The following is a 476841-nucleotide window of genomic DNA, read 5'->3' on the forward strand; positions in this document are numbered from 1 at the left end:
CCTGGCTCACTGTGAAGAGTGAAGGGGAGCTGAGGCACCCCAGGAGGCAGAGGGAGGGAGGCAGGTGAACAATAAGGGAGGCTGAGCCTCCCATGGCACCCAGTCCAGCTCAGGGTCCTCCCCGCAAAGGTTTGGAATCATCTCTTGGTCTCTGATTCCAGTGTCCAAATTCCCTTTTCCCTTGGCCCTTCACACCTTCCCTCGCTTCATGTACCTTCCTACTCCTGCTTTATTTATCCTTCAGTTATGGGCAAGGAGAATTTTGTGAACTCCTGCTGGGTTCCAGGCATTGTGGAAACAAAGCCAGTTATACACAGTCCTTGTCCTGAAGCCGATCAGTGCGCCAGGCTTCACGATCTCATTCATTCACCCAACTAGCTGTGAGCATTTTACCATGTACACAGCCCTGTGCCGAGTCCTCAGAATGGCACAGTGAATAACACGTGTCCCTGCCTGCAGGAAACACACCTGAGAGGGGAGATTGACTCCGACACCCACAGAAACACACACCAATGTGGACTGTAACAAAGCAGTTCCCCAAGCACTGAGGAGATGCACTAGAAGGAAGAGTTCAACCTGCCTTACAGTCGGGCTGTCAGGGGCATACTGTCTACCCATAGGGAAAGCTTCTCTGGGTAAACAAAACATGAGCCAGGCCTCAGGGTGCTTAGGGAAGGAAGGGCATGGCAGGCAGAGGGAACAGAACAAGCAATGGGCTGGGAAGAAAGAGATCGGTGTGCTCCGGCATGAGGAGTTACCTGAGGTGGCTGGGGAGGAGGGAGAGGAGAGGACGGTAGAAATGGGGGTAATGTGGAATGAGAGGCAGATTATGAAGGGCCTGGTAGGTCACAGCTAGAGTGATAGAGCCAACCCTGAGCCATGCCAGGGTGAGGTGCTTTCCTAAGCACCCTAAAGGGTTTGGAACATGACATGGTGTCATATAAATATAGTCTAACCTCGTTTCCTTTCCTGCAATGATTGAACATTTTCAATCCATAAGGATCCGAGTTAGATGGTACAGACCTCACACAGCCCTAGGAGGCACAGTTATCATCCTCTTCCTCTACTGAAGACACTGAGGTTGAAAACACCCAGGCTGCCAAGCTAGTAAGAGGAGAAGCAGGCTCAGAGGAGCCCTGGCTCTTAATGCAAAAATAAGGGGTTTGTTTGAGGATGGGAGCAGGAAGTTTTAGGAGAGGAGAGGGAAGGGGAACAGCAGGTTCCCTGGGGTAAAGTGATGGGGTAAGGAGGAGGGGGCAGGCTGAGGACATGGACCACTTGCCACAGGCTATGGGAGGAAGCAGATGCAATGGGTGCATGGAGGGCTGCCCAGAGCAGGGAGGGCTCCCAGGGGAGCCCTGGCCTCCTGCACAAGCACCCAGAGTCAGCACAGAATGCAATCAATAAAGGGCAGAGCTAGAAAAAACCTTACAGAAAATCTGGTGAGTAGGACATTTCCCCTGCTAAATAATTCACCAAACTGCCACACATTTACTCACGCTATCCTCACCCTAATTCAAGTCCATTGCATCTCTTGCTTAGACTATTTTAGATGAAGTCCAAAATCCTTAGCATGGCCCAGAAGGTTCTGCCTGCCCTCTCCCTGGCCTTACCCACCCCATCTCCTCACCTTCCCACCCCTGTCTTGTTCACTCACTCCTGCCTCTGCCCTACCTTCGCACCTCCGGACTCCCCACACTCCGGCCACGCAAGACTTCTTCAAGCAGCTTGTGCTCTTGCAAAAGCCTGGCTCTTTCTGTCCCCAGAATTTCATGCTTGTAATACTTCTTTCCATCCCTCCCATCCTCCCCTGTCCCATTTCCAGACTTACACCCCTTATCCTTTAGGGTCCAGCCCTCACTAACCCTCCTCCTGCCCCCTGCCTGCTCAATAGTCCCATGACACCCTTCTTTTCCAGCTAATGCTTTTCTTGCTTGTAATATTTGTTCACTATCTGGCTCCTGCACAACTTTATAAACCAGACTTGTTCACTGCTCTGCTCCCCATGGCGGGAACAGTGCTTGGCACAGAGCAGGGCTCATAAAGTATTTTTTGGGTGAATGAATGTGTAAACAAGAGAAAGAATGAGCAAATGAGTGTGTGCACAAGCTCTGTGCTGTGTTAACTTCTGTCTTTCCTCTCGCCTGTACCCCTTCCTCTCTTCTTACTCCCAAGCCCCCTTAGTCCCACTTGCTCAGGGAATACCTCCCTGGTGTCTGTAACACAAGGGGACATTCCTCTCACGGCTGCCATAGGACATGTTGTCTGAACGTTACAATCCTTCAGTAAGTGTACTACAGCCTGTGATTATACTCTGCTCTGTGTGTGTAAATCTTGTCTCCCTAGCAAGAAGACAGCTCACCAAGGCCTGACATTGTTAAACACAAAAATGGGCTGCAAATAAGGGAGGTGAGGGGTTCACATGCCTGCAAGTGAGCTCAGCCACCAGAAGGAGCTGACTCACCATAAAGGGTTTTGAACATGACATAGTGTCATGTGAATATAGTCTAGCCTCCTTTCCTCTCTGCAATGATTGAACATTTTCTACCCATAAGGGTCGGAGTTAGGTGGGACAGGGAAGGAAAAATATGCTTGAGCCCTGACTCTAAGCTAAGAGTCTAGTGCTAAGAGATTATGGTTTAGTTATAAAATATGACCTGATCTTAAGCAATCACCATATAAGACTATCAGCTAAGTGCCCAAGAGAACCCCACCCCCAGAACTCCATTTCTTTATCATTGAATAAACCTAAATAAAGTCTGGCCCTACACTCATGAGCACCTGTGTGCTCAGTTCCCTTTCTCACTACATGGTGTTCTGTTCCAGAGCACATCCCTCTAGATTGCCCATTTCCATGCCCCCATTTCATCTTCTCCAGTGGAGTGTGTCTGTGTGTGTGTGTTTATGCTAGAGTGAGCTTTCCCCAGACAAAGTGCAGGTTGCTACAGCCATTGGGGGCTGTCTGCAGAATATGCTCTCTCCTCTGCCCAAGACTTGGCTATGAGTGCTTGAACTCAACAGCCTGCCTAAAGCAAACTCACCCAATTATGCAACATGGCCAAATAGTCTTGGAGAGGGTGAGTGCGGGACCCTGGGGTCCAAAGATTTCACCAAGTTGTTAGAATCCCTAAGCACACTTTCAAGATGTTTTAATGGTAAAGCCAAAAGTGTTTTAGAGAGAGAGATCCCTGCTACCACAAGGAATCACATGAGTTGACTAAGGTGACCTCTCCTGGCACTCTTTGGGGACTGAGACACTGGAGTTGCCAGAGTTTCTCAAATTCTACCCCCCCCCCCACCTTGAGCTGCCTGGATGATGAAATATTCTGAAGAGTTTGAATTACCTACACGGCTGAGCTGAGCTAATAACCAGCACCCCAGCCTACCTCCCAGGTGGTCACTAAAGACCATGGGTCAGGCTTGCTGTGCCCCCACCAACACTTTACAGACCAGAGCACAGCTCCCCTCCTTCAGTGCCACCAGTGTCGGGATGAGTTACTTCACCTATTAGCTGGCAAATGAAATGCCTGGTGGAAGCAAAGTGTTGAAACAAAAATAGATGCATCCCCACCCTGAGGCGTGATGAAACACTTGGAAGAGGCCTTCCCAGGCGTTTGACACATGCATGGGAGAGCGGGGGAGGAAGGTGCTGGGGCTGAGGACACCAGGCAGCAAGGTCTTGAGTTGAACTTGAGGGTGCCAGGCCTGGTGGCAGAGAGGCAGAGATGGTAGTGGGAAGGGGGCATCAGGGGATTCGTGTGGCTGCACTGGGGAAAGCCCAACCGAGGCAGGACTTGGCAAATAGATTCAACTTTTGGTGGCCTTTAGAGAGCCTTTGCTTTCTGGTTCAGTGTTCCAACCTGAGCCCCATAGTCTAATAATTCTCTAAGACTCCAGAGCTAAAAAAAAGCAGGAACAGAGATCTGGTCACAGAATGGGGAGGCAGAGGGGGAAAAAGGAGGGAGGGGCGAAAAAGGGAGGGCTGGAGAAAGGGAAGCAAAAAGAATGAAATCTTGGCGATTATATTCATAATGTTACTGATCTGAAATATTGGGAGATTACAATAGTTCAAAAAAATTCTTCCCAATCAATGGAATGCTGTTTGTGAATATTTGTGCAAGTATATGTACCCATGTTTGTGCGCTAGAATGGTGTGTGTGTGTGCATACCTGCACCTGTGGGTGTATTTGTGCATGTGGGTGTGTGTGCTTGTGCTTGAACATGAATGCATGATTGAGCACGTGTGTGTTTGCTCACTGTGTGAGTGTGCATGCTTGTTTGTGTATGTGTGAGTGTGGGTGTATTTGTGTATGTGTATATACGTGTGCATATTTGTATCTGTGTCAGTGCAACATTCCAGGATGGAAACAACCCAGGAATAAGCCTCAGAAGAGGTACGATGTCCTCTTTCCAGCTGTGTGACCTTGAGCAAGTTATATCATATGGCCATGAAACTCTGGGCCTGTTTTCTCATGTTCTACTTCCTAGAGCAATGCTTGGTACACAATAATCACTCAGTAAATATTTATCAAAAGAGTAATTTTTTTATTTGGGGATAATGCTGCCTATTTCTTAAGGTTGAGGAGATAACAAAATGGGAAAATACATGCAAAAGTATGTTCTTACTCTCAGTGTTTGGCACATTAACAGAAGCCCAATAACTGTTAGCCCTTCTCCCCCTAACTTCAGGGTTTTTCCCCTTGATCGGAGGAGGTTCATGAAGGGAATGATGCTTAAGTTCATATGCCTCTTCCTTGGGCTGTGTATTGCTAACCAGTTTCTAGGGGCTTCTGATTTCCCATTATGTTATACATTAGCCAGGCCTCTTCTTCCTACTTCCAGTCAAAGATTGACAATAAGTCATTTGCAAGAATTAAATGCAAGATTGAATTTTAACGACTCAGAAATTTGAGGTCAACTTTGCTTTGAAGGACCTTTAGAGGAGGGAAGCCTGGTGAGTGAGGTGGTACCTGACCTTCCATCTGGTGCTATACTTGCAGGTCACAATCTTGCCAAGATAGTAATTATTATTCTCATCACACAGTTAAAGACAAGAAAGTTTGGGGAAGTCAAGTGACTGGTCCAAGGTCACACTACTCAACTCCAAGGCCCCAGAGGTGCCTCCAAGCCCAACAGGTGATATTTCGGGACTTCAGGAAGGTAAAATCTCCTCTCTCAGGCAGAAAGAAATGAAGTCTCTTAAGTTGTGAACCAACATCTCAAAATCTCTGACCAGTCAGCCCCGGCTGAGTATTGGCAGATAGAGCCAGGGCCATGTGGTAATCAGAAAACTAGTCAGGTGGGACTGGAACAGTGCCTCTGAGGTATTTCACAAACATGGGGAACAAACACATTCGGTGTTGCAATCCTGGCCACCAGGAGCTGCCGCGTTGGCTGTTTTTTGAGAACGGACCGTGGATAAGGAGTTTGAGGTCTGAGCATGGGAGGCCCAAGTGGTCAGCCATTTAGAGATGGTGTCAGCCCTCAAGAGACACAGTAAGTGCCGTCCCCACACCCTTCAGAATTACAACCAATCGACTTGCTCCTCCAAAGTGCCAAGGGCTACCCAGACCCCTTAGGGAGGCACCCCAGGATTTCCATGGTCCCAAAGTAACCTGTATTTCCATCTTCTCTCACTGCCCCCTTTGACAGACACTCTGACCCAGACTGAAAGCCTTCTGACCTTTTTCTTCAGCAACTCCATGCCCAGGAAGCAGACTATCTCCTGCCCTCAAAAGAACTATTCATCCTGTAATCCCAAAAACAAAAGTTAATTAAGACCAAATCTTTCTTAGCATTTCACAATGCCCTCTGGGAGAATTATTGTAACTGGTATGAACAGCTCCATAAATTCACAGCACAAATATGGTCACATTCCACTTATTTTTCCAATTAATCTCTTAAGCACACAGCTACATGAAAAGCAGAAAGTCCAGCATGTCCCTCCGGAGGTTGCTTCCTTTCCCCACAAACTGTCCCAAAGCCCTGGGGACAGGCCAAGTCCAAACAAAAAGAGTCCTCCCAGACACCAGGCAGAGAGGGACTGGAGTCTGTTGCATTTACAGCTGCCACGGATTCCCTGCTGCAGATGGTCTCCGCCACGGGTTCTCACCACCGCATAGTGTCATTGTTGAAGGCCCTGCCTACACAACTTCTTGGATACAGGCGGATGCCAAAACCAGGTCCTGACCCGCGGCCAGAGGCCCTGTGCTGAGCTCCGAAAGTATGATCCTGCTTGTTTGTTTTCTCATTGTCCGTTATTTCCCAGGGCAGAAGACAACAGGCACACCGAATCAGGTCTGAGTCTACTGTCTACCCCTCACAAGTCCCTTTTCCCTGCCGCATGAGCACTGCAGGGAACGCATTCTCTCTTTTAAATATCCAGAAAGGGAAATATCTCTTTATATCCTTCTCTCAATAGCACGAGGGCTCCTTGCTCTGCCCCTGCCCCTCCCACGGAAGCTGGCCTTGGGGTCTTTCTTCTGCTGAGCCCTGATGTAACTGGCAACTTGCTCTCCGAAGGAGAGAAGAAAAGCCTGAGGTAGGTCCGCAGGAGGGCACCTCCTGGGAGGACACCCATGACGCCTGCAGGAAACTTCAGGGCCTCAGGACGGTGCCCAGCCACAGCCAGGGGAGAGTAATTACATTTGGGAAGGACCTGCTGACGGCCAGGCACTTTGGCACATGATCCTGTTCAATCCAGACAACACAGAGAGAAACAGTGTGAGCTGCATTTATTTTTATTGAAATACAGTTGATAAGCAATAGTATATTGGTTTCAGATGAACAACATAGTGATTCGATGATTATTTACTTCGCTAAATGCATACCGTGATAACTGTAGTTGCTGTCTGTCACCATACAAAGATATCACAATATTATTCGCTATATTCCCATTTTACAGAGGAGGGCAATGAGGCTCGGTGTGCTAAGGGGCCCAGGGCTCCACAGCTCTGAGATGCTTGAGCGCTCCCTCCTGCCTGGAGGGTCACCGCTTCCCCAGCCCTCCCCCACCCGCAACAGTTCACTGCAAGTGAAGTCAAGAAAGATCTGAAAGAAACAGGCTGAGCAGCCTGTAAGAGATGAAGGAATCACAAAAGGGCAGCCTAAAGAGTTGTGTGAGCTAAGGAAGGGCCGTTACCTTGGTAGAAGATGGGGAAGAAATGGTTCATTCTAGCCCCTAGAACTCAGCCTAGCACATAGTATGTTCTGTATATACATTATAGCAGCTAATGCACACACACACACACGTGTATGTATGTGTGTGTGTGTATATATATATATATGTATGTGTATGTATATGTGTGTGTGTATATCTATATATATGTTGCAAATGATATAATGGATACTTGCCCTGAACACTGCTTAAGCACCTGCTCTGTAACAAGACCTGGGGCAGACCAGTGGAGCACAAGGACAAATTCCAACACAAAAAATCTCTGAGTTTACCATGGAGAAGACTCATTTCCCAATGACTCTCATGCTAGAAGAGAAACATGATAACACAAGCTGGAAAAAGGGTGAGAGAAAAGTGCAAGGGAAGAAAATGCTAACTTCCACCTGGAGAAGCTCGGGAAGGCTTCCTGGAGGAGGGAGCATTTTAGCTGGGCCTTGGAACATACATAACAATAACAACAACCATAATCTGTTAACAACTGTTGACCACTTGCTATGTGGAGGGCATTGCATAAGCCCTTCTCATATACAGCGCATCATGTAATTGTTTCAGTAAATCTACAAGGCAGGCACTGTTGTTATTCCCATTATACAGGTGAGGACACTGAGGTACGGTAATAACAAACCAGTAGTGGCTGAAGCAGGGTTAGAATCCCAGGTGTATCTGGGACTTGTCTACCTAGTCAGAGGTGAGGCTGAGAAGGAGAAACAGGTATGCCCAACCGAACGGGATGACTCCTGGAGTGTACTTCCCACATAAGGGCAGGAAATGGGCACATGCAGGGAGGAGAAGGAAGTAAAGCCTATTCGTGTTTGAGGGGCAGTCTCCGTGCCCAGTAGTAAACAGCCACATAGTGAACAGCAAACTAACAAATCAGATAAAACACTTACTGCTTGCAGAACAATAAAGTTGGAAAGTTGGGATTGTTTGCTCCAAAGTTCCCCAAGTGTGAGCATGTTAAGAAGGGAAATGGACAAAGGGCCCATTTTCCCACCAATAATAGCTACCACTTACTATAGGCAACACATGTAGTAAGCTTTTGCAAGCATTATCTCATTTTAGTTTTCATAAAACACTCTAAGAACTATAGATGATACCCATTGATTGTGAATCATGTGCCAGGCATTGTTCTAGGTGCTTCTGTAGGTTTAAACACATTGGATCCTCAAAACAACTCTATACAATAGGTATAATTTTTATCCCCATTTTACAGAAGAGGAAACTGAGGCATAAGGCAATTAAGTATTTACCCCAAGGTAATACAGATGATAAATGGAAGAACCAGGATTTGAACTCAGGCAGTCTGGCTCCAGAACTCACGCCATTCGCCACTATCTATTCTGCCCTGTAAAGTAGGCATTATTATCCACATCAAACAAAGAAGGAGGTCGAGGCCCAGCAGGATTATATGAAAAGTGTGAACCCAACATCCACATTCTTAACCACTGCTAATAGTGGCCCTCGTCCTGCCACTGACGTACAGTATGCTGTGCACATGTCACTTCTCTCCATGCCTCTGTTTTGTCACCTGAAAAAGGAGAGGAAAAATCTTGACATTTTCCAAGAGCCTGGTCAGTTCAGACCTCCCAGGACAGGGTGGGAAGTTTTAACATCCCAGGGTATCACCTGAGCAGGAAACCAGCTACTTCCTGGAAGACAAACCACAGCCTAACCTTTACCAGCTGCTCATTTGCATGAAGAAAATTCAGGGATCCTGTCAGCACTCCTCACCCCCCACCACCCCCACGGTGGACAGTCTCCAGCACAGCCGCCAACACTTTCTCCCATCTCTGTACATACGTTCTGCTCCTCGCAAGACATGGAGTCCACTTCCCCTCAGCTTGAATCTGGTCTGGCCTTGGGATTAACTTTGCTCAAACGACTGGGGGGGGAGATGATGTCCTAGGACTCCTGAGCCTGCTCCTGGGAGTGCGGAGAGCTCCATCTCCCGCTCCTTAGGCGTCCACTGCTAGGCTGCAGAGAAGCTCAGGCTGGAGTACAATGATGAGAAGCCACACGGGAGGATGAGACGCCACCTGGGATGTTCCAATCCCAGGCGAGCTCCCAGCTGAACGCAGCTCCTTGGCTAACCTTGGCTTCACCACATAGAGCAGAAAACTGCCCACTATTCAGAGACATAATAAACCATTGTTGTTTTAAACCACTATGCTTTGGCGTAGTTTGTTACCCAGTAACTGAAAGAATCTAGTTCCTCCACCTTATCTTTTTTCACCACAAAAGATTATTCTCACCCTCACAGATGTCGATGTCCGTTGGCTTATGGCATTTAAGTGCTCTTATGCCTTCCCGTCTAAGAGGTGACTTCCGACCTAAGGCAAAGGGCAATAATGTGGTTTTATTCAGTCAGTGTGAGCATCTACCTCTGCCAGGAATATGCTGAGATCCGGAGACTCAGAGATAAATAAGACACAGTCCATGACTTCAAAAAGCCATGTTTGGGGAAAAGTGGGTCCCTCTTACCACAACACAGAATGATGGGTGTCCATTCATTCATTCATACATCTACTAAGTGCCTAGTGCACATCCGGGACTCTGCTGCTCATTTGTGCTAATAATCTATGAACAAGGCACAGAACCAAGCCCTCGTTCCATTTACATTTTAAGGGGATTTCATTCCAATAATCACAGAGCACAAAGAGACTCCGTGGGAGTGCAAGGAGCTAAATGCTGAGATGGACAAAGTAACAACAGTTTTATCCCCATTTCACAGATGAGGATCCTAAGGTCCAGGAAAGCTCAGACTTACTCCACCATTCATTAGCTGTGTGAACTTGGGCAAGTTACTTAAAATTTCTCTCCTTCATTTTCCTTATCTACAAAATGAGTTTAATAGTTACACCTATGCTGTGGGTTATTATAAAGATTAAATGAGTTAATATTTATAAAGCACATAAAATAATTCATCACACTTATTTAAACAATATGTTAATCTTTAAAAATGAATTTTAGGAACGAAATGAATGAAAGTGACATGATTAACCCGAGTTCACAGAACTGGGTAGAGTTGGACTCGGTGCCCTGACTCAGTGCTCTTTCTGCACCCCTCTATTTTGCTTCTCAACTAAATCGGTGCTTCCGTTTTCAGTGCTAGAGTTAAATCATCTGTGAGCTCCCTTCATACATACATACTGCAGGGAGACCTTTGTATGTCCCCTAATCAAAGGATTCAGCAGGAAGGATTCACGAGGTTCAGATCTCAGGCTCCCCGTGGATCACGTGCAGGGCGGAGATGGTTGAGATAACTCAGATTGAGGCCAATTCACAAATGCAAGTGCCAGAAACCATGCTCATGCCTCAGGTGTGTTGAAGAGAATGTGAAGGGCTCAAATGCACCATTCTGCAGATAGGGACTGCCTGGGACTGTGAATATCTGCAGGTATTCCTGCTTTCCATTGTCCGGCCACCTTAGGATCTGCCTCTGTGACTCTCATCTCATGAAACTTGGTCCATCCAATGCAGATAGTGCCCAGGCTCTGTGCAGCTGGCATTGCCTTTCCATTGAGGTGAAAAGCAAGGGTTATGGGAAGACTGTAGCCTCATTTGCATCCTGGCTCCCATCCATGTACCCATAATGACAAAACTCCTTTCTCTGACAAGCACTTTCCAATCTCCACTGAGATCTGTTGGATGAGGAGCTAATTTCCATCACAGTCGTGCACAGGCGGCTGTGGGCGGGGGTGTGGATGTAATTCCCTTCCACCCCATGATCTGGGAAGACAGAGCTCATCTCCTCACTAGCCAGAAGCCCGGCCAAGCATAATAGGGCTGCAGCTAGGGGCCGTGAAGAACCACATGGGAAATGGCCCAACAGTCGGGACCTTGAAAGCCGCAGTTGTCAGAGAAGTATGCTCATCAGCCCCACTGATGGAATTGTCCCAAAAGGAAAGATTTAACTTGTTTTAGGAACTAGTCAGAGCCTGGCTCGGGCACGCTGCCCATGTATTATGAGAACAATCTCTGGGAAATGTTGACTAGAGTTATTGCCAAGCAGACTGTAGCCCTGGAGCCTATATTCCGTGGCCTCTGGTATTTAGCCAGCCCCTAATTCCTCAGGATCCCCTGACCATACCAGTGCCAGACAAGCTGACCTGTATTTCTCAGTCGCTCAGGATGTGCTCAGTCCCACTTACAGGCAGGAGCTGGGGCAAGAGGTGCAATGACACGGTCTCTGCCCTGGAGGACATCGCTGCCTGGAGCCCACGGGTGATGATAATACAATATGACGGGTGCCACAATGTGCGTGGTTCCAGGAGCCCAGAGGGGCGAGTGGCTCGTCCTGCTGCACAGTCCCAGGGAGATTCAGTGGAGCTGAACCGTGAGCCAGGCCTTGAAGGATGAGCCCTATTCAGCTGGCATTTGTAGTATCTCCTCGGAAGGAGGCAGATCGCCAAGACTGGCCAGGGAGTGGACTACAGATATAGGCGGATTTCAGCAGGGCTCCACTCCCACTCTTCCCACCAACCTCCACCTCCTTCCTGCCAAACACCAGCTCAAAAGTATCTCTCCTTCAGGAGCCACTTTTTAGTTTCCACCAACCCCTAACTCAACATCTCTCAAACCATGAATTTTTAGTTCATTCCTTCATGAACCAAGCAAACCAACCTCTTTACAGAGGCGCAAAGAGTAGCTTGGAGTAGCTAAGAGCCCTGAGAGATGCCCCAGCTTGTGCTAGGCTCCCAGAAGTGGGCCTGTCCTCAGCTGGCTGCTGGACAGAATGATCGTATTTACAAGTTCATAGAAAATAAGGGATAAAATTAAAGATGAAGAGAGTATTTTCCCTCCTTGAGAATGCCAGTTGAAAAGGTTCTTAGACTTTTCAAAAGTGAGCAGATCTTTGAACCCAGGGAAGCTGCAAGTCCCTTGAAAATAGAAGCGTGTGTTATCTGTGGCTGGGTAGCCTTCCCCCGCGTGCCCAGCCTCATACTTAACTTCTTAGCAGGGACACCTCTAGTTTCGGTGTAGAGTGCACTTGCTATGCTCTGAATGTGTGTGTCCATGCCAAGTTCAAATGATGAAATCCTAACTCCCAAAGAGGGTGGTATTAGGAGATGGGGCCTTTGGGGGTGCTTAGGTCAACAGGGTCACTATGGCATGAACCAGGAAGTGAGCTGTCAACACCCACTCCATTGAATCAACCAGCATCATGATCTTGGACTTCCCAGCCTCCAGAACTATGAGAAATAAATGTCTGTTGTTAATAAATACCCATTGAGACAGTCCTCAAATAAACCATTCTGAACAGGAAAGGGGGACCCCTCCAGAGAGCTGAATCTTCCCTGGCAGGCCTAGAAGGTTCTCCCAAGCTGGTCTGGGGAGATACCTAAAGGACTGGGATTAGGCGGTTTAGATATGCCATCCATCTGGAGAAGGCAGAAAGACAGGAAGGAAGGAAGGAAGGAAGGAAGGAAGGAAGGAAGGAAGGAAGGAAGGAAGGAAGGAAGGAAGGAAGGAAGGAAGGAAGGAAGGAAGGAAGGAAGGAAGGAAGGAAGGGAGGGAGGGAGGGAGGGAGGGAGGGAGGGAGGGAGGGAGGGAGGGAGGGAGGAAGGAAGGAAGGAAGGAAGGAAGGAAGGAAGGAAGGAAGGAAGGAAGGAAGGAAGGAAGGAAGGAAGGAAGGAAGGAAAGAAAGGAGGGAGGGAGGGAGGGAGGGAGGGAGGGAGGGAGGGAGGGAGGGAGGGAGGGAGGGAGGGAAAGAGGAAGACAAAACAAAAACATGGGAAGGTAGTTATTTAGGGGACATCTACTGTGTGTGTGACACCAAGATCAGTACTTTACAAGAATTATTAAATACTGTTATGTTTAATTTCTGCTTCCAAAAAACCCTGTGAGAAAGGTTTCATTCACTCCACAGATAAGAAATTGAGGCTCAGAGATTTTAAGTAACTTGCTGGAGGTCAAAGCCCTAGTAAACAGGGATTCAATCCAAACTCTGAAGACTCAGAAGCCAGTGCTTTTTCTAGATGGCCCGGATTAAAAATAACTGCCATTTATTAAAAACCTGCTGCTTGCCAAGTCCTAGGAAGGCCCTTTACACATGTGGTCACATGGACTCGGCCTGAGTTCCCTGCCCGGGTGCGTCTCCTGCGCTGGAGGCAGTAGCCAGTGTGACTGTGTCATTCAGCATCCAGGCCAGATCTGTTCTGAGAATGGCAGGGGCATTAATTATGATGAGCAGCAAGTACCAATGACACAGTCCCATGTTGGGGTCCCCTTCACCCACCCAATAAGGGGTCATCCAGCCATTCCAGGGCTTTGAAGACACTGACCGCATGCCCACCAAGGAATGTAAAATGAAAGCAATGTACTTTCACTATTTAGCTTTTTCATACAGTTAATACTCTCCCATTCAAAGAATTATCCTGTATCCTAAAAACCTATCTTTCTTGCTTTCTTAAGGATTAAAAATATCCTTTCTTTGGATGACATGATGGTTATAACAAATTGTAATTTGGTTTTTAATATGTACAGTGGAGAAAATTAAAAGCTGCTAATGTTGGTTTGCTTGGTTGGTTTTTTGTTTTTGTTTTTTTTTACCATTTGTAAGTGCACAGTTCGGTGGTATTCAGTACATTCACATTGTTCCGCAACCATCACCACCATCCATCGCCAGAACTTTTTCATCATCCCAAACTGAAGCTCTGTACCCATTTCACAAGAATTCCCCTCCCACCCAAAGCCCCTGGGAATCACCATTCTACTTTCTACCGCTATGAATTTGTCAGCTGTAGACACCTGACACCCCCTGTAAGTAGAATCATACAGAATTTGTCCTTTTGTATCTATTATTTCATTTAACACAATTCCCTCAAGGTACATTCATTGTGTAGTCTGTATCCGAATTTTCTTTCATTTTAAGCCTGACTAATATTCAACTGCTATATTTTATGAAAAATAGAGCAATATCCCAAAAACAAAATCATTTATTTTATTAAATTTATATATCATTATTAAATTTATATATCACATTTTGTTTATCCATCCATCAAAAGTCAGAACCACCAAGAATGACAACCTCAGTGACCTCAATAAAGAATAAAAACTCACTCCACAGAATGAAACTTACTGGTTTAGGCTTTCTCTCTGGATGAAGTTGAAACAAAGAAAAACTATTCTCTTGAGATTTTCTAACCACAAGCCCAAATTCACAGTGTTTGGAGCAATTATTTACAGCTCCCATGTGGCCCAACACAACACACATAGACCCAGCACCTAACAAAAACACACCACACGTATTCCCTGGAGGTGTGCACTTTAAAGCTAAGCCACAAAGAATAACCACAGATACTGTTCCAAGGATCATAAACTCACAATCAAGAATCATAAACACACAAATAAAAAAATCCTCCTAAGTGAAAGTCAGTAGAATCCACAAGGTATGACATCAGTCCCATACACATATTGGAGTTAACAGATACAACATGTAAAGAAATCATGCTTAATGTAATTAAAGAAATAAAAGAGCAAATCGAGCACATGATAAGGGAATAAGAAAGCAACAAGGAATGTTTGAAAAACAACCGAGTAGAATTTCTAGAAATGAGAAGGTATAATAATTAAAATTAGAAACCCAATGAATTTCTTAAACAAAATTAACACATCTTAAGGGAAAAAAACTGAAAGCAAATCTAACAAAATTATTCACCCTGCAATACAGAAGGAGGGGGAAAAAAATGGTGTATAGAATGAGAAAGTCTAACATATTTCTAATCAGTGGTCAGAAGAGGAAACAAGAGAATAATAGGAAAGCAGTTGAATTTGAACATTTCAAACCCCTTGACTCAATGTGTCCAAGAGCTTCCCTCACTCTTGGAGGGAATTTCCCAGTTCTCATCATGGCCTACAAAGTCAGACACGATCCGGACCTTCCACTTCGCCATGCTGGCTGGCTGTTCTGGAACACACCAGGCAAACTTCTGCACCATGGCTTCTTCCAGGAGCACCCTTACCCTGCATGCCTTCCTTCCGTGCTCAATTCAGATTCATTCGGATGCCTTCCTTCCGTTCTTCATTCAGATTCATTCAGATTCTTTCAGATTCTTCAGATTCATTCACCCTTGGCCCACCCAATCCAACTGTCCCCCAACCCCATCCTTGCCCTGCTTTATTCTGCTTTTTAGCATGTATCATTACCTAACATTACACTATACTTTTAATACTTTTATTTATTTTGTGTTGTTTCTCTCCCCAATGTCTGTCTTTCCAACTTTGCCCTGAGTACTCAGTGAATATTTTTGAAAGAATTAACGAGTGAGTGAATGGAACATATACATACTTATGTGTGGTCAGTGTTGCAGGGAATAGAGTTGGGAAGGCGGAGACTCTAGGCTGCCTGCCATTATCCACTCTCCTTTCTCCCTTAATAGCACAATCCTGATTTTGTAGGGAAAACAATGGGACTAGCTACAAACCTCTACTTCCCAGCACCCTTGTAGAGAGAGGTGCTTGTTTGGCTGTATTCTGGTCTATGTGGCATAGGCATTCTTTGTTTCTGGTGCTTCTAGGAAAACTCTGACAGAGGATGAGTGGACTCCACTGGTGAACGTTATTTTTCTTTCTCCTTCCCTCTGTCATATTACCTGAAATGTGGACATAAGGGCTGGGACTGCTGCAGCCATTTTACAACCATAAGTCAACCTCGAGGATGGAAGCTGTAAGCTAAGGATGTAAAGCAGACAGATAAAAGGAGCCTGGGACTTCAGTGATGTCACCCTGCTGTCATTCCAGGTCTCTCTTCTTCCCCAGATGTCTTCTAACTGAAAGAAAAATAAACCCCTTTTTTCAGTCATGACCTGCTTAAGGTACTTCTCAGCTGAAACTATGAGTAAGATTCAGCCCCTGACTTCAGGAACTTACAACCAATGATGGGATTCAGAGCCCCCAGGCCAATGAGCTGGCCAGGAATGCAGCAGGGGCTGGGATCCTACTAGGCGTGGGAGTTGGTGGGCAGTAGGAAAGCGCTGGAATCTCCCCAAGGAAGGATTGGGTCATCAGCTTGGCCTTTCACACTCCCAAATTGTTGTGTTAGGCAAGGACTGGCAGTGTGAGGGGTCAAGCCACAGCAATTTCTGCTCTTTCTGGAGTGGCCCAGTGGAGGAAATGTCACATAGGCTCACAAGGTGTCCCTGGTCAATGGCAACATTAACTCAGCACCACCTCTGTGGCTGCCTTGGGGCTAGGAGATGCAGGGGGAGGCACAAGGAGGAGAGGGGGCTCCTGTCCTCAGGGGGCTTACACTCGCAGGCACCCACACACTCATAACTGGGAGGAACTTTGGGGGGAACCTTCATTTTCTAGCCTCATATTTCCATGTGCGGGGACCTAATCCAAACCCCATCCAGGACCTAATTCCTGCTTCATTTCCCTACTAGGCTCACTCCTCACGAGGTGGGGTCACTTATCTGACCAATGAGTTCAGAGAGGAAACAGATCAGCCCTTCTGGGTTCTCTCTATATAGGATCTGCCAGGAGGATCGTGTCCAGGTGGAGGAGCTCTGGGGTTGTCCAGAATTTCCATCGATGGGGTGGGCAAGTCGAACTCTCAGAAGGAGCAACATGAAGCTCATCCATTGTGATCACACACCTGTGCCACATCCTTCAACCCAGCTTTTATCAGGAAGAAAGTTGATATTTTTACTCATCTCTCTTTTGATACTGAATTCAGGAAGAGAGGGAATCAGTTTTGGGGGGCACCTTGGGATAATTAATGCTGCTGCTATTATGAACAACCCCCAAATCTCACCATTTCAATGCTATAGTTTTATTTCTTATCTTGCAAAGGCTAATGATGGTGTTTCTGGTCAAGAGGCCGTTCTATAGAAGGGTGACTCAGGGACCCCATCTTCCTCATCAACCTGGAATCACCCAGCCCTGGGAGATGGGGCAAGCCTGGAAAAGCATTGCTGCAGGATGTTTTGTTGAGTGAACAGCCGGGCCTGGAAATGTCATAGACCACTTCCATTACTCTCCTTTGGGCAAGGAAGTCATATGGCGCCTCTTGGACACCGAGGAGTCTGGGGAGTGTGGCTTATTCATGTGCCAGAGAAGAGAAACACACATTGGTGAAGTTTAGCATTCTCCACTATACCCCAACATGGTCTGATCTCTTCATTGTGATGATGATGATTCTTAGAATCAAAGCATGTAACTAAGTTGCCCAAAGCACACAGCCATTTAGCAACAGACACGGGAAGAAAATAAGGCGTCATAGAATCTGAATCACGTGTGTGGAGGGAAAAGGGAGAAACTGAGGGCCTTGAGCCCAGCAGAGGCTCTGCCCTGCCTCAGGAACAGTGGGTTCCCTGTCACGGAGAGAAGGCTATCGGAGGCTGATCACTTGGTGGAGATTTAAGAATTAAGTTTTCCATCAGAGGACTGACCTACATCAGAGGTTCCCACGCTTTTCGTTCTCAAGGGCCCCTTTCATAATTGTTCCCTTTGGACTTCATATGTTTTGAAAGATTTCATCTAACAAACAAACTGCGCTTATTGAGTAATAACAAATACATTTCCCCACTTCTTCTTAATCAAAGTTGTGCGCGTGTTTACATGTGTGTGTGTGTGTGTGCGTGTGTGTGTGTTTGCATGTGTGTGTGTGTGATTTGACACAGTCCATTCATTAATTAATTCCAGTCAAAGCAAAGAAACTAAAAGTTTAGGTATCTCTATCATGGAATAATTTACAATTTAAAAAAATTATTGAGAAGCACTCCCAAACCCACAGCATTATTTAGGACTCTTGATAACTCCACTTGTTCAGTCCAACCCCTTCATCTCCCCCAAGCAGACAGTGTTGGGGTATATTTTGTACCACCATGGAGTGCAAGCTTCTCAAGGACAGGAACCCTGTCTCTGTATCCCCACTGCCTAGCCAAATGCCAGGTAATTACTCAATAGTTAACCCATGAAAAATAAAATCTGTGTATGAATACTTCGAACTCCATTTTTAGCTTTAGGGTAAAGTTCGCAGATCAGAAGAAAGCAGGCCACTCTGAAATTGGTGGTTGCCATGATCAGAAAGGCAAAGTCAAAGGGCAAATATCTGGGTGGAGGTCTTTACTCTGCAGCAGAAAGCCCCTTACTGCATAAACCACTGAGGCGCAGTCCAGGAGCCCACACTTCTCACTCCTCTCTGCGTGGACAAGTGATTCCAGTGCCCGGCACATAGTAGGCCCTCGCTAAGAGACCAGACAGCCTCTCCCTCCGGTATCAGATTCCTTCCCATCCCCACCTTGCTTTCTGTGTCCCTGCCAGCACCAACACTCCCACTCCATGCTCATATCCAGGACTGGCACAAATTCTCAGGACAGCCCTGCATATGGAATAATTAATTAAGGACATGCCTGAAATCACACAGTCTCTTTAGAGCTCCTGATATTCCTAAAGTGGATCTTAAAAAACACTTTCTGGCAATGTGACCCGGAATTTGTGTGATGGACTTATCCCATATGTTTGAGTTCTATACCCTTGCCTTATTCCACCAAGACCCTGAATGGGAAATGGCATGACCTAGTGGTCCCTCCCCTGCACTTATTCAGGCCCAGCACTTGCATTCTTGGTAGGAGTGAGTGGTCCCCGACCACCAGCCCACCCCCAGCTTGATCTGCAGAGTCACTGGGGAAGCAGCATCTCTCACAAGCAAGAAGCCCAGAATGGCAGATGTCCCCACCGCATGCCTTGTTTTTGTCCTTTAGAAGGATTATCCATCCTAACCCATATTTACACGTATGAATAATTGTTTATTCTCTGTCTCCCCACTAGACTGCAACAGAGGCCCTGTCTGTTGCCCCCACTGCATCCCCAGTGTCCCGTCCTGGAGCACAGGAGCTGTTCCGCATAAGCAGCAAGTGAGGGCATGGCTGAATGAACTCTGCTCAGTTCACTAAAGGGTCATTTAAGCCCCTTTCCCTTCCCCACTGTGCTCCCGGGAAGCTCATGGCACACTGGAATAAATATTCCATTGGATGTGAGGAGACACAAGTTTTACGGTCCATCTGGCCTTAGGTGTGTGACCTTGTGAAGGTCACCAAACCTCAGCAGGCCACACATGCCTCACATGTACAAGCAAAGGGGGTGAAGTAGATGAGTTGTTTGCAAACTGTACTTTCCAAAATTCCAGGATTTCGTGGCAATCCCACAAGTGCCACTGCCCAGAGAAGGGAAGGCCATGTGGGTGGGGAACTCAGGCCCCGGCCCTCTTTCTACCCAGCAACGCTGCTTTTAGCTGAGAAACCTTTGTCCTGGAGCTGGCAGTAAAGCTAAGATTGGAACCCAGGTAGTCTGACTCTGGCACCAGGCCTTCCATCACAGCTCTGTGCTGTGGCGCCACAACACCAAACAAAAACAAACACCCACGGTAGTCAACGTGTCCCAAATAATACAGCAGGTGTTAAAAAACAAACCTGTAGGTTGAATGCATAAAGTTCAGAATGAATGATTCTGGGTGAAAATATGGAAAGCTTTGTAGAGGAGGTGGTATTTTTAGGTAAGTCAAGAAAGATGGGTAGGAGCTCCCAAGACAGGAAGGTGGGGCCACCATTCCAGGCAGAGGCTAGAGCCAGGGAGGACGCCAGGAGATTCAGGGAGCTCAAGGGAGTGCTGATGGGCTGGAGAAGGGAGTTCTCAGCTTCTTGTCTTCTGAGAGGAGCTTGAAATTATCCCCATGTCTTATTCGCAACCTGCCCATCCTAAATCTCAATCCAACAGCAGTATTGCCAAGAGGCAGGAGGGAATATGCATCCCTTTATCTTTTATAGCAGGGCCTTGCTCCCACTAAGTACCACATATTAGCCAAAATGTAGATAGGGTTCAGACACTGGGCAGCTGAAAGGCCATATGGGCCCTGCAAAGGTGAAGTGGAAAATTCAGGAGTGGAGCTCATCAGCCCTCCAAGCAATCCTTTCCTATACCCCTGTCTCTATCACTTTTGTATGGGATTATTTATAGAAAAAAAATTTTAACTATTCCATTTCTAGGAATTTTTCCTACAGATAAATTCAAATATGAAAGCCAAAATGGATATACAAGAAGGTTCACTGTAGCAAATGCTGTAATCAACAAACAAGAAGTCAGAAACAAATGAAAAACCCATTAATATGGGCCAACTGAAATAAATATGATACAGTTTCTACAACTGGATATTGTGGGGCCCACTTTTAGAAAGTAGGCCATTTTTTGATATGGAAAGACATCTATGATAAATTAAGTATGAAAGTCACAGCACAGAACAATGCTACAGTATGTGACCATTTGTGATATTTTTGGAGAGACTTTATATAGGTGTGGGTTATATACATAGAAATTTGGAGTAGTTGTACATAAAAACTGTTTAAGGCAATTGCCTCTGAGAAGTAGAATTGAAGGTCTAAAGTGGGAAAAATTATTTTTTCATTGGTATATCCTCTGCTTTTTAATTTTTGCCAAGTGCAGATCCTATTTCCATAATGAAGATTAATTTCCAGGTTTACTTGCCTATAAATCAGCTCTATTGATTGATTTTAACCACAATATGTGCCATACATATAAAATCCATTTATGAATTCATGGACATTGAATAAGGGTTTATGGTGCTCCAAGCAAGTGCTAAGTGCTGGGATTATAAATATCCACAAACAAAAGTAAAACAGACACTCTAATTTCTAGTAGCTCATTGTCAAGTGGGGGAGACAACCAAATAAATTTACAACAGGAAAAATCAGTGTTATGATGGAGAAAAGCCCTGTAAACCAGGGAGCCGTGGAAGATGGCACCTAACACCTCCTAGAGGACGTGCTGTCTGCAGAGAGTTTTGAGAGACAAATAGAATTTAATTATAAGAAGGAAGGGGCAGAGCTTTTCAGGCATAAAGAACAAAACACATCCAGCAAATGTGATTATATGGAAGGATGGGTAATTTTAACCACAGCAAACACACACTTTGAATACTGTACTTATGACTTCAAAATGCTCTTATGATAGAAGAGTATACCAAAACCACCACCGAAAAAGGGAGGCGTAGCTCTACTGGGACCAAGAGTTAGCTGGGTGAAGTGTTTGGGAGTGTGGGCTCTGGAGCCAGATGTGTTGAATCTGGTTCAGATCCTGGCTGCACCACTCACTGCCTGTGTCATGTTCCATAACTTCTGTCTGCCTAATTTCCTCCCCATAAAATGAAAAGAATGATACAATGTTCTTTATTGGGTTCTATTGAGTATTAGGATGAAATAATAGGTACAATGTCCTTATCCCAGTACCTGCCACAAACTAAGCATGGCATTCAGTAAGTTATAGTCGTATATTCCTATGGACTGGCATCTAAGACATAATCTAAGTGGGGTCAGGGCAAATTGGTTTTTATCTTTATGACATCATCTCATTTTAGCAGCAATCTTGCTGTTTTGTTCACTGATATATACCCTTCAGTACAGATGCAGCATCCACTAAATAGCTAGTGGATGAATTAATTCCTGAGAAAGAGAAGTGTATGTGAATGGCATTAGCTAGTATATACATAGAAAAAGAAATTGAAAGGCTATGTACCAAACTGTTACCAGGTATCATCTTCAGAATAGCACGATTATGAAGGATTCACCATTTTTAGAATCATACTTTTCTCTAACAAATATTTTACAATGAGCCTTGTAAAAAAAAAAAGCAGGAAAAAGCAATAAAGTTCAAATGTAAAGTAGGAAAAAAGTAAACATTGTAATTGTTTACTGGTACCATCAGAGTCAATTCATGGATCGTTTTTAGAACATGTCTGCAGTCTTCTGGTAGAGAAAATAGAGTCACTGACTATATTATAACTTGATTTTGATTAAAAATTGTGTGAGAGCTGACTTCAGTCATTACCCCAATTTGTTCACCTCTCCTTGAATTCATGCTCTTTGGGATCCTCTCTGGACCGGGCCCTGTGGCTTTTCTTGGCCAAGGGAAGAATGGCAAACATGACCAAATCAGAGGCTGGAGAAGCACCTGCACATGGAGCTCTGCCACCATGTGAGGAGGCCCAAGCTAGCCTGTGGAATGATGAGAGACAGGAGGTCCCCTGCCACCACCAGCCAACGGCCACTGTGACTGAGGCCGTCTGAGACTAGACCACGCCAATTCACTGAAGACGTGATGAGCCAGCGTGGCCAAGATCGTCCAAGCCCGACCCCAAGACCAGAGAACCACCTGGCAGAATCACAAGCTAAATAGATAGGTGTTATTTCAGGACACCAAGTTCTGGGGTGCTTTGTGGTTTGTCATGCAACAACAGATACCAATACAAATTATTTTAGTCACATGGCTTCTAAACAAAGTGCTCAACTGTATGTGACTTTTCAAATAAAAAGAAAAAAAGTAAAAATTCTGCAGCCAAATCATGACCAACTATTTGCAAAGACTCTTTTTTTAAATGAAAGTATTTCAGGTTGAGGGCTGCCACTTGAGAAGGAAACAGATACTCACAAAAAACTGTACTATTTTATTTTATTTTATAAAACATTCTTATATATTTTTTACATATTATAAAATAATATAATATAACAAGTGTTCTAGCTTTCTGACCACAAGAAGAGCTGAAGCTCACCCTGGTGTATGTTTGACTTCCTTTTGAGGTGATGCAACCTGTTGTAGTGATTGATTAAATTTCTTGAAACATTTATACATCTCTGCAATTAAACCATTTCTTCACCCTGAACCTTTTTTTTTTTTTAACATTCCTGAAGGATGAAGAGACAGCATCAACCCTCTAACAAGAACACATCTCTCCCAGGTGGACTTCAGATTGAAACACATCACCTCGTTTATTCTTCACAGCATTCCTGAAGATAGATATGATTATCCCAACTTAACATTTGAGCAGTGAGGCACAGAGATGTTAAGTAACCTGTTCTAGGTCACACAGCTCATAGGTGGCACTGACAGGCCTCAATGCCAGGTCTTCTGCATCCAGAGCTCCCATTTTTAGCATGTCAGTGCAGATGCTCTGAGATACTTTCAAATTTGGTGAAGTTAGATGGGTTTACACCAAACATGCAATAATTGAATAATAATAACCTAACATTCACACAGCCTTTGCTGAATGCCAGGGACTGCTCTGAGCACTTTGTGTATGAATTCATCTCGTTCTCACAAGGACACTATGAGCACCTTTTACTAATGAAGAAACTAAGGTATATAGAGATAAAGTGACATGACCAAGATCACATAGTAAGTCAGTAACAGGCAGAATTCAAACCTGGGAGAGAGAGGTCCAAAGCGGATGCTGCTAACTCAGTAAGCACCCTGCATCAAGACCTGCCATCCTGGTTTGCTGGAGACTGAGTGGCTCTCAAGGATGTTGGACTCCCAGCACCAAAACCAAGACAGTTGCTGGCAAACCAGGACAGTAGGACACCCTACCTTGGACAGAGGTTACAAACCAGGAGGTCCAGGCCACCTGCTGCCCATTCTGTTTAGACCACAGAGTATTTTGAAGTAAGACTGAGCCAACATTTAAAAATTAGAGGTTGCCACAGCAACAGCTGTATTTTGGGGAGATCTGGCCCCACAGGGTGTGCATTGAGGTGTGGTGACAAACAGCTGCAGCTCAATAATACCACAGGGCCCTGTCGTCCAGGCAACAGCCCTCCTCCATTCTCAGTCATCTCTGCCATACGCACCGGACGTCACCTTCGCTGACCCTATCCTCCTGGGCTCATTTCTGTGCCACACTGGACACTGTGGGCATTCATTTGAGTGTGGGATTGGGCTCCACAACATCATCCTGATACACTAGAGCAGGGCTTCTGCCCCTTCAAGTCACCTGGGACCTTTGAAGGTGCCATGACACACCTCAGCCAAGTAAAATCAGAATCTCTGGGGAGTGGGTCTCAGACAGCTGAATGTGTCAAAACTCCCCAGATTCCCAGGTGCAGCCAAGTTCGCACATTGCTCAAACTTCAACATGTACATGAATCATCAGGAGAGCTTATTAAAATGCAGGTTCTAATGCAGTGGGTCAGGGTAGAGCCTGAGATTCTGCATTTCTAGCAAGCTCCAAGATGAGGCTGATCTGCATTTCCAGGGAGCACACATAAGAGGCCAAAAGCCAAAACACAGTGCCTCATTAGCATGCGTTTTTCCCAGCTGAGCTGGCTGGCCTCTGCTGCTCCCCTCTTCCTCAGAGACCCAACACCTTCAGCAGCAAGGCCCAGAGAGGGGCAGTGAGCAGCCTAGGGCAGCCACCTCCGCCGACTTCACCCACCCCTCCAGATCACAGCACCTCCCTGCTCATTCTGTGAGAAGCTAGGGTGAAATTCCCCAGAGAAGCCAGCCCTTGTAAAATCTGCTTCTGGGCAGGGGTGGATGGCAGTTTTCTCTGTCCCCGAGCAGGTACGGCATCCGACATGAGTGCAGCAGAGAGCGCAGAGGCTGGTGAAGGCAGGGGAAGGCCCACACTCCGGGGCACAGGACAGCCTCCTGCCTTTACCCAGAGGAGGACTCCCCACAGTGCCTGAGTCAGAGGGCCTGTGCGCTCAGCCCTGGGGCCGCTGGGCCGGGAGGATGAGTCACAGGGTGTGCAGCAAACCTCTCCGTGGCCAAACACGGGCTCTGCTTTGCTCTGTCTTGCCATCTACACGAACGCTGGGTCTGCTCCACATGACAGCTAGGTCCTGAGGAAGAGAGAAGCTCCTGCTGGCCTCTCTCCTCCTCAGGGAGGGGAGAGCACTCTGCTTCGAGCTCCCCAAATACCTTGCAAGCTCCTCTCCCACACACCTGCCCTCAGCACATCTTCATGCCAAGGATAAAATACAGGAGCAGTAACAACACATTTTGAAACGGTGGTTTTGTCATAACAGGGCCCTGCTCTGCTGTTAGACAAGCACAGGGCTGTGGACTCAGGGGAGGCAGGGAGGAAAGAGACCACATCTTGCTTTTCCTCACGTCTCCCCAGTGCCACACGCGAAACCTGAAACAGGTCAGATGGGATGAACTTTTTGTTGAATTAATTATTGGGTACATTTTGCATATGTGTGTGTCATTCTCTGCCACTAGACTTCTAATTCCTTGAGAAAATAACTTACATAGTGCACTATATGTGCCAGGCACTGTTCTAAAAATCTCCTCATATTAGCTCATTTAATATGAGGATTAATTCATTTAATCCTCACAACAATTCTTGCAAGAAAGTATTATGATTATCGTCATAGTACAGATGAGGAGTCTACAGCCCAGGGAGGTTAAGTAACTCGCCCAAGGTCATGGGGATCCTATCCCTAAGGGTGCAGCCTCATATTCTGTGCTTTTAATGATATTTGATTTATTTCTGTATCTCTGATGCCCAGCACAGTGCCTGGTACATAGTAGATAGTAACAAATGTGTACTAACTAAACGAATGGAATAATAGGCTTATTAATTACTTTGTATGGGTATGTGTAGATGTTTTCCTGTCCCACCAGACATTGTATTTCTCAAAGAAAGTTTGATCTTGCCAATATCTCCCAATACCTGTAATAAGTGGTTTAAGAGAAAGTACATTAAAGAATGGGTGTTCCTGACTTGAATAGAAAGAAGACATACAGATGGCCAACAGACACATGAAAAGATGCTCAACATCACTAATCATCAGGGAAATGCAATTCAAAACCACAGTGAAATATCACCTCACATCAGTCAGAATGGCTATTATCAAAAAACCAATAAATAACAAGTGTTGGTGAGGATGTGGAGGAAAGGGAGCCCTCCAACACTGTTGGCAGGGATGTTCACTGGTGCAGCCACTAGGGAAGACAGTACAGAGGTTCCTCAAAAAATTGAACTACTGCACAATCTAGCATTACCTCTTCTGGGTATTTATCTAAAGAAAATGAAAATACTAATTTGAAAAGACATTTGTACCCCTATGTTCACTGCAGCATTATTTATAGTAGCCAAGGTATGGAAGCAACCTAAGTGTCCATCAATAGATGAATGGATAAAGAAGATGTCGTACATCTACACAATGGAATATTATTCAGCCATTAAAAAGAATGAAATCTTGACATTTGCAACAACACCTAGAGGGTATTATGCTAAGTATAATAAGGCAGACAAAGAAAGACAAATACCGTATGATTTCACTTACATGTGGAATCAAAAAACAAAACAAACAAACAAAACAAAACAGAATCAGACTCATAAATACAGAGAACAAGCTGGTGGTTGCTGGGGGGAATGGGCAAAATAGGTGAAGGGAATTAAGAGCTACGAACTTTTAATTATAAAATAAATAAGTCATGGGTATGTAATGTAAAACATAGGGAATAGAGACAATAATATTATAATAACTTTATGGTGACAGATGACAACTAGACCTGTCAAGGTGATCATTTCATAGAGCATAAAAATATCAAATCACTATGTTGTGCCTGAAACTAATATAATATTATATATGTCAATTACAATTCCATTTTTAAAATAGTAAATAAATACCAAAAAAATGGACGTTCCCAAATGCCCACATGCATGGTATGTGATCCAGAATATCTGGACAGGTGATGGAGGTTTTCAGTTTATTCAGATATCCAGGAAAAGACAGCCACGGTCAAGAGTAAGGGCTGGCTTCATGGCAGTGAGGCCTGTGTGGTTGTACAGGATCCCATGCCCAGGAAGTTCTCCCACTTGGTCCAATGTTCTCCCGTCACCATCTTGAAATTCTTAATAATTTTTTAACAAGGTGCCTCCTGTTTTTATTTTACACTGGGCCCTGCAAGTGATGTAGCCTGTCCTGTAAAGAGTGAATAAAGCCAAGGATGATGCCTTCAGGAAAGGAAAGAGATGCCAGGATCACTGTGTCCATGGCCTCCAGGAACGAGAGACATGCAGAGACATTCCTGGAGAACATTCAGGCAGTGGATCCCAGGCTCAGCAATACCAGACCCCGTGTGGCTCCTGAAGGGTGATTTGGATCTCATTCCTCCTCCCCAGGGGCTGGCCCTGAGACACCCCTGGTTCACACACGCCAAAGCCTAACTGTTGCCCAGGCCAACTCCTTCGGCCCGCAGTCATTTCAGTCACTGCACTGCTAATGCCTTCACGTGGGGGAACGTGGATGCAGGCTGAGCACCGGTCTGAGCTCTTTTCTTTCATCTGATGTTCATAACTATGACCTTGTGAGATGGATTTTAATGACCCCATTTTAGGCATCTGAGATTCCAAGTTAATAAAAGGCAAGATTAAGTGCAAATAAATGATTCCAAGACCCTTGTTCTTAACAGTGGCCCTTCCTGCCTCTCACTGTTCTAGGCAAGACTTCTTTCTCTCTACCTTGAAATCACTCTCCCCAAATCCCGTCTCCCCCCCTTACCCCTTCTACAGCCATACAGCTGGGGAGGGGTAGATCCAAGACGCCAGCCAGGCAGGCGGACTCAGATGACTGCTCTTAACTGTACATGATATAGTTGCTCACCTTGTTTCAGAATCTTAACTTACAGAAATGTGGACCTGGAAGGAACTCTAGCCTCAGCTTCTTCTGTAAAATGGAAGCAATAAATCGAATCATATCACAGATGTGCCTGGATTAAACATAATGATGGGTGTCAAAATACTCTTTAACAATCACAGGTCTAAACAGTTACTTCTATTATTACCAGGGGTAAAACTAATTCTGTTCAACCTGGTACTAAGGAAACAGAGGTCATTAGCTCCCACCCTCTTCACTTTAGTCTAGTCTAAGAGTAGCCACACCCTGGCCAGTTACCTGTCGCTAAAGGCTTGATGGACCAAGCTGCATCCCTGAGAATCATCAGATTTCTTCTGCATCGTCTTCAAATCTTGATTGTGCCACTTCTCATCTGTGTGAATTTGGACAAATCACTCACCTCTCTGAGTGCTTTATAGTGTGGCTGACAGTGATAACTGTGTCACAATGTCACTGTGGGGTACCTAACACAGTAGTCACAAAGTGGTAGTTGGTACAATTCTTTGAAAAACTCTCCTACACTCACGATTACCTCTAAAGCAGCAGCAAGGGCCAGATCTGCATCTGAACTCTTTCTCGATGGTTACTTCTGTATGTCAGGTTGACTGGGCTAAGGGATGCCCAGAGAGCTGGTAAAACATTCTGGGCGTATCTGTGAGGGTGTTTCTCAGATTAGCATTTGAATAGGTAGACCAAGTAAAGAAGATTGCCTTCGCCAGTGCAGGTGGGCATCATCCAATCCCCTGGGGGCCCACATGGAATGAAATGACAGAGGAAGGGCGACTCTGCTCTCTCGGCCTGAGCTAGGACATCCATCGCCTCCTGCTGTTGGACGTGGATGCTCCTGGTTCTCAAGCCTTCATACTCAGACCATGACTTAAACCATTAATGGGCTTCTCGGGTTCTCAGGCCTTTGAGTTTGAACTGGAACTTCGCCACCAGCTTTCCTGGGCCTCCAGCTTGCGGATGGCAGATTGCGGGACTTCTCGGCCGTCAGACCACGCGAGCCAATCCCTCATAATAGATCTCTATGGACCTGTGTCTGTATCTGTATCTATCCTAATGCTTCTGTTTCTCTAGAGAACCCCAATACACTCCTAGAGCACATTCTCTGGGTGTTCTCTTCCCACTGAAGATGTACCACACTCCCAGAACTTGGGTGGGCACCCTACCGGTAAGTCCTAAATAAGATGCTCTAAATCCCTCAGCTTGCCCAAATCTTGATGGGCCTGCAACATTCTCAACAGCTCCCCCAATGTCTTCCTCTGCCTTTGCCTCCCCTTGCGGTCAGGTGAGTAGTCTGTAACTGGGGGCTTTTGACTCCACTCCTGCCCCCACCAATCCTTCACCCCCACGGCCAAGTTGGAACTTTCTCTTTTGATTTTTCAATCTTTGTAGAAGAAAAGTAGCTGAAGTATGTACCAAGGGGCTGGGCTATGGATGAAGTGGAGGTGGTGGAAAGCCCATTTACACTTGGAGGGTCACTGTTTTTTATCCTACTCTCTCCCGCAGCCACATCTTTCAAAGGAAAAGAAAACTGTGCCCGTCAGAAACACACATACTGGCTCCACATGTGTTAACTCTGTGACCTTTGCCAAGGTGAATAAGGTCACTGAAACACAGCTTCCTGGGAACAAAGTGTCTATCTGGAAGGGTAGAATGGGGATGAAATGAGATAATCCATGCAAAGTCTAGTACAGTTCCTGGCACATAATAAACACTCAATAAATGTAACTGTTTTGGTATTGTTTTGGGAAATCAATCCATGACAGTATTAACCTAATTTTTCATCTCCACAGCAAATGAAAACTATGAGCATACTGACACAAGCCAACTGCTGATGATGTTTCAGCAGCCCAGGTGCTCTCCTGCCCATTGTCCCATCATGCTTCTTTTTAATTTCTGTCAGCACTCTACATTTCTTAGCAAAATTTTTTAAAATTAAAAACTTTATTCTTCATAGGCCTTTGATATTTTAGGGGTGATAAATTGTGGTTTCTTCCCTGATACTTGTCACTATTTGAGAGCCTGTATAATCATTCTTCACTATCCTTGCTAAGAGCTTACATGGCAAGTCAAACAGTAGGGCAGATCACGGCAGTGTTGAATGCCAGCAAGTCTCATCCCCACAGAAACTGCATCAGGGAACATCTGGGACCAATATAGATGCAGGAAGTCATGCTATCTCAGGTTGAGATCCTGAACATGATTCGAAATTCATAACCTAAGAAACAGCTGCAGTGCATCAGACAAAATGTGCCTTCAAAGTACAGAAAGTTCTGGATGAATCACAAAGTATAAAGATTCTGGGAAACAGGTTTTTGCAGTCTGGAGTTCAATAGCATTCTATTCCTCAGATTGATTGTGCAGCCAGGACAATTTAGCAGGGGAAAGGGGACTTTCTATTTCTATTAGTGAAAATAACTGAAAATTTTCAGAAAATATGAGAAAAATAATATTGCAATCAAAGAGTTATTATTCATTTGTGGCAAAATCACTGAGGGAAAATTATCACCTCAGCCAAAGTAAGTTGAAGAAAGAGAACTGGGTTTTTTTGTTTTTGTTTTTTTTAGTTAATAATTTAAAACAAGAGTCAACCAATGATGACCCATAGGTGAAATTCAACCCACCACCTGTTTTGTAAATAAAGTTTTATTGTCATACCGCCACACTCATTCATTTATATATTGTCTCTGACTGCCTTTGCACTACAATGACAAAGGCAATACTTGTGATAGACTTTGTGGCCCACAAAGGCTAAAATATCTACTCTTTGGCATTTTACAGAAAAACTTTGCCAACCCCTGGTTTAAAACATAAGGCTAAGTTACCTGAAAAGCAAAATAGTGTTTAGAAATATGTTTGAAATCAGAATGAACCATGAAATAAAAGATTTATTTCTTTTGTTCATCCTGCAAATATTTAATCAGTACCTAATGTGTGTCTAGCTGTGCAAAACAAAACAAAACAAAAAAGCAGACAAAGCCCCTATCTTCATAGAACTTGCCTGCACTGAGGAGTTTACTAGTTCATCACTACAAAAGTGTACGTATTTTTTAAATGAAATCTTTTAAAGAACAATGAAGAAAGAAAAATGTTTCAGGGCATTAAGAATGGCATCAGTGTTTCTTCAGCTTAGTCAGCAATAACTGTGATGAACCAACCAACAGTTCAATGAAAGAAGACTTGTCGACTTGTGTAAAAGAGATCCAAGAAGAACTCAAGCCCCAGCGTAAACAAAGAAAGGCTGTTGGGCTCATCAAGGTTGAAGGGAAAACCAGAAACAACTGCACATGGATGCAAAAACAGATTTTTGCATCCATATGCAATTTGCAGCGTGGAATTGATCTCAATAAAATTCTTAGCCAGAGAAAAAAAAAACTATTGGCCAGACCCATCATAGTGTTGCTAACAGGAGCAGAAAATTCAATGGCTTTGCAGCAATGTTGATGAAAAGAGAGATAAGCATTTCATACATATACGGTTATAATGAGGTATGAGATTCAGTTTTGATTTGCAAGCAAAGCAATAAAAGAACTCCAGAAAGCTCTCAATTCTATCGATTCATGCATCCGAGAAAAGGCTGACAATTTTGCAAAGCATTTCCATGCAGAACGAAGGCACAGAATTCAGGATGCTGGGTTATTCCTTGAAAATGTCTTTGGGCTATTTGTTATGGTATGTGGTGTTCATTTGGGTTTAACATCCCTTCAGAGATTACAGAATTTAGGAAGATGCAAAATATGATTCTAGAAGATCAAGCATCTGATAAAGTGAGCCAGGTACTGAGATTAATTTCCAACTCTGAATTTATCTTTTGTTTTAAATGTATCACAGATTATTCCAGGAATTCTTTCAAAGAGTTGCAAAGTGAAGTTATCTATAATCATTTCTCTTTTTTTCTTCATTATTTATCATCTGAGTAAAGCAATAATCATTTCAAAACTATTTAGGACAGAGTAGAAGAATCATGCCAAAACATAATCATGGGAGGTTTCATAGTTAAGAAATCATCCTTCCAAATGAGTACAGAAAAATCCTGGAAGAAAAAAAGGTCTCAGCAGCTTAGATAGTCCTTCTCTTTTTCTTTCAGGAAACAATGCAAATGTGATGTTTATTACTAAGGATTGGATCCTCACTTACTAAATGTAAATCTACATGTTAAGAATATGAGCACAAAAAAATTTTCTTGAGATGTTTATGCTGTGTATATATGGATCTGTACATATATGGACTAAAGCATTAAATGAAACAAGAGGCAAAATTTTTCAAGAATATAGATGTACATGTGACGTCCAGATGGTCCCACACTTCATTTTGCTAAAAATGATGCAAAGTTTAATTTCCTTTATGGGTGCATCAGTATAACCAATACAGATGATTCCTCTTGGCCCTCACAGGAATGCTGCAGATGCCTCAGGCCATTGCATTTCACTCCAATTTCATCAGTTGCTAGAGCAGGCAGGAATGCTTGCTCTTGTTCCACAGAATGTTAAAACACGCTACAAAGTGCACTGGCCCTTGATGGTTATTACAAATGACTTGGTAACCCAACTGATGGGCCTCGAGGGAAGGAACCAGTGGTGTTTGGAGAACGTGACCATGTGAGATGGGAGGCAAATGGTGTTTTATTGATCCAATCTCCCCTATCAGAGTTACCTACTTTGGTTAGCAGATTGTCACGGCTGACTTCCGAATCTGAACTAAAATTTTAAGGCACAGTCCCCTGCTTAACAACTGGACACTGTTTCTGGGAGAGAATGGTGACATAATAGAAATAATAGAAATAGTCATGTTGTTTTTATTAGCATATTCCTGCATATTCAAAGATTGTTGAAAACCCCATTCGAAAGCTATTGCCCTAGAATCTCCCACAGAGTGCCTCCCTTGTTTAGTGAAGGTTCCCTCTTGGAGAAATCTGCTGGGAACAAGGTGAGGGAATCTAGGTCCCTCACAAACATCCTATCAGGCTCCACCTTGGCTAGGGTTATTACAAAACCCCGTTTTATAGATGATGAAACTGAAGTTCAGAAAGACGAAGTCACCGCATCCCAGGTTTCCCAAGTTCCCTGCAGGGGTGGCCTCAGGAGGCCCCTTTTCTCTGGATGTGCAGGGATTTATGTAAGGGATCATTTATTTACACAAAGCAATCACCCTGTGAGTGGGCCCATGTGTGACTGGCATGTTTACAGGCCCCAGAGTGCCCGGGAAGCCAGGGTAACCCCAGGCCACAGGAAGCCATTTCCAGCTCCTCTCACATCACGACCCGCCAGTCTCCTCCTCCATCCTAGACTCTTCCCCCACCTCCCCTCTAGCCACAAAGGGCTCCCCCAGTTCCTTCAACAGCCTGTGCTCCTTTTTGCCAGCAGCTCTTTCTGGTTCTGTCTCAGTGCCTAGAACTTTCCCCCAGTCTCTCCTCAGCTTGAGTGGCCACCGCTCATCCTTCAGGCCTCCACGTAGTCTCACTTCTTCCAGGGAGTCCCCTCTGCCCCCCTCCCCACCTTGCAGATTGGGAACTCCCCTGTGCTTTTGCAGCATCCTTTGCTGCCTCTTGTCATCCTGCACTGAACAATTGGTTTGGTTGTATTTAGTTGGTGTAGCAGAGTGGTTAAAGGCCTGAGTTCTGGAGCCAGTCTGCCTGGGTTTAAATCTTGGCTCGGCCTCCTACCAGGTCTGTGACCTTGGGCAAGTTGTGTAATTTCTGTGCCCCTGTCTTTCCCTCTGCAATAAGAATAATAATGTAAGCAGTCTGTTGTACAGATTCCAAGTTAATATATGCAAGGCACTTAAAACAATGCCTTGCACACAGCAAGTGTTCATTACTGATCATTACAGTTTTCTACTATTCTCTGGCCCATCTTTTCACCAGACCAAGTTCTTGATTGTAGAAATGGCATCTTCATTATCTCCTTGCACAGCCACTAGTGTATAGAGGTACCCAGTTATTGCAGGTATTGCAGAATGAATGAATGAATGAATGAATGAACAATAGAGGCCACAGCTTCTGTTGACCCTCTATGGATAGTTGGCCTTCTCTAGTGCCCACCATGGTTTCTATAGGCCCGAGGCCCATGGGGCTGAGCTGATTTGCTCAGAGGAGGTAGTAGTGAAGCAGAGGATACTTGACTATGCTCTTCCCAGCACAGAGCTATCCTTCCAAACAAAGCAGCTCATCCCTTTGGAGTTGTGCAATTCCAGGTGATGCAGATTTGCAATCACTACTACTTCTTGTCTGACCACTATGTTGACCTGTTTTCATGGAATTAGACTGCCCTTTTGGAAGGTCCCAGGGGCTCAGACTTAGCCAACAGCCTTACTGGCCACCCTCTGAGCCTCTAAACCTCCCCTCTCCATTGCTCTGGCTCTGCCCCAAGGCCTGGAGTTGGCAGTTCCTGCTCTCCACCTGCTACAGGCCAGCTCTGCCTTTTTCTCACCACTCAAAGGCCGCCCCCTCCAGACTACTCCCAAATGGGAATCACTTCTCACCACTCTGAATTCCCAGAGTCCTCTAGCTTCCCTTGTTTCTTCACCTCCAGGAATCTATTTCATTATCTGTAAAATAGATAACAATGCCTACTTCAAAGGGAGGTTGCAAAGATCAAGTAACTCAAGCAAACGATTCATATCATAAGCATTTGCGTGTTTACTACCTTGCAAGTTTCTTGAAGGCAGGAACCCTCTGTTTCACTAACTTAGGCCTTAGCACAGCACCTGACTCATCTTAGGCATCCAATAAATGTTTGCTCAATGGATCAATCAATCAAAAACAATCAAGAAATACATAAATTATAGCAATATAACAATATCCTGCAGTATTCACACAGAAAGAAATCACCTCAGTTGGATTTCCTTCCTTTCTTTCCCCATTTTTCCTTCCTCTCTCCCCCACCCCCTGCCACCACCACCTCTCTTTTTAATAATCTTCAAATTTAAAATGACCAAACCATATCAACTATCCCTTTCTTGGCAGATGAATTCACAGTCGACAGTATATTCAAAATATCATTAATTACCCAGAGAACTTGAACTTGGGAGTAAAAAACACACACAGGGTGTACTCACATGTGGGAATGAGTTTCAAAAAGGAGTGGCTGCTCACGACTCTTTCCAACATGTGACATTGGCTGCAATCGGCCACCTCATTCATCCTCTTGCCCCAACCCGGGCCCTTCCCTCTCTGACATTCACATGTCACCACCTGTACTCAATGTCACCAAATTAAGTGATACTTTTCTTGATAAGCAAAATTTTCTCTCCCCACAGAATCCTCTTAAAATCAAAGAGGAAAGCCTAGAGATTTTCATACTGGTGGAGGGGGTGGAAGCAAGGGTCACTGCTTGGTTTCTTGTAGGCCCTGGGCACATGGAATCAGGAGAACATCCTACCTTGGAGACGCTGTCCTGCTCTCTCTCATTGATATTCAAAGAGGCCTGCCACTTTCACTGCGTACAAGTCTCCACCCCTTCTTTCCCTTGCCTGTGCCCAGAGCCCTGCAGGGAAAGCCCGGATTCCCTACAAGGCAGTGCCGGCCAGAATTGGCCCATCCTCCTTATCAGACCTACTTGCCTGCCCAACCCAGACCTGGCCCTTGTAAGTCATGGGACAGGCTCAGCCCAAGCAGTTGCAACTTGCTCAGATGAAATGAAATGACTTGCCTGAACGCCGACAATGAGCCAAGACCAGGCCACCCAAGAAAAGCCAGAGTAGATTCAGCTTGGCAGCAAGATACTAAGAGGAGAGCATGGGAGGCCTGGGCTGCCCCAGGCAGTGCCCAGTCTGCAGGAAGCATCCACGGCCAACTCCAGGCAGGGACCCCAGCATGTTTCTCTTCCCCCAACCTCTGACTCTCAGCTCACCACACCTGCTACAGTGGGCTGGTTGCTCAGGACATGCTGACTGGCAGGTGGATGATGTAGCCATGACCATCCATGATCTAAGGTACTGGTGATTGTCAGATGTGCTGTTATTTTATGTCCCTCTGAGAAATAAAGATAGATAACTTACTGAATTGTGACACAGTGGATCTTAATTACTTAGAAGGCATATTTTATACTTACTGAAAGCTTTTTTAGGTTTATGTAGAATGGGTTTTTCATGTATATTAATCTCATGCATGCATGAAAGGAAAATATCGTGAAGCAAATTATTTAAGGGAATCCTCAAATTTTGTCGCATTCAGAATCCACATCCTCTGGGTCGCTTTTCAGACCAGAGCTGTTTACGTCCATGGTTTCCCCAGAACGTCATCCTCTGCACCATCTGGAGCCCAGGGGTGATCACAGGGTCGAATCAGTTGGTACTTCTTCAGAGAGTGCTCCACTACTGCCTGTGGGCTGTTCTTCCAAGCAGCTGACACCGTTCTGCAAAAGATGAACTGCGGGCAATGAAAATTACATCATGGATGCCTCCATCCCTAAAGTGACTGAGAGACAGATTCAGAGATGGTGGGGAAAAAAAGACTGCTTTTAAACTGATAAAATATGGAATTATAAGGGCAGCTAACAGGTTTGAACTGCTAGAACATCCTAGAAACTGTGCTAAGCATGCACCTGACCTTTATCATCTTATTCCACCTTCTCTTGAGATAGGTAATAATATGAGCTAAATTTATATAGTGTTTCTTGTGCTCCAGACACTGAGTGCCATATGTATATACAGAATATATAAGCATAAAGTATATATTTCATATATATATATGTATATATATATATACACACACATATATATATGTATTTGAAATCCTCCACTCATTTAATCCTCCTAGTCCTGTGAGATGAATACGACTATGGTCTCTATTTTGAAGATGAAGATGATGAAGATAAGCTACTTGTATGGGTTTGCACTACTTATAAATGGTAAAACTAGGATTTGAATTCCAGAGTCTAGTTCTGGAGTCGACTTACCCACTCCACTATATGTGGGTCTGTTAATGTGCCCATTATACAGATAAGGAAACACTTGTCCAAGACACCGTGCAAGTGCCAAGATTCAGATCCACAGCATTTGACTCTAAAGCCCATGCTCTTCACCATTTGCTGTTCTGTGTAGGGAAGACAAAAGGGCCAATGTCAGACGCAGATACCCAGCTTTCACCTGGTAATTCAGAATCCCATATAGCATCATTTTGGTGAAATTTAACTTGCTTTCCTTTCTCTCAAAGATGCAGGAGCACTATTTCCTTCTGGTGATCTGAAGGCCATCTCATTCATCCATTTGCTTATTCACTGAATAACTATTTGCAAAATGTTCACTGTGGCCAAGGCCCTGTGCCGGGTGCTCCAAGGAGCTAACCATTTGTGGCAGGAATAGCAGGCTTTGTGCAAGTGCTTACAAGTGTGGCCAGAGCAGGGAAATGCTGTTGGCAACTGGAACTGACTGGAACTTCTTCCATTGAGGAGGGTGGTCCAGGAAGCAGAGACACAGGTAATGGGAGAAAGATGGCAGCCAAATTATTTGTTGGGCAGTCAATGAATCTGAAATAGGGCAGTGATATTTGGCTTCTCGCTGTGTAACCCCTTCACCTCCCCGAATCTTCAGTGAAGTTTGCTACACACATAGGCCTTGGGTGATGACTTTTAGTGGGAACTGGGGAAGGAAGTTAAGTTGGCATCTGTGTGAGTCTGGGTGCAGGGAAAGCACATAAGAGAAGAACTAAACAATTTTAGGGGCTCAGGGAAGCCTGCTACATTAGCACAGACGCTCAAACTCGGCTGGCCCCCTACCCCTGCTATCCCAGTTCTGAGCTCCAAGAAAGCAGACACCTTTCCTGCTTTGTTCCTTATTATAAACCCAGAGCTTTGAGGGATGCAGACATATAACAGGTGCTCAGTAAATATTTTTGGACTGAGTGACTAGCTGAAAGACCTCAGGAGCCCTTCAAAATCTTTCCCAGATGCGCTAACATTCCCTAATGTGGTCTGAGGGCCCAACACATAGCAATCTCCAGCCAACAGAACCCTTTCTCCGTAGCTTAGATCATCTCTTTGTACTGTCCTCTAGGGGAATTACTGGATCAAAGAGGGTGGAGACAAGTAAGGCCTCGGGCATGTAGCACCCGACTGCTCTGGAAAAGGAGTGCAAATTTCATTCTGGTCACGGTATTGCAGGACAGGGCCTAGAACAGTTTCTAACCCCATGCCAGTGCCTTCACACTTGCCCTTCACAAAGAGATAAGGGAGCTAAGACTCAGCTCACCTTGAGCTCACCTGGATCTCAGCACCTTACTTTAGCCGTCTCACCTTTGCAAGAGCCTCCAGGCTAAACCCCCTGCCCCTACTTCTGTCCCTCTCAGGTGTGTCGTCTCTTAGTAGCCAGATCGTCTTTGCAAAGAGCAAAATCTGAACATATCTTCCTCCTGTTTAAAATTCCTCAACAGCTATTTTTTTCCCCTAAACCCCTCCTGTCCTTGGGCCGAGAGGTGGGTTAAGTGTCCTCCTGACTTCACTACTCTTCCAGTCCATTCTCCCTTCTTCCTGCCTAATCTACTCCCCACCACACACCCAGCTCCAAATGGTGCCCAGGTCTGTCCCATTCCAACACCTGCTGGCTGGTAACCAGCATGAATAAACACTCTGTGCCCCCATAAGTGGAATCACGTTAATGACTTACTGGATCTGTTTTTACTGGACTACCAGAGGGCACAGGAGTTCCAGAATTCAGATGCCACACATACTTCCTGAGTCTGTACTATGTCCCAGGCATTGACTGGCTGAGTCACTGTCACATACTGTGCCATTTAGTCCTCACCATGACCCTACAAGGTGATAAACACACAGAGGCTCAAAGGAGTGAAAATAGAGAAGAAATGGCCCCTCTGATGGATAAGGGCCTTTGACCCAAGTATCCAGACTCCTGGTTCTGTGTGTTCAGTCAGTACTTATAATGACTGTTGTACCATAGACTCACGATAAAAGGAGGCTGCAGTATTTCCCTTTGACCTTACAGCATTGATCCTGGGAAGTTCTTCCAGGTATCTAATCTAAATTCCTCATGCAACTCAATCTCTGCTGCCTGCTACCTCACCGCCATCCCCAGATAAATACAAAAACAAAGCTTCTCTTCTAATTGTGGCTTCTGTCTTCAGTTGTCACACTGGCTGAAATAAACCTGGCAGAGCAGCCTTCCTAGCTCCCTGGGCATTGCCTCCATGCTGCCAGTCACTCCTCAGCCCCTGCCCAGTGTCAGCAAGACCCCTAGCTTCAGGGAGTCCTCTCTGATGGGAGGGGAGGAAAGACAGAAAGCTGAAGGAGCAGAGCTTTTCCAACGCCGATCACTTCCTAGGAGGTGGCAACAGGTGTCCCTTGTTGGGGAGATGGGTGCCTCACCTGAGAGGCTCCTGGGTTAGCAGCAGCACTGGCAGGCTGCAGGGCTTGCTCTCCACAGTTCCCTGGAGGCTCCCACTGGACACGTACCACAGAGGATTCTTCTTCACTGGGCAACCAAAGCAGACAAAGTAACAGCCTTCCTATCACACTCCTAGCTGCCTGTGTCTGAGTTCCCTGGAACACAGAACAGGCCTAGTAAATGCAGGCTGAGTGAATGATTCAGAAAATGAATGAACATGAGAGTGAGTGAATGAGTACATAAATCAGCATATCATTGAAAGGATCAATGAAGGCAGGAAGTGAATAGAAGAATGAACAGATAAATGAGTGAATGAAAGAATAAACTTCTGAGTGAATAAACACATGAGAGGAAAGAGGAACAAAATGATTAAATGAGTACATGACAGAGCATGTTAAAATAATTAATGCATACATGTGTGAGTCAGCTGAATGAGTATATGGCTGATGGATGGACGGATGCAGTCAGTCAATGAATGGTGAATTAATTCACAACTTCTTAGAGGAAGACTTGGAAGCCAAATTATGGACTCCATGAGGCCAATAACTAGGTCCATTTTAGCCCTCACGCTATCCTCAACCCCCTACACTCTTACCATTGTACAATACATGGTTAAGAATTCTAGTAAGTTTTTGTTAAATAAGCAGATGGACAATTAGATATCCTTCTGCTTGCAATACATGGTATTAAAATCTGCACTTGATGGAGACCTTAAAATATCAAGGTTCTTCACCATTTCCTAAGCTGTGTGGTCTGTCAAAAGGCACTTAAATCTTGGAACTCAGTTTCCTCTTCAATAAAGTAGAGACAATCCTACCTTCTTTTAATGCTGTAGTTAAAGAACATGTGTACCAGCACCCAGAAAGCATCTAGTGTATAGAAGATGCTTTATGAATGAAATTCCCTTTCTTTCTCTTCCAAGGCCACTTCTTCCCTCTATCCATGCACACCCCACCAGCTCTGGGGCCTTTGAGCTCTGCCTTCTGTGAGCTCAGTCTCTTAGGGGAAAGGTGCAAATGGAATGAATTCTGCTAGAAAGGGGAATGATGACAATGTTAGGCTAACCTATATGAAATTGCAACAATTCAGTTGACCTTATGACTTAAGAAGCCAGCAGTTTCACACGTTTTAATACAGTAGCTGGAAATACAGAGGAACATGAAGGAAGGAGCGAAGGATTCATCCTAGGGTAGGCTGAAGTAGCCTAGGAAAAACTGGTGGGATTTGGATATGTTAATCTATCGGTTGAATAACTTGGTGACAAATAAATGAAACTCTGCTTTAAGCAGAAAATGTATTTCTTGGAAGGACACTGGGAAGCTCTAGGAATTGCTCAGGCAGGTCATGGAACCAGAGTCAGAGCCAAAATCATGCCACAGAAGTAGGCCACCATGGAAACCCTTTGGTGACACAGAGGACAGCCTGGATCCCACCTGCCCCCCCCCAGCACACTGCCCCTGTTGTCATGGAAACCCTGGACGTTGTAACCACTGCTGCCACCAAAGAAGATTATTCATGTCCCTGCTTCTTTGTGGAACTACGTCCAAATTCGGAGCCTAGGGTAGGTTTATCTAAGCGTCATGGGTAATTTTTGAAATAGCAAACACATCCATGTGCCCAGAGGACGAGCCCACCCTACCCCACCCCACCCCTGCAAGTCCACGGGGATGGAAACTCCTGTCTCAGGACCCTTCTAGACCTCACTCTTTGTACCTGGTCATTTAGCTATCCATTTTTAACCTTTATAATAAACCAGTAAAAGTAAGTAAAGTGTTTTCTTTGGTTTTGTGAGCCTTTCTAGCAAATTATCAAACCTGAAAATGGGGAGTTGTGGGAAACCCCCTGACTTTGTGACCAAGTTGGACAGAAGTGTGGGTAAGCTAAGGCCCCAAATTTGTGACTAGCCTCTGAAGTGAAGATAGTCTTGTGGGACTGGACCCTTAAACCTGTGGAGTCTGGTGGCACTAACTCCGGACAGTTAGTGTCAGAACTGAATGGAGCTGTAGGCCACCCAGTTGTTGTCTGGATGGTCGGAAAATTGGTCAGTGTAAGGAAAAAGCCCACAGTTGGTGTCAGAAGTGCCGTGGGTGAAACAGCTCACTGCCCTGACAGTTCTGTAGGCATCAAGGTCCAGTGGCAGATCCACTACCTCAAAGGCATGAGAAAAATGTTGCCTAGAACTGGAAAACTCCCAAGCCCATGGGGAAATATGTAATAAGAGGCTTACAAGCAGCTCTGACCTTTAGGGAGCTTCCCCATGAGACTCCTCCAGAACCGGTGGACTGTGGGGCCTCCCACAGCCATAGGGGTCAGAGGTCGCCACCCTATCGCCCCCAGAGCACCTTTCTGAGTGAGAAAAGAGAAGTGAGCTAGCCATGGTTAGATTCCATTGTCCCTTTCATGTGAACTCCACTTCAAGCCTTCACATAAGGTGCCCCATTTGATACCCACAGCCCTGAAAGAGTTGGCATCCTCACCCATGTAGCAGATGAGAGTGCCCTTAGTCCCACTTGGCTTTCGGAGGCTCACAGAAGTCATGCTGGTTACTGGGGATCATCCGGTCAGAGGCAGCGCCAGACCTAGAAGGTTGGTCTCCTAGCCCATGGCAGCTCAGGGTCCCCGAACACCAGCTATGCTTCCCCCCGAGAGCTATGGCACACAGGGAGTGTGAGCCATTGGAAGAGAGGACTCCAGGGAAAGGTCAGTAAATGCAACTAATAGTGCAACTTGAGATGCTTGGTGTGCCTTGAGGACGGGGATATTTTGAGACCATCAGGCTGTGTTGCACTACTCAGACCATAGAGCCTAACACACACCCTCCTCGCCCCGTGCTTACGAGGAAATCAGTCAAGTTTCAGGTCCATTTCCCTCCCCCTGAACTTTGGTGAGGGAAGGGCTGACGGCCTCAGCTCTGGAGCATGACGGAGTGTTGGTGTACGAATCACCACGGCGGGGGTCCGGGGCGGGGAGCAGGGACTGCTATTGTATAGTGGGTACAGGGTTTCTGGAGACAGACGTTATGGTGGCTGTACAATAATGTGAAGGTACTTGATGTCACAGAACTGTACACTTAAAAATGGTTACAACAGGAAATTTTATGTTATGTATATTTTACCACAATCAAAAAAGAGAGATAGAGAAAGTAAGCACCCAAAACAACAAGCAAAACAGTCCTCCAGTGAGTTCCTGTCAGCTGAGGGGAAGCACTTAGGAAAGCAAGCTGCCCTGTCCTCCGTGGCGGGAGGATTCTGGGACTTCATCGCAGACCCAGAGACCCCAGAGGACACTAAGTCGTTTCAGCATGACTTGGCCCAAGTTGGTGCCATTCGGGCCCTACCTAAGGGAGCTCCCAGCTCCACAGTCAGAGAGAGACAAGCAAACAGCTTCACAAAGCAGGCACTGGGCCAGACTTCCCAAGAAGACAACTCAGGGAGCACCGGAGCTGGGAGGACTCTGCAAGGGCCTCTGGTCCAACTCCCTCATTTCATAGATGGAGGATCTGGGAGCAAAGCAGAGAAGCACTGGCCCACATGGTCAGTCACAGCAGAGCCAGAAGCCGTTCAAGGTATTAATGAATGGACCTGAGTCCAAACCATTGCCAACAGAGTGAGAAGGTGGGAGACAGACTGACCCGGGTGTCACCACACAGTGGGGACAGAGTCATCTTCAGGGCAGGCCCTCAGAGGAAAGGTGCCCACTTCTGGCAGCAGCTCGGGGCCCAAAGACAGTCCCCCCGCCCTTGGGGCCAGTCAGAGAACAGCTCAGCTCCCACCTCTGCGTTCCCTCCCTCCTGGTCTCCTCCTTTCCCCGTGACCCCTGCACTCGTGGCCTGGGGCTTCTATGCTCACACACAGAGCACCAGGCCTTGTTCGAAGTGCTTTGCGAGCACCATTCATTCAGTCCTCACCCCAACTGGATCAATGAGCGTCAGGAAATCTCCATTGTAACTAAGAAACCTGAAACAGAAAAGTGGAGGAACTACCTGAACTCACACAGCTAGGAGACGGCTGAGCCACAGTGTCCACCCAGAGCTCCTGGGAAGAGGGGAGCAAAGCTGGGTTTCGGCTTCCGACAGAACTGCTATGGATCCCCACTCTGTCCTGAGACCAAATTACCTTGGCTGGGCATGTTGCCTCAACTGCTAAGCTCGATTCCTTCATGTGTAACGGTGACATCAGTGAAATGGGCCCTGCCTGGTTGGTGGAAGAATCCCCAGGGAATTCTCCTGAGAAAGCACCTGGCACCTGGTAGCCGTGCTCAGGAAATGACCGTTTCTCTTCCCTTCCCTGAGGGGTCACCCCAGCACTTCTCCAGCTCCCTGCCAGCAGCCCAGCTCGTGCAGTGTTTGTTGACACCACATCCGGGCCTGTGCGGTGTTGTCACCCTTCATTACACCACCGCACCTCACCAGTGACATAACCCCTCCACCTCCGCCCCACCCACCCTGGGCTGGCATAACCAGGCTTGGCTGACACATCCTCACTGAAGCTCAGACCCAGATGCCGTATTTCTTTGCGAGTGTGTTGGAGGGTAAGCCAAGTCCAGCCCCTTTCTCTCTGCTGTCTCTTTGTCTCTCCTGGCCTCAGAGGCCTGAAGAGGCTGCCAGCAGCAGGGAGCTGGGAGTGGGCACCACGGCGGCAGAGCCAGGCCCAGCCCATCCGGCACGTCCCACTGGTTCCTGGATGCTGGAGGCTGGATGGCATGAGCCAGGGATGCAGTAATGTGGCAGCATGAGGAAACGGCTACTTGTTGAAACCCATTTCTCAGTGATGAGAGCCAAAGGGGGCTGGACAAGGAGAGAGAGACAGAGAGGGAGAGCCAACCTGAGCTCCCAGGAGCCCATCCCCTCCGCTCTCTCACCCATTCAAAAAAACATTTTTGAGCACTAAGTATGTGCTAGGGTCATGAGCTGGAGCCACTGTCATGAGCAAGGCTAATCAGAGGTTCCAGCCTCACAGAGCTATCGATTCTAGAGGACGGTACCAAAAATAGCCAAATAAACTTGCAATGACCCAAAACAAGGGACCTTCATATTGTGAAAAGTGCTTTGAAGCAGAGGGAGTGATGTGACAGCACCTGAAGCAGGAAGTGGATATGACTCAGTGGGGTGATCAGGGAAGGGTCTCTGAGGAGGTGACAAAGAGCTGAGACCTAGAAGGTGAGGAGTCAGCCATGTGAGGAGCCGGGTGGAACGGCCCCGGGGAGGGAATCGGACAGGCAAAGGCCCTAAGATGGGGAGAAGGCTGGCTTGCTCAAAGACTAGGGGGCAGAGTCTCCGCAGCGTGAGGTAGCGGGAAGGAGGAGGGCAAGGTCTGAGGAATCTGCAGGCCCTGGATCCTGGAGGCAGGGCCCCAAGGCCATGGCAGGAGTTAGGACTGTACACAACGGGAGAGTTTAAACGCTCTGAGGGCTCTTGCCTTCCCGAGGCTTCAGGTTCTTGGTACCTGGGAGACAAAGGGTCCCACATGACTCTTGCTCACAGGCGCTCAGATCATGGAATGCAAGGAACCTCAGAATCCATCAAGATCAATCCCTTCCACTCTGAGATGGGGGACAGCCCCAGAATGGGAACGGACGTGTCCAAGATCACACCGTGTGGCTGTGGTGGAGCAGGAACTAGAACCCAGACGCTGGAGGTGAAAGTAGAGCTCACATTTTTAGCAGCTACTACTGCTTTTTAGTGCAATTTAGTGCAATTTCCTTTAACTCTTCTCATCAGTCCCAATCTTTATAGATAAGAAAGGGAACATGGTTTCTGAGGACTGCACAGTCAGAGGAGCCGGGGAGCCAGGTTCTAAACCCAGGTCCTCCTGACGCTATGCCCACGCCCTTTCCACTGGGCTGTTTGGGATTTATGTTGATATTCCTAGAGACCCAAACTGCTCAGGACCCAGGTTCTTCCTGAAAGCTGCTGGAAATTTCTATGGGAAACACCTCAGGGTCCAAGCAGGTGAGTGAATGAGCCTGTCGCTCTCATGCATCAGTCCACTGAGAAACATGTGAACTATATTTTTTTAAATAGATCGAGAAAACCAATTATAAATAGTTATCACTAGGCATATACTTCCCATTTTAAATGTGCCTCTTTGAACATATGTTGAAACTGACCTAGAGCAGAAGGGTTTTTCTTCATAAATGATTGGCTAGATCTTGCTCCATATAGTACTGTGGAAGTCAAATTTCCACTGCACTCAAACTCACTGGGAGCGTTTGTTAAAACACAGGCTGCTGAATCTTACATGCAGAGTTTCTGAGTCAGTAGGTCTGGGCTGGCACCTGAGATTTTGCCCCTGTAACAAGTTCCCAGGTAATGCTGATGATTCTGGTTTGGGGACCCCACTTTGAGAACCACTGCTGTAGTGGATGCTGTGGTCTCTAACCAAATCCCCTGTTAGCACCAAGGCCCTCATTCGCCCAGGAATTGCCCCCTGCCAGGAATGGCTCTTAACTAAAGGGTACCACCTCACCCAGAGTTGCCTCCCCTTCCTGAGAGCGGCGTACTCCTGGCCAGTGAAGAGGTTCCGAGGCCTCAGTCTGGGACAACTGTGCAGGGCCATCTCAGTTTCAGAGCTCCCCATGTGACTGGCTGAGGCCTCTGTTGTGACTGCATCAGAGTTCAATTTCTTCCCCTACCTATTCCTACATTCTTCATTCTCTTGCAGGTGTTGTCTCCAAAAATACTTTCTATTAAACACCCTGGATTCAAATTTCTGTCCTGGAATCTACTTCCCATAGTGTCTGGCTTCAAGTTGGGACCAGAAGTGGGATAGTCGAAGAAAGCAGATTAAAATGGGATTTGGGAGCTGGACCACCCATTTACCACTGGCTGACCATGAGTGCTCCAGCACTTGTGGGTGCAGACAAGTGGCGAATGCATGGCCCCAGGGTGGTATAGCAGTGAAGCTTTCCACTGGATGCAGACTGGGATGAAGTGGAGAATGCAAAGCCCCTGGGGTATGTAGCAGTGTAAACATGACGCTTTTAAATGGGGTCAAACAGAACAGGTCACCTATGGAGGGGAATAAACTGGTGGGTGCAGTTGCAGGCTTTCGAGAGGTTTAGCTACAATACAATACTAATTATAATATCAATAAAATGGGATGGCTTTGGCTGAATGCCATTAACGTAGAGAAAGAAAAGGAAAATCACCAATTTTAGGCCAAGGAGTCAAAGTCAGAGGGCCTCTTTGGCAGCATCTAAAGAGCTTTCATCCTCTATAGTCAGATGATACCAAAGGCTGAGAATCAGGCCTAGGTCTTCTGTAAGGGTAGGAGCGCTCCAGAAGATTCCCCACCCTGGCAATTCTGTTGTGCCAAAATCAGAGCTTTAACTAGAAAGAAGTGGGGCCCTGAGACTTGGGACAGGAATGTTAGGGTGTGTGCGCTCACGAAGCCGGAAGCCCCCAGACCCTCCAGAATTCTCTAAGCCTGCAGAAGTGGCCCGAACTCAGCATTCCCATCTAGCTTTAAAACGGTTCAAAAAGTTCTCTCTCCCTCTCTGTGTTGTAAGAAAACATATGCCCCCACCTTCCACTCAGTTTAGACCCCCACTTCAGCTCCTGATGGCCAAACCTATAACTAAGGCCAAGTTAGAACATTTTTCAGCCAGAAAACACTGGGTTTGCTAGGCTTCCCTGATAGGAATGGGAAACGATAGGATCCCGAAATAATAGATGCCAGATGGTGCTTAATCATCAGAAGCCAGATAAGTGCAAATACTGTAATGAGCAACAAAGTCACAAAGGCAGCTAGGGGCCTGACCCACAGACAGCGATGGTTAATAGAATACGACGCTTTTAAAGACAAGCTAGACGAGCAGCCAGCAAGGGAATTGCTCAATCTATGCAATCAGAATAAATCAAGGATCAGGATCTCTTGCCAAGTTTCCAGACCTGAACCCATTTTCAGACACAGAATTCACTGACTGAAGAAAAGATCAGCCCCCCAGGAAGAAGACCCTGTACTGCCATGTCAAAGGGACCTCCAGGGTTCTACTCAGTGAAGGAGAATAGCAGAAAGTTTGAAGATGGCTGGAGACAGGGTCTGAGTTGACATATAGGGACCTGAAATATAACCTTGGCCCCTGTTGGAATGAGAATGTCTGGGGACCAGGTAATAAAATGTGTGGAATATCCTAACCCAGAACCCAGAAAGAGGCGTTTTTATCTTAGCAGTGTGAGGTGCAGGATAAAACAGTAGGTCACAGTAGGTCCACAGATTCACCCAGTGGTCATCTCCCTGAAGATGCAACTGGAATGAACATACTTGACAGCTGGCAGAACTTCCGCATCTTTTCCTCGGCCTGCGAGGTGAGAACTATCACAGTGGGGAGGCACATGTAGAACGTTCCAGAACTGCCTCCACCCACCCTCCACTAGCTAAGATAGAAAATCAAAATCCATACTTCTATGAGAGATTAGTGCCACCCTTAAAGATCAAAAGGATATAGGGATGGTTGTTCCTACAGTATCTTCATTTAATTTGCCAATGTGGCCACTAAAAAAAAAAGTAGAAGCATCTAGAGGCTGACGCTGCTGCCGACACAACCAGATCTGAGGCTGTTTTAACATTATCCAGCCAGAAAAGGCTGGGTCAGCTAGGCTTCCTGCATAGGTATGGGAACAACAGGATCCCGAAAAAATAGATGCCAGATGGTACTTGATCATCAGAAGCCATAATGGAGCCCAAGGACTGAAGCTCCAATTGTAAGTGCTATGCAGTATGTAGTAGGGTCTCTGCTGAGCGGGTTAACCCAGCCTGGGAAGGAAGGGGCCAGCAGAGCTGATGAACGTGTTCCTTTACATCTCTCTTAGGAAGGAGCCTCAGAAACAGATCACGTGCACATGGAATGGACAACACTGTATGTGAACAGTCTTCCCCCAAGGTCACATTGACACTTATGTTTTCTTTCATAATGTGGTCTGAAGAGATGTGGACCATCTTGACATTGCACAGAACATCACACTGGTCAACTATATTAATGACTTCCTCTTAACCAGTGAGTTATGAGAAAGAAGTAGCAAGTATCTGAGAGGTCTTGAGGAAATGCAAGCACTCCAGAGAATGGAAGATAAACCCCATGAAGAGTCAAGGTCCTGCCACACCAGTGTTAGTGGATTCTGGGGAAGGCCAGGGGATCCCTTCCCAAGTATAGGGCAAATTGTTTTATCCTGCACCTCACACTGCTAAGATAAAAACGCCTCTTTCTGGGTTCTGGGTTTAGGATATTCCACACATGAGAGTAATGCTCCAAGTTAATTCCCAAGTGACATGGAAGACGGCCAGCTTTGAGTGGAGCCGGGGGAAGGAAAGAGTCACGCAGCAGGTCCTGGTGATGGTGCACCCAGCACTCCGTGGATGGTGCAAAGGCCTCAGCACTCAAGCCTTAAGCCCCAACAGGCTCCATGGGATTAGAGGCAAATCTAAGGGGGAAAAGATGCTGCACAGGGTTTATGGCAATCCTTGCCAGGAAAATCACAGTGTTCATTCCTGCAGCAGATCTGTCCTGGTTGAAGGGGGATGGGAACCCCTAAGGGGCCAAGAAACACATTTTGGGAACCACTGAGTAAGATGTTCTCAAGGCTCCCTCCAGCTCAGATGTTCTATGGATCCTTCTTACCCTGGCTTTGCTCCAGCCCCAGTCTTCCGCGTCTTATTTATTTGGGGGCCAGTTCTGCCTGAGACTTGTCCATGTGCCTTGCCAACAGCTAGCTGTCCAGGAATAAGCTCCCTACTGCTCTCACCCCTAAAGTTATGGCTCAGAATGGGCTCTCTGAGAGTGCCGGCAGAAGCACTATTGCCAAAGGGTTTCTAGTCAGAGTAAGAACTGTGGATCTTTCCTGTGCCTCCACCCTTTGCTTCGGCTGCAGAAGCTTAAATTTCATTGGCTGGGAAAACCCAGTATTGTTCCTTCTTGCAGGAGGCTGTGGTGTGTGTAAACCCTGAACTGCAGCTAAGTGCCCTTGCCCTAAACCTTGATTCCTCTGGAGGTGCAGGGCTAGCGGGTGAGGCTGAGGGACAGAGACTCAGTCTCAGTCAATCCTGGTGCATGGAGGAAAACCTTGTGTGAATACCAGTGCCCCTTCACTTGCCAGCAGAACCCAGCTGAAGGAGAACGCCTGGTCTGAGTCCATCATGGCTTTGTTGTCTGGAAGAGTGCCTTCCCTTCTCTAGGCCTCAGTTTCCCCATCTATCAAACCAGAGGGCTGGAGCAGGTGATGTCCAAAGACACTGCCTGCTCCGACACTCCGTGACTCACAACTTAAAAATGCAGGGAAAGACCTGTCCTCTCATTTCCTCCCCAACCTTCCCCTCCCCTCCCTCCTCCTGTGAGTCCTATCACAACCGCCTGCCTGCGTCTGATTTGGGAAATATGTCAATGTGTTTGTACTTCAAGAATGGAAATAAATTCATAAGCACATCCTAAAAGACAGAGAAGCACTGGGGACTGGTGGATGGAGCAACCTCCCAGCTGGGGCAGGTGTGGGGGTGGTGGCCCAGCCCCCAAGCAGCTCAGTGAAGGATCCCCATCGCACCTCCTCTGCTCTGTTGCACAGAGAGGCTTGTCTGAACAGGACACATTCGGGAGAGAGAGCACTTCAAACTCAGCCCCGTACACCTTGCTGCACTGATGGACAGTGACTGCACTGGGGTATGCGTGGGGACTTGAGAATATAGGTAAATGTAGTAACGACATCGTTTTTTCATATGAAACCTTCATAAGAGTGTATATCAATAATACCTTAATAAAAAAAATTTTTTTTTAATCCAAGGGCAGATGTAAGTATAACCACAAAAAAAAAACTCAGCCCAGTAGTTTCGGCTGCAGCCTTATTGAGAAACCAATGAGGCTGCTCCCTCGTCACAGACCGGTGGTCAGGGGTGGAGAGTGGGGGGCAGCCTGGAATGCCAACTCTTTGCGGTGGGGGGGCCAACAGGAAGAGCCAGGGCTTCAACCTCAAAGTGATTTTGCTTCCTCTCTGGAGAAGGAGCGATTCAGTTTCAAGAGGCATTCTCAGCACACTGTAAGAACTCAATAAAACTTTATTATTGGCAGTACAGCCTACAGCAGTGGCTTTCAGATATTTTTGATCAAGAAATTAATTTTATACCATGACACAGAACATGTATACAGACAAACACACACACATCCAGTGTGTTTGTATCTGAAACAAAATTTTCAGAAATTAATCCTCAAGGCTTACTACAAGTAATGTATACTTATGTTTTTTCTCTTTTTTATTCCCTTTCTTAATGCTAATCACAATCCACTAAATTGATTTCATAATCCACTCAGAGTTAACAGTTTCTAGTTTGAAAAATATGGATGTAGAAATCAACCTGTGGTTGAATTCATTTACTGCTACTTCCAAACCTTGAGCAAAGTACTAATATTTCTCAGCCTCTGATTCCCAGTCTGTAACCTGGAGATTTTAATACCACCTCTTGAGAAGGTGGATCTGAAGATTAAATAGATGTAAAGTCAAAGCACCATACCTGGCCCTAGTGAGCATCCTGTAACTGGCAGGTGACATTATGATGTCACTTGAGGATATGAGACTCTCTCAGCTGGAGGAATGAGGATCCCCTGTCCGATCCTCTGATACCTTAGTCCTCCCACCCCTAATCTGACACCCACAGGAAACTGACTACTTACAAAGGGAGCTGGGTCAGGTGCTAAGCCACATGCTTTAGAAGAGACATCCACCAGTCAGGCACTAATCATGCCCTGGAGGAGCCGAGATTCCAGAGATGAGTCACTTCTAGTTATTATACAGAGAGGTGGTGTGTTATGCAAAGTAAAGAAAACTGGCCTGCAGTTCCAGATGAGAGCTATTTATCCCAAATGGGGAGATCAGGAGGGCAGTGTCTATGTTGACCTTGTTCAACAAGGGAGCCTCAGACCCAGTACAGCTCTTGGCATATAAGAAGTGCCTTGTAAATACTTATGCATGAAATCAATGAATGCATCAAAAAGAAGATGATCTGGGGAAGATCCAGGCATGCAGGCAGGGACAGAGGGAGGATATTCTAGGCAAGGAATTCCATGAGGAGCACTTCCAGGGAGATCTAGGGTGGTGATTAATTAATGAAATCCAAACTCATCCCCAGGTAACCAGAACCAACCTCCCTACCACCCCCTACCTCCTTAGCTTCCTGTTGGCCCAAAGAAAACTGAAGAAGGACAATAAAAGTCTACATGTAGGAACCTGTTACCTGCGGGTGATACTGGGGCAAGTCATTTTCCCTCAGTCTCTCAAGTGAAGGGTATTGGACAAGATGCTAAAATCTTTTCCAAGTCTATAAGCTCTTTTTTCTATAAGCCACTTTTTCTTCCCCTGTCTCCCTTCCAACTATCTAAGGCAGCCCACAAAGAGCTGGCTGGGCAGAAGTTGCTCTAGTTACTATTGTTATGAAATTAATGTGCCCTAACATCTAGTAGTGTGAAACAACCACCATTTTATTTTGCTCGTGTTTTTGGGGGTTGAGAATTCGGACATGGCTTGACTGGGCAGTTCTTGCTTAAGGTCTCATAACTATGAGACCAGAGTCAGTGCTGGCTTGGCAGCACCCATCTGAGGGCTCATTTGGGCTGGACCTTCAAGATTGCTCCATCACACCCAGTTCCAGCCCAAGGTGGCTGGCAGTTGAAGCTGGGGTGTTTTTTTTTTTTTTGCTCCAATGTGACTCTCTAGCATGGTGGGGTGTCGGGGTAATTGGACATCTTACATGCCAGCTGGCTTCCTCCAGACTGAGTGACCTAAGAGAACCGGGCAGAAGCCCCTGGGCTTTTATGACCTAACCTTGGAGGTCATGAGAAAAAACTCTACTGGATTCTATTGCTTACAAGAGAGTCACTAAGAGAGTCCAGCTCAGATTTAAGGGGAGGAGAAATATGGGACTCAATGGGAGATGTGTCAATGAATTTGCAAACTTATCTTGAAATTGCCATGCAAGATGTCAGCCTGGCCCTCGGTAAAACACTGATGTAATTAATTCTACTGGCCTTGGCCTTCCCTGTTCACCCCACTTCCATGGTTTCTTCCTACTATCTTGGGATATGTACATGATTCTTGATGCCCCCTACTTTACCAGATCTTGGCCCTATTTGTTTCCTCTTCTCCTCTCCCAAACCTTGCCTGTTGTTATGGACCGAAGGCCTATGTCCTCCCAAAACTCCTATGTTGAAACCCTCATCCCCAGTGTGATGGTATTTGGAGGTGGAGCCTCTGGGAGGTGATTGGATTTAGATGAGGTCGTGCAGGAAGGGGACCTGTGATGGGATCAGTGTCCTTGTAAGAAAAGGAAGAGACAGCAGGACACTTTCTCTTCCTACCACCTGAGATACAGCAAGAAGGCAGCTGTCTGCAAACAAGGAAGGCAGCTCTCACCTGATACCAGACCTGCCAGCACCCTGAGGGACTTCCAGCCTCTGGAACTATGCAAAATAAATATCTGGCATTTAAGCCACCAAGACTGTGGCATTTTGTTATCGCAGCCCAAACAGATTATACACGTGCCCTATGTCCTGTTGCCTCAAGATTCCAGTCTGTGTTGCCTCGATGTTCCCAAGAGATCCTAAGGGAATAACTGGATACATGATCCCTATTAAACATGCTCATTTCTAGAAGGCCTCTCACGAAGTAACCCAAAAAAGGCAATTTCAGATCCTGTGGCAGGTAAGAAAAGGGGATAAGGGAGCATATCTGAATCCTGATGGGCTTCTGACATCCACTGAGGCCCCATAATTGGAGTACATTATCAAACAAAAACTCCATTTAAATCAGTAGGACAATATATGGGGAAATATATCTGAAGGGACCAATTTCTAATTTCTCTCCAAACTTGCACGTGGTTTTAACATGTGGTTGTCAGGCAGAACATCTATCCAGACTGAGCTGAGCCCAATGAGACAGTGTCATATCCATTGGAAGACCCCTGAATTCGCACTTATTGTATCCACCTGTTACCTAATATTAGACTAGTAACCCAGGCAATTAAGCCAAGTCCAAAGAAACTGGTTAGGACATAACGAAAGAGCATTTAAAGGTTGGAATGGGATGAATGAGAAATAAAAGGATGAGATGTAATGTATGGAATAGAAGAAACTGGGAGGGAATGTGCTCAGCATGCTCTCTCCTCATGCCTTCGTAATTTATTTTCTTCGCCTGGAGTGTTTTATCTTTTTCTGGAAGGTTCTCTCTAACCTTATGAAAGCTCTTTCACTTCATTCAGGTCTCTGCTCAACTGTTAGATTCTCTAACCACCCATCACTCTCACACCCCCTTCCCTTAATTAATTATTTTTCTAATCTCCATCTGTAGACATTCTCTGTTTATTGGCTTATTTCCTATCTTCCCCCTTCTAATTCCATGAGATCGGGACCTTTGTCTTTTGCTACTTCCTGCTGTTTTCTGCCCTTCTTAGACCAGCATCTGGTATAGAGTAGGCCTTCAATAAATACTTTGTGAATGATTGAATCACTCAACCAATCAATCTCATTGGAATATATTCAAAGAGAATGGATCACAATAAAACAAAGTAGAGTGGAGTGGAACATAAAAGGGGAAAAATGGGATGGAGTGAAATAGGGTGGGTGGGGTGGGGAGGGCAGGTAGTTCAAGATGAAAGGAAGCAAAAAAATACTCAATTCAGAACAGCAGGATGGACTGGAGCAGAGGCTTTTCAACGTCCAATGTACATTGAAACCATCTGGGGAGCCTTTGAACCATACAATGCCTAGATCTACCCATGGACATTCACATTCAATTAGACTGGGGCGGGGCCCCAGCACCATTATTTTTTAAAGCTTTCCATGTGATTCAAATTTGAATCCAGGGGTGAGAACCAGTCTATTAGGACATTCTGGTTACAGAAATTAGGTCAACCTCAAGCCCTGCTGTAAGCCTTATGCCCAGAAGAGCTACCAGCCAGAAGCTTGACTCCTACAACAGCCTGTCGGTGAGGGAACATGTTTGCCAGCAGCAGCAGCCACAGAAAATCTCTTGAATTTTCAGCTATTGCCTAATAGAGCACATTGTTTGGGTAAACTCTCATCTCAGCCTCAGCAGACGGGTTATGCTGTGGGGCTGGGCATCTGCTGGGGCAGCTCCAGGGTCTTCTTGCATGGTATGGATTGGGCAAACTTCGAAGTGACTTCGTCTTTGCAGAGAGATAACTGGGGTCACCCTGGAACTCTAACCCTCTCCAAAGCAGACTCTTCCCCTGTCTTTCTCCCACTGTCCAGCTAAACACAAAGTCTCCTTCTGCTTTGGACCAAACCAAGCAGAATTATAAAAGAATCCCAAAGTCTGACTTCCACCGTCTTCCTGATTAAAACAAAAAAAAAAAATTATTCAATTTATTTAAGCCAAACAGAAAAAATTTCACCCATTTCTCCCACCCTCTCACCCCCTGCCTTTGGCAATAGCCAATCTGTCTTCTGTGTCTGTGAGCTTGTTTTTTTTGTTATTGTGATAGTGTTGTTTTTTTTCTAATTCTACATATAAGTGAGATCATACAGTATTTGTCTTTCTTATATCTTTTTTGTCTGACTTATTTCACTTTAAATAATGCTGTTGAGGTCCATCCATGTTGTCACAGACAGCAAGAGTTCACTCTTTTTTATAGCTGAGTAATATTTCATAGCATACATGTTTTGCAATTTCTTTATCCATTCATCCATCAATGTGCACAGGTTAAAAACAATGCTGCAATGAACATGCAGGTGTATGTATCTTTTCAAATTAGTGTTTTTGCAATGGAATATCATTCAGCCATAAGAAGGAAAAAAAATCATACCATTTGCAACAATATGGATAGAACTAGAGGCTATTATGCTCAGTGAAATAAGCCAGGCAGAGAAAGACAAGTACCAAATGATTTCACTCATTTGTGGAGTGTAACAACAAAGCAAAACTGAAGGAACAAAACAGCAGCACACTCACAGATTCCAAGAAGGAATTCATGGTCACCAAAGGGAAAGGGGGTGGGGAAGGTGGGTGGGGAGGGAGAGAGAAGGGGATTAAGAAGCATTATGCTTGGCACACATAATATAGGGGGGTCACGGGAAAGGCAGTATAGCACAGAGAAGACAAGTAGTGACTCTATAGCATCTTACTATGCTAATGGACAGTGACTGCAATGGGGTGTGGAGGGGGGACTTTGTATGTGAATGTTGTAACCACACTGTTGCTCATGTGAAACCTTCATAAGATTGTATATCAATGATAAAATAATGTTTTTGTTTTCTTTGGGTAAATACCCAGAAGTGGATTTACTGGATCACATCGTACTTCTATTTTTAATTTTTTGAGGAAACTCCATACTGCTTTCCATAGTGGCTAAACCAATTTACATTCCCACCAACAGTGCACAAGGGTTCCTTTTTCTCCACATGCTCACCAACACTTGTTATTTCTTATCTTTTTGAGAAGAATAGCCATTCTGACAGGTGTGAGGTGAGACCTCATTGTGGTTTTGATTTGCATTTCCCTGATGACTAGTGATGTGGAACATCTTTTCATGTGCCTGCTGACCATCTGGCATGCCTTCTTTAGAAAAATGTGTATTCAGGACCTTTATTTTTTACTCATACTGACTTTTTTAAATATTGAGTTGTATGAGTTCTTTATATATTTTTGATATTAATCCCTTGTCAAATATATGATTTGCAGTTATTTTTCACCTATTCAGTAGGTTGCCTTTTGATTTTGTTGATGGTTTCCTTCACTTATTTATTTTGCTTTGTTGCTTTTGCTTTTAATGTCAGATTCAAAAAAATTAGCAAGCCTAAAGAAGGACTTTACCCGCTATGTTTTCTTCTAGAAGTTTTATGATTTCGGGTCTTATATTCAATTTATTTAATCTATTTTGAGTTAATTTTTGTGTATGGTGTAATGTAGTTGTCCAGTTTCATTCTTTTCCATGTGGCTGTCCAATTTTCCCAGCATCATTTATTGAATGGACTGTACTTTCCCTATTGCATATTTGCGACTCCTTTGTTGTAAACTAATTGACCATGTAAGTATGGGTTTACCCTGGGCTCTCTATTCTATTCCAATGATCTATGTGCCTGCTCTTATGCCAATACTATACTGTTTAATTACTGTAGCTTTGTAGTATAGTTTGAATCGAGGAGTGTGATGCCTCCAATTTTGTTGTTCTTTCTCTAGATTGCATTGGCTATTCAGGGTCTTTTGCGATTCCATACATATTTTAAGATTATTTGTTCCTAACAGCAGATTTTCTACTCTCCAATGGCTTTTCAGGCCCTAGCTTTTATCCAAATCCACCAACTCTCTGGAAAAAAATAGTAATGATGATAATGACAACAACTATTTCTTGAGCTTTGGCTATAGTGAATCTATGATAACATGCTATGATACTTTATAAAATAAGAGCTAGCACTTATTGAGAGCTCATTATGTACTAGACATCCTTATTTCAACTCTACATATATAGATTATTATCACCTCTATGAGGAAGGTGTTACTATATTATCCCCATTTAAAGATGAGGAAACTGGAACAAAGAACAGTGAAGTGGCCTGCCTAAGGACACACAGCCAATGAGTAGCAGATCAAGGACTTAAACCCTTGACTGCAGCTCTTAGCATCTGTATTTTGCTGTCTCATGCAGCCTTCATGTGTTCTTAGTGACAGTCTCCCCAGATGGATATCATTCTCTGATTTTACAAATGAGAAAGCTGAGGCTTAGCTATGTCTAACCACTTGCTCCAAGTAGCCATACTGGATTTGGACCTCAAACCCCCAATATTGCCTAATTCCAAAATCCAAGGGCTCCCAACCACCACTCAGCTCAGCCTGACAGCTCACATGCCCCTGAGCTTGGGGAATCAAGAAAGGCCTCCCTCCCCTTCTCCCTAACAGGAGCAGTTTGAACCTTCTCCTCATGGTCAGGAACTTTTGGATGGGCTTCTGGTCAAGGGCTCCTCAATTTGCACCTGTGCGTCTTCATCAAGCAGCTACACTATGCCGCACCTTCTCAAACTTTCCTTGGTCTTCAACTCTCTGTAAGTGCAAGGAAACTGGTTCCATGATGGAGTGTCGCTTGGTTCCAGGTGGTGGCCTCAGGTGGGTGAGGGAGGACCTGTGAGTCACTGGAGAAACCAAAGACTTGGGTCCCTGTAGCCCCCATTCCCAGGCCCTGGTGGCCACACCCCAATACTTTGGAAATGTGTAATTTGCACCCTCATCCCCCTCCCACGGTTGCTGCTGATTCATTTTGAGAAGCTCCACTTTCCACAGCAGCATGAGGAAGGACTGTCCCCCGCCAGGGCCATGTGTGTTTGCTATGATTCATCAGATTGTCTGCAATCACCTCAAAAATAGCCCTTACACAATCCAGGAGCCACTGGGAGCCTTGTGGCACAGGGGCTTCCCCTCTTAGTCACCCTCTGAGCCTCGGTCCACTTCCACGCAGCCACGGGAACACGGAGGGTCAGGCACATGCCCAAAAGAGGAACTTGGGAAATTAGCAGGCAGGGTGAAGTCCACTCCTATTGTTGGCAACTGTGATGAGGCAAGATCGCAGCTGTACAGCTCCTGTAGAAGTGAAATGTGCACCGTAAACAAAATCTCAAGCCCAGGGTGGCTGCTGCCCTGTGTCTTTGGGGCCTGGAGTGTGGGATAGGAAGAAGGGCCTGGATAGGGCTGGTTTGCTCTTTCAGATTTGGGTGTTTGGAGGTGAGACAGGCTGCTGGCCTTGGCTGAAGCTGGTCTGAGCCTAAGGAGGACAGCAAAACAGACAGAAGAGAGGGAGATGCTCCCATTGGGAGCTCTTGCCTCTGGCCCCAAAGACCTTCCAGCTCAGTGTTTTCTGACCCTGCTGCCCACAGAGTCACCTGGTGGAGGTGGTGGTTGGATGGGGGAGGCAGAGGGGGATGGAGGGTGGGTTATAATAAACATGGATGCTCAGCTCCCATCTCCAGAGATTGTGACTCAGTTGACTGGGGTGGGGCTTGGGCGCTGGTAATTTTTAAAAGCAGACATTCTCAACAAAGTAGTTGAGAACTACTTGCCTTGTCCGAGCCCTCACTTTGCCTTTGAGGGATCTAGGATGAGAGAGCTAGTGGCAAAGATTGCACTTGAACTTTACCTTGGTCTACAAAGTGCTACATGACCTGACCTCCCCATTGCCACATTACCTCTCTGAGTTCTCTGACTCCACCTCCTCTCTCCTTCTCTCTCCCTCCATCTCCCTCCCTCTCTCCCCTGTCTCTCCATGTCAGGGCCTTTGCACTGCCCACTACCCCTGCCTTTACTCCAAATCCCTCGTGATTCTAAGTCAGCCACTCCTGTGTCTCTCCATGTCCTCCCCACTTAAGCTGCCTTCATGGAACAATCCAACCTTTTATCTGTATTTGTTTATCCCCTTTAACCCATTAGAATGTGGTCCCAGAAGGACAGGAGCTTCCTGCTGTACCCCCAGTACTAGCGCAGTACTGGCACAGAGCACTTGCTCAATGAGTATATTTGTCAAATGGATGGGTGATGCCAGCTCAGTGTTCACACTGACACAACGCCCCCAACGCACACCCACCAGACCAGCTCACCAACTGTCTGCCAAGCCCAGGGGTCACATGCTTCTCTTCAAGGACTAGCTCATGAGGGCCCACATAACAAGCTCAGAGCCCAGACTGTTTCTCTGTACACACAATGTCTGAGGACCAAGGGCTGCTTTGTAACCAGCATGCCAGGGTGACCACAGCCAGGCAACAGTTGTCCCAGCCCAGAAGCCTCTTGGGGAGGTCCTTCCAACGACACTCCCACCCATTAAATGGGTTCATGCTCCCCCATCATGGAGACTTGACCTGCACAATTCACTGGCCCCTGCTTTTTTAGATTTGCAGCCTCCAGCTTACTGTCAACCAATCAAAATATGTTTATGTACAGCTGTTTATCAATCACAAACTGATTTCACATATATGCTCATGGCAGACTGGGGGCTGCATGCCACTGCCCTGCATTTTACAGAGGAAGCCCCTGGGGCCCAGAAAGCCAAGTTGCTGGGCCCCAGCGGCTCTCACAGCTGAGGACACCACCAGACCAGGCTTGAAACTGCAGCTTAGCAAAGGCCAGGCCTCTCCTCTGGCTCCACCAGCTGCCAGTCCACACCGCAAGGGAATTGCCGCCCACGTCAGTACCCAAGCTTCTCTCTGGATCATGTTTGGTCCCAGAAATCTTCCCCTTCTGGAAGATGAAAGGCTTGCCAGGTTCAAAGGGACACAAAAGATCGGGCCTCAGATTCTGACAGTCAGTCCGGAAGAGGGATTGTCTATGCTGGAGGTAAAGGTAACACCCCCAAATCAGCTTGTATTCCCAAAAAAGCAGAGTCTAAGATGAGTATTAGGGCTCACACAGTTCACTTAGGAGGTGACCCCAAGAAGGAGGGATGAGAGGTGGCACTATAGGTCAGGGAAGGAGGAAAAGTCAGTATTACTCTGTGCTTTTGATGCTGCCCTTGTGGGTACACGAGTTAGATTCTTCTGGAACCCCTGACTTATGGGCTGCCCTTGAACAAGGCGGAGTGGACTCCCATCACTGGGCCTGAGGTAGAAAGTCAGAAAGTCAGCTGCCCAGTGCCCGAAGTGGGAGGCTGCGAGCAGGAGTGGGAACCCACGTGGAACCCGCCACCAACCTCAGGGGCAGCTGAAACCGAGACAGGCTGCGGCGTGTGATCGGGGCACCAGGCGGCAATGCCCTGGCAGTAAGTCCACCGTCTCCCCTCGTGACAACTTTGAAGGTAGTCCAAGTGTGTTTATTTGAAGGAAAAAGCTAATTGTGCCTCCCATCCAGTTTTGACCATCAAAGAGTCATGATTACACATCTACAGTTTTTCAGCATCTTCCTGGACTAATAGCTAGAGTAAGACTCTCACCAACCCACAGCGGCCCAGAGGGCTCCTGTGTCCTCTGTCTTTCATCTCCAGCCCCCGGCAGCCACTCTGAAGCTTGAGTTACCAGGTCTTCCCAGGCTGAACCCTGGCTCTATGTCACTCAGGGTCCCTCTTCCCACTAGAAGTCCTCACCAAGCCCCTGTGGCCTGGGACCCATGAATACAATGCGGCCTGACCCGGCCCTTTCACCCAGACTCCTTATGGTACAGACAGGACATGAGCAGAAGTGACTGGCCCGAGGCCCCTGCCAGTTAGAGGCATCTAGTCCTATTAGCCTTTTGTGCACAGACCCAGGACTAGCCACATAATTTACAAGGCCTAGTACAAAATAAAATGCAGGGCCCCTTGCTCAAAAAGTATTAAGAATTGCAAACGAGTAACAGCAGAGCCAATTACCCCAAGAACAGGGTCCCTGGGAGTGTGGGGCCCCACGGGATCACACAGGCTGCACACCCATGAGGCTGGCCCTGTGTAGACCCCGCTGCTCCCAGAGAAACTCCAAAGGGACGGGATGGGCTGCTTCCAAAGCAACAGCTTTCCAGCCAAATGAGCCTGGGCTCGAATCCCAACTTCTGCTTTTCACCTGCTGTGAAACTCTATATGAATTGCTTAACCTTTCCGGGCCTCAGTTTCTTGGTAGAATGGAGATGAGATGAGAAACTGCATGTAAAGTATGTGGCACATGAAAGGCACTGAGCAAATGGTTCTTTGTTCTCCATCCCTCCTCCATATCAGTTCCTTCCCTTTCAGGACACACCACCCCCACCCCCACCACCAGCACACCTTGACCATAGTCTTGGCCTCAGAGTAACAGCAGGAGAAGTTGGACACAGAATCCCAGCATTACTGCCCAGAGCTGGTGTCCAGTGAGGAAGGGGGCTCTGGACTCCCCAATCCTCATTTGTCTCTGCCCCACCCTAGGCCAGGCTGTGCCAGGATGGAGCCCCCAAGTCCGGCCCAAGGTTCCCAAGGATTGCAAATCTTCTTTCTCACCCACCTTTTCTCAGGAAGGAAGGAGAACAAAGGGAGAGGAAGACTGCATTCAGCCTCCACTGACTCATCATGGCACTGTGGGAGGTCACAAATGATGATCTGGCCTCAGCTGCCCCATCTCTAAAATGGGGCTAATGATGCCTGCCTCTGGCTTTAGCAACAGGATGCTTAGAGAGCATTCATTATGGCTGTATTGCTGCTCTCATTCTGCTTTAGCTAATAACACACTGTCCTGGGGAGGCCCCAGGGGGCCCAGGGACCTTTGGGAACACGCACTTATCCATCGTCAGAGCAATCCTGAGAATTAGGTGGGAGGCAAAGTCTCAGGTCATAGGGAGGAAGAAAACCGAGGCAGTCCCAAGAGGCAAGCACCTCCGTGGCAGACAGTGGGACACAGGATACACCTGGGGGCCCCAGCGGGGAAAGGCAAGGGAAGGGACTGGACCTTAGGTGATAGCAGCGCCTACAGTCAGATCCCCCCTCTGCTGGAAAGGTGCAATCAGTCCAGGCAAGGCAATCTCTCCAGGCTTCATCCTGAAGCACGAGTGATAACGCCTGCTTCCTGGAGTCATGATGGAGATTAAATGGAATCATGTGAGTGCAAATACCAGCACGTATTCGGTGCTCAGGAAACATGGCCGGCCTGGCCTGCTTCCTCCCTAAGGAATGAGTGTGATGTGTGGGAGCAGCCAAATTTCATGTGCATGTTTGACACTGCCAGTGACATGGGTTCACTGAGACATCTCCCCCTGTACACCTTTGTCAGGCCATGTGCCACACCTCTCTGGACTCGGATAATGTGTAGTGATGGATGACAGGGTCCCCCTGGTCTCCTGGGGACAGCTGGCCCACCTCCCCTCCCCAGGGGAGCAAGCCAGGAGGAGGGGGGAATGGAGGGAGAGCTGCATTCCTGTCATAAACAAAGCCTGGCAAGAGCGACAGAGGTTTTGTGATTTGGTCCCGAGCGCTGTGCTAGCGCCTGACCCTGGCTTTCTCTGACATCTCCCAATGGCCTCATAAGCTCTCATAGTTCACTTGAGAGAACAGGACCCACAGGGGTTAAGCGACTTGCCCGAGGTCACACCATTACTGAAAGCCAGGATCCAAATGAGGCCTAGGTGTTTGCAAGCCCATTACAATGTGTGACCCCTGAGGCCAGAAACCCAGCTCCCTTTGGCAGCAGTTTGAGAGACCCTCTTGCCCAGTCTCTCAGCTGGAAGCCGAAGAAACAGGTGCTCAGAGAAGAGAACTCAGGGAAACAGTTTGGAGCAGCTAGAATCAAGGTGGGGCCTGTGCCTCAAGCCTTGTCTTCTGCCTGCCTCGGTGGGGGTGGCTTGGGGAAGGCAGTGGGCAGGCCTTGGGGGCACGGACTACAGGCACATGCAGCCCCGCCTCAGGCACCAGGAATCCTCATGAGTGTGCAATGGGGACAGGAGTGACATCTCCACTCATAGCAAATGCTCCCTGAATCAGTGACCCACCCAGCTAAACACCTACTGTGTGCCAGGCCTTGGGAGTGCAGGCCGAAACACACATGGCCAGGTCCTCCAGGTGGGTGGGTGACATTATCCCTATAGCTGGGGAAACATGCTCAGGCAGGCGACTTGTCCAAGGCCACACTGTGCTTGGTGGGAGAACTGCGACAAGAACAGCACACCCAGTGTTCTTTCCTCTACACTGGCTGCCATTAGCCAAGGGAAGAGAGACTCCAGCAATTACAAGAGGGAACAGACAGGGACTGTGTCATTTATTGTCCAAACCAGGACAGCTTTGAGAATGAAAGGGGATGCTATTAATAATTACACTAGGACAACAGTCATAAACCAGGCTGTCCCAGGCAAACCACGACATGTGGTCACACGAACCATTAGCCTGTGATGTGTCAGCCACAATGAGAGCAGTTTTCCATGTCACTGAATTGTCATAGCAACCCTGAGAAGTAGATATTAGTGTTACATCTCTATTTGACTTGTTCAGAAACAGGCTCAGGGGGATGACAATAAGGCCTAGTCACGATCCCAGAGCTACCTGCAAAAGCGGGGGTGAGTGGTTAGAATTTGGGTCCTGAGGGAAGAGGAAAGAGCAGGGCAGAGCCACGTTGTCCCGCCGACTTCAGGAGGGTTATGGCTGGTATCTGCCCACTGTGAATGGGCAGTACCCCTGGCAAGCTGCTTATTAAATATGTTTAATATGCCCTCTAGGGAAAGGAACTCATGGGTGGCCCAGGTAACAGAGGTCACCGTGGAATGGGGGGTGGGGCAGGGGACAGGTCTTGCACTCCCAGGAAGGCCCATCATTCCTGCAACTCCAGGGGAGCTAGAAGGAGCCACGGCATGTGGTTTCACCTCCGTGGGTGGCAGCCTCTCTGAGAGGGAAGCCCTCAGCTTCCTTCCCTTTTTCTCTAAGCAAATTCGAAAGCAACCAGCCTGGGGTCTAAGGGCCAGGAGGGCTCTCAGATGAGCAACAACCTCAGGCAAGCCAGACGGAAGGCAGTGCCCCAAACTGGATGGGATGAGGAGGCGAGCAGGAGAGACGTGCGCAGGCCGATGTGGGCAGACCTGGGCAGAACCAGCCAGTCCCAGCCAGGGGAGGTCATGCCAGCCCCTCCGCCTACGGGACCATGGAGGGTACCTATGGGGGTTCTGGGGGTCCATGGAGGCTCCCTCCACAGTCCCTCCGGTTCTGGGGCCTGGATGCCGGATGCCGCGCTCCCCCCAGCCTCACCTCCCAGGCCACTGCTTTCTAACAGGAAGTGCCTTCCTCTTTCTATGTTTCCCCCCTTGGCCTGGACCCAGCTATCCCCAGCCCCAGAGTTGGGGTGACTTTCAGGAAACTGTCATTGTGAAAACCCAAACCACTCCCAACCAGCTGCCTCTAACCACCCGGGGTGCCGTGCCAGTGATGGGGCGGGCGGGGCCACCGAGATGTGAGGCGCTGTCAGCCTGGCCCCGACTACCTGCGGAGGAAGAGCGGGTGGGCGCTGCCGCCCCCTCCCCCTCACACTGGTGCAGAGGAGCCCTGGGGCACAGGGGCAAGGCAGCCTCTGAAGCAAGAGCTAGGTGCCCAGCACAGCTTCCTTGGACTCATTGACCTGTTGAGCACTTAGGGAATGCCAGGCTTTTTACACACATTGTCATTAACTGGATTTGCAAGTACAAAATGGGCCTCACTACAATATGGGCAGACAGTTCATGTGCATATGTGTCTATGTGCCCATCTTATATGTAGTGAAAATGAGGCTCAGAAAAGTGAAGTTAGTTGCCTGAGGCTGCACAGCTGGGAGTCTGCCTAGTGTGACAACCAGCATTATTTCACAAACAAGACATCTGTTTGGATCAGAGAGGCTTTCCTAACTGTATGCAGACCCCCTTACACAGAGCCAGGCAGGGTCTCCTCTGGAAGGCATGAGGGGTGGCTTGTGGATTTTAGATGGAGCGTTACTATTCAGACCGTCCCATTCCATGTGGTGCCCTGGTCACAAAACACACCTCCACTTGACCTCCAGGCCTTCAGACCCTCACGAGAAACAACTCCTCATTCATTTTCCAGTTCAACCCTTTGGTTTACGTCAAACAGGTGGAGGTGCAGAGTTTCATGTAACTGGGGACCCGATCTTGATATGGGCGAGTCAGGGAAGGCTTCCTGGATGGAGTCACATTTGATCCAAGATCTCAGGGATGCTCAGGAGAAGCCAGGCATAAAGGAGGGAGAATGTTTTGGCAGAAGAACAACTCATGGGAAGGCCTTGGGTTGCTATAACCATCCATCACTCACACTCGGTGGAGGCCAGGATGCCGCCAGATGTTCCCAGTGCAGGGGACAGCCCCTCACAACAGAGTCATGTGCCCCCAAATATTGATAATACTTAGCTGGAGACTCTCTAGATGGGAGGAAAGCAAGAGTGGCAGCAGGACAGGGGGTGTAGATGTCAGTGGGGTGAGACCAGTGGGAGAAGCAGGGGTCACAAAGGAGGGTACCAGCTGTGAAAATGAAGAGAGCAGACAGCTCTGTGCCAACAGGACCTGGTGATGGATTAGATGTGGGGAAAGAGGAATCAGCTCTCAAGCCCCAGTCATTCTACCCCATTATGCCCCTCCTATTTTCTCCTTTTCATTCCCACTGCCGTCTCACATGGACCATTGCATTAGCCTCAGAACTGATCTCTTGGTCTCCAGGGAAACCCTTTTCCACTCCACAGCAATGCCAGAGGGACCCCTCAAAAGCTCAGCTCAGGGCAAGTCACACCCTTGCTCTAAAACCTTCTGTGGCTCCCCAAGCCCAAGACAATTGACTTATAATGGCCACTTGGTGTTCAAGTCATCCCCATTCTAGCCCCTGTCCCATCCCTGTGGCACACACTTTCGGCTACTTATCCAAAATACATCTGTTCCCCACGTCCTAGCTAACAGAACCCCAGTGTTTTTTGTTAATCTTTCCTCTTCCACACACTTGCTTTCCTAGACCAGTTCTCTTGCCATTAGGCAGGAGATAAAGCTCTGGCCTTGGAAACATGCAAAGGGTTGGGGGATACTCCTACGGAAGGTTTCCTTGCTAATAAATAGATATTCGTGTAAAGTAACAGTCTCCGGCCCTCTGCTAGACACTGTCATGTCTGCAAGTGACACCTGAAGCAGCCTTCTGTGGCCGTGAGGGGCCACGGCCAAGGCAAAACCTGTGAGAGGAGGAGGCGGCGGAGCTGGTCTCTCAGCAGACAGTTGTGCCACCATGTTGGCCACCAGGAAGCACCCCGCTTCAGGGCTTCTTCCCGTAGGAAGTGAGCTGACGTTTACTGTTGTCATGGACAGACCACCTGATACAAATCCCTGGCTCCAAACCCAACTCCCTTCCGGTTCTAGACTCACACTGTGCTTTACCATCTGTGCCGTCGCTCACGCTGCTCCCTCTGCCTGTTTGGGGGAACTTACCCCTTCCTTCAGGACCAACTCAAATGCCCCTTCTGACGGGCATCCTTCCAGAAGCAGCATCTCGGTGCTCTGCTCTTGACTCGCAGCGTCACCCTAGAGTTTCCCACTTGGCACCTCCCATTAGACTCCTTTGTCTTAGGTCTGATTCCCACTGCTAGGGTGCAGGCTCCAAGAGGCTTGAGTCCTTGCACTGTCTGTGCTAGGAGCCCTCCCGGAGCCCTGAGAGGTCTACCTGCCACTTCATCTGCTTCTGCCAGTCCTTGTTCCAAACTATATTCATTTTCTATTTTTACTGTAACAAATTACCACAAATTTAGCACCTTAAGCAACAAAAGTATATTGTGTTACAATTCTGGAAGTCTAAAATGGTTTTCAATGGGGATCTGTCCCTTCCTGGTGATTCTATGAAAGAATCTGTTTCCTTGCCTTTTCTAGCTTCTAGAAGCCACCTGCATTCCACGGCAGCCCCCTCCTCCATCTCGAAAGCCAGCAATCCCATCAGTCCATCCTCTGCTTCATCATCACACCTCTGGCTCTGACCCTGACCCCGTTTCCCTCTTCTAAGCATCTCTGTGATTCTAAGTGCCCGCCAGATGATCCAGGTAACTTCCCCATCTCAAGAGCTTTAGCTTAGTCAAAGCTACAAAGCCCCTTTTGCCATATGAGGTAGCATGTTCCCAGGTCCCAGGGATTAGGATGAGGATATTTTAGGGGGAGGGGGAGATAATATTCTGCCAAGGCCATCAAATAGAGCCCTAAGTTAAACAACCAGAAATGGATGAGAAAGACAGTAGTTGAACAGCATCATCAAGATTAGGACAGAGATCTCAGGGCCAACCCAAGTCTCCAAACATAATACCAATTTCCAATTTGGCATTTCTCAGGATTCAACCTTGCTGGAATCATAAAAGACAGGAACCCAGAATTGGGCAAATAAGGCAAAAGGGAGCTGAGGGACAGGAAGAACAGATCATCACCTCCAGGTCAGGAGTGGTCCTAACAGCAGGGATAGGCCCCAGGGCCCCGGGAGAAGGAAGGGCCGAGTTATGGAGACTGGAAGCTCAGTAAGGCCTGCAGCCTTCAAATCTTACCTGTCCTCCATCCCCTGGCCCCAGCGTCCTGCTTCCTGGGATCATGTAAAGTAGGCCACCATGAGGCATCAGTGGCTGGTGACAAGCTGTTATTCACCCATTGTTAGTAGAAGTTTTGTAGTAAAAAGAACTTTTGCCCTTAGAAGAACTCTCACGCAATGGAAATTCAGTGCCATGAAGGCTGATGGCAGAGCCATTTGCTGCCCTGAGATGACACACATGATAGTGGGGCCCCACCTCAATTGCCCTGGCCAGGGCTGGTACCCAGTCCCCCTGGCAGTCAGAGCCTCACCCTGGGCCTTTGAACTTCTCCAAAGCCTCTCCCAGGGCTGTATGCCCAGCACATGGCTGCCTTCTCCCTCCCCTGAGCAGCCCCACCCTGGGAAGGCCTCTCTGTCCATTAAAAAGAGGCAGTAAGCAGCGTTTTACAAAACTTGAAAGTGATTGTAATCAAAATAATCAAAGGCAAAACAGGTTGTCTCCAATTCCTCTTTGAAGCTATTTCACAAACTGGATTCCTTTCTTTTGACCAACTTTCCCAATCCTCACATATTTACCTTGCCACGCAGGCTGGTGACCCCAGCCCCACCCCCGCCCCCGCGGCAGGGCTCCACTCAGCACGTCCCCCTTAAAGCCACACCTGCGCTCTTCCCAAACCACCATCGCCTCCAGCAGAACAAGGGTGCAAACCAATGAGCTGACATTCTCACAGTCACCTTCCCAAGGGGCCATTGGGCTCCCACTTTACAGACAAGCAAACCGAGGCTCAGAAAAGTTAAGGAACTTGTCCAAGGCTCCCACCAGCTAATGACGACTTGGACTGGTACTAGAGTCAAGGCTAGTCAGCCTCGAAGCCCAGAGCTCCATTCAGCATGTGAGCAGCTCTCAGACGTGGGGTCCCAGGCATTAGATATGCTCTGAAAAATTGTCAAGGCTCCCAGAGAGCTCTCATTTTCGCGGGTTATAGCTACTGCTATTTGCTGTACTTAGAAACTAAAAAGAAGAAAAACTGTATCTTTACTCATTCACTTAAAATAACAATAATGAACCCATTTCATATTAATATAAATAGTATCTTCCATGAAAAAAAAACCTTACTTTCCAAAAGAAAACAGAAATTAGTGAGAAGCGTGGCATTGTTTTACATTTTGCAAATGTTGAGCTTATAGTGGACAGCTGGATTTCCACATCTGGCCTTCTGCGATCAGTGCGTTGCGATATGCTGCTTGAGTTAAAGTATATGAAGACCATCCTAGATCTCACAGAGCCCCTGAAAGCATCCCTGAACCAGACCTTGAGAATCTCTGCATTACATCATGCTCCCTCCTTTCCAATGCTCCAAACCCATTTCTAAAATGGGGCTTGCACAAAGTAGATGCTTAATATGTTTGTTGAGTGAAAAATAAGCAAGTCCTGGACAAAGCTAGATGAGGAAGAAGTCTAGCGTCAGGTCAAAAAGCAGATTTAGTCTTTATCTGTGGGATTCCACTACCCAGGCCCTGCCTTGCTGAGAACAGAGGGGAAGAGAGAGTCAGCCAGTCTTTTTAAGTTGGGGTTGCTGTGAACGGTCGTGCAGGTTGTAGACTCTTCGAGAACATCACATGGTGAGTGGAGGCAGGAATCCAGCCCGTGTTCTTCTGACCAAGCAGTGCACCCCGGAAGAGGGCTAAGGAAGGGATGCATCTTTCTGATTTGCATGATGCCGCTGAGTGTGCCAAGAGCAACCACAGCCTCACTCCATAGGTGCGAGTCTCCCAAACACATCTGGATGTTGCAAGGGACAAGGGGGTCCCAAATTCTTGGAGAGGGTGCCAGGAGAGGCTGTAGCCAGCCCTGGGCAGGGCCAGGCAGGTGGACTGCAGATGCTGTACATGAGCCCTCATTTCTGCCCCTCTTACACAGCCTGGGTCTGCTTCTGAGCCAGCCACAAGCCCACCAGCGAAGGACGCTGGCAGGCAGCACAGCCTGCTCTTCTTTGTCCTACTGCAGTGGCTCTCAACCCTGGGGTATTTATTTGCCAATGTCCAGAGACATATTTTGTTGTCACCACCCAGGGGGTCATGGGGAGCAAGTGCTACTAGCACCTAGGGGTTGCCGGGGGTGCTGCTCAACCTCCTACAGCAGACAGGACAGCACCACCCACAAAGAGCATCCAGCCCAAAACGTGCATTGTGCCGAGGCTGAGGAACCCTACTGCATATGAATATGGGCTCTAAGCTCAGAGGTTCAAATCCCAGCTCTATCATTCTCTAATTCTGCAACTGGGCAGGTCACATAACCGGCCTTCATCTTCTGTGAAATGGGGGGAATAATATCTACCCTGCGAGACTGCGGGGAGGACCAAAACGGGGTGTGCCTCTATTCACCCAAGGAAGGCAGTGGTCCCTCTACTCGACCAAGCAAGCACTAACAGAGCAGCCATCACGCTTGTTTCCAGTGTCTGCCACTGGCACTTTGCTGGCTTCTGGGTGAATGACATAGGTCTCTGCTTTCAGGAAGCGCACAGCCCGGCAGCCAAGTAAAAGTTCCACGATTGCAGCTATTTAAGTCAACATGCCTGTGAACAGAGACTGGAATGTTTAAAAATAAGAGAGTTTATGGAAGGAAAAGTTTTTTCTGTGTTTTCCAAAAAAAGAAAATTTTAATGTTATTTTTATGTTGTTTTTTCCCATCAAAAGGAGAAGTGGCAGAGAGAAGGGAGAGCTTGTTTTAAAAAAGAAAACTTGTTCAAAAAAAAATAAAATATATCAATGTTGAATATGAAAACAAGTGCCCTTCATCTTAAGCCTGAGTAGTGGTCTAGGCCTAAATCTAAGTTCTGCACATCAGATCATTTTCTAATATATGGATGACATTTAACGAAGGCAGGTACTGGATCTTTTGTCAAGTGAAGAACAGTCCCCTTTATTTATCTGTCCCGTGCACCCTCACCCTCATACTGTGTAAAGCTGGACCCACCTGTAGAAGCCAGGTGTCCTCTGAGTGCTGATGATGGTAGCCGTGTGTGTGGTGGGTGGGAGCAATCAGAGGCGGCTTCCCGGACAAGGTGGGATTTGTGCCACATTTGTGAAAGCAGGCATCAGTGGGGAGGAGGGCAGGTTTGAGGGATGAAATGATGCATCAAGGACTCAGGGACAACAACCCCAAAGAGACCAGGCCTGGGAGGCCTTGTAAAAGCACTCTGAGCAGGCGGCCTCCCCGAGCCCCCCACCCCGGCCCCAGGGCTGCTTGGGCTCTCAGGTGGAAAAGCCAGTGGGCCAGGCAGAAATGAGTCACAAAGTTTCAACACCACAGTGGCCTTCAGTCTCTTCAAGGCTGCGCTAGGGAAGCTGGGCTCCCTCCTTCTCACAGCGTCGCACCCCCGCCCTCAGCCTGCCCCGGGCTCTCCTCTGCCCTCCAGGCCCCACACATGGACATCCTGGACAGCTAGCCTCCCCCTCTGAGCTTTGGCTTCCTGGTGTTTAGAATGGGGTTGGTGACGTTCACCTTCTGGGGTCATTGGAAGGAACTATGAGGAAAGTGCTGGACACCCCGCGGGACACCCACCCCTGCCTGAAGGGCATGTTCAACTCCCCGCTTCCGCAGCCCGCCCCTTCCGGCTGCCTCCTCCCTGCTCCCATGGGCCTCTGCCCTGAAGGGGCCAAGTGCCTCCCCCCGACCCCACAAGCTGTGTTGAGAGACCCTGCCTTGAACACAAAGACAAAGGGACCTGAGACTTAAAGCCTGTACAAGATCAAATTTTTTATCGAGACAGGGATAGGGGAGCAGACTTTGAACATCCCTCCTCACCTTGTCAAACCCACCACCCCCAAACAACATCACACAAACAACAAAAATCCCCTTTGCTAGGCACCGAAGTGTTTCACCCTGTGCTGGGCATCTGTACAGAGCAGCGCCTGTGTCCCACGAGGAAGATGCAGACATTCATGGACAACAAAGCTCAGAGAAGGAAAGACCTTGTCAAGAACTTCACAGCTAACAGAGTCGGACCATGTGATGTCTGAATTAAAAGGCCATCTTCCTTCTGCTAGACCACCTTCCCAACCACCTTCTTGCCTACCCTACAGCCCATTCCCACAGGCATATAGCTTCCCACTTGGGGCAGCACTAGAGTTTGGCCACTCCACATCCACCCCAACCTCTTTCTCCGATGTCCATCGCCAGTAGAAAGGGAACACCAAATAACCAACTTCCCCATCTCCCTTGCAGCTAAGGGTTACCATATGGCACAGTTGCGGCCACTGAAATATAAGCAGAAGTCTGCTGGGAGGCAGGGAGGCATCTGGGAAAGTTTATGACTTTCCCAATAAAAAGTAAACAGCCCCAGCTGGTGTGATCTCTCGCTCCTTCCTCCTGCATGGTGGACGGGCATGATGCCTGGAGGCGCAGCTGCCGTCTCAAAACGAGAAGGCTGAACGTCAACAGACCAAGATGGCAGAATGAAAAGATCAAAGCAGCCAAACCCAGATGATGATGCTGAGTTTCTGCACCAGCTTTTGCTTTCCCACCTCCAAAGCTCTTGTTTTGTGAGAAAAATAATCCCCGTATTATTTAAGCCACAATGGATTGAGTTTTCTATTACTTGTCACTGAATACACTTAATACACTCTTTAAAGTGTAATCCTACATGCCAACAAAAATGCATACACACCCCCCAAGCCCACCCCAGCACCATCCCTTTAGCCTACTGACCCATAGAATCACTCTCCCACTTCCCATCCTACCAGCATACAAGCATAAACCCCTACACCAAAAGCCTTTCTCCATAGGGGCCGAAGGGTTCATTCCACCATACACTCCCCTGAGGCCCCTCCCCACCACTCACCTGCTGTCATCACCTCCCCCTTCCCCTTCCCACCCCTGAGCTTTATAAACTAAACTGCTTCCACCATCATGCAAGAACTGATTTCTCCCAAAGGCCGATGAGATGCTAGTCATGTTTCTATTTTCTGAATTAAGACAGATTTCTTTATCTACCTGAGGTCATGCTCCCCTCGCGTGGTGCAGAGAAATTCTGCTCTGTGGGAAAAACAAAATGAAAACACAACAAACCTTTTGCCTTCTCTTTAAGAACTTTGTTTCAAAACACTGGACCATGTCGATCATTTGACAAACACGGTGTTGGGCAATGCCTCCGGGGGCCAAGAGAGACATCACCCCCTCCATGTGGGGTGAACAATCGGGGTTACAAAGGGCTTTGAAGTGGCTGAGCCAGGCTCACTCACTTAGATGGGGAACACAGGAATCAGAGAAAGAGGAGGAGGAATCCAGATACTCAGACATTACATCCTTCTTTTTAAGGCCACCACCCCAAAGAGACCGGGAGTGGCTGATGTCCTTGGTGTGTGATGGCAGGAGGCTGGTGCCAGCTCGACCAGGGCACAGAGTCTCACCACTAGACACCCCACCACTTAGGATCCTGATCCTGGCCCCCTACCCACACAATTTTGTCACCCCATCCACAGCTCTGCCTGCTCCTGGAGAACTGACCTGCGCGCACAGACCCAGGCCAGAAAGCCCTGAAGAGGAGCATGGAGAGGAAGACACCATCAGGGCAGAATCCCAGCGTCACCGCTTCCGACTTGCATGGTCTCGGTGGAGTTACTAACACCACCGTCCCAGTTGTGCCTTTTGTGCACTATTATCCGGACTCAGAAGTCCGGATAATAGTGATACGTACCTCATCACGCTATTTTGAAAATTCAGTGAGATTATATAAAACACTGAGAGCAGCGCCTGGCACCTGTGGGCATATAGGTAGGGCGTCAGGGGACAGGCATTCAGCGGCAGATAGGTCTCACCACCACCCCCAGGAGACGTCTGCCTTCACCCTCCTGAAAGCTGAGATAGGCAAATAGCTAGGGAATTGGAGACCCCAGATTAAGAGGTTTTGCCCAGTTATAATCTCCATCTAGAGATTAAAGACAGATTAAATTCAGGAATTCCTCTGAATGAGAGAACTGCTTTGGTTACAGTGTGCGGGGAGTGGGAGAGCTATAAATACCTGGATAGGTACTTGGGGGATAGGGTGAGACTGGGAGGGGGCATCGGTAGGAGGGAGGGGGTCTGCCTCATAAATGGAGACTTGGGAGCCTGCTGGGCAAGGGGGAGGGGCAGCAAGGGGAGGCAGTAGGGGCCCAGACTCCTGTCTGTGAGCACCAGACCTTCAGGAGCATCTCCCCAAGTTTCAAGTGCTTGGGGATTTGGGGGGGACAGAGCAGGGAAAGGTTTAAGTCACACTGGGATGATGTAGCTAGTGTGGGACTAAGGTCCCACCTGCCAGCAACAGAAGTCCTGGGAGAGCTTTGCTTCCAAAGGCAAAGGAAATGGAGGGTTTTGTGAACTGTAAGACCCAGAAAGTAGGGAATGAATGTTGGCTCTGAGGGAAGAAAAGAGCATTTGGAAGTGGGAGAAATGGAGGCAGAATCCAAAGAGGCCAGGGAGACAGAATGGGCTGTGTCTGGGTTGGGCCATAAGAACCCTTGACTGTGGCTGTCACACTTCACTTAACCACAGCCAGCATCACAAATCTTACATGGTGACCCAGTGTCCACATGTATCCAGGGTTCTGGGTATGTATACCCACACACATTCATCATACATACACAGACAGGAAAATCGACGAGATGGGCTGGGGTTTGAGTTGGGGGGTTTTATGGCAATTTGTCCGGATTTAAGGGCAGGATGGACCCCAGTGACATCTGGCTTGGGCACTCAGAATGCCTGTCCCCCCGCTATCCCTCAGCCACCCTCATGGAGGCTGTGTCTCCACGTTTGTCTTTGTAACTGCGTGTCATGCATCTGTGTCTGGACACCTGGGGGACTTTGTGTCCCTGCGTCTGTGTTTCCATGCCTGTGTATCAGTGTGTCCCTACCTGCGTATCCATCACTATCTGCCCCGTGGGCCACAGAGGAAGAAACATGGCTGCTTGGGTGAAGGCTTTTGGGATTCTTTCTCCATGTCTCCTGGATCCTCTGTGTCATGGGCAGAATTCTGGCTTCATTCTGGAATCAGAAAACCCCAGAGGTGGAAAAAACCTTGGAAAAACCTTGGCCCAAGCACCACCTTTTAGAAATGGGGGAAATAGGATGCATTTTACAAGAGGAGAAGCTGTGGGGAAGGAGAAAGAGTAGAGTTAGAGGTTCTAGAATTGTGCCTTCCAGTACAGCAGTTACTAGAAATGGACAAGTCCAAACTGAGATGTGCTGAAAGTATGAAATACACCCTAAATTTCAAAGACTTAAGATGAAAAAGAGAAGGCAAAATTGCTGTCATTTTTATACTGATTGCATGTTAAACTGATTATATTTTGGATATATTGGGTTAAAAGTATATTATTAAAATTAATTTTACCTGTTTATTTTTGCTTTGTTTTAATGGGACTACCACAATCAAATTGTGTACACAGCTCCCACTTTTGATTCACTTTACATTTCTATGGGATGCACTGATTTGGAATCTTGCACCAGACATTTAACTGCTCTGAGTTTCAACTTTCCCAGATGTAAAATGGGGATAATGCCTCTTTCTTGGGGTTGGTGTGAGGATTAATTGAGGGAGGATATGAAAGTCCTTTTAAATCATAAAGAACTATTCAGAATGAGGGTAGCGATGGTGGTAGTGGTTGTAACTCATCATATGCCCAAGAGAAAAGGGGGGCTGAGAGGATGAAAGATTTAATAGTTTGACCTTGTCCCAATCACCCATAAGGCAAGCAGGGCAGGTGGCCACCTACTCACCATGGTTTTGGTGCTGAAGAATCACACACGCGCGCACGCGCGCACACACACACACACACACACACACACACACACACACATCCCTCACCGTCCCAACACCCTAGACCCATTACCCAGACCATCCCTTCCAAAAACCCAAACCACTAGGTTCTTGCTCAGCAACTGACCTATCATCCTCATCCTCCACAAGTCCCAGCCTCCCTCCAACCTCCTCGGATCCAGGAGCTGTCTCCTTCCAGGGTAGCGTGAAGCTTTCTTCCCCAGGGCACCAGTCTTTAAAGGTGCCCTTCCACATCCAAGTGGGATCTCCCAACTATGCTTTTTCTCTGCTCTTTGCCAGAGATCCAGGGTCCCAAGGGTTCCTAAAAGAGAGAAATGTCCCCAGACTTGGCCTGGGGGTAGCAGCCCCTTCTGGGGACCATCACCCAGGGCCCTCCCTGTTGCAACGGTGGTCTCGTAACAATCGCTTACAAACCTAGTTAGGCAAGCTGCTTTTGCGTGATGGGGCTCTCTTGAGTAAACAGCATCCTATGTCCCCTGCCGGTCACTTGCTCAAGACATTGCTGGACATTGCATTAGAGTCACTGACACACAGAGTTTTGAAAATGAAAATAGGCCTTCTGGCTTACGATCAGATAACATTTAACTCATTCATGATTGCACCAGGTTTTCCCAAGGCACTGGGACCACAGAATGAATATTGCCACAATGTAAGCAGAGGATGGCATGGACAGTTGGAGCCTTGGGTGACCTAAAGGATGAGGCTTCCAAAGGAAGACAGGCCAATTGGGGTCTGCATAACCACCTTGGCCCCAGTAGCCCCCAAGTGGGCCTCTGGGGCTGTTTAGCTTGGTGGGCTAATCCCAGGACCCATGTTCAACCCCTGGGGCACTGGGGAAGTAAATGTTCCAAGCCATCAGTTTTGCCCTTATTCTAGGGACCTTTCCTGCTGATAGAGACCCTGAATTGAAAGGGGTGGATAAGATGAATTTCAGGCATCTATTACATCATAGCAAACCAGCCCAAAATATGGTGGCTTAAAACAATAATGACTGGTGATTCCTCACGGTTCTACTGGTTGGCTGGACCGCCCCCTGCTGATTTTGTCTGGGCTCACTTACACGGTTATATGCACTGGACGGTCAGTTGGCATGGAAGGTCCAAGTTGGCCTCACTCCGGAATATGATGCTGGCTGTTGGCTGGGGCACCTCAGCTCCCCACATGGCCTCCCATCTTCCAGCCGGCTAGGTGGCTTCCTTACATGGTGGTCTCAGGAGAGCATTCCAAGGGGTGAAGGTCAAAGCCACATCTGGGGTCCTGGGCTCCAGAACTCACACAATATCACAGCTAGTTACAGCAATCCACAAGACCAGCTCAGGTTCAAGGCATAGTGAAATAGACTGCCTCTTGATTATTAGGAGTTGCTGCAAAATACGTTTTTTGATCTCCCACAAGGTAAGGAAACCTAAATTTCTCCATGGAAAACTTGTCCCACCATTAGAAAATGATTTGGCAAAGTTATATATTCAGAATCAAAATCCAGACTCCCAGATTGACAAGAACTTTTCTTGGACTCATGAATGTACAGGCAAAAGTATGTCAACAGTTTCACACTGAGTCATTCATGAGTGCAGCGTTTTGTGGTCCCGGCTGAACAGTAAAGTCACTTGAGAGGGGATTCCAGTCCCAAATTCCTGGGCCCCACTCAAGGCTGCTGAATAAGAACTGTAACTAGGGGTGAGGCAGGGGTATCGGGCCTAGTGATGGGCCTTTTCAAAAGCTCTCCCAGTGATTCTGATCCATAACCAGGGTTAAGAACTGCTGGATTAGGAAACAAGCTTTATGGAAAGTAAGACCAAGGCAGAATGTCTGGAAACATGGAACACGTGTCTTTTATAGATAGGTTTCTCTTTAATCCAATCTATAGGTCATTTTTGGAGCCACTGGAGTTTAACCCTGGGGTCTGGAGTGAAGAAGAGACAGTTCCTGCTCTCAAATCACAGCTGGTGCTCACTGTGCATCAAGCCCTGTTCTGTCCTTTCCATGCATCAACTCATTCAGTCTCCACAGCTCCATGAGGTGGATGCCTTCATGAGCCCCATTTTGCAAATAGGGAAACTGAGGTTCAGAAAGTTTACATGGTTTGTCCCAAGTCATACAGTCAATAAAAAGATAGACTTAGAACTCAAACCCAGGCCACCTGGCTTCAGAGTCTATGCCCTCAACCCCTAGACCATATGCCTCACTCAGAGCCCACCATCCAGGGTAAGGAGGCTGAGACCGACTACAACAGGCCCTGGGCACCTGGGGCAGGGGAAGGAAGGGGCCGTGGGATTGGGATCTCTGCTTTCCCTGGTTGCACATTAGAATCACCTGGGGAGCTCTTTTTAACGAGGGATGCCCTGCACTCAAAGATCTTACTCACTTGCCCTGCTGGGACCCAGTCAAGCAAGTTTTTCTAAAAGTTCCCCAGGAAAATTCTAGTGCACAGCTAGAGTTGAGAACATAGGCTTCGCAGCTGGGCAAGAATTCCTATTCTCAGCAGGGAGGATGGTGGCCCCCAAGTCAGGGACACCTATAACCACCATATCTCATGAATTTCCTAAAATTAAACAAGCTCTATCCAAAAGGGCCTTCTGGATCAACTGGACAGATGATGATGGAGTTGGTCTGGGACAGGGTGGGGCATCCGTCTCTTATACCCATTCCCCCAAGTTAATTCTGAAGGGTACTCAGCTTGGGAAGTACTGATCCAGCCCTAGATGCTTCATTTACAGAAGAAACAAGGCTCAGAGAGAAGAAGTGATTTGCCCAAAGTCACACAGCATGCATGTTCCAGAGTTATGACTAGAGCCCAAAGCTCCTGGCCAGGACTATTTTCATGTTATAGCCCCTTAGAGCCTGCAAAAGCATTTCACATACTTTACCTGGCTTATCTACCCCTTGCCACACTGTGTTCCTTCCTGTTGCCATCCTCTCATTTCACAGAAGATGAACCAAGACCCAAAGAAGGAAAGTGACCTGCCCGAAGCCCCACAGTGATGCAGACTAGATAAGAACTCGGGTCCTGACTGCAGATCAAGGATATAGCCACATCTCTCTGCCAGTGGCTGGTCTCCTGCCTCCAAGTTCCAGCAGCATGGAGGCCCTGAGCCTCAGCACCATGAGCTGAGGGTTTGAACATCCCTAAGGACAGGCTGTGCAGAAATCTCCTAGTGCACAGTTCCCAGTGTACTGGAAGATTTGCTCAGTGATAATTCCTTACCCTCTATTCTGAACAAACTGAGCTTTTCTGTTTGCAACACATTGGCCTCTCATGTCTCCAGTCCCCATTTTCCCAAACAGCAGACTGAAGCGCAGAAAGATTTTGGAACTTTGTCCCAGGACCAAACCAGATCCTGACTCAGAACCAGACCTGTGAGCTCCAAGCCAAGTGCTCAGTCCTCCTGAAGCAAGTCCCTGGGGCCTGGGCCTTGTACCCCCTGCCTTATGCTTTATGGAAGTTTCTCCACCCCTGGATAGACAGGCAGCAGAGCTTACAACCAGAGGTCAGGGAGGATGGTGTGGGACAGGTGCCCCAGTCTGACCAGTTCTAGTTTCTGGTTGCTTATTGGCAAAAGACAGATATTCCCCAAAGTGATAGATGCAGAAAACAGACCTCACTTCTCAGTTTAGGGGACGCCCAAATCAGGCAGGAGATTTCTCCCTTCCTTTCTTCTTCTCATCTAATCATTGAGGACGAGGAGATTAAAGGCCTAGTTCGTCCCTGTCCACACCTCCTGGAAGTGGCCAGACATAGGAGTTGGGGCATGAGGAAGGGAGCAGGAGAAGCAGTAATGTGTCTTCCTTCTAAGCACTTACAATGCTATTCTGAGTGCTCTGAAACATTTGCTCATTTAAACCCTCACAATAGCATGCTATTATTTCCCCACTTTAGAGATTAGGAAATAAGGAACAGAGAGGTCAATCAACTTGCCTAATGGCACACAATAAGAAGATGCAGAGCAGGGATTGGAACGCAAGCAACCTGGCTCCAGAGCCCACCTTATGACTGCTGTGGCTTACTGTGCAACGTTTGCCTGCATTTCCACTGCCGTCAGTCTCCCCAGGAAGGTTCTAAGCACAGTGCAAAGCAAGGCCTCACACCCCGCCGGCTCTCAGGCCTAGATGGAGAGAGTGTAATTACTGGCCATTTTCCAGGGTTTTCACAGTGCGTGTGAGTTCATACAGACACCCATTTCAGGACCTACCATGGCCTTCTACCCTCCTTCCCAGTCTGCATGCAGCCCACACCAACGCCAGCAGATGGTACAGGACAACTCACCCACTGTACAGGAGGAAACACTGAGGCTCAGGGAGGGTATAAGTGACTTGCTCAAAGACACAATGCTAAAAAATAGCAGCACTTGAAGTTAAACCCTCGGCTTCTGCCCCTCATGCTATTTGATTCTTCCCAGGATCCTTCCCCCAGATGGATTCAGCAGGAATTGTGGCCGCCATTATGGGAAAGCTAAGTGCAAAGGCAAGTGACCAGTATGAGGTCCAGACCCCGTAAGTTCTGAGAGCCCTCTTCACCTCCTGCTTCTACCATCGGTCCTTGTCCATGGCCAGCCTTTCAGTCTCTCCGTTTCTGGAATGGAGGAACACGTGTTAACCTGTTGAACCCTGTTTGTGTAGGGTCTGGTACCTCCAAGTGGCCCAGTGACTGCTCAGTCCCAAAGAGAAGTCAAGTCTTGCCCAGCAGCTGTTCAGAGCTTGAGAGCCCCTCCTGCCCTTCTCAGGATGTCCAGACATCAGTTCCACCCCTCTAGGTGGGTGGTGGGACCAGTCCCAGGGGAGGATGAGATGGCGCCCCGTTCTAATGGGGCCAGCACCCAGCAACGCAAGGCACGGAGCGCTGTGCTAAGGCAGCTGACACGGGTGAGCACTCCGTGCCGGGAGCTGCCTCACGGTCTTCAAGCCTGGCACCCCCCTGGGCTGTGGGCTCCACAGAATGCTTAGATGTTCGCTGCCCTCAGGGACGGTCGGGTCCAAGGATCACCTGTCACCAAGGCTGGCAGGGCACTGGCTACGGCCAGAGCATCTACTGGGGTCCAGCTGTACCCCTGAGCTCCTGGGCCCTGCCCCCCATGTACCCTTTCCCAATCTCCATTTTGCAATCAGCCAGTTTGACCCAGTAAACATCTGCAGCCCGAGAAGAACCCATCTTCCTGACCCTTTTCTTTGTGTTTCCAAAAAGAGCCTGGAGGTCTAGGGGAGGAGGGGCTCCAGCCACCGGACAGGAGGCAGGAGAAGGCCACTGAGGTCTGGTCGGGCAGCCGGGCACCAGCCACACTGCCAGTGCTTCCCGACCAGGCCCAAAGTCAGTGATGAAAAAGGAATCCTGGAGAGAAGACTGGACAGTAGCCTTGTGCATCGTTTGTTTGGGGGAACAGGAGGGAGGGGTGGCTGTAGGTCAAAGTTCAGAAAAATATTTCTCACTGCCTCCTGTTTGTTGAGCAACCTTAGGCAAGTTACTAAACATCTCTGAACCATTTTCCCCTCAGTAAGATAGTAAATAATCCTGGCCCCCTCCCTGCTCCATAGGATTAATGATTCCTTACAAGCAGTCACATGAGCCTTTTGCCTCACTAAGAAGTCACGCTTTTCTCATTTGATTCCCATGAGAGATCTCTGAGGTATACAGGGTGTACTGTACCTTCCTCACAGGCCCGCCCACCCATTCTCTGGGCAGACTTTGAATCAAGGTGGGCCATGATCTCAATGCTGCCTGTGAGGAACTCTTTGACCTCTGTGTGACCCCCACAGGGTAAGGACTGAGCTGGGAGCCCAGTTTAAAGGCCCAGCAGTGGTGCCGTCAGGGAGAAGCACACGCAGGGCTGGGCTGTTGGAAGGGGAGGGTACATTGTGAAGGTGGAGTTGACACACTGCACTTGCTGATGATTCAAATACAGAATGTGAGAGGAGATAAGTCCAGGATGGTTCTTAGGTTTGGGGTTTTAGTTATTTGGCAAATGGGGGTGCCATTAATTGAGGTAGGAAACATTGGGAAAGAAGCAGCTTATGGAGGGAAATCCAAAGTTTGGTTTTGGGTGTGTCTTGTTTGGGGTGCCTGTAAGTTGTCCAAGTGAATAACAAAAACAAAAAATAATAATAATAATAATCTGATTTAAAAGTGGCCAGAGGATGTATATAAATGTTGAATCACTGTGTTGTACACCTGAAACTAATGTAATGTAATACTGTGTGTCAACTACCCTTCAATAAAAAATAATTATCTAAAAAAAAAAAAAAAAAAAAAAAAAAGTGGCCAGAGGACCTGAAAAGACATCTTTCCAAAGAAGACATACGAATGGCCCACAGGTACAGGAAAAGGTGCTCAATGCACAAATCATCAGGGAAATGCAAATCAAAGCCACAATGAGATGTCACCTCTCACCGGTTAGAAGGGCTGTATCCAAAAGATAAGAGATAACAAGTGTTGGTGAGGATGTGGAGAAAAGGGAATACCTGTATACTGTTGGTAGGAATATAAACTGGTATAGCCATTAGAGACAATAGTATGGAGGTTCCTCAGAAATTAAAAACATTTTTAAAAAGGAAATTATAAACAGAACTATCATATCATCCAGAAATTCCACATTTCCAAAGGAAATAAAATCACTATCTCAAAAAGAGTTATCTTCCCACCCATGTTCTTAGCGGCATTATTTATGATAGATAAGACATAGACACAATCTAAGTATCCATCTATGGATGAATGGATAAAGAAGATGTGGCATATACATGCAATGGAATATTATTCAGCCATAAAAAAGAAGGAAACCCCACCATTTGCAACATGGATGGACCATGAGGGCATTATGCTAAGTGAAACAAGTCAGACAGAAAAAGACTCATCCTGCGTGATCTCACTTACATGTGGAATCTAAAAAAAAACACTGAACTTACAGAACAGAACAGATGAATAGTTGCTGGGGTAAGGATGTGGGGAAAGTGGGGAATGGTGTCAAAGGGTATAAACTTCCAGTTATAAGATGCATAAGTTCTAGGGATCTAATGTTCAGCATGTGACTGTATTGTACAATATTGTATTGTATGCTTGCAAGTTGCTAAGAGAGTCCATCTTAAAAGCTCTTACCTAAAAAAAAAAAAGATAATTATGTGAGGCAAAGAATGTGTCAACTATTACTGTAGCAATCCTTTCACAATATATACATGTATCAAATCATCAGTTTGTACACCTTAAACTTACACAATGTTAGATGTCAATTATGACTCAATAAAGCTGGAGGAAATTTTTTTAAAAAGAGAGAAAGGGAGAGAGTGAAGTAAATCCTGGAAGCGAGGGGAAAAAACATCTCCAGACAACAGACGTGATCACAACTTCACGCAGATGCTGCCGAGGGCCTTGACCCAGGCCTCTTTTTCTGAGCAATGCTGTTCTTGAGTTTATTCAAATAGGCTACTAAATACCCTCCACTCTAAGGTTTGCTTTTTGTTTTCAAATTCTAACATTGAAGAAATCAGGGCACCCTTTGCAGTCAGTATTTGAACCCACCACACACACCAAACTTGCCAATAAATAAATAAATAAGTGCTGTGACTAAATCAATACAGCATTTTATATCAATGAATGGGGAAAAAATATGTTGTCACAACAATGAGGAGGGAAAGGCACCAAAAAAAGTCCAAAAGGTATCTGGCACTTACTGGGCATCTGCAGTGGGCCAAGAATCCTGCTTGAAGTGTCACATTTTTCCAGCTAAGCATGACAAAGTATCAGAGCCTTATTCCTGAAAAGCAATAGACTCTCCAGCTCAAAAAGAGGAAAAATCAAGTTCGGTTTGGTTTGCACACTCCTCACCCTCATTCCCATACCCCCAAAACACCACCAAAGTGCAATCTGATCCAACTTGTTGTTTTCTCAGAACTCATTAAAAGCTTTTAGCATATATAAATGCAGCAAATGTTTTCCCAAATTATAGGTGTTCTCAAAAACCAGGGGACAAATGTTTTAAATGGATTGGAGATACACCACTTGGTTTTCTGAGAGCTGTACTCTTTCCAAAGCCTTGGCTCATCTCTGCTTGACTGACTGAGCCACGCTGGATTGCCCTTGAGCTGGGTTTGCTCAAATCTCCCATCTGCTGTCTTTGAATACCAGACTTTCTGGGCTTTGAGCACCTGCAAGACTTTCTGGGCAGAGCTGGCTCTTTGCTAATTTGTTGTCGCTTACTCACTGTAAAGGGAAGTCAGTAGCTTTGTGAATGACACTGATTTTTGGGTTTTCCCTTTCCTTTTTTTTTTTAAAGCTCCAACATTAGATAGTACGTCACTAGTCCTCAAAGGAATTTATAGGGGTGGCCAATTCCTGCCATCAGAAACAGGAAGTAGAAACTAAATTTTTATCCCCTGCAGAGCCAGAAAAATGGTCAAGCCAAGATCCATAGTGAAACCAGACTTGGCTTCTCTGGGATCAAACACCCTGCAAGGACACGTTCTTAGCAGTTTTCTTTTTTTCTCTTCTCTACTTCCAGGGGGCAGCATTTCCCTCCTTCCCTGGAAGGTGCACCTTCTGATCATTATCAAGCCTTCTGTCAGCACCACTCAGTTTGGCCCCAGTGCTTCTTCCCTCAGGGCCCATCTCTCCCTCTCAGGCCACACCAAGCTCCTCCTGGAGATGCAAACTGTTGCAGGCAGCAGCTGTGAGGGACCAGCCACCTCAGGAACTGGCTGGGGCACCTCGGTTTTCCCAGACAGCACACCGATGAGCACACCAAGGGCTGGGTCTCCCAGTGTCTTCCCACTGGGACTCCCAGGGCCTGATTATATCTCTTCCCTCTCCCGGTGAAGAAATCCACATAATCAGCCACATCAACACCCAGGCCATCTCAGGATGCCTGTCTCAACCCAGGGCCTCGGGGCCTGTTGCAATGAGTACTTAAATGATTATTCAGCTCCCTTCCAATCAGCTGAATGGAGAAAAATAGGGTCTCACTCTGGGATGGCTGTCTAGCACCCTACTCCCTTGAGCTAGTCTCTGTTTCCAGGACAGGTTTTTCCAGAAAACTGACTCCTATGTGCTACAAGGGTGGCCATTTTGACAGGACAACTGAAATGCCAAAACAGCCCCAGGGATTCTGGACCTTGCTTTGATTCTGGACATTTTTGGGGGCAACTCTTTTGTTAATCGGCATCTTTTGAGGCTTTTTTTTTAGAGGCAAGGTCCAGTAGGGTTCATGGAAATAGCCTAAGGAAGATCCTCTGACCCCCAATTTCCTACCATTTCATAGAAGACATATGTATCTGAAAAGACAGATGGGGCGGGTGGGGAGCAGGGCTAATTCTACATTGACTGAGCAAGAAAGGAAATGTTGTGCCTGAAAGATAACACTATCCCCATTTTAAGGTCTCAGCTTAGTTAAGCAGAGTGAGGACAAGAATGCTCTAACAGAACTCTGTACAGCCTGGGGAGGTTTGCTTCACCACTCTGAACCTTCAATCCTGGTAAAATTCAGGGCTAGCTAAGTCACCATCTTAATTATTAAATAGTCTACCAGCTTCAATACTGGTCTGTCTGCCTCCAGAGCCCAGATATCACCCGGGCCCTTCAAGAATGATGCTGCTAATGGTACCCACAGCCGGCTAACTCTGCACTGGGGGAGGGAGGATGGGCAGGCATAAACTGGCACAGACCATGAGGGACCTTGAAGGATAGACAGGGATTGGAGGGGCAAGGGTGGGGTCTAGGAACCAGAGAAGGTTCAGAGGTGAAAAAACAGGCAGGCTAAATTTAAGGTGGAATGAGAAAATGGAAGGGACCTTCAGATCTATGGCTCTGTCTCTCCAAATTCCCAGAACCTTTCTTTCCAGAATTTTTCATTCCCTACAAAATGAAGCTGCATTGCTCAGCTATCACAGTTTCTCACAGGTGTTCCAGGCCTGTTCCCAGAGATGCTATCAGTCATGGGTTGTGGATTAAAATATGACATGAGTAAAGGCAGGAGGGGTCTGTGGGTACCCTCTCACTGGGTGGCTCTCCCAGTACACCCATCTTCCCTTGACCCTTCTCTTCCAAATGCTATCTCTGGCATTACCCCACCCGTGAAGCCCAAATCCAGGCTTTACCATTTAGGGGCTATGTGCCCTTGTGCAAGCTATTAACCTCAGTTTCCTAATCTGTAAAATGGGGAGTAATCTAGTACCTATCACAAAGGTTCATTGTGAGAATTAAATACATCTAATACACGTACAGTCTCTAGACTAGCACGTGACACTGAGTAGTAAGTCCTCCATCGACGTTAGTGATGACCAGTCACTGTGTGTAGCTTTCCTCTGTTCCCTCCTCCGGGAAGCCTCATGGCTCTGCATTAGCACAATGCCTTTTCCAGGAGGGGCTCAGGAAAGATGTGCTAAGTCATTGATGGGACTTGACTTGGAAAGCTGGAGACAGCAACGCACAGAGGTTCATGTGCAGGCTTCAGAGTGAATGTATGTGCTTGAATTCCAGCCCCACTCCTTACCAAGGGGTGGCTTCCGCAATTTACTTCATCTCAGTTTCTTCATCTATAAAATGGAGACTAAAATAGTTCCTACCCAGTAGTACTTGTGTGCAGATAAGCAAGATAATGCCACAAAGAGTTCGTCAGAATACAGGGGCTGGGACACTGAGGGCGAGAATGGGTGCCGCCAGCATGGGAACTTGCTCTCTGAGGGTGCGCCCTCTCAGACACGAGACAGTGTCTTGTGCTACAGAGAACAAGGTAGAGGAGGGGATGGATCTCGGTGCCTTCTCCATCTCCTCCCTCCCACGCTGAAACAAAAACTCTCCTTTCCTTGATCATTCAGGTTGCTGAGGGGGTGGTAGCCTTCAAGCACAGAGGACAAAATCCGTGCTGTGCCAAATCCGTCTGTGTGGCCTTGGGCAAGTCACCACATATCTTCAAACCACAGGTGCTGGTAAAACACTCCATCAACTAAGTCATTCACAGAATTAGTCTACCTGGGCCTTCCCCAAAGGAAATAGCCAGAGAGACTCCTACGTCTTGGTTCCTACACAAATATTTATTGATCACTAACTGTGTCCCACCCTGGTTAAGTGCTGGAGATACAGGGCTATGAGCCTTCCAGTACTTCCAATCTCCTGCACGAGGCAGAGGCGTGAGCAGAGAACTATGCTAGTGGTGCTGAGGGGCTAACAGGCATTGAATGCTTACTGTGAGCAAGACACTACGCAGAGCTCTGCAGAGATGATCTCATTCCCCTCACTCTATCTCCATATTGATTATTATCAGAGCCATTTTACAGCTGTGGAAACTGAGGCTCAAATAGGTTGTACAGGGTCACACAGCTAATCAACTGCTCTGGGAGAAAGCGGAGCACAGAGCAGGAGCAGAGGGTTTACCAGGAGAGAAGGCAACCTGGAGGAGGTGATGTCTGTACCTTGCAACTCGAAGAGTCAGCAAAGGGGACAGCAAGATATGAGCCAAGGGAACAGAGAGATCATGAGCAATATAAAAGTGACATGATGACAGGTGAAGCTAGAAGACAGAAGTCAGGTGACTAAAGACTTGCTGTCAAGCTGTTAAATAGTGGGGGTTTTATTGGAAGGCCATGAGGGCTCATTAAAAGACTGTAAACGAGAAAGTCATGCTCAGCTTCTCTCGAAGCTCTGCCCACCTGCCTTCATAAACGTCCAGGCCTCCCCAGTCTCCCATCTCCAAGAGGGAGTCTGCAAAATGCTGTGGGCACCTCACAGCCAGCGCAAGGCCCACTTCCTTTCTACCACCACGGTCTGGGCCCCTCTAACTCTACATGACATACTAGCCAAGCTGTTCAGTCATTTTGAACCCAATTCCGTCATTTGCAATGTAAAGTGACAGCAGTTCTGTGGTCAAACTCATTAAATACTTAGTAATACTGTAAATACTTGGTCTAGCACCTAGTATATCAGAGCTGCTCTGTAAAAGAGCTTCCTTCCTTCTCTTCCTGAGAGGCATTCTCCTTGTTCCTAAGCTAAAAATAAATGATTCATAGACATGTGCTTTGATGGATCAAATGATTAATTGATTGGACCTTTGTTATTTTCCACAGTCAGTAGTTTTGACTATTCATGAGCATGTGAAGGCCTCTGACAGAAAGTGATTTTGAATTGAGCTGAGGCCTGGATTAGAATTGGCAGAAGCAATAAAGCTGGTGAGAGAAGCAAGTTGTTTAGCTAGTCAGAGTCCGACCAGGTTAATCAGGTGAAAACTGAGCTGCTGGAAGGAGGGCCAAAAATGCTATGGTTTAAGCAATACTGAGGTTTCCTTTCCATGAAACAGTCCCAAGATGAGCTGTCCAATACTTTGGACTTTGCCAAAAAATTGGCATCATCTGAACTGAGCCCAGCTGGCTAAGTCTATAATAAACTTTCTTTGACCATCTTAAAAAAAAGATAAGGCCGTTATCCCATTCTGCCTCCCTGTCAGTAATGCACAAAGGTTCCAGTTTGCTCCAAAGCCTTACCGGTAGTTGGCATTGTCAGTCTTTTTCATTCTAGTCATTCCAGTGGGTATGTACTGGTATTTCATTGTGGTGTTACTTTACATTTCCCTCATGACAAATGCTGAGCGTCTTTTTGCAGACTTACTGTCCATTCGTATATATTCTTTGGTAAAGTGTTTCTAAAAACTCTTCTGCCCATTTCTTAATTGGATTGTTAGTCTTGCACATATTGTCTCCCATTCCGTGACTGGTCATCTCATTTCCTTAACAGTGTCTTGCAGAGGGCCAAAGTTTTCATGTGAATGAAGTAAAACTTACCATTTTCTTATTGCGTGGTTCGTTGTGCTGCCATTTGTTTTTTTCATGATTTAAAATTGGGTTTATGCCTCACCCAGAGAGCTTTCTTTGCAAGAGGAAACGGAATGACTTTAGAAGGTTAAATCTACACATCACAATTACGTTTGGGCTGGGGCGGTACTGGGTTTTCATGTGCTGCCATTGCAATTTTTTGAAATCTTTGCTTATGACAATGGCCATCAAATGAGAAAGAACATTCAGAGCAATCTGAAAAGGCAGCTCAGAAGTGTTGTAAGCCCAAGACTCTCATGGCAGAAGCCTGATCAGGAGATAACAGAGGAAGGAATCTTGCCGAATGAGCAGGAAAATGTGGCAGACAAGAGCCACAGCCTGGCACCAGCCATCGTAAACCTGCAGGCAGGCCTCCAACCTCGTCATGTGCCTGACCTAGAGAAAACTATTTCTACTTCTTAACTAGGCCCCCGGAAGGGCGAACTTCTTCCCTCCCACGGTGGACAGACTTTAATAACCAAAGCACATGGCTTCCTGCAAACGGCCCAGCCAAGAGAATTAACTCCTTCCTTCCCTCGCACTTAGAACCAGCTAGGTAATTCCAGAATTAAAGTCCCAGATAACCAGGAAGGGGCAAGAGTACAGAGCAGATTTTCCACAGCACCCTGGGTCTGCTGGCCCTGGATCTCACTGGAGCTAGCCCAAGGTATTTCAGGGCTGACATGATGGCATTACATGGCTGCTGACACCCATGCTGCAAATGCTGACCCAGTCTCGTTCGAGACAGTGTCCACGCCTGCTGCCATATTATGTGCCCATTATGCAGCTATTCCCATCAGGGCATTGTCCCAAAAGATGGCATAACAGGTCACATGGTCTGGGCTAATTGAATTTAAAAGGCCATTTGTCTCAATCTGGAGACATACACAGTGTACTGGAAAAAAGAATGCCCAAACTTTGTCTGGAAGCATGAGCTTAAAGCCCCACCGCACCACGTACTAGCTGCGTGGCTAAGGGCAGTTTACTCCCCCTCCCTTGTCCTCAGTTTCCTCGCCTAGAAAACAGGGATTCATGAAGTAACAAAGGAGTACATGAAATGAACCAAAATGCCCAGCACAGTCAGCTCCTGGCGCATAGTGAGCTCTCAGTAAATGTTAATCCCCTTGCTACATCTTTCCTCTTCCTTCCCCTGCAAACGGTTTGACAGCAAGTCAGTGAAATAAACAACTGGAGTTGATTCTCATCCCCATCTTCGTTGGGTGAACATGGGCACATTTCTTAACCCCTGTGCATGTCAGCTTCCATTATCGGTAAACGGGGTTCTGAAGAGAAGGACCTGAGCTGGAAATGCTGATCTGAGCAATGCCACCGGTGGATGTGGAAGCACAGTGGAGCAGGTTTCAAGAGGGGAGAGGAGGTGAGTTCAGAACAGCAGGCACAGCAGCGCCCAAGGGCCGGAGGAGGATGGGATGACACGGAAGAACGAGGAAAGGAAGGCTAAAGGAGACGCCAGGGTGACCGTGGCTGCTACAGAGAGTGCCTGGAAGAGAAGACCCGACATGTGCCCAGGCAGTGGCGTTTATGCCAGGGGATGCAGTGGGGGTGAAGGTGGCAGAGCTATGGAGGCGTGGATGAATGGGTTGAGATTGGGGAGAGGGAGAGAAAAGGAACTACAATTAAGAAGCTAAAGCCAGTGGGGTCAAGTGACAAGGTCAAGATGGAGAAGATCTCAGCACATGAAGAAGTCACAGGAAGGGGAAGGAGAGACCAAAGAGTGCGAGAAAGGACCAGGGCCCGGAGTGCTGCCGGATCGGTGTGTGGATGCCAAGATCCTGGCTGCAGTGGTGGGCAGGGAGACCCTCCCAAGGGCTGTTGGATGAATTTGCGCAGCTTTGACTCATGGGTGACAGATCGCAAGGTCAGAGAAGTGAACAGCCCTGGTAACCCTGGGCCACACTGGCCCAGGGAGTCGGTATGTATGTGGGGGTTCCACCTCAAGTTCCAGTCTCTGGAAGTGTGTGAGAACTGGGGGACAGCAGGAGGACCACCACGTTTGACCACATGACACTCAGAAGGCAAAGAGGATGAAGTCCAGCCAGGGGGACACCCTCTCAACCCTCCCCCCGGAATCTGCGCAAGCCCAGGAGCCATTAGGGACAGCACAGGAGGAGGAGGAGCAGAACGTGGGATCTGGGGAGGAAGCTGTCTTTTGGCATTCCAGGGCAACAGTGGTTTTAACCAATACCTGTCTTATCCTTTGCAAAGGACTTCCACTGATATTATCTTAATTTAAGAAGAACTAGTCCCATTTTACAGACTTGGGAAACAGGTCTGTAAAGTTCAGCAGCTTGTTCAAGATCATGTGGCTGGGAGTCGTCGGGCTGGGACGGAGACCCCTCTTCCAGCGATTCATGGCCCGACTCTGTCTCCCCACCCAGGCAACCTCGGAAGTCAGTCCAACCGAACACACACTTCTCCGGGGCCCTCACGTGCCGGGCGCCATGCTAGCCTATAACAGTGGATTTCCTGAGTGGCAGATGTGTTAGCTGTTTGCCCAGCACCCACTCCATACTCCTTTGTTGCTCCTCTGATTTCACCTGGACTAACAATGTGCCTTTGGACTAAATCGGACGTGACAAACCTGTTCCCTAGTTTCCTTGCAGCTTAAGGGTGGTAACACGACCCCGTCTGGCCAGTGAGGTATAAGGAGAAATCTGCCAGGTGAGGCTTCTGGGAAGATCCTGCTTTCTTGATAAAAAAGAGACAGACTCAGCTGTCTCTCCCAGTGCTTCTCCTTCCCTAGGCCCATTTCCCTGCCTCGCTTATGGTCTGCGGCCCGGAGATAGCGACCTTGCCACCTGCAATACGAGGCCACAGCGGCAGGATGTGGAAAATGGAAAAAAGAAAGAACTTAGGACTCTGGTGGCACCATTGAGCAGCTGAACAGATATCAACGTCATTACCTCCAAAATTTTCTCCATTCAGGAAGAAAAAACATTTATTTGATCTCTCCATTAGTATTAGACTTTCCAGTACCTCCAAATGAATGCATTCCTAATTGGCAAATAGGCCTGCCCCAGTAGGGAGCAAGGCCTGAAGCCAAAATCAATAATCCAATTAGATTATATATTTATTTGTGCCTTTACAGACACCAGCTGCGATTTTAAATCTTTCTGTCAACTTGATGATTCATTTGTGTTAGTTTGACTGGGCACAGATATCTGGCTAAACATTATTCCCATTGTTTCCGTGAGGATGTATTTGGATGAGATTTAAATTGGTAGATGGAATAAAGCAGATTGCCCTCTCTCGTGCCATTGGGCCTTAACCAATCAGTTGAAGGCCTGAATAGAATGAAAACACTGACCATGACCTCAGTAAAAGGGAATCCCTCCTCCTGCCTGACTGCCCTTGATCTGGGACATCGACTTTTCTCCTGCCTTCAGGCCCAAACGAAAACATTAGGTCTTCTTGGGTCTGAAGCCTGCTGGCCTCTGGACAGGCACTACCCTCTCCTGGCACTCCAGCCTTTGTGTGCAGACTGGAACCACATCGGCAGCTCTCCTGGGTCTCCAGCTGCCAACTGCAGATCTTGGAACTTATCAGTATCCATAGTCCTGTGAGCCACTTATAATGAATAAATGATAGATGATAGATGGATAGACCCTATTGGTTCTGTTACTCTGGAGAACCCTCACTAGTATGTCAGGTGTCAAACTTGTATGTAAATGGTCAGAGAAGCTATATTTACAATAGCCCAGAAATGGAACTAGCTTACATATCCATCCACAAAGAAGTGGAAAGACAAATAGTGGTATATCCACATACTGGAATACTACTAAGCAGTAAAAAGGAACCGTCTCTGGCATACACAAAAACGTGGATGCATCTCAACAGCATTATGCCAAGTCAGCAAAGGCGGCCACGAAAGACCAACATACTATATGGTTTCATTTACATGAAATTCTGGAAAAAGGTGAATTTGATATATAGTGGCTGAAAGCAGATCAGTGGTAGCTGGGACCAGGTACAGGGCGCTTTAGAATGGTAGAAATGTGGACCGAGTCATCATTGTGGTGGTGGCTGCATGGGAACTACATCTGTCAGATTCACCAGACTATAAACTGAAAATAGATGCCTTTTAGTTATGTAAGTTACACCTCATTAAAGTTGGTAATACAAAAAAATTTTTTTAGTCTGACTGGGACACATAGGTGGGTATAATCCAAGTACCTGTAAATAAAGAATAGAGGGACGAAGGCCGGAAGCAAGATGAAGCCAGGGAGAAAGTCAGCTCACAAAGAGCACATCAATCCCTTTTTTGAGGAAAGCTAGAAACTGGGCTCTGAGCTTCCCAGGAGCCAAAGCAACAAGAGAAAAACAAACATTTGCAAGCTTCCATCTTTCCATAAGAAAATCACAGTGTTCATAAAATAAAATTGGATCACAGAGATATGGTGGCTTCTAAGTATTATGGGAACCAGTGAAGGTTCTGTTTGGAAAAACCAGGAAATGCTACAGAGATGAGGGTAGGAAAAAAAAACAGCTAACGCTGACTGTTTGGGGAATATGGATATGAGAGAGGTGGGATTGGCTTCTGGATGGGAAATGATCAGCTTAACTCATTTCCTAGCTGTCCTTCAACTCTGAAGAGGTGGATCAGAGGCCGTGGTCTCAGGAAGCAGGAAGCAGGCTGGGGCTGGAGTCCATGACTCTTTGCAGAGCCTGAGGAAGGGACTCCACAGCCAGGAGAGGCATGTCATTTACTTGCCCACCAGTTTTCCATGGTTCCATCCAGAACAGGGTCAGACCCCAATTGAACCTCGTCTGGAAGACCTTTGCTGGATCAGCACTAACCCTTTCCTGCTGGACTGTGGGGAGATGGGGGTCCCCAGGGACGGTCAAAGCTGCTGGGCAGTAAAGGAGATTACTGACCTATACACGGCATTTCAGTATTTTAGCAACCACTCTGGCTAGATCGTGCTCAATTATCAGCAGTGGGTTGTCCCTGCCCACACAGATGACCTCTCCTCCCAGCTGCCTTCTGCAGTCAGAACCATGCCTGATTATCACCAGCTAATGAGAATTCCTGGCCTTGGTCAACTGCCCACACTCAGTAATTTGCTATTCATGAGAAATGTCAACTTGACGAAAACGAGCCCTGTGTGTCAGCTCTTTTTCCCACATTCAGGGTTTACAGCTGACAGGAGTTTGTTTCACATGATTTGCTGATGGAGGAAGAGGCTGTAATCCAGGAAACTGCCCTGGCAAATCATCCGTGAGCCAGCAGAACATTCTGGAACATTCGTGTTTTTTTTTTCCCCTTAGAAGCCATTTGGAAAGGGAAGGGTTGGGACTTGAACAAGGCTGGAGTGGAAGACTTCATGCCTGAAACGATAATAGAACCAGAAGGACTCCACGCCCCGAGTTCCTTTTTCCTAGTGTACACTTGGAACAGCTACAGGACTGAGAGGAATATGGAGACTTTCAGCGATGAGAAGTTATTCAAGAATACGGCACTGCATGACATGACATGACGCCTGACATGACACTCCATTACTTCACATCATTTATAGGATTGGAACTATAAAGCCAGCTCTATAGAAGATGATAATATGCCAGCTTTCTGATACTGGGTATGTAATAGGGATTCACTTGAACAAAGCACCAACCCTTCAGAAAGCACACCTGTCCCATGTGTGGTCACCCTTGACTTTCTTTTGTTCTCCTAATTTGACTTCCGGACCAACAGATAACTAATTTCATAGATGATAACGTTGCCATCCTACAAAACACCAGCAGGACCTGTCCAGAGGATTCCGGCTCTAGGAATAGAGGCTGGGAATGGATATGTCAGAAGGTGACCTTCCTTAAATGCAGAGCCCCTGGGTTGTAGGTGTTTGACATGCTAACTCTGGCTGGAGCTAAACACAGGAAATACTAAAGCTCGGCCACACTCAGAACAGGAAGGACTGGGCTCCCCCTGGCCCCTGGCCCCACCACCCGACAACCCCCAAGGAGAACCAACTCTCCTCAAGGGCCCATCCGGCCCTGCCAAGTTCCCAAAGAATCACATCATGTCAACTAAATCCTAACGTCTGTTTGCCAGGCACCTGGCATCTTACAAGGGCCCCCACCCGAGCCTCTCATGGCCCAGCAGGGAAGGTTCAGAAGGCTTTAGCAAGACTGGGAAACAGAGGCCCAGCAAAAGGCCCCAAGTCACACAGCTAGTCATGCGGAAAATACACTAGTGGTCAGCAGCTTGGGCTTTGTTAGCCAGAGGAATCTCTCTGCAATCCTGGCTGGCCGCCTTCGGCCCATGACCTCACTCCCTGGAGCCCGTTCCCTCCACTGCAGTGAAGTGCGCCGTCCAGGAACAGGGCCCCAGGGCCAGAGATTACAGCTTAGCCACACACCAGTGGAAATACCATGTGCCATGTACCATTTCCTCATCTATAAATGTGGATGATTTGGTACTCGCTGCACAAACATGAGTAAATCTCACAAACGGACATTGAGAGAAAGAAGTCAGACCCAAAGGGTCGTGCTGTGTGATTCATTTATTTGATGTTCAAAAATGGGCTTAATGAGCGTGGGGTTTCCTTGTGGGGCGCTGAAAGAATCTTGGGACGAGAGTTCCAACATTGTGAATCTACTAAATGCCACTCCACTGTCCCATTTAAAATGGTTAATTTTGTTATGTAAATTTCACCGTAATAAAAATAACTAATTAACTGATTTTGTTAATTTGGCCAAACTCATCAGCAGTGATAGAAATCAAAAGAGCAGTTCCGTGGGAGGTAGGGGGAGAGTGGTAATAACTGGGAGGGAACAGGAGGGAGCCTGCTGGGAAAGGTTCTGTATCTTCATCTAGGTGGGGGGCGGTCACAAAGGAACAGACCAATCAAACTCCATGCTTGCGATTTACTCACTTAGAGAGTGTGTGTGACAACTAAGTGAGGTAGTCCACACCAAGCTCTTTAAACAGCCCGGGCACATAATCAGTGCTCGATATTGTATCTGTATGAGAAGATGAATGTTAGGTGAACCTACTGTAGTAATCATTTCACAGTACACGTACCAAACCATCCTGCTGTATGCCTTAAACTTATATAGCTATGCATGCCAATGAAGAAATAAATAAATAAGAATAGCATAATTATCTAAAAAAATGCTCAGAGATTAGCAATTCTTGTTAGTGAGATCATCATCTCATAATGGAGGCTGGAGGAGACCAGGCATATAAGGCGTTCAGTGTGGGAGCTAGCTTTTCATATATGTCCCCCAAATAGAGGCAATTTTCATTCATATTAAATTGAATCCAAACTTGTGGCTCAAGATTCAAAGCACTTGGCATAGCACCATCCTGCCCATTCTGAGGGGTTGGTTTAACATAAGCTTTGTGGAAAAAAGCCAAGGATTGAAGGATTAGGGGCTGGTACAGCATTGCACAGCCTCTGGAGAAGCCGGGTAGCCTCCCTCGGGTACAAGGCAAGCCGTTCGCCACCACACAAGGGGAACTGGGAAGGGAAGAGTCGCTTGTCATTCATCCCAAGCTGATGGTATCTGGGAAAAGATCGTGCTGGCTAATCCTGCTTTCCTTGGCCTCTGACCGGTGGAGCTCACCCCACCCGTTAACATGCTCATTTTATTGGCTTCCTGTGCTGCCCAATTGTGTTTGATTGGCAAGCTTCATACAAACCTAAAAGAATGACTCCCCTTCCACTGATCCACACAGTCCCAGTCCATACTCACTTCCCCAAGACCTGTGAGCTGTGACAGCTTCCATTCATTGTGCGTGTTCCCTTTGAAACTCCAGCTCCTTGCAGCCAGCAGCCCTGTCTCAGTCATCTTTTCAGATAAAACACAGCTCCTGGAACATAACAGAGACTTAATAAGTGTGTGAAAAAGGGAGAGAAAGAATGAGGAGCTTCCTGGCTGGACAGACCTTTCAGAACAGCAATGTTATCCTCCCTTCTAATCCTAGAAAGGAAGAAAACACTGAAGCAGAAAGAGGTTGATCTCAGGTGGGAAATGCAGTAGGTTCCTGGCTCCTTCTGAGCCTGCTGAGTTCCCTTTAGAAAGAATTATCAAGATCCAGAAAGTGGCAGTGAATGTTGGTTTGGGGGCTTGCGGGGAGAGTTAAGTTAGGTGCAGAAAACATGTTTGTATAATATTTTTTGTTCCCATTTTGGGTTTCGGTTTTCTTATCCTTTATCAGCATGTCGTTTTGCAAGCATATGATGTCAGCCATAGCACACTTTCACCTGAACTAGCTGAATCTCCATCTTAAACATAAGTGCAACTCTTCACCTCTGTGGTCTTCCTCCCAAAACACCATAACCTCAAACTAATCATGAAAACAGACCAGACAAATCCCAGTTGAGGAACCAGAAGATCACAAGGGCTATGCAGAGGTGGGGGCCACTGTGGTGTCAGCTCCATAGAACAGAGATTTTTCTCTGTGGCTCACTTCTCTAGGCTCCTTACCTGGCACACAGTAGGTTCTCATAAATAGTTGTTAAGTGGCCAATAAATATTTGTTGAATGGTCGATACCAGAGCTAATGAGGAAACTGGGAAACCAGACTTAATGGACATGGAATGAATGAAGAATGGTGGAAAATTAGAATCTGAAAGGACTCCCAGGTTTTTGTGTTGAGCAGCTAACTGGGCTGATGTCTGCATCTCATCGAGACAGGAAATCCAGTCTCAAGTTCACACCCTGGTTCCAACACTTACTAGCTGTGCAACCTTGGATAAGTTACTTACCCTCTCTGAGCCCCAACTTCTACATTAGAAATGAGAATGCCATCCCACTCTCACAGTGTTGCTATGGGAATAAATCCAATAATGGACCCATGACATGGTGTCTTGCACAAAGGATGCCCTAGGCAAAGGTTAGCTTCCTTCTCACCTTTAATACATGTTGAATTCACATTTTACCCAGTTTGAGTGTAAGCGCCTAGTGGACAGGGGGCATGTCGAAGATGAAAAAATGAGAGAATTTGTGAGCTCCCCACAGATGCTCAGCCAGTACTTGAGCCATGCAGTGTGCTACACTTGACAGAGGCAGCATCCTGTGAGCTCCCTCCTTGGTCCCTGGGCCAGGGAAATGGGGGCCAAACATCTAAGTGGTCCTGGGAAAGGGTGGGCAATGTGGGGGCTGGCAGGGACAGGAGGACTAGAATTAATTTTTATTTGTGGCTGACTTTCCTCAGGGCAGAGCCTTACAACATGCCTCCCTAAGGTGGAATAAATATGCAGCTCCCAGAGCCTCCTGGTTTCCTTTCCCACTTCCCCCTCCAGAGACCAGCCAGACCCAGAAGAATCTCCCTTCTGGCTGCAGGAGGGAGAGAGGAGGCCATCCCTATCCTGGTTCCAGCTATATTTGACTTGCTAGGCAAGGCCATCCCCACAGGCTGCATTCCGTGGCCCCATGCCAGGCTGGTGTGTAATGTGCTCCGGCCACCCTCTCATTACCTAATGCTTTCCTAATCTGCAGTTTACGCAAGAAGAGTTCAAATCTCTGAGAACACCAGGAGAAACACCCCACCAGGCACCTCCCAAGCCAACCTGCGCCCACCCTACTTTCGGGCTGGTGGCTCAACGTGGAGGTGCGTTACCATGGGGGCCGCTTGGTGGGTCACTTGGAGCTCCATTTTTCGCAAGAGGATTCCCACCATCTGGACCTTCACCCTTTCTCTGACATCACTTACACTGGACTAGAATTGCTCTTCTACACAGAATTGTGGCCTTACAGCTTTCTATCTTGCTATCTGTAAAGAGGATCTTTCAACAAATGGTACAGGAACAAATTGGACAATCAACTTGACCCTCAGTTCACATTATACGTAAAAGTTAACTCAAGGTCATGTTGCTCATGTGATTGTATATTAATGATACCATAATAAAAAAAATAAATATAAAAAAAATTAACACAAGGTCTCAAAAGGGATCGTTCACCTGAATATATAACCTAAAACTATAAAACTTTTAAGAAAATAAATGTGAGATGAAATCTTTGCAGATTGGGTTAGAAAAAACTTTTCTTAAAACAGAAAATATATGAACCATGAAAGAAAAAAAGTGGCAAATTGGGCTTGATAAAAATTTAAAGTACTACCTCCTCAAAAGGTACTCTTTAAGAATGTGAAAAGATAAGTTATAGACAGGGAGAACTATTTGCAAAACATACATTGGATAAAGTACTTTCATCTGGAATATGAAAAGAATCCCTACAACTCAATAAGAAAACAAACATCCCAGTTGAAAAATAGGCAAAATATTGAAGCAGATACTTCACCAGCAAAGAGATGCAGATAGCAGATATGCACTGGAGAGGATGCTGGGGCTCATTAGTTATTAGGGAAATGGAATCTGGGACCACAGTGAGATATCACTACCCATTTACTAGAATGGCTAAGATATTAGTTGATTGACTAATTTATTAACTGACAATACTAAGTGTTGATGAGGCTGTGGAGCAACTAGAATGCTCATGTACTGCTTATTGGAATGCAAAATAGTGCAACCACTCTGGAAAACAACTCAGTGACTTCTTATCAAGTTAATCATATGATCCAGCAATTGCACTTCTAGGTATTTACCAAAGAGAAATGAAAACATATCTCCATACAAACACATGTACAATAATGTTTATGGCAGCTTTAGTCATACTATCCCCAAATTGGAACCCAGAGTCCTTCAACTGTAAAAGGATAAGCAATGTGTGGTATATCCATACAATAGAATACTACATCGTGATTTAAAAAAAGCTAGCATACATGCAACAACATAGAGAAACCTCAAAAGCATTCTGCTAAGTGAAAGTAGAAAGCCACAAAAAATTCTATCTGTATTAGTCAAAACTGTAGAGACAGAAATCAGATCAGTGGGTAACTGAAGAGACTGACTGCAAAAGGCACAGGGGAATATTTTGCGTTGGAAATGTTTGATATCGTGTTGAGATGGGACTTACACAGGTGGGAGCATTTGTCAATTCTCATCCACCTGAATGCTAGACAAGACTGATTTTTACCGTAGGGAAAATATACCTCAATGAATACAACTTCTAAATAGCACAAAATAGAATGAAATAAAATCAAAGTAAATCTGATGGGACCTGTCCTTCATGAGGATAAAATGACACCAATAACAGCAACGGCCAACATGAGCCAGCACTGTCCTAGATTTGCACATATTTTCTCATTTAAATCTCAAACAATCCTTGCAGGTCCTCAAACACACCAAGCACTTTCCTGTCTCAGGACTTTTCCTGTCATGGGACTTTGCACTTGCTGTTCCCTTTGCCATCTGCTCTTCCACCAGATGATTCCATCTCCCACATTCCTCCAGTCTCCATTCAAATGTCACCTCCTGAGAGACCTTCTCCCTAAAATAGCATCTAAACATTTTATCTAAAATAGTCCATCAAATCCATCAGCTTTCCTCCATTACCTAGTTTTATTTTTTTCACAGAGGTCAGTACTATTGCATATTGTTTGTTCATAAGTTGCCATAAGAATGCCACTCTTTCATTCATTCCTTCTTCATTCAACCAGCACCCACTGAATACCTCTCCTGGAGCACCTGTGGGCAAAGCCAAAAGCCCCAAGGCAGAAAGTCGCCCTGAGGCTGAGATAGGCTGATCATGCCTAGCCAATCTCCCCACCCAGCACCCCTCTCATAACCTAGTAGAGGTCTCTGCAAGGGGCTCTCCTGTTTCAGGGTCACAGAAGCCACAGCATGGAGAAAGCACAGGTTTAGGATGTGAGACGTCCCTACACAAACCTTTCCAACATTCTCCTGGAGACACAGAGCCCAGCACCTCACCTAACAAGGCCTCCATTTCCCTACTTATAAAACAATTACACATGCATTTATCAAATATTAGCTGGAACAGAAATTCCCTAAGAAACTGATGAAAAATGCATGCTCTTTCCCCAGAAAAGTTAATTCAGTAGATGATAAGTGGGATCAGGGAATCAGCATTCTTAACCTTCTCTCAGGACAATCTAATGCAGGTGGTCTAGGGACCAAATTTTGGATATTGATGATTTTCACACCATTTTTCAGCTTCCTCCAAATAAAATTTCACCCAGGAAACCACATATACAACATATCAATCAGAGAGGCTCTGGGCATCCAAGAGATCACAGTGATACTGGTTCTTCCTCACATGCCCTCCATGCCACCATTCAGTGGCCCCAGCAACCCTAAGGTTCCTTGGAACACAGTTTGAAAACCACTCTAGAAGCTCCCTGGTTCGATCATTGCATAAACATTTGTGAGCTATTACTATGAGCTAGGCATTGTTCCAGGTACCGGGTATCCACCAATAAGCAAAACAGGGAAGTCCTTGCTCTGACCAATTTCGCATTTATGCGGACGGCTTGCATGGGATGGTTTACACGTTTACCATGTGCCAAGCTCAGCTCTAAGCATTTTTTAAATTTAATTTTCTTAATCTCATTTAACTCGCACCACAACCCTATCAGGCACCTACTACCATTAACTCATGTTATAGAAGAGGAAACTGAGGCCCAAGGAAATTAAGTAATTTGCCCAAGGTCATACACTAGCATACGGCAGAGGCAGAATTTGAACCCAGAACTTTGAGCTCTGGCCAACCTGCCTGGTTCTCAGAACGTCTGGTCTATGAGCCCAAGAGGTATGTCTGAGCCCACCTGAGGAATGTAGGCCCATCTGCCTGGGCTTCTCCACCTGAGGGGTCAAACCAATCTCTCTAGCTCTCGGGTCCTGTGGGGTTAAGACTCCCAGACTGGGCTCCAGGTGAAACCGGAGCCCACATGACTTCAAGCTGACGCAAGTGGCTTCTCTACCTTGCAGGGGCACTGAAAGGCTCATCTCTGCAGTGTGGAAGAATGCTGTCTCTGGACCAGGTGCTGAGTTTATTCTGGTTACCACTACACCACTCGGTGTGCTGTGGTTAAGATGACTGCGTCCAGCAGTTCTGCTTGACTTGACAGGGTGACACTGATATGTCTGCCACCAGAATGTCAGCACCAAATTCGGAAGCAGAGTGGGGACTTGGCCAAGTGAATGCTCAGTGAGAGGGGAGAGCACATGGACTGTGAGCTCTTCCAACAGGAGGGTGGGAGAGAGAGTAGAGGTCGTTTACGCCCAGGCCACTCCCTCTGCCAAAGGGAAGCCAAGGTCCGGAGAGAGCGGTGGGCTGTCCGGGAGCCCCTGGGCTGCGTGCCCAGGCCCCCGCAGTTGCCTCTGAGGAGCAGACGGAGGGAGACCCGAGTCCGTATCTCAGTCCCGCCCTTTATGAAGCTTTGTGACCTTGAGCCCTCAGCATCCGGGTCTGGGTTCCTCTGTCTGCACACTGGAGATAATCTCCGTCAGAGAGGCTGTGAGGATTTCAAGAGATAATCCGTCGGCACACCTGTGCCGAACAGCTACTCCATAATAGTCCACCCTCTCCCCTTGGATTTACCCAAAATACCCCAGTTGTCAGGAATTAGCTTATCTTAATGGAGACCTCACACACAGGTCTCTCTTTGGACATGGGTTTCAACCCCACGCTGCTCTAATTGTGGTGAATGGGCCACAGTGTTCATTTCCCCTGGGAAATGAAGATTCTCAGGCCCCAGCCCTGAGTAGAATCTGCATTTTAAAGATATCCTCCCCACGGCCCCCCACCTCTGGCTCAGCCCACTACTGAGTAGCACTGTTTAGCTTTTTTTTTGGAAGGACTCATTGCTTTTGCCTATCTGTGACCCCAGGTATTTGTACCCAACATTCGTTGAGCATTCTGTACATGTCAGGCATGTGGGAAGTGTTTTATAAGCATGGTCTTAGTTAAACAGCACCATCTCAAGAGATGAGAATTCTTACTAACCCCATTTCACAGATAAGACAACAGAGGCTGCAGTAGGGTAGTCCCCTCAGGGGGTAAGTACTAAAGCCACACTTCAAACCCTGAGCCTCTGTGACCCCAGGTTCCTCACTTTGCCACCCTGGTGTCTGGAAGTGAACTATCCCCGCCTCAGCAGCAACTGGCTGTGCATCAGACTTTGTGATCCCTGCTGTCCTTCTGCGATCCCAGTGAGACATCTGCTTCGGGAATCAAGGAGGTATCTGGGAAATGACAGTTTCAAGATCCGTCCCCTCATCCCCTAAGGTGAATTTCTGATGCCCTGTGGGGAGATGCCCAGCTGGACAGGGTCAGAGAAGCCGGACTGCCCGCTGTTCCCCTGAACTGGCTAAGACCAAGGTCAGCAGGCCCCCAGGCAGCAGGTGGTAGAAGGCTGACCTCTGAGCTACTTAACCTCTCTGGGCGTTTATGTCCTCCCCTGTAAAATGGGACAAACAAGACTGCCTTCCTCGGAGCTGCTCTCAGAATGAGATAAGAGCGTGCTTCGGACCTGCTGCAGCAGAGGCGGGCGAATGCTAAGTACTGGTACGTGTGGGCTCCATTCATCGTCGTTATTTTAATTATTCCTTTTCCGTACTGAGAATTGGCACAGGCTATCCAGCAGCATGTCTAAGGTACATTGAGTGTTCAGAGCTGCCTGGGAAATGTCATCCACAAATTCACTTCCCCAGCGAAGAAGTAAGAAAGACACCGATTAGTGGGGGCTCGGGACACCCACTCTAACTCCAACTACTGAGAAAGAAATTTCCTAATACAAAGTGAGCATTGGCTGTGAATCAGCTGTTCCGTCCCATCTCTCAGGTTTGGCTTCCCAGCTGTACACTGGTGGGAATACTGTCTGCCTGCCCCTCTGGCCAGGAAGCCCCTGGGGAAGGCAGAGAGCAGGCTCGGTGCTCCTCCTCTCTCAGAGACCAACCTCTCAACCAGGAGCTTAGATGAGAAACCTGTCCGGTGTGCGCTGCAGCCCTGAGCCCCATGCCTTCCTCTTCAGAGGACGCCAAACCGTCCTCACGGTTCTCCCCGGCTTGCTCCCGCTGCCTTCAGCTAATGAGGCGTGGAATTAAAATCCATGGCTGAGCGGCACAGCCCCCAGACTGGCTCGCCGGTTGCAGCTAAGAGCAGTGACCAGGTGAGGGAACTGATGGAGACACTGCTGTGGCCACTGAACACAAGGCCAGACCTAACCCCGAGTGTTCAAAATCCAATGTCCTGCTCATGTGAATGTATATCAATGATATCATAATAAAAAATTTTTAAAGATCCAGTGTCCTGTGTCAAGAAAAGTTTCTGACACGTTCCAGGGAAGTGCTTCACATTCACCTCATTCAGCTGTAGACACATTCCGGGTCACACAGCACAACAGCCGGCACCCAGGGAGCCGGAGCTGTGGGTGTGGGGGGTGGGCGCTGGCTCAGGGGTGGCCTTGCCAGCCTTTGGCTGTGGCTAGGTCTCAGCCTTGGTTTCCCTCGCTGAGAATGGGGGCCGTATGGACTAAATCTTTTTTATTTTTTTAATCAACTGTTTTATTTTGGATTAGTGTTGCATTTACAGAAAAGTTGCAAAGCTAGGACAGGGAGTTCCCCTATGTCCCTCACTCAGCGTCCTCCAATGTTACATTTACATCTCTGTGGAACATTTGTCACGACCAAAAAACCAACACTGGCACATTATTAATAATTAAACTGCAGATTTTATTTGGATTTCACTCATTTTCCCACTAATATTCTTTTCTGTCCCAAGATACTACCTTGCCTTTAGGACTAAATCATTTATAATGTCCTCTCCCAGTTCTAAAAACAAGTGACAGTAAGCCTTCATGGTTAAGTGCTCTGGGTAAATTAGCAAATGAGCACTGCGCTGTGTGACTCCGGGAAAATCCCTTACCCTCTCTGAACCTCAGTCTCTTCATCTACAAAAAGGAGATGATACCAGTACTGCTTTATAGGAGTGCTGTGATGAAATCCTTTGCTAATTCATATGAAGCACTTAGCTCTTAATACATGATGAACACTCTTGATAAATTTCAGTGGTAAAAATCATAGACCGAAAACAACACGAACCCAGCACATGTACACTGCTGGCAAAAAAAATCTCCCAGCAAATTGGCTGCTCCAGAAAGAAGACAGCGTGTTGCTGGTTTAGCCTGTCAGACCCAATGTGGAAAGCAGAGGACCAGATAGAGTGAAAATCTAGAGTCCCACCCCCCCATTTACCAGCTGGACAAACTTGCCTCTGGGTCTCAGCATCCTTATCTGTTGAATGGGAACAAATCACCCACTTAACAGGGCTGCTGAGAAGATAAAATGACTGTAAGATACGGAGCAGGACTGAGGTGTGGTATGAGGCCACATCTTTCTCTTCTACCTCTTCTAGGAACCGCTAAGTCATTGACTGATTGGGATCATTAAAGAGCCTACTGACATCTGACATGTGCAGTTCCCAGGGGGCAGGTAATGAGATCCTGCTTCTTCTTTTGGGGGCAGGGCGATTAAAGAAACATTTGCCTTCCCTTTCCCAGCCTGTTCATACTGAAAAGCCAGTCCCATGACTGTCATTACCACAAGCCTCTCCTCATCCAGAATGAACCGAGACAAGGAGCCCCATCCTGCTGAGGCTGTGCTGTGTTACAGGGAAGCACAAAACTACCCCCGAGGTCACTCGGAGGAAGATCGTCATGGGGCAGAATCGCGGAACAGCAGCTTAAGGGACTGAAGAAATCAAAGAACATCAATCTGTTTAAAGATGAGTAAATGAGAACCAGAGGGGCAGATCTGCTTGTTCACACAGGAGAAAGGGTTCAGAGCCGGAATGAGGCCCAGTCACAAGGTTTCCACTTCTGTGCCCTTGGCTGTCCAACTTGGAGGCCCACTGGACTCTGAGCTGCTGAAGATAATATCCATCCATCCTTCCCCCAACCCTGTCCCTCCATCCATCCAAGTTGGCATCAGACACCTTCCTTGTGGTAATAAGCATTGTGCTGGCAGCATGGGGGTGAACAAGACCACCACAGTCCTTGACCTCATGAAGCTTTCCACTCAGTTAGGACTGGCCTGTCATCCGTTCCCCCAAGGGTCTATACAGTGCCTGGCACATGGTAGGTGCATAGTCAATGTTTTTCAAATAAAATCAGTGATGCTCCCACCCTTATGATTGATGTACTGGGCTGTGTTGAAGAGGTTAATGAGCTAAAGACTCAGTATTTGTATTTGTCTTGAACCTTCTCCAATCATCATTCTTGTCAGAAAACTTTATATGGTGGGTCGCAGTCATAGCAACAACGGTGAGCAAGGAGTCCAAAGATCCAAGCTCATGTCCTAGCCCTGAGTTGCTTACTGCTGACCAGCTACAAAAGACACAGGAGCCTCAGTTTTCTCATCTATAAAACGGAGCAAATAATATTTGACTTAGCTATTTCACTCAACTTCTGTGAATACATAAGAGGGGAGCAGACAGAGAGGGAGGGGACAGAAAGAGTAAGACTTCTAGAAAGTCTATGAATAAAAGGTTATTGAGATGTTACTTGACTGACTCCAATGACAAGTATGTTGAGGACGCAGGGGAAAATAAAAGTCATCAACTTTTATGCCAGTGCTCAGCACACTCACATCCCAACCTTCTGTAACGTAACTGGTTGTGATTGCCCCAGATTTGTTCCAACCTTCAAAGAGATTAAATTTATGGATTCGTGGCATCACATGTCATCCCAGCCAATCCTGACCCATATTTCTGTCCATTTGGTGCATGTAACAACAGTACAAAGAGGTGTTGTAACCTTAATTGCTTGCAAAGTATTTTGAAATCCTCATGTTAAAAAGCTAGGTGAAGTCCAAAGTATTGCTCTCCTATGCCCAAGGAGTCATGCTGAGCCTTGTCTGGGTTCCTTGGAGTCGGGAGACATTACGATGTTATGATCTGAGGCTCCAGGAACTTAGGAACTTTACAGTCCTATTCATGGGACGGCCTAAGACCGGCCTAGTTTCTAAGCTACCCAGGCATTTGGCCATTTCCCACATTGCTTTTGATGGGCTTTTTCCATTTTTTTCTTACATTTCTGTTAGGCCTGAGTTGCACTTATTTCAAAGGTCTGCTTTCCTGGGTGATTTCAGCCTGAGCCTTAGAAAAAGACAGCAGTGTCATCTGTTAACTTCTGTGCGCCCCTTCATTTAAACCCAGCGTTGATGACTTAGCCCCATTCTAAATTTTACTGTTAAAACTTGAGTTAAAATTCTGTCCCGTGGTAGTGGCCCTTAGAGGCATCAGGCAGGGACTGAAGGGGGCAGGAGGAGTGTCCTGGGGTCTTGGCAGTGTTTTGTTTTCTTGATCCAGCTGCTGGTTACACCAGCGTGCTCAGTTTGTGGAAATCCAGGGCTAAGCACACATATGTGCCTTTTGCTGTGTATTTGCTGGCAGTTTACAATATAACATTTTTAAGGACTCTGGATGCAGATTTACCTTATTTTAGAATAGCAAGTGACATTAGAAAGCTAATCAATCAAAATCCTGTTTTACTATCTTTGATTCAAAATAATGTCCCTTTAGGTTTTCCTTCATTTCCATTTTTGCACTTATGGGGTGGGGGGGAGAAAGCCTCAATTAGCCATTTTAATTAAGTCTATTGGGGGCTGAGAGAGGCAAGTGGTTCTCAACGGGAAGCCTGGGATACCTTCAGGGGTGTACACAGACCACCGGCATTATAACAAAATTCTGTTGGATGCACATGTGAACTTTTCTGAGAAGTGTCCACAGCTTTCATCAAATTCTCCTGTGTCCCTGACCAAAATTAGGCCAAAAGCCAGAGGGATTCTTACAAGTCAAGGCTTATTTATGCAAGCTCTCCTTCAAATGTGTCTCTACAATGAATTCAACCCACAGCCCTCAACAACCTGGTTTCACCCAACCGGCTTCACCCATCAAAATGAATTTGCCCACTTCAATGGAAAAAGTGAATGGGTTCAATTTTGTCAAAGGTCATGTATAATAATCATCATCTCTTTACTTCTCCATTTCCCCCATGAGGTTCTAAGCCCTGAGGCCAGAGACCCTTGCATCCCTAGCACAAAACTGCACAAGGCAAAAGCTGTTTGGACTCAAAAGAAATTCACTGTGCCTATTTATGAAACCAGATTTATTAAAATTTCTCTACAAGTCAGAAATGGTCGTCTCACAGTTCACATATATACACATGTACAGGAAGGATCTAGTGTTTCGAGCTTTCCCGGCAGAAGCCCCAGCCAGCCCAGAGTCCTTAGCCGGGTAATGTATCACAGATACAACAGTCCAGCAACCACGAGAGCATTAGTGAGACAGAGGCCTCTGTTCCCCCTCTTCTCCAAGTCCCATGATTCTGTCAAGGTAATATTGCCAATAATCATTCACATTTCACGTGGTTTTAGACACGCAGGTTATTCAGACGGACACAGACAACAAAACCAGCCTCAAAGCCAAAACAACAAAAAATATCAGACATATGTATAAAAGGTAAAATATATGTACAAAGTACACAGTACATGAGGTATACACAGCATTCTCACAATGCATGTTAGTAGTTTGCCTAGGCGTAGCCCTTAAAGATGACTGCCTGTTTTGTGCCTTTTCTCAAAATACAGTATGTTTGGTTTACCCGTTTAACCACCTGATTTCAGTACTGTCCGAGACACTGACTGATATTTCGTCTGTACTCGTTTTTTAATGCAAGTTACAGTTTCTTTGTTATGCTCTACCTGTTGGAGGTAGTGAGTTCCCAACTCTGAAAGCATTCAGAGGCTGGACTGCCAGCTGTGAAAGAAACTGAAGGGGGGATTTCTGCTTTGGGAGGTGGCAGAAAGAAGAAAAAAGTTGGACCAGATGACTTTTCAAGTCCCTTTGGACTGTGAAGTTCTGGGGCTTGCTATTCCATTCCAGATGCTGATTATACAGATGGATTCATAAACCACACCAAACTGAATTATTAACAACCCACCATGCAAAACTGCAGATGCACACACAATGCCAGAGGCAGACCACATCCACGAAGGGTTAAAGTATACTTCTGAAAGTTGGTCTGAGAATCGTCTAAGACTATCCAAAATCCACTTTCTCTGAAGTACAAAGAGGTTTAACATTTGCTCTTGGGAGAGGAGAGAGGAAAGTCTCCTTATCTTCCTCCTTCTAGACAAAATGCTCCACCCTGAGAAGGTCTTGGGAAAAAGGGAAGAATAAATGTTAACATGTTTGAGGGGAATCAAAAAACGCTAGTAGTTTCCAAGTGTTCAAATTATCTTTAAAAATCTGCAGTCTCTGTCTGAGCTCAGAGTTCCGAAATAGCCAGAGTTTGAGTCTTTTGTGACGCTTTTCCATGGTTAGCTAGTAAGTGCTTTTACAGTGAAGTGGGGGATGTTTCAAGGTCAGAAGGAAGGCATTTGTGCAAATGAGGTCTTGGCAGGAAACGGTGGAGAGTCTGGGTTCTTGGTTCACGCAGGCTCCTATGCTCCTCAGTCTGCTCCATTTCTGGAGCAGAGTCATTGGTAAATGTGAGTGTGAGGAAAGGGGGGGGTGTTAACCCAAACCAAACCAAAAAAAAGAACTTTCTAATCAGAGAAGCTGGAGTAGCAGGAGTCTAGCTACCAATGACAAATTTGAAGATGGCAGGTTTATTGGCCCACATTATTTGTCACCCTGTTAAATTATGGTTATTGCCCCAAAGGCCACTGTGCGATTCACTTCCTCTCCCTTCAGAATGTTCAAGGTCATTTCACTTGGCCACATGCTGTAGGGCATCCATACTCTCTGCCAGCTACAAAGACGCAGAAGCCCCGAATCACATAAAAGGATCGCTGGCAAGGGTTCGTTAAGAAAGGAAACAACTGTGCACGGCCGCCAATCAGAGTGTATGCTGCTGAAATCAAGTCATTCATCACAACAAATATGCGGGACGCCACGCTGAGTTCAGCAGCTACAATCTTTACACCATCACATATGTGGTTGGCACCGTGCTGAGAGGACTGTCCATCTTTAGAAATGGAAATGCCATGTGTGAGAATTATGAGGTTTCTGAGGTTTTGGGATTAGCAGAAGAAGGAACTAATGTCACTGTCCTCCTGGTACTCTGGAACAATCTGGTCGGAAGTTCCTATTTCTGCGTCTACGTACCCAGGTTCCAAGACAGACTCAAACCAGGGATGGAGCAATATCTCAGGAGCAGTGAGTCTCTCAGAAGGCTCCCGTCTCAGGAGGCTGCGAATGAGACATCTGGCTTTGGGGGAAATGTGGTCGGGAATGCAGAACTGTCCACGTCGGATTTTGGAGAAAAGGGCACTAGGGTCTGAGTCATGGAAGGGGTACCGTCCCACCAAAAGGGTGTAGAGCATCACCCCTAGGCTCCAAACGTCTGCTGCCTTCCCAGAGTAGGTTCCAGTGGTGTTCAGAATCTCAGGGCTCACGTAAGCTGGGCAGCCGTGTTTGTCTGACAGAGCATCATCTTCCCCTTTGATTATGTGTGTATCTTCTAGACTTTCCAGTCTGAGCTGGGTTCTGCAGGAGAGGAAAGAAGCCATTACTTCCAGACCAGCTGCTCTGGAAAACAAGGCCTTCCCAAGAGCAGCGCCCACGGCACTAACAGCAGAGGCCCAGGAAGTGTCAGCGACCCCTTCAGCCAGTCCGCAGGGCCCTGCCATCACCCAGGACTCAGGGTTGCACAAACCAGTACAAACTGTAACACTGCAACAAACACTTGCAGAGGATTGAGAGAGTGGCTGGGGTGGAGGGTGTGATGCAAAGCCCCAAATACCATTCATTATGCTAGAGCTTAGTAGAGATACCCTAATAGGGTTACACAATTTGCAAAGTCCACATTGTAGAAGTCAGACTGCATCAGGGGAATGCTGACCAAAAACTATCAGGAAAGAGTAGCATATCCTCCTCCATCAGGAAGGGCCCAAGCATCTGACAAGCAGATCTTATCCCTTCTCATGCTATTGCTATGTGGGCCCACATTCTGCATTACAAAACATGGAGCCCAAAGTCACTGTTACTACAAGCAGGCTGTCAGCACTCCTGCTCACATGGGTATATACACACAGAGGGAACTCTGTCTGCCTGGGCCCAGGCTGTGATAACTGTGATGGGAAAGGTGCAAGGAATGTTAATTACACTTACTGGAGTATTTAATATTGCAAAGATCGCTTAGCCTGGACAGAGAGGTTATATGAGCAGGGGCCCTAAAATGCCTGCATAAACACGTGTACACACACACACACACACACAATGCCTGCATAAACACGTGTACACACACACACACACACGCACACACACACAATGCCTGCATAAACACGTGTACACACACACACACACACACATACACACACTGCCCCTACACTAATACTCTACATGTGAAGCTGTAGATGCCTCCTTCTTTGGACCCAGCCACCCAAATCTCTTGGACCCGTCCCCCCCGACAAAGCCCAGAGCCACAGGAACCTCTCATATCTTAGAGGTGGCAGCTTCCGCTCTTCCCTGCTTCTCTGAAATAGCCCTGTTTCAGTAAGTCACTTGTTGTGAAGTTAAATGCAAACATTTGGTACTGGCTAATGGGTCAATTCCTTTTCCTCTCAAAGGTCTGGCTGTTTTTTTTTCTTCCTGCCTTCCTGTTCCCTGGAGTGTAGTATACATGTGCTAACTTCAGTATGTCCTCAGCCTGACCTCCCTGTCGTTATGTAAAATACCCATTGGTTCTGTAAACGGAAAATATGACTCAACCCCCACGGTCTGCCCCTGATTGGCTGCTGTAGTACTAAAACCCTGCACCTGTGCTGGTTACCCGACTGGCGTCAGCCGGCCATTGCTTAACCCTCGGATTGCCAAACTCCATGCACATGACATTCGCCTGTGCAATGCAGATTTCAAAAGCTGCTAAGGAGGTGTGTAAGGCATGTTTCAGAAAATACATCAACATATCAAAGGAGCATGTTCCAGGAATTGGAAACTTCTCCATTGCAAACACTGTGCTTTTCTTTGCTAATCAGCATGTTCCAGCAACTATTGCAAGGTCAAAAGCAAAGCCATGTTTCATGGCATTCAACCCTGTACTTTTTTATATGATCTGGAATTAAGGGTAAAAATGCACAGGTGCGGTAAGGCTGCATGAATAGCTACCACAAAATAATGCAAACTCACCTCTACCGTTCTAGAGCGGTATTGCTTTTAATCTTTCCACAAGGGATGTGGCCCACCTCTTAAAATCAGGTAATGTTTATCTCCTGTGGCTTCCTGAACTTTCTTGGCTGAAACCTCAACTCTGAATCTTAATGTCTCATTATTCTCTTATCAGGCTCATCATGTCCTTTATGAGGTAAGCCATGATCTATATTTAGTGACCAATTCCAGCCAACTTCCATTTATTACTCAATGTGACTATTTTCTGAAGATGTATCCAAACAAGATGTCTAAAAAGTCACCGGAAAAATGTGAAGAAAATATTGGGGCCAAGCCTGAGATGAAACAGGAATGTGGCGTGAAGGAGGATAGAAGAATTCTCCAAATATGACAGTCTAACAAGGGATACTTCTAGGTACAAAAAAAAAAACTCCACTTGGTATAAGAGAGGATCTGAAAACGTCCTTTAGGGGTCAGTGCTGGAAAGGACAGGTTGACATTTGCCCCTCAGAAAAAGTAACCTTTCTGTCAACAATAGGGAATAAACTCGATCCTGGTGTAGGGTGTAGAAGTGCAGAGGGGAGGGTAGAGATGGGGGCGATGATCCTGCCATCACACAACTCACAGAAGCACCAAGGCGTCCCCGGTCACATCCACAAGAGTGTACAACAGACCAACCAGCCACGGCTCCACAGGAGAGGATTTCTGGACACTAACTCTGGTACAACTGAGCCCTTGTGCTAAACCACAAAATACTGCACCTGCCCCAAAATGCTTAACCTGCTCCAAAAGCCACAGGAGGAATGCGAAGGCCACTCACCTCTCCTCCGTAGAGAAGACAAATTTCCTAAGCTTCAGGTCCCCCAGCACAATGGCTGACTGGTGGCAGTGGGCAACAGCGGAGACAATCTGCTTGAAAAGCCGGGCAGCCTCCTCTTCTCGCAGCCTCTTATGGCTTCGCACGTAGGAGTGCATGTCCCCAAAGTCCTTCTCAAAGAAGACGTAGGCCTTGGTTTCCCCAAGGATCACTTCCACAATGCCGGTGATGTTCCTGTGTGATGGCAGCTGGATGTAAGGCCTGATTTTGTCCTGGTAGTGTTTAATGGGAAACACCTGCAGAGAGAAGGTGACCCATTTAGGAGGCTAGAAACGCAGAGACCACCTCCCAGATCCCAGGCAGAGCTGTAGTTCTCAGTATTTGGGTTTTGGTTGACAGTCCATAATCCCCCTTGTTTCTGTCACCCTCACCTCATGCAGCCCCAGTGGACCCTAACACCCTAATACCCCTAGAGCAACATCTAGGGCTCTGGGCCAGCAAACATCCAATGGGCTGCCATATGGGTGGTAGGAAAAAACAGTCTTCTGTATTTGTTCTCACCTTTCATGAGTCCATAGCTTCCAAGAGCTAAGCCTCCAACCCCCAACCCTCTGTGGCCCTTCCTTTTTGCAGGCAAGGATGTGCAAAGTGATTGATAGAAGGACTATCCCCCCACCTCCTTGGGATGTCCAGGAGCTGAAAAGCAGTCCCTGAAGATGCATGACCTCCTGCAGACCCAAAGTGCTCAGCAGAACCAGGAATGTGGTGACTCTGCAGCCTCCAAGCAGAAGAAGGGGCTGGAGAACATGTACATCTGTCATCAGTTGGAACAGATGACTCCAAGAGACTGTGACAACGCAGCCTTAAACAACCTGCCTACAGTCTGACTCAGGTATAAGCAGCCATGAGTTAAAATTCTCACAGAAGACATATGGAATCCTCTCCATGGTTTTCTCGTTTGTTTGTTTATCCACCCCACCCCCACCCCCAGCGGGAAATGGGTAGTATCTCCTCTAAGCTGGCTGGTCTCTTTAAGAGCCCTTTGTTTAGTCCGGTTACTCATATCCTAGACTCAACTGGAAACGGTGACACACGGGCTGTCACCATCTGGATTCAGCTATTATCTGCTCGGAGGAACTGGAAGGGGTTGCACAATGGCCAGACCCACCCCACCTCTGAGGCCTAGCTTCTCTGGCATCAGCTAGAAAAATCTCTCTGCTGCCCCCCTCAATCTCATCCCACCCCCACCCCCACACACACACTCTTCCCAGAACAGCTTCTGGCCTCCGCGACCGGGAAGAAAAGATTTTTCTCCCTTTAAACGGCTTGATGAAGCCTGTGGATTCATTCCTGTCGTCCAGTAGGTGGCAGCAGCTCGGGGTGGGGGTCAGGTGAGTTGCGGAAAACCCAAGAGCGACTAGAACAGGGGTGACCCTAAGTTTCGGGTGAAAAGTTTCAGCCCGAAGGCTTCTCCAGGATGTCTGAGACGGGGGTGTGAGGCTCGCAAAGGGCGGAATATGGGAATGCTCTGCGTCTACGGGCGCTAGAGGAGCACGCGGTGGATCCTGTTTCTAGAATTTCTATCTCCTCCTGGATGAAATCCCTCCTGTTCAGAAGGAAATCGCTGACCGGAAAATAAAGACATGAATGGAAGCGAGGGTTCCTAGTGGGTGTGGGCTTTCCAATATTTCTACTCCGGGTAAATGCTCCGGTCCAGGCTGGAAGACCCCCTCAGACTGCTCTCTGGAGGGAGGGAGTTCTCGTCCCAACGCGGGTCCAAGCTGGAATCCCCAAGCCCCGAGAGCCACAGTCTTCCCCCCTCCACCACCCAGAGCTGATCCGGGGTGCCTTGAAACTCCGGCAAGGAGCTACCAGCTGCTCCAAACTCCTAGGAGGCACCCCACTGCAGGGCGTCCCTCCAGGACAAGGGGCGGGGGAGCGAGGAGAATGAGAGCAGGGGAATGGCATGGCCCTGGAATCCATTTCAATTCCACAACTTATATGGAACGCCATGCGCTAAACTGGGCGCTGAGGAAATAGTACAGAGGTAAACCAATTTAAGTGCACTTCCTCTTGACAGCGAGCCCCCATTTTATCACTCCATCGAAATCCCCTCAATCCCCAGAAGGGTGAACTAGGTCAAATAACACCTAACCGGGCTCAACTAACTTATCTGCCCCAAGCCCAAGCACTGGTGACCGCACCTGCGGCCCCTGGGCGCCGATGGGCAAGACCCCAAACACCTCCGCCTGCCACCGGCCCCCCACACCCCGCCATCCCTGCGAGGTCCCGACCCCGAGCGCCCACCTTGCAGCGCAGCTCGCGGCCGGTGTGGATGCACAGCGCCCGGGACACATGCTCGCGCTCGGCCAGAGGCAGCAGCAGGTAGTCGGCGATCCGGCTAGGCACCGGCGCGCTCCCGGAGCCGCTGCCGGCACCCGGCGCGGCGGGAGGAGGCTGCGGACTGCAGGGAGAGCCGGGGGGGCTGAGGTAGTCCGGGGGACTTGAGCACTCAGAGAGGCGCGGGCATTTGGCCGCCACGGCCGCCGCATCGTCCGCGTCCAGCAGGCGTTTGGCCGGGGTGCCCCGGGCTGCCGGGAGTAGCAAGGCCGGGCCGCGGGGCTGCGAGGCGCCGCTCATGGCAGAGCGCACGGGACCGACCCGCATCCCGTCCCAGGCCGGGACGGCCCCGGCTTTGTACGTCCCCGGATCCTCGCAGGAAGGCGCCTGGCGCTTGGCGCCGCGACTTATTCCAGCCCGCGGGATGGAGTTTACAGACAGGGCTCGGCTCGGCCCCCACGGGGGGCAAAGCAGGAGCCACTCCCGGGCGCTCACGTTGCACGCGGGAACCACTCTAGCTGCGTGTCGGGGGGTGCGGAGGCCGACTCGGGTCCCGGGACCCTCGCGGGCACCGGCTCGCGGCGCCTCGCTAGAGGCGGCCGCCGCTATTGTTGTCGAGGCTGCCGACAGTCCCAGAGGCAAAGGCGGTGGCGGCCGGCGTTCCCGAGGTCCCAAACCGCGAGGACAGTATTCTGCAGGCTCGGCGGAGCCGCGGAGCAAATGCACTTCCCCAAGCAAGAAGTCTCGCAGAGAAAGCCGGAGCAACTTTTCCGGGGCGCTCGGGATCCTGCGCGCTCCTTCGGCTCCCGGCGTGTGTGAGAGCGAGCGAGACGCGCTCGGAGAGAGTGACCGAGTGTGAGTGAGTGTGTGCGCCGCGCCGATCCCGGCCAGTGCACTCCTTCTCCTTTTCCTCCACCTCCTCCGCCTCCCGGTGACTCACGCTGTATACACACACACTCACAGGCCGGGCTGTGTAAACAGTTGGGAAGCCGGGTTGAGCAATGAGGTGGCTGCGACGACTCGGGCCCTGCCGCCCAGCGAGCAATCACCGGAGCAGTGGGGGGAGCCTGGGAGGGAGGGGAGGTGGAGCCGGGTCGGCGGGGGCAACGGGATGGCCCGAGGGCTGGGGATGCTCTCGGTAGCGCGCGTTCCGGCGCAGGTGCGGTGTCCCGAGCCGGCTTGGGCGCGCGCGCACGCCCCCCGGGCTGGGCAGGGCAGGAGGCGGTGCGCGCTCTCCAGGAGGCCCCGGGCTCAGCTCTCGAAGCCAGAGGAGGAGGCGGAGGAAAAGTTCCCGTGACGTCAGGGTCCCGGAGAAGTGGGTGGGAGGGGCGGGGCTACGGGGAGCGAAGTGACTGCTGATTGGTGCGCGCTCCCCATTCACACCGAACACAATGGACTGCGGGCGCGCGCACCACGGTTCTCTGCACCGGCCGTTCGCTGCAGACCCGCCGTTACGCCTTTTCGCCCCGGGGATCTCCCCTACCGCCCCGTGCCTCGGAACCTTCGGTTGGAGTCGTGGGCGCCGCCGAAGACAGGCTGCAGTCGGAGGAAAGGAAGCTAGGGAAGGTGATGAATTCCAGAATCAGTCATTCAACCCCCACGCAGTATTTCCGGGGAAGACCTGTGCGTGGGAGTGGATGTGGCTTTTTTTCCCTTTTCCTGCCCCCCCCCCCGAGTTCTAATCCCCAGCGTCTGTTCGCTTCCACAAATAGAACCTTCTGTTGGATGAAATAAAAGCAAACACTGGGCCTTCTGCGCTGCCTCCACCTCCACGCCCCTCCCGCGCCTGCCGCCCTCCGGGACTGCACGGAAATAGCTTCTCCAGGCTCCCAGGCCGCCCCTTCGCGGTGACTCGCAGAAAGAGCTTCCTGAGCCTGGGCCGGTGGGAAACAAAGGATGTGGGGAGCTGGCGGAAGGGGCCCACGTGGCTGCCACCGGATTCCTGCCCTTCCTTGGCCACCACACGCGCAGCAAGGTCTGGGGCCCCGGTGCCTGCCCGCGTTGCGTGGTGGGCGGGTAGGGCAATGGAAATCATTCTGGCCACCAACAGAGATAACTGCCTACACCCGGGCAACCCTGGCAGGTCTTCTGCGTGCATTCGAGCAACGTGATTTGGCTGAGCATGCATGTGTGACAGACCGTGCACAAAGTTCCCTGAAAACATAACTTCGAATCTGTCGTTTTTCTTTCTTGAGAGAACCAGGTCGGTTTGGAGTCCCTGGACACCCAACATAGTTAACTATTATCAGTCCCTGCACTTCTGCTAAACACTTAACCTAAAACCAGGTAGCCTCCCAAGGATGCATCCTGGTCTATAATAAATCTCCCTTCTTCATTCAACAAACACGAATCAAGTATTTATTAAGGGATAGATGCTAGAGGAAAATTAATACTAATAGCTAACAGTAATTGAGGCATGTAATGTATCAGGCACTGTTCTTAGCACTTCACACATACTTTGCTTTAGTTTTACAACCACCCTGAAGGGTTAATTTTTGCCCCATTCACGGAGAAAGACACCTACTAAGATTAAGTTCCTTGCTGTGGTCAAATAGCTAGTAAGTGGTGGAGCTTGCCTGCACTTAAGTGCTCTTGGGGACTCAAAGGACAGATTGCAGTACTTTGTAGAGAGAAGAGGTGAGTGAGGGACTCCAACCTGAAGAAAGCATTTGGCCTGGAGGGGTGTCGAATTGGGTGCTATGGTGAGTGGCCCGGCAAGGCCTGATGCGGGGAAGGGCAGGGGTGACTCCAAGAGGCCAGGGAAGCTCCAAGGGTGGCAGGTTGCTGAGCCTGCAGAAGTCCTTTGGGAATACAGAGAAATTATCCCACGCCTTGCTGAGTAGGTTGTCCTTGGTCCGGTGGCCAAGACAGAGCACCACCGCCCATCCCCACCCCAGGGTTTCCTTAGTTCAAGTTTGTTTTATGCCGGTCTTTTAGATCCACGGAGCTGCCAGCTGGACATCTGCATTTGGATGGCAGATTCAGTAGGGCCGTCAGCATCTCCCCCAGAGGGGTGCACCTCATTCCTTCCAGGTGTGCCCTGAAAGGCATCCCCCTCCACCCACACCAGGGGCAGATCCCTGCAGTCATTTCCCCTTGCATTCTCTTTTCCCTATGCCCGCACCTGCAGTCAGTCACTGGCCCACCTGTTTGCTCTCAGAGCCACCCCTGCCCTCCCTTGCTCAGTCCCCTGGGGCTTCCTCTTGCAAACTTGTTTCTCAGGCCCCCTTGTCACTGACTTCCAGCCAGTTTGCCAGTGGGAGGCACTGGAGGGAGATGGGTAGGTAGCAAGCACCTGCCTCTTCCCTTCGCCCTCTATGCTTCAGGCCCCAGGCCCTCTGGCCCCCCAGGCAGCCCCTCTGTATGGCTGTGGGGATTTTGCTGCCAGGTCCCCCTTCAGGACTGAAGGATTTACACCTCACCCCACCCACAAGCTGCTGGGAATGCCTTTCAGAAGCCCATTTTGGAGATTACCTTGATGGTGGAGAGCTACTTTGCCCAAGGTCACATTCCCTTCCCAGGAAGTCCACATCCGATGATTGGTGACTAGGAATTCTATTCTCCTTCCCCAACTTGGGTGGACTCTGAAGGCCATCCCAACGTCAGACCTCCAAGCTCCCATTAAGAGTCCACGGAGGGAGGGCTTCCTTGTGACTGCATCCAGCCCAGCTTTTGCCTCTGCTCCTTCCTATTGCTTCCCTTCCCTTTCCAGAGCATTCCTTAATACAGCCTCCTGTGTTAGTCTCCTTCTCTCAGTCTGCTCCATAGAACCCAAGCTTGGCCCTCCTTCTCTCTTCATGTTCTGGTCAGGGCAGGGCCCACTGTCCAGGTCCCCCACCTCTTCACATGCCTGTTGCTGCCTCTCACCTTTAAAATGCTCTTCCTTTGACCTGATCTGTAATTTGCATAATCCCTGCTCTTCAAGGAATGAGCCATAGTGGGAAAGGCTGAAGCAACAAATATAGACAAAAAGCTTCAGTCCAGTGCTTAGAAGGGAGAGAATAATTTGGCAGGGAGAGAAAAGAAAGATTAGAGCAGACTTCAAAAGTGGTGGCCCAGGAGGGCCATGGACAATCTATTACTGTCTCAGTGGGTGACCTGTCCATTATTTGTACCCAGTTATCAGGGTGGAGGGACTAGAGGCTTCTCAGGGACAGAGGCTGGGGGTTTCCTGGATCAGAGGCTGAGCACAGCACCACACCCACCTTGGCGAGACACCCCCTTACTTTCTTCGGTCTTACTGGCTATACTTTCCATGTGCAAGTTCTCCCTGTCCACGGGCTCTTAGTTAATTGTTGCACTCATTCTTCTTCTAGCACTTGGACAATGGCCAACCTTCTCCACCATTTGGCTGGGGAATTTCTTCACTCCCCCTGGCTCAGCCCTTAACCACTGACCTGGCAAGTCACTAGCACTCACCAAGATCACCTGTAGGCTAGGAAGGGACTGGGAGGACAGAAGGCAGCATAGAGTGGCTCCTGCAGGTGAAAACATTTTGTCAAATGTAAAACTTTGCACACAATTAAGGTAGTCATTCTATCACCAGTGGGAAAAGCACAGGTCTTTGATTTTTAAAAGACCTGAGTTTGGGGCCATATTCTCTATTAACTCACAGTGTGAATTTGGGTAAGGCACTTACCGTCTTTGGGCCTCACTCTTCTTTTTTGTGTGAAGATATTAAACGTGGTTTTCAAACTGGGTTCCTTGGAACCCTCAGACTTCATGATAGCACCTTAGAAAGACAGTAGGAAGACCATTTGCAACAACATGGATGGAGCTAGAGGGTATTATGCTCAGTGAAATAAGCCAGGCGGAGAAAGACAAGTACCAAATGATTTCACTCATATGTGGAGTATAAGAACAAAAGAAAACTGAAGGAACAAAACAGCAGCAGAAGCACAGAACCCAAGAATGGACTAACAGTTACCAAAGGGAAAGGGACTGGGGAGGACGGGTGGGAAGGGAGGCATAAGGGTGGAAAAAAAGAAAGGGGGCATTACGATTAACATGTATAGTGTGGGGGGGCAGGGGGAGGGCTGTGCAACACAGACAAGACAAGTAGTGATTCTACAGCATCTTACTATGTTGATGGACAGTGACTGTGAACGGGTATGTGGGGGGGACTTGGTGAAGGGGGGAGCCTAGTAAACATAATGTCCTTCATGTAATTGTAGATTAATGATACCAAAATAAAATTTTAAAAAAAAGAATAAAATGACCTCATAGGTTAAAAAAAAAAAAAAAGACAGCAGGAAGGTGACATGGGATTCTGAGCTACCCATTCTAGTTTTCATCAGATGTTCTACATCATGCCCATTCATGTCTGACACTGTTATTTTATTTAATGTTAGAAGTCACAAACCAGGATCCCACAGGCCAGATCCAATCTGAAGCCATGTTTTGCTAAGCCATTGCAGTAATGATGAATCCTTGGGAAGTGAGACATGCACTGTCTCCACACCTTCCTATTGTCTAACACCTGCCGCCTCTCATTTACCTTAGCAGCTTGGCCCCTGGAGGTCTTTGAGTTTGCTTCCTCAGAAGTGCTCCTCTGTGATCCTCTCTTCCCATGAGATCCTCCTGATGGCAGAAAACAGAGGGGTCCAGAGCTTGGAAATAGATGGGAGGGAGTAGGGTGGTCTAGGTATAAGGCTGACCCTCTTCCTTCCTGTCTGCCCAGACCAGAAGACCATTGTGGCAGTTTTAAAAATATAGCTGTAACTTATTTGCCACTTTCCTATCAAGAAGCAGTGTATTGAACATGGGTAAGCTCTCAATTACTTTAACCAATCAGGTACAATGAAAATGCTCTCTGAGACTTCCAGGGTTGGGTCATAAAAGGTAGCTCCTGCTTTGTTCACTGGGATCCTTGCAACTAAACCATGTGCAGCCAGGAAGAATTCTGTCTACACTGTGTTAGAGAGTCCCCAGTGTGGATAAAATGAGAGTTCCTGTGACCAGGATTCTCCCCTGGCCCTGGTTGACTAGCTCACTACACACATGTGGGCAGTACATGGCTGTTGACTCTATATAGAGAGCTCCGCCCAGTGCTCTGGGCACGACACAGTGGCATGGCTGCAAGGCTGCAGGAGAGCAGAGCAGAGGCTGCAGTGGTGGCAGTGCTGAGGACAAAGGCCCAGAGGATGGCTGTGCAGGACAACTGTGCAAAGAAGCCCAGAGGACAGCTGTGCAGACAGAGGGGCTCAGAAGCAGAGACCCACTTGCTGCATGCAGACTCGCTCTGAGTGAATGGGATTTTAGTGACTGACCTGCCACCTGGAAATAAAGTTGGGTATAACCCTTTCACCCCAAGAATGTTTTGCTGTCATTTTCTTTGGTCACACTGAATCCACAGTGAACTTGCCTGGGGCTGAAACCCACTGGCAAGACACCCAGGTAGGCCCGCCAGATGACAGACCAGCCGAGCCTGCCCTGAAGCTGTCCCAGCCCAGGTGCCAGACAGTTGGGTGAGGTGCCATCTAGGGAATGAATCCTATAACCTCAACTGCATCTTCCCAGCTGAGGTCTCAGCTGTCACAGAACAAACTAAAGCCACATTAACTGTGCCCTTTCTGAATTCCTGACCCTAGAATTGTTTATCCCCTAAATTTTTGGGTGACTTGTTACATAGCTTAAGATGACCAGAACAACATTCTGGAAAATTCTAGGTAAAGTAGGAGGTCTAACAGGCTGGGCCTCAGCAGCCCATAGGACACATTTAGATGCTAACTAGAAAAGGGTACCCTATCCTCTGGATGGTTACCACCCTACTCCAGGGCAGAGGGCCTGGCCAACAGAGTACAGGCTGGATTTCACAGCCACGTGCTAAGGCCCCACTGACCAGAGACTCCTGTTCTGACAGGATCAGTGGGAGGGCTATGCTAACAGGAAGGAAGGCATTTTCTAAACACTCATATTAGAACTCATCTTCTTTCCCCATAGTCCCCTTGAGCACCTCCTAGGACTTGGGGAGACCCTGTACTCAGACCTTACTAGTTCTGCCTCACCAGTGAGGCATCACACCACAGTAAAGCATTAATTATATACACACACACATGTGCAGACACATATATATACACATATGTGTGTGTATATGAATATGAATATACACACATACATATCCTATGGGCTGCTTTTTCCCTTTTAAAAAAATGTCCCAATTCCACCATGATCTGATCTGATCTGATCTGAGGTCTGCAGGCTATTTTGAAGTAATTCATCTTGCCTCCTCAAACATACCATTTTCCTTCCCTGGGCTTGAAAAAGGCCATGGGGGCAGCCCACCAAGCCGATCTCCCTTCATTCTCAAAGGGAGCCTGGACCCATGCACAGGATTGTTTGGTTTCTGGGATTTCCATTAAAAACTCTAGGCCTGTGGCTCTTCTGCAGTATTCCTGAAGTTAGTGGCAGACCGTGACCTGAGGGTGAAGTGGGCTGGGGACAAGTCACCACGGGTCACCAGTTGTTTACGGCATGTCTCCATGTGCTCGTCCATGGGGATTGCAGAAGAGGTGGGACGGCCATCTCAGCGGTGTAGCAGAGAGGCCAGAGTGGGTCAGCAGCTCCCCCAGATGGCTCGGTCCCCTGTCCACAGCATAGAGGTCTTTCTGTCTGATCTGAGTAACTGGCAGCTGCAGCTCAGCAGGGGCAGCCGACAAGGGGTTTACCCAGACACTGCACCTTACTTTATGCAAACCTGTCAGACAATAATCTGGCTTTCTGTTACACATTGCTGAGGGGTAGTTGTCCACATAGCCTGTGGGTTCAGGCAGCCTCCTTCCCTGGGAGAAAACCTAGTCATAGATTATTTGCTTAGTTGGGAAAGGGAACCCACCTCTGCTGAGCACCCCCTCTGTCATTCACTGTGCTTTTTATACAGTATCTTGTTTATCTTCAACAAATCCATATTGTCATCTCAATTTGCCAGCTGAGAAAAGAGAGGCTAAGTAACTTGCCCAAGATCACACAGCTAGAAAGCCTAGAAGCCTGGTTAAAAGCCAGGCTGGCCCACCTCAAAGCACTTGTGCTTCCCTCTTCCCTTCTCTCCCCCTTTTTCAGCTAGTGCTTTCTCCCTCTCTCCCTCTCCCTCCCTCTCTCTCTCTCCTTCTCTCCCTCTCTCTCCCTCTCTTCTTCCCCTTAGGAAAGTATAGCCTAAGTGCCTCTGCTTGAACTCTGCAATAAAACATACGGCCACCCTTGCGGGTGTTGAGGGAGGGCTTACCTAGCTCATATAAAACACAATTCAACTTAATCAAAAGCAGTTTTAAGACCGCTGGAGATTATTCCTGTTCTGTGTATTGAAATGAACCTGGACTGGGGCTCTAAAGGGATTTTATCCTTGGGCAGCCACTTGTCATTTGACCCACATTTACTGAACTCCCACTATGTGCCACGTATGATGGCAGACACGGGCAGCAGGGAGCAGCCCTATCCTCAGTGAGCCCCCAGCTGTATTGGGGAGAGCGGCACGGAGCGCTGAGCATGAGCAGCGGGAAGCAGATACAGGAAGGAGAGGTCAGCTCTGCCAGAAGGCCCCTCAGGACCGGGCTCTGGGACCCGCAGTTGTCCTTGTAGAGTGTGGACACATGTCAGGGGCAGATTGAACTGGGTTCCCAGAATTTGTTATATAGTGAGAATTACTTTGATAAAGTCGGGCATTCGGCAGACCAGGATGTATGCATCAACAGATCAATTAAAACATTCGCTTTGCCCAGTTGAGTACCCACAGGAAGCCCCGTTATCGGAAAGCCACTTGTATGAACAGAATCCACAAAGAGGACTTGGCAGTTATTCTATTTCAGCCAGGGTACTGTTGTTATGGGCTGAACTGTGTTCCCCCAAATTCATAGGTTGAAATCCTAACCCTAGTACCTAACACTGTATTTGGAGACAGGGCCTTTAAAGAGGAGATTCCGTTTTAGTGAGGTTGTACAGGCCCTAATCCAATCTGACTCGTTTCCTTGTAAGAAGAAGAGATTAGGACAAGATAAACACATTCCAGGGAGGACCGTGTGAGGACATGGTGGCCATCTGCTGGCCAAGGAGAGGTCTCAGAAGAAGCCAACCTGGCCAACACCTTGACCTCGGACTTCTGGCTTCTAGAACTGTGAGAAAACTCACCTTTGTTGTTTTAAGCCACCCAGTCTGTGTGTTTTGCCATGGCAGCCCCCACTACCCCAAACAACTGGTAATGGGAATAGATCAGTCCAGTCCACTGCTGGGGTGCAGCCAGGCAGCACACAGCTGCAGGGGAAAGGGAAGTCAGGGTTCTGGAGAAGGAAGCCAATAGGACGGACACCATGAGGTGAGGCAGCGATGCCACTGATAGATGGATCTGCTTGATGCTTCTCCTCAGACCCTTACTATGACCACCACTCTCCAGTTCTCCCCCCAGGAGTTACTTCAGTTCACCTTGCTAGGAGTTTGGGCGCTCCCCCAACTCCTCCCTCACTTGGTCTGTCCCCTGGTCTCCTCCGTTGAATACCAATCCTACTTCAACTCTGACAACAACTTCACTTCCAAGTTCCTGTGAGGCGGTGGGGTGCTGGGAATATTTGACGACTAGTTCCGGGTTACAGTACTTGCCAATTTCTGTGGTGTAAACACTCCCGCCATGGCCCATTCTGGAGCACCCACAGGAGGTTACTGGGCTTGGAACTGGGGAGAGATGCGCACACTGGCGGCCCCAGCACACTTCTGCTGGGAAGCCCCACCCCCTTGCCTTCAGGGAGGACAGCGGGCACTCCTCTTATCATCTGAGTCCACACCCCAAAGGAGGTTTGTGGGAAAATGATTTACCAGGTAGGAAGGTTAAAAATGTTTTGTGAGCCTCTGGGTGCAAACCTGTGAGCAAGCAGAGGGCATGGGAAAATCCCGAGGGTGCCGTGTCCTGGAAGGGTACCCCTCCTTCTCTGTTCCCAGGCTGCGAGGATAAAATGGAAGTAGGACTCAGCCAGGCCCAGGCGAGGGGAGGGAGGCCGCTCGCCGCCCAGGCCCCTCCCCCACTCACCTCTGCACAATCGCTTCTTCTGTCCCCAAGCTCCGCTTCCCTCAGGGTCCCATCGTAGCCAGAGTCATGATAAAGGCCACCATTGACAGGAACTTCCTCTGCACCAGGCACTGGGCTGGGTCCTCCAGGCCCATTTTCTCATGCTGAATTCACACCAGTGCCCTACGGACTCGGTGGGCATAGTCCTGTCCCAAAAATGAGGTTCATAGAGGTCAGAGGAACCGATTAAGGTCATGGTGGCAGGGCCAAGGTGACTGCAATTGTGAATTTTCCATGGTGCTTCTGGGGTCAAACAGGCCAGAGAGAGTCATAGAGAAACAGTAACAATGATTACGGCTAGCACTTACTGAGTAATGAATTTTAAAAGTGAGGGTGCATATGCATAATGACCTCCCCAGAGACTGGGGTGAATTTTGACTCCCACTCTGCAGATGAGGAACTCAAGGCTCAGAGAGGGTGGCCCTGTTTGACAGCTGACTAGTAACAGGCAGGACGTCAGCATGAGGGGGGATGGGGTGGGGTGCTCCTGCCCGATCCACGTGTGCCCCCCCATTTGGCTTCTGGGACTAGTGCTTTCCTGCGGGTGTTTGGAACAGACCCACGGTCCCACTGCTCCTGCCACAGGCACTGTCTGCGTGTTGGCAGAGGAAATATCTATCCTTCCCCATTGGTGCCTAACTCCCCACTGGCTGAGCCAGCACCTGGGCGGGGAAGTGGGGAGAATAGGGCTATTCAGAGTTTGCCTGATGCAATAACTGATTGCAAAACCCTTGCATCCTTGAGCATTATATGGAGGGTGGTAATTTCGAGCAGCAGGAAACCCCAAACTTACCCAGAACAAGGCCCTGCAGGTCAAATGCTAGTCCCAAGAACAGATCCCCCGAGGCTGGGGAGTTGGAAAAACAACAGGAACACCACCAATAACCGGCAGTAGATCCAACTCTTCCACACGCTAATCATACTTGATCAACAAAGTCCTCTCGGGTGGGAGGGGCACACCTAAGTCTCAGTTTAGGAGGACAGGTGGATTTGCCCAAGGCCACTGGATGAGTAAAGTGCAGAAACGAGGCTCAGCCCCGACTTTCACACTCCTGGTCTGGTGCTCATTTCTCCCCAGTTGGAGGCCTATGCTGGGCCTATCCTGTCAATGGGTGATGCTGTCAGGAGGGTTCGGGGACAAGCAGAGGTTCCAGGGACACAGCCAGAACAGGGAAGCCACAGCTCACTGGCCCGAGAAAAGATGTGGCTCTGCAACACTCAGCAAATCACTTCTCTGAGCTTTACTTCACCCTCTGGCAGGTGAGATAGGATTGTAGATAAGAGTTTGAGCTCTGGAGTGAGAATGCCTGGATTTTAACCCTGGCGGCACTACCTATAGCCTGGGTGACCTTGGACAAGTCACTTCAACTCTATGTTCAGTTTCCCTGTTTGTCAAATGAGCATTTTTTTTATATTGAGGTAATACAATAAAATTCACAAGTCTTTGTGTACAGCTTGATGAATTTTGCCATGTATATACACTCATGTAACCATCACCCAGAACAACAAATGAGCGTTTTAAAACCCACCTACAGGCTCCCTGTGAGGATTTGCTTAGCTATTGCAAATCAGGCTCAGTGCAGTCCTGGGTTATAGTAAGCAGTGAATAAATATTAGCCATTATTATTATCTGCAAAATGGAAAATCAAAGAACTTTTGAAGATTAAAGGAGATAGCACATTCCTGTGTGTGTGTTAGAAGGAAGTGCAGCAGGTTTCTCCACAGATTGAACTGGAACCTTCTAGAAAAGAGGAAGAAAAAGAAGGGGATCCAAGCTGGCTTTGGGCCTGGTTTAGGATGTTTCCTTCTGTAACCACCTGGCCTTCACCTGTGTGCTCTATCAACTCTTCCCTATGAGTCAAGTACTACCTCACTCCAGCCACTCCTCATTTCCAGCAACAGTTCCCTTGGGAGAACTACTTCAAGCTGGAAATCTTCCTGGCCTGAGCAGTGAAAGGGCAAAAATGTAAATACATGCAGGCCTCAGTTTCATAACTACATGAGTCACTTTTCTTCACAGAAGACAGGGCAAAGGGACAAGAGTCTTATCAGTGAGGTCGGACCCTAGTGCCTTCCAGGCGTTCCTCATTCAGGTCCTTTCCAAGCTTTTTTCCACTAGAAGGATGTTTGTTTTCTTGATATTGTGCTCACGGCATCTCATCTCATGGTTCAGAAGAAGAAAGAAAACATGACCAGGACCCAGATCTCAAATTTCCTCCATGAAACGTCGTTTCTGTCTTCTTAATTCTTAACTATCCCTGATCTTTTCCCATCTGTCTCAGAGGACTGGCAACTTGTCATATATTCATGAGACGTTCTTTAGTTTGCAAGTAACTGGAACCAAAGTATTATATTAAATAGGGGCTTATTTTCTCATGTAAAAAGAAATTCAAAATTGAGCAAGAACAGTTGTTGTTTTGACAGCACAGTGATGTCAAAGCCAGTCATGTCATGATTCTGTTGGTCTTTCCCTCAAGGTTGCAAGATGGCTGCTGCACCTCCACATATCACATCTACTCTCAAGGCAGAAAAAAGGAAAAATTGTGGCACTATTGGTGTCTGTTCCAATACACAAGAAATGGCCTCATACCTTAAACTTCTAGAAAGAATGAATCCTGAAGACACCTTGATTTCATCCCTCTAAGAACCATTTTGAACTTTGACCTCCAGAACTCTAAGAAAATAAATCTGTGTTGTTTTAAGTCATTAGGTTTGTGGTAATTTGGTATAGCAGCAATAAGAAACTATCTCTCTCCCTTGCTCTCTCATTCTCTAAGGGGTTAGCCAACTATGGCCCACTGCTTGATTTTATAAAGTTGTTTTGGAACATAGCCACCTCACTCCTTTCCACATTATTATCTGTGTCTGCTTTCATGCTACAACAGCAGAGTAGTTGTGGCAGAAACTGTAGCCTACCAGTCCTTAAATATTTACTATCTGGCCCTTTGGAAGGAAGGTTTGCCAGCCCCTACTCTAAAAGCCTAGCCCAGGCTTCCATGCACGATAGTTTCAGGGTAACAAGAAAACAAGCACTGTGAAATTCAGAGGCTTGTAGGTCCCACAATGTCACCTCCTCTAGATTGTGGTCAAACAAAGCAAGTCATATTGCAAAGGAGGGTGTGTCTGGGGACAGGAGGTATAGTCGCCCCTGCCTTGGCTGAGAGTTTCAGAACCCCTTCTACCGGGAGAACTCAGCCTTCCCCCAGACATCCCTTCCATCTCATTGGCCAGAACTCAGTCACGTGGCCACTCCCAGCCACTAGGGGACCTGGGAAAGCAGGAGCAGGATTATCATGATTGGCTTAGGCCACTAGTGATCCGCACTTAGTGGACTTTCAGTGAGGAAAGGGGAATGGTTCTTGGGTGGGCTGTTAGCGAAGTTTACCCTCCCTGAATTTATTGAGTTTGCCCATTCAACAGATAAACATCCAAATATCAAGAACCTGCTATGTGCCCATTTCTGGACAGGGTTGGGGCAGGGGAGGACTATAACCAGTCTTCAGGGTAGACTTCAAGACCCTGCAGAAACTCTGCCCCATGGACGAGGAAGGCATGTGCAAGGATTTTTGGGGCAGCCCTATTTTTAAAAGTTAGTAAGTGGAAGCGACAGTGCCTCCATCAGCGGATAAAGAAACTATACAATGGGTACATTTATAGTAGTTCAAACAAATGAATTAAGCCCTCACACATCAATCTGAATAATTCAGGAACACATCTTGTTAAGCGAAAAAAAGCAACGGGCAAACTAATGTGCAGTATGTAATATTGATGTAAATTACAATCCATAAAACAATGGTATAAATTGCTTATGGATAAATACCAGGTAATAAAAGAAGATAAATATAGGAGGAGGAGGGAGAGGGGATAGGAATGTGGCTGAAGAGCTAAAATTCTAGTTCTTTGAAAGAACATAAGAGATTAGGATAAATTGCAACTGTTAGAAATGGATTATATTCTCCCTGTGTGTATGAATATATATGTGAATATGTACATGTGAAATATTTCATAATAAAAAATTTTAAGAACCTACAAGCTAGTTTAGAAGCTGTGACTCTCAAATATGAAATAACCAGGAACAAGTCAAAGCCCAGTCTGCAGGAAGGGCCTGTTGTGTGTCAGACTTAGTGCTGCCCGCCGTGGACCAAGGGTTAGTAATTCAGTGGACATCTGTATGTCAAGCTTGGACTGAAGCCCTGGAGTATGGACATTGGGGAAACAGGAAGACTCAGTGGTCCCAGGAGTTCAGAAAAAGAGTTCAGTGAGGGCCTAGCCTGGGAAGGGGCTGTGGCCTGGGCCTGGGGCTGCAGGACAGGCAGTGTCCCCACACGACACCCTCTCCTTCCTCAACAGACCTGTCAGGGGTTGCTCTCTGCTTCAGCAGCCCGGGATGGGGGGGCCTCGGGTGGGGGTGGGGAGCTGAAGTCTAGCAGTAATAAGTTCTGTGAAGGGTCAAGTCTTGTGTTTCCTCCCTGGGGCTTCAGCTTCTTCGTCTTAAAATGGGTATCCAATGCTTTGGCCTGCCTCCCTCGCTGGGTTGCTGTGGAGAATGGAAAGATAGAAGGGGGTGAAAGACCCATAGCCCAGGGAGGGGTGTGGGCTCCCCACTCTGTGTGGGCAGAGGGTTTCCACTGGTTTGTCTACAGGGACTCCTTTCAGCTTCAAAGGGGACCTCCAATAAGCCAGTTTTCACAAAGCAGCATGAGCTTGCTTTGCCCACATCACACCAAAGCCATCATCTCTTGTTTTGGGAAAAGGCAAGGGGAGCCCAGGAGCAGAGCTGGGAAGCTGGTTCTCTTCTGCCCCACCCAGCCACGGACTCATTTAACAAACACTTCATTAGGAGCACCAGGAGATGGGCTTAGAGAATGGGGATGCAAACAGCCTCAGGCTCTAAGGAGCGCTCAGTGCGGGGGGGGGGGGGGGGGGTTGAGAGGGGCAGCTCTGGAGCTCAGGGAGTTCCCAGACCTTCCACCACCTTCCCAGATGCATGTTGGGAAAGAGTTTCCAAGTTCAGATGATTCAGTGTGCTGCATCTTTCAGAAGCTTCTTTGGGGAGGAAAAGTCAACCAAGGACGATCTTGGAGGCTGGCTAGGGTTTTCCAGGTTTGGGAGGGAATTCCAGGAATTCCGGGGAGGGACAACTGGATAAAGCCCAGAGGCAGGATAGCTTAAAATGTGCCAGGAGTGCAAAAGAGACAGCTTCAGTGCATAGGAAGTGTTTTTCTGTTGTTGTTCTTCTTCTTCTCCTGTCATTTCATTGTGATTTAAGCTAGAGCTCAGTTTTGCCATCCACATTAGGGTAGAAGAGCAGAGGTCAGCCCCAGTTCTGCCACTGGTATAAATCCTTAATTCTAAGCCTCAGTTTCCTCTTCTGTAAAATGGGCTTGTTGCAGAGCTGTCCAAATGACAACATGAGAAATAGACGTAAGTTTTCAATAAACATTTTTAACTGAACTGCTCAAAAAGGTACCTTGCCCACTTTCTTGCTAACTTCCTTTTACTTCGCAGAGCCCTGCGCCTTCTGTAAGGAGCAGGGAACACTGAGGTAGACTAAGGCATCTCCCATCTTCATCCAAAAATACGCCCTCTGAGGTGAGGTTCAACTGCCATCACCCAAGGTCCCCAGAACAGTAAGTGACGCCAGCAGGGCCAGAGGTTGGTGGGTGCTTCAGTGGGAATAGGAGGAGATTGTGGAGTCTGCATAGATGGTGGAGGGGGTACCCCTGAACCTAATCGTTGGGGTTAGAGCAGAAATTTCCCTCCGGAAGAGCCTCTTTCCCCTCTGCCTTCTGGCCAGCCCATGGAGTCCATTTGCCCGGCATTTCACATCCCCTGGGTGGATTCCCTCACTGACAAGGACAGGGCCTGCAACACCTAAGTCACTGACCCCAGAGCAGCCGTTGTTCCCCTGTGTCCCCGGAGCTTGGGCCGTTGCTGCCTCTGGGGGAGAACACTGAGAACAGGCCCCGAGGCCCTGGGCCATCTGCAGAACGTGGCTCCACATGCCTTCACCATGGCCACCACTGTCATCACCTGTGCTACCACCCATGCGGCCTTCCTGTCATGAGCCCCCCTCAGTGTGGCAGCCCCTTGTGGGCCTGAGGACACTTAAACCTCCCAAAGCCCTGAAAGGCAGGCTCACTGCTCTCTCTCCCTCCTGTCTCAGCATGATTAAGCCAAGTGGTCAAAGCCACACAGCCGGTAAGTGACAGAGCTGGGACAGGCCCGATGGTATCAAAGCCCGAGCCTTTAACCCTTCTAGTCCACACACCCTGTCTTCCTCATAGAGAGGCAGGATGTGGGGTCTGAATGCACTTCCCGGGAGGGGCAGCAGGGGAGGCCAAGGGTGACTCAGAGCCGGCCCTTTGCCATCTCCTCTCAGGAAACACTAGCTTGACTGTGGCCCATTGTCGCTCTCCCCACACATGAATAAGTATGAGTAACTGCGGAACAGAAAGGAGGCAGTTCCTGGGGAGGGAGCAGAGATAGAGGAGGGGGGATTCTTGAGAACTTGAGTGTGCCTTCCCGGAGCCAGGAGGACTGCACCCCACCTTGTCTGGGGCAGAGAGAAGAGAGAGCCGGGGGTGCCCTGCAAGGGTTTTCTGAACACTTTGCATGTGCCAGACGCGTTTCGGCCCCATGGCCAATCACACTTGTCCCACCTTACGGGCGCAGGCTGGCAGAGCGCCGAGAACACCTGTAAATCTGGAATCATTCATGTCTTCCCCAAGTGCAGTCCTGCCGGCCATCCCCTCAGGCACCCCTTTGCCCCACAGACCTGTGGTCTCCAGTGCACCTGCCTCTCAAACCTGCCTAGCATCCCCGGGTTCCCAGGTCCCCTCTCTCCTGCCACGGAAGCTATTCCAGGCTTGGGCTCTTGGGCTTTGGAATCACCTCTGCCCTGGTTCCCCACTCTTGCAAAGGTAGAGCTCCAAAGGGAGAAAAGAAGGGAAGGAAAAAACATGGTGGGTTCAGGGAACATTTAAGAGTGAAGATTCTAGAGTCCTGCCTATGTGTGAACCATGACCCTGCCACTATCTGGCTGTGCAAATTGGCAAGTGATTTAACCCCTCTGTGCCTCAGTTTCCCCTTCTGTAAAGTGAGGAGAATAAAAGTGCTCATCTCACAGCGTTATAATGAGGACTGAATGAATTAATATTTATAAAGGTCTTAAAACTGTACCTGGCACATAGTGAGCCATATTCATAAAATAATTAACATAATAATTGCTATCACTTATTGAGTTGACCTGCCTGGCTCTGGAGAAGCAGTCTCATGCATCATTTGTGTCTCCCAAAAACCCCAGGAACTTACCCACAGAGGTTATGTGACTTGCTCAAGGTCACGCTGCTGGCCAGTGGCAGAACCTGGGTCCCAGGTGCAAATGGGGTCAGCTGAATTCTCTTTAATGTCGAGCAACAATCGAGTAAGTAGGCTTGTTCAGGAAACCCTACACAAGCTTGCTCCATTTCTCAGAGAGGTTATAAGTCACCATCAAACATGAACCAAAGAAATACCAGGTACAAAGTCATTCAGGTTTTCAAGGTGGAGGTTTGTTCTATGGGTTGCATTAGGGTTTTACTTTTATGTAGAAAACCTGATCCTCTAATTCGGTGAGTGCCGCCCTCTTTCCTCTTTGCTCACCCCCTGGCCTCGATCCCAGCAGCTGGTCCCTTCAAGTCACTGCTCTATAAACCCAGGGAAGCCCCCATGCCCTGTTCCTGCTCAGTAAGTAAGGGTCTGGGAAAGAGGATTGTCCTGGGAGTGTGGAAGTCCTGGTCCTCACCCCAGTGGTGGCACTAGCTCACTCCCCTTCTCTTGGTCTCAGTTTATCCACCTCTGAAAGAAAGGGCTTGAGTTTTGGAACTCAAGGAAAGGCGTGGTTCCCAATCTAAACTACGTATTAGAATTACCTGGGGGGAGATTTAAAAAATACCTATGCCCGGTCCCACCTCCCTACCAGAGGTTCAGACTGTGATCTAGAGCAGGTCATCAATACCATGAGGGCTTCTTCCAGGTGATGCTAAAAGCCAGTGGACAAGACCCGTGGTTGCAGGAATAAAGTAAAATCTTCTCTCACCTGTGGCAAATTGAGAAAAATAACAAGAGTGCATTAAGTTTTCCTCAGAGATAAATGCATTCAATTTAAAGATATCTTTCATCTAGATGATATTTTCTCCATGTTTTGGAACTGCTAAAGTTCTTTCCTTTATGATACGATGACGACAGTTGGTGGTAACAGAGATCTGTTCTTTTTTATGTCTTTTTTTACCAAATAAAATTTTGGAAATTTGGTCCCACAATTGTGGGGAAAATCCAAGCATTCAAAAACACTAGCGTTGGTCTGTGCTGTCCAGCCTGGTAGCTACTAGCCCTAAGATGCTAGAGAGCCCATGACATGTGGCTGGTCCAAATCGAGTTGTACTGTCAGTATAAAATGCACGCTGGGTATCAAAGACTTAGCATGAATGAAAGAACATAAAGTATCTCATTAATAATTTCTATGTTGATTAGGTGTTGAAATGTTAATGTTTGGGATATATTAAGTTGAGTAAGATACATTATTAAAATTATTCTCCCTTCCTTTCCATAACCTGCCTTTTATACTATTTTGCAGACATCTTCCCATTTGGATAAATACAGATCTACACAAGTAAAAAATTAAATAAAAATTTAAAAAATAAAATTAATCTCCCCTGTTTCTTTGCACTTCTTAGAAATATGGCTTCTAGACAATTTAAAAGTACACGGGCTGGCATGTGTGGCTCACATTGCATTTCCATGGGGTGACACTGGCCATGTTGGTTCTTCAGACCTTGGCCCGCTTGAGTTAGGAGATGAAGTGACAGCCTGTCCCTTCTCATTCACAAGTCCTTCCTCAGGGCAGATGCAGAGGCATGGGGTAGGCTTTTGTGGCATAACGAACCACCCCAAAATGTAGTTGCTTAAGACACGTGTTTATTTAGCTAGCAGTTCTGTGAGTCAGGAATTTAGGCCAGGCTCGGCTGGGCAGTTCTGCTGATCTCAGCTGGTCACACTGCGTCTGTGGTCAGCCGGGCAGCTTGATTCAGGGGCTTGCCTGGCTGTTGCCAGGGTGATGGAGAAACCGGGCCAGCGTCCTCCTCATCCCTCAGGAGGGCCCAGGATTATTCATACAGTGGGCCTAAGGTTCTAAATGCCAGAGAGCAGAAGCTGGAAGCCCACTGGAAGCCTAACCTCACCCAGTGTCACTTCTGCCACGTCATTTTCCAAAGCAAATGAGAAAAGGGCAGCCTCAGTTCAGGCTCTGCCTCTTTACTGAGAAGTCCTGCAAAGGACTGGGGCCATTTTTGCTATCTCCTCACACCGGCTGAGCGGCCCTGGGCAAGGAAAGGAGAGGCCTTGCTCCCTGGGCCCTGCTCTCTGTCAGGGCCTCGCTGTGACTTTTGCAGGTCCTCAGAAGCTTTGCCTCCATGAGCCCCTTCCTCCACTGAGTGAATAAATAAATATGTTTTGTGACTTGGCATAAGGATGAACATAATCTAGGCTGGACTCGTTATTACATATTCATTGTATTCATTTCTAATTCTGATTTTAAAAGAAATGAAAATGGAACCACCTTCATGGGCCCCCAAAAGTATGCTGGGAACTCAGTCCTGTTCTCTGTGGCGGAGCTGGCACAGGGCACCCTGGGCCCAAATGGCTGAGTCCCAGCAATTGCTCAGCCACCTGGGAGTTATTCAGGGTGACAGAGGGTGGGGCAGGCATCCTCTGAATGAGTTACAGATTTCCCCAGTTAACTGTGTTCAGAATCCTCTGTAAGGAGATCAGCACTTTGTCCTTCCTTAAGTGATGGGTCATTGCTCCACTCCAGGGAACCTCTATGAAGCCAGTGAAACCAGGAAGCAGATTCAGGGCATCAAATGGTGATAATGACATCAGTGACCCTCCCCTTTGGTAGAGCACTTTACAGTCGGCAAAGGGCTATCCCATGTTTCCCTATCCAACTTTTCACAGATGCAGAAACAGGTTTGGAGATGTACGACTTGCCCATTTAGTGGTAGGCTCACGAGGGCTCCAGTGTTCTGACAGAGGGCGCTGGGCTAGTTCTCTGACGCTGTATGAATCCCAAACAGTGTGACTCTGCTCGCAACTGTGTCTGACAGTCCTAGTAACAAAGCTTCCTGTGACATCTGGAAGGGTCTCAGAGGACAGGCCCTGACTGACGTGAGAGGTTTCCCGACCTGCCCCGTGCTTTTGGGGTTGGAGACGGCTGCATGATTCTCAGATTCCTGAAGGAATAACTAACTTAGGCACCTATGCAAAACTTGCCTTTTGCTTCTCGCCATATATGTGCACTGGTCTGTTGTTTTTAACCAAGTTATGTTACCCCTACACCTATTTATTTGAAGAGCATATTTAGAATCAAAGTTGAAGAGCCCGTGTCTTCTGCCACCTTCTAGCAGAGCGGCTGATTCAACACCACTGACCCAGTTTGCTGAGTCTGAAGTGGGCCTAGGATCTCCCACCTGCCAGGATTCCTTTGTAAGGGTTAAAGGAGGAAAGACGTGGTCAGTTCTCAGCCCAGCCCTGAAAGGCACACTCTGGGCCTGGAGGTGTCACAGTAGGGACCCCTCTTGTCACTGTTTAATTTGCTCAAAGCCCTCCATCAAGAATCACGGGGTCAAGCTGATGCCACAGCAGGGCCATCTCAAAACCCCTGTTCCCGGCCATCTCCATGTGGCCTCTGTGGATGACACATGAGGTTCATTACCTCAGACCAAGATGGAACAGATCTAAGCATCATGGACATTCTTCTGTGACAACATGAAAAATCAGGCTTCTTGTTCCTCAGAGTGCCTGTTGGGGAATGTGGGGTCCAGCCCTGTCCCCCAGAGCCAGACCTGTGTCAGCTAAGATGCAAAAGGGCAGGGTGCAGGACGTGACCCAGAGCCTGCATACCGGTCATATTTCCCATGTGTACCCGCTGCTAAGGATGTAAGAAAGCACCCCCCCAACCCCCACCCTGGAAACCACTCTCTTCACAACTGGCCGCCGGGTACTTCGCCGTGGTGACAACCCGTTTCCTGCCACAGTTACCTGGGGCCCTAAGTGAGGTCAGGTCCTGGAGTGGAGGAGAGGGGTTCAGCTTAGTTCAAACTGACTGTGGCTGACATGCCTGACTCAGGGGTATAGAGATGACTGGACACCGTCAGTCATTTGCAGATGAGCTCAGCAGAGCATGGGGAGGAGCAGGGAGGCACAGAGCAGGGCAGCCTAATGAAACCCAGGTGAGAGAGGCATAGGAGTGAGAGCAGGGAAGACTTCCTGGAGAAGGTGATAACTGAGCTGCACTCTACATGTGGGACAGAGACTGGGAAGGGTATTCTAAAGAAAGACCTCAGCCTGAGCAGAGGCACCGTGGGTCCCGAATGCTGAGTAGTTTAATGAGGGGGAGGCAAATAAGAGAGAAAGGGGAAGGGGTGCAGGGCTACACTTGCAGGGGCCTGTCAGAATGAGCTGTACAGACTTCATCCCAGGGGCCCTGGGGGACAGGCAGGGTGGGTGGATGGCCAACTCTGTGATTTTAGGACTAACTCTGGCGCCTCGTGGGAGTGGACGGAAGGGCAGGACTCCTGGAGGCAGGGAGGCCCCTTAGGAGCTCTTGCAATAGGACAGCTAGCAGGGGAGCACGAGGGCCTGTGGATGCAGCAGCCATGGCAAGGGGCGGGTGGAGAGGAGGCGCCCACGTGGGTCTAGGCGTCTCAGGTAGCAGGTAAGGTGAGTGGCCAGGAGCAGGGGGCCCAGGGGAGGACACTCCCAGCCTGCTGGGCTGCTTAAGTTGGCCTCTGAAGGGGAGAGTAAGCACATTTTAAACACTCTTTTAGAAGGTGGACTTGAGATGAAAGCCTCCTCCTGGTACTTGTGAAGGGCTGCAGGTAGCCCCTGGGTGTCTGTTAGGACCAGCGCTCAGGAGGGCGGGGGCTGAGGGTGGGGCTGTGGGATTCTGCAGAGCCCTCAGGGTGCCTCGCACACAATAAGTAGGTGCTCATTGCAGCCTGGGAGTGGGTGAGAGCTCAGGATCCCTGAGGTCTAGAGGGGAAGGGACAGCCTGTGGAGGGGCAGGTCCCCAAAGAAGGCACAAGTGTCTATTCAGGGTGGCTCCACCTGATTCGTGGTGGTGCTTGAATAGATCATTTTCATTTTGATATGTGTTTGTTTTCATGAGTCTTAGAAAAATATAGAGAGAACATGGCACCTTTTTAAAGTTGCCTTTTAGAGTTTTCTAAGTAAAGTGAAAGGGTGGGTTAACACCACCAAATGCTGATGAGGAGGTGGGGCAGCGGGACCCTCATTCTTTGCTGGGGGAGGGGAAATGGGGAAACCTTTCAGCGGCATCTCCTGACATGCTGGTCAGCACTCAACAGGCGGTGGGCGCACTGAGAGAGCTGGACAGGGGAGTGGACCACCGCTGTTTGCTCTGGAGGGGGAGAGATGATGCTGGGATGTGGGGACCACATACAGCACCGGGGCTCAGTGGGACCCAGTTTCAACACCCATTGGACATGTTCAACTATTTGTATTCCTTCTTTTGATCCTCTTTTCCATACTCATTCTTTCTTTTATTTACAGATATTTCTGTAACACCTCCTGCATGCTAGGCACTAAGTATTTGCTAACGAACACAGAAGGCCCAGTCCTCGCCCTCATGGAGCCTACAGACCAGACATGGAGATGGAGCTGCTCTGTGGAGCTATCACATTCCCGCTTGGATGTCTTCCTGAGCACCTCCCTGGGAACTGGGGTCATAGTAAAGGTGGTGATTACACATAAAGCCCTTCCACTCTGTGATCCGGCCTACCTGTCACCATCCCCCTGGGGGGGTGGGGCAGCCATGATTAGTCCGTTTTACAAATGAGAAAGTAGCCTCCCTTTTACAAAGGAGAGGGAGATGACCTGCCCAAGGTCACACAGCCTCTCCATGTGGCTGCCATAGCTGAACCCTGAGCCATTTAGGTGGTTGATTAAACCTTTGGGGAGAAGTATAAGAGGAAGCTGCAAGGGGAGGCCCGGCTCAGGGCTTTTCAGAACCCCTCTCCATGCCCAGAGCTCCTGGCCCTGCCCAGAGGCACTGTGGGCAAGCAGTGGATTGGGTCAGCCAGTGAGAAGGGAGCCAGCTCCACCACTCGGGCCTGGAAAGGGCAACCTGGGGCCTAGAGTCGGTGTGGATGGCCACAGGGAGCAATGAACTATTGCGTCCTGAGCACCTGCCCTGGGTATGCCCACCCAGATTAAAGAGCCGAGGAGAGGAAGAGGATAGACAGCAGCCGTAGCTCCCTCCCCCTCGGTGGTTTGCATCACTAGCCTGTGGCACGGGGTACAGGGGCCGTAGGAGAGACGAGGCCGGGAACCAGGATGAGCACCCAGGTACTGCTTCCTGAGAAGGGGCAGACGGCTGCTGGGGCTGCGAGAGGAGGGCCTCTCTCTGTTAACACCCTGCATCGGACACAGCTCACGCCCTCCCTTTGGGCACACCCTGCCAAGTCTCTGACACCCCCAGCAGCATGGCAAATGACTGCCCCCATGGGGCGCTGCTTTCCAGTGCCAAGGGCTTTATGAGCCTCATCTAATTTATCCTAAACCAGCCCTGGGAGGTAGATGTTTGGATTGTCTCCATGTTATAGATGAAAACACCAAAAGTCTGGAAAGTCCATTCATATTCCCCAAACTCACATGGCTGGTCAGTGTGTGAATTTAAACTCACATCTATTGACAGATGACAGAAGCTAGGCATTTCACCCTCCAAGTGCATCGCCACTGTTTAGTGTTTTGTAACACCCTTGTTGAGATATACCTCACACACCATACCGTTCACCCTATTGTGTTTAATTCAATGGTTCATAGAATTGTACAACCATCACCACAATTTAGAACATTTCCATCACCCCAAAAAGAAACCCCGTAGCCCTCAGCCACCCCTTCCACCCCCTCTCAGCTCCTGGCAACCACTTGTCTACTTGCTGTCTGTATGGAGTTGCCTTCTTTGGGACATTTCCTATGGGTGGAAGAACAGATGGTCTTCTGTGGTGGGTTTCTTTTACTCAACATAATGTTTTCAAGGTTCATCCAATGTTGTAGCATCTATCAGTTCTTCATTCTTTTCATTGCTGAGTAATATTCCCTGGTGTGAATATGCTATGTTCTGTTTATCCATCCATCCACTGAGGGACATTTGGGTTGCTTTGACCTCTGGGCTATTCTGAATGATGCTGCCGTGAAGAGTCACGTACAAGTTTTGTGCAGACATATTTCTCTTGGGTATATTCCTCTAGGAGTGGCATTTCTGGGTCAGATGGTAACTGTGTTTACTCTGCCACTGTTTTGAGCGAGGAGCAAAATCAGTCTCAGTTTTCAGATTAGGAAATGAAGACTGCAAAAATTCCAGTGACCTGCCTGGTCTGCACAGAGAACAAGTGCCCGAGGAAGGCTTTGCCTGCAGTGACATCTGATTCCAAAAGCCAAGCTCTTTCAACTCACTCCTCTGTGTGTAGTAGGAGCTCCATTCCCACAGCTTGAACATGTGTGAAGAAAAAGAAAGATTGCTGTCAGAATTAAACCAATGAGTTAAGCAGGGTCTCTGCCTAGGTGACTCGCCATTACTAAGCCACTCACACGAGGACCCTTATCCAGCACCTGCTGTGTGCTCGGCTTTGTGCGGGGCGTGGTGGTGGCCAGAAAGGCAGAGCATGTGCCGTCCTGACCCCCGAGGAGCTCTGACTCTATTGAGGAAGACCCTGGGCATGTCAGCAGATAAGGTGGTGGATGACAAGTGCTTTGACAAAGGAAGGTGCTCAGGGCACACGGCAGGGCTGCAGAAGACCTCCTAGAGGTTCTGGCCAGGGAGCTGGACACTGAACAGTGAGCATATTTATTTCAAGGTAAGAGGACAGTGTTGGTGGGTCAGAGTGGAAGGGGTGGGCAGGGACATGGACAAGAAGCTGAGCAGCTGGTCAGGCTCTCAGCTACCCCACCAAAGAGATGGAACTTGCTCTTTTGAGGTGTCTGAAGCAGGAATGATAGAGGATCATTTGGGGTTTAGAAAAATCCCTATGGAGCAATGAAGAAAATTAGAGGAAGAGATGAAAATGGGGTAGATTTGAAGTCTATTGTAAACATCCCAGCAATTGAAGAGAGAGACCAAATAGAGCAATGGCTGCTGGGAGGCACAGAAAAGGACACATATTAGATGCTAGAGAGAAGCATCGAGCAGGGAGTGAAGAGTCTATACTATTAATTGGCTCTGACAGAGGACACTTCTGGGATGTAATGGGTTGAATAGTGGCCTGCAAAAAGATTTGTCCACTGGGCACCTGTGAATGTGACCTTCTTTGGAAAAAGGGTCTTTGCAGATTTTATTAAGAATCTTGAGATCATCCTGGATTATCTCAATGAATCCTGAATCCAACAAGAGACCTTATAAGAGACAGAGAGGAGACAGCCATGTGAAGACGGAGGTAGGGGTGGTAGTGATGCAGCCAGAAGCCAGGGAATGCCCAGAGCCAGGAGAAGCCGGGACAGCCAAGGAGGTGTCTTCCTTCGGGCCCTACCGGCACCTTGATCTCGGACTCCTGGCCTCCAGAACGGTGAGGGGGTAGCTCCTGCTGTTTATAGCCACCAAGCCTGTAGTAATTTGTTAATGCAGCCCTAGGAAATTAATCCACTTATTTATTTATATATTTATTTTTTTATTTTGGTATCATTAATCTACAATTACATGAGCAACATTATGGTTATTAGACTCCCCCCATCATCAAGTCCCCCCCATGTACCCCATTACAGTCACTGTCGATCAGCATAGTAAGATGCTATAGAGTCACTACTTGTCTTCTGTGTTGTACTGCCTCCCCGTGCCCCCCACCCCCTACATTATGTGTGCTAATCGTAATGCCCCCTTTCCCCCTTCTCCCTCCCTTCCCACCCACCCTCCCAGTTAATCCACTTTTAAACTGACCCGGTTCCCAGGGGTTGGGAGACCAGCTCCAGACTTCCAGGCAGCTGGGCTCTGAGGACAGAGGCGCTGCTCCCAGGCTGCAGACCCAGACAGGGCAAGGCCAAGGGCCAGGAGTCTCAGGCGGCCCCGCCTTGTGCTAAGAAAACCATCTCCCGTGTGTTGCCACATGACGATTAGTCAAACCCTAACGAGCGCTGACTTCCCCTGAGTAATTCAGTCGGGCTGGAGGCTGAGGCCTCCCGAGGGGTGAGTGGAGTCTGCGCCTGGTCAGCAAGGCAGCCGCGGATGCCTCCCGGCAAAGGCCAATCTCCGTGGGAACCTACAAGAAACCCAGCTGGGCTCCTAGGTGACACACCCCAAACACGAACCAGTCAGGCGAAGCGAGGCCACTGAGCAGCCAGCAGCCCCACAGGTCACACCCCCACAGGGAGCTCCCCTCCCCTCCCCAGTCACAGAGCTGGCTCAGGAGCAGCCCTGTGGGGGCTACTGTGAGTCTTGCCAGTCGCTTTGAGGCTGTCTCAGGGGTTCACCAGTGAAGGGGAAAGGGCAAGAAAGGTCACCCCTTTGTTAGAGGCTGAGGGAGCCGAGCGTGGCAGCAAATTCAGGGGCTTTGGGGTCTGCTGGGCCAGGGTTCAAATTCCAGCACCACCTCTTAATAGCCCTGTGTCTCTGGACAACTTAAGTCATTTCTCTTAGCTTCTGTTTTCTCATCTCGAAAGTGGGGATGATTAGACCCACATTGCAGGACTATTAAGAAAATTGAACAAGTTGTCACATGCCAATTCCTGGCACATAGTAGGTGTTTTGATCAATTAGCAAGCACATATTGAACACCTACTGCCTGCAGACTGCTGGGACATGGTGAACAAGCAGGTTGTCACTCTTGTGGAGCAACCAGATAATAGGGCAGACACAGCCCAGGATGGGAAGACTAGTGGGAGCATCAAGGGTTCAAGGGGAATCCTTAACCTTGAGTTAAGTTGAAGCTTTAATCAAGTATCTGTTGTGCCACAAGGATTCACCCATCAGCTTGTGGTCTCAGGGCAAGTTGTAGCGAGGTCAGTACCCAGACTCACGTGTCACACCCCCAGCAGCTGTCACCTCTGCTCCAGGGCCCAGGCAGCCTGGGAGGGTCCAGGTGTGCAGCTCTAGGTTAGAGAGGCAGCCCATTGGAGCATCACTGGTCAGAGGCTTGCAGGTCTCCACCTGGGCACTGAGCATCTGACCCACTGCCCGGGGGGGCCCCAGCCTTGGCCCAGCTGCCATAGACAGCTATTTTTTTTTTATTCTAGAAATTTTGCAGTTTTAAGTTTTGCATTTGGACCTATGATCCATTTTGAGTTAAATTTTACATACAGCATGAAGTATGGTCCAAGTTCATTTTTTGGCATATGCGTGTCCAACTGTCCCAGCATCATTTGTTGAAAAAACTATCCTTTCTCCACAGAACTACATTTGCACCCTTGTTACAAAAAAAAAAAAATGCAGTTATCCAGAAAAAACCCAAATCAGTTGCCCATATGTCTGTAGGCGTGTTTCGGGACTCTCTATTCTGTGCCATTGATCTATTTGTCTATCATCACACCCATACCACACAGATCTGACTACTGCAGCTTTATAATACTTGAAAGCAGGTAGCGCTAATCTTTCAACTTTGTTCTTCTAAATTGTTTGACTGTTCTAGGTCCTTTGCCTTTCCACGTGAATGTTAGTATCAGTTTGTTAATTTCTCAAAAAAAAAAAGTGAGACTCTATGCCTAGCAGTTGCTCAGGAAGTTGTTCTGGATTTCAGTCTTGCATATTCACTGTACGACAGCATTTCGTGGTTTCCTGGGCTTTTTCGTGTCCTCATTTAAACTCTGTTAATAGCTCCGTGACATAGGCAGGTGTGGCTGGTGTCCCATGTTGTACAATAAGAAAAACAGAGGCTCAAAGGCAAAGAGCATTCCCTATGGTCACACTACTAGCAAGTGGCAGAAACAGGTTTTCACTGCATGATGTCAGGCTCCAAATTTAGGATTCTGTGTGCTCTACTGCCTCTGAGTAAGGGGCTCCAGGCTATTCTTAATACTCCAAAAGTTTAGTAAACTGGACCAAGAGGGACACTCATTTGATGGTGACCTTTTTAAAAATCAGTCTTGAATGTTGTTGCCATGCAAATGTATTTCCGTTGCCCTAATTTGAATGCTTTCCTCTGCTCTCCTAAAATGTGGGTGTCAGTCTTAACAGGAAAACCATATGTCTTTGTTCTCTTTTAACTTGCTTGGCAAGAACACAGCTCCACGGAAGAAAAGGGAGAGGAAATGGGGATACGTCACAGGAGGGATTCTGGCTTGAAGTAGGGAGGAACTTCCAGAAGGTGAAGACTGCCAAGCTCTGGATAGAAATGCTAAAAGAACAAGAACAACCCCAGCCTGGAAATCCTGAGGACCTTAACTCTTCAGGGAAGAGTGACAGCTCTGATTCTTGGTCCTCCAAGGCCATTGGAAGTCAGTTGTGGGGCCTTCTGAGTGCATGCTCCAAGGTGCATGATGACGGGGGTTCCCAGGCTAGCCCGCACTGCCCGTGGGACCCATAGCAGAGGTGACATGCAGTGTGCATTGTAGTTCTGAAATACAGGTTTTGTTGTGGGTTGGGTTCCCTGGGACCACTTTCTGAGATGGCGATTTGTGGAGCTGTGTTGGGAGTGCTCTGGGGAACATCTGTGAGAGGCGAAGGAAGCGGACTGGACAGAGAGAGCCGCTGATGTACAATGCAGCTGCAGTAGAGGCCTCAGCCCGTTCCAGCTCTGGAGCTGGGGTGGCTCTGAGGAGCTGGTCCCTTTGTAATCCCCTATCAACCCGTCGTTAGATGGGAGCTGCCCCTAGTTAAGGCAAAGGGACTCAGTTCTGAGCTCTCAGCAGCCAAGGCTCCTGGCAGTTGGGGAAACAAGGGCCTTGGTCCTAGAGGGCGTGTGTGGGCAGTGCAAGGTCTAAGATCGTTCCGGACCCTTCCTCGGCTCACTGTGCCATGGAATAAGACTTCCTATGTTCTGACTTAGAACACCAGGAACACACCTCAGAAGTCCTTTCTGAGTCCAAAGTCCATTATTGGCTCCACTAGGCAGGGGAGAGTGAAAATATGTCAGTGCAAAAATACCACCTCCTAGAAGCTCTCCTGGGTCTTTTACGAAACTCATTTGCACCCACTTGAATCCATGCCTCACCCCCCTGCTAGGACAGGGACCTCCATGCCCAGGGCCGCGGCAGAGTCTGGTAGGAGGCAGGTTCCCAGCATGTACTTGATGAAAAGATGGAAAAAGGTTTCTGCTCTCAAGTCACAGAGCTACTCCCAATGGCTTAGTTTCTTTTTTCACTTTTTCTCACTAGATTGGTTCTGAGCTTTTGCTTCCAATTAAACTAATCTCGGGGCTCCTTTTGATATTAATGAAAGGCAAAATAATTCTAGAACTCTATGATTTCCTTCAGGTCACCCACCATGATTGAAAACCCCTGGGCTGACCCGTGGACAGATAACTGACTAACCTCCCAGGAAAGAACCTCCTCGCGTCCCCGGGGAGGAAGCGTGCGCTTCTCCCTCAGCGGTCAGTAAGCCTCGGAAGGAAGGGGGAAGGGCCCCTCACGGTGTGCAGCCCTGGGGGGATGTTCTACCTGTGACCCGGAGGGGGGTGGTCATGAGAGAAATCCTGAGAGAGGCTGGAGGGAGCAGCGTCCATGGGGAGAGACCTTTCCCAGCTTTCATGTGCTCCTTTCACGGAAACCCTAGGCACACCTCCCACGTGGCACAGCAGCGACGGTCTGAGGAATCCGTGTGCTCGGCGCCATGATGGGGGCCGTGCAGGATGCAGCGGAAGTCTGGAGACAGCCTATCTAACTCGACTGCAGGTGCTGGGCACATGGCAGATACTCAGTAAACATTTACAGAATGAAAACTGCTAGTGATGGCTTCTATTTCCTGAGCATTTCTAATGAGCCAGGCCCTGCCTTTTACACGTTACTTATGTTCTCTTGTTTAGCCTCACAATGACACCCATTTCACAGATGAGCAAACCGAGGCCAAGGGACCTAAAGAAACTTGCCCCAAGTACAGACTAGTCACTGGCAAAGTTGGGCTACCAATCTGCACTTGGTGCTGCTGAGCTCCCTGGGAAGACTGCTTTAGCATTTGCAAGAATAGACAATACCTAAGAAGGGTATGTATTTTTACATCCTTCCCCACCATGTGCATGTGCATGTATTTCAAACACAAAACTCTAACAATGGCAAGTTCAAATTTAGAGGACAGATTTTGTAAATCTGAAGTGATGGCATTGGCTAAGTTATTGGCATAAACCTCCAATTCATGGACATGAGTCACGAGTTTGTTGGCAAATCTGTTGGGCAGAACTCCTGGGAACGGGGATGCTCTTTCCCACAGTCTGTGGGATGGGAGTTCTGAGCTAGCCTTGGAAGCCCAACTCCTGCATCGCCCCCTGAGTTTCCCACTTAACCTCAAGGCCAAGGATGCAGGAGAGCCAGACAGCAGGCTGCTTGTGGGGGACCTGCCAGAGAAAGCATTCTTTCTCCCTAAGAACCCACTCTCATGACCACTGCCAGAACAAGTTTCTCATTCATGCTGTGAGTAAACAACAGGCCCAGAGATCATGTCCTGAGGCCCTGAGCCTCTCACCTTCCCAACCATCACTCCAGATGCAAGGGGTCCTTGTCCTTCCATCTCACAGTTGGGAAGCTGAGAGGGTTCAGGGACTTTCTCCAAATCCCATGGCCAGCCTCAGGGCTCTGGGGGACTCCAGCCCAGGACGCCAATGCTCAGCCCCCTGTGTGCTCCATGGCACTTTGGGAGAGACCTGTATCCAGAGTAGATGAGAAGGTTTTGGCCAGCCTGGTACCTGTCTTGAGTTCCAAGTGCATCTCCTGCAAAGCCATTGGTCTGAGTCAGGAGAGGTCAGGTTTTAACACATGCTGTGGGTGCAGCTCCCCCACAGCTCTTCCAGCAGCCAGAGCCCACGTTTTGATATGTTCTTGGTTGGTTTCCTTGGGGGAGTAAAGGATGATACAAATGACTCTCACTTCCCAGACCTGACCCAATGCACTTTCAAGATGTGGAAATTTTATTAAATCCCTCAGCACAGTGTCTTTCTACCTTTTCTGCGGTTTAACTGTCCCTGGGTCTTTTTGTTCATGGTTTTGGCTCCCCCCCCCTTTAAACCTTTGAGTTTTCTTTTTCCATTGTCTCTTATATGAACCAAGTGCTAGTATTTTTAGTATTTGCTACAGGGCTTGCATGTGGGGACAATAAACACATATTGACCTGGCACCCAGGGTGTCCCTCCATGAGCTCTAATCCCTGATATGAGTCTGGGCTCCGACCTGCCTCCCGCCCTCTCCCCTTCACTGCCTCTGCTGTCCAGCTCCCAGGAGTTTGCTCACGCGGGGCCCCAGTGGAACGCCTTTGCCCCCTCCCACCTCTCCAAACTGGTCCCTTCTTCACTGTCCAAGGCAAGTGACTCTGGTCCAGAAAATCTTTTCTGGCCACTGTAGTCTGCAGGGGGTTCTCACTCCTCCTCCTTCACATGAAGGACTATGTCTCCCTCACAGACCTGGCAGCCCCATTTGACTCTGAGTATCTTTGAAAAAGACTAAATTAACTGTAAAGACAGGAATGCGTATAGAAAAGGAACTACCCCACCCTCAGTGAACTACCTCACTCCTCAGCCCACCCACCCTAGCGAGTAGCCCGTTATGGGTTTGATCAATTCCTTGCGTTATTTAACTCCGATGCATTCACACGCACTCAAATCAGCTGCAGCTGCCCTGAAGCAGAAACAGGGGGTGAGGCACCCTGGGCTTGCCCAGCATCCAAGCACGCTTGTGCCACTAATGCTCAGTTTCTGCTACATGTGATAGCCCACCAGGACTGGACAGTCCCAAGAGGCGTGCCAAGCAGGGGCTAATGCCTCCTTTTTACAGGTGAAGTCACGGTGGCTCAGGGAAGTTAATGGAGTCATTTGAGGTCACAGAACTAGTAAGAAAGAGTGAAATTGGAACTTGTGTTTCTGACCTGCCTGGCTGTTCTGGGAAAAATGCTGAAGGACTTTGACTTCCCTAAACCTTACTCCCGGAGTGCCTGGCTCGGCAGAGCTGAGGTTAGCTAAAAACGTGTTGCAATCCCTCCCGGCTCTCGGAGTAGCCAGGCCCGGGTTCTCATCCATGACTTAGCGTGTGCTCTGGGTGGCAGCCCCGTTCATGCCCGCGGTTCAGGGTTCACGTGGGTGAATCATGAACGATCAGCCAGCTGTCGCCTCACCTTTAGCTCCGCGGGGTGTGAAGCTTGTTTTCTTTTGCTGGCATTAAACAGTCATCTCTGACATGTGGTTAGAAGCAGGACATTGCCTCAAAGGTAAACACAGACCCACAGGGAAAATAGACGTGTAGACTTCAAATCCTCCAGGTGCCAAGAGCTGGCTTCTTCCTCCGAAGCTCCCGCAGCTGGCAGGATTGTCACCGGCCTCAAGGAAACAGATGGGACATGCGGGTGAGCTCATGGGTACTGACTTGGGGAAGGGCGCCTGGCTGAGCTCCGCGGGCACGAACCAAGGCGGACAGCCCCGGAGGCCCGGAAAGCCCTGTCCCCTGGCTCACACTTCTCCTGTGAAACTCAGATCCGTCGGTCAGCACAAACTCCCTCCTGGGCCTGTCCTCCCTGCCAGTCCGTGCTGAGATCTCAGCCACAGTGGGCAGGCGGGGACGCCTTGATGATTAATAGCCGGAGCTTCAGGACACTAGGCAGCGCACTCTCAAGGGACTTCTTTATTTCATTGCTGGCAGCATTTGGAGGGAGGTTCTTTGGACAACTGTGGTGAGCATGGGAAGGCTTCGGGTGCTGGCCTAGACCCCCAGGCCCGCTCTCTGCAAGACTTTCTCAAAGGGCCACTGAGGATTACTGTAGGTGCTTCAAGAACACCTATTTCTTTTATTTTAAGATGTTTTATTTTGATACGTTTTAGAATATACTTTGCATCTAGGAGAAGGTAAACATTTAAAAAAAAATGATTTGACTAAAGTAAAAAAATTAAGCAAATAGTATACAGGCCATAAATGGAGATGGCAAGAATACGATGAACACTTGGAGTTTAGGAAACACGACTGTCTTGGAGAATCCAATATTTATACCAGAAGTATCAACTGAGCCTAGATCCAGCCGAGGGGATGGTTAGAGGTCTCTCTTGAAATCATGTTAGTCCATCTCTGTGCTTTCAACGTGTATGAAACCTTGGTAAGGGGAAGCAGAGTGAGAGGTTTTTTGTTTTGGTTTAATTGTGACTTTACCATATATGAGGTCTGAGGGCATTAGAAATGAAGATACTGACAGGGAAATTAAAAACAATCCGTGTACTGAAATCTGAAATGGCAGGAGAGAATGATGGGTGAATTGAGATGAAGTGGGTCACCAGGCTTGCAACTCATCAGAATATTCTTTAAAAAGAAAGAGACGTACAACTCTTTGTATTTACCTATAGCCCTTGAGCTTTTGATATAAGAATGTGGTACTTAGATAGCTATAACTCTAATGAATATATGCTGTTCTGTTTGGCTTTGTTAACGCAACATTAATTCATTTGGGCTTTTCTTTATATGCCTGGTGGGTACAGTCCTCACATGGAGTGTGGATCAGAAACAACTGGAAAACTTGTTAAAATGCCGATTCCTGGGCCTGCTTCCCAGGATTCTAGCTCTTCAGTCCAGAGTGGGGTCTGGGCATCTGCATTTTAGCAAGCTCTTCAGCTTGTTTGATAAAGGTGTCTTAGATCCCACTTTGAGACATCTTAAAGCATAGGGAATATTCATGACTCAGATGTGAATTCCACCCTCCAGGAACACAGCCAAGGGACGGGGAGGAGACGACCACAGTAAGTCACAAGGTAAAAAGTGCCTGATGCAGTCAGAGAGCATGAAATACAGTGCATGGGAGCGCTCACCATCCCCAGCCCGTGGGTGTGAAGGCGCCCTCTGCTCCTGAAGGTTCCACACTTTTGTGTATTGTATTCCAACAACCTCGAGCTACTTATTCATAGCATTACTCCTACATCTAGCAGAAGAATCATTTCAAAGCTACAGGATCTTATTTTTCATTTTGGTGAAGTATAGTGGGGGGGAAACCCTTTCTTGTCTTGGATCTTGGAAATCAGATCCAGGCAGCAAGACCTGGTGATCTTCTGAACCTGTCTGTGAGGTGTTGCCTAAAACAAATCTAGCCTCCCAAGACCCTGCCCTCTACTGCTTATCAACAGAATCAAGAAGCCCCGAGGGACCCTTTGAAGGAAGTTAGAGAGTGGCAGACAGGGCTGAGAGATGGGATATCCTTTCATAGTATCCTGCCTACTGCCTACCACCCTTCTTGGAATTCCCATCGTTTGAGTTCACCTTAATGACAGGGAATTAGACACAAGTGTTAAAAGAGCCTTGGGACTCCCTCTGGGAGAATCTGAACTGCTGAGGCCAGGGCTTCCTCAAGGACTTCACACACTCGCCCCATGGTCTGGCCCCCAGGATTTGACCTGTCTTCACCAAGCACTCAGCTGGTCAAACCACAGCCCTGGCACAGTGGGCATGCTCTGGTTCCAGCCCTGGCCCCATCACTCACAAGCTCAGACATCTTGGGAAAGATTTCGTCTTTGGGCATCAGTTTCCTTACTGCACCCAGGGCTGTTGGTAGGATGAATGGGGTAATGTAATTGAAATGTGTCAGATGAAATCTGACAGATGTGAATACCATAGGTCAGGAGAAACTTCATCTGCATTAATGTATGCATATTTCTTCTTGTTTAATTGTCCAAGGACTTAAAGAAAATTTATTTTTTCCACCATGCATTCTTTACTAAACAATCAGTGAGCAACTACAAGGTGTCAGGCTCTGTGTTAGGGGCTGGAGATGTGTGAATCCCAGCAGACCCTGCCAGAGATGCCCCAGAACTGTTGGTGAGGCCCACAGCAGAGGGGACACAAGTGCCAACAGAGCTCTCAACCTTGATGTGCCTTGGATTCTTGGGTGGCTAGTGAAGTGCAGCGCTCCTTTTCAGAATGATGCTCTTAAGAGTCTAAGACTACAAAGGAATCCAGTTATACTGAAACTGATGTTACTGAAACATTTTGAAGAATGAATCTGAACTAGTAGATAATGCTTCTTTATTAACACAGTAAATGAAACCAAGCAGCAGGTTTAATAAGCACTGCATTTTATTTCTTCAAGTATATTTTCTGTGCCGCTTGTTTTCTCCTTTGGGGATTCTAAATTCATGTGTGTTAGGCTGCTTGCTGCTGTCGCACGGCTCACTGTTGCTCTGTGCCCTTTTTCTCACTGTGTTCCCATTTGGATAGTTCCTATTGCTTTATCTTCAACCCCACCGATCTTTTCTACTTCAGTGCCTAATCTCCTGTTAGTGTATTTTTCATTGCAGATGTCTTTTTTATTTCTAGGAATTTGATTGAAGTCATTTTTATATCTTCCATCTCTCCATAACATCCTTGTGCTTTCCTCTGCCCTTTGGACATGTGGAGTATATTTTCAATAGCTGTTTTAATGTCTTTATCTACAAATTCTATCACCTGTGTAATTTCTAGGTCTATTTCTCTTTCCTCATTATGGATCATATTTTCCTGCTTCTTTGCATGCTTGGAACTTTCTGATTGGATACCAGACATTGTGAATTTGACTTTGTGGGATGCTGGGTTTGATTTGATTTTGGTAGTCTTTGAAATATGTTTGAGCCTTGTTCTGGGGCACAGTTAATCAAAAACAGTTTAATCTTTTTGATTAGACATCAGCAAACTATACCAGGGGCCAAATCTGGCCCCCTATCTGGTTTTGTGTGGCTCATGAGTTAAGAATGTTTTTTACTTTTTTGAATGGTTAAAAAAATCAAAGAATAATATTTTATGGCATGTGAGAATTATATTAAATTAAAATTTCAGTGTCTGTAAATAAAGTCTTATAGGAATGTAGCCACTATCGTTCATTCATGTATTGTCCTTGGCTGCTTGCATGCTACCAGGGCAGAACTGAGTAGTTGTAACAGAGACAGTATATCCCACAAAGCTGTAAATATTTACTGTCTGGACCTTCACATAAGAATATGCCTACCCTTGTTTTCAGGCATTCTTAAGCAGGGTGAGAGCATCCTTTAGTTCAGAGCTAACTGCCCCACTCTGGCTGGTGGGAGGAGGAACATTCTTGGGTGCGTGTGAGCTCTGGACTTTGTTTCCTCTGATCCTCTGGGAGGTTCTTTCCCAGCTTCAGGTAGTTTCCTCACAGGCAGGAGTGGATGACTACTCCGCTGGACTCCAGGGGACCCACTGCTCATCTCCAGAGCTTGCTCTCTGAGCAGCTTCTCCTTTTTGGTCCTTCACTCTACGAATTCTAGCTGCCTGGCTTCCCTCAATCTTTAACTTGTCTGCTAAACTTGGACAGACCTCCAGGCTCCACCTGGGTCCTGCTCTCTCTGTGGTGGGCTGGGACCTTTCCTGGCAGTAAGCAAGGGCAATGGCCAATGTCCTGTTGTCCGATTTCTGAAACCATTATTTTGCATGTGTTGTCCAGGTGGTGAGCTGCTGAAAGGTGGGAGGATAAACCCAATGTGCTGGACTTTTGGTTTGTATTCTGTTTATAACAAAGGATGATCCTGGTGGTGCTTCCTTTCATAATTTTATCTTGCTTTTCGTTTTAAAACCAATTCTGTATTTGTTCATTAAAAAAAATCCCCACAAAATGTTTCTTTCTGTGCTCATAAATGTTCATGATTGTTCAGTTTGGGTCACTCTGCCATCTGCTCAATGATTACTAGTTTGTCTTTAGGGACTGAATTTCACCCTTCCCAGTGTCAGAATGAACTGTGGAAAGAACTGGATAGAGTCTTCACTCTATTTGATTTTTTAAAAACAAAAGTAGCTAATTAGAACCACTGATCACTATCAGTAATCACAGCCTTAAAACAAATATACAATTGGGATATAAAGAACCAAATAGAAATAGGTAAAAATTAGGTTCCTAATAGTTACCAATCACTGTTTAGTATTCTCTGCTTATTAGCCCTTAACAGTTTTTTAGTAATTGCTTCTTTTAATCCCAGATTTCTTGAGGCTTGAATAGAATTCTTCTTATTTCACTTTAACCTTTCAGATTAAGATTCACAAACACCTCCTAGGGCACTGATAGAGATCTGGGCACCAGCCAAGTCTGGGGCACCAACAGCTCTCACAGCTGCTCACTCTTTTCAAATGACACGAGGAAAGCCCTCCCCTCTCTGTCTTATAAAGCAATTTCTGCTCAGCTTTTCTATTTGTATCATTTATACACCATAACACTCACCTGTTTTAAGTGCTCGAATTCAGTGACTTCTAGTAAATCTAGGGTTGTGCAACCTTCACCACAATTCAATTTTAGAAAATGCCCTTCACCTCAAAGCAACCCCATGTGCAGCTTAGCCCTGTTCCCACCCCCAGCCCCAGGCCACTACCGATCTATTTTCTGTTCCTATAGACGTACCTTTCCCGGACATTACATATACATGGATTCCTATACTGCATAATCTTTGTGACTGGCTTCCTTCACCTAGGGTAGCGCTCCACCACATTGCAGCGTGTGTCAGTAAGTACTTTGTCAGACAGGATGCAGGCCACCCTGGGACGGGGGGATGGAACTCCTTCCTCCTCTGACTAGAACCAAACCCCTTTTAAAGGGCTGTTTCACAGATTCGGTTTCTCATAATATGATTTCATTTGAAGAAAATGTGTCACTTTTTTTGAAAACTCCTGTAACAGAAATTTAACAGATATGCCAAATTGATAATGATAACTAAATGGCAAATCTTCAAAGATGAAAATAAGTCTTACATAAAACTTCAAATTCTTAAATTGGCCAAATTTATGAAATGTAGTTCCTGAAGACTAAAGAAGGAAAAAACTTCACAGGATACAAATACTGTACCTTTTCTACAGTGGGATGGTGCTATTTTACATTTCTAACTGATATCAGTATCCATACAAATGTTGGAGAATTCTCTTTAGAAGATGTGGGGAAAATGCATATTGAACCTTGGGCAAACATTTCATGATTGTTCCTACCTGTTTAGGAAAGAAAGTATTTCACAAAAACCCCACATTCCATGAAAAGTATGTTTGTTCTGGCTTAAACATAGTCATTTCCTCAGGAAGTCTGATTCAGATAAAGTATCTTAAGAAATTCAAAATCACTTAGTTTGTAGACAACCGAATGTCATAGTACTTTCTGAATTCCATGAAAATGTTTTCAAAATTAATTCAGCTATTTTACACTGTGCTTTTAAACTCAAATATATGTTATTATTTCACGGCCTTCACTGCCTACACAGATGTCAAATCCAGTTATTTCCTGCATTTTAATAAACTTTTTTACATTCACCACGTTTATTCTTGTTTATTTACAAAAGGTTCAGTTTTTAAACATGGACTCTAATATACTTTTAGACTCTAAACAAATCAATAGGGAGGAGGAGAGCACAGGATTAAGAATCCAGGCTCTGGGAGTAGGTTGCTTAGGTCCCCATCCCACCTCAGCCACCCACTAGCTCTAGGACCTCCCATGGGTTCCTTCACTTCTCTGTGCCTCGGTTACACAGGAATAATAACTGCACCTCTCCCTTCAGGTTGTGAAGATTATGGAAATTAATATAAATGGAAAGCACCCAGTACACAGTCAGTGTTCAATAAATGTTGGCCGTCATTAGCTCTTCTTGGTTTCCTAGGGTAGTCAGGGTACGCTTTGTTCAGCTTAGTAAGTTAGTTGATAAAAGCTTGCTATGGAGACTATTAGTAGATTAGCACTTGTCACACAATTAGAATATAATCAAAGATATTCACCTTAAAGACCTGGCTGTTCATAAATCCACAGACTTCAATGGCTGAAGAGAGATTAGAGATCATTCCTCTCAACATCTTTATTTCATGGCTGGTTTATTTCAAGACTCCAAGGTCCAGGGGGGATGAAGCCGCTTGCGGAGAGCCACTAACCAAAGCAGAGAACAGTCAAGAAGCGGTTGTTTCTGATACTTTAGGTGCGAGGAGGGCTGCAGCGAACTTTCCATTATGGGCTTCAATTATCATGGCTCTGACAAGCCTGTTGCTGGAGCATTCTGTGCCAGTCAGAATGACAAATAAAAGCATTGGCATATCTGGAACTGGCAATACACAAAGTAAATTCAGTAAGTAAACTGGTTTGGCTTGGCAACCTCATGTTATTATTTACTGACACAAAATGCTTGCAATTGGGGTGTTTCTATGTGTTTCCATTTCAAATATCGCTTGAAAAACTTGGTTCAAACATGATACAAAACCAGCCTGAACTACTGGCAGTAGGAAGGCCTGGCTCCCTTGGGCCTGCACCACAGGACACACTGCAGATAATCAAAGTTTTATTTAAAATTAGAGAATGCTGAAAAATAAACAATATAATATGTTTGAAATTTTGCTATAACATAGAAAATTGCTTTCAATTACACTTAAAACCTTCAAGGTTTACCCCAAACAAAAGCATGCTCTGCAGCCGGTGGAACCGCTCTGCCAAGCACTGCTCTCTGCAGATGGCTGGGGCAGGAGGTAGGCTGCGGACGGACGTCCCTGCAGGCAGGTGGCTTTTCCTACTCTGACTGGCGGTGTTTTTTCTTGTTGTGGTTCTCAATCGCCCTTCTAAGTGCCTCATCCTGGAGGAGATCAGACAGTCTCACATCTGTGTGGCTACAGCCAATTTTGGGGCAGCTGTGAAGGATTAGAAAATCAAGTTAGGACATTAATGTCCTCAGCACAAACTTCTCTTACAAATATTTAAGTGAGCACATTTTACCCAAAAAGGAGCATGTTTTACAAATCAGGACTGATGAGCCCTCCTCCGTTTGGTCACTGACCGCCGACCTGAGCGGACCCTGTCCAGGGCTGGGGGCCCAGGCAGTGGCCGGGCAGTGGCCGCTTCACGGCGCTCATTTTCCAATGGTGAACACAGACAATCACTAAATCATCACGCAAGTGATCGCTGTAAATTCAGTTCATGGTAAGTGCTGAAGGCAAGGAAGCAGGGTCAAGGGAGAGTGTGGGGCGGGGCTCTTTAGCTGGGGTCAGAGGAGGTCTCACCTAGAACAAGTGCAGGGCCAGGCTGACACAGCAGCCTGGTGGCCTGGAGTAAGAGCAAGGTCAATATGGCTGAAACGCCCAGGGCAAGAGGGAGGGCATTTGGAGATGAGGCCAGAGGGCCGGCAGGCTTTGGATTTTATCATAAATATGAAGAGAAAGCTCTGGAGGGTTTGAGATAGGGAGGGATGTGATTTGTTTTACATTCAGAAAACACAACCCTGGCTGCCTAGTGGAGAACACAGGCAGAGCGGAGGCAGGGGAAACAGAGGGTCCTGCAGCAGCCCAGGAGCGAGGGCAGCTCGGATCAGGGTGGTGGCAGTAGCCAGCTTCAAGGCAGAACTGAAAGTACGACCTGGAGGACTTGCTGATGATGAGACGTGGGGGTACAGGAAGCAGAGAACCGAGCTTCACCTGGAGTTTGGCCTGAGCCAACGGGCAACTGGTGGCGCCCTTTATCTCTAAGAGGAACAACAGGAAACCAGGCTGGGGATGGAATCAGGAGTCCCAGTGGTATATGTTCCCTCTTAAGTGCCCTCTAGTCCCCCCAGGGGAGAGACTGCATGGGCTGATGCAGACCCAGGGGAGAAGCTGTGGCTGAAGAAACCCGAGTGTGAGTCATCCATGGGGGGGAACTTACAGCTATGGCTCTGTTTACATGTGGTCTCTAAAGGCAGTGGGTTGGATGAAGTCACCTGATTTCTTCTCAGCGTGAAGCCGACTTTGGTGGAGTAGAGAGCCCACTGTTTGGAGTCAAGCTGCCTGAGGTCTAAATATTGCCACCTCTATCTTGCTACTTATGAGACCACAGGTAAGAAAATTTACCTTTGTGAGCCTCTGTTCCCTCAGATTTAAAGTGGGGGGGGGAATCCCTGCTTCACAGGCTACAGGCAACACAGTGTTCAATATTGTTTGTTCCCTTCACGGTGTCTATCTTTGTCTTGCATACATCACACATTCATGCATTCATGTGACACTTCTGTGTGATGGTCTAAGCTAGGTTCTGAGCATCCAACTGTGAAATACAAATACACGTTCCTGTTCACACAGAGCTCCAGCCCGGTGATCTGAGACAACTCTCCAAAAAGCACAGCTATAATAAGATCAAAAGTGAAAAAACACAACACACAAGATATAAACCAGAAGGGTAGAGGGTTGAGCATGGGAGCACTCATTTGTCCAGTTGTAGGAAGCCCAACAGTTCAACATGAAAGAGGAACTTTTTTTTGACCTTTATTTATGGACTGAGGTATCTTTATATTACAGGGGTATTAATCAGTGTATGAAAAACATGATTGTCAATAATATTTATTTTTAAAAGACTGAAATGTGCCTGATACGGTCTGATACATGTGTTAAAATGGGATTATAGGAGAGTAGTCATAAGAAAGAGGATAGGGGTGATCTGGCCCAGGTCTGCATCGTTCTGATGATTAGGCTCTGTGTTCGGGTAAGGATTGGATGTGCTTGAGAAATGTCTTACACTAGTTTAAAACACCCTATGTCTCAATGTGAATTATTTCTTTAACTATGAAAATAAAGAGCTGAGAAAGGATAGAGATACTTTCATGAGTTCAGAAAAGGCATTTTTATTTTAATCACGGCAACTTCTGTGACATGGAACCGCGCGGTGTGCAGGTGTGCTGCTGGGATCCCCCTCGCTTGGTCTTTATCAGTCACTGAACATCCACCCTGGCTGCTGGGCCTTGGTCCCTCCCAGCTCCACAGAGCAGTCTTTGGCACTGACAGCCAGACAGTGAATAAGCTGTGGGGAGGGAAGTGGAGAGCGAGGTGGGGAGGACTTCCTGATGACATCAGTGGTTTCAGTCGGTAAATGAGAGCATTCTGAGAATGTCTAATGGGATTAACCACACCACTCAGCTGCAGAGCAGGCATGTACATTCATCTCAATGGGGCAGAGCCCAGGAGGACCCGTGTCAAAGAGGTCTGAGCTCACTTAGGGTCCTGACTGGGGACAGAGGCATTAACCAAAAAGCCCTCCTAAGGGGAGCCAGATGGTCTGAAGACATAACTATAGACCCAAGAGTGAAAGAGACTTGGGCTCAAGTCTCCTGACTGTGACACTCTGGGCAGGTGATTTAATTCCCATACCTCAGATTTTTCCTTTATAAAGATGAAGGTAGAGCATAAGGTTGCTGGGAGAAATGAGTAGGACAGTGTGTGACAAGGGTCAAGGCATTCACTCAGGTGCTACAGTGCCAGCTCCTGCTCTATCGAGTTCACAGCTTCTGCTCCCAAGAAGCTTGAGAAGAGGAGCCAGCCCCACTGACAATGCTGGCAGGTCACAGCACTGTGGGAGCACGAAGAAGGCCACTGTGCCCAGTGTGAATGGGGTCCAGGGAAGGATTCTTGGAGCAGAGGTTGGCACAGGATCTGGGGAGAACCTTGCTTCCCATCTCATCTGAAACCAACAAACTTAGTGTTTAAACTAAAAAGGATAAGACCAGGCCATAATGACATGATAGTGAATCAGCATGCTCCTCTGGAGAAACAGCCTTCTATATAAGCACCAGTGCATTAAGCCCCACAACATCCTGGTGAGCAAGACAGGTGTGGCAATAGCCAACTTTAAGCTCTAGCGTCACTGCTGTGCAGAAGTCAGACCTACAGGCCTTGAAGGAGAGGGTGGGTCCTAATCCGGGTCACTGACAGGGCAGAACATTCCACTGCAGCAGGGAGCAAGCACCAAAGTGTTTACTCAACAAAGGGAATTGGGCTTTAGGGGTCCCAGAAGGTTGCAGGGAACTTTGGCCTCAGCAACAGTGCTAAAGTGCAAGATTCTGAGTCTTATGAGCACCTAGATTTGGGTCCCAAAAATTCAGGCCCAATTCAGCTCTCGAAAGCTCTAGATAGGTCTATAGACACCTGTGGAAATCTGAGGGGGGATGGATTCTCATCACACCTACACACGGAGAGTAACTATCTTACATCCTCTGAGTCTAAAGTAACATGTCACTAAGAAGGGAGGTAAGTAAAGATGACACCCACAGTCTGGACCTGAATAACCCTACGGCTATTTGTTTGTTGCTCTTAGTTCAAAAGGAGCTTTCTCCTAAGGGCTTTGCTTCTCCACTGCCAAGACCTTTGCTGGTCCAGACCTAGGTAGGAATTTCCCCACCATGTCTTTAATCCTAAAATTTTGTGAGATGGTGTTGTTATTTCCATTTTATAGATGAAGGAACTGAGGCCCTGAGAGGTTAAATGTCCTGTTGGTAAAATGCGAACTCCCTGCCTGAGGCTAGAGTGCTGCTATTCTGCCAGACATTTCTATTCAACTTAATTTTTTTACTCTAAAGCTCTTAATATGACTGCTAAATACAGGTCCTGTTCTTAAACAAAAGAGGAAAGAAATGACTGGAAAGCTATAACTATCTGATTAACTTGAAAATCACAGGGGCAATTTTATTAGTAAGATAAGAAGTAGCCTGATTATTTAAAAATGCATTTTAGGAAATTATTCTAACTACTGTATTTAGTTAGGGACAAAGTCTCAGCAGTTGTATTCTGACTCAAGCCAGTGGAAAGAGGTCTTCGCAGAGACAAGCATGGACATTAAATTTAGTCAGTGCCCATTAACATGATGTACCTGCAACTTCAGTCTAACAAAACATAACTAGAACCATCTGGGAGGAAGAATAGAGATTTCTCAAACTGGCTGTGTCACAGGCCTTTTTAGACAAAGGGACTCCAGACCTGCTCATTACCCGAACATGGTTCATGGGAAATGACAGTACTTCATTTTTAACTAGGAACCTCTGGAGTAGGTTTCAAAGAATTTGTAGAATTTGAATTCTATTCTGTTGCCAAATGCACCTTGTCTTCAAGATCCAACCCATTCCCCCACTGGCTCCCACGACAGACAACTCTCCTTCTCATTCTAGCTGTGTCTCAGACTGATTCACTGGGGTCTTCTTCTTCTGAATACCCTTTCACTAAGGAGGAAAATACTTTTTTGACAGTCTACATCAGGCCCCAAGTCAGGTGCTGAGGAGGGCATCATGAGCAGAGCTAGACTCTGCCCTTGCACTGCCTGGAACCAGGCTGCGGTCCTGTCCTTGCTGGCTCATGGTTGGTGGTCACATCCACACCAGAGCTGCACCTGTGCTGGCTGATGAGTGGGTCTGATTTCTCTATAACCTCACAGTCAATACTGTAAGCTCAGAGCTCTCTCCTGAGTTCAAAACCCCACATTTTCTGTGTTTCCTGGATACTTTCACATGGCTGTATTGCTAGGACCTTAAACTCAGTATGACCCAAACTAGTCTCTTATAATCTTTCCTAAATGTGTTCCTCTTTTATGCCCTCTCTGTTGGCTAATGACACCATCATCCTTCCACAGATAGTTTAGAAATGGCAGTCATTAGTCACGTCTTCTCCAATGTTCAGTTGCCCAATTCTGCCAATTGTACCTTTGCAGTCACTCCCATTCTCATTCCATTCTAACTTTGACTCTTGCTGCAATCCAAGTTCTCATCATCTACAACTTAATTTACTGCAAAAGCATCCTAATTGATGTTTTCACCTGATGGCTTTTTAATCCATCCCACAAATTTTGATTGGAGTAACTTCCCAAACTCCTGGTTGACTCACCTTACTCCCTTCCAGCTCTGCAATGTTCTCTCATGCCTATGCAGCAATGGTGGCAAGAATGAGGGTGGTGGGATAATGTTTACTAGTCTTACCATGTGCCAGGTACTTAAAGCACTTTACATACACCTTATTAAAGTTTCAAACATATCAATGAGGTGATTACAACTATTATCAATTTTTAGATGAGAAAACCAGTGAAATCATGACATTTAACACCTTCTATAATGAATCTTTACACTGTTCTCCTACTGTTATTGTCTGTAACATCCTTCTATTCTCCATGAAACATACGATCACTATAGCTGTACCTATCACCCCCAAGTAAACGAGGTGCTGAATAGTGACCCTCTCAGCTAGGAAGACTCTTCTTCACCATTCTCTGAAATCCTTCTCATTTTTCAAGGCCTAGTCAAACTACTACTTTCTCTGTAAACCTCCCAGAATTATTCCACTTGGACTTAATTGTTATTATGAAGCTATGAGAATCTGCAGAGTTTGCAGAATCTGTCCCAAGTTACAGAAATATGACAGAGAAAGACACTTTTCTAAATGACAAATGTTACCCAAGTGCTTCTGAATATCATGTACAATTCAAAAAAGGCAAAGGACATTAGAAAGTCAAAGTATGTAAGTAAGAAGATCCATTTAAATATGAGCCAGTTCTGGGAGTCACTCCCACCCACCCTGGGACTTGTAAAGAATGTGCTTTGTATCATTGCCTGTCATTTCCAATATGACTCTAGGAGAGCATCATAAACCTTAAGATAGAAGAGCTGTGAAACAGAACTAGGTGGGAATCCCTTTTCTTTGCAATTATGTTAACAAATTAACGTTCTGTTTTTCAGAGAACACAGAAAAAGGTAGAAATTAAAGGCTTAGAAGTCTAGAAACAAAGAGGATTGTATTCACAGGGTAAATATGACATTGGGGAAACACGCATCTGGACTGTAAGTTGGAAACTCAAAACAGATAAAAATGTACCCGATCTCAATTTTGCGACTACTAGGCCATTCTTCTAGAACAAGTAGGGTAAATTAATTGACTGAGTGACCATTAAGATAGCTACAGTCTCAAACACCCTATCTCTATGTCCACACCCAGATGACAAGTGGTGGGGAATTCCAATTCTAGGTCCGGACCAGCACATTTCTGGGCAATACAGAAGTAAGCCACACATCAAAGGGACTGTTATCAGAAGTCCACTGAGATCTGGTCACACCTGCAATTCCATTCCTTCCACAAGTCTGTGATAAGAGCATAAGAAATGCCAAACCAAGTCAAAGTTGTTCTAGCTAACTCAGGGTTCTGTTATTATAGGAACAGAGACATGGTCCTCCAAGGTTATGGGCTGGGGCAGGGGGAGGAGTGTGTGTGAAGGGGGTAGAAAAATATATTACATATAAGGAAGATTCTCCAAACATTCCAGTTTAGAAAAAGAAAATTCTCATTGATGTAACCCATGAATTTACTTAAACCTTTTGGGAAGTTATTTAAATAACTAAAGATATGAAATGTTTTCCCTGACAATGAAATTATGATCAAGACCTTAGATAAAAATTATTACGTTAGAATGTTGACCTAATAAGTTTTAAACAAAGTTACCTATACTGCAGGATATAAAACAAACAAAATACCTTACCATTCTTTCTTGTTTGGGTAAGTGTATATAGAATGGGAAGAATAAATCTCTAAGTATCACAGTTCTTTCATTTTTTTCAGGCTATGGCACAAATTCATAAATATTCCTGTTAACTAATGATTAAAATTCCATCCAATTCCTTTTTCTCCTATTATGAAGGTGTGGTTGAAGTTCCTTTAGCTTCTTCCTGAACAGATTACTAATTTTTCCCTCATGTATTGTTTTCCTGGAAATCTAGCGTCCATGTTTATACTATTCAGAAGGTGAGTAGACTCTAGGGGAGACATGTAAGTACCTTTTCCTCCAGTGGGCGCACACCCCCTCTGGCTGACCACCACTCGGAAGGCTCCACCTCCCTTCCTGCAGCAACTCACCAGGTCTTCTTCTTCCGCCTATGCTTGGACTCAATCATACGAACAATGGCTTCCTCTTCGTAGGTGTGGCCACACACTTTATTTTTCACTGGCTTCTTCATTTCCATCTGCAATCAAGGAGACATTCCGCTTTCAGGAATGATAATGACCAACTTGCCGTAACTTCTCTAAGTCACCAAGTATTTGGTGCTGTTTTTTCCTAGTCCCAGGGCTTCCTGTGTTGACCTCCCAATCTCATGGCTTTAGATAATGAGTAGGGTCTAAGTGACCGCAGTAGAAAATGCAGGGAGATCAGTGGCACCAATGCCACTTGGCTTATGGGCCAGGAATTTTTACTCCTTGATCCTTAAGGGCATGATTGATTGAAAAGTCTTTCTAGTCCAGAAACCTCCCATGTACATATACCCCTGACCCTCACCACTTTCTTTTCCTTCCCCCTTAGCTCTAGATGTGAACTCAGGTCAGAGAGCAAACGGGAATGTTTTGCCTCTATGAAGCAATTTCTTTTCATTTCAAGGGAGGAAGGAGGAATGAGTACCTGCGTAATGGGGCAGATGAAGTTGGTCTGACTTTGGGTCACGATCATATCTTCATCAACTCCTTCAGTTCCATCAGCCTCTCTGTCTACTTGAAGACCATCTAGAAGGAAAAAGGGAAGTGGCTGAGCTTCCTTGATCTAGCATTATGCCAAGGACAGGACGGAAGGAATGGAAGGGGACGAACAATTTCTCAGGGTCTCTATGGTGTTAGCCCCTCTGTTGGGTACTCTGATGCATATTAACTCTTCTGCTCTTAAAAGAATCCTGTGGGGTAGGTAGAACTTTGCCCATTTTTGATAAGGAAACAGACTCAGAGCAGTAAGATAGTGCTTTCAAAGTTACAGAGGACTAATATGTGAGGAAGTACTGTCCAGCAATCAAGAGTATGGCTTTGGTGTCAGAAGGAACTGGTTATCTTTCACTTCCGGCTGTGGGACTTTGGGCTAACAAGGCCTTTTCTTTCTGATCCTCTACTTTAGAGCTTTGTTGCAAAGATTAAAAGAGATGAAGAATGTAGTGTATTTGCATAGCTCCTGGCACTAGGAAGCATTCATATGTGGTAATCACTGTTAAGTAGTTCAGGGGTTCTCAAAATTTTAGGTCTTAGAACCCTTTTATACTTTCAGATATTACTGAGGACCCCAGTGAACTTTTTAAATGTGGGTTATATTAATTAATATTTGCCACATTAGACATTAAAAATAAGGAATTTAAAAAATACGTATTTATTAATTCACTTAAAAATAGCCCCATTACATGTTAACATAACTGACATTTAAAAAATTAAAAGAAATTATATTTTCCAAACAAAAAATAATTAAAGGGTGGTGCTGTTTACAGTAGTGGTCCCTGGGCTGCACTTTGAGAACTGCTGAGCGAATGAGTGGTATGGCTGGCGTTGAGTAGCTTATTTGATTCTGAAACCTATGATCTTTTCATTACATCACACTTGCCACTCACGGAGGGAAAACAGATGATAGATGACATTTGAACAGAATAGTGAGATTGAGTATCTCATATGAAAAGCCTTTCTCTCTGGAGAAGGGAAACTTGTCACTTTGCACAGAAATTAAAGACCAGAAGCTTCTTAAACACAAGTGTTAATGGTGTAGTCTTTCCTCCCCACTTCCTTTTCCTGTCCTCTCTTTTCCCTTACCTTCCTTCTTTCATTTTGGCAAAATAGTAAAGACATTAAAATTGCTTTGCATTTGGTGTGTGAGGGAAACCCTTGTGTCCAGTTCAGGTGGCTCTGCACATTCTTCAGTTCCTAGAACTGATGGCCCTGGCCTGTTGCCTTAGCCAGATGGAGTATCTATCTGAAAAAGTACTACTAAGGGCAGGAAAAGGGCCACAGAGCTCTTGCTCAAGGTCACCCAGTGAACTAATGGTTGGAATTCAAGGAGCCTGCCCCCAATTACTCTGTTTTTTTTTTTTGTGGGAGTTTCAACTTGTTTCAGCAGACGTGCTGTTGGTATGCCAGCTTATTGTATTTTCTTAGAGAAATGTCCCTCGAAGTAACTCTGACTCCTTAAAGACAGTAAAACTGAAGGCCTCCAAGCTTACTACTTTGTAGGCACAGCATGTTTAAGGGTCTTAAGGTACAGTGCCTAGACCCTCCAGCTTTTCAAGGGCCTATAAAAATGTTTGAGACCTTAGAAACTATTTGTCAGCTTCAGAACAGGATAACTGCAAAATTGAATGAATGAGTAAATATGTTAAAGGTCTACAAAATGTAATATTAGGTTAACTTCACTAATTATTGATTTGGCAATTAAAAATATTTCATTTGGCAGCAGGATGTAGGACAGATTTAGGTTTTAACTTCGTAATTCCCAAGTATGCTAAGATAATTGCTGATAAATGAATAGCCAACTGTAAGTTAAATCAGTTACTTGTAGCCAACCTATTTCCAAAGCAAAATCATAAAAATATTTTCAAAAAATTTTGTCATCAGTAAAACTGTATTTAATGTGAGGGCTGCCATCATTTAGCACGCTTGGCATGATGTGGGGGGTGGGGCCTCTGCAGTAACACTCCTTAGACCTCTGAAGGGTTTTTGTGTTTCCGGGACTTGTCTTTGGTATTCAGAGAACAAGACTCCTAAAAGAGTCCTTTATCAACACACAATGGTTCCTCATGATGGTTCAGGGAAGTCAGACAGATAAGCAAAGAAGCCAAGGAGCAGGGCTGAGAATATTCTGTCTCTTTGATTCATTTTCCAAAGCTTCTTCCTGTGGCTGTTGCCACCCATTTCTGACAGTGTTTGATAATCAAAATTGAAGTACCTCTGCCATTGCTTACAGGGCTTATTTTGAACGGACGGCAGATTTCTGACTGTGTATGCCATACAATGGAGTCAGTGGAAAATCTGTTAGATGAATAACAGAGTTCAGCCAATGTGAAAGACCGTGGGGTTTTTTTCCCCTTCTATTTTTAAATTCCAAAACGTAGAGGAAGCAAGAAAGCACAATTCAAATGCAATGCCAACCGCTAGGGGAGGCCGAGTGGGAACTTAGAAACTGTGGGTGGCTAGCAATCTCAGTGATCACGAAAGAAGGCAACAAAAGTAAGACGGAGGAGGAATGCCAAAAGGGAGTGACAGCCCCGGGACCAAGAATCTAGAAAGAGAAAGAGTCTCAGTAGCTAAACTTCTTTTTGAGACAGAACATGTCCTCAACTGAAATCTATTATTTATAGAAAGTGATTTTAACATTGGGATTCTACAATGAACTAACAAAAGGTTGCCTGACAGTGAGTATCACAGCCGATTCAAAGACAAAAACTATCTGTTAAGCTTGGCAAAAAGAAGATTTGAGAGAAAAATAAAGATTGTCTTACTAGAATCACAGAAGTTTTAAAACTGGAGTTATCCTAATTCTCTCACATATCTGATAAAATGAAATCCAAAGACATCATAGGTTTTGTCCAAAGGGATTTATAAATAAATGTATGGCTCTATTTTTTTGGCCTAGGAGCCACTCCTCCCTTCCCCAGATTACTGTTTTATTAATGAAAACATTTCAAGTTCACTGAATGTTACAGAGCAGCTACTGTATTAAGCACTTCTATTATATACATTATTTAATTTAATCCTCACAAAATACCCACAAAGAACAATTCTATTGTTATTCCCATTTTTTAGACAAGAAAACTGGCCCCCACAGCATTTTTAAGGCAAAAGTGAAAAATATCAGCATAATGATAAATAAATAATTCATGATAAATACATTTAGTAAATTAAATCAGTTTAAGTGCTGTTAAAGACATCACAAAATTTTCTTATTACAAGGAGAAAAAACAAGAGATTAGGCATACTATTTCCCATATACACATACAAGGTATGTTGTTAGAAGTATATGCCAGCTGTCAACTTCTGACCAGATGGGTAGATCTCAGATCCACACCTTACATCTCTGTCTGGGCCCAGGGCACCCAGGTGATAGGCTGAGGAGGGAAGCCTGGCCAGGGACTAACATTTATGGAGTACCCACAGCTTACGAACTTAAATGTGAACTTCTCGATGCCATAAAATGAACACCAAAAGGCGAAACCATGAAAATGCTTGCAGAAGTAACTAAGTGAACAATCATGGATTTCCAAAAGACTACAAATATTCTCCAGTGATGTAAAGTTAGGGGGCAGTGAAAGGGAGGGCATTTATGGGACTCCAAAATGTTGGATCATGGTTAGTCAGTTATTACAGTGAATGTGGAGCTAAATAGCTCTGCCTTCAGTCTTCCTCATTGCACGCATCATCTTCCGAGCTGCTCAAGCCAAAATCTTTGATTATTCCTTTTCCTTTGTTCCTCGCACCCAAACCACTGGCAAGTTCTGTTGACCGGTCCTAAAGTACATTCCCTAAATCTAAATCTAGCCCCTTCTCTCAATTTCTACTACATCTTAGTCCAAAGTACTGTGGCCTCCTGCCCAGCCCTCTGCAGTAGCCTGTAAGTAGACTTCTGCTTGTACAAGGGTCACAGCCCTCCCAGGCACGCTTCTTACAATGGCCTACACAGCCAACCTCTCTGACCAGTCTCTCTCTCACCCCCCATGCTCAAGTTACACTGGACTTTTCTCTGTTTCTGGAACATACCAGGCTCTTTACCATCTTGGGGTCTTTACGCTAGTCTGCCTAGAATGTTCTTCCTCCTAATCTTTGCTTGTCCTACTCCTTGTCATTTTAAAATGTCAGCTTAAATGTTATCTCTTTGGAGAGGTCTTCCCTAGTGTCCCAAGCCAAAGATGCCACCCAGGCATTCTCTATCACACTGCAGATCTTCCTCAACTTATGATGGGGGTTATGTCCCAATAAACTGTAAGTTGAAAATATTTTCAGTTGAAAATGTGTTTAACACACATAACCTAACATCACAGCTTAGGCTGGCTTATCTTAAACAAGCTCAGAACTCTTACATTAGCCTGTAGTTGGGCAAAATCATCTAACAAAAAGCTTATTTCATGATCAGGTGTTGAATATCTCATGTAATTTATTGGGTAGTGTACTGAAAGTGAAAAACAAAACAGCTTTAAGTGTATCAGTTGTTTACCCTTGCGACGGCATGGCCGACTGGGAGCTGAGGCCGACTGCCACAGCCCAGCAGCACGAGAGAAGACTGTAGGGCGTATCGCTAGCCCAGGAAAAGATCCAAATCCAAAATCTGAAGTATGGTTTCTACTGAGTGGGTTTCACTCATAAAGCTGAAAAAGCAATGTTACCATCATCAGTCAGAGACCATCTGTACTCTGTTGTAACTGTACAGCCCATACTGTAAGCACAATATTTTTGTCCTTTTCCCTCTCTTCCCCCCTTTCCCCTTCCTCATTCTCTTCAAGGAAAGTAGGGACTTTGTGTCTTGTTCACTGATATTTCATGGAGCCTAAAATGTCCTTGGTATGTAGCAGTATGTGCTCAATAAACATCTGGTTAGTAAAGTGCTTCACCTAACAAGGCAATAGTGGATATTTTTCACAGGGATATACTTACCATATTTAACTGACGTGGCAACACAAACACACAAACACACACACACACCTCACATGAAGATTTTATAGGTTCTAGGCAAATAACAGAGAGGACTTCACTCTAGCTGGGGGTGCAGCCCTGGACTCTGAATTACATGTCAATGGCAGGAAGTAAATATAAGTTTTACAATTACAGTATGTTGTGTGGTAATTACAAAGGAGACTCCAGACATGGTCTTGTGGCCAAAAAATACATTTGATCCTGGCCACACACAACCTTAGTATTAGTCACTTGTCTGTCTTCAGGCATCCCAATTTGGCTACCAGTTAGGCAGTTTTATGCCAGCTGGGAATACAAGTTGATTGCTATGTGCTTTTTCAATTAAGCCTGAATATTTTTCTAAAAGTACTTTTCTCTTGAAAGTTAGTAGCATCTGAAGAATATACTTGACGAATATTTGGTGCCTGCTTGAAATACTTATTGGACAAGATTATTTTACTTGCACTATTCTAGGACAGCAATTTTGGAGAGGCTGAGCTGGTGCATGAAGATTTGGGGCCTCCGCAATGTGCAAAAGAACAGTGACTCCAAGTTTGAGACTCTATAATTATAGTGTCTGCATATGTGTCCCTGCCAATGCCTGACTTGTTTCTCTCACCCTGTTATGGAGAGCTGGGGCTACGAGTGGTCCTGCCTGTAAACTCGGATGTACCTTAGACTAAGTGGAAAAAGAAGTATGTCAGCAGCTTAGAATTGAGAGCAGTGTGTGTGTCTTGCTTTGATGTCCACTCCACTGTACTGTTGGGTGTCCAGCTTTGTACCTCAGTTTCTTCTTGGGACTGGTGGCCTGTCCTAAATACTAGCTGTTAGGCTGGGCCAAGTTGCCATTGAAGGAACTGAATCTTAGTTTCCAGTAACCTCTGACACTGGCTAATACTCTGCTGTGTGTGTACGGCTTTGGTAGAATTAAGATGCAGATCATGTCCAGATAAGGACCACAGAATTAAAGATTTTCTAGACCTTCACGGGATGGCAATATTCAACAAACATAGATTGAGTCAATATAATGGCGGCTGGAATATAACAAGAATCTAGTAGGAGTTATTTATCATGTGTATATATTTATTTCTTATAATCACTGTTATATACAATTGTAAGTTGTTATTGCTATTATTATTATTTATACCACTACTATGTGACAGGCATGATGCTTGGCAAAAACAGTCCTTGCCCTCTGGGAGTTGAGTGACACAGGACAAATATATACAGGGCAGATATATATAGTCTTGGGAGGACTACGCACATACCAGATATTATGGAAAAAGCTCCCAGGACAGAAGAAGGTCGGCGTCTTTGAGAAGCTCATCTCTGATCTGTGTCAATGAGAAGGGATTTTAGCCTTCATTTTCTGAAGCAACTCTGCTGCCCCCTTAAATGAGGGTATTTCAGTCACGGGCACCTCAGGTCAATATTCTGATCAGTGTTCTTCCTTCTCTTAGCTACAGTCTATACTCATTTCAGATTCTATGTTTTGCAGAAGCTATCTCTATGCAATCCAATCTAATCCTGAGAGTCAATCTCCCTCTTGGAATTCTCACATTTGCCAACCATATCACATTCTGAGCTTAAAGTTCCTCATTATTCAGTTTTTTCTTGGGGATGTAACTTTTTTTCCAGGCAGACTGAAAGCTTTGCGAGGATAAGCAGTACATGTTCAAGGTGAGCCAACTCAACCCAACTTGAATTTATTGAATATCTGCTCTTGTGCCAAATGCTATAGAAATGCCAGGTTTGGCTATGAAGAGGATTAAGATCTGGTATAGCAGGAGACAGATACAAATATTTATATTCTGTGCAATGAGTGAAATAATAAATGTATTCTGTACAAAGTACACGAGTAACCTAGAGGACCTCTGAAGGTGGGGTGAGGAATCAAGAGAAAGTGATGACTAGGCCAGGCTCTCCAGGGAAGTGTGGTAAGAACTGGGAAGGACATTCAGACAGTGAGGAGTACACTATCTGGGAACATGGACTCTGTAGCTAGCCCTCCGGGGTGTGCATCCTAGTTCCATCACGTTATTAGCTGGGTGCTCTTGGGCAAGTCACTTGACCTTTCTTTGCTTCAACCTCCTCAGCTGTAAAAGAGCTAATAATTGTACTTATTTCATGGAGCTGTATGAGGATTAAATGAATTAATGTATGAAAAGTTCTCAGAATGGTGTCTAACACAAAGCAGCCAATCAAAACATATTGTTATGATTATTAGTATTATTACTTGAAATTCCCACAGAGCTAACAACTAGTGGGTACCTGCGAACATACATGCTCAATTAAATTAAAATGATGCGTTATTTAGTCATCCAAAGAGAAACCAGAAGGTTGTCCTACCCAGGATTCTCAATGGGATGAGCCTTTCCATGCCCCAGGGCAGAGCAAGGCCTCAATTAGCCCAGTGGCAGCTGACACAGCACTGCCAACATCTTCAATTTGCTGTCAGCTTTCACTTCCGTGGCTCTTCCCATACAATCCTCTGAAGATCTTGAAAGTAAACTGAATGAAGAGTTTCAGATTATTTCCTCCAAATGAGCTGACATTTTAGTAAGATGAATGTACCCTTTCATACGATCATGTACTTGTTAATCTGTATATTGTTGCTTTAGAATGTCCTTTGTACCCAGCTGGCCAGCATTAATTTGCCTCCATTTATTTTAAATACTGTCAAAATATGTCATGTGTCAGTATATGAGGGTTTTAATATAATCAGAACTCAATGCATTCTAATGGTGGGACAAAACCCAATCAGTTGAGATCTGGTCATACAATATCCATTTCAAGACAGTAAGTAATGAAAACTCCCCCAAACTCAGTATTTTTAGTACTTCGTGTTACCAAGCAAAAGAAGAAAATCTAATGCACTCATTTGATTTCTTTTTTCTGGACAATGAGCTAGAAAAATCACAGGATAGGAAAACTGAATAAGTCAGCATGGAGACAGTCTGCAACTCTCATTATTTAGACCCACAGTACAGTATAAAGCAAGCAAAGATCAGAAGATGAGAAATCCCGTTTGGGCTCTCCTTATGTTTTCTTATTTTAGAAGGTTGTAAATGCCCACCACCCAGGTAACCAAGACAGTACATGCAACTTGTTCCTATCTCCTTTCCAATCTCTATCTTTAAATTACGTTGGCTCTGTTTCCTCCATTTCATCCTTACTGCTGCTGTCTTAATTTAAGTGCCTAGCATTTCCTATTTAGAACATTGCAAAAAGTTCTTCATTTGCCTCTCTGCTTCAGTTCCTCTGTAGTCTAGTCTTTCTACTGCAGCTCGTTCTCCTTCTAAAACCATGGCCTCCTAAGCATAACAAGACTTTTCATTAATTGGCCCAGAGCACCTTCATCTCTTACTGCTACCCACCTCAATCCCACCCCTGTATCCATCCCAAACTTGTCACACTATTCTGCACCTCTGCTATCCCTTCACCCAGCAACATCTGACCACCCTTCCAGACTCAATTCAAGTATCTCCTCTGTGAAGTCCCAAAGTAGAGGTGTGTCCCCCTTCAGTCTCCACAGTATCTTTGTACATGCTATAATCATTTGTTTACTTCTCTATGTTCCCTACCAGACTGCGAATGCCTAAAGGGAAGGAACTCTGCCTTATTTATCTTCATATCCTCAGTTAGCCAGGCAAGATACAGGAACTTAACAAACAAGAGAATGCTTTGAATATTGTTACATATATAAAAACTGACCTCGATAATAAGATGGAAACAGTTAAGAAGACTGTTTGAAGGCAAATATTTTAGGACAAGACAACTTGGTCCTTGATCTAATTATGACTTTTCTAGGAATGGAGCCATATTACATTGCCTAAGTCATTCTACTCTATATTCTCTGTTCCACTTCTGTGCAAATGCAAACCATCAAAAGGCAAGATGATAGAGGTCATATTCCAAGAAATAAACTACTCCACATTATGTCCTTAGATCATATCTGATTCTATTCCCTTGCCCCAAACTATGTCATAGGAAAATGCAACAATAATCTGTTATAAAAAATAATGTAAATTATCTTAAGCTTGTTTAATTTACCCAGGGAGGGCAGAGTGTACACGCAATGATATTCAAACACAGCAGTTTTTATAATAGAGAAACACTGGGGAAATCTAGACATCTGACAGACTGAGAATTTCAATGAACTGTGGCATCACCACTCACAAAATCTGATAGTTATTAAAAATAATCTTTATCATCAGAAAATACTTCTGTTAGAACATGAGGTGGAAAAAATGAAATTAAAACTGTATATGTAGTATGATTAGTCAATCTTAAAAATGCTATATAGAAAAATATGACAAAATATTACAGTCCATCATGCCCAGGTGACATAACTATTAATAAGTAACCTTGTGGTAGAGAATCAAGGACAATATTTAAGATTCCTAAAGAATAACTTTTCAGCATGCACTTTTTATATCTAGTATGCTTCATGAGACTGAGTAATATTCATGAAGTAAGTAGGACCGATGGCAACGGGGATGGATGGATTTGCTTTTTTGATTTGTCAAACTGAAACAAATTATGCAATCAATTCCAGAGATGATAATATTAAAAAAAGGAACTTTAAAATTTGTAATTGCTCAACTTTAAAATTGCAGTGTTTCAATTTTGGGTAAGACAAGGGCTATGACACCATTTCAATCCCTGACAGACTTTAGATGTATTCCAACGGCAGTTGTAGTATTTCAAACTTATCTGATCCCCTACAAGGTAATACATCACAACTTAATTTATGTGATATCTTTCCTCCCAATTTAGTAGAGCTAGACAAAACAATGAAATACCTGTATAGAATGTAACTCTTTAATAACAGAATAAAGCTAGCCCTAATATCATACTTTGTGTTGTAAAGCTTCTTAAAAGTAAATGATAATTTTTAATACCTTTAAAAGGTAAAGAGCCACAGAAGACACCCCTTTGGGGATAAAGCTCAGTGAAGAGGAGAGACGTGTTTACCAGGTGAAGGCAGGCCTCGAGTGCAATCAAATGCGTTACTCCTTAGGATTTACTCAGCATGGCGATTACAAAATGTCACGGAATCTTGATATTAATTAAATACGCTTTTTCCCTTTTTACATGTGTTTGACAAAGAGTATCAAGATTTGTTTTGACCCATTTAAAACTACTTCTTTATGGTGGCACAATATAGTCATGTTAAAAAAAAAACAATCTCCAAATTACATTCAGTATGGAAGGAGTTTAAAAAAGTCAGAGCCTGAGCGCCCACCTCTAGTAAGGCTTGGTAATACCATCAGCAACACGGTCAGCAAGGCCGCCCAAAGGCAGCTCAGCGGCCCCGCTGGCGAGGCGCTCAGAGCCAGTCAGGGCTGGGCTCCCCGGGCTTCAAGGACAACGAATCCACAGACGCTCTGGCTGGCCTGGCCATCTGTTTTGCACGGAGCCCAGGAGGAGCGCCAGGCTCGCACACCCCGGAGCCAAGTCCTCGCCTCTCTAAACCGCCACCTCCTCCACTTCCCACCCTGTTTGAAACCTTCCCCACATGCAAAGGAAGACACATGACTTCAAATTGGGACCAGCTTAGGACGGAGCTCTTGTGAATGTGTACAATAGATCTGAGTCATTTGTTCGTTTTGTAAACATGAAAAAATCACGCTTTTAAAACTTCCTCCTTCATGACATTCACAGTACTTGATAATATGCTTAGCATGGAACATTTACCCTTTTCCTTATCCATACGCAAAGATGTCAAGAGGTACAGATTTTTTTCACTCATTGAGACAGGTGACAATTGAGAGAGAGCTCAACAGGGAGGCAGAAGCGGGAGGGACGGTGGCCGTGGTCTCTGAAGCCTAGGCCGGGCCACACAGCACCGAGGAGCAGCCCAGGAGAGCATTTCAGAACAAGGCCGCTGCCTTCCTCTGGGAATCCATCCCACTCAGCTCCCCAGCCCCCGAGGGCCCACTCAGTGAATCACTGGTAATGACCTGTTTATGCCACTGTCATCCCCCCACTGATCTATAAACAGCTGAAGAACAGGGACCATCTTTGTTCATCTCTGTGTCCCATGCATGGCACATGGCAGGGGCTCAGTTTCAGTACATGGAATCCAAACTTGTGGGGTCCTTGGTGGCTTAAAAATTGCTCCCTAGCTTTTTTGCGGAAAAGGAGTTCTGCGTAAGACCTAGAGAAGAGTTCTGGGAGCCATGGATTCAGGAGGGTGGGTCACGTCTAGACCTAGGTACCACTTGGTTCTATCATAAAGTGGGGGATACATGCTAAATTTCCTGTTTCTTCTCGTTTATTTCATTAGGATAATTAAGATGAGATAAAATGATGAAAAAAACTTAATGTATATATCAAAGTAGTAACAAAAACATCATGAGTATGGAGAACCTGGCGGGTGGGGTGGGGGGACAGTTTCTGAAAAGGCAAAGCAGGATGACTGGTCTTGTTTTCATTTGCAAAGCCTACGGGTGTCCAAGTGTTAGCTCTCCTCGTGTTAAGTCCACACACTTCATTCGTGGGCTCCAGATGACAGCCCGGAGGCAAGGGCAAGAAGAGACTGGAAGGCAGGGACAAAACAAAGAAAGCTTAAGGAAGGAGTGGAGAAAAGAGGGTCTCAGAACTTATTTTACAGACTCGATAGGAACAACAAAAGGTCTCAAATCTCTGCCTTTATGAGCTTATGATGAGGATGATGCGGTTGGGTCACAGCTACAATGAGCATCTACTCTAGACCTGGTGGTAAACAGCGAGATGCCACGGGACAATCAACACAAGACACCCAACGCTGCAGGACAGGGCCAGCCTCCGACTCCCCAGTGTCTCTGACTACAGCTCTCCTCCTTGGCTAGAAATTCCCTTAAGACGCAAGAGAAGCACGGTGAGGGAACTGGATGGGGGAAGCCTCCCTCTCTGAGGCCCTCAGCTGCGAGCCCTGTGGAGGAAAAGGTAGTATATTCATATCGAAATTTCACAACAGTCTAGAGAGCGAATAAAGGATGCAGGCCAAAAATACATGAAGGGTGACTAGCAAGGAGGTAGGGAAATTACGTAGGGAAGGTAATGAGCACACTGATTATAACGGTCCTAATTAGGGGAAATGAAGTAAAATTAAGAAAAGGAAAGTTTCAGTTGTCAGGAATAACTCTGCTGGGCCCATTAAAGGAGCGATGAGCTCCTCAGCCTCTTCGCACAGACCGAAGGCCATTCATCTTAACAATGTTGGCTCAAAATGAGCTAAAATTATTTAAAGAGAATTTTATTTTTGTTACCAAAAGTAGACTAGGTTACTTGATGACATACAGAGACCTCTTGTATCTAATTTTATCATTCTGTTCTCAATTCTAAGTTAAACAGTACAGTAGCTCATGATAAAAAGCCTATGACTATTTCATTCCAAAAATATGATTTGACATGTAGGGAGATCAAAACTGGCAAAGCGAGAACAAGTAAAAAGAGTGAAATACAGTCAAATATGCTTCAATTTACAACAGATTTACAGATGAGAGCTAGCAAAAAGGAATACTAAAAGTAGGACTTGTTTCTCTTATTTTTGAGAACTAATTCAATCTCCTTATTTTTCAGTTAATACATAGATGGCAATTAAACTTGATCCTTGTCAGTAAACAGTAAGGAACATTAGCTTTCAAGTTTTAACCTAATTTCATGACAGTCTAGAACAACTCTCACAGCAGTTGAATAACTGACTGTGGTTAACCTTCATGTTGTGTTAAGAGACTGTAGTATTAGAGTTTATGATTTCCTAGCATCAGGAGTAGAACTTTAAGAAAATGTATTTTCTCTTCCTCATTAGCCCAAGGTATGATTCGTGCAACTTTCATTCGGTGAATGTTTGCGGACCACCACTATTTCTGAGGCACAGAGGATACAGAGGCTGGGGACTGAAACATACAAGTAAACCTGTGGCTACAGCCTAGCATGCTGGGCACCAGGGTGGACATGAGCTTAGGGGGCCGTGGGAGCTCACAGGAAGGCTCTAAACAGGAAGGCAGGAGGGATGCTGACACTGGGAGGAATCTTGAAGGAAAAGGAGGTGAGATGAACAAAGGCCAAGTGTGAGTGAGAGAAAGCAGGCTTGCACCCATCATCCTCAGCGGGCGTTCAAGAGCAGCAACTCCAACAGGTACAAATACAGTTACGTACACTGTAATAAGTTAAGCAATAAACGGCTTTTAAAGTGGTTTTCTGATGTTATTTGGTGTTTTAATCCATATAATTATTTAAATGTCTCCTGAAATGCAAGCTATATACAGGCGCTTGACTGCTTCCTCTTCCACCCACCCACCCACCACCATTAACTGAGGGCTTATCAGGCCTGGTGGGCCCTGCGTATACCAAGGTCAGAAAGACATAGCCCCTGACCTCAAGGACTTACTGTCTAGTGTTGGAACAGAAAGTACCATTAAAATACAGTGTGGTAAGTAATATGAGCTTCAGCAGTGGGCTCCAGAGGAGAAAGATGACTCCCAGCAGGGTAGGAGGGCTGCTGCTGGGCCCCTGGGTGGGAGTGATCAAGATGCCTTTAGAGACAATGACTAAGGCTACTTGCCATCTCTGTATGAGTTCCCAGTGTGTGGCTCAGGAATGCCAGGGGAGGATGGAACACAGGTAGACCTGAATGACACCAGATACTGCTGGGTAATGACCCTTCCATAGCAGCTAAAGTGACAGGGCACTTTTTAAAATTAATCCTCTCTGCGTGTTAATTACAAACATACAACATTTTTGACAAGATTTCTTAGGGTAAGTCATATCTTGGGAGGAGGTACTCTGAGCTCTCCCCAGCTTGTCTGCTCATGCTTGCTCTTTATGTCAATGGTAAAGTCAGGGCTACAGCTATAAATAAGTTTTCAGAGAATCCTTTAAAAACCTTTGGTCTGATTTCAGATCCTAAGATGTCTTAAGCACCCCAATGGCCTGATTCAGTTTGTATCAAAAAACCTTTTCCATAAACATACAATTTCATCATACATATTACTCTTGTAATAAATTTCATTTAAAATCCTACTTCTGACAACAGGCACTGTATTTTGAAAGGATAGACAGCCTGCAGGCAGATTTTAAAGCAGAGTTTACAACACTCAGGATTTTATAATGCAGGTTTTCATCTTGTACAAGATTAACTATATAATTGCTAACTTGATTTTTCTTTTCTTTTCTGTATTGCTTCTGAGGTTCTGATGAAATGTTTGCTGCCACTGCTAACGAAATTCAGAAAAGGACCATTGGTTTTTTTACTTCACTTGGGAATTTTGATGCAATAGATGTTTTCACACTGCTGTCAGAACAAATAAGATTTGTTATTTCTAAGTGTAGAAAGAACATAGCTTTTGAAAAGAAAAGTGAGAAGAGAATTCAAGCAAAAGGGACTTAGGGAAACCTGGCAGGAAAAAGTTTTGTGTCCTTTTGATCTGAGTGCATGAGAAATGTTTTTAAGAGCTTTTATATCAAAGGCAATTTTTTTTCAACCACCATCTAGAAGAGAAAAACACAGTGCCTTGAAGTCAACTGTTTGTCACTTATAAGAAAATAGTACTTTAGTGGAAAGTGCACCAGAATGACTGAAAGTTCCCAGCTTTGCAAGCAATCAGCTATGTGACCTGGGAGCTGGTGCCACTTTACACTATTGTTCTTGACCTTGCCCTTCCTCCAACCTGAGAAAGGGCTGAGAACAGGAAGGAGGTAGACTCTGTAGTTTCAAAAACCATTCAGTTTTAAATCCTCTATCCTTACAGTCATTGTCAAAATTTTGCCCTGAGAGGAATCAGAGTACAAACAAACAAACAAACAAACAAAGGTTTTCTTGAATATTTAGGTAGTTGCCTTCAATGACTTCATTTGATTGTAAGGCAAACCCACTGCCTTCAAGAGTCAATCTATTTGCAAACCAAACTTGCACAACATCCTAATTTGTTACAGAAATAAGTGGCCATTAGTAACTTAGCAAATAAAATTTGAATTTCAAGTGATGAAAACATGTTTCACTCTGACCAATATTAAGTATAAACTGAGCAATAGAGATGGTTACTCAAGTACAGCAGGTAGGTGCACTGTGGTTATTACTAACATTTTGAAAATTGTATTCAGGAAACCTTATAAACACAGCATTATTTTACAGGAGTCAGTGGACTACCTAGTAGACACATGTTCAGACCTGTTATATACTCGGAGGGGGAGGAGGGTTGCAAGTTAGCAATGATATTAGAAATGAAATCAGTGTCTGGAATAGGTTTTCCCAGTGAAATGAAACAGACTTCTTACTGTGCCATGGACACCTAACTACCTTTAAAGCAAAACATTTGCCCATTCTTTTTTTCATTCTTCAAGATCATAAAAACCTCAGATGGATTAACCCTTTTTTTCCCAAATTGTAATTATTTTCAAAAGCTATGTTCTTTCTACACTTATGCAATTAATTGCATTCATACAAACCCATAATCTCACAAACATTAAGGAGCCCATCAATCACTGAAAGGGGCAAGAAGATCGGACTGGGGCTATCACTGAACATAGATGGCCAAATCACAGTACCAGGGGAGAAGGTTCTCACAGCTTCTAGACTTTTTGCTGGTGTGAATTTCTATGCTGTCAACAGGACCATCAATTCCAAAATATGAAAAACTGCACACTGGAGCCAGTATTTTACTTGGCACTATTTTTTAAAGATGCACCAAACCCAGAAGCCCAACCTATTCCCATGTAGACTAAAATGTGGCCTGCAAAGAATTTTCAAGCAAGGAATTCACATTCCCCAAAAAAGTGAGTTGGATGCAGCTAATATTTAATCATCCTTGTTCCAGACAGTGAAAGGCCACACACAGCACATGAGACTGTGAAGCCAACCATGTTGAGTTTCCTTGTGGTCAACTTCCACCATTTCTACTCCGCAGCAGTTTCACTCAACAAGACCACCAGCATCCTCATCACTTCTCCAAATACATTCTGATCCTCATCATCCTTTCATAGCTTCTGACTCTGCACATAACCAGTCCTCTTCTGTGCCTCCCCATCCAACCTCTGAGGTAGTGTAGCAACGTGGAGGGAGCAAGGGGCTCACAGTCATATCTAGGTGAATCCTCCCTCCCCTGGCTGTCTGATCTCAGGCAAGTCACTGCCTCTCAGAGTCTTAGTTTCCTCATCTGTAAAATGGGACACACTTAACTTTAAGGACTATTTAACTGAGTACCTAATTTAATTTAATTGCATACTTGATCATTTAATGTACTCAGCACATAATAAAGAACTCAACAGTTCTCTCCCTTTCTTTTTCTCTTCCCTTGGATTCCAGGTTACCAGATAAAAGCATTTGCCTTCTGCTTCACCTGTCTTTCATATCTTCTTCAAAACCATTCAATGATCTATTCCTATGGACACTAGGGTCCCACTGGGTTTCGTTTTCCCTGTTCCTTCCCTTCATTACAAGGTGGTATGTGGTAACATGAGAACATATGCCCTTTAAGGGCAGGAGAATATATGTTCTCATGTGTTTGTCACGTACCTACTTAAGGTAGGTAAGTGTCCATGGCACAGTAGGCAACATGGCTATTTGTTGACATTCTCCTAATCCTAGTTTGTCATTTTCCTTGTCCTGTTCATTCACTTTCTTGCTATAGTGTCTTAGTTCAGTGACATATGCACATAACAGGGCCATAAATGATATTTTCTGAGGCTCTATCTCACCCAATGCCACTATACTATCTGTTTAGATGACACATCAACCTACCTATCTACTTTGAACTTTCCCCTTCAGTTGAGCAATGCCTAGTTCTCAATCTTAAACACCCTAAATCATCAGTAACCCTTATTATATGGGCATATGCTTGTCTTTCTGTGAGCCTTCCTCTTCTCATTCTCACTGGGTCACATCACCATGTGAGTGATCTGCCACCTCTACTCATTTTCCACTTGTCCTTTCTAGAACAGAATTCAGACTATTATAAGAGCTTGTGTTGTTCCTTTCCCCGCATCCTGTGAAATATCCCCCATTTTTCTCTTTTCTTTGCTTATGGATAAAAATGGAAATTGTTAGTTACCTCCTGGCTGGCTATTTCTAACTCTCCTCCCAATATCTTGAAAAGGCCTCACGGAAAGAGACAACATGGGCTGCCACCCCGAGTACCTCTGCACTTTTGAGCAAGTTACCTAATTTTTCACAGTCTGTTTTCTCATCTGCAAATGGGAAGACAGCACCTGTCTGGTAGGACTGCTCTGAGGATAAAATCAGTTCAGGTAAAATGCTAAACATGGGTCTTGGTACATGATAGTTGCCAAGAAATGGGAGCAAAAATTTTTCTTAACCCTTCAGAGCTGCTTCCTACCACCTAGTAACTCCATTGCGCTCCATCCCAGTCCTCTTATTGGTAGTAAATTTGAGAGTTTGGCCTCCCATGATTTCCCTCTACAGTATAAAACATACCCAAGAACTTCATCCAATACTTCAGGACTTCCTTCTAGGTTGGTTCAAGATACTCTATAACCCTTTTTGGCCAAAACCTTCTCAAAACTGCCCACCATCCTCTATGTCATATCCCAAGCTCTGACAGGCCTCATCTCAAGGTGCCCTTGAAATGCTAACTCCCAACTAAAGCCTTTCTTGATTAAATATAATGGACACTATTCAACCTTTGAGAAAAACAATTCTGCTCCACCACGAGAGGTGGGAAAAACTCTGAGTGGCTCAGGCAACCTGCTCCTAACTTTCTAAGTGACCTGAGCTAAAACACTTCACTTCTCTGAGCCAGAGAGGCAGACTGGATGTCTCCAAGCTCCTTCCAGGCTGGGAGATTAGATTCTCTGAATTCAATATACTTGGATCCCCCACCTTCCCTGCCTATCAGCGTTGTTCTCTTGCTGTGTGAATAACCTTTAGGTCCCTTAGCCTCCGTGGCTGTTCTCAAGGGCAGAGACCATTATCTGGGTAACACACTTAGCATGGCTTGGAGTGCTGTGCTACAGATAGCGCTTAACACATGCATTTAGATGACAATCACCAAAGCACCTCGACTGGGGCACAGACAGCTGCCACTAGATGACTCAGATCTCTGCAAAATGGCTTAATTTAGCACCCTTTCTGATGTCTAAAGAACAGGCTGAGGAAAGAAATGGAGTGCACTGAACACCCTTCAACCAATTTAACCTCACAAGGGCCCTTTAAGGGCAGGAGTTTTTATCTCTATTAAGACGAGGAAGTATAGACACAGACAGTTTCACACGAGTCTCCTGAGTCAACAGTGGACGCAGTGGCCTAGGGGAACAGCGGAAAAACCCTGGGCTGACTGCGATGGAGAGCCAAGTTCCAGGTGTCTGCCATTAACCATGTGTGTGATCTTGGGAGGAGACACTTCTTGGGTCTTATCTTCCTCATCTGGAAAATGGCCTGAGCAGAGGTTCCCAAATCAGCACAAGGAAAACAATATTAGGAACAGATTTGTATTCTCAGGTTCACTCTTGGAGATGAGAGGAGCCCAGGACACTGTATTTCCGGCATGTGCCCCCCATGTGGGGAAAAAGGTTGCTGGCAGTAATAAATGCCTATGATATTGACATCACAGTGTAGTGTCCACTCAGACAACTTTGTCCCTTCCAAGTTCCAAAACCCACTGGGTCATCTAATTTTCCTCTCTCTCTCTCTCTCTCAGAACCCAAGCTGGACTATTTCCAAGCATACAGGGTAGCCTACCACATTCACGAGAACCCAAGGAATTTTGAAATCAGAACTTGGTTCACAAGATTCACAAGGCAAGTGAAGAGGTAATCTTGTTTTGACAGAAATTCAAGCTAAAGTGCAGGATCTCCTCTCAGAGCAAGTTTCTTGTAATCAGTGTGGAACACTGATTGAGGAAAGGAAAAGGCTATAGTAATACATGAAGCTTCTTTTAAAAGGAAAACCGTAATATATTTGGATCTACTTGACCAAAGCTTAAATATTCAGTAAAAATCTTATGAACAAGGGAATAACTAACCTAAGAACCTGTCTGCTTTGTGACGGGAGAGCTCTGATCTACTGAAGGCCATGTGCACCAGGCCCTATGCTAAGCATTTTGCACACATTGCTCCATTTCATGGACATAACTCTAATGTAAGAAGCGTCATTCACATTTTATTGAAAACCAAAATTCAGAGCTAGCCCAACCCAAGTATATTTGACTCCTTAAACCAAACAATACTAGACAGGACCTTAATGTCTAATGTACCTTAGATCAAAATTTCTTGACTATCTAACACTGAATATGGAAGCTCAGCAAATTTGCCAATTTTCTAAGTATCTGTGAATTGGAGACAAAAGTATGTCCCTTACAGAATTCTCAGGGGAATTTGGACAAATGGGAAGAGAATAATACATATAATTAAGAAAATCTGAATCCAACTCCCATTCTTCATATCGGTTGGCTTGTGTATGTGCTGTCGAAAAGCCAGTTTCCGTATCTGGCTGAGTTCCATGTCAGTAGAGTGAGGACAATAGGAGCTACTTACATGGCAGAGATGATGTGAGAATTACATAGATTAAGTCCACAAAGTAACTCTGATCTCCTTCGAGACAGGTACCAAATCAATGAAATAGGGAATGGAATTAGTATTTCTCCTTGCAAAGGACTGAACAGCTGACTGAAGCTTATAAGAAGCTCCCTGCAGACTAGACTTCCTCTATTGTTCTCTAAACTTCCCAAATTTTACCTCTGCAAATAAATTTGTGATTGCAAATAGTGGACCATGAGATACACCAAGTTTACTGTTGATTGGAACATGAACTGCAGTAAGCTTGTCTTAAATTCCTTGCAAGGCAACTTGGTTTCAAAACAGTGCAAGTACCTTCTTACAACATGGTGTGAATTTGAAAGTAGTCCCCCAAATTGTGCTATTATAAAGAATTAATAGAAGAGTATATAAAAAGAACTTGGTTGTTTTCTATAAAAAAGTAATGAAGAAAATACCTATTTTTTTAAACTTCAGAAAGAAGAAAATTCATCGTTTCAATCTTTCACATGCAGAGTTTTCTTACCCTAGTTGAGGTTGCTCTTTCCCAATGCATAGCACTTGACATTTACACAGTGTTTTACAATCTTTTTATTATCTAATGTTCACAAGCACCCTATGAAGGAGGGCCCCAGGGACTGATAACCATTTTATAGGTGAGGAAATAGTCGTAAAAGTCTAATGACTTGTTCAACATTATGAGAAACCTTTCTCCTTAACATCTGACATTTTACCACCTCTCTCGGAACATGTGCATAAACACAAAGGCCTACTGCATGAAGGGAATAAGGTTTGGGCTTCTCTTTCAGTGGATTCAGTGCTATATTCAAACTGAAAGGCTCTTGTGGCCATCTGGTCCAAACCCTGCATTTTCCAGATGGGACCAGGAGAGAGGGGAGGACTCAAGGCCTTATGCTCATTAGAGCCAGTGTCAGGGTGACCACCACTCAACCAAATCCAAGACCCATGGTTTCCCATGACAACTGTCCTTTCTTGTTGGGATGGGAAACTCTAAAGTGCTAGATCTAAATTGTTTTCTTTAGCACCTAGAAGCTGAATGGCATTGGACATGGAAATAAATTTGGAGTCCAGGTGTGAGCCATTTGGTCCATGAATTCCTCAGACCTTTAGAGTAGATCTGTGTTTCCCTGAGGCTAGCCGTCCTCTCTGAGGTCTGTGATTTTCAAAAGGTCAGTGGGGTAGATTTCCATACTTCATGGTAGGTCAGCAAGTTAATTCTGTTTTCCCCTGGCAAGAGAGTGGCTTTATTTCCCTCCTTCTGAAAGCAATGTGTCCTGAATACTGAAAGCTTCCCATTCCCTCCCATTTCTCAGTCATCATCCCTCCCCGACTTCTGGCTCTAAATCCCAACCTCACTGGCCCAGAGGTCAACAGTTCTAGGTAATGGTGGTTCTTTTGGAAGGGCCTGGAAAAAAATGGCAATAAGGAAAACAATAACCACTCTTACACTCCTAATACCACCACCATCACCACCACTACTACCTACTTTTCACTAAGTGCCAGGCCCTGTGCTAAGTGAACACTTAGTGCGATTTAACCCAATTCACAATGCATCCCACTACAACTCTATGAGGGTAGTTACAAATACTATACCCATTGTACAGATGAGGAAAGTGAGGGACAGAGAGCAAGTTTAGCCAAAGTCACACAGCTAGTAGTATGGTCCCAGAGGCCACACTCGTTACCATTCCCTATACTGCAATGGGGCCACAAGATAAAAGAGGGCCTCCAGACTCTCTTATTTGTCCAGGGGGATGGGAACAAGCTAGACAGGTGTGTTGCTGGAGAACAAGCTCATCTGGCAATGCTGTTGTGTATAATCAAAGGCAGATGTGGATTCCAAGTAGAAATCAACATATAAACACCTCACCCCAAATGTAAACAAAACACAGTATTTGTTCAAAAGGAAATGTTCTTGTTAATTAAAAAGAAAGGAAACAGGATCTCAAAAAACAATGGTGATTCAAAGGTTTTGTGGCAGCTTTGAAGGCAGAGCCAGGCTGACACAAGCAGCCCTACCCGAGATGGGGGCTTCTGCAGCGGAGAGCTGCTGACCCGCTGCAACCCCTGGTGGGGGGATGAACTGGCGCTGCAACCGCAAGGCTGCAGCAGTGTCTACACTCTCCCAAGAACACCCTGATTACTGTTTTAACCTATTAAGAAAGGATGCCCTGCTGGGACTGAGGTCAGGCTAGTCTTGCTATACTTTATGCTTGGTTTCCCAGGTGGGGATCTTACTGAGGTATGAGGCCTGCCTTGATGTTACTGCAACGTGACTCAGGAGTAGTCTTCTCTGGACCTAAACTCATTGCTCAATCTTGGGTGAGTTTGGCCAATGCCCCTCACATACTGAGGACACAGGTGCAACATAGCAGTAAAGAAGGCACTGAGCTCAGGGCAGGAGATCTGACTTTGGGTCCCACTGAAGCAGTAACCAGACATTTCCTCGTCTATGAAAGGGTTGAGATGAGATGACCTGGGATATTACTCCTAGCTGTAACATTTTAAGATTATAACTCTCTGCCACTAAAAACATAGAGGAAAACACCAGAAAATGTGAAGCCAGCTGACTGGAACTAATGGAAAGGCTGATACTGTTTCTGATGAAACACCAATGATGGATATCCTATCACTGATTCATGCCAGAAACCAAACAGAACAGTAAGGTGGTGATTTTGTGCTCCAGCTCTGAATCATATGGAGGATCCTCAAGACCACATTTTAAAAATCCCTGAGTTGGGCTCTCATGAGAGAACTACTCATCACCCAGCTCTGGCTTGGCAGCTAGTCAAGTTCCCAAACTAGCAGGGCTCAGCATACAGAATTTCGCCAATTAAAACATGTATCAATATACACCTTTGCCTGGCCCCAAACCCCATCCTGGCCCTCAAGATGCTCTGTCATGTACAAGTTCATAGCTCTCCACCTGTTTTTATACGTATTTATTTTATTTTCACTAGAAGCTGATGCAACAGGCATGAAAACCGATCCTTATATGGGGACTATAGTTACCATACTTAGCTTCACTTCACATTGCACTAACACATGATCCTGCACATAATTTAGGAATCCTCTGAAGACAAGACACATCATGAAGGTTGCTACACTGAGGTTTAGAATACACTACTTGTGGACACGATTCTGACAATTTGAATGTGATAACTAAAAAAAGGATCAAAAGAATCTGTAGAAAAGGGCCAGGGAAAAAGAATCTGTCTTTGGGTGATGTCTGCCTCTCAAAAGTGACTATCCAACTTGGAAAAATGGCCAATGCTACTACCTCAGAAGTTAGTGTCGCTTAAGTAAACAGTTTTAAAAAAGGTATTTCCTTGTCTGGAAAACCTCACCCATAATTACAATAGTTCTCGAATTATGGAAAGGAAGCTTTTGTTGAGGAACTCTTTAATACATACTAATCTCAAAAGATTGAAAGGGAATTCCCAGATTACCTATTCATTAATCCATTCAGACCCCTTTGCAGATATCAAGAATCTTTATAAACCCATTCACGACAATCCCAATGATAATTAGTTACTGCATACAGTTTTACCTTTAAATCCTTTGACTACTATATACATTTTTTTTTGTGGTTACTTATATCATTGTGGAGAAAAGGAGTCCTTCAGGTCAGTCAAGTCTATAATATTCCTGAAGAAATCTTACTTCTAACACCTTTTATTTCCTTACATTCTGTGCTCAATATGTGCATGAAAACAATACTTCTAGCTTCCTTAGTTCTGAATCTGCTTTTCTGTAGTACAGCTGTGGCTCTCACATACTACTAAGAAGATTGTTTTTTAGCTCTATTTAAAAGGCCTTTGAAAAATAATACTTTCTTACTTCAAGAATAATAGCGGTATAGAATATTTCCATGATTTGGGACAAACCTAGAAAATCAATTTCTTAACCCAGAATAATCTTTAAAGTCTCCTAAAAAGATAACATTCTATAATAATTCAAAGGCATAAAAAAATTGGATTATATTTCAATTGGTAATTATATTCAATAGACAATTATATTTCAATTGGATTCAATTTCCAATTTTTGTGTCTTTCTTTCTCATTCTCTCTTTTTAAACCAGTTTCCTTAAAAAATCTATAAAAGAACAGTGCACATACATGGTTAAAAAAATTCAACAGAAGTGAATAAAATGAGAAGTAATAGCCTTCCTCCATTGCCCACAAAATCACAATCACAATCCTCAGAAATAACTACCATCAGGTTTTTGTATATGCTAATCCCTTATACATCAAGAAATCCCTGTACACACACACTTGAAATGTATATATATGAATATACATGCTATATATGTCTATATATATGTACACACACACACACATATACACATAAATATAATGCCGATTTTTCACTCAAAAAGGATCATCTGTTAATATATATCATTTTGTACCTTGCTTTTCACATATAATATAATTTGGGGGATCATTTCATATCGGCACATATAGGTTGACTTAATTTTTAAAAATAGCTGCTTAATATTCTGTTATATAGGCATCCAGAATTCATTTGATTAATGCCCTAGTAATGAACATCTAAGTAGCTTCCTAACCCCCTCTATTATCAAAGTATAATTGACATACAATGAACTAACATTTAAAGTGTATAATTTGAAAAGTTTGACATGTGTATGCATCCATAAGACATCACAACACTCAAGATAGTGAACATATCAATCATCCCAAAAGTTTTCTTGTGCCCTGGGTAATCCCTCCCTTCCACACCTTCCTGCTCCCCTGCCTAAGCCACAGGCAACAATTGATCAGTTTTCTGCCACTCTAGGTCAATTTGCATTGTAAATAATTTTATATAGAAAATCATACAGTATGTGCTGTTCCTTTTGTCTGGCTCCTTGCTGTGTATATCCTTTCATCAGTTGATGGACATCTGGATTGTTTCCAATTTTGAACGATTATAAACACAGCTGCTGTAACATCTGTGTGGAAGTCTGTAAGGACATGTGCTTCCAATGTTTTTGTATAATACCTAGGAATGGGTTGGATGGGTCATATGGTACATGTTTAATTTTTAAAGAAACTGTTGAACTCCTTTCCAAGGTGGTTGTATCATTTTACCGTTCCCAACAGCTGTGAAATAGAATGAGACACTCGTTATCCTTGCTACCACTTGGTAGGGTCAGTCTTTTTTGTTTTGTTTTACATTTTAACTGTTCTAATAGGTATGTAGTGGTATTTCATTATGGTTTTCATCTGCATTTCCCTAATGACTAAATAGGTTGTGTTTATTTGTCACTTGTTTATTTTCTTCTAAGTGTTTGTTCACTTCAGTGTTTTTTGTCCATTTTAATATCTTTCCAAGATCCTTTTCCTATTTTTACTACACTGCTTTTTTACTATTGAGTTTTGAGAGTTCTTTTTGTATTCTGGGCACAAGTTCTTTATCAGTGATTTGCAAATAACATTTTCCAATCTGTCACTGGCCTTCTCATTCTGCTAAGATTATCTTTCACAGAATAGAAGTTCTTAATTTTGATCAAGTCTAATGTACAATTTTTTTAATGGATTGTTCTTTTGTGTTTCATCTAAGAAATCTTTACCTAAACAAGTTCATAGTTTTTCCTGTTTTCCTCTAGGACTTCTGTAGTTTTAGGTTTTACATTTTGATTCATGACCCATTTTGAGTTCATTCTTCTACATGGGGTGTGATATGTATCAAAGCTTATTTTTTAAATATATGAATAGCCAATTGCTACAGGCCTATTTGTTGAAAAGCCTTTCTCCACTGAATTCTTTTTGCATATTTGTGGAAAACCACAGCCCTGCCTTTGCACATTTGAGGGAAATTAATTTGCTGCCTACATATGGTTTATTTCTGGACTCTATTCTCTTCGATTAATTTGTTAAACTGTGTCTATTTTACTATACTATCTTGATTACTATAGCTTCACAAGTCTTGAAGTCAGGTAGAGTAAGTTCTCTAATTTTGTCCTTTTTCAAAGTTATTTTGGTCCTTTGCATTTCTGTATGAATTATAGAAGAAGTTTGTCAATATTCACACACACACAAAACCTGTTCGGGTTTTGACTGGGATTCCTGGAATCAACAGATTAGGTGAGAACTGGCATCTTAAGTATATCAACTCTTCCAAATCATTAACATAGTGTATCTCTCATTTAGGTCTTCTTTGATTTTTCTCAGCAATATTCTGTAGTGTTCAGTGTATAGTTCTTGTACATCTTTTGTCAGATATATCCAGAGGTATTTTATAGTTTTTGATATTAAAAGTGACACTTTAAAATTTCAATTTCTGATTGCTGCTAGTAATAGAAATATAATTTTTATTTAATGATCTTGTATCCTACAGATTTATTAAGCTCACTCACTAGCTCTAGCAGCTGTTTTTTATAGATTCCATTGGATTTTCTGTGTAGATGATCATGTCATCTGCAAATAAAGTTTTACTACTTTCTTTCCAATCTGGATGTTTTTAATGCTTTTTCTTGCCTGATTGCATTTGTTAGAATCCCCAGTACAGTGCTCAGTATAAGTGCTGAGTAGACATCCTTACATGTTTTCTTAGAGGACAAGCTTTCAGTTTTTCACCATGAAGTATCATGTTAGCTTTAGGATTTTTGTAGGCATCCATTATTAGGTTTAAGAAGTTCCCTTTTATCTTTAGTTTGCTGAGAGTTTTTATTAAGGAACAATATTGGACTGTGTCAAATGCTTTTTCTGCATTTATGAGGTGAGCAATGAGATTTTTGTTTGTTTGTTAATGTGGTAAATTATACTGACCAATTTTCAAATGTTAAATCAACGTTGATTCCTGAAATGAACTCTACTGGATCATGATGTATTATATTTTCATATACTTGGATTTCATTTGCTAAAAATTTGTTTAGAATTTTTGCATCTACTATGCTTATGAAAGATATCGTTCTATACTTTTCTTGTATCAACTTTGGTTTTGGTTTCAGGACAATGCTGTTCTCATAGAATGTGTTTGGTAGTATTCTCTCCTCTTCAATTTTCTGTAAGAATTTATGTAGAATTGGTATTATTTCTTCCTTAGTATTTGGTAGAATTCATCATAAAGCCACCTAGGCCTGGAGTTTTCTTTGTGGAAATATTAACTATAATTCAATTTTAAAAATAGATACATCACTATTTAGGCTATCTATATTTTCTTAAGTGGGCTTTGGCAGTTTGAGCCTTTAAAGGAATTTGTGACCTCATCTGTGTTGTTCGATTTATTGGCATAAAGTTGTTCATAATATTAAATTATCATTCTGTTAATATGTGTAATATCTGTGCTAATGTAACTTCTCTCATTCCAAATACTGGTAATTAGTGTAATGTTTCATTTTTTTTTCTCATTAGCCTCATCAGGAGAGGCTTATCAACTGTATCAATCATCTCAAACAGCCTGCTTTTGGTTTCACTGTTTCTCTATTAATTTTTACTTCTCTTTGCCTCATTTCCACCTGATCTTTATTTTCCCTTTTATCTGCTTATTTTGGATTTCATTTGCTCTTTTCAGTTTTTATCCTGGAAGCTGAAGTGATTGATTTGAGACTTCCTTCTTTTCTAAATGGGTAGGTGTTTAATACTTTATATTTCTAAGTATTGTTTTAGCTGTACTCTATGCATTTTGATATGTTTTCATTTTTATTTAATCTGATACTAAGAAAATTACCTTTTAATTTCTTTTTTGATCTCAGTTTGATCACAGGTTATTTAGAAGTATCTAATTTCCAAATATTTGGAAATTTTCCAGATATTTTTCTGTTAATGATTTCTAATTTAATTCCACTGTAGTAGAGAACATACCTAATACTACTTGAATCCTTTAAACTTATTGAGACGTTTTACTGACCAGAAAATGGTCTCTTTCAGTAAATCCTATACATAGACTTGAAAAAAATGAGTATTCTGCTATTATTAGGTAGAAAATTCCATAAATGTCACTTAGGTGAAGGTTGATGACAGTTTTACTCAAGTTTTCCATATCCTTACTGATTCTCTGAGTACTTGCCTATTAGCTGTTGAAATCTGACTATAATTGCGAATCTGTATGTCCTCTGGATGAACTGACCCTCTTATCATTAGAAAATAACACTCTTATCCCTAGTAATATTCTTTGCTCTGAAATCTTTTTTGTCTGATTAATATAGTCATTTCATCTTTCTTTTGATTAGTGTCAGCACGTGCCTCCATTCTTTTACTTTTAGTCTATTAATGTCTTTATAGTTAAAGTGGGTTTCTTATAGGTAACACATAGTTGGGCCTTTCTTTAATATCCAGTTTGATAATCTCTGTCTTTTAAATGCTATGATTAGACCATTTACATTTAATAAGTAGTGACAGAGTTGGGTTCAAAGCTACCATCTTGCTTTTGCTTTCTCTTTGTCCCATCTGTACTTTCTTCTCCTTTTCCTCCTTTTTTTTTTGCCAGTAATTTTTGGATTAATTGAATATTACTTCTGATTCTTTTTTTTATCTTCTTTGTAGGCTTGTAGGCCATAAGCCTTTGTTGTGGTATTTCAGTGGTTGCTTTGTAGTACACATTTTTTTTTAACTTATACCGCTATTTTCAATTGGTACTATACTACTTAGTGTACACTATACTATAAGAGACTTGAAACAGTATACATCCATTTCTCCCCTCCTGGCCTCTCTGCTATGTCCTATATTTTACTTCTATATATGACATAAACATTGTTATTATTTCTACTTTAAAAAGTCAATGATCATCTAAAGAGGTTAAAATAATTAGAGAAAAATATTTATGTATACCTATACAGTTATCATTTATAGTACTCATTATTTCTTTGTGTAGATCCAGCTTTACATTTGATATCATTTTCTTTCTCCTTAGAGGATTTTGTTCAACATTTCTTATAATGCAGGTTTGTTGGTGAACTTTTACCTGAGTAAGTTTTTGTCTCATCTTTCTTTCTTTTTTTTTTTTTTTTGCAAGGTATATTTTTCTGGTTATAGAATTCTAAATTGATAGGTTTTTCCCCTTATAGTACTTTAAAGATTGTTTCACCATTTTCTAGCTTGCATGATTTTTTATGATAAAATGTGCTCCCATCTTCTACTCTGGTTGCTTTTAATATTTTTCTCTATCACTTGTTTTAAGCAATTTGTTTACAATATGCCTTGATGTAGTTTTGCTCATTTTTAAAAAATTTTTTTTGTGCTTGGTGTTTGTTAAATTTGGATCTATAGGTTGATGTTTTCATCAAAACTGAAATATTTCCAGCCATGCTATCTTTAAATATTTCTTCCCACCCTTCTTCTCTCTCCTCTCCTTTGGGAGCTTTGATGATACATATATTTGACCCCTTGAAATTGTCCCACAGTCCACTGGTGTGCCCTGTTCATCTTGTTTGAAGTCTTTTTTTCTTTGTGCTTCATTTTGGAAAGACTTCATTGCTATGTCATCCAGTTCATTAATCTTTCTTCTGCAATGTCTAACACTGTTGTTAATTCCACCCAGTGTGGAATCCGTCTTTTCTTTTTTTAAAATCTCAGCCATTGTAGGTTTCATCTCTAGAAGTTTTTTTTTTTGAGAGGGGGGGTCTTTAAATATAGATTCTTCCATGTCAAAACATGGGCAATCTTTCCTCTAGCTTTCTAAACCTAATGACCATGCCTACTTACTTTTATGTCTTTCATTTCTGGTTCAGTTTCAATTGATTTTTTCCCCCTCATTATGGTTTGTATTTTCCTGCTACTATGCTTGCCTGGTAATTTTTGATCGGATGGAGGACATTGTAGAGTGATGTTTATTTTTATCTTCTTACAAGCATTCTTGAGTTTTGTTCTGGGATACAGTTTCATTAATTGGAAACAGTTTGATCCTTTTGGTTTTGCTTTTAATATTTGCTCAGGGTGACCAAACTATGTTTAATCTCTGGTTAGTTTTTCTCCACCTTTGAGGCAAGACCTTAACTAGTGCCTTGAATTATGAAATTATTTTCCTTTTTGGCTGTCAGAACAGACATACACTATTCCCATACCTCTGTGAGTTCCAGGCACTGTTCTCTCTAATCCTTTAGATTATTCTTTCTCTGGACTTGGGTCATTTCCTCACACACATGAGCTCATCTGTATTCACCAAGGTACTTAAAGGAGACCTCTTCGAGTCTCCAGATTGCTGTCTTTGTGTATGTAGCTCTTTATTCTAATCTAGTCATCTTGGCTTACCTGGACACCTAGCTACATCCCTCCAATCAGGGAGACCATACGGATCTAACTACATTCCATCACTCTGTACTATAGCTTGGAGACTCACTCTAGGCAGTAATCTGGAGCAATCATGGTGCTTATTTTGTTTCCTGTCTTCAAAGAGCATTACCTTCTGATGCATGATGTCCAATGTCTTGAGTGCTACTGTATCATGTATTTTGTCCATTTTTCTTCCTTGGGTTTCAGGTGGAGATTAAATGTCCATTACTTCACTTGGCCAGAAGCTGAAGTCCTGCTTTCAGTTTTTGGCTAATAGATGCTGCAATAAACATCACTGCATACATACCTTTGGTTCAACATGTAGACCTATCTATTGGATAAATTAGTGTCATTGTTAGATTAAAGGGTAAGTTCATTTTAGACACATGATTTTGCTAAACTGCCCTCCAAAAAGGTTTTACCAATCAATACTCCTACTAAAAGTTTTTAAGAATTTCTACATCCCCATATACTCTATAATACTGAGCATTATCAAATGTGTACATCTTTACCACTTTGATAGGTAAAAAAAGTTCTTTTATTTTCATTTCTTTTGTAAGCTTAAACATCTTATATGCTTACTGATGACTGGTCTTGTTTTTTCTAGAACTGTCTATTTATGTCATTAGAATTTTTAGAAAATTGGTTTTTCATTTTCCTATTGGCCTGTAAGAATTTGTGCAAAAAAATTAACTCTCTATCCTATGAATTACAAATTTTCCCCTCCAGTTGGTGATTTACCTTTTGACTTTCCTCAGGCAAGTAAAAATCTTTAAATTTTCAATAATCATTAAATTGTTATGTAGTCCAAGTTATCAATCTTTTACTGTCTGATTTCTGGGTTATGCATATTTTCTGAATGCACATATGTATATGACAGTAATAAGAATTTACATCTATAATGAATAGGTATGACAGTTCAGCTTTTTTTCTATAAACTGAAATTAGATAACAGTGTTGCTACACTGGGTTCTTATAACTTACCAAGATCTGTGATGCAATTTTCTTTGATTAGTAAAACATGGAAGATATGTTATTACTTGTAAATCCAGTTTGGTAAGGAAGAATTCCAAAGCATGGAGAGCAGAGGTATAGAAAAGGGACCTTTCTGGAACCACTAGCTTTACATTGATGTCATATTTTTCCCAGAATCGACTCATCTTTAGGGTTTGCTGGGAAGGTGGAGGGATAATATGAAACCAAAAGCAATGGTTATTCTAAGACATGTACGTTATCTTGGTTCCTAAAGCCTGGAGCTTCCCCTGAAAACTCCAGCAACCTCTCCTTCCCCTGGATGACCAATGTACTTATTGCCAGTGTCATAAACAAACTTAGAATAGACTTTGTACCTTGTCATATACTTTCTTCATATTGTTGCCTAATTGTTCTGTTTTCCCAACAAGCCACTTTGTCACTTGAGAGCAGGCCTTGGGAGATACGCTTCCCACAATACTGAGCTTAGATACATAGAGTTGAATTGAGTTTTACTGAGCTTAAGCATGTGCTGTTGAACTACCTCAAATTAAGAGAATGGAATTCAAGAGGAGGGTGTGATATTCATTTGCTTGCCTGGGGATGGCATTTGTCATTCTATGACATTTGACAAAAATGAGGCTGTTGCTCAACAAAAGAAAATGAATGCAGTGAGGCCTGAATGGAAGACCCCTTCATGGAAAATATAACTGCTATAAAGGTTAAGTTTTCCCTTAGGTTCTCTTGGCACAGTTACAGGGAATAAATTACTAAAGGACTTAACATTGCAAAGTATATTTCCTTAGAGGAAGGAACGAACATTTAGCGAGGGACTATGATACGTGATGATGAAGGAGAAGAGATGATATTTATTGCTTATCATGTACTCAGCACTGTCCTAATAAGCACTTTTTGGCTAACTGAACCCTCATGAGCCCACGAAGGAAATACTATTATTGCTGTTTTATAGGTAAGAAAACTAAAACTCAGCAACATGTAAAATTACTTAGGTAACACAAGAAGGCAGCATGATTTGAACACAGGCTTCTCTGACTCTAAGCCCAGCCCCTGATTAGGCTACACTGCACCTCATTTCCTCCTCAGAGTAACCCAGATAGAAGCTGTCCCATGTTGTTGATGTGGAAACTGGATCTCTGAGGTAAAGGTACTGCCTGAGGCCCATCCAGGTCTTGCTGACTCTAAAGCTCATGTATTACTATTTTGCTACTTGGAGCCTTACATTCCCTACTGTACTCCACTTATGCCTACCTATCCCTGTAACTCTCCTTCTATCTGTTCCCAACACATACCCACACACCCCACATACAGAAAGGAAAAAGAAAGTCACATGAGAAAAGTCAATGATAAAGGAAATCTGCTATGCATGGTCATTCTTCCATGTCTATCTTGGCTTATATGATTCTCTGTGCCTAATTATATCTTCTTTAAAACCTTCAATGTGAATCCAGTTACGCCTCTGAGGGCCCCTTTGATTCCCATCTTCTTCCCCTGAATTAGCTGCTCTCACTCTCCCCTTACACACCACTTTTTTTTACACCTCTGCTATCACAGTACCTCTCACACTCTGCCCATCTCCCCATCTAGCATCTTATTTAATTGGGGTTTCACCAAAACCTGGCACACTGCTGGGGCATGGTGAACAGAGAATGAACTCAATAGCTTGAATGAAAGCCTATAGGTCCCTATACAGCATTTACTATTAAGAAAGCCACTTCCAAGATCACAGCCCCACCTGTAGAGGTATGAGAAAGGTAACTGGCAGATAACCACCACCTAGGCTTGGTTAATTTCAGGGAGGGGTTGAGTGTCGAGAAATGCAAGGTTCCTTGAAAGGAAACTGCAAACCTAGATAAAAGCACATTACTGATTTATGGGATTGGACTAAGCTTTTTAATGGCAGGGAGGAATTGGGCTGTTGCTTCAATATCTACTTTAGGCATTAAAGACTGCTTCTAGTTGCTAAATTATTTTGAACAAATCACCTCCTACATTCGTCCAACTCAGTATCTGCACGTTTGCTACCTTATTTGATTTCAGTCTTTGAACACTCCATGCCTTTGAATATCGAACGCCAATCTTTTTCACTTTTCACAGTTCTAAATTACTATCCTAGCAATGCTGTAATGGTCTAAAATTGGTCACACAGGGCTGCCCAGGAGGGCTTAGTTGGTTGGGAGCTAGAAGTTAAGAAAGCATCAGTGGCTTTCTGCCACTATTTCGCTGTAATAGCTGGTGCAGTGAATTTCTGATCTATCATTTTGGCTCCGTTTGATTTTCCTTTTTGGCCTGCAAAACCAATTTCTCTTACCTGTCGAGAGAAGGAAAGTAAAGTTCTGTGTTTTTTCCCCCTTCTCGGTCACCAGACTGAGCAGTGTTACACTGTCCATAAAGGAATACAGATCATTAGGAAACTACTGAGACATGTGTAACATACACGCTGTGGTTGAGGGTGGATGAAGAGCAGTCACAAAATAACCAGTTTTGAAGATTTGCTTCAGTCTCTTTAGTTTATGTGGAAGTTGACAACAAGGGAGGTGTAGCTGGCAAATTGTGATGTCCTGCTCTTTACCACTAAGAGCACAGCCTATCTGTCATCAAATACAAATTTGGAGCTTGCAGCTGGCTCAGACTTGGCTTACAAGCCCTTACTATTTCTTTAAAGTGTTTTTAACATGCCATTTTTAGAACTGGGGTAATTCTGAAACACAGTTGAAAGAAGCTTTCATAAAATGAATCCAACTGCTGTGCTCTTTCCCCCCGTAAGGGACTTGTATCAGAGCACCCCCTTCCTACTCTTCTTACCCCACTACTCTTGCCCCATGCTGCAGCTCCATCTGCCTTCCCATTGTTTCTTCAACACCAGTTCATTCCACCCAAGGAACCCTGTATGTGCTGTTTCCTTCCCTGTGTACTTGTTAAGATCTTCCTGGCTCTATCCCTGCTTCTGCTTCAACTCCAAGGTCACTTCCTCAGAGAGGCTTTCTCTGACCACTCTCTGCAAACTGGCCCCCAACTCTTCTATCACACCAGCCAGTTGTCTCCTACTCACCCTTCCCCATCCTGCCACTGGGCAGAAAATTACATAACCTTTGCACCTAAAATAGATCTCTTCCCTTTTACCCTGTCCAGCATATTTACTACCCCAGCCCACCATCCTCGTTCTGGTGGTACTCGGATGCAGTATAGGTACCTCAGAAGGTTTTCTGACAATGCTTTTGAAACAAATAAGGTTGATGTTATCTTCGAGGAAATCAAGAAATTAAATCTCAAAAAACCACTTTCCAAGCCTCTGAAGTTTTATTTTAATGTTTCTATTTTAGTTTATGTCCTAAAATATAATAAATACATCTTTTAAAAAGCATAGAACAGAGACATTAAATTTTATTAAATGCTTTAAATACTTCATTATTTCTAATGTTTTTGTTATTCCTTCTGTGACTCTATCATTATCTGATTTTCAAGAAAAACAATCATCTCTTGATTTTGTTTTCACCATTTAGATTCACACAAATTATTCCAAAGTTCGCAATTTCCAAGCAACATATTAAATTCTTCAGATTTCTTTCAAAACAGCTAAGGGGAAATCCCTGATGACTTCAGCTGACCATTCCTTAATCAGGAAAGACTTTCAATGCTAATCATCAGAAAAGTTTCAGTTTACAGGAAACAAAGGGGAAATGCTGACATATTGCGCAAAGTACCATGAATAAAGCATGGTTTATTAATTGAATGGCATACTCATGCTGACAATTTTATCAAGAATTTCTTGTGACATCATAAACTATGTTAGAGCAAACGGACTGTTTCTATTGTCTATGTTTCTGAGAGTCTAAGGTGAAAATGATTCCCTTCTTTGGAGATTTTTAAGGGAAAAATGAAACATTTAAAATCTGTAAAAAATTTTCCCCCCTCCAGACTTCTACAAAGACTCTGGGTTGTAAATGAAGCAAAGAACTGAGCTAAAGGATATTCTTATTTGGTGTCTAATGTCTAATTCCATCCAGAATCAAGAAGAGTGCTTTTCTTCATGGATTCTATTATTTGGTAGAGGGAAGGAATGATTCTGCTTCGAGTTGTGGATGCACAGATCAAAGTTCTTTGCAGGTGGGCAAAGCCAAATGCTTCAGTAAAGTCCCCAGAACAAAATCTTCCATCAAAGTACGAAAAGAAAAGTTTGAAAGAAGTAACTACCAGGATGTAATTTTGACTTCCAATTAATCTGGTACAATCAATTAGATTTCAGTTATAGTAATTACATAACATACTAAAAATGAGATTACCATAAGCACTGGGATTTGCCTTTGTCATCTATATAAATCCATCAGTAAACTATAGTCTTTATTAATGCTTTATTATAATGATTACAAATACAAAGCATTTCATAAACATATCTCATTAAATATTACAATGTAATTCAGCAGTAGGTATGATGCAAAAATTATAACCTTCAGTAAATGAATGAGAACAAGAAAAGAAAAGCTCCAAAAGGCTGAAATAGATATCAGTGACTCAGTCCCAGAATCAACCTTACCCTTTTTTCAGCTTAGGTTGTAAGCATTTATTCATTAGAACAGTATTGGTGGAAAGAGTAAAAAGTTACTGGAGATTGAATGAGATACTGAGTGAGGTACACAGAATACTAAGGAAAGGGGCTTACGGTGACTGGGGATTTAAGTGTAACTATGGAAAACTTAGAAATAAAACTCTCTGACATTGGTCTTTATTTTGAAAACCATTTATGCAAATATCCAAAACAAAAGTGATTACGCATTTCCACTTAACCTAATAGCAACCGCTGTCATTACTGGGCACTCATCACGTGCAAGGTACTGCTCCGAGTACTCTCCACACAAGATCTCTTTCAATCCCCATGACAATTCTATACAGTTCCAATGCCTGCTTTTAGGGATAGAAAAAATTGAGGAGCAGAAGGTTGCATAAGTTGCCCCAAATCTCACAGCTGGTGGGCTGGGAATGGAACTCACTTCTGTCTGATTCCAGTCGGAGTTATTAACCATGATGGATCTTTTCTACTTTGATATTTTGTAACTAGTACCCTTCAGGGCCCTATGAAAACGTTTCAAATATTTCCCCATGCTTCATCCTACTAATTACCCAAATGATTAGAGTTTCCCAATAGAAAGATACCATCTATTGTTTCTGTTTAATCATACTTCATTCCGCTTCAGTGTCTGTGGGTAAACAGGGTGATGTCTTACCTATCACAGGAGAAATGAAGAAGAAACCAGCTTCCAACCTGACATGTTTTATTATCCTTCTGAGGTTCTCACAGCAGAGCTTTAACATTTCCTTCTGAAAAACCTTGTAACCACAGACTGGTGCTTCTTGTTTTGACAGTCCAATCTTATTAGATCATGTTCTCCAGCTCAGTGTAGGCCTTGCTCAACACTCTGAAATTTCAGACCTACTGAAGCTACTAAAAACTTTTCGATTGAGGAGTCCACGACCTCATGTGAAACTGGAGTCATGGGAATTTGAACAAACTAATAAAACATTTCTATGGTAAACTGAAACAATGCTGACAATGGAACGAATGACTAATATTCACATAAGACTTTTAATCTAAGCCCCACAAGTGTTTAATGAATTTTTGTAAACCGATTAAACTTCTCCACAGGAATAGCTACATTTTGTACTCTCATGGCATAATTCTTTCATGGGCTGCTGGGCACTAGCTTCAGGTAATCATGCTCAAGTTGCCCCAGGTCGCTGGCAGAGGCTAAGGGAAATACGCTTCTGCTTCCAGATTTAAAATAAAGAAACGGTACAACAGAGAAGAGTGAGCTGGGGCAGGTTTCTCCAAGTGAGGTGTGCTCCCCTGAATGGGACGTCTACAGAACCTGGGGGAAAGGCCAGCCGTGCAGCTCAAAAAGAGAGTGGCAAATGGCTTCCCAATAAAAGTCATTTGCAAATACTTCTGCACACATTACCACTGTATTGTGTGGCCCCATGACTCTGTTTTCAGTTCTGTGGAAGTGAAACATGTATCTGATTTCCCCTTTAGATCTCCATGCTCCCTTCCCCAGATACAGCCCATAACCTCAAATCTCCAGAAGCCAAAAGTAGATGACTAAGGATAAGGCCAGAGGGTTCAACTTTGGGTTGTTGTTTAGCTTGTATTACTGGTAGTAACTAGAACAGCATGAAATGCTACCACGAAAAAGGTCAAAGGAAAAAGACTGTTCTCTGACTCAAGAGAAACTTGGGGTGAGGATAATTTTCAACTATGTGATTTTTAAATAAAGGATGCAAAGAATGCTTTCCTTGGGATATCTCATCTTAACTCACAGGGCAAAGGCCTAGACTTTAGCATTTAGCATCTCATACAATTTGGGTCATGGAGAGTAATGAGAAGAATTTTCACTCTTCACTTGAAATTATAAGAAAATGACAGCAGGCTCTACGAGAGTTAAACTCCAAGGCCTCTGGGACTAGGAAACGAGCACAAGCAAAGGAAGTGGACCAGGCAGGGACTGTAGCAAAGTGGAGGGGCCAAGGGGGTGCTGCCCCCGCCACTCCCCGCCGAGGGAGGGAAGCCCCAAGGTTGTCAGATCTGGTGTTTTTAAACTAATAAGCAGGAAATGCAGATTGTTATGTGAATCTCTCAATTTTTGTATGTCGTAACTAACTGATACATGTATATATACAACTGTGTGGGCCAAACTGAACCCATCTGTGGGTGGATCCGGCTCAGGGGCTCTGGTGTCTGACCTCTGTGACCACAGCAGTGTGTTTTAACCCTTAAACAGTGAAAAGGAAACAAGGGCTGACACATCCTTCAGGGAGAAAATTACGTCGTTGCTTGGTCAAAGGGCCCTTTATATCTACTGTATGGGGTTTTAGAAATAAATCCAAAGAAAGTTGATAAGTTTATTCTACTAACAATATCAAGTCTACAATTTTGCAACTTCCTGTTGAAGGAGGCAGGCACAGGAGATGCTTAGGGTGAGTCGGGGGAGTGCTTAGTGAGGGAGGTGTTCAGCGCATCACAATATGAGGTCTGGTCAACTGACTCCCAGCTCACACCCCCTGTTTAAAAATCTATGGTTTGTTCTTTGCTCCTGCTGGAGAAAAATGAGCCCAAAAGATGTGTCAACCAGAGTCCTCCAGTTGGCAGCTCAGTAGAACTGATGGAAAAGTTCAGCTAAAGAGAAAAGAATCCTATTTCCCTTCTGATCTGACAACACATTAAACAACAGAGACAACATGATGGCTGGCTGGCTGCCCATCTTCCTTATCATACACGGGCATCACGCTGCGCACCACACTTTCAGCTCTCTCCTATACTGCTCCTGGAAGATTTCTAAACATAGCCATTGCACATGTGCTTGGAAGGAAGGGGGTTTTCTCTTTTAAAGAAGAGAAAGTTACTGTTTCTGGCTGTGGTGCTTGGAACTGACTAGCTACTCAATTCCACCGCATACCAGTAATGCTCAGAGTTAAAAGAGAGGAAGAGGAGGCAAATGCCAGCCTCTTCCCTCCGTGTTAAGCGAAAGGAGAGCTAACCAGTGGCTGCCTTACATTGGGTTGGGGCACTCTGTCCTCACTGGCCAGTGGTTACCATCTTCACATGCTATTTATTTTGTCCACTGACATAATACAGTAATGGCACTAATAACTAACCTTTGTAGATTCTTACTATATGTGGGGGGGAGACAGAGAGAAAAACAGACAGAATTTAAATTGGCAGTGGGGTCCCCGAAGGGGCATGGGGTAGGGTGCAGAAACAGCTGCCTCTCAGTGGTCCTAGCTCCCTTTATGCCTCTCTTATTGGGCAGGTCTTGTGTGGAGTGCAAATCTAGAATAAAAAGACATGTATTTTTTCATATAATGTGGCTCCTTCTCAAAGCAAGTCAACTACATCATCTAGTGCGCAAATGGAAAATGTAGCAACACTTAAGAAAAAAACTGTCTGTGAGCCTGACTTAGAGAAGGTCCCTTAGTCTCCCTACAAGAACTTGCAGAAGTAATCTTTAGTGTATTTAATTGTTGCCTTATACACTTAAAAAATCCTGCTTCCTAAATAAACTACAACCAAGTTAACTTCAGTATATGTCAACTTTTCTTGTAATCATTCTCAAGCATTTCTCTAAAGATATACCCTATAGTTATTTTTAGGCTTAAAAATTGCTTTTTAAAATACAAACTTACTCCATATTATGACCTGTGATGCTAATTCCCTGGCTGTTGACTCTCTGGTCTGGCTTTGGAGCCAATCTTACATAGGACCCTAAAGGAGCACACTATCATAACACTTGAGCCGATACTATAATGATAATGGCTTGTTACTGTTCAATCGCTTTTTAAAACTTATGGCTCTCCAGCTTTCCACTAGACTACAAGCTGTTTGAAGGCAGGGACCAACCTCTAATGATGACCAACACAGAGTGGACACACAATACCTAGCTGATGAAAAACAAACGTCATGCAAATTTACATGCTAATGCATAATGCTATGTTTTGGTCAGAAAAAATTACACTGTGTATAGGTATGAGTGTTTTCAAACTCCTAAACTAGGTGAGTATGCCTTCCAAACCTTTATTTAGGTAGGACCTGTTTCTCCTTAACTGTATATCCCTTGCTGGGTGATCGCATTTACTCTCCTGCATCAACCATATACCAAAAACATCCAAATTTCTCTTTCTCCCTGCAACTGCTCCCCTGAGCTACAGGTCTGATTTTCCAACTGCCCTCAAGATATCTTTGCCTTACATATGCAACTCGAGGTTAACGTTTCCAGAACTAAGTGTTATCTTCACCCTCCCGACTCTACTCCATTTCCCCTTCTCTGGAGTGAGGGCCTGTTTCTTGCCGTAGTTTAAAGTGAGGCTTTGGTATCAGACAAATCCATGATCAAGGCCTAGGGAGACACTCACTAGCTGCATGACACTGGGTTTCTCCGAGTTCAAGTTTTTATAACAGTAAAATGGCCACAATATTACTTACTCCATAGAATTATCACGATCACTAAATCAAATAATAAATTCCTTAGCTCAGTGCCAGGTATATAGTTACAGTCTGAAGTAAAATAATGCATTTTATAGTCTCTACACACATTAGTTCATTATCTCCATCTATCCAACTTCCTAAGCTAGAAAGCTCAAAGCCGTCCTTTCCTTCTGATGATCCTTCCCCTCCCTCTTAATTCAAATGGTCCCCGAGTTCTGGGAATACTACTTTTAAAGCACCTAGACCTGGTGCCTCCTTTGCATATTCACTTAGGCCCTTGTCTTGGTCTAAACCACCATCACCATTTGCCAGTTTGTCCCCTTGCTTCAGGTCTCTCCATGCTTTCGCCCACACATCCCAGCAACACCGAAGTCGTCTTTGTTCAGGCCTACATCGGCCATGTCACTCCTCGGCCTAAAACCTGCAATGGCTCCCACAGATAAAGTCTGCATCCATGCTGATCAGAAATTACTGCTTATTATGCTAAATAACTTGTAAGGATTTTTTCCTTTAATCAACAACAATGACAATGAAATATAATTATCCTTGCTTATAGATTTTGAAAATGAGACTAATCATTAGCCACTAATGGAAGTCAAATAATTTTCCAGGGTCTAAATCAGGAGACTGGACTTCACGATCAGGTTTGACTCTAGCCTGTACATCCATCAGTGCAATGAATTTACATCTTACCTAGAGACTAAACTCTCAAGTCAAAGCATAAACGAAATGAAATGAAAGAAAATGAAAATTTCATATCACTCAAAGCCAATCTGACAATCTCTTGGAAAGGTTGGGCACAGACAGTATTTCTCTTAAGTGTTGAAAAGAATGTTGTTTCTTTGGCTGATACAAGATGAAGCAGTTGACAGACATCATCTATACTAATTAAGTATAGTCATTTTCTCACTCCATTTTCGCTGAATATGTTCAGTCTCATTTGTATACCGCAGTTGGAATACAGAGCTCTGCGGCTAACAGAGCACTTCTGGTGCGCTGTCAGAACTTGCAAATTATGTGTCCCTTCCAAACAGCTTGTGGGGGTAGAGGGGTGGCAGAGACCACTTTGCATTCTTAGCACCTAGCGCTGTGCTTCTGTATGTAACAGGCAGTCAATTTACACACTTTTGAAAAAATTAATACCCTCTATCTTATAGTTCAGCGCCTTCAATAGCCCAAATTTCAGATTTGGTTGAGCCTGAATTAAAGTCTTCAGGGAGGGCCTTATTTGGTCTTGTAAAACAAATTATCCTATTTCCAACAAGACTTCTGTCTTTCCTTCATTTAGTGCACTGTAGTTTGGCCTTGAACACTCAACCTGACTTTGGGGGTGTCCATGCCGTTGAGAACAACATCTTGCCGAGTTAGGAGTCCAGCAGTTCCCACACACTCCTCTGAGTCAAAGCTGAACTGCAGGTTCATGGGTGGGGGCAGCTGCTCTGAAACCTGCATCATTTTCTGGTCTAGTGTGGTCAGGAACAGGAAACTGAACCTTTGGTATTTTGGGCTTTGATTCTACCCTGCTCTTAAAAAGCACCCAGCAACACTGGGGTCTTTACATGTGGAAAGAATGAGCACACTGAAGTTGTCCCCTGGAAAAACAAAAGATATTCGAAGTGGGAGGCTAGAGCTTTGACACTGGGTCCACCTGCTTAGCACCCAAAGAAAAACATCTGTGTGGTGGGCTTTGTCCACTCAAGATTCTTTGTGCCTGACTGGAAGAGTCCTTCGGATGGAAGCACAGGCATTGAGTTCGTACCCAGTTTCCTGTGAGTGGTCAAGGGGAGTCTAAAATTTATCTTGCTATAACCAGTCTGGTGGCAAACACAGATTTGGGTTCAAATATACAGGCAAACTCATGTTTGTTTCCTCCCTGGAGACGGTGTCATCTGCCTTGTATCATTGTTCTAATCTGCTTTTTCTGTTTGATAAATCAGGTAGCACCATCAGGCACTTAGCACAGGGCCTGCTATATTCTATAGACTCAATAATCATAACAGTTCTAAGAATTTCTCTCTCGATTCTAACCCCATATTGACCTCAAAGTTAAAGCAAGTCTTTACAGTGGCCTATAAGGCCCTGCAAGATTGACCTCTGTTATCTCTGATCTCATCCACTTTTCTTTCCTTCACTTATTCCATATGGAAATCCCTGGTGCTCCTGGAACACGACAGGCCTACTCTTACGTCAGGACCTTTGTGTGGACTGATTTCTGTAACTTCTCCCCAGTGCTTAAAACAGTGCCTGGAACATAGGAGGCATGCACTAAATAGGTGTTGAATAAATAAAGCGGCAACTGGTAAACTAACGTCTTGTGCAGAATTGGAGCTCTGTACTAAATACTTCACCAATTGCAGGTCTTGATATGTTTGGGTCCCCTTCTGAGAGAACTGGCCTCTGTCCCCTAACAGCTAACAAAAAACTTCCAAGTTCTTTCCTGAATTCATTCTTTCAATCCACACCCAACCCCACCCCACCCCGCCCTGCCGACCCTGGTGTAGTGAGACACAGTGAGGTTTTAAAGATGGGCTATTATTATTATTAGTCCTTATTTTAGGGAAAACTTAACACTGAGAGGTGAAGTAATTTGCTGAAGGTTACAAAGGTAGTAAGTGATATAGGCTGGATGTCCTGAGCCACTGCCTACTATACCTTTGGCCCAGGACCAGCCTTCAGGGATGATGGCTGCCTTGGATGCTGCTTACGACCCGACTCTATTGGTCTCACAATTCCCTCTGGATAGCAGGCAGGTGATCCTCCTCTGGGCCCTATTATTCCATCAACCCACGCTGCTAGGGTCTAGCATGTTCCCTAGCCAATCCTGCTCAAGCTATGATGGAGGAGGTGGGCCAAATGGGTGAAGTAGATTGTTCATTTCAGGGACAAAAAGGCCCCAGTATTTTTTTTTCTTAGAATTTATATTTAACAAAACCAGCTAATCATTGAGACACAGAAGTGAATTCTTTCTTTAACAAATAATGATAAGATTTGAAGTCACTGGTCAGGACATTATTGGAGCTGATATACTGCTGGTTAGGTAGGGTGATTAAGAACTGCTTAGGATACAGAGACCAGCTGGAATGCCCTTCCACCCCTTCTTCACCTTGTTAGTGCCAATCCATTTTCTAAGATTCATCTCAGCACTCTGTCCCCCAGGAAGCCTTCCCAGACTAGTCCAGCCTCACCCTCCTGCCCCCCACCCCAGGTTAGATTAGGTGAGCCTCCTCTCTACTCTCAAAGCCACCCTGTATCTTCCTCTACCGTCAAGCTTGCTGAACTGCAGTGAAACCCCCTGCCCTCCCATCCCCACAGAAATGTACACTTAAGTGTAGGGACAATGACCACTGTGTGTTTGTATCCCAGTGCCTATGAATAAGAGGTGCTCAATAAATGAGTGTTAATGGAACAGTACCACCCCACTGAGATATCACAACCTCTTAGATCTCCAAATCTGCCTTGTCATCTTTAATCTCAGACTGAGATCTAAATGGTACAGCCCTTGAAGTGACCCAGTTCCAGTTCAAGAAAACCAAAATTATGTGGTCAACATAACAGTCTTCAAACTATAGGGCATTCTCTTGCCATACACTCAAAAGTTCTCCAATTCTTCTCACTGAAATTAACTATCCCAATATCTTCTTCAATAAATGTTTTAAAGGAGTTGTTACATTTTCCTGAAGGGTCTTCCTCTCTTTCAAAAGGCAGCACAAAAATAAATATCTCCTCTTGATTCAGCCAATACATTTGATGAGAAGCCTGTTATCTACCAGAATATTTATAGCCTCTTAAGTCCCACTGCGTAGATTTAAAAATGCAAAATGTTTGTAAGTGATGCTATTTTTAAGGGTTTACTTCCAGAATAGTTCCTTGAGTCCCAGTAAGAAGCTATCAAATATAGAGAGAATAACAACACATTCCTTTTCACTAGCATCAGCTATTCATGAAATGTGCTGCCTTGAGAATGCAGGCAGATAAATATTTCAGCAATAAATGGGCAAGGAAGTACATTTTAAGGAAGTGCACTTCAAGTATCTGAGGAACAACCCCTATGGGATTGTGAAGTCAGACTTTTTAAGATCACCCCAAACTTAATCCTACCAATGCTGACTAATGCTGTACTGAATTCTGAAGTTATCAAGATTAATTTTTTTTTTTAAAGTCACTCTGCTTATTCAGAAGTAATGTTGATATGAGTTGTAAATTGGTGACAAGAAACCACATGCCACAAAGTATTTAAATGAATCAGAAATTCTGGGTGGGGTCTAAACTTAAAAAACAAATCAAAAGTAAAAATAAAGTAAATTATAGGTAAATAAAACCAAACCCACAGATGTTAAGAACCACTGGTTGTGTGCAATGGAATCTCATTTAATCCTTTTAACAACTCCCTTGCCCACTTCTCCAGATGGGGAAACTAAAGTGAAGGCAGTTGAAGGAAATTCCCTGCATCACCTGGCTAACAAAAGTGCAGTTAAAGGACTTGAAGATCTGGCTGAGAGTCAGCATAGCCATAGGATTGAGAATATGGTCTCAGCACCCAGACTGCCTGATTTCAAATGCTGGCTCTGACACTTACTGCCCAGGCGATTTTGAGCAAGTTTCATAACTCTGTGTTTCAATCTTCTCATCTGTAAAATGGAGATATTAGTAATACATACTTCAGAGGGCTGTGGTCAGGATTAGTGAGTTAAGTTCTATAAAGTGCTTGGCATCCAGTCAGCATTATTTTTGCTCTTATCTGACTACAAAGCCCATGCTTTGTCTTCCACACCAAGGGTTAGTGTTACGAAGCACACATATTAATATTTTGAAACATTTCATAATTGCTTTGCATATTATAAGTAATAAGTAAATGTTTGTTAATTAAGGTATTCTACCCTAGTTGCACCACATCTCATTCCAGAAGGAAGCGCTAGTGTTGAGAAGCAGGCATTAAAGAACATAAAATTTGGCTCAACAAAGGAAATCATTTCCACCATTCAGAACCACCTGAAAATGGAAGGGGCTGCCTGTCCCAGGAGCTGCTGCAACCAAAGATGACTATTTAGTGGAGACCTTACAGAGCTGTTGCAAGAACCGCTCTCCTTGCAGTCGAGGGGAAGAGCTGAGGGAGATAAACTCAGGGGATTCTAGGCTTTACACTGAAGAGGATTATTGGCTTAAAGAGCTACCTTTTGGCCAGGCATTTTTATAGGGATATAATTTCAGTTACATTAAACTCAGACACTTAATCTTAACAAAAAGCATGAAAGGTATGAAAGGCTGTTAAAAATGGGTGTGTAGGGTGTGTGTGTGTGTGTGTGTGTGTGTGAATGTCATATGTTAATTCATTCACTGATTTTTGGGATATGTCATAGTAAAAAGGCCCAGCAAAGTGATTATAATAATTGAATAAGTGACTATGAGTAACTATGCTTGCAATGAGAAAGCAAATACGTCCTGCAATTTCTAAAAATACTCTATATTTTTCTATGCCAAGAGGTCTCTGGTTTTCTGGAGGAAAACTGGTATGAATAATGTTCTTTTTTATTCTAATTTCTTAACAGAAAAGAAGTGAAATCTCCCATCCATTTTTGTTCTGTGAAAGATACATCCTGGCCATCTTCTACGGGAATGACCAGCCTTGAGTTTGCCTCTCCTGAGCAGCTGTTACCTTACGCTTGCGTGCAAGAACAGGAGGGAGGGAAAGGAAACCTTAGACGTTAACAAGAATCACTGCCACAAAACTAAACGCAAAAAAAAAGCTGAATACAGCAAAACCCATCACTTCGCTTCCTTATTTGAGGTACGCTACCTGTCACTCATTTGCTCGGTAGTTCATACTTTCTCATGCCCCCTCCCCATTTCCAGCATGTGATGTGGCAGACGAAAGGGGTCTATCGTAGTCGTTAAATATGTACACAGATGAAGTTGTTTGTTGGGGAGCTAAAGGGTCAAGCTCCAGATAAGGCAAGCACTAGATTTCACTAAACCTCTATTTAAACTAAATTTCTTTAAACCTCAGTTTGTAAAGTGGGGATAGTACCAGCACCTACTTCAGAGGGCCATGGAAAGGATTAGGTGAGCTAAGCAATGCAGAGCTATATCACACAATGCCTCGTACACAGTCAATAGCTCAGTAAGTGATAGCTATCAGTATTTTAAAATTATTACTCAAGGGCTAATTATTTGCAAAAATAAGACTATAATTCCTACTAACACTAATAAATGCTATTTAGTCCTCTTGATAGTTCTAAAGGCACATGGGTCTGGGTCACACAGTACTTTAGGATGGTCACTGCAGGCAACAGTCATCACTGGGCCATGAGATGTTTAAGTTTTAGCTTAAATAGTATTTTAGTTAATAGAATGCTTAAAACAGAATTTATTACAGCTTAAAAGGAAAAAAAATAACCCCAAGCCTCAAACAAACCCAGCTCAGTAAATATGTAAAGTTATTGCTTTCCCTTACTTTAGGGGAGATAAAATTCAAGCTCTGCCCATAAACCTCACTGATATTCCACAAACACCTCCACCCAAACTAAGACACATAAATACATATTAAAAGTTAAGGAATAAGGCTGAATGTATGATGACATGTTATGAAGGGATTAACGATCCACTTTTAGTTCTTACTCCTTCCCTGCTTTGGCCCTCCCAGACCTTCTCATTCTCAGAGCAGTGCTGACTGGAGACAGGCATGGAGAGCCTCATGAGGAGAAGCCAGATGTGTGTGGTCCTTCTCTCCAGGGGTCAGAGAGGATCATCAGTCTACCTACCGTTAGGGTCTTTTTCTTGGGGCTACTTCTGAGAGATCTTGAGACCTTCTCTGAAGAAAACATCCTCTGAATTTTGACTGATTTTTAATTTTTTTCTTTTCTCACCAAATGTCTTTTGTGGAGGCCCTTTTTACATACCTGCTAGCTGGTGAAATCAAGATGGTGAAACTCTTTTTTCTTTCTTTCAGAGAGACACAAAGAAAATCACACTAGGAGCCTCCACAAGGGGTAAAGGGACGGAAGGTACAGCTGGTGCAGAATAAAGCCTAGATATATAAGCAGAGGGCCAAAACTCACAGTGCTATTACTGGAAACAAGGGATATGGAGGCAAAGTCAAGTCATAAAAAGGTGCTTTCCCTTCTCCTGCAGCCAAAACTCAATGTCATCACAACAGCATAACATTCAAGAAAGTCCAAACTATTTTAAGTAGTTTCAGGTGACAGATTATTGGCCCACAGTGAGACACAGACTGATGGATCACAGAGGAGAAAAAGTTCACTGTGCTGTGAACCACTGCTAATCTCAACTGATAAAACTAGAAGAGACATGCATCTCCACTTTCAAGTGTTTACTGGATGACATCACACTGTGGATTTAGCCAAAGCACTATCTGGATTATCCAGTACATGTCATATAATAGTACTTGAATAGCTTAGATAAAGGCCTCGGAACACAGTGAATGAATCCATACTGCAAAACAAATTTCCCCAGGTGAGTGCATAATCTTAACTCCATGTCATTTTACTTTGTAAAACTCTAACCCCATCAGTGACATTTGTCTTGTATGGAACTATGGTCTTGTTTTAGAAGGTCAATCCAGCAATATAAGACAGTTTCCATTATGTGCATAAGAAAATGTAAGACTGAAGCTTTTGACTTAGGTTGGTAAAATAAATATTACAATATTAATTCATCAGAGAAATGCACAACAAAACAATGAGATACCACTTCACACCCACTAAGATGACTACAATTAAAGAGAAGGATAGTAACAAGTGTCGGCGAGGACGTGGAGCAATTGGAACCCTCATACACTGCTGGTGGGAATGTAAAATGGCACAGTCGCTTTGGAAAACAGTCTGGCAGTTCCTAAAAAGGATAAACATAGAGTTACCATATGACCCAGCAACTGCACTTCCAGACAAATACTACAAGAAGTGAAAACGAAAACACGTATTCACTTGAACATGAATGCTCACAGCAGCACTAGTCACAACAGCCAAAAAATAGACACAACACAAATAAACATCAACTGATGAGTGGATAAATAAAATGTGGTCCATCCACACAATGGAATGTTATTCAGCACTAAAAAGAATGAAGTTTTCATACATGCTACAACATCGATGAAGCTTGAAAACATTATGCCAAGTGAAAGAAAGGACCACAAAAGATCACATAGACATATTTACATGAAATGTTCAGAACAGGAAAATCTAAAAAGACAGAAAGTAGATTGATTTGTGTCTGTCTAGGGCTGGGGAGCTTGGAGGAAAATGAGAAATGAATGCTAACGGAGACAGGGTTTCTTTCTGAAAATGTTCTAAAATTGATTGTGGGATGTTTTTACAACTCTGTGACTACACTAGGAACATTGCATTGTGCACATTAAATGGTAGATTGTATAATATGTGAATTAGACCTCAATAAAGCTGTTATAAAAAGCAATATTAACCATCCATTAGAAGGAAACCTGATTCAATTACAGCAAGGATCACTTCTTTAGGGATCCTAACGCCATCGTCTTTCACAACAATCTGTGTATGACCCATCAGCTAAAGAGTGGATACCTCAAGAATGGCCTGCAAAGCTTACAGCGACCTCACTGATGTTTAAGGTAATTCTGCTACTTGCACTAATCAGTCTTCTTGATGATTAAGGTCTCTTTCTGCTTGTATTCCCTACAGTAATTAGCATGGAGCTTTCCACATCATAACTGCCCAGTAATTATTTGTTGAATGGAATTCAAATTCACTTCAAAAAAACAAAACAACACTGGAGTCAGTGAGTAAAAATCAAACTAAGAATACTTTGCCCTCTTTGGGGATAGCTGAGCAGCACTACTATATCTATTTCTAAATGAGGCACCTGAAATGCAATTGTGTCCCTCAAATTTTAGTCAATCCTAGTAACAACAATAATTTTTGTGCTCTTCAATTGCCCAATTTGCATAAAACCTGCAACTTCTTGGACAGGAGTTATTTCCAATGTAGATTAATAGACAAGGTCCCTCAGAGCACGAAGTGGGGTGGCATTCTGCGTCTCTGATATTCAATGTCAGGAAATCCCCAGGAAGTCTTTTGTGGTGGTGGTTGTTTTGCTTTTTCCTACACTATAGCTTAACATTTAGGAGGGTGGCCTGTGGAGCAGGTCCACCTGGGTTTAAATTCAACCTCTGCCACTTATCACTAGCTGTTTAACCATGGTGCAGGTTACTTGACCTCTGAACCTCAGTTTCACCATTTGTCAAATGAGGATGGTAATAGTCCATGCCAAGGGGATCTCCATGAGAATGTAAAGCACTGAGAAGGGTGCCTAGAATTCAGTAAGTGCTCAATAGTGTAAGCTATTATTGTAGTAGAATTTAAATCTGCAGAATCCCTGAAGCAGACTTCAGGCATAGCTACAGTTACCATAAGAGAGGAGCACATGGTATCAGACATAAACAGGCCCACCAAGAGAGGCTGCAGTAGAACTATAGAATTAACACTCTTTCCTCAACTTCTTGTTCAGAAATGTTACTCCAGACTAAAGGAAGTGTTTAGCAAGTATGACCTGCCAACATTCAAATTTTTTCATATTGTAGAACCTTCCTAGAGGACAGGATGATATTCTTTGATGGGTATGTCCCTATCATAGTTGGGCTCTGGATGGGAGGACAAGAACTATCACTACTTTGCTTTTCAGAATCTGTATGCTCTCAATTTTCTTTTACATTTTTCTTCACTGACAGGGAATCATAGGTGATTTGTAGAAATCAACAACATTACCAGTGCTAAGAGGCTTCCAAGTGACATTTCCTAAATTCCTATCCTTTTTTTTTGAATGATAACTTACCTGAAACAATTTCAAATTTTACCAGTAAAATTCTTTTGAAGAAATGAAGGACTTTTTAAAATGATTCCTTTTCCACTTATTTCACACAGCTTCTCGAATCTTGCTAGTACGGCAGACACTGAGTATACTCACCAGTATCTATGTTATCCTCTTCCTCCTGGGTCCCTAATTATACATTTTTCCAGCTTTCTGTGTAGTGAAATATGAGTGAAACTGATGTGTACTTCCTTGTCTAGAACTGGCCCAACCTCACACTCTTTCCCCATGGACCAGTTTGAATGGAAGGGACTTAGAGGAGGCAGCCACAACATGGAAGGGGCCTGGGTCCTTGAGAAACTTTATGGAGCAGACCTCACCCCCTCCTCTACCTGAACTGAACTTTGCATAGGGAAAAATATACAGTAATAAGCCACTGGGGTTTTGGAGTTGTTTATATAGAAGCTCATGTTAGCTACTCTAATTAATATAGCTAGGTAAAAGCTTTGTTAATTATTGTTTAGGAGATCTGGTCTGCTTCCAGAATAGTTCTTTCTCTGATAGATATTGGCAACATGCATACTGACACAACACACTTCTTAGATCCCTTCTCCTTTAGTCTCTTTTACCATTACCAAGAGACTGGATGCAATCTTTCCATCATTCTGACAAAACACATTCTGGTGTGTCGTCTGATCCTGCTAGATTCCTCTTTAGAGAACATGTCTTTTATACTGTGCTATTTGTAATCTTAATCCAGATCTCCTTGCAGACTTGGGCAAACTATATTTTCTATTGTGCACTTATCATTCACAAGCTCCAGGAATTATTTGATAATTAGATCAAGCTCCAGGTAGGAGTTCATCAATTTAAACCTGTCAGGTAAAATTCAAGGAAATCAGCAAATACTAATTACATCTATTTATAAGTTTCATATAGTGCTCTATAGCAATCTTTTAGTAGCCCATGTGTTTGATATAAACCACAGTTTTTCATATTATGATCACTGTTTCCAGTCTCTTGGGATGAGTAAGCGAAGTCAATGCAGCTGCCTTGGGTTTTAACACTATCAACGACTTTCTGAAAATTTCTATTCTTGCTTGGTAACTCCGTTCTCTCTCTCACCTTTTTATAAATGTTTTAGTACTCACTACAACTACAGAGTTTTGTTTATTGCCTGCTTTCATTATAAGACTATAATTCCCACAATTACATTAGTCTTTGTTCATCCAATAAGTGTTTATGGAATACCTATCATCAGGTATTGCTCCAGGTACTGGAGAATTAATAATTAAACATAAATAAGATACGGTACTTGGCTTCAAGGAGCATATAGTTTGGAAAAGCAAACAGGCAATAAACCTGTAAGTAACTGGGGTTAAGTGCTGCTATGTTGCACTTTTCACTTCAGGCTTCCTTGGGTTTTGGTGGCGAAAGGGTTTGTCTGGCTCATGGGGGCCCATCCTGAGAACTGCCCCTTTGGCATTCATACGGGTGCCAAGAAAACCATATCTGTGCCAGGTGGCTCTGTCCCCTTGACCACAATCGCTTGGATGAAGTGGATTTCTGACCTACGTTTCATCAACCAACTTCTCTCTTCTGAGAGGTTGGAATTGGAACTGAGAGATTCTAATTCAGTCTGAGCTCTTCAGTTGAACTGAAAGAGATCGATAACCTGCAATGCTGTGCAGCAGGCACTCAGATGGCCAGGGAAACTGTGAGCGCTAGTCCAGAGGGAGAGAAAAAGATGCAAGGCATGGAAAGAAGTAGAGATGAGAGATTTGACGGTCTGAGAAAAACCTAAGGAGTCTATTTCACATTCCGGTTCTAGTTCCTTTTCCCATGAGACACCCCCACTTCTCTACAGCTTTTTTGCTAAAGCTATCATGTGTGTCTTCTGTTTTCAATCATGTCTTAACTGAGACATTTCTATTTAATGTGAAATGTTAATAAATTCTCTCTAATCTCACTCATTTTCACAGCAGAAGACATATGTACTACTACCAAAAAATGTATGGCTTTTTTTTGATATTACAAACTGTTATAAAGAGTGCATGGATTTTAATACTTAGGAATTCTAACAATGCTTCTCAGGTACTTGTCTAGAATTTTCTCATTTTCCTCACTGGTTATTTTATAATGCAGATTAATTTCCATTCAAGGGTAGAATATCAAAGACCAACATTCCTTAAACTCTGTGAAAAACACCATCACATGTGTACACCAGCTTTGGTGGCTAGTTAACATTCAGGGGAGAAAATAATTCTTCTTATAAACATCAATGGTGTATTTGTATCCATAAACAAAAAGGCTTTCATAATGAATGCTTTGATTTAACCTCAGTAGCTGATCAGCTAGTCTGATTAACAACTGTTAACTGGAGATACCAGGATTTGAACACACCTAAACTACACAGCTTTCAGAAACTTCAGCTTCATATTTGGGGGCAGGGGGAGATACACTTTAGAAATTCCAATAATATCACCCACACAAACATCCATTCCTGTTACTGTGTATTCCTTCATTGTTCTTCAGAGATATGTCAGGCACTGGGAATGGAAGGGGAGTAAGGCCTGGTCTCTGTCCTAAATGAGCTCATAGTTTCCTGGGAAAGACAGACAGGAAACAGGAAACCACACTGCCATGCTCTGATAAGTACCATGCTAGAGATACCAGCACGGACGAGTGGCATCTAACGCATCTGAAGGTAGCAGGCCTCTGAGGTGAGTCCAAGAGAACAAGCAGGAGCCGGACAGACTAAGAGGAGAGGCAGAGACAGATCTGCAGAGAAAGGCACGTATAATGCCCATGTGCAAGGCAAAGATGTGAGGCAGGAGAGGGTCTACGTTTACCTCCAGTCGTCCCTGGGATAGCTGTGTGCTTAGATAACTGCCCATATTCTCCGCCAGAGCTCCTGTTTCCAGTACTTTTCATGTGTTCTGATTATCACAGAAGAGAGAGAGAGAGGAAGGAAGGGAGGGAGGAAGGAAGGGAGGGAGGGAGGGAGGGAGGAAGGAAGGAAGGAAGGAAGGAAGGAAGGAAGGGAGGGAGGGAGGGAGGGAAGAAAGGAGGGGAAAAAATAAGAAAAAAGGAAAAGTTTGGTTCAGGAAGGAAAGTTTGACTCAGTGCAACAAACATTTATTGAGAACGCAGTAAGTTTTGGGTACTGGGGCAGGCCCTGAGAGTACAAAGATGAGTAAGCCAGGGACAAATATTTGTCCTAAAGAAGCTCAGCCCAGTGGGGAAGAGAGACGCACAGCACCATGCAAACAGGCAAAGGGGCAATAGTGCCAGAAGTGTCTTAACAGTGAATTAAGAACACACTGGCCAAGTTAACAACAGTAACGACAGAAGTTAGAGAAGCATTTCGGACACAGGAAGAATCTAAGTAAAGACAATTGCCAGCGAATAGGACCAGGGCACAGGAGAGTACAGAGTTGAGAAACAGCTAGAAGCCAAAATACCTGAAACGTGGTTATCGGAGGGAAGGAAGGGGAGGAAAGTCTATTGTAAGTCCGGGTTTTTTCCTTGAGGCGACAGTGCAGTAACTGATGTGGGGCTGCAGGAGGAGGAGATGATGCTGGGAGGAAGGTCATGTTGAAGCTGCAGTGCGGCCACATCCCAGTGGACAGAGAAATAACGTTACTATTCTTGAATATTCTAATAACATTGTAATTAATATTATAACAAGGGGGTGGGAGCTGAGGCCAGGATAATAATTGAAATGACACAAGGTAAGTCGGTATAAAAGAGGGCAATTGACCAGAAGCAGAATCCTAAAAAATAAAAGTTCGGTGTCAGCAGAGGAGTCCAAGCTCACAAAGGAGATGAGGCAGGGACCAATTTTCAGGAGTGTTAAGTAGTCAAAAATTTTAAATGAAGCAAAGAGATAGTAAGATCTGGACTGAAAAATTTTGCAATCCGCAGGTCACTGGGGATATTTTCCAGTGAGGCTTTGCTGAAGTGGTGGAAGAGACCAGGTTGCCATGGAGACGGAGGGCCCAGGAGAAGGAAGCCGCTCCTGGGGGTTCAGACCGCTCTTGAAAAGGATGCTGGAGAGGGGGCACTGGCCAGATGCTGACAATCTCAATCTGTCTGTCTTTCTTTATTGTCTATTAACCGTTTTTAAGGGAAAGATGGAAAGACTTGAATGGTTTTGGGCAGAGATGAAGAGACTACTGATACTGGAGAAGACATAACTGAAGGAAAAGGTCCTAGAGGAGAAATTTGTCCTAATTACATAATCTATCTTAACACATTTTAGCTTCTAATTGTCTCTAGCCAGGAGAGTTGTCAAGCAGTGTACGTCCCAGGGTCAGGCATGAAACTCTGACAGTAGGCCCAGAGCAACACCAGAGAGCAGGAGACAAATACTGTCCCTCATTCATCTGAAGGCCTCTTGCAGGCTTGGTAAAACCCTACAGTGGAGGCACATACAGTGGGATTGGAAAAGTTCTCCCCCTCATCAGTGTCTCCTGAAGTTCAGGGGTAAACAGTGAAACACATCTGTCAATACAGGGGAGTAGAGTCACTACACACATACAACTTCCTCAGGATGCAAAGGAGTCAGATCTGAGTTCATCTCAGCTCTGCTAGAAATTAACTATTGGCTTTGGGCAATTTCTTTGTTCAAGGCCCCAGTTTCTTCACCTACAAAATGGAGGGAAGCCATGCTAAGGCCTAGAGATGAGGTTTTAAGCAAGTTCACAGACATGAAAGTGCTTTGTATAATATAATGCTCTGTACACACCTATGGTGTCTGATGCACATATAAAGATGTTATTTGAAGGCTCTGGAAACTGGACAAATCTGGAAAAGATTGCTGACAGAATGATTTTCATTGTTAGCATTGAGACGACACATCAATACAAGGGAGGGTAAGTTTTAAAACAAAGACCTTCAGCTTTCACTGATAAACCATTCCTTTAGATTTTCGGCAGCCTTGTGATCCTGAGAAGGAGCCTGAGGATAGGTGTTGAGAAAGGAGTGCAAAGCAGTTCATCGGGGCACTTGGGTCGGGGGACAACAAGTACTGCCCGTGGCTCTGGCCAGGGGTCGTGAGCAGCAACAGGCAATGGAAACCATATAAATAAGTCTCCAAGGTAGAGCCTAATGAGCCTAAGGGCTCAAGTCTCCGTCAAGACAAACCTGAGTTCGAATCCTGCCTCAGTCACTTATTAGCCACGTAACCTGGACAATCTAACTTCACTCAGCTTGAGTTTTCTAATCTGCAAATAGGAATAGTATCTACCCTTAGAATGCTGTAGTGATTAAATACCTAAAAGTATATGTATCTGTGTAAGTATGTGTGCACATACCAGTGTGCATGGAGTTCCCAGCATATTCTAAGTGTGCCATAAATGGTAGGTATCATACTGGGTCTGCTGTGACAGGCTTCACAGAACCTTGTTTCACAGATAGCTGTTATTTATCGATATTTACTAAGAGTTTTATAGGTGCAGTGTTATCTTAGATAGGTACATGTTTAAAGTATAAAATCCATTATGTTTCCTGAAATTTAAAACACTATGAGAGTAAAAAGTGTCTGTCTAGTCTTCTTTTCTCCGGATCCTCAGAGAAGTAGAATGAAGTACCTGGCACAGAGTGGGTACCTAAGAAATATTTGTTGAAGGAAGGAAAGACAAAGGGAAGGAGAACAGGAAAGGGGGAGGGAAAGAGAGGGAAGGAGGGATGGAAACTGAGAACTAACTCTGGTGCTATGAAATTTGAGGACCGAGAAAAATAGGCGCAAGGAACTCCTAAGCTACTGAATGTGATGAAGACCTTGTAAAAAGCCACTCTCAAACTGATGTGATTTATTTTTACTCTGCTAAGCTCTGGTATAATCTCTCTCTCCATCTGGCAGATGGGAATGGACCAGCTATATTTCAAGTTTGCTAACAAAGACTGCTAAAGGTAAATATTTGTTGTTTTCCAGAGCAAACCAGACCATTTTAGCTTTAGGTTATTTTAATGATAAGCTCCTTTAGAGCTAGTTCCATTGATACTTTGTAGTACAGCATGGAAACACATTTGACTCAAGTTCCAATTATATTTAGAGTCCTTTTCACACTGCATCATTCAAGCAGATGTGGGACCAGCTGTTGCTATTCTTTCCTAGAATCTTACTGAGATGCAGACTTTAGTAAGAGTTTTAAAAATAAATTACACAGGTGTTATCTCTGAGTCAATTAGCACATTGCCTATAAAAAGAATATGTACAAATTAGGCTTTGCTTCCATAGGTTCCAGGATGGGAACAGGGTTTTCACTGTTTCAATTAATCTATTTTCATTATGTTGTATTAAGTTATTTTTTTCACAAAATAAAAATAAAGCCTCTCCCTGGACTGCAGTACTACACTTTTTGCTGTTGGTGTTAGTAGTTATTCTAATATTATCACAGAACAAAGTGATGCAATAATGTCCTTTCTTTAGACTCAGCTTCAAGTAATATTGATTTTGAGCATGGTGCAGAAACTCTATAAGTGCCTCCATATCCACTGTGTCACTGTTTTCCAAACAATTTAAAGATATCAAAACAAATTTGAGTGGTATGTCTTGAAAAATGTGGGAAGTCAGAGATACAGTTGAAAATCCTGAGAACAAATGAATCGAAATATCTTGGGGAGGTGCAAAGATCACTGATTCAACGGTCCTGGATAAGGATGGAATCTCTAGCCCTGTTTCCTCATTTCCTCAACAAAGACTAATGGATTGGATGGTATCAAGATCCCAGGCCACTCGGCTAGAATCTCTCATGCTCTGCAGTGGATTAGAACCTTATCTCCGCATCTGCAGGTCACTGCCTTAGCCACAGACTGGAACTTTCTAAACCAAGTCCAACAAAGGAGCTGTGAGTGAAGGAAATGTTCTTTCTTTAGGGAGTTTTTTTTAACAAAGTACCGAAAAACAAATTTTTACTCTCTGAAGTTTTATTTTAGTCATTTTTAAGTCAATAATATTCCAATACTGTGTTGTGGTTCAATGCTGTGAGTGGAAACTGATAAGATAGGCAATTCAACCTTGGATTCCTCTACTGTCCACATGTTAATTATGCTGTGTCATGAGGGCCATGTTCCCTCCCTGAGCTGTTATGCTGACAGCCCTCCTTGACCATCAAAGGATACTTTTCATCTGTGCATCTCTTTATGTATTGTAATACATAATAACGTTTAATTGTTACGTTATCCTAATCTTACTGATATTCACAGAGGTTAAGTGCTTTCAAGGTGATCACAGTTACTACACAAGCAGAATGGGTGTAAACCCAGTTCTCTTCATTCTAAATTCAGTGCTTTCCTAATGAAATGCCAGAGGAGCAGTGGTTAATAATTACTGTGCATTTACTATGTGTCAAACATGGGCTAAGAGAGTTACATGTCAGGTTATCTTATTCTATCATGATAATGACTCTATGCTGTAGATATTATTACTAACCCCACTTACAGATGTGGAAAGTGAGACCACAGAGAGGTTACATAATATGCCCAAGGTCAGAGAATTATCAAGAAGCACAACCAAGATTCAAAGGCAGGTGGTTTGCTTTACCAACTTGTCTTTCAACAATTAGGCCAGAGTGCCTTCTTATGATAGCATAGCTACCCTCATCAGTTTCCGCCCATAATTTAAGTGAAAATATCTGCAAGAGTCCAGGGCTGCCCAAAATAGCTGGACACTAGAGCTCCGAGTCATGTGTGACACAGGTCGCTGTGTCAGTTCATCCTGTTTTTGCACAGCTGACGATTACTCACAGTTCCCAGGCACAGTGTGCTACATACAGATGATGCACAGTAACTGTGCTGAATGGAACCCAGTGAAAATTACCAGGTCATCATCAACAAAGACTGACCTCCTGACTTTTGCAGGCATGTATCTGTGTTTTAAAATTAAGAGACAAACGCCTGAGATCACACATAAGTTCTGACTCACAAATCAAGGGAGTAAGTAGAACAGAGGTTAAGTGTGTGACCACCAACTATATGTAGCCTGCAGACAGGTTTTGTTTGGCAACACATTGCTTTTAAATTTTCAGTCAATAGCTAATATTTAAAATTTAAGCTATTTCATTTAAAAGAAACAAATTTCCAGTTTCTATAGAAAAGTTGGAGGCTGTAAGACACTAGACAAGGGCATCTGTTCTCTAGCGCATCTATTTCAATGGGAGGGGTTTTTATCCACTTACTTTCTTGCTTGTCCCCAATAGGATCTGAGTTTGCAAGCTATGAGCTATAGAGAATGTGCAAGAACACTTGGAAGTCCATCTGAGTCTTCTATAATTCTTGAATCACTATTTCAAAACACGCGATAGCCTTGCAGCATACATTGCACATGGAAATTTTAGTCACTTAGCCCCTGAGCTTTCATTTTTGCCTCAGATAATAAAATAAACTGACAGCTCACTCTTAACTTGGTTTAGCTGTCTCTAAAATGAGAATGTCTCCAGTATTAAAGCACCACCACAGAAATGACAAACTGGCTCCGTGTCCTTTCATTGGCTCCAGGTCAAATGACCTACACAGTTTTTTGCCGTGCTCTGCACAGTTGGGGCAAATAGCAAACGGTATCTCACTGATGTGTTTTAAGGGTGAAAGGCTATCACTAGCAAAAACTCGGAATGTTTTTTAAAGTCATCTTCATCTGCTTATAACTGTCACAGAGTGGTTGGCAACAAGTTGACTTTGCATTCACTGACCCCTTTGGTGTATGCGGGCAGAGTTCCTGAACAAGTCTGTGGTCTCTGCAGCTATGCTACTATTCAGGAAGACTGGAGGTCTGCACAGCAGCAGCCAGGGAGGCAAACATGAAGGCGAGAAAGTCTTAAATTACTAAACATGTTTATTCAATCAAAATGTAGTCACAGACAAACTACACCAGTATAAAATGAGATTTCCCTTACCAAATTTTAGATTTTAGATGTAATAAAAATATTTCCTCCATTAGTCAGTTAATTGCTATTGAATCCTGTGTCTTAAATAAAAACATCTAGAGACATTTAAAGGCTTTCTCCTGTCTGGGTCCCAAAGAAAAATGTAATGAAACATACAAGGGGTCAAAAGCATTGCTGGAAGTATATTCAGTATCAGTTTATATTATAATCAGCTAGACTTCAAATAGAGACTTTCTTTTTTTAAATGAGGTTAATAGGATCATTTCTGAACAGGACTATTTGTGTTACTATTATGTACGATGATAGGGAATATGCAGTGTCTTCATTGTTAAAAAAAATTCCTGCTTGTTAGAAAGTCTGCAGTCAACTCAGTTTTATTGCTTGAAATAAGCAGTTTGCACGCAGAACAATAAAACTGTTTAATAGAAGAACATAAGAGGCTTAGCAGATGTTGCAATCACAGAACATTTTAGATAAATGGTTTTAAAAGGACATTTTCTCAGTTTAGAAACTCTTTGGAAAATCAAATTCAGTTGCTGAATTTATGCACACTCTCTCTGAGGTAATATTTGGGCCTGTTTTTCTCTAGTAGAAATACAAGACTAAATTTACAATGAACCAACTTCCAGCAAAGGTAGGCAGAAGAGAGTGTAACTACCTTTGCTCACATTACTGAAGCTCCCGCTTGTGTTACTAATAAAGACATCTTGGTGGTTTCTTCCAAAAGTCATCTTTACCATTTGATTGCTGAAAGCTTTTGGAGAGTTAAACTGTCACTTTCTTAGTTATGAGTGCTTCAACATTTATTCAACAACCACTAAATGAGGACATAGAGATGGTTCCTGCCTGCAAGAAACTTATGCTCTACCAGGAACACAAAATACGACAAATAAAATACATGCTTGTTGTTATACAGTTTAAGCCATTTCTTGCTAATCTGGAGGGAGTGTTAAAGACTGTGCTGGGTTTATTATGTTCATCCTCTGCTAATAAACAATGCAACCTTCAAAAGGACAAGTTTTTTTAAGGCTGATGAATGAAGAAAAGGATTTTAGCTCAAACGAAAGAAAAAAGTGTTACAATTTTAAAATGTGGCTTAATGCAAACTATCTACAGGCAAGCATGGGAATCAGCCAACATTTTAAAGGTACATGCTTATTTCCTAACAACAAAGTTGGATGATGTGTTTGATTATTTTAATAAATTATAAGTTATTATTTATACGTCTTAGTGTCTCAACTATTAGCTTCGAAAAAGAAAAATATCAAGCCATCTTTCCATCTTAATGCATCCTTTCTCCTTATGACCACTACATGCACTTTTCCGAAACATTCATGCTGTATCTGAAACAAGTTTAAGCAGACTTTGCTTACTCCAGTCTACCTATTTGATTCTAATTTTTACTCTTACCTAACAAAATGCTTGCTATCATAACATACTCCACTCTAGTTTATTTGTGAGGGAAGTCTTAGCATGGCCATTACCATTCTTAAATAACAAGACCATTTCTCACATGGAAGTTATTCTTCTGAGAGTGGCATAGAATATGTTAATGTTCACACTGCCATAATCAACCACTTGCAATATATATATATATATATATATATATATATATATATATATGCAGAAGGGGGCAACCCCTGATATATCTCAGTGTTCCATCTGTGCTGCCTCAGGCTCAGCTCTGTCTCAGCTCCCAGGTGCAGTGAACCACAGCTATCAAAATATTTACTCTTAAAATAGCTTTGTAATAAGAGTGGAATGTCCTTTTTAATGATTTCCTTTGAGAAATACATATGTATTTAACTGGCAATTCTAAACTTTTGGAGATGATAAGTCACGTGAATCTACTTATTAAAAAAAATTCCCTTCATGGTGGTTATGGGTGATATATTATAATACCTATACAAATACACAATATGTTTAACATGCTCTATATTTTCACCTTTGATGATGGCCCTATCCTCCAGCTGTGCCTCAATTCCAGTCCCATCCTGGTTCTCACTGTAAGCTGAACCCTCCCTGATCGATGGTTAGTAAGCAGACAACATTAGGTGTGAACCTTCCTCTTCGGTCATCAAAGGCATACCAACACTATACATAGCTAGTGAGAGGTGAAGGGTGACAGAGGATTTTGACCAGATAAAAGCAAACAGCAGTACTGGAACTGCAATTTACATTACAGAATGAAAAATGAAACAACATCTATAAATAAGAAAAGGGGAAACATCCCTCCTGATTGAAGCAAAAGCATACCCAAATCTACCCAGGGTACAAATAGCCAAGCCTCACTGCTGAGGAAAATACCTCTACCATTTGTACACATGGTCACTGCATGATCAGTACCTAAAAACAATGGCTGGTCACTTTGGGTTACCCTGAATGTGAAGGGCAAGGGGAAAGGTCAGGTCCAGCAAGGCTCACACACACTGCACTTGCCTTTGTTCCTGACTGTTCCCAGGGCCCAGCCAGGGCACCCCTTTGCTTCACCTGGTCTAGCATTCTGCCTTCAGGGCTTCTTTGCCATCCCCAACTTCCAATCCTTGGAAGGAACGAGACAGGGTGGCAAGGAAACCTGACAGTAGGCCAGGACGGGGCATTCAAGAGCCTCTGACTGGTACCACCCGAGGGCCCCAAAGATTTCTCAGTATCTCCACGGGAATGTGGCACTTGTTCTACATAAATGGGAAGAATTCTCTTAACTTTTTTCTTTTTAACAACAGAATAGAAGTAAAATAACAAAATATCCATGCTTACTTCTCTCCAAAACAGCAGAGACCACCATCATATGACTACAATCAATGAAAATCCAGGAAATATTTCTTGGGCTATATGCACGGCATTGCAAACCCAGACAATTTAAGAGGTCAAATATGTTTAATTTTTGGAGTCCCTCACCCTAACATCGTATCAAACATACTAAAAGCTGTACTCATAACCCACATGAAAAATAAGTTTATGGTGAAAACATTTTTGAAAGAATTATTCTATTTTTGTTTTTTAAACTATTTGGCTATGGGTTACTCATTTATGTTTGCTATAATTTCGCAGTAATCACTCCCAAGTTTAACATTTAATGAAGATAACATAGTTTTATATTTGTTTGCTTAAACACTTATTTTTGATCCTATACTTTTTTGTGTGTTTTAGCCAATCATTTTTCTTTCAAGATCTCCAACATTTTTGAGGTTTCTAAAAAGTACAATATCATTTGGTCATTGTGCCCCTAGTGCCTAATGAATACCCCAGTGGCCTTGACTGTGATACCAAGAGAGAGGCAACTTGAAGGGGAGATGCCTTCCTCAGGAACTGGCAGGAAAGATATTGAGCATCAAGAGCAGGAAACCGAGGTGAGGCAGAGGATGGCTGACAGATCTCACGTGACACAGGTACAGGTTCAGTCAAACAGCAAAGAGAATATCCAACCACTCAGCAATCACTCTGTGTATGCCCATCAAGAGACACAGATGAAGAAAGCACTTTCCTCCACTCAAGGAACCTAGTAGGGGCAACAGGACTTTAATGTAGAATGCAGGGGCACAGTGTGAAACCTGACATAAAAAAGACCTCAAGCACCACAGAAATACGGAGGAGGGAGCTTTCACCAGGGCCACCAAATTGCACAACTGCAGGGGTATCATTCACACTGCCATCTATGTGAATGGGATTCCCCATAGTTGTGCAGGGTGGTGGTCATGGCTGAAGGGATAATAAAAGGTTTTCCAGAAGAGATGGAATTTGGGCAGGTCTGTGAAAGACCAGATGCTCCTCCAATTATAAGCAGCATAACCTCCACGAGTGGCCATATTTATTCATCTCTAATAGCGATAATAATACCGACTTCACTGAATCATTATGAGAGAACAAAAAGATGTATACAGTATACTATCCATACCAACTCCATCCTTCCTTCCATTTTCCCTCCTTTCTTTCCTCGGGCTTCTACCACATCTGGCACTCTCCCAGGCACTTTATATATGAGGGACGATACACACAGTCTGTCTTCATGAAATGTACAGTAAAATGACGCTACTCTATTACTGATTATTCTACAGACAGTGGTAGGAGGAAGGTGGGTCAACTAAAAGCATAAGCAAACAATTAAGTTATCTACTTTTTCAGGAGAAAGAAAGAGGGTTTCAGGGTGTTAATAACTCTGCTGGTGGTAGGACTGCGAGAGAAGCAAGGGACAACTGCTCCGCAACAGCAAGTTAGGGGGTACAGCAGAGTGGCAAATAAGTGCTATCTACTATCTTAATTCTCATCAACTGATTTCCTGGAAGGCTGTGAATGAACTCATGACTGTCAGTATTCACCATGGGCACTGCAGAGGCTCGGGGTGCGATGTGAGTGGTAGATCAGGCATTCTTTGTCTAAATGAAATTAAGCTGCCTGCCTTTGTAAAAAGCCGTACCTGGAAGATCTGTGTCATTTCTTCAGCAGAGATCTAGAGCACTAGAGCAGGCAGGAGACCCAGGAGGGAGGGGGGTAGACTGCTGGCCAACGGCTGGCACAGTACCAGGCCAAGAGATCAAAGGAATACAGGTTTGGGGTGCCTGCTGTAACGAATTGGTTTGGTGTGGAATTCATACTGGGCTGAGTCACCAAAATGCAGCCAATGGATTGGAAAAGTGAAAGAGATTGAGTTTTGGAGGCAGAGAGTCTTGTGTTCAAATTCCAGTTCTTCCAATTACTAACTTCTTATGGCACTTCATCTTTCTGAAACCTTAGTTTCTCTTGATAAAACATGTGGATGTTAATACTTACCCCATAGGATTATGGGAATGGTTAAAACACACTGTGCAGCACCTAAAATACATTGGAAGTTCAACAAATAATACTTCTGTTTTCTGAAGTGACTGGAGAGCCATACATAGAAAATTCTTCAAGGAAAATTTTCTAGAGAAAAAGAATACAAATTTAAGGAATTGGAAGACAAATCTCTAGTACAGCTGGGCAAGGCAGCAAATAAAAAAATAGAAATGACTAGAATTACACAGGGAGTGGTGAGATAAGGGGAATTCATTGGTTTGGCTGGCTGTCCTTGGGCACAGCCTTATATGATGGACACTGTGGGAAGATATGGCAGAATAAGGAGTGAAACTACTGATTGAGTTCACAGCTCATTGGAGAAGATCATTTTTAACCAAAAGTTTTAATGTAAGATGACAAGTGCAGGCAAGAATTAGGTACAAATGACATGGGATCAGAAAACAGGGTGGGAGAGAAATCAAGGGAAGTTTCACAGAAGTTGCTTCAAAGGACATCAATTTTTTTCCAAATGGAGTGAAAGAAAGACATTATTCTATGGAGAAGGAAGAGTAGGTAGAAGAGATGAGAGGTGTGAAGTGTTTTAGGGGCTTTTCAGCTGAGATGTCAAACTCATACAAGATAAAAAGCAAGAAAGAAGAAGATGGGAAAAAGGAATGAGTCATGTGCTGAAGCCACTGAGCATAACTTATTGTTTCTTGTATTACTATTTTTATTATCTTCAGATTGGCCAAAAATTTCAAGACCAATCAAGGACAAATAGATTAATACACTAGAATTCTAACCTTAGTGAAACTAAAGATGCATTTATCCTGCATAGAACACAACCTAATTGGCAAATAAATATGCACAGAATTGGAAATGTCATGGCCCATATGCAAAACACCTGCCCAACTGAAAACTGGTTATGTGACATCCAGTTAAATGAAAGAAGAGCCGGACTCAACTCAGAAAGCAACTAGTTTTTGGAAAGCTAGTATTGTCTTTTAAAAATTTGGTGACAGAAAAATAAAGTCACTAAACTGACAGGAATTACAATGAAATTAATACAAGGAAATGTCACTGAATTTTAAAAGGTCCTATTTCGCTCATTTACTTTGGGACTCCTTATTTTAAATAAGTTAAAACTTTTTTTGTTTTATTTTATTATTTTGCTGTTTTAAAATCCTGAGTGCTTGAAGCTTTTGTTTGTGTTTGGGATCTCCAATCCACCACACAGTATGTGTTGCACTTCATCTGTACAAAGGGGGTGGGTGGGGAGCGGGTACAGAGCAGATAGGCCTTAACACAGTCTGAGAGGCCCTTATCCCAGGAGCTCTGGAAGGCCTCTGAGAATGAAATCATCATTGAGGTGAATCATCGGCAACACATTCCACCTTGCAAAAGGAGACGCACCTGAACTCAGAGTGAGTTGCGCTGAAGAGGGCAGAAGAGGTACCTAGCGGGACTGCTTCAGAAAACCGAGGCACCCACTAACTCCGGGTTTCTCATCAGGAGCAGCAGATTATCAAGGAATGACCACATTCCTAAAACTCTCACACTGACCACCCAGCGACCCCATTTCCCAGGTACAGAAACAAAGTCATGGGAAAGATACCAGCTGACCCAACCTGCCATCTGAGCCAGGAATGGGGTCAGAATTTAAAAACCGGTTTCCAACTTCACCATTCATTTCTTTGCTCACTCTACTAAACTGAAAGATACAGTTCAGAGGACCATCTGATAAATCATGATCACACTGTGGTATAAATAAAGAATTAAATAAAAACCAATTGTAACCTCAAATGTGCCCATAAATCGTAAGTTGGAAAGGTAGTTTTAAATAACACTTTCCAATTCTTTTGAACTAAAATAAAATTTAAGATGCTGTAGGAAGGCAGTTCAAACAAAAGCTAATTTTGTTTAATGAACTAACCAGGAAGGCATTGTGAAAGTATTGTGCAACTAAATGCTTAGCTAATTACTGTGTGATCAAATAACTGTTACCATAGTTACTGGACACTGTTTTCCATAATAACTTTTATCACTTCAATAAATCTTTGTGACGCAACAAATATAAAAATTTACTGTAACATGACTATAATGTTTTGGAAGGCACACACTGATGACTGACCTACTGAAATTACCTTCCCATATTTGTCAGTGAACAAGGGGTGATACTGTATCTAGTTGACTCAATATCAGAATGTTTCACTGGCTTCTTTTATAGACTGTAATTCCTCAAAAGTTGAATCTACCTGGTCCTGTCATTCAATGGAAAAAATCAGAGTGTACCCTCAGCGTTATATCTTGTCTTTGAATGAGAATAAAAATAACAGCAACCATTTATGAAGCAATAATTGTCAGGTTCCACATTAGGAAGCTGACATACATCATCATCTAATCCCTCCCACACTGCTATAGCCCAATGTCATTTCAGTTCCCTCTTGGGAGTGATTTCAACTCAGGTCTCTATAGCTCCAAAGTCAGTTCTCTTTCCATTATACCACAGAGCCTTATGACACAAAAGAGACAATTTCACTAACTGCTTTCTTACTGCTAGTTTACAGAGTTAAAAGTTATACCAAAGTGCCACTGGAGTCTCCCTGACATAATGACTGACTGGTCTGCTGGCTGAAATGATATCATTGCTCCACTGGAAAATGGGCATTCTTTGCCTGGATATACTGGAGTGGAGACTTGGTTATACTGCTAGGGTTATACTACTATTCCTGGCTCCACCTGCTCCCCATCCACATATGCAGGGCTTAGTCATTTGGGCACTTTCACTCGTATCCTGCTTGCCCTTTTAGAGACCTAAATGCAGAGATTTTTGAATAAGTGAAATGGTGAAATGGTCTAATAAGTTAAGACTAACAATAAACCTGTAGTATGAGTATGATAAGATAAAGGAAACTGCATATTCCAAATTCGGTTCTGTCAATGTGAGGCTGGATAGCCTAGGGCAAGTCGCTGATGACTTCTCTGGGTTTTCCCATCTGAATAATGGGGCAATAATCTCTACCTACTAACTCATAGGGATATTATGTAGATAAGTTATTTAATGTTGTTGAGTTCTTTGAAGATACAAAGTACTAAGCATTATAATCATTATCGAGGTGAAATGAAAACCATACATATGATTACAGTTATTAAAAAGTATAACAGAAAACCACTATCAAAAGGGTGTCCTACTGCAGTGAAAGCAAGCATACATCCTCCAGAATCCTGAGGTAGGAACCTTAAGGCTCCCAGCAATGAAACCGGATTCATATCTATTCAGCACTGTTCCAAAGGTCTCAGTTTTAAGAGGTCAAAAGCCATTTCATCGTTGGCCTCAAAAATGAACAGGCAGGAGTCATGTCAAAGACTGAATCAGCCTTGGATGACTCAGCAGCTATAATCTTGCTCAGTTGAGAGATAACCAAAGGCTGACACCTCTGTCTTTTGTCCTGCCATTACCTGGGCATAGAAGCCGCAAACTTGTCCTTGACTCTCCTCTTAGTTCCTCCTATTCCTTCCATTCAACTGGTGACTGCTGCCTCCCAAACAGCTCTGTATTCAGCCCCCACTCTCCCAGCCCATGTAGAAAGGACCTTCAATAAGACCTTCCTCTTACCACAATTTCTGTAATAGTCATATAACTGTCTTCCTGCCTCCAACTTTCCCTCCCCCTTAAATCTGTTATCCTACCCAGAATGTAACCAAATGCTTATCATGACTTGCTTCTGCTTAGAATAATTCAATGGACACCATTGCTTTCAGGATAAAATTCAGATTCTTTAGCAAGTAATGTAAGGATTTACATAAACTGTAAATACTGTCTCCAATTTCATTTGTCACCTCTCCCTTTATCATATTATAGTCACACTCTCTCTTATAGTTTCCTGTGCTCACTGCTACTACGTCTTCTACAATGTATTGAGACTGTCACTACTTGTGAAGATACTAGTCTTGAAGAACCCTATGGGCAGTGACTGGTCTTCTTCAGCCTGTAATAAGTATGTATGTACTCAATAAATGTTAAATGAATGCCTGAATGAATGAACAAAGGCTTCCAGAGGACATGTTCGCCAGTTATGCTCAATGTTCTCAGCTGGGTAAAGGGCTCTTGAGCAATTCACTAATTAATTTGATTGATGTTTTAACTATGAGGAGGACGATAACTGATGCAGGATATCTTGTTACGAAGACTTGAGTGAACTAAGTTATTCTTTGTAATACAGGCCTAAATGATTCAACTGTGCCTCTAAGATTTTAGATTCAGTCAGATCCCATGAACTACTGCCAAGAAGCAAACACTCAAAGCATAAAACAAGAGTGTTAATCATTTTTAAGAAAGCTGTGCTCTTGGAATGTTCACATTAGAATCGCTGCTGTAAAAAAACTCTCTTTACCAAAGTCATGACAGCGACAGGAAATAAATCAATCAAGCAGTGAGTGGCATACAGAGGAGTATCATTCTAAAGCGGTAAAGTTTTCTTGGCTCCACAGATAAGAGAAAAAGTGAAGGAGAAACAGCATTTTACTCCCTTGCTCTGGAATGCTACTGGACACATAAAGCCAGATCAGCCATATATGAATCAGCTTCTCCCACTTAAAGTCAAAGAGACAAATCTCATTTTGGGGAATGAGCGAAGACAGCCATATACAAGATTGTATTTTATGGAAATAAAAAAAAGAATTATGAAACTTAAAATACATTATAAAAAAGACATGCTCTCTTCCCCAATTTCTGCAAATTGTAGAAGTCTTTGAAATTGATAAAACCTGAGAGATTTAAATGTCTATTAGTCAATTAGTCATCCAGGAAAAATATCTATCAAGTTAACTTCATTTAAAGTTCACCCACTGGTCACCCAATAGAATCACCTCTTATTTTACCGTTCCTTTTTTTTATTAAGGTATCATTGATATACACTCTTAAGAAGGTTTCACATGAGCAACATTTTAGTTACTATATCCACCCTTATTATCAAGTCCCCCCCATACATTGAAGTCACTGTCCATCAGCATAGTAAGATGCCACAGAGTCACTACTTGTCTTCTCTGTGCTACACTGTCTTCCCTGTGACTCCACACACACCATGTGTACCAGTCATAATACCCTCTCAATCCCCTTCTCCCTCCCTCCTCACCTGCCTTCCCTCACCCCTCCCCTTCAGTAACCTTTAGTCCCTTCTTGGGTTCTGTGAGTCTGCTGCTGTTTTGTTCCTTCAGTTTTGCTTTGTTGTTATGCTCCACAAATGAGGGAAATCATTTGGTGCTTGTCTTTCTCCACCTGGCTTATTCACTGAGCATAATACCCTCTAGCTCCCTCCATGTTGTGGCAAAGGGTAGGATTTGTTTTCTTCTTATGGCTGAATAATATTCCATTGCATATATGTGTTTCATCTTCTTTATCCATTCATCTACTGATGGACACTTAGGTTGCTTCCATGTCTTGGTTATTGTAAACAGTGCTGTGATAAACATAGGGGTGCATCTGTCTTTTTGAATCTGAGATCTTGTTCTCTTTGGGTAAACTCCTAGGAGTGGAATTCCTGGGTCAACTGGTATTTCTATTTTTAGTTTTTTAAGGAAACTCCATATTGCTTTCCACAATGACTGAACTAGTTTACATTCCCACCAACAGTGTAGGAGGGTTCCCCCTTTCTCTGTATCCTCGCCAGCATTTGTTGTTCCTTGTTTTTTGGCTGTTGGCCATCCTAACTGGTGTGAGGTGATATCTCATTATGGTTTTAATTTGCATTTCTCTGATAATCAGCGATGTGGAGCATTGTAGGCCACCTGAATTTCTTTTTTGGAGCAGTGTCTGTTTGTGCCCTCTGCCCATTTTTTAATCAAGTTATTTGCTTTTTGGGTGTTGAGGCATGTCGGATATGTCATTTACGAATATATTCTCACACACTAGCTTCCTACTTGTTGACATTCTTCCTCCTCTTGGATCTCAATTTTTACTTTCTAAGCTCAAGTCTACTTCTGTGACCATTCACTAGTTTGTATCTGCAGGCTCTGACACTGCTGGCCATATCATTTTTCCTGAAATTAGTTCCTCCTGTGGCTTTTACATTCCTATGGGATCTTATATCTCCTCCACCCCAGACTATTCTTCCCTTGATGGTTCTTCCTCTTTCTGGACAATGGACCTGTGTCCAACTCAGACATTTGTGTTATTCCTGCTCAGGCTTCAACATTACATCTGGATATGCAACTTTGAGACGATTCATTTTTAGCTTTGATCTTTCTCCCAGGTCCAAGTTTGCATCCCCCACCACCTAAGGGATATTTTAGTTGCTCATCACACCATTTCTTCAAAGAAAACATGTTTGCAACTGAATATAGTATCTTTTCCTTCACTCTCCAAACAATTTCTTTAGTGTTTTTCTACAATCGATTGACTGTTCTCTAGGGCACTTATGATAAAACCCTTTTGCCTCTTCCTCCTTCTAACAACCAGTATAAGCCTCAGTGACTAATGCCAAATTCCTCTATCACATATCTTACAGCCGTTCTTTCCTTGCATTTCTAATTTAGCAAATCAAAAACACTGCTCAAAATACTTAATAGTTTTAACACAAAAATCAGCACTTTCCCTTCTCTTTCCTTTAGAATGCCACCAGCTTAAATTTTTTGTATATATACATTTTTGGTTTTTGTATGAACTTTGAAAAAACCTTAGTTTGATCAGGCCTTTCTCCAATCAAAAGTCTTTCGGAGTTTGATATCACCTATAAGACAACATATCGTTTCTTAGCCTCACATTCGACTCCCTCGGCAGTTTGGTTTTGACTTTCCAGTCTCATTTCACATCATCTCCCATAAAAATACTGTATAAATAAAAGCCCCTAATCATGTCTCACCAAACTAAGGCAATAAACAGAATATATGCTTAGGAATGGGACCCTCTCTGTTTTTCTGTGTGGTCCTCAAACCAAATGTTCAAAGCCTTTATTTATAACCCAAGTTTTATCCTATGATATTCCCAGGGACACAGGAACTCCTGACATCTCTCCTCCTTCTTAACAGACACCGCAGTGTAAATAATTCCAAGGTTTGTTTCCTTGGCATCAACTCTCTTTACCTCTACTAAGACTTAATTGCAAAGAAAAACAAAAGCCTACTACTGCTCCTTTATTGTACCTTTTATTTCTGATCTCAAACTTTCAGCACTTTCTTGTTTTGTGTATCCCCAACAGGTATAGTGGACGTGAAATTCTCAAGGTTGCCTGTAAATTATTCATAAGAAAGGCCAAGTATAAGGAAAATGATCAGTTGGGAGAGTTTTGTCCTTCCCAGCTACATAGCCAGAATAACTGATCAGAAAAACATCTGAGAAAGAAGACAGTTTACACTTTCATACAGTCTTACGCACCCTCGTCCCATAAAAGGTGAACATGGACAGGGATGTTTGTCCTTCTTACCATGCACTATTTTCATTACTCAAGAAACTTCATTGAAGGGTAAAGTCTGTAGGAATTTTAACTTTACAAGACATGCTACAGAATTCTGAGTTGCTATTCTAATCAGTATCTCATTCTACAACTTAATGGTGCTTAAAAAATAGACTTCCTTTCCCCCAGTTCATGCAGAGTTAGTGATAATCATATGTTCTTAATTTGAGTTGCAGAATTTAGTTCTAAGCAAGACAACAATTTTGTAGTGTGCCCGTGAGATAAGATTCATCCAGAAATACTTAGAAATCAAATAATTGAAACAATAGAGGTTGCATCATACGCATTTACAGAAAGAAAAATACATGAAAAAGTCACCAGGGAGTACTAAAGATACCCTCAAATAATGAGGCTTAAAAGCCTAAGAAAATTTAAAGAATAACAACAGAAGACCAATAGATGTTCAGAGACAAAGACAATTAGGCATTTTAAGTGGCTGTGTGGTATAACAGAAAGAGAATGTGATGTGGAGTCAGAAAGCCTTGGTTCAAATGTGGGCTCTGCCACTCACAAGCCATAGGCCCTGGGGCACTTCACCTCTAAGACAGTGAGACTTAGAGGGCTGAGACCAGCATGAGGCCAGTGAGGCACAGGTCTCAGGGGAACTTTGAAGAGGAGGCAAAGAAACTCACTAATCAAGATAAGTAATATTTTAATGCAGCTCTAAAAATTGAAATTAATGCCAAAAATATCCATTTAGAACAAAATAAAATTTTATATCATGACAGGATCCAATCCTGCACTTACTTGCACAACTTACACAGCTTGCCTCATCTTAATCCTGGCCCTGTCAGATCCTGCATGAATTTAAATTTTTTAAATATTGCATGAAATGTTATTTATTTTAATTGTTGAGTTTTTTTGGCACTCCCTTTAATTTTGTGCCTGGGGTGAGTGCCTCATGTGCCTCACCCTAGTCCCAGGGCTGCTCCTGATCTGAGATTTCTCATTTGTGCAAACAGTAACATTGGAAACCAAAAAACACCATTTTCATGGAGGTAAAGATCAAAAGAGATACTTGCATATGTTAAGGTACTGAACAGGTAAGGACGTTTTTTTTAGTATTATTATTATTTTAGGAAGAGTTGGAATAGTCAATGAGGCTGAAAGATGGCATAACACAACTCCCAGAAAGCAACTCTGGCCAGTTGTCCTACTTCTCTCTCCTATTCTGTGCCAGCTCTCTCTGGGCCCTTTAGTGTCTTACATGGTTCCGAAATGCTTTCAAGAACATCCTGCTCTGTCCTGGGCCCCAAGCTGCACAGACAAGTGTTGCTGAGTGCGATGGATAAGGATGGGACCCAGCAGAGGACATACACAAGGCATCTTCTTGGCACATTAATTCTATCCATCTTTTTGAAAGGAACACAATGGAATAGAAAACCTAAAATAAACAGAAAAGCTAAGATTCAAAAAGAAACTTCAGTGACATTTCACATTTGTGAAATAGCAGGCCAAACTGGGCTATGCCTCAGACTTCCTGGGAATGAGTTCCTCTTGTTTTTAGGGCTTACTTACTCTAGGGAAAGACTGAGAAGTCCTGGTCTTGGGGCATCCATCCCAGCCCTGGTTAGCTTGTCCATATGTTCATTTGACAAACATTCAGCCCACTGATTATGTGCCAGACACTGGAAATCTGGAGACAAAGTATAGCCCCTGTCTTCAAGAAGCTATCTATCTGGGCTATCAGAGTATCAGAAGAACTGCATATATGGTAGATGGAGGCTTTCATTCATTCAAAACATTCTCATTGGGTGACACTTGTTAGGCACTGGGCAGAGAGCAGTGAATAAAACACATACATTTCTCTGTACTGTAGAGCTCATATTTGAGAGGGATTCTTGGGCTAGTCCAAGACTGGGTTTGCTCTAGGAAAGCTCAGACTTCTTATCTCATTCCAGAGCATCAGCATGGAAGACCTAAAAAACCTAGCAGGAAATCAAACATGAAGCTACAAGTTTTCAATTTCTTCATAAGATGATCTATTCCATGATCCAGTAGGGATAAATAGGCCCTCCAATATCTGAGAGAGAGGGCTCTTAGAATCACGATAGGGCCAAACGGACATCTCTGTACAGACCCTTGGGAAACTTCAAGTAAGGTAATCATTTATTTTGGGCCACTTTGAATTTTCAAATACAAGTCTACGCTTCTTGAAGACCAATATCATCTCATCACTTACGTCTCTCTCTGCCCTCTTAGTCTGGGCACTTAATCAATACTTGATTTAATGCAGGATATGAACTGAATAATATTTTCTAAATAAGTTGTGTCAGCTGTAGATATCCTTCCCCTAGCCACCACATAATGAAGTCTGTGCCCGTGGATCAGAAGCAGGGTAGTTGCACATATGGAAGAAATGGTTAAGGCTGATGATCATATACATACAGTTCTAGTTCAAGAGAACAATGAAAATGTACTCATCCTCAACCTTTTCACAGAGGCAATAAAATGGTCAAAACACTGCCACAGTCATAAGATTACTAGTTGTCTTTATATAATGTCTAATACTTTTCAAAGCTCTTTCAAAATCACAATTTCATTTGATTCTTACATCAAAGCTATGAAGTAAATAGGGTGAGCAATACCATTTCAGGGATGAGAAAACAGACACCGAACAGGTCTCACCTAAAGTCACATAGCTAACCAGTGAGTTTAGGAGAACAGCTGGACTCCCATCGTAATGCTCATTCCGTAACACCAGACTGTGGAGATAGAAGCATTAGGTTCCCAAGTTTCAAAATGCCTGGCACACAGTAAGCTCTGACTGTCTTATTTATCTGTTACCCCAGCATCTAGAACAACACTTGAATGAACGAATGAACAATGAATGGATGAATGGTAATGAATGGAGGCATGAAGGAGTGGCAACGCTGAAGGAAGGCTTGACTCACACTGCAGCTTTACAGGCAGCGGCTTTCATAAAATGACATGAAACTGATTTCACAAATGCTTTTCAAAGGCTTCTAAATTGCTCTTTTTACTTCCTTACCTGATTAGCTTTAAACCAAAGGAGATGTTTTTCTCTGACCTATTTTCAAAGCTAATCTTTAAATCCCTAGGTTACAAAATCCTAAGGATTAAATATTTGTTCTGTGAAAATGTATAATGGTTCAGGCAAGAAAAACTTTAAGAGTGTAAGTATACTGATTAAATTCCCAGGATTCAAGATACTAAAAGAGTTCTATTAAAATGCCTTAAGTGAGATGAGTCTCTACTGAAGATAGTTGAGCTGCCAGTATTTCAAAAGCTACTCAAATCATAAACCCAATTACATGAGAAGAGTAACAGCAGAGCGCAGAAGCCAAACTGAAAAAGTAAAAATCAGATGCTTCCTTAAACAATAAAGGCTTTATGATACTGGATCGTGACTGAATTGGAATACCTAAGTGCAGTTTTCTGATTGAAAACAAGAAGTTTAGCATTTCCAATCTTCTGAACTTCACCACTTTTCTGTTCCCGCCATAAATGAATGAAGCTGGGGTTCAGCTTGCATAACTTGCTCTGCACAATATCCAGCCCAATAGTTATTGTCAATAAATGTTAAACAACACATTTGGATAATTTCACAGGTAATTCCACAAATTTGGATAATTCCATGTCCTGCAAGTAAGGACATGAATCTGTGATGACTACGGAGTACTTTGATTGACTCACGAAACAGAATGTCCTATCTCCTTACCTTAAACAAAACTTTTTTCTTCCTGGAGGCCCTGCTTCCTTCTCTCTGGAGGTTACCTGTTTTTCCCACTTTCTAGGCCAACAGGGCCAGGAAAAAAGGGAGATGAGTGGGGTGAGTGGCGGTATTCCCTTGGATAAAATCATATAATCATATAATCATGCTGATAGTCACTAGCACAAAACTAGTTTTCAACACCAACTGGGCTTTCAGGCTCACCTATTCATCCTTTGTCTATTACAAGCCAGCCCTTATTTCCATTTCTCAGATTTTTCTAAAACTCATCACTCTCTTCAATACAGCTATTAATCCCTGCTTTGCTTTCTTCTTTCAGTGCACAAATTTATCTCTTTTTTCACAGAAAAGAAAGTCCATCAACTATGATTTTCAACTTCCTGCCCTAGTCCTATAAAATTATGTACATCTACACCTACCCTTGTTGCATTCCTCCAGTCTCAAAGGACTGCCCTTGACCCTACGCCCTGCTCTCTCTAACTGGCAGCTACTGCATGAATCTTACCTTCTTATTCTTCTCTCTTCAAACTCTTTCATTTTACTGGCTGCTCTGGTTAGAAAAGCATTTACTTATTTTCTATCCCCCAAAACCAACAGCACCGCCACCACCACCAAACCATCTCATCCTTGTGTTCTTCCCCAGCTATTCTCCATTCCCTTGGCTGTATCAACTCTGTCTACTTTCTTACTTTTCATTCACTTACTTATTGACACCTGGCTTTCCTTGGCCTGCCCAAAGTCATCATTGACTTCTCATCTAGCCCTATCTTACTGAACTGGGTGTTTGCATCTGATACCAAAGATTAGCCCCTACTTGAAACTCTACTATTTTGTTTGTGGGACAACATCTTGGTTCTCCTGGAACTTCTTGGATCATTCTTCTCCATTTCTTTTATGGGCTCACTCTTCTTTGAGCACCTTTTAAATATCAGGGTACTCCCAGGGTTCATCCTCAGTCCTCTTATCTTTATTACTGAGCATTCTTGTCCTAGGAAGCTTACCCATTAGTAATTTCAACTATTCTCTTTGTGACAATGACTGCCAAATCTTTATTTGAAGCTTAAATCTCCCATAAGTTTGACTTGCATACCCTTCCATATATTCTCCTTAGCTCGTTTCTACTGGTATTGGTGTCTAGTTACCTAACTTAGAAATCTAACAGTCTTCCTTCACTTTGCCCTTTCTCTCCATAATCAGTAACTAAGTATTGCCCTTTTTAACTTCTAAATGTTTTTTAACCCCCTAAATATTTCTTGAATCTATTTTCTCTAGCCCCTCCCCATCATCGCAGTGCTAATTTAGGCCCTTATTGTCCTTGCCTGAACTACTGCAATGGCCACCTAACTGGTCTTCCTGGTTCAAGCTTCAATACCTTCAAGTCCACTTTCCCCACAGTCAACTGAAGGATCTGTCAAAAACTCAAATACGATTGGATTGCTCCATCCAATGCTACCTATAATAACAAAAACACTAAATGACCTGTATGCAATATACCTTTACTTGGCATATAAGAACCTCCGTGATTCAAACTTTGCCAGTCTCTCTGGGTACATCAATCACTACTCCCTATCTCCAGCTTTATGCTCAGCAACACCTAAGGGCTCATAATTCCTCATGCACATCATGCTACTTCCTGCTTTTACTTCAGGTCACACCGCTGTCCCTTCTGCCCAGAACACCCCATTCTTTCTCCCCCTACCTAGCTAACCATCTCTCATTCAAGACTCAGTTCACTTGTCATATTGAGGATGTCTTCCTTGATGCCAAAAGGATTAGGTGTCTCGCCTGTGTGCCTGTGATACCAGTACATTTCGCTGTCATCATAATTCCACATTGCTTCAAAATGGTTTGTTTATGTGTCTATCTCCTTGTTTTGGTAACAAAACTTGGTAGCTTAAAATAAGAGTGACTTATTTTGCTCAGGAACCATCAATTTGGGCAGGGTTCAGTGAGAATGGCTTGTCTCTGCTCCATGCAGTGTCAGCCAGGGCAGCTCTCCCAGAGCTGGAGGATCTGCTTCCAAGATGGCTCATCCCAAGGGCTAACAAGCGGGTGCTGGCTATTAGTTACTCTCCACCTGGGCCTTTCCACAGGGCAATTTAGGCTTCTTCACAGCATGGTGGCTGGGTTTCAAGAGTGAGTGACCCAAGAAATAGGAAATGGATCCTGTTAGTTTCTTAAATTGGGCCCAGAAACTGGTACAATTTCTGAATAGAAAATGAATAGATTCCTGCCACACTCTATTGTCAGACAGGCACAAAGCCCAGATTCAAGGGGACAGAACATAGCCCCATCTTTTGATGGGGGGAGTGTCAAAGAATTTGGGGGGGCATGTTTTAAAACCACCACACTCCTTTATTGGACTATGGGCTCTTTTAGGACTCACAGACATGGCATGTGTCTGCTGAATGAATGGATTCATTCCTGGACCAATTTGCCTACATAGAACTTCACAGAATTAATCAGTCAGTTGCACCAAGGAGGTTCATTCTAAACAACTCAGCCACATCAATTAGTAAGAGGATTAAGGCTCAAAGGAAATTAGGCTTAAAGTCTCATAGCATTTTAGAAAGGGGAGGGATTTATGAGCTAATCAAATAACCATTTTACAAACAACAACAAAACAAAGCAAAAAAAACTGAGGTACATAGAAAAAAGAAACTATATGGGTCAGCTATATAAAATAGCAATGATTTAGATCTCACTCAATATGGAAAACACATGCTATTCACTTGCTCAGTTTCTTCTAGCAAGTCAGAGCTAATTAAACTTAAGAATCTGATTGAGGAGAGCTGTTAATTTTCTCTTTTAAAGGGGGACACTATTTACTTTTGCAAATTGGGTCCCATTACAGCTATTATTGTAATTCAATTATTTGATGACACCCTATATGTCTTGGTCAAAATGTCTTGTGGCACACCGATGACTCAAATACTATGCACCGACATGCATCTAGTTGTTAAATAGAATATGAAGGAATGCATAAGACCTTAGTTATTAGACATCTTTAAACATGTCTGATTGAAACACATGTGAGCAATAGAAGTATCCGTGTTTGAATTATTAAATATAACTATTAAAGTCAAAGGAAATGAAATAATTTGACACCAGTAAGGATCAGGTTACAAGCCTAATTCTAAAAGGTGAAATTTTGACTAAAAATAAATAAATAAATAAATTAGTTTACTGGATTCAGAGAGATATCTAGGTATAGCTTTAGAAGTGCACACTTAGACAGACCTAAAAATATTTAACCTCTTCTAAGACTTTCTGAGGAGCCTCTAAAACACTAGGTAATGTTATGTAAGTTATGACTGTGACTACCAAAAAAAAAAAATCACTGGGAATTGCCAATTAACTGAACAAGCAGTAGCATTTTACCAAGGAAGTAAAATCATTTTTCCCAAAGGAATGAACTTTTTTCTCAGAATTCTTCGGTGTGGCAGAACATTCAGGAAATTACATTTCCTAAATGTAATTATCTTGTAAATTAGACTGTTTATATGACTTCATTTCAAGCAATCTGGTTCTAAGAAGGACACAATTCTAATTTAGCAATTCCATAATAAAGATAAGTTATATAGGATGTTGGCTTTACAAGACAAACTATGAGGTATATTAATATCATTATCTGCACTCCCTACCTACTGTTTATGCAGGTACTACTTTTTACCCAGTATAACATCTGAGAAGCTGCAAAGTCCCCTGGATCTTATCAGTGACAAAGGGAAAGTGAAAAAAACAAAAACAAAAACCCATTCCCCAAAACCCCTCATGTAACCTATCTGAGACACCCCAAACACCCATCCACAAAGATAGCATCTTTTTTGTTTTAAAAGACTGTTAGACTGCATCTTCTATGTGAAACTATTAAAACAATGGCAGATTTGGAGAAAAAAATTTTGCTTAAAAACTTTGATCAACTTAGGCACTGAGTATTCGTGCTTTTGGAATTTTTGGCCTTCTAACCTAATTGGCAGGGGAAAGGGAACTCAGTGTGGTCCGTGCTTGATCACACTGCTTTGCTTTTAGTCACAAAGGGAGAAAAACCAGCCTTGCAAATGTACGTTGATGAAATGAGTGACATTCAAAGTCCACTCACTTGTTTTGGAGTAAACAGGGAAATATTTTACTCAAAATTTCTTCAGTGATTTTCTGGAAGTTATTTTGGCAACTGAGTGAAACTTGAGTTCCAAACACTCCACACAAAAATCTGGCAAAGACTGGATGTAGGTGAGAAAAGGCTTCCTCACAAGCTCCCAATGATTTTCTGTCGTGAGTTGTGAAGCTACTGTCCAAATTTATTCTTTAGACAGATTGAGTTAAATTTCTCCCCTTGCTGAATTCACCTTCAGGAACCTGCTTTTTGAGAACTTTAGTAAGTCAGAAAATTTTAAGACATGTTTGGTACGGCACAATGGTTAGGAAAGCAGACTGTGGCGGCAGACCGGGTCTGAATCCTGGCTCTGCCAATTATCAGCTGGGTGCCCTACAGCAAGCTCCTGAGACCTCTCTGCACCTCTATCCTTACGTGTAAAATACGTAAACACTATCTGTACCTATTTCTGATGATTTTGAGTACTACATGAGGTAATACACATGACAAAAAGCATCAGAAAAGTTATCTAACATGCAGGAGGCTCTTTAAAAGTGTTTGTGAGTCTCATTAGTACAACAGCTGGACTTTAGCTGCAAAAATATAGTCTATCAAGTAATGCTGTTTGATTTTACCCCTTGAAATTTCAGTTCTTTGTACATAAACCTTCAAGGGCATCTTTCAGAAATGTTATGCTTTGCTGAATGTTTGCAAGTTTGAAGCAGTTGCTTTTGTCCTTATTGATTGTTTCAGTAATGATACAACATAATCCTTCAGTTCGGAAATCTTTCCAAGCACTTTTCCTTCTGATGTGATTGAAAAGGTCCGACAGAATATAAAATAATATAATAGTCACTGTTTATTTCTTCCTGTAGTTTGGCTTCAATTTTTTAACATTAAACTCTTCAATTCATCTGGAATGTATTTTAATGTGAAGTATAAATTTTGGATTTACATAGTGTTATTAAAATGCTAGCCAATGGTTCCAAAATTTTTTCTTGAATGAGCCAACTTCTCCACTGACTTGAAAATCTATCACATGTCAAAATCTTATATGTGCTTATTACAATAGTTGTCTATTTGCTTATTACTGTTCTCCCACTGGAACTTAAGTTTCACAAAGAAAGAGAGACTCAGTTACTTTGGTTCACCACTGGTCACCAGACAGAGTACTACTACCGGGCTTTTAGGAATGAATGGCTGAAAAAGGCTTTCCTCTTTCAATCTCTGAATGTGATTTACTGTTATTACTAATTTTCTAAAGATAAACAGATGCTACATTATTGAAACAAATCTGAACTGATCATATTTATGATTCTTTCAATGTGCTGCTATATTTCCTTTGCTAATATTTGACTTAAGATCTTGTATAGGTATCTTTAAGTGAAGGTGCTCTTAATTTTTATGAACAAAACAAAGTACAATTTGGTCATAGCCATCCTAGGTTCATAAAATAACCTGAGAAATTTTCCATATTTTACCATGCTTTCAAATAAATTAGACAGCACAGGAAATACCTGTTCCTTTAGGATTTGACAGAATGTGATAAATATATCTAGAATTTGCACTTCTGAGGAGTAAAGGATCTTTCTTTCAATCCAACTTTTGTCAATATCATTCAGTTTTTGCTGTATTGAGTCAATTTTGGTTATTTTAAATAATTTGTTTTTGCTTATTCATTTTGTAGATTGAATTTACTGTCATAGGGTTAAAATTCTTTTTTTATTTTTAAAAAAGTATTAAAAATTTTGTAATTTAAAATAAGATCTCTGTGCATCTATGGTCATAGGTTTCTTCTTTTTTAAAAAAATATTTGCTTCTGGGTCATGTTATGATTGGATTTAAAAAATCAACTTAGATCCTCATCTTCTAACAGAATAGGGGAGTCACTGTGGTAATGAATATGTTCAGTTTTAATGTAAACTACATTCTATTTTTTTTATGCTTCCAAAATGTTTTCGCCTTTCCCCTTCTCCCTGAGCCATACTGATTAAGAAGATCCCTCCCCCCAGCTTTTAGCCAATTTATTAGGAAGCTGTTTGTTTTATTTCTACTCTAGTTCTGCTTATTTTTAACCTTCCCTTAGCCTGCCTTTCTTTCTTGAAGCCAATAATAAAACAGCATTTTTTGAGTCTCCTTGCAACCTTCCCTCTTCCATCTGCCAAATTACTGGAATACTTTATAATCCCAGATCCCTGTTATTATAAGTCCATTATATTATTATTTTTTTGAAGAATGATTATCAATAGTATTATGGTTTACTCCTATACTGTTATTCACAATTAATTCCATACCACTTAAAAATACTCTAATTTCTTCCCCCTATTGAGTTCTTTATTCTAATTACTTGTTTGTCTCTATGTCTTGGCATAATTTTTTTCAGAGCAAGTACATGAGTGGGATATTCTGCAGGTTTTCAGTATCAAAGATGATCTTTTTGTTCTCCTTTCAAGAAAAGATGCCTCAGCTGGCTGTGCAATTTGAGTGACAACCCTTTTGAAGGTGATGCTTTCACCCTTTCAACCTTTCACTCTTTCCAAGGTGATGCTCCTTTGCTTTTCCTATACAGTGTTACTAGGTAACTGGATACAAATGTATTGTCCTTCTTTTGTGGATAACATCTGCTCTTACTCCTGCACTACCTCCACATATCTGGATGCTGATAGTTGATTCATTTTTAAGTATAACAATTTTGTTAGAATACATTTAAGAGTGAATTTTCATCATCATTATTTTTATTTAATAACAGCTTTATTGAGATATAATTCACACAACATTAAATTTCTTCATTATTTTTTTGCTGGCGCCCGAGCCCTTTGATGTGATGATTCATGACTCCCTTTAGCTAAGGTGGCAGTGAACATGCGATGTTTAATATGTAAGCTCAGGTTATCATCTTGAACCTGAAGCCTATCCAATGTACCCCGAAGCTGCCTGTTGTTGCCCTACTGCTCCTCCTTCCTGCTGTTCTACTGGCTGCATCCTGGAACATACTTTACCTTTCTTTATACTCTCCTCGCTTTCTTACCAGGTTTCTCGACTTTCTCCATGGTTTTTCCAGGCCCAAGCCCCAGCCTTCCTCTCCTCTCATTCTCTATAATCTTCCTGGTAAGATTTCATCCACTTCCTGGCTCCAAATGTCATCTACATCAGAGGTTTTCAAGCCCCTCCCCAAATATTGCTTATACAGAAACATTCTCCCATTACTAACATCTCTCATTAGACACAGTGATTTTCAATTACAGGGATATCCTGAAATCTCAGGAGGCACATTTATGGCTTGAAGAAGCACTTCTGTCCAGGAACACGTGCCTGTCCCATCATCCAATGAGCTGTCCACTCCAGAAGCCTGGGAGTCATCACCATCAGACCCGAGGATGGTATCTCTCCAGTTCACCACCATATCTAACATAGAGTCTAACATATAGCAGCCCAACAAATACTTGTCATAGGAATGAATTCGATCACTAAATTCTGTGGTTTCTAGTTCACATCCTTTAAACTCATCCTCTTCTTTTCATCCACACTGTCAGTACTTCAGTTAAAATCACTATTACTGTCCACCTGGCTTACTACCAAAGTCTCCAAGCCTCCAGTCCTGCCTCTGCCAACCCATTCTTCATGTTACAGTTAGCGTTATCTTTTTTCAGTCACAGACCAGTTCTTATCTCCCTCACCTAAGGCCGTTTAAAATCAAATACCAATTTCTCAACGTGACATACAAGTCTCTAACTCTCTTGACTTTGTACACAACATCCTTTCTACTTGAGAGAACTCAGGTGCCAATGGAAGGAGAATTTTGTGATGCCCCAAAGTTGAGTTAAACCCTTATCTTACATGCTTCCCAAAGTATCCTGTACTTCCCCTTATTGCATCTATTCTGTATTGTAATTGCCTGTTTGTCTGTCTCTCCTCACCCATGGTGTAAATTTTGGTGGGTGTTCATTGTCCTTTGCCTTGTATCTCAGTGCCTTGCACAGGTCTTGGCACAGAGCAGGCATCTGATGAGTATCTGATGAGTGAATACATTTTCAAATATCACCAGTGACCATGAAAGAAGGTAACTTTAGAATTCCATTATGGGACAGAGATTCTGGACCCAGCTGGGATCCATGAATAGTTACTAAGAGTGGATGAACACCATGAAATTGTACCCAACATTTTATGTGTATATAAAATTTTTGAGGGTAATTTTCAGATTTCCTAAGGAGTCAATAATCCTAACAGTTTAAGAAATATTACTGTAGGGGCTTATTTGGTTAGAAAGGAGTATTTTGAAGCGTATTGCAAACTAACAAAAACAAATTGTAGATACATATACACAGCACATAGACACACACACACACACACACACACACACACAGATACAAACATGAACTGACTTAATGATATCAAGCCTATGGTAAATGTTTTGTTGAAAAGGGACAAGAATCAGAAGAGCTAGAGGGCTGCAGGAAGAATGAAGAAAAACAGAGGATGCCAGAAAAAGAACTGAGAAAGGCAGAATAGAGAGAGAAAAGGAACTTCTGTCCACTCCGCTGTTTTATATACGGCCCTTAGGCGGTCGGTGTGCAAAAGGTTGGCTGCAGTACGGAGGGCGTCAGTGTCTGAAGATACCTGTGTAATTCTGAAAATTGCAAACTTCAGCTTGCCACATGCTGCCCAACTTCAGGACAGTCTGGTCCACTAGTCCAGCTGTCTTCTCAATTCTGTCCAGTGAATCCCTGTCTAGACTCTGCTCTTCAACAGAAGGAAAGAGAGAAAGAAAACAGAAGGCAGTGGCCTGGGCCCATGAGAAGAGGAAAGGGAAAGGAGTTCAAACACTCCCTACTTCTCAGGTGACCATCTTTCTCTAGCTCACTCTCCTCCTTTGTCTTTATTCATTGAACAGTTTATGTATGTGCCTGTGTGCAAAAATCGTTGACAATACAGGATGCACTTCAGTAAACAAGAACATCTTTGTAAGTTCTGAAAAATACACGTAGTTTTCAGAGTTCTAGTTTTTAATAAATGTTGGCTAGTTCATCCTTTCTCCATCAATTAAACACTTAATAAAGGAAGGGAATATGATCTTTTTGGGGGGTAACTTCTCATATCAGCATATAACATATTATACTGCCCGGTTTGCTTTAGCAAATGCTAACTTTTATATCATAAGATGTTGTTACTAATCTACTAAAGTAGGGTAAGTACTTCAGAAATGGTGATAGGCTGGATGATTTTTGTTTTAAAGCCACCCAGCCTAACTTCCATTATTGCAGAGTCCAAGGATAGCTACTGATCTTACATCTAAGACGTCTCTGGCTGTGAAACAAAAGTTACTTACGTGGGAATGAAAACTGGACACTTTCGTCATTAGCATCATCTTTCATCCAAAGAAAATGAAAGCCTGAGGATGGTTTTCATTTGGTCAAAAGGCCTGGACAATTAACTGACTGGTTAATCTGCGTCTAAATCCTCAGGAATAGTCCATAGCTACCTGTTTAGCATTTCAGCTTCACATCATTTAACATCAACACACAAGAACAGCTCTGCAGTGACGTACAGGGATAGGAGCCTCATGAATTTATCAGACATACTAATAATCCAACAGTGTCTACCTCTGCTGCAAAACTCTAATTGTGTAAAGGGACAAAACTGTGATTGTTAAAACAATATTTTGTAAAAAAAAAAAAGTCTTTTCAAGATTCTATATTTACCTATACTCTCTGAAATTTTTGTGAAGTCCAAATCTACTAATAACAAATATGGTATTTTAAATCATAGTGACAACTGAAGATTCCTCTGGGTAAATGCCTGATAAATTTATGGTGAAATTTAGTGATCAGTTATTCTGGCTAGAAGTTAGGGTGCAAGGGGAGGGATAGGAGAGAAAGGGGAAAAACTACTGCTCAGCAAGTCCCACCTAATAGTATAATATTTGGGGCAATATTCACTTAAAATAAATTCCAGGATTCACTCAAGAGTTGTAATGGTTTTTGCCGTGTTTATTTAGTCTAATACCCTTTTGGCAAGAAATTGCTGTTAAAGATTTATTGAAATCTGGTTTAAGTTCCATTCTATTCACAGATAAGCTGAACAGATCACTGAGAACTTGGGCTTCACTTTTTTCCACAGCAGGGTGTGGGATTTGAAACCCCTTCAAATGTTACTGGGATCCTTTTGAGGAAAGAGAGGAAGATGAGAATGAAAGAAAAATATTCTACAAGCTCGTTCGTTGCCTGCTCTGCTTTTTGTTGCATGCTTATCTTTAATCTTGTTGAACTCATTGTGTCCTCCATCTTCTTTAGGTTTCGCTGCTGCAAGAGATCCAGGTTAGGAAGTATGATGCCAGGATCAGTGTTGACAATGAGTTGAGAGCCAGAAGTGAAGCCAAAAGAGGCTGTGAAGCCAGAACTAGAAATGAGCTGTTGGAGATCATATCATGTGGCATCTACAATATATATTCCATTCATCCATACTGGTATGAAGTGTGCAAAACCAAAAAAATACACATCCAGAAAAAAAGGGCCTGCTGTCACCAAGATAATATTATTTGGCACTCTCTAGCTGAAATGTGCACATTGTTAAGATGTCCTTACTATAGTCCTTCTGGGAAGAATTATTTTGGTGAAGTGTGGAATGGAAAGCAAACATGGAACATGACAACAAAGATGGGCATCACCTGGGAAATCCAGCAGTCCACTCCAACAGATGCCCTCAAGGTAGTATTTACCTTGATGAACCTTGCAGACTGATACCTGATTGCACTGACTGGACACAGGAATGCAGACTCATACTAGCAAAACTCACAAGGCACTAATGTATAAAAAGAGAAGGCAACTTTATTATTTACAGTAAACAACAGAAGAATCAGACATACTTAAGGACTGTGTCAGCCTGATAGTGAATGATCTCTTTGGGAAGGCAAGTTACCAGAGGGAAGCGTGGTGAGTAAGTGGAATTAATTATGCAGGATTCTACTGCAAAAGGGCATGAAGCTCTGCAGCTCCTTATAACACAATGATTGACCTTCCAGGGAGGCTGGATGCTTGCCTCAACCTGGCAGGTGCTATTGGTCAGACAGTGTTGTGTCAGGTATCATAACAATTACATTGATAGCTTTTCATTTCCTCCATAGTGGAGACAGAGAAAATGGTCTTCTGATGGAGATTTCATGTTTGTGTTATTAAGATGTTGATACCCTCAATAAGGTTATAGTCAGATTTTTACTGCCCAAGAAGTCTTTATGATTGTTAAGATCATATTATCTTCAATCTATTAGGTGTTCATTTCTTAGTTTAATTTTCAGAGAGTATTTCCATTGTCCTGCTTTCTGGATCAAGAGGGGCACCGCATGGTGGACTCCACATTTGCCTACAGGTTCCACAAAGTGTCAGTTAAATTCAAATCAACCTGTATTTACTGTGCCAACTTTATGCCCACTGCTATACCAAGTACAAACTAATATTCAAAGTATAGTAAAAGCCTCTAAGAAAATGTTATATTTATCGGATGCCTACAGCCCTTTGTTCTTCATAAGGTACATTCATTCATTCATATTTTGCTATATGTATAGACCCTCTACTAACAACCAGGATTTATTGGATCCAAGAAATACAAAGAAAAACATGATATTGTCATGTTGCTGCTGAGAACTTACAGCCTGGCAAAGGAATAAAACATGTTTTTTAAAAAAAGGTACTATGCCAAGTGGTATAAAGCATAACAGGGGGAGTGTTTTTATATCTTTGGGCAGAGACAGAGGCCGTATCTTTTTTAAAGTCTGATTTAAAAAAGAAACTGAATAATAATGATGATTATTAAATTATTTAATGACTGTGGTACAACATACAAATGATAAGTTCCTTCCTTGTTACTTACTTCCCACCCCTGTTTCTACCTCTCAAGGCTGCCCTCAGTAATTTGGTGAACACTCTTCTGGGTATTTTTCTATGTATGTGGAACACACATATATACACAAAATCATTTGGAACCCCAACATACACATACTTAGATGGGCATATAAACATAAATTATGTATTATTATCAAGGTGTAAAATGTATATATTACAAATCCCATTCATGTAATACACACATGTACACATCCATTTAGATAAATATATGGATCATACTATATTTTCTTCTACATTTAATTCTTTGTTATAAATTATAACATGAATATAGCAAAGTGCGCAAAATAAATACGCTGAGTTGAGAAAATAAATTACCCTGGAGACTCTTACCAGGTCCATAAATAGAAAATCTGAATACCCCAGAAACTCCCTGCATCCACCGGCCCAGCTCCCCAAAATATCATTATGTTGAATTTGATGTTAATCATTTCCTAGCTTTGAGTCTGTAGAACCTGTCCCCCTATGAGGCAGGTAAAGTTCAAATTTCAAATGTTCTTAGAGAAAAAACAGCTTCAAATCTCTAAGCTTCTCTGAACTCTCATTTTTCCTTAGAATTCCTTAGATTTTTCAGCCCTTTGCTGCTCTGAGGAAGTTTTCTTATACGTATTCAACATTCTCCATTATTTTCACCAAGAGGATTATTCAAATAACCTACCTGGCCAGATTTTCAGTAACAGAAATCCGCGTCACTTCTCAATTTCTTCCTTGTGTTATGGTATTATGTGTAAATATAAATCCTTAACAACTAGATCCTAACTCCCTAGGGTTTATGAGAAGCAAACATCTCTAACTTCTTACAGCACAAATAGTGATATATGCAACAAATGCACTAAAAGTAAAGAGTAAAGGAATGGAAATGAGAATGAATATGTAATTCCTCCTGCCCTTGAAGAGTTTCCATTTTCTTTTTTTGAAGGAAGATGTATATGCATAAAACAATTTGAAATGAAACAATTTTAAGGCAATAAAGATATATGTCTAAATGAAATCATTTATATTCACTGACATGGAGAGATTTCTAAGATATATTGTCAGGTGAAAAAAAGAAAGTTGTAGGATGGTATGTCAAAAAATATACCTAGTCTATCTCCCAGGTGTGTCAGTGTGTGTGTGTGTATGTACATGCCCATGCATATTCTTGTTTACGCACAGAAATGTGATTATAAAGATATAACAGTAGTTACTCCTATGGGCTGAGAATGGGAAGCCAGGAACTATCTTTTCACTTTCAAATATCCTATATAATACTTTTACACAGAGCATATTGTTTTTATTGTTGAGGGAAATTTTAAAATTACATTCAAAGGCAAACATCTCTGACAAAGGAATCGAGAAGAATAAATAGACAGGAAGACAAAAACTACTGGGGAAGGCTCCTTCAAAAAGGCAGGATCTGAAATGGGCCCAGTAGGACTGGTAGAGTTTGAACTGGAGAAGGGGGTGGGGGGAAAGTTGGTGAAGGGGACAAGAGCTGTGTTTTGAGCAAACATGAGGGAGAAATAAGAATGGCGTCCGAAGGGGACCATAAGCAAGCTGACCTGGCTGAAGCTAACACCAGTTTACAGTGAAAGAAATGATTGCGTGGACATAACAAAGCCACAGCACAAAATGTGGGGTGTCATCAATATAAGGGTTCACAACTGGTTTGATGGGACACAGAAGTCATTAGAGGTTACTTTGCAAGGTGGTAGTGTGAGATAATCTTAACCTTATGAAGTAGTCTATGCAGAATGAGATCAAATGTGGAAAATTCCTGGTGATTTGTTAAGTGTTAGATCAGTAATCTTAGGTTTTATTTAGTAAGTTATTATATTAAAAGTTACATGTTAGGGAGATTATCTTGGTATTCTTGTACAGAATGTACTCCAGGGGACAGAAAGACTTAGATCAAGGAGATTCCTTAGCAATATAATATACTTGCAAGAGCTTGCCCCATCTTCACAATCTGAAAAGTGCAAATCACTATCCCACCTCTCAGGATAGTTGTAAGGATTAAATGTACAGGAAATGGGGTGGTTGAAATTTATTATCTTATTTCTTCTCAACTGCTATTATAGCCCAGATGTATGTTGATACAGAACTGATGTGCTGGACATGGGAATGGGAAAGGTAAATCCAAGAGACTTTTCTAAAAAAATAATAAGGATTTATTTATTGGATGTAGGGAATGAAAGAGGAAAAGATGAAGGTTTCTAGGTTTTCAGCAGAAGAGACTGACAGGCTGGTCCCTGACAGAAACCTTCCTAGATCTGAGATCCACAACATTTTTGGAGTCATGACACTCTTACCATGTGAGTATCACCTCTTCTATCTCTGTTACTCCTAACCTGTGACTCCCACAACTTGGGATCAGCAACCTCCTTGTATTAGTACAAACATGGCTTGAGATATTTTAAAATAAAAGTACACTTATATTCATCTTAAAAAAATTTTCAAGGATGCATTAAAAATCTTAAAACAGCTAAGACATACAAAGTTCCTGACTATTCAGTTATCGCAGTAGGCAAAAAAAATCCATATATTTGACTTTAAGGCATAAAAAAAATCTACATAAAATCTGATGGAATTAAATGTCCTTAGGGTTTCAAATTAACTCCTAAATCACAAAATTATGAAAATCAAAAAGATCACTACAAACTAGTAACATAAGTGATTCTAATTTACTGTGCTTTTGAAACTCTTTTCTTCCAGGAGGGTTCTGACTTCTGACTTAACATGTTACAACACCAGGCTGGAGAACAGAATTTATCATAGCTTTACAGTATTCCCAAAGTCTGGGCTGGTGCTCTTTGTTGTCCACTTGAAGGTCAAAAGTTTGAGGACTATTACATGATAGAAAACAAAAATCCAAAAAGCTCAAAATGATTTATCATGCTTTAAACTCTTCAGTGTTCTGTAAGGTCCCATCTTTGTAGAAGATGACAGAGTTGGCAATTGTGTAACGAAGCCTCCAGAACTAGTTACGATTCTGGAATGGGATCATTTTGCAATGCAGTTGGTCACCACCATACGAACATCTTGGGAAATAAAAGAGCTTGTTTACCTGCTAGTTCCTGTCAGAAAATAACTCATTCACACAACAGTGCGACAGTACTTTTGCTTAAACTACCAATCTACATTTCTTGATATTTACGATTATATTTTAAAAGAAAGTTAAGAACATTTCTACGTATTTGAAAAGGTATAAAGGAAGGGAAAGGGAGAAGGAGGAGGAGAAAGACACGCATCTTTGTTTCACGGTGATATGGGAAGGCGAGGTAGGGGAGGATGTAAATGAAACAGAATTGGCTGTGAGCTGCTGTTTGTGAAGGTGGGCATGAGACCACAGAAAGCCATCTTCCACTGCACCTGTGCAGCGTTCACAGTGAGCCACTTTGGCATGTGGATTATTTCAAGCTGAAGACAACCAAGGCCCAAAAGACTCAGAAAGAGCTTTTTTACCTCCCCCTTACTTACCTCTAAGAATTTAGAAAGAGGGCCTGGTCCAGGAAGAACTGCTATCATCAGAGATAACTACAGAGAACAAGTGAGATGGATGCGGTAAGCTGTGGGGAGCTGGCAGGGCCTATTCCTCTTGGGACGGTGTCCCCTTGTCTCTCTACCTGCACGACAAACATTTGTTAATCAAACATTTGCTCTTCCCATTTACCTGTGAACTGTATTCCTTGCCTCTGAAGCCCTAGACTCCTACCGCCTTGTCCTTAGCTCAGGACGGCATATAAGCCTCGATTGCCTGCCTGTCTTTGGGTCTCTTACGTCTTGTGGGGCTCCTGTACATACAAAATTATATTTTGTTTTTCTCCTGTTAATCTGTCCTACGTCAATTTAACTAATAGATCAACCAAAAAAACCTAGAAGGAAAAAATTTCCCTTCCCTATATCTACTTTGTTATGTTGAAATGTTACAAATATAGTTTTATAAAGGCACGTGCCTATTTTTTCTCAAGATTGTCTCCTAACTCTATACCTAAAAAGATAAGTCACAGTACTATTAATAGAATTACAATAAATAATGTCATCTTTAGAACACTGAGTTAAGATTTCAAGAGTTCCTAGGGCTTACTAGCCTAACAATAACAAAATTTATGCCAGAAAATTATCCTTATTTTGTACATAATGCTTACATAAAGCACTTTCATATCCATTATCACAACTGATTTTCATAATAATACTATGAGATCTGGTGGGTAACATTCTAATTTATGAAAAATAAATATGAGACTCAAAGAAATAAGTGGTTTTCATTTCTTTCATCCATTCATTCCATAAACATTTACTAAACACCTAGCATGTGTTAGTCAGATTTGCCCTGGGTATTAGGAATTAAGAGAGAAAGCAAATGTGATTCCTTCTTTTAAGAGGTGTGTAGTCTAGTAGAGGGGACAGATGTATAAACTGATAACTGTGTGATGATGTGGTTCACGCTACAATGAAGTATTTTTCAAAGATACTTTCCGCCATTCCTGCAGTAAGAAATATATATTACAACCCTGTGCGTATAAATGTAAGTTTTATGAAACAACTCTTCCTGTGTATGACACATACGGTATTTTCTAATCTACCCTATTTGCTATCTTTTCTCTTTTAGTAAAATGCTGGTCACAACATTTTACAATGGAGTGGGTTGTTACCTACAGTGTGCAGAAGTACGATGATGAGTATGATAAGAGTTCTGTGGCAACACAAATGGAAACAAAAACTCTGCTCCAGGAATGAGAAAAGGCTTTAAAGAGGCTGGTCTCTGAACACTTATTAATATTAAAGTGGCATAGCTAGAACAAAGGTCTTGGGATGCTTTAATCACTTTGCTCTTGCAGTAACTGTGCGGTTTTACACTAGCTAAACACAAAGCAGCAAGTCTGTGAACTTGCTGATAAGCTATGGAAACAAGTTGTTTTCTTGAAGGGATGTCAGCAATCATTCATTCACATTTACTACATCCTCATTATTGGCCCAGCACTTCCTGTACATTGGCTCACCCTGCTACTACCTGTAAAACAACCATACAAACATCCTGCAACTACAAGGTTTATTCTATGACTAATAGTCTTAAATATTCTCTCAAAAATTCTCTACAACTAAAAGCAAGAGACCAGGATAATATGTGTTAAATGTAAGATCAGACACTGTAACTTTTAACAACCACCAACCTCTACTGTGGTTTTTGTTCAATGCCTTAATCCTCAGTCTCAAAAATCTGCTGTCCATCCAGGGCAGGCGTGCCTGCGACGTACAGCAGAGCTCAGTGAAGAGCTAGCAAAAGCTCCAGGCTCCACGAGTACTTGTATCTCATGCTGCTGCCCTCTGCTGTCTAAGACAGAAAGGGACAAGATCAAGGGAGACCCACAGACTTGATTTTGCTTTGCCATTTCTTCCAATAGGAATGTTTCCATTTTCAGATACTTGTTTTGAGAATATATTTTGCCCAACTGCACCAAACACTCTTTTTTTCATGAACTTGACCTAGTCTGCTAAGTTCCTTGTGCTTTTTATCTGTTAAGTAAGAAAAAAGAAAGGTGCTTTTCCACAACAGCATGTGATGAGCTTACAATAGCACTATTATTCTTTGGGTATTCAATAAATATTCATCAAGGATAGTGAGAGTGACACTGAATAGGAAACAGACAAAAAGAGGAAAGTTAAGTGGACTTCATGTGATTTGGAGGAACTACAGCTGTTTCTCATCCCTAACTTCCCCAAGGGAAGCATGCTTTGAATATCAATGATAAAATATTTTGTTGGATGAAGGCTGAAAACAGTATTCTTAATTAAAATTAAACCAATTTGAGCCAACCCCAAAACGCCAACCAGCATTTGTGCCTGATTCATAAAACTGTAGGGCCTTCAATTGTAAATTGAAAGTATTCTGGGCTAAGCTGCGATAAACATAGGGGTGCATATGTCTTTGACTCTTTACTTTTTAATCCATCATTATTCTTATACAGAAAGAAGGACTAGGAAAAAATATATATAGTGAACTCCCTTTTGAGGATAAAGCTGAATTTCACCTAGAACATATGCTTGGCACCACTTTAATTCCTAAAATCTTTAATACTTACCTCCAACTTTGTATGAAGCACTGTCAAAAGACTGTACTATTTTAGGCATCTTGAACACAGTAGGTCCAAAACCAAGACTCTCATTTGCTTCTGCCCTTTCCTCCTGCCAACCTCCCAAACACCCATTCTTCTTAATTAATTCCAGTGATCTCTAAAACGCCTATGCACAAGAAAACCCACTGGAAGGGGGGTTAAAATATTAAAACTTTATACTGGATACATGCTCAAAAATATTTAACTTTGAAGCTATTTAACTGTTAAGGGTGTGGGACTTTTTAAAAAAGTTGAGTTACTAATCTAGTCTCCTCTTTAGGCCTCTTAGAATCTAAGTGCTTAGATTCTCTCTCCAAGTCTCTTCCACTTCGGTTTTCATTTCCATTTCCCCCGCCACTGCACTGGTCCAAGACGCTCCATGTCTCGCCTGGATTTCTGTGGTAGTTATCTGTCTTGTCTCATTACTTGCAGTATCTTTTTCCAACTCATCCTTTGCTCCGCCACTAGAAATACCTTCACTAGCCAGTCACATCACTCAGAAATACAGCAATACCTACCAGCATCTTAACACAGTTTTCGGGGCTTTCTATACTCTTATTCCAACCTAGGAAGTAGTCAGGAAAAAGCATAAACTTCAGGCCTTGGATCGATTTTTGCTTCTGCCCCTTATAAGCTTTGTAACTTTGGGGGAAATCACTTAGGTTTTCTCAGCTTTTATTTCCATCTTCGAGGGGTGGTATTAACAGCTCACAAAGCTGTCACGTAAATCAAATGAGATTATACATGAGAAGGAACTTAGCACAAAGCCAGGCACACACTAACTGATCATCAATTGACCCTTTCTCGCTCTAGGTTCATCCACTACTACTGCCTTCTGCCTCGCTTCCACTACTCCTGCTCCCATAATCCTGGCACATTACACACCCCTCTCTGGGACATTTGCTTTTCTCAAATATGACATGCACTCTCAGGCCCCTGTGGTTCTGATAATGTTATACTGTCTGCCTCATATGCCCCTTATTGCCTCTCCGAGTGAAATTCTACCCATGGATCAAAGCCTGGCTCAAATGTCAACAACTCCCAGGAAGTCTTCCCTTTATTTCATGGATCAGAATTAACCACTTTTCCTTTGTGTTCCCCCTTTACCCTGCTTGCAGCTTTACTATAGTGTTTATTTCTTTGTGCCATAATATTATTATTTAAATTAAATATAAAATTATACACGTTGCCTGCATCAATTACAAGCTTCTCAAAGGCAGAAATCGTACTTTTCTTCTTTTTATTTTCAGCAATTAACACCTTTTACTGGAAGGGATTTAAAACATGTTGGCTGATTGAATAAATATATGTATGAAAAACATATTCAAAAGGAGCTAACTTTTATCAGAACAAAATACCAATCACTTGTTCTAACTTTTGAAGTAGTTTTTAGAAAACTTCTCCCTGAAAAACACACCATTTTTTAATCTTTATAATACATACATTAAAAATAACGAAGACATGACCTAAAATGGCACATTTTTTGAAACTTCACACTCAGTGTATATAGCAAGGTATTCTTTTTAAACTACCAAACTGACTTTAAAAATTGGTATCAATTGTTACCCACTGATGGGCTACCAGTGAGTGAATACTAATAGTGGGGCGATGATTCAAACAGGAATAATCATGGTACACACATAAAATGGAATATTAGGCATTATTTTAAAATCATGTTTTCAAATACTTCATCAGCTCACACTATATGAGTGAAATAATCAGGACATAAAGCTGATTCCAATTTTGCAAGCATATAACTTATAGAAAAAAAGGCTAAGGAAATACAGAAGATGTTAATGTGTGGTTATCTTGGAGTGGGGAGATTATAGGTGATTTTTATTTTTGTCCCTTGTATTATCTGAATTTACTACATACATAATTATATAGTTAGCAAAGTAATTTCTGAAAGATTAAATATAAAGAAATTCTAATTAAACTTTAGTTAGATTTGCAAATAAGTAAAATTAAGTTTTATTAGCCCAGTAAAAGACTCTGATTTTTAATATTAACTGCAACATATTCATGCAGACATCATTAAAAACCAAGAGTTAATGCTGTAGTTTAGGAAGTATTGATAAAAGTTTCCCTTAATTTAAACAGAAAGCAGAGTAAGTGCCCATTTGACTAGTTATTCGGTAGGCAGAGAAGGCCTAGCTCCGGAGGGGGAAAGACTCAGCTGACATCCAGCCCGGCTGCTGCTTGGCTGTGTGCCTTGCTCTCTCTGAGCCTCAGCTACCCTATCCACAGACCAGGAAAATCCTCATTTTCTCTCGTTACTTGCAGAACTGATGCAGACATGGTTTATGGAATCTCGACCACAACGTCTAGGATGTGGCAGGACCTGGGTCTTGGGTCTCATGGACCTGGAGGCTGTCCCCTCAGTTGGAAGACGGACAAGGATGAGTGCAGAGGCTCATTCTGCCTAAAAGGGAACACGGGAGGTCTGCCTAAGCTTGTTGGGTAGTAAAGGCTGATTCTAAAACCGACTCCGAGTCACCACAGGTATCGCAGACTGCACCAGCCACGGCCGTGAAGGTGGCACGCAGTGGTAGACCCCTCTGCAGAGCGGGATGACGGGCCATTAAAGGAAGCTGATGGGGGGTGAGAAGTTGGGAAGAACAAAACTGATGGGAGAGAGGGAGGAGAGAACAAGTTTCAAAGGGTAGTGCCACCAACAAGGCAGAGAAAAAATGAAGCCAAGGGAGAGAGCAGAAATAACCAGACTGTCAAACAGGGAGGAGTAGGGGCAGAGGCAAAGCGGCTCTTCCTTGCCTGTGACTTCCTCTTGAAATTTTCTCCCCCTCTTGTACTTATTCCCGTATGTCTCCCTCTTTTTAATTCCCACCACTTCATTTCTAAAACTACATTTTTATTTGCAAGAGTCACTCCCATGCGCTCTCGGACAAGTGGTATTCCTCCCACCAGGAGTCAGGAAATGAAAACCCAGGGAAACACCAACCCAGAGTGGCTTCCCCAACCCCCAAGGCCCTCCAGCATCAAGGATGAGATCTAGAATTGATCCTGGTTCCAGACAGGAGGGGTCCAGTGCAGAGGGAGCAGCTGCTCACCTCTCCACTTTCTCTTCCTGGCCATTGATGTCCTCATTTGCACTCTCTTCAATTACAAAGGATGCACTTGTCTTCAATTACATGCGACCCACCACACAAATGTCCCACCATTAGAATTTACGACCTGATAATTGGATGGTCACCTTCCCTTTCTGGCAAGTTTATAAAATGTTATTTTAAAACATCAGTATTGGACATGTTTAAAATAAAGTTCACACAAAAATGAGGCCATGAGAATATGTGGTCAAAAGCCATCGTGCCCTCAGGGTGGGAATGCATTTATTTCCATAGTGCACCAGTTTGTCTCCCAGTCTGTCAGTTTAACGTGCCAAGAAAAAGCTCAAGTAAAATGTTTCATTCTGGTTTTCTTCGAGAAAACTGTACACTTTGTAAAAAAAAATAAATAAAGGTTATACTGAATCAAGAGTATAAATGACAGTTAAGTGTTACCCATGTGGGTGCTAAGGGAGGGTGACTTCAAAGACGCAGTGATACACTTTGATTAAAGTGTAACAACCCATGAAAAGTTCATCTTTTGGAAATCACTACTTGAAAAATTAGATAACACTAATATTGTACCTGGAAATGCATTCATTCTCTAGTAAAAGGGTGTCATCTACACCTCATCAAAGGGATGCTAATGTCTGCAATTGCCAAAAGCTGGGCTGCCTGAAGTGAAAGCTGCAATGTTCTCGCAAACGACTTTGTTCAGTAAATAAGTACAATGTTAAGAGACATTTTCTTGTAAGACACTACCAAATGAAAACAAATGCACCCCAAAACACAATATGAAACAAGTGGTGGGGGACCTCCCTGGAGAAGCTGATTTGCTCATTGCACCTTTGGACCCACCCTGCTTCTCAGGGAGGGGGTCCTGACAAACCACAGGACGTGGGAACAGGCTGACTGATGCTTTCCATTTCTTCCACTTTGCTTGCGGTTCTCAGGAACTTGGACAAAGCCAAGAAAGAAACAAGAGCTGCCAGGCTCTGAATAACTCTTTAGTAGTGTCGACTCTAAAAAAGAATCACCGGGTTTGAGGTGAATGGGATTGAGAGGACAGAAAGAAAAGGACAGAAGGGCTGTCAGAGAACTTCAGAGCCACAGAGAACAGCTCTGCCATCTTCAGAGGGAAGCTCTGCTTTCTGCTGAGCTGTCCCCAGGCACTGCCCCACGGGGCCTCCCCGCGTGGCAGAACCCGGCGCTGGTGTAAGAGCTGATTTTAGTCTCTGAGGTAACGTGGAAGGACATTACGTTCTCAGGCTTGGTTCACTGTAGGGATTAGCACATATGGCCTAAGAAAGATATGCTGGATATGTGGTAAATCATTCTCAGAAGTAGCCCATTACGAAGCCCACTTTGTTTTAACAACACAGATTTTAGCTAAAGTACTACAAAACAATCACTCATTTAAAAAAAAAAAATCCCACTAAGGAGATCACATTTTCACTGACTTCCCATTTTCTCCTAAGAGTTTTTTCTTTTTCCTGAATAAAGCCAACCAACAAAAGGCAGTTTACATAATCATCAAGAGCATGAACTCTGCAGTCACATTTCCTGGGTTTGAATCATAAATATGAAGTTGGGTAATTTGTTCAACCTACATAAGCCTCAATATCCCCCTCTGTAAAATGGGGATGATACCACCACCCTGAATAGAGCTGGCACACAGTAAGTGCTCAGAGAAGGTCAGTATTTGTTAATGGTTATAAAAAGAAAAAAAGTTACTACTGCAAAGTCATGACATCCTTGTGCCTAGACTGAAAAAATAAGGCATATGATTAATGTGTTTAATAATCTGTATGTCTTCCTCTCAAAGTTAAGAATGTATTTCTTGAAGGCTTATTCATTTTTTGTCTCAAATATCTCAGTTTCTGGCATATAATAAGAGCTCAGTAAGTGTTTCAGTACAGAAGTGAAAGGAAAAGAACAAAACTTTGTAGACCAAATAATGTGAGCAATTGTTAATATTTGTCATATAAATAAATTCAGATTTAATGAGCTTTTACTGAGTGCCTACTTTATGCTAGGACCCACATGAAGACTTCACGTTATCTTAATAGATTTCTACAGACAAGACACATCTGTGCAACTGCAAAAATAAGAGAGTGGCCACTGGGCTAGACTGAGACTCAGACTACAACCAGTTTACAACCAGAAAAGGGTTGGTTAATTAAATCTGAGTTAATTTTCAAGCTATACAAATAACTCATTTATATGCTTCCAAAATGTAGAAGCAGAGGGTCCATGGACCACAACATAGGGGGATGCTATAGGACTACACTGTCTCCTCTAGATCTAGGGCAGGCTGATGGTACCCAGCTGGGATACAAAAAGCACCTTGGGGATGGTTTTAGCAGCCACAGGGCCCACGTCAGAAAAAAGCCGTGTTTTAAAGGATCTCTTTAACCACAGAATAAGGAACTACATATTACATTCAAGACTTGGCAGTAACTCAATTTCCAAATGTTAGTTTTTTCATGAAATCATCATATATCCCAGGGAAAAGTCATACTGATCTCAGCTCTTTTACTTTTTACTTTTTTGGGAAGAATGTTAAGCTGATGTAAAATGAGTAAGTGGATTTCAGTCTTCTGAAAGGGCTTCTGGGTGTGGTTGAGATAGCTAACTTTGAAAACTTAGCAACACAGGATACATTATGAGTAAGTCCCTTACTTTTTTTTTAAATAATGATGCTAACTCACCAGATTCTTCTGAGAGAGTCCTTTTATTAATTTCAATGAAGTCAAGTCGAGAACAAGTTGTAATATGAAACACACTTTATGCAACTATGTTGAAATTATCTGTCAGAGTTACATATTCCCATGTAAGAATTTTATGGTAAAACAATTTCAAAACAATATCAAGCATCAGGTTGGGTTCATTTTGGTTTTAGGTTGCCACAGGAAAACTCTTTCTATACAAATTATTGAAATCCTAAGGCAAAATGATAATGCTTTTAGTAGGAAAAAAAAATCATGTTCCCTACAGTTTATAATAAAAGAGCTGAAACTGAGCCCCAACTGAAATTATACTGTTAGGCAAGTCCAAAAACTAAACGTAAAAACATGTTAAAATGCAACACAGAAGGAAAACCATTCTCATATATACAGTTTTAGATGCTTAGCCATTCCTGACCCCAGCCCAGATGAGATCAACTGATCCTTCATAGGGTTTCCTACCATCAGCCAACAAATTCACGCCCTTCTCAGCCACACGGTTACTCAGGAAAACGCAAGCAATACATTTAAAGGGCCAAAAGAAATCCTGTGGGTGGGTTTGGTCTGCTTTTCAAAACCAATGAACTTCTCATTAAATAACCTTTAATAACTAGAGAGAAGTTTACAAGACATACACCCAACTTAACTACAAGGCAGGCTATGTTGCACATCTCACTGTATATTTTTTTTAAAAAAAGAGAAGCTTTCTGAATGGCGCAATCCATTTTGCCAGGTAATGTCAGAAAATTAATGAGTCCTACTTGGAAGTACTACCAGGCTCATTTTTAGAATGATTTTCAGGAAGTATGATGTTTCAATCACAAAAGCCCAAGCATCTAAAACCTCCATGACACTTTATTAATTCTTTATAAAATAAAGTCTTGCAAGCACAGGAGAATTCTGAGAATCCAGCTTTTCCAGAAAGCTTAAGAAAAATACTTGAGTTTCACCATTCTCAAATTCATTTGAGTTTGAAACAAAATAAACATATTATTCTATTTAATATCCTTGCACAAGCAAATTCACAAGAATGAAATGTGTTCAAAGTTCCTAGAAAAAATGTAGCAATACAGGCTGCCAACTTGTTCAATGTCAAGCTCTAGGCAGTATAGCCACACTAGCAGTAAATGACTCAGAGTGACTCACGCTTAAGCTATTTTTGCTTTTAAAGTACTGCCAGGCACTGTGTTAATATTCAACCCAGAGTAAATTTAGCCCAACAAGAAAACAAGTGTTTCCATGGTTGCTTCTTCACAGTGTTTATGGTATATATGCAGCCATTAAGCACAGAAATCCAGCCAGATAAATTAAGTAGAAATGCTCATCTTTCATTTATATCCAGGCTTTCAGACACTGGGAATGCTAAATGCAACCCAGGCTGTTCTTCCATCTCCTTTCGTCTACCCACCCCTCCAGACCTCAAAAGGCAAATACGTAGAGTATACTATTAGTTTTGAAGTTTGTACCATTAAAGTGCCTTTGGCAGATTGCTGTTTGCAGATTTTATTTGGCCCTATGTTAAGGGTCACAACCACTTATATTTCTCTGTGCAGCTACAGGGCTGAAACGCTTAAAAAGTATCTAGCAAGAACAGTAGAAGATGTAGAGTGCAGATACCAAATGGTTTCATTATACAGTATCATGCACAGTGAATGGTCAGAGTCTGCTAATGTGGTAATGTGAACACTTAGAAAGTGTTCAAAAAATACTGGTTGTGAGAGATGAATGGCTAGCATCTGATTGATCCAAAAATATCTCAATTTCTTTCAAAATATGCTATTTCTATTCCAATGCACATGGAGCTCTTAGACTTGGATAGCACAGTGAATGAGAAACAGATGCTAAGATTCTTTCCTAATGAATCCACCTGTCTGTTTACAATACAGCTGCTAGAATCTCAGCACTAACTATAGAACCTACACTATGGTCAAATAAGGGGGTTTGGCATTTTGCTCAGGAAAAAATCTTAAAGCTATCTCAGCTCCGGGTTTTAAAGTAGGATGTATGCCCCTAAGTATACAAACTCTCAAAATTGCTATTCAAAATTAGCTTTGATCTAAAAATAAAAAATAATTCGATTTCACTAATAATATATACTGCCATTAAGCAGGACATGCATAAATATGAATATAGCAAATATCAGAGGCCTATGCTCTTCCTCAGGGGGCAAAACAGTCTAAAATGTGTGGAGACCACTGTTGTACCAAATAAAGTCTCTTGGAGTTTAAGAGCCTTTTCTTCTCTTCGTGTTCTATCCTAGTACAATGTTTTTTACATTTAAATGGTCACTGGCACAAAGGAAGTATAGTGGAAAAGTCAAGGTCAGCAAGCAACTGGAGAAGACAGAGAAATGGTAATCTGAGTGAGGCAGGTCTGGAAAACAGCCCCACGAAGGAGCTCACTGCAGCTCAGTGTAGCTGTAATGATACGACTGGGAACACAAAGTCACACAGACCAGCCTCATCCAAGAGCCCAGCTCTGAACAAAAGCACTGACCTGTTCTCTTAACAAGACACCTCCACCTCTAGGACTCCGTGATCATTAAAATAATGGTTTAAAAGCTCTTTTCAATGAACTGGAAAAGCCTCACACAAGTGTAGTTAGATAACAGACATCTTTAAAAACACATGGCTCTTGGAGAACAACTGTGAAAGGGGTTCCCTGGTGGTGCAAAAGATGGAGACTCCTAAAATAGTCTCTGACTTGCTTGCATGGAATCTTTCAGTCCTATGGGAAGCATCTAACACAGGGCTTGGCATAGGGCAGGTGCTTAATAAATCTCTGAGGAATAAACGGACAGAATACAAAACTGTATACTCACAAAACACCTTATTTGAAGTCCATACATTCTAAGGCTCTGTGTTTGTTATGCGTATGTTTACTGCACTGGTAATTTTCAGACTCTGAAAGCCTAAGGGACTATATACATACTTCATCAGAATGTTTTGCTTTCTGACTCCTTGGATCACTGACTTCACTAACTCTACTTACAGTTCAGACAACCTATTCTTTACCTGAAAGTTGACCATTATAGGATTATAAACAGTAGTTAAATCTCCACAGAGGCAAAGACAGGGAGGGATGAATAGTTGAAGCATGAGATTTTAGGGTAGTAAAACTATTCGATATATTATAATGGTGAATACATAACATTACACATTTGTCAAAAACCCATAGGCCGTTTGATCTAGTAATTCCACTTCTGGGTATAAAAATTAAAACTAGGGACTCAAACGGATATTTGTATACCAGTTTCATTAGCATCACTACCGCCATGAGGTGGAAACAACCCAAGTGTCTGTTGACAGATAAATCGATAAACAAAATGTGGTATGCGGGCATGCGTGCACACACACACACACAGTGGAATATCATTCAGTCTTTAAAAAGGAATGAAATTCTGATATGTGCTATAACACAAATGAACTTTGAAGACATTACACTAAGTGAAATAAGCCAGACACAAAAGGATGATTTTGTATAATTCCACATTTATGAGGTACCTCAGTCAGATACATAGACACTGAAAGTACAACAGTGGTTTCCAGAGTCAAGGGGTAGGAGAGCAGTTATTGTTAATGGATACTGAGCTTCAGTATAGGATAAGGAAAAAGTGCTAGAGACGAACAGTGGTGACGGCTGCACAACAATGTGAATATACTAATACCACTGAACTGTATGCCAAAAAATAGCTGAAATGGTGAATTTCATGTTATATATATATTTACCACAAAAGAGCCCCACAGAGCAAGACAGCACAAAGAGTGAACTCTAATATAAATGATGGATTCTAGTTAATAGTACACTATTAATATTATTAGTTTAACAACTGTAACAATGTACCACTAAAATGTAAGATGCTAAAAATGAGAATGGGTAGGGGGAAACTTATCAGAAATCTCTGTACTATCTGCTCAATTGTTCTCTAAACCTAAAATTCTTCTAAAAAATAGTCTACTCATTAAAAAGAAAAACCTAAGCAAAGGAGGTTGCTCTGTAAAGAAGTAGACATTTTTCTTTCATGTAGTGCTGTGTACTCACTTCTCGGTGACCCGTTTCCTTGTCTGGGACCCTGGGACCCCCATCAGAACCCTGAGCCCCACCACTCAGCCTGGTTCCAGCCTCTTTTCCTGCTGATTCTGACCTTGTTCTTTAATGTTCATGTATGTCCTAATGTTAGGAACCCAGATGCAGGTTCTCTTGCTCCCATGGGCCCTGGATGCTCTTACTATGCCCCCGTCTGTTTCCCTTGCTGTGACCTATGACTTGTCTTGAACTCATTATTTGTATATTTTCTGGCTGGAAGTGACTGACCTACTACTGACTGTTGGTACTCTAAACTTTGATACAGTTCCCTAATTCTGTCCACCAACCTTCTATTTATTTTGCTGTAAGGCCCAGACCAGCCTGGTAGTAATTAACTTTGAACAGTATTGATACAAAATGATTAGATTCAAGGACATTTCTTAACACTGAAAATAGGAGAGTTCTTTATTCAATGTAAAATGCCTCTTTATAAAGCTCTTAGGGGTAGAACTGTACTCTACCTTCTCATGTCCTGCCTTAATTCTATGTTCATAGGGTATCCTAAATGTAAAGGGAGAACTGCAAACTTGAATGCCTACCAGGAAAAGACAGTGAGAGTGTACCAGATAGAAGACAAAGGGAATGGTCAGAATGGTGTCTGACTGAGAAGTACAGCTCTGATCTAAACACATTTAAAAACAACAAATCCCAACACTGTGTGAGCCAAACAAAACTCACATTTCAGGCTAATGTATGATTTGGAACATTAGAAAAAGAGAGAGAAGGTGGGAAGCATGAGCACTTTAGGTAGACTCTGATATTCATGACACAAAATCTGGGCTAAATCACTCCATAAAAATGCTTATTTATTAAAATACCAGAGAGAAGCTCAGGCCTGTGAAGGAGATGGGCATTCAAATCACATTTCAGGACACCTAATCCTTTGGCCAAGTGAGAATGTGATTAATAACATGACTTGCTTCATGTATAATGTTGAGATGTTGGTAACCTATGAAGGCTGAAAGGACCTTCTTCTATGGCCTGATTCATTTTGCTTCCAGTGTCCTCAAAGGGAAAACTGGGTAGGGGGCAGAGAATAAAATCTTAAAATGAACAAAAAAACCCCCACAAATGTTCAAGATTCTTTTTTCGTAAAGAGGCATACTCTTTTAATGCCAAATATTTAAGCTCTTTTCTTTCCCATTCTCATCTTATAAAAGGGAATTGAACTATGACCAGTTGTTATCATTTACTGCTAAGTTTAACTTTTAGATCAGAAAGTATTATTATGCATTGATCCTAAGATTATTTTTTAACAGATTAGAGAATGTTCTTCAAAGTAAGCCTATGCCATGAGGTACATGGACAAAGCCTCTGCTTGCCTACCCTGAGCATTTGAATTAGCAGATGAATTAGAAAAAAGGCACACGTTCCTCCAGGCACACTAGGTACATACTTTGGGGATTAGAGCACAGGCCAGCACGTAGTCATCCCATGCCTCCTCAGCCGGGTGCTCGGGTGTAGTGCATAAGAAACTGTACAGCTGTATAGAGCAGAGACATCCTATCCCACGGTTCTGTTACCTTAATAAAGGGATTATTTAGATTCTGTGAGTCAGTACTTTCTAGCCCACCATCTCTTTATCTGACCAACTATCCCAAATTTATAACCCATGTAAAAATAATTCATGCCCTGGCAATGACTTTCAGTGGTTTGATAATGAACCACTTTCCTGGATCCTCCCTCCCCTCAAACTTCAGCCTGGCTAACAACATGGTTGCCCTCTCTGCATTTCTCACCTTGCTGTCTGTGGAGAGGTGACAAAATAGCCTGGTTGTGAACTAAGTGTCCCTTCACAGTGGCCTGGCTCTCATGGTCTCAGCTCTGTGAGTGGCACCCCATTAGCTCAACCAAGTCCCTGAACTTCTTCATTCTCCAAGAAGAGCATCTTTTAGGAGGTTCTTCCCACCTAACTCGCCCAGCTCTGCAGTGTAGACCCAGAAAGGCTCTATCAAGGGCTAGTAGGCAACAAGTCATAAATCTAATTGGTATCTTCAAGAGTTAGCATCTCTGGCAAGAGAAAAGTCAGTAAATGGGGTGGCTTTGAGCACTATCAATGTTTCCTATATATAGATACATATAACAGATACTGATAATGTAAAGTAAAATATTTAACACAAAGGCAGGGACCAGTATAAAATGTTTAGAAAGCAAAAGCCCTCTCTGCTGCAAAATTACATATATAGATTCTGCACATACAAGATAATCAATCCATAAACATTCACAGAGCACTATGACGTCTAAGTAATCATGGAGGGAAACAATGCAAAGATACATAATGGAATGATATTTTCTTTTTTTCCCCCATGCTTTACACATCTTGAGAAGCCTTGCGGAGTCTAGCCTTTCTCTAGACTCTCTTCCTCTTTGCTCTTTTTTTTTAAATTGAAGTGCTGTTGATAAACAATCTTATGTTGGTTTCAAATGTATAACAGTAGTTCAACAGCTAACCATATTATTAAATCCTCACCCCTTCTAGTATAGTTACTATCTATCAATGTAGAAAGGTGTTACAGAATCATTGACTATATACTTCATGCTGTACTACTGTCCTCATGACTAACTTATACTGTGATTGTGAATAATTGTGCCCCTTTATCCCCCTCACCCTCCTCGCCCACCGTCCCAACTCCTCCCCCTTAGTAACCACTAGTTATTTGTCAGTGTCTATGAGTCTACTGGAATGAGTATATTTCCCACACCAAAACTCTGGATACATGGCCAGTGAGATAGAACATCAGAAACTAAAACTCCCCTAAAAGTTAAGGAATACAAAGTCAATGAAAATACCAGATTATCCTAAGTTGCAAAGAGCTGATAATATAAGGGAGATAAATGGAAATATTCTGAAGGATATTGAACAATATGACACAGAGTAAGAGCACTTTATCTGGGACATGTAGGTGGCAAAGACCAAAATGTTCAGTAACACCTGAGTTGGCCATTATGGAGGAAATGGTCTCTCTCATACATTGTTGATAGGAATTTCAATTAATATAATCTTTATGAAAGGCAGTTTGCCCTTCATAGTATAATTTAAAATTTCACATATGTTTTGACTCAGCAATTTCACCAGCATTTACCTTACAGATATAGACTACTTACATGGAATTTTGTAGATATAAGAATAGTTATTGCAGCAATGTCGGTACCAAACAATTATCCCCAACATCAGGAGACTGGTTAAAAATTATGAGTTACTATATGGCCATTAAAAAGAATGAAGAAGCCCTATATGCACTGACATGGCAGAATACCCAAAATACATTAAGTGAAACAAGCAAATTAGAACAGTATGCCTAATATACTACCATCCTCTCTCTCTCTCTCTCTCTCTCTCTCACACACACACACACACAGAGTGATATTTCTACCAGAATACATAAGAAATTGGAAACAACTGCCTCCATGGAGGCAAAGACCCTACTTTTCACTACATAGTCTTTTTACTTTGTGAATTTTATCAAAAAGATAAAAACTATAAAGAGGGGCAGGGAATATATATATACAAGAAGTGCTATAGAGAGGAAGGGGCTATCTTGAACAGGATTGGTTAACAAAGATCTCCCACAGAAGGCACTCTGAATGAAATCTGCCTGGGAGAGACAGTATGGAAGGCTGGGGAGGTGTCCTGGAGGCCAACCGGGTGAGGAAGAAAGGAACAAGCCATTTTTATCTACAAAGAGTAAGTGGATCAGAAAGGGACTAATGTTATGCCGATACTGAACGCTACTCCCTTTTCCACGTTCTCATACAGCACTTGTCTATTAGTAGGTCATATGCATGAATCTAGAATGCAATCCATTAGTAGGTCATATGCATGAATCTAGAATGCAATCCATTCACTTACTCAATATCTATTATGAGCCAGGAACTATGCTAGATGTTGAGGACAGAAAACGGTGAGACTCAGTCCTTGTCCGCAACAAGTTCTCTATCTGAGGAAAATGCAAAGCTAGGAGAGAAGAGAAATTCCATAGAGAAAAACTTGAGCAGCATATAACCCAGGGCAATTATCTCTCTGTTCTGCATGGTGCAGGGATAATGAAGGTGCTGATAAAAACAGCTAAAGCTTATATAACATTTAATATGTGCCAAGTCACTATTCTAAGTCACTTTCATATATTAATTCATTTAATCTTCACAACAACCCTATGAAGTAGGTATACTATTATTAGGCCACCTTAAATGGAATACCTGATGTACTGCAAGGTTTTTAAGAACACACCATTGCTACACAGCTATTACGGGGCTGAACCCAGATTTGAACTAAAAAAGTGTGGCTCTAGAACTAAGCAGTGAACTACTACTAGGGACCCTGAGAGAACAAGTGCCAATCTCGGAATAATAATGCTACCTTACACTTATTTGTATAGGACTTTGCAGTTTATAAGATACTTTCACATGCTATTTTCAATTTAGAAAAGCCCCATGATATATTCTCTTTGAAATGAACACACATTCCAGCAATTGAAATAGATAAAATTATAAAAACTATTGTAAATTCTCAAAATGCCCATCACTAAAAATAACTGTAGTAGAAAAGTTTCCCAAGGAGTTCTACAGAAATTCATCATCTGGTAACATTCAAGTTAAGACACAGTATTAGTTGAGCATCACTGCTTTCAAAGGAAAGGCAGTGATAAACTAAACAATGGATTCAGGTTCCTTAAATGCCACTTAAACAGTGAAATACTGCCTTTGACTTACTAAAATAAAAATCATTATTCTTACATTCTATTACTCATTATATAGTTATTTGAGCACTTTGGCTACTGGTATAGGTTTAAATATTGTACTATTCAATTAGCATTAAGTGAAATGCACTTTAATCAATTCCTCTCAAAATAGTTTAAATTGTTTAAATAGGACTAACTACAGCAGAAAATATGAAAGACAAATTTACCTGTCAAATTTAGGAAAGGAATTTCCCCAGTTTCTTTTTACCAGCTTAGTTCTTAAATAGATCCAGACATACTTGTAGAATGTACCAGCTGACATTACTCAGTGGGGGTTTCCTTACTTTCGTTAATTTTGGATTTCCTTGTCAACAGGGAGACATAATCTTTGCTTCTATTTTTTAATCAATACATGACTAAGCAGAGTACTACCCAGTGAAAATGAAATGGGCACTGCCCATATAGAGTGAAATAAATATTCTCTACTCAATTTTCCAACCAAAGCGCACAAATATCTGCTGAAGGAAAATAAAGCCTTGGCACCACTGGCAGGAAGAAAATTTGCCAGCTGTCTTCCCAGCATAATGCTTTCTACAGTCATGTACAGGATTATTTCATGCTCTTTAATATCTGCCACTTTAAACGACTCTCTTTAATTAAATAATTATCTTCTTGGGAAAACACAACTCAATACTAAATTGACTAGGATTCTACCTCCCCACCTATTCAAATTCTACCTGTTCTTCAAAGTCTTGTTCAAAACTCATTTTCTCTATGAAGCCATCACCCTCTGGTTTCCAAGATCTCTCCCTTCTCAGGTGTTAATTATGTGAATCACACATCCTGATTCATTTGCTCCCTATCTTTTTCTAATTCAATAGCACTCTGCTTGTATTTCTCTCATGGCACTTATCTTTCTTTGAACTGCAGTAATTTTAAGTGTTCCCTTTTCCACTAAGAGGACTAAGTCATACCCATCTGGGCATTATCTTTGATTAAAGCCCAGTGCTTGACACATTAACAATAAATATTTGTTGTCTTGAATAAATGTTGTCCATCCTATAAGAATACAAAAGAAAAAAAAAGCCACATTTCTTTTTTCTGTATTCCTAGATACCTAGCCCAGTGCCAGGCATCAATAAGCCACTTGAAGATATTCAACGAATACTATGTAAGTAAACCAATTGTAGTTTAGTTTTACTTAAATCTGAATGAACATGTCCCTGATCAAACAAATGACTCAAAAAGTTGAGGTCATTTCAAATACCTCTTGCTTTTGCGGGTTAGTAACACACACACACACAAACACACAAAGCCAGTGTATTTGAGTATTCAAAATGAACAAACAAATAAGAGCTGGTTGGTAGGCTGAAAACCTGGCCACAATACTTGCTATCACCTCTCAGCGAGAGGCAGAGTCTATTCTCCCACCCTTTGAAGTTGGGCTGCCTTGTGATTGCTTTGACCAATAGTCTGGCAAAAGTTACACTGTTCAGTTTCCAAGCCGAGGTCTCAGGAGATCTGCCTCCACTCCCGAGGCTCTTATCTCCCTCCTGCCATAATGGGAACAAATCTGAACTAGTCTCCTGGGGAATGAGACCACCTGGGGTGCGGACACGTTGTCCCAACTGAGGGTGTCCTAGACGGAGAGGCTGCAAGCCGATCAGGGAGCCTAACTGGCCCAGCAGAAGGATCACCCAGCTAAATCCAGTCCCAACGGCCAATCCATGGGATCACAAGCCCAATAACAGTTATTTTGAGTCACTAAGTTTTGGTGTGCTTTGTTACACAACAAAAGCTAAGTCATCACCATTTAATTTAAAACTGAACACTTACATGGTGCCACGATACTAATTTCTATTCCACGGAAGTTTTAGACAGCCAATGTAGGTCATTCCTATATGTTTAATATTTATTTTTAAATAATCTTAAATCTAATTATGATTAAAGCAAAATTTCTAAATAAAGAGTATAGTATTTACAATATTTTTGGTTGATTTTTTTAAAAACCTATTATTTAATAAATTAGTACACCTCATCACTGTCCCCTTATGCACCACGATTTTTTTTTTCTTTACACCATGTGTATCTTGCTTACAAAATTGGATGGGGGAAGTCAGGTGTCACCTCTAGTCTTCATTGCTTTAAATACCTATAACTGGGAGGGGCAAAATAAGCAGTGAAACAAACTCCAAATCAATACTACCAACAAGGAGTAGAAATGCAGAAAATTAAAAAACAAATAGCTATTTCCATTTTCCCATCTCATTAGATTATGAAATTCAGTTAATGAATTTTGAGACATGAAAAAAATGAATAGCTTTCAGAATCAGACTGAGAAATTTGTGCATCCCTGCTAATAGGAAATTCAACTGAAATAGGAAAATGATGCTAAGAAGAAAAACTCTTTCTCCCTTTAATGTTTTTGACCCATAAGCCCCTTTGCTCCTCCTTCCAGCCCCTGGCATTCCTTGCTGCCTCCTCCTTTTCTTCCTCTCCTTGACTCTCGGACTCTCCCCTTGCATGGGTCATCTATTCCCATGACTCCAACCATCTTCTGGGAGCATGTGGAAAGCCTTTATCTCCCTCTCATTAGCCGGGGTTTTATACCAAAGCCTTCCTCATTTCCAACCATCTGGTAAAGATCTATGCCAAAACCCAGCACCCTAAATATAATATACTTTAAGTAAAGTTATCCTCCCACATGACTTAAAGACCAGATCCTCCATGAGACATCTTGCCTCTTTTAATGGCATCACCTCTTCCTTATCTACTCAAACTAGGAACTTGAGTGCCATCTTCAAATCCTTATTTGGCTATGTCTATTGTTATTATTATTTTAAATAAGTTGACAACTCCTACAGTTTTACCTCCACAATACCTCTTGTACTAATTCTCTCTTTTCCTATTTCCCAACATGATTCAGGATGTCATCAGTACTTGACTGGACCACTGTAACAAAACCTCTTCCCATCTCAATTTATCCTATAAATACCATATCTGGATCTCTCATGTTAAGGTTCAAGTCTAAACAAGATGGTTCACCTAATGAAAAACTTAATGTACCCCATGACTTACTAATTAAACTATACTATTCAAAGCAACAAAAAACTCTGTAACTCAGCCCCAACTTACCCTTCTAATCTTATCTCCCATGTACTTATGATGTGACTGGATCACCTGCTGGTCCTTGGGTCCTACGCCTTTTCCTACTTCTGTTCATGGCTTACAGTACTTCCTTACCCGGTAATGGGGATCACAATACATATACAGTATTTATATTGCCTTAACATTTAACAATATATGATAAAGCATTTTCTAAACATTTCATTGTTTTGATAAATGATTTTCACAAATCTCTTGATTGTTTTCAAATTTTCCTACTGAATATCACTGAGAAATATCTTTGTAGGTAAAGCATTCGCATTTTGGACTATTTTATTAGAATTGATTCCTAAAAGTACAATTACCAGGAAAACACTGTAAACATCTTGGCACACCTTCTGCATGTGATTTTCAGTTGACTATAGCTATCTTAAATTATCATTGTATTATCAAAGCTTAAGGTTGATCCTCATATACAGCTGGTGTATTCTATTAACTACAATGTTGGTATCTATAACCTATAATTCTAACATGCGTCTCCCAACCCTCTGTTCCTTTGGGGCTTCCTCTTCTCGTCCAACCATGACCTCCAATCTCCCGCCCATGCAATTACCAGAATTCAACTGCAGGCCAATGGCCATCAGAGCAAAAACAAAGAACAGTTCACAGGTTCTCAAAGCTTGGAATTCTGAAAACATAATAACATACTTTCTATTTTTAGAGGTGGGGTCACAGGGGAACTTGTTATTCAAGTCAAAGGAGTCAGTCAAGATGAGAAAGTTAGTATTTCAGTATGTCTGTGCCAGCATGTGCCACCACCAAAAGCAGCACATGCATACAGAATATTTTATTTTGAAGGGTGGTATTAATACATGTTCAAGATCACATGATAAATTGGACACTTCTGTATTGGCTTCCATTTTGTACACTATTTAAACAAATAATTAGCATATTTCAAAGCTACCATAAACTTTGCTTCAAATTCCTCTTCTTGCCAAACAATCTTACCTGCTAATCTTCCTAATCTGTGGTTAAATTAGGAAGACTTTAAACCACTTTCCACATTAAAACTTCTTTAAAGGTCCCACATTCTAGATGTGTACTGACTCTACCTTGGGAAAGACTTCTTGAAATCAGTGATATCTGTGATAAGGCAGAAAGATGAACTTGCCTTAACCAAGTAAAGAGAGAGGGAGTAAACAGAATATTCCACAAAGAGATCAGCTAGTGTAAAACCTGCAGGTGAAAGAGAACATAATACTCTCTGGGAATTGCAAATGTGTGGCTCAAAGAGCTAGAAAGGAGAGTAGTGAGAAAGTAAAAGAAGAAACCTGGTGCCAGGAGGGCCTTTATTCCAGGAGGGCCAGGGGGCCATGTGGCAGACGACAATGACCAGATTAATACCTTAGAACCATCAATCACTGCGGCAGAAACTGGCAGGCAGCAAGTCAGGAGCAGGGAACATGGAGGAGGCTGAAATGGAGCAGCCTCAGCAGTGGGAGCACAAGGAAATTAAGAGGGGATTGGCAGAGGTTTTTAGGATAGGCCCAGATAGCACATCTTGTTCAGTGGCTGATAATTCCTATTAACCTCTTGGTAGGAATAATTTTTTGCTTTGGATAAATTTAAGATAAAAATCACTGTAGTCTGAAGTAAAAAGAAAATATTACCTAAATAAGCTGGTACTGTATTCTTGACTCCACGATGCCATCAAATCTAAGAAGCACTGTCAACCTAATACACTGTGTAGGGGGGATATCTCATGCTACCACCTAACAGGAGAGACGGGGGTCACGAAGGCCGATGGTTGGGAGAAAGATTCAAAGTCCTAGAGTATAACTTGTATGCTTTCTGCTTTACGCAACTGAAATGAAGTCAAAGAATAGTGTCCCCCTTACTAAAGAGGAAGGAAGTACTTTCCATTGGTAAGCACCCAATGGTCAAACTGGGAAAGGAGAGTAGTCAGTAAATCTGGGAACACCTCTAGCCAACCGGCAGTCACACTTCATCCTGAGAGCAAGACTGCTGCCCAGGTCTGCTAAAGGAGCCTTGGTGAAAAGGGATGCAATGCCTTATCCGACCTACCACCTCACTCCCAGGATTACTGGGTGTCGAAACAGCTGCCACGGAATATTTGTCCCAGGAGAAAAAAGGTTCCATGGACTAAGTTTTAATCCCATTTTGAAGTCTTTCATTCATTCCCCAAATACATGTGAAGCACTGGTCCCATGCTGTTCTAGGCACCACAGACAGTATCTATCAAGGCAGACAAGTGCCTGCTCTCACTGAACTGACTGACTTTCTAACTAGTTGCAAGTTGCAAAATGAAGACAAAGGAATCCCACAGTAAAGAAAATTGACTCATTTATCTAACTCCGAAACCTTTACTATTTTATCTAAAAAAATTAACTACCTTTATTTTACTCCATTAAAACTCTACTCAGCACCTTTTATCTATGCCTCCTCCCCCCATGCCAACCCCCACTCTTCAAATTTTGCATGTCAAGTTCTAGGACCCTGCAATCTCAAGAGACCAGTGTCCTTTTTCTCTCATTCCCAACACATTAATTACCTGCCTCTGTTCCTTGTGCCTAGCACAATGCTCTGCTTATAGGAGGTGTGTGTTCACTAACAATATATAATTTGAAATGTTATTAGGTGATTAAAAGAAAAGCTAACTAAATAGGTAGGTGCAAACTGCAGAGCTGATTCTCCCCAGTTAAATATAATGCACATCTGTAAGAGAATCCCTAATATATTAAAGGCCATACAGCATCTAGTGACAGCTGCAGCTCCATTGTATCTGCTCATTATAAGTACATTTCACTAGACACAGGATGGCTCATTATGAGAATAGTGCTGTTTTTGACTCTGCTTCCCTATCAAGAAAAGGTTGCCAAAACCAATATTGTGTTGAAAAGTGATTCGTTCCTAACAACATTAATTTTTTCACACTCTTGTCAATGACAGAACATCCTTAACTACTTGATAGTCTAGCAATACTTTCTACTTCCTTCATTAAAATCTTGTGATCCTTTAGCAAAATGACTATAACACTCTGGCTTGCTTCCTTGCACTTGAGCATTTATGCCAACCATTAGTAACTTTAAAAATACAACTATTACTTGGCTGAGCTAGAATCTGAATTTATGCTTTCTAATTCCAAACTCCACGCTCTTTCCATGGGTTGGACAGTCTCTGCCCCCTAAATACTATTATCAATATATCTAAATAATTAAATAAGTAAACATAAAAAGTTATCTAGAAAACAACTTCATGACTAATATATACTTTTTAACAAATACAAGGCAAATAACTCTGAAGGAAAGTATTTGAATACAACAAATACACAAATATGATTATTAAGGCTATCATTTATGCTTATAGGTGGATACCTTTGTTTTAGACTTAGTAAGAGATGCACTCACTTCCATCTAAATAAGATAAAGTAGAAGCTAACTAGGTGCCATGAACACAGGAACTTGCCTATTTTGTTCACTGTTGTATTCCCAGCACAGTCAATAAACACTTGCTGAATGAATGAACGTTAAGTATAAGATGGGATATAAAAATGAACCTCTCAGATATAGAATAATAAAGTTAGTTTATACTCAAACCCAGGAGATAAAATACAATCTAATTCATTAAATAATTACTGAGTAACTTACATATGCCCACAACTATGCTATGTACACACAGATCCTCACTTTTAGGTAATAAGCTGCAAGAGATCTGGAATTGCAAACCAGATTTGCATTCTCTAGAGTGCCTAGCTAAATAACCTTTAGCAGATTATTTTCAACCCTTGTACCTAAGCATTACCTGGAGAACTTTAAAAAAAAGGCCCAGAGCCCCACCAGACCCAGTGAAACCTGAATCTCTGGGGATAGGGACCAAACTCTGATTTTATTTTTAAGGTTCATATCTGATACTGATACCCAGTGATGGGTGAATGACACTACCATAAGTCAATGGTTCTCAGATTTTGGTGCACAGGAGAATCACTTGGAGGGGCTGATAAAACTCAACCCCTACTCCCAGAGTTTCGGCTTCAGCAGGTCCTGGTGCCTAAGAAGCTTCCAGGTGCTGTGCTGCTGCTGGTGTGGGAACCGCTGCTGACCAGATACACTAATTGGAAAACATGAACATTATACGATAATTTTAAATATAAAAAAGGAACTTCATGCTCAACATCACTGGTCATTAGAAAAATGTAAATTAAATCCACAGTAAGATATCACTAAGTACTTACTAAAACAGATAAGATTCAAAACAAAACCAAAATAACCCAAGTGCTGGCGAGCGTGCATGGCAAGCACAATGCTCATACATTGCTGATGGGGATGAAGAATGGTACACCACAATGGAGAACAGCCTGTCAGTTCTTCTAAATTCAAATATGCTTACCTTATTAGCCAGCAATCCCATACCTGGATACTTACCCAAGAGAAATTAAATGTTATATTCACATAAAAACGTGTACACGAATGTTTATAACAGCTTTATCCCCAAGCTGGAAACAACTGGAATATCCTACAAAAGGTGACTTATGATAAATAAACTATGGAACATCCATACAAGGGAATACTACTCAGAAATACAATGCAACAAACGGCTGGTAACAGCAATGCTACGGATGAATCTCAAATGCATTCTACTCAGTGAAAGAAGCCACTTAAAAAGCTAGATACTGTATGATTCCATGTATGCCACATTGTGGAAAAGTTAAAGCTGCATGGAGAAAAAAACAAAACAGTGGTTGCTAGGTGCCGGAAATGGAGGAAGGTATCCACTACAAGTGGTACCCGTTATATACATCTAACAATTACAAAACTTAGATCATTCCAACCTCAGGAATTAATGATTTGACAAGACAATTATTTTCTTAAGTATGATGTGCACTGTCCCCAGAATATTTAGGATTTGGTCTTCCTATTCTAGGTTCAGATTGCTTTCTGAGTATGGATGGCATCATACTCTCTCAAAATAAGCTACCATGAGAGAAACACCCATAGTTCAGTTTGGGTTTAAACTTGCTGCTGACTCATTTCTTCCTTGATAACTGAACCTTTCTTTCCTAATAACTTTAATTACAGCCATCTCTCATTCTAAAGCTTCCCTTTTCCTTGGGAACACATTTGTTATCCTTGTGACCTCCTGGCTGTGAGACACTGGGTAGATATGTCACCTCCAGGATCCAGTCTGCTAAAAACAGAAGCTGCACTTTCCATGCATCCTTCTCCTGCACGTGGATGTCGCAAGGATTAAGAGAGATGAGGTATGCATGTGGGATTATTGCTGTTATGCTTGAAATAAATTTCATGGAATTTGTTCTAAACTTTAGTGCAATAAATATTCTACTCTTCTTTGCCATAACATAGCAACAGTTCACACTGGAAATGGCATTCTTGGGTACTATTTACTGAATGCACTGCCAAGACCATGGTATCCGGTAAAGGAAGACCATTTTTGAATCTCACTCTATAACCTTCTTTGTGACCTTGAGTAAACCACTTACCTTTTATGAGCCTCATTTCAACTAATGTTTCTCTAGGAACTACTTTGAAGTCAATAGGAAGCACTCATAGATAAACTATTATGTCTGATATGATTCCTACTCCCTGATCTCTAAATGGAAATGATTCAGATTCCAAAAAGCAAAGAGATTCTCTCTCAGCTAGATGAAGTAGATTCCCCAAATAATAGAGGACATCAATGCAGATCTAGGATCTGGGAGACCCAAACAAATTATTTACTCTCAGGAGTCCTAGGACAAACTAATTTTTCAAGAGAAGAATAAAATGCTTGAACTGAGAGACAAGAAAGCCACATGGTAGTCCTTTCTAGAGTTGGTGCTTTACTATATAGAAGAAAGAATACGAGCTTTGGTGTCACCCAAACTTAAGTCTTAATTTCAGCACTTACGATTTTAGGGAAATTATATTACCTCTCTTTGCATATTTCCTAATCCATAAAATGGGTATAGTTATCCTGTAGGGTTGTATGCCCGTAAGGAATTCAACACACATTTATTAAGTATCATATATAGTAGGTACTGTACAAAACCTGGCTATTACTTTTATTATTACTATTTTCAAAAGAACCAGGGCAAACTTTAGAGGAAGGCAGAACAGATGGGGTCTCTACTGCTTAATATAAAAGGCATGTGGAAAAGCTAAGTTCTCACTCATAAACTCCTTGATCACTTAATGCCTTGAAACTCCACTATGATAAGATCAATCTAATTGGAATTAATCTTTGTTTTCTTTTTTTCTTCACTTATTAATTACTTACCTGGTACTCCAACTTTGCCAGAATTCCTGGAAAGTAACAACTTTATGAAACAGAAGAAAGAAGATAGCTCTCCCTAATGCTCCTGCTCTATCCCTGGTATCTCCTATCCTTTAGTTCCACTGTTTATTAGCTTTGTAACCTTGGGAATGTCACCTAACCTCTCTGAACCTACTTCATCATTAAGATGGGAATGGTACCATTTAGCTTCACTGATGAGTAAACATGTATGGGAAGAGAAACCTCACGGTGGGGAAAACACAAAGAAAGCAGCTGGGTATTAAGAAACAGAAAAAAAATTAAAAATCTGCATAAGGCAGAAATCTCACTCAGTGAGCATGAGACCCCAGGCCAGGGATATAATCCAGCCTGAAAAAGTCAACCTCAATCTCTACTGTGCAACTTACGATTTTTAGCATTTACCAACAATTCACGGTCATCCAGCAAGTGAACAGTGATGGGTTTACCAACATCATCAGGAAAGAAATGAAGTTCAACTGAGGGTCACAGAGATGACAAAACTGTCTACAGGAGAGCCAGCAAACTTAAGTTTTTATAAAGTTGCTTAAATGTTCCTAGCAGTCACACTTAGAGTGAGCCACATTCACTTAATTCCTGGTCATAATGATACTAGGATGTTAAAAACTGTATCTTACTATGTACACTACATATTTGCACCAAAAAGTAAAAGGTTATATACACAAAATCATGTATGTTGACTTTTTTGAGCAATGCAGGGATTTTTCAAAGATAACTGTTTTTCAAAGACAAACTGATTTTTCAAAGATAAATTGTTAACTTTTGCTGATTTTAGATCCTAATCCTAGCTAATTTTCTTTCCCCCTTATTCTCTTCTTTACTGATAATATATTATTGGAGGGAAAGGAGTTCTATCATCAGACTGCCTTAACTAGGTTCTAACCCTCTTTTTCTAGTTGAGTAATTCTGTTCTATAAATATTAACTGAGTCCTGATTATGTGTGGAATAAAAGGAACACAGAGATGAAGAAGAAATTATTCCAGCCTTAAAGGGTCTTGGGCTTTAGTTAATTGCAGGCCAAGGAACACACTGTTTGGATAGACAGTTACCTTATGACAAAGAGATTTATGTGTTGAGGAGTATCAGGATTAAGTGAGTTTAGCCATCACTTTGCCCAGTTTAAACGCACTCAACATATTTTTAGGCAGAGCCAAACATTTTCCCTCTTGGCACCACTTGTGTTTCTTTCTCATTTCTTTCCTTGCAGGTTTCAAAACTCACACATGCCTTTCCAGCCTTCAAAGGAGCTATTCTTCCCTATGGCCCCCTGTTTACCTTCATGTGGGCCAGGAGCTGGCAGACCTGTCCTGTCTCCATGAAATGTCCACCTCTTTGCAACAGCACCCACTAAGCTTCTACTATATATTCCTAAATGCATTTCATGCACATTCTGGCCTTAGTTTGGAGTATCTTGAAAACAAAGCCACCATTTTCTCTGAAGAAATCGTAGTTTTCTGTCAGTTGGCCAAATTAATGCTGATGTCCTTCTTCTGAGTGCCAACCAAGTCACCGAAAAATGGTATTATGAGATGGGGAAGCCACAGGTCACAAATTAATAGCTTTGTTCACAGTGTTTTAAAAAAACCTAGTAATGGAAACATAATCACCTAGATCTCTGGATTTTCCAAAAGAACCTGAAAGCTTGACAAAAGAACCACACCCACTCACAGCCACAACAGACAGGCAAGAGGGCAGGTGTCTCCCTACTTAGGGCATAAGCTCACAAGTGTATGGTGGTTTCCCTCAAGATTCTCCTTCCAACCAAGGGCCTGTGCTTTACATACTGTGCGTGTAGACTTCACGCTGGAGTTTAAGGAACACAGCAGTAAGCAAAACATAAAAGCCCCTAACTTCCTGGAACTACACGATGGTCTGAGCAGATGCTGAAGGAAAGGGAAAAGCAGCCCACTAGGAGCAGTGACGTGAGGGTATTCTAATGTTCCTGAGGACCTCACTATTTAATGGCATTTTGAGTGAATCTTTTGTCAAGTGAATGGCCACGCCCTATTGTACCAGTTTTGAGATCTAGATTGGGTGTGCTTACAATGAAGGAACAAAGTTAATCTCTGAGTCCATATAATAATTATGATTACAATAGTATATTCCTATGTCTGTCACTAGAAATAATTTTTAAGTTTCACTCATGGATTCCATTATCTCCATATCTTATATGCTGCATATCTCATATATGACCTAAATATACTGTCTACATCTGTGGTGAACATCTTCAGATTAAGAAATCTACATTAAAAATCAGAAATGCTCTCATTTATTTTTGTATTTTAATGTACCAACAAAACTATACTTCATATCAGATAATTTTAATACTTAGATTCACACAGTCAATTCTGTTTTTGACCACAAAGCGAAGACCTTGTATTTTGAAGGCTTCTAAATATCAAATTATTATCTAATGCCCCCAATTTTTGCCTTGCTGACCTACAGTAAAACTTCTGATGCCCACTAGATATGTAATAGGTACATGAATAAAGCACACTAGAAAACTGCTTGATGACTTGAGAAAGTATCTACACAGAAGTACCCCTACATTCTAATTAAGTTCTCCTGATGTTAAAATTGCAGGAAACCATGGGTTATAATAGTGGAGACAGTTTGAGTAAAAGAGGTAAGGAAGAGTGAAAATTACCTAAACATATTGTTTAAAGAAATTAAATTAATTTCATCTAAAGAAGTCTGGTTATATGCAACTTAAACCAAATCATATAATTGGTTTCACAACTTGGGTTAGTAAGAACATGATCGCCAGAATTCCTTTCCCTGAAATTACTCCCTAACTCAGTTATCACTGCCAGCAATTCTAAGAATTATCTTCATTCAATCTTGATTTGTATAACTCCAAGAATAAGAACTAAGAAAAACAGTGGCATGCAACCAGACTACATATTAAGTGACTCAAACTCAGATCTGGTGGTTAAGCTCACATACTGTCCACTATACTGCACAGGTTCTTTCTCAATAATAATTAAATCTAAAGTAAGCTTTTAGAGTTTGCAAAGATCCACTATCTCACTTACTCTTGGTTAATCCTAAAAAGTTGGGGCAGACAAATATATCTCTAATATACAGGATACTGGGTCCCCAGGTATGGTATTTATAGCAAAACCTAAAGTTAAAACAAAAACAAAAAATGGCTCTTGTTTTTGATTATGATTTAGACTAGATATTAGCAAATGGTTCAAAGAAGTTGGATAGAGTGCCTGGTAATATCCACAAGGCATATAAAACTACTGATGGAAATTAATGTGCACAACTAAATTATGTTACTTTTAGAGTAACCGTATCTTTACAAAGAGTAGTAGAGTATCTATTATGTTTGTATTTTGGGGATGGTAGATACCAGATATCTGTACTGCCCCTCCTCTTCCCTACTATAATGTTCCAAGCACACTCTTTTCTGCTAGGCCTGAACCCAGTCTCAGAATCTTTTTGAACATACAGCTCCACACAGTCTCAACCAGTTGACTGGAAATATTAGCCACACATTAAGTCCTGCATTCCTATTTTGACTCTCTTCATTTAGGTCCACATTGTGTAACGTTTGTTTCTGGCATTTTTTTTTCTTTGCTTCTGATTCAATATTTGTCATCAATGTCTCTCATATTATTTCATGTTTGTATGTATCATCTTCTCCCAAGTACAGGGACTCTGCCTTTTATTCATCTCAGAGCACCAACTGCAGTGATTAATACACAGTAGGCACTCAAAGTGTTCTGAATGTATCTGAGATAAATATATTATATTTATGGAAAAATCTAAAGTTAAAAAAAAAACAACAACTCCCCTTGTTTCTGATTATGGCTTGGACCAAAGGTCAGTACACTTTTCCTGTAAAAAGCCAGAGAATAATTATTATAAGCTTTAAGGCCAGCTGGTCTCTGATGCACCAACTCGACTCTGCCATTATAGTGAAAGCAACCATAGACAAAATATAAACAAATGAGCTGAGTCTTTATTCCAAGAAAACTTTATTTATGGACACTGAAATCTGAATTTTATATAATTTTCACATGTCACAAAATATTTTTCTTCTCTTGACTTTTTCCTCAACAATTTAAAATTGTAAAAATCCCTTCATAGCTTGTGGGCCACAGAAAAGCATGAGGCAGGATGGACTTGGCCCACAGGCCCCGATCTGTGACTCTCAAAGTGTGAACTTTGGGTGGCCTGCAAGATCCTGTCAGCAAGTCCAGCTACCTATGTGTAGGCCAGATTTTCTTTGTATGCCTCAAACAAAACAATGGACCACACGGACTGAGTAGAGAAGCACATATGAGGATCTGGCTGTCTTCTGTTAAGCCAGAAGTTGAAGAGATTTGCAAAACTGTAAAACAATGTCATTCTCCTCACTGATTTTTCTTTGTTTGGAAAATACAGTTACATTTCTTTATGTTAACCTGTAATGTGTTTCTTATTGATTTTTAAAATGGATTAATATTTTTTAAATGCTTGTTTTGATTTTTAATTATAATAAATGTCAATACCTTATAACCCATGCAAACAAAAGGTCTCTAAGAGACCCCAGTAGATTTTGAGAATATAAAGGGATCTTGAGACCAGACAGTTTGAGAACCCGCTGCAGATGAAGCTGGGCTGACTTACTCCTGCTGCACAAAGTGTTCTCAGGCCATATGCAGGGTACTTCCTCAGGCTGACCCACCAGGCAGACCACCAGATTTCAATCTCTACCTTGACTTTTACTCACCTAAGAGCTTCCTGGCATTCTTTGATTAGACCCTGATTTGGTAAAACTTTAATCCCATGCAATTTACGTTCTTATATAATAAATTTGGTGAGAACATTATGATTATTTTCATCAAAGAACCTTTCAGATACGTGCAGACCATAAAAACACTTCAGCCTCTACTTTGCCAAAATAGGCAACTTGAAGCAAGTATCTCTCCCTGGCTTGTATTTTCTAATCTTTAAAAAAAAAAATTATTATTATAATTCTTTGCCATCAGAACATATCTCAAAACAGATTCACTTTATAAATTAAAGTGCTTCTGACATGGCTCCACGAAAATTGTGGGAGCTAATCGGCATCCTAACATAAACACTGTATCCAAAGAATTAAAATCCACTAGACATGCTGCAAATTTAGTGCTAATAATAATGCACTAAAAATTACATTTTGCAAGTAAATTATACATATCTTAGCATTTTAAGAGTATTAATATTTTGCTTGTTCTGTCATTTGAGATTTAAAACCTTTGCTAAAGAATATTTTAGGAGAAATAAAAGGGAAAGTTATCTTGATTCCAGTGTTTCTCAAACAGGGAACCTTACATAAGGAAGCATTTCTTTCAATATAAATTGATTTTGTCATAAGGTTTGACTGTCTATCCAAATGGTACTGCTGGCCTGGGGGAACTCAGCTCCATTTTAGGGAGAATTAAGGCAACAATAATCACAATTCCAACCTTTATCATCTTACTGAATGATAAATTCTAACTTAGAAAGTGTTTCTCATGAGTATACAATTGTAAAAATCTTCATAGTTTTCTTTTTTGGAATATTGACTTTGTAAACAATAACAAAGAAGGAAAAGATTTATATTTTGGGGCATTTATCCTTTGATCAGTCTTATAAAATGTCTAAAAAACCAAGAACTATGATCAGATGCTAAATCTGCATAATAATTTGTGATTACTGGCTCCAAGTAGAAAAATAAAGTACATCTGGCTCTTCTGACCAACACCAAAACTGAAATTCACTAGCATCGTTAAGATCAGAAAGACACTAGCAAATCATTATTTCCGATTGGGGAGGTGATTACCTGTTTGGGGGAACAGTGCCTATTATACTAGAAGGATTTTGGTAGCTGTGATGTTCAATGAAGAACAGAAAACAGACTTAAGATGTGGGGGGAAATGCTTACTGTTTAAATCTACAGTAAAAGCAAAAGTCTCACTACGATTGCAAAACATTCCAAATTGTGAAACTTAAGTTACTTGTAAAATAGACAAAAGTAAAGTTGCTTCCTCAGTCATTTTTGGAGATCTCAGCATCAATTTAAAGAAAATGCTTATATTTAAAAGAAAGCCTATTTCAAAATATGAATCCTTAAATAACTACAAATAAGGACATGAAGTAAATTTATATACCATATAATACAACATTCTTATTCCATGTGTTTGCACATGAAGGAGATGTGAAACTAAAGTTTGAAAAAAGTTATTTCCTTTACTATTGAATTCTTTAAGGAATAAAACAGCACAACAAATAACCACAATTGATGTTAATGCAAGAACAATCAAATTATATAAAACTGTTAGGTGGATTATATGAAAAAGAAAAGGATGGATGGATTTCCTTGTGTGGAAAAGATACATTTCTATACCTACTGTAAAATACTGCCTATGAAAATGTTTTTGCATAATAAATAATTTTTCCCACTCTGATTTTTAAATCAAAATTATGTGCGTTTAAAACCCTGGTTATAATAAAGTTTGTTGGGAAGGCAACAGATTTAAAATCACATGGAATTTGTGCTGTCACAAAGACAGAAGGGATCAAGAGGGTTTAGGGCCGTATTTGAGAAGGAAAAAATAGTCGGAGAAAACATGCTACTCCAAAGCAGCAAAACTATAATCAAAATGTGGTTGTTTTAAAGCATGGCACAGTAGTTTAACATCTGGAAAACACTGCTGCTATTTCAATTAGGTATAGTTCCCAACTCCCCTCCCCAGTGGTGGGGCAATGCATTGTAACTTTCTCTAGCTACTGGGGCATTTTCTTAGCACTTTGTGGAAACTGTTGGCTTTCAGAAACACACAGGCTGATATGAAACAAAAGTTAGACAAAATACAGAATTGCAACAACAATAAAAAGCAATTTAGAAAGAGGATCAAAGCCAAGCAGATAAGCAAACATTTTTAAATCAGCTGAGATTGTTTTTCAGATCAGTTCCCTAATTTCAAAGAGCCAAACCAAAGCAAAGCATGCTGACTTACACTGATTCTTTAGTTCTTTCAGCTGTTGTTTAAACTGTACAAATTTTTCATTGTTTTGGAAGTCTGCATCTGAATTCTTATTCTGTAAAGCCAAAAATTTCTTCTCCACTAATAATTTTAGATCTGGTATTTTTTCTGGACGTTCTTCTTTCACCTGAGGAAGATAACAACATTATCTTAGTTAAGTGTTAACAATCACATAGTTCTGTAACATTACTTTTATCTCAATTCATTCAAGTGAAAATACCATGAGGTAGAAAACACAAACTCGCCAACAGTGAACCAGAGAGGTCGGGACTAGTTGCAGAACAAACTGTAGGGAAAGAGTGGAGGGAATCCACTCAAATTCACCCCATCTGCTCATCAATTCCTTAAGCCACTCTTCAAGGTCCTCCTAATTTGCTGTCTCCTGGTAACTATGGGGGAACCATCTCACACCAGCACAATTCCGTGTCCTCTAACGTGAGCACTGCAGCTTCTGCTCTTTACCCAGCAGTCCCTCTCCTGTCCCCATCTGTCTCTCAACATGCTCCTCTTCTCTGGCAGGTGAGAGTGGCTCTTATTTCACAAGAGGTTGACTTGAATCTTGAGCTTTACCATCTGCTGCCACAAGAAGGAACAAGTGCCCCCTACTCTGTTCAAGATTAAACTCACAGCCCATATTCCTTTTCTTCCTATCAATATTTTATTATAAAATGAAACATGTAGAAGAGTTGAAAGAATTGTATTTTACCATTCATCTAGCTCCTCGATCCCACAATAATGTTTTGCTGTTTTATCACATATCTATCCATCTTTCTGTTTTTCTGTCCACCCTCAACCAGGTTTTTAAGTTCATTCTTAATTTCATCTTCTTCATTTTCAGAACACTCTTTTCCTCTCTAGAGGCTCTTACCCCTAAAATGTTTAATTTTGCCCTTTACTTCCATATTTAAAATCAGCCTCTTATAATCCCCTCAGTTACTTTCTCCTTACAGTCCAGCTCCTTTGAAAAAAAAACATCTGTATCCACTACTGCTATTTCCTTATCCTCAAACTTTTGCCACTAGTGACGCTGCTGGCCTCAGAACTTCACTGTAACTGCTCTTCTGCAGGGCTTCATAACGGGCCCACTGAATCACTGGCCTTTTCCTGGTGCTCTGGCCGTCAAAAAAATTCACCAACCTCTCCCTCAGGCCCCAGCAGGCCTCAGCCACACTCCTACCACAGCACCAGTAATATTAACTGCATTTATTTTTATATTCTATGTCTCTTTCCTCTAATAAAATCTAAAGTCTTTCAAAGGTGTCTGATTTATCAGTGTTGCCAGCACCTGACACATTAGGAGTAGTACTTAATATATTTCAAATGAATCAATCTTACTAGATTTCAAATATACTTACCACTAAAACTTGTAACTTATTGACTGTTGTTATCATTAGAAGAGTACACACAGCACAATTTCTGAGCTGGAAGATAACTTAGAGATCATGTAATCTTGAGCTCCGCACTCCTCATTTTCATAAATGAATAAAATGATATACAAAGAAGTTAAATGACTTGTCTATAGTAATCCAGTTAATTAGAGGCAATGCTAAGACTACAAGGTAGATAAAGAAAATTCTTGGTTTTGGTTCTAGTCAGCTGGATATATTTCTGATCTCTGAATCTGAGTAGCAATGCATGTGAAGTCAAAAGATTGTGTAATTTATCTGCTTTGATTATCCTTTGTCATGGAGAAAAGAAATACGTGATCTTCTTTTGCTTAGTTGTTAGGCATTTTAATTAGCTAAATGGAAAATAAAAATTAAGCATGAAACCAAAATACTCAAATTTATATTTATGGTACAATGTGTAGGAACTGACTGCCTTCTCATTATATATTGATGGTAATCAACTAATGCTGAATCCACCATCAAACAAAGTTGTGAAAAATATGGAGAGGCTTTAATGATAAGTCTTATATGTAATTACAAATTTTAAATAAGTCCTGTAAGGCTAAAGAACCAATAAAGTTCAGTTTGGAAAAGAGAAGGTAGAAAGGCAATTTAATAATGCCTTTCCTCTAATAAAATGAGGAAATGAGCTCAAGAGTAAGAGCTATTATACATGGTGACTAGCTATCCTCTACCTCTACAAGGCCAGAACAAGATGAAACAAGTTCAAGATTGTAGCATGAATAGTTCAGAATAGATACAGAAAATAAATTATGAGTTTTTACAAGAGAATTTCAGTCTTTCTGAATTTATAAAATAAAATTAACTTGCAGCTACCTGAGATATTAATGGTAATGTCACAGGCAGGCATACAGATAAATCTTCTCAAGGTCTTTAATGAGTCTGAAATTATTTAGTATGGGGTGATCAGGAGAGGTCTCATCTGAGCACATGATCAGTAAACGCAAAAGTTCTTTTCCAACAAGGTCTCTAACCCACTCTACATACATAATTTTCCTGGCTCAACTGCACTAATGCTGGGAAGTTAAGGTGAGGGGTGGAGAGAACAGATATTTTGAAGTTGACAACATGGCAACCTGAAGTATCATTAGGAAAACCTGAATAAACCAAATTTAGTGGTTCATAGTACTTTCTCCCCCGACAGCCAGACCTCAAAGGAACAGCTGTAAAGCACATAAACTCACTGTAGTAAGTAGCTCCTCTGGAAATCTGAAGCTGCAGTGAGCATAGCTACCCACTGCAAAGAGAACTTAATGTACTCTAGCTACCAAAACAAAAGTCTGGAGGACATTAAACCCACTACGTTTAAATCTATGCAATAAATGGGGATTAATTATATTTTAATGATTTTTTGCTTTGTATATTCAACAGAAATACATAATTTTAAAAGGGGAAGGAAAAAGTCATTCTTTAGGTACTGGATCATAAGTGTTATCTAGGCTGAAAAAGTAAGGATGGCCATCTTTTCCTAGGTCAAATTTAAAAATCCCTTAAAGAAATTCGAAGTGGGAAGAAGGAATTTAGCAGATGCCAATCCATCCCTTTCCTAAGGATAAAGTTCCTAGACACAGGACTTAAAATCTCAGTGAATTAAAATTAAAAAACACTGTATTAATTCGTTATGCCTGTCATAACAAAGTGCCACAGACTAGGTGGCTTTAATGACAGAAATTATTTCCTCACACATCTGGAGACTAGAAATCTGAAACCAAGGTGTCATCAGGGCTGGTTTCTTCTGAGGCCTCAAACTTTGGCCTGTAGATGGCTGGCTTCCCCCTGTGTCATCACAGGGTCTTTCTTCTGAATGTGCCTATGTCCTAATTTCCTCTTCTTACAAGGACAACAATCATATTGGATTAGGGCCCGTCCCAATGATTTCATTTTTACCTTAAACACCTCTTTAAAGGCCCTGTATCTCTACATACAGTCACACTGAGGTACTGGGGATTAGGACTTCACATATGAATTTTGGGGAATCCAATTTGGCACATACACATAGATTTTTAACACAAAATTTTAAAAACAGCTTATAGATTATTGGTCTTTACAGCATTTTAATTTTAAAATGATAGAAACTACTGAGAAGTAGACTTAGCAGATATCATACTTACATAATGGGAATTTAATACTGCTTTTAAGAGAGAAAAAGTCAGGCCCAGGGAGAGGAAGCTGCCACACAGCTCCAGATGACTGTGGCCATGCGAAAGTGCCAGCCCAGGTTTTCAAAGAAAAGTAAGAAATCTAGATGTTTGTCAGATACTTTCTCAGAGTGTGTAGTCCAAACAATACATCATCCTGAAGGTCATGAGTTTGAAACCTCTATTTAATGTAAAGGAAATATTTTGGGCATAAAAATAAAAGTACTCTTGTAATCCACAATATCCAGGGGTATTGTGTATATCCCATACATCTACTTTAGGGATGAAATATGGTCCTTTCAAGCAGAACAGGGAATAATGGGAGAGGATGGTTTTGTGTGTGTGTGTGTGTGTGAGAGAGAGAGAGAGAGAGAGAGAGAGAGAAAGTAAGGGATTTCATTTTAACATGCGTATCCAAAGTGCTTGTTTAAAACTTTGGCTCCACACGAGATAAAAAATGAGGTTCTGCTACTAACTGAACGACCTTGGGAAAGGTACTAAATGCATCTCACCTTAGCTTCCTCATTTATAAATAGAAAATTATAACAGTATTTACCTCACAGTGTTGCTGAAAGGAAAGGAACAGATGGAATGAAGCAATAAACCACTGAGCTGTCTGCCAGAGCATTGGGTAGTGAGTAGCTGCTGCTGTGGTGACTGTCCTTGTTATCATATATATATATATATCTCTTCAGGGTTGCTGGACACACAGGTCTGCAGCTCAGCAGCTGACATGGGGACACACAAGTGGACGAGTCAGTGCATGGATTTTAAATGGAAACTGCAAAAGCCTACCAAGGAGACTGAATAGGAAAAAAAAAGGAACCAAGGACCGAACTCTGGAGAACACCCCATTTATGGGGCAGCTAGAAGAATCTAAAAAAAAGGTACAAGAGTTAAAGAAGAGAAACAAAAGAAAGAGCCCCAAAATCGAGGAAGAAATTTCAAGATCTGTCAAATGCTGCTGAGAAGTCAAGCTAAAAGGCCTGCTATGTGCCCACTGAACTTAGTGATTGCGTCATAGGGACTTTAGCAAGAGGAGAGGTAAACACACAGTATTGACTCCAAAATATCCAGACCTTTGTTTAATGAATTGTTCTAAAAAGATGGTGGGGTGATAAGCAGAAACATACAAATCTTCAAATTTCTATAGGTTCTCCAACCAACTGCTCAGTTTCAGCTCCAAAACACCTGTGAATGTTTAGCTACATTTAACTGGAACTCAACACTCCTCTGACTGCAGTATTTCTCTTGTTAGCAAGGGGAAGGCAATCAGTGAGCTCAGTCAGGCCTCTGGTGGCTCTGTCCCTACCAACAGGCGCTACTTGTTTTGGGAAAAAAGACAATAGTAGAAACAAAAGGCAGAACTTGGTTCTTATCCATACTGAAACTACATAATATTTTCAACACGCTTTAACATAAAATTTTAAATATTTATATGATGATAATTTACCTCATTTCTTTCAAACAGTACTGTATACATATGCAATTACTCAAAGTGTGCCATTTTACTGCCACAGGGCAAAGTCAAGATCTCCTATGACGATTATCATTACTGCCTTGTAGCTATCATTTCACTGGGAGGGGAGATCACAGGAGCTAAAGGTATTAATGGGCTGAGTCACACAAACTTTTGAATCATGGGAGAATCTGGTGTAACATTAGTCATTCTTTTAACTTAACCAAGACTCAGATGGATGCATTCTCTCCAAACAGCCATGGTTGGATGTTTGGCTCCCCAAAAAACATATACCTGGTGATTTACATTTTGGAAATCACACAGCATTTTAAAGTTCATTACAAGTACACAGTAGTGATAAGCAATTTGCTCTGTGTTCTGCTCTGCACACTAAGTATCCCAAGTTCTAATTCATAGTCAGCTTGAGCTAAGGCTGTAAGATTTGCTTTCATGCTGGGAATCCACAGGGAATTGCTTCAATTGGTCCTAGAACATTCATTCAACAAATATTTACTGAGTCCCATTTGGGTACCTGGCATTATGATACTATTCCAAGCGTTAAGACATTTATGGACGTTGGCCCACACTTATGACACATCACCAACACAACTGGTCATGCACAGAGTAAATTTACATACACTAACATTGTATCCACCTTTATACAGCAAAAAAGCTTGGTAAAAGTTTTTATTGAAAGGCATGTCCAGGCTAAGAATCATTATGCTTTCACTTGGTATAACCTAATTGCATGTACATATGGTATATTTTCTACAGAGTTTATACTATACTGCCTTAGTCCTGTTTAAAAAAAATAAATCCCACATGCTAATGATGACCATGGGTTATACCCTTCATCTCATGCCAATTTCTGTTGTCAATTGCACAATCTGCTCTGAACTCTGTTGGACCCAATTATATGTACCTGAGTGAGTTTCTAGTGCCATTATTTAGTTTGACTTCTGACAAAACACTTAAGAGAGACACTTCCTTGTGGAGCATTATGACACATCAAATGAACTTCACAGTTTGCTAAGGTGTTATAATGCACCATTACTGAGCACCAGCCAACCAGACATGGAAACATCTTTCCTCGTTCAAGGCTTTCAGAAGAATTTTGAAAATAAACTTAAAACATGTGAGAGAGTGCTATTGGTCTAGTTCTACTGGACCAGTCCTATTAGAATAGACAGTTGTCTAACAGATGGCACTGGAATGCGGCAATCTGCCATCTATGTGCATCTGTTACTAAATATTTATGCTGTTGAAAATCACTCCAATAATTTCTCATGGCATCATTCCCACTACAGGATTATGACCAACAGGAATCACTTATTTATACAGAATAGCACATTAGCATTCCCATACTGGAGGACAGAACCAAACTGCTAATTTTGCCTCTCTAGGGTTTTGTTTTATTGTTTTAGCCTTTTTTTTTTTGCTTTGTTTTGTTTTGGTAGAATTCATAGAAAAATGCACTATTTACTTTTTCATTAATTTGTCCACTCGATAAATATTTACCAAATGCCTACCACGTGCGGGAACTGTGCTGGGCATTGGAGATGCAATAGTAAACAGACTAACTTGCCCCTGTTGTTCTCATGGGGATTGTGATCTCATTGGGAGGAAACCAGCATTATTCAGTCAAACAAATACACCATCACCCGCCATGATACATGTTGTGAAGGAAACGTATTGATGCTAAGAGAGCATGTAACAACATAAATATTGAGGACATGATTTCATAGGTAATCTTTTTAAGCACTGCTCAATTTCAACACAGATCATACTGAGGGAGTGTGATGAGGATTATTGTTGCTGTTATTGACAAACACTTCACACTTGCACAGTACCTTTCATCCGAGTGAGTCACTGCTTCGTACACACAAGTATCATAATCCCAATTTTATAGATGTGAGGAATGGGCAGAGCACAGTAGTTAAGCATCTTGCCCATGGTCATACTGAGTGAGTGGCTGATAGTTTCAATTCGTTCAAACTCCCTTTCAATTTAATTTTGTTTTGCACTTGCCTCCTAGTTAACAACTCAAAATGAAATTTATACCCCATCTTAAGTTTACGAAAGCATACTTGATTTCAAGCATATATCCTCAACCTTTAATGGTCATTTGTTAGTTCTTATATGAAAAGACATTTATTCTTAATCTGAAGTGCCTTTCCTATCCACCATGCATCTATGATTCACAGAAGAACTAAATACCTTATTTATTATCATGATGGTATCTCACTCAAAATTTTGCAGTGATAAAAGTATAGCAGTGGGCTGATGTTAATGAGATTTACTGGTCTTCCCAAGTACCCTGTTATCCAGAAAGATGATCTTTCAGGATACTAAATCATCCATTGAAGATTCAGTTGCAGTGCTACCTGGCAGACAACACCTCACGAGGATAGTGTGACATCCCACAGGATGCTTGTAACCAGTGACTAAAACACATGACATTCTCTCTCTGACAGCCAGAACACATGGGTCTAGGAACCAAGGGACAAAAGTACACATCTTCTCCTTCCCCTCTTCACACCAATGACCAGCTTGCATTTTTTCCACTATGGCTGTAACTCAAGTTCTGCTGGTTTAACAGTCTCAGTACCCGCGAGAAGAATGATTTCATCAAGGGACTCAACAACGCTTCCACTGATTTGGAAGCTTAAACTGCAACCTAGCAATTTGAGTTTCTCATGAGACTGAACAGATGGACAAAAAGCAAGATTACAGAACTGGCTGGGGCAATGAATCTTGATTATCAAGGGTAAAGAGAATTGCTGCCACTGAGTGAGAAGAGGGAGGTGTATGCCTGGGAACCTAGAATATCTCCTGGTTTTGCCATTTCTAGAGTAAAACGTAATGGAAGTCAGAAATATCTCCATACAGGTAGGACCATCAAGAACACAGCACCCAGGAATGATAACCTAGGTGCTATAGTCAGATAAAAACCTACAATCAACTGAAAGTTTGCCAAAGGCAAAGAGAACATGGAATGGCTAGTGGAGAAAGGGAGTGAAGAATACCAACTTCTGGCTTTTTACTCACTCATATTTCTTCCTTGGTTTAACATGAACATACTTATGTTTTTAAGCTCCTTTCTCCCTTTCTTTAACTTCCAATATTATACAAAAGTAAGTTGGTAGCTCCCCAGTTACAGAGTACCATACTGGACCAGTAACAAAATGAAGAAGCAAGTTCCAGACATCCTGGACTTAGTAACTGGTAAAAGCTGGGACCATTCCTCCTTTTGGAGACTGAGAAAGCACGGCTCTCCCTTTCATGTCGCAGCAGCGCTTTGTTGTCGTTGCCAATGTCTGCAGACCTCAGTCCGGAAGAAAGTGTACACAGAGGCTAGGCAGTGAGGCTCACTAGTCTAGAATCTCTTAAATACCTTTCCTGTATTTAGATAATTTCCCACCCATGAGAGATACTTCCAAGAGCCAGACCCTCTGCCTATGGAACTTCAATTCTTGACACTGACATGAAGGAAGTGCTATACAGAAGGCATCAGAAGAGCCCAGGGAACCAGATTACCTAGGGATTTGAACTTCAAACCCTAGCTCTGCCCCATATTAGCTGCATAATCTTGGGCAAGTTACTTATCCTCTCAGAAACTCGATTTCCTCATCTAGAAGTCTACCCAAGTCAGGATTGTCATGAATATTAAATGGATTAATGTATCTGAAGAATTTAGAGCTTTGGAATCCAAGTATGGTAGCCACTAGCCACGTGTAGTTACTTAAATCTAAATTAATTAAAATTCAATAAAATTAAAAATGTAGTTTCTTAGTCACACTGTCATATTTCAAGTGCTCTACAGCCACATGTAGCTAGTGGCTGCCTTTCTGGGCGGTGAAGCTATAGGACATTTCCAACACCGTAGGAAGTTCTGCTGGAAGGAGTTGACTCCAGAACACTTCCCTGCACCCAGTCAGCACTCACATGATAACTGCTGCTGCTTTATTATTACTGGTGTGGTTATCTGGAAGTTTGTAACTTTGACCATCTTTACCCAATCCCTCCCCCAACCCCATGTCTCCACCTCCGGCAATCTGTTATCATCACTACTACAAAAAACAAGTTTAAAATAGAGCTGAATTTAAAATCTGGCAGAGGAGATCCGAGTAAAAAGTAAATGTGTGATAAGAATTAGCAGCAGGACCAGTAGCAGCAGCTGCTCTCCAACTATAGCTTGTTGTGGGCAAGGTACTGAGCTAGCACTTCACGTGGATTATTTTATTCAACCCACTAAACAACCTAAGAGGTAAGAACTAATACATCCTTCTATTACAGATTAGGAAAATGAGGCTAAGGAATGTAGTCAAAGAGCTCACCAGTGTTGAAGCTGGGACGCATTGCACCGGCTAGTCTGTTAAACTGAGTTCACGACTTACCTACTACCCTTGATTCACTAAATATTTACCGAGTGTCCACTAGGGCCACAGACTGCTCTCAATGCTGGGAATACAACAGTAAACAAAAGACACCAAGTCCCCGCCTTCATGGAGCCTGCATTCTAGTCGAGGAGAAAAGTAAGAAAATATAAAATCAGCAAGATGGTAATCAGTGCTACAGAGAACAATTACACAGGGTAGAGGTAGGTGAACTCTTCTAGATGGATGATCAGGGAAAACTTCACCAAAAGATGACATTTGAATACAGACCTGCAAAAATTTCCAAGGCAGGAGATGAGGTCAGAAGCAAAGATGCGGTGAGGGTGGGACAGATCGTGGAAGCCAGTATGTGGCCTCTGCTCTGACAGAGATGGGAAAGTTTTAAGCAGAGGAGTAAGAAGATCTGACTCTTTTTCAAGGATCACTCTGCCTGTTATGAGAATAGATTTTAAAGAGGAAGAGCAGAAGCAGGAGACCAGTTAGCAGACCACAGCAGTCATAGAGGCAAAGGGTGACAACGGTATGGATTAAGGTAACAGCAGGCAAGTAGCAAGAGGTAGTCAGGTTTTAGGTGTATTTTGAAGGCAGAAGTAATAGGGTTTATTGATGGACTGGATGTGGGCTATGAAATAATTAATAACCTTAAGGTAATTTTGGTTTTGGCCTGACTAAATGAAATAGTGCAGTTGTCATCTCCTGAGATAGAGAAGTCAGGAGAAACAGCTGGTTTGGAGGAAAAAAAATTGAAGAGTTTAGTTTTGGAAGGTTAAATGTGAAATGTCTATGAGAATGAGATGAAGTGGAAGTCAAAAGAAGACAGCTGTATATCTGAGATGTGGTTTTGGGGAGAAGGCAGGATTATATCTACAAATGCTATGAATAATGATTAAGTACATGATGTTATAAGAGCACATGAGAGTAATACATTTGATGGACAGAGGTTGGGTGATGTCAAGAAGGGCTGTTAAAAAAAAGCTATGCTAAGTCTATGAAGGGGAAGAGAGACTTAGCTATCTGAAAGGGAGAGGAGAGTACTCCCAGGAGAAAGAACAATGTGAACTGAGGCCAGAGGCAAGAGAACATCCCAAGAAATAGCACAAAAGAACAGCGGAAAATGACACTACAGAGTTCAGCAGGGTATGTATATGTATATGCGAGGTAAAGAAGTCTGAGTTTAATCCTGGGAGTAATAAGGAATAACTGAGGAAGGTAATGTGAAAATGCAGGCAAAGTAACCAAACTCTCAATTTACAAAGCTCTCTTGGGCTACCAGGCAGAAAACAGGTTAGAAGAGAGCAAAACTTTGTACAACTAACTTGCCACAGGGGACTTTAAAGTGTGAAAATGGGGATGAGGAGGTGAACGAATACAACAACCAGTAAAATCTGAAGATGGGATGCAAGGTATGAGGGGCCAGGAGGAGTAAGATGATAACCAGGTTTTGGAGGTGGGAAACTGGTGGACGATACTGCCATTTACTAAGAGACTAATCCCAGAAGGAAATCAAGGGGAAAACCTCTCTCTAGAACACACTGAATTTAAGCAGAATAACTTATGTGGACATGTCGAATAGATGACTGAATTCATGTGTGTGATCTCCGATGAGCACTCTGGACTAGAAAAATGGATTCGGGACTCTGGCATAAAGACAGTAATTCGTTATAACCAGAGACGTCATCTCTAAGAAAAAGAGAGCGCATTGCGAGAAAAGAGTCACAGAACAGTGGGAATATCAAGATTTAATGGGTAGAGAGATGAAGTCCAGTCCCCCAAGGAGACTAGGAAGTGCCAGAAACTCAAAGGAGAAGCAGACATCTGTCATCAAGAGAGTTAAAGGAACACAGCACTCCAGAAAAGAGGGAGTTATCAATAGCAGAGAAGTCAAGTAAGAAAGGACTGAATAACATCCTCTGGATTTTTGACAAGTGTATAACCTCGGGCAATTCGCATAACTCTGTCAGCCTTAGCTTACTTGTCTACACAAGCATGTTATACTATCTACTGTACCCAGTTCTGAGGACACATGTTAATGTGTATATAGTACCTAGTACAGTACTAAGCACTAAAAACTGCTCTATTTTTATTGCCACATAACTTATGAATGTCAGACAGCCAAGTCATGGTAACAAAAGCACAGGGGTTGAAAGCATGAAACTACATGGAACCAATGGCCATGAGGCACAATATGCAGTCTGGAAAGAGAACCAGCATAAAAGAATGATAGTCTTTCTCCTTGTCTTCCACCCCTCCAATGTTTCCTTTCTTCTTCCTTTTAAATGCAGCTAATAATGCATAAGTTCCCTAGAGCCTATCAAAAGGCCTTTTCAATCATATCTAGTATTCACACAAAGAATTTTTTTTGCAGCCATTTACCACAATCATGAGTTGGTAATATAGATGCTATGTTCTTAAGAAGGGCAGCTTAAATTCATACGTGGTCCACAAATAAATGTTATATAGAAATTAAGTCTATTGATCAGTGATTTCAAAAATTCTTCCAACAGTTTCTGAAACGATAAGCCAGGTAATGTTTATCAAATGATATATTCTAATTGCATAATTAAAGAGACCTTTGAACAACCAAACTGATTTTCAGGTTGGTTTCGACACTGGCACACTAATAGTCACGGAGAAATTTCTCAGATGTATGTGGATTCCTGTCAAGGATTAGGTTCTACCCTTTCTTGCTCTCACCTCCTCAAAGATGTGGGGCAGGAAGAACTGAGAAAACTGTTTCCAACACTTGGATTTCTAACATAAGAAACATTGTGTTTCATATAAAAGAGTTCCAGTCATTTTGTTTTCCATATCTAAACTATTCCCATCTCTCTAGCATATTTCTTTCATAGTTTCTTTGCTTTAACATTGACTTTGCAACTCAATGCACAAAGCCTACATAATATTCCCTTCCCTATCCGCTTATTCTGTGTTATATCCATCAAATTCTAGGTTCCTAGGAAAGTCCTAACTATTGAGGATCTTAGTTTTCTTATGCATATTTAGATAAGCTTCTCTTTTCTATACAAGTCAGCAGTGGCTGGTGATACAGAAGTTTATCTGGTGGTAAAGAAGCATCTTCCATTAGAATCTAAACAATCAAAGAAATACTTCTTGCTCTAGTCTTTGTGTGAGAGCGTGTGTGGAAGGGAGACAGATGGAGGACAGATACACATACTTGGCAGTACCTATCCTGAGGAAAGCAAAGCCTGGAGAGGAGAATGGGCAGAGCTAAGCTTCTGGAAGCCTTTTCTTTCTGAGCATTCTGGACCATTAAGATCAGCCTTCAGCAACTGGTAAGTGGCCCAGCTACAGGTGGCCAAGGAGAGGCTCTAAGAGCTCCTCTTCTAATTCCATGTTTTCCCTGGGTCCTGGATTCCTACCCACCATGAAGTAGAGGACCTAAATAACCAAAAGAATAAACTCGCCACTTCTGTTGTAATTGGGAAGAAAGGGAAATGCTAGTTGTTTCCATCCTTCTGTTCCTAAGTATTGTGGGGTAAAATTGCAATATTTCCAGAATCCCTTGCCTGGCCTTAGTCCATTTCCATATTAACAGGTATTTCTTCCCGCAGCCTCCAAGACAAGGGGTGGAGAGAAGCTGTTTTTCCCTCCCCTCTGCTGCTGTTTGGTCTGGTGGTGCCTGTCAGTCGCTGGGGCTCCAAACTCGCAGTTCCCCCCAAGACAGGGTGTGGGGGAGAGGTGAGTGCACCGGGGTGGGAGAGGCACAGGGAGTGAGACCAGCTGCCTGGGAGGCACAAATGGAGCCGGGCCTCTTGTGACCAATAAATGGGATTCTCCCACTTTACCCTTTCCCTAGAGTTCTTTCGGCTTCACGGGTTTCACAACTTTATTCATCTGGGCTGGGAGCACGCTTTCCCTGGATTCACAAGTATCCATCAGAAAACCTACTTAAGATGACTAGGAACTTAAAAAAAAAAAAGGCAAAATATCTATTTTGGGAGTACTACATAATTGTCTATATCCATAGGCTAACTTCTAATGTTTTTAAGTGCACCATGAGGATCCTAATAAATAGTAAGTGTGCTTTCAAATAATCCCTCATCTTCATACCACACCACAAATGTACAGCAAAGAATGGTGGCAACCCGTGAAGATGAGGCGGGACCGTTCCTCAGGTATCACGCCTCACCCCACACAATGCAGACTACGGGATGACTAACACTCGAACAGGTTGTTAGTGCTCCTTGGCCTTCACCTGTTCTTTCCTCCAGGCTAGCTGCCTATCACTCTCTGATGCTGCTCTATAATTAATATGGCTTCCTCGTATTTGAAATTACTTCCCACTGCTAAAGCTATCAAGTGCCTTTCACCTTCCAATTCATATCCTATGAGAAAGGTTTCCTGACTAAATGAAAATGAATTCTACCCATCACTAGCCGAATCAAAAAGCTGTTGTTTCACAGGAAAATTAACAGAATAAACAAAACAAGAACCAGTTAGGTGCTTCATACTTTATAGAACTTGCTTTAGAATAATTTACGTAATTTGATTAACTTTCAGAGAGATTAACTTCCTCAAGCCAAACATCTGAAAACATAAGTAATACTATTTCACAATGCAGTGTAACATTACAGCATTAAGCCATTTATTGTGTGTTCATCTACATTTCCACACTTGGTAGCCACCCTGTAAAATCCAGATCATCTAGTCATGACCTATTTTCCTTTATTCCCCCCTACATTTTACTCAGAAGTGCTAAAGAAGGCAGAAGCCAATGAAAAAATACCATCTTATACTGGGGTGATATTTTAAATATTATAAACCAGCTTTCATATTGCTTTCCAATTTTATTTCACAACAACCTTGTGCACGGAGATTCAAAGAAGCAATATTTTCTAAAGGCCTACTATGCAAAGCCTCACGTCCTCTGATTGCATGAGGTAGTTTACCTACATTATCTCACCTAATCCTCACAATAGTCAGGCCCAATGTCACACAATTAGACAGGGTGGGGAACAAAGATGAGACTCATTCTGATTCCAACTGCAACCTTCCTTCCACTACCTCTGTGAGACATTCTTCACATGTTCCACAAAATGCCACATAGTGACCATATCACTGCCTTTTTCCATGGGCAGACTTCTCTCACACTGCTTCTAAAAACTGATCATGAACAAATCTGTAGGCAAACTTGGCAAGAAGAAAAACGTTACCTAACCTGTATTAACTAAATGTAACTTAGAATATTGCGTGGTGCATAGCAATCACTAGAAAAATGTCTGCTAGGCTTAATTATTATGGAAAGGACTGAATATTTTAATAAACATAAAGCATCTTGTTAAAACAAGAAAAAAGAATTATTTCATTATTTTATTTCAAATCCTTAAAATTCCTTCATATTCACACCATTGCCACTTTAAAAATATACCACACAGGAAGTTTTAGAAGGTCAATAATACTGGCTCCTCTAAAGTTTCCCTTCTATCTAATATAACAGTTCCATATGCTAACATTCTTTTCCTCAAGTAGCTCTTTAACACTAACATGTTAAATGTTATAGAATCTAAATAAATCACAATCATTTTTACTTTATTTTATTTTATTTTGACACTCTTATGCATGTCAAATCAGTATGAAGAGTCACTTTTCATGTAGACTAAATGGCCCAGAATTTGGGAGATTTATAATAAGATGTGTAAAAGCATAAGCCTACTTATAACTGAGGCTTGATGAAAACATTCTTACTCCCAACTGAAAACTACAACTCAAAATAAATTCAATATACTACTACTGCCTTGAGGCATGGAGGTGTCATGAAAAGAGCCTTGAATTACATGTAAGAAAACTGAGGTTCACGTCCTCCTCTTGAAACTAACCACGTGACCTGAGTATGTCCCTGAGCCTCCCTGAGGCTCAGAGTCCATCATACCCATCTTACCTAACTTGGAAGGTGATTATTCAAGAGGGCTTCTCACCCTTTACCTGGGGGCAAAGAAAACTGGTTTCAGACTTTTAGTCAAAGGGCCAGGGAACCAAAGTAGGAACTGAAGAAATTTTCCAATCTGGTTTTAATAAACCACCAACAGCCCCAGGAAAACTATCAAGTAAGTAGGGAAGCCAAAAAGAAATGAATTCACTGTCATCCAGACCAAGGTTATCCTCTAGAACATTTCAAACACCAAACTGATACCCATACTACAAATGAGCTTTGTTACAGTTTTACAGAAACTGGATCACAATGAACTGTTTATGATTCAATTATTTTTTTTTTAATTGGCTAGTCTGGAAACCTACCTGCCAAACATTTTTTCTATAGAAACTGTGTTCCATTCAGTTCAGATATCCAAACACTGACAATGTATCTTCCAACTCTCAGCTCCCAAAGCTAACAAGAAACCCCTTTCCATCCTCTCTGGCAAAATCAAGGAAGGCTTCTTCACTCTTCAGTCTTGTGCCACTCAGACATGAGATGTCAGATAAGGACTGTCAGGATGTAATATACATATATGCCTGATATACTTACATATATATGTATATATATATAACTACCCTTCACTTTAATTTTTTTGGTTGCAACTCATTCCTATTTATAACCTCATTTAACCTACAATTGTCCAGAGAGGTATGTAAGACAAAAAGTATTATTACTCCCATTTTGGAAATGAGAAAGGTAAAGCACAGAGGTAATGCGACTTTACCAAGGTCATAGCCTGGCAGAAAAAGGATTAGAAGCCAGATCTTTATTTCCCAATGCTCTTTTCAATCAAACACCAATTACTAAGAAACTAGAGGTTGGTAGGAAGGTAGGGAGGGAATAAAAGTAAAAGTGACTATGATTTATTTAGATTCTATTTTTTCACACTGATTTTTGTCTGACTTTGTGAATTTTCAGCAATTTCCTTCATTGTTGCCTGAAGAGTTAGTCACAAAAACCATCAGATCAGAAAGTATAAACTGTTTTCAATTATTTCCTCATTGTTACATAGAAATGTTCAGCTTTAAGTGTTTCATAATAAAATGACTCAGGGACAAAGCTAGCCCAATCTACATTAGTCACTTGTTGAACTGTTACATGAAATTAATGCAAACGGAGGTGGGTGGGGGGAGACAGCAATAAACATTTACCAAAAAGATGACTAAATTAAGGATAAAAGAAAAAGTGAGTGTAAAACTTAAACACTTTTCTTTCCAGTTTAAGCTGTGAGATGGGAAAATAAATGTGAGGAAGAAGACACAAGTCACCTCTTAGCACTGATTCCAGTTTAGGAGGTTTGGAAGAGTTCAGCCATTGAAATGAAATGTGGTAGACATTTATGTGTAAGACAAAGAAGCTGAAAGTTGACAGAAGAGAACACTCAACACCATGACTTTATACAGCACTTTTACCTCTCAAGTACTTTCACATATGTTATCTCATGTTTTAATCAAGAAATTACTGAGAGAGATAGGAGCAGATACCACTAGGTTCATTTAGCAAACTTGTTTAAGGTCACACAGCTGTTGAGCAGATACTGCAGAAGAAAACTACATTATTAAATTAAACATTAACACCAAACAACTTACTATTGTAATGGGATCATACAAGGCATTTATATTACAAAAGCAAAGCACTTTAATTCCATATTCTGGCAGAACAATCCCACTACTATTACAGAAAATCTGCTAGGACATTCAAATTTCAACCCTCTTATTTCTAGGCCCTTTAAGTAATATATTAGGAATTTCTTCTATGAAAAAACTGAGCATACAATGTTTCTGCCGAGGCTTTTTAAAACACAGTGTAACAACACCTTATGCGTCAAAGTTTATTTCTGATTTTGAAAGAAGAATGCTCTCGGTACACCAGGACTTACTTAGTCCATTTAGACTTCCTATTTAGTATTTCACATGGCATTTTTGGCTTCTCTTTCTTGTAGGGTGCTAAAATAACGTCAGGATGACAGAGAGTAACCTGATGGGTAGAGAGGGTTTGCTCCTGGTACCAAAAACATTCCAAGAACCACAAATAGCTGGGCAATCGGAAGGAAAGTACTGAAGAGTGTGAGGCCCCCAGTGTCAGTCAAGGGGAAGGTAAAAAACAAGCAAGTCAGGATGTCTGGAGATCAATCCTGTGATACAATCATATTAAGCTATTTCTGGTTATTGTTTCCAATTTTAAGTAATACTGACTTGGTCTTTTAAGTATCACTTTCTATTAGAAGATAATAAAATGATTATTTTAAGGTAAAATGAGGGATTGAAGAAATAATAAGAAATTGCTCATAACTGATTATACTACTCTAGCCTATGAAAAACTAACAAGGATTTTTCATTCTTTTAAAGAATGCTATATTATACGACATAAATTGTCCTTAAAAAAAGAAGCCCAGAAAGAAATGAAATTCAAAAACCTCCGATGGCTAAAATATCAGGTTCACCATGACACCAAAGAATGAAAGATTAAGTGTCACTACTGCCAGATGCTAGAAGCTTCAAGAAAGAAACAGAATAAAAAGAGATCCTCTCCATTTCTCTCAGTGACAGTTCCCCAGGCCTGGCTGTACCTCAGAATGACAGAGCTTTTCCTTACTGGTACAACCACAGACACACAGGGCCTGAAAAACTAAGTCCGTTTAGAGTCTCTCCACTTAGACTCCTTCTATTCTTTCACTTGTCAACAATTTATACACAGTGCTCATTTAAAATATAGCTAGCAATTTGCATATGGTACATAAGAGGAATAAATCCAACACATTTTTCTCCTATTTTTCATATAGACGCTACCAATAAGATAAAAATTACTTACAGATGGAAATGTAGCTCAAGAAGGATTTCTCTGTGTGCACATGGATACTATAATTATGCTATTTATTGAACGTTTTTGCTTACATCTTTAAGTAATATTTGTTTACTTTACCTAAGAAAACATCACAAGTTATTCCTGAATTACCAAAGTTTTTCCTTAGTTGTCTGGTTCTTACCTCTAGTATGACACTCCTCATAGCCATTAACTAGCACATGGTAAGGAGCACTATCTCTTTCTTGTTACTACTGACACAAGGAGACTCACTGTTCAGGGGACTTTAAGCCAGCTGGCCAGATGCCATGCTGCTCACTTGCCTCTGCACTGGCCCATCTCCCACAATCCTTTCTGCTTGTAGAACATGAGTGCTAAGTTCCCCCCAATACCTCCTCTTATCAGAACACTCCTTCAAAGGAATGAGGCTCTTCCTTCAACCTGTCAAGGAACGTAATCTCTTGTCTTTCCCAATGGTTTCCTGCTGCCTGCTCTACTCTCCAAACTTCAACTCAAATTTCCTTTCAGATATTATTTAAATTTAATCAAAGAAATGACTTCTTCTTTACAGAACTCCCTGGGCAACCTTATAAGTTAGTATGACATAACTGTCTAGGTGCTTTCAGGCTACCACTTTTCATCTATGACCCATACTACCACCCCCACTTCAAGGGAAACTGAGGCTCGTAATTAGAGTGCAGAAAAGCCAGAACTTAAGCAAAGGCTCTTTTCCCTTACTCTGAATTTCTTAAGCATGTTTGTATTGTCTCTGTCAAACTGTCTCACTGTTAATATTATCTTGTGGCCATTGGATGCACACATGTCAAGACGCTTGATATCTTCATTACAGTATTGGCATTACCTGGACTATTTGATTATGAAACAAGAAATTACCTTCAACTCCACACACTGAAAATGCACTCATTTTAGAGTGAACGTTAACATTTGGTGATCCGTTCCCCTATCCAATCTACCTCCTCACCTCTCTTTGCCCATGCCCGTTCACTGCCCTCAGCACATGGCCTTGTCCATACCCTTTCATGGCTCAGTGGCACCACTGCTAGATGGTGGGGAAAGGCCTACGTTTCAAGCTCTGTATTACTGATCTATTATGGAGAAAAGTTTTATATGGGAAGAGGCTAAAGTAACTCTCTAAAATAAGGGTTTGATGCTATATGTGAACTATGCCCAATATCAGATATAAGCTTGAGTTGGCTACATTAAAGAAATTTCACGTCATTTAAATAATTTAAATAATTGACTGCCAGGATTTCCTGATGCCACTGAGGCCAAGGTGTTCAATACTCCTATTAGTACCTCAACATAGTGTTGTGGTGAATAAGATTTGTCAAGAGTCTGGGTGCTTTTCCTGCCCACAATGGGTCCGTTCTGCCTATTCTGTACCCTCCTCTTTCTCTTTCCGCAAAAACATTCCCTTCTCCTTCTCTTCGCTCTCCTGAATCAACATTCCACACAGGGGTCTTGTTTGCTTCAGAGACTGAGCACCAAGCAATCAGTGCACGTTTTTAAAAACACTTCCTTCCTCTTTTTCAGTGTTGGAAAACTGCGGTCTTTTCAGAGGCCTGGCCCTCTGCTGATCTTCCTTGTGGAAACATCTCTTAGGCCATTTTGGATAGGGAGGTTGATGTACTCCCCAGTTCCCGGAATGCCACAAAGACTCTACCCCAAACTGCTGGGCCCATCTCTCGGCCTCCTGTGTAAGGTAAGGGGGTGGAGACCATACAAAAGTCATTTTCAAAGTAGGTTCTGTAAAGCATTAGGCCTTCCCCCAAAGAGGTTTGCTAGTTAAATTAGTTTAAAAAATTACTAAATATACCTCCTTTGAACAATCACAATGCATAAAAGCATATTAAAGGTTTTAGAATCTTTAAGCAAATTCTTTTAATCAAGTTTTCCCCAAATTTATCTGACCACAAAATCCTTTCTTCTTATTATACTTATTCACATCCTGATTAATTAGCATTATAGAGAAATTTTTGAAAATGCTGCACTAGACGCACCTTAAAGCTCAGTAGAGTGTAAACATTTTATAATTCTGAATACGACCCAACACTTAATACTTACAAAACACCGGGATGGATTTTTATAAACTACCCATGAAAATTGGTCTCAATATAGCATGGACCAGAATGTTCACCTATTAGTAGCTATATTACTTGGTAACCTAAGAGATTTAATCTAGATTCTTTCCTACTGAAGCAATTCAATTAGTGAAATACTATATCCAGACCTAACTCTCTGTGTGTGTTAGAAAAAATGCTACCAAACACAACCTTAATTTGGGAAGTTCTAAAGCACTTAATGAATGGAAATTAATTACCAGTAATCACAGAAACAGACACATTGGGGGGCCAAGTGGTCCTGAATTCACCTGAAGAGTGAATACCTAAAGTCAATAAATTTTTTTTCCGGTTAATTTCTATACCTGGGCAATATTCCTACAGATATCAAGGCTCACATATGGAGCATTTGTAAACTTTTGACAAGAAAGGTGGTGACCCCACACCACTCTGGAATACTGAGCATGGGGGTGGGGAGTAGAAGAAAGGGTATTCTCTAGTACTTTCCCATCTGCCTCCAAGAGATTTTCACTAATTCCACTGTTATTTCTTACCATCTTGTACTTCCCTGACAATAGTAGTTTCTCTCATACTCAGAAATCTTTTGTCCTTAAATTTTATAACTCCCAAACTCATTTCTCCTCCTTCCTCTTGTGCCAGTGATTCACAGTGTGGGGGGTAGTCTGACATTTAGTCAGTAGATGATCATATCTAATAAATTTTATCCTCTGGCCTAGAACTTCTTTCAGATACTATATAAATTAGCTTTCTAAGTGAAACGTGGTCCCTAAATCTTGTTTAACTAAAATGTAACTCCCAACTTGCAAGATACCCCATAAGATTTCATGTCAAAGTAGTGGATGTTAAGGTAACTTGAAATAAGATTTACAAAAGGCAATGCTTACCAGCTGAAGGGTGAAGGGTGAAGGGTGAGGAAGCATAGGGAAATGATAATGTCAAAAACATTCTAAACTAGTTGCATGATGACAAGACTGAGGTAACCTACACCTTTGACCCACATCATTCTTTTATTATATCTGAGATTGTATTGGTTTCAACAGCTTAAATGAGGTGAGGTATATTTCCACCTTTCTAACTCTCAATATCTTAAAAGTGAGATAAAATGTGCAGGCTACCTAATTAAGTAAAAACCACAGTACACAGGGCACACCCATGAGAAGATTCATAAGGAACAACACAAGTAAACCAACCTAGCACCTAATTGTTCCTATTAGGTTAAGAAGAAATATTCTCCCTCCCAGGCTTTCAGTAGGAACTGTTATAAAACACCATCTTAAAAAATATATATATGTGGCACCAATCTGATTTAAAATTGCACACAGCACAGAAGACAGCAGTAGAAGAAAGTAAAGAAAATACCAGTGGTCTGCATTTTCCAATAAATTAACCTGTGGATGCGGCATATTCTAAAAGAACAACATATAGGTAAAATCTGCCAATTCTTTTAAAATTTAAAGTTTGTTAAGTAAAATTACACACTTAGGTATCATGATAAAATTAACACCAAAGTATAATGTGAATCTCAAGCTTCAGTTACTTTTGCTGAACTCCAGGACTAGACTGCTCACCGAAAATCACAGAGGATGTATATTTTACCACTGACTGCTAATAATATGTAACTAATCTGACCTGTCAAGCCATTTGTCATTTAGCTTTGTGGCACCCATCCCTTTGCACTATGAGAATTGAGATTGTAAAAAAGTTGGACCACTCCCCGATAGCGACTGGAACTCTTTATCATCTCTTATTTGAAAAACACATACCTGAAAATGGATTTGAGGATTCCTTGAATTAAACTGGTACCCACCCCCTGGAATCTGAAACCACAAGATGGGACTTCAGTTTAAAACAATCACATAAATACTGAGTCAGAAATATACAGTATTACCACTGTTTACTCAGTACACTGTACTGTTTATTCCTTAAGAGGGATTACCCCTATTTTACTAGTGAAATGGCTTGAGAAGCACAATACCAGTAATGCACTTATTCTTAAATCTGCTGTCACCATGACTTGGATCACTAAGCACAGGTGCTGGCACACAGTAGGTACTCGTATTTGAATGAAGGAATCAGTGACCAACCCTAGGTAAATCATTCAACTACTCTATATACTTTAAACTTTCCATATATAGAAGTAGGCTCTCTCTGGCCTGCTTTCTCAAGGTTTGATTGGGCTTGATGAAGGCACTCTGAAACTTTGACATCAAGACAATCAGAAAAAGGATGCTTCCACTTCATGCAAAAGTCACACAGAGAAATTATATGTCATGATCACCATGTTCAGGCTCATCTGACTTTCACTGTACACTAAGTATCACTTCTTCAGAAAAAAGTCTCCCGAACCCCAAGTTAGTAACTCTCCTTGAACACCCTATTTTCCCTCTGTGGTACACACAATAGTCATTATAATATCTGTTTTTTTCTTTGTTAAACATTTGTCTTCCTGTCTAGACTTCAGACATCCTGAAGGTGGGAGTCCCGTGGGCTTTGGTAACAGACCTTCTGTTTCTTGCCCCTGGAAGTACCTGGCACGTATGTTTAGTAAATATTTATTCAATAAATATTTGAGAGCAAAAAATCCAGCCAATGGCACTCCTTCAATACACTCAAACAATAAAAGCTTAGAAATTAAGGGAAAGAACATGAGGTGATCAAAAGTTGAATGTTCAGAACATCACTCTTCTCTCAACTTGAAACCAAGTTTCTCCCTGGCAGTAACAGAGATAAAAGAAGTAACTGTGCCGTGGTGCATCCGTGAGCCATTTTACAGCTTTCAAAACGCTTTCATCACATATGTGGTCTCATGACTGAACGTCTTCAAAGAGCTCATACAGAACTCTCTGTGGTTTGACAGGAATGTTTTAAAGCACGGTGACAGGTATATAACCTATCTATGCTGAGAGATTTTCTAAATGACTTATAGACTTGTCTGGAAATTTTTTTTAGTGCCCACTGCATAATACTCCCTCTGCAAACTAGCTGGAACAAAGCCCTTTTTTAAAAAATTTCAGAGCACAGAAATAAATACTGGTTCCAAATCAAGTCTTCAGGCATCTTAGAACATAGTAGCCCTATTTTCTCCAAGGACAGAGAAAGGCGATCTGAAGCTGCTGCACGCCAAAGGGGCTTCCGAAGGATTGTTGGTACATTGAGCTGCACATGGAAGGTTCCAAAGTGAACACCTAACACCCTTCCAGAGGTGTGGAAAAGAATAGGAGAAAGACTTATATTTAAATTAAAAAACTTTAATGCTCTTTGGTGATTAATTTTTTTTTTTTAGTTTTCTATGACTATATGAAAATTCATAAACAGTAAGATGACACAGTGGATCAGAATTCTGGCAAATGTTATAGTAATGGAAGTGCTGTAGTTCTAAAAGTCTCTGACAGAACAAAACTTAAATGGGACACATACAGCTTCCTATTATCTGTATTCTTTCTGAATAATCTGATTTTAAAACAATTTCATCTTAGAGGTCATGAACACCTCATATCATAACTTAACACCAAAACAAGCTTATATCTAATCCTACATCATTTTTGGATACCAACAGGTCAAAGCCCAAAAGAAGTTCTGTTTCAAAGCTTTGACCCAAGCAAGCAAAGTACTTGTCTTTAAAAAATATCTTGTTCTTTCTATCTAAGGAATATGTTTGGAAATATGTTTGGAAATATGGGTTTGCAATAACACAGTATCTTATATCTCCATCAAATTTTATGAATGTCAAAGCGTTTGATACACAGTACGTAATCTAATTCACACAATAATCTTGTGGAACAGGCAGGCCAAGAATTTTATAAATGGGGAACATAAGGTTCCAAAGGTTAAGTTTCTTGACCCAGAGTCTTAAGTTACAAAATAGAAGAACTAGGGCTAGAAGACTTTCTGATCACTAGACCACTGCTATTTCTAAAGAATTCTACCATTCTGGCCCCTATCAAGCTGTTGTTCACCTTTTATCCCTCACCAAAACAAGCAATAAGATAGCAATATCCATAACTTCAAGCATGTAGAATACATAAAGAGAGTGTAAGATATTTTCTTCTAAATAATGATCATAACCCACTACGACCCTATATACTTTCAGGTTTTAGAAACATTATAAAATTATGAGTTGCTATTACTTGGTCTTGTATCAAGCCTATATAGAGAGCAAAACTTTGCATCAGAAAAGGACAATAAGCATGTTTTCTCCCCTTATGAAAGACAAGGGAGTTTCCTGACAAGCATTAGAATCACTAAATCTAAGTTGCTCTACAGTCTAGGGTAAGGAGAGGACTGAAAAGTGGGATAAAACTCAGAGTGTCACCTTTCCTGTTTAGCAGGGTGGGGGTAATGGCAAGAGGGCTCAAGATGAAAGAATGCTGTGAACTATAGAATGTGGGTGAGAGAGGGCTTGTCTTTTTTTAAAACTGAGTGACTCAGTTTTTTAAAGGGAGAAAAGTTGGATTCTTTATGTAAAAATACCTTGAGCATCTGTGAATCCTAGAGTTTTATAGGAAAAAAATCCATCTTAAGTTCTTTAATCTGTTTTCTTATCTATAATGTACACGGGGCTGTTACATTTGCACAACACCTAAGTAAAGATACAGAAAGGCCTATCAAATAACCTCTGTAGAATATAAGAGTCAAAGCAGGATTTATCTATACAATAGGCCTAACTCTGACCTTCGGTAGCAAACACACTATTCCATAAAGTCAGTGGTCTTCAACCCTGGATGCATATTAGAATGAGTTTTTTAAAAAATACTGTTGCTCAACCCTGCTCCAGACCAATGAAATCAGAATCTCTTTAAAGTAGCGACTGGCTGGTTCTAGAGTCCTGCTGGAGTTGAAAACCTCTGGTCTAAGCACTTTGTAATCCAGTTTCAAATGCCCCAACATGACGTCATTTTCATATTTTCCTATGAAAGAAATATTCATAGTACCAGGACCAATAACCTCAATCACTAGAAACATCAGAATTTCATAAGCTGAATGAGTTTATTAGTTGGATATAAGGGGACATTCTTTAGTTAGTCACAAATATTGCACTTAATGAATATAAACCATTAAAAAAAGCAAAAATTCTTAAACCAGAAAAAAACATTAGAACTTTTTTTTGAAAACACAGGAAAACTTTATATAATTATGAACGTGTAACTAAGTAATGCTCATTTAAGTATGGTTTAAGTATTACACCATATTTTAAATTTTATCTTCAACTGAATAGTTGTATTCTACATTGTAAAATATTTGATTTTTGAATTTTCCCACAGATATTAGAAAAGGCAAATAAAGAAACCAGAAGTACAAGACACCCTATTACACAGGTATATGAAATCAGTTCAAAGGGGAGTTTCCACTGCTCAGAGGACAAAGGACTTCTCAGAAACATTACTGCAATCATATTGCTCATTTCTTACTCAACACAGTACTACTGAAAAGGATGTTGCTAAGTTTTATGTGTTGTTCCTGTGACAGCTGGAGTCAACAAAGATAAGTTTAGCTTCTGGAAAAAACGAAATGCCAACCTTCTTTATTTTTAAACTTGCTCTAAAACTCTTCCATATAATCTGATCTTACAAATTTTGCAATAGCTATATATTAGTTAAAGCTGGAGAATGAGTAACTAAACCTGGTCTAAGTTGTATGCTTAAGCAAAAATAACAATAAAAACAAGTGCTATGCAACTTCTGGCATTTTATAAAAATCTATTCATATTCAAAGGAGGCTTAGACTAAAAATATCAAGACAAAAAAATATAAGACAATCTAAAACAGATGTAATATCCTAATTAAACCTAGGTGGCCTAACTAGGAAAATATTTAAGATTCCTATTCTATAAACTTCCTAATTTAGAAGAAATCAATAGCTGCTACAGTAAGGATAAAGGACTATGAAAGGTGAGAGAAGAATTTTGTTTTTATGTTTCCATTTCTAGGTCAGTGAATTGTAACCAAATATATCCAGGTAAATGGTATAAACTTACATGACTTATCATAGATTGAACAGCTTTTACATAATGGTTTAGTTCCCGATCCATCATAGCAAATTCAACCATTGCCTTGTCCATACTGTATTCGCTACTCACTTCAGCTGAAAGAAAAAGAAAGCAATTATTGTTGTCCATTTAAAATGCCATATCTGGAAAAAGTTGCACCAATATAATATATAGTCAGTCAATGGTCTAAACAATTTTGTAAAGGTATTACATATTTTGTAAAGACCTCCTTAACATATGGCTGCTTCATGCAAAATTCTAAGAATATGCCCAGTAGAAGAAGGCTCAAAGGCAATGTTGTGGGTGGAAAGAAAAGAAGCCTCAGACTCAAGAGTTCCAGGCTGTGCCTTACTTGTGTGATCTTGACCCAGTCCCTACACATCCTTCAGCCTTAGTTTCCTTATCCGGGAAAGCAGCCTGTCATACATCTGTACACAAACCTCACAGGATTATTAGAGATCAGATAAGGCAGATTTTCACCTCTAGTAGGTTAGGGTATGTGGACCAATCCTCCTGTTGAAAGCAACTGAAATGACTGGATAAATAGAAAAAAAGGAAAGAAAGAAAGAAATCCTAAAAATAAAAGAGCACGAGATAGTCAGAAACAATCAGGGCAAAATCTAGGGAAAACCAAAAAAGAGAAACAGCACAGAGAGCTAAAGCCGCATCCCCTCCCCCAGTCAGCTGGGTCTCCACTCCTCTAGGTAAAGAGCCAGAATTCATCCCACCTGCTCCTCCTGGCTGCAGGGAGGCTGGCCTTGGCCACTCAGCGGAACAGAGGGAAGAGGGAGAGAAAGCAAACCTGCTTCTGAAAAATTGTGGCCACAAGCCAGCCCTCCTGGATTTGCAGCCCGGATTCCCCTCACTTGAGTGGTCCAGGGAACGTGAGCTCTGATCTTGATGTGAGGTGGCCTTACATGGCCACTACCCACAGGTACTCCCCTCTGGAGAAGAGACTTTCATCCTAGGCCTCACATAATCCTTACAAATAATTGTGAAGGCTAATGCACAGATCATAGAAGAAAAAAATAAAACACATACACATAAAACCTTATAAACCCTAAAAAAAAACCCACAAGAAAACAAGCCATCAAGGTAAGAATCAACAGAAACAGATCCACAAATATTTCAGATATTGGAATTATCTATTAGTCCGAGTGTGAAACCACTATGCTTACTAAGTTTAAAAATTAAAATACCTACAGGAACAGGAGACTATAAAAAGTGACTAGCAAATTGAAAAAGCAAGGTAATGTTCTTAAGTGCTTTTCAACTAGCTTCCAAATGAGATTATTTTTGTAAGTACACAGAAATGTGACTTTGGCATGAAGAGTGCTATGAAAGTCTGCAAAATAAATAGGATGATGGTACTCATTATCAAGGTCCCACGGATGCTAGCAAGACTTGAACCAGACAGCAATTTCAAATAACGCAAGGCCAAGGAGACCTTTCCTGCCAAGGAGAAAACAAGCGATGGCTGGGTCAGTGTTTGATGGAATGAAGCCTAAGGGAAGACTCTCTGGAGGCCATCTGTGGTTCACACGCAGCCTCAGCTGAGGCTCTAGGACCCAAGGATGTGGGGACAGGCTGAAGAACCTAAGTGATGAATAATGCAGCCTTAGGCAACAAAAGGAAAACACTAGAAGAGATCAGGCAGCTAGTCCTGAAAACTGACAATCACACCACACCTGGAAGTGATGCCCAGTCAGGTAACTTGTAGCTGAGGTCCGTGTCTTGGCCTGCTGCAGAAAAGGGCTAGAGAACAGAGACCCAAGACAGGAACTGGAAGAGGCTCCCTAACAGTTCTGGAAGAGAGGCCACGAGAAAGGCCACATCAAGTAGCAGCCCTCCATGGCTACTTCAAGGTTCCTTCTGTGATACTTCTTGTGCTTCTTGTTAACACTTATTCCCCTACTGCAGTTCTAACCTCTTTCAAAGCTGTGATTTTTGTTCATGTTTCAGAAACACCAGGCAAGGGAAGGCACAGGGAATCTGTGCCTCGTCCTACTAAAGGATTGCAGTGAGGAAAGAAGGGCACAGTGTTGCATGAAAAAAGGGCAAATAGACCAAATAAATCCCTGAAGAATTCAGGAGGAAAAAAGGGATCAACACATAGGGAGCTGGCAGCTGAATAAAAAGGTCTGTGAGGGTGGGAGTAGTGAGGGGCGGGGAAAAGACATGCACACTGACCAGCCAGAAGGTCCCTGCTCCTTCACTCCTCAGTATACAATCTCAGCTGCAAAATTCTCCTCTCCTGCAGGAAAGCCCTTCCTAAAAATTGACAGCAAATTCTATCCTACACATCCTTCAAGGACTGAACACAGGCCTTTCCTGCTTTGAAACTATACCAGCCTAGAAGGCTCTCTTCCTTCACTTAATTTACCTTAACTACTACACCTGATACTTGGCACTTTTACCATAAACAATCTTGTCTTCTTATATGCACTTGCCTCATTTCTCCAAACAGATTTTAATCCATTTGAAAGTAAGAAAGTGGCCCTAGCCTTCTTGGGATTCAACAAAGAATTGTAACAATTCTTCCTTCAATATTCTTATATGGACATTATTTAACACATTTGAAAATTAGTCCTTTGCCAAACTGTAAATTGTTCTGCGTCAGATATTCAATTGAATTAAAATGTAAAAATGACATGTGATAATTAACTCATTTTCCTATTATATTTTCATTGTGGTTTTTCCACAGGAAAAAGGATGGAACCAGTGCTTGGTAGATTTACACAAGATGTCAATATTCACAGTGACAATCCCAGAGAGTAATGTATTTCCGCACCACGCCTTTCTGCAAGCCTGGCATTAGAGAAGATCAGTGCAGATGATAAAGCTTAGAAAGTTAAGGACAATGATGAAAAAAATATACAATAATAGCTGTTGCTAAGAATTAGTAAGCACTTCATTATGCACCAAGATTATTCCTTGCACACATATCTACATTAAACCCCACAGCAACATTAGGAGATAGCGAGTTTCATCTCTACTTTACATATGAGAAAACTGCGATGAGGTAAGCTGCTGAAGCAACTTGCTCAAGGCCACGGAAGTAGTGAATGGCAGACCTGGTCTCCAACTCAGGCTTTCTATCTGCAGTTTGCACACTTGCCCACCTGTGCTAAAAGGTGCTCAAAGATGAGAAGGACAGGCACCTCCAACTCACCCAAGAATAACTTGGGAACAAACTCTCCAGATGGGAGAAAGTCAAGGCCCTGAGATGCTCTCAGTTCCCTGGTGATCGTTCCAAGTAGGACACCAGCCAATGCCACTCAAATGCTATCAAAACTGGAAAAGCTTTTCCAATTCCTTAAGTATAGGAAGATGGTAACAGAAGAAAGTGATTTTCCCCCTTTTCAAAGATTACCAAATTTTAATGGTGAAGGTAACATTTCACATCAGCAAGGCTGACTGGATGGGTTACAAAAGCAACCAAATAACCCACTGGAAGCTACAAGAATAACTAAATCATCTCTGGCTGCTAAGACGTCAGACCCGCACCAGGCCAAGAGCACTGGCAGCAGCAGACGGAAGCAGCAGCCGCACTCGGGCAGCGGCAGAGACATGGCCAAGGGGAAGGGAGGAGCCCTCGGGCCTACGTGCAGAGATACTTCTAAGTAGCGCCCCCTGACCGAACCATTCCTGTTACCCACGGCTCTGACTGCCTCTTCCTTGGCCAAGCAGCTCGGGAGTCTAGGCATATGCACACTTCTTTACATGCCATTTGACGGTCATCTATTTATTATAACCAACCCTTGCTGTGTTACTCAGATGAACCTGTGATAGACTTGAACATTCGCTTACAAGGCAATAAAGGCACAGGGAAGGGTCCTGGGAAGAGTCTGGTGTCTCTGTGAAAACTGCACTCACAAATTCAGAAACCGTCCCTTGTATAATGTTAGAAAACTAGGTTGGAGTCAGTTTATGGGGATCTTAAATGCCTAGTTAAGAGGTTGAGACAGGGTTTAATTCTCAGTGAGAGTGACCAAAAGCTTCCAAACGAAGGTCATTTTTAAATCAAGTCATGAATTAAGATGATGAACTCAGTTAGCCGTAGTATATGGAATGAACTGGAGTTGGAAAAGGCTGACTTATAATAACGGGTGGAAACAGAGGAGAAGGTATGGGTGACAAACATTATAAATCACAGAAGGGAGAGAGGGAGAGAGGGAGGGAGGGAGGGAGGGAGGGAGGGAGGGAGGGAGGGAGGGAGGGAGGGAGGGAGGGAGGGAGGGAGGGAGGGAGGGAGGGAGGGAGGGAGGGAGGGAGGAAGGAAGGAAGGAAGGAAGGAAGGAAGGAAGGAAGGAAGGAAGGAAGGAAGGAAGGAAGGAAGGAAGGAAGGAAGGAAGGAAGGAAGGAAGGAAGGAAGGAAGGAAGGAAGGAAGGAAGGAAGGAAGGAAGGAAGGAAGGAAGGAAGGAAGGAAGGAAGGAAGGAAGGAAGGAAGGAAGGAAGGAAGGAAGGAAGGAAGGAAGGAAGGAAGGGGAGAGGGAGGGAGGGAAGGAGGGAGAGAAGAAGGAACTGTTCCAAGAAGTTGATACAATAACTAGCTGAAATATGCCCCCCATCCCTGCCCCAGTAAATGAAGTCCAGAGGGCACAGATGATCTGATTTACATTATGAAATTATAACTGTTTCTGTAAGTATGCCAGTATGAAGGCTATCCCCCTACAAATCTGTGTGCCTTGTCCCAGTGATCCTGGTCAGCACTATGTCAAACACTGTGGACTGACTGCTAATAATACCTGGAGAACTTTTAAAGTGTTACTTAGACCAAGAAGAGCCATAGAACTAAACCCACTCTTTAAAGACAGTTTCTGTTTCATTTTGTTTTTTTCAAACAAAAGAGTTGCAAACCCTAGATAATTAAATAATTTTATTCACTAAAGGAAAGGCTGCTTTTTAGACTAAACAGCTCTGATATTTATATAACATAGAAAGTATCTGAATGGATGTAGTTGGCCTGCATATAATTTTCCTCAAGTTAGATAAACCTATAATTATCCAATCCAAGCAGCCACACTATTCATTAGACATGTCATTTGTTACTCAGTGTCAAAATGCACTAAGAGCATATTATAACTATTACTATTCTTTTTGAATAGGCACTAAAGTTACATGATTAGTTAAACATTAAGCAGAAATTGGTGATTTCATTTGAAGATTATACTTAAAACAAAATTCATGAGACTTTGATGAAAGGAAGATGATGGCTGGGAAAGAAACAAGTAGAAAAGCAAAACAGTGACAATCAATGCCAGTTGTCTTGAATATAAAAGACTCGGGTAAAAGAAAGAATTCTGGAGAAAAATGAGGGCAAAGAGGTCTGAGAAAGGAAAGGAAGGGAGGAGACAAATGGCTATTTTTACAGATGTAGCCTCATGCAAGAAAAATTCCATGTTGTTTGTTCATGGCTAAGAGATGTAGGTAGTAAGCCTGTAGCAATACAGTAATCCTTACATAACACCGCATGGACTCCTGAGAGTTTATCCAGGGTGGGTTCCAAGATTGTCTAGGGTCTATTCACACATTATTTGCTCAATATAATGCCATTTTCTAGGCTAAAGGTGCAGATTCTTTATATTGGCTTCCCCAAGGTATTATCAGTACACCAATCAAGCTTTTGTTCCAGACCAGTGACCAGTTCTGCAAGAATGGAAAGTAAGTGATGCAGCTAAGAGACACAGCCTCAGGATCAGCTCTTCTCAATAAGGCCCTTCCTGGCCATAGCTGCCCTGTAGCCACAGCCTCAGGCATGCATTACAGAGAAATAAACTCTCTTCCCGAAGGCCCAGCCCCGAGGTTTGGGAAGCAGGGCTGAAACAGGAGCCAGAGCACACAGTACCTAGAGCCAGGTAAGTTCCCTCATCATCCCTAGGTCTTCAGAAGAAAGGCCTTCAGTGACAGACTTTAAAATGAAGACACTCCCCGTCCTCTTTCCCCTGGCAGGTCCAAACACATCTCTATACTAGCTCATTACTCTCCCAGATGCCTTTTTGCTCTGCTCTGCTGTTCCCTATGATCTCAGCTACAAAGATCCTTTTCCAGAATCCTTCCTAATCCCCAGAGTAGAACCAAATGCTTCATGCCTTATAGATTCATAAAGCTTTTTACCTTTTACAACTAGGGCACGTGTGCATGGGTGTGTTAGGGAGGCACGCCCTCAAAACAAATTTCACCTAGTTACCCCTTCCAACTTTTTGTCTCTGGTTGAACTGCAGTTTTGCCCTTGGCCAAGTTGTTTCCTGAAATTTTGTCCTTAACAAATAAAAACTGCAGAGTCAGATGTTTTTTATTCTACAAAGTCATGTACAGGCATGTCTGGACAGGAACAATCCCAATTATACACAGTTGATTAAATTCAACTCCAACGCATTTCATTAGTAAAATACCAATCTGAGACAAAGCAGCCATTTAGTGTTCTTAAGGGGATGCTGACTCCAATTCAACATGAATCATACACTCAGAAGGTCTGATAAATATTCAGTGCCATTAAGTACGTATGTCCATTTTGACAGGGAGGAAGGAAGGAAAGGGGGCAGGTATAATCACCTGATTGTATTTTAAATTTCCTAAAACGGATAGGGCATAGAGTAGGGAGGTTTTACTTTCTGAACCAGAATATGTCCTCATCTCTTTAAATTAAAATTTGATTCTTCTGTATTTTGAAAATAAGAAATTTCTTCTTTTTGGATAAACTCAAATAAATGACAATATAAAACCATAGTGTTCCTTTCCCTCCTTCCACAAAACAAAAGACAAAACAAAAAACCCTTCCTCAATTAAAATATACCTCCAACTATCTCTAGCAACACTTATCCACATGCATACCTACCACGATGAGTGGGTGTGTGTGTCTGTTTTTCCTGGCAGCCGAGTATTAAGCAATCATTATACATTCATCAAGAGTCAAATTTAATGACTTACTCACTGCTTGAGCAATACTTAATAGAAACTTGGTTACTCCTCACTGCACTGTACTTTAGTCATAATTATTCCTCAACAAAGATATTAGTGTGGAGAAAAAACTAAATTGAATCCATATTTTATAACTGCCTCCCACCAGAAATAACAGTGAAGAATGGAACAGTGCAGGACACAAACTCGCAAGCAACTGGTCCTTTTATAAACACAGAGAATATGGGGAAAATCTTCAAGAAACAATGACCTTTATAATCATCTTGGCCCACCTATGTAACTTTCTTATCCTAATAATACAGAAAAGGGAAGCTATATAATATGGTATCTCAAAGCCAGCAGTGGAATAAGATTACATTCAAATCTAGGCTATATTACTGCTAGCTATATAGTCTTTGACAAGTTACTTTATTAGAGTCTCAGTTTTCTCCTCTGTATCATGAGTACAGTATCAGTTACCAAGCAGATATGCAGACTAAATGAGAAAATGTAGATAAAATGATCAGCACAGGGCCTGGCCCGCGATAAGCACTAACAAAATATTTCCAGTCACTATAATGTTTGCAGAATGGAGAACTACTCTGTAAATGTAATTAGTCTAAATGCTGAAAGCATTTTGCCCTTACAACCAAATGGTATCAAGTGAAAATCATCTCTTAACACTTCACTGTTTCTACTACCTTGAGATCAATGCACTAAATTGAACTTCCAAGACTGCAAGGCTCAATGTAAAGCTCTGTAAACCACCCCACAACACACTCACACACTCATGTCCAGAAGCTCCCTACCTAGCAAATGCCTACCAAGCACTTACTACATGCCAGGAAGAGGGAAAAAGTGCTTTAAATCAAGGAGCAGCTAATCTTGCCCACAGAAGAAAGGTTTAGCAGGTGGGGGGGGTACACACAAACTGTGTCTTGAAGGATGAGTAAGTGTATCACCAGACAGGGGCAGAGGCTAAACCAATGTCCTTACTCCTCTCCTCAGAGGCTGACGTAAGAATTTACACCTCCAACCAAAGCACTGGGGGTGAACAGAGGAGAAAGATTAAAAAAGGAACAAAATCTCACTGAACGCTGACAACGTGTAGGCACTTTGAACACACTACTCAACCCATCCTTGGTTACAATCATGTGAACCAGGTGTTATTACACATAATTTCGAGATAAGGAAACTGATCATCACAGAGGCTCAATCATTTGCCCAGGTCACATTGTTAATAGACGGCGAAGTTAGGAACTGACCTCAGGTCTGACTGAAAGTTAGCATGGAAGACACATGCTACAGTATCTGAACTACCACACAGAAATAAATAAAACACACTCATGCAAAAGTCATGGAGGAATGACTACTGGGTTCTCTAGCTAAAGGAATTCTCCTAAACATTACCTTCTTTTAAAAGAGAGAGACAGGAAGTGCAAGAGACTGACTGACTGACGTAAATAACTCTACCCCAGAGAAATGGAGACCAACTTTCACTAAAGAAGCAGATTAATTCCTTAGGACGAGTAGTTAATATTCTATAAACAACCACAGTAAGCCTATAGCTCAAAATATTGCTTGGAGTAAATTCTATGAAGATTTAAGTTCCCAAAAATCACAGAGATTAATCTCTGGACACAATGTAGTCTCTACCACTCACCAAAATCACTATGAATCCCAGGCCAAGGGCATCTATCACTTTAAAACATAACCACAGAGCTCTTTTGGGAACAAGGCCCTTGAATCTTCAAAGATCAAGTTTGTCTTTTATATGACTTAAATCCTTTTTTTACACTTTCTTGCCTATTTCTTCCTATCTAATCCCTGGTTGACTGGAAAGACAAAGTCAAGGCAGTAGCATTTCCATCTAACATAATTTCAATGACTGCCATTTCTCCCTGGTTTTCAAGTCTTTGGCTTTGTCTAAGTTCTAGTTAAAGGTGAGGCCTGAAGGCCCAGGAGGCTTAAGGAACAAAGCCTGGCTTTGATTTCTGGCTCAGCACAAAAATTTTGGCATGAATTTGTGGCGGCAAAGACAAAAGGAAGTGAGGCTTAAACTTCATGTGATTATCGAGAAAATTAAATGGGAATGCAGGCAAAGCACCTAACATGATGTCTTCAACACAGCAGGTGCTTAATATATGGAGTCTATTTTACTGTTAACCAAGTGAACTTTGCAATATTCCCCAATACAAGTCTTTTATTTCACTTAAGCTAGGACCTATTGAATCACAGATTCATCTTACCTACTTTCTAAAATTAATAAAGCATATGGTTAGGAAACTAAGCATATGGTTGAAAAATTCAAACAGTACAATAATGTAGTTTCTCCAATTCCAAACTCCCTCCCCAGAGGCAACCACTGTATTGAGGTTCTTGGAAATGTAATCCCATGGACATATTCTACATATAAGGCACCCTCTTTTAAAAAGCAATACAGAGATTAAAGTGCTTATAGAAGCACCAGAAGGAAGGAAATAAAAATGGCCAAACCTGAGGGAAAACTACTCTCAGAATCCTTTATATTGAAAATCCTATCAATATTCTCTCTGTGCCCCAGTCTTCTGTAAGTGCACACGAAGAGGACGAACAGCCAGTGGCTGCTTCGGTTTAGTGTTAGAATATCCACTGTAAAATAACAACACAAAGGCAAACAAACACATCTGGGCATACTAGAAAACAGGAAAGGAGCGATGCTAAACAAAGAATAAAATATGAGTGTTAGAGGAGGAACTGCTATTCACCCAGTGAACAAATATATACCAGGCACAGCCATACGCGGGGCACTGTGCTGGGTGCCCAGGAGAGAGCAGAACAAGGTAAACACTATACCTTCTCTCAGAGAACTTCTGCAAATTTCTGCCCCATGCTAAAATTTCTACAAGCCCCGATACAACTCCCAGGCCTTTGTTTGGCCGTTGGTATGATGGGAAAGCTTGTTCTACTGAGCAGCTCTAATTATTAGAGTCCCTCCAAACACAGAGCTGATTCAGCACCTCCCTAGGATAATTTCAGGCAATTACAACAATAAATCGAATTACTCTTTCACACTTAACTTATTTATGCCTCACAGCCTCTGTATAGTGCTTTTACTCTCTGTTTTATGTGGTTTAGGAAACTGAGGCTCAAGGAAGGTAAGTGATTCCACTGAAATCATGCCTCAGTGTCAGAAGCAGGACTTGAACCCTAACCGTCAAGTCCAACTTGAGCTACAGAAGAGCTCCCTGCTGGGCCACACAGAAAGATCAGCTTCAGATCACAGCCCTTCAAAAGATCCGAAGGTAACTATTAAATAGCTCCTACCTGAGGGTCTTTGCTTCTCTAGGATATATGATTTGTCAGAGTCCTTTTTAAAAGATGGGCTCCAGAATAAAAACCATTGATTACAGCAATAGTGTCAACCAAGGAAGACTATGATGACACTGTCATCACTATGATCATGCATTGACCTTGGCAATAAAAACAACAACAGCAAAAAAAAAAATCAACAGAAACTGCCATTAAGTCAGACCTCTTCTTTCCTATATTAGTACCACTGAGATCTTCAGTCTAAAATTCAATACCGGAAACTATCAGATCTCATGGTTCTTAACTCTGGCATTCCATTTCATTCAGGAGGTAGAGGTCCTTCTACATTTCAGTATGTCATCTAATTACCAGCTACCCTTTCCTATTTTCTGTGATCCGTCAATTTGACAGCCTTGCCTTTCTTAGTTTTCTGTCAAGACATTAAATAACAGCTAACATTTATTGAGCACTTACTGTGTGCCAGACACTATGTTATGCAACTCACATGCATCATTTCATTTAATCTTTACAATAACTGTGAAGAAGACTGTACCATCTCCATTTGATAGAAGAAAAAACAGGCTCAGAGAGGTTAAGTACTTTGAACCAAGAAGCTCTTACAGCTAATGAGCTGTAGAGGGAAGACTCAAATCAGGGTCTGTTAAATAACAGAGTCTAATCTCCCAACTACCTCAATAATCATCACCCTTTGGGCATAACCCATTTCCATGCCATAAAAACCTTGCCAAGTGCCTGCCTAAGATCTATGCATATTAGACTAGAAAGCATTCCTACTGTACCAGGGCAATCACCCTACCTTAAAAAAGGCAGGGTGGGAGTAGAGAGGAACTAGGGTGATCAAGAACAAAAATAACAAGCTCATAAATGAGACAGCTACTCAAGAAAAGGCTAATGACCTTTTATGCTTGCACACGGATAGTTAAGTGCCTTAGACCAGCATATCTCTGCATTCATTTTAAGTAAATTTACACCAGGAAAAAGATTACAAATGGGGTCAGAATACTTAAAAATGAAAAGTTAACGAAGGAACGCTTTAATTAAATAGAAATTAAGTCCTCAAAAACTATAAACATAAGCTTGCAGGGAGCTGAAATGATGTAGATTAGATTATAAAATCTATGATGGCAGGGCCTACAATCTGTTATTTACCTAACTCTCAAATGCTGGTCTAAAGGAGAAGCATTTTGTTCTAGGAAACATTTCTTTCTTTAAGGAAAGAGCAGAAGTGCAATCACAAATGGAGGGAACAACTGTATCTCATATCCTTATCTTTCAGAGGATAATTTCTATGCTAATTTTGGAAAATAAATTTGATTTCATGGAAACAGTGACAAATCAATTCATTAAAACTTAAATCACTGACAGCTCCAGAAAATAAGTCATAATTTACTATAAATATTATAGTAACTATTTCCATCTGACACAGCACGTTCCCTTATATTTGTACCTCCACACAGTGAAAGTTCTTGAAAGGGTGTCTGAGATTCTATAAGGTAACATTTCTTCATTATTTTTCATATCATTTCCAAGATGTTTTACTTTCATTTTATCTGACTTTAATCAGCAGGGACTCCCAATACTGATTCTGTCTCGCCTCCCTTAAAAACCTCTTTATCAAAGAAATTATGATCCATAAACACTTAAACCTGCTAGAAATGGCTCAGAGACCTCTTTCTCGGTAAAATAAACTACTTCTGTGATGGGAATTAGCACCTACTATGTATCTGTTCTGGATTGCAATTATAATGAACTGCCAAGTGGTATAAAGAACTATTAATATTCAATGAGTGACTAACTGGTTCGGTAACACTGCGGCACCATGTATAAAATGGAAGGTCCCAATCAATCACATCGCACATGCAAGCACCCACCCTCAGCAACCAGTCACAACTAAAACAGGCAAGATCTCAATCCTGAGGTCATCTCAGCCTTCTGGGCATCCTCCACATCTAACTGTTCACCAGGTGCTATCTGTATGGCCTGCTCAAGACAACTACTACCTCCTTTCCTCCTTAGCAACTACAGCTGCCCTTTTCCAGCGTTGATGTGTTACTTCCTCAGGTTATAGCTTTTCTTCCTGAATGACTTCCTTTTCTAATCTTTTTTCCCTCCAATCCTTTTTCCACGTCATTACCAATTATCAAGAAAAAGTCTGATGATACAATCTTATGTATCAAAAACCTACAATAGTATTTCCATTTCTGATCACGATAAAAGTACAGGGATCAAATTTATTCTCCTGCCTGAGACAACCAAAAATTTCAAAATGCACATAAACAAATAAATTAATTAATCATAGTTTACAAGACACTAGACATAATGGAAGGAAGAGGAAGGAGAGTGACCGGGAACACAGGAGGTGAGCCCTGTAACTGACCCACTTCACTGTCTTGAGAGAGTTTTCAGGCCACAGGGCACACAACACCACTCAAAATCTCAACGGACTTTTTTTGAAGAAATTGACAAACTGATTCTAAAACTCATATGGAAATGCAAAGGAACTTGAATAGCCAAAACAACCTTGAAAAAGACAAAGTTGGCGGACTAATACTACCCAACTTGAAGACTTACTAGAAAGCTTAAATAATCCAGATTGTGTGTTATTTGGGTAAAGACAGACAAACAGACCCCTAGAACTAAACAGAGTCCAGAAATACAAACTGATCTATATGGATAACTGATTTTGACAACGAGCAAAGGCAAATTTAATGGAGGAAGATAGTCTTTTCCACAAACAGTGCTAGGGCAAGTGGATTATCACATGCAAAAAAACAAAAAACAAAAAACAAAAGCAAAAAAACCTTTGATTTATACCTCATACTTTTGTGTCATATTCAGAAATTTAGTCAGAATGAATCAGAAACTTAAATGCAAACCTGAAACTCAAAAACTTCCAGAAAAAATTATAAAGAAAATCTTTGGGAACTTGGGTTAGGCAAAGGTATCTTAGATACAACACTATAAGTACAATCATAAGAGAATAAAATCAAAATTTAATAATACTACTACTACTAATAATAAAATAGTCCAATGACAAATGGGAACAAGATTTGAATAGACACTTCACTAAAGAGATGAATGCCAAAAAAGCACATGAAAAGATATTCAGTATTGGTCACCAGGAAATGTAAATTAAAACACTATTAAGATACCACTGCATAGTTATTAGAATGGCTAAAATTAAGAAGATGGCTCAGATCAGTGTTGGTAAAGACGTGGAATGACTAGAGGATTGTCTTAATGTATTCCATACACAGATTCCTATTTTCAGACAACTATATTACTAAGAAAGTACATTTTACCATATAATTTAAGCCATGTTTAATATAATCTAATCTTATCATAATGACTCAGAAGGGACTTCAAATGTTATATGTCTCTCCATGTCATCATTATGGTTTTACTGTACTAGTAAAGTATGGAAACATGAGTCAACAGAAATTTTTTATGTAACAGATTTCAAAGACACCAACTTTTAGTCTATAATTATATCACAAGAGTATAATTGCTTTTTATTATCATTTGTTTTCTTCAATCCAGTGGTTCTCAAAGTATGGTCACTAGACCAGCAGCATCATCGTCACCTGGGAACTCAGAAATGCAAACTCTCAGGCCCTATAACAGGCAACTCTGAAACCCTGGGTGGGGACCAGCAATCTGTATTTTAACAAGTCCTCCAGGTAATTCTGAAACTTGGTAAAATTGGAGATCCGCTGTTCTAATGTATGTTTTAAAGTTCAAACCATAAACTGCCTTATATCTGAGATTCTGAATTCACAGAATTTTAAGATGAAAAGGAGCTGATACTTCAGATCAATGTTTTCAGCAAATCTAGAACTCAACCAGTTGTTTCCCTATTTGTATAATCCCTGAATTATTTCAGGCCTTTTATTAAGCTACAAAACCAAACTGATGTAAGGTCCCATAAATAATGCATTCTATAAAAGCCTTTGTTTCAAAACAAATTTTTTTACTTAAATATCCTGAGTCATTTACTCACATTTATTTTTGCAACTGTACCCAACATGCCTTCCAAATTTACTAGATTTGCTTCTAATTTCAGCTACAAATTGTCATCCTCCAGTGAGTATCTGTGCAACTTTTAATTAGGCTCATCTAAGTGGAATGGATTTTTAAAATAATTCTAGTTATAAATTTTAATTGTTTTAGAGAGATACTTCAGATAGAGGCAGAATCAAAGTGGAAATGGTAGTGGACTGAATCAGGATATTTGGGGCTGTTAACAATTTTCTCAGAGACTTTGAGTTAATAACTTAATCTTTCTGGGGCTCGGTTCCTTCATTTGTAAGAGGAAATGAAGAGTAGATGCCCTAAGTGGCCATTCAGGTCTGAGCAACTATAAATCTGTATCTTAGTCTTACTCTATAGTTCCTTACTTTTATTATTATAAGATTGTTTAGTATTTATTAATATGATGTTGCCAAACTATTTTAAGTATTATATGTTTTTACCAATTAAAAAATTTTTAAAGATATAAGACCATCACTACACCACTGCTACTTTGAGTTGCTGAAGCACCAAAATGACAGTGTGACTTTAAGTCTCTTACTCTTTCTTCAACTGGCTAGTTTGTGTCTGAAACTATGAGAAGGCATAGCATGAACTGCCAAAAGCAAAGATTTCACAATGTCATAAACACCACAGACTCTGGAGGCAGACTGCCTGGGCTTGAATTCTGGATCTATTACTTAAGAACTTCTTGTGATACTGGGCAACCTACACTTTCTAAACCTGAATTTTATCAATCTGCTGTTAAGAGAGGATAACAATAGTATCTTTTTCATAGAAATTAAATGAGCTAATTAATAAAGAACACTGAACAAAGAGCCCAGTACATAATAAACACTCAATAAGCATCAGATATTTTCATTAATATTACTTGCAAAACTGGCCCTCTAATCAGAAGCTACCAGAACTGATCTGCAATTCAAGTTAGTAGACACACACACACACACACACACACACACACACACACACACCTGCTTTGTGCAAGGCACCTCACTACCCACCATAGGGGTAAGGGTTCTTAAACTTCAGGATGTATCAGAATTACTTGGGATGCTTATTTAAAATGCTGATTCCTGAGAGATAAAAGCACCCTTATGTTTCTTGCTACATTATTTACAATAGCCAAGGTATAGAAGCAACCTAAGAGCCCATCAGTAGATGAATGGATAAAGAAGATGTGGTACATATAATATACACAATGAAGTATTATTCAGCCATTAAAAACAAAATAAATCCTGCCATTTGCAACAACATGGATGGATCAAGAAGGTATTATGCTCAGTGAAATAAGGCAGGTGAAGAAAGCCAAATACTGTATGATTTCACTTATTTGTGGAATACAAAAGCAAAGCAAAACAGAATGAACAAAACAGCAGTAGACTCAGAGACACAGAGAAGTGACTGGTAGTTACCATAGGGGAGGAGTTGGGGTGGGTGTGTGGGAAGGTTGAGTTTAAAAGGGCACAAAAATTCTCAGTCATAATGTAGGTTGATCATGGGGTATAGTAGCTAAGTATGGAGAATACACTCAATGATTTTGTAGAATCTTCTTATGTTGACAGATAGTAGCTGTACTACTTGGAGGGAGGATTTAATAATATGGGTAACTGTTAAACCAATATGGCACACACTTGAAATTCATATAATTGTATATCATCTATACTTCAATTAAAAAATAATAAAATAAAATAAAATAAAATGCTGATTCCTGGATCCTATTTCCAGAAACTCCAATTCTGCAATTTTTAAATAAGCATCATAGGTGATTTTTCTAAGGCAGGCTGTTGAGGACCGCAGTCTGAAAAACCTTTCTGTAGGGGTTTCAAAGAGAAGGAATCTTCCCTTCAAGTACTCATGATCTCCAAGCATTTTTTCCACTTCAGAACTTGCTGTGACCACCAATGTTGCATCTCCTGGCTGTGTACACCTAAGACGGTCCTTTCACATAGATTCCATTTGCCATTACGTAAGTTCCAATATCTATGACTATGATATAAGTCAATTATTTGCCCTATATCTGAGATCTGCCTAATCCTCTACACCCCAACACTCCCAAATCCATGACTACTGAAGGTTCCTAATATAAGGGCTATGCATGACCTCTAAAAGCAGAAGATTCACTAACCCTGCGTTCTGATCTCTAAACCTGACCATGTTTTCATTCATAATCCTGTTCTCAGCCTTACATTTCCAACATTGTTGCCAGCAAACATCCCAGTATATCTTCACCATAATACACATTTTCAGAATGAGACTGCAAGATGTCAAACCTATCTCATCAAGAATGTTAGAGTATTCAAAAACACCAGCAACAAAGCAACAATCAGGGATCAAGTGATCCTGGGTCAGAATGTAGACTATGATGAAGGAATTTAACTGTATTATGAATGCTTGACATGAACCTACTGACAGGAGTGGGGCAACAAAGGAGCTGACCTAAGTGACCTTAACAGTGTTTGACTGGAAGCTATAAAAACAAAGACAAAAGAACGGCACATAAACACCATGCTGGCTGATGAAGTTGACTGTCATGCAGGGACGGGTTAATAATTCTGAAACTGCTTTACGTGTAAACTGGGGTCAAATGGAGGGTAGATAGTGGGAGCCTCTATTAACATGGATGCTTAAGACAGAAATTTGAGTACCACCACTGACTTCGTCCTTTCCCTCAACAGCCATGTTCAGTCAGTCACTGAGTTTCATCAGTTATCCCCCTTTGTCTTGTATGAATCTGAGCGCTCCTCACCAACCCCACATCGCTTTCCTAGTCCCAGGCCCTGTCCTATCATGCTCAGGGACTACTGCAAGAGATTCCCAATTGGGTTGGCCTATCTTCAGGCTCATTGCTATGAAGCCATTTCCCACATCACAGTCAGAGAATTAATGCAAAACATAAATGCTCTTATTCCTATTTTTTAACCTTTTCAAAGCTTCTCTCTGCCCTAAAAAGTCTAAATGCTTAATTTGACTTAGGAGAGCCTAGTAGCCCTCTCGAGGCCCTTTGCTATTCTCTCCAGCCTCTTCTCAGTACCCCGGGCCACGTCTGTGTTAGTTACTGCCGTATTTCCAACACCTAGCACAGGCGGTATTAATCCTTACGATCTCTATACGAATGCTACCCCCTCATTGAAAGGCAGAGTTTATTTTCTTTACCCATGAGTAGAGGGTAGCCCTGTGCTGCTTTGAATAACTGGATAAAGTAGAAGCAACGTTCTGGGCCTTCTGAGCCCAGTTCTTAACAGGTCTGGCAGCTTCTGCTTCCTTCCCCTTGGAAGAGCTACCGAGCTGGGAGAAACCCAGACCACATGGAGAGGCTATGGGAGGGAGAGTCCCATGGCCCTGATCAGCGATTCCAGTGAGCAACCAGACAAGTCAGTGGCAATTGCCAGCCATGATGTGCGCCAGCCGGCAAGTTCTAACCCAGTCAAGTTCCCAAATGGCTTCCATTTTAACAGACATCACATGGAGCGGAAGAACCTCCTAGCCCAGTTCAGTCACCCACTGAAACATGAGCTATTAAAAAAAAAAGGGGGCTGTAGTTTAAAATATTGAGTTTTAAGGTAGTTTGCTCCTCAGCAATATGGGCGTATCCCAACATGGGTGAAACCCCACTCCTGGTACCAACTTCATTACTGCTACTTAACAAATAACTCCAATAAGCGCCATCTCTTGATATGGGGGACAGCACTGCAAGCACAGTCATGGGAGGACTGGGCTGGAGGTGTCACTGCAGGGTAGTTAAGACTGCACGTGATAAATACTCAGTACCTCTAGTAAATATATTAGTGCTGTCCTCTACCTTAGACCTCATTTCTTTTCCAGATCTAGATGTAAAAATGTGTTCTTAATGAAAAGGAGAAGTTAAATCAATCACCTGTTAATGTGAAAGGGACAAAATCAAATTTCGGCAAAGGTATTTTCCCAAGGTTCTTTTGAGAAACCTATTCCCATGCTGCTCAACAGGGACCAAACAAAACCTAGATATACAACAAGGTACATTAAAGTCCCTGTTCACATGGCAGCCATTTGCTCTGCTTATCCTTTAACTATTTAAAGTGTAAGCGGCAGAGTAGGTGAAGAATTTTCCTAATATTTTGACAGGTTTTCCTACTGGTAATATGGCCAAGAGTCGTAGGATGGGAAACAAAAAAGCAATCTCATTGGAGTGAATATGTAAATATTTGTTAAATACATGAAGGAAAAGTAAATTACTGGAACACACAATCAGTTAACCACAAATTAAGAGTGGAAAAGAAAGAAACTGCTATACAGTTGAGCACCTGAAATTCCTCTTAGACCGTGCATGGTCATGTCTGCCATCCATCAGGGTCTAAGAGGTTTCTGGGTATCATGAGGATTTGATACATGAATCTGGTAGGGTTCCCTACAGGAACTACTATCTGTATTTTGCTTTCCAATTATTAAGTGCCAAAACACAGGTGTACCGTGTGCTTTGGAAATTATAAAATCAAAAAGAAATCGCACATCATAACACTACCCATTTCAATATTAAGGTCCAGCCACGATCAAAATGTTCTCATAAGTTTAGCTTTGATGGAACAAAGATAAGGGAGATACAGAGTAATCCTTTCAAACTTGACAAATTCCAAAACTACCTGAGAACTCTGGAATGCTTTATTTCAAGAGAATCGAGCACACCAACAAAACTCCATCTTCTATGTGACGTATTACATAATCCTTCTCTGCTAACTGGTCTAAATGTCTATTTTAGACCATCCCACAGGAGCTCGGATCCTTTTCATTTGCACTTAAATCCCATACTAATTTTTCTGAAACTAGAGCATATTTCTGTTCTTAAACCATACCAGAAATGTCACTTTCATTCCTATTAAGAAGATAAGGCATAATGAGGGGGGGACACAGGGGGAGGGATGTACAGCACAGAGAAGACAAGTAGTGACTCTATAGCACCTTACTTCACTGATGGACAGAGACTGTAATGGGGTATGTGGGGGGGACTTGGTGATGAGGGGAGTCTAGTAAACATAATGTTCCTCATGTAATTGTAGATTAATGATATACCAAACTAAAAAATTAATAAAATAAAGAAGATAAAGCCCATCCCCCACTCCTCTACACACAAACACGTTTGACCATCACTCAACACACATTCTCCATTCCCATCCCAACAGGAAGGTACACACTTTAAGTTGTTTGGCCACTAATTCTTTTCATGATCAAAGCAAGTGTTTACAGGCTGACCAGCCAAGGTGAGAAATAAGTCCAACAAGAAATGCACAACAAGACATATAACTATTTCAAACTAGGAACAACTATAAAAAAGTGACATTACTCATATTTAACATGCAAGGAAAAGGAAGCTCAAAGAAGTGAAGTATGGTTCAACCACACAGCTGGTAGACAGCAGAACTTGGGATTGTAATTCATGGCTATCTGTACAATGGTACTTCTGTATAACACTATTATGAGCCAAGAGCTCCAAAGGAACATCTCTCTCATCTGCAAAAAGGCCCAAATAATTAATTATTAGCAAAAACAAAATAACTGACCAATAACATGTAAGTACTACATGCCAAGCATTGGGAAGAACATTTTATACACATTACTTAGTTCTCACATCTACCCTAAATAAGGTGGGAGAGTAGAAGGGATGTATGTGGGCACACAGTTAAATATTCATTAGTTATTAGTTGCTATTTTACAATAATATCCCCATTTTATAGATGAGGAAAACAAAACTTCACCTTAAAGTCACAATGCTGACAGTTGGCAGAGTTGAGTTTGAATCACTTCATTCCACAACTAGGTCTTAAAGCCCTGATATTTTGCCTAGCCAACCAAAATATCATACTGCTCTATTTGGCAAAAAAGGGAAAGAAGAAAGGAATCTGTCAGCAACCACGGCCTTACTCCACTAAGAGATGTACAACATCTTGATGTAGTAAGTGCTGAAGCTGTAACATGTGGTAGTGAAAATCTCAGGCCCAAACTGAAGCTCATCTTCAATCTGAACTACCTGCAGTTCCCTAAATCTGCCAGGTGTTAGGAGACAATTCTTTATGGGTCTCGTACAGCTCTGAACATCTTGGGAATACAGGCACTGACTGGCCGTTTTGTTCCAGTCCATCTTTTCAAGGATGCTTGTGTAATGAACAAAACTTTGGAAGACTGAAATAGTTGTCTTCCCCCAGAGCAAAGTATAATAAAGATAATGTCTTCCTCCAGGACAAAAGTCAGGCAGGTTTACTGCCTATTATAAAAATCTGGGTTCCCTAAGCTCAGGGTATCTCAGCTGAGACACAAACCCACTGCAGTTTTACCCTGGCCTCTTCCATATCATTCCCAAATAACTTGGGGTGGGAGCAGCAAGGTGAACCTACAGGATCCTGACTTCACATTCCTTACAGGCAACAAGTGAGAAAGGCCTCGTCTTGACCCAGGAGTCTCCTCTTCTGCCAGCATCCATGAAACTGTGGCAGGCTAACTTGTTAGCTTTCAGGTAGGGTAAAACCTCAAACCCTTCACAGATCTTGAGACCAAGCTCTTCATGCCTCTTCTTATCTTTGCTTCTCTCAGCAATATCCTCTCCTACTCTGTAGGGAACACCTACTTATCTTTTTGGCATCACCTCCTGTATGAAATTTCTCCTAAAGGCCTCCAGCTAGAATTGACTACTAACTCCATGGCGCCTCCACTGTTTCCTGCAAATGGTTTCCTATCACAGCACCTTTATGAGACTGACGCGCTACCAATTTATTGTTTTCAACTCAAAATTCACCTCTTAATATACATTCTGTGATAATGGATGAAATTGCTTTAAGCATTTATCATTACAGTGAGCATAATGTTAAGCTTTCTCAATAGAGGGTGCTAGAAGGACACTGCAGGAGGGAGTTCTCTTAATGCTGAAAGACTGGATGATTTTGTTCAAATATCAGGAACAAAATAAGGATGTCCATTCTTGCCACTGCCACTCAATATTGCACTGAAGGTTCTAGCCAGGGCAATTAGGCCAGAAAAAGAAATAAATGTAATGATATTGGAAAGGAATAAATAAAACTCTTTATTCACTGATGATATGATCTTGCATATAAAAAAATCCTAAGGAATTCATTTTGAAAAAATTAGAATAAACAAATTTAACAAGGTTACAGGACACAAGATCAAGATATAAAGTTTTTCATACAACTGTAATGAACAACCTGTAAGTGACTGAAAATTCCATTCATAATAACATCAAAAAGAATGTTTTGAAAGGAATTAACAAAAGAATAAAACTAATACTATGAAAACATTGTTGAAAGAAATGAATGATCGAAATAATGTAAAAAAAAAATTCCTATGGTAATGGATCAGAAGACTTAATATTGTTAAGTTGGTAATATTGAAGGTACCAAGGTACCTTGGCCATTCAACAAGATACCAAGACCATTCAGTGGGGGAAAGAATGGTGCTGGAACAACTAGAGAGCCATATGCAAAAGAATGAAATTGGATCCTTAATTCAAAACATACATAAAAATTAACTCAAAATAGATTTAAATGTACTCGCTAAAACCATAAAACTCTAAGGAAAAAAAATTGGGATACATTTGTATGACCTTAGATTTGGAGTTGGGTCCTTAAATATGACACCAAAAGCACAAGCAGTAAAATAATAACTGGACTTTATCAAAATCTAAAACTTCTACCCTTCAAAAGAACAGTATCAAGAAAGTCAGAAGACAATGGTGAAAAACTTTGCAAATCATATATTTGGTAACTGACTTGCATGTAGTATACATATAAAGAACTCTTACAACTCAAAAATGTAAACAGAAATAATTCAACTTGAAAATGGGTGAAGGACCTGCATGGACATTTCTCCAAAGAAGATGTACAAATGGCTAGTAAGCACATGAAAAGGTGCTTCACACCATTAGACATCAGGGAAATGCAAATCAAATCCACAATGAGTTACCAACTTGTACACAAATGTTCATAGAAGAATTTTTTGATATACAAATAATAATTTATTAAAAACAATCCAATGTACATCAACTCATGAATACACATATAAAATGTGGCAATTAAAGATGGTGGTGTGAGAGGAGAGACAGACGCTTCCTCCTAAAACTGGATACAATTAGAAAATATAGCTGGCACAACTAATCCTGAGAGAGCAACAGGAAAGAGGACAGTACCAGACTGCACACACCTGGAGAAAAGAGCAGCCCTCACGAACGGGGTAACGTACCAGAGCTGTGGCTCCGCGGGACCCGAGCCCTTCCCCCACCCCACCTTAACGGCGGGAGGAAGAGAAACAGAGCAGGGAGGGAGTGGAAGGCCAGGGACTGCTGAATCCCTAGCTCTGGAGATCTGCGCTGGGAGCACAAACCTACATTTCATGGTGCTTTCATCATACTCTTCTGATTATGGGGTTGGAAAGCTGGGACAGGCGGAGTTCCTGGGGAGACTGGGATTCCGGCTGGTCATGGAAAGCAGGGATCCATCCAGCTGCTCTGAGACAAAAGCTTCTATCTGTAAGCTCGGCCCACTGGCTCAGGCAGTGGAGACAGGCACAGCAGCCGGGAGGCGGGGAACAGCTCTTTCCTACCCCCAGGCACCAGTACCGCTCCCCTGTGACCCCCGACATTGCTTCAGGGGCTGAGCAGCTCAAGAATAGAGCTTCTGGACACTAGAGGGCGCCATATACAAATAAGAAATGCCAAAGGAACCTGGTCCAGAGTAAAATTATTAATACAACTCCTGAGAAAGATTTAAATGATATAGACTTCGTGACTCTTCCTGAAAGGGAGTTCAAAATAAAAGTCATCAACATGCTAACAGAGGTATAGAAAGACATCCAAGAACTCAGGAATGAATTCAGGTCAGAGATCTAATCGTTGAAGGGCACGATGGAGGGTATTAAAAGCAGGTTGGATACCGTGGAGGAGACGATAAATGAAATAGAAACTAGAGAAGAGGAATACAAAGAAGCTGAGGCACAGAGAGAAAAAAGGATCTCTAAGAATGAAAGAATATTGAGAGAACTGTGACCAATCCAAACCGAACAATATTCACATTATAGGGATACCAGAAGAAGAAGAGAGAAAGAAATGGATAGAAAGTATCTTTGAGGAGGTAGTTGCTGAAAACTTCCCCAATATGGGGAAGGAGACAGTCTCTCAGGCCATGGAGATGCACAGATCTCCCAACACAAGGGACCCAAGGAAGACAACACCAAGACACATAGTAATTAAAATGGAAAAGATCAAGGATAAGGACAGACTGTTAAAAGCAGCCAGAGACAGAAATAAGATTACATATAAAGGAAAGCCCATCAGGCTAACATCAGACTTCTCAGCAGAAACCTTACAGGTCAGAAGGGAGTGGCATGATGTATTTAATGCCATGAAGCAGAAGGGCCTGGAACCAAGATTACTTTATCTGGCAAGATTATCATTTAAATTTGAAGGAGGGATTAAACAATTTCCAGATAAGCAAAAGCTGAGAGAATTTACCTCCCACAAGCCATCCCTACAGTCTATTTTGGAGGGACTGCTATAGATGGAAGGGTTCCTAAGGTTGAATAGCTGTCACCAGAGGTAGTAAAACCACAGTAAAGAAAGTAGAACAGCTAATTACTAAGCAAACGCAAAATTAAATTAACTATCCCCAAAGTCAATCAAAGGATAGACAAAAAGTACAGAATTTTATACCTAATACACAAAGAATGGAGGAGGAAGAAAAAGGAGGAGAAACAGAAAAGAACCTTTAGATTGTAACAGTATACTAAGTGAGTTAAGTTACACTCTTAGATAGTAAGGATATTAACCAACCTTTGGTAACCACGAATCTAAAGCCTGCAATGGCAATCAGTACATACATATCAATAATCACCCTAAATGTGAATGGACTGAATGCACCAATCAAAAGACATAGAGTCACTGAATGGATAAAAAAACAAGACCCATGTATATGCTGCTTACGAGAGACTCACCTCAAACCCAAAGACATGCACAGACTAAAAGTCAAGGGATGGAAAAATATATTTCATGCAAACAACAGGGAGAATAAAGCAGCTGTTGCAGTACTAGTATCAGACTAAATAGACTTCAAAACAAAGAAAGTCACAAGAGATAAAGAAGGACATTACATAATGATAAAGGGCTTACTTCAACAAGAGGATATAACCATAAATATATATGCACCCAACACAGGAGCACCAGCATATGTGAAACAAATCCTAACAGAACTAAAGGAGGAAATAGAATGCAATGCATTCATTTTAGGAGACTTCAACACACCACTCACTCCAAAGGACAGATCCACCAGACAGAAAACAAGTAAGGACACAGAGGCACTGAACAACACACTGGAACAGATGGACCTAATAGACATCTATAGAACTCTACACCCAAAAGCAACAGGATACACATTCTTCTCAAGTGCACATGCAACATTCTCCAAAATAGACCACATACTAGGCCACAAAAAGAGCCTCAGTAAATTCCAAAAGATTGAAATTCTACCAACCAACTTGTCAGACCACAAAGGTATAAAACTAGAAATAAATTGTACAAAGAAAGCAAAAAGGCCCACAAACACATGGAGGCTTAACAACAGGCTCTTAAATAATCAATGGATCAACGACCAAATTAAAATAGAGATCAAGCAATATATGGAAACAAATGACAAAAACAACACAAAGCCCCAACTTCTGTGGGATGCAGCAAAAGCAGTCTTAAGAGGAAAGTGTATAGCAATCCAGGCATATTTAAAGAAGGAAGAACAAACCCAAATGAATAGTCTAACGTCACAATTATCGAAATTAGAAAAAGAAGAACAAATGAGGCCTAAAGTCAGAAGACGGAGGGACATAATAAAGATCAGAGAAGAAATAAATAAAATTGAGAAGAATAAAACAACAGAAAAAATCACTGAAACCAAGAGCTGGTTCTTTGAGAAAATAAACAAAATAGATAAGCCTCTAGCCAGACTTATTAAGAGAAAAAGAGAATCAACACACATCAACAGAATCAGAAGCGAGAAAGGAAACATCACGACGGACCCCACAGAAATACAAAGAATTATTAGAGACTGCTATGAAAACCTATAAGTGAATAAGCTGGAAAACCTAGAAGAAATGGACAACTTCCTAGAAAAATACAACCTTACAAGACTGACCAAGGAAGAAACACAAAATCTAAACAAACCAATTACCAGCAAAGAAATTGAAGTGGTAATCAAAAAACTACCCAAGAATAAAACCCCCGGGCCAGATGGATTTACCTCAGAATTTTATCAGACATACAGAGAAGATATAATACCCATTCTCCTTAAAGTTTTCCAAAAAATAGAAGAGGGAATACTCCCAAACTCATTCTATGAAGACATAGAATGTGTTGATGGTTGCATGTAACTGTGAATACACTTCAAACCACTAAATTGTACACTTTAAATGCCTGAATTACACAGTATGTGCATTATATCAATAAAACAGTTATTTTTAAGAAGTCACATACAAAAAAGAATGAAGAGCTAATGGAGAACAGAGAGTGGTGATTAACTGGGAGGGGTTGAAAACTAGGTTATCATAAATAAAATCCCATTAAGGTGAATTTAAGGTGATAAACACAAATGGCTTAAATAAACGCATGGCAGCAAAACTGCAACCTATAATGAGGGATTCTTTATTCAGTGCACCAAACTTACATGTACAGATATAAAGGCAATTAGGACTGGCAAAGGATATGTTGACATACACAAGAATGGTGTGTGTGTGTGCGCGCGCGTGCGTGTCTGCGCGCGCAGATTAGCATAGCAGAAACTGTGTTGGATTTGAGCACCATCCACTCAAACTAAACTTTGTAATGTCAGGCATGTCACTTAATCCCCCCCAAGCTTCAGTGCTCTCTGTCAAATGCCCGCTTCATTTTCACAGGATTGTTAAAAGAGCAAATATGTGTAACAAGATCTATGAGTTTGTCAAGGATCTTCATGTCTTAATATTTCCTGCATAGTGCTTGTCAGATAATAGGTGCTTCATAAATACTTGTGGAACTAAATTTAAAAAACTTGAAGGGCTTTTGGAAAGAAGGAATTTAAAACACAGTTATGTATATGAACTTAAATATAGATGTATCTGACTCTAAAATATATTTACAGCTAAAATTTTTCACAAGTCCATGATACAGAAGCTCTCAAAGATGACATTATGCTCTTTTACGTGAAATCTGAAATTATTTTCTACCATTGATTTAATGAATTCACCAGAAAAAGAAAGTTATTTGGAAGATCATTTCTGCTCTTTTCTACAAGATCACTTTTCAGGCATCACGTTATACTTTGATTTTGCAAAACTTAACCCATTCTTAGCCTTATAAAGAGGCTATCACAGAATAATTTATCTAGCCCAGAAGTCCGTAAAATACAGCCCACTACTGGTCAAATCACTGCCAAATTGCTTATATATTGTTTACGGCAGAGTTGGGTAGTTGCAACAGAGACAGAAGTCAAAATTTTGTTGGGAAACAGGATATCTCTTCAAACTCCCATACCTAGTGCTGGGAATGTAGACTTAAAAACAATTAAATACAAAAAGTGCTCCATTGTTTTGTTGAACAAATGCACAGCCAACACAGAGGTCCCAAATTAACAATCAGTTTGGTCTGGCTGGGAGAAAGATGTCTGCACATAAAAATGGTGTTTAAGCTGAGCCTTGACAGGTGAATGAAGTACCCTCCAGGAAGTCAGTGGGGAGAAGGCATTTGGGGGAAGAGGTCAGGTGGGCCAAGGTGAGGAGGCTCGGCGGCACCTGTCCATGGGAGAACCCAGACACGGTCTCTGTGACTGCAGCATGCAGAGTGGAAGGAGGGGTGTGGTTGATGACATCATGAACATTCTTGTCAACGGGCCTCAGAGGTTTAAAATGAGTATAGAAATTAATAGTTCCTATTTTTCAGAGAGTAAATACCAGATGCTTTGGTCATGGCTAGAGACACAATCAAACAAGCATAACTGATGGAGATAATTGCTGATAATCAAGAGTTATAAATATAGTCCTAGGCAAAGCTTTTTATTCTTAAGCCCAGCAGGGGAAACTTGTAAGTCAAAAATGAGAATCAGCATAGAATGGACTGTCCAAATTATTTTAATGAGCAACGCCGATCTTTAGGTACATTGGGGACAGAACACAGCAAAAGCGCTGTCTCCACAGTGACAGCAAGGTGCAGTCAGCACTGAGTAGGTAAGAGGACTTATCTCTGAGCTTACTGCAACTGAGAAGTCACACTTACAAGAACGATGGGTTGAGAATATAGAAGGAATAAATAAATAAAATGTGTATACCCACTCTGAAATACGTTATTGTAAAATAACCCCTTCAGACCTGATACAGTCTTTGGTCAACCTCAAGATAGTAATTAATTATGCTACCCCCCCACCCTACAGCGCTGGTGGAAGGATTAAATGAACGAACACCCAAAAGACATTTAGAACATGGCAGGCACACAAAAAGCACTGCATTTGCTACTATTAGATTGCCTAGTAAGTATAGTCTATAAAAGACATGTGCCAACTGGATACAAAATCAATCTGTTAGTTCAGAATGTAAAAGCCATGAATGGGACAGACATAATCTCCTCATAATCTCCTCATTTAGAACATGTAATTTATTACTATGTAGTTGTCCTTATCTTTGCATATATTTATCTTATCTGCTAACTAAATTATTAGCTTTCTGAGGGCATGGGCCAATAAATAACTGGCGACTGATCAACATAAAGTGCTAACGATTATTTAGGAATTGTGAAAAACAACCAAACTCAAATAAATGTTTTGAATCAGTACTGTATCGTAAAGGGAGAGAATTACCTTGCCCAAGCACTGACCCAAAGAGAAGGGAAGCTAAATCTGTGTCTGGAAGTAAAAGGCACCACTGCTGCCACCACCAGTTTAGAGACAGTAACTCTGAACTTCCTAAACATTCTCCCCCCACTTCTCTGTCTGCTGAATATTGCCTGTACCTTTTCACTGAGGATAGCTTTTCCAACAGCTACCGTCTTCTGGATCTGACACCACACCAGCAGTAATAAATACAAAACACCAAAGGAGTTGATGAAAGATGCCCTCTGTGTCCTCTTTCAATAAACTTGAGAAATCCAATGAAATAGTCATGAAATCATTTTTAATCAACCATCGTTCTGTCAAATGGTACTAGAATAAAGAGAGGGTAGATCCCAAAGCAAATGAAGCTTCCTCTCACCTACAGCCCAGGCATAATTCTACAAGGCTTAATTCATGTGAGGAACATGCCTCTTGCAACCTGGACATGCAAAAATGAAGCAAAACACACATCTATTTGGAGCTTGACCCAAGACTGTCTAGTTCTCCAAACTGGTTCACATCTCCTACCCACAGAGAGAAAGCCAGAGGCCAAAGCAGCACCCGGGGACAAAGAGCAACTGCTGACAGGCCTAATTGTTCTGAAATAGTCTGGCTGCTGAGGTAAAGAAGCTTAACCTCTCTGGCTTGCCCAATACTATGAGAAACTAATTTACCACATCAGCTACAAAATAGGAAAGTGTGGATTCAAATCACCATATGACATTTCAAACAGAGGCAAATATTAATAGGATCCCCAGAAGCAAGTAATTTTAAGCTGGTTAAAAAATTGGGGTAAATATTTAAAGTACCAATCACATGAGTGGTAAAGGAGTGACAAGTCCAAAAAAATAAAAATCACTAGGTAGTATTATCTTATTTTACCAACTGGTCCAGCTTATATACACAGCAAAACAGCTATGGAGCTATAAGACTAATGACCCTTACAATTCTTGCCCTACTGTGAGTCACTGAAAAGTGGGATAGCCTGTATACCTGCCGCTGTAGCCGTCAGTCACATGCAGTTATTAAGCATATGAAATGTGGGTAGTCCAGATTAAGATGCCCTGTAATATTTTTCATTTGGTATAAAAATAACACTACTAGGAATAATGTAAAAACTCATTATTAATTTTTATATTGACTACATGTTTAAATACTTCAGACATATTGGATTAAGTAAAACATTACTACAATTAGTTTCTCTTTCTTCCTACTTTTCATAATGAGGATAGTAGAAAATTTTTAATTACACATAAGGCTCACCCTGTATTTTTATTGGGCAGCGCTGCTATACATAAATAACACTTTACACTTACATACAATACAAATATATAATTTCAGGTGTAAAGTACAGAAAGAAGAGGGAGAAACAGGTCTGAATAATAAAATAATCTTATTTACAATAATCAAATTGGTTTTAACTGTTAAACACCAACCTAATAAAAGCTCCTTTCTGCTTTTCTCAAGACAAAGTTTTGTTTTTTAAAAAGGACCCTGATATTTCAAAAACAATCCTGAAGTCTGTTCTACTACTGCGATGAGTTGTCATCATTGCCTAGCATTAAACTAGTCTTAATTCTCTCCAGTGATCAACAATATGATGAAGTGCTAGTCTAATTTTTAAATCTGATTGATTCCAAGTCATTTTTTTCTGTTGTGGTCCTTTTCATACCCTACTAAGTCACTGAAACCTAATCCATGCCTTTGCTCTGAAGATAAAAAAGTACAATTAACAGAAAGATTATTCTCAAGAGTCTAGAAAGACCCAGGTGGTATTCAGACATGATACATACTCTGTTTAAAAAGTAAAATCTGACTCATTTACTATTTCAAAAAAGTGACATCCCAGTGTGAATGGGAGAGCTTAGCAAACAGGAGCACACAGCAAACAATTATTTCCACACATTCCATCATGTGGGGAAACCATGCCAACTTTCAGGTTGTTACAGTCACTGGAAGAAAGAAAACCTGGAGGTGTTGGGATGGTTGGAAAATTGTGGAGTGAGACTGCGCAGTAATAGGAGGTAAGATGAGACAAACAGCAGCCAAAACTTTCCTCTCCACAGCTCTTAAAAAGGAAACACTCAGCCTTCTGACTGAGGAAGCCAGCAGGAAAGGAAAGCACATTCCACACTTTTTAGTATCTTAAAGCTGTCCCAAACACGAATGGCCCTCTAGTAGAAGGACAAAATGACATGTATGTGAACAGTATGTGCAAACCCTTTTAAAGTGGTTTTTAAGTGTAATCAGTAACAACAAAATAGAGATCTAATAACTTACAATAATAAATAACAAATATGAGGTGTATCCGTCTATTTTGTGACGAGGCCTGCATCTATTACTGGTAAATGAAACTGAGTAACCTGATAACTGAAAATGAAGCCAGTGGAAATGAGACTTACTGCATATTCCTCATTCCTGGAAGAGTTCATATAAAAACAGTGTAATCTTAACAGTCCTAGAGTTTCTCTGGTCTTACATGGCAAACCCATTTTCGTTTTTTTAGACATTCGGAATAATTCAGGCTCCTAGCTACTAAACTCCAGTAATTTAACGTTTGTTTGTACCTTTTACACAATTGTGAACTTTGCAACCAACAAACGCATCACTAAGATCAACGGCTGCCTCATAAGAGGAGTTCTGGTGCCACCTGGTGGCACGTATTTCCTATTAAACAGAAAACAGTGACCTGACCAGGGTTCTCAAAGTGTTTTCCCCAAACCCAGCACCACCACAAACTTGTTAGCAATGCAAATTCACCCCAGACCTACAGAAACACCAGTGGTGGGGCCCAGCCCTCTGTTTTCACAAGCCCTCTAGGTGATTCTCTGGCACCCTCAAGTTTGAGAAATACAGCCTTAATCAGTCCCTACATATAAAGTAAGTGCAAAGTCTTAAAAAATTAAGTTGATAAATTAACAAAAGTGCTCAATGTCTAATTTTGGAAAGCAACTTATTTCTCTACATTCTGGATCCACATATCTGTATTTAGAGAACAGTCTTAAAAGCCACTTAACACATTTATATATATTCAACACCTGATGAGTATCAAATGAGTCCCAGCCTCTGAAAACAGGAGATGAGCAGCAGCCTGAAGTCTTTGCCTTGAAGAAAAAAACCCAGTTCAAAGGGAAGACCATACTCATTTACCAAGCAAAATATGATATAAATGCAAAAAGCCCCAAGACACAAAGAAAAAAGCATTAAGTGGATATGGCATTTTATTTTATCTTGGCTCATCTGGGGAGATCTGAAAAGGTAAGGAGGTAGAATATTGGTTATTTTTTAATTAAGAGTCGTCTACTCTAATGATAGCAGACATCGAAAAATCCACTGTCTACATCTGCTCTGTGCAACCATATTACAAAGTAATCAAGAGAAAAATAGGTCTGATGAAGCCTTGCTAAGTTTTTTATTTTCTTTTTTGGTCTTAGAGGATATCCTGGTTACCTTATCTAGCAACTTAGAACAAGGATTCAGGTAAATGAAGTCCCATAATGTATCTAGAGGTTTGCATTTTTTGAAATTCAGCATGATATTATGCCCTTCTTTGAATAAAAACTTGAATTTTAATAAGTATCTATTTACTCATAATTAAAGAATTACATTCTGGAAGTAACTGGATCAAGAGTTATATCCCCAATATGGCCACTGGTCCACAAAGTCACAATTAAGTGCCATCCCTTAATTATTACATGGTTCAAACTGCAAGCTATTCACTTAAGGGGGAAAAAAATCAACTCTGAAAAGCTAACTTTACAAACCCAAGCCTTTGACAGGTAACATCACAGACATTAATAGGTAGCTTAGAAAGAAATTTCAAAGACTTACTTTAATAGAAAAAAATTTCAAAGACTTACTCTTTTGGTTACTTTTGATTTTGTCCTTTTAAAATACAAACTTAAATATACAAGGAACCAACTATTTCTAACATTAAGGTATTGATATACACTCTTAAGGTTTCACATGACAAACAATGTGGATCCGACATTCACCCATATTCTACATTCCTACATATTCCTACATCACCTACATTCCTACATATTCACCCATATCAAGTCCCACCCATACCCCACTGAAGTCACTGTCCATCAGTATAGTAAGATGCTACACAGTCACTACTTGTTTTCTCTGTGCTACACTGTCTTCCCCATGACCCTACCACACACACCATGTATACTAATCATAATACCCCTAATCCCCTTCTCCCACCCCTCCCCACCCACCCTCGCCTACCCCTCACCTTTAATTACCTTCTTTACCTTTAATTACCGTTAGTCCCTTCTTGGAGTCTGTGAGTCTGCTGCTGTTTTGTTCCTTCAGTTTGCTATGTCATTATACCACACAAATGAGGGAAATCATTTGGTACTTGTCTTTCTCTGCCTGCTTATTTCACTGAGCATAATACCCTCTACCTCCAACCAAGTTGTGGCAAATGGTAGGATTTGTTTCTTCCTTATGGCTGAATAGTATTCCATGGTGTATATGTACCACATCTTCTTCATCCATTCATCTACTGATGGACACTTAGGTTGCTTCCATATTTTGGCTACTGTAAATAGTGCTGCAATAAACATAGGGCTGCATATATCTTTTTGAATCTAAGAACTTGTTTTCTTTGAGTAAATTCCTAGGAGTAGAATTCCCGGGTCAAATGATATTTTTAGTTTTAGTTTTCTGAAGAACCTCCATGTTGCTTTCCACAATGGTTGAACTAGTTCACTTTCCCACCAGCACTGTAGGAGGGTTCCCCTTTCTCTGCATCCTCGCCAGCATTTGTTGTTCCCAGTCTTTCAATGTTGGCCATCTTAACTGGTGTGAGGTGATATCTCACTGTGGTTTTAATTTACATTTCCCTGATAATTAGCAATGTGGAGCATTTTTCATGTGCCTGTTGGCCATCTGAATTTCTTCTTTGGATAAGTGTCTGTTTATACCTCCACCCATTTTTTAATCGGGTTATTTGCTTTTCAGATGATGAGGTGTGTGAGTTCTTTATATATTTTGGATGTCAACACCTTGTCGGATATGTCATTTACAGATATGTTCCCCATATTGTAGGATCCCTTTTGTTCTGCTGATGGTGTTCTTTGCTGTACAGAAGCTTTTTAGCATGAGGTAGTCCCATTTGTTCATTTTTGCTTTTGTTTCCCTTGCCTGAGGAGATGCGTTCAGAAAAAAGTTGCTCATGTTAATATTCAAGAGATTTTGCCTATGTTTTCTTCTAAGAGTTTAATGGTTTCATGACTTACATTCAGGTCTTTGATCTATTTCGAGTTTACTTTTACATATGGGGTTAGACAATAATCCAGTTTTATTCTCTTACATGTAGCTGTCCAGTTTTGCCAACACCAGCAGTTGAGGAGGCTGTCATTTCCCCATTGTATATTGATGGCTCCTTTATCGTATATTAACTGACCATATATGCTTTGGTTTGTATCTGGGCTCTCCTTTCTGTTCCATTGATATATGGGTCTGTTCTTGTGCCAGTAACAAATTGCCTTGATTACCGTGGCTTTGTAGTAGAGCTTGAAGTCAGGGCGCGCAATACCCCCAGCTTTATTCTTCTGTCTCAGGATTGCTTTGGCTATTCGGGGTCTTTTGGAGTTCCATATGAATTTCAGAATTATTTGCTCTAGTTCGTTGAAGAATGCTGTTTGTATTTTGATAGGGATAGATTGAATCTGGTTTAGGCAGGATGGCCATTTTGACAATATTAATTCTTCCTATCCATAAGCACGGGATGTATTTCCATTTTTTGGTATCTTCCTTAATTACTCTCATGAGTGTCTTCTAGTTTGCAGAGTATAGTATAGGTCTTTCACTTCTTACATTAGGTTTATTCCTAGGTATTGTATTATTTTTGATGCAATTGTGAATGGAATTGTTTTCCTGATTTCTCTTTCTGCTAGTTCAACATCAGTGTATAGGAACGCAACAGATTTCTGTGTATTAATTTTGTATCCTGGACATTCCTGATTTCAGATATTAGATCTAGTAGTTTTGGAGTGGATTCTTTAGGGTTTTTTATGTGCAATATCATGTCATCTGCAAACAGTGACAGTTTAACATCTTCCTTACCAATCTGGATGACTTTTATTTCTTTGTGTTCTCTGATTGCCATGGCGAGGACCTCCAGAACTATGCTGAGTAAAAGTGGGGCGAGTGGGCCTTTTCTTGTTCCTCATCTTAGAGGAAAAGCTTTCAGCTTCTCGCTGTTAAGTATGATGTTGGCTGTGGCTTTGTCATATATGGCCTTTATTATGTTGAGGTACCTGCCCTCTGTAGGCATTTTGTTGAGAGTTTTTATCATGAATGGATGTGGAATTTTGTTGAATGCTTTTTCTGCATTTATGGAGATGATCATGTAGTTTTTGCCCTTCTTTTTGTTGATGTGGTGGATGATGTTGATGGATTTTTGAATATTTTACCATCCTTGCATACCTGGAATAAATCCTACTTGATCATGATAGATGATCTTTTTGACATATTTTTTTACTTGATTTGTTAATATTTTGTTAAGTATTTTTGCATGTATGGTCATCAGGGATATTGGTCTGTAATTTTCTTTTTCTGTGGTGTCTTTGCCTGGTTTTGGTGTTAGAGTGATCCTGGCCTCATAGAATGAGTTTGGAAGTATACCCTCCTCTTCTACTTTTTGGAAAACTTTAAGGAGGATGGATATTAGGTCTTCACTAAATGTTTGATAAAATTCTGCAGTGAAGCCATCTGGTCCAGGAGTTTTGTTCTTAGGTAGGCTTTATTTTTTACCAAATCAATTTTGTTGCTGGTGATTGGTCTGTTCAGATTTTCTGTTTCTTCCTGGATCAGTCTTGGAAGGTTGTATTTTTCTACAAAGTTGTCCATTTCTTCTAGGTTGTCTAGTTTGTTAGCATGTAATTTTTCTTAGTGTTCTCTAATAATACTTTGTATTTCTGTGGTGTCCGTAGTGATTTTTCCTTTCTCATTTCTGATTCTATTTATGTGTGTAGACTCTGTTTTTTTTCTTGATAAGTCTGCCTAGGGGGTTATATATTTTGTTTATTTTCTCAATGAACAAGCTCCTGTTTTCATTGATTCTTTCTATTGTTTTCTTTTTCTCGATTTTACTAATTTCTGCTCTAATCTTTATTATGTCCCTCCTGCTACTGACTGTGAGCCTCATTTGTTCTTCTTTTTCTAGTTTTATTATGAGTTTAGACTGCTCACATAGGATTGTTCTTCTTTCCTGAGGTAGGCTTGTATTGCAATATACTTCCCTCTTAGCATGACCTTTGCTGCATCCCACAGACTTTGCAGTGTTCGATTATTGTTGTCATTTGTCTCCATATATTGCTTGATATCTATTTTAATTTGGTCATTGATCCATTGATTATTTAGGAGCATGTTGTTAAGCCTCCATGTGTTTGTGGGATTTTTTGTTTTCTTTGCATAATTTATTTCTATTTCATACCTTTGTGGTATAAGGAGCTGGTTGGTACAATTTCAATCTTTTTTAATTTACTGAGGCTCTTTTTGTGGCCTAGTATATGATATATTCTTGAAAATATTCCACGGGCACTTGAGAAGATTGTGTATCCCGCTGCTTTTGGGTGGAGTGTTCTGTAGATGTCTGTTAGGTCCATCTGTTCTAATGTGTTGTTCAGTGCCTCTGTGTCCTTACTTATCTTCTGTCTGGTTGATCTGTCCTTTGGAGTAAGTGGTGTGTTGCAGTCTCCTAAAATGAATGCATTGCATTCTATTTCCTCCTTTATTTCTGTTAGTATTTGTTTCAAATATATAGGTGCTCCTGTGTTGGGTACACAGGTATTTATAATGGTTATATCCTCTTGTTGGACTGACCCCTTTATCATTATGTAATGTGCTTCTTTGTCTCTTGTTACTTCCTTTGTTTTGAAGTCTATTTTGTCTGATACAAGTACTTCAACTCCTGCTTTTTTCTCCCTATTAGTTGCATGAAATACATTTTTCCACCCCTTCACTTTAAGTCTGTGTATGTGTTTGGGTTTGAAGGGAATCTCTTGTAGGCAGGATACGGACACATCTTGTTTTTTAATCCATTCAGTGACTCTGTTTTTTGATTGGTGTGTTCAAACAATTTACATTTAGGATGATTATCAATAGGTATGTACTTGGAATGATGGTTGTAATTAGGGAGAAAGGATAGAAAAGCAGATCTGCTATCTAACTCTGTAAGCCCAGTGTGCAGGTAGAAGCCTCTATGCTTTGCACTTGTAGCCGATGTAGGCGGGGCTGCCCTTTGACTGGCCTGGTGCAATGGCAGAGGCAGCCGATTTTCGAGCTGGTGCCGGCTGGGAGAAAGGCACAGCAGGCTGTGTATCACAGTGGGGGCCTCGGAACTGGGTAGCCAGCCAAGAGGATGGAGCACCTGAACCTCCTGAAAGGTCCCAACCTTCTCAGCAGAGCGCACCCGGACAATTCTGTCCACCTGTCCTTTCTCCTGAGCAGCAAGCTCTGCGCAGTCCTTGCCCCTTTAGCAGCCCCCTCACTGTTAAGAAGTCTCTCAGACTCTCCACCTTTCTTTTGTCCCAGAGCTTCCAGATGTGGATCCTGTTTTCCACAAGCGGCTGGAATCTCAGTCTCTCCAAGTATTCCGCCTTTCTTAGTTTTCCAACCCCACTAATCTCCATGGCACCATGTAATGTAGGTTCCTGCTCCAGAAAAGATCTCCAGAGCTGGGTGTTCAGCAGTCCTAGGCCTCCACCCACTCCCCACTCTGTTTCTCTTTCTCCCGCCAGTGAGCTGGGGTGGGGGAAGGGCTTGGGTCCCGCCGGATCATGGCTTTGGTACTTTACCCTCTTCCATGAGGTCTGTTCTTTTCTCCAGGTGTATGCAGTCCGGCACAGGCTTCTTTCCTGTTGGTCTTTCCAGGATTAGCTGTATTACCGATATTTTCATATTATATGTGGTTTTGGGAGGAGGTTTCTGTCTTACCTCTCATGCCGCCATCTTGAATCCTCTCTGTGCTTCTAACATTTTAAGAGCAACTGCCCATTAGGGTGAGTTCCTGAAAACTCTGCTTTCCTTTTTTCTTTTCAAACTCTCCATCTATCCACAAGTGAGTTAGTAAAAATATGTCAGAGTGGAAACCATGGAGTCAGACTACTTCTGCACAAATCTTGACCTACCACTTACTAATTCTGTGACCTTAGGAAAGTACTTAACTTTGCTCAACCTAAATCTCAGTTTGCTCCTGTACACAGTGGGGAAAACAACAGTCCCTATTTCACAGGACTACTGTTAGACCAAATGCAGTATCACATGTAAAAACAGCACAGTGCCTAAACACTTTAAAATGTGTAACAAATTCAATGATGATTATCTTTGTCATTATGACCACTATCATCATCATACCTTAGTACAGTTCAACAAACATCACATTACCTCACTATCCATAATCACTGAAGTCTTTCTGTTCTGTGGCTCCACTGAGTAAGAGGAGGGAAAAAGCAATATACAGAGAAAACTTGAGATGCCTCCAACAAGGTTTTCTCATCTCCTGGACACTTGGGCAATTTAAGTGTATCCTTTTATCCTTTTCTTCCAAGTATTCCTTACAAGTATTTAGCAAGAATTTGATAAAAACTTTCAATTCTCATGCATATACATTTTCCACAAGATTGCAGAGCATTAACCAAATGACTAAGGTCCACTGACAGACATGCCTTGACACAGAAGCATGAAGAGAGAGAAACAACTCTGAGGTCCATTAATCCTTTAGGGAAAGGGCACTCCTCAAACTTACTTGACTAAAAGGGCTTACAAAAATCCAAATACATAAAGATGATGTTAATAACAAAAGTTTTGATAAATTAAGTCAGTACATTCTGCTTAAGGGGAAAAGTACAAAATAAATTCAAATTTCTGAAAAATAAGCTCCAGCTGTCAAAAAAACCTCCTAATGTAACAAACATTATTTTTCCATTGGCTTAAATAAGAAGGTATTCCTAGATTACCAATGAATTTAGAGAAGACTAGGCACAGTGGCAGTAAGAGCATAGTTGCCTAGACACCATGTAATGTAACCTAATTCAGAGAAAGATGACCATTTTAAATAAGCTAGAAAGCTGAATAGGGACAACCACCTGTTACAGGAATATGCAACCAACAGGACACAAAACACATCACTACCCTCAAGTTCTTGGGAAGAATCCCCTTTACCTCTAATTTAATAACATAATGACAAAAGAATTGCAATGCAAAGTGAGAAAACAATACCTAAGTGATCACGACCACCTATTTTAACAGAGCTCATCACAGTGATGAAACTGGGAATCCCAAAAAGCCAACAAAAAGTATGCCTAATCTTATAAGGCTAAGAGAAAGAGGGAATATTTCTACTCTGAAAATAGTTCAGGGACTTTCCCCACATGCTCTTCTACACTTTAACTTCTCTGAAACCACTCATTGTTGTCCAACAAGACAGTCAACTCAAACACAAATCAAATGACTAAAATAATTTGAGTTGTAAGTATCAAGTACTGCTCTATGTAATCTGTAAGTATTATCTCATTTAATCCCCACAGTAATGCCTCTTACAAATGAAAAATCTAAGAAACAAATGTTACAGAACTTGCCCAGGGTCACAAAAACAGATGAGTGATGGAGCTGGGACAGGAATCCAGGCACTATTCATGCAAAGCCTTCAATCTTACATTACACACTACCCTGCCTATATCACAATGTGGGTATTAAGATACAAACACACAAGTCAAATCCTCTTCATCTAAACTAAATGATTTTAAACTTTTCTTTTCACCCATTGATTTTAAACTTATTTTCTTTTCACCCATTCTCCTGAAATAATTTCTTCCTTAGCCACTTGAGGAATCTCCTGCCTCCTTACCATGCTCAGTAATGTCATAACAGTTATCTTTTTAAAACTGCATCTTAGCAGATTCCTTCTCCACTTTAAACCTTCCAATGATAAAGTCATAACTCCCTGGCAGAGCAGCAGCTTTTAGGCACTCAACGTTCACTTAATGATTGAATAACATGTATGTATGTTTTTCTTCCCAGCCAGGCAGTAAACAACTAGAAGAAACCCTTATTAATTTTTATAGTTTTAGATAACACATTTGATGAATTACTGATTTGGCTGGGCTCAAACCTAAAGCCTTAAACAGACCTCCAAACTCATCCATATTTGCTCCTCTATTCACATCACAGACCCTTCCAAGCTCTGACACTTAAATGTATTAATTCTTAGTGTTTATGACAGCTATTGAATAAACACAATGCTAAGAGCATTTATTTAATCTCAACAACCTAAAGAAATGGGAATTTTTATCCCAATTTCACAGATAAGGAATTAGATTTTCAAGGAAAGTTATCTGCCTTTGAGCAAGTTAAAGAACAATCAAAATTTACACCTAAAATAACTATATAAAGGAGAATAAACAAAGTTGATAGTAGAAGGAATGAAATAATAAAGATCAGAGCAGAAATAAATGAAATAGAGACTAAAAAAATAGAAAAGATCCATGAAACTAAGAGCTGGCTCTTTGAAAAGATATTTAAAATAGATAAATCTTTAGTCAGACTCATAAATTTAAAAGAGGTCTCAAAACCAAACTGAGTGAGAAGTTACAATTGACACAATACAAAGGATCATAAGAGACAACTAAGAAAAATTATATGCCAAAAAACTGGACAACCTAGAAGAAATGGATAAATTCCTAGAAGCATACAATTGTTGAAGGCTAGATCAGGAAAAAATAGAAAATCTGAACAGACTGATTACTAGTAATGAAATTGAATCAGTAATGAAAAAACTCCCAATAAACAGAATTCCAATGCCAGATGGCTTCACAGGTGAATTCTACCAAACATTTTTTAAAAAGTTATTATCTACTATTCTCAAACAATTCTAAAAAATTGAAGAGGAAGGAATGCTTCCAAATTCACTCTATGAGGCCAACATTACTCTGACACCAAAACCAAAGACACTAAAAAAAAAAAAATTAAATTACAGAAGAATCTCCCTGATGAACATAGATGCAAAAATCCTCAACAATGTATTAGCAAACTGAAAACAACAATACATTAAAAGGATCATTCACCATAAATATTTCAGGGATGGAAAAATGATGCAGTATCTACAAATCAATCATCAGGATACACCACATTAACAAAATGAAGAATAAAAACCCTATGATCACTTCAACAGACAAAGAAAAAGCATTTGACAAAATTCAACATCCATCCGTGATAAAAATTCTTAACAAAGTGGGCACAGAGGGAACACACCATAACATAATAAAAGCCATATGTGACAAAACCACACTTAACATCATACTTAATAGTGAAAAACTGAAAGCTTTCCCTCTAAGATCAGAAACAAGACAAGATGTCCAATCTCACACTTTCATTCAATGCAGTACTAGAAATCCTACCCACAGCAATCAGGCAAGAAAAAGAAATAAAAGGAATCTAAATTGACATAAATAAGAAGTAAAACTGTCACTATTTGCAGATGATATACTATATACAGAAAACCCTAATTACTCCACCAAAAAACTACTAGAACCAACAAATGAATTCAGTAAAGTTCAAAATCAATACACAAATCATGCAATGTTTTTTGTTATTTTACTATCACACAAAATACAACATACATTAGTAAATAAAATCAATATATAGAAATCTACTGTTTCTATATGCTAATAATGAACTAGCAGAAAGAGAAATTAAGAAAACAATTCCATTTACATCTACATCAAAAAGAGTAAAATACCTAGGAATAAGGTGAAAGGCCTGTACATTGAAAACTACAAGACATTGATAAAAAATTAAAGATGACTCAATTAAATGGAAAGATATAGTATGTTCATTGGATTTAACAATTAATATTGTTAAAATGTCCGTAATACCCAAAGCAATGTAAAGTCAATATAGTAACCATCAAAATACCAACAGCATTTTTCACAGAGCTAGAACAAATAATCTTAAGATTTGTATGAAACCAAGAAAGACCCCAAATAGCCAAAGCAATCTCAACAAAGAACAAAGCTGGAAATACGACTATCCCAGATTTCAAACTATACTACAAAGTTATAGTAGTCAAAACAGTATGGTACTAGCACAAAAATAGACTAATAGGTCAATGAGACAGAATAGAAAGCACAGAAATAAACCCAACTTATATGGTTGATTAATCTGTGACAAAGGAAGCATGAATACACAATAAGGAAAAGACAGTCTCTTTAATAAATAATATTGGTAAAAGTGGGCAGTTACATGCAAAACAATGAAACAGGACCACTTTTTTATACCATATACAAAAGTAAACTCAAAATGGATTAAAGACTTAAATGTTTGACCTAAATCATAAAACTCCTGAAAGAAAAGATAGGCAGCAAACTCTTAGACATTGGTCTTAGCAATACTTTTTGGATATGTCTCCTCAAGCAATGACAACAAAAGCAAAAATTAACAGTTGGGACTACGTGGAACTAAAAAGCTTTGCAAAGTAAAACTATTAACAAAAGAAAAGGGAATCTACTAGATGAGAGAATATATATGCGAATAATGTATCTGATAAGGGATTAATAGTCAAAATACTTAAGAACTCATACAACTCAACACCAAAAACACAATCCAGTTAGAAAATGGGCAGAAGTTCTGAATAGACATTTTTTCAAAGAAGACACACAGATGGCCAAAGACACATGAAAAGATGCTCAACATCACTAATCATCAGGGACTACAAATAAAAACCACAATGAGGTATCACCTCATATCAATCAGAATGGCTAGTACCAAAAATACAAGAAATAACAAGTGTTGGCAAGGATGTGGAGAAAAGGGAACCCTGGTGCATGTTTGTTGGCAGTGTAAATTGGTGATTTATAATTACCAATCTGAAATCTGTAGGCAAGTCTCTTCTTGCTTTTCTACCCTTTTTAAAAATTAACTTATTTTTAATTGAAGTATAGTTGATATACAATATTAAATAAGTTTCAGGTGTACAGCATAGTGATTTGACATTTATATATATTACCAAATGATAAACAGGATAAGGGTAGTTAGCATTGGTCACCATACAAAGTTAATGTAGACCCATTCTGGAAAGCAGTGTGGAAAAATAGAAAATAGAATACCATGCAATCAAATAATTCCATGATGAGTATTTATCCAAAGAAGATGAAAACACTAATTTGAAAAGATAAATGTTTATCACAGCATTAACTACAAAAACCAAGATATAAAAGCAACCTAAGTATTTGTTGCTAGATGAATAGATAAAGAAGATGTGGCATATATACTATGGAATATTACTCATCCATGAAGAAGAATGAAATCTTGCCATTTGTAACAACATGGATAGACCTAAGGGTATTATTCTAAGTGAAATAAGACAGAGAAAGATAAACATCACATGATTTTGGTTATATTGGAATCTAAAAACAAAACAAACAAAATAGAACAGAAACAGATTCATAAACAGAGAAAAAACCAGTGGTTTCTTGGGAAGAAAGGAGTACACAGAATGGGTGAAATAGTGAAAGGGTATTAAGAAAGGGGTACATAGAATGGGTGAAATAGTGAAAGGGTATTGTTTTGCATGTAACTGTTTTGCAAATAGCTGAAAAACCAGTTATAGAATAAATAAGTCATAGGGATGTAAAGTACACCATAGGGAGTGTAGTTGAAAATATTAACTTTGTATGGTGACCAATGCGAACTACACTTATCCTGGTTATCATTTGATAATGTATATAAATGTCAAATCACTATGCTGTACACTTGAAACTTATTTAATATTGTATATCAACTATACTTCAATTAAAAATAAGTTAATTTTTAAAAAGGGTAGAAAAGCAAGAAGAGACTTGCCTACAGATTTCAGATGGTTTTTAATTTACCTATACTGCAAAAAGAAAAAGGCATTAAGAAAAAAAGAAACAGGATACAAATTATTTAATTGCTTAATTACAAATCACTATGTAAAAATACAAGTTTAAAATAGAAATAAACTGAAATGTTAACATTGTTTAAAAAAAAAAAAAACTGCTCTCCTAACAAGCTCTTGCTGAATTACTCCAGTGGCGGTCATCCTAGACATTCTCTCTGTAGGGAATTTCCCATGTCATCTAACTCCTGCTCATAAGTACTCAAATTCAACTTCATAACCAGAAGTTTCTGAGACTCTTTCATGAGGTTCATGTGGTCAAAATTTAACAACTGTAAAAGATTCAACAGGGTAATTGCAACAGAGACTGCATGACCTACAGAGCTGAAAATACTTGCTATCTGACCCCTCAGAGAAAACATTTGCCAACTGCTCCTTTAGAGCATGAACCTTTCAAAAACGGATGCTTACATATCTTTTTAAATTACACAGAGTATGTTATATCTTGCACCATATACTTATTTTTTAAAATAAAACAAAAGGAAAAAAAGGAACTTTGTAGCAAAACCACTCAGAAGCCTTCACAGCAAATCCTGATACAGTCTTCCAGGAGGTTTATGTTCCAGCTCATCTCTCTTATGATTTAAGATTTTATTATGACTTTTGTCCAGGGCTACCTACCAAAGCCAAATACCCAAAAGTAGGCTACAAATCAGGCTGCATAGGGTTAAGATCTTTAGAAGCCACCCACTAAAGATTTTTGGTGACTTCTGCTGCCAGCCATGAAAGAATAACTGGTATAGAACTGGCCCTCCTACCATAAACAACTAGAAAGCTGGACAAAATATATGAAACAGCACTTTCAGAAAGTGGGACAATAGGCAGAGTAGAACTGTGAGCCCTGCCAAATGGCAAACAACTATGGTAAGCCCTGCAATCGCAGAGCACAGAAGTCTTGAAGGACCCAGGAGATGTACTGATGTTCACAGAGGGTGAGGCAACAGGGCTTTCCATGACAGAGCACTGAGAGAGAGTTATGCAGAAAAAGTGCCCCAGGAATCTGCACAGAGATCCCTTTGGCTCTGATGCTAAATCCTAAACTGCTGAGGAACAACTCCTGGGAGCTCTAATGTGAATAATTCCTGGAATTCCTGCAGGACTGGAAGACATTCAAATTCCATCCAGCAGAGTAGAGCTATCTAACTGAATATTCTGGGCAACCAAGAGACTCCAGAAAGGCCAAGCTTTGTAACAAGGTTAAATTAGCCCTAAAGTAATGCTACACTACACCCACCCTAACAAAGTTTAACAACAGGCCTGGAAAGGATCGGCCTAATCCACATGTACTTAGATGCCTGCCAAAACAAAGGTCAAAACTCTTCAAAGGAAGACAACAAAATCCAAACATTCAACAACACAATAACCATGTGAAGAAGCAGCAACAGAGGTTATATAATAGGCAGACAAGGATATTAAAACAACTATTATAAATATGCTTCATATACTCAAGAATATAGAAAACAGGAACATACTGAAGAGAGAAATAGAAGACACAGGTAAGATTCCATTCAATTCTTTTTTATATGTTCTGTAGCTGAAAAACCAGTATCTGAAATTTAAAATTCACTGGATAGAATTAACAACAGATTAGCCACTACAGTAGATAAGACTAATGAACTTGAAGACACAGCAACAGACACTTTTAGACCAAAGCCAGAGAGACAAAAGACTGGAAGAAAAAGCAACTGAACCCCAGTGATTTATAGGACAAAATCAAGCAGTCTAACATACATGTAACTGAAGTCCCAGTAAGACAGGGGAGAGGAGGAACAGAAAAAGAATTTGAAGAAATAGAAGCAGAAATTTTTCCAAATTTGATCAAAAGTATAAGCCCAGAAATCCATAAAGCTTAAAAAACACCAAACATAATTAAAACAAAAAAAAAAATCACACCAAGACACATCACAATCAAATCGCAAATAAAACAGTGATATTAAAAACAACCCAAAAATATTATAATGTTCTCCTGTCTCCATATATAATATAAAGTAAAAACAACTCTAATCAGAAGAAATCAAGCAACATCTTTCAAGGTCTTTTGACTGAAAAATTTGAATAGACTTCACCAAAGCTGAACTTTCTGCTTTTGTAGGTCTTCTTCTGCTGGTACCCCAATGTAAATTTTGTCTATTGAGTAATCAAGCATGAAAAAAGTACAGTTAAATTACTGTAAAATAACTTGATCAGAATGTATTTGTCTACCTCATAGTTCACAGTGTCACGTACTTTATATTGTATGCTGCTTGAGGCCGGGAACCTTCATATTTTAGCCTGTACATTTCTAGTGCAATTTCTAGTGGCACATAACTGTAGGAACACTCATGAATGAGTCAATTTCATTTCATTCTCAGTGCATCGCTATGTGGCATGTAGAACAAGATGGGAAAACAGATGCCCAGAGGGATTAAACAACTGTCTCAAGGACACTCCTAAGGGAAGCAGTATCTCACATCCCCAGAGTAATGCCTCCACACAAGGTCACCTCAAAGTAGACACAAAAGAATGTTTTAATTATTACTTACTTTGAGTTTCGACTAGATCCAGAGCAACACTAGAGGCTGTGTCCATTCCGGAGCTGATACAGGATTGGAAGTTTTTCAACGAGGAGAGAGCAGATTCTATACCACTGAAGGATATAAAACCAGTTGAACATGAATTTGAACTGGAACGCCCTGGCATCTTGAAATTATTACCTAAGTTTTCAAACACAATGAAATAAGATTTATGAGTCCAAGTAATAACTACATTAGAAAATAAACTGCGGTAAATATCCCTATGAATGTACCTAATATCCCACAAATGACACACTACTATCTACAATCTATATCACTTGAAGTGGCACTGAAGTATTTGTGCCCTCATCTGGGCCAGCAAACAGATGCACTCACAACATGGGAAAGGTAACTGTCTTCATTATTCAAGAGAGGCAGAATACTCTCTTCGAAAATATTCCTTGGTTCTCTGAATAATTCAACAACAGCAGTGGTCTTAAAAAGCTGAAATATAAATGGGTTAGAAAAAGTAGGTGATTCATTTTTCTAAAAAATGAAAATAGCCATAATAAAATGGTTTAACACGGTGAAAACTTCAAAAACCTGTAATTTTTAACTTATCTGACATAAATGCATATTGAATGCTGAAAACTAAAAATATATATATATGAATATGTGTGTGTGTGTGTGTGTGTGTGTGTATCCCTGATGGTCCTCTGGGTTCTAACAGATTTAAACACTTGGGGATATCCCAGATTCTGTTTTCAGTAAAAGCAGAATTTCCCTATAAATTCTTATCTTCTGGTAGCTTATCCACTATAACAGTTTCAGTTATTACCTTCATATTAAACACTCCCTAATCTGTATCTTCAACTACCAAATCTTTAAGCTTTGGACCACTTAGTAAAGCTCCCTACAAAGAGACATCTTTGCTTAATTCAGAAGCTACCTGAAATTCAATCCACTGACACCAGTTAGAAAAGTGGGGAGAAATCACACAGGCTTAGAGGGATGGGAAGGTGGTTCTTCAGTCTGTACAAGTTAGCAGAAAGAAGGTACTTTCTTAGAATCATACAGACAGTGCTTGAATTCAGGCCCTGCCACTTAACTCTTGAGTAACCATGGGCAGATTGCTTTAGCCTCTGAGAACTCAGGTTTATCATCTTTTAAGATGGAAGGGGCATCTCACTGTGGACCAGCACACACTGCACAATTAAGTAGCATTGGGACCTGCCTCCTGCCCTTACTTTCCCCTGTGGAGAACTGTCCAGGATCTCTGGCATTTCTATCCTCTCCATAGCTACCACCTTAATCTCACACCGGGACTACTATAGTAGTTTCTCAATTGTTGATTCTTTTTAATTAGATTCACTTCACTGATTCAATGGACAGGTACGGAGCACCTTACTGTGTCAGTCATTAGACTCACTAAAAAAGATACAGAGTACTCAGAGAAGATGCCTAAGATGCTGATTTCTATTTTTGACAGGTTAATCTACTACAGACAAACATCCACAACACATCAATTCAAATCATTCATTAACAAATATTCAGTAAATATATTTTGGAGCATAGTGTAGACAGTCTTAATACAGGATAAAAATTGGTCCAATTGGGCCCAGGGCAGTCAAATGAGATTTTCAGCTTTATCTATTTTTTAAATTTATATTAAAAATCAAGACCTGAAGCAATATGGCAAAATGTTACAGATGTTCAAATCCAGATGATGGGACAAAGGTTCTCAGTATGATACAAGGGGGACTTTTTGTGGTATTAAAATTTCACACCAAGAGAGAAAATATCACTATGAATATGAATGAAGAACCAATGATGATTTTTGAACATTTGCAGTTTGGTGATATAGAGTATTCATTTACAAACTCGCTTTGCCATACCAAATAAGTTGAGACAGTTACACAGTATGTTTCAAACATACGCGGTAAGATGGAAAGATATAAATTTATAAAAATCAGGATCTAAAAATAGATTAAAGGGAAAATCAAGTACCTGAGAAAATTAGAATGCAATCATGCAAGGGTTAGAATTCTTTAGGATTCTACATAGCTATGAGTTTCCTGATTAAAAAGTGAGTTATAGGATTCTCATTCTCCGTAAAGATGAACTCAGGAAAAATAAATCTTTCCATGGCAATCAAAGTTGCATGGGTCATCATATATGAGATAAATAAGAGTCATAAAAGATATCCTCAATAATAGCCTTACAATGGATGCAATAATAAGCTTCCTAGGACTGTTTCTTAAGTTATTCCTCAGGGTAAGCTAAGAACAAGATGCTTGTGGCAGATACTAGCTCCGTGCCCATCAAACTCATTTCCCCTTCAACCATATAAGCCATTTCCAGGCTCAGTCCATTAAAACCACACACTTTGTCAATAATATTTCCCATCTGATAGCTGGAAACAAGCAGCACAGTGACCTCAGAGGCTATAAGTGAAGATGGAGGATCACTAGGATACTATATCACTGCTTGGTGCAACACTGCCCACCAATCAGGCTCCACACATGAAAGATATAAAAACTTAAATTGTGCAAAGCCAAAAATAAAAGCAAGACCATTTAGATTTGGGGCTTACTTGTTACGGCACCAATTGTTAGTCATAAAACACAGTCCTGCAAGGATCAAATGATATGGTTCAAGTATTCAGTTTTCTAGTCAGTCTTGATTTGGGTGTTACTCTAAATTGTCTAGAACACTGCTGTCCAATAGAACTTTCTGCCATGACAAAAATGTTCTATAATCTTCACTTTCCAATATAGTGGACACTAGGCACATATGACTATCGATTACCAGAAATGTGGTTAGCATGACCGAGGAACTGAATTTTAAGTATTATTTAATCAACTTAACTTTAAATAACCACACGTGGCTAGTAGCTATTACCCTGGACAGCACAGTTCTGGAGAAATAATTATCAAAGTGTACTATTTCTATGAACTAGGAGGTAAACAAGAGGTGGGCAAGCCATAGTATAAACAGGGCATATCTCACTGAAATATCAATTTTACTTAACGGTAACATGAAACATGCTTACACTAAAATAAATGCTAGCTACATGATAGAGTAAAACATGGAGGCGATATAAAGTAGGGATTAAGCTTGCAGCCTCTGGAGCCAGATTTCCTGAGTTCACAGCTTGACATTGTCACTTGAATAACTGAATGGCTTTAATCAAGTTATTTAATCTCTTAATGCTTCACTTTTCCCTTCTGTAAAATAGGAATGATCTAGTGTGTACCTCAAGGATTACTGTGATGATTGAATGCGTTAACAAGTATAATAAAGCGGGTAAGTCTTTAAAAGTGGAAATGAACATTACCGTCAACTTCATCATTATAATGCTGTGAGCAACAATACAGAGCAGTGTTAAGAAAGTGGACACTGGACATAGATGCCTGGAAATTCTGTCCTGCCCATGCCTTTTAAGGCTGTATGGCCTTGGTTAAGTTGTTTAACTTCTCTATCTTCAGTTTGCTCCTTTGTAAAAAAGGAAATAATCATACTTACCTCACAGCATTACTAAGGACTTTCTGAGGAATGTGTATTTTTATGAACACCCTAATGTTCCTTAGGGCCAAACAAGTATGGAGAACATTGAGATCATTGAGTCCTCCCCAAAATATGTATGTTGAAGCCCTAACCCCAATGTATTTGGATAATATTTGGAAAGGTGGCTTTTAGGTTCAGATTATGTTATGCATGAACTTGGGGCCCTCCTGAAGAGATTAATGTCCTTATTAGAAGAGGAAGAAACAACATGGCTTGCTTGCTCTCTACCACGTAAGGACACAGTGAGAAAGGGGCCTTCTGCAAGTCACAAGAGCCCAGATCCAAATATGCCAGCACCCTCATCTCAGACTTCCAGTCTCCAAAAATGCAAGAAATAAATTTCCGTTTTTTTAAGCCACCAATCTATGGTATTTTTTTTTATAGCAGCTCAAACTGCCAAGGCACAGTGTATGTAAGAATTAATACAATCCAGTAAAATGCAAAGTGTATACAACATGTTAGCTATCCTTATTATCTGAACGCAAAATTCACATTACTCCAATGAAACTTTCCTCTTACAGAGATCTGGAGAAAATTTCCTTCTGTAATTCTGGAGTTTTTCAAGGGAAAAGATTTAGCCTGAGAAGTTAAGAGAATGGATGGAGAGGAAAGATGAAGTAGACCCACTTTTCCCTATTTCTCCCACTAAGTATAGCAAAGTACACAATTCATAGGACAACCCCCTCCCCCAGCAAAGAATTACCTGGCCTCAAATGTCAATAGTGCAGTGGTTGAGAAATCCCGGTTTAAATCAACCTCCTCTTGAAGCCTTCCCCAAGTAACAACGATCTTTTTGTTCCCTGTACCTATGGTCTCCAATAATAAAACAAGGTTATGTATTTGCCGAGTTTTTCCCTAGCATGTTATTGTGCCTCCCCTTACAGGCCTTGTCTTAAGCCATTCAGACTGCTGTAATAAAATACCACAGATTGGGCACCTTATAAATGGACATTTATTTCTCACAATTCTGGAGGCTGGGAAGTCCAAGATCAAGGAGCCTGCATGGTCACATTCTGGTGAAAGCCCTCCTCCTGGTCATAGCCCATGCCTTCTTACTCTTTGTTTTCACAAGGTAGAAAGGGAAGGGAGTTCTCTGGAGCCTCTTTTATAATGGGACTAACCCCATTCATGAGGGCTCCATCCTCCTGATCTAAGCACCTTCAAAAGGCCCCATCTCCTAAAACCCAGAAACTGGCGCCAGGATTTCAATGTACCAGATGTGGGGTGGGGAAGGGACACAAACATTCTGGCCGTAGCAGGTCTGTAAGATTTTTTTTCTGTAAGCAAGACCAATTACCAGCTAATGTAAAAACACTTCTCTACTGTTGCCTCTTCTCATCTTCCTGTACAACACAGTAGTAGATACACAACAATTTATAGACCCTAGGCTGACCACCTTACATCTACAGGGGACTATCCAAGTTCAGCCAGAGCTGTGTCTTCTGTTTCAAAACAAAACTTTCTTTGCGAAGACTTCTCTTATGTGCACAAGCGACCGCTCATTCCTTGCCTCCTGCTACCACAATGCCTATCACAATCACATGCACACTTCTATTATAAAACTCGGTAACGCTCATCAGAACTATTTGCTCGTCTGTCTGCCACTCCTTCACCCTGGAAGCCACTAGAACTAGAAGTCTGACATATTCTCCAGCATATAAAACCGCTCCTTACACTAAATAGGTATCAGTAAACATTTGGCCAGTTAAAACTGTAATGGCAACCACCCTTCGGGCTCCCCGTGCCCATAAACTGGTGCCCGGGAACTTCATTCTCATCGCTAATCCTCACAACCATTTACAGACGAGAAAAGGAAACTGAGGCTCAGAGTGTTTACTTAAACGCGCTGCCCAAGGCCCTGATTTCAAAGCTGAAACCAGATTAGTCCGCACGAAGAATTCCTGATCTTTTCCCCCCCACACTTGGGCTGAAGGATGGAGAGATGACGTCCCGGAGAGGTAGGTCAACTGCCGCAGCCTCACTGCTAAAGGTGAAAAGAACCAGGACCAAAGCCCAGGTCCAGAGAGCCCAGCTCAGGGCAGCTGCGGAGCGCACGAGAAGGAGGAGACACCTCCCGCTACCCCCCTCCTCGCCATCCCCCGCTTCTGACTTACCTGGCTGCCCGACCTAGATCCGTCTGGCTGCACCCCGACTTCCCAGACAAGACCCCAACTCCTTCCTTAACTCCTCCCTTTGCAGCTGAAACGCGGAGCGCGGGTTCATGCGTCATCATCTGTCGCCGCCAAATGGTCACATGATGCCCCGCCCAGCTCTCCGCCCCTTTGGTCATGTGACGGCCAGGGCCCCCCCCCCCCGGGGCGGAAGCCGGGTCCGACCGGCAGAAGATCCGGGGCTAGGGCAAAAAGGGGATCCTTGCGAAGACTGAAGGGTGAGGACGGGGCGCCCACTCCGCTCGTGATCGCCGGCCTTGCGCGCCCTGGCGCGGCCCAAGTGACAGGTGAGTCGCGGCGCGATGCGCGCGCCGCCTCCTTTATACGCCCTCCCGTGGCTGGGCCGCGCTGGCCGAGGGGGCGTCTGCTCTATGGAGTTGGGTCTGGATGGCGGCGCCCGCGGTGCAGGACTGAGGCGCCTACTTGGGCTGGGGCTGCAGTCCTGGCTCTGCATCGCCACTTGGCAGTGATCTTCCACGACGTTTTGGCGCTTTAGGAAGTGATGCACAGCTGTTTGGCCCGCATCTGGTCTTCCAAGTTTCCGGAAGCAATGCTGTGTGGACATCGTTCTTCTTCCATTTATTCGTGAAAACTGAGTGGTTGGTTTTACCCGGGTTTGAATTCGAGTTTTGCTGTGGGCTGTGAGTTTGGGCAAGTCATTGCCACTCTCTGCACCGAAATTCCCTCCATCGTCGTGCCAAAGACCTTTGCAGTTAGAATACAGTTCCGAGCGTCCTGACTTGTCTATAGTTGCACAGGAAGGAGAAAAAAAAAAAGGCAGAGCCTGTAATGGAGCCAAGTCTAATTCTACGGAGCTCCTCCAACATAGGCTATGGTGGGGGCGGTGGGAGGCGGTTGGGGAAGAGAGGGAGAGGTTTTGCCATCTCTGCCCACAACTAGAAACACCTTGTAGTTTTCCTTCTCCTGTCTTTTCCGGAATTCATGAATCAGACTAGAGTGATCAGTCGCATTTCAGAACTTCTCAGGAAGAAGTATGCTGGTCACTTTTATCTTTATCAACGCCGTTATGTTTTGTTCCTGATAATAGATTTGTGGAGACCAGTGCTGCCTCCTTTATGGAGCTGAGGTTTTATGAGAGGATAAAAATAGATTTATCTTCTTTTGTCCTCTGAGTAGGGTAAATAGTAGCTCGTCCCAGGACAATTTAATAGCCTTCAGAATTCAGTTCTGTACTTACTGGTAATTGCTATGATGCTGTGCTTCATTCTTGAAATCATGTTATCTTTTGTCTAGGGTTACTTTCCAAACAAACCATAGTTTCTTACCAAATTTTCAACAATAAAGTTACCACCACTTTTCTGGGTGCTTTGTGAAAAAAAGTGGTGCAATCGAATGGGGTCTCTGGTTTCATTTCACAGCCTATATTGAGAAAACTGGCCTTTATGAATTTTCTTCACCCCCTATCATTTAGAGAACCCTAAATGTAAGATTTAATGTAGCTTCTTCTACAATGTTTGTTTGTACATTCTAGAGTGACTTTTTAAAGCTCAACCAAATCTTAATACTTTTTTTTCCCCCATTGGTACCGAACTCATTTCACTTATTTTTTACTTTTTTATTTATTTTTTTGTTTTTGTTTTTTTTGTTTTAATCACACTGCTAACCTTTTTTGGCAAATAAAATATACATCTTTAATGTGTACAACTTATATAGAGATATACATATGAATTATATATACACTTACACAAAGATTGTGAAATAATGACCACAGATAATTAATACATCCTTTAGCACAGCTGATACTATTTTCCTTTATCCCTATGATTTTTTTTTTCCCCTTTCTTTTTCCCCCGCCCTTGTCCCTCCCTTCCCACCCATCCTCCCCAGTCCCTATCCCTTTGGTAACTATTAGTCCATTCTTGGGTTCTGTGATTCTGCTGCTGTTTTGTCCCTTCAGTTTTCCGTTGTTCTTATACTCTACATATGAGTGCAATCATTTGGTACTTGTCTTTCTCCGCCTGGCTTATTTCACTGAGCATAATACCCTCTAGCTCCATCCATGTTGTTGCAAATGGTAGGATCTGTTTTTTTCTTCTGGCTGAGTAATATTCCATTGTGTATATGTAGCACATCTTCTTTATCCATTCATCTACTGATGGACATTTAGGTTGCTTCCATATCTTGGCTATTGTAAATAGTGCAGCGATGAACATAGGGGTGCATCTGTCTTTTTCAAACTGGAGTGCTGCATTCTTAGGGTAAATTCCGAGAAGTGGAATTCCTGGGTCAAATGGTAAGTCTATTTTGAGCATTTTGAGGAACCTCCATACTGTTTTCCACAATGGTTGAACTAATTTACATTCCCCCCAGCAGTGTAGGAGGGTTCTCCTTTCCCCACAACCTTGCCAACATTTGTTGTTGATTGTCTTTTCGATGATGGCGATCCTTACTGGTGTGAGGTGATATCTCATTGTGGTTTTAATTTGCATTTCTCTGATGACAAGCAATGTGGAGCATCTTTTCATGTGTCTGTTGGCCATCTGAATTTCTTTAGAGAACTGTCTTTTCAGGTCCTCTGCCCATTTTTTAATTGGATCATTTGCTTTTTGTTTGCTGAGGTGTGTTAGCTCTTTATATATTTTGGATGTCAGCCCTTTATTGGATCTATCATTTATGAATATATTTTCCCATACTGTAGGATACCTTTTTGTTCTATTGATGGTGTCCTTTGCTGTACAGAAGCTTTTTAGCTTGATATAGTCCCACGTGTTCATTTTTGCTTTTGTTTCCCTTGCCCGGGGACATATGTTCATGAAAAAGTCACTCATGTTTATGTCCATGAGATTTTTGTCTATGTTTTCTTATAAGAGTTTTATGGTTTCATGACTTACATTCAGGTCTTTGATCCATTTCGAATTTACTTTTGTGTTTGGGGTTAGACAGTGATCCAGTTTCATTCTCTTACATGTAGCTGTCCAGTTTTGCCAGCACCATCTGTTGAAGAGACTGTCATTTCCCCATTGTATGTCCATGGCTCCTTTATCTTATATTAATTGGCCATATATGTTTGGGTTAATGTCTGGAGTCTTTATTCTGTTCCACTGGTCTGTGGCTCTGTTCTTGTGCCAATACCAAATTGTCTTGATTACGGTGGCTTTGTAGTAGAGCTTGAAGTTGGGGAGCGAGATCCCCCTCAGTTTATTCTTCCTTCTCAGGATTGCTTTGGCTATTTGGGGTCTTTGGTGGTTCCATATGAATTTTTGAACTGTTTGTTCCAGTTCAATGAAGAATGCTGTCGGTAATTTGATAGGGATTGCATTGAATCTGTATATTGGTTTGGGCAGAATGGCCATTTTGACGATATTAATTCTTCCTAGCCAAGGGCATGGGATGAGTTTCCATTTGTTAGTGTCCTCTTTAATTTCTCTTAAAAGTGTCTTATAGTTTTCAGGGTATTGCTCTTTCACTTCCTTGCTTAAGTTTATTCCTAGGTATTTTATTCTTTTTGATGCAATTGTGAATGGAATTGTTTTCCTGATTTCTCTTTCTATTAGTTCATTGTTGGTGTATAGGAAAGCCACAGAGTTCTGTGTGTTAATTTTGTATCCTACAACTTTGCTGAATTCCAATATTAGTTCTAGTAGTTTTGGAGTGGAGTCTTTTATGTACAGTATCATGTCATCTGCAAATAGTGACAGTTTGACTTCTTCTTTACCAATCTGGATTCCATGTCTTTCTTTGTTTTGTCTAATTGCCGTGGCTAGGACCTCCAGTACTATGTTGAATAACAGTGGGGAGAGTGGGCATCCCTGTCTTGTTCCCGATCTTAGAGGAAAAGCTTTCAGCCTCTCACTGTTCAGTATGATGTTAGCTGTGGGTTTATCATATATGGCCTTTATTATGTTGAGGTACTTGCCCTCTATGCCCATTTTGTTGAGAGTTTTTATCATGAATGGATGTTGAATTTTGTTGAATGCTTTTTCAGCATCTATGGAGATGATCATGTGGTTTTTGTCCTTTTTTCTGTTGATGTGGTGCATGATGTTGATGGATTTTCGAATGTTGTACCATCCTTGCATCCCTGGGATGAATCCCACTTGGTCATGGTGTATGATCCTTTTGTTGTATTTTTGTTGTAATTTTGAATTTTGAATTTTGTTGAGTATTTTTGCATCTACATTCGTCAGGGATATTGGTCTGTAGTTTTCCTTTTTGGTGGAGTCTTTTCCTGGTTTTGGTATTTGGTTGATGTTGGCTTCATAGAATGAGTTTGGGAGTATTCCCTTCTCTTCTATTTTTTGGAAAACTTTAAGGAGAATGGGTATTATGTCTTCTCTTTGTGTCTGATGAAATTCTGAAGTAAATCCATCTGGCCCCGGGGGTTTTGTTCTTTGGTAGTTTTTTGATTACCGCTTCAATTTCGTTGCTGGTAATTGGTCTGTTTAGATTTTCTGTTTCTTTCTGGGTCAGTCTTGGAAGGTTGTATTTTTCTAGGAAGTTGTCCATTTCTCCTAGGTTTTCCAGGTTGTTAGCATATAGGTTTTCATAATATTCTCTAATGATTCTTTGTATTTCTGTGGGGTCCATTGTGATTTTTCCTTTCTCGTTTCTGATTCTGTTGATGTGTGTTGACTCTCTTTTACTCTTGATAAGTCTGGCTAGAGGCTTATCTGTTTTGTTTATTTTCTCAAAGAACCAGCTCTTGGTTTCATTGATTTTTTTTCTATTGTTTTATTCTTCTCGATTTTATTTATTTCATCTCTGATCTTTATTATGTCCCTTCGTCTGCTGACCTTTGTCCTCATTTGTTCTTCTTTTTCCAATTTCGATAATTGTGACATTAGACTATTCATTTGGGATTGTTCTTCCTTCTTTAAATATGCCTGGATTGCTATGTACTTGCCTCTTAAGACTCCTGTTGCTGCATCCCTCAGAAGTTGGGGCTTTGTGTTGTTGTTGTCATTTGTTTCCATATATTGCTGGATCTCCCATTTTAATTTGGTCATTGATCCATTGATTATTTAGGAGCATGTTGTTAAGCCTCTATGTGTTTGTGGGCCTTTTTGCTTTCTTTGTACAATTTATTTCTACTTTTATACCTTTGTGGTCTGAAAAGTTTATTGGTAGGATTTCAGTCTTTTGGATTTACTGAGGCTCTTTTTGTGGCCTAGTATGTGGTCTATTCTGGAGAATGTTCCATGTGCACTTGAGAAGAATGTGTATCCTGTTGCTTTTGGATGTAGAGTTCTATAGATGTCTATTAGGTCCATCTGTTCTAGTGTGTTGTTCAGTGCCTCTGTGTCCTTACTTATTTTCTGTCTGGTGGATCTGTCCTTTGGAGTGAGTGGTATGAAAAGTCTCCCAAAATGAATGCATTGCATTCTATTTCCTCCTTTAGTTCTGTTAGTATTTGTTTCTCATATATTGGTGCTTCTGTATTCGGTATATATATGTTTATAATGGTTATATCCTCTTGTTGGACTGAGCCCTTTATCATTATGTAGTGTCCTTCTTTGTCTCTTGTTACTTTCTTTGTTTTGAAGTCTATTTTGTCTGATACTAGTATTGCAACACCTGCTTTTTTCTCCCTACTGTTTGCATGAAATATCTTTTTCCATCCCTTAACTTTTAATCTGTGCATGTCTTTGGGTTTGAGGTGAGTCTCTTGTAAGCAGCATAGATGGGTCTTGCTTTTTTATCCATTCTGTTTCTCTGTATCTTTTGATTGGTGCATTCAGTCCATTTACATTTAAGATGATTATTGAAAGATATGTACTTATTGCCATTGCAGGCTTTAGATTCATGGTTACCAGAGGTTCAAGGTTAGCTTCTTTACTACCTTACTGTCTAACTTAACTCGCTTATTGAGCTATTATAAATGCAGCCTGATGATTATTTCTCTCCCTTTTTATTCCTCCTCCTCCATTCTTCATATGTTGGTTGTTTTGTTCTGTGCTCTTTTTAGGAGTGCTCCCATCTAGAGCAGTCCCTCTAAAATACCCTGTAGAGGTGATTTGTGGGAGGCAAATTCCCTCAACTTTTGCTTGTCTGGGAATTGTTTAATCCCTCCTTCATATTTAAATGATAATCATGCTGGATACAGTATCGTTGTTTCAAGGCCCTTCTGTTTCATTGCATTAAATATATCATGCCATTCTCTTCTGTTGAGAAGTCTGATGAGATAACCTGTTGGGTTTTCCTTTGTAGGTAACCTTTTTTTTCTCTCTGGCTGCCTTTAATACTCTGTCCTTGTCCTTAATCTTTGTCATTTTAATTATTATATGTCTTGGTGTTGTCTTCTTTGGGTCCTTTCTGTTGGGAGTTCTGTGTACTTCCATAGTCTGACTAACTGTTTCCTCCCCCAGTTTGGGGAATTTCTCAGCAATTATTTCTTCAAGGACACTTTCTATCCCTTTTTCTCTCTCTTCTTCTTCTGGTACCCCTATAATGCAGATATTGTTCCTTTCTAATTGGTCACAAAGTTCTCTTAATATTGTTTCATTCCTGGAGGTCCTTTTATCTCTCTCTGTGTCAACTTCTATGCGTTCGTGTTCTCTGGTTTCTATTCCATCAATGGCCTCTTGCATCTTATCCATTCTGCTTATAAATCCTTCCAGAGTTTGTTTCACTTCTGTAATCTCCCTCCGGACTTCATCCCTTAGCTCCTGCATATTTCTCTGCAGCTCTGTCAGCATGTTTATGATTTTTATTTTGAATTTTTTTTCACGGAGACTGGTTAGGTCTATCTCCTTCTCAGTTGTTGTCTCTGTGATCTTTGTCTGCCTCAAATTCTGCCCTTTCATGGCGAAAGGGATAGTTTGCGGAGCTGGCACGAGTAACGGCTGGAAGAACTTCCCTTCTTGTTGGTTTGTGGCCTTCCTCTCCTGGGAGGACAGCGACCTCTAGTGGCTTATGCTGTGCAGCTGCGCACAGACAGGACCTCTGATTCTTGCCCGGCCGCTATATAGTTTAGCTCCACAGTTGCTGTGGGTATGGCCTGCCTCGGGCTGCTTCTCCGATATGGTGGAGCCGTGTTGGAGGGGAAACGGCCAGGAGGCTGTTTATCTCCGTGAGGGGCCTCCGAGCCGCCCTGCTGCCCAGGAGGTTAGAGTGCCCAGAGTTCCCCTGGATTCCCAGTTGCTGGGCTAAGTGTCCCGGGACGCTCCCGTCCAGCTGTGGGGTCCCTGTCCTTTTAAGACTTTCAAAAAGCACTCGCTTTTCTTTGTTCCCGGGATGCTGGCTGCAGGGACCCGCTCACAGGTCTTACTGTCCTGTTTCCCTAGTTTCCAGCACCCCATGCACGCACTGTGTCTGCTCTCTGGTGTGGATCGCTAGGGCTGGGTGTTTAGCAGTCCTGGGCTCCCTCTCCCTCCCCGCTCCGACTCCTCTCCTCCCGCCGGGAGCTGGGGTGAGGGGAGCTTGGGTCCCGCCGGGCCGGGGCTTGTATCTTACCCCTTTGCGAGGCGCTGGGTTCTCTCAGGTGTGGATGTAGCCTGGCTGTTGTCCTGTGTCTTCTGGTCTCTCTTTTAAGGAGAGTTATTTTTGTTGTATTTTCAAAAATATATGTGGTTTTGGGAGGAGATTTCTGCTGCTCTACTCACGCCACCATCTTGGCTCCGCCTCAGTCTGAATACTTTTGATAAAGCCACCTACCCCTGAGATTACTGCATCATGATTAGGCATCTTTAATAATAATTCTTAGATTCTGTTCTTTAGGGCCAGTTTTTCAGCCAACAAAAGGGTATTTACCAAATACTCTAGCCAAATATTTTGAACGTTGTCTACAATGTTAATTCTTGAATAACAATTTAAGGATTAAAATAAGAGATGGACACACAAAAGTCTTGACTTAGTATCTCAGGCCTAGGCTAACCTGACCATGTGCATGCAACACTGAGTGTATCTGCCCTTCTTTTTGGAGGGGAAATGAGACAGGTAATGTTGTTTTGCTATAAGCTGTTTTCTCTATGGCCCCATTGTCTGTGCTATATTGATATCCAAAATCTGGTGGCAGTTACACCTGTTAATCATAGCTTGTCCTCCTCTCAGTTGAGTCTAGAGTTTCATCCTGCTCAGACCTGGATTGGATTGGTGGTCTTTAGAGGACCTCAGTAGGTGATTTTCTTTTTGCCCATTTTCCATTACTTTCCACCTTTTCTTATCTCACTTTCCAAGCGAGACCATTTCTGTGCAAAAATTGGAATGAAATTATATGAAATTCAGCCTATTAGAAAGAAGTGTAGTTTAGCATCACAGAGAAAACAGAAAGGACTTATTAATAACTTATGCCTTAATGTGTGTTATAGGATACCCTCATGACAGAGAGTTCTAGACAACTACAGCAGCTTCTCAGCAATCCTTGCTGTCGGAGCCCACCCCCCCCCACCTCCTCTGATGTGTGCTTCTACCCCTTGCTCTCTCTGCACCAGCCACTGCAGCCACTTTGCCATTATTCCTTAACTGCACCTAGTACATTCCTGCCCTGGGGCCTTTGCCCTTACTTGTAACCCCTGCCTGGACGCCCTTCTCCCAGATAGTTATCTATTGTAAAATAACACATTGCCCCCAAACCAGTAAATATTTGTTGTCTTTTAGTTTCCTGCCGTCAGGAATCAGCATTGTTGCTTAGCTGTGTGCCTTTGGCTCAAGGGCTCTTGGGAGTCAATCTGTGGTCCAGGTCAAGCTGTCATTTTATCTGAAGGCTCAGCTGGGGTTCGGGAATCCATTCTCAAGCTCACTCAAGTGGCTGTTGGTAGTCCTCTGCCTCCTTTGTCACATGGATCCCTATACGGGGCTCTCTCACAGTATGACAACTAGCTTCCCCCAGGGCAAACAAAGAGAGGGTGTCCACACCAGAAGTCACAGTCTTTTTGCAGTCAAATATTGGAAGTGTTGTCTTTCACATCTGCCCTGTTCTCTTTAGAAATGAGACAGGAAGTCACACTCCAGGGCAGGGGCCTACACAGGGCATGAATAAGGAAGTGGAGGTCATCAGGGACAGGCCTGGAAGCTGCTGACCTCACTGATTCCCCTGCTGCTTGCTCCCTCACTTCCTTCTGATCCCTGCTCAAATATCCCATCAGAGAGGCTTTCACAAACTCCTCCATGTAGAATAACACACACTCTGTCCCTTTATCATGCTGTTTCTTCACAGCAGTTACCACAGCCTGTTATGTGATTATTTTTTACCTCTTTCCCATTCGCAGTAGTATGTACGCTTCATAAGAGCAGGAGCTGAGCGTTGTTCACTGCAATATTCTTGGGTCCATGCCTGGCCCATAGTAGGCACTAGCGACATATTTGTTGAATAAATGAATTTGTATCATTAAGGACACTTTCACTGGCAAGTAATCCAAAACCCAATTAACAGCAGACAAGCCATAAAAACAGTTCACTTAACAAGGATTACAGCGGTAAGTGCGTGCCACAGTTAATCAGTAAATCAGTAACATTAACAGGAATTTAGATTCTTGCTATCCTTCCACACCACAGTCTTCAGGGTCTTGGCCTTTTTACTCTTAGACTTGTCACCTCAAGGTCTCAAGGTGGCTACTGCAGCTTCAGGTATCAAATATTCACTGGACCACATTCAAAGGCAAAGGAAGGGCAATAGCCAGAGCAGAGACAGGATTTTTCTCTTCATGTGCCTCTCTCTTTGTAGCAGGAAGAAAATATTATTTCTTAGAAAGTCTCCCACAGACTTCTTATATCTCATTATTCAAAACTGAGTCTCACATCTAATCTAGCTTCAAGTGAGGTGAGAAAGTAGAATCTGATTGTTTTGTCCTCTAGAGTAAGAAAGGAGGGCAGGAATTATAATTGAGGAGCCACCAGATGCTGCCACAGCTTCCCACTAAGTTATTTATAAATATCGAATCAATGATAGACTTCCAAAAAGGAAAAAAAAATAAGAACCTTTCAGAGTTACACAGAGCTTCCAGGTAATAGATAAGTATACTAGGCAACTCTTCATGTGAGTGAACTTGAAAATATGTGACAAGCATTGAGGTTTTTGCTATGGCTGCAAAGGAAGCCGTCCTGTCCGAAGTCTTTCCTCATTCTGCTTTTATGTGTAATGCAGTCCTCATTGTTTCCTCATTCATTATTTGAGTCCCTGCAGCTAGAACACATATGAAAGTAAAAGTTGGCATTGTCAAAACTTTAAATGAGTGACCACTGTAAGACAGTCTTCATTCAGGTAGTGTCTGTTAGGTTGAATTCTTATTTTTGTTGGTGAGTCTTCTTAATTGTTAATATCGTGTCGATAGAGCACCATACCAATGCAAAGTGAAGATGCAAATGTTGGGAAGTATACAGGCCTTCATGAAACTGAAAAAATAACTCAGGCTTCCCTGAAGGGGACAAATGATGACCTATGTAAATTAACATTATCAGGAGAGAAATCCAACAGAGATGATGACACAATTAACACTTCAAAAGATAATGATTTCAAAGAGAATTGTAAGAGGCCTTGTGGGAAGTGCCTGATGCCTTGACATTTTTTGCAAAAATTACTAAGATCATGCTGTGAAAGTCAACTATGAAGTGCAAGGTACTGTATTACCAAAATCACTATTTGGTAAAATAAACGTTTGACTCATTCTTGGTTTGTCCATTGAATTAATACATAGTTGTTGCAAATTTTGTGAAGGATAAAACATGTTCATAAGTTTTTGTCCTATCATTTTAGAATATGTTCCTAATCAACACTTTTCCACTGCTTAGTATGAAACGTTTGTCCTAACTTTAGTCTCAGTCTGTAACATTTCTCAGGCATGTATTACCTCGAGAACAAGAGCCTTCTGTCTTTGACGTAAGAGGAAAACATTTTTAAAGGCTGTTCCTTCACCTAATTCTAGTGGATTTTAGGACATAGTTATCTTACCAAAGGAAAAACAAGTGGCACAATTCCTATAAGGAAAAATTAATGATCGGTGCCCTATTTAGGGCACATTAGAACCACTCATGGTCAATAGTTCCTTCTCCTAAGCTCAGAGATCAGCTCCATGTGGTCTTTTCTCATAGGATGAAGTGAATAAAGGATTGAGAAGAGGCCAAGAGTGGTCATTTAGCAAAGTCCTTACACATGGTCAACATGAAGAGTAGAGAATGAATGCCTTCCCCTCACATCAGAGCTCATTATTTGTTATAATTACTCTTTTAGTGAGTTCAAGAGAAAAATATTACTTATGTATTTCACATGCTTCGTTAAAAAAATAGCAATTTTCATACTTTTTTTTTGGATACAGGTTCTTTAATGGAGCATCCACTCTATCAACAGACCTGGTTTCCTTTAATGATTCACAGACCCCAGCTCTGAAGCCAATTAAATGTCACCTACTTCTGGCTTGGCCCGGAGTGGCTGGCTATCCTCATAATGGTGGACTTTTTAGCTGAGAACAACCTGTGTGGCCAAGCGATCCTAAGGATTGTTTCTTGTGGCAATGCCATTATTGCTGAGCTGTTGAGGCTCTCTGAGTTTATTCCTGCTGTATTCAGGTTGAAAGACCGAGCTGATCAACAGAAATATGGCGATATCATATTTGATTTCAGCTATTTTAAGGTAATCTTCTACAGCCTTTTTACCACTGCCTTTTCTACAAAAACATGCTTTCTCAGGGAACCATGAGGCTCTGAGAGGTTAAGTAATTATGGAGAAAGAATTAAAGAGGAAAAGCTTTTAAACCAAGTTTAATGTCCACTAGCTAGCTTAGAAATAGTATAAAGGTATTATGTGGCAATCCTGACACAATATAATCAAATGTTAAATAGATTACTTTCGTGTAATGTACTTCACATTGAAGTACCTCACACTTAAAATAATGTGATCATGATTGCAATTCAAATTCATTTCTTTCAAAGAGATTTTATATCTATGCTTCTGCTATCTTTGTTACTTTCTGTTGCTCTGCTTTCAACTTTTGATATCCTCTTTAAGGCATAAGAACAAATTTTTTAAAGACTCTTTAGGAACTGTTACCAACAAGGATGCTTTTACTGACATTTCACATAAATGTGTTTTTCTTCATAGGGTCCAGAATTATGGGAAAGCAAACTGGAAGCTAAGCCAGAGCTACAGGATTTAGACGAAGAATTTCGTGAAAACAACATAGAAATTGTGACCAGATTTTATTTAGCATTTCAAAGTGTGCATAAATATATTGTAGACTTAAACAGGTATTGATTAATTTAGTAATAGCGTATTCTGTTAGTAGAGAGGGAGAAGGTACATACTCGAACTTTCTGAGTTACTCAGAGGTTACTAGCTTACACCATGCACAGTAGTCTTTTCCTTCCTGTGGCACTTGTCATCTTAAGTATTTTAGAGTTGTATTATAATTTCCTATTCTTGTGAAGTATTATAATAATCTTGGTTTATACTAAGTATAAACAGGCTTTCAATCCTGTTGTTTATGATCATATATTCTAGTACACATACTAGAAGTGATATATGTGGGAATTTAAAAAAACAGGAACTTATTTTTGCAGCCTTGATAACCACAATCTTCCTTCTTATCCCTGACCACACAGTATTCTCTTCCTTCCAGCCCCTAGTGATTCATTACTTATAAGCTTTTAAACTGGTTATTCCACGTTCATATGCCATTACTCCTAGGATATTTGTAATTCATAAATCTGGACTAGGGATATTCCTTTTACCTGGAGTAGCCATAACTGTCAACCTGTGGCCCTACCACCGAGTTTCAGCTCACAAGTCTGTTCTTAGAAGCATGAAGGGCTGTGAACTATTTGAAGGCCAGAATGGCTGGTGTCTTGCCTTATCTTTAAAAATCTTTACTTTCCTTCTTTTGAGATGTTAAAGCTTTTATTATCAATTAAAAACTTGTCCTGGGGTTTCATTTCTAGATATCTAGATGATCTCAATGAAGGTATTTATATTCAGCAAACCTTAGAAACTGTGCTTCTCAATGAAGATGGAAAACAGCTTCTGGTAAGTAATAGTGACCATTTAAAATAGAACTTCAGGAATGTCAAACTTAGCATTACCTTTTTCTTTGTAAGTCACAAATACATACAGAGTCCCCTTCTTTAAAAAGCAGCAAAATAAACTGCTAATTATCTTCTGACAGGCCTGCATCTGAATTTAAAACATAGTGGACTTTGAACAGAATTCCAAGTGAATAAAGGTTATGTGTAGGTTATAAGCTTCCTCAGTATAATGATCCTATCTTTTTTCTTTATTACATCCCGTACATCTAGCCTGGTACTTAGTATATAGTGATCACTTACAAAATGTTTGTTAAATAAGTGAATGGCTTAAAGGTATTCATGATAATCAGGATTCCGTTTTGGGATCTCAAGCAAAATATCAAAAATAGGCCAACTGAAAGATAACCACTGTAAATTAAATTTATTTCCCATAAACCTTTCAAAGCCCATTCTGTACAGAAGGTGAAACGCTGTTGGGGGAGAATCTTCATTCTCTTTGTAATGTAAAGCTTTTAGGAGGAATGGGAACAAAGTGATCTTTTTAATCATCATCTGCTTCCCTCTGTAAGAATGTATACGCCTGTGAGTTGGGCCATTGTCTTTTTCTCTGCATAGTGTGAAGCGCTGTACTTATACGGAGTTATGCTGCTGGTCATCGACCAAAAGATGGAAGGAGAAGTCAGAGAGAGAATGCTGGTTTCTTACTATCGATACAGGTATCCCTGGGCCACACTCCAAAATCACTACTATTGGTAAAATGTAGTGTGGGTTTCCCTGCTGCTTTCATTGTGAGCAGCAGCAGTGTGCTCAAGAATGCAAATGTATAACATCTCTCCTCTCTGCATAATTTGAAATAGAGCAATTACTCTGTAGTTTATATCATCATATGTATATATATACTGATACCATATAATCTGTATATTTATAAAGTAATCTATAGATTAAGGATTATTAGAGACATAGATTTTCACATCCATGACCATGCCTCCATTTTTTAAAGAAAGAAATCTGAAATTTCTTTACCTGCAACATATATTTGAGAATTGTGGAAGTGTAATGAATGTTCTTTTTGGTTTTTTGAGTTTTTTTTCTTAAGTTTTCCAATATTGCTCTTTGGCTGATGGAAGGAAATGAATGGGTCTTCCACTGTTATTTTCTGGCTGATGACTTTGAAAAGTTATCATTCAAGGTTGGGTTGAAAGTTCTCACCCATATATATGTGGAAAGAAAACAAACAGCTGCACACATCATGATCATGAGTTACATATGTCTATATAGTGTTGTGACACCAAGAAGTAGGGTCTTTAAAACAGGAGCCACCTTAATTAACTCTGTAATTCCAATACCAAGTGCATAGGTTCCAATTTGTTAAATTAATGCATCAAAAATCTAGATACAAAGTCCATGTTAGAAATAGTCAAATTCTGGGAAAAAAGGAGACAGCAGGAATCCTTTAGGAACTTGGGCTAAAGATGTGCAAACTAGAATTAACATTTTGAAATTTGTAAATTGGGGCAAAATAAATAGCGCAAAGAGGCAGATCCTCAACGAAAAGGGGATTGTTTAGGGACCTTGTATTTTCAGTGACACCTGGTACTGCTGTCTCCTCAGCATAAATGAGTCTTAGGCTGCTCAACTAGTTTGTTGCCTTTCAGCTTTATAGTACGTGAGATTATCATGTTTGACCATGAGCTATTTTAATGCCCACTTTTTTTAAAAATGAAATTTGAATGGCCTTGCCTATATTTGGAAAACCACCTGGAAAACCAAAAATAATAAATAACATAAAGAAGAAGAAAAAAGTTTGCTTATCAAGCCCAGCTTTGACCATCTAACTTTGTCCCTTTGGGTATAACAGCCAATTCATTAGAATGTGAGGACCCATTATTGAACTGACACTGAAAAATTCCAAGTCAGAGTTGTGGTAAAGGAGATTCTTACATCAAATAGGAGGTCATCTGCAAGTCTAAGATTCTTTGAGTCTCTTTAAGGGGTTACTATTCCAAACCACCCTAAAAATCATGTTTTCATGAAATCTCTATAGAAGGTGCACCTTGCCAAGAAAAACCAGTTAGTGTATATATCCCACTTGAAACTGACATGATTTTTTAAAATTATTTTTAATTTGTGAAACAGTGTAGGTTCACAATCTTTAGCTGCAGTTGTGAAATCCAAAGAGCATGGAAAAAATACATGCACACCAAGTAACTCCTTTGGCAGCAAAATCTGAACTAATATGAAATCATTTGGAGTTAAACCCAATCAGAGCAGATATGAAGCTAGAGATAGCATTATTTACCTCACTCATGAATATTCATAAATTCTATTGCAGAAATATGTGTGGATTATGGAACACCAACTGAGACCCTACCTATCATATCATATATGATCTAAGCATCCTATTACTTTCTTGTATTTGAAAAATGCCATATTCTGAAATAAATCTAGCCCCAGTGATTTTGGGAAAGGGATTATAGACCTTTACAAAGAACTATAGACATACAAGAATCCATCTTATAAGTTTGCTATATTATAACAGGCTTTTTGAAAATATAACTTTGAATCTTAAGGGTATAAATTAAACCACAGCTATATCTAAAACTACATAAAGTCAAGGTATAGTGACTTCTGTTTCGTTGGGCTTTCAAGTTTCTAATACATGTATTTGTTTGACCCTTTATTTCCCATTGTGAACCTCACTCAGTGCTGCTCGATCTTCTGCTGATTCAAATATGGATGATATTTGTAAGCTGCTTCGAAGTACAGGTTATTCCAGCCAACCAGGAGCCAAGAGACCACCCAACTATCCTGAGAGTTATTTCCAGAGAGTGCCTATCAATGAAGCCTTCATCAGTATGGTCATTGGCCGGCTAAGATCTGACGACATTTACAACCAGGTGGAGATTAGAGCTGTTAAGATCTTAATGATTCAAAAGACTGCTTTCCCTTTCCTCTTCAATTACTCCTTCTCTTCTTTCTTCCTTTAAAGAGTAAAAGCAACTAAAAATAATCTAAAACCTTTTGAACTGTGCTATGGGATAATAGAGGAAACAGGGATGTTAATTTGGGCAGAATTGGAGATTCAGGGAGGAGATGGGATTTGAGCTATATTTGAAAGATGCTGCATTCTTTTAGTCATTCGTTCAAGAAATGGTTATTGAGTGTGCATTAGATGCCTGTCTGTGTGCTCGGTGCTGGGGATCCCTCGCTGATGAAGGCAAGCCATACCGGTAATGAGCTTGTAGTAAAGATAGAAGACAGATAGCTAAAGGGATTATAGTAAAGCAAGACGAGTGTTATCTAAGGGGAAGCACGGGGTGCCATGAAGTATACAACAGGGCCAGCAAGATTGCAACAGGTGACAAAGGGGACATTTAGGGCAGTCCAAGCAAAGGAGGCAGCACAAGCAGGGCTGTAAAGATCCTGCAGCATTTGTAAGTCATCTCCCTTTCCGCTCCAGTATATGTATCATTCACTTACTTAAAAGGATAAGAAAATTATCATTTGACTTCTATTTTTCTGAAGTAAACATAATTTTCTGTATTTTATATACTTTTTTACTAGACGAGAATAAAGAACTGGACCTGTGGTAATTTATATTATATACTTGTGATAATTTATGACAGACTCATTAATCACAGAAAGTACGTGCTCTGTGCAATTGTTTAGGTAGCCTGTTAGTTTTTTTGTATGAATAAGTTAAGTGTAAATAAGAGACCTTTTTTTCCCTTTTTTTTTAAGACAACTTAAAGTCAGGAGCTACCTGCAGATACCAGGTCTCCATAATACTTGTGGCCATTTATTCAGAACCCAGTATGAACCAGAATCATTGGAGTCTTTTTCATAAACCCTTTTTCTGTTCTTCAGAATAGTCCTGTAAAGTAGATAACACATTATGCTTATGTTGCTGTTTAGAAAAATAGATCTTAACTTAAATAATGTCCACAAGGCCATGTAACTAGATAGCAGAACCGTAATTTGAATTCAGGTCTGTATGACTTCAAAACTGTGCTCTTTCCTCACTGCCTCTCATTACCCCTTCTGCCTGGTATGTAGTCTGTTTTGTCCATGTCTCTAGGCAATGTGTTTCAGTTTTCTCCTTGCCCATGACCTTTATTAACACTGGTTAAGCTGTGGCTGTGCTGTGTGTCCACCCCTCTCTCTGTCCTGCACCTCCCCCATCCCTGGTCATGGCTGATCGGACCAGGGGCAGTCACTTGACCCAAACTGGATCAATTCCAGGTAATTGAAATTGGGCCTGAGAAACAATTTCTGGACAGACACTTACTCATAACGTGCAAAATTTGCTGTTTTGGGCAGCCTCAGTGTGCCACGTGTATGGAGAACAGTACAGGAAGAGAGTCAGGCATAAACACATCGAGGGAAGAAACAGTGAAGGCTTTCTGGTTTGCAGCTCCAGGGCCTTCCCGAGGCCTGGCCACATTCCTGCCTGTAGGTTCCTTGTACCATTGCCATGTTTGTCCTTGGAATTATTTCCTCCCTTTTTGCTTATGGTTGTTGAGGTGATACATACTATGTGCAGCCAAAGATTCCTAACGCAGGAGGTTATGGAGTCTCAGGACACTCAGCGTTTAGAAGGCAGGCAGAGGAGCAGCCAGCAGAGCAGAGCCAGGAGAGGACCCACTTCCCAGAGGATTGAAGTGGGAGTGTGACAATGAGGCCACCGAGCTGGGTGATGGTGAGGGTGAGTGACCCCAGGAAATCCCAGGAGTGATGGTGGAGGCCAAGCTTCAGGAAGTGGGCAAATGGCAGCAGAGAGATGAGTCTGTGAGTTCCAAGAGATTGGCTGTGATGGGAAAGACAGAGACACGTGCTAGTGGGAGACATGGGATTCAAACTTTTCCGTTTTTCTTAAGGAAGACTTTGAATTTGGAAGGAAGATGACATTGTATGGGTAGAGAGGAGAGGGAAGGCCCTGGTCACACTGCATCCCTTATAATACCACAGTCTGAGAATTGCATCTGGTGTCCAGGACCCTCAAAGGAGATGGCTTGTGAGAGACTGATAGGCCCCAGGACTAGATCATTTATTTGGCACCTGTATACATTTAGCTGTTATAACAGCTCCCTCCTCCGGTGATCCAGGTCTCGGCGTATCCTTTGCCTGAGCATCGCAGCACGGCCCTGGCGAATCAAGCTGCCATGTTGTATGTGATTCTCTACTTCGAACCTTCCATCCTTCACACCCATCAAGCGAAAATGAGGGAGATAGTGGATAAATACTTTCCAGATAATTGGGCAAGTATTACTATTGATCTGTCTTTTCTCTACAATGAGGTTGTTGCAGAACTGACTTTGTATTCTTTTGACCTTTAACCCAGAGGTCAAAATGTTGTAAATAAGGAGACAAAATTACTGGCAAAATTACTTTAAGTGTGTGGAGAATTTTATAAATCATAACATGAAGAAGAAAAAAATCTGAGTAAAATTTCCTGACCAACTACTGGTTTTTCTCTTAAATGGATACTTCGAAGGTCAAACTATGCATTAAAATATATCTTGCCTTAGCTACTGAGATTGTAACTAAGTTACGTAAGCATTTCTTTGTTCTTTTCTATTTTATGAATCTAAACTGTCAGCGTTTATCTAATTTGTCATTTTATGAATAAGAATTTCACTTTTATAGTAAGTTTTATCTCCATATATGCTAATGTTGGTGGGGCTGCCAAAGTGTGAATACTGCAGGAATATGCTGTAACTTTTTAAATGTTGTTTCACTTAAAAACGGTAATTCTGAAAGGAATAGAACTGACTTAACATACTTAATTTATATGAAATATTCTCTTTGCACATAGAACTTTAACAAAGTACAGTGAATTAGATCATTTTGTAATTCAGGTAGCAGATTTTCCTTCACTTCTTCCCAGCCATTGAATCACAGATTAGCTATGATGAGGGACCCGGATGAGGAGCTTTCCTGGTGCGGACAGCCTGCACAGAGGAGGTGATGCTTTCTATCTAACTAAGAGTGCGTCGCACTCATGGGCTAGCAGTTGAACAACCTAGGGGAAAACGCTGGTAGTCTGACTTCATTTGCCTAAGTGTAATTAAAGAAGTTTTGACCACAATGTTATAATCAGAAACGGAAGCACCTTTAATATTAAGAAAAGTCAAAATCCTGTTACACAATGTTTACAAGATGCACTACTTAAAAAAAAAAACACCCTGGCACATGGAAAATAAGAGTTAAAAAAAAGATAACGTCAGGCAAGTTCCATCCAATAAAAAGCTAGTGAGAAAATACTAATATCACACCACAGAGAATTTTAAAGAAAAAACATTAATAGGGACAAAGAAGGATCATATATGTGTAATATTAAAAAGAATAATGCACACTCAGTAACATACTTAAAATATATAAAGTGTGAAAACTCAGAATAATGTGGAAAATTTGATTTTTTTCCATAATGATAGGAAATTTTAATGTACTTCTTTTCTATATATAATCCTGCTCCCCCCAAAATACATAATGGATGTTCCATGCATATTTGAAAAGTTGAATATGCACTGGATCACAAAGGAAGTCAAAAATTCAACAAAGTTAAAAAAAACAGTGTTAGACTAAAGACTATATTCTCCTGCCGTAGTACATTTGAATTAGAAACCAAAATTAAAAAGATATTTTTAATGTTTGGAAATACATATACTCCCAAATAACTTACATTAAAGAGGAAATCACAATGTAAACGAAAAAATACTAAGACTTACACCATATCAGAATGCTACACAGCGAAGCTTATAGGAAATGACTATAACTTGAAGGTGAATACAGAAACTTAAATACACTTACTTGAAAAAGAAGATTAAAATTAAATGGATTAGATATTAAGCTTAAGAAGTTAGAAAGGAAGAGTAAAAGGAAGTTGATAATATATGAGCAGAAAATTTATTGAACTAGACAAAAAGGAAACAAGATCAATACAGCAAAAGCTGGTTTTTTGAAAAATGTAATAAAATAGATATTTATTTGGTAAAACTGACTACAGAGAGAGAGCAAGAGACAAATTTCAATATATTGTTGGAAAAAGAATACCTAAGACAAAGAATTTTTCAAAGTATAAGAAAACCTATGAACAACTTTATGCCAGTACATTTGAAAACTCTGCGAAATGGACAAGCTTCTTAAAATTAAAACTACCAAATATGAGTCAAGAAGAAAAACAAAACATGACTAGTCCAGTAACTATGAAAGAAATGGACTTGGTGATCAAATCTCAGTGCCTAATCCACTCCCACCAAAAAGAAAGAATCGCCAGACCACAGGAATTCACAGATAAGTCTTGACAGAGCTTCGGCTCCCCAGCTTTAGACACACTGACGTGGGTAGGTACAGAACTGCAAAAATAATGCTTTGTTTCCTCCAGTCAAGGGATTTTCACAGCTTGAACTGGGGACCTCTTGAAATCTCTACCTTCAAGGGGTCAGTGAGCTCAAAACTGTCTTCATAATAAATTAAGACATTCTTTGCCATTTTGCTCTCATTTCTTCCCCAGCATACATGGCAATTCCAGAAGCCATGTGACAAGTGACACTGCAGTAGCCTGCAGTAGAAACAGAATGTAAATCCAGCTGTCTTCAGTTAAGCCAGACATTACAGAGACTTGAAAAAATATCAGAACAATGCCAGTCTTCTCACAAATATTTTTGGGAAAACTTGAGGTTTTTTTCCTTTGTTGTTAAAAAAATATGTATGTTAGCATGTAAAAAAACAATTCATGTTTAGTGTTATTTTAAATTAATAATTTTTTCTTAATTTCTCAGTTTTAATTTGTAATATGATAAATATTATTCACTATAAACCCATTTAAAGAAAAATTCTTTGGGGTTCTCAGTAACTTTTTAAGGGCTGAGATTAAAATGTTTGAGGAAACCACAGCTGTAGTCAAAGTCTCTACTTTTTTTCCAACCTTGATTTAGCATTTTTCCATGAATTAGTAGCAACAATTCATTCTTGCTCCAAAGTGTTCCTAAGGAAGAACTCTCACCTATTATATATTTGGAAACCCTTAGTTCTTCGGGGATGGAGTTTAAACTGGAAGGAGGGGGCAATATCTTCTCTAATTTTGCCTTGAAGTGAGTAGGTATTTAACAAATACTGAATGAGTGTCTCCTCTTTCAGGTAATTAGTATTTACATGGGGATCACAGTGAATCTAGCAGATGCTTGGGAACCTTACAAAGCTGCAAAAACTGCTTTAAACAATACTCTGGACCTTTCAAATGTCAGAGAACAGGTAGGTCTGGCTAATCGAGAAGGATTCTGTAAAAACTGCAAGCCTGCTTTCTGGGGTAGGAAATGAGTTAAGTACATTTCCCAGGGAATTTGGGTGATGCCACATAGACATTTCAGTGCAATGATTAAGGAAAGGTGAATTTTGCACATCCAAATAAGATAGGTGATTACAGGTTTTTAACTTAATACGAGTATATGTAAATGAGAGACTTGGGTTCTAAGGAGGAGTCAGCATCCTAAGATGAATCAGTAGGTCATATGGCTCCAACTGACTTCACTTATTCTTGTTAAACACCTTGTCCTATGGACAGAACTGCTTTCACCATGAGCTGGAATTTTAGTCTTTTCATTAGTAGGACAGGTGTTGAGGATGGTAACCGAAGGTGTACAACATGCCCTGTCATCATAATTTCATTTCATTTCTGATGTGCAAAATAAGCAACAAGACTCAAGACATTGATCTCTAAATGGCTGCATTCTGTCTCTTTGATTAGAACACAAGGCAGAAGGAAATACCTGAGTAAACAGAGTAATAAAAAATAAAGCCTTTTAATAGGGAAATACCCTTGACATTTCTAAACAGTTGCCTTCCTCAGCCTGGCTGGCTGAGTTTTTCAGTTTCTAGTGGGGATGGAACAATATTGACTCAAAGAACTTAAGCATGTTTTATTCAAATAACTTGAATTCCATAAATAATTCACAAAAGACAGTATCACTGTTGGCATATGTCCTAGAAATATATTAAAGAAAGTGTCATTTCCAATGCTTACTGGCATCATAGCATTAATTTTTCATTACCTAAATTACTTTCTAAAACTGCAATTGCTCATTGGCAACATTTTAGGAAGTTCTCAAAGTCTTCTGATGAAACACCTTATAATAGTTTTAAACTCAACTGACTAGGTTAAGGCTCTTTAACATTTAACTCTTGCTTCAGGTAAAGCAGACAACCAAATTTTCAAAAGGCTGGTTTGAAAACTCAGTTTTGCCCTCATGTGTGTACTTTGTCAGGCTTTCCTGTGCCTGCAGAAGTCTCATCTCCTGAGGTTTCTGCTCTGTTCTGCCTCTCTCATCAGCAATAACAGGAAGAAAGGCGATCGAGCTGCTCCCTTTATGTCTCTTTTCTGTCCAAGTTAAGAATAGAACAGGTCCTAGGAACCACTTGATTCTCTTCGCCAGTTTACATTTGAAGAAACCAACACACAAAGGTTAAATCTGAATTCACACCAATATTTAATGTAAGCACAGCCAGAATTCGGATTTAGGGTCCTCTTAATTCTAAGTCCAGTGCTCTTTCAAAAGTGTCCAATAAAACACTTGCCTTTGAGCCTTATCCACTATAGTCTGTATGTTACTCATTTCATGTAGAAATGTTATCTGTCAAGGGATCCATTTGAATGTGATTCACTTTCAAGTTAAATAATTTTCTCTTTTTTCATGTAATTCAAGTTTTTTTTTAATTTTCAAAGGCAAGCAGATATGCAACTGTCAGTGAAAGGGTACATGCTCAAGTGCAACAATTTCTGAAAGAAGGTTATTTGAGGGAGGAGATGGTTCTGGACAATATCCCAAGGCTTCTGAACTGCCTCAGAGACTGCAACGTTGCCATCCAGTGGCTAATGCTGCATACAGCTGACTCAGGTAATGGAAGAAAGGGGTGGCCGTTTATAGCACCCTATAGAAAGGCCTTCAGAATTAAGATCTACTGCATGATACAAAGCTGGTTAGCCCTTGGGTGAGAATCAAGTTGCTTTTCTAAGTTGTTTTGTGTGTCTACTTGCACAAGTCAACAACCCACCTGAACAGCCCCTTATCACATACTGTTAGGTGCTAGGGAACATGAGGAAATTTATCTCCACATTCAAGGAACTTGTCACTGGTCACATTGGGGAGATTGAATGTATATGTATGAAAAAGTATAGCTGCAGATCTGCAAAAGGCAGAATAATGCATTCCCACCCCCTCTCTCAAGCATGCCCATGGCCTAATCTCTTCAACACGGGGCATGTAGCAAAGGGGGAGTAAGGTTGCAGGTGGAACTAATGTTGCTGATCAGCTGACTTTGAAGTAAGGAGATTATCCTGGATTTTCTTAGTGGGTCTAGTATATTCATATAAGAATTCTTAAACTGAGAAGGAAGCAGAAGAGTCAAAACTAGAGAAACCCATTATGGAAGAGACTCAACAGGCCATTGCTGGCTGTAAAGATGGGAGAGTCCATGAGCCAAGGAGCACGGGCAACCTCTAGATGCTGAAGAAGACAAGAAAACAGATTTTCCCCTAGATGCCCCAGAAGGAACCCAGCCCTGCTGACTCCCTGATTTTCTTTAGCCCAGTGAGACCAGTGGCAGATTTCTCATCTCTGGAACTGCAAGAGAATAAATTTGTGTCATTTTAAGCCACTGAGTTTGTGGTAATTTGTTGCAGCCACCATGGAAAACTAGTCGAAGGGCCAAGCCAGGAAACAAAAGCCAGATGTGTGAAACAGACGGTTGGTGGAATATGAGTCCAGAGCAGGAGAGACAATGGAGGGGCGGAGGTGGCTGGGGTAGGCTTCACGCAGGAGGCAGGAGCTGACTGCCCCTTGCTAGGATTTTGAAGTAAAAAGAAGAAATTCTAGACTGGAGAAACAATAGAAAAAAGGTGTGATTTTGGAAGTACAAAAAAACATGGGCCCATTGAGCTAGACAAGAGTGCTTAATTACAGAAAATTGGATCTTAGTGTTTTCTGGGTCATGGTCCTCTTTGAGGCCCCATTGGCCATCAGGTTTAGTTGTTTCACAGATTACATGAGATGCCTCCACAGGGTCTGAGGGACCATGACTTTAAAGCCCCTGGTTTAATAGAAAAATAAGTGGGTTAAGCTAACCCAAGCTTGTTCAGAGCTGATGCAGTTCCTTATATGTAGTAAGTGCTTGATCAACATTAATAACTAAGGGATTCGTTCATCCAGAGCTGTGTGCCCCTTCCTCTAAGAATCGTGTCGTTCAGCATCCCTGGAGAGCCTTCTGCTTTACTTTTTTCATCAACTGTTTTCTTGAGAACCTACCCTGAGAAGGGTACTGCTTTCAAAATTTCCTTGTTCTCTCAGATAAAGCCGTGTCTCTAAAAAACTGTCCACACCAGATTATTCTGCAGCCTGCCCTGTAACACAGTAGCCCCATCTCAAGACTCTCAGGCAAGGTGTTCTTCAGTCCCCCTAGCTGCCATCCATGTCTGCCTCATGGGGGTGGGGCAGGGAGGACGGGGATTGGATTTCTTCATCCCTCACAGCTGAAAATGGGTGGAATTTCTCTTCAGCCTTCTCTCCTCGTGCTAGAAATCTCTGTCTTCTAAACTCTTCCTCATAAGTGGTGCTTCAAGTTTTGTTTTGTTTTCTGCCTTATGCTTTTAGACCTAGAGCTTGCTCCAAATTACAGTTTACTCAGAGCATGGCTAAAGTTTTAATCATCTAATGTACCTGTTTTCAGTTGAGTTTATTTTTTACATAAACTCCAGTTCTAATTTGAGGATTTTACTACATTGACTCAGTTTATAATCTTTTTTACCAAGAGTCTTACTTTCTCTGGCATATAAACAACTCAAGCCCTTGATTTATCCTATCATAAAACTAACTGCTGTTTTATTGTGGCGCAACCTCATCTTCCTCTTCCTATGTCCATGCCTGACAGTCGAGCCTGCATTCTGGGAGCCACTGGTCTCCTGGATTGCACCCCTCCAGGGGCAACCTCAGTCTGCCAGAGTTCTCTGCTTTTATCTTCAGCCACATCTGTTTTCCGTGTTTGTCGCTGGCCATTGTCTGACCTGACTGTGCAAGGTCATAACTTACCAGAAACAAACGGTTTACCTAACTGGTTGTGAGTCATATGTGGGAAAAGTAACTGCTTATTTAGCTTTTCTGGTGTTGTGATCATGGTGTGCAGGAAGAAAGGCATATTTCTCATACTCCCTCTGGTTGACCTGCTACAGGCATTTCACACAGGCTCTGGATGCTTCCGCAGCGCCTTGTAGCTGCTGAGGAAGCACACTCGGAGTCAACATCGTCTAGGCAAGGCCGGCCTGCTCCTGCAGTCTGACCCCAAGGTCGCCAGGGTTCCCGCCGTTCTCTGGGGGTGAATTCTGGAGGGTCAGATCTTCGAGGGGAGATCAGGCCTGACAATTGGAACCAAGCCTGGCTTATACCACGGAATGAATTGTCAATGCGTAGAGCCGCCCCCTGTCCAAAAATGAAAGCCAATTAATACTAGAATGTTTCTTGAATTATAAATAGTATATAGACAGGTGGAACTCCTTACAAGGTTGCCTTTTGCTTTTTAGTTAGGCAAATATGAAGCTGAAAAAAATTGTCTATGTAAATAAATACCTTCCCTGATAGTCCTGGAGAACACATGGTAAGTCGCCTCTGCAGTTTCCCTTGAAAACTGAGCTCCTCTCTAGGTTGTCATGGTCTCCTTCTGATGGAGAAACTTAGAAATCAATATGTTAAATGGCCTTCTGCAGGCTTCCCCATAACTGAAGCACCAGAAATGCCCGTGACATACACTCATACAGCATCGTCATTCTGTGCATGCCAGACACCCTGAGGTACCAGACGGAGGGCCGGCAAAGCAGGGACGTGCATGTGTGGTGCTAGAACAGCTGCCAGGGACCTTGGGCCTTATCAGCTGTGACCTTTTTGACAATGTTTATGGTCTTAAATTTTTTATTTTGACTATTTGTACTTTTACTTGTAAATATTTTTGCCTTATCCTATTTTCTTACTCTTTCTTAGAGAAATTGGCCCCATAAGCCAACTGCAGCAAATACCAGCAGTTTTTTATTCTATGTACTTTTTCTTTTTTAACATGTTAATTTTGTTTGAAATAGTTTAGCTTGGCGGCAGCTGGCAGGCTGAACAGGGAATCAGGACATCAGTGATAGGGTCAATCACTGCTGTTTTGGAAGCTTGATCTAGTCTCCCTGGGCCTCGGTAGTGGAAAGTCCAGAAAACTGAGTGCCAGCCATACCCTCGGGCCTTTACAAGGAACAGAACAGTCCCAGGGCTGGTTGAGGGTGCCACATCTTCGTGTGGGTATCCCTTTCCCCTGTTGTGTCTGGGCACCGCAAGACCACTCCAGTTTCAGTAATTTGCTAGGAAGACTCAGCATATAGTAGTACTCATGGCTATAATTTATTACAGCAAAAGAATAGAAAGCAAAACCAGCCAAGGGGAGAGGTGCAAAGTCTGGAGGAAACCGGGCAGAATCTTCCAAGAGGCCTCACATGGGACACATTTACCCCAGCTATGGGCTGTGACAGCATGAGTGAGATGTTGCCAACCAGGGAAGCTTGTTAGAAGCTCAGTACCTAGGGCAATTATTGGGAGCTTGTATGTAAGCCTGGAACCTACCCAAATTCCAGCCTCCCCAAAAGGAAAGCAAAGGTTGATCATAAGCCACATTGTACAAGCAGAAAAGGCATATCAGACCATTTCTATCGGCTCTCAAAATGGCAGACCTTCCAAAAATCCAAGTTCCCACATGTCAGCCAAGGGCTGCTCTTTATTCAACAGTGTATCACAGGCGACATTTCATGGCACATCCGGTTGTGATATTTAGTAGTTTAGTTGTACTTAACTCCATAGCATCCATGTCCTATAATTTATTGTACCCTCTGTTACCAATACACATTCTGCTTATTACTTCATAAATGCTTTAAATGAACGAAAATGAAGGAAAGTATTTAAGAACTCACACTTCATCGATATTTTCTACACATTTAATAAATTGGAAACTCTTCTCTTCCTATTTCTAGCCTGTAACCCAAACAACAAACGTCTTCGTCAAATCAAGGACCAGATTCTCACAGACTCTAGGTACAATCCCAAGATCCTCTTTCAGCTGCTGTTGGATACTGCACAATTTGAGTTTATACTTAAAGAGGTAAAAATATTGAATGAATAATCAATTCTTAGGTTTGTTTAATGCTTAAGAAGATTAGGATTTGGTTACTTCATCTCTGATTCATGCCACAGATCCCAGCTGTCTAAGATAGTTCTTACAGAAAAAGGACAGGTTGCACATTTAATGAGCATTTCATGCCTACTGTCCTTGGGGATACAGTGATGGAAAAGTGCACAAGATTGTGGAGTACAGGCTAGTGAGGAATATGGGCATTAATCAGAGAATCACACTGATGAAAAATAAATATAAACTGAGATACATGCGCTCAAGGAAAGGAACCTCATTCTGCGAGTACCAGAAATAAAGGGTGTTGTGCTAGCCTTGACGACTTCCCTAGGAGAAGCAAGAGCTTCCGAAGGGACCTGGAGAAGCAACCTGCCAGGGTTAGCTAAGAGAAAGGCTGGGAGCATGATGAACATTCTGGAGAGAGGACGAACATGTCCAAGTCTTGGGTGGGAAGCAGCATGGCCAGTTCAAGGACCTAAAAGACCAGCTGGCTGGAGGGAAGAGAATAAGAAATAAAGGTATGAAATGAGAGGTGGGCAAGAGGCAGCCCCTTGCCTGCCCTTGCAGGATTTCAGTCTTCACCTGAAAGGCCAAGAGAACCTATTAGAAAGGTTGTAAGTAGGATGGGTAGTTTGCATTTAAACAAGGTCAGCTTAAGGACTTTAAAGATTTTGAATTCACTGGAGGAAGTTCTGAGGTTATTCTTATCCTGCAAAAAGCCTCTTTGGATATAAGACTGGTAAATACCCAGGAATGCCAGCACCAGCAGCCTTGGGGGTTTGGGTCAGATGGGCCCAGGAACTAGCCCCAAATATTAATGCCCATTTAGAACGAATACTCACCTTGATTCAGCCTGGTTAGTGGTATATGACATTCTTCTTTATCTTCTAAGTATGTGAGAACACTGTTTTCCCTATTTAGTAGCCCAGAAAAAGTAGATACTGATTATTAACATAATGTTAATGGATGTGCTAAGTGTTTTCGGAGACTTGTTTAAGTGTAATTTTATAAGATCAGAGAAGTGCTATCCCTTTTTATTTATTTATTTATTTTTTAAATTAAGGTATGATTGATATACACTCTTATGAAAGTTTCACATGAAAAAACAATGTAGTTACTACATTTACCCATATTATCAAGTCCCCACCCATACCCCAGTGCAGTCACTGTCCATCAGTGCAACAAGATGCCACAGATTCACTATGTGAGAAGTGCTATTCCTTTTTATCTTTTTAATAATGTTAATGTTTCCCCTGTGAATAGCAAAGTATTATTGAATACCTACTCTGTTCCCAGCTAGGTGCTAGGAATTTAAAAGTGAACAAGGTGTATCCCTACCACCAAGGGGCTCTCAGTATAGTCAGGAAGAGTGACAGATTAAGCCAAGATGAAAAACCAGGAAAGATCCAAGAGCTGGAACCAGGCATCTTATTAGCTGGTCAAAGCAAAACTGGCCTTTCAGAGGCAGGTGAGTTGCCCCCAAGGAAGAAATGTGCTCGATCCAGTTAGTGTCCTGACCTAAGTTAATGCTAGTGACCCAAGAGTTGTTGAGATCAGGACAGATCTGAGTCATCTGCCTGACCACGCCTGCTTTCTAATCATAAATCTTTCCCTGGAATCTATTGGAATAGAATGGGCAGCTCCCTTCTGTCTTTTCAGGTAGCAGAAAAATAAAAGCCTACAGATCAATCCAAGTTGTCAGAGATCTTTGAGGAGAGAAAGATCTGTTAGAAAGAAAAGAAAACCAACTACGCAATACAAATTGAGCAAAACGAGGATATATTTGAATTTCTGACATTTCATCTTGGTCCTTTGACTTGTATTTTCATCTGTCCCACTGCCCACCCCAACCCTTTGTCTAGAAAATCCCTTTCTGATTCTCCTATAAAGACACAAATTGGTCCCATGTTTTTTCTCATCTTTATATGAAGGTGCAGCTCCTAATTTAAGGACCATTCCCTCTCCTAAATCCCATCTTACAAGATAAGAAATCTGAGTTCACTCTGAGGGAATATATGAAGGGCTGAAGCCATTTAGTCCATAAAGAGGATGTCAGGGTGATGTTTTTGCTGCTCTGTCCAATGGCATTGATTGACCCCAGGCACTCAGATAGAGCAGACTGTATAAATAATGCTCACTGTTCCCATCTTATGACTTATCATTTCATTGATTAAGCATCCTTCCTGGTTACTAAATTCCTCTTCACTGGCCCTGCAGAATCCCCCCCAGCCTGATCCTTTCATTGGCAGATGGAGTCTGCTGCCCCATTGCTCATCTTTTCAATATTCATTGTGAGGCTGAGGAGCAAAGGATTTAAGAGGAAAATGAGCACTTACGTATACTTACCTCTTAGGAGCCAGTGAAATAAACCCCCATACCTTTGTATATACCTTAATTATGTTTTTCTATTTTGTTTCCAGAAAAACAAAAACAAAAACCAACTAACCCTGAGTTATACCATTTCCTCCTCTGTTCAACTCTGTAAGATTTAAATTTTATGAATGAGTGAATTAATAATCAGAATTACTGGATAATCAAACAAGGAAGAATTTTTTTAGGTGACTTAATTCATTCTCTAGTTGTCAGACAAGATAATACTCAATCTTCCCTCACTAATTAAATTAGAATCATAGAAATTGTTACCTAGAAAAGACCTTAGAGCAATGGTCATCAAGTTTAATTTCACATTGGAAATGCTGCTTCCTGGGCCTACCCAAGACCTGAACCAGAATCTTGCAGGGTGGAGCTTGGGAATCTGAAAATGTTAAGGCTGTCCAGGTGATGGACAGCCTTAAAGCTCTCAGAGATGCTCTAGCCTTGCCCCTCAGTTCATTTGAAGTAGTAAGGCTTAAGAGATGGCCTTGGGGTAATGTTCAGGCATATATTTTTGTAAGGTGGGTTTCACACAGGCTTTCTCAGGAAACTGCCCAATCTGGATTTCTTCTTAAGTAAATCTCTTCTGTCTCTTCAACAGATGTTCAAGCAGATGCTCTCAGAGAAGCAAGCCAAATGGGAGCATTACAAGAAGGAGGGCTCAGAGCGGATGATGGAGCTTGCTGATGTCTTTTCCGGAGTGAAACCCCTAACCAGAGTGGAGAAAAATGGTAATTGCTAAAGAGGCATATCTGTGTGTTGGAAACTGGCAGAGTAAAAAGTCATTATGTTGGTAACATCATTGTATTGATTTTAACATTGCAACTGAAGTTGGGAAGTTTAGTTTGGGCTGCCTCTAGCTTTGTGCTCCTTTGAGTGATCTGTGTCACGCCCCTATAGTTTTCTTGTCCTCAATATATGAGTTAGGCTAAATCAGGGTTTCTAATTCTATGGTTTTTAGATGCCTTTATAGAGTCATAATCACCCTCCCCCACACCCTTACCAAAGTATGCAAAACTCATGTGTCAGCTCATGTGCCCTTGGGCGGAGGGGAAAACCTCTAACTCTCACGATCTCAGAATATACTTCATCCAACAATAATCGCTAGGTGATGAGGTTCTTTTTCATCTATGTGCCCGCCATCTAGTGGCAGAAGAGGGGACATGCAGACTGGATTTGAAACTAAACGTAACTCATTTTACTTTGATTTTAATCCTGCTGCCTTTAGGAAATTTTATCTACAGGAAAATTGTTGTATCACTTAAATTTTTTACATAGGTAGCAACCTTTCAAAAATTCCCCTGAAAGATCATTTTGATTTTTAAGATAATAAATCGGACTATTTTTTTAATGCTTTAATAATAGTTAAAGCTGTCAAATTCATTTCCAATAAAGTTAGTTTTGCTGTGAAATCGCTTAATAATATAGCTTTTTATTTTTAGAAAATTACTATTTATAATCAATATGAGCTTGCTTGCATATGTCAGTAAGAACTAAGTGTGTAAAGGATTAATTAAATTGAAAGCCACAGCTATGGGAATTCTGGGATTCAGTAGTCTTTCCTCGTCTCTGTATTAATAGAAAATCTTCAAGCTTGGTTCAGAGAGATCTCAAAACAAATACTGTCTTTAAATTACGATGATTCTACTGCTGCAGGCAGAAAAACTGTGCAACTGATACAAGCTTTGGAGGAGGTAAGGAAAGTCTTTTAAAATGACAGTTCTTGAATCAGAAATCATACTTTTTGACCAACCCAGCAATCTGCTCCTGGAAATATATCTAAGGGAATATTTCATCAGAAGCAGAAAAGTACAAAAAAAGCAAAATATGCCCACTGTACTACTATATACAGTGTCCTAAAATTGGGTAATAATTAAATGACCAGCATGAAGAGAATGGTAGCGAAAAGTTACATTTCAACTGGTGGAAACGTGTAATCTTGGAAAATTAATTATGAAAACAACATAGAAACATTGGCAAAATTGTGGTAAAGTGGTAAAAGCAAAAATAAAATTGCACTGCGTGTTTCATTTTTAGGTTTGTAAAGACTGTAGATCCAGGGCAAAACTGTAAAGGAATCCCCAAGAGTGAAGATAGTTGTATAATGATCATATTCCTAAATGTTTAATTGTATGCTTAGCTAAATTTAAAATAGAAAATAAACCAAAGTATCAGAACAATAACCATGAGGTCTGTTATTTTAAAAAATCATCCAATACTTATCTGGAACCCTGTCCAGTTGATGTAGGTATACATTTTTAGAAATATAATATTGTTTTCATTTGACGGACTTTCTTAGCAGGCTTTTTCTTATTTTTATGAGGTTTTTACAATCATCACTTGTTAATGGCAGCACAATATAGTACTCCATTGTTAGCATTCCAGCTTCCCAAGCCATTCCAAACAATCCCGACTTGTACTATTTGGGTTGTTTTTTGGACATTCTAGTCTATAGTACAGCTATAAATAACTTTGTAAATCTCAGATGCTTTTATCTTTTCCATTATTTATTTTGGTAATACCCCAGGCCCTTTGAATTATATATATTAAAATTTATATATAAATAAAATATATATAGCATTATATACATTAAAATTTCAGGGGAATCATTGTTTTGTTTTAAAGAATACATCAAAAACTTAAAAATGTGTAAGTGCCAACACCCCAGTTGTGAGTTGACTTCGTTTTTTAGCAGTCCTGCAAATCTTCGGAATGAAGAGGCTTCTCCAGTGTACTTTTATTGATACTAAACTGGATAGTGGAAATAGTCACTTATTGTGTCATATATGTACAGGATAATAAACAGTGGGACATTTTCTAATTCTAGAACTTTGTGCTGCCTTTTCTGTCTTGGCTTATACATTTCTGAAATTATAATTTGAAATTAAAAATTTGCCAAAAAGTTCTTAGTAAGTAGTGTGCTTTATTTTAGGTGTTTTGAAGGAAAAATAAACACCATAAAGGCCATTCAGAAGTTTTAATTAAATGTATTTATGTAACACAGGTTCAAGAATTTCACCAGTTGGAATCAAATCTGCAAGTATGTCAGTTCCTTGCTGATACTCGCAAGTTTCTCCACCAAATGATTCGAACCATTAACATTAAAGAGGAGGTCCTCATCACAATGCAGATTGTTGGGGACCTTTCTTTTGCTTGGCAATTAATTGACAGGTAACGTGGACAGCCTAACATTTGCCATTGATGAGGGCCACGATGAACATCTTACCATTTATCTCTTTACAGTTTCACATCTATCATGCAAGAGAGCATAAGGGTAAACCCATCCATGGTTACTAAACTCAGAGCTACATTCCTAAAGGTAAGCAGAGAGCAGTGAAAACAGTCTCAGACACCAGGGGAGAGTTGGTCTTCGTTATTACTTCATTAATTCAGCCCAAGAATTTTATCCTTTCAGAAAGTTAGATAATTTGAGTATTTTTATAGACTGAAAAGTGTTAGCAATTTTTGCATGAGAGCACACTTTCAATAGATGCCATGAATATTTTAAGTTTGAATTAATAATATAAGTTGCAGAAATCATACTTTTTGACCAACCCAGCAATCTGCTCCTGGAAATACATCAGAAAGTTAGATAATTTGAGTATTTTTATAGACTGAAAAGTGTTAGCAATTTATAAATTAAATAATTTTTAAAAATTTTACCAGTATACTAAAAATGTGAGTCCCGGAGTCCTTTTTCTCTAGACATGAATTAAGTCCTTTTATTTATTCATTTAAAACATTCTTGTTGAGGCTCTGCTCCAAAGTAGGATCTCCTCTGAGGTCAAGGAGTAGTGGTGAACAACACAAGCATGGCCCTTGCTCACGAGCTAATTGCAGATTGTGATAAGTGAACAAATAATTTACTCAGTGACTTCTGATGGAATTACCATGTGTATCAGTTCTGAGGTGCACTTTCTTTCATGTTTAATTGGGGTTAGGCTTTATAATTGATGGAATATCCTAGTTGAGTTGTCAGCATGTTTTTTCTTTGTGAATAATGCATAAAGTAATGGCACTTCTTATTTGCCATGATGTCTTAGATTGTACTCAGTACAGTAGTCCCATCAACCAAGACATCTAATTTCCAGAGACGAGTAGTTGTCTACCATAGCACCAAGAGACGAGCAGCTGTCTACCATAGCACAGAGGCTGTCGAACTTGAGGGGTGTCAGAGTCACCTGGAAGTCTTGTTAGAGCCAATTGCTGGGCCTCTCCGTCAGTCTCTGATTAAGTCAGTCTGGGGTGGGGCATGAGAACTGGCATCTCTACATCTCTAACAAGTTCCCAGGTGATGCTGGTGGTGCTAGTCCAGGGACCACGACTTGAGAAGCACTGTCATCCAGATGACTTTTTTTTTTTTATTATATTGTTGTGAGAAACCATTAATTGGCATTGTTCACTGATCGTTGGTCTGAGTAAAGCCCAGAGATGGTGTTGTACGTTATTCCTGGAAAGAAAGAGATTTCTAGGACTTTTTGAGAAATGTGTATGTGATTTTTTCTTCCAGCTTGCCTCTGCCCTTGATCTTCCCCTTCTTCGTATTAATCAAGCAAATAGCCCTGACCTCCTCAGTGTGTCGCAGTATTATTCTGGAGAACTGGTGTCCTATGTGAGAAAGGTAAGAAATGTATCAAGGTGATATTCATTTTTTGCAGATGTGTTTTTATTTTCAAAGAACTTTTACACCTGCTTTATAAATGCTAGTGGCAGTAACCCCATTTTATAGGTGTAGAAACTGAGAAACAGATTACAGTGGTTTTTTCAAAGTCACAGAGCTAGTTGGTAAAAGACGCAGATCTAGATCCAATATGTCCTAGTCACAAGTTAAGTTTTCAGGGGAATTTTGGTCCTGGTTTCAGTTACATATGTTGCAGCATGGAAGCAAATAGGCCTGGATTCAAAATTTACCTGGGTCGCATACTAACCTTTGTGACCATTGGCCATTTTACTTAACATCTCTGAACCTCAGTCTCCTGAAAATGTGTCATCTGAAAAAGATACATCTTTTTGCAGCATTTCTATGAGGATTAGCTTTATATCCTGTGAGTAAATCATGTTTGAAGGCACGTAGCCCTGGACCTGATAGCAGTTATGAAAAAAGCTCTTTGAAGTCCCTCAGCATCCCTCGCAATAGACCAATGGCTGTTTGCACACACTGGTACCCTTCCTCCTGTCATCCTAGCATTTTTTAGCAAAGAAAAATAAATGTTCAACTGCTTTTCCTCTTTTCCCTTTCACTAAAGGTTTTGCAGATCATTCCAGAAAGCATGTTTACTTCTCTTCTGAAGATTATAAAGCTTCAGACTCACGATATCATTGAAGTGCCGACACGCCTGGACAAAGACAAGCTAAGGGACTATGCTCAGCTTGGCCCACGATACGAGGTGGTGTGTCCCTTTGACTTCTGCCTTTTGATACTTAAAACCCAAACCATGGAATATCCCAGGTCTGTGTCACCTGCCATGTCCCCAGGACCACCAGACCAGTTTGGATTTATTTTTTCCCACTCTCAGTGCCGTCACCACATTTTGTCCCATTGTCAATTTCATGTCCTCTGACACAACTCCAAACTTTACATCAGAAATTTAAATTTCCACGCTTATTCTAACTCAAAAATATAGCATCTGTTTACCTTATCAATATCTCCTTGTGTTGCTTGAAAAAAAATAGAGGGCAGTAAAGGGGAGATGACCTCAGAGTCTTGATTAGCCTTTTCTACTCAAAAGGGACCATCCGTGTTACTAACTCCTGCCCTCATATCTGCATAAGAAACTGAGGCCCAAAGAAGGGGAATTGATTGGTCAAAGTTTAAAAAAACATTTAATGTCTTCTGACTCAGTGTCCCAATATGTCTAATAGTGATCTCTCAGTTATACCACAAAGCCTCATTTCTGACTGGGGAAATATATGTAAATAAATACATTTATATTTACATTTATATAAATAAAGCTGCATACTCATTCCTGTTGTCTTTGCCCATTCCAGGACTATTAACCAATTATCTTAGCTTCCTGTAGAAACGATGGGTCTTTTGTCTGAAATACTTGATTAACCTCTTTTTTCTTTTTTAAAGGTTGCCAAGCTTACTCATGCTATTTCCATTTTCACTGAAGGCATCTTAATGATGAAAACGACTTTGGTGGGCATCATCAAGGTAACAGCTTAGATGCTGGTCTAGGGGGTCTTGTAGTGAGGTCCTTACTTTGGGTTATGGTATTTATCCCTTGGGGAACAGGCAATGACTTTATCATCTTGGGTCCCTTGCTGTTTCATACTCAGCTTTTAATCATTTTGCTCATATATGGATGGAAGAAGGCAGTATTATAATCCTTATTTTTCATTATACCCAATAGTTAGTTAAATCTAAGAGAGAGCCGTGTATTGAATTTTTATAATAACAGAACAAAATGGTTTAGTCCCCTTAGGCAAGTAGCAGGCTCACTCTCTCCCATCCTTCTGTGGTATCTTTAAATTACATTCAGGCACAGAACACTGAGCGAATCGCAGGCCATCGTGATCACTGATGCACCCAAGCTCCTCTCTGCTCTTACTGTTTCCTTCTTCCTCTTCTGGACACCCTCACCCATTCCCATCCCCCATGCCACTCACTCTATACATTTGATTGCTTTCCCTAAATATGCAGCTATCCTTATTTTAAACATGGTGTTATGTGTGCATGTGTTTTTTATTAATTTAAATCATACTGTGCTCTAAGTCTCATTCTTTTTCCAACTTTTCTCACTTGTTAATGCTTTTGAAATGCATTTATGTTGCTATGAGTCAGGTAGTTGGTTACATCCTACTCCTGCATGGAATTCCACATTTCACTTAACCATTCCCTGTTCACAGACCCCTGTGTTGCCCATTTTCTACCTCTGCTCCCCATTATCATAAACAGTGTCAAAACGAGCATCTTCAAACATGTCCCCATTGAAGACCTACAAGAATTTCTCTGAAATCTGCCTTCCTAGGAGTGGGACACTGAGTCTTAGGGCATATTTGTACTTAATTTGTCTCAAAACGGCCAGATTGCCTTCTGAAATGACTGTTTCCTGAGTGTCTACCTATATTTTTGCCAGTACTCATTATTATCCACTTTGTAACTTTTGCTCTTCTAAGAGGTATAAAGCAATATCTCATGGCTGTTTTAATTTGTAATCCTGTGACATCTAGTAATGTGCTCATTCACATAATTCATGGCACTTTTATTTATTTTTCCACTTACCTGGCATCAGTAGAATCTACACATTGCTGGGTTTTTTTAAATTATCAAATTGCCAGATTAACATTTGTATTAATAACACCCAAGAAAATACAAGAAATGAACCTAAATAGAAACCGAACTTCAGTGTATGGTTTTTGTAAGTGTGCTGACAAAAATACCATTGTATTCCTGAAACAGTAATAGTCCATTAAACTATGCAGAGAGCACACATTCAGATTATCACTTCTAACTAATCCATAAATAGATGGTAAATCCTAGAACCAGATTAAGCATTTTACATGCAAAGTGACCAGTATAGGGAAGGATGTAATAAAACCTAATAATTAGCGATAATTATCAAAGGAAAGACTGCTTTCCTTTGTGAGTCTTTAGCCACAATCTTTCAGATAAAAAGAGCAGAGGAACTATCATCTTGACCTCATTCAGCCCAAGTAGACTAACAACTCAGGGCTTTTTTGTAAAGAATCCTGTGACTTCCACTAATCTTTAACCTTCAAGTATTAAGGCTCTATTTCAAGTACTTAAAGCATTAAGTTTCCTTTAGTCAATATGACTCAAAAAAATATACACATAAGTATACCTATAAATGTTCATCATTACAGGTAGCCAAAAAATGGGAATAATCCAAACATTTATCAGTAAGAGAATGGCTAAATATATTATGATGTATTCATACTATGGATCATTCTGCTGCCATTCCAAAAGAATTTGCCACTGGAATATTTTCAAAACTTAAAGGGAAAAAAGCAAATTGCAATGTATGTGTGTGTGTGTGTGTGTGTGTGTGTGTGTGTGTGTGTGTGTGCCTATATTATGATCCCATTTAGATTATTTTAAATTAATATGTGTTTAAGGACAAATAGTTACATACATAAATTAATAGGGAAAGATCTGGGGGATCCACATGAAAACTTAGCTGTTGTTAACTTCAGGGGAGGGAATACAGCTGTGAGGGAGGGGCTTTCTCATAGCTATGAACGCTCCATGGATAGATGAACATCCAGGAAGGATTGGAAGGGCTATTAAGACCTTTAGATGTATGAAATGTAACTCTTTTCACTAAATCTGTTCTTTTTTTTAATCAAAGTATTGTTGATATACAATCTTATATTGGTTTCAAGTATACGACACAGTGGTTCAACAATTTCCCACATTATTAAATCCTTACGCCCACTAGTGCGGTTACTACCTGTTACATAGGAAGATGTTACAGGATCATTGACTATATTCTCCATGCTATACTACCATCCCCATGACCAACTTATATTATGATGGAGAATTTTTGTGCCCTGTTATACCCCTCACTCTCCCCACCCACTCTCACTCCAACCCCTCCCCCATGGTAACAACTAGCCACTTCTCAGTGTCTGTTAAGTCTACTGCTGTGTTAATCATTCTGTTTGCTCTGTTTTTGTATTCCACAAATAAGTGAAATCACATGGTATTTGTCTTTGCCTGGCTTTCACTACATCTGTTCTTACAGGGAATGTTTCTTTGGAAACTGTGTTCTTTCTTGGATTTTGTTTTCATTGCTTATACTTATCTATAATTTACCTTTTTGCTGTAAAATAGAGCAGAGATACTAAAAGCTACAGAAACAGTTGTGTAGTTTAATGGGTTATTATCATCACCACTCAAGAAATACAGTTTAGCCAGGTCTCAACCTGGTTCCTCCTCATGTGCCCCAACCTAATATCCCTCTCTTTGTTGATGGTTTTATTAGCCAAAATAATCTCTAGACACAGGAGCTTTAGACTTGCCCATTAAAAAAAAAATATGTTAAGTCTTTTTTAATTTTCAGGTTTCTCCTCCATTCCTTTCTCGCCAAGGCCTTTGACCTGTTGTTTCTCCAGAGTCTGCATTTTGCTAATCACACAGTCATGATGTAATTCAACATGTTTCTCTGGCTTTTGTGTCTTCTGCAACTTTCATTGCAGCTGTTTCCCTTGAACTTTAAATATAATCAAATGCAGATGGAACCCATCAGTTGTCTTTATGACTTTTGAAAATAATGGTTCTTTGCAAATTAAAAGTGAAAGAAACAAGTCTCAGGAATTTCAAAGGAGTGGGTTAAAACTATCTGGTAGGATGCTGTCTTTGAGAGAGCAACAAAAGTTTTCTCATTACAGAGAAAAGAATCAGCAAAATAACCTTACAGAGTTAGATAGCAGATCTGCTTTCCTGTCCTCTCTCCCTAATTACAATCATCATTCCGAGAATGCTGGAAGAACAGAGAATTGCTAAGTCTGCAGAGTGGTCCACCTGAAAGCTTGTTGGCCCCTAAAGGTACAGGTACCCTGAGATGACATCCGGAGACAAGACACACGCTGAAACCAGATGCAGGCCCTTCTTTGCAGTACCTCATCCTGGTGATAAGAAAAGTCACTTGTTAACTTTCAACAAAATGATTAAAATGTGAGGGGCAATTTAAAACTCTCTATACCCACCATCTTTGAAACATCACATTGTAAAATCATCATCACGGATATTTCTGAGATAAACCAACTCCTAAAGAGGTGACAGCTTTATGAGTTCGGTCCAAGCTGCACAAGGTGAGAGGGGGGCCACAAAGAGAAAAATCCCAGTCATTCAGAAATGAAGTAAGAAAGGGTTCCACCAGGGCTTCTGGAAACCTTCCCCCCTGGATTTTTCAGAACTGAACTTTTCCTCCCTGCTACTAACTTCTTTTTGATTTGTACTCAGGTGGATCCAAAGCAGTTGCTAGAAGATGGAATAAGGAAGGAGCTAGTTAAACGTGTTGCTTTTGCTCTTCATAGGGGCTTGATATTCAACCCTCGAGCTAAGGTACCAGATGACCAAAATAGGGCTGTCCTTTTTCTCTATTCTGCTTGCGAAAGGGACTAGAACACCATTCAAAACTCTTATGAACAAGACCTTTCCTCCTGTCTAATGTATATCTAATATATAATGTTCGGTACAAATGATGTGCTTTTTAATTCTATATTGTAATCCATTCATATTATAAGAAAATCCCTTTAAAACCAGCCTTCTTGTACCTGCTGATCCCCAAGTTTAGGAATTGAACTGATGTTTATGATTCAGAGTTACTTCTTATCATTATAAGAATTTGTTAACCCGAAAGCAGATAGGAGCTATAGTCTTAATTTTTTATTTTGCTCAGTCTTTTAGGGAATATGGTAATTTTTCTCAGGAGAAAAATAAATACGCCTGAAATTTATATCTACGGTACTTTTCACCTCAGCGAATTCAATGTAAAATACTTTAAGTGTTTTAAGATTCAATATATTCATCAAGGGACATGAGAGAAATCATCAACGTTCATTTTTTTTTATTCTTTTGTATGAGGCTTCCTTGTGAAGTCTGTTCTCTGCTAAATGCCTGACACAGGTTACCACTCACCCTAGATGAGATAAGAAATGAGTATTTCCAAAGCTGTCTTTATCACTGTGATCTCTCAGTTGGGGTATCACTTAAAGTCTAATGTAGATATTAATGGTTGACAGTCTGTTCTAATGTCATAGATTTGTTTCCCGTTTTGCACAGCCAAGTGAATTGATGCCCAAGCTGAAAGAGTTGGGAGCTACCATGGATGGATTCCATCGTTCTTTTGAATACATACAGGACTATGTTAACATCTATGGTCTGAAAATCTGGCAGGAAGAAGTATCTCGTATTATAAATTATAATGTGGAACAAGAGTGTAATAACTTCTTAAGAACAAAGGTATCTAAATCAGTTTTTAAATTCTTGACTGTATTTGTTATTTCTGACATTTAAAACACACTCCCCAAACCTCAGAAATGCCAACAGAAAAGCTTATTTAAATGGCTGTACAAATCAGTAAGCACTAGATAGTCATAATACTTTCAGAGTACCTTCAGGAGTTGTGAGAATTAGAGAGAAGTGTGTATGACACCTGGCCTCTGGGAGTTTACCGTCCCAAGGAGGGAGCAGACATAATTAAAGGGCTGCAGATCGCAGCTGGCTGTTGTAATTGTTAGAACTCGAGTGATCAAAAATTCAGAAGACTTGGGAGTTCATTTGGGCCCCATCAGAGTATGTTCCCGAAAGCAGAGTTGCTGGATCACGTGGCAATTCTGTGCTCAACTTACTGATGAACCGCCAAACTGTTTTCCAGTGTCTACCAGCAGTGTCTGAGGATTCTGATTGCTACACATTCTTACCAATACTTAACCAATACTTCTTTTCTTTTCTTTTTTTTTAATTACAGCTATCCTAGTGGGTGTGAAGAGGTATCTCATCGTGGTTTTGATTTGCATTTCCCTAGTGACTGTTGATGTTGAGCATCTTTTCATGTGCTTACTGAGCATTTATGTATCTTTGGAGAAATGTCTCTCAAGTCTTTTGCCTATTTTTCAGTTTGGTTGTTTGAGCAACAGATTCTCAAGTGTCACACTGGGAAGGGTGATTTTAATCAGTAGTAAATAAGGAGCCACTCTTTAAGTTTTTAATTAGGGACATGATTCAGGTGACATTTTTGAAAGATTAAGTATCTTCCACCTTATGATATTTTGGGTTTTTATTACTGCACCGACATATGGTAACTTATAAAACAAAATATGAATTGTCTCTTCTCTTTTCCTCAGTCACTTCACTTTTTCACAAATATTTCTTTTTTTTATAAATTCATGTCTACCATTTCTGGGAAGCTGTTAATGCATTTTTTTAAGTTTTCTTTTCAAAACGAAGGAGCATTTATTGTCACTGTTCATGTAACATTATCATAAAACCATGTAGAAAAAGGTGAAATAGGCTACCTTATCAAAGATGACTAAATATTTATGGTTTGATTTGGTTTGGTTTGGTTTTTTTCTAGATTCAAGACTGGCAAAGTATGTACCAGTCCACTCACATTCCGATACCAAAGTTTACACCTGTGGATGAGTCTGTCACATTTATTGGTCGGCTCTGCAGAGAAATCTTGCGGATCACAGACCCAAAGTAGGTGTATCTGAATTCCACTGGGCCTTGAAAATGGGGCAATAGAGGTCCCTAAACGTGTTGCATATGCTCAGACCACACGCTTGTTCCTACCACCTGTCTAATGGGTTTACTAAACTCATTTTTTCAGACTGCTGCTTTTTTCAGTGTGACTGTGGAGTCCCCAGTTCAAAGAAATGTAAATTAAAACCACTATAAGGCTGTTTGGCCACCTTATAGTCTATGTACCTCCTGATTTCCAAGTAATGTTCTGCTCACCTGGGCAAGACTTTCCTTATTGTAATTGCTCACCTGTACCTGTGTAACTGTGGCGCTCTCCCCCATTCCAATCACTGGGTTTTGCACTTGTCAGTTCATATCCTGACCTTTTAAGATTACTTCCATATTTCTTAGCCCCACACCCAAGCACTTGTGCTACTGAGAGCTCACATTTATTGAACGCTTGCCTTAGTGCTTCTCAGCACATTACATCCCTTCATTTACTCATTACAACAGTCTGTGAGGTAGGCATTGTTATTCTTCCCACGTTAAAGTAACTGAAACACAGAGAAACTAAGTCACTTGCCCAAGAGCACAGAGTCGAGTCAAAAAATGGTGGACCCAGAATACACACCAGGCCCTCTGACACTGGAGCCCAACTCTTTTTTTTTTTTGGTATCATTAATGTACAATTACGTGAGCAACATTATGGTTACTAGACTCACCCCATTATCAAGTCCCCACCACATACCCCATTACAGTCTCTGTCCATCAGCGTAGTAAGATGCTGTAGAGTCACTACTTGTCTTCTCTGTGCTATACTGCCCTCCCTGTGCCCCACACACACATTATATGTGCTAATCGTCATGCCCCCTTTTCCCCTGTACCTCCCTTCCCACCTGCCCTCCCCAGTCCCTTTCCCTTTGGTAACGGTTAGTCCATTCTTGGGTTCTGTGAGTCTGCTACTGTTTTGTTCCTTCAGTTTTTTCCTTGTTCTTATACTCCACAGATGAGTGAAATCATTTGATACTCGTCTTTCTCCGCCTCGCTTATTTCATTGAACATAATACCCTCTAGTGGAGCCCAACTCTTAAACACTGTGCCATTCAAGGGCAGACAGCATAGCTGGGTCACATGGGCGAAAGTCTCATATAATCAGAACTGCGCTTAAGGATATTTTAGGTGGTGTATTGGAGAGGCTTGCATGTGGCCTCTCTAAGCAAGTTCAACTAAGCTACTGCCCCTTTTTCTTCCATTGAGCCTCTGATGAAGCAGTTGGTACTAAGACCACATGAAGGAAGAGCAGGTTCATGTCATATGTCTCAGGTTTACACCTGGGCACATGCCCACTGCGTGGAATGATTGGTGGAATTACCCGGGAAACGGTTCTCTTTTCTTCTTTGCCCAGCTGTGCATGCATAGATGAACTTGTAAGTTAAATGTCTTAGTGACATGGCTTCTTTGTACTGCCCTTCATATTCAGGCTTATTGTGTCTCTCAAAACTTAGGAACTTGATAAGCTATATATAAACTTATCCCACAAATTCCAGAAGAAATGAGTCTTACCTGTGACTCATAAGCCAAAAAGAGTAAATGATCCAAAATGTTTTGTAACTGCTCCTTTTCTGGTACCCTTGAGTTGGTCACTGAAGCCCTAATAGAAAACTATCCCTCATGCCATGTTAATACTTGCAGAAAGGATTAAATGTGGTTGGGATTTCCCTGTCATACATGTATTTCACCCACATATTGGGAGCCTCTCAAGTGACACCGTCAAAATGCCAGCACTGGGTGATGGAAGCAGGACACTTTGAAGCCTAAAAATAGAATGTAGTTCTGGAAATTATCTTGTTCTTCCTGTTTACTTCCATATTTAAGCATCCCTAGCTCCTGAATCTCTTTTAACTTCCTCCCAAGCCTCATTTCAGTAAAGATATGTGCTGGTTCCTAGGACCTATCATGTGTGGAGCCTATTAAAATTGCAGAGGCTGGGCCTCCACTCTAGACCTACCAAACTCTCTGGCATCTGATTTTTAACACACTTTACGGTGATTCAAGGTTCTTAGGCCCACATTTGAGAACCATTAAAGTGGTGGTTAAGGATATGGTGTTGGAATCATGCCTACATGCACCTCAGTTATCTCATCTGTAAAATGAGAGTCAAATGCCTTGTAGATCAAAGAGCAATTATGAGGGTGAAAGAGGGCGCACAGAAAGGCCGTAGCCCCGTACCTGACCCAGCAGAAGTGCTCGTTAATTTCATCGGTTGTTATCCTTGCCGTCCACACTCCCCAGTCCAGAGGAGTCACAGGCTGCTGAGCAGACCTGGGAGGAAGGAGGAAACGGCTTTGTCATCACAGTCTCAAACGTTAGGTGGAGCTTGAGGATTCAGAGCTCCTTTCTTATCAAAATGGAAATGACACAAGGCTCTGGTTATTTAAAGAAATCTAAAGAAAGGCCCCTTGGAGAGACAGCTGGGCTCCAACATCCTCTGGCCTGACAGTCGAATGTAGCTTTGTCCTCTCAATATGACTCCGGCATCGGCCCAGTTCAGTGGAAATGAATTAGTTAAACCAGGGATGTAGCACACAGGGCACAAAAAGGTAATTTAACTGAATTCTCTCTTCCTGGCCCATTGGGCATTCCCCATGAGAAATGCTGAGCACCTCCAGACAAAGATTATTAAACCCAAGTCAGGTAACTGTTGTTCTTCATTTCTGGTGCCCCAGATCCTGTTGTGTCCCACATCCCCTTAGGCTGAGTTCTGAGCAGCAATTGAGCTTTGAGTTTGTTTTTCTTTTGTTTTAGAATGACATGTCACATTGACCAGCTGAACACTTGGTATGATATGAAAACTCATCAAGAAGTAACCAGCAGCCGCCTCTTCTCAGAAATCCAGACCACCCTGGGGACTTTCGGTCTGAATGGATTAGACAGGCTTCTGTGCTTTATGATTGTCAAAGAATTACAGGTGAGCCTTTTGGCTTTTGGACAGGTTTTCTGCTACCCTGGGAGACACAAGAGTAGATGAGTTAACTGTTCCTTCATGCTTTCTTATACTGACATCAGGCCCGTGGATATAATTCTTATTAGGTAGTGAGAACTGGGAATAAATTAGAATTTCTTTGGCCAGTGTACTATGGCGAGGGATAGACTGTTTTTGTGAGTTTCATCTTAAGACTCTTTGAAAGCAGCAACTTCTCCTGGCAGGGGATGTTTCTAATAGGAACCAGAATTTGCTGCTTCCCTGTCATCCTATTTGTAGAGTTGTGTCATTTAGGCCAGTCTGTGTTCTACATAGCAGTTTAGATAACTAAAGTATTTATTCATTTTATTCATTATGTTTTATTTTCTTATCTTGTTCTAGAATTTCCTCAGTATGTTTCAGAAAATTATCCTGAGAGACAGAACTGTACAGGATACTTTAAAAGCCCTCATGACTGCTGTCATCCCCCTAAAAAGCATTGTAGGTAAGTGTTCTGAAACTAGCCCGAGGTAGAGAGAACACTGTGGCCTTTCCCAATTTACTAAATAGAAAACTGTATTTTGCCCTTTCAGCAAATTCGAATAAAATTTATTTTTCTGCTGTTGCCAAAACACAGAAGATCTGGACATCTTATCTTGAGGCTATAATGAAGGTATGTTGTGGGAGAGGATGATAATCAATACTATATTTTTTAATAATTGTTTCCTTGTAACTTGGTTGCTCAAAGAAAGCCACTCTTTGTTTTGTCATCAAAACAAAAATACAATATTTCAGTTTCTCATTATTTCCAAATTGATTTTTCTATAGCTTCCTTTCTGGGGCCATTTTTGACTATGCTTTTCATTGGCCTAGTGTTTTTCTTTCACTAAAAGAAAACTTATTAAAATGCCTCTTGGCAAAAGATGCTTTCATACAAAGAAATAGAATCCTCCCTTAGTGATCGTCCATCCTTACATTCATGTAATAAACTGCTCTGTGAGTTTTCAGCCCTAGTGTGCTCTGAGTAGCTGTTAAGAGTACAACATTTGTTTTCCTCCCCTCTTGCATCTGCAGATATTAGAAAGCCAGGTTCTTTGGGACATAAATTATCCTTTCACTGTGAATAGAGCACTATGTGTCTTTGGGAGTGAGTGAAAAAGTGCAATGAGGAGATTAATTGGTTGGATAGAAATCCCAGTCACTTTAGAACCCGCTCATCTCTCTTGCCTTTACACCCTGGCATTGGCTCCTGGGGACTGTCTTCTAGATACAGGGGTTATTAAAAACGTGCCTCTTTCCAAGACATTCAATAAGCCTTGTTGAACACCTGCTGTGTACAAAGCATTGTCAGTTGCTGTGAGACACAGAGTTAAAGGAAACATTAACTGTCTCCTCAGAAAGGCTACTTACAATCTGATAAGAAAGAGTAGACTTCCTGGTAGAAAGCTGATTCTTGGTTACAAGTATCACATACCATGGAAGAGTCTGGGCTGCAATGGGGATTTGGAGAAGTTCCGTTCTCCTATTCGCAATTAAATGAGTCGCTCATTAGGACAGTACTCATTGGTGCCTCAGCCAAATTACAATGTATTTCCTATAATTTTAGTGAGTTTGGGGGCTCTATTTCCATTTGGAAACGTGAATGGAATAGGTAACACAAGGAGCCTTTAGCCCTGCCCGAAGTCCTCTTGTCATATATGCCTGGCATTCCCTTAGCCAGGTGATTTTCAGAGATTGAGAGCTTCGCAGGCCAGCTTTCTAACTGCTGGGGAACCATTAGGGGAGGAGTGAAGAATTGCCTGAGGTTGGACAGGCCTGAGACTCACCTCTCTAGGAGGCTGAAGTTGACGTCAGGGGTGCTTTGAAGAGGCGTGGGGTTTCCCAGTGGCTGTTACAGGCCTCCCTTAGTTGTAATTGATGGTGATTCAGTAGTAGCACTGGGTCTAAGTCATGGTCTTTACATGAAACCCCAGGGACAAATTTATCTTGTCTTGTATTAGGGCTCTTGTAATCACTAAACCAGTGCTAATGGTTTGGAACAGCAATGGAAATAATTCTGCACTATTAAACAGTGACAGTAGCCACATGGAGTTACTGAGCACTGAAAACGGAGTTTGTGGGCATGAGGAAGTGGATTTTATATTTTATTTCACTTTAAATCAGTTTAAATGTAAATGGCTATTAGTGGCTAGTGGCTGTTCTATCGGTCAGTCAGACTCTAGAGAAACTATGGAGAAAGCAATCGAAACATCTCTAAATGGGCAAACAAGTAGGTAGAGTGAGTTTATCACCTCCAGGCTCCTTAGCCACTCCAGAATCTTTTTAAAGGCTTGTGGTAAATAAGCCTTAAAAAGAAAATCTTGGCCACCAAGGTTCAACATGCTTTAAATAAGAACAAAGTACATTAAAGTGCCTTTGTTTCTGTTTCCATTTCTAGACTGGTATCTTCAAGAGAATTCTTGACACAGAGTATCTAGAATTAAGCAAGGAGTTATATGGGCAGATACAAGTTCAGAGGGACATTTTTGAATGGTCTAAGAGAACCCACTATTTTCTTGGCCTTGCCCTATTCTAATATTTAAATAGTGCTTTTCTATTAATAAAAGTTTTCTTACTTAGAAATAGCATTCTTTGGATTGACTTTTATTTTCTTCACATAAGTAGAATAATAGTCTAGTAACAATGGTAATCAAAGGTCCTTTGAGGCCATTTAACACTTGTAACTGTTATGTTTATCCAAATACCTTTTCTTTGCTCTTAGAGAAGGCCACTGTTTTTTTTAATTGAAGTATTGTTGATATACAATCTTATTTGTTTCAAGTATATAACACAGTGGTTCAACAATTACCCATATTATTAAATCCTCACCCCCTCCAGTGCAGTTACTATCTGTCAGCATAGGAAGATGTTATAGGATCATTGACTGTATTCTTGCTGTACTACTCTCCCTGTGATAACTTATTTTATGATTGATAGTTTTTGTAAGGCCACTCTTTTCTTTTTTTATCTGCTCCCAGTAACTCACAGGAAATGTGTTCATTTCTACCTCATTGTTGCTGACATTATAAAACAGCCTTGCCTCCTATTCCTCTTCTCCCCCTTGCTAACCTTTTAGGGACAGCTTTCCTAGAATAGAAAAAGTGAAACTTACTGGCATAAAAACTTAGCGTACACTAATGGCTTTATGATGCCAACAAATTCAGCTTGCTTCAATCATATCTCCAAAGTTTATGCTCATTACTACTTGGAAATTATGGTGGCTGAGCCATCAGAGTCATATCACTATCACAAGTCTGTTTTCTTCATAGTTTGAGAATTATATTTTGTTACAGTTGGCTCCCACTATAATCATGTATGTTTTATTTTGTATATTTAAGAGAATTACTCTAAGACAGTCTCCATAGGCTTCACCAGGTTTCCAAAGAGGTCCAAGGTCAAAAAAAGAAAAATGGGTAAAGAACCCCTAGATTAAGGGTTATCATTAAAAGGCCTTCTTGGAAGATTTTATGTAGACTTTTTTATAACCCAGATTATTACATGATCTGTAATCCTGACTGATTTTAGAATATTAGAGTAAAATGGCATCCTTAGGACTTGAGAAAATTCAGTTTAGGACAAAGCAAGTGGGGCTTCTCATAAGCAGCTACTAAATTTGGACAACTTATTCCAAAAGATCAAGAGTTTCAAAACAGACATCTTTAGTACATGAACAGCTGAACATTAGTGGACCCACTTTGTAAAATATTTGACTTTGGGGAATATCTTGAGGTTGGCCGGAGTCTATCCAGACATTCCTTGAAGGGTCCCTTGTGCTTCAACAGGGCTGATGCTGGTCTTAGCCCTGGAGCCAGTCCAGGAAATCCTTAAATTTCCCTGCAGTGTTATAATCCTTCCAATAGAAATTATCATTTTGTGTTTGCCTCCTACAATCACTTTGAAATGCTTATGTTCTTCATGTTCTTTCTCTTGCTAATTTGTAGGTTGGGCAGATGCAGATTCTGAGACAGCAGATTGCCAATGAATTAAATTATTCTTGTCGGTTTGACTCCAAACATCTGGCAGCTGCTCTGGAGAATCTCAATAAGTAAGTACTAGTGTTTGAAATGGTCATGTGTGGGCCTGGATTGTTATCATAAATGGCACCCCAGTTTCTTTAATACCTACTCTTTTAAGTTCTTCTTGAGTAAGAAGTCTTTCTGAATTCATAGGCTTCCTTCCCAAGAATTACCAAATCGGTCTTTAAAAGACTCCTTCCTCAGTATTGTCCCTTGGTGCCTCTCTCTCTCTCCCTCCCTCCACTCCGCGCTGCTAATGTATTCATTTATTCAGCCAATGTATATTGATCACTTAATACACACCAGACACCGTGCAGAGAGTTGCACTGACTGAGAGAGCAATTATTACCCATTTCCGTAGGACAGAGTCACTAGCCATCCAGAGGGCAGTTAGAGGTGTGTTAATTACCTGGAGTGGCTGTGGGCACGCAGCCTGTGCCTCACCAGCAATTGCTCTCATTTCAAGCCTTCTCCGTAAACAGTCTGTGCTGCTCAGCACAGGACAAAGTCAGTGTAAGCAAGTCAGTGCTTTTGACAAACTAGGTATTGAAAACAGTAAGTCAATTCATAAAAATCTGAATGGTGAAAGCACTTGATTTAACTCCAAAAGATAAAGTAATTCTGGATCAGATTTTCCACTTAAAGCCAATCACAATTATAGAAATTGAAAATTAGAAGGATCAAGCCCTCATTTTACAGATGAGGAAAATAAGGCCCTGAAAGATTCTTTCATAGCCTGTGGTAACTGCTGTCTGAATTCAGTTACTCTCTAATGCTTATCACTCTTGTTTTTTCTCCTTCATTTAGGGCTCTCCTAGCAGACATCGAAGCCCACTATCAGGACCCTTCACTGCCTTACCCCAAAGAAGATAACACACTCTTATATGAGATCACAGCCTATCTGGAGGCAGCTGGCATTCACAACCCACTGAATAAGGTTCATAATTAAAATACATAATGGTGTGGTGGGGAACCGTGTGGCACAGAAGGTGATTTGGCCCAGGTACAGATCCCTGGGCTGAGACACTGGGAGAACCTGGGTCCCAGTCCCGGTCCCAGAGGCTCCATTCTCCCAAGTCCCCCCCTTTGCTGAGTTCCAGTTTCCCTGGTTGGAATATGAGGGTGATCTTACCTTCCCTGTGTGATTCAGAGCTGGGGGAATCAAGTGATACAATGTTCAAGCTCCCTAAAAAGGAAAAGGCACTGTATCTGTAAGAAATTAGTTTTAGGTTTGCCTGGCATTTGGTGTTTAAACTGCAACTGAATGGTGGCCAGGATCCTTCTTGCCCAAAAATGCTTCCATTGGTGGCTGACAGCAGTCATAATCATAATCTGGGGCTAAATACTCTTTTCTGCAATTCTGATCTCCACAAACCTCTGAGAACAGAAAGGTTTTTCACAAGTTGGTGTCAGGTCTCATTTGGTGGCAAACCTTGTCATGACATAAGACTCTTTATACTTCTGTGAATATTCGTATTTTGATGCAGCAGTACTGGTGACTTTGATTATAGGGTGAGACCCTGGGCCCTGTTTGCCTTTTCACGCTCGAGGAAAAGTGAAGTTCTGAAATCTCTGCGATCCCCTGGGTTTTGGGTGAAGGATTATGAGCCTGTGTAGCAGCTGATGTTACTCTGAGGGCTTATCACATGCCAAGCACTGTGCTAGCCCTGACCGTGGGTGAGTCCACCTGAGCTCACAGCAGCCGCGTCAGAGGTGCCACTGTCGGGTTGGCCCAGAGGCTGGGAGGCTGGCGACTCCCCCGGGCTCCCCAGTAGCAAGCCTTGGAGCCCTGCCATCACACTGGACCTGAACCGGTGTCCACACCGGAATGCCCCCCTGCCTCCCAGGGAATTGGGGCTGGCTGGGTAGACCCTGACTGCCTCAGGAGCCGGGCAGGAAGCTGCTCTGTGACGTTGCCCAGGGGACAGCAAACGGTGCACGAGACGTCACCTGCTTTTCATGATGAACTCCTCACTACTCTGTGGACCTCTGCTCCTCCTTTCTGCCTCTGCCCTCCCCCCACTTTGCGTTGACTGTGGCATCTGGCTTTCCCCTGCTTGCTCATCACCCTTTGTCCCCATCCCATTGTTAGTAGTGACATTAAGAGGATTCAGAGGGAAAGTAACTGCTAATCTCTAAGCAAAGTTGTTCCCTTCCCAGAAGGGTTCATTATTTTAAAGGTATTTATGTTTGGGAGGTCAGTGACATTATACAAAACTCAGAAGTCAGTAAGTTAATGGAACCATTCTAGTCTTAGGTAGTCTGAAGAGTAAACTGAAATAAAATGGAAGCTTTCCATTTGAAAATGTTCTGCAGTATTGTGAAATAACTTTTCTTACCTTTCTCTTTCTAGATATACATAACAACAAAGCGCTTACCCTATTTCCCAGTTGTCAACTTTCTGTTTTTGATCTCCCAGTTGCCAAAACTTCAGTACAACAAAAACCTAGGTACTGTATGACTTTTATTCTTTGCTGTATTGAATTTATTGAATTTATTCTATCCAATAAGTAATAATAGGTTGATATCTAACCAAACAACTCTTTGTATAGAGTGCTATTCACATATGAGATCTTTGTATAGAATGCTATTCACATACGCATTTAGTTAAATGCATGTTTATAAAATCCATGTCTTTGGGCCTCTGAAACATGTATCCCTTCATGAAATGTGGATAGTGGATTTAATAGCAACAAAGTATAATCCACCTTTAATTTCCAACAGATTAATTATCCAACATGTAAAATGTGTGGGAACTTTGCTTCTCTCCTTTCTTTAATGTGTGAACAGCTGATTTTATATAAAAGAAACTTCTTTTGGTTAATATCTTATTCACTTAACAAGTGTCATGTGCCTATGGTGAATATGGAACTGTGGTGTGAAGAGTAACAATACAGTAACAATACAGGAGTGAACACTAAGACAGGAATATCTAGGACTTTAAGATATGTCTGATTACATGTGAAAATAATACAAACAGCAGATAACAAGACTTCCAGTATATTCTGTCCAGGAATATAACCCTAATTGTTTTGTCATTAATCAGTTTATCTTGAACTCTTTTATAATCACTTTTCTAATAGATTCCCAAGTACTTCCCCATCTCCAAACTTTGTATCTGAGTTTTTTAAAAATCCACTGTAGAGTTTAATTTACCTTAAAAGCATTATAGGAGCTTTCCTGTAAATGTAACCATGTTATTTTTTTTTAAGTATAGTTGACATAATATAATAGTTTCAGATGTACAACACAGTAATCCTAAATTTATTACATTACAAAATGCTCACCACTGTCAGGGTAGTTACGTAACACCCATCTGTCACCATATCAAGTCATTACAGTATTACTGATTAATTCCCCATGCTGTGCCTTCATCCCCGTGATTTACTTATTCTATAACTGGAAGTTTGTACCTTTTGATCCCTTCATCTTCACCCTCCTGGCAACCACCAGTTTGTCCTCTGCATTTATCTGGGTTTTTGTTTGTTAGTTTTGTTGTATCCATGTTATTTTTTTAATCAGCAATTTCAAAGTGTATTTCTTCCTCGAAGTATTTCCCTTGCTATTTCATAAACCTTTTTAGGATAAAGATGTAGAGTCTCTGTAAGGTTCTTACTCTCTCATATGAAAATGTTCCTTGAAAAAATAGCTCTAATAGCAACCTCTGTTGGTGTAACAGAATGCAAAGCCCAGGACTTGCTCTAGGAGGGAGGGAACAAATGTATGTTTGGATTCTGGATTCACCACTTAATCACCTATGTGACTTTGGCCAAGTTCCTGAACCTCTCAGGCTGGTCAGATTTTTTAAATGCCTGATACAGTACCTGGTACAGAGCAAGTGCTCAACTGATGCTAAGTCCTTTTCTGTATATTGGTCAAAATCAATGTAAAGAACCATCCCAAGGTGAATTTAAGGGTTCATCTCAAGATTCAGAGACCCATGCTCCCCCTCTGTGGTCCCTGTGTTATTACTACATAAGAATATATGATCCTTTATAATGATGGCTTGTCAGTGCATAAACATACCTTGTTTTCATTACAAGCTAGTCATTCACTGGTGTCATTCTTAGGAATATATCTTCTATTGTACATATGGTTAAGATCAGGGATGTCACAGGAAGCATGTCATTATTCCATGGAATTCCCAGATCTTTAAATAAAACAAAGCTTTTAAATGTCCTAGAAATGTATCTGTACCTGACTGTAGTTCTCTTCATGCATTAGTCTGCTGGGGTAACTTGAGAATCAAATTAACAGTAGAACTGAGGAGCAAACATCAGCATGTTTGTATACCCTGAAAACATCTATTTAACCTTGCAAGCATTGTTCTCAAGAATTGCATGCCTGCCTTGGTCTGTCTTAAGAAAGAATCTGTGATGCTGCATTCATAGAAGTTCTTGTTGTAAACATAACTGTTGCTCTCCACCTGGGAAGGATTATTCCTCAGTGTTCTGAGTACTGGCAATGCAGTGGGCATTAAATAATTCAGAAATTCCAAAGCCTGTGTTGGGTAAATCAGGATAACTTGTTTTGGCATCCTGATCTAAGTAGAGATCTCCCCAGTCATCACAAGAACCCAAATGTGGGATATGGGGGGGTCTGTCTGACCAGTTTAACTTTAGAATAAGCTGCCAGTCCTTTTTCCAAAGTCATTGTACCATATTACACACCCATCAGCATTTGTCAATGTCTGTCTTTTAATATTTAACCATTCTAATGGGTATACATGGCATCTCATAGTTAATTTGCCTTTCCTTGATGTTGAGTACTTTTTCATGTGCTTTTGGCCTTTATAACTTTCTTGGTTAAGTGTCTGTTCAAGTCTTTCACTTGTTTTAAAATTAGGTTGATTGCTTTTCTCTCACAGTGTCATAGGAGTTACATATTATAGATATAAATCCTTTCTTAGATTTATGTATTGTGTATTTTTTCTCAAGAACTGTGACTTACCTCTTCATTTTCTTACTGATGACTTTAATGAGCAAAAGTTTTTAATGCTGGTGATGTCCAATGTATCCATTTTTTCCTTTACAATTAGTCCTTTCTGTGTCCTAAGAAATCTTTGCTTACGCCAAGGTCCTGAAGATATTCTCCTAGGTTTTTTTCCAGAAGCTTTGTAGTTTTAGCTTTAACATTGAGATCTGTGGTCCATTTCATTACTTTTTATGTACAATGTGAAGTAGGAGTCAAGGCTTATGTTTTCTTCATGGGGATATCCAGTTTCAGTGACATTTGTTGAAAAGGTACCTTTCTCCATTACATTGTTTGGGTATTCGTGGAAAGTCAAGCAATCATCTGAGGGTGGGACTTTTTCTGGATTTTCTGTTCTGTTCCATTAATGTATTGATCTGTCTTTATGCCAATACTGGTTTGATTACTATAACTTTATAATAAGTCTTGGAATCAGACAATGTAAGTCTCCTAATTTTGTCCCTTTTCAATGCTGTGTTTCCCTCTGAAGACCCTAGATTCTGTCCCTTGCTCCTCATGCAGCCATCCAGGAAGAAGGTCTGCAGACGGGGCAGAAGGCCCCAGTGACACAGCCAGCGCTGGCATGCACTCACGTCCCCAATTTCCACTTGACCTCTGTAGATTCTTTTCTTGTTTAATGTTCAACTTGGGTTTAAAGATACCTTTCGTATTTTATCCAGCATTGTATTAAGAGAATAGTTCAGCATACATGATAAGCCATACTGCCATTAACAGAGGCTGGTTATGGTACTTTGTATTTTCTCATTTACATTTATTTATATCTTTAAAATTCCCTACAATAGCATGCATGAATTACATAATCTAAAAAAAAGTAATGATAATTATAAAAATTAGTAACCATTTTATTATGTTGAATCCTTCAGACTACTAGAAGCCTCCAATTCAAAATGTAGTCCGGTCAACATACCCTCCAAATAGTCATCCGCCAGCAATGCTGTGGGCCCCAGACATTGACATTCACAGACACTCACGCTGCGCGAACATTGCCGCAGGCGAGCGCTTCACCCGGTGCTGTCACCTGTGGTTCCTTGCAGGAATGGTCTGCCGGAAGCCTGCCGACCCCGTGGATTGGCCGCCGCTTGTCCTGGGACTGCTCACCCTGCTGAAGCAGTTTCATTCCCGGTACACAGAACAGTTCCTGGCGCTGACCGGCCAGTTTATCCGCTCCACAGTGGAGCAGTGTACAAGGTACAGACGGCCAACCAGCAGTAAATGGAAGTAATACTCTGAATGGGCTGTAAACCTTGCAAGCCAGCTTTCTCCTACCATCTTGCTAGTAGATGGGGTTGGCTGCTTACTCTGTAAGGCAAGTCAGGGCACATCTCCTTGTCTGGAGCAATTAAAGGTGTGCCATCCTTAGTCACCTGTGGGAGGAGCCTCCTAGAGTAAATTTCTGAGAAGAGTCCTGACCATGATTAGCGAGCTCCGCAGGGCAGAAGGCGCAGGCTTGTTCCTCTGCCGTCCTGGGTGCTGCGCTCAGACCTCTGAGCCCGCGGGCCCCGGCTGCGCCTGCCAAGGGAGGGCGCCGCGCGCTTCAGTGGGAGTCCGGGAGCGCGTCAGTGTCAGACTGGGCACAGCCCGAGTTCTGGTGTGTAATGTAACGAATCACACAGAGGTTTCCACATGATACAAAGCTTGTAAGCCTTTAATCTCCCCTCCTCCTCATCACGTGGCTTTTCTGAGACAGAAAAAAAAATTTATTTACATTAGGCGATGGGTCCTGAGCCTCTTTCTCTTTTACCTTGAAGGATCAGCCCAGCTAAGTAGATTTTCCTGTTGTGTTACATATTCAAAATCTGGAAGATTACCACTTGGTCATTTTTGTCAATATAAGTTAAAGACTAAGGTCCTTACAAAGCACTGCTCATCACACATGACTTCCGAGGCCATTGAATTGACATCCCACCACGGGCATGAGCAAGCTGTCAGATGACCCTGGCAGGTAGTCATCCAGTCTCTGCAGGGACGAGGCACTCTCTACCTCTCCAGACAACACGGAGCACTGGTAGAGTCGTTCTCATTGTTAGAAAGTTCCTGATTGCAGTGAATGGAAAATTCATCCCATCCCTGAAAATTTCACGCACGGGCCATCTTCCAGTCTTTGCAGTGAGACGGAATAAATGCAGCCTCCTTCCACAGCACCACTCGGCACTGTTCCAGTTTGTTGTAGTCTCTAGTGCTCTTTTTTGGATAAGCCCCTCCAGCTGTTCTGCCGTGCAGTGGCTCAGAAGCTGCTCCATATCGGGGACCTCTCCTGGGGGGTTCCAGTTTGTTACCAGCCATCTTAAAAGTGTTCTCCCAAACTTGTACCAAAATTCCAAATACGGCCCTCCCCTTAGAGTGGAGGAGTTCCTATCCTCCTAAGTTCTTGGTCCTAGGGAGCAAAGTACAGCTAAGACTGCAGTGCTGAGATCTGACATCCATTGTATAACAGTGGCTCTGAATGATTTTGTATCATCTTTAAGTCCTGACATCTCTCTCCCATGAGCCTCAGTCAGGCCAGTTCTTCCCCATCTTAATGAATGGATTAAACATCAAATAAAACAGTGGATTTTCTTTTTTTAGGACATATGGTCCAATTTGCTTCAAAGAGCAGATTTTCTTAACAATTGAAGAGCTCAGAAGGAAGGGGAAGTCTCAAAAATGAAATTGTAATAATCACAAAAAGGTCAGTTGCAGAGGAAAGCAGTAGGCACCTAAAAACCTGGTGCACCTGCTCGGGAACAGGGAGAGGAGACCAAGGACTCCAGTCCAGGCATATGAGGTGGTCAGAGAGCAGCTCCACACCCGGCCACCCCCAGCCAGTGCTCCCCATCTGTCAAGAGCCGGCAGGTCCTTCATCCTCTGTTTTTCCTTCTGCAAAGGATTTAGTGTGGCCTTAGTCCAGGATGTTAGCGGCAGCCCTGAGAGAGGCCGTCGGGGTATAAGAGTAGAGCAGCAGCTCAGGTTCTAATTCAGCTAAGTGAAGGGACATAAGGCACCTGAGAAGCATGGACACTGCCTCCTTCCCCTCATCCCACGAAGAGCAAATATAAATACAGCCGTGGTCACACACTGACAGATGGAGAGCAGTGGAAACTTTTCCAGGTGTTATCACTCATAAACCCTTTCAAAAGCAAGAAGTCACTAGAGAAAAAGATCAGTAATACAGTACCATCTTACAGTACCATTTGCTAACTAGAGAATGCTGATATGTATGTAAATTGGAAATAGTTTTAACAGTTAAACATTCCTTTTGATATAAAGAAAGAATGTAGACTCCATAAGACTATTGTGTACTTTGCTGCATTCCCAGTTCTAGAACAGTGCTTGGCAATACAGTTGTTATACAAATGAATACCTGAGTGGGATCCCATGTGGAAAATTGCTAGATGCTGGTTTTATTTGATACCCTTAAATATACGGTAATGTGCCAGGCACAATCTCAGATGCTAGACATAGAAAGATGCAGGTATGACCCAAGCCCTCAAAGAAACCAGCGTACAAGCAACTGAAAGTTTAAGAGGTGTGGAAGAAGATCCTGAGGCTAATGAGAACATGAGAAAAGGCCGTCTGCCCAGAGGTATCAGGGAGGACTTCACTAGGCTATGTGCTGAAGATGTGCCAGCAAGGTAATGACTTGCTATGAAGCAAGAAGTTGGTCTATAGGTTTGTTTCTTCTCTGACTTCATTTAGAAATCTGCTCTTGATTTAGTCTGTCAGCATGTTGACTGAGGGTCCGATATGTGCAAAGCAGTTCATTGATCCGGACTGTTCTTTGTTACAGCCAGAAGATACCCGAGATGCCTGCAGATGTTGTGGGTGCCCTTCTGTTCCTGGAGGATTATGTTCGGTACACAAAACTGCCCAGGAGGGTAAGCAGCAAATAAAGACAGTGTTGATGCCCTTTTTATAAGGCCCGTTGAACTTGCTAGGAGTGAAGTCCAGTAGCTCACTCACCTTGGCTGCCTCCGAGCCCCTTGCCGGTGCTCTGCCCCACAGCTCTAAAATTCCCCGTCCTCCCTGGTAAGTGCTTTGCAAGGAGACAGTTTAACACACCTTCCTTGCTCTTCTCCCTCTTTACCCCACCTTCCTCCTGTCAGCAGCTCACCCAGCTCAGGAGTTGGGATGGGCAATCCAGGAGAGACTTTCTTTAGTGGCAGGATAGAAAGGTAATTGTGTGGTTGTTTCCTTTCCCCAGTAATGGTTCTCAAGCAAGTCTGATTATTTTCACAGCATGGTGAAAATGATACCATCCATACTACTGTTCCCAAAAATGACAGACTGCTTTTTACCTTCTAAGATATTCTTCCCTTTTCCTTTCTCACTAGTGAGTCTGCTTTGGTAAGTTTTAGCTGAAAGTGGAAAGCTTGACACTAAAATATAAAAGACTTCCAATAGATGCTGAACAGTCATGCTGATTTTTTAAAAATTAGCTTAGGAATTGAACATCTTTGTTTATAACAAAAGCCAAAGATGATGTTTTAAAAATTAACTGCCATGTCATACTTAATAGTGAAATACTAGTGGCATCCTTATTCAACTCAGGACTGTAGTGATCATGCAGCAGTACTGATACTTCAGTGCTACTTTTGTTGCACAGGTTTGTTAAGGAGGGCAGTTGTGTATTTTCCTTGGTTCTTGTCCCCGCTGCAACAAAGAATTGAAGGGCAGAGACACAGTAGTGAACCAGAATAAAAGTTTTATTTAAAGTTATGCACTTAAAGAGAGAGAAAGTGCAGGCGACCTCAGAGAGGAGGGTCCCAGAAAGGTTGAAAAGTTTTATTTAGTTATTGGGAATTTGGTTTGGAGACACAGGGAAGTCCCAGTACAAGGTGAGGAAGGGATAGATTAAAGCGAGAGTGTCAGGGAATGACAGAACGGAGTGATTAAAGAAGTTCAGTAAACGGCTGCTCAGCATGGGACCCATCCCCTGCTAACTCCTTAAGCCAGTGCCAGCTGGCCTCCTGTGTCCACTTGGATCTGCAGAGTGTGGGACCTGAGCCCCTACCACCCCAGGATTTGGGGAGCTGCAGAGCACTGGATAGAGTGAGATTATATTCTGTGAACTTCCTTAAGGTAAAGAAAGGAGACTTTCAGGCAGGCTACTAAAAAACATGACGGTATAGCTGCAGTTTCATCCGGGTCACCCAGGCCATGGTAATTTGCAAGCCTGGATCTGAGCTCTCAGCAGCCCCTCTCTACTGACCTGAAATAGGACAGAGAGAGTAAAGATTTGAGCTTAAATCTAGAGTATTAGAATGAAATAGCAAAGTAACAGACACTACTGGAAAAGCACAGAGACAAAACATTCCAAGTTAAGCAGTGAGTTTATTTAAGGCAAAAAGATGCACACTTGGAGAAAGGGAAGTGTGGGCAACCTCAGAGAAGAGGCGTGCTAAAAGGTTTAAGTTTTATTTAAAGAAAGTGTGGGTGACCTCAAAAAGGAGGCCTGAAAGGTTGAGAAAAAGTGTGGGTGTCCTCAGGTGTGCTGAAAGGTTGGGGGTTCCCCCTTTTAAGGATTTTTCAGGAATGTGACAAAAAGCTACAAGGTGTAGACTTGTTAAGTGGTCTCAAGATATTTATCTTTGGTGAGAGACATTAAGTCTCTTCTCTTCCATTATCAGTTCTCTAGATAATTCTGCAAAATTAACACAAGAATTGTACTGATCCAGTTCTTCCCCAGGATAGCAGGTTCTCTCTGGGACCACATCATTCAAGACAGCCTGCCCTGCCTCCAACGTGGGCTGAGTTATTGTCTGTTTCCTAAAGAATAAGTTAAGAATCTTACTTCTTAACTTCATGGGTTTTAAAGTGCAATCTTAACTTTAAGATGGAATCTTCCCTGTTTTTACTATGCTGTTTATATCTGGGCTTGTTTGCTAAATTAATCATAATGCTTGTCTCCTGCCCAGGTCACAGATTACTTGATTAGGGGCCAGAGGAGTTAAAAAACAGCATATACGTTAGGTTAAAGAGTAAGCTAGGCCTTTTAGCAGACTAAAATAAATCTTACCATGGCATAATCCAATTGACACAATGAAGACATGGGCTGCGCTCAGATACTTTTCTTTATCTGGGGAATATTTGGACTTTCCAAGTTACTCCCCACCTTTGGAGCTTCAACTGATTAACTCATTAACTCTGTGAGTCTTTTCTGGCTCTCTAGTTTTAACTGGTTAACTCTTTGGGTCCCTTCTAGTGGGTTTTACTGGTCTTATTCTCCCTCCACCCCACTTACATCTATCTATTCTTCTACCTAACATGTTCAAAACAAATAAGAAATGAAAAATTATAAATGTATTTGAAAAGAAGACAAATTTGTATTCTTTATCAGTGATGTAATTGCCTACCTTGAGTGCCCAACTGAACCATGTGGAAAAGTGCTAACTTAAGAGTTCAGAAAATAAGCTGAGTACAGGATGTACTAAGTAAATCCACAAATAAGATCCTATTCACAGAATTAACAAGGAAATGATAATAATTAACAAGGATAATCTACAAGAAGTTATTTAAAGCAATTTGAAAAATTTTAGGAAAAAAACAAAACTTTTTAAGTCCATGTTTCTGAATGAGGAGTCAAATATTTGTTCTTCCTAGCTTATAGTTTTATTGTAATTATGATCAAAATCCCAGATTATAAAAATTTTTCATTAATAATTAATCATTAATAAAATGTTATTTTAAAATACAACATTTTTTAAAACTTCACAGAACTTAGGCTAAAGCAGAATTTTTAAAAAGAAGATATTAAAACTGTATCAAATATTAAAATACATTATAAAACTACAAAAAACAAAATAGTGTGGTACTGGTATGAAAGTCAATGGATGGGTTGAAACTAAAATATGTAGCCTAGAAACAATACCAGTACATAAAATAGTATATAAGGAAAAGTAGCATCTCAAATTAGGGGAGAAAGGGAATATTAGTCAATAGTGCCAGGACAGTTGGTTTAATATGTGGTTAAAAATAAGAGGCAAGTTTGTCTTTTTATATCTTCCATGTATCAAAATAAATTACAGATAGTGTAAAAAATGAAAAAAATTAGCAGAAATTTTAAGCAAATACTTATCAGCTCTCAGAATTTCCTATATATTTAACATCAAAAGCAGGAAGCATAAAGGAAAAGATTTAGAGATTTGATCTCTTATAAATGTCAAATGTAATGAAAGAATTCTGTCAAATGTCTCTTGATTTAATAAAATGGGGGAAAATTACAAAGGGAAAATAACAAAGCCATTTCCTTGATTTATAGGGTGTTCTTTTAGATCTATAAGGAAAAGATAAGCAATCCAACAGAGAGGAAAAAAATAGGCAAAGGCTATTAACAGGCAGTTATCAGGGAAAGAAATACAAATGGCTGGTAAATTTGTAAAGATGTTCAACCTTATTATATTCAAGGGTCACAATTCAAAATACCTGTGAAATTAGTTTCAACACATCAGATTGATAAAAACTATAATGCTGGGCCCCCAATGTTCAGAAGGGTTTAGAGAAATAGGACTTTTCAGTACTGTCAATGGGAATGTAAATTGCTTATCCTCTGAGGTGTGCAATTTGGCTTATCTATTTTTAAAAACTTTTGTAATACACTTTCCCAACCTCAGCAATTCCACTGCTAGGAATTTACCTGCCGGGTATAGGTGCAGAAGTTCAAGATATGTTTACAAGGATGTTCATAAGATTTAGCAGGACACAAGATAATGCGATCCTAATTTTGAGTGTGTGTGTGCATGCAAACATACGTGTATAAATTGAAGGAATTCAAAGCAAAGTAACTATCAATTTTAGATTCTCCAAGGGATTGAGATTAGACTCAATCTCTGTTTTTGCTGAATTTCCTCTAATTAGGTGATACCTTTATAATCAGAAAAAAATAAACACTGCTTTTAAAAAAAAACCTATTTTCAGTACTTGGAGATCACCTTGTTCTACACCCCATCCTTCCCCCCCTCCCCCCAGCGCTTCCCCTAAGAACAGTAAAGGAATGCATGCCTTTAAGGGTCCTCCTCTTTTCCCCCTCTGGCCTGAGTCACTTGCCAGACATCCTATTATGCCTAGGTTATTCATCAATTAATTGTGAGGTGACCTGAGACTAACCTTAGTACTTCCCAGAGGCATGTGTATTCCTAGCGATCCCAGGGCCTTTACGAGCCAAGGAGCTCACATGTAGAGACAGGTGCAACTGAACAGCATCCCCTCAGATGTCAGCAGTGCCAAGAAATTAAGACACCAGCACGAGGAACACCAGAAACAGAAGGTGGTGGTTCTAAGGAATGGTCCTCCCATGGGAGGCAGCACTTCCCTGTGATTCACCTTGCTCCAAGGTGGTCTTCATTTCTTTAATTTTCATGTGGCAAATGTTGAATTTGTTCTGAATTATGACACCATGAATAATTAAACTATTTTGATTTTTTAGGTTGCTGAAGCACATGTGCCTAATTTCATTTTTGATGAGTTCAGAACAGTCCTTTGAGTTTGATTTCTACTTCTTCAATGAAAGGATTGTCCTTAAATATTCCTACCATCATTAAAATGAATTCAGAAATGAAAAGAAACTCAATGGCCCATAGAACTGCATTTTTTCCCTTCATTGTGGGAAACATCAGACATTCTGGGTAAGATGTATCTCACGGCACTAGTTAATATAATTGTTTAAATCATGGTATTATGTACAATTTATATCATGTAGAAGCAGAACACATTTTTGTACTGCCTCTTATAAATGCTGAATGTAATTGTTATGTCTAAATCCATTTAGTTTTATGTTCTAAAGAACTATTTGTGCAACTCCAGATTTTCAGTAAAATAATATTGCCAGTATCCAAAGTTGTCCTTCTTCCTGTGATTCAAAAACGATATATTCCCCTGCAAAAAACCTTGTCTGGAAGGTAAGATTCTTCTGGTAGGTCCACTGGACATACCCATGAGACTGGCAGGTGTATGGCGATAGACAAACTAGTAGCGAATGTGAAGAACGTGTACCATAGAAGTTAATTGGTTTCGAAGGCTCGCCATACTCTTACAATCCCGGATATTCTGGGATTCCTAGAAGGGTTTCTAGCATCTCTTCTGCAGGACTTCTTTCAGCAGCTCCATACACCCTTTCCTTCCTTCCTCAGCAGCCCGAGCCTCACCCCAGCAGCCCTGCCCAGTCGAGGCCGAGCAGAATTCTAAAAGTGATGTTGCCCAGCACATAAGGAGTTTGGAAGTCAACTTTGGAAGTTCAGCCATCCTGTATCCACATCTCAAAAATATCTTGCTATTTCCCATTTGTAATTAGGTAACAGTAACTTCATGATGATCTTTAGTTCTCTGTGAAAATGGCTCCCCAAAGAAAGCCGGCTGGTAAAGAGGCCAGATCTAGAAAAGTGAGGAGTTTTTCACCAGGAAATAGAACTGTGGGATAAACTAGGGAGGAAAGTGTCCACCATACACTGTGTGATAACAAGGCAGCTGAAACAGGGCAACACATACCAGTTGGAATAACTGCAACTGATCCCACTCGTGATTTGGCTAGAGAACTTAAAAGCTGAAAAAGAAATTTCTGCTATGAAAGCTTTATAAGTCATTTTAGCCATAATCATTAGAATCTGAAGTAGCTCTTTAATATTCCAGGTTATGTATTACTACTCTTTCAGGGGGAACAAATTACATCAATGGTATTAGGGAATTTTCTGAAGTCTTTTGATACCTTCTGAATGTCCATAATCTCTTCAAATATACTGTAAACTCAGTAAATTCGAACTGATTTTAAGGCACGGTGGCAGATACTACAAATGCTTATTTGTTCATTCACTGTTCCTTGAAGTAACCTTAGCCTGGGTTGTTAACATACACAGTGAAACTTGTAAAGCCCTTGACTGCTTTCCTGTATGAATGTGCTATTTTCAGACAACTCAGAAAAGAACCTTATCAGATTGCCTCACTAGATAGATGAAGAAAGGAAGGCACTTACCCCAAAGTCAGATTTAACAGAACAGGTTTCCCTGTATATTTTGAAATCTACTTTGGTTTTCTTTTCCATTATCATAAAGCTATGTCAAGAAGTCCAGAATGAGACAAAAAGACATGAGAGTCCATTCTTCATTTTATTCAAGTGACACCCACAGTGACTCATCCCAACTACTGAATTTCAAAAGATAAACCGCAGGTCCTCACTATTAGCACTAATTTATGGTAACAGTCATTTCCTTTAAACAGTTATTTTCCTTTGCCCTTCATTTTAATTTGCAAATCAAAGTATATGTTTACATGTTTATGTACAAATAACTTCAAAAACAAATTAATTCCAATCTTAGTCCAAGAGTTTCCACTTTAGAAGTGGTGTAGTACTATGCTATATATACGCTTTCCAAAAGTCTCTCAGGACTTGGTGAATTCCAAATACAGATTCACAAACTGTTCCTCTTTAATAAACCAAGTACTTCATTTCTGAGTAAATTAGAGGAAGTATTACAGAACATGCTTTGTACAATACAATACCACTACTGAAAATGGCTCGGGGTTTTGTAATCCAAGGTTCTGATTTAAAGCAAAAATATGTGGCATAGACTGCAACAGCAAAGAAGTGTCCAATTAAAACTAGAGGGTTAGGAGACAATCTGTAATAGAAGAAAATATATACGTATTACTAAGACCCAGAAATTAAAGTTTACTCATAAAAAGGTATCCCAGTTATGTATCATCTACAAAGCTAAATACACAGTCTGCATTTTAGAGAACTTTACAAGCTTGTGTCTTCCTGCTGAGTTTGAAGGCAGGGACAGACAAAAAAAGTTCTTTTATAAGACACTACTTAGAATATACCCCCGTCGTCAGAGAAGCCAGTAACTCCCCTAAGTATTATTTATATAAATTCTATGTTTTGAGCTGTTTTCTTTCACTACTCTTGATATCCAGTCTGAAGTACTAGATGGCCTGGCACAGTACTGACATTCAGATTATAGATGAGGAAACACTTAAAGAATTTCAATTTTAGACTTTGCCAGTAATTATCACTCTACATACGTCTGTTTGTCAGAACTGTTAGCAAGTTTCTTGAGTCCCTAAACTTCAACCAAATTAAATTTTAAATACAAATTTCTCTTATCCATGGGTCCCATGTATCAATCAGATCATGTGTTTAAACCCACAGGCCCAAAACAAGCTTCTGTTTTAATGAAGGGTTTTAGCTTCACCTGCCACCAACTTCTAATCAAAACTGTTTCTCAGAAGTAAAACAAAGGATGAAATACTGCCTTTTTTCATTTCTCTGAGCTAGTGGATAATAAAAATGGTAGAATGTATACGAAAGATTTGCAGTAATTCAAACTAAGAAAATTTGCAATGTTTCGCTTGTCACCAAAGCAACTTACACAGAAAGCAGCCCAACGGGACCAGTAACACATTCTCCACCAAGTTTGAAATAAAGAAAACAAGCTTTTCTTAGTTGATGCAGGGAATCTAAAATAAAAATTTTTTAATTACTCCCAGTCAAACTGTTCACACATTTGTGTTAGAGTGCTAATGATATGTCAGAAAAAATGAAGCTGTAACATATATCAAACTTCATAGATAATTTTTTAAAAATCTAGTCCTGGAATTTCAGTGACCCAAGAATTCTTTTAAATTCCATGATCAACATTATGGACAGTAGTAGCTTTAGTATGAATATATATACATTTTTATTAATAAATAATTACTATACCAAACATGCAGGTCCTGGAAGTTGTTTAAAAGCTATTTCCTTGATTATATTGTAAATTCATTAAATGATGCAAAATATTTTGTAAACTTTGTTATAAAAATACGATTCTAGAAACCAAATTCCCAATCACTCAAATGCCCAGCTTGTATCTCTGAAATAATAATAATGCCTTTTATCGGTGTAGTTTTTTAGACTTTTCAAAGTAATTCATTAAACCCTCACAACATAGCATGATCAATCAGTAACCTTTTTAATAGTTAAGCATTAATGTTCTTTTCAGGTATGCCTACATTTATATTTACAACAGAAAAAAAGAGGATGCGCTAGGCAAACTTTTATTCCAATAAAGCTCTTTCCTCCTCTAACTCTCATTTTTTTTATGTTGTTGTTTTGTTGGCAGATTCAAATTCATAATGTAAGATACTCAAGAGCTTACAAAAGCTTAGGAAGAAGAGCTTAGAAAGACTCAAAACTTAGTTTTCTTTTTACTTCCCCAACCAGCCATTTTAACTTCCATTCCAAGTAGCAAGGAAGGAGTGACTGGCAAATCACAATCAATGAGTTATGGAGGCTACAGAAGGCATCTGTACCGTATCATCCTTTGTAATCAGATCACCAAAGGGTGGATCACTAGGGCCTCATCTGGGTCATAGAAATAGCTTTGTTGTAGATATATGAAGTAATGGGATTTGAGTTACATGTATTCTTGGAAACCTACAGGTCTAGCTTCATTAGCCTACCATTGACTAATTTGTATACTGCTGTAGTTGTCTTTTTCTCCATCTCTTAACACTGCTTCTGCTAAGTCATGTTCTCCTTAATACACAGATTGATTATCAACTTACTACAATATGTTAACAAAAACAAAAGCATGAGAATATTCAAATGACTAAAAGGTGGATGCATTCTGCTTCTTGGGCATGGTAATTTTATAAAATGTAAGCTTCACATTCATTTTATAAAATACTACTTTGAAAAGAAATTGAAACTAGTATCAGAAAGAAATATTAACAATGGTATTATATTTCAATTCATGGCCAGAAAGATTGATCCATCACAACCTTATGCATTTGGGGATATGTACGGTCCAATTGGGACCAGAGGAATTAATAACAGTGAATTATTGAGGTATTGTTATTAAGGTTGTCCAAGAGAAGACAACAGCCTTCCACACAAAGTAGTGGATATATAATGATTAGAAGCTAAAAATCTTACTCAAGGATGCAGTTAAAAGGACTATGAACTTGGGAGTCTGCAAACTCAGGAAACATTTCTATTTGACCTAATCACTAACTTTTTAAAATTAAGTTCCCTTCCTGTGCTAAAAATTTGCAATTCAGTAATGTTCATTAAAAAATATCTACACTTACCATCTGGAGCAGAAAATAATTCATAAAGAGCCTGAGCAAGGATATTCACAACAAAGGAATGAGACATTTTTCTTGTCCAATAGAATGATTTTTTGGCCTAAAAAAGAAAAAGATCACTTATTATATGGTAATGGGGGAAAAAAGAACAAACTGCTGTTTATAATCCCCTTAAACTCTTATTTATCCTTTGCCTTACGTTCAGCATTTACACACACACACATTTCCAGAGCAATAAGTTACGACTCTGAAACTAAATTCACAATCACTATGGGCAAAGCGAGCCATGCAAGCCCATGTTATATAACACCCAAATACGGAAAGTGCGATTCACCAGTAGCAGGTCAGGGTCTGTAAGCCTCAACAGACTGCCTAAGAAGCATTACTAAGGATCAGACTCCTAGGTACTTTCCTCCAGCAAAGTCCCATTCCTCTGAAGCTCCAGAAAGAAATCTGTTTTGAGACATTTTTGCCAAAGAGTAAATTTAGTATCTTACCTGGAAAACAGCGGCATCATCATAAAGGTCAGGAATACCAGTTAGCATGTTTCTCCACAGCTTAATGTCTTTAAAGACAACAGTCATCCCACTCCCCGTAAGAGGGTGCCTCATGTTGTAGGCATCTCCCAAAAGAAGAACCCCTGCAAAGAGAATGTCTGGGTCAGGGCGCCATCTGCGTGCATCCCTTAACAGAAGCTGCTCTGCTAATTTACAAACGTTACGAATGAGAGCTAGACAATTAGAGCGTGAAAACACCAAGGAACAAATGATAAGTTTGCTGAGGCAAAACTTCCAAGGGTTGGCTCAGTTAATAGTTCCTGTGTATCTACCATGCGCCAGACAGTGGGAATACAGTGAGAACAAGAGCATGTTTCCCACCCTTACGAAACTCACACATGAATCAAAGGGGAAGTCGAAGTCAAAATGTTTGTTTATAAGGCCTTTCATGACAAAAAAAGTACCTATAGGAGCCAGGCATAAAAAGCAAGTCTTCGAAAGAAAAAAGCAAATCAAAAGATCTCCAACATTTCACTTCAAAGGTTATACTTCAAACTGAAAAAAACCAATAGGCAGATATTCCAAATCCATCAGATGTTAATTTAGGAGAATGTAAACCTGGACTGAATCTTATCCGAAATCTTACCCTTGAGTCAAAGCAGAAGAAGGAAGCTCCCAGTTTGACTCGAGGTGCACCTCCTGACTGAGCTGCCTGACACTAAGATTCCCAGTCTGTTGTCAGACTGGTTAGACCTAGGACTTAGACTTTAAAAAGCACTTAATAATTTTGTCTGTGACAGAAATAAGATGACAACAATAATAGTGCTGAGGTGGTAAAATTATGGGTAATTTTGTTCTGTAATGTCACAATATACTACATTCATAACTATGGAATACGTTATTATGTATTAATTTACAAAAAGGTAGCTTCTAAATTTAACTCAATTTTTTACATATTACTTGAATACCTTCACTAAAAAACCATAAATTATAACCAGCTTTTATTCCTCCTTCTCCATGGAACAGTCCTCATCCCTCCAACTGGGATATGTTCCCACAGCAGGTTGTTAATATTGTTTTGGCATTGGCTTCATTCCCCTTTGCATATGGTTTATTGACATGACTGAGAGTTCATTATGCTTGTTTTTACACAGCAAACTACAATCTGTTTAAGTTCAGTAACTATAGCATATCGACAGCTCCCATTCAGACCTCTCTTTGAAGCTCCACACTCGGGTTTTTAATGGTGCTCCCTCCACATGACACCTCCAAATGCCCTACCCACACACTTCATGCCCAGTATGTCCAAAAGTGAACTCACCACCTCTCCCCCCACTTCCCTAAGCTTGCATTCTTTTTCCTTTCTTTCCAGTGGCAGCAAATAGCTGGCCGAATTATCTAAGCTTGAAACCTGGAATCCACTAAGAGGCTTCACTCTCCCCTACTATATTATCCAGTTAATCACAGAGTTTCATGCATTCTACATCCTAGATATTTCCCAAATCCATTCCCTACCTTCCATTTTTATTGCCACATCCTAGTTTAGGCCTTTCATTATCACTGATAAGGAATAATTAAATAGTCTTACAATTAGCTTTAGTCTGAATGAATTTTTACCCAAATGACCCTCCACAACATATCAGAGTAATTATCTCTAAAATAAAAATCTTACCATGCCACTATCATGTTTTAAACTTTTCAATGAACTGTTAGAACAAAGGAGTTCTGCAAGATTTTGAGATACAAGATACATATGTGAAAATCAATTTTATGTCTATACACTAGCAATGAAGCATGTTGAAATTAGGAAAACAAATTCATTTACAGTAGTATCAAAAGGAGTGAAATACTTAGGAGTAAATTTTACAAAAGAAATGTAAAACACTCTGAAAACTATGGAATATTGTTGAAAGAAACTTACATTTATAGTCAACTGAATTTTGACAAAAGCGCCAAGGAACTCCAAAGGGGAAAGAACAGTTTTTTCAACCAGTGGTGCTGGGACAACCTTGGACCCCTTCTTCACACCATACACAAAATTTAACTCGAAATAGATCAAACACCTAAATGTAATAGCTAAAACTATAGAAGTCTTCATAGGAATCAATCTTTTATGACCTTGGGTTAGGCAAAGCCTTTATAGATAATAGCATCAAAAGCATGAGTGGCAAGAAAAACAAATCAAAACTGGACCTCATGAAAGTTAAAAACATCAAGAAGTGAAAAGACAGTCCATGGAATGGGAGAAAAGTTTTATACATCATATATCTAATAAGGGACTTATTTCTAGAATATATAAGGAACTCTTAGAACTCAACAATAAAAACTTTCAAATTTGTCCAGTTAAAAAAATGTGCAAAGTCTGAAAGGACATTTACACAAGTGGCCAATAAACACATGAAAAGATGTTCAAAATCATTACCTATCAGATAAATGCAAATCAAAACCACAAAGAGATATCACTGCATACTTACTAAGATGGTTATGAGCAAAAAGATAACAAATGTTGTGAAAGATGTAAAGAAATTAGAACCCTCATATATTACTAATAGGAATGCAAAATGGGCAGCCACTTTGGAAAACAGTTTAGCAGTTCCTCAAAGAGGTAAACAGAGTCAACATATAACCCAAAAATTCTACTCCTAAGTATACACCATGAAAAATGAAAATATATGTCCACACAAAAACTTGTACACAGATATTCACAGCAGCATTGCTCTTAACTATAATTGGAAACAACTCAAAATGTTTTATCATCTGATGAATGGATAATCAAAACAAAGTATATCCACACATGGAATATTATTTGCTTATAAAAGCAAATGAATGAGGCTTCTCTCTCACTTACCAACTTTACATTTCCCTGTATGGCCCCAGAGGATGACTGGTTAGCCAGAGACGGTTAAGATTCCTCAAGGGAGGAACAACCTAAGACGGGCACAGTCGCAGGGGGGTCATCGGGTGAGAAATTGGGGATCAACAGAGGTGAGGCTTAGAACCTCACCCCCCCGTTCTGGGGGAAATCTTCTGCATCCGTGGATGTTTTATTGCCCTTGTCTAGCTTGGATTAACACGTAGTCTACAGGCACACACCTGATCATCTGCATTTGCTCTCTTACAACACTAAACTATGTTTTCTACCTTTGTCTTGTATCTACCTACCACTTCAGCATTTTATTAAAAATAATAATAATAGGGAGAGAGGTGTGGTGTCCACATATAAATCAAGTATAAAAACCAAATGAGTGTTCATGTTTGAACTGACTGTTTATGGTTCATGATGCATGAGCAGAACCGAGGGTTTCTGTGATGACTGCCCTTGTAAGGTTCACCATGTAACTTATTCATTATGTGGGAATTTGTTCTCCATGTAGGAACTTGTTTGTTATGCCTCAGAAGATTGGAGACTGACGAGGGTTGGGCTTGGGGTGGATTAATGATTGTGCATTGAGCATTGACTCCCCTATACAGAATTTTATTGTCATTAACAACCATTTGATCAATAAATATGAGAGATGCCCTCACAAAAAAAAAAAAAAAAAAAAGGACAGACTTCCGGTGGTAGAATAAATAAGTAACTGGGATGTAATGTATAGCGTAAGGAATATAGTCGGGATGTTGTGACAGCTTGGTAGGGTGATAGCTGGAACCTAGAATTATGTATATAAATGTTTTATCACTGTGTTGTACACTTGAAGCTAGTGTGGTGTGGTGCTGTGCGTCAACTGCCCTTCAGTGAAAAATAATTATTATCTAAAAATAAAAATAAAAAAAAATAAAAAAAAGCAAATGAAGGACTAATACATGTTACAACATGGATCAACCTCAAAAAAGCCACTTACAAAGGATCATATATTATATGATTTCATTTATAGAAAATTTCCAGAATAGGCAAATCTATAGAGACAAAAAGCAGATTGATGGTTGACTAGGGCTGGGGGTTAGAAGGAAATGAGGAAGGCTGCTCATGGGTACAGGATTTCTTCTTGGGGTGATGAAAATGTTCTAAAATTGACTGTGGTGATGGTTGTAAATACCTGTGAATATACTGGAAACTAATCAACTGTACACTTTAAATGGGTAAACTATAAAATCTTGAATTATATCTCACTAAAGTAAACTTACTGAGGTATAAAACTTTTAAATGGCTTCTAAAAAAAAACTTTTCAATGACTTTCCATTGTCTATAGTATTAAAACTAAACTTTTAGTAAGTATCTTACCTTTCTTCCACTCTGACACCTATCCTTTGCTCCAGCCATGGACAACCTGAGTTCACTGAAAGTGCCACCATTCCTCAGTCGTCCTGGCCTTTGTGGATACTATCCCACGTACTCAGAAGTCCCTCATCTCACTGTGCAACTCATGAACTCCCACTCGTCCCTCAGGCCCCAACTCCAGCTTTACTCCCTGAGCAGTATCTTCCCTAACCACCCTTCCCAGGTCACAAGCTCCCCTCCCTGCCTTGCAGCTCCCTTCACAGTGAATCAGTGGTTCCGAGAGCAGGCTTCTATCATTACAGCATTTATCAATGGTGTTCTGAAATTACCTGTCTATATCCTTCACTAGAAAACTGCCTTCTCTAGACTGTAACTGTTGTAGCCTCAATAGCTAGCACAGTGACTTATATACACTCAATATTAAATAAAGAGATCATAAAATTAATCTTGATTATTAGTAACATATTAATCCACAGTAACCAATTCTCTGTCCCACAAGTTATTCCCAGCAGTATAATCACATATGGCATTTGGACTACTGAAATTGAGTATTTGGAATATCCTTTATAAAATCAGTCCAATAAAAGAATACCTTGTTTGTTTACTGGTGAAGAAGGAAGGAAGCTTGCTGGCATAGCTCTCAAACGAGAATCCTGAGTGGCTTCTAGGAATGGTTCTTTCAGGTGATCTGCAAGAAATCCCACCCCACCGTATAAATGGCTTACATCTCAATATCAAATTATCACATTTTCTTATCAAGTATAAACAAATACCTGCTATATGTCTGTTATGGTTGTTACATATATCCTTGGTGATAAATCAAAAACTAATTATTTCAATAATAAATTGTTCACTGTGTACCTAGTTATTCATGCTGAAGAAAAAGGAATCTAAGAGAAAATTAATGCAAACCAATATATATACAGTTGAATGAACAAAAAACTAGAGGAAGAGTGAAGCAAATTTAAATAAATGGGACAAGGAGAAAAACCACCTGCCCCTCCAAATGTTAACTGATAGGTGTCATATTTAACAATTTATGGTCACCACCATATTCTGGCAATAACAGATTAAATACACTACCAATTGAGAAACAGCAGGAGGGTATGTACAGTAGATAAGATGTAGAGAGCTCTACCTTTCTGAGCTTCAATTTCTTCATCTATAAAATGAATGGATTGGATTAGCTCATCTCTAAGATACTTCCCAGTTTTAAAGTTTTGTGCTTCTAATTGTATAGAAAATGAACTTTCCTTTCATGTAGTTCTCATTGTAATCTGGGAATACAGGAACAGAATGCCTAGTACCGAAATTATTCTATTCCTTAAGGAGTAGAATTTCAATAATCTAATATTAACATAAACCTATAAATGGTCTTTCCTTCCATGATCTTAGGGCAGTCTTCTCCAATTAACTTCTGAATTGGAAAAAATAATCTACAGTAAAAGAAAAAAAAAATGCTAAGAATATCATGATACTGACTATCCTTTTCCTAAATATGCCTAACTCATTTTTCCATCTGAAATTTTCAAAAATGTCTTAACTGAGTGAAAATGTATTGACATGTTGAAAATGTCATTATTAAAAATCTAAATTGCTATACCTTCATTTCTGTTAATACTCTGTTATAAAAGAGTGCTTTTGCTTAGTTAAAAAAAAAACTTGAAAAAAGAACAATTTTTAAAAATTCACTTATACCAAGGATTGTTTCCTATTACTATATCACTATAATCATATAATTAGCAAGCAGGGCTTCCATTCAATTTTGCCAATATTCTTAATAATTTTTTATATTCTTTTCTTACCTGTATCTTCCCATTCTCAAAAAAAAAAAATCAGAATATAATTTCTGTGTCCTCAATCTCATGAAGCCTTTCTGTATTCAACTAAAAACTAAAAATCATCTTAAAGACTCCTTACAGCTTTCATGTTCTGAGGGCAAGGATGTATTAGCCAGACAGACCTGGTTTCAAACTTGGCTGTGCCACTTCCTAATAGTTTGTTCTTGGAGAAGCTAAGGAACCTCTCCAAATCTTAGTTCCCTTATGTGTAAAATGGGGGTAATGATAATGCCTACCTCAGAGGGTGGTTGGTAGATTACATGAAATTGTGTTTTCTTAAAAAGTAGACATTCAGTAAGTGGTAGCTAGCATTTCTACAAAAGCTAAGCACAAAAGTAATTAAACATAAGACTAGGTTGCTCTTCAGACTACCTTAAACCGTACCATATATGCCAATGTTAGTATCCTAAAAACTATGCTTTGTTAATAATGAATAGATTGAAACTTTTTTTTAACTTTGCAATTTTATGTGCTAAATGGTTCAGCTCAGAGTACCTGACTGACTAGATGCATTTTTTCATGTGCCATCCTTACCTTTGGCCCAATTTAGACACAGCTTTAGTGAAAACTGGAGATGGAGAACCTTTTGTGAAATTTGCTTTCAGGCTGTAGATTACAATGGGAATGAAATCTTATTTCTTACCAGGTAATTGTGGGTAAATTTTTTCAACCATGTATTCTCTTAAATTCCTTGGCATTTCTCCTCGAATGTCAACAAGTACTCGAGTTTCATTAGATGAAATCTGGTAGATGAGAACTGGGCTTGGGTTAGCTAAAATAAGTTCAGCATGATTTGCCTTAAATTGTGGTGCATTCTAGGGAAAAAATAAAATATTTTAATAATTTTCAAATTCCAAGTTGCCTTTATTTTTCTACAATTACATTCGTACAGTACCTTCATAAGAAAGCCAACAAAATGAGATGAAACAGAAACTTTATTGGAGGTCAGGTTTTTCCTGAACTTGGAAAAAAGTCCATCTGCAACAACAGTCAATGGAGCGTGCAGTTCCTACAGCAAACGTAAAGCATATTCAGCTAAGTGGTTAGAAATACAGAGGAAAAGGACTGTTACTTCAAAATGTGCATGAACAAATTTAAATATATAATCAGACAACATTAATAGAGGCTATTTGAAGATAATGCTTTGAGGAAACTTTTATGGGCTTAAGTTAATGCATGACCAATCTTCAGAGTACGTCATCGGAATCCCTAAGGATCACCATCCTTCAAAGCTCTACCATTCAAACCATCTGGGATTAAGCTACACTTTAATAAACAACTACTAAGCAAGCATGGACCATGAAAAACTGAATCTCATTACAAATTTCAAGTACAAGCCAGATATTTTTATTCTAGAATTTTCAAACCTCATACAGTGCTTTCAATCAGTGGCTAGGGCTTAGGAGAATTTTGTATACATGAATTATGTATAAAATTAAATATACAATACAAATATAATGATAAAAAAACATATTGTGCAGTTAAAGCCCATTTTGTTCAAGGGTAAACTGTACTGGAAACTATTTAATTCTGCTATTTCCCCAGAGAATCTCTTACTTGTCCCTTTCTGATTTAAATAATTGTTTATTTTATCCCAATAATTTCTTTTATAGTGAATCCTTCCTTTTCCACCTTCCAGTTCCCCTCTGCTTCTCTGCTAGGGTATATTTCTCATGTCCGATTTTAATACTGTTAATATAGTGGGGTTTGCTTATGAAGTTATTTGTATAGCAATGTGTTGCAATCTAAAATCCATCTTATTGCAGAGGGCTTGGAGGGAACTCAGTCCATTTGAGAAATAAGAAATGGCTGAGCCTACTTTTTTAAAGGAGGAGAAGAACAAGAAGGAAAAGAACCTCTTAGGAAGAGCTACCATTTGATATATCGCACCTTGATGTCTCCAGTTTCTTTATCTTTGTACTGAACTCCCACCACAGCATCATCTTCTTCTAATAACTGTAGTACAATGCCCTCGATAAACTTTGTACTAAAAGGTAAATAGAAATCAATTCTATAAGAGCACATTTGAGTCATTTAAATGAGGAATCATAAACTCCTTAATTCTTATCTCCAGTTTGCTCTTGTAAACTAGACACACATGCTTTGTGAACACATGTCCACAGAAAAAGGTCTAGAATGACAAAAAGCAAAAACATCATTAATGAGTTTTAGGATTATGTGTAGTATTTTCTAATTTCCTAAAATTGAAGACATGTTACAAATGTAATGATTAAAAGAATATTTTTTTAAATAATAGATTTTTATCTCAATTCATTAAAAAATAAAATACATGCAGACAATTTTACATACCCACACAAATTCATACCCAGATTGGAAAATACAACTGAATTTTATCCACCAAATTATTGATAGTAGTTACTTCTAGTGAGAAGGATCATGGATAATTTTTATAGTCTTCTTTATGATATTCTTAACAAAGGCACTGAAGATCTAACATTCTTCTAACTTATGGTTTACTTTAACATAATACCTATATTCCAGCCTCTACCCAACACTCACAAAAATTTATAAAATAGTGTGTGACAAAGGCCAAGGTTAAATGTGTTCTTTAACATTACATATTCGAAGCTGGAGTCTTACTTGGGCTCTGCCATGGCTGCTTTCCGAAGACTCATGATGAATCTTCCATGATGGAAAGCTCTTCCGCTCTGCACTTGATTGTTTTCCAATAGAGGGTAAGGAATTTGAACCTCTGACTTGCTTTCTTGATCATGAATCATGTAGCCATGTACAACCTGGGAATCAATACCTTCTACTGCATCTGCAAAACAATTCAGTTCAAAAACATCGATTTCATTAATGTGCCCAGAATTCTACTAGGCACCAAGAGGACGAGGAGGCACTGAAAATGAGTCTCTGTCTTCATTAAGCTATGAGACCATTTGGAAGACTGGACATTAATATATGTTTGAAATCTTAATGCTTCTGGAAAAGTACACAAATATCCTAAAAAGTTGCCAATTAGCAGTTTATTCCATTTGGATCTCAGTAAATTGCCAGTCTTTACTCAGATGTTTGTAAAAAAAATACTAGATGTTTGAAGCCCATCTAGTATTTCTATAATGTTTTGTCCAACTACTGAGATAGCTTGTTTTTCCCAACCCGTAACTGTATTACAGATGTACTTTATATGCTAAAATTGACCAATTTAGAACACACCAGAAAATGTAAAAAGGATAGCAGCATAATAAAATTTTGCCTTGGGTAAACTATCTAAAGTACATAAATAAGGTCTAATTTAAGATTTCTGGGACATGTCTCTATCTCAACTTTATTGATGGAATCAAATATGACAGACTTTGGACACTTAAACAGGCAGAAAGACAGTACCCTAAACTTCAATGAAATTCATGCTTCAAGAATAATAGATAATTAATAATTTAGAAGCCAGTGACATTAACTACAGTTATCACTAGGGCTCCATAATTGTGATATTTGAGTACTTACTAGTTAATATATCAGATAAAGTGACATGGAAAACACTCTTCCACATTAAAAAGTACAGAATTGCTTTCCATTAAAAAGCAAGCAAAAAAACAAAAACAAAAAACCATTTATGCAAAACATGAAAAGCAACTTCAAAGTCAAACCAGTAAGCAAGTTTTAAAGGCAACAGCATCAAAACTACAAGCCAAGAAAGCTAGAGTTGTAAAGGGCACTCCTGGAAAGGAAGTAAGGTTCTCATTAGCAAGGGACATTGGAACTTCACACCATATATAAATTTGTCAATAAAATAAAGATCACAAAAACTCAATTCAATGACCTGAGACATGACATGGAATTAAGCCATCTACCACAGGACATGACCCATAAGAAATCCAAACATAACTTTGTGCTCAAACTGAGTATATAGTGCATATTAAAATATGTATCATTTATGAAAGCCCAAATATAAACCAGAGTCAAGGAATAAATATAAGAAAAGATATGGAGGATTTATGAAACTTTAAAGACCTAACTGAATGCAGGGTATACCACATTCATGAATAAGAAATTCAAATCAATTTTTCAAAATTGAGCTATAGATTCAGTGTTTTTTGAGTCATAATCTTGACAGGGTTTTTTATTTTTCATGGAAATTGAGAACCTAATTATAAATTATATACAGAAAAGCAAAAAGACCAAGTAAAGCCAAGATGATCCTAAAGAAAATGAAGTGAGGAGGAGGTCCCCCATTAATTACTGAGACTTCGATACAAAAAGATAAAGCATTTAAATTATAATATTCATTTTAAGAGTTCTAGACATTAATCTTAAACCAAAGGACAATCAGTTCACTTAATAAAAACCCACACTCCGTGAGGGATTAAGTCCATATTATATGAAAAGTCCATGCTCCAAAAAGTAACTATTCCAAGTGTTTCTATATTCCGTATCTCACACCTGAGGGGAAATTAAAAGCATAAGGAAGATTAAAAGGACTTGATATTAAAGGATTTATGGTATGTGGACTAGCTAAAATACTTTATAGGTTCTCTGACACTTGATGAACTACATATAACAATCCATTGAGGCTTGTGCCATAACCTTGGAGTCGTCTCCTGAGGCCAGATCTCGAAAGGATATGTTGGAGAGCATTTCTGCTTGCCTCATGATCAACTATAAAGGTAATGATTCTTCTCAGGATTTTGTCACCCTGGTCTCAGGAAATCTCCTGTAAGCTGGTGGTTTGGAAACCTGTAAGGACAGAGATGGAATCTCCCTTCTTCATAAGGCACTCTCTCCACATGGGTCCTTACCCAGTAGTCTTTTGCTTTTCCTCCTCACCGACTGCTCCTTCTCAGTCCCCTTTTCTAGTTCCTGCTCACCTCACTGATCTCCAGATAGGAGAGTTCCCCAGGGTTCAGTCCTGGACATCTTTTGGTAATGTCTTCTAGTCTCATTTAAATTCTATGACACCTCTCTCTCATACCAAACATTGACATCACTAAGTCCTACTGACTCTTCCTTTAAAATACATTTCCAGAATGTACTCACTTCCCACACCTCTACTGCTATGACCCTGTTCCAGTCCATCAACTCTCATTGATTCTGCAATAACCTCCTAACAAGTCTCCTTGCTTCTGACCTTGCCACTTTATGATCTATTCTTTTTTCTACACAATAACAAGAATACTTTGAATGTTGTTAATCATACTTCTAAAATGTGACATTGAATAATTCCTCTTCTTCAAATTCTCCAAAGGCTTCCATGTGGAGTCAAAGCCAAATTCATATAGTAGGTTACGAAGACCTTTTAGAGTCCAGCCCCCGATAATCGACCTGACCTTTTCTCTAACTATTCTCACTCCAGTCAACACTACTCTCTCTCCTCACTCTTTAAAGAGGCCAGGCTTGCTCCTCCCCCAGGCTTTTCCCTGCGTGATATTTTTTCTTGCCCCAGATATCCCAAGGGCAACTCTCTTACCTCCTTCCATTTACTCAAATATCATCTCTCAAAGAGACTTTCCCTTCCCCAACCACATTATTTAAAATCACATAGCTCCCTATCTCCCTTTTTTCCAAAGTCCTTATAACCATTAACATACATTCTTAATTTTATTTTTGCTTTTTATCACCAGCCTCTACACTACCCACTAGAACGTGTACTTTCTGATGGCTGGGATTATTTTCTGTTTCGTTCACCACTGTAGCTTCAGCATCTAGAACAGTACCTATAATATGATCAATGCCTAATAAATATTTGTTGAATGAATGAATGAATGTCACTCTTTTAGGCACCTCCCTCTCTTGCATTATTGCGTTCTGCCTCACTACTTTCAACGTCCCCAAACATCTTGTAGTATCAAAATGCACCTCCTTTGCCCTCACATCTACATCTCACTACTGCCCTATTTCTGTTTTTTATTAGTAAAAAACTCCTCAAGAGTAGTTTTCTATTCTCCAATTGTTTAATCTCCCACTCACATCAGTCTGATTTTGTCTCCACAACTCCACCGCAACATCTCAATGTCACAAGCAAACTCCAAGTTGCCAAATCCAGTGGCTGTTTTTCTGTACTCATCTTACCTGACTTCCAATAGCAAACCAGGACACATCTGTCCTTTCCTTTATTGATACATACCCACTCCTCCTACTAGAAACATTCTCCTCTCTTGGATTAAGTGACACCAAAACCTGTGGCTTTCTTCTGCCATTCTGCCAGCTACTTCGAAGTTGCTTGTACACTGTCTTCTTCAAAAGTCAGCCTGGATTGGTTTATTCTGTTTTCTCTTTTCTCCCTACATGTTCTCCTTAAATGGTTTTAATCATTGCTGTGGCTTTTAAGTTCTACAAATATGCTGACATCTCTGAAATTTCTAACCCCAGCTCAAACCTCTCCTCTGCACTCCGGATTCATATATTTAACATCTTCACTTGATCTCAATGTCCCCCAAATTTCCTCCAACACCTGTTCCTCAACAGGTCATCTTTCTGTCAGCAAATGTTACCACCACCTACTGGTTGTTAAACCAGAACCTAGGAATCATTTTTAATACCTCCCTCTTCCTTCTATCTCACACCAATTCTTCAGTGACTCTTGCCATTTCTGCCTCTTAATTTTATAATGAATCAGTCCATTTCTCTTTATATCCTCTGCTACCTTGCTAGTCCAAACCACCATTATCTATCGTTTGAACTTAGCAATGAGTCGCCACTAGACTCTTTGCTTTGATTCTTGCTACTCGCAGTGCCACAATCTTAGTCTACTCACCACATCGTATCCATGTATTCTTTCAAAATAGCATTCTACAAACTGCAGGGTATGATCAGTGATAAATTGTGAAATGAGTTTCAACCTGTGAATTGTATAGTTGGGTAAAATGACAAGTATTTAAAAAGTAAAATAAGACAAATTTCATTCCAATTTAAATATACGTATGTACTGAGGATGTTCAATGTGTTTGTTACTGTAAGTAGCTGTCAAAAGTTTAAGCCACTTTATAGAGGCATAATTAAGATCACATCACCTCCTACTCTGCTACCTACAAAACTATACAAAGCAGTATCTGCTTACCTCTCCAACCTTAATCTCAAGCTACTCTCTGTAACCCATCACTCAGTACTTTCTACCTACATTAGTGTCCTTGTTGGTTCCTTGAATAAAATAGCAAATATTTACACAGTGCCTACTACATACCAGGCACTGTTCTGAATGCTTTGTGTACAGGAATTCATTTAATTCTCATTAACAACCTATGAGGCAAAGACTCTTAGAATGGGGCCATTTTACAGGTGAGGGAACCAGTACACAAGAGTTTCAAAACTTAGCCAAGTTCATACAGCTTTTTAAGTACCTGAGCTGGTATTCAAAACAGGCAATCTAGTTTCAGCATCAATGCTCATAATTACTCCAGCATTCCACTTACCACATATGCCAAGCAAGCTCTTTCTCAATTCATAGCCTAGGCATATCTTGTACTCTGATCCTCAAGAGTATAGTTGATCTGTCTTGTCCCCCAGTATAAATCTGGTATTTAGTACAGCACCTCACAAAGTGGACAGTGAATAAGTATACCCTAAATAAATAGTTAAGGGCTTAAAACGCATTGGCTTAATGGATGAATGATGCTTAAATAAAAGAATTTACAACAGGCACATAATAATATGCAGTCTATACATGACAGTCCCCTTCACCTTTCCCTAAAGTTTATGCCCTCATTCTATTTTTCCAGTCCTTAATTTTGATCATTACAATTTTTCAGCCACTTCATTGTATCTCACTAAGTCTACTTCATATCTTCTCATACTACTAAATGCTTTTTTTCTCCTTTGCTCTGATTTTCTTGGAAATTTGTTGGTAAACGAGTACAGTAACTTTTATAAAGAAAACAGAATACATTTTTACCGTCACAGGATAGTGTACAGTGCAGAGTGCTTGTTTGCACTCATAACTCCTAAAGATCAATATGAACCTACCTTCAAGTCCAAGGTCTTTAAGGACGTGATAACCACCTGGCTGCAGAAATTCTCCAACTATCCTGTCAGGCTCTTTTAAATCTCTCTCAATTACTGTCACCTTTCTTCCATCTCTGGAAAGGACTGCTGCCAAAGCAGAGCCAAGGACACCAGATCCCACAATGATAACTTCTGGATCATTTTGAGAAGATGTTGATGCAGAGGCTGCTGCTCCTATCAAGGCTGTTTCTGAAATACTGGCTCCTTTTTTGCGCTGATTAAAAAAAAGAAAAAGTGAATTATGTATACATATGTGTTATCCTTAAATCATACTACTACTATAGACACACTGGACTTTTGCATCTTGAGCAAAAGCTTTACCTTAAACAATAGCAAATTCAAATGAACTATGAAATTTTTAAATACAGGTCATATATAGAAACTAATGATACAAAATACTGGCTAAAGAAAAATGTATAATATTATCCCAATAAGAGTAAGTTTGATATTTATGTATAATAATATATTACTAATAATATATAATACATAACATATAGACTATATAATGATAGACAGTGATGTATTAATAATAATATATTCTGTTTTCTAAATATATTTAGAAGATGCTGTTCTACAGACATAGTTAGAAATCCATACCAGGCCAAATATAAAAAATACTTTTAAGGGGCTTCGAGGACTGTTATAGGGAAAATTCCATAATTAATTATTCAATTTTTCAAATACATACTGAAGATCTACAAAATGCAAGCCATGTACAACTTCTGATATGACTGCACGTTGCAAACTATTCAGCGCCTTTTAGAATTCCACTATTCATCTTAATTTTCTCCTTCGAGGTTTTCATCTGATCAGCTATCTTAACCTAAAATCACTTTTATATTATGAAAAGACTGTCAGATCCTGGCTACTAATCTATTAATTGGGAATTATTTAACACAACAAAATTCCAAAGGAGTAAAATGACTATTTATCCTTTGGAATTCAACCTGACCACCATTTTAGTCCTTAACATATAAGAATATATTTAATTTACCCTTTCCTTTTCTTCTGATACTCTAAAGAGGGCCTGATCTAACATCTGGTCCTCCAATTTATAAATAAATGTTAAACCTATTTCTTGCTGGGCTGACAGTAAAAACTTTACTTGATCATAAGATGACTTTTTCATGAAAAAGGCTTGTTTTGAGAGATTTATGTCCATTGAGAGTAACAGTGAGAGTGGGTTTTTCTTTTCAATGAATAATTCAATACTATAATAAGTATTTTTTTCTTGGTATATGGATTCACAAGTGGGAATGTATTTCAGATATAGAATTCCAAGAAAACATCTTTCTTGAGTTCTCTGACCTTAACGATTAAAATAAGATCAAATGCCATTTTCAAAGGGTTTTAATAAGTCCCAAGGCAAAAAACCATTTAAATAAAAGATTTAACCTTCTAAAAGATAAAACAAAACCTTTTAGAATTTTAATTCTCTATGATTTTAATATCCATCCAGTCTTCCTTTATCTCTATCTAATGGACTGGGGCACTGTCCACTCCATTTTTAATAATTTCTCTTAGAGAAATCACCTTTTTGTCTTTTAAAGAGAAGATAATAGAGTTGACACTTCCCATCAGTATTTCTTAATGACCAGAGCTGATTATCCTTAAATTACTGTTCACAGAGCAAAATAAGGCCCTTTTCTCCTCTTGACTATTTTTTAATAGTTTTTCTTCCTAAATTTTCCCTGTTAAACACACACACACACACACACTTGGAAGGTCAGAATAGGAAGCACTAGTGGGAACTCAGTACTCAATACACAGCCTACCAACTCTGGTGTTTAGAAAATGGGCATAAAGTCTGAGGCATTCACAAAGTGAAACCAATTACTGACTACTGGTAATCCAATTCCCAAGTTATCTCAGACAACATTACCAAAATATTCAAATTGAGAATTAAAGATTCCCTCCCCTTCCTTTTCCATTACCCCAACCCACACCCGTCATGTATCACTGAATTCAGCACTACTCAAATGTTCCTAACAGATGTATACTACCTTTAAACCAGTATTAATAGCTACTATTTATTAGACAGTTATGAATCAGGCATTTTGCAAACATTAAATCATTTAACTCCCTAACAGCAGGCTTATGCCGCCCCCATCTAACAGAAAAGGTAACTGATTCTTACAGAAACTAAGCAATCTTCCAAAGGTCTGACAACCAGAAGTGATGGAGCAAAAATTCTAAACCAAGTCCTCTGTTCTGTAAGCCTTGCTCATTTGTGTAAGTAATGTAGACACAGAACCCCCAAAGAGCAAATTACTTGCAGGCCACTCACCCCAACTCCAGATCATCACTATCCCCACCTGGCCTACTATTTGGGCTCTCTTACCTGACATCCCTGCTTCCATTCTTGTACTCCTACAATCCACTCTCCAAAGAGTAACCAGAATGTTTTTAAAAACTAAAAATCAAATATTGTTACTCCCATGCTTAAAAATCCCCCCAGTGCTCTTGTGGAAAAGTCCAAACATCCATGGCCAACAGGCCTTATATATTCTGGCCTCAAAGATCTCCCTCATCCCTATTGTCCCCTTCGCTGCGGTCTTCCCACACTAAACATTACGTGAAAAACAGCCTTTGATTTAGGAACATGACTGAACTGTGGACAGTAGCCAATTATTCACTTGATTTAGTATATTACTACACTGACTTACTCAAAGCTCCGTTAATGTGGGGAGAGGAGGGTGTTTTGTCCAAGACTAAAGTGCTGAGCGTTTTTACTGTGCCAGCTCTTCCAACTGTTCTGTCACTTCCCCCAACGATCACTTCTTACAAGCAGCAGACTTCACCTGCAGGTTTCTTCCCAGCTACAAACACAATTCTTACCCTAAAACATTTGTTTTTACATCACAGAAAGTGATTCTGTCCTCCTTCAAAATGAAATTCTAACATTTAATTTCACCTTTCAAAATCAAATCAATATTCATAATCAATTTCATTTAGGTTGGCTCAACCAAATGAAACAGATGTTTTCAATCATCCCTAACAGTGTCAAGGATGCAGCCACAAACAAAGGCTTAAAAAAAACTGAGAATTCGTATCACTGTATCTAAATTGTTGCCTTTTGCCCCTTAAGGAGAATTTACATTTGGGTGACCCCAATCCTAATTTTCAAATAAGATACTCATTTGTTTGACCACTTTGAATTCAACCTACCCTCCTAGACCCAAGCTGCTCTTTATTTTCTGATCCAGGAGGGGATTTGGCCCAGAAGAAGCCAATGAAGGGCAAGGCTGACATAATATCCGAGAAGGCGGCAAACTGGGATCCGCTCTGCTGGCGCCCGAGAAAGGTCCCGTTTCGGTAGCGACAGCGGTACGAGAGCACCAGGCCCAGCGAGAGGAACACCAGCACGCACAGCAGGAGCTCCTTGTTGGCCAAGGAGACGAAGTCTCCGCATTTCTTATAAAAATAGGTGAAAGTAGCAATGCCAAGAAAAGTCCACATTGTTCCAAGGCTACTTGGGTGACTCTGGGTCCGTGTTGGGATCCTTTTTTGCCTTGTAGGGTTTGGGTGATGACAGGTTTTCCCCGAAATGCTACCAAAAGGAGCACAAGAAACCGGCCAAACTCCAGTAAATACCGTAAAAACAGGATTGCAGTTCAAATCAGAGCAATTTACAAAATCATATAAAGTTACTACAAAAGTATCTGAAGACAGGAAAGTTGTCCAGAACTTAGAAAGCAGTATTAAAAAATCGCCTGCTCCAACAGCACCGACCGGGCTCTCCTGTTTCAGTCAATCTATTTATTTCCTTTTCTCTTGTTTCCTGGAGGGGTTTTTCCTGAGGGTTACTGCAGGTGATGTTTTTAATTTTGATGTTGACTCCTAGTGCTGAAAAACCTTTCTCTCTCACCAGCAGCAGGTGCTCTTTCAGAAGACAGTGAGGGATAAAAAAAAAAAAATCAAAGAAATCTTGGCGCTGCGAGAAAGGTGGCCTCGCCTCCTGAGACCGCGATGCCCGGGCCGGGCTGGCAAGCGCGGAGTACGACTCGGCGCCCACCCACCCCGCGGGCGGCCAGGCTACGCGGCCCAGGTGGAAATTCCGAGCTGCCGTCTCCCACCAAAGATGGCCTCGGCTTCACCACTGCGGCTCCGGAGCAGGGAAGGGCAACCCCTGTTGAAAATCTCCCCACATCAGCCTCCGATACACCAGCCCCCGAACCTTCCAGTCCGCGATTCCGTTTCCCCGCAGGTGAACGGCGATCTCCAGACAACTTCCCTCAGAGGGCGGCGACTCCCGATGGTCTATTCGCCAACATCCCAAGCCCCGGCGCCGCCGCGCTAGTAACCAGAGTAACCACCCGAGGCTTGCCACACACCCCGCGCGCCCCGCGGCCCAAAGGCTCCGCCCAGGCGAGGGACCAGGGGGTGGGGTTCAAGGAGGAGAGCCCGCTCCGCCCTGCGCGCAGGCCCCGCCCGCCGCCGCTGCCGGCCAATGAGAACGCCCACCGCTCGTAGGCTGAGATGGCGCTATGCGGCGTTTGGCCAATCGCGGACGCCGCGGCCAGATCGGGGACGCCGGGTGAGGCGCTAGGGCGATGTTGCGTGATGGTGTAGGGTGGGACTGCGCGCGGAGGGCGCTGCCACCTGGTGGGCGGATCGGAGGGCTTGATTTGGCTCCGGAGGAGGTGGGGTTAGAGGGGGTCGTGCCCTCGGGTCCGCCCTCAGGTTTTTGGCTGCAGCTCCCGCTGCTGCGGTCCTTCCTACGCAGGGAGAGGCAGAGTTGGTGCCGAGGACGCCCCTGCGCCACCTAAAGTCGAGATGTTTCCATTCATCCCGTGGACTTTACTGAGCGCTTACTACAATGCCATCCCGGGGCCACAGGGATAAATCAGACACAACCTTTTTGTCCTGTGCCTAGTGTGTGTAGAACCTAGACGATGGTAGGAAGAGCCACCGGTGTGTGGAGAACCGGACGCTCAAGCTGAATCTGGAAAGACGAGTAGGCAGCAACTGCCAGAAGAAAGGAAGAAGAGATGGTGTGCCGGGTTTTCCCTTCCTCTTTCCCAAATTGTCAGGCAACTACGCATTTGTCACTGTGCTCAGGCTAAAGACACCCTGATGCGCTTAGCCCCGTTCTCTCAAGATAAGAAACGTGGGAATGGGCGTAGGACGACCAACGTGAAGTAGAGATGTGCCATAAGTGCCCCGAGAAACTGGGTAGACAGGGAACCATGGAAACCGGAGGCGGTCTTTCACTTGTCCTGGAGGGAGGCTGGCAAAGTCTCCGAGGAAGTTGCATGTACCCAAGACGCATTCTGGAGGAAACAGTAAAAGAGTGCGAGTCAAAAGGTGAGAGACAGCCCTTGTTGTGAAACGATGAAACCTCCCCAGGATTTACTGAGGCCTGATAACAGTGCCTTTGCTGACCTAAACTGCCTTGCTTACTTTAAACTCTACGACTTCATGTACATATTCTGCCCTCTGGAGCACTGCTTAATTGTCACCTTTTCCATCAGGTCTCCACTGACCCACACCAAGTCACATGATAGTTTATTGATACCTATTATCCCAATCTCTGACTACACTTGTAAGTTAAGCTTTATCATCCCACTCACCACTATGTTCCTTGAGGGAAGGCCCTCTGATGAATCAGAATCACCCACAGCACCTAACACAACGTGTTGCACTTAATTTATCCTCCATAAAAAAGTTTTGATGAATGATGAATGATAGCGAGGTAGTAGGAAGACCAGATGACTGGAATCAGGAGAACTAGATTCTGGCAGCCACTAACCAGCTTTGTGACCTTGGACAAGTCAAAAGTCAGTCAGCCTCTTGAGGGAAAGGTCAGTATCTCCAAGAAATCTAAATTCTTTGCAATCCTGAACCTGACACTTTGCAGAGTTCAAGATAGTATGGCACCTGCCATCATTTTTCATCCCAAATATTGTATGTTTTATCTGCTAATATTTTACATGTCAAAACGTTTTCTCAGGCATCATTTGACTCTCAAAATCACCTTGATTTTAAAAGATAACAAACATGAAACTTAAAGAGGTTAAGTGCCTTGGCCAAATCACAGCTTGTAAGTGATGAAACCAAAAGTTAAACTCCTAGTCTCCAAATTCATGTTCCCCAATACTCTTAACTATCAATAACTGCTTTAACTTTCCTCTATCATAAAACCAAGACTTTCTCTCCCTAACAATTTTACTCAATGTTACCAACAAATTCAGCTGTTTGAAATATATATGAAATTCAAAAGGATTCATGAAAAAATCAGTTTAATGTGTGGGAAATCATTTTCCTGAAGACAAGTCTTCAATACACTGCTTGTTGGTACCTTGAGTTCCTATATTGCTAAAATTCTAGAAGGCATCTGACTCTTACAGATGAAAACTCATATCACCTGGATGATTGTTACTTGATTGTCATATTTGAGATTATCATAGGATTGTTTTCTTTTTAAGTAATTTAAAAATCTTTTGAAAGTCACTTCATGTGTTTACAGTCCAAGATCCACGTCTGTACTTGGGGCAAAAAGAGCATTTGTAATGCCTAGCATAGGGCACACTCTGAATGCTTATATTGCCTGGGCTCAATTAAAGACTATATAACCATCACTTAAGTATGTTTTAATCTTCGCATGGCTCCACTTCTTCAAAAACAAAAATCTGTCACTCAGGCTAAAGTGAAGGCAATTAAATATGACACAAAATTAACCACTTACTGACTGAAAGTAATAAACTGCAGAGTAAATTAATCAGATATATTTTGGTAGTCATGACAAAAGCTAATATTTATATAGTACAGGCAGTGGTCTAAATGCTTTCTTCATATATTAGCTCATTTTGTCCTCACAATCACATTATCAGGCAGGTACAGTTTTAGCCCCATTCTATAGACAAGGAAACCAATGTGCAGAGAACTGGTCACATAGCCAGAGACTGAATCCAAGCTGAGGAATCTAGGAACATTTAAGTAGAATGTGTTTTTTTTCCTCCGCATACAAATATCATACCTTAAAACAAACAAAAAAGCCCATGTGCTCTTTTCACTACATTGCTTAACCGCCTGTCATCTCTTTTGACCTAATTTGGCATGCCAGGCCTCAGCTGTGTCTCTTGAAGTGCCATTCTCAAGGCAGGAAGAAGCCTTGCCCTCCTTTCTTCAACTATCCGTTCTCTAAAATCCACATATATCATCATCTCTTTCTTTTGAAGTTTTCATAACTCCACCTCTTTGTCATACCAGTCACCAATTTTTAATTAGCAACTTACATATAACTTTTTCAAGAGATTCAACTTCTTAAGGCAACGACTACGTCTTATTCATAGGTGGATTCTCAGCACTTAGTATATAGTAAGCATTCTTCAATGCATTAAATGTAACCTTTCCTTTATTCATTTTATCCCTTTTTGTTGTTGTTTTGATACCGAACTGAGCAATTCCTTTTTCACTGTTTTTATTTGTTACACATTAGAAACACATACACTGAAACCCTCAAAACTTTCTTGCTATTATCTTGTCCAAAAAGACTTTTAACACCAGTTATTTGTTCTAGATCCCCTCAGTACTTATGTAATCTTTTACAAATTCTAGTTGCAAGTGATGGAGACAATTACATTAATTTTGAACTTTCATTTTCTTTCTCTCCTTCAGTACTACTTGTAAAGCCATAATTAGCATATACATCAAAGCAATTCAATGTAATAATGTGTAACAACTGTCCACTTTGTAACAGGCATTATTATGCTTAGAGTTGGGAGTAAAGAAGTGAACAGAGCAGACAGTACCTCTCATTTGGGACTTAGTTTAATGGAGAAGACAGCAGCAATCAGGTCAAGATGACATTGTCCAAAAAAGAGCAAGTACACATTGCTCTGGAGGGTGAGAGCAGATAAACTAACCGAGGGGTCAAGGATGGCCACCCAGAGGAAATTACCCTTACACTGAGGTTTGAGAATTCATAGGAGTAACCAGGTATATAACCTCTGACAAGGCAGTGACCACACCTGACATATTTTTTCCCTTTCCCAGCTGTTTGTGTCTGTGGATGTTCTTTTCCTTTACCAAAACTCTAAAGCCTGCAGCCAACAATACAAGTTTTTTATTGAATTGTTGATGACAGTAGGATAGGAAAGATGAGGATTCTAATCTTCTGAGCAGTTTAACCTGATAAGCCTCCTTCCAGCTTTTCCCTCAACATTAGTTGTAGAAACAAAAAGCTACTCATCCATTTGCCAAACCTGAATTTACTTTAGTCATTTGGCGTGCCCTTCATTTCCTGACTCAGATGACAATAGGTATTGCACTAAGCTAGACAGCCCTTCCTCTTAGCGCTTCCCAGGCTTTGGGCCTCACTGCATCTCCCCAGCTCCTTAGAACAGCTTCCAGTGCCACCTACTGGATTGTGCCCACGGCCACACAAGGAAAAGCCCAAATAGTTCTTAAAATCAATGATTCAACCCAAGTGACTCTCAGCTCATCCTAATCCAAGAGGGGGAAGGAGGGCTTAAAAAAACAGGAAAAAAACCAACCAAACAAGCTACCTTAAAAGAGATTTTCATCATTTAAATGTATGGGCCTCAAATCACCTTTTTTCCCCTAGCCCTTCTGAAAGGTGTTTAACAAAATTATTTCACTGAGGTAATTTAAATTGATAACTATCTAAGGAAAGTGATTAAGCAATATGTCTTTAAAAACATTTTTGTCCTTTCACTCAATAATATCACTTCTAGGAATTCACTCTAAGGAAATAAGTTGAGATGTCCACTAATATTTGTGTACCAACAAAAATCAAAAAAGCAAAACCAAACAATGAGAAACACAATATCAAAACATAACAACCAAAAACACCTTGATCACAGTAATGTTATTTTATATAGCAAAAAATTAGAAACAATATAAACATCCAACATTAGAACAATTAAATTATTATAGTACATTATTCAGTGTATTATTATGAAGATATTAAAAACCTCATAATTTAAAACAGGTGAATGGAAAAGTGATGTAGGATTGGGAAAAATCAAAACACAATACTATATATTTATGCCATATGATCCAATTTTTAAAAAAATATTCAGATAAATCCTTAGAAAAGAGGTTATAGGGAAGGAACCACAAACTTTCTGGTGAGTGAGCTGTGGAAAAAATAGTTACAGTTCATTTTTATTTTAGTCTTCATACTTTTATGTACTTCCTACTTTACACTTCTCTGTATATTTCAGTTATCAAGCATTACTTGAATGATCAAAAAGTAAGCTATTTGCAAAGGAAAAATCTTTCCCCTGTGTTTGTCAGTATAATTAACTGATATTTTCTTTAATCTGCCCATTTGTCCATATGACCCAGTGTGGCTCAAAATTAATCATGATCCTTTTTCAACCAAAGCTCCCACTTCATCCCTCACTGTGTCAAATCCTAGAAGATCTATGATTTGACCAGTCAAGCAATATTGTATCAGCAACCTAGCTATCTTAGCACCAACAAGCTACCTGTTTCTCAGTGGCTATGTGCCCATGGAGTCATGATTGCCAGGCACCCTGTTTCCATCTATATCTTTGTAAACAAGCATTTGGACCAGCCTTAGCCCTGACTTGATTCCTACTTCACTGGGCGGGGAAGGAGGGAGGACAAAGGAAGGGAACAAAATAAAAGGTAGAAGAAGAAAGCCTAAGTTTAGGATAGAATATGGATGGACAAGGCAGAAGAGGTTAGGGCCAGACAGAGTTATGAGAACAAAAATGAAATAAAATACATAGGGGAGTGAAAGGAAGGGTATTTTTGAACAGAAAAGGCAACTATTTGCCATATTATAATAACGATGTGCTACATTATTAGCCTACACACTCTTGGTCATACCCCTTCATGTTAATGGAATAAACTATAACAAAAGGATTGCACCATTTTAGTGGCCACAGAGGACACCCATGTCTCTGAGGCCACCTTCAAAGATGATGCAAAGATCCATGGTTGTCTAGAGCCACTGTGTGATGGTGATAATAGCTAACATTGAGTGATTACTAGGTACCAACAATACTAAGCACATGGCATACATTATTTCACTGATCCTTTCAACAAATCCATGAGCTAAATGTTATTAATATCTTTATTTTAGAAACCTAGAAATAATTGACCAATAAATAATCAAACTTTTCTGTACCTAGAGAGTATCCTTAGCAAAGTTATGAACAAATAAGGGTGGACAGGTAAGGAAAATAGTATTTCCTTAATGCCTATGATATAACAGGTACCTCACCTCATTCACCACTTACCAAATCTGACAAAGTACAGAGTCCAAAAATAGTGACTGAAACATGAATTTGAAACAGGTTTTGAACCTTAGATAGTCTGAATCAAAAGCCCAGGGTCTTGCCTCCATCCATAAGACTGAACAACTGGGACACTGTAGGAGTCCTCTAGGGTTAGTGTGAGGATAGACCTAGCATCCTAGGGCAGCAACTTTCACTTCCAACCAGCCCAGCCTCTGTGGACTGGACAAGTAAAGGTGTTAAAGAAGCCTGTGGGGACACCGAGGCTATGTAGCCTAATCCAGTAGACTTCATCCATTGGTGAATACCCCTCAACCAAAACCAATAAACACTTCACATACCAGGCTTTATGTTGGGATTACAAAAATAGAATCCATTCTCTACACTCAAGGAAATGACTATCTACTAGGAATACACATCCTGTAAGGACATCTCTTGGACATTAGTGTAAAACATGTAAAGCATATTTCACCCATTCAATAACTATTGAGCGCCACTGTGTGCAAAGTATTGTGTCAAACCTCACCAAGCTTGCATTTTCAGAAAGCAAACCTAACCACTTTAATCCTTGGTTAATTCTAGCTCCTTGGATTATCAAACTATTAAAATTTGAAGATGGAAGGTTAGCATGTTAGTATAGTTCAAGAACTGGCAAGGAGGAAGTAGTCATCTGAAAAGCTGCACATTTCCCTACTACTAGTTTATCCTTTCCTTAGCCCTTCTTACTGTCACTGGACCTCTACTAAACAGATTAGGCATCAGGTAAATTGTTGTTGAATGAATGAATGACTATATTGTTTGAATGACTATATTGTTTGAAAGGAGTTATATAAAACCAAATACAGAATCAAGAAGAAAAGATAATTTTGCCATGACCATGATTTCAGAAAGTGAGAGACTGGCGAAGATGAATACAGTGGAGTAATGTGTTAGGGGCAGAAGTCACAGACCACACTCCCCTACCTCTCACGGCCAATGAGCGAACTTCTACAGCACTGAGAAGAATGTCCGTTTGGTAGATCCAACTTGGATGACTCGCAATGATGGGAGTACCTTTACCTCAGATACTCTTATACATTTGTTTGTATGTCTTCCGGCAAGCCAAACAGCAGCTAGGGAGTGAGTTCCCTGCTATGTTGTGAGTATATGCATCGACATGGCTTTCCCTACTCCACTGTAGGAAAAACACATATAAGCCCCTTCTTTGAGTAGCAAAAAATGAACATAGGAGTCTTGCCTTCAGTTAAAAAGAAACTGAAACAAATCACTTGTAAGTAAGCATGCTTTATTTATTCAGTTGCTGAATCCTTTGTGATGGCAAGAGAAATAGAGAATACAAAAATACTTCTTGGGGAGCTAAACAAGGAACGTATTTGCTGATTAATGAATAGAGACAAAGACATCAAATATGGTTAAATTTGACTATGTTATGCTCTCCACCATAAACCACAAATGTCTTTCGTTTTTCTAGTTTTCAATCCCAAGAGACAATGATTCTTGCCAAATTGTTTTACTAATGAAGCCCATCTTAACACACCTAAAATTTGAATGTCTCTATTCCTATACACATCAACGTCTATGAAATAGGTTTTATGTAATTGTGGGCAATAGTGTAGGTGATGATGACAGGACATAAACTACCTGTTGTTAAGCTTTTCAGTTACAAATTAACTTAAATTGAACTTGCTATTTTGCTCTTACCTGACTTAAAACTGAGTCTTTTGTTTCATGAACAATAAAAATTTTCAACAAGCTGAATCAAATCAAAGTGTTTGAACAGTCTGCCAATGTGAAACACAACATAGTCTTGTGCTTTTACATAACTTATTCCTCAGTGTTACTGAGGTTGGTCATAAAAAATCTGCGATAGAACAAGTTGTGGCTGTATTGCTGCTTAGAAAATATGTGGAGGACATTTTTCAATTTGTTTCAATTAATAATGATCAATTACAACTTATGTAGACCCTGTTACGCTTTAAGCACTGTGCTAGCTGCTTTGCAAACATTTATCTAGTCCTTACAGAAGCCCTGCAAGGTCCTCAATATCTCTGCTTTACAGATGAGAAAACAGGGACAGAGTAGTTACTTGCCACACTTAATGTGGCTCATAATTGGGCACCCCCCACCCCAACAGCAATTACTGCCTTGAAATTGAATATCAGCCCCAACAGCAAACACCCAAATTTAATTTTCAAATATCAAATTCTTAGTTCTGAACACTTGTCCTCAGGTATTATAGGTTAAGACAATTTGGGTAATGCAACATAATATACAAAGGTAAAAAGATGCTTAGGTGAGGGTCACATAAAAGCCAGTGATGCCCAATAATGTTCTCCCAGTGTTTGAAAGCAGAAAATCACCCCAAATACTACTTAAATACCTTTATTGGTTAGCTCTTTTGCATTATTTTAAAATTTTGTAACAGTACAGAAAGACACGATTACCTTGCCAATATCAGGCACACTACAGTCATGAAAGAAGAAATAATCCCATGCAGTTCAGTTACTGGCCAGATCTTGGCCTTTGCAGCAGCTCCACACTCCCAATTTGTAACTACATGTTCTGCATATGATATACTTAGAATCATAAAATGAAAAAAAATCCTCGACAACTAAGGAGTCTTGACCTTCCTACACATCTACCTTTTGCACTGGCAGAAAAAAATAGAGGTTGGGAGTATAGGAAATATCTTAACACTTTACAAACATATTGGACAGATGAGCAGGGAGAACAGGTCTGAGTTATCAGATCTATACACCACATGAAAGAGACAAAAGAACACTGCAGAAACTAGAAGTAAGGAATCTCAGTTTCCAATGCCAAACTGTCCGTGCACACTGGCTCAGACTCAGTGGGTGGATTATTAGAAAAATAACCCAGTTTCTGATCTGACAAGAAAACATGTAATAGAAAAACTGGGGGAACGGACAATTTATCAACAATTTAAAAAACAGAATTTATGAATCCTACCTCCTAATCTGGCTTTGGCCAAGACAACGGGGTATCACTAGATAACCAAGATGGGTTGAACATAAAATCTACAATTATTAGAATAGCCAATCTCTAGACCCAGTGCCTTCAAAACTCTAGCCTATTTCTACACTATATTGTAATTCCTCCTGGAAACCAGAAACACCATAGCACATTTCATACAGTCTTATAGGAAATTTTTATGAATCTGCCAAGAACGATGACCTTGAAAGAAAAACCTTTTTTGTGATATCCAATAAAGCAGCCACTAGTCATATGTGACTAGTACAAATAAGGAACTGGATTTTAAATTTCTTTTGATCTTAATGTAAATTTAAATTTAAATAACTATCATTGGACAATGCAGTTCTAGATATTAATTTTCAGCAAATAAAAATGCATTTTTAAAAAAAACACTCATTTCTTTAAGACACAACAAAACAGCCAGGAAATCACATTATTTGTTCAAAAAGAATCTTTCTCTGAGTAAATCCCTGAGGGGTAATGATTTATTGCCACCAAATCAGGCATGAGGAAATAAGGGAATTCAATGGCAATCTAAGCTTCAAGCTCTCAGGTGTCTTCACTCCCAGGATTTCTCATGTTTTCCTTTGATGCTATTCCTATCTTCCTTAAAAATAAAAAAATAAAATCTTCTCCATCTGTGGCAGTACTCTCCCTGGGCAGATCCAATGACCTGGTGATCTGGGCCTTCCCATCCTCTAAACTTCATAGCACCATGATCAGAGAACACCTTAATTGTCATGGTCCAATAAAAAAAGGGGAAACAAAACAGGCTTTTGGCACTCAAGAGGAAGAAAAATCGGGAACTGAAAATGAAGAAATGAGGGCCATTCCCCCTAAACAGTTTTTCCAAGTCCATTTATGAGGAAAATCTTCAACTTCAGGAGACTCAAAAGGCTTTTCTATGTGAATTTTCCGATGCTGACTGAGGTAGGCACTTCTGCTGAAACATTTCTCACAGTCAGTACATTTGTAAGGTTTTTCTCCTAGGTGTGTCCTCCGGTGCCTGATAAGGTTAAAGCTTTGACTGAAGCATTCACCACAATCAGGACATTTATAAGGTTTCTCTCCTGTGTGAGTCCTTTGGTGAATCACCAACGTGGAACTCTGACTAAAAGTTTTCCAACACTCAGAACATCTGTAAGGTTTTTCTCCTGTATGTGTTCTCTGATGTCTAATGAGATGGGAGCTGAGGCCAAAGCTCTTTCCACATTCACAACATTTATATGGCTTCTCGCCTGGCTGGATTCTGCATTCTCCTATTATACTGCCATTTTGACTCAAACTTTCTTCAAATTCAGAACTTTCATAGGGTTTCTCTCCTATGTGCGTTTTCCGGTGTGTAATAAGGCTTGAACTTCGACTGAATTTCTTCCCACATTCTGTACATTGATAGGGTTTTTCTCCTGTATGTATTCTCTCATGCTTTATTAGAGTAGAATTACAACCAAAGCTTTTTCCACACTCAAGACATTTGTAGGGCTTCTCACCTGTGTGTGTCCGCTGGTGGCGAATCAGGCTGGAACTCTGACTAAAACTTTTCCCACAGTTGGGGCACTTATAAGGTTTTTCTCCAGTGTGAATCCTCTGATGTTCTATTAGGACATAACTATGGCTGAAGCATTTCCCACAAACAGGACATTCATATGGTTTTTCACCTGTATGTGACCTATGATGCTGAATGAGGTGAGAGCTGCTACTGAAACTCTTCCCACACTCAGGACACTTATAGGGTTTCTCTCCTGTGTGAGTTCTTTCATGAATAATAAGATGTGAGGTATTGCTGAAGCTTTTCCCACATTCTCCACACCGATAGGGCTTCTCTCCTGTGTGTGTTCTCAGATGCTGAATCAGGTGAGAGCTGTTACTAAAGCATTTCCCACACTCAGAGCATTTATAAGGTTTTTCTCCTGAGTGGGTCCTCTGGTGTGTACGCAAATGAGAACTATTATTGAAACTTTTCCAACATTCGGAACATTTGTAAGGTTTGTCTCTGAAAGATGAGTTCTGCTGGACAGAAGCAATGCAGTGTTCTGGGTCCCATCCCCACTGATTGGGTTTCTCCTTCACTTTTCCTGTTGAATTTCCTTGATTCTGTGGGTTGTCATTGTTCTCATAGGAATCATCACACCAAATCTCATCTCTTTGGGACCACATCAATGGAATTTCTTTTGTATCGTCCTGCTTACAATTTTGTGGGTCATCTCTTTTAGACCATTTTGCAGCTCTCTCTTTAAGTTGATCTCCTTTAGAGTTATTGTGTTGAATGGTTTCCAAATTATCCTTCCTTTCATTTCCTGCAAGAATAAACAAATATTCTAACATATTCCCTAATCTCTGCCAGGGGAAGGAAATTCTAAGTTGCAACAGAGGAGAGGAAATAACAAAGTAGAGCTTCATAAATTATTTTATGTTTATTATTTTAAAGCTAGTTTTTACTTCTTTTACTGTGTTCATCAGAAGCAGGTGAATTTTTTATACTTAGTAACAATACTAATGAAGTTTTGTACGGTTGTCAGCAATTGCCAAGGGAGATACCAATCTAAAACTAGTTTCCTTAAACTTTATTAGAAGACTGAAAAGAAAAAAAGGGATCTGAACTAGGGGAAAAACTGAATAGGCTACCTTCTGAGATGAAAAACAGACAATACCTTAGTTAAAAATCTGAGCAAATATAGAAATAACAATCATGCCCATTATTTATTAAGAAATAAATAAATTTGTACATGGTATCATAATCCTGAAAAATATGTGAGACAGATATTAACATTCACTTAAAGATGAAAAAAGTGAGGTTATAAGAGTTAATATAGCTTGTAAGTGACACAGCAGGGACTCAGATTAAAGTTTCTCTCATTCTAATGTCCTAGTCTTTCTATGCACTCTGTAGCACATCTTAAGATGAATCTCCAAAGGATTCAGATCATCTTCTTGACCCCTCACCTGTAAAAGGGCTTTTCAAATTCTCGCTTTCCATGAAGCCATTAGAATCTGAGACCAATAGTTTTTGTTCTTTCTCCATCACAGGGCTCACAGCCAGGTTAGGGATCACAAATCCTGTGGAGGGAAAGAGGTTAGGTTTGCAGGCATTTGTTAAAATTTATTCTTCCTTCCTTACTTCCCAACCATTGTAACATAACAATTGTAGGCACATAATGGTTTGTGAACCATCCTAAAAATAAGAAACACAGTCTTTAGAAGTCCTTTTAGAAAATCTTATCTCAGATGCCAAGTGTTTAGAATTAAGGGTTAATCCGATTTACCTTTTCTAAGGAAATAACAACAAAAAATTCAATTTCACATTAAAGTCTGTGGATCAAGCTTCAAAACTAGAATGCTAATATTCACTGTCCACTCAGGGATCAAAAACATTTATAATTTAAGAAACAAATTTGTTTTGTGGATAAAGCACCAAAAAGACTTTAAAGAATCAGTATGCCACTATAAACAGCAGCTACAGAGAAAGCACACTGTATAGAAAGGATAACTTCATCCTTGATGGAGAACAAAAACTTTGTCAGTTTCAAAAGTTAAGATTTATATAACAAGAAATTAGGACAAAAGAGGGCTGGAATAATCACAGCCAATAACCCCTAAATACAAAAGGGAGGCTAATGAAGGATCTTTTCCTTGTCTCTGACTCTCTAAATTCATAATCACAATATGTCTTTAAGTCTAAACTTTATCTTCTGTAGCTAACTACAATCCCTGACTTACTTTAAGAGACTGAAAAATGTGATCTATCACTGAAAGGCAATATATAGACTTGACATTCATTTCAGGATATAAAGACTAACATAATACAGGAAAAATTAAGAGTCTAAAAGGATACATAAAGGCACACATACGGAAAACAAATAAAAAAAGGTATATTTATCATTTTCACCCTATTACTGCTTCTCATGTGCCAGCCACTGAACTAAACATGTGTATTTCTCATTTAATTCTCACAACAGCCTTCAGAGGTGTATGAACAATAACCAGCATTAGATGAGCAAAAAAGACATTAGAAACTTTCCCAAGGGCACAGGGCCAGAAAGTGGGAGAGTAGTACTCAGTCCCAGGCCTGTTTGGACATCGTCTTTCACACTCTTATCTATTACAGTAAACTTAGAGCAGGAAACAGAGCGTGGAATAAACCCAAACTGCAAATGATCCTTAAGGAGGACCCTTACTTTGGAATATTTTGACTGGATTTCTAGAAAACAGATTTATATTCCAAGACTTTATGTCAAAGGGAGCTGGCATTCCCTAAGCACCCTCAGCAACTAGGGATTTGTTATAGGAAAAGGTGAAACCAGTCTAAATCACAAATATCCCCAGTGTTTGAGTAGGATAAAAAAAAGAAAGAACTATACATATTAATTTTTTAAGTGTTCGAATGGAATAGTGTTCCGCCCCCTGAGTTACACGTTTCCATGGAAGTCTTTACAAAGGAAGCGGCGCCATCATTTTCCCTAAGAAGCCATTAATTTTGGTAGTAGATGAACCCTCAGGAACAGTGGCTCAGCAGAACGGTAGCCTACTCAAGGCCATTAACAGTATTAAAAGGCTGTCATTCCACAGAGAAGGGCTGCTTTCAGTGTCTTAAAGCAAAGAGTGAAGAGGATGGGGCCATGCTTGGGATGAGAAAGTCTTCCAAAGATGCGCTGCCTGAAACTTAGCTTTAAGAACTGTTGACAGGGAGCACAACTGGGGTACACTGCGGGGTAAGTTCCAAGAGACCAGATCCAGCCCACAAGATCCTTTAGGGATCCCGCAGGCGCGGGGGGCGCGGCGGCCTCGCGACGGGAGAGGCTGGGCCAGCGCCGCTCGCAGCAGGGGGTCCCCCTCCGGGCGGGCGCTGCGGCTTCCACTCCTCCTGCCCGCAGCCCTCGGCCCGCTTCCCCCCGAAAAGGAACTCACTGTTCTGGGCGCTACCCAAAAGGCGCCCTGCACCCCCAGCAGGCCCAGCGCTCCGGGAGGAAGGAGCCTCGACTCCCTCTGACCCCACCACCCGAGGGTCCCACACTCGCAAACCCGGGGCACGGAAATGGGAAATTTCCCCGCCTCCCCGGCTTGGCCCGAGCCTCTCTAGGAAACGGTGCAGGCTCGCTCTCGTTGATCTTAACCCGCAGGGTCCTGGACCAGAAGGAGCGCGCTGGTGGATCGCCGTGCCTTGTGCCCTCTGGTGTTGGCGCGCGGTGATTCTCATTCCTCACACAGAATCCTTACAGTAGGGGCCCGACTGGAGCTTGTACTTTCCCTTGCCATCAGAGCATCATCGGATTTATCATCACCATTAGAATAAAAATGAATTATTTCCTAAGCGGCTGTTGTTTCTGTTTCCACCGCTGTGAACCGAGACGCACAGACACACAGACACACACACACACACACACACACACACACACACACACACACCTATCTGTGAAACAGGCATCCTTCCATATATAAAGCAATTAGTTTACAAGACACCCTTATTAATAACACCCGGAGAAGCAAACTCACCTCTTTCATTACAGAGAAAATAGAAGCCAATCCCTTCATCTCCCCCATATCAAATATACAAATCTTAAGACTGCAGCCCCGCTACCCTCTTTCTTCCCTTCTGTTCAACAGAGGATTGGTCCTTCCTATTTAAAACAAGCCCTTCTCTGGTGTTCACTTTCCTTCCTACCTTCTTGGAATTTGTACACTATCAACTAACTGCACCATTCTCTCACGCCCATCTCAAAATAGTCCTTCAGCTTCTTTTTTTTTTTTAATCTCACAGGGTTTCCATTTTATCTCTTCCCACACATCTTTTAATCCATGTCTCCTGCAGCAAAAACAATAAATCACCAGGATCACCAATGACCTCTGTGTAGTTAGTGCAGTTGGTAATTTTCAGTTCCCTAGTGCTTTTCCAGGAGTTTTGACACTGCTGAGAACTACTTTCTTCTAGAAACACTCTTTTGAGGTGACACCACACTCTTTATTCCCCTCTAACATCTCTAGTCAGTCCTGTTAGTTTCTTACAAGCTTGATCTTCGCTAAATATTGAGGTTCCTCAAGGCCATTCTAGACCCTCTCTATCCTGGAATGTTCTCTAGGTAACCTCTTTCATTCCTACATTTTAAAATACTAGCTACCCAGACAATTTGCAAGTGTGTATCTCCAGCCCAGGCTACCTATCCAAGTTCTTCACCACATAACCAATGGTCTACTTGACATCTCATATCAAAGGTCTCAATACCGCCTCAAAAACAAAATGTCAAAATTCAAAATCTACTCTTACTTCTCCCAAATATACATTAAACACAAAATAAAATTAACCTGTTTCTCTTCCAGTATTCTCTCTCAACCATCCACCCAGTTATACAAAAGTCCCTCCTTTTTCCTTACCTCCTGTATACAATCCATAGCTAAGCTTCATCTATTGTGCACTCATACATAATCCTCAAATCCAGGCCCTTCTCCCAACCACCAGGGCCATCCTGAATTCAAGCAATTATCACCACTCACCTGAAGGATTTCTGCAGCATCCTAACAATCCTACAGCTGTCCATCTTTGCCCCTTCTCGTCCAGTCTCTTCAATGAATCCAGAGTGTTCTTTTCAAAAAATAATGTGATTCTGTCAGCTCCCTTTACCAAGTTAAAGTCCATTCATCCTTCAGACTTCAGCTCAGACATCACTTCTTCATGTATGTCTCCTCTCCTTGAACCTGCATAACCTTGTGTAACTGCCTCAAACAATAGAGTGTGGAGAAAGGGAAGAAATATAACTTATTCTTCTGCCTGCTCTTAGAACCAGCCACCAGGCTGCAAGGAAGCCCAGGCACTCGCAGAAGCCACGTGAGGCTATCTGGCTTGCGTGAGAAAGGCTTCAGAGGACTTCAGACCCCAACCATCATCACACTGCAACCACATGGAATCCGGAGTGAGAACCACCAAGCAGAGTCAGTCTACCCCCAGAACTATGAGAGAAAATGCTAAAATGATTATTTTTTGTTCCAAGCTACTAGGTTTTGGAATGAATTTGTGATACAACCATGGACATATTTAGTACATTGATGTGTAGTGCTGCCTTAACAAAAACCTAAAGAAAGTATGGTATTGCCTATGGGAACAGGTGGCAGGCAGGAAAGGGAAATTCCTCGAGTAGTGTTACTGGAAGACTAAGGACCTTAAGGAGCTTGTGAGTGACACCATTCTGTAAAGGTGTAGAAAGTGATCATTTCATGTTTGTACACTGTACCAACTACTCAACTCTGCCATAATTGCACAAAAGCAGCCATCTGCAAAACTAGCAAATAGGGACTGGCGTGCTGCAATAATACTCTATTCACAAAGAATTGGGCAGCAAGCCCACCAGGAGTATTTTGCTGACCCTTGTTCTAGCTAAAGAGGTTTCAAGATAGAATATTAAAAGTGCCACATTGCTTCTTCTCACTGCCTAAGATAAAATGCAAGAGAAGAGAGACAAGCTAAAACAGAATCCTTGAATATATGAGCTAGAACCTGCTCCTTTGAAAACAAAAATTTTTTCTCTCATCCCAGCCTCTCCAGATAGAAAACAACGTTAAAATTAAGAAATGGGAAAAGATAAAATTCAGGCACTTCTAGGAAATTGTGGTTTAAATAAGGGTCAGCAAATTACCAAAGTCCTTTTACAGGTCCTAAGGATGTGTCTTGATGAACTTCTATGTTAAACAATGGGTGACTAAAAACTCCAAAGGATCTTGTCCCACAACAACCACACAAAGAGGCCAAGGCAGAGAAGGGTTATAACATGAAGATGTGTTGGTGTCACTTTTATCTAATAGAGTGTCAAGATTTCTGAAAGTATTGTATCAGCTGGGACTGAGAGAGACAGACACTACAACATGATAAGAGGTTTTTGGAGTCCCCAGATTTTATTGGCAGGAAACAGGTGTTGAAAGCTACTCAGTCACAAACATGGGTCACTGTTGAAGAAAACCAGAATGTGTCATCTCAAAATATGCCTTTGGAACATAAAAATTATTTTAACCTGAAAGTAATTAAGAAGCAACAAATGAAGGAAAGCTCTCTCTATCCTCCTGCTTCTCTGCCTAAAAGCAGGATATAATTTCTCCTTAACTGGAGATGATTCTAGACTATTCCTATCAGTACGACAGGAACCTGCAAACAAATATCGCTGCACGGGTTTCTTCCCATATATTTATTTTCCATGGTTTGCTGCCTTTGGAAACCTAAAACTGCTTTATTTTGTTTTTATTTTTTTTTTATTGAAGGGTAGTTGACACACAGTAATACATTAATTTCAGGTGTACAACACAGTGACTCAGCATTTACATACATGATAATTCTAGGTACCAGCTATCACCATACCAAGTTGTTACAATATTTTGACTATATTCCTTATGCTATACATTATATCCTGGTTACTTATTTATTTTACAATTGAAAGTGTGTGTATATATATATATATATATATTTTTTTTTTTTTGTGAGGGCATCTCTCATATTTATTGATCAAATGGTTGTTGACAACAATAAAATTCTCTATAGGGGGGTCAATGCTCAATGCACAATCATTAATCCACCCCAAGCCTAATTTTCATCAGTCTCCAATCTTTTGAAGCTTAACGAACAAGTTCTTACATGGAGTACAAATTCTTACATAATGAATAAGTTACATGGTGAACAGTACAAGGGGAGTCACCACAGAAGCTTTCGGTTTTGCTCATGCATTATGAACTATAAACAGTCAGTTCAAATATGAATATTCATTTGATTTTTATACTTGATTTATATGTGGATACCACATTTCTCTCTTTATTATTATTATTTTTAATAAAATGCTGAAGTGGTAGGTAGATACAAGATAAAGGTAGAAAACATAGTTTAGTGTTGTAAGAGAGCAAATGTAGATGATCAGGTGTGTGCCTGTAGACTATGTGTTAATCCAAGCTAGACCAGGGCAATAAAACATCCACGGATGCAGAAGATTTCTCTCAGAACAGGGGGGGTGAGGTTCTAAGCCTCACCTCTGTTGATCCCCATTTTCTCACCTGATGGCCCCCCTGCGACTGTGCCTGTCTTAGGTTGTTCCTCCCTTGAGGAATCTTACCCGTCTCTGGCTAACCAGTCATCTTCCGGGGCCATACAGGGAAATGTAAAGTTGATCAGTGAGAGAGAAGCCTTATTGTAAAACTGCTTTATTTTGTCTTCACATTTCTCTACAGATTTATTGTTCTTTGTTGAAGATGCAATATAAACCAGACTTCTAAGCCACCTCTTTGAGTTACTCTTTCCCTGAGTCTCTCGCATGTAAAACTGAGTTATACATGTTAATAATCGTGTTTTTCTTTTGTCAGTCTGTTGTTTGTTACAGAGGCCCCAGCTGAGAACTTCAAAAGGCAGAAGGCAAAGAATTATTTTCCTTTCCTACACTAGCAAAAGGCTACTAAATTTCAAGACCTTTCTGTTCAGCCTTGTTTTGAGCCACCAGGCTCTTCCCACTGGATGCCAAGCTGTTTCGCTTCTCTGAACACAGCTTGTTCTTTCCTATGCTGGTGCCTTTAGTTTCTCCTACAGTGACATAGCTTCAGGCACCCCTACCCTTCTCCCTCTCCCCTACCTTCCCTCTGTCTGTATAGAACTCACCCACTCCTCATTTCAGCTTAAGTATTATTATCTCCCTGGTTTAGTCTCCTGTGACTCTCCCAGGAAGACTTAGACTGTTTTCCTTCCCAACTTGCATCATGCTCATCATACTGTATTCTACACCCCCATAGGCCCTGACCGATTAAGAAATGGATACAGGTATTAGATAAAGCTCAAAATCCCCAGCTTATCACAGGTAAAGCTGGAGTGGAGAGCTGGCTTTGGGTCCAGGGCTTCCTATGCCTCCTCATGCATTAGACAGGCTTTGCTCTCCTGGTTGCAGGGCAGAAAAAATTTGCCCCGGAAATTCTAATGACCACATTCACAAGAAGCAGAGAGCAGCTGACAAATGTTCCAGGGACAAGAAGACCTTACAGAGCCCAAGGGGGGCTGAACTACACACATGCATTCAGCATTGTCTGCCCCATCTCACCTACCAAATAAGTTGCTTTTCTTGACCCCATAAATGAGTAAGGGGTAAGGACTGAGGCAGAGGGGTGAAGGATAGAAGGTGCCTTCCGCTAGTTACACAAAAATAGAAGTTCTTATTTCATGGGGTTTCAGGAACATGAGGAGCAGGAAAGAATGGCTTTGCTTTACATCAAAAAGCTTCCTGAGGATGGCATTCAATAAACATCTTTGACTAGACTAAAAAATAAAGACATGAGTGAATTTGCTCACCATATTGTCTTATATTATAGTAGCTATGTAGACATGTAACCCAGGTTAGCAGGAGAGCTCTCTGAACACAGGAACCTCATCTTATTCTTATAGTCCAAGTACATAGAACATAGCAGGAAACAATGTGTAAGTCCTGGGAGAGGAAATCCCAGGGCAAAATACCTATAAAACTGAAATAGGTCAAAGGGAGAAATAAAGTTTAAAATTCGTTTATTGCCTTCAAACTGCCGTCTGGGGCCATCTCTCTTTCTTGCTCAGGCAGAAGCAAAACCAGGCCTCCCCCTCACCTCTCAGGTTCAGATAAGCCCTCCAGTTGCTCAAGTAATTACCCGTGAATATGGAGATGAACCTTTCTCCTCCCCTGAGGAATGCCTATGGATATGCAGATTCACTAAAGCCAGGCCACATCTTCTGGAAATATTACGATTTTACTTACACAGTGAATATTGCATAGTTAAATAAACTCCTAGGATAAAAGATCTAGTATGCTTTGGGGACATATCCAATTGTGCAGCTTGGAAAATTTACCAAATACTATTATTTTTCCTTCTATTTCCTTGTCTCCTTTGTTCTTTCACTCACTTATTCAACAAACATTTAGTGTCACCTGCAATTGACTTCCTGAACAGGTCAACCTGAACAGGAGTTTGGATAGTGTGGGTAAAATTGCAATATTTCCAGAATCTCTTGCCTGGCCTTAGTGCATCTCCATATCAATAGCGTTTCCAAGGGGTGGAGAGAAGTAGTTCATCTCCATATCAGTGGTAACTACAAGGGTCGGCAGAGAGCATCTCTGGACCAGAGAGATTGGGTGGGCCCCTGGACCCCCTCTCTGGCAGCCAGGCAGCCAGTCAGGAGAGACATGGGAAAGCAGAAGTGGACGACTGCTTGTAAGCAATAAATGCATTTCTTCCACTTTATTTCTCCTTTTGACTGATTTTGGTTTCAAGGGTATTTTGCCCTGGAATTTTCCCCCTGAGTTACAGATAGATCGGCCTGGCCCCTGGCTAGCTGATACAGGGTACTGGTAGATTGAGCTTCTGCCTTTCTCCAGCCATGACTGCTTCCAGATATCAGTGTCAATGAGAGTAACAGCAGAAACTGTCTGCATGTGGGATCCTCCGCGAGTGTTTTTAGCTTCACAGTACAGAAGACCTGACATACAGTGCTTTAAACAGTAAGGACTTAGTATTGACTTAAGAAATGTCTAAGGCAAGCAGTCCTGGGATGGTGGACTGAGAAGCCCAGGAATTCTGGGTCTCAGAGACAGTGGGTCTCTGAACCGACCTACCCCAACAATAGTACTTGCTATGGACTGAATTGTGTGCACCCCTGCTCCCCTCTACTCCCCTTCCTGTTCATATGTTAAAGCCCTATCTCCAATGTGGTGGAATTTGGAGGTGAGGCCCTTGGAAAATAATGAGGTTTAGAGGAAGTCATGAAGGTGTGGCTCCATGATGGGATTAGTGCCCTTAATAGGAAGAGCCACTGAGGACCTTGCTCACTTGCTCACTCCCTCTCTTTCTCTCCCATGTGGTGACTCAAGTTAGAAGGCAGCTGTCTGCAAGCCCAGGAAGAGAGCTTCTCACCAGAAGCCAGCAGTGCTGTCACCCTCATTTCAGACATGCAGACTCCAGAACTGTGAGAAAATTAATTTCTGTTGTTTAAGCCACCCACAAGTCCATAGTATTTTGATATGGTATTTTGCTACTCAAGTTTACTAATAGAGTTCTGGTCTGATGACATGATCAGAACACCTTGCACTTGGTTGTCAGTTGTTAGGTTTTATCCTTTGCAGGGATGCTTGTGTTTTGAAACAAAGGTGATTAAAGTGGCAGGAATTTCTCCAAGCCTCAGGAAGGTGGGCACAGTGATGCCCATCTCCCAGAACTCTGAGGATTATTTTGATCACTTTGAGTGGTGGGCTTTCTGGTGCTTTCAGCAGATCTCTGGCTCCTTTTCTTCATCATCCTCCTGCCAATTCTCCCTGCATTATTTGGCCTGGGACTATACACAAAGAATTGTTACTAAAACAATCGCTGCTCCAAGTGCCTGTTTGACTGACTTGGCACCTCCATGGTGGAGTCAGAGTAGAGACTTGGCTTAAGGAGAGCATATAGGCTGGCTCAGGGCAGCAAAGATATCAGAAACCCAAGAACCATAGATGCCCCAGTGCAAAGGACCACCTGTATCAAAATTGATACCAAGGAGATTGCACCATCTTTTTTGAAGGTGGCCAGGGGAAGCAGGTGTAGAGGTTGGGAGGGGAAATATATGTCCAGGATCATTTGATTCTGGGACTACAGCAAGTCAAAGAGATCAGCAAAGCAGAATCTAGATTGTGCCCATCTCATACCAGCTTGGATGGCTCTTTTTTTGTCATATTAAATGCGCAAGATTCTAAACTGCATCAGCAGGTGGCTCCAGAGACAGCCGTTTGGTGAGACTGCCGCAAAAGGTAAATTATGCTTCTCAGCAACCCAACCTTCTATAAACTCAAACACTCTTTAGGCAAACATAAAGTGATATTTGTACCAATTAGACTGAACAAGTATGAACCTGGATGTAACAGGATTATGAGCACTGATACTCTCAATGTGAGCCATTTGGAATTAACTATCGGAGGAGGGAAATAGACACTATTGTCCTGGGTGCCAGGTACCACTCTCCAGAATCTTAAGGGTCATGCCTCCTCCTTGGCCACATATTTTCTTTAAGATTAGTTGTCTTCATATCTTCTCATCTTGGCACCCACCCTATGTAAACCAATCTTCCTCCAGAAGACTAAAGATCAAGATTAGGCAGGCCTCATTCCTGACTATGGAGAAGTCCAGTTCTCAGGGCCAGTTCTAGCTCTTGCAGCCACAGAGCTGTAGAAACCTACAAAGCTGGACTCAAATTATGCAGGAACCTGTGAGACAAGACACCATTTGGAAATTTGAGTCCATGTTACAAAGCATGGCCCAAGGGCTCGATTCCTTTCTAAATACACCAAATGCTGGGAAGCAGAGTAGTTACTGGTCTAAACTGTGAAAACAGCAAAATTTCTCCAAGACAATTTCACCTGCTTTCTCTTACCAACCTCCTACCTCCAACTCTGCCCCTGCCCTCCAGTTTCAAATTGATCTACCATTAGTGGGCACCTACCAAGTGTTCCCTCATTCAGCGCCTGCATTTTATCCTTTGTCTCTTAACCCGTCCCTGTAGATATTGGTATTCTCAAGGGCCAGGTTGAACAGCATCTGTGGAATCATAGGCCCGGAGTTGGAAGCAGGGAAGTAGGTGAAGAAGAATAGTATCTGGTGAGTGCCTTCCTGGGCCCAGACACTGTCAAATATATTCACCTCATCCCCACAAACCCCTATATGATCTAGGGCTTAGTATTCTAATCTCACATTTTGAGGACATAAAGAATTTGGGGATAATTACAAAGCCTCTAGGAGGTAGAGGGATTGAAGGCCCTTAATAAAATATTTTCATGTCCTGTAGCTCTCTTTTGAATTCATGAACCCATTCCTTCTCCTGTATTTCCTACTGCAGTGGATGCCAGCCCAGGGGACAAGTTACCCAAGTCACACCCTGGACACCATCTTTGACTATTCCCTTACCCCATACCAACCAGTCACCAAATTTTGACGCACCTCCTAAATAAGTCTCGAATATGTCCATTACTCCTCACTCCCACTGTCACTCTGCTAGGTTAGTCCACGAGCATTTCTCATTTAGGTGGATCTCTGTCTCCAGGTTGGATCAAGAGGTATGTGTCTGCGTGAAGATGAAGAGCTGCAGAAATATACTTATATTTTAATTGCCTTTTAACAATATTCAATTAAATTATAGCATATATGGAATATTCATATGACTGTGCTTGGTATTAATATGGACTAGTATTAATAAGGAAATTAGATGCAAAATACTTTCTGGTTAATAATGTGTTCCATATCATAATGGCAGCTTGGCTGGAGAGTCATACTTTACTTCTATCTAGAACACATCTTTAGTTCCCCAAGACTCCTCTTCACTCTAAATTTCTCATTAAATATTTTTTAGTTTAGATCTCAGCACAAAATGTTATTGATTTTTATGATATTCAGTTGTCAAAAAAGGTATTCAATCAAGGTAGGCAATTGTATAAATAATATTTTTAAGTCTATCTGCCTGAGTTTAACAGTATATTGCTTTAGGGCAAGCAAACTCTGAAAGAGAGATGATATTATCAGCTTTACCTAATGGGACAAGTAATGCATTGGATTTCCACTGAAGTCAGTAAAGAAAGCACTTTTCTCAGAGAACCATCACACCTGTCACCAGAAAATGATGGTCAAAATTGGCAGGCAGGCAGGGATTTGTAACTATTTAAAGTAGATGTGGAAATTAATGAATCTTTAGAACAGCCTTAGCAAATGAACAAAGATATCAAGGAACAGGAATGCTAAATGCCCTGCAAAATACAGGGCACCAATTCTGCAGACTAAAAAATTGTCCTGCCCCAAATGCAAACAGTGTTTTCTGGAGAAACACCAATCTGGTCCCGACTCTTCATCTTACAGATGACCCCATTAGACTTGCCTTTCAGGGAAGATGCCATATATTCAACTTTGTTCTGCCAGGAACTATCACAGTGTCTGGCACTCAAAAGAAGCTTAGTAATTGTGAGGTGTGATATCTTTAAACAATTCCTGTACTTAGGCATTTTACCTTTCCCCTCAGTTCACATGAGCCAGTCATCTCCTCGGGGGGATATCAAGGCTCCTTACTGAAGGACTGCAAAGTGACAGAGTAGGGTGATATTTAGCTTTTGTCATTCAAAAATAAGGTTTTGCTGCAAGACAATACTGACATTCTTCGCCAGGCTCTTGTCTTAGCATATCGATGGCCTGGTGTGGTGTTCTGAGTTCTTGCTACGGGAGTTCCAGAAAGATGAAACCCTCTGTCTGAAAGTGAAGAGTTTTAGATTTAAAAAGTGACCCTAGTGGGGGAGTGGAGGTGCTATTACCCCCTCATCCCTTCCCTGGCCACCTAGTCTCATATGATTACCTGGCATTCCATTGTATATGTCTTTATTTCTTTGTTTATTGTTTTCTTCTTTGACAAGATTGTCAACTCCATGAAGAAGTTCTTTATCTATTTAATTACTGCTGTGTTTCAGTCTCTATGACAGTACCCGGCAGGTCAATAAATATGTATTGAATCAATGAATGGGTTTTCTTTTTTCTTCATTCCCTTCCACATCAAAAGAAGGAGAGCATGAAGTAATTTAATTAGAGAGGCTATCTTTAAAGCTTGTGAGCTCATTCACTGGATTTCCCCTGCTTGCAGAGGAAATCCCAAGAACTGGCTCCTTAGAATCACATCTTGAAAGGTCTAAGGACAGGCTCATCTCTGACTTATTCCTCATTGTTCTGCACTCCAAGTTATTTCCTCTGCAAAGTTTGTAGGGTAGCAAATGACATCTCTCATGGCACTGAGCTACTAATTCTTCAGAAAATGCCCAGATAAAATAGAGCCAATGCCCTGGGTACTTGCCTGTTTCTGGTAAGCAAACCTAGGAATTTTTGCCATGGATGCTGACCCCTTCTCAGTAGTGGAACCTAATAGGTACTAGATCTTAGCAGACCTGCCCAGAGAAGCACATCACATCATTACAGGAAGTCAGAACTCCTTTCCTATATGGTGAAAAGGTGAACACAGGATTTGGCATTAGAAGACAATTCTATTAGGAAATTTGTGCAGTCAGATCCCTGAGTTTTAGCAACCAATGTTTAGACTTTTTTTGGCCACAGAAGAATACAGGTCCTAGAAAACTTCAGGCCCAGTGACCAAGAATGTACACCTTCACAAAGCATTTGGACCATCAAGTTCTTTGATAGTATGCAAAAATATCAGCCATGTTGTTTTGGGATGAATTCCATGGTGACCCTTTATTAGGGTGGGAATGGGAAGGAGATAGAATTTGCAAAAGGTGGGAAACCTTACAGTATGACATCTGCACAATGTCAGGTGTAGACAAGTCATTTGTTCCCAATGGTAGTCTCTATTCTAAAATGGATTCTTCTCAACTGCATAACAGAAAAACCTCCAAGTAAGTTATTGGATAATAGAATGAAACTATGGACTCCTGATCTATAGTGTCATCCTAAAAAGATCTTTCATCTAAATTTAGTGGTCCAAAGCTGATCAAGTGCTTTCATACCAATATGCCACTTATTCCTCACCAAATCTGTGAAGACAACAGCAGGAAACATGTCCATTTTGCAGACAGGAAAGCTGAGAATCCAAGAAGGGAAAGGAGTTGCCTAAGTTCCTGGAGCCAGTGGTGGAGCCAGGTTTAGTGCCCTGGTCCCCCAGCCCCCACTCTCAGTGTGTCTGCACCACCCCCGGATGCAGCATCCCAGAGAGGATCATAAATGGAGTGACCACATGATTTATCACCCAAACCACAACACTTTGGAGAGTGGGAAATGCTCTGTGGATAATTATCTTGAGACAATAACTGGACCGCACGACTGATGAATAATCACCTTAATCACAGGGCAGAAGCCTGGGGGACAGGCCAGTCTGCACACTGCTCTGCTCATCTCTTTTCTTTGGCAACAGACATAAATCTTCAACTCTCCTTTTGAAAGTGAGTGACTTTTCAGTCTTGAGCCACGCAGTTCAATAAACAGACTTGATTGAGTCAAGTAATGAGGAGTCAGTTCTCTCTTTTGTTTGGTGCCACTGTGTCTGATCAGTTTGGAGACCAAAGCTTGGGAAATATGGTCAGTACTTGGGAGATGCAATCAAGAATAAAGGAAGGAAAGATAAAGCCGTGTGGCTTCTGCAGGACAGAGAGTAATGGGCTGATGAGAATGGTCAGAAACAACCACCTGGGCAATTTAAGGTCTGACAGCTGTGCGTTAGGCAGCTTGTCAGTGTCGTGCGCTTCTGCTGGGGAAGGCAGATTCTATTGTGTGGGTAGGGCCACGAGGCTTCCTAGAGTTAGTATAGCTTGTCCCATCTGCCTGCCTAGATCATTTGTTTCCTGGTCACCATTACTATCTCGGTGGTCACTGCGATATCTTGTTATAGCAAGAACCTGCTCTGGATATAATTTCCCATGCAAAAGGGCATGAGAACAATAATTAGTAATTTTATTTCTAATAATCGCATATTACCTTCACAGAATGTTTTTTGTAAGTTTTAATGTTTTACCACTGTTACAAGTTTATGCATGTAAAGTGCTTAAAACAATGCCTAGCATGTATTAAGTTCTATGTAAGTATTTCTATTATTGTTATTATTATTTAATTTGATTCTTACAAACACCCTACAAAATAGTTTGAATAGGTGAGACAAGGAGAAAACTAAGCATGATTGACTAAGTTTGTTTTCCTTCATTACTCAGTCTGTCTGTTTCAACAACATGACCCTGGTCAGAATTCTTTTGGTTCTGCTAAGAGCAATATCTTCAGTCCCATGATCCCATAATTTCATCATTTAAATCCAGACTCCTTCCTGGTCCATGTCACAAGGTAACATATTCCAGGAACACTTGGATATTTGGAACCTTGAAGCAAGTTCTCCTGCCCCCAAAAGCTCCTGGGCATCCTGAGGCTCCAGTGTCCCTGGGTGATTGGCTGTGTTGGTATATGCTGTGCCCTGTCTAACTCCTTCTCCATCACCAGGTGGTAAAGCAACATCTAGTCACAGGGGCCACTTTTTGAGCAAAGGCATCAGTCAGAATACATTTTTGCTGCATTTCCAAAAATGCTCAGTGAGCTAGACAGAGTTGACCTCTCTCAGTCACATAGCAGGGCAAGGGCATTGCCAATCTCTATTGGCTTCCAGCGCTGAAGGTGAAGTGAAAACAGTACACAGGCAAGTTGTAGTTGTTTCTAGGGTATATATGGAGAGTTTGCCAAAACCATGTCTTTAGAGTAAAAGAAGAATCAAAGGGGAAGGTCACTGTGGGTTTGCCCATTGAGAAAGGTCAGATCTGAGTAGGGCTAAGCCACATGGTAGCGAGCCCAGGGTCAAAGCCTTTTGAGAACTAGATGTGGAAACCAGAGTAGTGAGTCTTGTGTTTGATTCGGATGAATTTACAAGGATGGTGACATCTTCTCATGTACTTTTTCTGGAAAGGCCCAGTCCTTGGGCCTGGAGGTAAACCTTTATTGGTGTATAAGCTAGTGTTCTGCAGAGAAGAACAAACATATATAATTTCTTATAAGGAATTTACTCATGCAATTACAGAGACTGACAAGTCCCAACATCTGCAGTGATTTTGCAAGCTGGGGATCCAGAAAAGCTAATGGTTTAGTTTTCAGTCTGAGTTCAAATACCTGAAACCTAGGAAAAGCCAATGTTTCTGTTTGAGTCCAAGACAGAAAAAGCACTGATGTCCTAGTTCAAGATTGTCAAACAGGAAAATCCTCTCTTACTCAGGTGGTAGTCAGACTTTTGGTTCTAAGCAGGCCTTCAACTGATTGGTTGAGGCTCACACACATTACAGTCTGTTTTATTCAATCTACTGATGTAAATGTTAATTTCATCCCCAAACACCCTCACAGAAACATCCAGAATAAGGTTTGCCCAAACATTTGGGCTCTCCATTGCCCAGTCAAGTTGGCACATAGAATTCATCATCACAGTTGATATCAAAGGTGCACCAGAAATTACAGTCATTTGGAAACAGCTATAAGCAGAAGTGGATGATCTCGATACACACACACAGGGAGATGTGCAGCTAGCCAAGGCCTCTGCAGAGTGCTAGAACTCAGGGAAGGCATAAAGGAAATGGAGAACCACACATCAGCCCACCAGGGAGAAGTGGTACTGCCAGACAATATTGCTAGTATCCTTGGGCTGAGAGCTCTTCCTAAATTGGACTGTTTAGAAAGCACATCTTAAAAATGCACTGTGGTTAATTGGGCTACCCCCAAAATGAACTAAGATACGATATGAAAAAGAACTTCCAACATCAGCACTCTCTGGAAGACTCATGCCAGAAGATGATCATCAAAAAACCCCCAAAAAAATCCACGCACTGCTACAGCTGTAGATGCACTCATCCCACCAGCTCCTGGACTTGCCATGGGAATGAAGGAGATATCTAAGCTGGCCTGTGCATACAGTAAAACAACAAATTTGACTGGATCTATACTGTTGGAACTCAACCAAGAATTAGGAGAAGTGCAAATTGTAGCACTCGAAAATCTTACAACTACAGACTATTTACTGTTAAAAGAACATATGGGATGTGAACAGTCCCCAGGAATGGGTTGTTTTAATTTGTCTGATTTCTCTCAGACTGCTCAAGTTCAGTTGGACAATATACACCATATCATAGATAAGTTTTCACAAATGCCTAAGGTGCCTAACTGGTTTTCTTGGTTTCACTGCAGATGGCTGGTAATTACAGGTATGCTTTGGTTATGTAACTATACTCCTATTATGTTAATGTGTGTGTGCAATTTAAGTAGTAGCTTAAAACCTGTACATGCTGAAGTTACTCTACAAGAAGATATGTCAAAGAAATAATCAATCTTCCCATGTTTTCTTCCGCCTGCTACTTCTATAGCTTTTCTTCTTCCTTCATAATTACAACCCTTAAATAGAATTCGTGACTCATATCAAATTTACTGAGTATCATAATTCTTCCAAGTGGTAAAGATACCTCAAGACAAATGCTGGGCATAGAAGCTACAGGGCATAAATATGCAAAGAAGTAAAAAGCTAACCATTTCAAACAATAAGGCTTCTCTCTCACTTATCAACTTTACATTTCCCTGTATGGCCCCGGAAGATGACTGGTTAGCCAGAGACGGGTAAGATTCCTCAAGGGAGGAACAACCTAAGACAGGCACAGTCGCAGGGGGGTCATCAAGTGAGAAATTGGGGATCAACAGAGGTGAGGCTTAGAACCTCACCCCCCCTGTTCTGAGAGAAATCTTCTGCATACGTGGATGTTTTATTGCCCTTGTCTAGCTTGGATTAACACATAGTCTACAGGCACACACCTGATCATCTACATTTGCTCTCTTACAACACTAAACTATGTTTTCTACCTTTATCTTGTATCTACCTACCACTTCAGCATTTTATTAAAAATAATAATAATAAAGAGAGAAATGTGGTATCCACATATAAATCAAGTATAAAAATCAAATGAATATTCATATTTGAACTGTTTATAGTTCATAATGCATGAGCAAAACCGAAAGTTTCTATGATGACTGCCCTTGTACTGTTCACTATGTAACTTATTCATTATGTAAGAATTTGTTCTCCATGTAAGAACTTGTTTCTTATGCCTCAGAAGATTGGAGACTGACGAAAATTAGGCTTGGGGTGGATTAATGATTGTGCATTG

The 476841-nt window shown here is 41.8% G+C and overlaps 5 protein-coding genes and 4 long non-coding RNA genes across 16 annotated transcripts; 3 read left to right on the forward strand and 6 right to left on the reverse strand.

Annotated features, from left to right (window-relative positions):
- Nucleotides 1-4620: 4620 nt before the first annotated feature.
- On the forward strand, nt 4621-6298 carry LOC118915126 (uncharacterized). Its single transcript, XR_008996758.1, has 2 exons — nt 4621-5496; nt 6066-6298. It is a non-coding gene; the product is annotated as an uncharacterized LOC118915126 (long non-coding RNA).
- A 15801-nt stretch (nt 6299-22099) lies between these two features.
- LOC130682803 (uncharacterized) lies at nt 22100-36215 on the reverse strand. 2 transcript variants are annotated; one of them, XR_008996163.1, is made up of 4 exons: nt 34660-36215; nt 34084-34149; nt 27877-27970; nt 22100-26904 (listed from the first exon to the last, which is right to left on the reverse strand). It is a non-coding gene; the product is annotated as an uncharacterized LOC130682803 (long non-coding RNA). The 2 variants fall into 2 exon arrangements; XR_008996162.1 differs by having other exon boundaries at nt 34084-36215.
- A 46613-nt stretch (nt 36216-82828) lies between these two features.
- On the reverse strand, nt 82829-100745 carry LOC130682804 (uncharacterized). The gene is made up of 3 exons (XR_008996164.1): nt 100251-100745; nt 90991-95279; nt 82829-90927 (listed from the first exon to the last, which is right to left on the reverse strand). It is a non-coding gene; the product is annotated as an uncharacterized LOC130682804 (long non-coding RNA).
- Nucleotides 100746-106417: 5672 nt separating this feature from the next.
- On the reverse strand, nt 106418-114525 carry TRIB1 (tribbles pseudokinase 1). Of its 2 annotated transcripts, none has more exons than XM_036890475.2 (3): nt 113565-114525; nt 111261-111553; nt 106418-108820 (listed from the first exon to the last, which is right to left on the reverse strand). In XM_036890475.2, exons 1-3 carry the CDS (start codon nt 113922-113924, stop codon nt 108355-108357), a joined length of 1119 nt encoding a protein of 372 aa, XP_036746370.2. In that variant the 5' UTR covers nt 113925-114525; the 3' UTR covers nt 106418-108354. The 2 variants fall into 2 exon arrangements, with proteins under 2 accessions (XP_036746370.2, XP_057353726.1); XM_057497743.1 differs by lacking the exon at nt 113565-114525 and adding an exon at nt 111819-111929.
- A 382-nt stretch (nt 114526-114907) lies between these two features.
- On the forward strand, nt 114908-115932 carry LOC130682806 (uncharacterized). Its single transcript, XR_008996165.1, has 2 exons — nt 114908-115163; nt 115310-115932. It is a non-coding gene; the product is annotated as an uncharacterized LOC130682806 (long non-coding RNA).
- A 37135-nt stretch (nt 115933-153067) lies between these two features.
- Nucleotides 153068-362029, reverse strand: NSMCE2 (NSE2 (MMS21) homolog, SMC5-SMC6 complex SUMO ligase). Of its 5 annotated transcripts, none has more exons than XM_057497746.1 (7): nt 361707-361834; nt 356056-356226; nt 310495-310601; nt 284252-284405; nt 160952-161052; nt 160414-160520; nt 153068-153423 (listed from the first exon to the last, which is right to left on the reverse strand). In XM_057497746.1, the coding sequence occupies exons 2-7, from the start codon at nt 356210-356212 to the stop codon at nt 153306-153308; spliced, it is 744 nt and encodes a 247-aa protein (XP_057353729.1). In that variant the 5' UTR covers nt 356213-356226; nt 361707-361834; the 3' UTR covers nt 153068-153305. The 5 variants fall into 5 exon arrangements, 2 of the variants coding, with proteins under 2 accessions (XP_057353729.1, XP_057353730.1); XR_008996168.1 differs by lacking the exon at nt 153068-153423 and adding an exon at nt 196877-205256 and having other exon boundaries at nt 160486-160520; nt 356056-356159; nt 361707-362028; XR_008996166.1 differs by lacking the exons at nt 153068-153423; nt 160414-160520 and adding an exon at nt 250653-250798 and having other exon boundaries at nt 356056-356159; nt 361707-362029.
- A 10944-nt stretch (nt 362030-372973) lies between these two features.
- On the forward strand, nt 372974-424215 carry WASHC5 (WASH complex subunit 5). Its single transcript, XM_036883132.2, has 28 exons — nt 372974-373287; nt 373756-373901; nt 374592-374676; nt 375291-375391; nt 377380-377572; nt 379781-379933; nt 382815-382928; nt 384397-384568; nt 388720-388847; nt 391849-391978; nt 392829-392941; nt 394252-394418; nt 394491-394566; nt 395758-395868; nt 396494-396634; nt 397324-397404; nt 401179-401280; nt 402001-402180; nt 403295-403419; nt 406207-406369; nt 406766-406868; nt 406957-407036; nt 410344-410447; nt 411226-411355; nt 412772-412868; nt 416445-416598; nt 419177-419264; nt 423812-424215. Exons 1-28 carry the CDS (start codon nt 373102-373104, stop codon nt 423866-423868), a joined length of 3480 nt encoding a protein of 1159 aa, XP_036739027.2. The 5' UTR covers nt 372974-373101; the 3' UTR covers nt 423869-424215.
- A 1255-nt stretch (nt 424216-425470) lies between these two features.
- SQLE (squalene epoxidase) lies at nt 425471-447253 on the reverse strand. Its single transcript, XM_036883172.2, has 11 exons — nt 446133-447253; nt 442926-443178; nt 437607-437787; nt 436896-436992; nt 435901-436014; nt 435649-435820; nt 433757-433852; nt 428946-429088; nt 428452-428548; nt 426750-426837; nt 425471-425996 (listed from the first exon to the last, which is right to left on the reverse strand). The coding sequence occupies exons 1-11, from the start codon at nt 446421-446423 to the stop codon at nt 425804-425806; spliced, it is 1725 nt and encodes a 574-aa protein (XP_036739067.2). The 5' UTR covers nt 446424-447253; the 3' UTR covers nt 425471-425803.
- A 7131-nt stretch (nt 447254-454384) lies between these two features.
- ZNF572 (zinc finger protein 572) lies at nt 454385-470269 on the reverse strand. 2 transcript variants are annotated; one of them, XM_036883164.2, is made up of 3 exons: nt 461099-461858; nt 459137-459250; nt 454385-458490 (listed from the first exon to the last, which is right to left on the reverse strand). In XM_036883164.2, the coding sequence occupies exons 1-3, from the start codon at nt 461385-461387 to the stop codon at nt 456977-456979; spliced, it is 1917 nt and encodes a 638-aa protein (XP_036739059.2). In that variant the 5' UTR covers nt 461388-461858; the 3' UTR covers nt 454385-456976. The 2 variants fall into 2 exon arrangements, with proteins under 2 accessions (XP_036739059.2, XP_036739060.1); XM_036883165.2 differs by lacking the exon at nt 461099-461858 and adding an exon at nt 470129-470269 and having other exon boundaries at nt 454387-458490.
- Between the last annotated feature and the right edge of the window lie 6572 nt (nt 470270-476841).

This window comes from Manis pentadactyla, chromosome 3 (assembly GCF_030020395.1).
Source record: "Manis pentadactyla isolate mManPen7 chromosome 3, mManPen7.hap1, whole genome shotgun sequence".
Taxonomy (NCBI): Eukaryota; Metazoa; Chordata; class Mammalia; order Pholidota; family Manidae; genus Manis; species Manis pentadactyla.

Bases quoted from the DNA above. Each gene is read 5' to 3' on its own strand.
- TRIB1 (XM_036890475.2), bottom strand. From the start codon at position 113,924: ATGCGGGTCGGTCCCGTGCGCTCTGCCATGAGCGGCGCCTCGCAGCCC. The intron at 111,554-113,564 runs GTGGGCGCTCGG...TTCTCTCTGCAG, and splicing joins GCCGCGAGCTGCGCTGCAAG to GTGTTTCCCATTAAACACTA. The intron at 108,821-111,260 runs GTGAGTGGCCTT...CCTCTCCTGCAG, and splicing joins GTCTTCTCTACGGAGGAGAG to AACCCAGCTCAGACTGGAAA.
- NSMCE2 (XM_057497746.1), bottom strand. From the start codon at position 356,212: ATGCCAGGGCGTTCCAGTTCAAATTCATGTTCAACTGGTTTTATATCC. The intron at 310,602-356,055 runs GTAAGTAATAAT...TTTTTCTTTCAG, and splicing joins GGATCTAGTCGAAACTCAAA to CTGAAGTGAGTAGCGAATAC. The intron at 284,406-310,494 runs GTAAGTTTATAC...TATCTTCCTCAG, and splicing joins TTCAATCTATGATAAGTCAT to GTGAAAGAAGAACGTCCAGA.
- WASHC5 (XM_036883132.2), top strand. From the start codon at position 373,102: ATGGTGGACTTTTTAGCTGAGAACAACCTGTGTGGCCAAGCGATCCTA. The intron at 382,929-384,396 runs GTAGGTCTGGCT...TAATTTTCAAAG, and splicing joins TTTCAAATGTCAGAGAACAG to GCAAGCAGATATGCAACTGT. The intron at 403,420-406,206 runs GTAGGTGTATCT...CTTTTGTTTTAG, and splicing joins TTGCGGATCACAGACCCAAA to AATGACATGTCACATTGACC.
- SQLE (XM_036883172.2), bottom strand. From the start codon at position 446,423: ATGTGGACTTTTCTTGGCATTGCTACTTTCACCTATTTTTATAAGAAA. The intron at 436,015-436,895 runs GTGCGATATATC...CGTTTGCTGTAG, and splicing joins AAGAAACTGGAGACATCAAG to GAACTGCACGCTCCATTGAC. The intron at 428,549-428,945 runs GTAAGATACTAA...TTTCTTTTTTAG, and splicing joins ATGATGCCGCTGTTTTCCAG to GCCAAAAAATCATTCTATTG.
- ZNF572 (XM_036883164.2), bottom strand. From the start codon at position 461,387: ATGAGAATCACCGCGCGCCAACACCAGAGGGCACAAGGCACGGCGATC. The intron at 459,251-461,098 runs GTGAGTTCCTTT...TTCCCTCCACAG, and splicing joins TTTGGGTAGCGCCCAGAACA to GATTTGTGATCCCTAACCTG. The intron at 458,491-459,136 runs GTGAGGGGTCAA...TTATTCTTGCAG, and splicing joins TTTGAAAAGCCCTTTTACAG to GAAATGAAAGGAAGGATAAT.